Source organism: Castor canadensis, chromosome 1, assembly GCF_047511655.1.
Source record: "Castor canadensis chromosome 1, mCasCan1.hap1v2, whole genome shotgun sequence".
NCBI classification, from domain to species: Eukaryota; Metazoa; Chordata; class Mammalia; order Rodentia; family Castoridae; genus Castor; species Castor canadensis.
Genome location: NC_133386.1, coordinates 129,928,693 through 130,502,191, shown reverse-complemented (window position 1 = coordinate 130,502,191; position 573,499 = coordinate 129,928,693). Strand labels below are relative to the sequence as shown.

Here is a 573,499-nt window from a genome sequence, read left to right as displayed (position 1 = left end):
GCTTTTTCCTGTTCCCTCGGTCCAGCTAGTCAAAAGTTACCCACCCTTGAAGAAAGCAATCTGTCCTCTGAGTGCTACAGTACAGTGGAGAGAATCCAGACACCCAGGGCCAAGCAACAAAGCTCTTAGACTTAAACAAGTGGCCTCACCTACAAATGTGCTAATGTGACAAGGTAGGTGACAATGGAATGAAATAATGCAAAAAAACAGATTGCAGCCTTAAAGTGTGTGCACCTGTTAGTGTTAATAAATATAAGGTCACGTTTTACCTACATGAAACTGTTCACTTTTTTCCACAATAGTCAATGTAGGATACTTGGTTTTAAAAAAAAAAATCGAGAGGCTGGTACGTACAGAAAATCCAAAGCTGCATAAGAGATTGTCTCTTTATCCTCAAGGACTTAGAGTCTAACTGAGAAGATAAACACCCAAATTGATTATTGCATGGCCACCAAAGTGCTGGATAAAGGATGTGTGATTCAAACCGACCAGATATCCTCAGAGTGCCTCAGGAAAGTCTATCAAAAGAAATTATTTTTAATCTAACTTTAAATAAGTTTTCCAGAAAGGAAGGGAGGGAGGAGGGAGAGAAGGAAGAAAAAGCACCCCAGACCGCAGGCACAATAGGATATACAAATGTATCAAGGGAAATGAAAAATAATTAGCAAATCATGCCTTTAATAAATATTACCATTAACATGATCTATCAAATATAAGCAGCCAGCAGCTGTAAAATAAATCATTAACTGGGCATGGTGGTACATATGTGTAATCTCAGTACTCAGGATGCTGAGGCAAGAAGATCACGAGTTGGAGGCCAGCCTGTGGTACATAGCAAGGCCCTGTCTCAAGAAACAGAAGCAAACATATAAAAAGAGACTTTTCATTTCAATGCCAAATTACAAGGTCATCTCTTCTGGGCTGGTGGAGTGGCTAAAGTGGTACAGCATATGCCTAGCAAATGTGAGCCCAGAGTTCAAACCCCAGTGTTGAAAAAAATAAAAAAAGAAAGAAAGGATCATCTCTTTGAGGGGATTAAATGGCAAATAAGACAACTCATGTAGTACCATAATTACACAGATCTCAGTTAAAGAGATAACCACATGAACAGCTGTGACACAGTGTGCACAGTGGTAACTGACCAACAGCAATTTTAAGATGTGTCACAATTTCAGAGATGTTAAATGTGTTTCTTAGCATCAGGATGTGGTGTTATCATTTTTTTTTTTTTTGTCTTGACGGGACTGGGGTTTGACTAAGGGCCTCATGTTTGCAAAGCAGATACTTGAGCCACACCTCCAGCCCATCATCGTTATTAAACACACAGCTTTAGGAAAGAATTCAGTACTCTCAGAAAAGCAAAGAGGGGGCACCCTCTCTTGGGACCCTCTACTCTTCCACTTTACACTTTTTTATCTCAATAATCTCTCCACTTTACACTTTAATGGAATTCAGTTCATGTTGAGAGTAAAGTTTATGTAAGGAATAGGGGGAACATAGAAACAAGTTGAGAAATTGGCACCAGATTTGTATAGAAAGAGAAACCCACGTTTTTTTAATGTTGAATTGAAAACTATCTTATTAAATTGATGCCACTTTCCTTTGACCTCCATTATTGCACATGAAAGTATAATGAGGTGCCCTAGTGAGTCCCTCTGGCTGCAGTCCTCCCTTTCCCTATTGTGTAGCAGCAATTCACCTTTCCCTTGGAATTTTGAAACAATCACCCATTCTCTACCTGTTATTTTAACAACAAGAGACCTACTGGCCAGGGGCTGTTGTTCCAATGTAATGAACGATGACTGTTCTCTAGAGGAATTGTTCCTTCTCCTCTGGGGATTGAGCACTGGGAACCTATTGAACTCAAGAATTCATAATTAGTTCTTTGGTGTAAAACCAAGAAAGGAACCACTCCTACATCCAGAGTGGTTCCCAGGTCCAAATATTCTAACTGTGGAAGAAAGAGTATTATAGTTTTGCTGTTGGTATAAGGCATATACCACAAACCAGTAGGACAGCACCCAAAACACAAGATGTTATCTCCTAGCTATCCCCAAAACTAAGTCTACAAAAGGCCATTGCCCTGCTTAGAAATATCTGATACATCTGAGTGACAGCGTTCCTGGCAAGACCAACAAATTTCCTAACCACAATTCTTTCACCATAAAATCAGATCTTAGAAGCAGTGTGTGGAAAACCATTATAATTAATTTGGCATTGATGGATGGTGGGGCTGGCAGAAATATAGCAGGTAGGGAAATCAAATCTGAATCTGGAATATACATTAAAGGAATTAAAAATGTGCCATCTTGAAATATGCCATTTGGCCTGTATTTTCTAACATGCAGCAAGCCACAAAGATCTTTTGGGAGGGATGGCCTTCATATACCAAGACTGGAAAATAAATAGCTTTGATCACCAGAGACTGGCAGTTGGGGCTGCAGTGACCCTGAATAAACTCTGAAGTAAGCCCCACCTTCCACCAGCTTCTGCTCCTGTCCCACATATATCTCTTAGTAACATCTCTACAACTTACTACCCTAGTCCAGATATCCAGTTTTCCTATCATCCATTCACAAACTTATTGTTCTAAAAAGTATAAAAGCACAGGTGCTAGTGACTCACGCCTATAATCCTAACTGCTCAGGAGGCAGAGATCAGGAGGATGCTGGTTCAAAGTCACCCTAGGCAAATAGTTCACAAGACCCTATCTTGACAAACACCATCACAAAAAAGGACTTGTGGAGTGGCTTAAGGTGTAGGCCCTGAGTTCAAACTCCAGTACCACAAAAAAAAAAAGTTGTTGGTAGCGTGGTTCAAGTGGTTGAGTGCCTGCCTAGCAAGCATGAGGCCCTGAGTCTAAACCCCAGTACCAGAAGGCAAAGAAACAAAAAAGTATAAAAGCATCATCCTCTGTTCATTTCTTCAAAACTCTTCATTTTTTAAGATCTCCTGCAAAGATTACCATGTATATGTAAAATTAATAAAAACTTTTATACCTTTCTCTTGATAATCAGCTCTTACATAACTGAGTGCCTAGATTCAGTTCAAGAGTCCACATAAGAATTAAGATGGGGAGAGGGACTCATTCTTCCTACTACAATGTCCATTTATGTAAGAACAAATCACTGATCTTTCCATGATGAAAAGAATTTGGTGCCAGGCACCAGTGGCTCACCTAGTAGCTGTAATCCTAGCTACTAGGAAGGCAGAGATTAGGAGCTGGGACAAATAGTTGTGGAGACACTATCTTGAAAAAAACAACACAAAACATGGCTGGTGGAGTGGCTCAAGTGGTAGAGCACCTGCCTAGCAAGCATGGGGCCCTGAGTTCAAACCCCAGTACCCACCAAAAAAAAAAAAAAAAAGGACTTGGTGTGTGGTGGAATGATTGCAGTATGTATATCCATTGAAATATGACCTTGAGACTGCATCCTTTAAGAAGTGACATCTAGATCCCTATGCTTTGAATTCGGGCTGGCCTTGTGAATGGCCAGCATAACGTGGCAGAAGTCAGAGTGTACTAGATTTGAGCCTAACTCAAAGTCTATCATTAGGTTTGTGAGAAATAAAGACTTCAATCTTAAGGCATTATGTTTAGGGTTTGGGTTGGGCTGTTACACAAATAGTCCCAAACTACTAAATTGACTTGTCACATTTTCATAGATTTAGCTGGTAAGGAGACAACAAGCCCCAATGGTGTTAGGCAGCTCGCAACATAACAGACAGCATAAACTTCAGGTTTGTTTCAGTTCTCCTTGACATGACCCCCAAGTGCCATGGCAGTGATGCAGGTGAATGTCATGTACACAACAGATCCATAAGAACTGAAGAATGCTGAGTTTACAAAACTCCCAATCTTAAAAGAGGACCACTAGCAAATCTACCCTCTGAAGAGAGACTTTATTATACCGATTAGGAAACAAATCTGCCTTCCTATCCATGGGAGACATTTTTATCACTCTGCAGTAACTCCAGTGTGGAGTGATAGACTAGCTTTATTACCCCGGAATGGAAGTGGATCTGCTCCCTGCTCCTAAGCAGCTTTGCAAACATCCTCAAACAAAGCTGTCAATGCCATTTGCTCAGAAATACCAGAATTTCTCCCAACAGTTTGTTACATGGCAGCATAGCTAACTGATTTGCAGTGCAGTAAATCTACCACCAAAAAATGCTTGGTCCCTTCCAGAACGATTCCACATCAGGAAACGATTCCACATCAGGAGCTCAGTGTTGCTCTCTGCTCTCTGCTGCTAGGTTAGGCGTATGTCAGTGGCTCCTCTTCATTAAAGTGCAGCCTCCTCATTAGAGTGACATATCCTGAGATGGCACATCATATCACAGGTCTACACTTGTGGAACATATGCATAGCCTCCATCCCTGTCATTATGATCGTTTGCTTCATAACTCCATTGAGCAAGTACTGAGGAGCTGGAGAAAGAGGCTGGCTGACATCCACAGGTTGGACCATTGTGTCCACTTAATTTTTGAGAGACTCTTCTAGAAAGAATGCCCTCTAGTGGACATTCATAATAAGCCCAAATACCAATGCCCCAGGTCTACTTGTCATCAATCTTCCACTCTTGAACTTACTAAGTCTCTGACCCACAAGGAATGGGCCTGGTATGCAATACCTAAGGATCAGCATTGCAGGAACTTAGCGCAGCAGAAAAAAGGCAGAGAATGGATGAGGCAGGGAGGAGGGAAAGATGAAGAAAGTAAGTAGAGAATTTTAAAAAGGAGGTATTCGAGGACAATACAATATAAACCTGAAAACTTGGCACAGTGCTATGAACTAGGGTATCTCTGTAACCAGAGTTCTAGGTCAGAGGCCTAACTCCAAGGGTTATAACATGTAGGTCCAGCCACTCACTCCCATATGCCAAATAAAGAGACAAGTAGTGGTGAAGGGCAGAGAAAGGAGATTTATTAGGCAGCACAGTCATGCTGTGGGAACAGGCAAAGTAAGCATCTCAGCCCCTCATCGGGGTGCAGACATGAGCTTTAGGCTTAAACAGAGGAAGAATTGGGGCAGGGAAGCAAGGCGTGCATAATGAAATGGGCAAAGTGTGAATTGGTTGATCATTATTTCAGTTCTGCTTCTGTGAGGGGCTCTGGAGAAGTTATCACTGTCATCACTTGAGGGGAGCCATCTGGCTCTCATGAGATGATTATTTCTGCACCATGGTGCAGCCTCCTTGTTATAGATGATTGTCCTCATTTAAGGGGTGATCTGTCCTGCAAGGCTCTGCTATTCCTTTCCTTGGAGGTAGTTTCATTTCCTTTTTACAAAGATGTTACTGATCAGTTCTGTTTTTCCTGGAAAAGGGGATTTCAGGAGAGAGAGACATAGAGTAATGGAGACAGTTACAAAGTGGAGGTGGGGATACCAGGCTTTTCTTCTGCTTTCAGTTAATTTGTGGCCCAAGTAAGGAGTCAGTGCTTTCTAGAAAAAGCGGGTTCTAACTACCAGTTATATCTTCATGAGGGCAATCTACAAAAATTTTAATCTCCTTTTGTGTTTTTCCTTTGGATTATAATGAAGTTATGTTTAGAATTCGGTATTAAGTTTTCCTCTTCTAACTCTATACCTTTTTTTCTTCTTTTTCTGGGGGGCAGGGGAGAGGATAGGAGCCATTTAAACTCAGCTTCACACTTGCAAGGTAGGTGCCCTACCACTTGAGTCACACCTCTTGCCCCTGACTCTATAACTTTCTTTAGTTAATTCCAGAAGACTTCTGAGAAGTCTCACATACAAATGAAACAAAGATAGCATTTTGAACATTATTAATACTTTAGCTATTTTACTTTTTCTGTTAGAAAAGAGGAAAGGACAAAGCTGGTGGAATGCCTCAAGCTGTAAGAGGAAAGGATGTTAGAGTATTAATGAGTAGGCAACAAACAGCATTCACTTAATTTATCTTTTTGGGTATTCCTTTTTCTCATAGCCCTATTAAGACCCACTATCTTAAACCCTTTTTGGAACAAATAATAAAGTTACATTGATTAAATGAGCATTTTCCACTCCAATAATTTTAAGCTACCCATAAGTGTAACTCCTATATAACATTGCATTATACAGGTTAACGTAAGTAATGACTTATTTCCAAATATAATTGCAAATATATTGTATAATCTTAATCCTTTGTATTAGTTTCCTGCCATAATGAGTTACCACAACCTTGGTGGCTTAAAACAACATACACTTATTCTTTCACAGTTCTAGCGGTAAAAAGTACTGGCAGGACCGTGTCCCTTCTAGGGTCTCTAGAGGAGAATCTGCTCCTGGCCTAGCTCTGGAGGCTGCTCATGCATTCTTGACCTTGTGGCCTCATCAGTCCCCATATTATCATCTTTCCTTTGTGTATGTGTGTGTTTGGTTGGTTGGTTGCAGTTTTGTTTGTTTTTGTACTGCTGGGGATCAAACCCAGGACTTTGTGCATGCTAGGCAAGCACACTACCACTGAGCTACATTCTCAACCCTTAGTTTTTTGAGACAGAATCTCATCATGTAGCCCAAGCTAGCCTCCAACTCTTCATCCCCCTACCTCTGCCTCCTTAGTGCCAGGATTACCGGCACATACCACTGTGTGCCCAGCTGTGTGTCTCTTATAAGGATACTTACCATTGCATTTAGAATCCATCCAGATAATCCAGGATTATCTTCTCATTTCAAGACCTTTAATGATATCTGCTCTTTTTCCAAATGAGGCAACATTTACAGATTCCAGGGATTAGGAGGTGAACCTCTCATTTGGAGGACCACATTTCAACCCCCTGTATTGGATGTGAGGGCGATCTGGCTGCGACATCTGTCACCCCATTGATCGCCAGGGTTGATTCGGCTGATCTGGCTGGCTAGGCGGGTGTCCCCTTCCTCCCTCACCGCTCCATGTGCGTCCCTCCCGAAGCTGCGCGCTCGGTCGAAGAGGACGACCATCCCCGATAGAGGAGGACCGTTCTTCGGTCAAGGGTATACGAGTAGCTGCGCTCCCCTGCTAGAACCTCCAAACAAGCTCTCAACCCCCTGTATTCCCACGACAACATTCTGAATCAGCTTCCCTTCCAAGAAGCCCTCTAGTTTCTTATCTAATGATGCACTATGAGTAATCTATGTGCTACCATGCAAAGCAAGGTCTCTGGTTGAATTCCAGAGCTCTTTCCATTACACCACACTTTGTTAAACTCACCATATATTAGTGGGATAAATGATAGTCAAGGTTGATTGAGCACTTTTTTTTTATGTCCCAGGTGCATAAAGTGCACAAGCACTTTGTATACATTATCATATGTATCCCTCACAACACATGGTAGTATTATTATATCCATCTACAGATGAAGAAACCAAGACTCAAGTACAGTAAGTAATATCCTGGCAATATCTAGATAATAAACGGTGGAGGAAGAATTCTAACCCAGGTGTAGTTGCTTCTGGGAGATGTCTTTGTTGTTATTTATTTGTTTGTTTGGGACTTTTGTTCATGGTGTTAGGGACGCGTGATGGTTAATTTTGATTATCAGCTTGACTGAATTAAGAAACACCTAGGTGATTAACAAAGCACATCTCTAGGTGGGTTTGTGAAGCCATTTCCACACACAATGAAATCATGAGGCCTGACCTAATCAATGGATAACCTTGACAGATTCATAATATGACGGCATTATTGTGAGGTGGGGAAAAGTAGGAGCTGGGGCCCCACTGGAGGAAGTAGGCCACTGGGGCATGTCCGTGAGATTAAATCTTGCTTTTCCTGTATCCCCTTTTCTCTGCTTCCTGTCTACCAAGAAGTAAAGAAAAACCTCTGCCATATGCTCCCACCACCATGATGTCCTGCCCATGTGTATAGGGCCAAGTGACCATAGACAGAACTCTCTCAAACAATAATCCAAAATAAATCTTTCCTCTCTTAAATTGTTTCTGTCAGGTATTTGGTCACAGTGAAGAACAAGAAAAGTAACTAACTGGGCACACCAGTGGCTCACGCCTGTAATCCTAGCTACCCAGGAGGCAGAGATCAGGAGGATTGTGGGTCAAGCCAGCCTGGGCAATTAGACCCTATCTCGAAGAAAACACATCACAAAAAAGCAGCTGGTGGAGTGGCTCAAGGTAAAGGCCCTGAATTCAAGCCCCAGTACTGAAAAAAAAAAAAAGAAAGAAAAAAAGAAAAAGAAAAACAAAGAAAGAAAAATAATACAGGATAGACCCCAGAGCTGTGTATGCTAGGCAAGGGCTCTACCACTGAGTTATATCTCCAGGAGGATGTCTTCTTAATGTCTGCATGTGTCAGTCATCTTTCCATTACTATAACAAATACCTGAGACAATCAAGTTATAAAGAGAAATGGTTTTTCTGGATCAGAGTTTAAGAGGTTTCAATCCATGATCAGTTAGCCCAGTTGCTCCTTCACACTCCCAGATACTGCTTCACATCATGGCTGGAGTGTGTCAAAGGAGCAACACTACTCATCTCATGGTGGGGAAGCAAAATAGAGAAACAGAAAGAGAACAGAGTCTCACAATTCCTTTTGAGGACACACTTTGAATGGCCTAATGATCACTCACTAAGCCCCACCTCTTAAAGTTTCCACCATCTACCAGTAGGGTTAAGCTAGGAACCAAGCCTTTACCACATGGATCTTTGGGGACATTTCAGATCCAAACTAAAGCAATATGTATATTGTCTTGCCTTATGAGGGAGGATAATCATTTTATAGAAGACTTCTGTATTGAATACAATCAGATTAAAATGCTAAACCTAGACCATCAGAACAACTTAATTTTTATTTCAAATTAATACATGTGCATAGATTTTTCATTTTTTTCATAATACTACTCTGCAAAGCTGACAGTAAAAAACAGTATTCAGCATCCATTTTACCCCCATGTTTCTAATAACTTATAAACACTATTCTTTAAATTCTTCCTTCCTTCCCTTCTCCTTCCCTTCTCTTCTTTCTTTACTTTCTCTCTCACTCTCTCTGTTTCTTTCTTTCTATATTTTTAGACAAGGTCTTACTATGTAGCCCAGGCTGGTCCTGATCCTCCTACCTCTGCCTGCTGAGTGCCGGAATAACTGGAGTGTGTCACAAGGGGAAAATTGTTTCTTCTTTTCTTTTTCAGATTCACCCAAGGTTTTTTCTTAGCATATATGAATTATACAAAATAATGGGTTTCATTATGACATTCCCATACATGTGTATAACTGTACCTTGATCATTTTCAATCCCCCATTACAGACACACACACACACATACACACACACACACACACACACACACACAAAATACATGGCCATATTTCACAGTTCTGGTAAACAAAATGTAAGCAGATGTTATTAAGTGAGACTTCTGGAGAAATCTCTTAAAATAAAGTATATTAGTTATCTATTACTGAGTAATAAAACAAACCACAGAGGTTTGAGACATTATTATTTACTCATGATCCTACAATTTGAGTTGGTCTAAGCTTGGCAGTCCTGGTCCTAATTCAGCTGGATCACCTGGTCTAAGGTGACCTCTTCAGTGCCTCTTCTTTTAACCTATCTAGTGGAATAGCCTGGTGTGTGTGTGTGTTTGTGTATGTGTGTGTGTTCTGAGACTATGTTGCCTAATCTGGTCTCCTACTTCTGGGCTCAAGTGATCCTCTCACTTCAGCATCCCTAGCTGTGCATAATCACAGCCTGCTAACCTGTCTTTCTTTTGGGACAGTAGCAATTTCATAAAAGTACTAACCTTGTACACAAGCAATTATCAAATCTTTACTCATGCCCCATTTGTTGTTTGTTGATGGTCCACTGGCATACAATTTACATTGCCAAGCCCAAGGTCAATGTACCAGAGGACTATGCAATACTATCATTGGGCATAGAAAAAACATACAGCCAGACCAGGAGGCGTCATGGCTACCAGGCATACATCATCCCTGTAATTGATCAAGGAGGTAGCTTTTTGATTAGCTATAACACTACTTGCTTAGTACAGGACCCCCCCTAAGGACATACCAAAGTTCTCGTGTGTAGAGAACAATCAAATATACTAAGCTAGTTTGGAACTTTTCTATATAATTCCCAAACATTTAGTTAAGTGTTGATAAATAATTGCATCTGGCATTAGCATGATGTATCCATTGTGATACTCTAATATTGCATGCATACAGGTATTCAAATGTTAGTTCTCCAAATTAACTTTTCAATTTGGTATGTTGAAAATTTTCAAATCTACAGAAAAGATAAAAGGATGCTATGATGAACCTTTCACCTAGGCCAACCAACTATTACTATTTAGACACTTTGCATCATTTCTTTCTCCATACACATGTATATATACATATCTGTTAAACCATTTGAACATAAGTTGAAGACATTATGATACTTAAATGCTTCCACCTAAATACCTCAGTTTACATCTCCTAAGAACAGGAATATTCTCCTACCACCATAATTGCTTCTAAAAAAAAAAGAACAAATTAGGCTGGGGAAATAGCTCAGTGGTAAGCACTTGCCTAGCATGTGCAAGGCTCTAATATTAAATCCCCAACACCACACACACACACACGTGTGTTTGACTTTTGTTCCACGAATGTATTTTATAACCTTATTTTTAGAAAATTCTAAGATCCAACCAAAATTCACACATTAGGTTTTCTTACTTCAGTGAGTCTCACCTTAGCCACATGTTGGAATTAATCAAGTAGCATTAAAATATGATACCTGAGCTCCAACCCTAGAGATTCTAATTTAACTGACCTGGCATGTAATCTGACCACTAGGCTTCTAAAATTTCTGCTAGATATTCCTAAAATTCATCAAAATTTTAGAAAAAAAAGTTTTAGTCTCTCTAAATCCACAACATTCCCCTCCTTTTGATCCAAAATTTGATGATTTATTTATGTATTTATTTTTATTTATTTATTTATTTGGCAGTACTGGGGTTTGAACTCAGGGCCTTGTGCTTGCTAGGCAAGCACTCTACCATTGAGCCACTCTACCATTTGAGCCACACTGCCAGCCCCCAAATTTGATGACTTAAATCCATGTCTACTTGATCTAAGAATTTTGATGTCCCTCCCTCTATCAAAGTCTTTTTCAGTTGCTTGTAGGAGTTCTTGGGATTGGGATTGGTGGTGCTGTACTTGTAGTTTGAATCATCCCTTGTCCCAGCCTTTTTTTTCCCCTATCATCACCTTGCTCCAAGATAACCAGTTAACTACTTGGCCCACTGTCCAAATCATTGAACTTCCTGCGCCATGATTTTCCTGGGGTCTATGTGTGGCTACAACAGTAGACTATTTGGAGAATTAACGTGTGAATACCTGTACGCATGAGCAGGAGACCTGTCCCACTTTGGGAGTCCCACCTGAAATTATTAAATGTCATGGGATCATGTGTTTCTGCATCAGGATGGACAAGGGTGAGATGCCCAGGTTCAGCCCTGATCCACAGTTAGCATAAACTGATGATTAGGAAAGGACCCATGCCAATGAGGAGAGCTGCTCACCCCTGGTGGTCTTACCAGAGTTGAAGGAGACTTTTATTATCGTTTGAGACCCAGAGAGATTCTAGCAATAGGAGGAGCCAGGAAAGAGGTGTCATAACATAAAACCTGGAGTTTTGGGGTTTTTTTTCTCAAGAACAAGAGGTAGGTAGTATGTTAAAAACATACTTGGGTACAGCCAGGTGTGAGGATACACACCTGTAATCTCAGCACTTGTGAGGCTGATGCAGGAGAATCTTGAGTTCAAGGCCAGCTTGTGCTACACAGCAAGACCCTGTATCAAAAAAACAGAAATGAAAACAAACCAACCAAACAAAATACTCTGACACACAAACAACCCAACAGCTCCAGCCCTGGAGCTCCCAAAGGGAGATGCTGAATCACTTCTGTAGTTTGGAAGCAATAGAAAGAATTGCTCAGTCTTTTGAAGAAATTGCAAGGTACAGAAAACTCTGAGTGTCCCCCACAAGTCAGGCTCCTAGTCCAAGAAATAGGCTTTTGGGTCGCGTTTGAAACATGCCACAGAGACACTGCAGCAGGAGAGTGTAATAAAGGAAAAAGTTCAAATGTTTTTATGAAAGGACTACATAGAGGGGCCATGGAGTGGCTCAAGTGGGAGAATGGGAGAGCACCTGCATAGCCAAGTGTGAGGTCCTGTGTTCAAACCCCATCAAAAAGAAAGAAAGAAAAGAAAAAATTGATACAGATATTCATTAGTCCATGAGGAGGCAAACCCAGATTCTTGTAGGTATAAATGGTGTCTCCTGAGGGGGAAATTATTCCTGGATCTGTCACCATGAAGAGGCATCCAAAGGAAAAAGAGAGAGGGTGGACTGGAGTGGCAGTAACAACCAACTTATTTGTTTGCAGGGGACCTTCCAAGATCTGGTACTAGAGTCCTGTGAAATCCTTAGTCCCAGGGTGGGACTTACATGGTTTGTTGAGCCACAAGTCACAGAAGGGAGTCATCTGTCTCAGAATTAGACTTGAAGAAGGATGAATGTCTATGTGTGTCCTCTATCTGAAATTCAGAAAAAGAACCTAAATGGAGACCTTTAGTTCAAGGAATATACATGGTTTCTTGAAGGAGGGCTCTTAGAAGGAAGTGAAGGAAGCAGTGGAGGACAGAGGACAAAAGCTAAAGAATGTGCTCTCAGATGGACACTCATTTAGCCTGGTCCAACAAGGAGCCTTGCAACAGAAACTTCTTGGAGGTAAGGCGTCAAGTCTTTTGTCCCTTCATCCAACAAGTGGCAATTCTTTCCAAGAGCATGTCTCAAAACTACAGTGCATCAGAATCACTCGGATGGCTTGCTGAATCATGCAGCTAGGACAACCCTCAGGGATTCTGACTCTGTTGACCTGAAGTGGGGCCTGAGCATATGTATTTCGAGCACTTTTCCAGAGGATACTGATGCCACACTTTGAAAATCACTAGGGTACAGAAGAGAGCAGCTGTGGGGCTTCCACAACCAACACTAGCAACATCCAGTAAAGGGGATCTAAGAAGTATTCACTGCAGGTACTAATCTGACATCTTCTTCTTGAAGGCACACAGAGGCCAGATGGACTAAAGTGGTTGGGTGGACTTCAGTCAAACTATCAAACTGATGGAAGCCTGTATTTTCCTATGGTCATCCCACATCTCCTGCCAAAGCATTGTTGAAACATTCTATTTTCTTTTTTGGCGGTACTGGAGTTTGAACTCAGGGTTTCATGCTAGCTAGGCACGTGCTCTACCACTTGAGCCACTCCACCAGCCCAAAACATTCTAATTTATTGGACTTTAAGAGAAACATCTGACAGGTACATGAAGTTTTGAAGGAGGGTGGGGATTTGCTAGCTAGTACAGTGGGGCCATAAGGGTAAGAGGGATAAGTATTTTGGGGTGAGGCTGTAAGCCAACCTTGGAAGATGTTTTATATTTATTTTTGAAATAAAAGAAAGATGTTTTTTGCTGGGCTCCCGCCTCAAATCCTAGCTACTCAGGAGGCAGAGATCAGGAGGATCGAAGTTCCAAGCCAGCCTGGGGAAATAGTTCGCCAGATCCTATCTCATAAAAACTCATCACAAAAAAGGGCTGGTGGAGTGGCTCAAGGTGTAGACCCCGAGTTCAAGCCCCAGTACTGAAAACAAACAAACAAAAGATGGCTTTTAATGGCAACTTTTAATTTCACAAGACCTACCAGAGCCACTAACAAAAATGGTCCCCACTTCTGGAGATCACCACCAGTTGAAGGTGAACTTGTGGAAGCAACCTTGGAGCTTGGCCCAGCATGCCTTCTCTAGAAAGTATTTCTGAAGTTGTACCTGGTACCCCTTGGCCTTAATGTCCTTATTCACGCAGTGCAGTAAGTCCTCAATTGATGGACCTACATTCCAGGGTCCAAACTTGACAAATGGCACCTTCTTGGCCTCCAGGTTATACAGGGGCTCCGCACACTGCGCAGCCTGCTCGTCTGTGTGCATCACGCACACTACCACCTCCGACCAGCGCATCCCCACCGCCTCTGCCCGCGCCAGGCGGAGTAGGACCTCCAGGTTCTCACTGTAGTTCGGCACTCGCAGCAAGAACTGCTTCCGAGCCACCTGCTCACCGAAGATCTGCGGCGTGTCCTCCAGGAGCTTGACCAAAGGCTGGATCTCATAGTACTGAGCCTCACGGTACACCTCGGTGAGGTTTTGTGAGGGCACTTGTCCGGTGCGCAGGTAGTCCAGGATGGGGCCGAAGTAAGTACCCGAGCGATCGATGAAGAAACGGCCCTCCCCATCCGTGCAGGCCTCGACTGGGCTGGAGAACATCTCTGCCAGCTTTGAACCGGAGAATTTTCTCAGGGTGCCCACGGTGGTGGTGTAGAACTGGCCGCCGACATTCAGCTGCACGACGGTAGTTACCTGGGGGAACAAGCGGTAGGGTGAGCCAACAGCGCCACCTTCAGGAAGCTTGTGACCTACCTTCACCCAAGAACAACCGGGTACAGCCATCATGCTGAAGGGAGGTATATGCTGTGTAGCTCCATAGCATGTGTATCTTAATAAAGGATTTCAGTTTGATAAAAGAATACCCATCCAAGCATTTTAATTTTCTCGTTTAGATCTCAGAACGTTAGTAATGGAAGTTCCTGCAGAAATCCCACTGATAACACTTCCAAAATTTCTGGACTCTGGCAAAACTTTTCCCCTCCCTAGGCCTTAGTTTCCTCATCTACAAGACTAGCGTATGGAGCTGTGAAGTCATGAGTTCCCAACCTGGGATGCTCAGATCTAAGATATAGTTAAGAGGGGGAGAAGGATTTCCCACAGAGTTAAAGAAACTACACACATAACTCATTAAGGAAGCATTTCTTGAGTACTTGTTTTGTGTCCACATCCGAAAAACTTCTCATAACGAGAATGGGGCCGGTAGAAATTCAGTGGTATAGCACTTGCCTGGCATGCACAAGGCTCTAGGTTTCATCCTCGGCACAAGAAAGAAAAGAGAAGAGAAGAGAGGAAGGAAAATATTAAAGATGGAAAGAAAGAACTTCTGATTTGCAGTTGACATGCCTTTGATTCATTTACAAAATGGAATTTGTTTGATGGATATTTTTCAAAATATGCACTCATGGGGCTTAAATAATAATAAGAATCTCTTTTGTAGTGAAAGGCTAGTAACACTAGATACAGTGAATGCAAAACTGCTTTATAAACCGAGCGTGGTAGTACACACCTGTAATCCTAGGACTTGGTTAAACTGAGGCAGGAGGATTATGAGTTCAAGGCCAACCTGAGCTACATAGTAAGACCATGTCTCAAAAAAACAAATTGTTTCAAAAAATGTTAAGTGTGGTGCAAATGTGAACTGAGTTCAGCTGCTCAACAGAATTTTTAGTTTTCTAGACCTTGGGCTGAGCACTAAGGATGTGGGTAAGTTCACTGTGGTACCTGCCTGGAGATGTCCACAGACCAGTGGGGAGAGGGACATAGGAACAGATTGGGTTCTGGGGCTGCACAGACCCAACATGCTCAAGGCCATGGGTTCAAAATCCAACACCACCAACAAACAAAACAGAAGACTATGCAATGACTATTACATATGAGAACACCCCATTGTTATCCATACACACTAGCTTTCTGAACACTTGTTATTTAAAATTCACTCCCTTGCCCAATAAAATATGTATGTGCCTACCTGTTCTTTGTGGCAACTACCCAGGAACTAGTGATAAACAGCAGTTCAAGGTCCGTTCCCTCCCACTCTAACTGTACAGTGTTTGAAATGCATTCTACTCAATCCGCAGGCATGCTGATTAACAGGCATAAAATCCCCATTTTACAAACGAAGGAACTGAAGCCTAAGGAGGTAAGTACACCACCTGAAGTCAACCAGTGCTTAAATCTGCATTTGAACTCAGGTCACCTCTACTCTTGGTCATTTTATAAGTTATCTCCCCTCTTCATTCGTTGTTCTCATTCATTGTGCAAAATTAAGGAGCTCCAATTGCATATAAGCTTTGTGCTAAACAGCTAAATAGGACATGGTCTCTGCCCTCAAAGGGCACACAGAGGAGAGAAGGCAACAGATGGTGCTGAGAAGGAAGAGTCAAGGGTGGGAGGTGTCGGCTCTTTTTTAAGATGTGTGTTGGAGGCTGTCAGGTTTCCTAGGGGATGTGCTGGTTGCTGCTGAAGGGAAAAAAAAAAAATTGTGCAGGGTTAAATAAAGGAAAAGCTAGATTTCCAACTAGCCATTCTACCACGCGTCACTGCATGGCTCAGAATCATCCTTCAGGCTGATGAAGGTGTGACCTTATTCTCAACTGATCTAGCTGTGCCACTAAGATTAAATGAGTCAAATGCAACCTAACTGTTGGGGAGCACTGAGTTGCCATGGCAACAGCTCCTACCAAGGGACAGTCCTGCTGGCTGAGGGAAGGAGGCAGCGAAGAGGATGCCTCCTGACAGCAGCCAAACAATACATCTGAGAAGAGTAAGCCCAAGAACCTATGACTCCTTGTCTCTCACAAACCTCACAGTCCCCTTGGCAGGGCTGTTTGGTTAACCCTGAAGTCATCTCCGTAAGCAGGCAGTTACATGTGAAGCTGCCTATACCAGTAAAGCTCATGCGTCCTCTTAATGTCCCCATATCACAGGCAAGGAAAGCTCAGAGAAGAGGCATACAGCCAGGAGGTAAAGAAGTAGAGCTGAGTTCAAATCCCCACCAGTCAGTGTGATGCCAGTCCATTGTGGGTACACTAGCCCACCCTCAACATCCTTGCCCCTCTGCTGCCAAAAATGAATTCTACACCCAGGGCAGCTCACTTTCCTTCTCTGCCTTAAACAGGCAGGCAAAACGGACTCCAAGAACTCTAAATCCCTCCAGCTCTCAAAGTCTAATGAGGTCACTCACTTCAGATGTCCTTTCTGAAGCTCATTTCAGATGCCCCCAAAAATAGCTTCCTTAGGGCTGGGAGTGTGGCTCAAGCAGTAGAGTGTGAGACCCTGAGTTCAAACCTCAGTACAGCAAAAAAAAAAAAAAAAAAAAATAGACGAAGAAGCAGGAGGAGGAGGAGGAAAGGAGAAGGGAAGAAGTAGAAGGGAAAGAGGGGAAGAAGGGAACGAGGGGGAAGAAGCTTCTTGCCCTGGCATCCTCATTGCTTGGTTTATTAAACAAGACCTCAGTCCTGTTCCCAAACTCCTTAATTCTCTCTCTTTTTCCTCCTTCCCCCACAAAGCTCCCAAACTCTGCAAATCTTAAAATCTTAGACCTCCAACCTCATCTACAAATGTTGCCCAAAATGCTTCCTGCAAGATAGGCTTCTTTTCTACCCTCTTCAGGACCACCTGTCCTTTGTGGCCCCTTCTCCCCAGCCTTACAATAAATGCCTCTGCAAGAGCATTCCTGAGTGGGTGGAAAGCCTGTGGTTGTGGGCTGGAAGAAACATGGTTTTCAGGGGTTCCTGTGGGGTGTCAAGCCAGTGATGGCCATGAGGATACAGGGATGAATCAGACCCAACTCTCACCCAATCTAAAGGGTCCCTACACATCTCCCCTCTCCTAACATTCACACATTTCTTTAGGTCACCCTCAGTGAATGAAAGGGAGACTTCATTCAGATGTCCTCAGGATCTCTCCCCATTCCATTGCTCCCGATCTCAGCTGTCTGCGTGAGAAACCCAGGGTAATCTTGCTTATGCTCCCCCTCAACCTCCCTGCACACCTCTAAATAGTCACCAAGCCCTAGCATTTCTATTTGCCCATGAGACTCAAGGGCTCTCTCGTCCCCTCTAAGCAACCCCACACCACCACCAGAATCACTCTTCACACTGAAACCAAGGTCCCTCTTCTGAAATGCAAATCTAATCCTGTCACTCTGAAGAGTGATTCTTCACTCCCTCTCAGAGAAACTCTAGACTCCTTAATAAGGTTTACAGTCCCTTTGCAACCAGTCTGAAGCTTGGGCTCTAGCAATCAATGAAAAACAAAAAAACACCTGTGGCACAGCTTTCCCATCTGGGCCAGTCTTCAGTCACTTGCCACTCACCTTCTCTCTACTGTAATCGTTCAAGTTAGCTCCTCCAGGGGCCTTTCTGGAAGGTTGTCTCTTGATCCCACCCGGCTGTGCATTTCTATTGTTTGTGGGAGTTCCTCCCTTGGAATGCCGTTCCATGGATCCTCTACTAGACTCTGGGGTTCCTAAGGAAAGAACTATTCCTAGCTCATAATTATGTCACCAGTACCTGCTACCAGACACCAGGGACACTCAACAAACACCTATTGAACTGAATAGAGCTTACGTACCCTTGATCCTGATTCACAGGCATACCTGGTATTCTGATAAGGGCCAATCTTGCTCTACCTTGGAGTCAAGTTCAGTGCTAGCTCTGTGCATTTCCCTCAACCAGGAATTCATTCAGACATTTATTGAGCACCTTAGGAACTGAGCACTGAGCACCATTAGTACCAAACACCAACAGCACCTTGGTACTGAGCAGGTGGCTTTGACAACAGCCATCAGCGATGATGGTATCATCACCCTACTGAAAAGAGACACTTTCCCCCACTACTGGGTCTGCTTCCCTCTCCTCAAGTTTCAGGATGGTAGTCTAGGAGATAATCAGAATTCTCTGCATTTGGAGTGCACCCAACCTGACATTCCTCCTGCTAGCCACTAAGCAAGGCGGGCACTTGTCGGTGCCCCTTTCAAAAACTGTTACCACACCTCAAAAGTTGTCCTTTTATTTCAGTTAAAATTCTGGAGAAATTTAGGAGGAGCCAGCCAGAGTCACTAAGTCACTATGACTCATTCTTTTTGGAACCTGAAATAAACTTGGCTCATTGTAACCATGAACTGAGCGTGCCCAAAAATATGCCCTCCATCCGTCCTTTGTGGACACGGATCAATAACCTTAAACTGAGCATGCTCAGAAATGTGCCCGCCCCTCCACGTGGTTTGCTAACTGAATATGTACAAGCTCCATGAATAAAATCTTCAGACCTCCTTTGCAGAGGGAGAACACTGCTTGTTTGGCAAATAACTCCAGGGCTCCCCTTACCTGCTGCAGGTAATAAGTACATCGTTCCCCACTCTTTTTACTTCTGGTCGTGCTTTTTTGGCTTTGCACTCAGTTACATCCCCAAATCCCTTCCCCCATACCCTGGGAAGAGGCCAGCAAGCCAGGAACTCGACCCAACCAAAGAGCAAGGGCAGGCTGGAGATAGCCGGCGGGGCTGGGGAATGGCTCCCTGGCCTGTCTGGTTGGATCACCCTCTCCCACCGCGGGCAAAGGGACAATCAGAGGAAGAGCGGTGGACCACACCAAGCCAGGGTGCTGAGAGAGGGGACACACAGACAAGAACTAAGAAAAAGGGCAAATTAAAGTCTGCACGAAGAGGCGCGAAAGTGGAGTCATGGAAGGAGGGACAGCGAGGGATGGACGAGAGCGCCGGGCCAAGGCCGTCGGGGGAAGGAGGGGGAGGATGGGGGAAGCAGCGCGCCAGATCGGGACTCCGGCGGCGGTGGGGGTGCAGGTGGAGGGGGCTGAAGCTGAGCGGCGGCCCAGCCCGCGGCCGCGCACTCACCGTGGGCGCGCCGGACCGCGCGTTCCGGGGCTGCGGGCTGGGCGGCTTGCAGCGCGACGCTGGGGTCAGGCTCATCCTGGCAGCACCGGCAGCCCTGCCACGTGTGGACAACTGCCGCCGCAGCAGCGGAAATGCACCTGCCTCCCCGCCCCTGGGATTGACCTGCCCTGGGCGGGGCTTCCAGGGAGACCCTACCGGGCACAGCCCCTTCCAGGGCCACCTGCTCCTGCGTGATCAAAGGGGAGTGATGATTTTGACCACCAAAAGCTTTCTACTCCTTGCAGTCCTAAGGGTGAAGGGTCAGCAATGCCCATTTAACAGATGAGAAAAGCGAGGTCCCAGGACATAGAGTGACCACCTCAGGGCAGCTGTTAAGAGTAAGAAGCATGATCAATGATGAAAAGAGCTCCATACCTGTTGGTGAGGTTACTTTCCTTGTTAAAGCATGACCTCCTAACCAGACTTGGTGGTACACATCTATAATCCTGGTACTTGGGTGACTGAGCAGGAGAATGGTAGATTGGAGGCCAGCCTAGGCTACAAAGAGAGTTTGAAGTCAGCCTGCCTATATTAATAATTAGACCCTGTCTCAAAATTAAGTAAATAAATACTAAAATAAAAGCATAACCCATAGAAAGAAGGAGCATAACTCCCCACTCCTTACACCTGAGCTGTGCATACTGACTCCTTGCAAAGAGTACAGTAAGGAAGGAGGTCGGTAGAGAAGTAACTTTGCAGTGGAGAAAATGACAAATGCTACTTCAGCCAGATGGTCAAGACCAACATCAACAGTTGCAAGTCCTGCTAGTGTGTACTCTTGATATGATGTAATGAAAATAATCTTCCCCCAGTCTGGCAATGGTAGTACACACTTATAATCCCAGCTGCATGGGAGGTTGAGGCAGGAGGATAACAAGCCAAAGTTAATTCTTTTTTTTTTCCCTCTTCTCTCAAGGCCATTCTTGTCAACAGAATGAGACCCTGTCTCTAAAAAAAAAAAAAAAAAACTTCTAAAAACCAACAACCTCAGTCTAATCATAAAAAAAAAAAAAAAAGACAAATTCCGGTATAGGTCAGCCTACAAAATAACTGACCAGAAACTCTCAAGATTATAAAAAATAGAAACTCTGACAATGTCATAGCCAAGAACTCGCTAAGGAAACATGAAGACTAGATATAACAGAGTATCTTGCAGGAATCCTGGCAAAGAAAATGGGCATTACACAAAAAACAAAGAAATATAAATAAGCTGTTGACTTCAGTTAATAACACTGTACCAATACTGGCTTGTGGATAAATGTAACAAAGTCCATCCTGAAATGTAAAATGTTAGCCAGGCTGGTAGCTCATGCCTGTAATCCTAGCTACTTGGGAGGTAGAGATCAGGAAGATTATGGTTCAAAGTCAGACCTGACAAATAGTTTATGAGACCCTATCTGGAAAAAACTCAATACAAAAAAAAGGGCTGGCAGAGTGGCTTATGTGGTAGAGTGCCTGCCTAGCAAGTTTGTGGCCCTGAGTTCAAATCCCAATACCTCCTAAATAAATGTAAAATGTTAACATCAAGGAAGACTGAGTGTAGGGCATATGGTGTAAGTACTAGTTTCTCAATTTCTTTGTAAAGAAACTCCTAAAAAATAGACTTAGTTAAAAAATAGTAACAATATGATCATTTGAGAAATATAATTTCCTCAAAAAATCTAATACAGACTGCAATACTGCCAGTGGCTCACGCCTGTCCTAGCTACCAGGGAGACAGAGATCAGGAGGATCCTGGTTCCATGCCAGCACAGGTAAATAGACCCTATCACAAAAAAAGCCATCACAAAAAAGGACTGGCAGAGTGGCTTAAATGACTCAAGCTATAGAGCACCTGCCTAGCAAGCTTGAGGCCCTGAGTTCAAACCCCAGTGCTGCCAAATCCCAGTGACCTCGGGAAGCCTACAATAGGATGATCATGGTCAAAGTTGGCCTGGGCCAGAAACAGGACCCCATCTCCAAAGAAACCAGAGCAAAAGGGCTGGAGGCATGGCGCAAGCAGTAGAGCGCCTGCCTAGCAAGTGCCAAGCCCTGAACAAAAATTCCACACACAGATAGCAGCCAACAAATGCAAGCTCATAATCTAAAGTCACAAACCACAAAAGGAAACCAGGCACTATGAGCAAGAGTCAACAGAAACAGATACACAAGCCCCTCAGACAATGAGAATATCAAATATAGACTGTAAGTGTAGTTAATGTGCTTAAATAAATAAAAGAGTGTATTTAAAACTGAGTAAACTGGAGGTATAGCTCAGTGATACAGCACTTGCTAAGATGGGTGAGGCCCTGGGTTCCAATTCCAGCAGCAGCAGCAGCACCTCCTCAAAAAACAAACCATAAAAAAAAAAAAAAGACAGTCATAGTGGTACACACCTGTAATTCCAGTACTCAGGAGGTTAAGAGTTCAAGGTCTCCTGGACTACATAGCAAGAGCCTGTCTCCAAAACTAAAGACAAAAAAAGTATCACAGTAGTATGTGAAATAGGAATCTATTTCTGAAAAATCACATAATGAACATAGGGAGCTGCCACTTGCATAAGTTTACATCTGATTATGTCAGTCTGCAATCAGAACGATGACAAATGGTATAGAAAGGCACCAATTTATTATTCAGTAGGGTTAGGGCAGAAATGGAGGTGTTTTTCTTTAATGCATCTTTGTATTATGTCATTAGTTGTAGTGAATATGAAAAAATATAAAAGAGAAAAAGCAACACCCTAAGACAAGAACAGGAATTCCAGGAGGAAATCAGTTCTTCAATTTAGGGAATCTGGGAAGGCTTCATGAAAGAGGTAGGATGCAAGCTGGGTCTTGAAGGAAGAAGAAGTTTGTGTGAGAGAGGACTGCAGGAGCTTCTTCCCAGCAGAGAGTAAGTTGTACAAAGTGAAGGAGGGAAAGAAAAGGAAAATGATCACACACTGAGGACTGGCAGTGAACTTATGTACCTACCAATCCTTCCCAATAGTTAGAGCCACTCTACAAATGAGGAAACCAAGTATTGGAGAAATTAAATGAATGGTTCTAAGGCCACACAATTGGTAATTTGCAGGGCCAAATTTGAACTCTTTTTCACTCTTAAAGTTCTCTTTGACCATGCAGAGTTATTTTGTATCTGGGTTATTAGGGTTTTTTTTTTCTGTTACTATAACAAAATACCCAAGGCTGTGTACTTTATAAAGAAAAGAGATTTATTTAGCTCATAGTTTTGGAGCTTAAAAGTTCAAGATCAGGAGCCTCATTGACTCAGCCTCTGGTGAGGACCCCCTTGGCTGGGTCTCATCATGGCAAATGGCATCATGGTGAGAATATGTGAGAGACAAAGAGATCACATTTTAAGACCAGAAGCAGAGAAAGACGGGGGTGAGGAGTGGTAACAACCTCCCACTAGGAACTCGTAAAGGTCCTACCACCTATTACCATTGCCCACTGGACACCAAGTTCCCGACACGTGAGCCTTTGGGGAGCACACTCCAGCCACATCCAACCCACAGCACTGGGCAAAGTACGCGCCTTGAACAGTCAACTCAGCAAAAGGGTCCAGCTGTGAGGAGGGGCCTGTGGTCTCTTCCAGGCAGGCTTCCCTGCCCACGATGTCTAGGTTGGAGAGCCTCCCATGGACCCCCAAGGTACCCAAGGTGACTTGCACAATGTGACTCCTCCCAGAGGGTGGATCAGCTGCCTGGGCCAGGATGACTCTGGAGGGAGCAGAATTCCGAAGGGTCTTCACCTCAGAAAGGAGGGCTAGACACTCCAAGGGACAGTGGGCAAACACCAAGCAGCCTGGGCTTTTCGCTGCCTCTCCTCTTTCTCCCCTGGCCCCAGCTTTCCTGAAACACAACCAACTTGGATGGTCCTCCCTTTCCTTTTGTGTCCATCTGCACATTTGACCCTCACAATCCAAAATAGGAACTGGCACCTCCTTTTCGTGTTTGAGTGCCCCTAGCTTTTTCCTGAGTCAACACCAACAGACAAGAGAACCAGGTTCTAGCTCTGGTTCTTCTACCCCTCTGTAGGCCAAGTTCTCGACCTATAACAGGTGGAGGCTGGGGGATCATCTAAGAGGGTCCTTGTGATCTGTCTTGCTTAATGGTGTGGCAACAAAAAAATTCCACCAGACCCTTGGCTGCTGTCTATGACCGGATCTTATTTCCCTTTGGCCTGATTCCAGGAGTAAGCTGGGTCTCTCTCTGCCCTCCCCCACTAACCTTCTTTTTTGTTCTTCCTGAGACAAAGCCGCCAGCCCCTGTGCTCTCCAGGCAGCTGGGCTTTGGGCCAGCCAGTCAAGTGGCAGCAGGGACCTGATGAAAGGGCCCTCAGAAGGCTACCTGTGGCAGAATGCCCAGCCCAGACCTCGCAGCCCTAGGCCTGGCTGGCTCAGGAGGCATCCTGCTCACCCCTTCCACATAGGCTCCCTTTGTGAGTCCTGCAAAGAGAGACACCCCTGCCAACACACAAGGACCCCCTTCCTCCTGTGCAGCCCTGGCTGACCTCAGTCTTGCCAATCTTTCACCTCAGACTTCTGAGTGCTGGGTTCTCAGGTGGGTACCATGTAGCCTGGCCACCATTCTCTTTTGAGAGAGGAGGAATAGACATATCTGAGTGCTACTATGTGTGAATCATGGCACCAGGCACTGGGAAAAGAGGAGAGACCCAGAGGACAAGAGCTGACCTCCTGAGGCTCACTTCACTCGCAGCAGAGGCACAGACTATAATTGAATAATGACACAAATATCAAGGAACTACAGACATAAAATATGCTGAAGACCACCTAGTTAATGACGGACTCCTCAGTGGCGCAGCAGGGCAGTGACAACAGGGCAGTGAGGGCTTTCTGGAAGTAAAATCTCAAAGGTGAAGGGGAGTTAAGGGGAAGGAGGAGGGGCTGGCGAAACACCCTGGGGGAGGCAGAAGGAGATGCTACGTTAGAGGAGGAAGCTGACCTAGGAGATCCGTGACAGGAGAGCAAGGAAGGGCATCCCCTTCCTTGGCTGAGGCAGCCTCTGTTAAAAAGGCAACCTTATAAACTCCAAAGAATGTAAGTGCCTCACTGAGTCAACATCACAATCAATCTGTGTGTCCTTCCTTCCCCCAGAGATGCCTACCCACCCTGCCCTGGAAATTCTTAATGTACAAGTAGGTCCTTTGAATTCTGAAGCCCTCCCATTCTTTACCTTAAAAATGGGAGCCTCAGATGCCCCTTTAGTTTCTGAGAGGAATCTGAGGGGAGGAGACGTATTGTCAGCACCAGGTACAGGCAGGTACGTGTGTCCATCTAGGCAGGAAGCATGACTGGGAGTCCTTTTGAAGTCTTCTGCTTGTTTGGGCACCAGGCCCAGCAAGCTGCTTTCTGGAGGAACAAGCAGCCAGATTCTCTGGGAAAGGTTAGAAGTTGCCCAATTTTAGGGGCTGGGGGTGTAGCTCAGTGGTAGAGCACTTGCCTAGCTGGTGCAAGTCCTATCTTCAATCTCCAGCACTGCAAATAAATAAACAAATAAAAAAGAATTTATTCAATTTGGCCTTGGTTGGAGAAGTGAAAACCATGGCTGGAAGGCTAGGGGTTCCCTGAGTTCACCCACTCCTGGGCCCTTTAAACCTAAGAATGTCCCTTGCAAGGAGAAGTCAAGATGCCCAAGTGGAGAACAGTGACAGGTCACTTTTATTTCACACGTATTATCTTTTATATATTTGCTTTGTTTGTCCACAGGCATAATGTTATTTAATCTTCACAACAATCCCTGTAAGGAAGATTAAAGGAAAGCTAAAATCACTCCTGTTACAGATCCTGGCCTGTTTTGTGCAGCACACAGTATGTCAGTCACTGAAGCAAGTTTGGCAAGAGAATAAAAGTTTATTTGCAAGGCAGCAGAGTACAGAGATGGGACACCCATGTCAAGTCTGCCTCCCCAAGGGTAGAATTTGTTGATTTAACGAATGGGGAAAAGTGATTTAAGGTGAAGTAACCAGGGGGTTACTGCACATGCGTAGTCAGCTCTTCATGGGACCCACGCTCAGAACATGGCAGCATTAGTGTGAGCTAAGGGTAGAGTTTTCAGCCACCTGATGTCAAATGTCACCCACTGGACACCTGTGCAGGCCCAAATGAAGAGTCAGTATTTCAACAAAAACAGCCTTCCAGTCCCCAAAAAGTAACCTTGCCAACCGTTACCATCATAACACACGTCGGAGGTGTCCCCTACAGTAAAGCTAGTGGAGACTAATAATTTGTGACCTCCAGAATTAGTGACTTTTAAAGTTAACTAAAAGCAAGGGAAACATGGTCACTCAGAGTCAGAGAGGAAAAAGGTGCCGGGGTTGATTAGTGCAAATAAGGCAAGACCAGCTGTGTTTGTTGACTGGAACTTCTTAAAGTTAGGGTTTGGCTTCCCCTGGAGTCTTGGAGACTGAGGTCTTACTCTTGGACAGAAACTTCTGGCCTGCAAACGATACATTTATAAATGTAAGACCTTCTTTTAGTAAATACTTAGCAGGTAGGTATTTCCAGGTGAGGAAAACAAAGTTACTAGAATGGATATTTTTCTGTCAGGATTTAAGAGCCTGCTCTGTCAGCCCAGGGCTCAAACCAGCCCTTTCAGACAGCTGACCTTGCCCACCCTCCTTCACATCTGTCTGTGTGAACAGAGTGGTCTAGTCCAAACCTACACTGCTGTCAGGCCCAGGGCCTCAGTTTCTTCATCTTTCCTCATCTATAATGGGAGGAAACAGTTGGCTTGACGATGATCAAGATCCCGTCCATCGTTATGGAAGTAATACGTGTTGAAAATAAATTGTGTGACCTAGCTTCAGGCTTTGGCCTTGACATTAACAACATGGTCTTATGCAAAGTCTTTCTCACTGGGCTTCATTTTGTCACCTGTCAAAGGGGATTGCCAGGTTAGGTAATTGCTCAGGTCCCTTCAGTGCACAGGTGGGAAGGGGCAGCCTGAGTCTTCCCCAAGCAGGACCACAGTCAAGCAGTCACCATGCCTCAGTAGTCCCAACCCTGTCACCTGAGTTTTCTGGCCAGGAGCACCAGACATAAACTGTAGAGGACATGTGTCCCTAATTTTACTCTTCCTTCTTTGTAAAGAACCATGATTTTCCTCAGAGACCACCCTTCCCTAACTCTCTACTGTCCCTACCTTACCACCGTATGAAGGAAATGATGATGACAAATGGCCGCTGGCTAGTCTTGAAGCACTGGCCAAGCTATGCTCTGGTTTTACCAGCAAAGTGTCCAGTTAGGTGGCCTAAGGTTTTTTTCTGTTTTGTTTTTGGGTATTCTGGCAGTGCTAGGGATCAAACCCAGGGCCTCACACATGCCAGGTCAGGCAAACGCTGTACCAGTAAGCTAGATCCCCAGCCCCAGCTCTTTCTTTCTGAGTTAAACCTCTTTACATAGGAGATCTCCATCCCTTGCCTTCCAAGAAAGGCCCATGGATGTGGATCCTGTGCTGCATCTCTGCCTTTTGTGTCTCCAGAGCCACTCTACCCACCCCCAGGCTGATCCTTAGGGGGGTGTGTCCACAGGCCCCCAGACTCTCCGTTTGGCCCAAGTTTGGCCAGTGGGAGCCTAGCAGGAGATCAGAGGCAAGAAGAGTGTGTTTGTGTTTTTGTCACTGTGATAAAGTGCTTGAAAAGAACTTCAAAGGAGGAAAGATTTATTTGGCTCATGGTTTCAAGTTTCAGAGGTTTCGGTTCATTGTCCCTCCGCTCCCATGTTTCTGGGCCTGTGATGAGCCAGCATCAGGCTGTCATATGGTACAGCAGGGAGCATCTCACTTCATAGTGGATGGAAAGCAGAGTGCCTGAGAGGAAGAGGAAGAGGACAAGAGACATCCTTCAAATGCATGCCCCCAGTGACCTCCTCCATCCAAATAAGCCCCACCTCCTAACATTTCCATCACTTCCCAATCTTGCCATCAAATTAAGAACCCAGCTGGGTGGCTCATGCCTGTAATCCTAGCTACTTGGGAGGCTGAGATCAGGAGGATAGTGGTTTGAGCCCAGTTGGAGAAAATAGTTCATCTCCAAAAATAACCAGAGCAAAGTGGACTGGAGGTGTGGTTCAAGCAAGCATGAAGCCTAGAATTCAAACCCCAGTCCCACAAAAACAAACAAACAAACAAACAAAAAACCCAAACAAGTGTGGCTCACACCTGTAATCCTAGCTACTCAGGAGGCAGAGAGCAGGAGGATGGTGGTTCGAAGCCAGCCTGGGCAAATAGTGCTCGAGACTTTATCTTGAAAAAAACCCATCTTAAAAAAAGGGCTGATGGAGTGGCTCAAGGTGCAAGTCCTGAGTTCAAACCCCAGCGCCTAGGAAAAAAGGAAGGAAGGAAGCAAGGAAGAAAAGAAATTATGAACCCCTCAATGGATTAGTTCCATTGATAACATCAGAGCCCTTATGGTCCAATCACCTCTCAATGACTGGACCCATCTACTAGGAGCCGATCTTTCCATATGTGAGTCTTTTGGGGGACACTTAACTTCCAAACCATAAGGACTGGGGTGTAGCTCAAGTGGTGGAGTGCCTGCTTGGCAAGTGCAAGGTCCTGAGTTCAAAACTCAGTAACGTACTGAAAAAAGAATCCAAACCATAAGAAGCAGGCTGAAGTCAGCATATCTGTTCTCTGGACTCCCTCCCTGGCAAGTCCCTGCAAGGTGACTGCATTCTCTGAAGGGCTGTTCTCTCCAGTTCTGGTATCAGTTCCCTTCCTTGTCCTGTCACTAGCCTGGCAGGCAGCACTCCTATTCCTTGTTACTTTTCCCCATCCCTGCCACACCTTTGTAGAGTCCCTGTATGGAGCTCCCCTCAGATACCCAGCTCGAGGAAGCCATCTGTGTCCTGCCCAGATGTGTTGTTGAGCACGTGTGTGCACGCATTCTCTGTATATGTGCACATCTGTGTGCACACATGTGCATCAAATGTCTCTGCCTTTATTTGACAATTAATCATGTCAGGAAGGAAGGAAGAGAACTGATTTTTACTGTGTGCCGGTCCCCATGAGGGCATTTTATGTACATGACTTGGTTTCATCCTCACAATTCTATAAAGTAGGATTTTTAGCCACATAGAAGATAAAACTGAGACCCAAAAAGACGAAGGGACTCACGTAATGTCCCATAGCTGAGTAAGTAGTGAAACCAGTGTTGAAAACCTGCATATAGCTGGCTTTAAGGCCTGTACCCCTTCTTCCCCTCTCCCCCAGTGCCTTCCAAAATGCCTGGTTCTTTCTCATCCTTTAGATATCAGCTGACACATAGCCGTTCCCAAGAGGCCTTCCCTGACACCTCATTTGAAGGCTGTCTGTCACTGATGTTCCTTTTCACAAGACAGTATTCTCTTTCATGACGCATGGGGTTTTGTTTTGTTTGTGATACTGGGATTTGAACTCAAGACCTGGTACTTGCTAGGCAGGTCTACCACTTGAGCTATTCCTTCTCCCCCCTACCCTGTTTTTTTTTTCCAGTACTGGGGTTTGAACTCAGGGTCTTACACTTGCTAGGCAGGCATTCTACCCCTTGAGCCACTCTGCCAACCTTTTTTTGTGTTGAGTATTTTTATAGATAGGGTCTTGCTTTTTGCCGGGGCTGGCCTTGAACCGTGATCCTCTTGATTTCTGCCTCTTGAGTAGATAGGATTACAGGTATGAGCCACTGGCACCCAGCAACCAGCTCTTTCTTTTTTTTCTTTTTTGTTTTTTGTTTTAGTTATTTTTCAGGTAGGGTCTTGTGGTTTTTGTTTGTTTTGTTTTTTCCCTGAGCTGACCTTAACCCTCAATCCTTCCAACCTCTGCCTCCTGAATAGTGGGGATTACAGGCGTGAGGTGCCTGGCATGGCCTATGTTTTTATTTATTGTCTGCCCAAGCTCTGTAAAAGCAGCCAGGGTCCATGTCTATTTGTTCACTGCTCTCTTCCCAACACTTAGCATTGTTGCCTGCTACATGTCAAGCCTAAATAAATATTTACTATATGAAAAAATGGCAAAGGATAAGAATAAGTATTTATTAAATACCTCCCCAACATCAGGCTTTTGCAGGGTTTATCTTATTTTCTTCTCACAAGGATCCTACATGGTACATTATTGTCCCATCTTGCTGATGAGGAAACTGAGGCCAAAGAAGGAATGTGACCTTCCCTGAGCTGGAGTTCAAATGCTGGTCCTTCTGCTGTAACAGCTCTGCTGATTCCTCTGTCCCTCACTCAAAAGTTCAACACAGGGTAAGAGGAGGAGGGGCTGATCAGAAGAACTCATGTGACTCATTTCTGGACAAACAGAAACTGTAGGAGCAAACAGTGCTTTCTGAGGCACTCCTAGACCTTTGTTTGCCCACACCCTCCCAGTCCAGCCAGGAAGCATCCTCTCCCCTGTTTGTCCCCAGGCTCTAGGCCCAGCTCCACCTGGTCTGTGACTTACAAGCAGTATCTCTCACCTCTCTTTGCATGGCTGCCCATGACCCATAATCTGCTGTGCAGGCCCTGAGGGGCTATGGGTCTGGGGAAAGTCCCTGAGACTTGCATGCAGGCCAGTTCACCAGCAGGGCTAACAAAGAAGGGGGTCCCTAGGCCCATACATCAACCTGGGCTGGTGCCTGGGAGGACCTTGTCTTTCCTTCCCCTTTGGCACTCAGACCCTGGCCACTATCCTCCTTCAAATCAGTGCCTCCCATGCCTCGTGTGCTGCTTCACTTCAGTTGTTGACTCATCGAATTAAGAAACATCTAGGAGATTAGTAAAGCACGCCTCTGGGTGAGTCTGTGAGGGAGTTTGCAGAGAAACTGGATCATGAACTGAATGATGGAGAGATGGCTTGATGGGTTCAGAATGTGATGGCATTGTTGTGAGGCTGTGAAAGTGAGTAGGGCACGTCCTCGGGGCTCTAGCTTACCCTCACTCCCTCCTGTAATTCCTTTTCTCTGCTTCCTGACTGCTTTGACTTGAGATGAACAGATCTCCTCCACCACAAGCTCCTGCTGCCATCTTCTGCCCCAGTGCGAAGGGACCAAGCAATCATGGCCTCAGCCCTCTGAAGCAGGAGCCAAAATAAATCCTTGCTCCTTAAAATTGCTTCAGTCAGGTGTTTTCTCACAGCATCAAAAAAAGCAACTAATACATTTGAACATTGTATTTTTGTTTGGTTTTGTGGTGCTGGGGATGGAACCCAGGGCCTTCCCCAGGATAGAAAAGCACTGTATCACCGAGCTACATCCCACCCCCGCCCAGTGTTTCTTTTCTTTTTTTTTTTTGTCAGTACTGGGGCTTGAACTCAGGGCCTACTCCTTGAGTCACTCCACCAGGCTTTTTTTTTTTTCCTGTGAAGGGTTTTTTTTTTTTTTTTTTTGAGATAGGGTCTCGTCTTTGCTCAGGCTGGCTTCAAACCACAATCCTCCTGATCTGTCCCTCCTGAGTACCTAGGATTATAGGCGTGAGCCATTCATGAACTGGGTGTTGGGTGCTGGTTACACAGGGGTCCGTACTTTGTAAAAATTATTTGGGTACATTCCTCTGTGTGTAAGTAGTGAGGCCCATCTCCTTTTTTTTTTTTTTTTTCCATTTTTCTTTTATTATTCATATGTGCATACAAGGCTTGGTTCATTTCTCCCCCCTGCCCCCACCCCCTCCCTTACCATCCACTCCGCCCCCTCCCGCTCCCCCCCTCAATACCCAGCAGAAACTATTTTGCCCTTATCTCTAATTTTGTTGTAGAGAGAGTATAAGCAATAATAGGAAGGAACAAGGGGTTTTGCTGGTTGAGATAAGGATAGCTATACAGGGCATTGACTCACATTGATTTCCTGTGAGTGGAAATTCTAGGTTAATTCTTTTTGATCTAACCTTTTCTCTATTACCTGGTCCCCTTTTCCTATTGGCCTCAGTTGCTTTTAAGGTATCTGCTTTAGTTTCTCTGCGTTAAGGGCAACAAATGCTAGCTAATTTTTTATGTGTCTTACCTATCCTCACCCCTCCCTTGTGTGCTCTCGCTTTTATCATGTGCTCATAGTCCAATCCCCTTGTTGTGTTTGCCCTTGATCTAATGTCCACATATGAGGGAGAACATACGATTTTTGGTCTTTTGGGCCAGGCTAACCTCACTCAGAATGATGTTCTCCAATTCCATCCATTTACCAGCGAATGATAACATTTTGTTCTTCTTCATGGCTGCATAAAATTCCATTGTGTATAGATACCACATTTTCTTAATCCATTCGTCAGTGGTGGGGCATCTTGGCTGTTTCCATAACTTGGCTATTGTGAATAGTGCCGCAATAAACATGGATGTGCAGGTGCCTCTGGAGTAACAGTCTTTTGGGTATATCCCCAAGAGTGGTATTGCTGGATCAAATGGTAGATCGATGTCCAGCTTTTTAAGTAGCCTCCAAATTTTTTTCCAGAGTGGTTGTACTAGTCTACATTCCCACCAACAGTGTAAGAGGGTTCCTTTTTCCCCGCATCCTCGCCAACACCTGTTGTTGGTGGTGTTGCTGATGATGGCTATTCTAACAGGGGTGAGGTGGAATCTTAGTGTGGTTTTAATTTGCATTTCCTTTATTGCTAGAGATGGTGAGCATTTTTTCATGTGTTTTCTGACCATTTGAATTTCTTCTTTTGAGAAAGTTCTGTTTAGTTCACATGCCCATTTCTTTATTGGTTCATTAGTTTTGGGAGAATTTAGTTTTTTAAGTTCCCTGTATATTCTGGTTATCAGTCCTTTGTCTGATGTATAATTGGCAAATATTTTCTCCCACTCTGTGGGTGTTCTCTTCAGTTTAGAGACCATTTCTTTTGATGAACAGAGCTTTTTAGTTTTATGAGGTCCCATTTATCTATGCTATCTCTTAGTTGCTGTGCTGCTGGGGTTTCATTGAGAAAGTTCTTACCTATACCTACTAACTCCAGAGTATTTCCTACTCTTTCTTGTATCAATTTAAGAGTTTGGGGTCTGATATTAAGATCCTTGATCCATTTTGAGTTAATCTTGGTATAGGGTGATATACATGGATCTAGTTTCAGTTTTTTGCAGACTGCTAACCAGTTTTCCCAGCAGTTTTTGTTGAAGAGACTGCTATTTCTCCATCGTATATTTTTAGCTCCTTTGTCAAAGATAAGTTGCTCATAGCTGTGTGGCTTCATATCTGGATCCTCTATTCTGTTCCACTGGTCTTCATGCCTGTTTTTGTGCCAGTACCATGCTGTTTTTATTGTTATTGCTTTGTAATATAGTTTGAAGTCAGGTACTGTGATACCTCCTGCATTGTTCTTTTGACTGAGTATTGCCTTGGCTATTCGTGGCCTCTTGTGTTTCCATATAAATTTAACAGTAGATTTTTCAATCTCTTTAATGAATGTCATTGGAATTTTGATGGGAATTGCATTAAACATGTAGATTACTTTTGGGAGTATCGACATTTTTACTATGTTGATTCTACCAATCCATGAGCATGGGAGATCTCTCCACTTTCTATAGTCTTCCTCAATCTCTTTCTTCAGAAGTGTATAGTTTTCCTTGTAGAGGTCTTTCACATCTTTTGTTAGGTTTACACCTAGGTATTTGATTTTGTTTGAGGCTATTGTAAATGGAATTGTTTTCATACATTCTTTTTCCGTTTGCTCATTGTTAGTGTATAGAAATGCTAATGATTTTTCTATGTTGATTTTATATCCTGCTACCTTGCTATAGCTATTGATGGTGTCTAGGAGCTTCTGAGTAGAGTTTTTTGGGTCTTTAAGGTATAGGATCATGTCATCTGCAAATAGGGATATTTTGACAGTTTCTTTACCTATTTGTATTCCTTTTATTCCTTCTTCTTGCCTAATGGCTCTGGCTAGGAATTCCAGTACTATGTTGAATAGGAGTGGAGATAGTGGGAGGCCCATCTCCTTGCCACCCTTTGTCCCTCACCACTCCAGCACACCTTGAGGTCCTTCTCATCTAAGGGCTTGTGACTGAATCCTGACCAGCAAATGCAGGACAAGACACCAATATGGGCACCAGTCCTGAAGTCTCCAGAGTCTTTGGGTGCCCTGTTCTTTCTCCTCTCTCACAGGGAGTCCCCAAGGCCTCTCTCTGGCCCAGTCAGAGTGGACACTTCTTAGATACTCCCCCTCATCCTCCCCAGACTCTTTTTTTTATGGGTCTGGGGTTTGAACACAGGGCTTCACACTTACAAAGCAGGCACTCTACCACTTGAGCCATACCTTTGGTTGTTTTGGAGGTGGGGGTCTCAAGAACTGTTTGCCTGGGCTGGCCTCAAAACACGATCCTCCCAATCTCAGCCTCCCGAGTACCTAGGATTACAGGCATGAACCACAGGTACTCAGCTCTCAGACACTCTTTTTCAAACCATGTTACAGGGGCTAACCTGTGGGTGTCCAGAGTCGTGTGGAGACTACTTACTGTTCCCCAACTGGCCAGTGTCCCTCTAAAGAGCACCACATATCTGGGACTTGGGCCAGCTCATCCTCCCCAGGCTCCTGGAGAGGAGTTCTCACATAACTGGTCTCTAGGGAAGATGTGTTCAACAGAATTACTTTGACCCTTCCCTTCCCAGTCTTTTCCCTAATCTTTTCCTACTCCATCCCTTTCACCTGCTGTTCTAAACTCTAAAGAGAGGCCTTTGTAGAACCCCTCATCCTTTCATCAGCTCATGTGAATGACTTACAGAGAAACAATGTATCTGTCTGAAAAAAATGCAGGTGCTGCTCCCAGGAAGTTGAGTCTGAGTCCATTTCCAGGAAAAAGATGTGCTCTCCAGGGAAGACTCCACTTGACACAGATTAAAGGGGCCCACCTCTTCCTGAGGCACTGAAGCATTGTTAGAACATGTTAAATCACTGTTAATGACAAGCCTTTATTGTAAGCACACCACGCCCTCTGGTTTTTTTTGGCAGTACTGGAGTTTGAACTCAGGACCTCTACCACTTGAGCCATACCTCTAGTCCTGTTTTATTTTTCAGCTGGGGTCTTGTGCTTTTGCCAGGGGTGGCCTCTGACTGTGATTCTCCTACCTCCACCTCCCAACTATCTGGGATTCCAAAAACACCTAGGATTTTTTTTTTTCTTTTTTCTTTTTGTGGTACTGGGGTTTGAACTTAGGGCCTCATGCTTACTAGGCAGGAGCTCTACCACTTTAGCCACTCCAACAGCCCTTTTTTATATTCAGTATTTTCAAGATAGGGTCTCAATTTTGTTGCCCAGGCTGGCCTTGAACCACGATCCTCCTGATGGCTGCCTCCTGAGTTGCTAGGATTACAGATGTGAGCCACCAGTGCCTGGTCGAGCTTTTTTTTTTTTTTTTTTTTTGTGGTACTGGGTCTTGAACTCAGGTCCTACACTACCAGTTCTTTTTTGCAAAGGATTTTTTCAAAATAGAACTATTTGCCTGGGCTGGCTTTGAACCTCAATCCTCCTGATCACTGCCTCCTGAGTAGCTAGGATTACAGGTGTGAGCCACCAGCACCCAGCCCTGGCTTGTTTTTTGAGGTAGGGTCTTTCTAACTTTTTTCCCCAGGCTGGTCTGGAACTGCAGTCCTCCTATTGCTGCCTCCCAAGTACCAAGATGATAGGCATGAGGCATCACACCAGCATAAGCACTCCTTCTAATATTTATTTTCCTTGTCAATAAGCTGATGCAGGGGACTAGGGTGATTTGACTCCTGGTTGATAGATGTTAGGCCTTCTTTGCTCCCCCCACTGCCTTGCTCAAATGCTCATGAGCCAAGCAGCCAGCTGGACTGCCCTCATACCAGCCTGGCAGCTTTGAATGCTCCATGGACACATGAGGAAGTTATGCTTCAGCCCTTTTGGTCCCTTTACGGTCACTCTGAGGATACTCCAGAGCTTCAGAGTTGCTCTACAACCACTGCTGAACGCATGCTCCATGTGTTGGAACGCAGCACTAAAAGCAACACAAGTCTCAGTGAAACCCAAATGACCCTCCAGCCATTTTTCATCAAAAATGGAGGTGAAGCACTTCCTCTAGTGGCCCAGCAGAAGCCCTGCGATTGGTGCAAACACAGTCCTTCATTTTCATGAAGATCAGATATGATTGGGGCAAACACCCTTGCCACACCCACTTTCTGTGTGCTGTGTGGTTCACTTTTTTTTTTTTTTTGCTGGTACTGGGGATTGAACCCTGGGTCTTGAGCATGAGAGGCAAGCACTCTACCACTTGAGCTATGTCCCTAGCCTTTTTTTTATATATATATATACACACAAATATATTTTTTGGGGGGGGGGCGTTGAAATCAGGGCCTACACCTCGAGCCATTCCACAAGCCCCATTTTTTTTGTGAAGGGTTTTTTCGAGATAGGGTCTCTCAAACTATTTCCCTGGGCTGGATTCCAACCACCATCCTCCTGATCTTTGCCTCCTGAGTAGCTAGGATTACAGATGTGAGCCACTGGCACCTGGCTCTGGTTTTGTTTTGATTTTGTTGAGGCAAGTTCTCTAGCCCAGGCTGGGCCTCCAACTCAAGATCCTCCTGCCTCCATCTCCCAAGTATTGGGATGATAGGTGCTAAGAACTGAAGTTCTCTGAAGAAGCCACACGTGCAATCCCAACTACTCAGAAGGTGGAGGCATGAGGATGGAGGATTCAAGGCCAGCCCAGGCAAAGGCAGTGAGACCTTATCTCAAAAACAAAATTTTAACAAAAGGGCTGGGGGCGTGACTCAAGTGGTAGCACTTGTCTGACATGCTGTGAGGCCCTGGGTTCAATCCCCAATACCTCCAAAAAAAAAAAGCTGTATCTGTGTTGAAAATCCTGCAGGCTGATTGACTTCATGATTGTGGAGAGATGGGATGTTGCAATTTGAGAGCCAAAATTATCTTGGGCTATCTTTAGCCCCCTCCCACACTTTTTTTTTTTTTTTGCCATACTGGGGTTTGAACTCAGGAACTATGCCTTGAGCCACTCTACCAGCCCTTTTTGGTGAAGGCTTTTTTTTAGATAGGGTCTCACAGAACTATTTGCCCTGGCTGGCTTTGAATCAAGATCCTCCTGATCTCTTCCTCCTGAGTAGCTTGTCTACAGACATGAGCCACCACCCCCACTACCCCCTTTTGTAGTGAAAGTGTTAGTAAAGTTTATTAGGAAAAGAATACAGTTTCAATAGACTGAAGTGGAGAACAACCTTTAGTCACCTTAATAGCTATTACCACCAACCTCTGTGACTGACCTAATTTCTTTGTGACTAGTAGGTGATACTTTTCTTTTGTTTTTTTTCTTTTTAGGTAAAACTTTTGGAATGTGTTGTTAAACTTAGTGTTCACTAACTAAGAGTGTCATAACAGATAACATCTGAAACCTGGAGAAGGGATTTCCTTACTCTCCCATAACAGCCTGTAACAGTTATGTATTTAGTAAATGCATTCATGATTTATGACATTCATTTGTTGTGTAACTATAAAAACAGGTTCATGTAACCTCTTCCATAAGTAGAACATGTCAGGGTTACCTGAATCCATGCTCCTGGGCCATGGTCACTCATATTTGGCCTAGAATAAACTGTCTCTTGTTTCCTTTGGAGCAAGAACTGTGTTTTATGTTGACAGCCTCTACCACCGTGCTTGACTTTGTGCCAATTCTTTCCCCCAGTATGGGGAATTGAACCCAGGGCCTTGTGCACACTGGACAAGTGCTCTACATCCCCAGGCTTGTACCAATATTTCTAATAGCTACATAGAATGTGTTGTATGAATATGTCACAAATCTATTAAGCCACATCTCATTTCTTTCTTCTTTCCTTTCTTTCTGTCTCTTTTTTATTTTTTTATTAGGATATATTTGTTGTACAGGGGAGATTCATTGTAACAATTCCAAATAGGGTTACATTGTACATTGGTTAGATCATCCCTCTGTTTCTCTTTTTTCTCTCTATTGTAAACAGCATTGCAATAACCATTACTTTCTTTCTTTGGTGGTACTGGGTTTGAAGTCAGGGCCTCACACTAGCTAGGCAGGCACTCTACCACTTGAGCCACTCCACCAGGCCTTTTTTGTGTTGGTTATTGTTGAGATAGGGCCTCATGAACTATTTGCTCAGGTTGACCTCGAATTGCAATCCTACTGATCTCTGCCTTCCCAATAGCTAGGATAGAGGAGTGAGTCACTGGCACCTGGCACTATGAGAGTAGTATGTACTTTTTTAAGGATTTTATTCCTTGTTGTCAAACTACTAGGAAGGTGGTGACACCATCTGGAGATACAGGGTGTGGGGGCTCCTGTTTATGTTTTTGCCCCATGTTCAAAGTCTGACCTGGGGGCAGCACGCAGGTCTGAAGCCCAAGATAGCTGATTGCCAGCACCCAAGGACAAGCCAGCTATCTGCTGGTCTCCTGGGTTCTAAAAGAGAAACATTTTTTCTGGGCTGCTCTAAAGTACTGCCTAAGGAATTCATCTCACTTCCTGTTCCCTGTTCTCTTTTCCCTCTTGTCTTCTCTATTTTCCTTTTCTTCACTTTCCTTCTGTATCTCTCCTCCCTTTACCTCTGGCCTTTCTCTCTGGCTCTTTTCTCTCGTGTGTCTCTGCTCTTGCTTCCTCTCTTCTACTTTTCCTTCTCCTTTCAATGTTTTCTCCCTGGAATCCAGCTTTGTTTCTGTCTCTTTTCTATGCCTTTCCTCTTCCACCCAATACTCCTGTGTGAGTCATTATTTCACCAGGGAGATAAGACAGATCACAGAATCTGGGAGCTGCCTGGGAAACCAGGGTGACTCAGGCAGTCTGGTCTGTTAGGATTGGGAGAACACAACCTATCAAGCTTCCCATCCAGGCTTTGTCACCCTAGGGACCAGCAGACTGTGCCTGTTGACACACCAAGGCAGCCTTGGCAGTGGGGTGCAGAAAGGGATACTGGAGTTTATGATGTCGCTGCAGGGAGAAAACTCACTCTGCCTGGGCAGACTCAGGACTGGATGTCAGGGACCCAGGAATATAGCAGGTGCACCCCCACTACCACGTTTCCCAATGTGTGGTCTTGCATCACAATGTTCAGGTGAGAGTGCCTTAAAAACCCAGATGCTAGGCCCCAGGCATCCCCACTAAACCAGAGTATCTGGATGAGGGCCAGCAATGTTCGCGTTGAAGGTAACTGTGACAGTAACTACAGTTCACTGTGAAGGTAACTGTAGAAGTCCATTACACTTTGAGGTGCTCACACCTTATGTCCTTGCAGCCCAACTCCTGAGACTCTTCTACCAAACCATCCCTGTGTGTGCTCTGTAGGGCGCACACTGTGTGTTGCAGCATTGTTTGTATTATTATGCAAGGGGGGCAAACTCAGCATTGGCAGTGTTGGCAAGTAGAGAATGGTTAAATAGATGATGACTCTCTCTCTCTCTCTTTCTTTTTTTGTGGTACTGGGGCTCGGACTCAGGGTCTTCATCTTGAGCCACTCCACCAGCCCTATTTTTGTGAAGGGTTTTTCGAGATAGGATCTCTAGAACTATTTGCCCAGGCTGGCTTGGAACTTCGATCCTCCTGATCTCTGCCTCCAGAGTAGCTAGGATTACAGGCATGAGCCACCGGTGCCCGGTGACAATGACATCTCTTAATGTAAATACTGTTCATCCATCAAAAAATCTTAGCTATTCAGGAGGCAGAATTTAGGAGGATCCCCGTTCAAAGCCAGCCCTGCAAATAGTTTGCCAGACCCTATTTTGAAGATGTTCAACATAAGAAAGGGTTATGGAGTAGTTCAAGTGAGTGCCTGCCTAGCAAGCCTGAGGCCTTGAGATCAAACCCCAGTACCACCAAAAAAAGAGTAAGGCATTCTAGAGGCAGAAAGTAGATTACAAATCCCAGGGGCTATGAAGATGGAAGAGTGTTTAATGGGTACAAAGTTTCTTTCTTTTCCTTTTTCCCTCTTTTTTTTGGTGGTACTGGGGTTTGAGCTCAGCCTCACACTTGCTAGGCAGGTGCTCTACCACTTGAACTACTTTCTCTCTTTCCTTCTTTCTTTCTTTCCTTCATTCCTTCTCTCTCTCTCTCTCTCTTTCGCAAGGTACCCAAGGTCACCCCCAGATAATCGATCTCTCTGCCTCTGGAGTGTGCTGGGAACAGAAGTGTGCATCACCACACTCCTGGCTTGGGTGCAGAGTTTCTGGGATGATGAAAAAGTTTTGGAAAATAGATAGCTGTAACAGTTGCACAATATTCTGATGTAGTTAATGTCACTAAAGTGTATACTTAAAATAGTTTTTTGGGGGGAAGGTACTGGGGTTTGAACTCAGGGTCTTGCTAAGCAGGCACTCTACCACTTAAGCCCCTATGACAGCCCTTAAAATAGCTGTAATCGCAAATTTAAGTTTTAAACAAACACACACACATTCCAAGTTAGGATAATGTACACTAACATGAAATGACCCCCAAAATAGACCAGTAAGTGAAAACGGAAAGTGAGATCAACATGTATGGTAAGAATTATAGAACTCGTGTGTGTGTGTGTGTGTGTGTGTGTGTACCAGGAAAAGGCAGGGAGAAATTAATCACCTCTTATCAGTGGTTTTTCACTAGAGGTGGGATTTGCTGAGCAGGCAGGGAAAGGAAGATTCTTGGTCCTTTTGTTACCAGAATCTAAGTTTGCTACTGCTTGCCGCTCTAGCAAAAAACCAGGAGAGAGAAATTAATGCAATCCTAGCTACTCAGGAAGCAGAGATCAGGAGGATCATGGTTCAAAGCCAGTCCAGGCAAATAGTTCATGAGACCCTATCTTGAAAAACCCATCACAAAAAAAGGGCTGGTCGAGTGGCTCAAGGTGTAGGCCCTGAGTTCAAGCCCCAGTACCACAAGAAAAAAAAAAAAAGAAGAAGAAATTAGTGGAAGGAAAGATTTAATGAGGCAGGCTAGTTTAGGGACAGATGGGAGGGGAGTTAAATCCAGCCAGAATGAAAAGCTAGGACTGAAAAATTGGTAGTCTGCAAGATTAAACATTATGTGAAATAATCTTTAAGAAAAGCACACAAGGATGGGTATGGTAGCTCATATCTGTAATCCCAGTCATAGGTAGGAGGATCAAGGTCCAAGGCCAGTCCCAGGCTGGCAAAAACTCAAGACTCTATCTGAAAAATAACTAAAGCCAAAAAGGACTGGCGGGGTGACTCAAGGAGTTGAATGCCTACCTAGCAAGTGTGAAGTCTTGAGTTCAACCTCCAGTACCACCACCAAAAAAAAAAAAAAAAGAGGAAAGAAAGAAAGAAAAGCAAACAAAATACATGACTTGCTTTTTCCAGCACTCTCCAACTGTCCCTCCCCATTTCCCCATTAAGCATAATATACAAAACAATGAATTTCTCTGGCCTTGTCCCAAATGTATAATGCACCCCAGGAACTAAGAATGTCTCCTACAGCAATTCTTTTGATCAGAAGAATGTCCCTAAGAGTTACAAGAAACAGATACCCATGTCACATGACCCTTTGATTAGTAAGATCACTCCAGACCCAAACATGCTTGGGTGATTATGTCAAAACATTGCAACAACAAAATGATTAAAAGTCACCAGGTGCCTAGCACAAAAAAGTCACTTACTGTTCATGAGAGACGCCCTAACCTGCTTTAGCTAGTACAAATAGCTCCAGCGGGAAAGTTATAAACTGCATCTCTCTGCCTACACCCCACTCTGCTTGGCGCTCATTTCTCTCTTGGACTGCTTTTTTTGATGCTTTACCTTATTTGCCTAATAAAATCTTTGCCCACCTTCTACTTTGTGAACCATCTTGAAATTCTTTTCACCAATGCATTCAAGTTCCCCTACACCGGGCACTGGACAATGCCCAGTGTCACCCCTCTCTGGCGACATTTATTCAAGGCCAACCCTGAGGAGAATAGAGGGGACTTTTCTGTCTCAAATCACCATCTTGGAGAGGTGGGTGGTCAGAGAGCGTGACAGACTTTTTTGGGACACCTCAGATTACAGAGAGACAACACGTAGGAAACTCTCATACTGAGTGTGGTCTTTCTCTCTTTCTTAGAAAGTGGATCCAGACCTCCTGGGGCCAGTGTCTATATTTTCTTTCCAGACAAACACAATACTTTTCTGTCAGTCATGAGTGTTACAGGTGCCTCTCTTTAGAATTTAGAAAACAATGTGAAAGTTTCCTTAAGTGTCATCAGGTGAGCCAAGGTGTCCTGGGGCTGGGGAGTGTGTGTGTGGGAGGCTCCTCAATTTGGGGGTCAAAGGTTTGTGATGTCACAAAAAATTAAAGAACATGCTGAGGTGATCAAGAAAGTTTATTAGTGAAAAAATAAGGATAATACATACCCCAGACATGGGTGCTGGCCCGCCCAAGAAGTGGGGCACTGAGATCTAACATCAGGGATATATGTATGTTGGAAAAATACAGCCAGGAATTGCCTCAGTCATTGTCTTTAGGTGGGTGTTTTTCTTTACAATTTGCTTACTTGGCAGGTTACAGTTCAGAGATGCTAAAAGATGAAAAAACAATGTTTGTGTGCTCACAACCTAACAATGCATTGCTATTTGTTAAAGGAAGAAAGCAAAATGAAAACTAGCTTGCTGGGCGCCAGTGGCTCACGCCTGTAATCCTAGCCACTTGGGAGGCTGAGATTGGGAGGATCAAAGTTCCAGGCCAGTCCAGGCAAATGGTTCGTGAGGCCCCATCTCCAAAATAACCAGAGTAAAATGGACTGGAGGTGTGGCTCAAGTGATAGAGCATCTGCTTTGCAAATGCAAAGCCCTGAATTCAAACTCCAGACTCATAAATAAATAAATAACAAATAAATATTTCTCTTAATGTTACTGGAACCTGTGACACTCCAGGGAGGAAGTCTCCAAAAGGGAGGAGGCCTCTGCCTGGCCTTTGGGTACCCAGTTCTTGATGTTGTCCCCTCCCAAAAAAGAATTTCAGGACACACTGAGGTAGAGACCAAGAAGTTTTTTAGTAAAGCAAAACAAAGGAAAGATAGATAGTTTACATTCCAGACTTGGTGCAGCGAGTGCACTAACATCCGGGGTATTTGTGGTGAAAAACTGGGGTGGGGGTTTAGCTCAAATTTACCTTAGGAAAAGTGCTCTCCTTTGTTCTGACACCTGGTATAATTAGCTGCTTTTGTTGTTATACTGTCTTATCAATTGAGCCTAAAGGTTCAAAGGTTGGGTCATGACAATGTAGATGTTTGAACATCCCTTTAAACAAAGGATGGGTCCTGCCTGATGTTCACTTCAGGAAAGGTGTCAAAACTTGTGATAAGTATTTTTCTTTATACACTTTTTAAGCCCAGAAGAGTCATTTTCCCAAGTTATTTCCCAGGATAAGTGTCTTTAACATACATATATATATATATATATATATATATTTTTTTTTTTTTTTTTTTTTTTTTTTTTTTTGCAGTACTGGGACTCAGGGCCTACACTTTGAGCCACTCCATCAGCCCCTGCTTTGTTTTTCTGATGGGTTTTTCGAGATAGGGTCTCACAGAACTGTTAGCCCAGGCTGGCTTCAAATCTCAATCCTCCTGAATATTAAGCCACTGGGATCTGGCCTTTAAGAAATTCTTGATAATTACTTTTGGGCAAGTGGGCAATGTCAGGGGAGAGGGCTGCTCTTTTTCCCTTTTTTCTTTTGACTAAATGTTGCAGCTTGTTAGATGGAGTGTAAGGCTTAAAGCAAAGAAAACAGTGTCTATATTTGTAATCAGCTACTCATTAGTACAATGCTTATTTGTAAATTCCGCTACTGTTTTCCATGCCTCAATTTCCCTGGTCTATCCTGCCTATTAAGTACTGATGTGCTGATGTAGTGTTTTGCTCTGAAGAGTTAGCATTAATAGCAAATATGTTTTGCTTTCGAGAGGACACCTTAATAAAGTGTTTCTTCCTTGATTCCTGGTAGAGGTATTCCTTGTCACCTTTCCTTATTTTAACGTACCTCAGAAACTAACAAGATGGAAACAAAGAATTTCCAGTTGCCTCAAAACTCTAGCTTAGGCCCCAAGGACAGAAATAACACCAGAGTTGCTTGCTACCCCTAAAGTGAGGCTGGGTGACAAGTGTAGTACTCCCAAGGAGGGAAGTCAGAGTTAAAACCCAGCTCCTCCCTACCTCTTGACAAAGCTGAAATCCCCAGGAACCCGGAGGGGACATTTCTTTGGAGAACTGCCAAAGCTGTCTTGGGCTGTCCCCACAAGCCACATCTGACCAGGGGGTAGAAAACCAGCCAAAAGAGGTTTTAAGAGAACCTTTCAGGAGTGGAACCTTGGAGGTGGAGCTCTGGGGTCTAGCATCTGAGAAGTGGAGGAGTAGGAGGTAGCAGGCTGTCTGTCTGCTCGGTGGGGACAGGGAGGAACTGGGGACGGGGCTGTTCCTCCTGCTGGGTGCGTCCTGGGCCACTTGTAGACCCCCACAGCAAGGTCTTAAGAGGACCCCATCAGAATGAGGCTAGAGGTGTGAGGAGGGATGCAAAAGCTGGGGGGCTGTAAGCAGTGTGCAGGAAGACACCCCCCCTTTTTTAGGGTACTAGGGCCAAGTGAAGTGGTGGGTTTCCTAAGAGCGCACCAAAGTGGCCTTGGAAATCTGCCACGCCCAGGGGACTCTGAGTCTAGACTGACAGCCCCCCCCCCCCCCGCAACACACACACTGCCCCGGTCACAGCCTGAGGGAGTCCGAGGCAGCCGGGAAGTGGCAGCAGGCGCGGAGGGGGAGAAGGTCGGGAGCAGGCGGATGAGCCGAGCCTGGCAAAGCGCGTGTCCCGCGGGCTGCGGGGTCCACGCTGGCCACGGTCCATCCCCGCCACCTGGCCGAGCTGCGCAGCCGCGGCGCGGGCGGAGCCCTGGGGCTGGGCCTGCGCCTGCCCGGCAGCGCCCTCTGCAGGCCGGAGCCGCAGCCGCAGGCGCTCGGCCCCGCGCGGACCTTTGGGGTGGGCACGTGGTGGTGAATGGAAGATCAGACAAGACCCTTGCCACTGCGTGAGATTCAATGTGACAGTGGGAGGGGGCAGATCTGGTCGGGAACGTCAGCCACCGGGGCCGAGGTAGGAAGAGGGGGAGCGAGGATTTGGAAGAGCTACTGTGACGTGTGGAAGAGTGCGGGCTCCTCAGTGTCACCGTTGTTTTGTGCCTTTGAACTTTGGCTTAGGCAGATAAGGCAGAGATTTCTGGAGACTTTTTTTTTTTTCCTTTCGTTGCTGTGCTAGGGCATTGGGGGTGCTAGGCAAGCACTCCACGACTAACCGACATCTCCAGCCTCAGGCTGGTATTTCTGCCTGGAAACTCTTCCCACTTTTCTTTTTTGGTTTTCTTTCTGGCTTCTTTTTTTTGGGGGTGGGGTGGGGGCAGGGTCTTGGTCTGTACCCTAGGCCGGCCTCGGAACTCTCAATCCTCCTGACTCTGCCCCTGGAGTGCTGGGATTACAGATGTGTATCACCATGCTCAGCTCCCCTCCTTGTTTTTAATAAGTACTTTAATGTATTAAAATTATTAGAGCCGGGTTTTTGGCGCAAGCTACCGTGGAGACAGAGGCAGGAGGATCTCGTTTGGAGACCAGCCCGGACAAAGTTAGGGAGACCCTGTGTTAAAAACAAAATACAGGACTGGTGGAGTGGCTCAAGTGATAGAGCGCCTGCCTAGCAAGCACTAGGTCCTAAATTGCCTAAGAACCACCAAAAAAATCCTTTATTGTATATACTATATCCTGTATATCGCTCATGGTGTGTAGTGTATACAGACACTCCATATAGCATAAAGTATATGGTATGTATTTATGTGTAAGTTTTCACATATATATGGATGGAGGAAAAGGCGGGGGAGAGAGACAGAGGGAGGGGGGGGAGAGAGAGAGAGAGAGAGAGAGAGAGAGAGAGAGAGAGAGAGAGAGAGAGAGAGAGAGAAAGAGACAGATGAAAAGTATAGTAGGCACATGTTTAGGATGTCCACATCCTAAACTTTGGGACCTGTGAAAATGTTGAGTTTCATGGCGAAAGGGAAGCAAATTTGCAAATGGAACTAAAATGGCTAATCATGAAAGACAGTTGGCAGGAAGAGTATCTTGAGTGATCCAGCTGTGTTCAATGTAAGTAAAGAGGGAGAACCAGAGAGAGGTTGGGAGGCGGTGGGAAAGAGGCAGGCATTCCTGGCTTTGAAGATGGAGGAAGTGTCACAAACCAAGGAATGCAGGCAGCCTCTGAAGCTGGAAAAGGCAAGGAAATGCATTTTTCCCCTAGAGCCTCCAGAAAGGAACATATTCCAGCTGACTCCTTGATTTTTTTTGTTCAGGGAGGTCCATTTTGGACTTCAGACATCCAGGACTGAAAGATAATAAATTATTGTAGCTTTAAGCCACTAGATTTGTGGTAATTTATTACAGCAGCCTTACAAAACTAATACAAGAAGCCATTAAAGATATTTGAGTGAGGGGGGAGAGGGTCCTTCTGGTGCTGCAAGATTGATGTGAAGGGAGGAATCATGGAGAAGCCAGAACTGGAGCTTGGCCCTATGAACGCATGCCTGGAAAGGGGATGAAGGCCCCAAGGGACAGCTGGGGGCAGCTCCAGGGAGCTGGAGAAGGTCTGGAAGAATGCGGTCTGTTGGCTGAGCTTTGTGTATAAGTTCATGAATCTTTTCCTTTTCTTCCTTTTTATTTTTGAGGTAGGGTCTCACTATGTAGCCCAGGCTGGCCTTGAACTCTTCCCCTGTCTCAGTCTCCCCCATGCTGGGATTACAGATGTGCACCACCACACCCTCAAAGCTTGACTGGCGTCTCCTCCAGCCCCAGCAAAGACCCCTCCCAGCACTTGTCCAGAGTGGGGAGGGATTCTCCACTCTCCTGGACTCTGACCAAGACTCCAGACTAGGGGCAGACTAGAGCTGTCTCCAGTGAGGGTGACTCTTGGAGCACTTCTGTCAGGGACTGAGCATGGAGAATGAAGCAGCTGAACTCCCTGGGGTCCTGGGCTGGCAGCATAGCCTCCTCACTGAGTGCCCTTCAGCCACCCTTCCCTGGGAGGATCCAGGTAAAAGTGTGTCAATGAAAACAGTAGAGGAGGAAGTGAAGAAACATCTGGGGAACTGAGGGAGGGAAGATAGACCCACACTTACCATTCATTTATTCTTTTGGTCAGCAAGTAAGGAAACAGTCCTGAGCTCCTGAGGTGCTGGGGCAGACAGGAGAGTCACGACCTGGGGCTTGCCTGCCAAGAGCTCCCAGCTAGGGTCAAAACAAACATGTTTTTGGTGAGTGACAAGTCTTGTCTGATCACAAAAATTTCAGATATTAGGTCCTACAGAAAGTGACTTATATGGGAGGAGACGTCCTCTTCCCAGTGGAGGAAGTGGCTGGAAATATAGATTGAAGTCTCAGTTTTCTCAACAGTGAATTGTAGGGGCTGTGTTGCCAGATCGCCACACTCTTGTTGCCATCCTATGACCATCCTGACGCTTGTGACTGGCTGACGAGGAGCAATTTGTGGACATACACGTCAGCCCCTCTTGCTCAGCAAGCCTAGAAGCCTGGAGCTCATTGCATGAACTGAGAAAGTACTGAGTTTCCCTGAACTGGGAGAGTGTGGGACAGAGGGGAAGTCGGGAGTGAGGCTGGACGGGAGGACCTGCCAGCTTCCTGGGTCCACTCTGTTCAGCTTTTACATGGAGCCTGTGACAGTACAGCTGGCAGAGCATTCTCTGAACAGCAAAACCCCGTATTCCTGACTAAGCAGAAAAGGTCAGGGCCTCTTGTGTGACCTGAGGACTCTAGAGAAGGGTCCTGACCACTCCCTCAATAAAATCTTCTTCGTTGGTTGGTCCCTTGACCCTTGATACCTCCAAATCCTCCATTCAGAGGAACTGTGTTTCTCATTTAGTCCAGTCCCTCCACTTTCCAGGTACAGATTGAGGCCTACAGAGCTGAGTGACTTACTTAAGGTCAGGTAGTGAGTCAGGTGTGTCCCTTTAAGGAGACGGCTTTATGATGGGTAGCACTTGTTCCTTCAGCCTGGAGGACAGATCTTCCAGACGTGGAGAGGCTTCAGGTCCAGTCCAGCTGTGTCTTCTTTCCTGGCATAAGAACTGTGTCTGGGGTTAGGCTGGGCAAGGCCTGATACGGCAGTTCTGGTGAGCTCCAGGTGACTAGGTGCTGCTGCTCTGCAGGTCACACTTTGACTAGCAAGACTCTAGCTTGTTACCTGATTTTCGTCCCTAGTGCACATCACGATGTGACATTATCATATTTATCTGTGTGTATGTTCCTCAAGACCATGTGCCTGGATCTCATCACCTCGTGTCTCGTGATATCTCATCACCTGTTATATACTAGGCTCAGCACAGAACTGACATGTAGTAGGTTCTCAGTACATGAGCTTCCCCAGCCTGGAGCACATTATAAAAAAAAAAAAACCCCAGCAGAATAACCTGAGGCCCATAGGTATCAGGTGACTTGTGTGTGTAAAAATTATTTTTAAACTGGAAAGCTTAGGCCAGGTGCAGTGATACATGCCTGTAATCTTGAGACTCAAGCAGCTGAGGCAGGAAGCTCGTAAGTTCGAGGCCACCCAAGGCTGCATAGTGAGTTCAAGGCTAGTCTAGGCATATAGTGAGACCCTCTCAAAACAAAGAAGCAAACAAATCAAAAACAATACAAAACAAGCTGGATGTGGTGGCACAAGCCTATAATCCAGCCTTCTCAAGGAGGTGGAGCTAGGAGGATCTCTGTCCAAGCACAGCCCTGAGAAGTTGAGACCCTATCTCAAAAGCAAGCTGGGTGTGGGGGTTCACATCTGTGGCTTCAGCTATTCAGGAGCTATAGCTAGGAGGATCACCGTGTGAGCCTGGTCCAGGCAAAAGCAAGAGATTACCTGAAAAAACAAACTAAAAAAGCAAAAAGGACTGGGGATGTGGTTCAAGTGGTAAAGCCCTTGCCTAGCAAGTGTGAGGCACTGAGTTCAATTCCCGGTACTGCAAGAAAAAAACCAAAAAAAAAAACCTGGAGAGCTAGTCCTGACCGTGGTCTGCATGCCCTCCACAGCTGCCTGGGCTCAGGCCTAGCCAAGGTTACTTGGGGTCTGGCAGCAGAAGGCATCACTTGATCATCTTCCCCTCGCGCCACTTTCACATGGTGTTCTTAGCCCAGCCTTTAAGGGCTTTGACCCCAGTCCCTCTGGGGCCAGTTCAGTTTGTCCAGCTTGGGGCATTTAGGGTGGAGCCATTCCAGGAGGCACCTCACTCACCCTCAGTTTCCTGATGCAGTAATGGGAAGGAAGACTTGGGAAGTTAAATGAAGCTTAAAGTCTAGTCTGGCTTCCTCTACTTCTCTCCTTTGCTGGGATTTCCCACCTACAATGGCCTAGCTGGACCACATGTGGCATCTTTGAGAGCAGGAACAACACAGTAACCCCTGAAAAGATCCTGTGCCTCCCTCCTCCCTCCATTCCTAGAATTTGCCTGAGTCCAGCCTATCTCTTAGAGCTTCCCATCTGTCTTCTAATTTGATACATGTCTGTCTATAGTCTGCTGGCTGGGTGACCCTGGTCATGTAGCCCCTCTCGCTCCTTCCCCAGCCTCCTCATATGTTCTGCACTCATCATGCATACATTTAATCACCCAATTGCTAATTCACTCACTCTCTCCCTTCTTCACCAGCACACTTGTTTATTCACTCATTCCCTCTGGCTGAAGCCCAGGACCATGTCTGGGCATAGACTGGCCTCAGATGGGATTAAAATGCTCATACAAAGGCAGAATAAAGCAGCAAGGCACGGGGCTCTGTGCTTGAGAGGAGCCCCCAGAATCGAGGCAGGGAGGTCTGAACAGCTCTCTCAGTTTTACAGGTGGGGCAAGGGAAGTCACTGGGCCAAAGAGGTGAAGGCAGCTGCTCCTGGGGCACTCCTGGCCTGTCCCCCATAGAGGAGTCAGCTCTCCCAGCCTGACTGCAACAGAACACCATGCTTGCCAGTTCTGAGTTGGTGACCCTGGACCTGGGTTAAAATCACAAGAACAAGGCAGAGAGTTAATGCCCTGAGGGACCTGGACATGGATTCAGAAGGACTTACACAATCAGGGTTGGAAAGGCAGTCCCTGCAGAGATTTCCAAACCTTTGCGTTTATTTCCATCCATACGTTTACTGTATGGATGCTGGAGGCTTGAAGCCTGGTTGTGTGCACCACAAGTGGGTCTGTGGGTAGCACTAGAACCCAAATGACAGAGTCCAGCTTAGGGTCTCTGGCTGTATCCACTGTTCAGAGATCCTGGATATCCGAACACAAGGGAAGCCCCATTTTCTTAAGGAGCAAACGTGAAGATTTCTTTCCCCCAGTGTTAGAGCATTAGAAGTGTGTTAGGCAAGCATCCCACCACTGAGCTACATGCCCAGCCCCTAAAGTTAAATTCTTTAGCATAACATATTAAGTTTGAAAAATTACTCTTTCCACTCCATTTAGGAAGCAAGTTTATGCAAATTCTTAATCCTGCTGACTGACTGGTGTAATATAGGGGTAATGCATCTTGCTAGAGCTTTGTCATAAAGAACGGTGTTGAAAAGCACTGCCTATAAGGAAGACAAGTTAGGACCTGCATGTGGCCTAACCCCTTCCCACTGGACTTCTGGCCCCAACTTCAGTTCTCCTTGCCCCACAACAAGCTGTTTCATTTCAGGACATTCTTTCCTTGTTCATTTCACAGCGAGGCACCCATGTTGCAGAAGTGATCTGTGTGCATTAAGAGGCCCTCAGCAGGCAGCAAAGAGGCAGTCTGACCGCAGGTGACCTGAAAGAATTATTGATTGCCCTACTGTCAAGTGCACCAGTTGCCAAAGGGAAAAATCTTTCCTCTAACTGGCTCTGCAAGCTGGGCTCTTGCAGAGGTAATCATGCAGAGCTGAAATGACAAACAGAAGCTGGCTGCTCTGTCCCTGGACAGATGGATCACCTGATGCAGACGTTGAGTCCCAAACCCTGGGATTGGCTTAAAACACAGCTGTGTTGACCCAGCAGCTGGGCCCTGGCACCTTGTCAATCTGCCATCGGCTCTAAAGCCTAGAAATAGTGCTGGGGCAGTCTGCTGGACACAGTGTAAGAGAAGACAAACATGCAGGTGTTAACCAAGCGCTACCCCAAGAACTGCCTGCTGACCGTCATGGACCGGTACTCAGCTGTGGTGCACGACATGGAGCAGATGGTGATGATCCCTAGCCTTCTGCGGGACGTGCAACTGAGTGAGCGTGAGGGCCAGGCCCACGAGGGGGCCTCTGATCTCTACAGCTACTTTATCATGCTCAAGACCATCCGTGTGGAAGTGGATCATGGGTTGCTGCCGAGGGAAGAGTGGCAGGCCAAGGTGGCAAGTGGCAAAGCCATTGAGGCTGAGAACGAAGCTGTAGAGAGGGAGGAGGCTCAGGAAGAGAGGATATCGGAGCTGGACCTGGAAGCCCAGTTCCACCTGCACTTCTCCAGCCTCCATCACATCCTTACCCACCTTACCCTGAAAGCCCGGGAGGTGACGAGGAAATACCAGGAAATGACTGGACAGGTCTTGTAGCCTTTGGACTCTAGGGCAGGTAATGGTGGCCATGCTAGTGGGTCAGAGTCCTTGGAGGGGCATTCCAGGGGAGGAGAGGGAGTGGTGGTACAACCTAGTGGGAGGGAGACAGCTTGGTCTCAGTCAGAGCCACTCTCATATCAGGGTATTAGAACCATCACCTAGGAGGGCCCAAGCCTAATAAGCCTTCTGATCCAGTATTGGTGAGTAATGGCAATGAGCCTCTTTGGAGACAAGGGAAGGAGGCTGGTGAGCACTTATGGGCACATACGTGTTTGTGCATGTGTGTACTTACAAGTAAGTATATGAATGCATGTAAATATGTGATTTCTCTTTCTTGACTTCTTTAAGAATCTGAGTAAAGCTATGAACTCTTCCCAGAGTTCAGGCATATAGCCACATAACTGTACATATAATTCTTGGGGATAAACCATCCACAAATCTTAAGAACTCTGATGTCATGTATTAGTACCTTCCCTTTGAGCACGTAAGTGACAGCACAGCCTCCAAATGCTTGACACAGAATTATCTCACTCAATCCTCACAATAATCTTACAAAGATGACATTTTTGTTTTGCTTTTCTGTACTGGGATTTTGAACTTAGAGCCTTACTTACTAGGCAGGGGCTTTGTCACTTGAGCCCCAGCCCTGCCTCTCTTATTTATTTATTTATTTATTTATTTGCTTTTGGTGGCACTGGGATTTGAACTCAGGGCCTCAAACTTGCTAAGTAGGTGCTCTACCACTTGAGCCGCCAGCCCTATTTTGTATTGGGTATTTTTGAGATAGAGTCTCAAGAACTATTTGCTTGGGCTGGCTTTGAACTGTGATCCTCCTGATCTCTGCCTCCAGAGTGCTAGGATAGGTGTGAACCACTGGCACCTGGCTGTTTATTTGAGACAGGGTCTTGCTATATAGTCCAGGTTGGCTTTGAACTCATGATCCTCTTGCCTCAGTCTCCAGAGTGCCAGGATTACAGGCACCATGCTCAGTTGCCAAAGATATTTCATTACTTCCATTTTGCAAATGAAAGCACTTAACCAAGGAGGTGTATTTACTTACGTGTGCGTTGTGAATTCTATGTGTGTGTGGTAGTCTTTCCAGCACTTTTTTAAGTCATAGAACATGAGGTACAAAGGTGAGGCTGTTCACAGCACTCCTGCAATTGGCAGAATTGCTCTGATCATCCCAGGTTGCAACCAAACAGAAAGCTGAGGGACCACGAGCTTGACACTTGACTTGCTCCAGGAGCACTAGGGTGAGGCCTGCCCACTGGGAAACCCTGTTGTACGTATTTGCACATGTGTTGGAGTCTGAGACGGTACAACCACACAGAAGGGCTGGGGTTGTGAAGTGTGAATGACGAGCAAGCTACACAAGCAAGTGGTGGCAAAGGTGGTAGGACAAGATTTGTCGCCCCATTTATTAATAAGGAAATTAAAACCAGAGAGGTGAAGTGACTTACCCAAAGTCACACAGTAAGAGGATAAAAGCAAGACTAGATTGAGTTGTAGTGCTTCACATCAATAATCCCAGCATCCAGGAGGGTGAGGTGGGATGATTGTGAGTTCAAGGCCAGCCTAGGCTACATATTGAGACCTTGTCTCAAAAAACAAAGTAAAACAAAAAACAAGAAAGAATAAAACAGCAAGACTGGCTCTACCTTTGAGCTGAGTGTTCTTTCTGTCTTACCAACTCTCTGCCACTCTGGCATGGTGGGGAATAAACACAAATGCCTTCTCTCCCCCCAGAGCCTGTAGTAAAACTCTGCTCCAGCTACTTTCTCCACCTAGAATCCAAACTGTCAACTTCAACCCCATTTCCCTCTCCCCTTGAGGTTTCCTGGGCTGCCTTCCAAAGAATTGAACTAGACTTGGTCAATAGCCAGGGAGCCTCAGGGGAGCTGAACTCTCAGGTCAGGTCCTGCTACCACCACTGATGTGCTTTGGGGCTGGGTTCAGTTCCTTCATGACTATTACTATAGTAATAAAAATAACAATTGGTATTTTTGTTTTTTATTGGTAGTACTGGGGTCTGAACTCAGGGATTTGCAGAGTGCCTGACACTTGAGTCATTCCACCAGCCCTTTTTTGTGTTGAGTACTTTCAAGATAGGGTCCTACAAACTATTTACCTGGGTTGGCTTTGAACCCTGATCTTCCCGTTCAGCTAAGATTACAGGTATGAGCCACCAGCATGACAACAACTAGTATTTGAATAGTGTTTCAATAATTTGCAGATTACAATTTAATGAGTCATTACTTTTTTTTTGGTGGCACTGGAGTTTGAACTCAGGGCTTTACACTTACTAGGCAGGCGCTCTACCTCTTGAGTCACTTCTTCAGCCCTTATCATCACCTTTTACAGATGAAAAAAACCATAGGGCCTGAGAAGTAAAACTAGCTCCGAGGTACTCAGTAAATGGCAGAACCTTGGCCTAACTTTAGTCTCATTCTTTTCTTCCACTGATGGATTTTGTTTCTGAGAGCCTTAAAATTCTGCAGCCTAAGATACCTTAAAGCAACTGAGGCCAATAGGAAAAGGGGAACAGGTACTAGAGAAAAGGTTAGATCAAAAAGAATTAACCTAGAAGGTAACACCCACGCACAGGAAATCAATGTGAGTCAATGCCCTGTATAGCTATCCTTATCTCAACCAGCAAAAACCCTTGTTCCTTCCTATTATTGCTTATACTCTCTCTACAACAAAATTAGAGATAAGGGCAAAATAGTTTCTGCTGGGTATTGAGGGGGGGGAGAGGGAGGGGGCAGAGTGGGTGGTAAGGGAGGGGGTGGGGGCAGGGGGGAGAAATGAACCAAGCCTTGTATGCACATATGAATAATAAAAGAAAAATGAAAAAAAAATTCTGCAGCCTAGGCTAGAGGTGGGACTTAGGGGTGGCCAAGGGAGTAGAATTCCCATTCCTTGCCCTTTCAGAGCAATTCTATACCATAATACTCTTAACATAGCCTAACCTGATTTTCACTCATGGAGGCAGTATGGCACAGCAGAAGTTTAAAAAACTGGGCTCTGATCTTAGCTCTGCCATTGTCCTCTGTATGGTCCTAGACAATGTATTTTACCTTTCCGCTTCTCAGTTTCCATTAATGAAATGTAGAGGAGAAATCAGCCGAGTGATCCCAGCTCTGATAGTCTGATTTCTTGGATCTGAAATGCTGCCAGTTTTCCAACAGCAATGTCAACATTTTTTTCTCATTGCTCTTTCTACTTCAGTAGACATGTGACAGTACTTCAGTTGTTTGTATTTATACTCATTTGGCTTTTTAAACTTTTCTGTACTCCACAGATCACTACACCAAGAGAAGGTAGACTCTGTGATGAGGACTCACAGCAATTCATTGGCCCTGAAACCAGAAAGCCTAGACCTGCACCTGAGGAAGGCTACTTGTGTCTTTCCCCACCTCCTCTGAGCACCAGCTTGTGAACTCCAGTTACTGGCTCAACTTTAGGATGTTTGTTGCTGTTCTCAACTCCCTTATTCTCTTACCAGCTCAGGGTGGTGACCAATGGTTCGTGAGGGACTGAACAGTTACCTGTCTAGTGTGCAACAGTAAAAAAGAGCAAAGGTACTAGTACATGACCAAAGCTTCCATCCCTCCTCTTGGCAGTCATCTACAAGGTGACCTCAGGCAAACTATTCACCACTGAAGCCTAAATTCCCTCCTCTATAAGATGTGGATACTGCATCTACTTCACAAGGTTACGAAGATCAAACAGGATGAATGGAAAGCACATAGCATGCAAGAGCTAACAGGCTGATCCTTCTCTCCCACCCTCTTATTTGCTCTACTCCTTCCCTTTCATCTTCTAGAACTAAGTTGAACTCTGAGAGATGAGTGGCTCACCCTGCCGTACCTGCCAATCACTACTGGGGCTGCACATAGCTGAATTATTAGCCTATTTATTGCAGTCACAATAAAAAAAAACTTGCATTTTTGTACATCTCCTTATTTCTAAAGCACTTTCTCTGACATAATTTCACTTTTTACAAGTGGCACTCCAATGAATAAGAATTCATTTTATTTTGCCCAGTAACCATCTGCTTATATTCATACTGCCGCTCAATTTGCAATCAGGCATATAATAGTTTTACTAATCTCCAAAACATAATTTGATTGTAAAATCTAAGCTTGAAAACAAAAAGGTTTTGGATGCACATTTAGATTTGGTAAGTTATAAAGAACTCTGGACTGAGCATGTGGCTCAATCCCTAGTACTGTCAAAACCTTCAAGTGTACCAAAAGGAGAGGAAGAAAAAGAACTACCTCCTTCCCGGTAGATGCGATCTTTTACTTCTAATTACATCCAGCTCCACCACGGACTGTGCTAGCTACTGAGTCATTTACTCCGGGTGAGCCATCTAAGAGCAAAGATCCCTTTGCAACATCAGACTTTTAACTGTTCTCCCTGTTGAGTCTCCTCCTTCCAAACCACCCTCTCAATTGTTGCAGTGTTCACAATTGCTACCTGAGTTATTCCAATTAAAAACCCTTTGGTGAGCTGGATGCAGAAATGCATGCCTGTAATCCCAGCACTCAGGAGACTGAGGAAGGATAATAGTGAATTTAGGGGCAGTCTGGACTACAAGAGGAGACCCTCTCTCAGAAAACAAAAATAAAAACACACCCTTTGGTGACTTCTCAATACTTACTGGATCAAGACAAAATGATTTTGGATGACTCACAAACCTCTCCTTAAGCTGGCTTGCTTTCATTTGCCTTGCACTAGAACAGGAACAGGCAAATCTTTTGTGAAGGGCCAGATCTATTTCAACCTTTGCAAGTTACTGTTAAAACTACTCAACTCTGCTGGCTGTAGCATTAAAGCAGTCACAAATAAACAAATGAACTCTGACTTTATTGGCAGTGAGTCAGATTTGGCCCATGAACTGAAGTTTTCCAAACCTAACCCAGAACTAAACCCCATTTTATTTTTTGTGGTGCTTCAGATTGGAACCCAGAGGCTTGTGCATGCTAAATAAGCAACTACCACTGAGCCACATACTCGGCCCCAAAATGCCATTTTAAATCTTGCAAATGTCTTTGTAAAACTGGGTAGATGGAAAGCAACCTTTGTATGATGAACTGCTTTTTCATACAATAAAAAGAGTCAGAGGCCACACACCTATAATTCCAGCACTCTGCTGGCTGAGGCAGGAGGATCATGAGATTAAGGCCAACCTGGGATACACAGCAAGACCCTGTCTCAAAACCACAAAACAAAAAACCCCACACTGGGTGCCAGTTGCTCATGCCTATAATCCTAGCTACTTGGGAGGCTGAAATCAGGAGGATCATGGTTTAAGCCTTCCTGGGACAAAATGTTTGACAGTCCCTATCTCAAAAATAACCACAGCAAGCCCAGCACTGGTGGCTCATGCCTGTAACGCTGGCTACTTGGAGGCTGAGATTAAGAGGATCAGGTTCAAGGTCAGCCTTGGCAAATAAGACCCCATCTCCAAAATAACCAGGTGTGGGGGGAGGGGAGAAGGGTCTGTAGCTCAAGTGGTAGAGTGTTTGCAAGCATAAAGCCCTGAGTTTAAACCCCGGTACTACCAAAAACAAAACAAAACAAAAAAACAACAAAAAACCCCACAGAGTCAGAGTACTTATAATTATTTTTATTATAGGTATTGACACATCTAGATTAACATGTTCCATAAAATTCAGAAATGACAATTCTCAATGAAATAGAAGCAAGTGTTCTGAAGACTTCAACGCACTGGATAGAATTTTTCAAGAATTTCACCATAAGTTTTCTTATCTATAAAAGGAAAGATCATAAAAGACTTATTTTAAAGTTATGTTTTAAAAGTGATGTTTCTTGAGGATATAACTCAGGGTAGAGCACTTGTCTAGCACTCTCAAGGCCCTGGGCTAGGGGGCACTGCAAAAATAAATAAATAAGCAAATAAACAAAACTTGCATTTTTTTTTTTAAAAGAACACTCAGTAATCTTACTAATAGAAACGCTGCTATAACCTGAATGGTTTTGTCCCCAAAGTTGTGGCATTAATATTTGTCCTGTGGAGGTGGTTATGTTATGAGGGCTAAGCTGTTCAAATGGGATTAGTGCTTTATAAAATACATCAGAAGGAGCTTGTTTGCCCTCTTTCCCTTGTTTTGTTTGGTACTGGAGATTGAAACCAGGGCCTCATGCATAATAGGCAAGTGCTCTGCCACTTGAGTCATGTCCCCAGCCCCTGTGAGAACAGAGCAAGAAGGTGCCATCACTGAAGCAGAGTAAGCCTAGACACTGCACTGCTGACACCTTCACCTTGTACTTTCCAGCCTTTGGAACTAGGAGCAATGCATTTCTATTGGTTATAAATTACCCCTCCAAGGCATTTTGTTACAGTTGCTCCAATGGATTAATACAAGCCCCTAAGAATTTCCTTGTCTTAAACTATGGCTTGTCAATCACTGATAGATTTTGTTCCATGAATCTGTGATGACATCCAGATGGTTGCCAGAGGGGCAAAGTGCTGCCCGCAGTACCTTGGCTGAAGGGTCTAGGAAGGAATAAATAAATAAGTGGAAGGTAAAATGAATGGCAAAGTGTTTCCACCAGAGGATAGGCAATTAACTCAGCCAGGGGAAATGCACCATCCTAAGGAGTCTGGATTTTATCCTGTGAGCAATCAATAGTGATTTTAAGCAGAGAGATATAACCAAATATGCTGTTGGCAGAAGTAAGGCTGAAGGCAGAGGTGAGCTAGAGACAAGTGCAACAGTCTAAGCAAGAGACTATGAGATCCTGAGTAAGGGTAGTGGCTATGGGAGAGAGGATAGTTCAAAGCTGAGCAGGTTTAGGAAGGCAGAGGGGACATGAGTTTTGTTTGCTGTCCAAGGGATACAGAGGCACAGAGGTATCAGTCAGAAACTGGATATGTGAATTCAAGAGAAGATGGGCATTGTAATAAACGCCTATAATCCCAGCACTCCTAAGGCTAAGGCAGGAAGATCACAAGTGTATGGCCAGACAGTGCTATATAGCTAGTTCCAGGCCAGCCTGGGCAACAAAGTGATACTCTGTTTCAAAACAAACAAACAAAAAAACCTCAGGCTAGGGCTTTGCTCAAGTGGTAGAATGCCTGCTTAGCAGCACAAGGCCGAGTTCAAACTGTAGTACTGCCAAAAAACTAAAAACCAACCAACCAAACAAAAAACCTGGATATATGAATTTAAAAGATTCTGGTGTATAGATGAAGATGTAGGAGACAACAGAACATAGAAAATACCTGAAGTCTGAGACATGGACAAGATTAACCAGGAGAAATCATACAAAATAAAGAGGTTTTCTTCAATTAACTTGAAATACCTTTTTCACGAAAATCCTCCGGATGTGATTTTATATACCCAAACATGTCATGGTCCCTCGCAGCATACATATAGTCTTGACGTTTTAAAAGATAGTATCCAACAAAAAAAAAGGAAGTAATATATAGAAGCTGGCGATGCAAACCTGAAATTCAAAAAACAAATTCCAAAGAAATCAAAATCAGTGTGTATAAAGAATTATATTTTTACGCTTCATATGCATAATTTATTATTATAGCATTCTTTCCAACCAAAACCCAAAAACTCTTGTTTCTCTGAGACAGAGGCTTATAAGGTATCCCAGTTTAGTCTTAAACTCTGTATGTAGCCCAGCCGGCCTTGAATTATGATCTTCCTGCCTCACCCTCCTGAGTGCTGGAATTTCAGGTTCGTATTACCACATCTTGCTTAAAAAAAAGAGCAACATTAATTCTGTAAATATGACTATCAATAGAACCCAAGATTTTTTAAATTGAGGTTTTATAAAATACTGAATTAAAGAAGGTAAATATCCTGAATTCTAGATTAAGAACGGGAAAACAAAAAGTTTTTTTTTTTGCGTGCCAGTGGCTTATGCATGTAATCCTAGAGATCAGAAGGGCTGCAGTTTGAAGCCAGTCCAAGCAAGTAGTTCCAATTTCCTATTTTAGAAAATTTTCTATTTTGAAAAAACCCATCACAAAAAAGGGCTGGTGGAGTGGCTCAAGGTGTAGGCCCTGAGTTCAAACCCCAGAACAACAACAAAAAGTTTTTTCTTAAACCATGCACAATAGTGCACATGTAATCTCAGCTATTCAGGATGTAGAGACAGGAAGATTGCTAATTAGCAAGACCCTATCCCCAAAACAAAATATAAACAAAAGGGCTGGGGCACATCTCAAGTGGTAAGTACCTGCCTAGCAAGTACAAGGCCCTGAATTCAAATCCCAATGCTATCTTTGTCGCTCCCTCCCCCACCCACAATCCCTGGCAAATAAAAAAATTCCTTCATCAGGCATGGTGATGCAGGCCTGTAATCCCAATGCCTGAGGGGTGAGGAAGGAAGACTGAGCTCAAGGCCAGCCTGGGTATACGATGAGACCCTAGTACAAAAGAAAAAGAGAAAAAAAACAAAAAACAAAAAACCCTCACTCTGTTCTCAGATGTGTCTTCTAAATTTTGTACCATTTGCTTATTCAAAAATTGTGCTTTAAAAATCATCTTACTTATAGCTGGGTGCAGAGGCAAGCACCAATAATCCCAGCTATTTAGGAGGCTAAAGCAAAAGTTCCTTGAACCCAGAAATTCAAGGCCAGCCTGGGAAAATTAGCAAGACCCTAGTTCAATAAATAAATGAAATTTTAAAAAAAATCCTATAATAATGAGACTGGATCAAATCACAATATATAGAGAAAGCTGAAACTGGAAGTCTGGAGGAGTCTGAACTTTACACAGGGGAAATTTTTACAAATGGCTTGCTGCAGGTTTGAGTTCTACGTCATCTCTTCTCATCTTACATATATTCTTGGAGGACTCACTTATCTCTATGATTCTACCTACTATCCTCTGCTGATGGTCTGTAAGTATGCCTAACCCAGACACCCATGCTGAATAATACCTCCAAATGTTTGACAGACATGTTAATGTGAACACTCCAAACCTAATCAATTTGTTTCCTCTTCATACTTCTCCTTTCTCAGAGAACAGTAGGAATCCAGTCACAACACAGTAATAATCCTTTTTTTGTACCCTTTTCCCCCATACCCAGTCACTGCATCCAATGAATCCTACCTGGCAAATACTTCCTTTCCTTGCTTTGGGGAGTTTATCTCTCCTTTGTACAACCTGGTCTCCCTTTCACACAGAGCCCCTCTACTCTGATCCTGGCCTTTACCCTGTCACTAAAACCTATCTTGTCAGTCCCTTGTATCCCTCAATTGTGTCCAAGAGGAGTCCAGACTTTTGAATATGACCTAGAAGCTCTTCATGAGGCCGCACTTATACCTTTGTCTTCTGACACTCCCTGATATGCACACTGTACTCCAGCAATACTGAGCCACCTTTAATTCCTCATGTTAAGAAATAGCATGCACTTACTATTTCTGTGCCCAGCAACCTCCTCACCTTTCAAGACATCAATTCCTCTAAGTTTTCCCATGTCCCAGAATTAAAAGGATGAACTTATCTATCTTACTATGCAAATTGCTACATTAATTTGTCTCTACCATTAGGCAAAGTCCATGTTTGATTCATCTTTGTATAACAGTATACAGCACTTAATACATGTTGACTAAATTAATAAATGGCCTTGAGCATTTACTTACTACTTCAACTTATAACCTCTAAAAGAGATAATATCCATCCTACTTTTCTTGCAGTACTAGTATAAATCAAGACACAATGTGTATAAGGCCACCTTGGAAAATGTGGGAAGCAAGTATTCCATCTAGGGTTACAAGGCCCAGGTTCTTTTGCATTCTTCCTTATCCCAAACAGGCACTACTTCCCCTATATGGCTACCTACAATACAGCAAACCAAAGTGTGCAAGTCCTCCCATGTGCCAGTGGACCACATGAAGACCCAGATTTTACCTGCATGGACCCATAATCCTCACAGAGAGATGCATACAGGTTTGAGATGATGGTGTCAGCATCCCAGCCCTAGAGGCGTGGCCTGGCCTTTTTCCAAGTCTCCATTTCCCTAGCCTCTTCTTTGTCTCTCAGTGGTGGTCTTCCTCAACCACTTTCCCCTTTCTTCTTTTACTCCATGAATCTAAACCTGGAAGGCATCATGCTCTTTGTATAATATCATAAACTACTAATATATTATACTAGAAATTAATAACTATTTAATTTGTAGGCTATACTTAGATTACCAACTAACTCTAAATTTAGGGCAGGTAAATGGTAACCAGCAACAAAGGTTTTAAAAACTGGTGATGGGAGAAAAGCTTAAGAAAACAAAAATCGAATTAGTATTTTCTACTATTTAAAAAAAACTGCACAACTTTATTTCACTGACAGAATATTCCATTATTAATCATAGAAGGTTAAATATTCTCAAGGGCTGTAGTGTGAACATCCACCATCTATTTCTTTCCCCACTCCTCCAGTTCTCTTAGAAACATCATTTATGTGTAAACCTGTTAGCCTACCTGCATAAACTTGTACTACAATTTGGGTTTCAGCAGATGTGGCAAGCTGGTCTGTAAAATTTTGGAGGGTTGAGACCATGTTTTATACTTCCAATAAATACTTACAAGATTGCATCCTACTATATGTCAGACACTGAGCTAGACAAACACAATATGCACTGAATGAATGTTGCTGAGGAAAATGCTTTCAAGTCTTCAACATCTACATTTTCCAAAGCAATTTAGAAAAGTTCAGGGAACTCAGGAACTCTGACTCTTAATCCTGTGCTAAGTGCTTTATAAACATTACCTTATGACGCTCAAGTGGTAGAGCACTTGCCTAGGAAGTGTGAGGTGCCGAGTTCAAACCCCAGTACTACCAAATACAAAAAAAACCCCACATCACCTTATCAAATTCTCAGTCAGGAAACTTCCCTAAAATCAGATGGCCAGTAGTGTCAAAAACTCAATGTCATTGGCTCTTAACTACTATGATCTTCTGTCTCCTAGCAATGGTAACTTTGTAACAATGTGTTGAGACTAGGAGTATACACTTCCTGCTAAATGTCCTCTAGAACACTCTTCCTCCTATCTGTACCTTCTTTCATGTTCCCAAAGCACTCTGCTCATTCCATCTCTATCAAAGCATGCACCTATCACCCTGAGACCAAAAACAGACTGTTTACTTGCTTGTCTGACTTGACTAGAAGCTTCTTAAGGGCAGGGTAGGTGTTTCTCTCACCATACACCCAGTATATAACACCATGCCCGGCACAGAGAAAAGTTCAGTCAACGTTGAACAAACCTATGATAAACTGTATAATAAAGAGCTAAGAAAAAAAACTTCACCCAGCACCTTCAGTGTGCCAGGCATTTTACTTATGGAATCTCATTTAATCTCACAACATAAACATAAAAATTAATCTCATTTTATACATGAGGAAATTTTGGTTCTGAAAGCCCTGACTGGGTCACTTACCCAAAGTAATACAGGTAGGAAGTAGTGGAAGAAAGCCATTTGGCTCCCAACTAATTATACCAAGTGATAGGTTGGGGCAAATGTGGAATGAAGAGGAAAAAACCCCATGTCCCCAGAGGCAGAAATGGACACAGATCACTCCTTTCTGGGAGTGATGGGATCTCAATATGACTTGAGCACCGAAAATGCTGGGATTTAATGGGCTGAGAGCTGACCTCCAAGCATAACAGAAAGAGGCACAAGTGGGTGATTCCTAGTTGTCTGAACCACCATTAGCTTTCTTCCTAACTGGGCTTCCTAGCTTCAGTGAATGTTTCTCAGTGCTGGCAAAGATCACCTTTTAAGTCACAGGTGTGATCACTGCACTCCCCCAGCTCTCAAAAACTTGTAAAGTTCCAGCCTACCAAGAAAACCAATTGCCATCACCTACCTAATCTTTGCAGTTTTATTACCCAGCAGAGTAAGTAATCAAAGGCCCCCATTCAGAGGTCCTAGCCTACATTTGCCTTCCACTTGCCCCACAGGCCTAGAAAGTTCATTTTAAGTTCTGCCTGATAATCCAAGGTAAATTCAAAGACATCTCTTCTAAACTCTCCTCTTTTCCCTTTAGAAAAGTAGTCAGCACAGCTACTGTGTGTCAGTTGTCATCGGACTCTGATGAGAGGCCGATGACCTAGTAGGAGCGTCTCCTGGTCAAAGTGTGGTCCCCAGACCAGCGGCAGCAGCGCTGTCTGGGAGCTTTTTAACACCCTCGGGCCCTCCCCAGACCTTGTAAGTCAGAATTCACATTTTAACAAGTCTCTAGAGTATTCTTATGCCCAGTAAGTCTGAGAAGCACAGAGTTATTAAAAACAGTCTCTGCTACTTATTAGCCATGTTGACCGTGGGCCAGCTGCTTTACCCTCTTTTAGGCTCCGTCCCCTCGTTTGTGGATGACACCTCCCCATGAAGACCTAAATGCTTAATGCCCACAGTGTCAGCAGGGAATGGCAGAGAGAAGGGCGCTCAGATCTGCACAAAGCACAGTGAGAACTGGGAGGAGCAGTCCCGGGTCCTTCACAGACTCACTGTGGGATCCCCGTGCTTCGGTTTCTTCAAGTGCAATATGATAATCTGGCTTGGCCTGATTCCTCAGAGGTAAGCGAGCATAGGCAACCCGGGGAAGCGAGCTGACATGAAAAGGCCCGGAAAGCAGCGGTGCCCGGGGCGAGCCCCTGCGGAGCCGGTCCGTCATCCCGGCGTTCCCCCGCCGTCCCGGGAGCCCCCGCCCGCACACCCCTCACCGGCTATCACGACCGGCCTCTGCCGGAACGCGTTATCCACCAGGCCTGAGCAGTAGCCCAAGAAGCCCATATAGAGGAGCCGCGGGTCGTTCAGCTTGGGCGGGGGTAGGTTCCGGGCCTCGTCTGGCAGGAGCTTTAAGGGCACTCGGCCCGGCCGTCCGTCCATCATGGTGATGCCGTTCCACTTGAGGCCTGGCCTCAGACCTCCAACTTCAAGGAGAACCACCACGACCTGGACTAAAGAGCTAGCGTCCTTGTCCAAGCCCGGGGCTGAAGGACAGAGCGCATGCCCGTGCAGCGCCCAAACGCTTCCGGTGCGTGCGACCGCAAGAACCCCGCACACGAAGTTCCGGGCTACTAAATGGCCTGGGGCCGAGGTTATAAGTGAGGGTTTGGTCGCCTGGCACCACCGCGTGGAGGAATACGCCAACCGGGACAAACTGGCCAAGGACTAGGAGACACACCCAGAATTGCTCTCCCTCCGGCCCCTGAACCTCCCTTCACAAACGGCATTAATTGAAATTCCATAAAAGCTAGTTTTCTGGGTTTCCGGCTGCTCATTCGGCACAGATGCACCGTCCAAAGTCTAAAATTAAAATCCAGCCAGCAACAAAGGATTCAGAGAACCACAGGATTGTATCAATTAGCTTGAACTTGAAATTCAGCTTTGGAGGCAGCACCCTAAAGTGTTTCACTCTGGGTCATCAGGTCCCTGCGCACCTGAAGGTGGTGTGCGAGAAGGAATCTAAAACTTTCTGCCAAGTAATTGCCCAGTCTGCTCACCTACCTCAAATAAGGGAGCGCTTTCATCTTTTTAGAAAGTCCTTGTTAATACTGAGCTAAAATGCGCATTCATTAGTGACAACCGACATTTTATCCAGGAGAATGCTGACTGAATCATTGCAAAGGTATATGCATCAAAGATACTGATTTTCTGGATGAAAAAGCTAAATATCAGCTAAGAGTAATTAAAGAACGAGGGCTAGGGATGTCTCTCAGTGGAAGTGTGCTTACCTGTCAAGCATGAGGCCCTGAGTTCCTTCCACTCCAGCACTGAAAAAGAGGGATGAACTTTTTTTTTGGGGGGGGGGTTGGGGAAGGAGTTAACTGGGGTTTGAACTCAGAGCCTTGCACTTGCCAGGCAGGAGCTCTACCACGTGAGCCCCTTCCATCTCTCCCCCGGAGCAAGAATGGACTTTTTTATGCCTATGCAGAAGCACCTCCCAGCCAGGGGTAGTGGTACATGTCAGTAATTACAGCACTAGGGAGGTGGAGGCAGGAGGATGGAGGGTTCGAGGATTTTACAAAGTGAAATCCTGTGTCAAAAACAGTCTGGTGTAGTGGCTCAAGAGGTAGAGCCCGCGAGGCCCTGAGTTCAAGCCCCAGTGCCACGAAAACAAAAAACCCAACCAACCAAACAAAAACATCCCTGATCTGTAATGTTTCAAGTTAAGGTGTTCCAAGGGGCTATACAGTACAAGCAATGTTTCAAAAATTCATACCCTTTGGCTCAATAATTACAGTCTGGGAATCTGTCCTGCAGAAATAGTATGGTATGAAAATAACTTTTTTGGTTGGGAGAGTGGCTCAAGTGGTAGAGCCACCTGCCTAGCAAGCACAAGGGCATGGATTCAAGCCCCAGTACAGCAAAACAAATAAAATTACGGTACAAAGTTTTTTTTTTTAACCTACAGTGTTCCTTTTTAAATTATGTGAAAAACACCAGAAATGATCTCTAGAAGGATTATGTACATTTTGAGTACCAAGTAAATGATCAGGCAAATGCATATTTAAGTGATGTTTAAAATGATGGTGCTAAAGGCTATGAAATGCTTATGTATTGAATGAACCAATTAAAGCTCAGCTTCTACATAAATCCTTGTGTAAGAGGCTCCACACAGCAGCCCAGTCCACCCATCCTCAGCACTGCACATGCTGGGACTTTTTTTTGAAGACAGGGTAAGTAGCTCAGGCTGGCCTCACTTGGTATCTTTTAAAAAGGAAGTTTAAGATATAAAAAATAAAGTTACAAAGACCAATATAACAAATATGCATATCCTACTACACAGAATTAGTAACTGTTAACATTTTGTCATATTTTTAGCCGCCCTCCACCTTTTTTATTTTTAAGGAACTGAAACTCTCCAGATAAAATGAAAGTTCCCTTTCCTTTCTTCCCTGGAGACAGTGGAAATGAGGGAAAACCTGAACAAACCCTCTAGCATCACTTTTTTTTTTTTTTGGGCAGTACGGGGATTTGAACTCGGGGCATTGTACTTGCTTACCCTATCAATTCAGCCACACCCGCAGATTTTTTATTCCCCCTTTTGCTTTAGTTATTTTTTAGACAGGATCTTAAGCTTCTTTGGCTGGTCAGGGTCTAGGCCTCCCACCACAATCCTCCAATCTATAGCCTCCAATAACTAGGATTATAGAAATGTACCACCAAACCTACCCTAGTTACTTGCTTTTAGTTTACTTAAAAAATAACTAATCTTGGACTTGTGTGTGGCTCAAGTGGTAGAGTGCCTGCCTAGCAAGTGCAAGGCCCTGAGTTCAAACCCCAATACCACCAAAAAACCTAACAAAAAATTCTGAAGGTCACATAGCTGAGCAATATATTATCAGTCTCCCACTTAGTTTTATTATAGATAACATCTCTGACAAATGGGTTATAATGGTAAGAGTTGCCCTGCTTGCTTTTCAGGGATTAGACCTCTTTGTGGAAGCCACCCAATCTTCACTTGGAACTGCACAGGTGTCTGATGGATGAAATTTGATGTTAGGAGGCAAACTGCTGGACTGTGGAGAGAAACCTGGCCTCACAGAAGAGAACAAGCATGGCTATCTTCCAGATACTGTGAGTGTGTGCTTAGAACTGGTAAAGCTAGTTTTGTTTGTGTGCTTTATTCTGTGTTATAAAGAAAGGTCATGCCATTATCTTCTCAAATTTTAGCATCATTTGTTATGATATTCTATTCAGGATAGCACCAACATCACCACTGTTTTCCTCACTCCAGTGTCTGTTCTGGTTTTTGACTTCAGACCCTCCCTGGAGTTTTTCTTGGCAGCCTCATCAGTCCTTCTCTCCATATTTTTTATAATGCCAGCAAGCCTCAAAGTCTGGAATATCTACCTAGGCAAGAAAGGACCCAAGACTTAAGTGGCATTTTTTGGGAGCCCCAGGGAGGACGTGCAAAGACTTACCAAGCCCAGGAGTGATTAGGCAGATGAAGATTTTTTTTTTCTTTTTGTGGGACTGGGGTTTGAACTCAGGGCTTTGCACTTGCTAGGCAGGCGCTCTACCACTTGAGCCCTGCCTGCAATCATACAGATAGAGTTTCACTTTATGCCCAGATTGGCCTGTGCTGAGATCCTTCTATTTTATACTTCCCACTGTAGCTGGGATAACAGGCACTCACCACCCCAGTTATTGTTTGAGATGGAGTCTCCAGAACTTTTTGCCCAGACTGGCCTGGAACTATGATCTTCTCAATCACAGTCTCCCAAGTAGCTAGGATGACAGGTATGAGTCACTGGTGCCTGGCAGATGAGGACACTTTCTAACTGGTACTCAAATAGTTGGCAGCTCTCACAAACTATATTTTCATCATTTGTAATATTTATATGTTCACTTTGATAAATTAAGGATGTTCTTTTTTTTTCTTTTTGTGGGACTGGGGTTTGAACTCAGGGTTTTGTACTTGCAAAGCAGGCACTCTACTGCTTGAGCCACACCTTCAGTCCATTTTGCTCTGGTTATTTTGGAGATGGAACTATTTGCCTGATCTGGTCTTGATCCAAGATCCTCTGGATCTCAGCCTCCTCAATAGCTAGGATGAAAGGTATGAGCCCCTGGTGCCCAGCCTAAGGATGTTTTACAGCATAATACTCTTTGCATACAGCTAATCAAACTGTTCCATCAAAGCTTAGAGTAACAAATTTCTAAGGAATTGGCATAGGAACAATAACAGAGAGACTATATTAATAGCCCAAACTTGATAAGTTAACAACATACATTTGCAGACTATTTTCCTTGTCCTACAAGGCTCCAAAGAACTTTCAGTAATCACGTTAGATAGACCCTATAAATAATTAGAGATCAGTTTGCCAGCTAGTAATGATTATGTGGTTCTAGTCTGCATGGCACAATCTTCCCTTTTTTTATCATTACAAATATTGTCTATGTTGTCCTTCAAAACTTTGAGGCCCATAGAGATAGTCGTGTTGCAATGAAAAAGCAATGAGACTAAAAGTTTTGGCTGGCCAGGTGCCAGTGGCTCACGCCTGTAATCCTAGCTACTCAGGAGGCAGAGATCAGGAGGATCTCGGTTTGAAGCCAGCTTGGGCAAATAGTTCTCAAGACCTAATCTCAAAAAACCCATCAAAAAAAAGTGGAGGAGGTGCTGGTGGAGCAGCTCAAGGTGTAGGTCCTGAGTTGAAACCCCAGTACCAACAACAAAAAAAATTTGGCTGAAGGACCTAAGCATCTGGTGGTGCCATATATTTGGGGTAAGTAGTCTGTCATAAATGTTTTGCTGAAGAAGCAATTTTTCAGAAACAAAATTTCAGAATTTTAATTTTTAGGAATTCATGGGAAATTTTATTCTTAGCAATTATCTTTTGATTTTTATACACAGATAAGTTTTATTTAGGTGAAAGTTGGTTCTCAAGTCATCACAGTTACCACTTTTTTTTTTTTTTGGTACATGGGGTTTGAACTCAGGGCCTTATGCTTGCTAGACAGGCACTCTACCAATTGAATCACTCCTCCAGCCCTGTTTTTTGCATTAGGTTTTTTTCAAGATAAGGTCTCACAAACTATTTGCCCATGCTGGCTTTGAACTACCACCCTCCTGGTCTCTGCCTCCTAAGTAGCTAGGATGATAGGCGTGAGCAACCAGCACCCATGTATTTGCCATTAATTAAAACTTGTTACTATTAGATCTCTTGATGTTATACCCTGTTCCTAAGAGTCATGATACCGGCTTTAGAATCATAAGAGATTGTCAGTAAGATTATGCCTAACAGTTCCTTTTAAAAGAGTTCTGTTTACTTTTAATGAAATATGAAAAGTATCAGTCTAAAAATAAAAACATCAGTAATCACTAGGTCACTTTTCAGTAACAGTTCAAAATGATGAGTTTATGGTAATTTTCAAGGTCCTTTTGCATTGCAGCTAATTGGTTCTATGAGGTAGAGCAGTCAGGTGACAGGTAATGAAGAAGTAAAAAAATATTAGTCCTGTCCTAGGGCATGCAGCTGGACAGTGACAGAAAAAACAGACATTGCTGACAAGTCTGTATGTTTGCCAAGTCTTACACAGTAAGTGTGAGTTACGTGCGGCCTCCACATTCCTTCCCTTCTTCACTTTTTTCTTCTTCTTGCATCTGCACATAAGACAATACTGTTAAGGGCTAGGTGTGTGGCTCAAGTGGTAGAGCTCCTGCCTAGCAAGTGCAAGAGCCTGAGTTCAAACCCCAGTACTGGAAAAAAAAAAAAGGATAATACTGTTATATAATAATCTATCGGTGTTCTCCAGAGTAGTATCACTGGCAATATTTGGTAGAAATTTGTAAAATAAAAATTATTTGTAAAATAAATTTTAAACATAAGAAGGCTAGCTGGGTGTCACTGGCTTATGCCTGTAATCCTAGCTATTCCAGGCAGAGATCAGGAGGATTGCAGTTGGAAGACAGCCAGGGAAAATAGTTCCTGAGACCCTATATTGAACCCCTCCCCCCACACACACAAAGGGCTGGTGAAGTGGCTCAAGGGGTAGGTGGAGCACCTGCCTAGCAAGCGTGAGGCCCTGAGTTCAAACCCCACTACTGCCAAAAAGAAAAAAGAAAAGAAAAAAAAGTTGAACACTTATGTGGATGCTATTTTCTAAACACATCCCATGAAGAAGTATGAAACTTGATTCTGTATGCACAGACCACTGATTACTTCATTGCCAGTCACCTGTTCCCATGCTGCAGAATACTCTGCTTCTTTGTCCCTCAAATATCCCCAACTCCTACCTTTAGGGAGGCAGATTTGAGACTTAGGTTGAGACTCAGGTTTCCCTGCCTTGAGAATAATCTCTCCTTTGCAAAACTGGTTTCAGTGATTGGTGTACTGCATACCAGGCAAAACAGACCTGTTTTGGTAATACCACCACTGTCATAGTAGCCTATTATGTGTTTACAATCCACATATAGGCTCAAACCTATAATCCTAGCTACTTGAGAGGCTGAGATCAGGAGGATGGTGGCTTGAGGCCAGCCTGGACAAACAGTTCACAAGGCCCCATCTCCAAAACAACCAGAGTAAAATGGACTGGAGTTTGGCTTAAATGCTAGGAGCCTGCTTGGTAAATGCAAAACCCTGAGTTCAAAAGCCCAGTCCCACACAAAAATAATAATTTTGTGCGTGAAGCCCTGGGTTTGATCCCCAGCACTGAAAAAGTAAAAAAATAATTTTACTTTTGTTATTGCACTATGTGTGCTTTTTAAAACTTAAATGAGATGATTGTATCTGTTTTTCATTCCACTTAAAGCTTTTGAGAGCTACCCAGGATAATATAGAAAGATCAGGTGCAGTTCTTTTCCACTATATAATATTCCACCACATATATATTCCATTATATGAAGAAATTTCTTTCTTTTTTTTGCAGTACTGTGGTTTGAACTCAGGGCCTCATGTTTACTAGGCAGGTGCTCTACCACTTGAGGCACTCAACAACCCCTCCATTATATAAATATATAACATTTTATTAGTCTGTTGATATTTTGGTTATTTTTCCATTTCTTTTACACTTACCTAAGTATATATCCTAGATTCTTGGGCTCAGAGAAAATTTACATATTAGGAAAACCATAAAACAATATTCACAGGAGTAATAACCATTTCTACTACCCCCTAAGTGGAAACACCTTAAATGTGCAATAAGAGAATGGAGATAAATTGTGGTTTTCACACAAGGACTACCTATGCATCAGTATGGAAGAATCTCAAAACATCACTTGAGAAAAAGAGGTAAGTTACAGGGGAACATATGGTTCCACTTATAAAACTATGAGGAAAAGCAACAGAAGAATAAAGTCCTCTAAGGTATTAACAATATTCAATTTTGAAGCTGTATGGTGGGTACGTGATGTATATTTTATTTCTCTTAATTGTATATATGCCCTTCATATACTTTTAGATCTATGGTATGTTTTATGCAATAATTTTTTGCCAAAGTATTACCATTTATTGTGGTAAAAATACATAACATTAAATTTACCACCTTAACTTTTTTTGTGTGTGTGGAACTGGGGTTTGAACTCAGGACCTCACATTTGCTAGGCATGCCACTTGAGCCACTTTACCAGCCCCTTTTTGTGTTGGGTATTTTTGAGATAGGGTCTCACTGTGTTGCCTGGGCTGGCCTTAAATTGTGATTCTTCTGATCTCTGCCTCTGGAGTAGCTAGGATTACAGGCACAAGCCACCCATGCCCAGCTCCACCTTAATTTTTTTTTGTGTGAGTGGTGTTATACATCAAATCCAGGGCCTTGCACATGCTGAGCAAACACTCTGCCACTCTGTTATTCTCAGGCCCATTTTATGTAGTTCAGTAGTGTTAAATATATTCACATTGTTGTACACCATCTCTTATTTTTTTGTGTTGATGGCACTGGGGTTTGAACTCAGGGCTTCATGCTTACTAAGTGGGCACTCTATCACTTCAGCCACACCTCCAGCCCTGTACAATGTATTTCTAAAGCTTTTTATTTTGAAAAACTACAATTCTATGCACTAATTTTCCTTTCCTTTATCCCTAGACTTTCATATCCAACCTTTGTACTTTTTTTTGGTTAGGAGTTGAACTCAAGGCCTCACTCCTGCTAGGCAGGCACTATACCACTTGAGCTATGCTCCCAGACTTTACATTGGTTATTTTTGAAATAGAGTCTTAGTTTATGCAGGCCTGACAGGACAATGATCCTCCAATTTGCGTCCCTGTATAGCTTGGGATGATGTGTGGGTATTACCATGCCTAGGCATTGGTTGATATAGGGTCTTGAGACTTTTTGTCCAGGCTGGCTTTGAACTTTGATTCTCCTGATCTCTATCTCCTGAGTAACTAGGATTACAGGCTGGAGCCACCAAGCAGAGCCCAACCTTTCTGCTTCTGTGATTCTGTTTCTATGATTTTGACTACTTTAGATTATTTTGTACAAGTGGAGTCATGTAGTACTTGTCCTCGCAACTGGCTTATTTCACTTAGTATTTCTTCAGAATTCATTCAGGTCATAGCTTGTGACAGAATTTCTTTCCTTCTTCAGGCTGAGTAATATTCCATTGTAAGTATAAAACACATTTTCCTTATCCATTCATTTGTCTGCAGTCATTTGAGTTGCTTCCACTTCTTGGCTATTGTGAATAATGCTGTAATATGATTAAAAAAATGTAATAGAGCCAGGAATGGTAGCACATACACCTGTAATCCCAGCACTCTGGTGGCTGAGGTAGGAGGATTGAGAGTTCCAGGGCAACCTGGACTACCCAGTAAGACCCTGGATCAAAAAATAAAACAAATAATCCCCACCCCCCCCCAAAAAAAACCCTCCCATTTGCCAGGCACCAGTGACAAATGCCTGTAATCTTAGCTACTCAGGAGGCAGAGATCAGGAAGATCATGGTTCGAAGCCACCCCAGGCAAACAGTTCACAAGACCCTATCTTGAAAAAAACCCATCACAAAAAAAAGGGCTGAAGATATAGGCTTTGAGTTCAAACCCAGTACTGTAAAAATCAATCAACCAATAAAACAAATGGAAAAGAAGAGTATAACATAAACAAGGTTTCAGAAGAGGACATACACATGGCTTTAAACACATGAAAAAATTCTAACCCCTCTTGGAAGACAAATGTAGATGAAAATCAATCTGAGATGTTCTTGGCAAAGATCTAAAAGACTGGTGACACAGTAAGATGGTGAATGTGTGGGAAACAGGCATCTCATACACTGGAACACAGCCTCCTGCAATGTCTATGACCTATCAGGGAACATTATCAAAACTACAACTGCACATCAAGTCTACGTTTAGAAATTTGATCCTGCAGTACATTCCTTGTAATACAGAGTGAAATACTGGCATTTATTGACACTTATTCTATCATTATTCATTCTGGAAAAAATGGAAATAACTTAAATGTCCATTAATCTTAATAAATTATAGTTTATTATACCATGAATACTATAAAAGACAAACCCTAAAATGGTTTGATGATCTCTGCTTCCTAGTACTCATGCCCAGTGTAACCCTGGTCCTCTTCAGTATGAATGGAACATGTGACTTCCTTCTAACATATAGAATGTGGCAAAAGTGACATGTCACTTCCCTGATTATATTATACAAGATAATAGCATCTTTTTTTTTTTTTTCCTCTTCAGTACTGGGGATTGAAGCCAGGGCCTCGTACATGCTAGACAAATTCTACATCACTTGAACTATGCCCCAGTCATAACATTTATCTTGCCAGCAGACTCTTTCCCTTACTGGTTTCAGCTGGTTGCTATGTTGTGACTACCCTATGGAGAGGCCTAAAGGCGAAAAATCCAACCAACAGCCAGCAAGAAACTGAGAACATCAGTCCTACAACCCAGGAAGAACTGAATTCTGCCAGCAACCACGTGATTGTGGAGGCAGATAGTTCCCCAAACCTTGAGATCTCGAGACCACAGCTTGAGGTGGTATCTGTCCCTTTTCCTCTGGTTATTTTGGAGATGGGGTCTCTCAAACTATTTGTCTAGGCTGGCCTCCAACTGATCTCAGCCTCCCAAATAGCTAGGATTACAAGTGTGAGCCACCAGTACCCAGTTGGTCATGTTTTGAATTTGCTCCTCATACATGAAACTAACTCAGAAAATTTAAAACCCTTTTGGGAACCATTTGATTTAGAATAAAATAAAGCCTACTAAAATGACCTAAAAAGACACTGCATGATTTGGGTCTTGCCTACTATTTTTGTGGTATTGGCGGTTGAATTAGGCTTCACGCTTGCTAGGCAGCTACTCTACCACTTGAGCCACTCCACCAGCGTTTTTTTTGTGTGTGTGATGGATTTTTTTGAGATAGGGCCTTGTAAACGATTTGGCCAGGGCTGGCTTCAAACCATGATTCCCCTGGATCTCTGCCTCCTGAGTAACTAGGATTACAGGCATGAGCTACTGGCACCTGGCTATGTTGGGTATTTTCCAGATAGGGTGTCCTGATCTTTTTGCCTGGGGCAGCCTCGATCACAATTCTCCTCTTTTATGCTTCCTGCAGTAGCTGGAATGACAGGCATACATGACTATGCCCTGCTATTGGTTGAGATGGAATCTTTTGAACTTTTTGCCCAGGCGTCCCTTGAACTGCAATTCTCCCAATCTCTGCCTCCCAGGTAGCTAGGATTACTGGTGTGAGCCACCAGTGCTCAGTTCAGGTCCTGCCTGTTTCTTTAATTTATACCTTTATTCCTGGCTTTTATGACTTTCCAGCCACTTGAACTTAAAGTTCCTTGTGGACAGGAATATGTCTTGTTCATTTTTTGATCTCTAACACCTACCACAATGCCTAATTGGAAATATTTTTGAAGCAATAATGAGTGAATTTCATCTGCAGTTTTAGGAAGGATTAAAAGAGATAATGGTGGAAGGTAATCAAGGGAGGGGGGGAGGGAAAAGGATATTGAGGAGTGAAGAGGATTGAAGTATGATATCTATGTATCTATCTATGTTTCTATCTATGCATCTATGAAGACAGCATAATGAAACCCACCAAACACTGTTAGAAAAGGGGAGAGCAGGAACGGGAGAATTGGGAATGTAAAGGAGGGGTGAACTTGTTCAAAGTACACTGTATATATGTATGTAACTATCACAACGAAACCCCCTCATTAATGTATGCTAACTAAAAAAATAATAAAACTATTAAAAAGGAGGTAATACCTAGCACATAGTAGACACTCAACAGAAATGGGCACAATACGGGATCTTTCCCTTGGCATATCACTCCTGAAGGGCACTCATATAAATGGGAGTAGAACCTCATTATGTAAATCAACAGGTGAAGGTCAGAGATGAAAAATATTAATTCAGCATGAAGGATACCATAACAGATGGAGATGCAGCATGCACGAGGCCTGGGTTCACTCCTCAGGGCCACAGCTACACATGTGGGCGGGGCTTTATGAAGTGGTGAACACCCCTGCACCACTTCATCACTATCTGTAGTTAGGAAAACTCTAAAAAATAAAACTGCTGAGGGCTCTTCTGGAGCCTTTCTAGGAGTCTGTGATTGTTTTGTCTGTTTTTTCAGAGCACTGTATAGAAGTATATACAGAAGAAAAGACAGGTTCTGCTCTTTTCAATTGTTGTATATGTATAAGCATACTGTTTATATTTCTGACTCCTGAATTTGAAAAAAAAATCAGTACCATTATTGGCCTTTCTCTAAAATGGGAGTGCTGAGTATGGGATTTCATTGTGAGACACTAATGGCTATATTGATTCAAATTTTTGAGGTTTATAAAATTATTCTTCTCTCAGCCTATTTCTTTGGATCGAAAAGGGATGAATGGGTCAAAAGAGTTTTTTCTAATCACGGTCATGCTACAGGTGTAATTTCATCAAAGTACTGAAGAACGAAACACCTTTTTGAAACGTCCTATTTGAATGGAATTTTTTTTCCCATTAACTGCACACAGAAGCTACATGGAAGCAGGGTGCTGGTGGCTCATGCCTGTAATTCTAGCTACTCAGGAGGCAGAGTTCAAAGCCACCCTGGGGAAAACAGTTCTCAAGACCCTATCTCTAAAAAACCCATCATATACACACAAAAGAAGGGCTGGTGAAGTGGCTCAAGATGTAGGCCCTGAGTTCAAACCCCAGTACCACCAAAAAAAAAAAAAAAAAAAAAAAGGGAGTTGCATGGACTACAAAGGGACCAATTCTCTGTGATACTGAAGTATACTTTCCACAGTTTTCAGGTGGAAGTCATTAACAAGGAAAACCACACCAGTGTTGGACTAGAAAGAACACATCTTCCTAGTGGCTCCCACCCAGCTCTGGGTCTATATTCTTGGGGAAAGATACAGTAAACAAGAACACCATGTCCCACCCAGTCTTTTTATCTTTTTAAATTTTGGTACACTGCATATACATCCAACAGTAGGCAAGAAATTAGTTGTTCATATACCTTGCTTAAATGTTGATAGTAATCGTATCTTGTTCTTGACTGCTTATAGATTCAAACTATTTTGAAACAACATTTCCATTTATTTAGTAACTTCCAAAATCTAGAAATTTGTTGAAAACCACCCACATTACTGCAAATTTAAAAACAAATACAAAGTAAAGTGCTTGGAAAAGAATAGTTGGTGGTAGGCAGAAGTCTGGGCTCCAGCCAGTATTTGCTTTGATGTTAGGTGGGACAACCCAGAGTTTGTGAAGAAACTGAAAAACTTCCAGGGCTCTGCAGAGCATTCTGGAAATTGCTGCATCAGAAGAGCTCTTCCAGTTCTGCCATCATTACTTTAACAGTAACAACCTGCAAAGCACAAATTTGGCCTTGTTGAGATGCATCTAAATTAATCTTTTTTTTTTTTTTTTTTTAAAGAAAGTTGTATAACAACTGCCAAGAACATGAGGAACTACAGTGGGTCCATTGTATTAGTGCTTGTTTTTGGGTTTAAATTCACAGTCTGTGTATGTGCTTAATTTACTCAACCGTGCCAAAAACCAGGACTATCAAGTGTGGTCTCCAAGGAAAACAGGTAAACAAGCACATTCAAGTACAGCTGTTTGTGGTAACAGACCTGTGGCACATGGGAGCATGTGGTGGGGGTACTCAATTCTGCGGAAGGGAGAGAACAGCGAGGGGGATGAGATGATTCAAATAAACAGCAACTGATACATACGGAACACTTAAAATGTTTCAGGCAGTATGCTAAAACTTTTATGCAATCATTTAAGAAATAAGGACACTGAGGTAAAGTGAAGGCAGGGTTTCTAAACCAGGCTGTGTGACTCCAGGGCCCTATTTGTATCACTATGCTGTGCTACCTTTATATTGACAGTCATAGCAGCACTTAGGTCGCATCTCTTTTTTGTGTGTGAGGTGCTGGGGCCTGAACACAGAATGTAGGAAAGACTTGAGGGGTTGGAGGAGGCATGCATCCCTCTCCCTTTGGCAAAATCCCTGTAATAACAGACTCAAAAGATGACTGGGGAGATACAGTGGCTTTAGGAGATGGGGTATCTAGTGAGCATCCCAGAATGCCACTGACCTTGAGCCTTCTCTGATCTTAGGGAATAACAAGCAAATAAAATGGGTGAGAGTTCCAGTGCTGACTGGACATGTGCTGGCTGCATATGAATGTGCAGCAGGTATTACACAAACTGAGGTCCTGGGCAAAAAGCACGTATGAAGTGCTCTCAAGGAAGGAGAGAACACAAGTCGGCAAAAACCACTTCTGTTCATTCACATGAGAAAAGGTTTCAGTGGAGCCTTCTCAAAACTGCAGTGCTTGCTGTATAAGATGTCCTTAGCTCAAATATAAGAGTTGGTTGGAAGTCTCTACTGCCAGGCCAAAGCAGTACATTAAATATTTCCCCTGGCTTTGTTGAGTGTTATCATTGCATAATTTCAATGGGGAAAGACAACAACAACAAAGAACCCTCCTGGAACAAAGCGTACAGAAGTACAGAATGGGGACAGAATACCATCTGCTTGTGTACACGCCAATGGGAAAATGCAGGAGCTGGTAATGACCCAAAAATACATTGTGCAAAAATACAAAACAGTATTTTATTTATACTTCCCTTGGTTTAAGAGTCTAATTATACTTTCTAGCCTGAGGATGGTCAGTACAGGCTACAAATAATTATGCTGTTAATGAGACTCCCTCTTTGCCTTCACTAAGCACAGCAGTCTGAATGATCTCAGGCAATTTTAACAGGGGAAGATGAGAGGTTTTTCAGACACATTTCACTGCTTACAGATGGTAAGTGGCTTCTCACCATGGTAACGATCAGGTTGCTAGGCTGGGCAAGGCCAAGTGTGGAAGAATGGTCCTCTGAACAGATCTATTGAAATGAATGGCTCATGCCACCGGCAACTTTCTTCAAATTCTGATTAATTTCCCATGAAATAATTGCTTGGCCTACATCCAAGCAGCTCCTTTATTCACTGCTTTTTTGTCTTGCTGACAGGAGGGCCAGTCAACACTGAAACATACAGTCTGAACCAAGCATACATGATGCCCACTGCACAGTACACTGAGGTCAGTAACAAAGGGATGAAGGGGTACTTCAGCCTCCAGGAGGTAAGAGGGAATATAAATTCACAGCAGACTTCCAGAGGCCCCAGGCCAAGGAGGTAGAAAGTTTCCATCCAATTAAAAAGAGGTTTTTCTTTTCTGAAGAAAAGAGAGAAAAGTCTGCTTTTAGATGAGTCACCCTGGTTTAGCAAACATTTCCTAGCTAAAACTTCCCCATCTGCACTGTCTCGATGTGGCCAGAACCAAAGACTGCATTAAGTTTCTCATATAAAAAAATGTTAATGATATATTACATTATCTCATATTTACTCAGACATCTACCTATGCTATCACTTAGCTGAAGCTGTGCAGACAAAATTAGCTCCGCATTTGGGAGACAGAAAGGGCCTGTGAGTTGTGACAGTAGAATAGGAACATATAAACATAATTGAGGATTCTAAAAAACATTTTAATTTTGTTAAGATACAAGTAACACAAAATTTTCTATTTTAATCATTTTAAGCATATAATTTAGTGGCATTCAGTATGCTGATAATGTATATTTATTATACTAACCACTTTTTAAAACATTTCCATAACTCCAAATAGAAGCTATGGAACTAATGATAACTCTCCATCCCCTGCTCACCAACATCCAACCTACTTTCTACCTCTGTGAATCTGCCTATGCTAGAATTTCATATAAATGGAATTATATATTATTTGAACTTTTGTGTCTGGCTTCTTTTACTTCACATGTTTTTAAGGTTCATCCAAGTTGTAGCATATATCTGAACTTCATTCCTTTCTCTGGCTAAATGATATTCTATTATAAGTATATTCCACATTTTATTTATCCCTTCTTTTGGCTATTGTAGTAACACTGGTTGTGTAAGTACTGGTTTGGTCCCTATTTTCTTTCTTTCTTTCAGTACTGGGGCTTGAACTCAGAGCCTACACCTTGAGCCACTCCACCAGCCTTTTTTTGTGAAGGTTTTTTTTTTTTGAGATAGGATCTTGTGAACTATTTGCCAGGGCTGGCTTTGAATCATGATCCTCCTGATCTCTACCTCTTGAGTAGCTAGGATTACAGGTGTGAGCCACGGTGCCTGGCTAGTCCCTATTTTCAATTCTTTTGGGTATATACCTATAAGTGGAATTGCTGGATCACATGGTTATAACTGATTTTTTTTTTTCTTTTGTGATAAGGTCTTGCTATATATAGTCCAGGCTGGCCTTGAAGTTGTGATCCTTCTGCTTCTCTCTCCTGAAGGCTAGAATTACAGGTGCATACCACTATGCCTGGCTATAATTGATTTCTAACAAAATTAATTACATGACTTTTCATGGACATAATCATGTATAAGCCATAAGCAGGCTTTAAAAATTACAGACCTAATATTACATAAAGTTAGAAGAGAAAAAAATTCTACCCATAATTCTGTAACAATTTTTAGTAGTATTTTTTGTTTTTTCCATTTCTATCTGTAGTTATATAATTTTATCCATAATGTATAGTTCACATTCCATTTTTTTAGTTTTCAAATAAGGTTTTATTTATTTATTGTCTTTTTGAGATAGGGTCTTACTATGTAGCCCAGGCTGAACTCAAACTTCCCATCCTCCTGTCTCTGCTCACAAGTGCTGGAATTACGGGCACATGTTACCAAATCAGGTTTTGATTTAAGCTAGGCAGTCTTCCTCAAATATTCCTGCGAACCAAGGACGCAACCTATGCTGTCCCATCAGAGTGATGTCATTATATGAGTCATTTTTCAATCTACTTACCATTTCTTGTAATGTTGTTATACTATTGTTATAACTTAAAAAGAAATTTTAGCTGGGCATTCATGGTTTGTGTCTATAATCCTAGTTACTCAGGAGGTAGAGATCAGGAGGATCAGGGAAACAGCTCAGGCAAACAGCCTGTAAGACCCCATCTCAAAAACAACCAATACACACAAAAAAACCCCAAGTCTGGTGGAGTGGTTCAAGTGGTAGAGTACCTGCCTACCAAGCAGGAAGCCCCGAGTTCAAACCCTATTACTGCTGCAAAGAAAAAAAAAAAAAATTAAAGGCCTTTTTTTTTGGCAGTACTGGTGTTTAAACTTAGGCCTTCCTGCTTGGTAGGCAGGCAGGCACTTTATCATATGAGCCACTCCACCAGCCCTTTAAGGTTTTCATGACCATTTAGAAGTAAATATTTCACAAGAGTAAATATAATTTTAAATGTACTTAAAATTATTTTTGATGGTACTGGGATTTGAACTCAGGGCCTTGTAATTGCTAGGCAGGGCTCTACCATTCGAGCCATGCCTCCAACTCAAAAAATCACTTTTTTATTACCTGAATAGTGTCTTTAGTGAAGAAATACTGTAAATGGTGAACAGCAGCATGAGTAAGATTTTAATGGGAAGTTCTGTTAAAAGAAAAAAATATAGATGACAGTTCAGCTGATTTATCATCTTAAGGCAATATAAGCCTTCTGACATGCTACGTTATGAGATTAAGTATGCATTTTTGTGACATCTAAATATACTTAAAATCGGAGAGGAACTGGAAGTTTTATTTATGAGAATGGAGGAGATCTCTGCTTCCAGGAGATTTTAAGGTTGCTTAAATCAGAGTATTGATCTCTAAGGCCTGATGAGCGGGTATGGAAGTCAATACAGTTGAAAGCCATTTACCTGGTGCAGTGAAGAGTAGAGGGAAGAGGGAATAATGTCCTGTTGTGGTCAGAATCAAAAAAATCGAAGCATCTCCTGCTTTTTCCACAGACAAAAGGCTAAAAATAAAAAAAACTTACAATGATTTCTGAAAACAAGTGAAACTATACTTGCAAAGAGTTTGAATACACTGCATCTATTAATGTAGAATTAGCTTAAGTATAACATAAATAATGACTTTGCTACAAATCCAATTCAATCAAAAATATTACTTTGTTTTTTGTCCTTTCTTTTTTGATGCTGGGATTGAACCCAGGGCCTCTAGCATGCTAGGCAAGTGCTCTACCACTGAGCTACATCCCAGCCAGAGAATCTTAATTTTTTTAAGCCATCAATAAATATAATGTACCAAATGTAGCAGGAAATATCCAAAAAAGAATGAATCTTGCCTCCCTAAGTGCCTTCCTCACAGAAAGAAATGTTGTGGAATTGGGAGCTGCCTAGTGGTGGCTGTCAGGGAAACAGGACTCCAACTTTCATTTTCAAACCTATAGCTCATCTCTTAAGATAATGCCCTGCATCTGCCATATGAATTCATAAAGACATTAAAAATTTGGCTTTACTTTTTAATTTGGAAATTCCATGTTGCTATATAAACTTAGAGAAACTGTAGAGTGACCTGAAAAATGTTGCTCAATGTTTTTTTGGGTCTTAAATAATTACTCAAGATTCAAGGAAAAACCTCAAGAAAAAAGGCTGATTCAAAGCTGGTGGCTCAGCCTTGTAATCTTTGGAAGGATTACTTGGGGAGGCTGAGGTTAGGAGGATGGCGGTTTGAGTACAGCCTGACCAAAAAGTCCATGAGACCCTATTTCAAACAGTAGCTGGGCAAGTTGAGGCACACCTGTCACCCCAGCCATGCAGGAGGCCGAGATCAGGAGGATCTGTCAAGGCCAGTCTGGGCAAAAATCTGTGAGACCTCCCCACCTCAACAGAAAAAAGCTGGGTCTGGTGACATGCACCTGTCATCCCAGCTATGGTGGGGAAGCTTGAAATAGGAGGATCACAGTCCAGGCTGGCCTCGGTCAAAACCAAGATCCTACCTCCAAAAATAACCAGAAAAGAAAGGGCTGGAGGCATCTGCCTCCAGCACTAGGGCACTTGCCTAATAATCTATCAATCTATTGGGTTTCAATTATGCATAAAATGGACACTACTACATGTGCAGTGTTTTTTTTTCTTTTTTTTTATAGCACAGAAGAGTGGAAAGATGAGAAGATTCAGCATCATAAGATCAGGTGAAGCCTTAACTGCTATTTGCTAACTGTGTGACTTTGTTGTTTTGGGGTTTGTTTTGTTTGTTTTTTGAGACAGGGTCTTGTTCTGTAGCCCAGGCAGGACCAAACTCTCCCTTCTTCTGCCTCAGCCTCCCCAGAACTGGGATTTATAAGTATGTGTTACCACACCCAGCTTAACTGTGTGACTTTGGATAAATCACAAACTCTCTGAGCCCTTGTTTCTGCTGATGCTAAAACTCCCAGAATGATACCAATTTATCCTAATTATCTTAAAGGTTGTTGAGCGGCTCAAAGAACAAATGCAAAAACAAAAACAAACAAATAGTTCTGGAAAACCTAAAGTGCAGTATAAATGGTAGAGAATTATTCCAGAATGGAGTCAGTCCTTACTGTGACTGATAATACTTAATAAGGATCATAGGACTTCATTTTCACAGATGTGACAATGCCAAAGCCCAGTATTTTCCCAGACCATGCTATCATAGTATTTAATCACCAAAAATGCATAAACATCACATGCATTTTTGCATGCCTTAGAACCTTCATGGGCCTAAGGATCCCAAGTTAAGTATCCTTGTTCTATCCTAGTGGAAATCTGTCCCTTCGCTTCTCCCTACCCCGCTCTACTGAACATGGCTACAAGGAGCAGAGCAAATGGAAAACAGTAAGCCACTGCGAAAGAAGGCAGAAATATTGATGGGCTAAGCTATCTGCTTACCTCATTGGGAGCACTGCAAGGAGTATGGCTTTTTCATGGACATGCCATCCAAACATGAAGGAGCTCAAAGCACAAAGAATTAGGCATCGGAGAAAGCCTCTGGGCCCTTGGGGTTTAAACCAAAGACAGAAAACAGAGGGCTAGAAACAATAGGCAAAGATAAAACTTCAGTATCATTTAAAATTGGCTTTACAGAAACAGTGTTTAGGCAAATGCAATTTGCATCATCTCTGTAAAATAGCAACTCTAGAAAATTCTGCATTGAATTTGGATAATTCATTCCTTTGTGCAGTCCACCAAAAGTTAACTTTATAAAAGAAAAAGCAGGCATTTGGAAGCATGTATTTAACCCATTAAAATTAGTCCTAGTTATCAAAATTAATAATAAATGATGTTTTAGAAATCACAATATAACAACTTATTATACCTTTATAATTAGTTAATTGATATTCATTGAACCTATTAGGTAAAGCTACAGAAGTTCATTAATATTTTTCAGCTAGCAAATTAGATTTTACCATATGAATAAAAAAAATCTAGATTTGTGGGCTGGGGTGTAATTTATAATAAAACTACTGCCTTCTATACACATCTTACAAGGCTAAGATTTCAGAGAAAAGCTTTTACCTCAGTTAAAAACTGTGGATGAGTAGTAGGCCAGCACAGCTTAGTTACCTACATATCAGTACTACCATATAATTGAGTGGAGCTAGATGTCTTTTGCTAGTAGGTTTTGATAATTCAGAAACCAAAATTAAGGGCTGGCAGAGTGGCTCAAGTGGTAGAGTACCTGCCTAGGAAGCATGAAGCCCTGAGTTCAAACCCAGTACCAGCAAAAAATTTAAAAATTAAATATAAAAGGAGAGAGTGTTTATATGTATATATGTGTATATATATATATATATATATATATATATATAATATACGTAACAATTATATATATGTAACAATATTAAAGCTGTACACAATTATCAAGAGGACTGAGTTTTTTATATTGAACTCTACTAAAATTGTATCATGGAACTGAAGTTGTCGTGTTCACCAACAGTTGTAAATGAAGACTCTAAAGGCATGTAACCCAGAATAGACTCTTATGCACAAAGAGCCACTGTTGACTCTCAATTCATTATCACCATCAAGACAACATATCTCTGTGGTCCAGACATATTTTGATCACTTAGCCAAAGATGAGAAAAACGCAACAAAGTCTGGATGTTCCTGCCACAAAAATTTCCTCTTTCTCCACAGCATGCCCCAAGCCTCTTCCTCCCTGTGCTTTTCCTTTATCCTCATGCCAGGATGGACAGATGGTCTAACAGCCACTGGCAGGAATCTCTCTGAGAGAGGCTTTACTGGTAATCCTTCTTTACTGTGTTCAAAGTTCTTCTAAGAATTGCAAGTAAATACTTCAATCTGCAGGATTTCAGCCCTGGAATTTATCCTGTAGTTAGAGAAGCTTCAAAGTTGAAATTCAATCATCCAGGAATGAGAAAAATCTCAAAAGAAATGAACAGCACCTGCTGAGTTCTTACCAGAATGGCAATCAAGGTGCAGATGAGTGTTGCCAAGGGTGTCACTGAGGGAAGGACTGTGTGTTGGAACTGCTGAACCAAACCACTCGTCATTGAGGCCTTGGGGATATTGTTGGGATCAAGAATTTTCAATTGCAAACCTATAGAGTAATATAGACATATTATTTTGTTTTATCAATGTGCCTCATATTTTATCAATTCCTTGAGAAAAAAAATAAGCTACTGCTGCTCAAAGCAAGATTTCATGAATTTAGCTTGTACTGTCCAATCTCTGTCAGAATGCCTCTGGTTTTAAGATTATAATCTATAGTTACAGATTATAATTCAAAGAGAGAATTTGTGCAGCCTACAGGAACCTTGTGGGCAGGCAGCATGTGAATAGTAATCTGCTTTCAGCTTTTTTTTTTACAATTTTTATCAGCATATATTGGTTGTACAGAGGGTTTCATTGTGACATTTCTTATGTTCTTACAATCTATCTAAATTAGACTCACCTCCCATCATTCTCCTGCATCTCCACTCTCCCTCAGAACAATTTCATAGGTTTCACTGTTCTATTTTCATACACATACACAAAGTTAATGAAGCAAGCTGTCTACATCACAGACCATGCCATATCCCAACTTTGAATCCTTCATAGGACAAAGACCATATTCAGAAACAGCAGAGTGGCTACCACGATCTAGTTCCTTCCTACCTCTCTAACCTCCATGCCTAAAAACTGGGTCCTTTGCTCAGGCTACTCCCTTTGCTTAGAAAGATCTACTCATTTTGCCAAAGTACCTCCTAATTCCATTGCTCACCTGAGTAAGTTCTAACTCAAGAAGCAGAGCTGATTTTTTTCCATGAGCTCTCTATTCTAGTGTTCACACTGCTGCTTTTATGTGCTCACTTCTTCTATTATAATGTGTTTCTTATTAAAAAATGATGAATGCATTTCTGTCCCAGACATAGGAGTTCAATAAATTCTTATCAAATGAACCAAGTCTGGAATGATGATACAAGCTCCATCCTAAACAAGCTCCAGGGTAATAGGACAGTCACAGTCTGAACACCTATACAGCCCCATGCAAGGCCACTCAATGTCAGTGCAATGTAAGAAAAATGCAGACTAACAAAATATTTTCTACTTATTCACCCTTTCCCCTTTCCCTTCAGGGAAAGCAACAACTGAAACACAGTTGCCTACCCTGCTACTGACTTTCACAGAAGACATCTTTGAGGAGGCAGACATAACAAGGTAAGGTACAACAGTTTCTTGACTCAGACAAAGCAATTAGTCCTTGTACCTCAGAGTATGGTGGCAATTTAAAGCTTTATTGAAATATAAATGCTTGAAATTACTTTCTAAGGATTCCTGGTACATCAAGGCTGGATTCATGGTGAGTGAGGGATAATACCAAATCAGGATTTCCTGTAAGTACATGGTAAAAACAGTAATAGCAGCCGCCATGCAACAACTATCATGTGCCAAAGGCTTTGTAGCCATTACTTTTTTGCTCCCTAAGGCACAGACAGATGGATGGAGCAACTTGCTGAAAGTGACATGACTAATAGGTGGTAGAATTTAACTTGGGTCTGTCTGGCTCCAAAGTTCTTGCTACCAATAACCTAGCACTTCTTTATTCTTGGTTTTGTTCTCACAACATGCTGTGGGAGCAGGTAAAGTATCCCCTCAGTATGTGAGGAAAGCTAGAGGAGTCAAATTACTTGGCAATGCCACACAGCCAGCAACTGACCCAGGTAGGCCTGCACACCAAGTCATCACACTATCTAGAGCAGGAGTCAGCAAACTACAAATCCAGTCTGTGACCTATTCTTGCAAGGCAATGAAGTTATGAATGGCCTTTGCATTTTTATTTATTTTTTTGAAACAGATCTCACTATGTTGTCTAGGCTGCTCTCGACTTCCTGGGCTCAACTGACACTCCTGTCTCAGTTGAGACAGGACTACCAATACAGGATACCATACATGGCTTTTTAAAGAACTGTGCAAACAGAGCAAACAAAAATACTGTGTATGTGGCCTGCACAGCCTAAAATACTATCTGGCCTGCTACAGAAAAAGTTTTCCAACTATTGCTCTTTGGCCTCGCTTTTTCCCACTAGGCTAGGCTGGATTCACAGAGTCTGAGTTATTCCACACTGAGCTGCTGTTAACAGAACCAGCTCAAGGCTGGTTACTTTCATTACAACTCAAACTTAAAAAGTCTAGCCTAGTGAGGCCCTGAGTTCAAACCCCAGTGTTGACAAAAACTGGGCTTTTTGTTTCTGTTCACCTAATACTGAAATTCACGTTTATCGTGTTCCTTGTTGGTTTAATGTCCAGAGTCACAACTTGCACATTCTTTTTCTCTTTCTTCTTCATATATTTAAGCTTAAAAGTTGGGAAAATTCCACTGAATAATGTTTTACTTAAGGCAAAAATTACCTTTAAAAAGAATTTAGACATTTAAACAGGATCCACACTGTCAAAGAAGCTTGCCTTTTTTTTTTTTTTCCCAGTACTGGGGCTTGAACTCGGGCCTTCACTTTGAACCACTCCACCAGCCCTATTTTTATGATGGGTTTTTCGAGATAGGGTCTTGTGAATTATTTGCCCAGGCTGGCTTCAAACCTCCTGATCTCTGTCTCCTGAGTAGCCAGGATTACAGATGTGAGCCACTGGCGCCCAGCCATAGAAGCTTTCATTAGGAATGCAGTCTATTTACTGCAGTACAGCCACAGTTCCAAGAACTGCTGCCCTGTTCACCCTGTAAGCTGAAGTACAGGACTAAAGAACAAACAATTCAGCCACATTCAAAACACAGGCAAGTTTTCCCATTTCTCCATGTGACTAGTCCTTTCAGTTTTCAGTTTACAATGAAAAGGCTGCTACCATACCAATGACAGACAGCAGTTTGTCCAAAGCATTGTACAAAGCCCAGAAGTTTGGAGCCCAGTAAGCATGGCAGAGGCCCCTCTTGAAAGGAAAGAGTCGGGAAAAGACTTGAGGCAGCTGGTTCTGCAGAAAAGAGAAATGAAACTGTTTAAATGGTCATCCATCATTTCAAAATTCAAAAACAGAACTGGAAACTGCCTATGGCACACTGTGTAAAAAAGCTATGAAGTATAGGTTCCAGTCTTTGCTTCTTCAAGTAAGTGGTTGTATGATCCCGAGCAGTTCAGAGACCTCTTGTCAATTGGCCAGTGGGAGAAGACACCTAAAAATGCTCTAAGTACCACTCCTTGCTATTAAGATGTAAGTATAATAATAGAAGAATTTCCAAGGTACAAAGGAGAGCACAGAACACAGATGATCCAGGTCTCCTGGAGCAATGGGGAGAGTAGGGAAGACTACAAAATATATAGTGCTCTTCAGTTTCAGTAGGAATTAAAACTGATTTCAGGGTTGGACCAAGAGGAAAAAAAGGAAAACATTTGAACTTCTGTCACATTCTAGGTACTTTAGAATGCTTGCTATTCATGAAAGACTGCAAAAGTATTGATTTGGGGGGTCAGAAATCAATTTGCCAAATAGGTGAATTTGGAAATACATAGTCCACAGATAATACAGGGATTCTGTGAGTAACACAAGTTAATATATACATCTTTGAATATGGGCAAAAATGTCTGACAGAACACTATCTCTGAGGAGTCATATTAGGTGTGTGGCATAAGAAAGGGTAAATTTTACTTATTTCATACATTCCTGGCTTCATTATTTTTTCTAAACAACAAACAAAAACATGTATTACTTTATTTTAGAAAAGAAAGAAAAAAAAAAAAAACCTTACCAAGGCTAGGAAAGGACCCAGTGAAAGAGCAGAAACCAGGAGAACAGTCAGTCCCAGGGAAAGAACCCGGACAAAGCTGAAGCTGTTCCATCGGACAGAACCATCTACAGAAAAGGAACATTACCATTACTGGGAGCATGAAGAAGTATTCCTTCAGAGCATTTACAGTTATCCAAACAGGACACTAATCCTCTCTTTTGAGATAGGATCTAAGAAGCCCAGGCTGGCCTGGAACTCAAGATCCTCCTGCCTCAGCCTCTGGAGGGCTGGGATTATAACCACAGACAACCACACCCAGATGTGCACAAGCCTTTATGTGGGAACAGCAGAGAAGTCAGGATCAGTAAAGTGTTTATAGGATCAGTAACTGAGAGGAATCTGCTGTGCTTCGTAAAACTCTCCTATTGATAAGCCACTAAGTCAATACAGTTAAGGAAGAAAACAAAAGGTTTTGCTATCATCACAAACTTGCCTGGTTTGCTTGCAGTGAAACAGTAAGATCGCAGCAGATAGATTCCATATGCAGGTGCTACATAGAGATAGATGTGCTTGAAATGTAGGAGGGCAGCAAAGAGAAACGCTCCTTCCACATGTCTCTTCTAGGAGATTCAAAGGGAAGACACACTTTAAAACTCAGTCAATGAAAGGCAATACTGTAATGTCCTGGATTGGATTCTGGGCCAGAAAAAGGACATTAAAAAGCTAGTGAAATTCAAATGAACCAGTGTTGGTTCCTCAATCTTGATGAATGATTAAGTAATATGGTAACATTAGGGGAAAATGAATGAAAGGTATTTAAGAGCTCTGGACTATTTTTGCAGCTTTTCTGCACACTAAAATTATTCAAAAAATTTTATTAAAAATAGAAAAACAAGTTGCTGGGCACAGTGGTGCACACCTGTAATCCCAGCACTTGGAAGGCTGAGGCAGGAGGATTGCAAATTGAAAGCCAGCCTGCGCTATATAACAAGACCCTACATCAAAAAGACAGGAAAAAAAGAAAGAAAGAAAGAAAAACAACATCTTTTTTGTTTGTTAGAGATGAAGTTTTTTGTTTTTTTTTTTTAATTTTACTGGGGATTGAATTTAGGACCTCGTGCTTGCTAGGCCGATGTTCTACAATTTGAGCCACACACAGTCCTTTTTGCTTTATTTTTCAAATAAGGTCTCGCTTTATGCCTGACCTGGCTGGCTGGACTGGATTTCAATCCTGCTATCTATGGTTCTTGCAGGTGGGATGACAGATGTGTACTACTAAGCCTAGCTTTTAATATTGATTGAGCTGGGGTCTTGCTAACTGCCTGAACTAGCCTTTCAATCATGATTCTTCCAATTTCTACCTCCAAAGTAGCTAGGACTACAGGTGTGAGCCACTGAGCCTGGCTCCCTGAGAGATGAGGTCTTGCTATGATGCCCAGGCTGGACCCAAACAATCTTCCCACCTCAGCTCCTGAGTGCCAGGCTACAGGGCATGCACCACTACATCTAAAGTAATATTCCTAAGTAAGCATGTCCTAAAATACAAGTGAAATATGCTGTCTGAGATGTATTTTTAAATAATTCTCTGTTGTAGATCACTGTATTATTCCACTTCTATGATTTGAATTTTCTATAATAAAGCTGGTGCCCCTGGCTCATGACTGTAATCCTAGCTATTTGAAAGGCCAAGACTGGGAGGATCACAGCTGGAGGCCAGCCCAGGGGAACAGTTCTCTAGACCCATCTCTAAAATATCCAGAGCAAAACGGACTGGCAGTGTGGCTCAAGTGGTAGAGTACCAGCTCTGCAAGTGCAAAGCCTGAGTTCAAAACCTTAGACCCCCCCGCCCAAAAACATACACACACACACACACACACACACACAATTTCTACAACAAAATGCTTAAAATTCAAGGTAAATATTCTAAAAATGATTTAAGTAGAACACAGGCAAGTGATTTCAACAACCTTTTATACTGAGTCTAGTGAGTTCATGCATCTGTTATTTCAATAAATAAGTATTAAGGATGAAGCCTGATGCTGGGATCAGTAACAGTGAACTACCAAATTTTCCTAAGGAGTGTGAGCCTGGAGAGTCCAGTTACCTACCCCTTAAAGGTTTACAATACTTGGAGGTGATTTCCAAAGAGGAGCTGGGAATGAGGATGAATGAATATAATGATGCTGTGCTAAAACAAGAACCTTTTTTCTGGGTGACACTAGCATTTGAACCCAAAGCCCCAGGCATGTTAGGCAAGCACTCAACCACTAAGCCACATCCCTACCCCCCCTAAAAAATATTTAAGTCTTTTTTACCCTCCCCCCCCACCGCCGGTTAAGATAAGCGATCTCACTATGCTGCCCAAGCTGGTCCTGAACTCCAAGGCTCGTTATTCTCCTATTTCAGCCTTCCAAGTAGCTTGGCAAATATGTGCACACCACTATGCTAAGCTAAATCTTAGTATTACAAATCTGGTAACTTACTATCAGACTAAAGACAAGGTATAGTTTGTCAGACTAGGTCCTGACAAACTACCTAGGAGATAAAGAAATAAAACCAGAGCCAGGTGCTGGTGGCTCATGCCTATTATCCTAATTACTCAGGAGGCAGAGATGAAAAGGATCATGGTTTGAAGCCAGTCCCAAGCAAATAGTATGCAAGACCTTATCTCAAAAAAATCCATCACAGAAAAGGATGGCTGGTGGAGTGGCTCAAGGTATAGGCCCTGAGTTCAAACCCTAGTACTACAAAAAAAAGGAAACAAAACTACTCATGAGTGGTGGTGCATGCCTTTAATGCCAGCAACTCTGGAGGCAGAGATTGGGAGGATCAAGGTTTGAGGACAGAGTGGTTGAAAAGTTAGCAAGATTCCCATCTCAACAAATAAGCCACGCTGGGTGGCATATGCCTATCATCTCAGCCATTTGGGAAGTGAAGGTATAAGGATCACAGCATGCCAGCCCTGGACAAAAAGCTTAAGACTCTAATTTGAAAAATAAGCATCCCAAAAAAGGATTGAGGGTATAGCTCAAGTTGTAGAGCACATGCCTAGCAAGTTCAAGACACTGAGTTCAAATCCCAGTACTGCTAAAAAACAAACATCAAAAACAAAAACCTGAGTTAACTATAAGTGAAGAAGTCTGAATTCTACCTACCTCACAGAAATTTTGTAAGGCTCAAACGTGGTAATTGGTCCTGGTGTTCAGCAAAGGAAACTGCCAAAGGGACCACAAAGGCCAACTTCCTTTTCCCACTGTCTCATCAAGTGTATCTAGAATAGGTTGGGATAGGAATAACAAGGAAATAGAATGGATGCTCCCAGATCTCTCTCTGCCAATTTTAGAACTCATGATTCAGATGAGGTCTACCTGATTACATAGTCACATTTTAGCTCATTTATTCAAGAGCCATCCAATAATTACTCATTGAATACCAATTATGTTTTGGGGGATTTTCTGAGAAAAGGTCTTGTCATGGCCTTAAACTCACAATTCTGTTGCCTGGTGCTGGGATTAAAGATATGTACTGCCATGCTTGACTACTATGTGGCTTTTTATGGTTAAAAGAGGAAAGTTTATCTAGATATTTATAGTTGACAAGTTTATTTTTTTATTTTCCTTTTCTTTAGTACAGGGGATTCAACCCAGGCCCTCATGCTTGCTAAGCAAGTGCTCCATTGAGCACCACTGAGCTACATCTTCAGCCCCTATGGTTGACAAAGACTGCTAAAACAGATCATCAAATTCAATCTTTCCAAAGTCCCTGTAATAAGCAGTCCCATTTTACCAAAAAAAAAAAAAAATAATAATAATAACAATATAGAGTTAAATTGTGTCTTATAGATGAGAAAACCAAGGCTCAGAGAGTTCAATGACTTGCCTTCGGCCAAAGGCTCCCAAGCCTCATGTGCAGTATATCAAAATTCCTTGGGCGATTCCTAAACTCCAATTCCAGAGATTCTGATTCAGTATCAGGAGAAGGGGCCCAGAAATCAGAATTTCTGATTTCCTTCTCCATAAGAGCAGGACAATAATTAAGACAATTATAATGTCAGGCACTGGTGGCTCACGCCTGTGAGCCTAGCTACTTGGGAGGCAGAAATCAGTAGGACTGCAGTTGAAGGCCAGCCCGGGGAACCAGTTATTGAGACCCTATTTCAAGAAAACCCATCACCAAAAAAGGGCTAGCATTCAGGTTTCTGGAGTGTAGTAGTTATCACATTCTCCTTACAAATTAGGGCAAGTAGAATGGCTCAAGTGGTAGAGCACCTGCCTAACAAGCATGAGGTCCAGAGTTCAAACTCCAGTACTATGCGAGCATACACACACACACACACACACACACACAAAGACAGTTACACAGAACATTTGTGAGGTTGTAATTTATCTGAAGCAGCCAATGCACTTGTGTTAACCCTGCCTGAATCACACATTATTGTTAGTCAGGATTACAAACCAGGTCTTCCAATTCCAAATTCTGTACCTTCCATCAGGCTAGTCTTGAAGCCTCTGATGGGAAAGCACCACCATCATAGTTATTGTATTATAAAAACTGTTGGAGATGTCACCATACAGAAATGATCTCAACCAAACACAGAACTCAAGCTTAATTCAGGTCCGCCTGAATTAAGTTTTTAGAATATAATTAAGTTTTTAGACTATAATTTTCTCATCTATAAAAGGAAGAAAATTATTGTCAAAAGAAAAGATAGAATTTGTGAAAAGAGCCTACATGTCTATGGTACTTGGAAACTTTAAACAGTGGGTCAAATACATAATTCATCACCCACTACAGTGTTGTCTTTATAAGCTAAAAACTACAGGGGGAAAAATCTAATTAGGCATTTGGGTGTTTACCTGAAATAACCGTGCAATGGAGAGTAGCATTAATCCAAATAAAAACCCATTATACTGGAAATGGATATCTGGAGAGACATCAAGGCAAGACAACAGAGGACACCAAATTCACAATGAACCACGCCAGCTGAGTACAGAAACTACAAATGCTTCCTTAACAGGTGAAGACAAAAGTACTATTATTAATTTGGGCTTCTCATAAATGTGTTTTCTATAAACACAGTTAAATCCTGGAAAAGTCTCTAACTGCAATTTACACTTAAGGAAAAAACCAGAAAACTTTGCCATGTTTTTTTCCCTACCTTTAAGGTCCAGCAGCTAAGGGGAAATTTTTGGTTTTTTTTTAGAATTAGGAATAAAAAGTGAAGAGACCCAACAGCTACTGAAACTCATTAGCAAGCAGCATTCCATTGTTTTTTTTGAGCTTTTTTTTGTTTTATTATCTTGTTTTTTTTGAGATGGGGTCGTAATATGTAACTCAGTGCTGGGATGACAGTGCGACCATGCCTGACTCTTGCACTGTTTGAAGTACATGCAATCTTACTTATTAAACCTCACAGTGAACCTGTGAGGAAGTAAGGCTTGGAGACATTATTCTAGTCATGGTCCTGAAGCTACCATGACAACATAACCAAGATTTGAGTCAGGTCACACTGAAACCAAATTCTAGGGTACCTTTATAAACACTGCAAAATATTAGACTTCTAACATTAGGATTCTGATTACATTCAGATCCTTTAAGAATTTTATTAGTATGTGGTAAGTCAAATGGTAGAAAAACATGAAGGCCTTGGCTGTTCTCACATTAACACTATGATATGCCCTCTTCTAGAAAAGGTGTTTAGAATATGCTACAAAATTGTTTAATATACACATGGGTTTGGATTTATGGCAGGCCCGTCCATCTGGGCAGAGCAATATGGTATCATGCATAGTATCCCATGCCAAAGCAAACTGTGGCTCTGAACCATTGCCTGGTTTCTTCCTGTAGGTTGCTGGCAGTGAAGTGGGTAGCACAGTGGGGGAAAATATTGTTTAGTGTGTGTGTGTGTGTGTGTGTGTGTGTGTGTGTGTGTGTATTAAAGACAGGTAACAAATCTCAGTGTGTATGTGTTAATATACTGATATGTGTGTGTGTGTGTGTGTGTGTGTGTGTGTGTGTATTAAAGACAGGTAACAAATCTCAGTGTGTATGTGTTAATATACTGATGTACACAGTGTGTATATATTTTACTGATGGTTTAACTGGTTCACTTCAGGGACAAAGTGTTCTAACAGACAGAGTGCAATAAATTTGGGCCTGGAGTACAGTTTTAGGAGCCCACTAGTCCACTGCTTTCAAAAGCAGGCCACATTTAAGAATCATTGTTATATAAGCATCAATCTTCCATTAGTATATACCAGAATAAGTAAGGGAATAGCACACAGAATGTCAAGGATACGGTCCACAATTAACAACCCGAAGTTCCACAGCAGTATCACTGAGAGAATAAACTTTGGCTTCTCTGTAAGTTCTTTCCCCGCTTTTTTCCCATCAATGCATTTACAGCACCTACAATGACACATTAGGAAAAAACCAAACACGACTTTGATTTTCATTAGAAAATCACAATATTTTTTTGCAGAGTACACAATGGTACATTTTAGGAGCCATTCTGACAAACTGTGTATGCCAACCTTAGTTACTTGAAAAGGGCAGCAAAGACAAGACCTTACAGTCAATTGCACATCTTTCTCAGCTACGCTGACCTGAAACAAAGTCTTCATTTAATAAAACTAAAAATTAAAAATAGCAACCCCCAAGCCCCAAGATAAGGATTTTTTCGGGGGAGGGGGTTGTATTGGGGTTTTGAATTCAGCGTTTCATACTTTTAATGTACGTGCTCTAGTTGAGCTACACCCCCAGCCCAAGAAAAGGATTTGAAAAAAAAAAATCCTTAAGAGGGCACACATTATTTCAGTCCTTAAGAGTAAAAAACGCAGAGGCTGGTTTGGTAGCTCAGTGGTAGCGTTCACGCTTAGCATGGCCATGGCCCAGGGTTCAATCCCAGGTCTTCTCAAAAAGAGTAACAAATGCAGATCAGTGTGATTATCACTTTAAACTATGTATGAGACCAGCTAAATTAAGAATAGAGCTGCAAATCCTCATCATTCAAATAATAATAAAAAACCATGTAAAAATGTTTGTCACTTAAATGCTGAGATATATAAAGTGACAACAGCAGATGACTGAACAATATAATCCCATTTTTATTTCATAAAAATTGTATACAGATACTGAAAAGAGACTGAAGTAATATGTAGCGAAATGTTAGTGATCATAGGAGGGAAAGTGTGGGGTCATTTTTAAACTTTGTGTGTATGCTTTTCAGAATTTTTGATGAATGTATATTATTCTATAAAAACATGCTTACATTGTGTTACAAATTCTAAAAATAAAGAAATCTAAAACAAACAATAAAATCAAAAATCTTCCTTATGAACAGACAGTGCTCTTACAGAATTGAGAAAATTAAATAAACTAATAATCTAACTGGATGTGGTGGCACACACCCGTTCAAGGCCCGTTCAGGCAGAAGCTTGTGAGACCCTATCTCAAACACAAGTTGGGCATGGTGGGACATACCTCTAATCACAGCACGTATTAGTCAGAGGTAAGGTCACCCTTGAGGCTGACCTCAAAAGTGTGAAAAACTAAAAGCAAATGGACTAGGGACAGAGTGCTTGCCCAGCAAGTTTAGGCTCCAGTACTGCCAAACAAACAAACAATCCATATGTAGTGCCTGGTTCTAGAAACTAGCATACAGATTTCAGCAATCCTATTTAAGTGCTCCCCCTACTTTGCATGTGGAAATGAATTCTACCTGCTCTCCCTTTCTGCCTGGAGAGTAAACTCAAACATTTTCAGTTAAAGTGTATGCATGCTGGTGCTGGTGGCTCACACCTACAATCCTAGCTACCGGGGAAGCAAAGATCAGGAGGATCGTGATTCAAGGCCAGCCAGAACAAAAAGCAAGACCCTATCTCAAAAGAAATACCCAAAGCACACAAAAAAAGGACTGGTGGAATAAAACATTCCCAAGGGACTCTTTCCTGACTGCGGCAAGGGTTCAATGTGGAGGGCCTCACTAACAGAAATGATCCATTTATGGCAAGGGTGATTGAATGGACATCAGTTACTGCTGTTGTGATCACACCATGGCCTTAAAGTGTGACAGAGTGGAAGCCAACATCTATTGAAAACAGCATTTAGAAGATGCTGTACAAGACATATATGTGTATTTAACTACTTTTAAGTTATAAGTAAAAAATGTAAAGCGTAAAATGTAAACATAACTTAATATAATGAAGTCTTCATGAAGACAAGAATCCAGAAACAATGAAAAACCCCAGTAACATTTCTTGAGTTTACAAGAGTGCAGCCCCCTATTAGTAGGCTTTGGTGGCTAGCACAGTGGATGTGGATGTACTATGTGTATGTGTGTCAGACAAGGCAGATCACAGAAGCTTCTGGGGGCTTGCCACAAGAAAGTAAAGAAGAGCACATGCATATATTTTGCGTGGGAGAAATGGTCCTGAAATTCTACTTGGACTATATTCACAATCTCTTCTTAGGCCTCTGCCATATCCCCATTTCTTCCACAAGACTCTGTTAGATTGCTTATTGTAATTTCTCATGTAGCTTCACATACGACTCAGTTTTTCAATGTTTTAGCATTTGCTAGTATATGATCTTTATTTCCTCTAAATCAGGAATAAGCTAATGCTATTTAACCCTTTATTTCGTCAGTACGTTTCACACAAATACCCGCAACATGACATTTCCCAGACTTACTCGTGGACAGCATACACAAAGAGTGCATCTGTAAAGATGACAGAAAACCTCTGGAAAAGTAAGGTCATTGGGCTGGAGTAGTTCAGATTCTTGACATTAAGCATCTCTTCATCAAAATATTTGGCAACATGTGACAGGACATACTCAAACCATGCAAAAAAGGGGGGGTAGTCCAAGGTCCACTCTGAAGTTGCCTGTGATAAAAAAATCAAAGGAAAAATGTATCCTAAGTAACCAAGCAAACAAGGAAGCTGCAAAGATTTAAAATTTTTCACTCCCTGATCATTTAAAAAAAAAAGCACAATGAAATGAAATTGCATTAAAAATAATGCCCTAAATATACAGAGCAATTCCTATATAAAAAGGACTAAAACGAAAAGGGTGTGGTGTCACAGGTATGTAATCCCAACACTTGAGAGGCTGAGACAGAAGGATCAAGAGTTTGAGGTCAGCCTAGGCTATGTTATAAGACTCTGCCTCAAAATTATGAATTAAAAAAAATTATTACTATTATTGTAGTATGTCCCTAAAAATAAACCTAGGCCTTGCACCTGGAAGAATTGAGACAGTAATCATAACTCCCATACTCTGCAAGTGTAACCCTTTTTAGTGGACAATTCTTTCTCTACAAATATGGGCACTGGGTACTGACTGGATACCCACAGGGACTGCTGTTCAGGGTTTCTTAGGGATTGAAAACAAAAAAAGAGGTGAAACAGTCTGAGACAAAATACTTGTTAGCTCTCTGTTCATCTTTACTTTTTTTTTAAAGTGGTGGTCATTTCTTCTTTTTTCATTTTTTGGTGGCACTGGGAGTTGAACTCAGAACCTGTACACTTGCTGGTTAGGCACTCTACCATTTGAGCCACACTGCCAGCCTACTTTTGTTTTTTATTTCTTCCTTTTTTGCAGTGCTGGGGATTGAGCTCAGGGCTTTGTGCATGCCAGGCAAGTGCTGTACCACTCAGCAACATTCTCAGTCCACCTCTGTTTATAATGAAGATGAATGACAGATAGCCTGTTTACTCCCCCTGCCTGTATAAACTATAGAAGCCTTAGATAATCCAAGGTAAACCCAGAGGCTCTCTGTCAGGGCATTTAGACTAATAATCCACTTACTAAGTTGTATTCCACAAAACATTCCTCTAATGCCAAGTCACTAATGTGGAATAGTGGCTAAAGTGGTAGAGTGCCTGCCTAGCAAGCATGAGGCCCTGAGTTCAAATCCTAGTGCCGTAAAAAAAAAAGTTAGACATTGTTTTTTAATTTCATCCTTTTAAAATTTCTTTTGTACAATATAGGCTAATTAAATAAAGATAGTGTCAAATACACAAATTTGGGATGAATAAACAGCTTATCAATATTGATAAAAAACTCCATAATTTCCATTGTAACAGGATAGTAACCGATCAGTGCCTTCATAACATAAAGCCATATTGGGCAGAAAATGCTCAAAAATGATTTCTTGCTAGTGTATGTATAATTCCTGTTCATATAATTCTAAGAAATTTAATATCAGTTAATTTACAGTTTCTAGTTACAATTTCAAATGTCAGAGTTCACGCTATCCTTAAAGTGCCATTTTTTTTAAGTCTTAAGATTTTCTGACTTTATTTCACTGACATATTTATATACTTTAAAACTGGGAAGGACTAGAAGTGTGGCTCAAGCAGTACAGCGACTGCTTTGCAAGTGTGAAACACTAAGCTCAAACCCCAGTCCCACCAAAACAAACAAACAAACAACTTTATAGTACATTTGCTGGGCGCTGGTTCTCATGCCTATAATCCTGGCTACTCAGGAGGCAGAGATCAGGAGGATCACAGCTTGAGGCCAGCTCAGGCAAATAGTTCTGAAGACCCTATCTCAAAAATACCCAACACATGGAGGGGCTGAATCTGAGATATATTGTAAGCACATATATAAATATCACAATGTATCACCCTGTACAGGTATTAATGCTAATAAAATAATAACAAAAAATCCAAAATAAAAAGGGCTGGTGGAGTGGCTCAAACAGTAAGAGTGCCTGCCTAGCAAGCATGAAGCCCTGAGTTTAAACCCCAGTGCTGAAAAGAAAAGGGGCCGGAATGGGAAACATTGAAAGAAATGGAGCGCTGCCTAAGAAATCGTCATTTCCCCAAAATAAAATGCCCTTGTGCTTCCTTTTTGACCTCGTCGCCCTACATTCCTCAGAGCCCCTCTCTACACTTCTACTTCCCACAGACACTTTCCAAACTGGACCCACAGACCTTCTTTACCTCCAGGTGTCATCTGGGGCCATCTTCTTACCTAAACAGCTTCTGGGAGGCCAGTGTAGCTGTTTGCTATTTCCCTCAGTCAGTTCTCTACAAGATGCTGGAGGGGAGACTTAAACCGAGGGCTCTAGCCTACACGTGCATCAGCTCAGGAAGCTACCACCCAGAGCTAGTGCTTCAAATACCGATACACCCAACCTATACATACAAACAGGTGTTTGTGTCATTCAACAGACACCGATGAAAGGGCTTTCTGGTGTCTTTCCTGAGCAGGTGATCAATTTAATTTGAGGTAAAAGTTATGTGGGGTACATTGGTCTGTAATCCTAGCACTTGGGAAGCTGAGCCAAGAAGATTGTGAGTTCAAGACCAGCCTAGGCTATATGGCCTTCAAAAAAAAAAAAAAAAAAAAGACCAAAATGGAAAAAGAAAAGAAAAGCAAAGCCATAACTAACGAGGCCTCCACAAAGCAATTCACTCTCACATGTCCACCCTTCCTGGGATGGCATGAAGATCCTACCTGTCCACCCTTTTCTCCTACTAAGAGCCTCCTTGGCAAGCTAGTGAGTTTTTCTTCTTATTGGTTTTTGTTGCTTGTTGGCAGAAAGAACAAGGAAGTATACCGTTACTAGAATCTCTTTTAAATAAACCTAAATTCTATCTAAAATAAAAGACATAGGAGACACCTCTAGCACAAATACTGTTTTAGGAGTTATAGGAGAAAACGAGAGAACATGCAGAAAGAATTATAGAATTAAAGGAGAAAAGGACTACAAATAGAACCTCAGGGAGTAGCAGCTCTTCTTCTTCTTCTTCTTTTTTTTTTTTTTGTGGTACTGGGGCTTGAACTCAGGGCCTATACCTTGAGCCACTCCACCAGCCCTTTTTTTTGTGTGTGTGTTAGGTATTTTCGAGATAGGTTCTCATGAACTATTTGCCCAGGCTGACATCGAATCACAATCCTCCTGATCTCTGCCTGAGTGGCAAAGATTATAGGCGTGAGGCACTGGCATCTAGCTGAGTAGCAGCTTTTTAGGGGTGTGAAAATGAAGAAGAGCTAGCAAAGGAGCCTCAGAAGGAACAGAGAGGAAGGGGAAAATGGCTGAGAGCCATTACACTAATAATGTTAATTAGTAATTAACAGTGTGTGCATGGTTGTCCATTTTACCTCAGTAGTTATTGTCATTTCGTAATTAGGGACACTGAAGCTTTTTTTGAAAGGTCAAGGGGCAGGAGCAGGAGGGAGAAATGACCCAAACAATGTATGCACATGTGAAAAATGAATAATAATAATAAAAAAAAAAAGAAAGAAAGGTCAAGCATCTTGCCCATGGTTACCCGGCACAGTCATTAACTGGCAGACCTGAAAGACCCAGGCAGTCTGAAACCACAGTCTAACTTTTGTCTACGAGACCATATATTGCTTCTCCTAGTTGGTATCCACACATGCAAACTAAATACTTCAAGCTAAAGCAATCACTCAACCCACTTAAAGTCCACCAGCATTTCTATCAAATATTTACAGTGTTACTGTGTGAGAATAAACTTGGTCCCTTAAGACAGTTGTGCTCAGGCTTTCTCAGTACAAAAGGCTATTCTTGGGGGTGGGGGCAGGGGGGAGAAATGACCCAAGCCTTGTATGCACATATGAATAATAAAATTAAAAAAAAAACAAAAGGCTATTCGTGGCTCAAGCAGTAGAGTACTTACTAGCAAGTGCAAAGCCCTGAGTTCAAACCCCAGTTCTGCCCCGCCCTTCCCCCAAAAAGGGCTATTCTGAGTTGACAAAACAAAATAAAAGGCAATATTCACATAAAACCCCTTAAATCTCTCAGGGCTGGGTGTGGTGGTGCATGCCTGTAATCATAACTACTCAAAAGGCAGGAGTAGGAAGATCACCATTCCATGAACCCAGGCATAAGTGCAAGACGCTCTCGGGGCATGGCTCAAGTGCTAGAGCACTTGCCTAGCTAGCTTGAATCCCTGAGTTCAATCCCTAGTACTGAAAATAACAACACACACACACACACACACACACGTGTGCACTTTTGATCAGGATATTCCTGCATTTCTGAGGTGATATTGCTTTTCATGAAGTACCATGTGTAATTTAGTAATTCCTACCAGAAATATAAACACAGACATGGTTTTTAAAAAATAAATAATAGGAGCAAGAACTGGTTTGTATATTACACTGTATCTACACATCACATCTATTATTCCTTTCCTCACGAAAGCAGGGACAGACAAGACCTTAGAAATGATTCATTCTAGATCTTTATGTGCCAGGAGGGAAATGCCCAGAGTGATGAAGTATCTTGTCGCTGACTATATTAGTAATTAGTGGCAAAGCCAGGCCTAGAATTCAATTTTTCCTCTTTCCCAATCCAATGTTCCTTCAAAAAAGTGTTGGAGATTCCCAGTTTACAGAATGGGAAAATCATTTGGAAGGGGATTCCCTAATGGCTTCACAAGATAGAATCAAGGAAAGAACACAATTTTTATAAAGATTAATTAGAGATGATTAAATAGAAATCTGTTTTAATAGCCTTTTCCCCCCAACGCTGGGGATCCAACCAAGGGCTTCATGCATACTGGGCAAGTGCTCTACCCTTGAGCTACAGTGGCAGCCCAGGAAACCTGTTCCAACATCAATAATATTTAGGTGGTTTTACATATCAACTTTTTTTTTTTTGAGATGGGGTCTCACTGTGCAGCCCAGACTGGCCTTGAATTTGCCATCTTCCTGCCTCAACATCCCTAGTGCTGGAATTAGACATGGGCCACCACTCTCAGCTTATACATCATCTTAAAAAAATAATAAAAAAGATGAAAATTAAAACTTACCTCATAATACCATTGTGATACTGGCAAACTGTAAGTGATAGCAAGCCAGTTTCGGTGTACTTCAAAATCTGTGGAATGACTATGCAAAGCAATTAGATGAAAAAAATGAAAATGTGAAACATTTATCAACTTATTTCTATAATTTAAATTAATAATTTAAATAGACCAACACCCCCTAAGCAGTCACTGCTCGCTATTCTATGACACAAACAGGAATTCAGTCTTGACACAACTCCCTTCTCTGGAGATCAGGTCAGACCTCCTGCTGAAGCTGCTGGGGATCTAGAAGCCAGTGAAAAGGGCCTAAAGCTACCTAAAGGGAGATCTTCAGGCCACTGCTCAGAAGTGACTTTCTCTTGCTCACAAACAGTTCTAACAAAATTCAGTATCTGGAAAAGGCCTCACATATAAGGTGGATCTTTAAGGACAAGTAGGAGCTCACCAACTAGAGAAGGCCATTGCCCTGTCATCCCCACATCTCCAAATTTTCTCTCTTCCATCTCTGGAGGATTTGTGTTTGTTTGTTTATCCACAGTGTACCTATCCTCCAAGGATGGGCTCAATACATTCTTGTCAACAGGTTACATAACAAAGCCTGTTTGCACTTTCCAGTATGTCTGACACTTTTCCATGGTGACAACTTTCTCCTAAGTCTCCTTGCCTCCCCTTTCTCAGTCTTATTCATGGCTTTCTCTTTCTGTGTTTGTCAAGTAAATGTTAATGTTCCCCTAGGTTTAGTTCTTGGTTCTCTTTTAATGCAACTTGTTCTACTTTGGACAATCTTACTCTCTTTTTGGTTCCACTGTCAATTACATAACGATAATTCCCAAATTGTAATATAGAATTTGGGTCTTTTTCCTGAGTTCTTGAGAGACATCTCCAACTTCCTGAGACGATTTCACTTAAATTTCTTCTTCAAGTCACCACACTGAGCTGATAACCCCAGCAACTTCATTTCTAGGTGTATACACAACAGAAATGTATACATAAGCATACACACAAAAGACATGTACTATATAAGAATGCCCAGCCAGGTGCCAGTGGCTCCCGCCTGTAATCATAGCTACCTGTGAGGTTGAAATTAGGAGGATCAAGGTTTGAAGACAGTTTGCAAGACCCCATCTCCAAAACAGAGCAAAATGCACTGGAAGTGTGGCTCAAATGGCAGAGCACCTGCTTTGAAAGCCCAAAGCCCTGAGTTCAAATCCCAATCCCACAAAAAAAAAGAATGTTCAAAGTGGCACTATTTGCACCAGATAAAAGTGTAGATAATCCAAATGTTCACAAACAGTAGAATGACTAAACTGTGTTAGATTCATATGAAAGAATACTATAGGATGGGGAGGTAGCTTAGTGGTAGAGTCCTTGCCTAGCATGCACAAGGCCCTGCATTCTTCGATGCAGCAGTTCCCTAACTGTGATTTAGGCACTCCCAGGGAGATCCTTTCAGGGAGTGTGAAAGGCCAAAGCTATTTTTGTAACATCTGGATGTAATCTGTTCATTTTTCACTCTTCCTTCTCTCGCAAGCAAGTACTCTACCACTTGAGCCATGCCTCCAGCCTGTGGGGTATATTTTCATGATTCGTGCTTCTGGCATATTTTACTTGATTGGGTATAGAATTCTAGGTTGAAAATTACTTTCACTTAGAATTTTGAAAGTTGTTTCCCTGGCTTTTAGTATAAAATGTTAAAGATGAGAAGCCTTGTTCCTTTTATATTGCCTTTATCTCATGTTTTTGTTTCTTCTTTTTATCCCTAGCAGTCTGAAATTTCTAGTGATTTATGTTTTAGTGAGTCTTTTCCTATTCATTATGTGGGAAATTTTATTCCTTATCTCTTCTCTGTTTTCTGTTTCTTTTTTTGAAACTTTTTAGTTGGATCCTAGACCTCCTGTATTGAACTTTTTTATGTGTGTGTGGTACTGGGGTTTGAACTCAAGACCTACACCTTGAACCACTCTACCACCCCTTTTTTGTGATGGGTTTTTTTCAAGATAGGGTCTCAAAAACTATTTTCCCTGGCTGGCTTTGAACTACAATCTTCCTGATCTCTGCCTCTTGAATAGCTAGGATTACAGGCATGAGCCACTGGTGCCCAGGTGAACTAATTCTTATCTTTTCTCTCATATTTGTGGAAGATTTACTCAACTTATCCCTTTTCATTTTAGGGATAAAAAGCAATTACATTTTCTTTTTGTCCACTATTGCTGAGATAAAGTCTTGCTATGTAGCCCAGGCTGACCTTGATTTCACAATCTCTAAATGCTGCAAATCCCAAATGCTGGAATTACAGGCATTTGCCATCACACCCAGCCTATATTTTCTATTTTTTGGTGGTACTGGTGGTACTCAGGCTCTCATGCTAGCTAGGCAGGTGCTCTACCATTTAAGCCACTTCATCAGCTCTTTTTTTGTGTTGGGCACTTTTGAGATAGGATCTTGAAAACTGGCCTCAAACCTCTATTCTTCTGATCTCTGCCTCCGGAGCAGCTGAACAGCTAAGAGTACAGGCATAAGCCACTGGCCCCAGCAATGTTTCTATTTTTAAGTATTTTATTCTTTGATAATTCCTATTTCTCAGTTTTATGGATATACCTTTTTTACTCTTTCTGAAGATAGCATTTAAAAGATCTGAAGGAACTTCAGGACATTTTTCTTAATTGCACTATATTGATTTCCTTTTTTTTTTTTTTTTGGTAGTTATTTGCTTATTTCCTCTTGGAAGCTGTTGGAGACTTCACTTTGTGGTAACCTGGTAGACAGCTGAGTTTCACTAGGAGATCACTAAAAACTAGTAAAGATCTTTTCTCTGGGGTTCTTTCAATTTTCCCAGAAAACAAACCTCTTACTGCAGATTTTTTGTTTTGGGGTTTTTGTTTTTTTTTCTTTTTTTAAAGTGTAGCCAACCAATTTCTCAGTTTTAAATCCATATATCCAAGCCTTGAACCCCCCTCTAGAGTTCTGCAACGCATATGGACTGTTCTTGTCTATCCTCCTCTGCAAGCATGCTGGGTGGAAGGTTCCTATGCTTTGCTATTGGAACTTATGCTTGTATATTCTTGTGCTTTCAATTCTGAGTTCTCCAATTTCTAGAATGTAAGTATTTGTCATACAGCAAACATAAACATATAGCTCCTTGGGGGCCTTAATGATTTCTAAGAGATGAAGGGATGTAACCAAAAAACTCAAGAAGAGTTACTCTACAGTGACAAGAATGAACAAGTTGTAATCTTATGCAAGGACACACAAACTCAATGTTCAGTGAAAGAAGCCAGGCTCAAGAGAACATATGGAATGATTCCTTTCAGATACATCTCAAAAACAGGCAAAATTTAACCTAAGGAATTAAAAATCCATTGTGGACCAAGGACAGTATTCAAAGTTACAACCCTGAAGATGCATTTCTAAGCTAAAGTAATCAAAGCAAGAAATACAATCTATACACACACACCCCTACAGTTTCAAAGAAAAAAAAATCCCTTTCATTCTGATGTGAAAGGAAATGTCTTATATTTTAGAAAGATCTTTCCAATTTGTTTTTAAAATGGAAAGATTTTGTTTTCAGTTATGCTTTTTTGCTGACCAATCCCCTTTTCCCCCCCGAAGTCTCTGTAAATTACTTTGCTGAACCTACACGTTACAATGTTCATAGAATTACACACACACAACAGCATGGACATACATTCTATACGTATGGCTCCCCCATATCCAAAAACCATCTACCCAACAAATCATCAAGGGCTTAAATCAAAGAATACCAATAAACCAAACCCTAAACCAGGAGGCGGGAGGATCTGCAAGGAAGGGAGAAGAATGGGGTGGTGAGGTAGGAGGCACGAAGGGAAGGCAGAAGCTCACATTAATATTAACACCGAGTACCCACTGTACACACACCACTACCTGGGTGTTCTGGTTTCCACGCTTTCAGTTTTGGCCCTGCACCCATTTTTCACACAACCTCGAAGTGGAACGCGCTGAGATCTTTCTACCACAGTCCTTTTGCGCTTACTCTTTCCTATGCCTGACCTGCTTTTTACAAAACATTCTTTTTCATACTTTGGACTTTAACTCAAACATCACCTCCTACAAACGACTAAAGCCCTGCCACGTAGTCACTATTTTCTTTACACATCTTATCACAATCTGAAACTTTCGCGTTTGTTTGCCTGCTGTCACCAACCCCACGGAAGACAAGGTCCACAAACGTCTCGCTGACCACGCCATCCTCAGGTTTGCGGACAGAGCCTGGCGCCACAGGTAGCCCGTAGCGCTGACTGCATGAATGGTCTAAGTGAGGGTCCAAAATAAGGACTCTGAGGCACAGAAACTTTGAAAATGGCTTTCCCCGAGCCAAACAGCATCAGGACTCCACCTGGACAGTCAGGGTTACGTTCTAGTTGTCAGTCAAGTAACAACCCGCGCAGTGGGAAGCTTAGCAAAGGGGCTGTAGTGGCCACACGACTACGTTCCCTTTCCTCCTCACACCAGGGATGTCTGCCCTGGCCTTCCCGCCCAGCCCATGGGCGTACAGATCCTTACTAGGTGGGAATGAGAAGGCATTTGAGGAGGGTCACCCCGAGCGCCAAAGCTGAAAACCAATGGCCACTACCAGCTGCACCTCCGAGCACCGCCATTACCGCAGCCCCGCTCACTTTGAACCAAGATGATCCACATCCGGGCTCCCGCGCATGCGCGGAAGGACCTTCGAGGCGGTGCCCAGGGGGTGCGCGCATGCGCCAGGCCGCCCAGCGGGCAGGAGGCGGGAGCGCAAGGCTTTTAAACATCCTGTAGCGGTCTCCCCACCGCTTGTCCCCTGCGCGATTGGGGCCGTTCCTCTGTTCCTGGAAGCACTGAACTAATAGAGATGGCGTCGGGGCTGCTGATGCAAGGGTGGAGGCACAAGCAATGGAATTAGTCTTGTCTCTGCTGTGCATCGGGTGGTCTTGGACAAATTAAACCTCAGCTTCCTTTTTTGCAAGTAGGGGTTAGAAATGAATTTTACCTCATGAGGTGGTTGTGAGAATTAAGAGAATGCATGCAAATTGCTTGCCTAATGCCACAACAGATTAAGCGCTCAGAGACTGGAGGCGTGTTTCAAGTGATGGAGCACCTGCCTAGCAAGCTTGAAGTCCTGAGTTCAAACGCCCATATCATCAAAAATATAAGTGTTTGGAATTGTTTCAGATAAGTCAAAAACCTTGCTGAAAGATGCACAGCAAGTAGATGTTATTATGAGTTTATGCACCCCCCACAGCTTCATCTGCCACCCACGTAAATATGATGCTCAAACTTGTATCTCAAGCCTACCCTTCTTGTCTTATATCCAAACCCTTATCTCCAACTGCCTGCCTGACATCTCGTAGGTGCTTTTAAAAGTTTTTCTTATTTGCTTTTGGTTTTTTGTTTTGTTTTTTGGCAGTACTGGGGTTTGAACTCAGAGCCTCACGCTAGCTAGGCAGGCACTTTACCACATGAACCACTCAGCCAGCTCCATATTTATTTATTTTTGCAGTGCTGGCAATTGAGCCCAGGGCATCATGCCTGCTAGTTAAGCACACTACCACTGAGCTACATCTTCAGCCTCTTACCTTTAAAAATTATTGTTGTTATTATTAATTTAAGATCTTTTTGAGACAGGGTCTCTATAGGTAATCTAGACTGGCCTGGAACTCACTATGTAGCCCAGACTGGTCTGGAATTTGCAATGTTCCTGCCTCAACTTTACAAGTGCTGGAATTACAGGGGTTTGCCTATAAACACTTTGCATTAGTTTCCTATTGCTGCTGTAACAAATTATTACAAAGCCAGTAGCTTAAGACATCACAAATTTATTCTCTTAGTTCTGTGGAACTAAGAGAAAGTCTACCTTGGGTAAAGTCAGGGTATCATTAGGGTTGGTTCCTTTTGGAGGCTGAGGGGAGAATCCATCTTATCTTTTTTGGCTATTAGAACTTGTCTGCATTTGTTTTTTCCAGTACTAGGTTTGAACTCAGGGCCTACACCTTGAGCCACTCCATTAGCTCTTTTTTGTGATGGGTTTTTTCAAGATTGGGTTTCTCGAACTATTTGCCTGGGCTGGCTTCAAACCGAGATCCTCCTGAGTAGCAAGGATTACAGGTGTGAGCTACCAACACCTGGTTTGCCTGCATTCTGTAACCCCTCCCTCACAAAAATCCAACATCTTTTTTCTGTCCACACAATCTAACTTTTTTTGGTGGTACTAGAGTTCGAACTCAAGACCTCATGCTTGCTAGGCAGGCACTCTACCACTTGAGCCTCTCCATCACCCCTTTTTTGTGGTGGGTATTTTCGAGTTAGAGTCTCTCAAGCTATTTGCCCAGGCTGGCTTTGAACAGTGATCCTCCTGATCTCTGCCTCCTGAGAACAGGTTTGAGTAACTGACACCTGGTACAATCTCACTTTTCTCTAATCAAATCTCCCTTTGCTTCCCTCTAATGAGGACACTTGGGACATTTAGGGTCTACCGTATAATACAGAGTAATCTCTACCTCAAGATCCTTAATTTAATCACATGTGCAAAGTCCCTTTGGCTTATAAAGTGACACTCATAGGTTTTGGGGATTAGAATGTGGATGTGTTTGGAGGCCTTTATTCAGTTTACCACATGCCTCAAACTCAATATATCTAAAACCAAACTCATGATCTTTCAGTATCATCTACTCAGAAAATGATACCAACCACCCAGTTTGCCTCCTCCCTGCACCTGCTGATTGTGATACTCAATATGTCACGTTGATTTTCAAATTCCTGCACTCAAGCAATCCTCCTTCCTCAGATTCCTGGGTAGCTGGGACTACAGGTAGGTACTGCTGTACCTTGCTACTACTCATTGTGAATTGACTAACCCAACCCTTATTCCCAACCTCTTTCTCCTGCTTCCATTTCTTTTAATGAGTCTAGAAAAGTTGATTTTCTAGCTTCCCTGGCAGCTAGGAATTGCCTGATGACAGTGAGTATAGTAAAACTTAAGCAGAAATCTGCAAGGGAGTTTCTTGGCAAGCTTTTCCTTTTCTGATTAAACAAACTGTTGTTATGACTGGCTGCTCTGAAAAGCCATCTTTGCATTGTTCCTGGATCCAGCTCCTGAATTTCCATAACCCCTCTGCCATGGCAAACTGTAGGCAACTTTATCACCAGAGTCCCTGATCTCTCACTTTCTTTTAAATCCATTGCATGGGATCCCTGGTATATTCTGCCATGTCAGATGAGGCCCTGGGCACCAGCATGGAGTTCACCACCAAGGACTTAGAAGATGGAAGTTGTGGAGGAGGCAGAGAATAGAAAGGACACCCTGCTAATGGGAACACTAATAAGGAAAATGGGGAGCAGAAGGAGGTAGAGGAAGAAAGAGGAGAGGAAGAAGATGGAGAGGAATGAGCAGGCTGAGTAGTTATGGCAAATGGTGGCAGAAGATGTGAGGATGATGAGAAGCAGAAGACCAATGAGGATAGCTAGACAGCAAAAAAAGAAAAGCTGAACTCAAGTGGGGAGGGGCACTGTGACCTATTCAGCCTCTACTTCTCACCTCAGAATTCAAACACAGTCTCCTTGGATGGAGAGGCCCGCTTGCCTACCATGGGCAGCAAATCCTGCAGACAACATGAGCTCTCCACCACCCAGCCAAACTTTAATGTGAATTTCCAACCTGGGGGGGATGGGGAAAGAACCAAAACCTCCAAGGCCCTGCTTTTTTTCTGAAAAGTGTTTTTAAGAGGACAATTTATTTATTTATATTTTTTGTTTACATTTTATATTTTTATACCTATTGTTTGGAGTGAGTCTTTTTTTGTGGGACTGGGGTTTGAACTCAGGGGTTCCTGGTTACAAAGCCGGTGTTCTACCACTTGAGCCACACCGCCATTCCATTTTGCTCTGATTATTTTAGAGATAGGGTCTCATAAACTATTTGACAAGGCTGACCTTGGACCTCCTGATCTCAACCTCCCAAGTTGCTAGGATTATGGGGTGAGCCACCAGTATCTGGCCAGTCAGCCATTTTTAATCAAATCAGATGACCAAACCATCTTTAAAGAATTCTTTTTTGTTTTGTTTTGTGGTACTGGAGTTTGAACTCAGGGCTTACACCTTGAGCCACTCCACCGGCCCTATTTTGTGAAGGTTTTTTTCCAAGATAGGGTCTCACAAACTATTTGTCCAGGCTGGCTTCGAACCACTATCCTCTTGATCTCTGCCTCCTGTGTAGCTAAGATTATAGGCGTGAGTCACCAGCGCCTGGCCATCTTTGGAGAATTTTTTTGTTGTAATTCTTATTTGACTTCTGATGTAACCATGTTCATTATAATCTCAGAGGAGAAAAAAGAGAAAACCACCACCACAACAAAACCCTTATGCAAAAAGCAAAAAAAAAAAAAAAAATCCAGTAACTTTTTGGGCATATGTACTTATCTGTTTTATAAGTAGTTTATTTATATGAGATGGTTAAAAAGACTAAAGATAGCCAGTTATAATGTCACTTTCTGATCCCAACACTCATGAGAATAAGGCAGGGGATTGAAAGTTTTAGGCCAGCCTGGGCAAAAAGTTTGCAAGACTCCATCTCCAAAATAACCAGAGCAAAATAGACTGGAGGTATGGCTCAAGTGGTAGAACACCTGCCTACTGAGTGTGAGTTCAGACCCTTGTCCTGCCAAATAAATAAATAATAAATAAAAAAAATTAAACCCCAGTCGTGCCCCCAACCCCAAGAAAAGGACTAAAAATTTTTGTTTTTTTAATCTGTGAAGTTGCTATTTATTTTTGGCCTGTTTCACGTATGTGTAAGACAATGTTGTCCACCAATAACCTAGAATTTTATTTTGTGAGTTGTAAGTAACAAAAAAGAGACAGTTGTCATGCATTTTGTCCTTTATTCTTCCTACTTTAGACTAAAACATGAGGCATGAAACTGGACTCCTTTGTGAGGAAATAGTGCCTCTTGCTGTGCCTGTGCTGCTGAGCTAATCCCTTCTACTTCCAGATTTACCATGTGAGGAGACATGTCACAATGAAGTGTTTAAGCCACTGTTGGTCAGGTTGTCTGTTCTTCCTGCTGGAAGCACTTTAACTGCTGTTGCCGAGTCCTGTCTAGCTGGCCTCCTGGATCTCTCTCACATTCACCCTGTCCTCTTCACTACTCTAGCTACACTGACCTGCTTTCACCCTCTGGTACAAGCCCATTCCCTCCTGTCACTGCACCTTTACACATCTGGAATGTTCTTCCTTCACACCTTAGGCAAATTAGCTCTATCTTTTAGCTTTCAGATCAAGTACCTCTTCCCCCCAGAAACTTCCTGACCTCCCCTTGTCCTTCCCTGTACACCTGCCAGCTGAGTGTAGTTTCACATTTGTTTGTGTGATTATCTAGTTCCCTCACTAATGCTTACTCCTTGAGAACGGGGACTTTGTTTTTATTTACTACTGTAGTGGTGGCAGCAGGTCCAGCAGCTGGCATAACATAGTCACTCAATATCTGTTGAAACAGGCTTCCAACCCCAAGCTCTCCTACTCCCAAGTCCCCACTTTTCCCTTCACAGTACACTACTCAGAATGAATAGAATTGGGGAGATATGCCAGATAGGGCCAATGTCAGTTTCAAAGTGTCATCAAAGTGGGATGTCTAAGCAGATGGAACAATTTGGTGAAGTGTTTCATAAACCATGTGATGTCCTCTTTCCTTTCAAGAAATTGATCCATTCTGCTCCAGTTCCTGGCCATGGCTCATGACTGGAAAGTGCTCCTCATCACTGAAGAGCTTCTCCCTCAAAAGAAGGGCATCTGGATTTTGATGATCTCACAGACTGCAGCAGTTCTGCGGGTTCTGGGCACCTTGCTTCTATTTATTTATTTACTGACTTATTTAATATATTCTTATTTTGAGACAGGGTCTCACTGTGTCAGCCCAGGTTGGTCTAGAACTCACTAAGTAGTCCAGGTTGGCCTCGATCTCATGACCCTCCTGTCTTAGCAGGAATGTTGGGATTACAGATGTGTTACCACCACCCCCGGCTAATGATTTTATTTTTAATTTTTATATTTTTTAGAATCTGAACCTACAATTATGATTAATCCCTCAGTTCCCATTCACATGGGCTTTTCCTGGGCTGCTGAATATCCTCAGGACATGGCAGCTGGCCATGGGATCCAAGAGTGAGCAAGGAGCAAGCTGCATTGTTTTTCATGATCTAGTGTCTGAAGGAGCCCACCATCACTTCTGCTTCATTTGTTAGAAGCTACTTACTAAGTCCAGCCCACAGTCAAGGGGAGGGCAACAAGACTCCACCTCTTGAAGGCAGGAATAGCAAAGAATTTGTTGACCTATTAGAACTAGCACAGATGTCTCAGCTGCATTCTTGACATATCAGAAGTATGATTGTAACTAGGTGAAAACAAAACAAAACAGACTCTTAAAGTGGGAAGGTCCTCTGTTTATCCTGTCTTATTTTCCTCCCTGCCAGCGATGATTTCCCCTTCTGTGTTCCAATAGAGCTCTCAAGATATGTAGAACAGGAGCTACCTTGCCTGGCACTATACTGAGTACTTCTTTAGCTTTTATTTTCACAACTCTTCTTTGATTTAGGTACAGTGATTTTCTCCACTTTGCAGATGAGAAAGCTGAGGCTTAGAGAGGTTAAAAAAAAACTTGCTCAAGGACACTCAGTAAGTTAAGAAAGTAAGATTTGAATTCAGGACTGTCAAATACATTACATTTTCCTGATACCGGTATGGCCTTCCTGGAGCTCGTCTCCAAAGCACATACCACCATCAACTGCTGATAGAACGTGATGAATGCAGCAGTTAGAGATGTGTACAAGGCATAAAGGGGAACAGGGGAGGGAAGAATCAAGCCCGAGGGCACTGCTGCATCCGCCCAGAGTCAGTTTCTACAGGATGAGTCTTTCTCCTGCTTTTCTACTAGCTGCACGTTGTCTACAGGGAAAAACTGAAGCTATCTTTGAGGCCTCTATGACATGGCTGCCACTTGCTTCTCCAGCTTCCTCTCATCTCAGTTCCTCCCACTAAGCTTTTGTCCTAGCCGCGTGGCACTTCTCTCTCTTCTCTGAACACACTGTGTTCTATGTGCATGGATGCCTCTGCATAAGCCTGTCCTCCTCCTCTATCCTATGACAAGTTCCCACAATTCTTTCAAGGCCAAGCCCAAAGGATCTATGGAAATAAATTGACCAACAGCTCTTGTCATTGTAACCCCGATGGCAGCTAGGCCCTGCAAGACTCTTTAGATCTAGGTAATACTGACCTCCACCCAACCATTTACTACTAATTTTATGACTGACAAAAGCCAAAGCCCTGTTAAATTTTTCTGCAAATTCTCAGCAGCTTACATTTTACTTTATCTCCTGACTCACTACTCCCTCACTTGGGGCCTATGTTTTTATCTCTGATCCAGAGGGCGCATTCTGCTACTTCACTACATTCCAGGCAAAATCTGTTCATACGCAGTATTTGTGAGACTTTACAGAGAGCCAAGGTCATAGAGTGAGTCCTTTCAAGTCTCTAGGAGTCAGCCTGCCTCCTGGTGCCTCTTCAGCTACTTGGCCACATAGTGTCCTTCTTTCACCCTTTGCTCATGCACTAACAGTCTCACCATTTCTCTGGTCTCCCCTCACTCAATTCCACAGCTTTGTTCATGTAAAGTAGTTCCAGAGCACTTTCTGCTTATTAAGGTAGCTTTCTCCACAGAAACAGTTCCTTTCCAAAGAGGAATTCCGGGGCCAGCAGTCAGGATGATAGTTTTCCCCATCTTTACTCTAACTGTGTGTTCATGAGCAGGTCTTAGAGCTGTCATAACAAATTACCATGGATTGGGTGGTTTAGAAACAACAGACATTGAGAGGTTTAAAAGCTGGATATCAGGAAGAGGGTCTCAAAAGGGCCTTCTTCCAGATTCCACACTGCCAACTTACTGTTGTACCTTCACAGTGGAGAGGGAGAGAGCTCTCTGAGGTCCCTTTGATAAGGGCTGTAATCCCATTTACAAGGACCTCATCCTCATGACCACGCAAAGATTCTGCCTGCTGATGCCACCACATTGAGGGTTAGGATTTCAACATCTGGATGGGGGTGGGGGAAAACACAACCACTCAGTCCCTAAGATCATGGGTCTGAACCAGATCTTATCTGGTTCATTTTGGTTGCCTCAGCTTCTTGCACAGAGCTTGGAATATAGTAGCTGTCAGTAACATTTGTTCAGTCAATGAACTGATGATGATGAGAATGACAGATTAAAAGAACTGATTTAAAAAATGGGAGCTGGGTGTGATGCTACACACCTGTAATCCCAGAACTTGGGAGGACAGGGCAGGAGGATTGTGAGTTCAGTGCCAACCTTGGCTACATAGTCAGTTGAAGTTTAGCCTGGGCTATCTAGCAAGAGACAAAAAAAGGGGTGTAGCTCAATGGTACAGTGTTTGCCTAGCATGCCTGAGGCCCCATGTGGGATCCCCAGTGCTGCAAACAAACATAATATGACATTAATTGATCTGATGCTTCCCAGGGATCTTCGATTATGACAAGAGAGAGGCTGACTAAAGGTCTAGTCGTAATCTAGTCTTAGACCTGTGCTAACTTGCTGTGGAACTGCAAGCAGGTCACTTTGCATGCTGGCCAGTTTACTGGGCTTGTCAATCAAACTGACATCCCCCCCCCCCCCCCCCCCCGCTTTTGTCTACATGCTGGAGAGCCCAAGGTTAACACCCTTTACTCTCCAATTAAACCAGGCAGTCTTCTCCCACTTCTCTCTCTCTGACCACTAAGAAGGAGTAAACCTGTCAACCAAGACTACAGCTTCTGAGATATGGTGCTAGGGCACCTGAGAACCAAGGCCAGCACCTATCGTGGGACATGCATTTTTGTCACATACTCCAATTTAAAAAGCTCCCGTTAAAAAAGTGAACATTTTCTCTCAGAAGTGCATTGAGAGGTTGACTTTCCCTGTCTTCCTCTTCACCTGATGAATAATAAACCTTATTTTCTTTTCCTTAAAACCCTGCGTTCATTATTTGTGAGTTGACATTGGGCAAAGGGACTGGTATTTCAGCAACAAAATTTCCAGATTTCAGCTTTCTTCCTGAACTCAACACAGAATTGCCTTTGAAACCATAATACTGCTCACAAAAGAGTTGGAGTTCTACAAAGGGGCGCTTCAGACAAAACCTGCACTCATAGCAGTTAATAAAATGGACTTGCGAGGTGCCCAAGATAAATTTCATGAACTGATGAACCAATTCCAGAATCCTAAAGATTTCTTGCATTTATTTGAAAACAAACAAAGAACCAGGAAAGACTGTGGCGCTCCAATATACCATCCCCATCCCTGAAATTACTGAAAAGGAATTGAAGTAGAGAATATGTAAGAAAGTCACCGGATGAACACAGCAACTAAGAAAATGATACAGATTATAAGAAACAATTGCTTAATTTAAGGATTTCCAATACATGTCTTATAGTAAGCTGCCCTCAACCCCCGATATTACTAGTTCCAGAAAACATATGATTGAATCTAGACAAAATAATGTTAATGGAGTACTGTTCAGTCCTAAGAAAGAAGTAAACCATGTTTTGTTTTGTTTTGTTTTTCCAACAGAATGGTTGAGCCTGGAATACATTATTTTCTGGGTAATAAGCCAGGTACAGAAAGATAAATACACATGATCTAATTTAAGTGTGGAATCTAAAAAATGTGAACTCATAGAAATGGAATAGAATGGTGGTTACCAGAAGATGGAGAGCTATTAGTAAAAACATAACAAAGTTTCAGTTAGTATGAATAAGTTCTGGGGGTCTGTTATACAGCATGGTATCTATAGTTACAATAATATATCATATTTAGAAAATTGGTAAGGAAGCAGGTTTTAAGTATTCTCACCACGAAAAAATAAATATCTGAGGAAATACATATATTAACTTAATTGAGCCATTCTACAGTGTATACACATTTTAAAAGTGTTATACATGATAAATATATACAACTTTTAGGTATTTAAAAATGGTACTGCAAATATATCAAACCTTTTCTACACTTTTTAAAATATTATTACATGGTAATATATGTGCCATCATTCAGGCACATATGAATGTGCCATCATGAGCTTTTTAAGTTATTACTGTCCTTGTTTTATTATGAAGTATATAAACAGTAAAAATATAAGTGTTACAAGTCCATGGCCAATCCACCTGTAATAACATTCTCTGCTATTCCTGTGCTTATGACGTTCCTACTGAGATCACTTTTTTAAAGAAGTATGATGGAGGGTTCCCTAGTTGAGAATTAGAATGATCTCTTTGGACCCTCCCCACCAACTCTGGGGGCTCTACTCTCCTGCTTTATACTTTTCTAGCTCAATAAACTCTCCCACTTTACTCACACACAACAGAATAAGCAACTAGGGTTTGCTTGCTTACTTGTTTGGCCTGGCAAATACCTGGTTGTCTAACATATATAATAACACTCTTCTGTGAAATAGCTCATTCTTATTATTCTGGTGACACTGGGATTTTGAACTCAGGGCCTCACACTTGTTCGGCAGGCACTCTACCACTTGAGCCACATCTCCAGCCCCTCTTTTGTGGAACATCTCAAAACCTTAAATTTGAACATTATGGTTGGGGATAATAAAGATCACTGATAATACTTAACAGAAAGCAGCAGATCAATGTTTGTGATTTGAACGTTTGGAAAATCTTTTCTTTCCTAAGTATAACGAGTATTTTGCTTTCCTGCTTTGGAGGCAACTGATCTATATGTCTTTTTTTTTTTTTAATGTCCTACTCTACTTCATTTTCTACTTTCATATGATATTAAAGAGAGAATAAATAGGAAATGCCAATTTAGAAAAAAGAACAAAACCTCACTCATGGTGGCATAGCAAATTGATATGTTCGATTGCTGTGACAAGTTACCAGAAATTTGGAGCTGAAAACAATGCACATTTATTCTTTCATAGTTCTGAAGAGCAAAAGTTCAAAATCCAGATCACGGGGCTGAAATTAAGGTGTCAGGAGAGCTGTACTTCCCCGAAGGTTCACAGGGAGAATCTGTCTCTGCTCTTCTAGCTTCTGGTGGCTGCCAGGGTTCCTTGACTTGTGGCAGCATCACTCCAGCTTCTGCTCCTATGGTCATTTTGCCTTCCTCTCTTCTGTACAAGTCAAGTCTCACTCTGCTTCTCTTTCATAAGGATACATGCGATCGCATTGAGGACTCCTGTGAATAACCTAGGAGAATCTTCCCATCATATCTGTAAACTCTTTTTTTTTGCCACATAAAGTAACATTCACAGAGATTAGGAGATTTAGGACATGGATATCTTTCAGAGTTTTAGCCTACCACACTTGGTATCCCATGGTCAAGCAACTACTTTCTACCAGGACCCTGTAGTATTCCAGGATCTGTTTTTCAGGGATGGCGGTGTGGTTTAAGTGGTAGAGCTCCTAGCAAGCACGAGGCAGTGATTGTGCAAACCCCACTACCGTAAAAAAAAGTAAGTGGGGATTTGTTTTTCAAATAATGTCCAGAAGGCATGGTCTTGCTCCAGAACCCTAAGAGTGCAACTCTCCTACACTGCATCCTTTTGCCCTACTACTGATCTGGGTCATATGCCTGGACATCAAGGTAACTTGCACTGCAGATGGAACTGGCAGGTCATCAGATAAATGGATTAGAGGAGCACTTGTTGTCTAATATATGTGGCCTCCAAAATCCATAAGAGTGCAAGTACAAAATTGTCCTTTACCATGAAGGGGATGTTCTGTACCCTAGACTGCTGAGCCCTAGAAACTTCTTCAACATGGCAAGCCCCTGAACCTTCCTGGGGTTTTTCCTCTCACCCTCTGGGGCACTTAGGTGCTATTGAGGCATCTTTAAGTACTTTGTCTTCCTTGCTTACCAGGACTACTAGCACCGTATCTCATTCTAGGGCACCGATGTTGATGTTTTCTGGAGTGAGAAGTTGATCAGTTCCCCTGTAGACTGCTCTGCTACAGAGCTAGAGTTAGCATAGCCTTGGGGCAATGAATGTGAACTATTATCCTTTCCAAAGAAAAGTGAGCTGGTTTTTTTTTTCCTTTTTACTAATGGAGATTTACAGCACTTCTGTCACATTTCAAGTGCTAGAAGATGTATTATAGCAAAGATATCACATTCAATATGGTGGCTACAATTAAAGTTACAACTTGGTTAAGTTTATGAGAGTTTACCATCATTTGCCTGACTGTTCATTTTTGTTTTGTTTTGTTTTTGTTTTTTGCAATGGCCAGAGAGGTGATTGGAATGGATATAAGATAGGAATGAACAGACTTGCCTCCTCTGAATCTTTTTGATGTTGTTTATCTCTGCTATCCCTCTGGGATGTGGTACTGCTTCTAATTTACCATCTTAGCTTGATTAGAACTGCAGAGCAGCTAGACAATGTCAAGTGCTTCCACTCAAGTTCTTTCTACAGTAAAGGTTCTTACCTCTCAGGTCAGGAAACCAAGGGGAGGATTCTGGAATCAGCTTACCATAGTGCTACTCCCAGAAACTGGGAGATTAACTGCAGGGTGGGTTTGGGAACATCTGGAACCACTGTGAAATGAACTTGGGCTAGGCGTCCTTTTATCATGTGGTATCCACTATTTAAATCCGTCATTGAAAAATTTCTATTATATGAAGTTCTGGTGGTGATGAAAACCATGTGCAAACAGCAGAAGCAGCACATGTTCAACAGATTTTCTGCTGCAGAAATCTTGGTCCCTTTCTGGGTGATTCCCTTGAATTCTGAATTTTTTTTGACTCCCTTCAATTTCCCTCCACAGTATAGCATAAGGATTAAAACAAAGACTTGGGACTCAGACTCTGGGGTTTTGGATCTTGAGTCTAGCAGTAGTTGGGTAAGTGGTTTATCCTCTCTGTGATTCAGTTTCTTTATAAAGTGAAGAAAAATTTAGTATTGTTTTGTGAATTTAGTTATTATATGGAAAACTAAGATTAAGCACATAGCAGACACTATATAACTGTTAGTTCTTACTGTTGTTGCTAGTATTAATTGTCCAACTCTCCCACTCAGAATTTCTCACCAGGGGCTTGTGGAGTGGCTCAAGCAGTAAAAGCACCTGCCTAGCAAGCATAAGGCCCTGAGTTCAAAAAAACCCCAAAACTTTCACAAGTTTCATATTTCCTCAGAATCCCCAACTGCTGCTCTGTTACTTAACTCTGCTCTCTCTTTTCTGTTTTCCACACCCAATATATAATTCTTCTATGTCTCTGTTTAGCTTTCTCTTTTCATATCATATCTGAGGCACTCAACTTTTCTGGAAAACACCATCTTAGAAACATTTTCATAGGACTTACCCTGTACAGTGCTAAATGCTTCCTATACATCAACTCATTTAATTCTCTCAACAATCTAATGAGGTAAATATCAATTTTATGCCCAGTTTCTAGATAAGGGATATTGCAGGGTGTAGGTCAAATGCTTTGCACCAAGCAGATGGATCCGTGATCTGGGCAGTCTGAAGAAGATTCAGGAGACTTAGGGAGGTCTGACATGCTTTAGCATCTGCTGGTGCTGCCCCAGCCTACTCTGCATAGCAGTTTTTATACAGATATAGACAAAAGTAGCATTTTGTCAAGTTATTGCATTTACTCTGCATGTGAGCTAGTTACATAACTAGTTGTCCTTGAGTAGATACATAGCAACTGTGCCACTATCTCTGGATATGTGTAGTGTGTGTGTGTGGTGATTAGCTAAGCACAGCCATTTTTTCCCACACGGGATTTTTTTCCCTCTTTTTTTTTTTTTTTTTTCAATCATTTCCATACTTGAGGTAGAGGCATGGCACAAGTAGTAGAGTGCCTGCCTGGCAAGCATGAAGCATTGAGTTCAAACTTTAGTATTGAAAAATGAATCCTATAAAACAAAACAAAACAAAACATTTCCATTCTTCTTTCTGAAACAACTTTATTTAGATATAACTCACATTACATATAATTCTCCCTCTTGAAGTATACAATTCAAGTGGTTTTAAGTATGTGAAGAAAATTACAGGTTTTTTTTTCCTGTTTTATCTATTGTTATTGAAACATGATTTTTTTAAGCCAGGTGCTGGTGGCTCACACCTATAATCCTAGCTAATCAAGAAGCAGAGATCGGGGGATCATAATTTGAAGCCAACCTGGGCAAATAGTTCAGAAGACCCTATCACAGAGAAATCTGAGACAAAACAGGGCTGTCAGAGTGGCTCAAAGGGTAAAGCGCCTGCTTAGCAAACCTAAAAAATGTGAGGCCCTAAGTTCAGCCCCCAGGGGGTTGCTCTCTGGCTTTACATCTTTTAATTAACAATTAGTTGTATATATTTATAGGGTACAGTGTGATATTTTGACACACAAACACATTGTGAAGTGACTAAATCAATGTAATTAACATATCTATAATAAATGATGTTTTTTCCAGTTCTGGGGATCAAACTCAGGACTTTGAGCAAGCGAGGCAAGGGCTCTGCCACTGAGCCACATCCCTAGCTCTCAAATGTTTGCTGGAAAAACATTTAAAGCCTAATCTCTTAATAGACTTCAAATATGCAATATATTATTTACAGTTACCATGCTGTACAATACATCTTCAATACTTATTTTTCTAACTGAAACTTTGACCAGTATCTCCCTCTTCCTACCCAATGCCTTTCCCCCAGCCCTTGATACCCACCTTTCTATTTTCTGCCTTGGTGATTTTGCTTTTTTTTTTTTTTTTTTTAATATTCCATAAATGAGTGAGACCATGCAGTATTTATATTTCCGTGCCTGACTTATTTTCCTTAGCAGAATGTCTTCCAAGTTCATCCACATTGTCATAGTGACCGAATTTCCTGCGTTTTTATTTATTTATTTATTTATTTATTGGCAGTACTGGGGTTTGAACTCAGGGCTTCACTCTTGTTAGGCATGTGCTCTACCTCTTGAACCATGCTTCTAACCTTTTTGGCTCTGTGTATTTTGGAGTTTGTGTCTTGCTTTTTGCCCAACCTAGCCTGGACTATGATCTTCTTATTTTATATTTCCTGCTATGATTAGAATTACACCCAGCTTCAGAATTTCCTTCTTTTTAAAGGTTGAATAGTGTTTCCTTATGTGTATGTTGTGTACCACATTTTTTTTTATCCATCATCCATCCGCTTGATGAATGCCTAGGCTGATTCCATATCTCGGATATTGTGAATAATGCTGTCATGAACATGGGAGGAAATCTCGGTTTTAGAGAGATATAACAACTTACCTATGACCATATTAGGATATTTAAACTCAGGTTTGTGAGGTTCCATGTCCTATGTACCAATCACTGGAAGATAGTATGGTACACTTTCCTGGGAAACTAGGTTCAAACTCTAGATTTGGTGCTGTCATTTACTCTCACCATCCTACCTCCCTGCTCCTGAAGCTGTTTGGCCCTTCCAGTGGAGACAGAAGGAAATGTAGACGGTCATGTTTTTAAATTGTGCTTTCTCTAGTATTCACTGCAGAACCTGATCTAGAATAGATATGTGCTCAAAAGATAAATATAGCCTTCTTGCCTTAATGCCGCCATCATGGTGTTCAGGTGCTTCGTGGAGAATGGCTGGGTGGTCTACGTCTCCTTTGGGCCTGGTGCCGGAAAACTGGTCATGATTGTAATGTCATTGATCAGAACAGGGCTTTGGTTGATGGGCCTTGCACTCAGGTAAGGAGACAGGCCATGCCTTTCAAATGCATGCAGCTCACCGATTTCATCCTCAAATTTCCACACAGTGTCCGCCAGAAGTGTTCGACAGGCCTGGGAGAAGGCAGATATCAGTACAAAATGGGTGGTCACAAGATGGGCCAAGAAGATTGAAGCCAGAGAAAGGAAAGCAAAGATGACAGATTTTGATCGTTTTCAATCATGAAAGCAAAGAAAATGAGGACTAGAATAATCAAGAATGAAGTTAAGAAACTTCCAAGAGCAGCTCTCCTGAAAGCTTCTCCCAAAAAAGCACCTGTTGCTAAGGCAGCAATAGCGGCTGCAGCGGTGGCTAAAGCTAAAGGTCCAGCAAAAAAGTACTGATGGAGGCAAGAAGGCCCTGGCCCAGAGGCTCCTGGCCAGAAAGCCACAGGCCAGAAGGCAGCGCTGTCTCCAAAAGCTCAGAAGGGCCAGAAGGCTCCAGCCCAGAAAGCAGCTACTTCAAAGGCATCTGGCGAGAAAGCATAAGAATCTGCTCTAAAAAGGAATAAAGATTCCTTTTGACATGTTGGGAAAAAAAAAAAAGATAAATATAGGGCTAGCATGTGTGAGACCCTGGTTTTGATCTCCAGAACTGAGAGAGAATGAGAGAGAGAGAGAGAGAGAGAGAGAATAAAATACCTTTGCAGCAACACCTAAATTAGTGTTTAGACTAAACTACTGTAGCCTAGTCAAGTTGGTATAGAAAATTAGCCATCACTTTTGTTGTTATTGTTTGGATTTTTTGTATTTTGAGACAGGGTCTCAATTTCTAGCCCTGGTTGGCATGGAACCCACTGGCCTCGAATTCTCAATCCTCCTACCTCAGCCTCCTGAGTGCTAGGATTACAGGAACTTATTTATTCATTTATTTTAAGAGATGGGGTCTCTCTATGTTGCCTAAGCTGGTCCCAAACTCATGGGCTCAAGTGATCGTCCTTCCTCAGCCTCCCCAGTCGCTCCGGGTGTGTACCACCACTTCTGGTTATTTAGTGCAATAAGCCAAACTGGTTCAAACTAATATTAAGGAAAAGTTAGTCTCTTTCTTTGTTCAGACCTTCCTGAGAAATAATCATTGTTGATAGTTTTCTAACACACACACCCCTTTTATTCTCTGCTTTTAAGCCCCTGTACCTTGCTTTTTAAATTAAATTAAATTAAATTAATTTACTTTGCAGTGTTGGGGAATTGAACCCAGGTCTTCATGGGCGTGAGGCAAGGGCTTTATCACTGAGCTACATCCCTAGCATCTCTTGCCTTCTTAAAGTTAACAGCAGATGTGTCTTGGAGAGCATTCCACTTCAGCACAAACAAATCTATTTCTTTTCTTAAACGACTGTATAGGGTTCTACTATGTATTAAGCAATAATCTATTGAATAAGTTTCAGACTGATGATCATCTAGATTACTAACATTTTTTGCTATTATAAATAATAAAAGAGCAAACATCTTTGAACATACATCTTTGCACAGTGCGTGGGCATATCCGTAAGCTAAATTTGTAGAACTAAACGGCATGGTTTACTGTACTAAACGGCTGCATATTTGAAAAGTCAATAAATAGAACCAATTTGTTTTTCAAAGAGATTGCATTGGGCCACTCACCCCACCCCACCCCATCGCACTGCCATTTTGGATTTAAATCTACTGTTTTCATTTGAAGAGGAAGATAGCCTTGAAACAGGGTTGTAAAACATGGTAAACTGTCAATTAAAAGCTGTAACCTTGGACAGAGCTGTGAGGAATTGCCCATTAGAGCCATGCAAAAGTTTGGGACCGAGATGAAAGGCACCATGCAGAGATAAGCACCCATTCCTGCCTTCCTTTGTCTCCACTTGTAAATAAACTTTCCAAAGCAGGCCTCCCCTGCTGTTCTTATCTAAACCTTAGGTCTCTAACCCACTACTAGCCCTACTTTATGGGAGAGCACATTCCTTGTAACCTGATACCCTGCACTGCCTTTTAAATGTCCTGTGAATCCTTTGTTCAGGGCTCAGACACGGGTATATGTCTGGGCCCGCTAGTGTAAAATTAAAATCTGAGTTCTCCACTCCTCCGAGTGTTGCTTGGTTTCTCCTCTGACTGCATTGCCGCAACACTTTAAACTACCAAAGTGTGCACTAAAAATCAAGCATCCTAAGGCTCTTTTCTTTGGGCAAGAACTACAGTTTTGTCTTTCATAGCAGAACTGGTCCTTCTGCTCTGTCCTATGGTCCTCACTCTGAGAGACTGGGGCACGAGACCTGACCAGGACTCTATCAGAATAGCTTCAGGTCACCATGTAAAAGGGTAAACCAGACCCAGGCCAGTGCCCTGCTTGATGATGGAAATGCAAACAAGCCAAGTCTTATAATAGAACACGGATCCATTGTCGGGAAGCCACAAATTGCTGACTTGCTCCTGCAAACAATCGATACTCAGAAGCTGAGTCCAGGAATTCTAAAGATGCATCAAGGTTTGAGTTGGGGGAAAGGCTTGCTTTTAGAAAAGAACTCAGCACCAGAGGCCTTGGTGGTACTTCTTGGAGAGCCAGTGAGAAGGTCCTGTGCCTCTTTACCATTCCCTCCAGTGATCCCAGAGCCCTAGGGCACCAGAACCAGAGTGGATCTGGGAAATGGTCCCACCAAGAAACAAATGTCCACTTCCCATGGGAAATGCAGGGCAGTGGTATGTGGCTGCACCTGGACTCGAACCCTGACACACTCACTCACCAGCTCTCTGACCTTGGGCATGCTGCTTCACCTCTCTCTGCCTGCTTCCTCATCCACAGGACACTGATAACAACGCTCATTTCAGAAGGTCATTGTGTTGTGACAATCAATGTAATGGTTATGTTTGTAAATAGCAGCATGGAGCCTGGCTCTTTGTAATGGCTTAATGTATTGTTGTTATTAATATTATTATTAATAATAATAATGATGGGGCACAGGGAGGGAACTAAGGGAAGCAGTGCCTGGAGGAGAAGCTAGATCTTGAAGACTTGGGAAGATTTGGCATATTGGAATGAATAAAGGGAATGAATGAAATTAATGTGCATGGATTCTCTTATACCTTCCCAGGCCTCATCAGCAGATAATGCCGTAGCCTTAGAGGTAGGCCAATGTGGAAAGCAGATGGAAGTACAGGCAGGCAGCAGTCCTTCAACCCAGTAGTCCTAGCTTGAATGGCACCTATAATGGCGCTGGAATTTACCATTAAATTGTAGTGTATGGCATGAGCTTCTGTGCAATGGAAATATTTTCCCTCACTAAGAGCCCCTTTTGAGAAGACTTTCCCCCATGGGGTCAAGGATAGCATGAGGAAGTACCATATATTGTACTGGGCTCATCATACATATTGGTACTACAGGAGCAAGCTCTGGACACTTTGCTCACTGGGTATATTTGATCTGTCTCTGTCTCAAATACCCTCTCTCCCAATCTTCCATCACAATACAACACAGTCTTCTCCCAGGGTCCAACCTCCTGCTCTTCATTACCATGAATCTATAAACCACCCCCAGATTCATGTCTTAGACCTTAATCCCAAAAGTGATAACAATTGGAGATGGACCCTTTGAGAGGTAATTAGGTTATGAGAATGGAGCCCACACGATGGGGTTAGGGGATTAGTATTGTCTGCAAACAGAAGTGGGTCCTCACCATACACTTGATCTTGGACTTTCGTGTCTCCAGAACTGCGAGAAAGAAATGTGTGTTTCTTAAGTCTCCTAGTCTATGGTATTTTTATTTTAGCAGCCCAAACTGACATTTATTCTCTCTCAGAAGGAAGTAAGAGGTAGCTGTTGGTTCAGCACTCCATTTCAGTGACCTAGGATCTTCTTCTATTGTAGTGCACCATGTAGCCCTCATATAATGGTCCCTGGTAGCTGCTCCCGCCACACATCTGCCATTCCAGCCAGCAGAAGGAAGGAAGGGATGAAAAGGGCTACACTTTCTCGCAGTAAGAATGTGTCCCAAAAACTACCTATGCCACTTTTTCAGTCATAGCCATACCAACCTGCCAGGGGACAGGGAAAAATGTTTTTTTGGGGGAGTAGACAAGTACTTGGTTAAAATTTGTGAGTTATTACTGAAAGAAGTAAGGAAAAATGGTTTGTAGGAGCCTCTGCTACAAATCATTTTATCTTTTTATTTTCTATTATCCTAAGGGTCTGCATATCTGAAGCCAGAGGGTAAGTTCTCATCCTTGTGGAGGGACAAGTCTCTCTTTAAGGAGGTGACAACTGCGAGAGAACAGTTGAGTACAAGACAGAACATCAGCATGAAAGCTACCTGAGACAGGTCAGAGAAAGACTAGCTTTACCCCTGTATCTCTTTCCGGAGTTGGGACTGAGTGAGAATGGAATATGGCTTCTGATATGCACATAGCATGGGGTGGGCAGGGAGTCTTTCCACAGGGTTCTCTAGGCTGAAGAGGGCTAGATTTTCCCTTGTGAAGATGTTCTAGCTCATGAATTTTTTTTTTTTTTTGAGACAGAGTCTTGCTACATGGCCCAGGTTGGTGTCAAACTCGAGATCTTCCTGCTTCGGCCTCCCAAGTGCTGGGATTACAGATGTGTATCACCACACCTGGCTTCATGTTGCTGTTAATATTTCTTTCCATTTGGCCATCCCTGATCCCTAGGGAAAGCACTGTTGACTGTCTGGGTCTGGTCACAGCTATGCTGTGCTGGAATTATGGGGAGCAGGGGGTTACCTGTCCACATTTGGATATAGGCTCCATTGGGGAACCCCCTCTCTATTATGCAATCACTGCATGATGATGAAAGGTACACACTTGTAGGATTGGTTCCACTCCATCCCACCTTTGCTGCCTTTCCTCCATCAACAATGCTTGGCAACCCTAAAAATTACTTGGAGGCTGGGGATGGCTCTAATTTAGCATTGTGTCCCCAGTGCCAGATAGCAGTGATTGAGTTAAACCAACATCATGTACAAAACTCTTTATAATCTGGTTCAAGTGCAACATATTCAGGGTGGGGGGAATTCTGGGGATCAAACCCGGAGCCTCTCACATGCTTAGCACAGACTCTACCATGGGGCTATAGCCCCAGCTTGCAGAATACTATTTAAGCCCACTCTGTTGGTGCGGCTCTAGCTAGTCTTGAGCCTAGACTAACTTCATAGAAGAACAGTAATGTTAGTAATAATCCTTCATTACGTGTGTAATAGGCACCACCCTTCATTCATCTACTCCACTCAGAGCTTGATCAGGTAAGTGCACTTATTATCTCCATTTTTCTGATGAGGTAATCAGGCTCAGAGAGGTAAAATAACTAGCCAGAAAGTGGTAGAGCCAGGACTAGAAGACAAGCAGTGTGCCTAGACTCTTACCCATCCCCAGCACTCTTTTCCGGACACTCTGTTGCAGACTTTGCCTTGCTCTGGAAAGACATTCCCCAATTCTTGACTCTAGCAAACTCCACTTGCCCTTTAAAGTCCAGTCCTGGTGTTGTCTCCCTGGCCCACCCACCTCTCCAGCCAGGGAAGGGAGGTTGCCCCCACTCTCTGCCTTGTTTCCTTTGCTAGTTGCTCCCAAGCCTGAACTAGGAGTTATCCTGACACAGATACACCTTGGTATAAGCAAGCTTCAGCAAGTGCCTATCTGTGGAAGGCCCTTCATTCATGTTTGTGAATGATAACTGATCCCACTTCTTCACACACAAGGAGATAAGTCCAGAGAGGCAGAGGTCCTGTCCACATCACACAGTGAGTGAAGGAAAGAGCCAAGGCCAGAACCCAGGATTCCTGACTTCCAATTCTGCAATCTCACACTACCCCGTCTGGGCATGGAACATTTGGAAAAACCTTCATGTATCCTTGAACCTTTCTTAATTGTGACTTACATTTCATCTCAGAGTGTACTTCTTTGAGAGTGCTGGTGGGAGAGTGAGTTTTGGCAATCTTGTCTGGAAGTCATGAGGCAACAGACAAAAACAAGCAAACTATCCTGGGATATATTTTGCTGACCCAGTCCTTAAAGACAGGAGAACAAAACACTCTAAATTCAAGCCGGGCCTCTGGCCAGCAGGGCACCAAATCAACTTGGACACAGTTCACTGAATGGTCCTCCTTCTTCTTTCTTAAAATTGTAGAGCTTTTGGAGAGGAAGTATTTTCTGATTTTCTGCAAAGCAAATCAAAAAATCATGATGAATTTTATAGGCCTTAGAGGATTAAATATGTAAACAAGCCCCAGACACATCTCCCCTTGTTTTGCCTCACTGCTAAATGAGTTCCTTTTGTCCCAGGACCTGAGCACGGTTTGTGGCCTTGACAGCCAGGTTGCAAGACCCTCCTCTTTCTAGCTGTTGTACTCCTGTGCTTCAGCTGCTTCACTGTATTATTTTTCAGGGCTTTTGTAACAAAGTACCCCAGACTGGCTGGTTTAAGTAACGAAATTTCCTTTCTCACAGTTCTGGAGGCTGGGAGTCTGGGATCCATGGGGTTGGTATCTCCTGAGGGCTTCTCTCCTTGCCTTGCATATGGCTGATTCGTGGCCCTGGCTATTTTTCCCATCTTTGAGGTAAAGATAGTAAGTTCAGAAGGAACTTAATTTGGGTATTAGGCTCACTTCCTGTGTGGACTCACTCAGATGTCAGGTCACGCTACTCGCCCTCCTGTGAGTGTGGAGGGAAAGCTTTTGTGAGGGGGAGGCTCACTCCCCTGAGGCATGGTGCCCCCCGTCCTCCTTAGACGAGAAGCCAGAGAGAAGCTGAGCCTCTCAGCCCCCATCCCTGAGCAGAAGAGGTTCTCTCATGTTGGTTGCTTTAACCGAAGAGACCCTACCGGGAACTACCAGAATGTGATATTCATTGGCTATTTTTTGGCTTAGAATCTGAGAATGTTGTGCTAGAAGAAGACTTGTGACTCACCATCAAAGGCAGAGAGGAAAGAGAACTGACTTTGAGCAAACAGAGCAGGTCCAGACCCTGGCTTTGCCATGCAACCTTAGCAAGCAGCACTGTGTCACTCAGTGTCAATGATTCCGTGTGTGAGACGGGGACAAAAATACCTGCATATGCAGGAGGCTGAGACAGGTAGATTGCCAGTTTGAGGTTGCTAGTGAAACCCATTGCTGGACATCAGTGTCTCACACCTGCAATTCTAGCTACTCAGGAGGCAAAGATCAGGAGGATCGGGGTTTGAAACCAGCCCAGGCAAATAGTTCACAAGACCCTATCAAAAAAAAAAAAAAAATCTCAAAGAAGAGCTGGTGAGTGGCTCAAGGTGTAGACCATGAATTCAAGTCTCAGTACCAGCAGGGGAGGAGGAAAACATTTCCTCTCAGGTAATAATGGGGAGAGATGAAAATGCTGCGGAGAGCCTAGGTGCCTCTTCTGTTCTCTTCATTTCTTCACAGTGAACAGAGCTCTCTTGAAGCAGGGGACCTCCCTGTCCCAGCCCTCAGGACACTGCCTGAAAGACACTGCCCTCAGCTCAGAGTGACTAAGCTCTCCTTTTTTCAGCAGCTCTGGGGTTTAAACTCAGGACCTCATGCTTGCTAGGCAGACACTCTTACCACTTGAGCCACTGCACCAGCCCTCTTTTGTGATGGGGTATTTTCAAGATAGGTTCTTGGGAACTGTTTGCCTGGGGCTGACTTCAAACTGTGATTCTTGTGATGTCTGCCTCCTGAGTAGCTAGGATTACAGGCATGAGCCACCAGTACCTGATTCTGAACTCCCCTTCTTAACCCATGAGACCTTGCCTAGTCCACAGGCAGGGAGGGAGGAAACAAGGCCAGCCCCAGAACCCCGACTCCCAGCCCTGTCACTGCCATACACCACTTCATGAGGGCAAAGCCCTCTTTACACTTTGGAGCCTGCTTTCAACCCCTGGGCTGGTGAGTAGCAGCTCTGGAATAAGAATCCAAAGCTATGTACTCATTTTATAATGCCCACTAAAAGCTCAAGTGGAGCCTAAGCAGCCTTTTGGATTAGTTTCCCAGCCACGGATTTAGCTAGTTAGTCCAGTGATGAGCCTCAATTACCCTGACACTCCACCACTCTGTTCCTCTATAGACATCTGATACTCAGCGGTGGCCAGAATCTGAGGCTCCAGGTGCATGGCCTGGCCTGCTCCCTTTCAGTAGATCCTCACTGCCACAAGCCAGGAAACGGGATGTACTATCTTTCGTCAATTCTAACACACAAATTCTTTCAAATTCCAGCATCTCTGAAATCGGAATGGGACTTAACATAATGATGTCTTATAATTGTCCTCTTCTATTCTTATGTAGTGGAACATAAAATAAACTTGTGTCTTGAAGTTATCTTAGATGAAGTGAAAACCAGCATTGGCCACTTGGGGCAGTGTCACTGGAGGTCTGTACAATTTGAGGTATTTAGGCTCACTTCCTGTGTGGACTCACAGGTCACTTTATCCCCAACATCACTTAATAAGGTCCAGTGTTTGACACTGAAAAAAAAGAGACCATAGAACTGATCTATCACAAGATGAAAGGGTGGTAGAAGGCACGAGAGGCCAGGCCTTGCCTGAAGCCCCCGTGAGAGCCCTGCCATGGATTTTGTGGTCTTTTCTGCCAGGTCTCCATGGCTAGGAAGGTAATTCTATCCAGTTTTGGCTAGAAGAGACTTCCAGCTGGTAGACTCGAACTCTGTCATGCTGAATTTTGCTAGGGAAGCTTTAGGGACAAGAAAGTGAAGAGATTTGCTCAAGGTCATCTGGAACACCAGTGGCAGAGTCTTGGCACTTGGAAGCCTGGTTCTGTCCTTGACCTCACAGTTGAGTGAAATAATCCTGAAGGATTCAGATTGGATTCTTGCCTTGTCTTGGCAAGAATTAAAGTAAATGACATTTAATTCAATTAAAAAAAATCCAAGGGCCTACTGTGTGTTGGGTACTATACTTACAGGCAGTGTGACAATGTGCAAGTCATTTCATCTTCCTGAGCCCCAGTTTTGTCACCTATGAAATAGAGCACTTTCTAATCTGTTATGGTGGCTCATGCCTGTAACTTTAGCTACTCAGTAGGCAGAGATCAAGAGGACCGTGGTTAGAATCCCTCCTGGACAAGTAGTTCAGGAGACACCATCTCAAAAAAAAATTCATCATAAAAAGAGGGCTAGTGGAGTGGGTCAAGTGGTAAGAGTGTCTGCCTAGCAAGTGTGAGGCCCTGAGTTCAAACCCCAGAACTGCCAATAAAAAAAAAGAAAGAAAAAAGAAAAAGAAGTGAGGTGCTTTGCAGGTTGTGGAGTGGTGTGTGCATTGAGGGGCTATTTCTAAAATTGCCCATCCTATCTTGAGGTCCACTTTGCCTGGAGCCACCATATTGAAATTTGTTTACCTGCCTCTCTTTTCTACCAGACTCCCCAAGGGAGGCATGTGCAGGGTTCATCTGTGATTTCACAGAGTGCACCCCTGAATCTGGCATATTGTTTAACAAAAGTTTGTAAATGTCGTAGTTCAGGTGGTTGCTATAACAAAATACAAAAACTGAGTGGTTTATAAAAAATTTAAAATAATTGTTGTTGCTAAGAATCAAACCCAGGACCTGTGCATACTAGGCAAATGATCACCACTGAGCTACACGCCCAGCCCCTAAACAATAGAAATTTATTTCTCACAGTTCTGGAGGCTGGTAAGTGCAAGATCAAGTCACAAGCAGATTCAGTATCTGTTGAGAAATTGTGTATTAATCAGCTTTCCATCACTGTAATGCAATACCTGATATAGGCTTCTTATGAAGTAAAGAGGGCTTTTTTTGCTCATGGTTCTGGAGGTCCAAGTTCAAGATTGGGCAGCCCCATGGGTTTGGGCCTCTGGTGAGGGTGGCACATCATGGCAGGAGTGCTTGTCAGAGTGAGGGCTAACATCTCAAGCCAGGGAGCAGAGAGAGGGAGAGACCAGGGTCCCACAGTCCCATCTGGAGGCATGCCCACAGTGACCCAAGGATGTCTCTCTAGGCCCCACCTCTTATAGGTTCCACCACCTCCCAGTGACACTACCTGGGGACCAACTCTTTAATACATGGATCTTTGGGGAACATTCAGTATCTAAGCTATATCAGCTCGTCTCCTGGCTCATATGTGGCCCTCTTTTTACCTGGGTCCTCACATGGTAGAAAGAAAAAGGCAGTCCTTTGGGTCTTTTTCATGAGTACTAATCTCCCAACCCTATCACCTCCCAGAGGCCCCACCTTCAAATACCATTACACTGGGGTTTGGTTTCAACATATGAATTTTAGTGGGACACAAACATTCTGTCTATAAACAACGTGTAATGAGATCAGTTTCTCAGGTCCAAGGAGAGGACAACTATAAGCCCGGAGGAGGAAGGGCTCAGTGAGGAGGTGGGTGGAGCGTGAGTATGGTATATACTGTGGACAGACAGGATGTGAGTCACTGGAGAGAGGGTGGGGCATTCTAAACAATAGGAATGGTTTTGGCAAAGATCAGGTAATGCAGGAGACACTCAGGGAGTGGGCAACAGACCAGCAATCGAAGGTGAGGACAGACAGTCATGATAATATTGTTATAATAATTTCCAGCACTAAGTACTTACTATGCTCTAGGCACCGTTCAAAAGCTACAGCTATTACCTTAGCAAACTGCCTAGCCAGTAAATGACCAAGCTGGAATGGATCTGATTTACTCTGACTCCAGCATCTTTAACTTGCTTTAGAAGGCTGCCACCTGTCAGCAGAGAGGTAGGAACTTTGGGTCTTTTCTTGTCCTATAGCAAAAGTTTTGAGCCAGACTTTGAGCAAGAGAGGCCATTATAGGGCTAGAGATGTTTTACTTCTCAGGAGGCAGAGGGCCCTCAAACGTGGATGGAGCACCTTTTGTGTGCTAGGCACTGGTGACACTGCAAGGTGGAGCCCCTGCTCTCTTAGCATGCAGTTCAGTGACAGTTTATCAGTGACATCACATTGATGGCCTGAAATCGACCATAATATGTACAATTACACCACAAGAATTGGTCAATTCTCCAGACCAGGGCTTACCCTCAGGGAGCCGGTTGTTGACTATTTATCAGTACCACGTTGCCTGTGAACACTGCAGTTTGATTAGAAACATCTTCCTCAGGTATAGAGTAGCAAACAGCAGTTGGGACTGATGCTACCTGGTGGAGCCAGGAAAGCGAGGCTAAGCAGAGAGCGGAAGGATGGGACCCATCCCTAAAGGGTTTCATATGTGCCTCAACTGGGCCTTTACTCAACTCCTAGTAAAAGGGAGCTTGGGCTTTGGGGAGGGACCTGACATAGGAAAGAGAAAGGGCTAGAACATTCTAGGGCTGTGAGTTAATTGGCAAATGTTGGCAAAGGCGTTGAAATGCTTTGTATATTGGGAGGGAAGTGTCAGATACTTGAGGCGGAGACACACTGCCTATGAGACTCAGCCAGGGAGCAGTAGCTCAAAGCCTGTTTTGCTGTTTTGTGTTGGGTAGGTTCTGGGTGCTGTGGATGCTCCTGCTTCCTTCAGTCAGTTTTGCTCCTCAGGGGCCCCTTTTGGTCCCAGACTGGGCAAGTGTTTCACCAGACTGTCTCTACATATCTGCTGGTGCCATACTGTCCCAAAAGTTCTGCAGGAGACTGAGGGTTCTGAGCTGTTTGGGCAGACGGTACTGCCAAAGCCAGGATCCACAGGGCTTAGAAATCAGTCCAGCCCTTCCCTTGGATGGGCCTGTTATCAAGGTGATTTTGCTTTGGGAGATGATCACAGGGCCTTATTTCCCTGCCAACTGCCACCATCAGCCCTGAGCCCTCTGGGATCCAGGCAGACACAGATGGTCAGAATGATGAGTTTGCAGTCCAAGAAAGGGACAGGCTGCTGCTCTGGCCACAAATTGACCTTGGCTGAGCCCCCATTCACACAGACTGTGTTAGGAGTAATTTGTAAAAGGAAGCTGGAATCAGGGTGACTAAATGCTATCATCTAGGTCACAGAGTGGTTTACAGAACAGGGTGGGGTGGCTTCATTCTGGGCTGCAGGCTGTATTGAGCACTGAGGTATGGACCAAGCGTGCGAAGTCCCTGGCCACCCCTGCACAGTTAGTTCTGGCCCAAAGACAGAATAGGGTCATGAAGCTTGGCCTTCAGTGGTCAAAGGGCTTTCGGTGGTCCTGAGGTGTGAGGTTACAGAGGGATGTGTGAGGTAGCAGCCATGTTGATTTTCCAACATGCAGGGACCCTATTAGAAGTGGTGGTCACTCCTAGGTGACTTGGAGTTCCCTGTAGCATCCTTTCTGGCTGTCCCTCTGCATGGGTGGGACAGTATCCAGGGTGGGAACAGAGTGGACAAGCTGATACAAGCCTTGAGTTGATCCTATGGCTAGGATGAAACCCTTGGCTGAGGTAAAGCTAACCTGGGTATAGCTGAGATGGCTGGGTGTAGCTGAGGCAGCTAACAGCAGCACACGGCCCTGCTTCTAGTCCACATCCTCATCTGCTGGGATGGTACCATCTGCACTGCTGTGTCCCCCCATTTCTCAGTTTTGCTAAGCAGATGGCTGGACTCACCTGTCAGATGTGGGCAGGATGGGATTATTCTAAACACACACCTGTTCCTGCCATTTCCCCTTGCAGAGGCTCATACTCATCCTCCCTTGATCACCTTCCCTGTCAGGCTGCCAGGTCTCTGCTCTTGCCATTTCTGTGCCCATGTCAGCTTGCCTATCCTGTCAGTCTCTATTTATCCTACCCTCAAGGGCCCAGTCCCACTGTCTAGAAACCCCTTTCTAAGAACTGTGTCCTTTCCCTAAGTTCCACAGCACATGTGTGAAGCCCTCAGTGTTTTCTAGGCTGCCCTGTCCTAAGGGCCTGTACACCTAGTGCTCTATAAGGGTTTGTTAGCTGTACTATCCTGGGATCTTGTCTCTTGCCCAGCAGTTCCCCATAGTGACCTCCTGATAGAGCCTTGACTGAGCTGTGTGCCAGGCCTAGCTGGGGTTTCCACACACACCAACTCTTTTTTTTTTTTTTTGGTAGGATTGGGGTTTGAACTCAGGGCTTCATGCTTGCAATGCAGGCACTCTACCACTTGAGCCACACCTCCAGTCCACACCAACTCTTTAAGGTGAATAACCTGGGGAGGTAGGGGTTGTTACTCAATGGGGAAACAAATCAGAGAAACTCAGTGACTTGGCCAAGGTTATAAAGCAAATGGTGGAGCCAGGATTTAAACCTGAGTCTGTCTGATTCAAGACTAGGGTTCCCCCTCCCCCTTTGAAACAGACAGAAAATAGTAATAATTTGTCATTTATTCTCACATACATTATTTCATTTGATCCTCACAACAGCCCTGTGAGGTAGGTAGGGTTAATTGCAGTTATGCCCATTTCACAGATGAAGAGATGGAGGTGGCTCAGAGAAGTAAGGGACTTGCATAAAGTCACATAGCATGTTAATGGCTTCACAGGTTGCATACTTTGTCTAAAGTCAGGTTGCCTGAATTAGGAAGCACCGAAAACATGGAGAAAGCAAAGCATTATGGACAGAAAAAGGGCAGTGGTGATTTATGAGTGGTGATCCTTGAATTATTTTGCTGTGGTCACAGCTGCCTGGTCCAAACTGGGTCCTCTTTGAGGGGCTTTCCAGAGTACCAGGCCTAGTGGCCTAGAACGGCTGTTAGAAGCTCCTGGGTCCCACTGTATGGAGGGAAAGGCCTTTGTTGTCTAAAGGCCCTGGCTTTGCCCATGACCCAGTTCAAACTCCCTACTCAAAGGATGCAACCATGGGAAGCCTTGGCCCACCTGCTGTGGATGCCTGTGTCACCAGCTTTTCCTGGCTGTCTGAGAGCCCTCCCTACTGGAGGAGACTCAATGACTCCCAAAGCCATACTCAGTCCAGGGACGAATCATAACGAGCAGTTTGGAGGCTCATCACCCACTGAGTAGTAGTTTCTCACCCTGGATGGCACCCCAAGAAGGCTCATGGGCTAGTTAGGACTAGCCAGGACGATAGGGGAAGGCTGCTTCCTTGAGAGAAGTGTGTGACGGTCCACTCAAGAACATGTCTCCTTCCTCTGGCTCTCCTTGGCAGTGAATCTTCAGCTCCCAAGTGAGAATGGTCAGGGGGCATGCTGAGCTATGGCTAGTGAGGAGGATGGAGAAGTGGGGGTCACAAACAAGGCAGAGCCATAACAAAAGGGGGCTGACGTACAGGGATGGAAGGGAGCCAACTTTGTTTCCAAAGACAGATCCCTAAGGGGATCTGAGTAATGTTTTCAAGGTAAGTGGCCTCTCGAGGTGACTATTTTGAAAGCAAGGATAAACATCTGAGTGAGACGGAAGGTCTGAAACTAAGATCTAGCAATGGCAGAACTTTTGAACAGCCAGCACCATCCAACTGTCAGGAAGTGCCTTGTGGACAGCGAGCTGCCTGTCATCGGTGTTATGCAAGCAGGCATAGGTGATCCCTAGGAGGTACACAAAGAGAGGTGCTCATCCTCAAATATGCTGGGTGTCCTGGAGACAGTGGACAACTAAGCAACTCCTGGATTATTTTCCAACCCTGAGAGTTCATAATGTGTTTGTTTAAACTGACCTGTTTCCATGACTTCAAATTTTTGAGAAAAGGATTACAAAAGTCAAGCACTAGGCTGGATCATGAAATGTCTTTCACTATACTGGCTCCCAATGTTTTCACATCTAGGCAGGGATAGCAGCCCATTTCTGAAGCCATAAATCCTGAGTGCAGCCTCCTCAAGAAGGACATCCCCACCTTCTGAACACTCCTATAGGCCAGGCCACAGCTCAACTTCCTCCCTGAGTGAGGGTCACCAAAGGGCTCTGGGGCCACAATGCATTTCAAGCCAGCCAAATGGGCAAACAAGTCCAAGATCCTGGACACATCCTAGAGAAGGGAAAGCAGGCATGATGGGATCTTCTGGGCCCTTTATGTCCTGGCTAGTGGTATAGTGATGGAGCCCACGAGAAAACTGCTGCTCCTTTGTCCTGGACATGAAGTACTCCTGTGGACTCTGCTCATACCCATCAGCTGACTCTTCCCTTGTCATAATAAACTGCCCATCTCCAGCTCAAAATGGCAAGAGGTGACTCTGTTCAGAGGACATGTGGATTCCAAAAGGTGGCATTCATCATGGGGGAATCAAGTGCCCTGCTATGCAATTAATACTCATTAGTATAGTCCCCTGCCTCATAACACTGGCGAGACACTCCAAGGCCTTGACTGACATGGAGCTTGTTGAGAACCCCCACCCCATTGTTGCTGGGGTCTTTCTATCTGTACCGTATCAATCGAATAATCTTATTGTTCATAAAATCCAGAGCATGGGGATGAGAAGAGTCGATGCAGAAGCCATCGCTCAGCGCGATTTTCAGCACCTCCTCCACGAAGACCTGGAAGCTGTTGATCTGTTTGTTGGCGGGCACCACCCAGAGCCTCTTGAGGTTCTGCTTGGTGTACTCCTCCTCCGGCAAGCCCTCCACATTGGCCACCCAGTCCAGGGTCAGGTGGTTGGGATCCTGTAAGTGGCTGGTGATGGAGGAAAGATTGCCATTGGAGCAGTAGAAGAGCTTGGAGCCAAGGAGTTTGAGGAAGAGGCAGGATGTGCTGAAGATGTTGGCATTGAAGACCTCCATGCTGGAGGACGATAGGCTATAGATCTGGGGTGCCTCCCGCACAGTGAAGTGCACTGTCTGCACTCGCTGCTTCAGTGTGATGTTAAGCATGGCGTTCTTCTCGGCCTTGGACAGCTCCACCTCCTTCTCCTGCAGGGCCTCAATCAGGGGCTGCACCTGGTAGAAGTCGGCCTCCCGACGCAGCAGGCCCATCTCCTGGAAGTCCTCGGGCAGGTCCAGGTGGGAGGTCCGCAGGAAGTTGAGGATGTAACGGAACACTTTGCCGTCACGGTCAATGAAGCAGTTACCTTGACTGTCCCTCTTAGTGGGCATCTTTCCACTGAACATGGCTCCCAGCATGGAGTCAGGGAAGCTAGTCAGAGTTGCCAGTGAGGTTGTGTAAAGCTTCCCCCCCACATTTAGAGTAATGGGGTCGGACATGGCAGGAGGCTGGGGTGCTGGGAGATAGTCCTAGAGAGGGAAAAATGAGAAATGACTATTATTCAACTGTCTGTAGGTAGTCACAGTTCTTAACTCCTAATTGCAGATCAGCCTACATTCCTTGGAGTAGAAATGAATTAATACCCAATGAATGGCTAGTAATTGCCACACTGTGTAAAGCACATTAGATTCAAGCTGGAGCTAACGCACAAATACATATATACACACCAACCCCAAAGCCTGGGTCCTTGTCCCTAGAGACTGTTAATTGGTCCGGAACATGGCCTCAGCACTGGTATTTTTGAAAAGCTCCCTTGGTGATTCTAAATGTTCAGTGAGGATAGAGAGTGACTGGTCTAAAGGAAGAAAGGAAAATGTGCCCAGATGGAAGCTATGCTGCATGCTTTTATGTCTATTTGCTTACATAGCAGCTGTATCATCTTCTGACTCAGACAATACCATCATCCAGCTCTGTTGTGCAGTTGAGAAAAACCGTGCCAGGACTCATTCCCCCATCTCAAGGGGGTGAAATGCCTCCACAGGATTCAAACTCAGGCCCTTTTTTGTGAAGAAAGATGTGTAAATGCTTACTAGCCAAATATTGGTATGCTGTAGGTACTTAACAAATGCTTTGAGATTTAACACTCCAGGCCAAATATCCCTACTGTACTGATGCTGCCTCTGAACTGAAGTTTTTCTCTCAAAGAATTTATGAATGGCTGTGACTACTGCCATTTCCATCTACCTACCAGAGCTAAGGTTGCTCATCCCTCTGGCCTTCAAATGACAATCCCTTTTAGTCTCCTCCTGCTTCGCCATGAAGATGCTCTTAGCTCCTGATGGATGCCCTCCCTTTCCCAGTTCCCTGACCTACTCTGAAACTGACTGCAGGGCCAGTGCCAATGTGGGACTGTGCCCCGAGCTCCCTTCCTGAGGGCTCTACCCACTCTTTAACAATGCCCTCTACTGATCTCACAGCCTCCACTATCTAGGGCCCATGAGTCTCCTTCAACCTTTCAGGTTCTAGAAAGCATCCAGCTTCCAACATACTCCCCCAGAGCCAACTTGTAGAATGGATGCACCCCCTAACATTGAGGGTAGAGGTGGCACCAAGAAGAATCAGCTCCAGTGCTGCTCTCTCGAGAGCCCAGACAGATGGGGGTGTGGGGGCGGGAAGAGACAGTGAGGGTGCAGTGACAAGGCAGATGTACCAAGAGCTGGGGGAAATAAATCCTGGCACATCAAGAAACATCTTGCTAAGCATACTTACTGGCCAGATGGAGAAATAGAGGTCCACGAGGGTTGGGGAGGACTTCCAAAGTCACCTAGTAGAGGTAGCAAGCCTTTCTTACCATGTGCCTGCCTTCTGAAGAGGATGACTGCACCAAGACCCTCTTTCAGCAGAGGATGGGAACCAGGCTGGGTATGGGAGATGCTCAGTTGCTTTGCCCAACTCTCTTGGGCGGCGGGTGGGGCTGGTGATTCCTTTCCAGTCTAATGGGGCACTTTGATATTGCAGAAAAGCATTAACCATCTGGAGTGTCTGAAAGGAAACAAGCCCATGATGAAGTTATAACATCACTGGCAGAAGCCTGGAGCAGATGGGCTGTGAGACAGCGGGGAGGTCCAACAGAAAGCGGTGGGGAGCCACGGTGGAGGATGCTGCTGGGTGGAGTCTGGCCCAAAGCAGGAGCTCGGGAGGATGCTGGACTGAGGAGTGGATCATCCCACTCATTCTAGAATCTTCTTTCTCCTTTCTGTCTCCTTCTTCCCAGGACTCTAGTCTCCTCTACTTCCTTTTCTTTCTAGATAATAATTACATACTATAGTTTTCAGTCTCCTTGAAACAAAGCCAAATAACCCCTTTCAAAACTTTAGATTTCAGGCCTAGGCTCTGTGAAGTGGCTCAGCACTATGGAAGGAGCAGGCTCAGGCGTCAGAGAGGCTGGGTTGCCTTTTCTGACATTCTGCATGCCATAGACCCCATATCTCCTGCAGGCATTGGTGCAAAAATGCTCAGGACACTGGGTGGAGGAGGTAGTCACTGGACATAAGGCATTCCTGCGGATCCTTGGTGGGTCTCCCAATACCCATTTCTCTCACAAAAGCAGCGGAGCACCTGCTTGCCTGCTCCCACCATGACACCATGGTCGCAGTCATCTGTCTGGGAGGGCAACAGAGTCACAGTCAGTAGGGGTAGAGGCTGGCTAAAAGGCAGGCCTTCTGTCCTCAATCCAGGGTGCTCTCTGTGGGGTTCATCCCACACTTAGTGAGGCACAGCCCTCCAAAGTCCTGTGTTCTAGCTGCTGGACCACAGTGTCCACTATTACAAACCCACAGGCCCTGGTGCAAAAGGCCCAAGGATGTGACATGAGAGGGGCAGGAAATGGTACCTCTGGGGTGGGTGAGAGCTTCATAGTGAGGCACTTGCAATCGGGTGGTAGTGAACTAATACCTCTAGTTACTCCCCTTTTCCCCATGTGTACCCAGCTGCCTCCTGGCCATCTCTTTCTGGATATTCCACAGGTATCAGAGCCTAACAGAATTCCTCTGCCTCCCAGCCACCAAATGCCCGGGACCAAGATCTGGGAGGCAGCCCGACTCTTCAGCTCTATAATGTGTCTTGACTCTTGTCTCCTTGAACCCACCTCTAGAGCTACTGTGGGAGCTCAGGTCTCTTCTCTGCTCCCGGTACACTCCCATGTCCTCCCTTGGCTCCCTACTTCGGTCTACCCTCCATCTTCTGCATCTGACCTTTCTGTGACCCCACTCCCTGCCCAAACCACCTTGCTCTTCCTCTCTCACCTCCAACCCTGCCCCTCCATGTACTCCAGGCACTGGCACTGCACATACCACACTGTGTCACCTTACCTTGTCACCTGCCCTGCCTTTGCTCTTCTACACCACTCTTCTACCTTCCCCACCTTCTCTGCTGTCCACTTTTAAGGCCTGATCTAGTAGCTACTGACTCTGTAAGGCTGTCCCCAACCCTCCTTTGCATTAAGACCTGTTCTCTTAGGGCTTCCTGGAACCTTGTACAACCCTCACAGGCAGCACTCGCCACTGTCACTCCTGCTCTGCTTTGCCCATGGCACTCTTCCCTGTTTTACCAAAACACAGATCACTACATCCATATGGGAGAAAAAGAACCCTGACTCATCTCTTACATCAAATATGAAAACTTAACTCACGGTGGATTATATATCTAAATGGAAAACCTGTAACTATAAAGCTTCCAGGAGAAAAATCTTTGTGACTTTGGGTTATTTAGGCAAAGACTGCTTGGATAGGAAACAAAAGGGATTAATTAACCATTTAAAAATTGATAAATAGACTCCATTTAAAAGAAAAACTACTCTTCAAAAAAAACATTAAGAAAGTGAGGGCTAGCTGGGTGCTGGTGGCTCACACCTGTAATCCTAGCTACTCATGAGGCAGAGATCAGGAGGATTGAAGTTCAAAGCCAGCCAGGGCAAAATAATTCATGGGACTCTATCTCAAAAATACCCAAACAAAACAGGGCTGGTGGAGTGACTCAACTGGTAGAGCACCTGCCTAGGAAGCTCGAGGCTCTGGGTTCAAATCTCAGTACTGCAAAAAAAAAAAAAAAGAAAATGAGAGATAGAGGTGTAGCTCAAGTGATAGAATATCTGCCTGCAAGCATGAGGTCCTGAGTTCAAATCCCAGTACCAGAAATAAAGAACATGAAAGAATAAGACATAGATTAAATATCTGCAAAACACCCATCTGTTAGAGGATTAACAGAGCACATAAATCATAAGAAAACAAAAGAAAAAAAAAAAAAGAAAACAAAAGCCTGTCACACCTATAATCCTAGCTACTTGGAAGGCTGATATTGGAAGGATTGAGGATGGAGGTTCAAGGCCAACACAGGCAAATAGTTCTTGAGACCCCCATCTCCAAAATGATCAGATCAAAATGGACTGGGGGTTGCGGTTCAAGCAGTAGAGTGTCTGCTTTAAGTGTGAAGATCCAAGTTCAAATCCCAGTCATACCAAAAAAAGAAAAGAAAGAAGAAAACAACCCAATTAAAAAATAGGCAAGGAGATGTAGCTTTGTGACAAAGCACTTACCTAGCAGATGTTCAACTCCAAGCACAAATTACAAATTTAAAAATGGGTAAAAGACCTGAACAAATTTATTTTACCAAAGAAGATATATGAATGATAAATAATCACATTGTAAAAGTGGCCATATGGATGATAAAATAATCACAAGTAACAGTGATCGCTCTTGGAGTTGTCCTTTCCAGAGTTACTATCTCTCCCTTTCTCCAGCATTTTAAATTCTAAAGAAAAACTGCACTAAAATGAGTAAGATTTAATCTGATACTCTTTCTTTTGTTAATCCTAAGAAACCCTTGTCAGCTACCCCTGAGTTTATGTTAATGCAATCATTTTGGACCGCCCTTAAGGAAAACCTGTAAGGTTGCCAGAGAACCAGCTAGGAACTTTCACCCTTCACCTCTAGGGAGGGGCTGGGGAATGACTTAGCCACGGTTGTCAAATGACTTACTCAACCTCTGCTACATAAGGATGCCTCCATAGGAACCTCAAATGACACAGTTTCCAAGTAGCTTGAATTGGTGAGCACATGGATGTACCATGAGGGTGGAGGCCTGCAGGGCCTGGAAGCTGCTGGCCTGTCCCCCATCCTTGGCCTATGCAGTTCTTCCATCAGGCTGTTCCTGAGTTGTATCCTTCCATAATAGACCAGTAATCTAGTAAACGGTCTTCCTGAATTCTGTGGGCTGTTCTTGTAAATCATGGCACTGAGGAGGGGGTTGTAGGAACCTCAGATTACAGCTAGTTACACAGGCGATAACTGAGACTGCAATCTATGTCTGAAGTGGTGGCGGTCTTAGTCTCACTGAGCCTTTAACCTATGGGATCTGTGGGAACGCCAGGTGAACAGAGAATTAGTAACTGTGAGAGAAGCCCTGCACATTTGGTATTGATGTGAGAATAAAGTAGTTTTGGAGGCTAGGGTTGTAGCTCCCTAGTTGAGCACTTTCCTAGCATGCACAAAGCCCTGGGTTCCATCCCAGTACCACAACAAACAATACAACTAAAACAACCTGGGGATGAGCCAGGTGAGATGATACATGCCTATAATCCCAGCTACGTGGGAGGTGGAAACTGGGAGCATCTAGGTTCAAGGCCAGTTCAGGGAAAAGGTCCGCAAGATCCCATCTTAACAGACAAGCTGGGTGTGGTTGTGCACGCCTGTCATCCCAGCTATGCAGCTATGCTAGCCCAGCTATCGAGGTCCAGGCCCTAAAGCCAAAAGGGCTGGTAGTGGAGTGCCTGCCTGGCTAGGCACTGACTTCAAACGCTAGTTCCACAAACAAATAAACAAACTGGTGATGAGAATTGTAATAGCAACAAAAGGCTGCAATAAGCCTTAAAAAGTTTGAAATTTCCTGAAGCAGCTTTTTCAAACAATGCTCTGCAGCTTGCTTGGCAAGACAATGGCTGCTACCTGTTGGGCAACACCTAACACTTGGCAGCATTTTCTCTATTGTTATTTTTGGTGCTGGGGATTGAACCTAGGGTCTTGTGCATGCTAAGCAGATGTTCTGCCTCTGGACTACACCCACAGCCTACTTCTTTTCATTTATTCATTTCTTTTTTTCAGTGCTGGACAGGAAACCCAGGACCTCATGCATGCTAAGCCTGTGTTCTACCCCTGAACTGAGCTACATCCCCAGCCCTACTTGTAATAAAAATACACAGACGAGTAGAGAAAATGATTCTGTTGTGCTAAATGCTTTCAATGCATTGCCTCAAAGTCTTCACAATCACACATTGAGATGGGTACTACTAGGGTCCAAGACCACCCCAAATATGACTTTAAGAGACCAGAATACACCACTTGTCTTTGGCATGTTGATTATTTTCAGCTGGTGATTTTGGGGACCTGCAGACAGAGAAGCAGCTCTAAAAAGCTGCCGTTTTGTAAAGGCAATTTACAAACTCTCATTAGCAACCTATCTATCCGTACCAAGAAGCGAGTTACTGACACAACTTTTATCACCTGAGACCCTTTTCATTTCTGTATGTAGCTCAGGATGCTGTACAGACTCAAGTCATCTGGCCTTTCTCTGAGTCTTTTATCTGGGGGACTTCCTGAGTGTGTACATATTGATTAAAATGAGTTTCTCTTGTTAATCTGTTTTATAACAACTTAATTTGTAACCCCCTTTCCCACAAGAATCTAATACAGGGAAGCGACATTTTCCTTCCCTACAATACTATTATCTTCTCCATTTTCCAGACGAGGAAGCTGGGGCTCAGAAAGGATATGAATGCAAAGTCCTGAATTAAAACCCTAGTACTGTCAAAAAAAAAAAAAAAAAAAAAAGGACAGCTAGGAGGTGACTCTGGGTTACATACCTAGTTAGTGTGAGGCTGGGATCTGAATCCAGGACTGAGTCCCACAGCTCTGCTCATTTTCCTTTCCACCATGGGACCCCAATGTGAAACATGAGTAGGCGAATGACTGCTTGACAGCCTGGCAGAGGTCATCCACTGCCAGTCTTGGGCTCTTCCCACTCATATCTGGAGCGTGAGGGGCCAGGAACCCAGGATGGCCCTGTCCTCTCCACAGCTGACAGGCAAGTCCACTGAGCAGTCAAAGCCTTTCTACTTCAGTAGCAACCCATGAGGTCTAAGGATAAAGAAGAAAAATCACAAAAGGCCAGGTTTTAAAAAACAAAGTCACAAAAGGTGAATGAGAATGCATACAGAAACAGGAAATAGAAGTTCAAAGATAGCACCACAGCCAGCACTAGTGGCTTATGCTGTAATCCTAGCTACTCAGGAGGCAGAGATTAGGAGGATTGTGGTTAGAAGCCAGCCCAGGCAAATAGTTTATGAGACCATCACCGAAAGGGCTGGTGGAGTGCCTGCCAAGTAAGTGTGAGGCCCTGAGTTTAAACCCTCATGCCACCAAAAACAAAACAAACAAAACAAAACAAAACAGTACCACTGTGGGTGTGTGACTACTTCTCTTTGAGGTGATTTTCCAGGAGGTAAATCTGGAGTTCCAATTTGCCTTTCCACTTGAGAAGCAGGAAAAAGATCAGTCCATCTATCTCCCTGAGAAAATTCAGGGTGTGGTGTCATACCAGATGACACCATGTCAGAGCATCTGACAGGGTGAGGCCAGAGTGCCTGGGTCTGGAGCCTCAGCTTCAGTGAGAGGGTGCCCAGCCTGGCACAGTGGGAGGGGCAATTTCAGTCCAAAGCCTGAAAATCACCATTTGCAACCTGTGATTATGACAGAAAATAGAAATCTTTGAGAGGAGATGCCCCACAAAGAAGGGCAGCCAAGATGCCACACACACTGTTCTTGAGATTTCTACTTTCAAACCATGTCCTGGCAGCTTCAGTGCTCACAGACCTCATGAAGAAAACAGCTAAGGCTCACTGAGTGCTTCCTGTGTAGCAAAACTGGTGCTAGGTACACTGTATGTTAGCTCCTTTAAGCTCTATAACATTACTTCAAGGAAAGCACATTTTGCAAAGGAGAAGCTGAGGCTTGGAGACGTTAGATATCTTGCCCACGGTGTGGTAAAGCTGGGAGGTAAGCGTAGGCCTGTCTGCCTGTCAAGTCTGTTCTCCGAACAGTGATGCTCCTCTGTCAGCAAGGTCTGTCACTTGTCCTTCTTCTCCTCTTCACCAGGTGTTCTCACACCTGCCACCTCAACTTGCTTCTGTCCTACAAAAAGGCTTGGGGGACAGACAATCAACATTTCCTGAGTACCCCAACATGCCTTGAGCCACGGTGGGCATGTTTTTGTAACTATTCATTAAAATTAATTGTAGGGGCTGGGGTTACAGCACAACAGTAGTGTTTGCCTCCTATGCCTGAGGCTGAGGTTCGACCCCCAGCACCGCAAATAAAAAAAAAAATACACACATACACACACGCACACCCATATATACTTGTTATGATATTCTAATCCAAACACAAATAGGTACAATAGTGCTTTTCACTTAAAAAAATTAAAATCTAAATCTAGAAGAATAGATGAGTGATAACCCAAAAGAATATTTAAAAAAGAGGTGATATATTAGTGTAATGTATTAAATCAGACCATAAAGCAATGACAATTCAAACTGCAGTACTAAAACAATGAAAAGCAGAAGGATTTGTTTTTCCTTTTTTGCAGTGCTGGGGATTGAACCCAGGGTCTTGTGCATGGTAGGCAAATGCTGTACCACTGAGCTAATCCCAACTCCAGAAGGAATTCTGTAATAAATACACTGAAGAGACTGGGGAGCAATTTTTAAAAACAAATAAATTATATATTAGCTTTTCCAACAACTCTGGGACCTAGGCAAGACAGATCAAATTATCTTTGTTTCACAGACAACCTGAACCAGACTCAGGATGAATGAACCCCCTGCCTGGGGCTTCACGTTCATTCTTGACCTGTGAGTCAGGGCCTATGGGAGGTTCCAGGTTGGACACCCTCCAGGGAACAAGACCTCAGGAGGCAACCTGGTGTATCCTGCAGTCTAAGGATTAGCCACAAAGGTCCTAGCCAAGAGCTGTGCACTTGTGGAGCCTGGAGCAGGCATGGGCTTTTTCTGTGCAACTTCCACTCTGACATTCCTGCCCACCGCCATAATGAACTGTATTACTTCCAGAATGAATCTGCTTCCCACACAGTCTGCCCTTTTTGTACTGTCAGTGTGCACCAGCTGTTGTCACACTACACACCTGCTAGAAAATGGCAAACTCTCTCCCTCATTTACGCTTACTCTCTTTCTCTCATAGCTCTGTTCACTCACAATGCCTAGAAATACTACTACAAGCACCTGGGCCATGGCTCTTTCTAGATAGCTCCTAGAGCAAGAAACCAGGGCTTTCTGGAGAAATGATGACTCTAGAAACTGTTAGGAAAGTACCAACTGAACTAGAATTTCTCTTGCCAGATAGCAAAGAAGTAATTCAAGACTAGCAAGGTTACATCAAAAGACTAAAGGATCAAAAGAAGAAATTCAAATGGCCAAAAAAACACATGAAAAAATGCTCACCATCTCTAGCAATAAAGGAAATGCAAATTAAAACCACACTAAGATTCCACCTCACCCCTGTTAGAATAGCCATCATCAGCAACACCACCCACGACAGGTGTTGGTGAGGATGTGGGGAAAAAGGAACCCTCTTACACTGTTGGTGGGAATGTAGACTAGTACAACCACTCTGGAAAAAAATTTGGAGGCTACTTAAAAAGCTGGACATTGATCTACCATTTGATCCAGCAATACCACTCTTGGGGATATACCCAAAAGACTGTGACACAGGTTACTCCAGAGGCACCTGCACACCCATGTTTATTGCGGCACTATTCACAATAGCCAAGTTATGGCAACAGCCAAGATGCTCCACCACTGACGAATGGATTAAGAAAATGTGGTATCTGTACACAATGGAATTTTATGCAGCCATGAAGAAGAACGAAATGTTATCATTTGCAGGTAAAGGGATGAACATCATTCTGAGTGAGGTTAGCCTGGCCCAGAAGATCAAAAATCGTATGTTCTCCCTCATATGCGGACATTAGATCAAGGGCAACACAATAAGGGGATTGGACTGTGAGCACATGATGAGGCAAGAGCACAGGAGGGAGGTATGAGGATAGGCAAGAAACCCAAAAAAAACAAGATAGCATTTGATGTCCTCAATGCAAAGGAACTAATGCAGAACCTTTAAAGCGACAGAGGCCAATAGGAGAAGGGGACCAGGAACTAGAGAAAAGGTTAGTTTGAGAAGAATTAATTTAGAATGTAACACATATGTACAGGAAAGCAATGCGAGTCAACTCCCTGTATAGCTATCCTTATCTCAACCAGCAAAAACCCTTGGTCCTTCCTATTATTGCTTATACTCTCTCTTCAACAAAATTAGAAATAAGGGTAAAATAGTTTCTGCCTGGTAGCGAGGGGGTAGGGGAGGAGAGGAAGGGGATGGAGGGTTAGGGAAGGGGGGAGAAATGACCCAAACATTGTATGCACATATGAATAAAAGAAATTAAAAAAAAAGACTAAAGGAGCTGGCCTGAAGGCCAAATTTAGGATAATTTAAGTATCAAGAATGATGATGAAAATGAATTTTAGTACACTGAATTAAAAAAAAATCACTGGTCCATAATGTTACTGAAAAAAGAAAAGGGGGGGGAGGGAACAGGGAATAAGACAAAGGAAAAAGTTATTCTATAAAAATGAATACCAACCAGTAAGTGTAAAAGGAATGGTAGAATTAGAAGGGTGCCATTTTGTAACCCTCAATGGTAAGGCAAATGTCATCACAGATGTGATATGGAAGGAACACACAACTCTTACAGTCTAGAGAACCACTTTACACACTTACTTAAGAGAAGAATTTAGCCTTACAATGGGGATATCAAGAGGTCACAATCTTTATTCATTTGTGGTACTGGGGTTTGAACTTAGGGCCTACATCTCAGCCACTCCACCAGCCCTTTTTAGTGATGGGTTTTTTCGAGATAGGGTCTCTTGAACTTTTGCCTGGGGTGGCTTTGAACCGAGATCCTCCTGATCTGTGTCTCCTGAGTAGCTAGGATTACAGGCATATGCCACTGGTGCCTGGCAGGAGGTCACAATCTCAACCAATAATCAGATTTTGCATTCATAGACAGGAGGACCCTGATACCACACACTCCTGATTCCATGCAATCAGAAGTACACGTTTCAAAACAAGAAAAATAACCTGAATCTAATAATTGAGGAACTAAGCAAACATACTTAAACAGGTGCAGCAGCTCTATTTAGATTAAATGAGTTGCTCAAAGAGACAAAATCAAACACAATACGTGAATCTGTTTCTCCCTCTTTTACCCCCCACACCCAGGCTGGCACTCTAGTAACTTGAGCCACACCCCCCAATCCTTTTCCTTTTAGTTTTTCAGATAGGATCTCTCAATTTTACCCAGTCAGCCTCAGATCTTGATCTTCCTATCTCTGCCTCCCGAGTAGCTGGGATTATAATGTGCACTACCACGCCCAGCCAATATGTGAATTTTGACTAGCTTTGATTAAAAAAACCCAATAACTATAGAGTATTTTTTTTTAAACTTGAAAAACTTTAATATCAAGTGCCAAGGTCTAAGTCTGTGTGTGTGTGTGTGTGTGTGTTTTGAGATACAGTCTCTCAATGCTTTACTGGAACTCCCAGGTCCAAGTGATCCTCCTGACTCAGCCTCCTGAGTAGGTGGGACTACAGGGATGCCTGGCTTATAACTTACTTTAAAACAGTTTTGTGCTGGTGCAAGTCTGCAATCTCAGCTACTCAGAAGGCAGAGGCAGGAGGATTTTGTTTGAGGCCAGCTGGGCAAAAGCTAGAGACACTACCTCAAAAATGATAGAAAAACAAGAGAGCTGGGGGTGTAGGATGTGTGAGCCCCTGGCTTCAATCCCCAGTACAGACAAAAATGTTGGGGAAAAAAAAGAAAAAGAAGTGTAACATCAAGAGTGGCTAAGTGCGAACTGATGAATCTAGGTGAAGGGCTTTAAGCTTTTCTGTAGGCTTAGAAATTAAAAATATTTGCATTTTGAAAGACTATTTCCCTCACAGAACCATAGATGTGTGGGTGCAGCCAGAAATGCAAGACCCCAATAAATAAATAAATAACCAGACTCAGTAAACTATAGATTTGTTGTTGCTACTAAAAATATTAAAAGTTCTTAAGTCCCCTCCCCAAGTGTTGCTGCAGTTTGGAAGACAAGGACGGCAACCAGGGCTAAGACAAGATGGCCCAGAGTTGGAGGAGTTTTTAAGTTTAAGCTGGGTGGTCTCTCTAGATGGACCCACCACCTTTAGTAGCCATAGCACTTGGCCTGCCTGTCTTCCATGATGGGATCCTGTAGCTGTTCAGGCCTTATTTTTGGTGCCTCTTCTGACCCCAGAGTCAGTCACCTCACTGAGTATGTTCTCAATGAGGGTCACTTTAAGAACCAGAGGGGCTTTGAGGGGTATAGTTTCTGGCCTGAGCCTGTATGTGAATCAGGTTCACCACTTACTAGCTGTGTGGTCCTAGGTCAATTCCCAGGCCAAATGGTGACAGTAACAACCACCATAATAGCAGGCTAACATCTACTGAGCAGTTATTGCTGTGCTAGGTACTTTAAGCATGGTAAGCTCTCAGTCTCAGAGATGAAGCAGATACCATTTTATCCCTCCTTGTAGACAACCTTGCCAGGTCCTCTCTACCTGTGAAATGTGGCATCTGCCATCCTCTCTGGCAGAACTGCAAAGGAAATCTCCTTCATATGCTAGGCCTCCTGTTCTTCTCTTCTGAGCACTCTATTCTCTCTCCTGACCACAGACAACTTAACTAGACAGGGGTCTACAGTTGGTCCTGGAATGCCATTCTCTATCTCCAGAGGTGGGAAGAAATGTCTTCCCCTGTGTAGTCAGATCCATTTACCCAAGCCAGACTGTCAGTCACCTACCAACAGGAAGATTTATCACCTTCTTTTGGGTTCTTAAAACTTTATTTTGAAATACTCTCTTGAATTTCCAACTTGGAATCTAAAGCATGGAGCACCTCATAATCACCTGGAAGTAAATGCAAGGTTTCCCACTGTGCAGGGAATGGACAGGGCATGTGGGGTAAATTTCAAGGATGACAATGCTGAGTGAGCACTGTGTCTTCCAATAAACCAGATACATCACCACCTTACTCAGTCAGCACACTAGGATGAGGACTACAGCTCACTGCCCTATGGCCTATGTAGTCACTGCCCTCTACCTCCCCACTCCCAGGCCTGGCTCCCAACAGCTGTCATCTTTTTTTTTTTCTGTACTGGGGTTTGAACTCAGGGCCTACACCTTGAGCCACTCCACCAGCCTTTTTGTGATGAGTTTTTCGAGATAGGGTCTTGGAAACTGTTTGCCCGGGCTGGCTTCAAACTGCGATCCTCCTGATCTCTGCCTCCTGAGTGGCTAAGATTATAGGCATGAGCCACTGGCACCGGCTCCAACAGCTGTATCTTTAGTCCCATCTTCCCAGTCTTTATCTCTAAGAAGCCCACAGGCTGCTCCATTATTCCCACAATCTACCTGAAGGAGAGAAAAGCTGCTTCCTAGATTGACACAGGTACTCTGAGTGAGGGTCCATTAGGGCCTGATGGGGTAAGGTGGGCTGGAGGAAGAAAGCCACCTGACCCAGCAAGACTTTCCTACTAGCAAAGCATCCTTCCACCTGGTGCAGACTCCAACCACCATCCTCCACCCTTTTCCGGAATGTTCCTTGGCCCTCTCAGCTCACTCTTATGCTTCATCTTGTGGTTTTCCTCAGGCACAGCACCCCACTTCATTCTCTGCCTGTGGTCTTCGTGCTCCTGCCATCAACGATAAATTACGAAGGGCTTTCAATCGGTCTCCTGGTTTCATCCTCACAACGCCCTAGGACTGCCTGACAGCCTGCCATTCATTAGGGTTGACGGAACTGGTCCTGTCGGCTCCATGGGAGGGGCAAGGCATCCAAGCCTGATCTTTCCCTGCCGGGAGTCCTAAGTGGCTTGGGGCAAGTCACCTCACCTGTAACAGGTACGGGTGTGTGAGTCGCGTAAGATCCTGTGTGTGACGCACTGAGTTCAAGGGACGGACTGTTTATTTCTAGTTCCAGGGAAAGGCAGGTGTGGCGCGTGCGCATCCACAGGCCCTTGCTGCACCCACCCTGGGCTCTGCCCTTTCTTCTGCGTGTCTCCACCCTTCTTTCCCACTCCCCTCCACCCAGTGCAACCCAGACTTGCGTCGCGGGCTTTGCAAGCGCCGACCTCGGACCTGTCGGGTCCCCTTCCCGCCTAGGGGCCCCGCCCCTCCTTGTCCCTCCCACCAAAGGCTCCTCCCACAGCGCCGACCCTCCAGATCCGGGCTTCCCCCACCGTCGCCATCCGCCTGGCCCCTCCCACCAGCTTGGCCCCTCTTCCCTAGGTCTGCCCACTCGGGCTCCGGGTGTCCGCGTGCGCCCGTCCCCCGCAGCCACCCCATTTCGCAGATGAGAACGCTGAGGCCGGGACCAATGACCCTGCGTGGCAGGATAGGTGCCCGATGCGCCCGTGCCCTGTCGCCAGTGGATCTCGACCCCCCTTTCCCTCTACCCTCCACCCCGACCCGGGGCCGCGCCGCACCCACCTCCAGCCCGCACTCCGCAGCCTCCCCTCCGCGGGCGGCCGGCGCAGCTCGGCGAGGGGCGGAGGGCCGGAGGGCCGGTGGCCAGTCCCGGGGCGGGGAGGGGCGGCTGGGGCGCGCGCGGCGCCCCGAGACTTGTAGTCCTCCCCGGGCTCCGCGCGGCCCCGTACGGACTCCACCTCCCAGGAGGCGTCGCGGGGGCCGCCCGGCTCTCGCCCCGCCCCGTCGGCGCGCAGGCCAGCTGGCCTTAAAGGGGACGCGGTCCGAGTGGCGGCTCGCCGGTGGCCCCCGCTCCGGCTCCGCCCCGTTTCCCGCACCTCGCCCCTCCCCCCGCTCCGTCCCGCAGCCCCGCGGCCGCGCTGCAGAGTCGGCCTCTTCGAGTCCATACGGGGTTATCCGAGCGGGGTGGGCGGATTGCCCTTTGCAGTCGAGGCAGCATCCCTGTCGTCTGGGACTGGCGGAGGGAGACCCCTCCCTGGAGGGAGCAGAAGACCCACCCTGACCTAGCCCGGCCCAGCCTAGTCCAGCCTGGCCTGAGCACCCCGCCCAGGAGCCGGCTCTGAGGTAGGGCCTTGCTGAGGTCCGGGAGGTAAGGGGGTTACAGTGGATGTCTGTGCGGATTGGGGCGGGGCTGCCTGCACCCATACTCGCCTGTAGGGCTCTGAGAGCCCATGGCTGAGAGGCGGGAGGTCTGGGTGCATCCTGGGCCTTGCTGTGTGACCTTGGGTGACTAGCTACCCCTCTCTGGGCCTCAACCTCCTTCATCAGTTGTATATCGAGGTGGTCCAGCTCCCGCCCTCCTCAGGGCTGAGGGCACCCGCTCCTTAAACCATGAAGCTCTCCAGGTTTTTGTGCAGGGGTCCCAGGCCGGATTGGGCACAGGTGCACTGGTAGAACTGAGGGAGGGGGCACCACTGCTTGGAGTGGGCTTCTGCTATTTCAGTCCCGCCCCGGGCCTGGGACACTTCAACTATCAAGGCCATTGCAGGTTGGAGTCCTGACATGTCAGCTTCCAGAAAGCTGAGAGTGGGAGTGGGGGGGCAGCCCGCAGGGGTTTGTGAGGTGACCCCGCAGGGTGGGTGAGTGTGGCATGCCCCAAGGCAGGAACAGCTGCTCCTACCTTCCTCCCCCATCAATAACAGGGCACAGTAGAACCTTTCCCCTCTCTCTCCCGGAGGCAGTGTGGTGGCCCAGCCTGTCTCCCAGAGTAGGGCGAAGGCACCTTCCCAAGTCTGCCTCGGCTGGAACTTCAGTTAAATACAGGAGATGCTGTCTGGAACCTGACGGGCCAGAGATGGAGAGTGCTTTCTGGGGGGAGGAACAGGGGCGACTCCTCCCTCCCCCGCAGCCCTGGCACCCAGGGGCGTCAGAGGAGGGAGGCTGGGTGGAGGGTCTGAGAGGGGAACAAATGAGTCCACCACGCCTGGGTGCGGGAGCCGTTGCCTGCCCTCTGGGTAAGGTCTTCTCCCCTGCTGATGAGATTCTGTGAGCTTCTGACCTGACCACTAACCAGGATCAGGTTTTTTGTTTTGCTTTGCTTTTTCCAATCATTGCTAGAATGGCCAAGCCCTCTCAGTCCAGCGCAGTGATCTCGGGCTGATGTTTAGATTCTAAGGTTGTGGAGGTGCAAGACCAGGCCTGGGCAGCGGAGGGGGCAGTGACTGGACCCAGGGTTAGGCCGTCTCTGGAAGGTACTTTTCTGGTCACGTCTATGATTTTATCTTATCTTACTGTTACATGTCCCTCATCGTTCACTAGGCACACCTTCTTGACACCTCTGTGCTTGGGCACTCTCCTGACCTGGGCATAGAGATGGGGATTGGGACAGCCCAACCTGGTGGGAGGGATAGTAATGGAATCCACTTATTCTGCAGAAAGTGGAAGAAGCCAAAAGAACAGTGGGGCCAGAGCTCAGAGTCGCACTATAGAGGGATAAGGCCTCCTAGAGGAGGGGCCCAGGAGCTGCCATTGCAGGATGAGTCAGATTGTGGCAGGAGAGAAGAGGGAGAAGCCCTTTGTTACAGAGAGGACTTCAGGAAAAAGCTCACTACCCAAATTCCCATCCCTGCCCCACTCAGCTTAGTGTCACAGCCAAAGACCTGAATGTCAGGCTCAGCAGTTTGGACCTTATCCTGAGGGGGAGCGGGGAAGCCTTGAGAGTCCTAGCAGGCTTTGCAGGAGGGAGCTTATCACTTACGAGGGTCATTTGACCTTGCCTGGTGGGTTGGAGAGACTGGAGGGGTGATAAAGGCTGAGCTGGGGCCCAAAGCTGATGAGGGATCCAAGGCTGGAAGTGGAGCTGAGCCCTGTGTATTTTTTTTTTCTCTCTTCCCCCCTAGTTCCACACTCACACTGAGTCTTTGAGGGTGACAGAGATAAGCTAGGTTCCCTAGTGTGTGAGCAAGCATTCAGCACACAGCAAAGAAACCAAGCGTCATCCTAGAGGGACAAATGAAGGGCTCTAGGCCCTCTGGGGTTGGGATGCTCCTGCGTGCCCTGGACCATGTGGGGTGTCACTGGGACTTCCAAGCGATCTTGCCAGTACAGTGAGGGCTTAAATGCAGGGCTTGGGGAGGAGCAGGGTGCTGGTTGGGAAAGGCCAAGGGGTGGGCAGGTCATCTTCGGTTTGGACTCTGGAAGCTTAGAGAGGTGAAGGAGCCCCCGCCTCCATGGTGGGTGGTACCTGTCTTTCTCCAGGATCTGTGCTGCTATTGGAGGAATAATGGTGGGAGGGATTGAGGAGGTTGTTTAAGAGGCTACTGCACTAGTCCAGGCAAAGAAGTATAGGGGAGCTGATCTTGGGTGGGGCCAGAGCTTAGGGGAGAGTGGAAACACTAACTTGGCAGTGAGGGCAGTGGAGCCAATTCTTTCTGGAAGCAGCCAGGTCAGCCAGCAGTGTATGTCTGTCTCCCTCCCCTGGCTCTGCCCCTTCAGTGCCACTTGGCATGATAATAGACTGACTACCACTCTAGCCCGTGTTGTTTTATACCTTGTCCCAACCCTGTGAGTGGCAGGCCTAGAATGGTCCCCATTTTCTAGTGAGAAGGCTGAGGAGTCAGGCAGGAGCTCCTCCAAGGTCATCAGGCAATTCCAAGTAAAGAAGCTGGGTCTCCTGCTCTCAGTGCAGGCTCTTCTGAGGGAGGAGGGCTGTTGTCCACTGCTGTGCTTGGTGCGGGACAGCTCTCTTTCTCTCTTGGGTCAAAGCCAGTATGGACGGCTGTCACCTCATCTGGGGCCTAGTAGGGTGGGTAATCCAGCCTCTTGTGAGGAATGCTGGTGGCCGGTTAGCTTCTTCCTCCCTGAGGGAGAGTATGCAGGTTCTAATCCTGCCCTGCCAGGGCCATGTTCCTGTCCTTCTGCTCCTCCTCCCACTCCTTGTCCTGTGATGGGGGTCAGGTGAGGTCGAAGCCTCTAAAACCCTTTTACATGAATGCATCCAAGATATTATTGAGTGGGTTTGCTGGTGACCATGGTGATAGCTGACCTAACTGCTTTCGTAGGAGTGGGGGTGGGTAGTAGGGCTCTGTGGTGTGGCCAGGCCGCAAACTGAGCAGGGCTGTAGGGCTGGCCCTGTGGATTGGAGTCCTTCCAGAATGGTGCTGCTGCCTGGGCTCCCAGCTGCCAGGCAGAGCCCACCATTTGTGGTATTAGGTAGATGCACAGGAAACTGCCAGCGTTTGATCGTTCAGTGTCATGTGGTTTAATCTCATGTCATTCATTCCCATTTTTCAAATGAGAAAAGAGGCCCAAGGATGTGCCTTCCTCAAGGTCACACACTGAGTTCGGCCTGGCTGGTAGGACTCCATTTCTACTGATTTTTTTTCCTTCTTCCAGAGCCTTCCCTGGCCCCAGAACTCCCATTTCTGCCTCATGCCCTGGTCCTCCACACAGGATGCCAGAACCTCTCTGATTAGGGTTTCTTCTCAGCTGCCTGAGTCCCATGGTTTCTTGGCACCTTGGCTTGAAAGCCTGTCACATGCACTAGCCTACAGGACAGGGGGAGATGGTCCCAGGGCTCTGGGAGAATGGACAGGGTTATACAGGGAGGTTGCAACTATCTGGTTATAGGCATTGCCTAGGAAATAGAGAACTGGGGGGGAGGTGATTTTTATTTAATTTTATTTATTTATCTATTTTGTGGTGCTGGGGATTGAACTGAGGGTCTTGAGCATGCCAGGTAACCTCACTCTACCCCTGAGCTACATCCCCAAGCCCCCTGGAGACCAGTTGTTAGACACTTTTTTGGCAATATTGGGATTTGAACTCAGAGCCTTACAATTGCTAGGCAGGTACTCTACCTCTTGAGCCACGCCCCCAGCCCCTTAAAGACACTTTTTAAAGGCTCTGAGCTCATGCTTTGCATTGGCATCTTTACACATTATCATCCTCCGCCACCAGATGAAGCTCTTTCAGGGGCTGGGACTTCGCTTCTAAAGCAGTGAGCAGTGAGAACGTCCACGTGCCCAGGAGCATGCTAAGGACTTTATATTTGTCTTCACAGCCCTGCAAAGTGGAAACAGGCCCAGGGAGCAAAAGTCACCTTTTTAGGCACTAGAATGCCTCCTAACTGAGCCTTGTGCAGAGTAAAAAAGCTGAGTCTAACCTACAGTTCCCCTCACATCTTTATTCAGGAGGCCTGGGCGCTGGGCATGTGAATTTTTTTCCCCCAAGATGAAACCAAAAGAAAAAGAAAAAGCAAGCAACCAAAAGATGTATTTCATATAAGAACAAAACACAAGAGTAGAAGTGAAGTGACAGAATGGAAAGAAAGGCTGGGGGTGTGGGTCAGTGGTAGAGTGCTTGCCTAGCATGAACCTAGGAGGAGGTGCTGGGTTCCATCCCCAGCACTGCCAAACTGACAAAATCCCTGCAGTGAGATGCTCAGGGCGCCTGTGCTTTTAACAAGAGCCTAGGTGACTAAGGCAGCCAAGCTAGCATTTGGGAGCCACGGATCTGTGCCATGGCTTCCCCCTCCAACCACCGTGAACTCTTAAGAGGCTCTGTTCTGCATGGGAGACGCCAGCCATTGAGAAGTAAGCCTTGTCCCTGGTTCCTATCCCAAGGATCCCACCACCTGGCGAGACACAGCTGCTTCAACAAAGGGGCTGTGTGGGACTGGTGCTTTGGTCACAGCCAAGAACTAGGACAGAGAAGGGAGCATCTCTACAAGGCCTGGCACGTAATATATATATATTTTTCTTTTTCTTTTTTTCAGTGCTAGGAAGTGAACCCAGGGCCTGGCTCATACTGGGCAAGCGCTCCTCCACTTGAGTCACACTTCCTGGTATCTGGTTCTGGAAGTTTTCTAGCCCATATCCAGGAAATCGCTGGCTTGACTTCTCACCAGCTAAAGGTGTGAAGCTGAAGTAGTTTTCACTGAGCCAGTAAGTTTAAGCTGAGCCTCCTATCAAGTCCTGCATAGAGCAGGATTATACAGAGAAGCAAAGTAGCCCTGCCTTCTTGGAGCTGAGTGTGGGGTATGAAGAGAGCAAGCTGTACCTGTGAAAACCAGCAGGAGAATCAGGAGTCAGCGTGGGGCAAGGGCTTCCAGGAAAACAGCCCAGGTGGGAGATGCTAATGGCTCAGAGGAGTGAGGTCGACTTAACTCTGTACTCTGCGTCTGACCCCAATCAAGTAATCGTAAGTGCTATAAAGGACAGGGACAGAATGTTCTGATTTTTCAGCTGAGAGCTCTGACTCAGGCGGGGGGTTTAGGCAAGGTTTCCTTGAAGAAGTTTCAGCTGAGGTCTGAAGTGCTGGCCAAGCCAGGAGGGGAGGGAGGATCGTGCACAAAGGTCCAGTGGCAGAAGAACCACAGCGAGCGGAGAGCATGGGTTGGTGTGGGCTGACGCTGGAGAAGCAGGCGTTGCCCTGGGCCTACAGGACTGTGGAGCCGGGTAGCATGGAGGTGCTGGGCTTCAGTGGAGGGCATGGGGCCTCGTCCTTCCCCAGCACTAAGTGGTGGCTGCTGTAATATGGAGGAACAGGCTACAGGTGGTTTTAGGAATCTGGAGTAGGGGAGGGATGGGTTTATGCCCTGGGACAGGTGTTTTGGATAGGCTTTTAGGAAGAGAGGCATTAGCCTGGTGTGAATGTGGTGGTGGAGGTAGGCAAAAGGCACAGCACCTACAAAAAGTGAAGTCTTGCAAAGGCGTATGCAGTTTGGGGAAGGGCAAGACGTTGAGTGGGGACAGAATAAACGGCGAGGGATCATGGGGAGCCCCTTCCGCTGGCTTGTGAGGAGGTGATCTGGAGAAGACTCCTCCAATAAGCTCATGGATGCCCCTCCTGCCCCAGGGTTAGCTGAGGTTCCCAGGGAGGCTTGTGGAGAAAGGGGCAAAGGGATCAAGGTGGATTGAGGGCACTCAACTGCCAGAGGTGCGACTCTGGGTTTTATTGCGTACCACATGCGTGGCTTACTTCTCTGTTCCTCCCAGCGAGGTAGGTCCCCTAACTCCATTGCAAAGATGAGCCAAAACGAGGCCCAGAAGGGTCGAATTGCTTGCCCCAAATCTCAGTACTCAGGGGATCCCACCGGGAACTGGACTCCGGCGCTCGAGCCCCACAGCTGACCTCGCTTCCTGTCCCCCGCAGCGTGGCCGTCATGGACAAGATCCTGGAGGCTGTGGTGACCTCGTCGTACCCTGCGAGCGTGAAGCAAGGGCTGGTGCGGCGGGTGCTGGAGGCGGCGCGGCAGCCTCTGGAGCGCGAACAGTGCCTGGCGCTGCTGGCTCTGGGCGCGCGCCTGTACGTGGGGGGCGCGGAAGAGCTGCCGCGCCGCGTGGGCTGCCAGCTGCTGCACGTGGCCGGCCGCCACCACCCGGACGTGTTCGCCGAGTTCTTCAGCGCGCGTCGCGTGCTGCGCCTTCTGCAGGGGGGCGCCGGGCCGCCCGGGGCGCGCGCGCTGGCCTGCGTGCAGCTGGGGCTGCAGCTGCTGCCCGACGGGCCCGCGGCCGACGAGGTGTTCGCGCTGCTGCGGCGCGAGGTGCTGCGCGCCGTGTGCGAGCGCCCCGGGCCCGCCGTCTGCGCGCAGGTGGCCCGGCTGCTGGCGCGCCACCCGCGCTGCGTGCCCGACGGCCCGCACCGCCTGCTCTTCTGCCAGCAGCTGGTGCGCTGCCTCGGCCGCTTCCGCTGCCCCGCCGAGGGCGAGGAGGGCGCCGTGGAGTTCCTGGAGCAGGCCCAGCAGGTGAGCGGGCTCCTGGCGCAGCTGTGGCGCGCCCAGCCCGCCGCCATCCTGCCCTGTCTCAAGGAGCTGTTTGCGGTCATTTCTTGCACAGGTGTGTGTGCGTGGGGGCTGCGGCGGGAGACGGGCTCGCTGAGGTCCAGGATGGGCCCCTGGGCAGGGGTCTTCATTTAATTGGCGAAGCTGCCTTGAGCGCCTGTGGTGGGTTCTGCCCCATAATGGGTGCTGGACAAGCAGGGAGCACACCGCCTGGTATGGGAGAGGAGGGATGTCGATCAACCTGGCAAGAGGGAGGACCAGAGGGCCAAACAGGTCAATAGGATGGTGGGTCAGCATGGTCTTTTGGTCATGAGCTTGATGGCGGTCTCTTGTCGCGCTGGGGATTGAGCCCAGGGCCTCGGCATGCTGCTTGATCCCAGCCCCCCAGTCCTTTTGTGTATATTTTGTTTTTGAGATAGGGTCTATGCCACCAACTTTGCCCCAGCTGGCCTCCTGCCTCCCGCTCTGGAGTAGCCGGTATTAGAGGCCTGCACCACCACACCCCTGTAGCCACGTTGAGCCAGATTTTGAGAGATGGGTAGCACCTGGCAGCAGGCTGTAAAACCTTTATTGAACATGCATTTGTTAACTGTGAGCCATAGATTTTGTTGACAGCGGTGGAACTTGGATTCTAGCGTGAATGAGTGAGATCTCTGCCTTCTCTGATTGTAGGAGAGGAAAGGAAGGGAACTCACCTGGCAGGAAGAAGAGCCAAGGCCATGTGTACAAGGACCTGGGCCCTTATACAGTTGGACAACCAAGCTTGATTGCTAAATGTGCCTTCTAACTTCTAGACTTTTGTCTCCGTTGTTGTGTCCCTTCCTCCCCAGTCCACACACCCCTCCTCCTACCTTTTCTGGCCAGCTCCAGTATAGTCCCTTCTAAAGGGTTTGGGGTTTAGTCCTTTGTTTCAGTGAAGGTTTGAGTAAGCAAGTTAACTGGACTCAGAGGCTGTGAAGCTATTGAGGGAGAGTAGGGGGCCCAGACTCGCTCTTTGCAGAGGCCCAGCCTAATTCTTGGGCAGCATGAGGGCTTGGAGAGCTCAGCCTAGGCCCTTGTTCCAGAGGAGGAGCCACCGTCCAGTGCCCTGGCCAGCGTGGTTCAGCACCTCCCATTGGAGCTCATGGATGGCGTTGTCCGGAACCTAAGCAATGATGACAGTGTGACGGACTCCCAGATGCTGACTGCCATCAGCAGGTGAGTGCTGAGGGCCCATCCCTTCCTTGTCTTTTCCTGGGAGCACCTTCCACTGGGTGGGGGTGTGTGCTAGATGTAGGTCAGAGGCCAGCCCTCACACTTGTTGACTGTTCATTCTCAAGTTCTCTGTGCATGGGCTTGGACTGGACGTGGAGAACACAGCCCCGCCCTAGTGAATGCTAGGTCCCACTCTGTGACTCTGAAAGTTCTAGTGTCCTCTTCCCTCTATAAAAGTGGAGGTGGGTGGTGGTGTGAGAGGTGAAAGGTCCTTTATATTGTACCTCCTGAGTCTGGAAAATACCATAAGCAGGGTTTGGGTGCTTTTCAGCTCAACAGAGCCTGTGTACATCCCAATATGTCATCATACCTGCACTCTAGCCTAACCAGCCTGTCTTGTGACCCCAGAATATGCTGCCTGCCCTCTTCCCTGCAGGCCTTGGCCTTTGCAGACCCCACCCACCGGGCATGCCTCCCTCTGCCATCCTCCCATCCCCATGTCCTGGTACCCTCTGTCTCTGGGGGCTTGCCTAGATTTCTTGTGTTTAGTGGACACAAGAGGTAAGGTGCCCAGGGTCAGATCCTCTCTCTGCCACTTCTTGCCTGTGGGATTTTGCACAAGTTATTCAACCTTTCAGCTTCTTCAACCGTAAAGTGGCGTGTCATTGAGCCACCATGTAGGGTTGGGAGGATTCAGATAAAATGAGATAAACCATGAGAAATGCCTAGAACTGCCACAGGGACTACTGTTACCAAAATTGTCATTACTTTGCTCTTGTAGCTACCTCCCTTCCCCTTTATAGCAGTCTGCTGAGTGTGCAATGACGGCAGTGGTGCTTTCCTGCGCACCCACCACGTGTCACCTTTATGCCTGACCCAGCACACGGGCATCATGTTGTGGGGGTCAGCTGGGTTAATCTGTGTAAAGCGGGTAGAGCAGAGCCTGGTGCAGGCAGATACGGCATGGTTGGCTCTTGTTACCTCTTTTTTAATCATGACCACCCTGCGAGGGAGGCATGGTCTCCACTTTACAGAGGAAGAATTGAGACTCAGAGCAAAAGTGACTTGCTCTGGGTCACACAGGCAGGGCTGGCTGGAACCCAAGGGTGGTGTTGCTGTTCCCGTCAGAGGCCCGAAGCCCCATCTGCCATTGGAGCAGGGCGAGCCTGGAGGCTAAGAGGGCCTGGCTGCCTTCCTGGCTTCCCTTCTCTGCCAGGTGTCTGTGCTGGGCTTGCTTGCATTTTCCAGAAGTGTCTTGTTCATCCCAGAGACTCAGGGTTGCCCTGTGTAGGTGTGAGTCAATATAGGGTAGCAGGGCTTAATGGCCACTCCCTGTGCTGCCCTCCCCTGTCCCTGTGTCACTGTCACTCCTCTCACCAGGATGATGGACTGGGTGTCTTGGCCCCTGGGGAAGAACATTGACAAGTGGATTGTTGCCCTGCTGAAAGGCCTGGCCGCCGTTAGGAAGTTCAGCATCTTGATTGAGGTCTCACTCGCCAAAATCGAGAAGGTTGGTGGCTCCTGTCCTGCCCGCGCTTGCTGCCTTTCCTGCTGGTGTGACCTCGGCTAATTCACTGCCTCTCCCTGGGCCTCCGATTCCCCACCTTCATTCCAGTAAGTGTATCTGTCACTGTCAGTCTGTCCATCCATCAGATAGGACTGTCAGTCACCCAGCTCTGTGTCACCTCGGTGTTCTTGCTCCCACATGAGTCTGCTACTTCAAGTGTGTGTCAGACTTGTCCGCTGCGGTGGCAGTCAACCTCAGGCAGCCCAGGTCTGGAGGGTTCCTGACCAGGGAGTCTCTTCTAGGTCTTCTCCAAGCTGCTGTACCCCATCGTCCGTGGAGCTGCCTTGTCTGTCCTTAAGTACATGCTCCTGACCTTCCAGCACTCGCACGAAGCCTTCCACCTGGTAAGGGCCCTCCCTGCCCAAGACAGGCAGCCCTGTGTTCCTGCTGGCCTGGGAGATCTGCCCTGCTTCTTTGCTGGTGGTTGGGGTTGGGGCCTGAAGCCTGAGAACCCTGGATGTTAGTACAGGAGGAGGCCTGAGAATTTGTGTGGCCTCTCCCCAGACACACAATAGGGTGACAGATCTTATACTGATGACGGCTAATGTTCCTTGGGACAAGGGGTGTGTCAGGCACAGTACCCCAAAGGAGAGGGAAAGAGATGTGCTTTGGACTCAGGTGGGCCTGGCTCAGAACCAGCCTGTCCTATACCCACTGTAAAATCCCGGCAATTACACAGCTTCTGTGGGGAGGGGGTGTAGCTTGGTGGTAGAGCTTGCCTGGCCTGCGTGGGGCTCTGGGGTCTGTCCCCAGCACTGTCAGGAGACCGGAAATGATGTAACTGCTCCAACTTTAGCTTCTTCCTCTCTGGCAGGAGGGTGACTACAGCTGTGTAAGGCCATGGTGAGGATGCTGTACTTGACACAATGTCACTTGTCCCTAGGGTTGTGTACATGCTGTCAGGGCCCACCCAGCTGGCTGTGTTGTGGCCCCAGCGTCACCCCTGCTGGGCAGATTAGCTCTGGTCTCTCAGGCCTTGGGGCTCTGAGAAAGGTGACCTGGCCAAGGCTGAACAGCTGGATTCAGGCTCCGGCCTCCCCAGGGTTGTGAGGAGGGATTATTAATTATGCTTTGCGATGAAGAAACCGAGGCGGGAGTCTTAGGTGCTATCTTGCCAGAGAAATGACCTGTAGAGCTCAGCCCACCTGGGTGAGGGGACAGTAGCCAGCAGGCAGACTTTGCTGCCTCAGAGTACTCTGGTGTTTCCAGCAGTGACCCAGCCCCTTGTCTCTTACCTCCCAAACCCCCACAGCTCCTCCCTCACATCCCCCCCATGGTGACCTCTCTGGTCAAGGAGGACTCGAACTCGGGGACCAGCTGCCTGGAGCAGCTGGCAGAGCTGGTCCACTGCATGGTGTTCCGGTTTCCCGGCTTCCCAGACCTATATGAGCCTGTCATGGAGGCCATCAAGGTGAGTGACCATCCCCTAATTGTTCCTCACCCTGGCAAAGGTGGCAGTTTGGGCCTTCCTCGAGGCTATACCATAGTGTGGTGGCAGCCTCCCTGTGTTTGGCCCATGGTTGTCTCCTGTGGCCTCCCCAGGGCCATTGTGTACATCAGGCTACTGCTCTTCTCCAGATGGCTTACCCTTCTCATGACTGTTCTGAGCCTTTTGTACATGCTGGTCTCTTTCACTGTGGTCCTTTTCTCATTCTGCTCCACAGTGCCGCTTACCCTTCATCTCTGTTCATGTTGTTTCCTGCAGGAAGCCTTCCCTGCTAACTCTCAGTACCTCTCCATGTTGGATCAGCACCTCCTGGGCTTGAATAGCCCTGGCACATTCTGTCATATGTTGTCACTCGCTGTGAGCACTGTAGAGCAGGGATGACTTTGTTATTCATAGGACTGTGCTGATGTCCTGCTCTGTGCTAGGCCAAGGCTTGGGGAGTGGTGACACAGGGATGAAGCAAACCAAACTTCCTCCATAGAGTAGATTGCAGGATGACAATCTACTGCCTGTGAGACAGTAGACAGACAGACCTGCCTGTGAGAAAGTCTGATCTACAGGTCAGCGTGGTGGCTCACGCCTGCAATCCCAGCTTCTTTGGAGGTGGAGGCAGGAAGATTGTGAATTCAAGGCTAGCCCAGGCAAAGCTAGTGAGATCCTATCTCAAAAACAAAACACTAGGCTTATTCCAGCAGATCTGGGCTCACAAATGTCCCACCGAGGAGTCTGATGGCAGAGGAGGGGCTTACCCAGAGCAGTCTGACATGGGCACAGAGTTTCTGTACAACCTCATTTTATCTCAAAGACCTGAGAATTGTATCCTTCCGAATTATACTGTTTGTCTCAATGTAAATATAACTTTCTCCCTTGAGTATTGGAGACTACGTGCCAGGAGGGTGCACTGCAATGGCCGCGTGGCTTTGAAAAACCCTTTGGTATGAGCCGATTTGCGAGGCAAGGCAGCATGCTATAGTATTGTTTAAAAAGTTCTTCCTCATGTATTGTGTGTGTACATTCTTGTATACACGGCCCTTTGTAAGTACATTCTGGAAAGTTCTCTTAGATATATTAATTTGTGGCAATTTCTTGGGAGCTGTGGTCCTTGCTCAGGGAGCCATCATACATAGTAAATTCCAGGGGCCTTTAGGAGTTTGAGAGTTACTTGGAAGTTTGTTTTATTTTTCTAGGAGTATAAAGTCACCTTCTTTGAGAAAAATGGTATTTGATGTTTTCTCTCACGTGAACATTTTTGCATCTTCTCCATGTGTGCATCTGTGTGTGGGGTTCTAATCTGATGGGAAAAAAAAGATACCGAGTCTGTGTGTACTCCTCTCTGGCATCTTTTTTTTTTTAATTATTTTTAAATTTTTGGCAGCACTGGGGTTCGAACTCAGGGTAGGTGCTCTTACCGCTTGAGCCACTCCACCCCCGGATTTGTTTTTAAATCATCTGTGAGAGGTGACTGATCCAATAACTTATCTGCTAAGTGATGCTGTGAAGCTGAGTGAGCAAAAGTGTTAAACCGCAGCCTGAGCAGGACCTTGCGCCATAGCCAGGACGTGCAGTGGGGAGAGAGGAGTTTGGGTGCCGAGCTAGTGAGAAGCTCTGGCGTCTTGGACAGATCAGGAGTGTTGTGCTCGGGCTGGAAATGTGACATAGGCTGGAGGATCCGTCAGGAGTGTGGCCTAAGGCTGTTAAGTCACCCTGCACTGTGCATCCGCGCTTTTCTTTACGCTATGTTATTAGAACCTGTGCCTGGTGATCTTCAGGTGCAGCTGTTCAATGTGACAGAGGGTAATGAGTGGGAAAGTGTGCTAATCCCTGAGCCTGTCACCACAGGCCCATAGTTCAGTCCCCTAGGTCCTCCCAACTGCCCTGACTGGAGGATCAGGTGTTGGGGTAACTGAGTCTCCCAAAAGTCGGCTCTGCAAATCTGAAAGGAGGAGGAGAGGTGGGAGCAGCACTGTGCACAAGCCCCGAGAAAGTGTAAAATGCCCAGCGGGGGTCAGGTCAGGCATCCTCTCCTAACAGCTGAGGAAACTGAGGCCCAGGGAGGTCGACAGACTGAGGCAAGAGGCTTAATGAACAGGGCTCGACTGAGGACGGGAGTTTGGACTGGAGCTGACATCTCCATAGCCCTGACCTGGCTGATGGCCAGCGTTGTTGGTGCTGAGAGTCTGTCATCCTCTGGGCTCTGCTAAGAACACACATTCTCTACTTCCTGCTTTGTGTGACCCTGGACAGTTTTTTTTCCTCTGTAAATCCTAGTTTTTTTTTTTATCTCTGAGGTGGGGATTATGTCATCCGAAAGATCATGTAGAAGGCCCTCCTGTCAAAATGAGCCCTGGGAGTGAGTTGTGAGCAGGGCTGTCCACATACCTCTCTAGACACCTCTGAGTGTGTGTTTGGGGCAGGGTGGAGGGTGCGCTAGTCCTGGAAGACTTCCCAGAGGAGGTGATACTTTTGGAACTGATCTGGTGTCCATTGTCCTACCTTTTGTTTCCTCTTCAGGATCTTCACGTTCCCAATGAGGACCGCATCAAGCAGCTGCTGGGGCAGGACGCCTGGACCTCACAGAAGAGTGAGCTAGCTGGCTTCTATCCCCGGCTCATGGCCAAGTCAGACACGGGCAAGATCGGTTTAATCAACCTAGGCAACACGTGCTACGTGAACAGCATCCTTCAGGCCTTGTTCATGGCTTCCGAGTAGGTGCTGTTTGTGCTTTATTTTGGAAGCAGTCTCCCTAATTAGCTCAGGCTGGCCTCCCCAGTGCTGAGATTGCAGGCATGCACCACTATGCCTGAGTTCTCTCTTTTTTTTAAATGAAACAGTATTATCTATGACTACCTCTGCACTTTGTGACTTGCTTAAAAATCAGAGTTTCAGCTTTGGTTCTGGCTTACAGGTCAGCTTTTTCTCTCTGAGTGTCAGATTCAGTAGGAAGAACGTGGAACTGATCACTAAGACTTCCTAGGCTGCTGCTGCTGCTGCTGCTGCTACTTATTCCTCTCAAACTGCCTGGTGAACGACTAGGTGGTTTTGTTTGTTTTTCTTTTTTGGGTGGTACTGGGATTTGAATTCAGGGCCTCACGATTGTTAGGCAGGTATTCTACCACTTGAGCCACGCCCCTCCAGCCCAGTTTTTGGTGTTTGGACTATTTTGTAAAAACACGATAAATGACTTTCTAGAAAAATGATCATGTGTTTACATGGTCATGGTGGTGTTCAAATATGCCATAAGTTCTAGGTGCTCACTTATTTTTTGTCCTTACCTGGCTGGAGACCAGCTGGGTGGGTCCCCGTTTTGAGTGGTGCTGCGTGTGGAGAAATGTGTGACTGACCTGCCCAGGGCCGCCTGTGCGAACGGGAGCTGAGGTCAGAGGTTGGCATGCTTGCAGGGACAGTGGTGCCAAAGGGCTCCTCCGTCTCCGTAGGGTCAGACCCATCACAGCAGGCCGGTCTGCCCTGCAGTGCCCTCCTCTTGGAGCACGTTCCTCACCTTGACCCTTCCTCCCTTATCTGAGGGCAGGGACTGCGGGGTGGTTGGAAGGCTGAGGCTGGGGCAAGTCCTGCGGTGGATGGGTCTGAATGGCATTTGCCAGGAAGCAGTGAGCAGGGCTGTGAGTGGCTGGGATGATTTGGCATGGATTCTGTGGCGTGCTGGAGTCTCAACCTTGGGACATTTGGATCCTGGTGTCATGGGGTGTCAGAGCCCGGACTACCGGGGTCACCTTGCTGTCCCCTATATTGTCATAGCAACGCCATTGCGGTGTTCTTGACCTCAGACACTTCACGCCAAGTTGCTCACTGTCTCCTCCTCCAAGGCCTCTGGTCTCAACTTTAACTAGAAGTGCCAGTGGCTCTGCTTGCCTGGTGGGGGGAGTCGAGGCTCCCTGGATCTCCGCTGACCCTGGGCACTCTGCTTTGTTTCGAAGCTTTCGACACTGTGTGCTCCGGCTGACTGAGAACAACTCCCAGCCCCTGATGACCAAGCTGCAGTGGCTCTTTGCCTTCCTGGAGCACAGCCAGGTGCGTGCAGGGGGCGAGGCAGTGCCACCAAGCTGCGCTGATACCTTCTATCTCCGGGACCTGCCTGCCACCAGCTGGAAGCTTCCGCTCTGCAGAGTGAGCTGCAGTCCGGGCTGGCACAGGTTCATGGCCAGAGCCCCTGGGCCAGTTCAGTGCCCTAGCAGATGGGCAGGTGCCTCCCAGAGCCCTTCCCTGGCCATGCTGCTTTACCTCGCCTTGGCGATTCAGTCACCCCACTCATCCACTGCTGCTTTTGAGCACTCATGTCGCCAGGCACCCCAAGAGCTGTCGAGGGTGCAGAGGTGAAATACTGTCTCTTCTCTTGTGGACCCTAAAGCCTGGGCCAGGGATTCTGCAGAGCCCTGTGTTGGGGGGAGGGGATGGATGAGTTGAGTGAGTCCAGGGGGAAGATGGGCCTTCAGAGAACAAAAAAAAAAAACAGTGGCACATTGGTGATGGAGGAGGGGGCATTGGAAGATGTCATGGAAGAGGGTTACTGCCATGGGGAGAGACGGGTGTTTTAGGCAGGTAGAAATGCAGGGAGGGAAGAGCAGATTCACCACCAGGAGCCTGACTGGGGATGGCTTGGGTCAGGGCCAGTTAGGAAGGAGAAGGACTCAGGTGAGGAGGTTGGGGTGTTTGGGGCACAGCCATAGGTAGACCCTCACACCTAGCATGCTGGTGACAGAGCCTGAGGGCTTCTGGCTCCTGACCCCACCTTTCACCTTCCTTCTCCTAGAGGCCTGCCATCTCCCCAGAGAACTTCCTTTCTGCATCCTGGACGCCCTGGTTCAGCCCCGGCACCCAGCAGGACTGTTCAGAGTATTTGAAGTACCTGCTGGATAGGTAAAGGAGCATAGGGAGAGAGCCCTGTGTCCCAGCTGGGTCACATTCTGGAAGGCAGGGGCGGGTGTGCACCACAGGTGCGGGCTGGGCTGAGCATGAGGGTGTCTGGAGATGCTGAGCTGCAGGGGAGTCCTGGGAAGGGGGTCCGTGTGTGCATGCTGTGTTGTGCTTGTCTGCGTGTAGGAATCCTCATTGCTGGCCCTGGGGCACGACTCCCAGATGGGTCTCTGTGCAGCGTGTGCAGCCTGCGTGCAGGGGAGTCTGTAGCCGGGTGTGTAAGGTGGGTGCACTGGGAGTGGCCGAGCATGTGTGAATGCAGACCCAGTGCTCCCTGCTCGCTGCAGGCTGCATGAAGAGGAGAAAACAGGGACGAGAATCTGCCAGAAACTGAAGCAGTCCAGCTTGCCCTCCCCGCCCGAGGAGCCCTCCAGCCCCAGTTCAACGTCTGTGGAGAAAATGTTCGGAGGCAAGATCGTGACTCGGATATGCTGTCTCCACTGCCTCAATGTCTCCTCCCGCGAGGAGGCCTTCACGGACCTTTCTCTGGCCTTCCCTCCCCCTGAGCGCTGTCGCCGTCGCCGCCTGGGCTCCGTGCTGCTCCCTGCAGAGGATGTCAGAGCCCGGGAGCTCCCACTGGCTCAGGGGGCCAGCAGGGCTCCTCGAAGGCAGAGGAAACAGTGCATCACAGGGGACGCTCCCCCCACCATGCTGGACATTGAGGGCCAGGGCTCCATCACAGCTGGGGGGCAGAGTGGGCTGGAGGAGAAGGAGGAGGAGGAGGAGGAGGCCGGGAAGGAGGAGGCAGAGAAGGAGGAAGAAGTGGGAAAGGAAAGGGAGGAGGAGAGGACACAGGAAAAGGAGGAAGAGGAGAAAGAGAAGGAAGGGAAGGAGAAGGAAGAAGAGAAGGAAGAGGAAGAGGAGAAGGAGGCCGAGAATGACAAGAAGGAGGAGGGCACACAGGGACTAGGGACCCCCAGGGATGCTGCCACCCCCTCCAGGGAGCAGGTGTGTGGCCCCGAGGGCTCCCGCTCCGTCCTGGACCTGGTCAACTATTTCCTGTCCCCCGAGAGGCTGACGGCAGAGAACCGCTACTACTGCGAGCCGTGCGCCTCCCTGCAGGACGCCGAGAAGGTGGTGGAGCTGAGCCAGGGCCCGCGCTACCTCATCCTCACGCTGCTGCGTTTCTCCTTCGACCTGCGCACCATGCGGCGCCGCAAGATCCTGGACGACGTCACCATCCCCCTCCTGCTCCGCCTGCCCCTGGCTGGAGGCCGCGGCCAGGCCTACGACCTCTGTAGCGTCGTGGTGCACTCCGGCGTGTCCTCCGAGAGTGGCCACTACTACTGCTATGCGCGCGAGGGCGCCGCCCGCCCAGCCCCTGCTCCAGGAGCCACCAGCAGGCCCGAGCCCGAGAGCCAGTGGTACCTGTTCAATGACACCCGGGTGTCCTTCTCCTCCTTTGAGTCTGTCAGCAATGTCACCTCCTTCTTCCCCAAAGACACAGCCTATGTGCTTTTCTACCGCCAGCGGCCTGGGGAGGGGCCTGAGGCTGAGCCAGGCTCTCCCAGAGGCCGAGCAGAGCCTGCTCTGCACAAGGACCTGATGGAGGCCATTTCCAAAGACAATGTCCTCTACCTGCAGGTGAGCAGGGTGCTGGCCCCTGGCGACACTCCTGGGCGGAGGGTCCTGTCCCAGCACAGCCGTGGGCTTAGATCAGTTGTCTCTTCTGTGTCTCTTAAAAATCCATCTGTCTGCTCACACACCACTCAGTACTGGGAACACGTCGGAAGCGACAGACATAACCCTAACGTCAGAGGTTCCAGCATTAACCAGCTGGTTCCACGGTGGTTTTTTTCTTTTTTGGGTGGGTACTGGGTTTTGAACTCAGGACTTCACACTTGCTAAGCAGGCGCTCTGCCACTTGAGCTGCTCTGCCAGCCCACAATGGTTAAGGATGTTGGAGAAGCAGGCTGCGTTCTATGAGGGTGAGTAAAGGAGGCAGTGGGGGCTCCCAGAGGGGCCACCTACCTCGGTGACCTGCCTGTCATTGCTTGGCTCCCCTGTCAGTCAGGAGCGGCACCAAAATATTTAGCAACTGACAGGGCTTTGGCCAGTGATGGGTCCCAGCTATGGACACCTGGAGCCTGTGGAGTTGGTGTTTGTTGGGGACCCCGGGCCTGCTGCAGCATTTCTGTCAGCCTGTGCCGGAGAGGCAGGACTGTGGTAGGGAGTCTTCATGAGGCCAGACTCAGTTTGGCAGGAGGAAGAGCTTGCTTATAGGCACAGGCTGGTCCTTTTGCCTGGAGAGGAATGAGCCAAGACAGCCACAGCCAGGAAATCCATGGAGAGGTCCCCTCAAGGTCCCACTTCCTCATCAGTCCCTACTCAGCTAGTCTGTGAATGACTCCTTTTCCTCCAAGGGATTGGAGTTTTCATTGAACAGGAGGAGAGGGGAAAAAAAAAGTTGAAGCCCAGTGTTTACAGGTAGATGGTGGCTCTGCCTACCTCCTGTGCCCCTCAGCTAGGCCCTGTCCCCCCCCCCCCCCAAGGATAGAAGCTGTGCTTCCTCTGTGGCCTGGTCTTGGGCATCCAGAGATGCTGGGAAGTGTGCCTGGTAGCACTGGGGGAGGGAGTGAAGGGAAGATTCTGGCTTCTGGGGTCTGAATTCTAAGCCTCCTCCCTTGCCTCTGTGTTCCCAGGAGCAGGAGAAGGAAGCCAGGAGCAGGGCAGCCTATATCTCTGCCCTCCCCACCTCTCCATACTGGGGGAGGGGCTTCGATGAAGACAAGGATGAGGATGAAGGATCTCCAGGGGGCTGCAACCCTGCAGGTGGCAATGGTGGTGACTTCCACAGACTGGTCTTCTAACGGGAACCCTCCCTCAGCTTGCTCCCAACCTGTAGGGGCACTATGACCAACCTCACGGGGCCTTGACCCCTTTCTTCTGGGAGCCAGGTGGGGGCTGGGATCCAGGCAGAGCCCCTCTGCCAAGTAGGGCCCAGGTGGGCTGTGGAGGTAGGCCCAGAGTGAAGTAGGCCCTTCCAATGGTGAGAAAGATGGAGAGGGAGCATCTGGGACTTTGGTCTGAAGGGCACATAGAAGCCCAGATGTGGAGGTAAGACCCAAACCCCTTAGGTCGGGCCTCAGGTTCTGGTACTGGGATCAGTCCCACTAAGGTTTTACACCCAAGTGTCCTGGCTAACTTGGAGCAGCTTGGCTGGACACACTCTGGACTTTGCCTCCCTGTACTTCCCGCAGGCCCCGTCCTAGAGAGCCGAGCGTCTGCTCAGCGTCTTGTGTCCAGTAGCACTTCCTTCCAGCTCCCTTCACACAGCTCTTGCTTGATAGGAGAAAAAAAGCACAGCGGGTCCAAGCCCTTGCCCCAAGAAAGGGACTATGTGTTACCTCTGCCTGGTTTCAGAGGTAAGGTATATGGGTGCCTTTTGGAGGTGTCTGAAACCCATTGTAAGTTTTTGAGGCATATAGGTGAGAGGCATAGTGGCGTAGGATCAGAGATGAAGACTCTCACTTGTCCCCTCCTCTACACTAAGCAATGCTACAGAGCGGGGAGGAGATCCCCTCGCCCCCTTCCCCCTCCCCAGCCTGCCTCAGTGCCTGAGATACCATCATTTGCATCCCCTTCTGGTTAAGGTCAAGGGTTCTTATTTTACTGCAAAGATGTTTGTCAGGAAGCCATCGTCTATTCCGAGGAAGCTGGCTGGTTCGGCTCCTCTGATCAGTTGGTCATGGGAGGGCTGGGTGAGGGTGGACTGAGTAGCACAGATGACCTCATTGTGCCCTAAACTGCTGTAGTCCCTTCTCAGTGGAGAAGAAGAAACCTATGTTCTTAAACAGGAATAAAACTAGGTTCTCTGAAGCCTGTGAAGGATGCGTCGTTCTTGGCTTGGGCTGTCTTGTCTGCTGTATGCTTGGTTTTCTCACTGGGCCCGGGCAGTGTGATTGTGACTGACTGGGCTCTTGGTAAGGTGAGGATATGCTCCTGTCCCTGGGAGTTTGTGAGATACAGCATGGAGGTAGGAGGGCAGGGTGGGGTGAGAACAAGATGAGGTGCTCAGTGAATGCATGGAGGGAACTGGCCTACCACGTGGGCTGGGAGCTGCAATAGTTGGACAGTCCTCAGACCCCCAGGAACGTCTGCTCACACCATTCCTCCTTCCCTCCCGAGAAGTGGCAGGAGGGGAGCCAGGGGCCTGTTCTTGGCTGGATGTGGGCATGGCTGGGGCAAGCTAAAAAGCAGGGTCCAAACCCAATTCCTTCCTCAGATCACAGCCCATTCTTGGAGCTGGCGAGAAACAGGAGAGACTGTGTGTGTAGGGCCCAGGACTTGTCCTTACCACAGGGTCCCCTTTCCACCAATCTGCCCATTCCCTTTGGGGCGAGAAGCTGGAAGGCAGAGACAGAGAGTAGTGGTGTTTTGGTTCAGATGTCATAGACTCAGCTGTCAGACCTTAAACACCTGTGAAAGCAGACACAGTGCCAGAGATGTGAGCCCCCCACCCCCCTCTCAAAGCATGCTGCCTAAGGAAGGTATACTGGCAGATGCAAGTTGAGCAAGGAGTTCATTCTTGTTCCTAGCCAAGAAAAGTGCCCCATTATCTCCTATGAAAATGGAGCAGGCTGGCACATTACCCCTGGGATCACTCTGGAAATGATCGTGCGTGAAACAAGTGCGAGGGTGTGGTCATCCTGTGCGTGGCAGGAGTGTTGGTCCTGAGGATGCCCCAAGATGGGAGTGAGTGTGGATTCCCCCCGCCCCCACCTTCACACAGACTCCAGCAGCCCTCTGGGTTGCATTTCTGAAGGACTTTATTGTCCTCTCCAACACCACAGTAAAAAGGGACCTGCAAGCTCCAGGCCTGTACCATGTGTCACCACAGCAAAAACATGACCCACTTAAACATAGTCCCCCCCCACCCCCAGACCTACTCACAAGATAAATATGTGTTACAAATTTTTTGAAAACAGAATAAATTAATAACTTAAGTGATTAGGCACCAACAGTGATTTGAAAAATGTCAATTTTAAATGGTAACAAAAGAAGAACTTAAGACTAGGCTGCTTCTAGCCCATTTCTCTTAAGAAACAGTAACAGTTTCGTGTGAAATGATTCTAAATTTCAAGACACAAGTAGCCAACAAATTTCACAAGCACACACACCACCAGCTACCACATACAGCATAAATCTCCTGCAGGCCCCTACTGTAGGGGAGCCTGCTGGTCCCAGGTCCCAAGGAACTGGCAAGTCCCAGAAAGATGACCCCCGGAAGTGAGCCTCACTTTCCTCACACTTTACAGCTGAAGGTCCAGACAGGAAGGCAGAGATAATTTCCCTTTTGTCCTGTCCCCGCTTCAGAGCTCTATCAGAGGGGTAGGGTAGGGTAGGGTAGGGGAGGATGGTAGGCACGGCTTGGGCTGAGACTATAGGCGTGGCAGGTAAAGGGCCCAGAGGCAGACTGGAATCAAGTCGTGCTCCAGTAGCTTTAGAGTGGCTGTGCTTCTGTTCTAGGAATGGGACTGGCTTTAATGGTGTTAAGTACAGAAATTATCAATCATCAAAATCAAGTGAGGGGGAGACAGAGTTAACTGGCTAATGCTCTTGAGTGCTGCCTGAACCCTTGAAGAACCGACCAAGCATCAGCTGGGACTTCAGTCGATTTATTCCACCCACCCAATTCACAGATGGGCAAACACCACCATCTCCCTCTTCATTGTTATCACTCAACTTTGGGTGGAAAAGTTTCCATAGGAGAGCCCCCAGGACCAATCCTTGTGTAAGCTATGCTAGGTGAGAAGGCATCCCTGTTCTGGGATCTCAATCCTTGCCAAGCTACTAGGAGAGGTGAACTTTGACATGGGGTAGGCCAAAGAACTAGTTTTTTAATCTGAGTTGACATTTCATCCTTTGGGGGGGGGTGAGTACAGTAGATATAGCTGGTAGTTTGGGGCTTGTAAGCCAGAGCTCTGCTTTCCATGGGCCCATCTGCTCATCCTTCCTTCCTTCACCTCTACATCCACCCTCAGGCTTGGGTAGGGACAGGAGCCAAGGCCTCTTTGAGACTCGCTAGATCTAAACCCCTCAGTCCCTGGCAATGCCAGCCAGTTTCATTCACATGGTGCACTCAGAACATGGTAACCTCTTTATGGTGCTCTGGGGAGGCCATGCTGAAGGGCCTTAAGAGGGCATCATCAGGGGTCAAAGCAAAACCTGCCCAAGTGCAGCCTCAGCCACCACTTCACCCATGAGGATGGTGAATCCTTCTGAGTGGCTGGGCCTGTACCCTCAAAGGCCTGTTCCCAAAGCAGAGGCTTGCCCAATCTTGCCTTTCTTCCTCCTTGGGACCCAGCCCTGCCTTTCTTTCCTCTATAGCTCTCACTGGGCTTCTCTTGGGCCTAAATCAGGCGCTGGTTTTCCTAGAACCACCTTCCCTGTCTGCCAGCCCTCCCCACTCTGGCCCCAGCCTCCCTGAGAAGTGGCCTTCATTCCTCTGTACTCCATCAGTATTTTACGACTCTGTTACAGTCATCACCACTGTCTTGTGTCCTTTCCCTTTTACTCACTGGTTGTGACCTTGTGCAGTTCAGGGACAAGGTGTGTCTACGCCCAGGGGCTGGCCACAGTAGCAATTACTAAATGATTCTTGATTTGCTCTGGACTAACGCTAGAAAAAGAGCTGCTGTTGAGGAGAGAACTTCACCTGGGATCAGGCAGAGGGGCTGCGTGTGCTCCCAGGAACTGAAAGGTGAGTGGTAGCCACTCCCCTCAAGTCATATTCTTGGTCTATTCATCCCAGAACATAATGAAATATCTGGTCTTCCTCACTGCCTCTGGAACTCTTGAGAATTTGGTCCAGAACTTTTGACATAAAAAAATCCAGATCGCCCTGCTCTAGTGGAGGAGGAGCCTTAAGCCATGCCTGCCTCCTATCCCTGCTGCCCTTTCAAGCCTCTGGAGGCGAAGACTGGCTTCTCCCATCTGTGTAGCTGAGCATGAGGTCCAGCACAGCATCGGAACGCTCAGCAGCACACAGGGGAGAGGAGCTGAGAAAACACTAGATCTGGCATCAGGCCAGATGTGCTCCTGTCCTGACACTTGCTACAAGCTGCCAGCCATAGCACAGGTTCCCCTAGGTGGGTCCTGCCTCGCCTGCCATCCTCAGTCCTGGGATGGCCTGCATACAGGTGTCCTTGCATAAGGTAGTGCTCCTTCACTTTCTGCTCCCCCGGCACCCTGATGCACTGCCTTGGACTTGTTGCCAGGTCTCTGCTTGCTTCAGGGCTTGCACCTTACCTCCCATACCATCAAATCAGTCGCCTCTGTAACCATCCTACTTCCCAGAAACTTACTTGCTGTACCATCCCCATTGCAGTGTTCCTGCACTGCCCTGTGACTAGCACACTTCCATCTCATGGTCCCCTAGCCCCATCCAAGCCACTTCTCCCCATTCCACATTCTCCACACCCTAGCCTTGCTGGGCCAGCTAGGCCCAAGCTTTCTCCAGCAGGGGGCTTGGGAAGAGGATGGCCTTCATCCCAGAGTGGCAGAGTGGGCCTGCAGCGCCAGAGTTCTGGGGCCCTGACTGTCCAATGTCCTTGTCACTCTAAGCCCTATTTCTTACTGTTTTTGGTTTCCTATCATGGATCAGTTTTCCCTTTTGTCCTTCATCTTTCTGCCTCTCCCACACCACAAGGAGGTGGATACACACCGTTGACCTGAAAGCGAGGGGCTCCTGCAGTTATCAGATGCCCTGATGTGTCTGGGGAGGCGCCTAACTCTGCTGTCCCTCAAGACCACCTCTGACCTTCATTCTTGACCATATCTTCATTTGGTGGCTTGCCTCTCCCCTGCCAAGAACAACAGGGATGAAAAAGGTCCATGTCCACTTTGGTCTGCTGGTCCCTGGCTCTCTGGGTTGTCCTCCTCTGGGATTGAAGGAGAGAGAGCCCAGAGGTGGAGGGAAGAGGGTAAAGGGCTGTGACCAAACATGAGGTGTGTAGTCTGGCTCAGAGCCCCAATCCCCCCAAGGGTCCAAGCAGTAGACAGGTCCCAAGGACAGGAAGAGGCTTTTTGGCAATAGTTCCTAACTAAGGTGGGTGGAGGCACGGCCTGTATTGATAGAAATCACAGGTGGACTCGGAGTGAGCGGAGGCAGTGCCTCCATCAGGCCCTCACATTCCAAGGGAAAGGTCAGGGTCCCTGATGTCAAGTGCTTTGAAGGCTGAAAGTAGTGGAGTGAGTGGGAGGGGAGATGGGAGGGAAGGTGGGGAGGAGTCAGTTTCTATCTGCTGCCTCCTGGCCTCACTCTAGGCTTGGTGGCCCCCACGTTACAGCTTGGCGCCCTTGGAAGGCTCTGAGGACTGCCGCACGTCTGTCCATTCCTGCATGGTGTTCTGCAGAGCCTGCGTCTTCTCCTTATCCACTTGGACATAGTCTACCTTCTCGTCTGATGTGACGGATGATGTGGATGGCTGAGGGGACAAAGTGAAAGTGGGTCAGAAGAACAGTGGGGTCTTCTCAAGCTGTGTTGAGGGGAGGTAGCCCCTGCTGCCAGTTTGACCAGCCTCAAGGTCTGTCTTCTTTGTTGACTGTAGGCTTTAATTTAAAAGCCAAAGTCCAAACGGATCATCCTGTTGAAGGCAGCCACCCTGCTAGTCCTGACTTTCCAGCTCTTAGGAGGACTCAGGCCTTGTGCTCTGCCTCTACTCACTTTCCTCTGGCCACTCATCTGGGGGAAAGAACGTGCTGGGTGCCAAAAAGCACCAGCCCTGGGGCTTTAGAGTGCCCAGTGGGGACCTGCACTGGGTGGAGCCCCACACCCTGCTGCTTGGACAGACTGGCTGAGTGCCAGAGAGGTTTCCTGACATCTGGACGACCATCCAAAGGCTACTGTATCACTGGTAGGGCTCTAGGCCCCATCCAGATAGTGAGTTCTTCTCAAAGAAGGGTTGGAGGCAAATCTCCAGGTCTCGGATCTGTCATGAACCCACTGTAACCTTAAGCACTCGTGTCTCTGCATTCATCTGCCCATCTGTACAGCAAGAGGATGGGCGGATTGATGGAGTTCTAACCACTGGAGGGAGCTGGTGCTCTGAGAGGGGAGGGATAGAAGCCTCGCAGACACCAACTAAAGAGTGGCAACTCATACAAACTGGCTATGGTGAGGGTACCATGCCCCCCGACCTCCCCCTCATCCCCGCCTCTACCCCAGGCACCTTGCGGTGGGGGCTTGGGGAGCCCGGTTGGAAATCCAGGGCCAGATAATCAACACTTCCGGTGCTCTTCTTCGGGGCTGGACTGTTGGTGCCACTGGCAATGGGGGATGCAGACACTGGGTTTTGCTATCACAAAGAGGAAAAAACTGAGTTTAGAAACAGACCAGCCCATCCAGAAAAACCAGCTCTGGGAGTAAGAGCTACTCATTCACTGCATCCTGCTCTGAGCCAGGCACTGCGACTTTCAGGTTCACATGTAAGCCCTCTCTACACTCCTGAAGAGTACATACTATTAATGCTCACATTGCTTTAAAAAAAAAACACCGAAACTGGTTCACAGGCGCCCAGTGAGTCGCTCATGGTTGACATGTAATGGGAATCAGCAGTGTTTTGTGATTCCCCAACCTGCGCTAATCCCATGTAGCATGCTGGCTCCCTTTTAGGGCAGGCACAGCCTCTCCTGGGAGACCTGACCTTGGTTCCCAGGCTCCTGTTACACCTTGTCAGTCCTCTGAAATGCCCACCCACAAGTGGCAGGCATGGTGGAGCAACTGATGCCCTGCACCCAGCACTGCAGAGGCCTGAATAGTCTCTGGGTATACCAAACCCCTTTCTTAGGCAATTCTCCAGTGGCAGGCTCCTGCTCCAGGAGAGTATTTCCATGTCTAGGATTTTCCCAAAGCCTGACTCTAATGTGAAAGGTGGCATTTCATGTTCTAGTTGATATTAAAATATAATGGTTGGCTGATTAACTTGAACTGTGGTTTGAATTTAGGGCCTCATGTTTCTAGATAGGTGTTCTACCACCTGATCCATGCCTCCAGTCCTTTTTGATTTATTTTTTAGGTAGGGTCTTGCTTTATTGCCTGGGACAGAGATCCTTTAAGTAGCTACCCCACCCAGTGTATTTGTTGAGATGTGGGGGGGAGGTGGGGTCTTACCAATTTTTTGCTTAGGTTGGTCTTGAACTGTGATCCTCCTGATCTCTGCCTCCTAAGTAGGTATGATTATAGTCACAAGCCACCATGCCTGGCTGATTCATCCTTTCAATATCTTTGCAGCCATGATCAGATGCTGGGCAGCTGTGTCCTTTTCAGTGAAAATCTCAGGGACGAACCTTACTTTGTTTTGTACCTTTACAATTCCTACCACTATGGAGACTACATATGCATATCTCCCTGACACTGCCTCTCTAAGGGTACCAATCATGCCACCTGTGTCAGTGTCATAAGAGAGAGGCGGGCTGCCTCTGCTCTGTAAGACAGACCTCCTTGGTGGCAGGAGCCATTTCTTCCTTACAGCTGATGATAACTCCTGCTGCTTGACACACATGTGCTCAGGAAAGGCCTGCAGAAGCAGGCTAAATCACAAAGAGTAGGCAGTCCCTGGGGTGACATGAATGGGCTGAGCTGCGAAGTACAGAACTAAGAGGCTGGTTCTGGAGGACAAACTCTGATAGGAGTCTTTCTAGCAAATGTCAGAGGACTCACCATAGGAACATAGTTCTCCTCGCTGTCTCCTGAGTCCGTGCTGGTGATGCTCTGGGTGGAGATGGGGCGGCAGTACTGGGAGGAGCTGGAGCTAAAGGTGTGGCTGTTGTAAGAAAAAGACTGTGAACCTTGGGGAGCCCTAACCCTCACATAACCATGCTTTGGCCATCCAAGCTTCAGGATTGAGATCTGAGCCACGGCAGGCATAATTAGCCCCGCTTTACAGATGAGGAAACCAATTCTCAAGAGATCGAGAGCCACAATGAACTGATGTGATGGTTAATCGTGACTGGATTTAGAGATACCTAGGAGATTAGTAAAGCTCACTTCTGGATGTGTCTGTAAGGGTGGTTCCAGAGATGATTGGCACGTGGGATAGCCATTGAGAGAGGAAGACCACCATGAATATGAGTGGCACTGTTTAACAGGCTGGGGATCTGGATGGAACAAAAGTGGAAGAAGGAGGCCTGCCAATGTAAGCTCACTCTGCTTTGCTACACCCTTCCCACCATCATATTTCTGCCTGGTTATAGGTCTACAAGCAACAAAGCCAAATGACTGGACCGAAACCATGAGCCAAAATAACTCTTGTTTTTAAGTTGTTTATGTCAGGTATTTTGTCACAGCAACAGAAAATCTGACCACACAGCTGATGACAGCATTAGCATCAACATCCAGTTGTCCCGACACCCACCCAAGCCCCGCCCTGTAGGCCAGAGACCATCCTCCTCAACTCCAACACCTGACTCTAAGTTCCTGCTTCTACAGACACTTACTTGGCTCTGGACCAAGACTTAGTGACAGGTGACTTGAAGGGGAGCTCATCAATGACAGTGTTGTTTCTCAGGTCAAGGGGTGTTGGCTTTGCTGGAAAGGAAGAGTCCAGGAATCAGCCAGGATCACACCACACAGACATATTTACAAAGGTCTTCACAGCATTCCAGCTTACATAGGGAAACTAAGGCTCAGTACAGTTATACAGGTGTTCTTTGGTATCTGCTGGGGAATGGTTCCAGGATCCCCACAGATACCAAAATCTGTAGATGCTTGATTCCCTTAGATAAAATGGACAGTATTTGTATTAACTTATGCACATCCTTCTATACACTCCAGATCATATCTATATTATTTTTGATACCTAACATAAATGTAAACAGTTCAAATTGTTTAGGGAATAATGATAAAAAAATTTATGCAGTACAGATGCAATTTTTTTGAAATATTTTTGATTTGCATTGGTTGAGTCTGCAGGCACAGGACCTGAGAATACAGAGGGCTGACTATATAATCATTTCCCATGTGGAAGTCATATCATTAGATGCCAAATTACACATCCTTTCTGCTATATTGTAATTAGACTTTCAGAATCTCAAATGGAAGACATGGTCTGACAACACATTTTTCTCCCCAGGTTTATGACTTTATATAAATGGAGATGGTCACCATGACTACTCTCTGCTACTTTTGGACAGGGATGTGCAAACCACAGTAGAGGAAGGCCCTGTGGGCTTCAATCTACAACTCAGATTTTAATTCCATATTGGCCAGATCCACAGGCCTCTAGCTTTGTCCAAGTTATACTATTCTTCCTTTTGAATTCCTGCTGCCAAGCCAAGACTGGCGGAGAGTAGTAGCAGACCTGGAATTGGATGCTAGCACCGCTTCCTGGTCTTGGTTGCAGCAGGGTCACAGGTCTAACTGCTGCACACCTGCCATAGATCAGTGTCCTAGACGCTCTCTTAAATAAACTCCAGAGGTGGGAATTAGCACCCAGTTCACAGTAAGAAATCTGAGGCCCACAAAATTTATATTATTTGCACAAAATCATACAACCCAAGTTCAGTATCCACCTGATCCCTAAGTAAATGCAAATAGTCCCTGGATGCTGTTCAGAGATGGGATGGGGGAAAGAGTAGGCTTACCTTTCCGGTCAGGCTTGAGGTTGCGGTTGACAGGGGGTGGCTGGATCTCACTTCCTCGGCTGGGGCCTCTGTGCATAGGAAGGGCTGTGGTCGGGTAGCCCAGTGGGTCAAAGTGATGGGGCCCTGGGCTCATGGGAATATAGACACTCTGGGAATTGTCCCCTGCCCGCTCCATTGCCAGCAGGGTGGAAGAACCTGGGTTCATGGGCACATAGTTGTCTTCAGAACTGGCGCTGTCTGATCGACCCACGGCAGTTTTCCCTGGCTAGAGAGAGGGGGCATGAAAGAAACAGCTGTCATTACCAAGAAAAAATAAGTGAGAATGTGAGTACAAGGTGAGCTGTCCCAGTGGATTAACTACATTTTGACACTCTATGGGAGACTGTGGGAAGACTAAGAAAGTGGATTGGAAGGTGGGGAAGGGATCTACCTATAATGTGTGCTAAATCTAAGGTATAAAATATCCTGGTGGCTGGATTCACTCAGGTTTCTTGATGCCTGGCCAAGGAAGAGGGTAATTCTGGCCAGGGACTATGAAGGTTTATTTCAGGACTCACTATTGGTAGGTCAGCATCTAGACCCTGATTAGGGAAAGGAGCATACTTGGCTCTGGCAGGAGTGATCTGGGGCCAGTTGTGCTTTCCCTGTCCGGCACTTAGTGGGCTGTGGCTCACCCCAGGCATCTAGGTAACCACCAAGCTGAAGGCAGAGTGGTCCCATCTGTGTAATACAGCATCCCTGGCTACCTTCTCCAACTTCCAACCTCTCTGGCTGGTCATCCAACAGAGCTGTGCCTACCTTGGTTACCTAATTTTCCCTGTTTTTCCAGTGGGCTTGAAACCAGGCCCTGGTTGGCTTGCCACACCTTCAACAGCCATGTCCAGACTCTTCCAGAAGGCACTCAAGCTGCAATTCTGCCACCTAGCCTGACTCTATGTGAAGCCTTCCCCTATAGAATTCCTCCTCCACATGAGATCCACCCCAGACAGGGTCTACTGCATTCTAGAACCCCTCTGTTTAACCACGGGGCTGGTGAGCCTTGCAATTCAGTCCACCTAAGGACACACATGGGCTCCAGACTAAAGTCCCTATGTTTTGCTTGCCAAAACATTCAACCTAGGGCTTTAAACTGATACAAGAACCTAGGCAAGGTCCTAAGGGAGACACCATCATTTTTTCAGGGCAATTTTTTCAGTTCCATGGGGTATGGGCTCTTCCTTACATAGCTTGGTAGGAGAAGCCCTGGTCCAACCCTACTTACCAGAAAAGGACTGACTCCCTCACTCACAGATTCAGCAGACCGGCCTGCGCTCTCCCCACCACGTGTGGGATACTCATAGGTCTCACAGGAAGAAGCTGTGACAGAGGAAGGAAGATGGTAGGTGCTCATGTTGATCCACATTCTGGATCTTCCTGTCCCCCACTGTATGGCTCAGTCTCCTGATACTCCAGAAGGCACTGCTCTCCACCTGAGGGACTTCTAACCCAGCCTTCCTCAGGTCCCAGTTTCCTCTTAGGCCTAGGTCTACTCCAGTGTGGGCATTTGCAGAGCTCCTCTTTGACTTCAGACTTACTGTGTACTTACTACCTCTGTGAATACTACAGTAACAATACTTACACAATTTACACAGGTTGGTTTTCTTTTCCCAACCAGATGTCCACTCTGAAGGGTAGGGACACAGTTTGTATGTCTTATCCCAGTTTGAAAACACAAGGTAACTGAATGGCTGCAGAGTTCTAGGCAGGAGCCAGGACCCCAGGCTGAGTCTCATCTCTATTGCTGCTGACTCTGTAACTGAGTCGGACTCTTACCCACCTTTACTTGGGCCTTATGTCAAGTGGAGACAAAGCTCTGTCTCCTCACACTCTGCATGTTACACAGCAGGATGGGTGAGAAGGCTTTGTAAGCTTTAACACAAGATGAAAACTGAGAGGAATGAACAGTATTCTGTCTTTTCACCAAATACAGGAGGCCGTGTGCAGAGCTGGAATCTACTCCATTAACAAGTGACAATAGAATGTAGTCTTTAAAAACAAGTTCAGACTTCAACCAGTGATTTTGGTGTGGTTTACAAAATATTCTGAAGCCCTCATTTTGTTTTGTCTATCAGTCCACAGAGGTTTGGCTCAAACTTTGGAATGGTCTTTTAAATTTACATTTTAAATCTTTGGTTTGAGTTTTAAATGAATAAAATACTATGATTTGGACTTCCAAACCCATAATATGTTGTATAGTGGTTGATCAAGAATGTTCTTTGTCCCTTAGAATTTTACACTCTTTGAGGCAGAGTCAGTGACACTCTTGCTATTGTGGGTGTCATACTAAAAGCCAGAGAACCAACTGGTGAGAGGACTGCACAGAAGATGCCTACCCTTGTATTGGTGATCCAGATGGGCCTTAAGTCCCCTGGCTATGGATAACCAAGGGCTAGCACAGGGAACACCTAGGCCAGCTTCCTTGTCCCCTCTAGTCTCAGTGAGACCTACACTAACCTCGATGAAGTCGGCTGTTATCCATGGCAGGGAGGGTATTGCGCCTGGGGATGGTGGCAGCAACAGATCTGCTGTTTTCACCCATTGGAGGTCTCTGCTGAGGGCTGCCCCATCGAGGTGTTTCTGCCTGACTTGGCTTGGGGGGCCGGGGTGGGGGAGCTATGGCTGAGTCCCCAGGAGTGGCCACTGCCATAGCATTGTGGTTCTTATCCAGTGTGAATGTCCTGGGGATCTGGTAGGCTAAGAGTGGGGTGGTTGGAACGTCCATATTGTCCACCAGGAGGTCCCCGAACTCCCGGCACAGAGTGTTGCTGGGCATCTTGAAGGTGTACACATCCTCATTATCAGTCTCGGACCCGGTGAGGCTTCCCTTGGTGTGGCCATGGGAGGCCAGGCTCCGGGGGAGGTCATAGGTACTGTCTCTTAATTCTGTATTGTGCCGGCTTGGCTTGGGAAGGCTGTAGAAGCCATGGACTTGACCACTGACGCCGTTGACACAGTGTCCATTGCCGTGGGCAAGTTTTTGTACAGCTGTGTCACTCTTCTGCCGGGTGCCCTGAGAGAAGCTGGCACTCCTAAAAGAAAAAGAGGGATGAGGGTAAGAGGAAGCTAGGGCTGCCTTCAGGAGGCAAGTGAATGTTCAAGCTTCATGCAGCTAGGTGGTGTGGAAAACACCAGCTGAGGAGTCAGGTAGACACAAGGTTTACCTAGGATCTGCCATGTGCTAGCAGTGTGACCTGGAGCAAATCACTTTTTTTTTTTTTTGGAACTAATTTAGGCAACTGCCCAATGGTGATTAAAAACATCTTTGAAGTCTGTTTAGAAAACAGACTCTAGTGTATCTAGCATATTGATATTCTGGCAATGTTAGCCTTTATCCACTGTCTCCAAATAGCTGTCACTGCAGGACTCAGTCTCACACTGGATCCCCCAAACAGATCTCAACAAGTCAGTTACACTACCTGCTACCCCAGCACACATGTTTGAATACAAAGGCTATGAGGTGGTGGAAAGAGCCCTTAAGTTGGTATGAGGAAATGGGAGGCAAGTCATTTTACCTCTCTGTGCTAGTTTTCCCTCGACAATAGAAAGCAGCTTATGGGTGTAGATGCTGTACGTCATAAAGAACTTATATGTGAGCCATACAGATTTATTTTCTACCACATATTATGTTTTGTTGAGAGGCATTTAGCTCTTTTCAGAAATCTAAAAATATGAAGAAAAATGGTTTCAGTTTGGGAACTATATTCAGGACAGAAAAAAATTTTGATTTAAAAAAAATTGTTTGTGGGAAATAAGTCAGGTAGTAAAGAGAGATGCAGTAAAAGAGGGTAATTTGTGTTAGGTTCCAGCACTGCTACTGATATGTTCTGGGAGTGTCACCAGTCCTTCCCCAAGTGTGATCTGGTATGTCTCAATGATTTTTTTTTTTTTTTTGGTGACACTGAAGTTTGAACTTAGGCTTTGGGCTTGCTAGCTGCTCCAGCCATGCCTGCAGACTGGCCTCAATGACTTCCAAGGATCTGTCTGGTTCTGAGGCTACATAAGCTATTGGTTTTACAAGAATGGGTTTCAAACTGGATTCTGTGTTCTGTATAAGTATGCAGGGAAATTGGAGAGTGAGGTTCTCAGCAGTAGGGATCCAGGTTGGCTTCTCAACCTGTCATGATTATTCACAGGATTTCATTGGCGGGGGGAAACTAAGAATCAATTCTTGGCTTTTTGGAGGCCAGAGGCATCTTAAGAGTGCAGTAACAAGCTCCTGTAGATTCTTGCCAGAACATGGTGCTTCTCCTATACATTCAGATCTGTGTGCTCCTTTGTGGGTGGGGGTGTGATGGTGGCAGAACCCCCAAAGGTACTCCTTGGAACTTCTATCTTACAGAAGCTCCTCAGCTCATGGAGGAACTTGTTATTTATAGATATGGCCACCAGGTGGTGGCAGAAACTAGGGCTCAGTAGGTCAAACAGAGGAAGTGAACCAAATGTGCAGGCCAGGCTTCCTTTTAGGTAAACATCAAGGGTGGCCCTTGATGGCTGGGAATTCCATTTTGGTCCCCATCTTTACCAGCCCTCCTCCCTAGGCCTCCATGTTTCTTTTCTCTTCCACATACACATAACCAAGCCAATAGTCATGGGCTTAGATAATTGAAAACAATATAGTACTCAGGAAGACAAGGGAATCAATGGCAGACATAAACTGTTCACATTTGTCTTTGGTATTTTTCATTTTGTTTTTTGGAATTTCCAGCTCTCTTTTAGATGCCCTCAATCTGGATTTGTTAATTTAATAGACATTGATATATTCCTTCTCATTTTGCACAGTGGATACAGAGATGCAACCTGCCCTATCTGGGGATGTCACAGTTGTGATTTGGAGGTGATACTCCTGTAAATTGTTACAATTAGGTGGGGTGAGTATGTGACTGGTGACAGGCTCATACTGATCCTCCCTCATGGTGGAGGAGAATGTTGGGGAAGGCGTCCTCAAAGTTGTTACATCTGAGTGTGTCTGGAATAAATAGCAGCAAGGCAAGGAAAAGGTGTTCGAGTTGGAGGCACAAGGATGTATAACACAACCTGGCCAAGTTCAGTGATCTGCAAGCTGCTCAGGCTGGAGGAAGCGGGTTTGAAGGTAAGGCTGAAAGACAAATACTGAATGATCTCACTCATGTGGAATCTAAACAGGTTGATCTCATCAAGCAGAGTAAAAAGGTGCTTACCAGAAGCTGGGAAGGGGAGGGGAAGGGGAAGGGGAGGGGGAGATGTTGGTTAAAGGATACATAATTACAGTCAGACAGGAGGGATCAATTTTAAGAGATCTATTGTGCAGCAAGGTGACTACAGTTAATGATGACATACTGAATTATTGAAAAACAGAGTGATGTTATACAGTCTAACCACAAAAATGATAACTGAGGTACTGCGGTTGTTAAGTAGGCTAGATTTAACCACTCAACAATGTAGATATACTTCAAAACATCACTATGCACAACAAAGTCAAAATGGTTTCTCTTGACTTAAAAAGTTAAATTAGCTTGGGGCGTAGCTCAGTGGTAGAGCACTTGCCTGGCATTGTGGGGATCTGGGTTTGAGCCTCAGCTCTGCCAGAAAGAAAAAAAAAATGTAGGACTGAGAAAAGACAGTGGAGGGGCCAGGCCAGGGAGCCTCTGAATGATTTTAAGGTGGAAATGGGATGGGAGAGCATCACAGGTGTCTTTCAGTAACCCTGAACATATTCCAGAATGGACTTCTTATCTTTCTCCTGAAATCTATTTTTGCTTTTGACTCCTGCCTTGGGAAGCCAGAAACTGGGGAAGTATCCATATTCTGATGAAGTCTCACTGAATCTACCACAGTTCAGCTCCTCCTGATGTTTCTTCTGGATTAATGACAGGGTTAGTAACTGGTTTCCTTTTCATCTTCCCTGGACCTCTATATCCTGCTGCAACCTCTCCACTCAAACATCTTTAATACTGCCCCAAGGCTATGCTCAAACTCCTAGGATTATTACAACTCCTCTCTCTAGTCTTTTCTCCCTGGAACCCCTTCTCACTCTAGAAGGCACTCAGCAAACTGCAATGCTCCTGGTAGCGTCATTGGTTCCAGCCTCTGGGCTCTGTTGTGCTGTTTTCTGTGTATGGAAAGCTTCTTCTACTTTTTTTCCTGAGATAGGGTTTCACTGTGCAGCCCTGGCTGGCCTAGAGCTTGAAATACTCCTGCTTCAGTCTCCCAGGTTCTGGGATTATAGATGTGTGGTACCACAGTGGACTCTGGAAGGCTTCTTACTTCAACCTGGCAAGCTCTGGTCCCTTAAACTCGACTCAACAGCACATTGTTTACAGCTATTTCTTATGTCCTCTACCTCCGAGCATAATCAATTACTTGCTTCACTCTGTTCTTGGAACAGGTAACAACTATTATCTGCATTATGTACCACTGTTACTTGTCTCCTCCCCCAGACTGTGACTTCCTTAAGGAAATGAACTGTGTCTTGTTCATTTTTCTCTCCTCAGCACACAGATTAGTGTTTGTCACAGAGTAAATAGTGAATATTTATTGAATGAATAAGCAAGTGTATGTATACATAAATGAATGAATAAAGGAAACTTTCCCTGAGCTTGGCCCAAACCCTTTGGACCAGCAGACAGAAACCTTTCCTCTTTAGAATCCACTAATTATGTCCAAGCTTCCCTTCCCCCCAGCATCCTCTTCTTTAACTCCCAGAGCTCCTCACTTATCCCCAAACATGTCTTGGGCTTGCATTACTCGCCTCTCTCTGGAGTGCTCCTGATGCATCAAATTTCACACAAAATCCAAAAGAAGCCTTTCATTTCACAAAGGCACGAGAGGTCCCCGGACTCCCCTTTTCACTTTGAGCCCTTCTTCCTCTGTGTTCTCACAACACTCTGGCTTCTGTCACAGTGTTCATTTTACTATGCCTGGGCCTTTCCACTTCTGCCAGTCTAAATCAGAGGGTCACATCCTGTACCTGGCAGATGACAGATTCTACTGATGCAGGCTGAGGGGGGTGAATCATTACTTCAGCAGCCGGGTGAGAAGAGGTGAATGCAGCTCCTTATTCTGTACCTCTACTCAGACTAGGCTAGAGTGCTCCTTTTGGGCAAGGATCTAAAGTGGGCGGGGTTCTGAGTACTTAGAAGCCTTGGGGTCTTTCCTGCTTTCACGTAAATCTTCACTAAGACCTGTTACCATGGTATGCTGAGATGCTTCTGTGGATGGATGCTTGAAGCAGTGGATTTAGACAGAAACATTTTCTCAGGGCTTTAGGCTGATAGAGGATTCAAAAAGATGGGAATATACACACTGAGAACATCCTTGTGGTGTCTCTTTAAGTCTTCCAGCAGGTCTGGTAGAAGATCAGATGAGGAAAACAGTAAATGGCAGAGCTGGTGCAGGAAAATACTCCAATGTAGAGGCAGAAAGAAGTCTGGGAGAAAATACTCCTGCTGCCTTTCCTGCCCATTCCTACTCCAGAGGCTGTCAGTGAGTGTGGTTATCACATCACACCACTCCTGCATTCATGCTTTTGCATAATCATGCTTTTGGTATGAGGGAGAGCCCCCAAACTCTCCCTCGGGGGTTAGAAATATTTTACTAGTTTCCTAGCTACTTCCTTTTGTACTTGCTCTTTCGCACATTTTCATCATGCAATTTATGTCCCAGACTACTGCATAGTTTTTCTCTCTTCTACCCTACTATGGTTCAGTTTGATTTTTAATGGGTATGTTCTCCACTTCATGGAAACTTCCTCTATAAACCCTTGTGAGTAGATTAACCACCATTTAGCGCTCTGTGACTCTCACTGGCAATCTTAAGAAGTCATTTTGTAACATCTACCTGCATTTGACCCATCCCAAATGGGTCCTTTCTGTGAGGAAAGAAAACTTAGCATGGTGAGTTGATCTTTCTATTTTAAACTTCTCTGGCTCCAATTTTGAGCCCACCTTCTCTCTATGGTTACTGAACAGCACTGCATTTGTAAAACAAAATGTAACTAAAAGTTGCGTATTACGCCTTGGAAATATGCAATGCTTAATTACCAAGATGAGCCTCAGGTAAATTCTCCACTCACATTTCTGATTTTGTCTTTTACCCACCATCCTTCTATAGAATACTACTGCAGGGTCAATGATAAAGGAATCTCATCCCTTAGAATTTCAGCCTTCACCAGAATTATGGCCTTTCAAGGTACTGCCTGGTCTCAGTGTATCATGTAACAGGTGTTACAGCCTTTGTAAAATAAGAAGGCAGACAGTGGCTAGAATCTGGAATGAGGCCCCAGAGGCTAGGGGGGAGGGGCAAAGATAACCCCAGTGAAACTAAATTGTCCTCAAAGGCAAAAGAACTCTATCTTGACATTTTCAGTTCAAAACTACTTCCTTTGGCAACATATACTTTTCTGAACAGTTATTTATTTTAGCTCAGTGGAAGACCTGGATATTGAAAACTGAAGTTAGTTTAGCAAGAAAGCATACAATCTAACATGTGAAGGAAAAACAGTGTCTGCAGTAAAAGTATGATAAATAAGTCATACTTTTATCTCTAAGATGCTTAATTTAGTATAGTCTTATGTCAGGTCCCCCCGTAAATAAAAAAAGGTATAGAGAGATGAATGGTATTACCAGCCTCAGTTAATACTATTTAACTAGAGTTATCTAATTTGGTAAATTTATGTCTAGTCCATGCTGGGCAGAGACAGACAAGCTGACTCCACCTCACAGTCCCTACTCAAAAGAAACCTTAAGGATTACTTTGGAGATCAAAAATGCTTTGTAAACTGGAAGCACCTACTATGTCATATGAATGCCAGAGGTACTGTAAAATGAAAGCCTGTTCACACCCTTGCCAACATCTGGCATTGTTAGACAATGGGGGAGATGAAGCAGAGTATCACTGAAGTTTATTGTTTTGTTTTGCTTTGTTTTGGTGGTACTGGGGTTTGAACTCAGGGCCTTGTGCTTGCTAACCAGGTGCACTACCACTTGAGCCACATCCCAGCACTTTTTGCTTTACTTATTTTTCAGATGGTGTCTTGTGTTTTTCCCTGGGCTGGCCCATGTATTTGTATCTCCCACATAGCTGGGATGATAGGTGTGCACCACCAAGTTTAACTTATTTGTTGAAATGGAGTCTCTAACTTTTTTGCCTGGGCTGGCCTCAAATTATGATCCTCTTGATAGCTGTCTCTCTAGTAGCTGGGATTATAGATATAAGCCACCATGCTTAGACTTTTTTTTTTTTTTTTTGAGACAGCGTCTCATCGAGTTCAGACTGGCCTCAAGCTTGTGATCCTCCTGCCTTAGCCTCACAAGTAGCTGGAATTATAGGTATGTATTATTGTGCTGGCTTATGATGTTTTATCTCTGATACATACACACATATGTATTCCCTAATATTTATATTATCCTTAAAACACACAGATATGCAGATGCATATACATATACACATATTTAGTTGAATTCAACTGCTAATACTTGAAAAAAGACATCTTCATCCATTTTCATTGATGATATTTCTCTGTAATGTTATAACATTATAAATGTAGAATGTTTGCCAAATTTTGGTTGTAGGATTATGCTAGCCTTTTAAAATGAACTAAAAAAGGACTCCCTCCTCCTATATTTCTTGAAAGAATATAGGTAAGATCTGTGTTATTACATCTTTTAACATCTGACAGTATTTACCAGAAAAACCTCATGCGTTATGATATTGAGAATGTTTTTCATATTTTGTTGATCATTTGTTTTTCTTCTTTTGAGAAGTGCCTATTTAGATTATTTATCCATTTTTAAATTGAACTGGTGTTTTTGTTAAGTTTTCTGAGATCCATATGTATTCTGGATATTAGCCTTTGTCAAGATGAAGAGTTGGAATATATTTCCTCTTGTCCTGTATGTTGTCTGTTGTTTTGTTTCCTGTACAAGAGCTTTTTAGTTTCATGTGGTCCCATCTGTCCAGTTTTGTTTTTCTTACCAGAGCTTTTGGAACCCTATCCAGAAAATCATTGCCTATACTAATACCTAAAAGGGTTTTCTTACAGTAGTTTCAGACTTTCAGGTTTTATATTTTAGGTCTCTGATACATTTTAAATTGATTTTTTACAGCATGAAAAGTAAGGTTCAAGTCTTAGTCTTGTACATGCGGATATCCAGTTTTCCCAGCACCATTTATTGAAGAGGCTGTCCTTTCTCCAATGTATGTTTTAATTAAAAGTCAGCTGTAGACAGCCCAGCAGCAAAGAGAAAGGATGGACAAATGGAACAACATGAAATTAAAAAGCTTCTGCACAACAAAAGAAATGGTCTCTAAATTGAAGAGACCAGAGTGGGAGAAAAATCTTTGCTAGTTATACATCAGACAAAGGACTGATAACCAGAATATACAGGGAGCTCAAAAAACTAAACTCCCAAAAAATCAATGAACCAATAAAGAAATGGGCAACTGAACTAAACAGAACTTTTTCAAAGGAAGAAGTCCAAATGGCTAAAAAACACAGGAAAAAATACTCACCCATCCCTGGCCATAAAGGAAATGCAAGTCAAAACCACACAAAGATTCCACCTCACTCCTATTCAAATAGCTATCATCAAAAACACCACCAACAGATATTGGTGAGGATGAGGGAAAAAAGGAACCCTCATACACTGCTGGTGGGATTGTAAGCTAGTACAACACTTTGGAAAACAACCACCTCACTCCTATTCAAATAGTTATCATCAAAAACACCACCAACAGATATTGGTGAGGATGAGGGAAAAAAGGAACCCTCATACACTGCTGGTGGGATTGTAAGCTAGTACAACACTTTGGAAAACAATATGGAGGCTTCTTAAAAAACTAAACATAGATCTGCCATATGATCCAGCAGTCCCACTCCTAGGGATATACCTGAAGGAATTCGACTTAGGTTATTACAAAGGCACCTGCACACCCATGTTTATTGCAGCACTATTCACAATTGCCAAGCTATGGAAACAGCAAGATGCCCCACTATCGATGAATGGATTAAGAAAATGTGGTATTAATACACAATGGAATTTTACTCAGTCACAAAGAAGAATGAAATTTTGTCATTCGCAAGTAAATGGATGGAACTGGAGAACAGTTCAGTGAAATTAGCCAGGCTCAGTAGGTCAAAAATCACATATCGCCCTTATATGAAGATTATAGACCTAAAATAAATGCAGTTATATTATTGGACATGGGTCACATACTAAGGGGAGACCACACATGGGAGGAATAGGGAAAGGGAAGGAAACCTAAAACTTGAATGTGGTTGATGTGCTCAATGTTGAGGAGTGAATATAGTAATCTTAAACTGGCAGAGGCCACTATGGAAAGGGGACCAGGAAGTAGTGAGAAGGTCTGGCAGAGATGAACCAATGTGGGTTTCAATACACAAGTGCATGGAAGCAATGCTAAGAATCTCTCTGTATAGTTATCTTTATCTCAAACTAGTCCAAAACGCTGTGTCTGTTTTTTTTTTATTATCTCTTATGTTTTCTCTTCAACAAAATCGGATACAAGAGGGTGGAACAGGTTTTGCCTGGCTGCAGGGGGTGGGGTGGCCCAAATAGTATATACACATGTGAGGAAATGTAAAAACAATAAAATTGTTAGAAAAGAAAAAAAAAGTCAGCTGTAGATAGATGAGAGGGTTTATTTCTGGCATCTCCAGAAATAAATAAATAAATAAATAAATAAACAAATTTATTTATTTATATAATTTATATTTATATAAATATATTTATTTATATAAATAAATAAATATAGACTGTTCCACCAGTCTATATGTCTGTTTTTATACTAATGACATGTCGTTCTGGTTACTATGGCTCTGAAGTCAGGTATTGTGATGCCTCTAAGCTTTGTTCTTTTTGCTCAAGATTGCTCTGGCTATTCACATTACATACGAATTTTAGATTTTTTTTCTAGTTCTGTGGAGAATGTCACTGGTATTTTGATAGGGATTGCACTGAATATGTAAATTGCTTTGGGTGGTATGGATATTTTAACAATATTAATTCTTCCAATCCATGAACACTTTTTGTGTATCTTCTTCAGTTTCTTTCATCAGTGTTTTGTAAAATTTTATTATATTATTGTTGTACTGGAGGTACACTGTGACATTTACAAAAGTTCTTACAATACATCATAGTTAAATTCCCTTCCTTTCTTTTTTTTCAGTGGTACTGAGGTTTGAACTCAGGGTCTCATGCTTGCTAGGAAGGCTCTCTACCACCTGCACTACAACTCCAGCCCAGTGTTTTGTAATTTTCACTGTAAAGATCTCTTATGTTCTTGCTTAAGTTTATTCCTAGGTATTTCACTTTTCTTTGTAGTCATTGTCAAAGGGATTTCTTTCATGGTTTCTTCCTCAGGAAACTCATTATTGGTGTATAGGAAAGCTATTGATTTTTGTATTTTGTGTCTTGCTGTTCTCCTGAATTCATTTATCAGTTAAAAAATATTCCTTCGGTAGAGTCTTTACACTTTTCTATACATGAAGTCATATAATCTGCAAACAGGGATACTTTGACTTCCACCTTCCTATTTGTATGCCTTTAATTTCTTTCTCTTGCCTAATTGCTCTAGCTAAACCTTCTAGAACTGTATTATATAAGCTGTGAGAGTAGACATCCTTGTCTTATTCCTGATCTTAGAGGGAATGCTATTAGCTTTTCCCCAATCAATGTGTATTAGATGCTGGTTTATCATATGTAGCCTTTATTATATTATTATGCATGATCCTTCAATACCTATTTTGTTCAAGGCTTTTATTATGAAAGGATGTTAAATTTAATCAAATACTTTTTTTGCATCCACTGAGATCATCATGTGGTTTTTACCCTTCATTCTGTTAATATGATGTATCATGTTTGTTGATTTGCATATGCTGACCAACCCTGGCCTCCTTGGGATGAAACCAACTTGATCATGGTGTGTGAACTTTCTGATGTGCTGTGGAATTCGATTTCCTAGTATTTTGTTGAGAATTTTTGCAGTTATGTTCATCAGAGATGCTTGTCCATAGTTTTCTTTTTTTATTGTGTCTTTGGTTTTGGTAACAGAGTAATGCTAGTTTCATAAAATGAGTTTTGAAGGGTTCTCTCCCTTACAATTCTTTGGAACAGTTTGAGAAGAACTGACATTAGTTTTTATTTAAAGGTTTGGTAAAATTTAGCAGTCAATCCATCTGGTCCTGGACTTTTTTTTTGTTAGGAGACTTTATTTTTAATTATTCAATTTCATTACTTGGATTTTTATGGTTCAAGTTTGGTGGGCAATATGTGTCCAAAAATTTATTATTTCTCTAGATTTTCTAATTTGTTAGCATATATTTTTTTTCATAATAATCCCCAGTTACCCTTTGTATTTCTGTGGCATTGGTTGTAGTGTCTCCTTTTTCAAATCTACTTATTTGTATATTATTTTTCTTGGTTATTATATCTACAGGACTGTTAACTTTATCTCAAAAAAACCCAATTTTTTATTTCTGCTCTGATCTTTGTTATTTCTCTCCTTCTACTAATTTTGGTTTTACTTTGTTCTTGCTTTTATAGATTCCAAGATGCATTGTTAGGATGTTTATTTGAAATCTTTTAATTTTTTGTGTAGGCATTTATAACTACAAACATCCCTCTCAGTACTACTTTTGCTGTATTGCACACATTTTTTTGTGTTGTGCTTCCATTTTCATTTGTTTCAAGAAAAATTAAAATTTCCCTGAGTTCTTAGCTGATCCACTGTCTGTTCACAAGTGTGTAATTCAGTCTTCATTTTTTGTCTGATTTCTCAAATTTCTTGTTGTTGACTTCTAGTTTGATTCCATTGTGATCAGAATATCCTGTAGCACAAAAGATATAGGATATGATTTGTTTTTTTGAATTTGTTGACTTGTCTTGTGGCCTATATGTGGTCTATATGTGGAACTTTCTTTCTAGAGAAAGTTACATGTTGGTGAAAAGAATGTATAATGGCTATTGGGAGGAATGTTCTATAAATGTCTATAAAGTCTACTTGGTCTAGAGCATAGTTTAACTCAATTTTTCAGTTACTGTCTTACATTTTTGCTTGGGGCTGACCTCAGACTACAATCCTCCTATCTATGGCCTCCTGTGTAGCTGGGATCATAGGCACACAGTAGTATGCCCAGCTTTTTTGCTGAGATAGTATCGCTTACTTTTTGCTCAGCCTGGCCTCAAACTGCAATCCTCCTGATTTTTGCCTCCTGAGTAGCTGGGATTATAGGTGTGAGCTGAGGCAGGAGGATCACAAATTTGAGGTCAGCTTTGGCTATATAGGGAGATCCTGTCTTAATAACAACTGAAAGAATGAATAAACAAAATGTAGTATAAAAATGCAATGAAATATTGTTCAGTCTTAAAAAGGAAGGAAATTCTGAACCATATACAACCTGGATAAACCTTGAAGGTATTATGCTAAGTGAAATAAGATAGTCCACACACACACACACACACACACACACACAAAACCACATACTGAAGGAAGAAGAAATGGGGTGCTGTTTAATAGGTAAAGAATTTCAGTGTTTTGAGATGAAAAGATTTCTGAAGACTGTTTGTAAACAATGTGATGTAGTTATTATTGAACTGTACACTTAAAAATGGCTGAGATGACAAATTTTATGTTACATATTTTACCAGTTTTTTTTCAAAAGGAGAAAAATCATTCTATATTAAATATAGAAGAAGAAACAATGAAAATCAGAAGACTACAGAAGAGCACCCTAACAGAACTGTCATTCTACACCTAGCAAGAATCTCTCTCAAAAATGAAGGTGAAATTAAGGTATTTCCAAAAAAAAAAAAAAAAAAGACATGAAGATATTTCCAGGTATTTCTTCATGCTGAAGAAAAAGAAAATCAAACAGAAACCTTTCTGGGCAATGTTTAGCTTTTGCTTTTAATACTTATACATACTTTAAAGAACTTACAAGGGAAAAAACCAGACCCACAGAAATGTTGCTTCCCTAGCACTAATATAAGTCCTTAGTTTTTCAGTAGAATTAGGCCTGTAAGATTTTACATTCTCTGCCCTCCTGACAGAGTTTGGTGCTTGCACAAAACTTAGCAAGTCCCATCATGTGTGTGGCAGAGGACGAGTCCACAGAGAACAGGTAACATGCACTAAGCATCTCCTACTGGGTACTTGAGTTTACTTTGTCAGTTTCTGCTCATTAGTATGTCTTTGAATTAGTTATTCCTGTTCTGGAGATAAGAAAACTGAAAGTCAATGAAGTTAAATAAGTGTCCTAAGATCACAAAGGAATTGGCAGAACCTGAATTTGAGCCCCCATGTGGCTGGTTCCAAAGCCTCGACTCTGGTCTGTGGTTCAGGAGAAGCAAGTGTTGTTTATAGGTCTGTCACCAATGAGTTCTGTGGTCTGGGCTAACTAGCTCTTCATGGTGGAGGATGAAATAAAGTTCACAAATGGACAAATGATGGTCCTGCAGAAAATGGGTATTTGAGGCAACCTCAAGATTATGTGTTGGGAGCCTCTGCTGTGTGACAGTTGACTTAAAAAGAACAGAAGTAGTGTGGTCTAGAGAAGAGTATAGAACTAAGAAGATCAGGGTTCTAGTCCCACCCCTGGTTATCTGTTAGCTGTCAGCCCCAGTTTCAGTTTCTTCACAACGGCTCTTAGTGACAACATGAAAATATTGCCACAGATATCATGAAGTGATACATTTCTCTTTGCTTTAATTTTTTATTTTCAATACTGGAGTCTGAACTCAGGGCCTTGTACTTACTAAGCAAGCACTCTACCACTTAAGCCACCCCTCCAGTCCTCTTTCCTTAATTTTTAAAACTTGAATTAGACATTTCTAAATTAGTTTAGGTGCATGATTTGTAACCTGGCTATGGCTGTAGTTGGGAAGTAGCTCTGGCAAATCCATCAGCTCTGTGCTCATTCCCCCTAACAAAGTTAAAAGGTAATGAAAACGGGTTTTGCACCTGTTGGAGCTGGAAAAACAAAGACCATTACTCTAGAGCAGGGAGTCCTTGCTCTAAAACATCCTGTGATGATAGAAATGTTTCTTATCTATGCTGTCTATTCCATAGCCACAGGAGATTACTGAGCATCTGAAGGGTGGCTGGCATGACAGAGGAACTAAATATTAAATTAATCTAACTTTGATTTAAACAGCCACATATGAAAACTAGTTATGATATAGAACAGTGCAGTTCTAGAGCAAAAGTGAGAGATGGATTTGCTGAACAATGTTAAGGATATGTAGCTGTACTTGTAAGGCCAATGAGTAAATTGACTGTTATCCTGCAGTTCTGAAACTCTAGCCCCAACTGTCTGATGAGAGGTTTCTCTGGAACCCAGTTATTACTTTGAAGCAACACAGATGATAGCAATAAAATGTGAAGGTTACATAAACAAAAAATTATGCTTTGTTGTATATATATTTGTTTACCTGCAAAGATATAACATCTTATTACCTTGTCTTTAAAACTGAAAAACAAAGACTGAAAAGTAGCAGACCTGTGAGCGGTCACTCACTCAAGTGACAGCCATGGCCTCTCCTACCTTGCATTTTCTGTTCTCCGGCTTATGCACTGGTGCAGGTAGAGATACTCCTGAGGTGCACTGGTGGACAAAGTGGGCTGCATGTGGTTTGACACAGGGGGTTCAAACGTGAACAAAGTGGGCTGGCTAGAGTGCGAGGGGGCTGAGGACTTTCTTTCTCGGAGCAGGTGCTGACTGGAGCTGCTGAACTCAGCTGGAGAAGAGCGGGGGCCATGACTGGCTGAGGAAATGTTTCTCAGGGAGTCTGTGAAAAGAAGAAAGCTCTGTGAATGAAAAAAGGAAGGAAAGATGTCCTTATCCTAGAGAGATTTGTCAGAGGAAAGTAAAACTGTTAAGGGCAGAGCCATGGATCCAGCAGTAGCAGTCTCTCCCTCATATACCTGCTCCCTCTGCCTTCCCAAGGATGGGGGTTTGTGGCTCCCTTGGCTGAGTGGGAGAGGCTCTGTAACTCTGTACTGCTCCTGGAGTAGGGTATTGGCCAGTATCATCTGCTCCACCCCAGGAGATGTGGCTACCCAAGGTCCAGGAGCATGATCCAGTCCGCAGGCAAGGCCACAGTCTCTGGAGCAGTCAGTACCATGGCTTCCTTCTGTTGTCACTGCTGCCCTAAAAGCTGCTGGCTTTGTTAAATGAGGTACTGATTCCTGAAGACTCACTAACTGAGGCCCTGTACTGTGCCTTCCTGCACTACTGATAAAAGTACAAATATATTTTGAGGTACTCTTCCAGATTGGACCGCAGCTCCTCCTGCCTGCTTTTCTAGGTCCTCCCAGAACAGCCGCGTTCCTCACTTACCACTACTCTGGGTCCATTGGCCTGTTTTTCTCTCAGTGCTTATCTCAAACTCCCCTCTGTTGTGTTAGAAAGGAAATGAGGTATTAAGGACAGATAATAGCTTGGAGGGCTACACCCCAAACCCAGGGCACTATTCATTTGGCTGGCTTTCTAAGCTTAGTCCAAATTCCTTAGCATAACATACCAGGCCTTTCACAGTCTGACCTATTTCCTGCTTTCTCTCCACCCATAAACAAGGCATATGGAAGCATCATCAGCTCCTGAATGTAGCAGTCTCTTTTGTTGTACTTTATTTTGGCTTATGCTAATTCCTTCCACCTGTACTTCACCTCTACTCTTCCAGCAAACTCACACGCAGACTTTAAGATCCTACATCATGTTACATTCTCTTTGAGACCTTCCTGAACTTAGCTTTTCTTCTGTGCTCTTGGCCTGTGCCTCCTTTAATCCACTGTCACTTTGCTTCACTGCCTAACCCTGGGTTTCTGAGAATTGTGACTGTGATGTTGCTATCTTCACAGTCCCAGCATTTTACTCAATAAAGGTCCTACATACATGGATCTTAGTCCACAGTTGCAGGATAAGCAAAAGCATTAAAAAATTCCAACAGGGAAACTTATGCTCTAAAAAAATACAGGTTTAAGGATGTAAGTTCAGATGATGATTCAAGTATTATCAGGAAAGGCACAGCTCTCTAGTTCTTTTCTGTTATTTGACCTATTTCAGGCTACACCCTTCCTGGCCCTAGGCAGGATCACAAGCTCATTAATGTACCACAGCATTAATTACTCTCCAGTTACTTCCAGTGCTGGGCAGGGCGTCTTCTGTCAGTGTATAGAGAAACCGCCAATGGGCCTCTAGGGAAAAACTGTTCCACTGACAGCTGTATTGACCTCCAAAATGAATTCCCATTATGGGTCTTGTAGTGACCTGGACGTTTGTTAACAGAATCAATGCCTTTATTACTCCATTAGATTTGCAAAATGAACTCTTTAATGGGGGAAGAGAAAGAGTGTATGCTAGAGGACAGAGTAGCCAGGGTGCCAGGGGAGGGAAGCTGCTGCCTCAGAAGACACAGGGGAGGTATAAAATGAAAGCCTCCAAAGAGATTCTATTTTCTCTGCTATCTTTCTGGTCTCTTCTTCTGCTCATCCCTTCCATGGGGGTATTGCTCACAGCCCAACACCAGATACCCTAGAAGCCCTCATTCTGACCCTAGAGTTTCTCCCTGGGTAATCCTGCTTATTCCCAAGCTTCAGTTACCCTCAGGTGATGACACCTCTAAAATCTTGATCTTTAGCTCAGTTCTCCTTCCTGGGCTCCCTTCTGTACAACCCCCCTCCTCCACCTGCTGAGTCTCTCCCTTCAGTTGTCACACAGCAAGTTAGGCTCAGCAATCCAACTCTCCCTCACTCCTGTGCTCTAAAAAATGAAGCACACTGACACCACCCTTCCATCAGTCCTCCAAGCCAAATCTGGATGTCATCTATGGCTCTGCCCTAACTCTCAACAAGGTAACGGCGATGCCACTGCCCCATTAATACTCTGCAGTGGCTTGCTATCCTTAAGATGACTTACAAAGCTTTCTCTCTTTGTAGAACACTTTTCCTGTTTCTTCCTTTAATTTTCTTTCTTGCCTTGCTTTCATTTTGCTTTCATAGGATTTCCAGGAATATGCCAACCTCTCTCATTACTCTGCATAGCAGGCTTCCAACTCAGTGAGGGCAGAGATTCTACTATTTGTAATGGCTGCATCCCCAGTATCAAGCCCAGTGTGTGACAAAACTCAATGAATATTTGTTGGTGAGAAAAATAAATGACATAGCACAGTAAGGCACTACTCCCTCAGTAACATTTACTGACCCCTCATGGTCTTCAAAATATAGTCCAGTTCCTCAGTTTAACAACAAAGAGTGTTTTGTCACAACCTGCTTATTCTGCCTTGTCACTCAATGCATCCTACATGTCCCCTTGGTCAATGATTGGTCAGTGCATATGAATAAAAGGAGTGGTCATTCTCATCTTTACAGCCTTGAACTCGGGCTGTGAAGTCAGATCTATGAGCCAGTATATTTACTTGTAGACTTGGAGGAAGTCATTTAACCTCTCAGACTTTGCTTCCTTATTTACAAATCAACACAGGGTAGAGAACTCAAGACAATCTTGATATGTAGGGTGTAGACAGCCTTGCATGGTGTTGGTATACAAGACATGTTTTTGTCACTTCTGTATTCTCAGTACCTAGAACTGTCCTAGTACATGGCAGGTATGTAGTACATATTTATTGAATGAATGTACTGAAAGAACAAAATGATTTTCCCTGCCACAAAAAATACAAATATGTCTGTTTTTGTGTGGTCATGATCTGAACTTTAAGCCAGATATCGGTGGCTCACACATGTAATCCTAACTACTCAGGAGGCAAAGATCAGGAGGATCGTGGTTTGAAGCCAGCCCTGAGCCTATCTTGAAGAACCCCATCACAAAAAAGGGCTGGTGGAGTGGCTCAAACAGTAAGAGCAACTGCCTAGCAAGCATGAGGCCCTGAGTTCAAACCCCAGTGCTGCCAAAAAAAAGATCGGAAGTTCATCTGTTAGTAAAATGAAGTACATGGTTGGGATGAGTTGGGTCCTCATGCAATAGAAACTCAGCACAAAGCTGTATCTGTGAAACCAGTCAGCTCCATTATAAGGGTCTGTAGCACCAGGCCCAAAAGCTGGTTTTGACTCCAACTCTTGCCAAAATCCATTTCTTCTCACAACTTTAAAAGTTCTCTGCCTGAATTGATGTGATTATTCCCTGGTGCCTGGACTAGGCTGAATAGTGTCTTTCCAAACAAAACTCATATCTGCCTGCACCTCAGAATATGACCTTATTTGAGTAGTCTTTGCAGATATAAATCATGAAAGGAGGTCATCTGGATTAGAGTAGGCTCTAGTTGAATGGCTGGTATGCGTATAAAAAAAAAATGGGACAGAGAGTCACACAGGAAAAATGCCATGTGATAACTGAGTTAGAGACTAGAGTGAAGTGTCTATAAACCAAAGAATGTGAAGGACTGCTGGCAGATACCAGAAAGCAGCATAGAGTAGAACCAGATTCTCCCTCAGGGAATCAACACTGCTAATACCTCAGTTTTGGACATCTAGAGAGGATATATTCTTTTTGTTTTAATATACCCAGTTTGTGGTAACTTTTTATGGTAGTCCTAGAAAATCAATTCAGTGCTATAAAACCTTAAAAATTCACACTGGGTTTCCTTGATTATTCCCCCCAAAAATAATTACATAATTACAAAGTTGAATTCAGGGACCAGTTTTGTGGAGTACAGTTTTCTCATTTTGGACTCTGAAGGCCCCATGTTTCCAACTACTCACTGATAAGCAACCTGTGCCCAACCAGATGAGGCTCTGGAAAGGTGCTGCCTCCACTTTCCTCTTCAGTCAGCCTGGGTTCTGTGCTGCTCTTTTTTGCTCACTATCAGATAGCAATTGCCTTTCGTAAGTGGGATGTGTTTCACTTGTACATTCTGGATAGACCTGATTCCTAGGGCTGGTAATACTATGATCCAAGACTCTATCATTACTCCATGTCACATCCTATAATTAAAAAATTTTAGAATATATCCAAACATTTCACAGAAGACAAGCTCCATAGTACGGTATATGTAATAGAAAAAAATGTATTGGACTGACAATTGAGATTTGGCTCCCTTTGTGGATCTGTCTCTCACTTGCTATTTGACCTTGAGCAAATCACTTAGCCCTTGTGTGCTTCAGCTGCCTCAACTGTGAAAAGGCATTAGTACTACCTGCCCAGTTCCTAAGGATTGAACTGAAACACATACACTCCAAGAACTTGTACACGAATGTCCAGTTCATAATAGCTCCGTCCATGATAGCAAAAAAGTAGAAACTGCCCAAATATCCATTAAACAAAACGTGGTATGTCCACATGGTGGACTCTTATTCAGCTGTATAAATGAATAAATACTCATATGTACTATTTTGATGAATCTTCAAAATATGTGCTAAGTGAAAGAAGCTAGTCATAAAAGACCACAGACTACAGATCTATGTGAAATGTCTGGAAGATGCAAATCCATCAGGAGATTAGTGATTGCCTGGGAGTGAGTATGGGGGAGTGGGAATGGAGAGTGACTGCTAATGAGTATGAGGGTTTTTTTTTTCTGAGCAATGAAAAATTTCTCAAATTAGATTGTGATGATGGGTGCACAATTCCATGAATATACTAAAACACAGTTTAAGTAGGTTAAGCTGTAAGTACAGTTTGACAATTGCTCAAAATGTTAAACAAATTATCATTAGACACAGAAGTTCCACTAATAGGTATATACCCTAGAGAAATGTAAACCTATGGCCACAAAAACATTTGTACACAAATGTTGTCAGTACTGTTCATAATGCCCCCAAAGTGGAAGTCATCCAAGTACCCATCAAACAATCAACTGAGCAATAAAATGTGGTATATCAGTACAAATAAATATTATTAGGCAGTCAAAGGAGTAAAATACTGATACAAGTTACAACATATATTAACCTTAAAAACATCATGCTAAGTAAAAAGAAGCCAAATTTCTTTATATGTATATAATTTGTAAAAACAGAAATAAAAAGTAGATTAGTGGTTTCTTAGGTCTATGGTGAGGGTGACAGAATGGACGTTGACTGCTAAACAGTATGGGGTTACTTTGGGGGTGATAAAATGTTCTAAAATTAGATTGTGGTAGTGGTTTCACTGCCCTGTGAAGGTACTAAAAAAAATTGACTTCTATACTTTAAATGGGTTTGAAAAGACCACACGCATACACCCTTTGCAAACTAAGTATATGCAAGAGATTAGCAGTAATCTAATAAAATATATCTGACCTCGATTTTTTATTTCCTCTCTGAAGCAAAAGTGGTACACTCAGTAGACGTGAGATCCTCAGTAAAGTGCTGGATACTGGAGTAAGACACATTTTCCCTTCCGTAACTATAGTCCCTTGTACCTCCAACTCACCCTTCTCCCACCTCACTGTTCAGGCCTTTACCCACAATCACAGGAGGGCAGTATGAATTTCAAACAAAATGGCAAGAACATACGGTTTGGAGTCAAAAGACCCAAGTGGGTTGAAATCCCACCTCCCAGTGAAAGAACCTCATGCCTGTAATGGGGGTCAGGATAACAGGAACCCAAATCAGTTCTTCCTTTAACTAGCTGGGATCGTGCTCTTATCCGTGGAGTTGGGAGGATAATCCCTGGTCTGCCTATCTATCTCAATGGGTTGTTTTAACAGTTGGGAATGAGATAAGAGTGTGAAAGCAAACCTATAAACAAAAGGTTTATATTCTCTGAGCATCCTTTCAGAAAAAAATACAAATAAAGCAAAACATTAAACAATGTGTGGCTAAGCTGCTTTTGATACTGGGAAGTAAAGCTATTACAATGATATGTCTTGAGTCATCAGGAAGGTCAGTAAAACATCGAGAAGAAAAATGGAGGCTTCTAGACTCCTGGCCTGGCCTTCTAAGTCTAGACTAAAGATAATGTCCACAAATGTCTGAGTCAATTTGTTTTCTTTTAAATAGGGTTTTATTTTTCACTTTTCTTAAACTGGCTTCTTTTTTAGGGCCCTACAAAAATCATTCCCCTTCCTATCTACAACCACCAATGGGAAGCCTGCCCAGCACATAGACACTCCTTCCACCTTCTTTCAAAACTCTGGAGCAGGAAAGCTCTGAAGGGTTTCAGCAGAAGAGCCCATCCCAGGCCAGCCAACTATCAACTGGCTACTGATAACAGGAGCAGGAAAGGGGAGGCTGCTGGAGTTTCTGGAAAAGATGACTGGCCAAATAATGACAAGTTCCCTTACCTCAATACCATTTCTATCTTTATCCCATCCCCCAAATAATCTGTGCCCTCAAGTCTCAGTGCATTTCAGAACCTATATAATGGTAGACCAAAGAACATGGTGAAGCCCAGGCTGGATTCAAAGCCTGACTCTGCTGGCCTTGCACATGTTAATAAACCTCTTTGATTCTCATTTGTTTAACAGGGAAAATACACATGTTGTAGAATTGATGTGAAGATTAGAGATCATATTATATAAAAGATTTAGCACAGCACTCAATTATTCTTATTGCTTCTGTTCCTAGAGTACATCGGGAGCTCGTTCAGACCTTGAGATTGGTCAGGGGGTATGCGTTGTTTTCTAAGTCACAGTGGATACTTGGAAGGCACTGTTTTCGTCACAACCATATCCTGTGTAGATGTTATATGGTGGGCTAATGAGAACAATACTGACAGTAATAATCACGGCTGCCATTTACCAAGCACCTACTATGTGTTTCTAGTCTACCCGGGGAAATAGATATTGTTGCCTCACTCACTCACACACTCACACACACTCCATCTCACACACACACACACACACACACACACACAAATATACATTGGATGAAGAAACAGAGGCTCAGAGGAATTAATAAAGCTCTGACTTCAAGTCTCATTCTTTTCTCTGGTATAGGGGAAAGAACACCTACAAAACTTGGTAGGTAAATGGTACTAGCCTTGTGGGAGGCAGTCAAATGATAGAATGATGATCTGGGCCTAGGTCTACTGCCAACTGGCTGAGTGAATTTGGGCACACCATTTGATCCTCTCAAGCCTTATTTTCTCTATTTACGAAAGAAGGCACTTGGATAAGATTAAGGACCCACATCAAAGTTATCTTTGAGAAACTTAAATACAGAGATTATCCCACTAAAGAACTGAGTCTAATCTTTTACATGGACATTTAGATTAAGATCATCTGGCTTAGTTTTAATATCCCTGGTTCTTAATTTCAGGGCAGAGGTAGAGGGGTTAGGACTACTGAAAAATGAAGGGCAAAGTAGGCTCTGAAAGAAAAATGAAAGAACAAATACTTCCAAAAACTTTTCTTTGTATCATCGAAATTATAAATTAAAAACCATCCATGTTCTCACTGGCCCTTTATAGCATCTGTCTATGGCTAACTCCAAAGTATACAACAGAAAGAACCCTGAAGTGGACTTCCCAGAAACACGAGAGTCCAGATTTTGAAACTATTTTACTACAGGGCCTTGGGCAAATACCTCATTCCCTATGTTGTCAAATACCAAAGAGAATGGCTACCCTATACATGGTTCTTTGGAAGATTTGATGAAACGAAATATAAGCAAATAATAATTTTTTGTTGTGTGTGGTGCTGGGGATCAAATCCAGGCCCTTCAGCATGCTAGATAAGTGCTCTAAGGTACATCCTTAGCCTGTAATAGCAAGTATTCCAAGAAGCAGAGTGGTAAAATTATAAAGGTTCTAATGGGGAGAAGGTGACTGATGAAAAAATTTTGAGGCAGAATGATAGAGGACCCTAAGGAGTGAGTACTCCATAGAAAGTTAATTAAAAAACAAGGATTAGAAGAGCAGAGAATTCTAAATAACAAAAGCATACTGGCAGTGGAGTGATAGCTCATTTTTAACTAACAATCATAAGCTTGAAATTATTTAAGAATAATCCTGAAAATCTTCTAGCACATATCCTAATTAGAGAAGTAATTCATAAATGTAATGGCAAACACAAAATGGCTCCACACTATATTCTGACCAAATAAAGTCTCAATTGGAAGGGCCTTTGGAGTCTAATTTCTCATTTATCACTGCCACTGTTCCCCAAATCTCTCATGTACAATTAAGAGAAACTGTGACCTAGAGAAGTCAGACTACTTGGTTATGGCTGCACAGTGGGTCATAAGTGAACTCTGGAATCAGAATTTGAATCTCCTAGTCCAGGGCTCATTTTCCTGTTCTAAAAGAAACCTGTATCATTGTGAACGAATGCCTTCTTCTCCCCTTCTCTCTCTCTCTCTCTCTTCTCCCCTTTCTGTGTGTATGCACAGAAAACAGATCATGAGATCTGATCACCAGGACAACTGGCTTACTGGATGGTTATTTTGTTGTGAGTTTATACTAGTACTCACATTTGCATGGTAAGTAAACAGTTGCTGGATCAAACTATTAAAGACTAATATAAATAATTCTCCAAGTTCAAAAATGTAAGTTTCCTAGTGTTTACAATAACTATAAAGCAGAGAAAGAAGAAAGGCGGCAGAGACAGGCAGCAAGATGAGATCCCACGGGACGTTTCTGCAACTACGATTCCCCATCCCCTCCGAGGAAGAATCTGAGGACAAACATCAAGGACAACGGGGAACACTGTGACCACTATGATCGCCAGGTACATGGCATAGAAACTGACTCTGTGAAGAGCACGAGGGAAAGGCAGCGAGTGGCTGTAGCTCACAGGCATGGCACACACATTCCTCTGAAACTCTGTACCAGGGCATCCCATTTTAGAGATGAAAATGCCTTGCCTTCCATCAGGCATCTGGTTGGAATTAATCACACCTTCCTTTATAGCTTTCATAGTTCTTAGTTTATTTTCGTTGAGAATTCACAAATCTGTCATATAAAACAAGACTGAGACATTAGAAATCAGTTTCTAGACCATTCCTGTTACTCTGACAGTACTTGGCACAATGTCCATTCCTAATAAATTCTTGACAAGAAGGTGTTCGATAAACACACATGGCAGTAAGTCAGAATCTTTCCTCCCTAGGTCAGAAGAAAGAATGACTAGCACCAGGACCCAAATTGTTCTCCTTTAGTGAAGTTTCCTGATTATGTTTCTGTTTTGAGGCAACAAGTCTGTATTTTGAGGCACTGTCCTGTTCATTTGAGTGACATCAAGATGACAAGCTTTGTCTTACATGTCACACTTACCCCTTATACCTCAGGTGTGACAGACTTTTCTCCTGTTCCTTTGTGTGGGGCTTGGGCTTACTAGGTGATCCCTCTCAAAGAGTTTATTCTCATTTGGAATGAAGCTTTTTTTTCGTGGTGCTGGGGATGGAACCCAGAACGGTGAGTGCTCTACCACTGAGCTACGTCCCCAACCCCTGGAATGAAGAATCCTTGTCATTTTCTTAGGGTCCTGAACATTTACAGTAGGCACTATGGTAGAAGTTACAGGCCAGCACAAAAGGGTGGATCTTGCTTCATGAGCTCACATTGCAGTTGAAAAGAGACAATTTATATTTAGGGTAGCACTTCTGCCTCTCCCCCACGGAACTCTGGGAATCCACTAAAATTCCCATGGGAATCACTCTATCTAGTGGGTACTGTAAGTTCACATTTTAACAATGTATTTGACCCTTATAAATGTCCCACAAAAAGTACTGAAAATATAACACAGTATTTTTAAACTAACTAACTTTATAAGAGGGGAGCTTTCCTTTCCTTCTTTCGTGACTCTAAGAGACAACCAGCAACTTGTGTACAAAGCATGTCAGACATAATTGTGGGAACTTATCAAGAATCATTAGCAGTGGAATAATCACAAAAACAGTAATTTAACTTGATCAGTCTATGTGGTGAGGCTTGTATTCTAAGAACTCCAGCTTTGCCTAGGGAATTGGGCAACACACAGAATTATCTGAAGTGAAGGTTTGGCTTCTGAAGAGGCAGTGTGGTGCTGGAAAGGAAAATGGGTTTTGGAGCCTGAATCTCAGCTCACTTGCTGTGAAACCTAAAAGTGGTATGTGAGTCCAACAGTCCTAATCTGTAAACTTTGCAAACGTCTATAGAGTTTTCTGGGACTAAGAAATGCCATGATCCCTGCACGCAGGTGCTCCACAAATGGCATCTCTCCTTCAGCACTCCATGTGGGAGGAAGCTGGTGTGAGATGAGATCTTGAATTCCCAAACCTTCAGAGTTTGTCCAGAGCCAGGATTTGTTCCAGGATCAGCTGGCCTTTGTGTGGTGAGTTGAGGGCTGCGGAGGTGGAGAGCCTAGCAGGACTCAGCTTGCAGCTGGCAGCTCTTCTTCAACCACTGCCTCTAGTTCTGCAGCCACAACAACCTCCTGCCTTTATCCTAGCTTCCCACTCATTTTCCAGTCTTGCCTCTTGATGCCTCAGCATCTCTAGGTTTTTTCCCACAGGAGTCCAAAAGAAGAGATGTCTTTTTAACACCTTTGGGAGGGCCAACACACTAAGATCATTTGTAGTAAGGTGGCCTGCCAAGACATGTGATCAGACTAGAACAGGGGTCAGCAAACTAAGGCCTATTAAGTTAAATCTGGTCATTTTTGATAAAGTTTTACCAGAACAAACTATACTTATTTGTTTACTATTGTTTATGACTGCCTACACATTACAACAGCAAAGCTAAGTACTTCCAACAGAGAACACACAAATGGCAAAGCCTAAAATACCTACTGTCTGTCCTTTTATAGAAAAAGTCTGCTAACTACTAGACTGGAAGATCTCATTCTGTTTTATACAATCATATTCTTTCTCAAAATATTAGTATCTAATTTAAGTTCACTACTAAGGATACAAAAGTCAGCTGAAACCCAAACCAATAAACCTCAAATTTATGATTTGAAGTAATCAAGAGAGGAAATGTCAAGAAAAGCCAGTTTGGACAGCCCATTAGTACTTTTATTTAAAAAGTCCATGACTTTTTTAAAACTGAAAGGTCTGAATTATTATTGACATGTTCTTTTGATAAAAATGTAATGGTTTCATATATGTATATAGTACTTTCTAATTTGCTTTGATGTCAACTCACACACTCACACACATGAAGCCTGCTGGGATTGTGGCAGAGATTGGACTGAGTTTACAGATCGATGTGGGGAGAAGTGAAATATAAACAATACCAAGTCTCCTGCCCAACATGGTGTATCTTTGCTCCACTTAATCTGTCTTCTTTAACCTCTCCCAGTAATGTTATTTTCTGTATAAAGATCTGGTATGCTTTTGTTGTTAAATTCGTTTCTAAACATTTTACTTTTGTGGTTTTGTAAAAGGAATTGTTTAAAAATGTATTTTTCAATTTCATGCTGTTTTTAACAACTTCTGTCATTTCCAAAAAACATAAAAAGTTGGCAAAGCAGTGATCTTTGCAAATCTATGTAACACAGACTGAGCTTCAGAAATGATGTTACTCTGTGTTATAGAGCTATTAGGAAGTGTCCAAGCCAGGATGCACACCATGTCATTTTTCACACCAAGTTGAGGGCTCATTATGTATTACCCAGTGAGGCAGAGAGGGGAGATGAGAAGCATATGTTTCATAAATCACAAAGGACTACACAGATATCCAGTAGAATTAAAAACACAACTATTCTCACGTGACCATAATACTTCCCCACCCACCTGACCTAAATAGCTTTCCAGCCACTCCTTATCATATTGCCAGTCTTATTTTCACAAAAGCACTTATTTCTATTATTTAGACATTTTATCTTGTTTTTGATCTGGCTCTTTTCCTTTGACTATAAGCTCCTTTAAGAGTCTGAACCTACATGTCCTGTTCACCATTGATGCCTCAGTGTGATCGCCATGAAAACATGCCTCTCAGATCTCCTGGTAACTGATGGGCAGTCCCTGCTGCCAGTCCTCTGCAACTTCTCAGCTCCCCATGCTCACTTGGAGGCTACACTTGTGAGCTGCAATACTAACACAGTCTGCTTCTATGAGACATGGGGCTTCTTTAACAGAAGACCCTACAGAGCTTGTCTTAGCCTTGTGCTGCAGTCCAATTCTCCTTCCTGCCTTCTTTCCCTCACAGGGGTCAGAGCTTCAACCCATTCTCAAGGTGTTGTCTCCTTGGGCTCTTCCTTTACTCCTTACAGTCGTTTCACCCAGTAAATCTTTTGGCATATCTAAACTCTTCTTGATGTCTGCTTCTCAGAGAACCAAACTAACACACCAAATATCCAAAACCGTGCTTGAGGAACAAATGATTGCCTCTCACACACCAATGGGCAAGTCCCTCAGCTGACCACTCATCTCTGTTTATAATGATGTGGACTTTAGGGGACATGAAATTATCTGTACTAGACTCAAAGGAAACTGAAGCTATGGCTTAGGTCAATGGCAAAAGCCAGCTTAAGTTGAAATCACGGGCAGTAAGAGCTCTCTGAGACACCCTCTTAAGGAATGGAGGGAGAGCTGCCAGAGATAGCCATCACAAAAGAATAGAGACTGCAATGTGTCTTCTCCAGTCCCTGTGAGCAGGCAGAAGCTCTGCAGGCCCCATGACAGTTTGAGGCAAGGACCTATATCTAGAATTTCAGGGAATGGCCTCATAGTTGACAGCATGGATTCTGGGGTCAAACTATCTGGGTTTCAACTGCAGCTCCTTTACTTACTAGCTGTGTGAACTAGGGAAAATAAGTGAACATCTCTGTGTCTCAGTTTCCTTATATGTAAAATGGAGAGACAGAAGACACCTACCTCGTAAGGTTATATGAGTTAAGCTCTGAAAGACGCTTACAATACTCTGCCTGCTACACAATAAACTGAAACTATTAGCTTTTATTAGTAGTAATAGTGCATTTAAAGAGACATCTTTGGGCTGGGGGTGTAGCTAAGTGGTACAGGACTTGCCTAGCATTCTTGAGACCTGGGTTAGACCCTCAGCACTCTGAAAACATAAAACAAATTTTAAAAAGAGACATCTTTCTTTTTGAGCACCTCAACTTAAGTATAGTGCACCTCAAATCTGGCAGTCACCAGGGTTTATTTTGTAACAATGTTTTTGAGTTTGGGAAAAACAGAGATATGGCTATTTAGGCTATCTTAGTTTTAGAAGTAGTATGGTATTCAAAGGGCTGTTGTGAGCTGTAGCCCCAGACACTTGGGAGGCTAAGATGGAAGGATTACTTGAGTATAGGAGCTTGAGAGCAGCTTGGGCAACATATGGAGACCCCATCTCAAAAATAAAGAAACACGGCTCCCAAAGGGATGTAGAGAAAACAGCAACAATTTACTAGTCATATAGATATTTATTATGTGCTTATTGTGTATAAATCACTATGATATATTCTTGAAATGTACTTTTTTTTGGTGAGACTGGGATTTGAACTCAGGGCTTTGTGCTTACAAAGCAGGTGCTCTGCCACTTGAGCTACACCTCCCAGTCCAGTCCATTTTGCTCTGGTTATTTTGAAGATTAGGTCTTTCAACTATTTGCTGAAGCTGTCCTTGAACTATGATCCTCCTGATCTCAGCCTCCCAAGTAGGCATGAGCCACTGGTGCCCAGCTTGAAATGGATTCTTATTTAATCTTCATAATAATTTTGTGAAAAATGTTTTGTTTTGATTTTACTGATGCAGAAGTTGAGGTAGAAAAGTAAACTAACTCACCTGAGACCATGTTAAGATTGAACCCATCAATGTTGTGGTTTCTTGTGTTTATATGATCCTAAGACCCTATCTATTAAATTGGCCCTCTAAGGACTGGAGATGTAGCTCAGTGGTAGAGAATTTGCCTTCTATGTGTAAGGCTCAATCCCCAGTAACACACAAACACACAATCTACACACACACACATACATACACAAATACACACACACAGGACTATTTTGTAGATCATATGACCTTATTGTACAAATGCAAGACAGTTTCACCACTGACATCATTTGGAATACCGAATGAAGGTCAAGAACCCTGGGTTTTAATTCTAGCCTTGCAAGTTAGCCGTATGATCTTGAATGAGTTAGCTTCCCCTTTCTTAATCTCTGGATATATTGTCATTTCAGGAGTTTGGAACTAAACACCCTTCAAGATCTCATATTCTAGAAGTTTCTCATACTATGCAATCTATTTCCTTTTATCTTGGCTGGGTGTTTTGGCTAATATGATTCACCAGCCATGAAGAAATGTGTTCACTGATCTCATCCAGAAAAAAAGGTGAGGAGGTGGCAAATAAAAGCAAACAGTAAACTGTACATACATAAAATAAAATACAGGTCTTTAGCATAATCCTATCTCTTTAGCCTAGTAGTATGTCATTCATTTTGAGTTTTGTTCTTCTCTCTTTTCTAAAGTACTTTATGCCATTGTTTCAATATTTAGAATTTCAGGTATCTCAGTCTCTAACTTCTGTGAGTAAAGTTAGAAATTTTTGGTACTTCTTTTCAAACCCCACCCCTCCCCAACAGTGAATTTCTTTCTTTCTTCTTTGATTTTTTTTTTTTTTTTTCTCAACACTGGGGTTTGAGCTCAGGGCCTCACATTTGCTAGACAGGAATTCTTACCACTTTGCTAGCCTTTTTTTTTGTGTGTGTGTGTGATGGGTTTTTTTTGAGATAAGGTCTCGAGAACTATTTGCCTGGGGCTGGCTTTGAACCAAGATCCTTCTGATTTCTGCCTCCTGAGTAGCTAGGATTCCTGGCAACAGTGAATTTCTTAAAATAAAAATATTTAGAAATAAATTGGAAGCTTTAAAATAAAATTTGTGTAACTATTGACAAAGTTACAGTCAAACACTGTAACTAAATAATTCAAATGAATTATTTGAATGCCTATTTACTGGGCAACTACTATTTACTGGGTCTCTACTAATATGGTAGACATAGAAAGACAGACAGAAAGAACAAAGAGACATATTTGCACTTTGTTGTTCACACATCTATCTCCTCCCCCATCCCCAAACTCCAGCTCAGCAAACTGTTGCCAGTTCCCTAAAGCACCTGGAAACTTTAATGCCACCCCTGAGAGAAAGCAAGAGAAGCTTGAGTTAATTGAGAAAATCCTTTATTGACCATGCTCACTCTGAATTGATTAAAATTTCTATTTCTATTACTGGCCAGATGGGGACTTGATAATGAAGCTAAATTCAGAAATTAAAATTAAAAATTTCACACAAGAGGTTAATCTTAATTAAAAAAAAAAATCTGGTAGATACATCTTGGCACAGAGTCAGCTGTGGTTCAGCTAAAATCAGGTAACTCTTGCTGAAAATGGAGGCGGCAGAGAGTCACTATGAAGAGTTTCAAAACAAGTTTAGCAGAGAGAACCTAAGCTGGAGACCAGAGAAAGGCTCAGGAGTTCACTAATGGGGCTGGTACTTTATGGTGTGGGCTGAGTGCATGAGCACAGAACACAAGCTGGGGCATCACCTAAAAATGTGGGCAGCAGAGTCCAAGAGTAGGAGGAAGCAGGTTTGAGGGAAGAAGAAGTGGGTTTTCTTCAGAAATTCAGGCAGACAACCACTGGTAACCCAGAAGACTTCCAGTGGGCGGTAGGGCTCCAGTCACTGGCTTCATATCTGGGAAGACTTGGATCTAAATAAAAGCAAGACAGGGTCCAGTCCAAAGTGGGATTTGAGACTATAGGCAGGTTAACAGGGCAAAGACTGAGGGACAGGAAAGTAAGGCAAAATCCCGGGGCTTACCTTAGCTAGACATAGGAGCAGAGCCAGAACTAAAACAAAGGGACAAAGAATTCCAGAGCACTGACGGAATGCTGGGATGCAGGGTGGGCTCAACTTTGTGTTCAGAGGCCTGAGGCATGAGTGCAGAAGCAGAGGCTGGATACCAGGTGATCACTACCAGATCACGGTTTCCGGATGCTCCTGTTTTATAGATGGGTTAAAACACTGCCTCCTTTTTCATTTGTGCACTTTCAGAAATGGTCATATAGGACAGCCAATCGTTCATAATGTCAAATAAAGAAAAGCCATAATTTACTAGGCCTGCCATTTCACACGCAGAGAAAAGAACTTGTCACATACATTCACACACACATTCTCTGAAGAAAGGGAAGTTTAAAATGTGACTACACTTAGCCTTATGTAAACTCACTACATTTTCTATTGATGTTTTTCATTTTTTATGGACTAATGAAAATTTTCATAGCTCAGCCTTGGTTTGAAGGTCCCTGTTTGAAAAATGTCAGTATTTTCATATTGTGTACCAGCTTTCCCAGGCAAGCACGGGAGAAAAAGAGGGGTGTGAGCATTTGGGTCCAGCTCCAGCTTGTAGCATTTGACCCTCTCCCTGAAGTATTTATAGCACCTATCACCCATTTCATATATTGTGTTCCATTTAAGAGTGGGTTAAAAAGCAATGCTTAAAATGAGGTTTGAAAACCACTCCTGGTTTACTATGGAAGAAAATGAGATCTGTACACTGAATTAGTAACAAAGCTCAAATTTAAAACTGGGACTTTGATTCCTACTTCAGATGGTCGAGAGAGATGACCATATCTTCTGATTCTGTAGAATCAGAATCCTATGTATAGCTATCTGTAACTGGATTTTTAATTACATATATAATCAAGACCTACAGAAGTCCAAGGTGACCTTATTGTTAAATATAAAATTCTCATTCTACCTCTAGTCCAAAATTAGAATAGACTTTGGAATCTGTTCTGAGACCAAGTCAACAATAATGTATGGCTTTCCTTCATTTATTGCACCCCATCCCCCACTTCCAAAGGGAGGAGTATATCTCAAGAGATGGTTGGGAGGCCATCCAAAGCTGCTGGTGCTGAGGATTTGGGAATGAGACACTCCCATCTCTAACAGTGTGGGTTTTGGCAGGTAACACTAGACTTAATCTATGCTAGCTGGCTGGGGAGGTGAGGAGGAGTGTCTGGTATACAAGGCAGAGCAGGAAGAAGGATCAAGGCTTAGAAGTAAGAGAGGAGGGTCAGGTTTCTCCCTGTCTCTTTTTCCTCCTCCAGTCTGGACTTCCCTGAAGGTCAGGGCTAGGGCCTGTTCCAGGACAATACAGAAGGTCTTTGGGAATTTTATGGCATTCTTGTTCCAACTCAAGGTCTGCTCTGGAGGTGACTAGACCCAGCTGTAAATAATAAAAAAAAACAAGCAAAAGATTCAGGAGGAAGGTCTGCTAATTCAGGATTACTTAGAATAACTTTTTTTTTTTTTTTTTTGGTAAGGCATGAGGACTTCGGATCTGGCTAGAAACTGGTCTGGATGTTTATTTTTCCTCATTGTCTCACTGGAAAAAAAGGGTGGGTGATTCAGACAGCAGCCTCCGCCTCTGGGCTGGGGCCTGGGTCAGTCTCAACTCTGTATGTACTTTGCTCTTCAAGAGATGGGTCTCAGCCTGGAGAAATGCTGCCTCTTACCTCCCACACTTGCTCGCAACTTCCAACAAGGGTCCCCAGAGAGTTGAGAGTCTGATCTCAGTTAAAAAACAAAAAGTAGGGAGGGAACAGGGAGGAAAAGGACCTCCCAGGGATGAGAACAGAGAAGGGTGAGGTCTCTGAGAAATGTTTCTTGCCTTTCTGCCCTATTCTATTCCAAGCTGTCCCATTCACTTTTGTCATGAGGGAAGGACCAAGGTCATCAAAAGACATCTGAATGGAATGGTCAGCTCTGCCACAGCCTCCCTGCTGTCAGAAGTCCAGCAAAGTAAGGGCTCCTGACCTTGAAAGCACCACTTTTCCTCTCCAGAGAAGCAGGAGCTATCTGAAGACCTTCAGTAACATTCTCCCAATGGATGCTGAAGATTTCTCCAAAGGCATTCCTATGGGTATCTATCATAGGACCCCAGATGAGACCCAGAACTTGAAATATGGTACTGGGGAGTTGGCTGGGAAAAGCAAAGATTGCTAGAAGTTTAAATATTTATGAAATATTTCCAGGGGATATCCTCAACAACTTTTTAGTATAGAAAAAGTGGGGAAGAAATGAAGAACAGTTCATTGAGACTCTGGGAATTCTTCATCTCATAGAATTACGCATACAACTACTATGAAATTCTTGCCAAAGAGTTCAAGAATAAGGGAAAAGTGACTTAGTGGAGAGGATATGGGGGAGGCTCTGTTCTTATTTCAAATCTTTGGAGAGTTGCACAACAGGGCTTTGGTTAAACCCCCTGAGCGCACATTCATGTTGGTTTGTTGGCTATTATAAGACATCTTGTTAATTTAGCTGTCAAGAGATTAACATCAATGGATAATGGCATCTTACTTTCAAAATAATCAGATCTTTGTGATTTATAAATGTTTTGCTGCTCTTCCTTCTTGCTGGCTATTTTTTGTGTTAGAACAAATGTGCAGGGGGCTGGAGGGGGGAGAGAAAAGGGGTGGGGGGCAGGGGGAAGAAATGGCCCCAACAATGTATGCACATATGAATAAATGAATAAAGGAAAAAAAAGATGGAAAAAAAAAAAAAGAACAAATGTGGAGATACCACATGCAGCCCTAGAATGGAATATAGATCCAGCAGCCCTGCTCTGGATGTGTCCTTCTTCTACAACGTGAGTAATGCCAACAGCCCATATCTATCTCATTTTTTTTCTTTATACTCAAAGGAGTATGCAGAATGGTTTGTAGACTGTAGAGGTCACTAAACTGCCAGATATTTAAATCATAATCTGTTCACCTTATCCTATAGATATAAAACAATCTTTATTACTATAACCACCACAGGGAAAACAGTGCAAAAGCAGCTACTGTTCACACTATGTACCTGCACATTTTCCTGGCTTTACCTGTGTAAACTCCCAACAACTCTGTGAGGGGCATTATCTCTGTTTTATAGATTATAAAACCTCAACGAGGTAAAGTTACTTCTTCACCATCATACAGAAAATAAAAAGACAGCTAGCTTGTCTGTCAGCATCCATGTAATCATGACCATGTAGGTCCTGCAATAGCTACTGAATAAATGAAGGAGGGAGGGGATAAAAGGGAAGCAGAAGTCCTCAGCTTTGAGGATTCAAAACGATGAGGGCTTTCCTAACAGTGGATGACTCTTGAGCACATGAATAATTCATTAAAGCTCTCTGCTGAGAGCTGGTTCTTTTTGTGCATGGTACATCTGGCCAGTGACAGCTGCCCACGACTGGGCCACAAATGTGAGGACTTGGACCTGCCTGCTCATAAACACAGCTCAGAGCAGTTCTCTGCTTCCATACACTGAATTCTAAAGGCTGTTTTGTTTCCCAGAGGGAGGCAGGGTTCCTACTTTTGTTTGTGTGTACATATACATCACACTCCACACTCACACACACACACACACACTCACACACACACACACTCACACTCACACACACACTCACTCACACACACTCCACACTCACACACACACTCACACACACTCCACACTCACAGACACACACACACACTCACACACACTCACAGACACACACACACACACTCACACACTCCACACTCACAGACACACACACACTCACACACACACACACTCCACACTCACAGACACACACACACTCACACACACACTCACACACTCACAGACACACACACACACACTCACACACACACACACACAAACAGGGTCCATATGATCTCTGTTCTTGGAGTCACTTTTCCTCCTGGAGCATCATCCCTGTGTTCCTTTTGGAAAGAATTCTCTGTCAGGAGGCTGGTGTCTCCTCTAACCTTATGTTGCTATTCAGACTCAGTTTCACTCCGGGTCTGGTCTTGATTCTGCAGGTTTTATATGGAGACATTTTTGGCTGGAATATGTGAGGAACTGGAGGGTGGCAGTAGAAAGAAGAATCTGGGGGTGGTAAGAAAGTTGAAAAAAAGATAAACTCCATCTGCCACAAAACTTTTCCAGCCAAAAGTGAAAAACAGAAGTTTTCGATGGATCCTATCACAATACTTAAGTAAAAGAAAGAAAGAAAACAAAGGAAAAAGGAGTATCTGCTTGCAGGAAGCTCCCCATATGAAGAACTAAGCAGCAAGCAGGGATGCTAGACTGAACAGCTTCAGGGGACACCTTGACACGGAATACAATGTGCATTGTCCTTAGGGAAATATGCAGCTTGAAGCTGCCATTAGGCCTGTAGTCTGTCCTGATGCCCCTACAGAAGCACTGGGCTGTAGAAGAACAGTAAGCATCTTATTCCTGAGACTCTGAGCAAGGGACTTGTTCACATGGTTCTAGAGTAGTGCTTTGAGCTAGGCATCCTCACCCCTGGCCTACAGACATACTAGTAGAACCTCATGACTGGATAGAAGCCCTGGAAATTACTAAATGAAGAGTAGTCCAGCCCACAGGTGAGCAATCTGGGGTGGCAAGGAGGGAAACCTGAGCCAGTGGCTGGACCCCTAGTAGAAGGATTAGGAATTCCTTCCAGTCTCTTACAGAGTGTCCACAGGGGTATAACTATCTGGATTTGGGACTGGCAGATGTTCATATTCCATGAGCTCAGGAAGAAAAGGCATGTTATACAAAGTCAGACCTGGTTTAGACTAGAATCCTTGCTGTGTCATTTTCTAGTTGTGTGACCTTGGGCTGAAATTATCGCTACCTCAAGGATGACTGAATTTTCGTGGGGGTTTATTTACAGCCTCTACTTTGCTAGAGTGGGTATTCAGGGTGTGGCACGATTATTTCTTTCTATGGCTGCTGAGGGTTAGGTGCCAGTTTAGGGCACTAAGGCAGGTACCAATGCTCAGACTCAGGTGACCAGGCTGTTCTCAACAGGCCCCAGCAGGATGTTGATAAAGGGGTTAAATAAAATAGGCTTTGGAGTAAAAGCAGGTAGTCAAATGTTAGCTTCCTGCTTCTCCTCAGACTCCAGCTCTCAGCTAAGGAAGCATTGGTTGGGTGATGAAGCTCCAGTTCCTTACCTGAGGGTATTACAGATACAATCTGCTTTTAACAAAGCTACTAAAAAACCATAACCTATTATGTGAGTGGATCTTGTAAGAGACCAGATTCTCCTGTGAGAAGGAAGAAAGACTAATGTCTTCTTCAAAAAGATCTTACGAAGAAACATAAACCTCTATCACACACAACTAAGGCCTTGCTCTTATATTTAAACCACTAGACATCTAAAAAAATAATAGACAAAGCTGCTGACAAAACACTCACATATCTGCCACCCTCTTAACACCTCCTAACCCCTTCTCCTTCTCCCTCCCTGACTTGATGGTGTGTAAGCTGATGCCTCTATGCAGGGTGATGCCTGTTATGGCTTCTCTATGACCATGTGGCTACATTTCTGTCCTCTTACCAGGCTGTCTGAGCAATGGACAGGGTGCAGCTTTACTGGTTATGATGAGGACTGGCACAAAATAAGTGCTCAATAAACGTTTGCTGAACATGTGCATGAACAAACTTACTTTCCAGCTAAAGAAAGCAACCCTAGAGATTTTCATTTTACTTAAATTCTGTATGGTAAGGATTCAGATAATATCTTTTAGAAAAGATATGTTTTGGGGGCAGTACTAAGATTTGAACTCAAGACTTTGCACTTTTTAAGCAGGCACTCCACTGTTTAAGCAGCCCCTGGATAGGGTCTTTTAAATACGTGAATTTTTTTCAGTCCTGGGGTTTGAACTTAGGGCCATGCACTTGCTAGGAAGGTATTCTACCACTCTACCAGCCCTTTTTGCTTCAGAATAGAGTTGCACTTTTATGCTCGGGCTGCCCTGGACTGCCATCCTCCTATTTTATGCTTCCCCCATAGCTGGGATGACCAGCATGAGCCACCACACCCAATCTCCCTAGTAGCTAGGTTTACAGCTATGAGCCACCACACATAGTTAAATATGTATTTTTTTTTTAAAAAAAAGATATTTGCACCAAGAATAATTTTTGCTACATCTCAAGAATATGTTTTTTCTTGGTAGGAGTACCTCTAATCTCACAAGGAAATAATGCAATTAAAAGCAATTTGGAGCCAGGTACTGGTGGCTCATGCCTGTAATTCTAGCTATTCAGGAGGCAGAGATCAGGAGGATCGAGGTTCAAAGCCAGCCCTGGGAAAATTTGTGAGATGCTATCTTGAAAAACCCATCACAAAAACAGGGCTGGTGGAGTGGCTCAAGGTGAAGGCCCTGAGTTCAAGCCCCAGTACTGTTAAAAAAAAAAAAAAAGCCATTTGTTTTCCCAGTCAAACTATTTCCTAAAAATGGAGCTACTTCTTGGGCTCATTTCCCATATTTATAAAAGCTGTGAGACTGGTTGGGTTGTGAAATTTTTTTCCCTTTGTTCCTTTCTTATTTTCTCCCCCTCCCCTTTATTTTTTTAAAGAAGCACATATTATTCTTCATTAGGAACAACAACAAAAAAAAAGTGAAAAATAAAATCCACGAAGCCCATAAATGACAAAGATCTGGGGAAAACAGGAAATGCTACACAGGAAGCAAAGATTACACCAAAGATCTTAAGAGTAAGTGGGTTCATGATCGTTCTCCAAGGAAGATAAAAATCACAGAATTCCTGGGGCAGGACATCTAGTCCATAATTTGTGAAGCCCAGTATAAAATGAAAATGCAGAACTCTTTGTTCAAACATTATCAAGAACTTCGAGACAGTGACAGTAGTAGAAGGATAACCTAGGCACAGTCCTTTCTAAGCACATGGTCCTGTATGACTGCACAGGTTGTACGTCCATGGTCCAGGGATTTCTCAAATGGAAGGTTGTCAAAATCACCTAAGGAACTTATTTTTTTCAAAACTGAGATACTATTCACATACCATAACTTTCACCATTCTTAAAAATACATGATTATTAGTATACCCATAAAATTATCTATTATCACTAATTCCAGAATGTTTTTATTAGTCTAAAAGAATCCTTTTAGCAGTCACTCCACACTCTCCATAGAGACTCTGGACTTGGTTCCTGGTGCCTTCTCTTACTTAGTACGTCTTGAAGGCTCATCCACGTTATAGTATGCATTGATACCTCATATCATATTGTGGCAGAGTAATATTCCATTATATGTATATACCACATTTTACTTACTGATGGGCATTTGGGTTGTTTCCACTTTTGGACTATCGTAAATAATGTTACTGTGAACACTGCTAAGTCTGTATGTGAATGTGCGTTTTTTTTTTTCTCTTAGGTATATGCCTAGAATAATTGCTGGGTCATATGGTTACCCCTATGTTGAACTTTTTAAAAAACTGCCACTCTGTTTTCTGCAGTGTACCATTTTACATTCTTATGAGCACAGCAAAGGTGGGACACATGGGTGATGTCCTTGTCCACGCCTTTGCCAGCACTCATTATTATCATCCATCTTATTCGGAGTCATCCCAGTGGAGATGAGCAGTGTACCATGGTGGTTTTAATCTGCATTCCCTGAAGGTAAATGACACTAGTGTCTTTTCATGTGCTTATGGCTAGTCATGTATGTTCTCTAAAGAAACAATGATTGAGATCCTTTGCCCGTTTACATATTTTTGTTTTTTAGGACTTTTAAAAAGAATTCTTGAAATTGTTACTTTTTTTTTTTTTCATTTTTCTTTTATTATTCATATGTGCATACAAGGCTTGGTTTATTTCTCCCCCCTGCCCCCACCCTCTCCCTTACCACCCACTCCACCCCCTCCCGCTCCCCCCCTCAATACCCAGCAGAAACTATTTTGCCCTTATCTCTAATTTTGTTGTAGAGAGAGTATAAGCAATAATAGGAAGGAACAAGGGGTTGAAATTGTTACTTTAAGGGTAGATATTTATGAGGAACAGTGTAATAATCAGATACTTGCATACAATGTATGATGATTAAATCAAAGTAGTTAGCATTTTAATCTCCGTAAACATTTTTAAATTTTTGATTAATTTATGATAATTATATATATTTATGGGGTGTTGCTTGATATTTCCATATATGTACACAAAGTGTTCATCAAATTGAGGTAAAGTCTTCATCCCCTTATCGTTATTACTTTATGTTTGGAGCCTCTCTTTTCTAGTTATCTATAAAATGTGTAACAAAGGTTATTATGAACTGTAGTCACCTCATGGCGTGTAGAAAACTAGAATTCATTACTTCCACCTAGCTGTTTTGGAGTCCATTATCCAAGTTTTAACTGCCCTTTCCCAACCTTTTTAAATTGGATGTCTTGTTGAGTTGTAAGAGTTCTTTATATATTCTGAATTCTAGGCCCATTATCAAATGTAAAATTTCAAAGTGTTTTCTTCCATTCTGTGGGTGAGTTCTTTTTTTAGAACTATTGATTTCTCAGTCCTAAGCCACATTTATTCAATCAGCACCAACAAGTTAAAAGAAAATTTCCAGGTGAATCTGATGAGCCAGTAGGTTTGTTAATCGATTTTCAATTTTTTGGGGAGTGGGGGGGCGAGTTTACTGGAGATTGAAGTTAGGGCTGTGCACTTGCTAAGCAAATGCTCTACCATGTGGGCCACACTCACAGTCCTCTGTTTTTTTGGTTTGTTTTTTTCAGATAGGCTCTCATGTTTTTTCCTGGGCCGGCCTTGGACTACAGCCACTCTACCTCTACATCCTGAATGGCTGAGATTACATGCATGTACCACCATACCTGGCCCAAATTTTAATGTGTATAAAACCTTGATGAAATGATTCTGAAGGAAACAGAAAACCACATTAGGACACCACGGTAAGGTGGTGTGGCTGGACTATCTTGGGAGGCCCGCACCAGTTACTGTAGCTGAAGTCCCTCTCGGTTCTCATTACTGTCTCTGGGACATGTGAGTTTCCATCTGGGATCAAACTGGACAGCTGGCTCCACATCAGGCCTCAGAGCCTGGATGACATAAGGGATATGGAAACGAGGCAGACAGGTACGCTTGTGCATCTGTTTGCCAGGGGTGCGGTGGAACACAGTGGGACTTGTCATGACATGTCTGTTGGAAGTTTTGAAAACATGGCTGCAGTCATTTTCTGTGATGCTTTCTATCTCTGAACTCAGCAGAACACCACAGCTGGAGCCAGTGTCAACCAAGTAGTGTCTTCTGGACCTCTATGGCCTAGAGGTGGTATTAGAAAAAGGAGGACTTTGTTACTTGCTTAGAGGATTGAGCCACAATTCTGGAGACATGATCCTTTCGTGAATAATGTATTTCGCTACAAGGAAAAGTTGAATGGTGTATTTGACCCTGGTTTTACCTAGGCACTTATGATTTCAGCTGCAATGGCAGGCATTTACAGTCCATTTCTCCAGAGAAAGGAGTAAGATCATATAATTCTTACTCCCCATCCATAGGCTACTTCCTGAGGAAAAGTGGACTAACTTTTAAGCCTCATTTTAATAGCAACCAGCTGCACTGGCTTATAAAGACTTGGTTTCAGCTGGACACAAGGAACTGTGGGGAAAACACATGGGCACTTCTGGATATGTTGTAAGTATATCAGACAGATGGTCTTAGAGGATTTGAAAGGGGAATGCCTGCTTCATATGCTGACATATCAGAGACTGTTACCCATTTTCTTACTTATGAAAGTAAAAAGCAAACACTACTGGAATATGAGATTTCTTCTGTGATAGAAAATGATAAAGAGTGTGAAAGAAGAATCAGACATTCTAGGAATGATGCTAGCTGTCACCACCTCAAAAACTTATGCTAACTATAGCATATCCACGTGGAGTTGAAAGAACAAGACTGTGCAGAAAGGGAATAAGATATAGATTTTTTTCAAATATTGTTTTTGATTGCTCAAGAAGGTCATGGGTCACTTTGCTGTGGTCTAACAATTCACCTGGTGAGACAGATTCCAAAACACAGGCATATGATGGCTACTTATGAACTAGAGGTCTAACTCAATGGAGGACAGCACAGAGCAGCTGTACAGGAGGCCAAAAGACTACAGTAGACCATGGAATATTGAAAATAATTGGGCAACATCTAACTATGTCTAAAGTGGAAGTTTGGTTGTAGGAATTAAAGTTATCAGACCATATTATATCTCTGCTGCCTCCAAGGAAATGCTTTTAGAACCACTCCTTTCTCAAAATTTCTATTTTCTCTAACATGTCCACAGAACACACTTGCATTCTGTTGATTTAAGGCAGTCAAGAGAAGAGTATTGTTTATTGTATGAGCACTTTTTCAGTTTCCTAAACAAAGCCATCACTAATTATACATGTACTGTAACTATCCAAAGACACTATTGACAGTCATGTATTTCTACTCCTGGCTTTTGTTTAACTCCCAGAAATTATAAAACAAAATAGTGAATTCTCAGTATTAGTTTCATTTTTCTCAGAAAACAGGCACAATGTTTTAAATTTAATTATTTGATATGAGTGGTCACTGTTTTTGATCACCAATGAAATAGTGCCTATTTTGTATACTTTAAGCAATGAAGTGTTTTGGTTTCCACTGCTAACAGATGGTTGAGATTTAGCATATTTAAATATTTAAATTGTTAACATATCAAACTCACATAGTAATAGTTTGGAACTGTAAAATAAACGAGTACAATGCTGATTCTTGCCAGCTCAGTGACATCAGCATGCCTGTCTCCAAGGTTATAGTACACGAATGAATGTGATTAGTTTTCCAGTGGTTTACTAATTATGAACTTGAATTACCACCTACTTATAGTTTACTTAAGGGGAAAAAAAAGACCACTTTTGAGTCTTTCTCTATTTGCTTTCACAATGAAGAATTTGAACTCCCGAATTACTTCCAGATCTGTATAAACTACATTTATTTTGTAGAGAAAATGGTAATTTTTGGTTTTGCGCTTACAAGTTTTTTTCAAGGTATCATTCATATTAATATCTGAGACACTACAAACATTATCTGCTACTGATTCAGCAGGTGGTGATCTTAGTTGACTTACAGCTTTGTAAATGAACAAGCTGCTTTTTGATAAGAAATTTATCATATGCATTATCCACATGAACATATTTGTTGCATTCTATCAAGAGGCTCCACTTACAGATGTTGTACTGGTAAATAAAGCTTGTAAAATTAAAAAAAGAACATCACAGTAATAACTGCTGTAAATATGACCCACTGAAGAATGCTAATGATAATGGGAAAAATGTAAGGAGAAAAAGATATTTGTGTATCATTTAAGTATTTTCCAAAGTATCTCTCAGATGAAAAGTTGCTAACTTTTCAGCTAAAAAACCTGGCAGGTTCCACCTTCATCAAGTGCTCAAGGTTAATGTGACCAGTAGTAAGACATATGACACCACAAACCTAATGAGACAATGTGCTAAGAAAAGCATATCACCTCTGTGGTAATTTCCAAAACAGACAACCTCAACTGAACTACAAGAAAACATCAGACAAAGCCACACTGGGGGATGTTCTAGAAAATATCTAACCAGTATGCTTTAGAAGGGTCAAGGTTGTTAACAGTAAGAAAAACCAAGCTGTCATAGACTGGAGATTCCAACGTAACACTAAATCTAATGTGCTGACCTGGATTGGATCTTGAACAGAATAAGGTCATTATTGAAAAACAGGTGAAATTCAAACAGTCTGAGTTTAGCTAATAGGACTGTGCCAATGTTAACTGCATACTATTGATAATTATGCCATAATAAGTAAGAATGTTAACATTAGTGAAAGCTCAGTGGATGGTCCATGGGAATTTGTGGTACTACATTCACAATCCTTCTGACAGTCTAAAATCATTTCAAAACAAGAAGAATTTAAACTATGCATATTCCAATATTGTAAGTGCAGGCAGAGGCCCAGACTTTGCCTTTGTAACCAGCTTCCAGTAGAGGTGGCTGCTGCTCATCCTCAAACCCCATCCTGAGTTTTGACAAGTGGTTCTTAGACTTAGCCATGCATCAGAATAAACCTGGAGGCTTTTTTTTTTTTTTTTAAACAAAACAGACTGCTGGGACTTACTTCCAGAGGTTCTGATTCAGTTTGTTTGGAGTAAGGCCCAAGAATTTGCATTTCTAATAACTCCCAGGTGATGCTGATGAGCTAAGCATGGTTTTTATTTTAAAGATAGTAAAAATGTTTACAAAAACAGGAATATGAAACAGACTATATCTGGCCTTCAAAGCATAAAATATTTACAGGAAATGGTTACTGAGCCCTAGACCCTCCTTACTACTCAGCACGAAGCTTTTAAAAGACACTACTGCTGGGCTGACAGTGTAGCTCAGTGGTGGAGCATTTGTCTAGTATGTGTCAAGCCCTGGGTTCAAGCTCCAGAACCACAAAAAACCAAAAACAAAATACCTAAAAGACACCACTGCTTAGGTCCACCACTCAGAGATCCTTAGTTAAGTCATCTGGCGTGGGTGCTCAGCACCAATGTTTTTTAAACGCTCCTCCTTCATTCTGAGAATTGCTGATACAGATTATCTGCTTGCCTCAGAGAAACCTGCTCTTCAACCATCCCAGAGAGCTGGAGATGAGCCCAAACAAATGCCAAGAGGCATTTTTGCAATTTAATACTTGTTTTAAAAAGTTAAGGTATTTTTTCATGAAGGTTATCAGACCCCAAACACAAAACTAGTATTTCTATTCTCTCACTTACCCCTCCCAAGTGAATATAAAGAAACACAGGATTATATATCAATAATCAGAAAAAACACTAAACAAACAAGTAAGCAAGCAAACTGTTCAGGGTGGTCTGAAATGGATGGGCTAGGGCAGACAGATGGACCAGATGCAGGATCAAGTGTAATTTTCCCTATGGCAGAGCTGACAGGTAACAGGGCCCAAGGTACCTAGGAGAGCAAAGGCAATGGGAGAAAGGCTGAAGGCAGAGGAATGGCAGTGGTGTCAAGGGACTTGAAAAACATCATAAATGATCTTTACCTGCATCACAACCCAAATGTATCTTGGTTTCCCATTTGACCGTCATTACCACCAAGGGTCTCTATAATAGGCCAAACTCCTTCAAATCTCATCTTTTGCCTATTATTCATGTTAAGGAGGAATGCCTAGTTGGAGCAAGGATCTGAGAGTGTCACTGAAGCCCCTCTAGAAAAGGGCTATGTTTGTTCTCATACCTGTGCTCTCCTCAGCCTGATTGAATCCACAGATCTGGCAGATGCTCTGGACCCACTTATTCATGTCTTCCTCTGTCTCAGCCACCAGGTAAAAGGTGCGCTCACTGGTCTTGATATCAAACACAAAACTATCCTGCAACTCCTTCTTGTTGAAGGTCAGGCCTGCATCCACCTGCTCACAGAAATTCAGGTTGATGATTCTCAGAGGTTTTTTGGAATGATCATTCTTGTAGTATTCCAGAACATCTGGGTCACCACTCATCCGGCCACTCCGCAGGATAAACCAGCGTTTCTTCCAGGCCTAAACCACCAGGGAAGGAGCAAAGAGAAGGAAGCATTTCATTAGTTATTTCAAAGCTTTTAACAGGCCCTCAGATATCATAGGTTAAGGACAGGGACTACTGGACTCATAGACTGCTCATAGCCTATGTCTTTCAGATTTTCCCAGAGTTTCAAAAATGGAGGATGATTTTATCTTTTTCTCTCTTTATTTTTTGGTGGCAGTGGGGTTTGAACTCAGTGACTCATGCTTGCTAGGCAGGCACTCTACCACTTGAACCACGCCATCATCTACATTCCATCTCTTCAACAAGACTGAGTAATCTATGAGAGATACCAAAGTGGTGAAAAGATTATATACAATTGAGCCCTTTGGGTTGAGGCCCTGCTTTTCCACAGACTCACTGCATGATTCTCAACTAAATCCTTTACTTCTTTGGACCATGCCTTATCTACAAATGAGAATCACCATCACTACCATCACCATCTACCCCACCTACTCCATAGTTTTTTTTTTTTAATTAATATTATGGAAACGAATCCAGAGCACTACAAGCACCAAAGATTTGATTATTATCACTATTCTTTAGACCCCAAGGAGCTACACTCCATTAATCCTACCAGCTTTTCACTCTCACCTTTTATCTCTGGCTTCATTTCCTTCCTTATCCAACTCTGTTTCTGTGATCCATCATTACAATCATTTCCTTGCTTCTTTTTCCATTCCTTTTATTTACCTGGCAAAACCATAACCTCTAGCTACGTCTAATGCTCTGAATATGCTATTTGTTCTAAGTGATACAAGATGGGAGAAAATCATACAGTCATGCTGACTGGTTTTACTTTTACCTTCCAGTGGGCCCCCAGACTACCCAACAATCCTACCACATTTATCTAGTCCAGGACTTTCTGCTGCTCTTTGGCAACAACCTCTGAAATTCTTTTTCTTTAAACCTTTAAAGTCCACTCCTTTTTTATTTTATAAGAATTTAGAATCAAGAGAATTCATACATGCTCCATTACCACATTTACCAACAACAGCCATGTTCTGATACTTAGAAAGCACAGACATTTCACCTAACCTGTGGCCAGACTTCTTGCTCATAGCCTACATAGGGACATTACTTCAACAACTGCCCCTTCTCCAGAACAGTTACATCTTTCCGCCCTACTACGATCATTCCCATCAAGATACCAATGTCCCATCTTAGGAAAATTAAAGGTTTTCTTGTCCTACATTCCTGTCCAAGTATGACTCGATTTTCCCACTCCTCTTTACAGTTAAACTTCAAGGAGTTTCCATAGCACTTCTTACTTTTGTTTCCTCTCCTATTTGAAAGCTCTCTAATAAGGCTGTTCCCTCCACTGCACAGTAGCAGTGAAGTAGCTACACTGAAGTAGCTCACTAAAGGTCTCAAAAACGTCATTGCTGCTAAATCAACTCTTGAGCCCTACTCAAGTTATTATTTTTCCTCCTTGAAACACTTTCTTCCCTTGGCTTCTGTATATACTCTCTATTCTCCATCTCTTCAGTCTTACTTTTTTGAACTCCAGTGCTGTCTTTCTCCCTGATCTTCAGAATTTGGAATGTTCCAATGCTCAGTTCTCAGACTCTCTCTTTTTCACCCACTCCCAAGTTGTTTTATCTAGTTTCACAGTTTAAAAAGCCATCTAATTACTACAATTCACAAATTTGCATCTCCAGTCCAAGGCCATCTGCTGAATGAACTTGAATCTTATATTCATCTCTTCATAAATAGGCATCTCAAAACTAATGTGTTAAAAAGTGAGCTTCTGATATCCTGCAAGCCTATTCCTCCTGCAATCTTTCCTGTCTTGCTTATGCTAATACCAGCCTTGGCCAGGCACCAGTAGCTAACACCTGTAATCTTAGCTACTCAGGAGGCAGGGAGAAGGATCAAAGTTTGAAGCCAGCTTAGGCAAGTATCTTGAAAAACCCTATCACAAAAAATTGGGCTGAGGGAGTGGCTCAAGGTGAAAGCCCTGGGTTCAAGCCCCAGTACCACAAAAAACCCAAAAACACCAGCCTTCTAGCTGCTCAGACCAAAAATCTTGATGTCATAGTTGCCTCTTTTCTTTCTTACTCCATTCACTTTCAATTATCAGAAAATCCAGTCAGTTCAAACGGTTCAAAATATATCCATAAATCAGCCACTTCTCTCCTCCTCCATTGTTCTTCACTTGATCTCATCTACTATTTTATAGCTTTCTTACTTCTACCCTTCCATCTAGCAATCTATCCTCAACTCAGACGTCAGAAGGCAGGATGTAAATGAGAACCACTACTTCTCTGTACGAAATCTCCAATGGCTGTCCATCCACCCAGAGTAAAAGTCAATGTTTTTACCCTGGCCTATAAGCCTGTGTTACAGTTCAGATCTGAAATGTTCCCAAAAGGCCCGTGTGTTAAAGACTTTGTCTCAGCCTGGGGTGCTACTGGAAGGGAGGGCTGGTGGAGTGGCTCAAGTGGGAGAGTGCCTGCCTAGCAAGCATAAGACCCTGAGTTCAAACCGCAGTACGGGGGCTGGGCGGGGGGGGGGAGTGGGGTTGAGTGGGAGGTTAGGTCATTGGGGGCACACCCTCAAAGGGGGGTGTGGGGCCCTATTCTTTTTTTCTCTCTCTTTGCAAAATGTGATCATCTTGCTCCACCACGAGCTCCCTGCTATGATGCACTGCTCCTGTGAATCTTTTTTTTTGGTGATGCTGGAGCTCAAGCCCAGGATTAATGCTCCACCACTGAGAGCTATACCCCATTCCAATTTTTTTTTTAAATAAACCATGCATTTGCTATAGTAACAAAAAGCCAACTAATACAGGCTGGTAGGCCTGGACCTGTTTCATCTGACTCCATCATCTCCTGCTTCTCTCCACCTTGTCCATTCTGTTCTAGCCACAATGGCCTTAAACACTGCCAGACACACTCCTGATTAAGGGTCTTTATTCTAGTTGTTCTCTCTTCCTGGAACACTCCTCCCCCTTATATTCTCATTCTTTTTTCAAATATTTATCAAAACGTTACATTGGAGAGATTGTTCCTGACCCTCCAATAATCACATTCTCTTTTCTCCTTCCCATTTTTAAAATTGACTTCACTAGCACTTATACCACCTAAAACACCATTTTTTTTTTATCTTGTTTTTGGTGTTATTGGTTGGGGTTTGAACTCAGGGACTTATGATTGCAAGACAGGTGCTCTGCCACCTGAAGTCACTCCTCCAGCTCTTCTGCTTTGGCTGCTTTGGAAATAGGATCTTGCTTCTTGTCCAGGCAGGCCTGGACTGCTTCTTACCATGACTGGGATGACAGGTATGCAGCACCACATCCAGCCTTTTTCCACTGAGATGGGGTCTTGCAAATTTTTTTTGCCCTGGCTGGCCTGAAACTATGATTTTCCAGATCTCAGACTCCTGCATAGCTTGGCATGACAGATGTGCCCCACTACACCCAGCTATTGGTTGAGATGGGGGTCTCCCAAAGTTTTTTTTGCTGGCCTCAAACCATGATCTGTCAATCTCAGCCTCCCAAGTAGTTAGGATTATAGGCACCAGGGCCCAGCTAAATAGTTTGCTTTTTTTTTTTTTTTGTAATTCTGCCAGCCCTAAAATATCATTTTTAATGATTATTTGTATCTACCTCCAGGAATGTAAACTCCACCAGCACAGGGATTTTTTTTTTTTAACTCCTCGGTGCTTAGAATATTGTGTATCACACAGCTGGTGATCAATAAATATTTACATTAATCATTTTCTTACATGAAGTCCTTGCAGCTCTTAGTAGGTCAAGAGGAACATTGTTGGTACCTAATAAGCCTTAGATAAAAATGAAAATTGATATAGACAGACACAGTAGAATTGAGGGAAATAAAAATAAGTAGCATTTATTTATAATCACCTAATGACTTGACCACTGCTTGCAGAATTGTGTGTGCTTGTGTGTGTGCATGCTTAGGTACAAGCAGAGACATGAAGTCTGTGAGCATGCTACTAGTACATACACAGTGTGTGGGCACCACAGTACATTTTTAAAAGGTAGTGTTAATAATTCAACTGGTGTTTCACTTGATGCGTCATCTTTAGTTCTTACTTCTTTTGAAAAGAGAGGTCCCCAAATCATTGACATGCAGGTAGTAGGCATAAACACACACAGACACTCTCATGAGGAAGAAAATGATGTATGCTACAAGTAACACCAGAGCCTTCAGGTTCTGCTTCTAAGTAGTTCAGGCAGATAAATGACTAACTACAAAATGCTGACAAATTTACAAAAGCAGACAAAGATGCCTAGTCTAGTCCCAAATTCACATTCCTCTTCTGCCACAACTCCTCTCCAATTCCACACGTTAAAAACAAAACAAAACATAAAAACCATTTTGATCCAAGTGTAAGCAACCCAAAGTGTCTAGTCCTAATGAGGGCTTCTCTGGTTGCCTCAGCTGACATGGACCTCCACTTCTTCTGAACCATCAAACTTTTTATGTACTTTTTCATGGTGTGCCATTTTTTAGAACATAATACAGATATTTTTAACTCATCTCTTGCCAGCTACTCTGTAAATAAAGCGCTTTATTCAGAGTCCTTTTCACCTTGCTATACCCATTTATGTTTCTTCCCTCCTTCTGTTCCTCCCCTGTTTCCTTGCATCCTAACGTCTAATCATTCAACAAACACTTATTTAGTGCTGACTATTCTCCAGGCATTTATGTTGTGGATAGAGCATAAATTCCTGGTCTCACAGAACTCATAGGTACACACAAATTACTTATTATTGTCTAAAAGTACCACATAATTTCATAATTTCATGTCTTTGTGCAAGCCATGGCTTTTCCTAAAATGCCTTTCACCTTACCTCATCCATATGGAGAATTCCTATGCCTCTCAATGCCAGCTCAAGTGTCTCTTCTGGAAGAGCTTCACTAATCCTCCCAGGTAGAGCTGTGCTCCTTCTTCCCTTCCTTTAATATCTGCACTTTCCCTACCTTAGAATTTCTTCCCTTAAAATTGGCATTTCAGTTGCTTATGCCTTTCTCCCCTTTAAGCTCTGAGCATCTTAGGGTTAGGATCCTGTTTGGCCAGTAGCCACCTGGTAGAGTGTTTTAACAAACATAAAGGAACTCAGTAAAGATCTGTTGAGTAGTTTTTCACTCAATGAATATATTAATTTATTCAAACTAATAAATGCAATTTAAAAATAAAAGTAAGCTTTCAGAGTAGAAGAATGAAAGGAGGACTGCAAGAGGATTACAAAAAAGAAAGAAGATAAAGGTATGCAGTGGATTCTCCATGATGAGTTGTTTAACATACATTCCTTTCATTCGGGTAAGTGCAGTAACCATGTAATAATATTTATGAAGGGTCTGGGAGCAATAGAAATGAAAAATAATGATTAGATTACTGACATATAATACAAGGAAAATATGGAAACATGAATCCTGAATATGCTGTTAAAGAGAAAGCTTTTTTAGTACAGTTCTCATCTATATAAAATCTTTCACAAAAATTAACATGGATTATGAATTTAAATATAAGGTGTAAATTCAGCAACCTATAAAACCACACATAAAGTGGGGTTGATTTCAAAGAGGTAAGACTGATTCAATATTTGAAACCAATCAATGAAATCCATCATATTAATAGGCTAAATATAAAAAAAAACACTTGGTCCTATCATTGCAGAAGAGAACATGTGACAAAATTCAACACTCATTCATGATAAAAACTCTCAGAAAAGTAAGAATAGATGGGAACTTCTTCAACTTGATAATGAGTATTAACAAAAGACCAACGGCTAATGTAATACTTAGTTCTTAAAGACTGATAAGATCAGGAACAAGGAGAGAATTGTTTACTCTTATCACTTATCCAACATAGTGCTGGAAGTTCTTGTCAGGCAAGAAACAGATATAAAAAGCATACAGATTGGGAATGAAGGAAAAAAACTCCCTATTTTCAGATGAAATCCTGAGACATTTCTGTCTACACAGAAAATCCCAAGAAATCCGCAAAACAAATAAAAAAAAACCCTGACTGCCACCACCACCATCGCCACCACTACCACCACCACCACCACCACTGCCACTACTACCACCACCAATAAAACCTCCATCAATAAAACCTCCTTAGACTTGAAAGACAGGATACAAGATAAATACACACAAAAAAATCAATTTACTTCTAAATACTAGTACTGAACTTGTGGGCATAGAAAAATAAAAAAATACACTGGGGTGAGGATATAGTTTAGTGGTAGAGTGAATGCCTAGCATTCATGAGGTCCTGGGTTCAATCCCCAGCATAAGGGTGGGGTGTGTGTTGAGAAGGAGCAAGGAGCAGAGAGGGAAAAAGGGAGAGAGGAAGAAAGAGGGCAGGAAGGAAGGAAAGAGAAAAGCAAAAAATACAATGGCATTTATAATCACTTTTTTAAGAAGAAAAAGGTGCAAATCTAACAAAACATGTACTTGGCATATATGCTGAAAATCACACAATGATGGTAAAATAAATCAAAGAAGTTCTGAATAGAGAATACCATGTTCACTGACTGGAGGACTCAACATCATCCATCTCCCCAAATTGATATATAGATTTAACAGATTCTTATCAAAATCCCAGCAAGGATTTTTGTACATGTAGATCAGATTATTCTAAAATGTATATGGAAAGACAAAGAGAAACAACAGCTGAAAGAATTTTGAGAAAGAATAAAATGAGAGGACTCAATATAAGACATTATTATATGGCTACAATAATCAAGACTATAGAATTGGTAGAGAGATACAGGCACACAGAACAGTGAACAGAACACAGATCCCAGAATTAGACCCATACCAAATGCCCAATTGTTTTTGACAAAGGTACAAAAGCAGTTCAATGGAGGAAAGATAGCCTTTTCAACAAATGCTGCTGAAGCAACTGGACATCCATAGGAAAGATCTCAATCAAGTCTCACACTCTCACACAATATACAAAAATGAACTCAAGATAAACCATCCGGTCCATGTGTGGTGGCACAGCCTGTAATCCCAACAACTCAAGAGGCTAAGGTGGGAGGATTGAGAGTTCTAGGCCAGCCCGGGCAACACAGTGAGAACTTGTCTCAAAAATAAACAAACAAGCAAACAAAAACAGCCACAAAAGATGAACCATGGACTTAAAATGTAAATCTATAAGACATTCAAGAAAAAAAAAAAAAGCGGAAATCTTTGTTTTCTCATAGTATTCAGTAAAATAAGCACAGATTCTGCTGTATGCTTTGGGGTATTAAGAAAAGACAGAAGACACACATCTGTTCAAGTACCTTATAATACTTACACAGTTGCAGGAAGATAAGACACTAATACATATTCTTAAACTAAGGAACAGTTTTATAAGTACCATAAAAAGAGATATAATATGATATTAGATCACTGAAGCAAGCACTCAAGACTTTTAGGGACAGAGGCAGGCAGGGAAGGAAAGGGGCAAGGAGAGGAGAGAGATAAAGAAAGGGAGAAACGAATGAGTATGAGCAATGAAAAAAAGTAGGGTTTGATATATGGATTTTGAAAGAAAAGAGAACAGGGCTTTGTTTTTTATTTCTTTTTAGAGAAAGACTAAAGCATAAGAAAAGAAGGTAATAGTCTCTTCTGAATGTGTCAAGGAGGAAAGGAAGAGTTAGGAGGTGCTGGAAAGCCCTGAGTGTCACCCTAAGAAGTCTCATCTCTTTTTTACTGGGAATGGGAACCATTGAACAGTACAGATCAGCAGAGAAATGTTAAATGGTGCTGCACTAGCAGAGAGAAAGACAAACTAGAGAAAGAAAAGTAAGAGATAAGAAAACTATTTAGGAAGCTGTTGCAACAGTTTACAATAGCGAGACAAGATGGCACTCTAAGGGAGAATAGTAACAATGGAGACAGAGGAAAAGACAAGATGTAAATGGCACAGGGGCTACTGTCAAGAAAATGACAACAAAGTTAGCATTTGTGACTAGAATCAAGGGTACACCACCACTTTCTCTGATGAAATCGAAGTGACTGTTCCTTATGTATAAAAATCCAGTCAGAAAACAAAACATTTCACAATCATTCAGACCACAGAGACACGAATGTGGGTAAATACGACCTGGAAATTGCACCACTCCTAGCTGTTGAGCAGAGACTGTGTGTCACATGAACCTTCTCAGTCCTTTGGGTTAGGTCCAGAGGTCTCCAAGGGTGCAGAACAAGGCCATGACTTCCTCCTATTGCTCTTGGCACCTAGAAAACTAAAGTTGCTCCCAATTTGGCCTTACAATGGCCAGATCATACTGGAAGCATTCTGTTCTGTTCTGGTAGTGGTGAAGGGACTTGGAATCCTATCAGACAGGCACTCAGTGATACTCTGACTGGAGTCATGATGAGATATACCTAGACAAGCATAAGCACAGGAACGCTATGGAAAAGCAGATTGATTTTTTTTTTTTTTTAGAAAGGAGTTGCTAAAGACTTAGTTTTAGCCTTGACAGTTGGAAATATTTCTAAAACTCCAGAATCTTCTACCCTGCCTTAGGTGTTACATCAAAGATAACAAAATTCTTCTTTGATGACTAAGGATTTTCTCAGGGCCTCCAAGCAAGTCCCTGGAAACTAGAGTGCTCAGCATTGGAGAGCTTGAAAAGGAGATAGTTAGCCTAGGGGACCCAAGCTTTCCTGTAAAGGGACAGATAGTAAATATTTCAGATTTTTAATGTCACACTGTCTGTTATAACAACTCAATTCTAGAGTAGCGTGAAAGCAGCCACAGACTAGCAAAACAGGCATGACTATGTTCCAATAAAACTATTTAGAAAGAAGAGGTAGTGCAGGACTGCTTGTTGAACCCTGGCCTAGGAAAGGAATAGAAGCGGGAAGGAGACTGTACAGGGGCTCAAGGAGAGGCTCAACAGATGGACAAGAGACCACAGACTCTTTCAACCTTGACAGCCTTGGGTACTTTTCAATAAGACAATCTAATATGGTAACACCTCACTTAATCAGATTACTCAGATTCGTGGAACAGAAGGATATGTTCTTCTGAATAACCAATTATCAACTAGAAAGAACCTCCTGGCAGACAGCTGAAAATAATTCGAAAACTCCTAAACCTTCTGCCCTGCTTGGGTATTATACCACAGATAACAGAACTCTTCTTTGATGACTAAGGATTTCTCGGGGCCTCAAGTAATCTCTCCAGATAACAAATCTCACCCGTCCCATGGCTAAAGTTGTAGAAGGAGCAAGACATTTCTTGGAAGAAGGTTTGCATAACTTCTAAAAATGGGTGTGTCCTCTTAACTTCCCTCTTTCTGGTGAGAGTAAAGCCAAAAACTGCCAATAAACCAGGACAGTCCTGTCAAGGGAGGATTATAATCCATCAGAAACTAATTGAGGCTACTGGATGATAACAATAAATTAAATCTTCTAATCAGGTATAGTAAAAATGCAACACATTATCTTAAAAACTCTGATTTTTAAAAAGTCACCAATCACACACACACACACACTCACACACACACACACACACACACACACACACTCACACTCTTACTTCTCTTAGTGAGACTCCCAGGTAGTGTTATATTAGAATTCCACCTAAATAATCACAGGATTTTCTCAGAGACACAGGACTTGCTGGGACCTCTGAGTGCATGATGAACACTTAAAACAGCAGTTAAAAGCAAACATGGAGAGGGTCCAGTGGTGACAGTCATGTGGCAGTCACACATTTCTTGAGGAACGCTTCCTGAGTGAGGAAGTGCTCTTTACCTATCTTTTCTCTAGGAATCCTTCAACTGCTCTGGACCATGGGGACTTTACACTCTGAGGGAATCAAAGAAGGAGCATTTCCTGAGCTTCCACAATATGCCATGTGCTTTCTATCCATCATCACATTGAATCCTCAAATCAGTGCTGCAAGGTAAACATGACCCACTTTTCACAGATGAGAAAAATGAGGCTGAAAGAGTAAACAACTAGCAGATATCACAGTTGCAGAGCTCCTTGTGCTGGGGTCTGGGTGAGGGCCCAGAAAGAGCCTGAAGGGAAGCAAATACAGATGAACTGTTGAGGACACTGTGAGAAACACTGGCCACAGGGTTCATGAAAGTTCACTATTTAACAAGTTTACAGTTAACTGGCGTTGGCAGATGTCAATAGCAGAACTAGAATCTAGGTCTCAGCTCCTAGTCCAAAGTAATTTCCACTTGTCAATATGAATCCTTTGGAGAAGGCAGCACAGTCACTTGTTCCTGACTCATTCATCTGAGTAATGAAGATTCTAACTCCAAATGAATCTTATTTGTTCCTTGGACTCAAGACTGAAATTTATCTTACAACAAAACTATTACCTACTAAAGTTAGAGCTTTTGCTTCTCTGGTATTTAGTACAGTACTTGAAATACTATGCACTATATGGCTTCAATGACAGTTATATGAAAGGGACAAAAAGGAAAAACTATTTGCTTCTGTTAGTAAAAACAGAAAAACTGAACAAACATTACTTGACCTATTAGCATAATACTATCTCTACCTTGGGTGAGACAGTAATACACAGACACTGCAAACACACAGGATCCCCTGGAAAAGCTTGTATTCTTTATGTGAAGCCAACTCCAACTACAGGCTGCAGGGCAGACCATGGGAGCCTGGATTGAGCCAGACTCAATCCAGATTTCATCCCATAGGCCATAGTCATGGGTTCAGCGATGGCTACACAATCCAAGTCAGCTCAGAGTTATTAAGATTCAACTCCAGGACCTTGGTTCTACATTCAAGTTAGGCTTTCTGTTACTGTACAAATGGTTGTGATGACTTGGGCCTGAAGTTGTAGGAGCCACTGTCCTTTGGAGTCAAAGGACAATCAATCCAAAGAGTAGAATTCAAAGATGGATCCTGAAGCCAGGCACCCTAGCCCAGGCTGAAGCAGGACTGCAAGATTGGGGCCAGCCTGTGCTACACAGTGAGACTCTGTCTCAGAGTGAGAGTGAGAGAGAGAGAGAGAGAGAGAGAGAGAGAGAGAGAGAGAGAGAGAGAGAGAGAGAGAGAGAGTGTGTGTGTGTGTGTGTGTCTGGGAAAACAGGTTCTGATGTGTTTCTGATAAAGGGTTAAATCAAGTTAACCCTTGAGCCAAGTTTTCTCCTTAGACTTCTTGGCTTTAGGTAGCTCAGTAAACCTTTTCTCTCATTTAAGGCCATCAAGGTCATTATCTAATCAACACAAACTTTAAGCATGGGCCTCATACTGAAACCCAGAACCAGTTAACACAAGAGTAACTCAGGGTCCTTTCCACATGCTCTGACTATATTCATTATTTAACTCACTTTCTGTTTTCTTCACTTACTCAGTATCGCAATATACATATCTTGTATGAGAAAATGGAAAACACAATTCATCCATGAATTATGCTTGGTGTATACGTATGCGTGTGTGTTTGAAGGACTCAGGACATAGTAACATACTATGTGGTAACTACTGTCATGTACTCTGGGGAGCACCCCAGTCAGAGGAAACAGTGTGTGAAAAGGCTCTGAAGAGAAAGAGAGCATGGTCATGGAAGAGCCTGATGGGAAGTCATGGCTACAGCATGGTAAGCAAAGAGAAATGTAACAAAAGGAAAAGGCAGGAAAAGGCAGGCCATTTTTATGAAGTTTAAACTTTAATCTTAAGTAGAACAATATCCTTCAACAGAGGCATAATTAATAAATTGATGTATTGTCACCTGAAAAAACAAGCTTGAGAACAATGTGGTATGAAACTATTTTTAATATCCAGTAAGTTTATATACACATAAGTATGTACCTAACCACATTTACATTTGTGTGTGTGTGTGTGTAGTAAATACATACATGAGTTACAAATGCTCAGAAAAGCATTTTAAACTATGTCTGGTCATTCCCTATCCAGGGGAATGGGCATTTAAAAGAAAGGATATGCGGGAACTTTCACATTTTAATCCATACTTTAATTCAAAGAACATGATGACAAAATGGTCTTAAGTGCTTTCATATTTGTATTTCTGAAAGATCACTCTGGCTTACAGCTGTTGGAACAAACTGGGGAAGGAAAATGAGAAGGGAGCCCAGATCAACTACTGCTCGTGAAATAATGGTGACTTGGACCAGGGCAGTGACAAAGGGCACAGACATTCAAGATGTATTTCAGAGAATGCAATGACTAAGGCTGGTGATGAACTTAATATGGGGGAGGTAAAAGAAGGAAGTCTAAAGAAAGACTCCAAAATTTCCAACTTGAGCAAGTGGTTGGGCTATGTTATGATTTATGATGGGGAAGAGAATCACAGCTATCTCTCTCTGACAATCTTGTTATGGTGCATTCTATCCATTCTTTTCTTCTGCCACATCAAAGACAAAGGGACAGGATGAATTTGATGTGCGTGAGGGGGAGAAGGTCACATCTGGGAAAGCAAAGAGCCTTGTATCAGCAATTACATTAACTGAGTTCTTTGAGATTGATTCCCAAAAGACCAGGTCAACCTTTCATCAACCTTTATGCAGAGGACTCCATATCCATTAGTGGAATTACTTCTCCCATTGACAAAGCCACAAATGAGCTGTCGCCAACCCTTTCCATTTTGGAGAAACAAAGGTCATTCCATTGAGGGACCTCACTTTCATGGCTTTGAATGCTCTGATTTAGGTTGTATTTAAAGCACTGAATTAAGCAAAGCTACCATGGAAAACCTGGACTAAGTTGGATAAAGAGTAGACAAATAATGTCCATGAATAAAGTTGAACTGTTTCTTTGAGGACAAAGTCTTCTCATATTCTAAGACCCCCTTCCCAGACTTGGTCCCATATTTTCTTAAATACAATCTGATTGTGTTCTATCTTTGTTTTAAATCTTCATTATCTCAACACTGTCTTCAACAGTAGCATTTAAACTGCACTGTGTGCCAGAATCACTGAGACACCTGTTCAAAATGCATATTCCCAGTCCTGATATGGAATCAAGACGATAGGTCTGAAATGGAGTCCATGAATACAAACTCAAAAAATTCTCTACTGCAGAATGTCCAAGGACATTTGAGAAACACTGCACTAAACTGTGAACGATGGCTGCTGGGGTATGGTCCAGACTTCGTGAGCTACACTAGGAGGAGAAGTGGATGAACACAAATACAAAATCCTGTGCTTTCTGGAGAGCTTTGCAGTACCCACCTGGAGTTCAGAATACAATGGAACTCAATGGTCATGAGCAGATATGAACAGCTACTTCCAAGGGACACAATGACCTAGGCATGGGACTCTTCAGGAGTCTGGTTTCTTTTCCCTGATCATAATACTAAACAAAAATGCAGGAAAGTCATTCAAAGGACGAAGGAGACACTGAACTACTTTCAAAGATTAACTCAGGTGATCAGGTACATGGCCTGTCTGACTCTGGGGAGTTCCAGAGTACATACAGCTGAAAAACATTCCCATGTAGAGATTATTCTGCAACCTCTCTATGGAACGAAAAGACTTTTGTTTAATATAAGTGTTAGGAAAATATCTCTGGTGCTGATCCCTCCTTTTCTGTTTTCCATCCTAAAAAAGAAAAGAAAAGAAAAGAAAACCTGTATTTCAGATGTATAATTTGTATAAAATAAAACTCATACATCTTTAATAAGAGTTTAGATGGATAAATTTTGACAAATGTATATACCATCACAATGAAGACAGAACATTTCTGCCTGGAGGTGGAGGCTCATGCCTGTAATCTTAGCTGTATGAGATGCTGAGATAGGAAGGATCGCAGTTTGAGGCCAGCCCGGGCAAAGAGTTCTCATGACCCCATCTTCAAAGTTAACAGAGAAAAACAGCTGGAGTTCAAACCCTAGCCCCACATAAAAAAAGAAAAAAGACAAAAACATTTCTATCTCCCCAAAGAGTTTCCTTGTGATTCCTTCTAGTCAATCCTCACTCTCTACCTTGCTCCAGGCATCCACTGATCTGTTTTCTATCACTATAGATTATATTTGTCTTTTTTAGAGTATCAAAACCAGAATTATATAGAATGTATTCTCTTGTGCCTGCCTTTTTATGCACAACATGACGTTTTAATGACTTACCCACATAGCAGCGGCAGTACTTCATTAAATTGCTGAATGGTATAACATTTTATGAAGCACCATTATTTGCTTACTCGATCACCTCTTAAAGGACAATTAGATTGTTTTCAGCTTGGAGAGTATAAATAAATTTACTGGGAACATTCTTATACAAGTCTTTTTGTGAGCATGCTTTTTCTTGGTTGAATACCTAGGAGTGGAATTGCTGGGTAACATAGTGAGGGTGTATTTGATTTTTTAAAAGAAACAGCCAAATTGTTATTCAAAATGGTTGTACCTTTTTTCTATTTCTACCAGCAATAGAGGAGAATTCCAACTCCTTTGCCAGACTTAGTCATTCTAGCAGGCTGGAGTGGTATCTTACTAAGGTTTTTAATTTGTGTTTCTTTGATGATCAATGAACTTGAACAACTTTCTGTGTGCTTAGTGGTCATTGATCTTTTGTGATATCCCTTTTCAAATCTTTCAACCCCCTTTAAATTGAAATACTAAAGGCAAGGATACAGCTCAGTGGTACAGCATCTGCCTATCGTGAAAGTTTAAGGCCCTGGGTTTAATCTCCAGCATCATATTTTTAGTTTCTTGTCAGATTTTATACACACACACACACACACACACACACATGCACACACATAACGTGCGTTTTCTCTCAGCCTATGGTTTGCCTTTTCATTTAAAGCAAGTTTTATTTTTAATTGGCAAATAATAGTTGCATATATTCATTTTAATAATGATAGCTTTTAAAGAAAAATGGTTTTTCATTTTGAGAAGTCCAATTTATCAATTTTAAAAACAGTTCAGGCTTTTTGTCTTATTTATCTAAAATTGTTTTGTCTACCTCAAGGTCAAAAAGACATTCTGCTTTGTTTTCTTAGAGACATTTTATAATTTTGGCTTTTATGTTTGTCTATGATCCATGTTTGTGCAGAGTATCAAGTAGGATAGCGGCTCATTTTCTTCCTTCTGGTTATCCAGCTGTTTTAGCAACATTTGTTGCTGTTTAGCAACATTTGTTGAAAAGAAATATATTTTCCTTATCAAATTATCTTTGCACTTTTGTTGCAAATCAATTGATCAAATACATGTACACCGAGGTCTAGACTCCTGTGATGTTCAGTTGATGTCTTGCTCGATGTATACTTATATCAACATCACACTGTCTCAATTCCTGCATTTTTTTAAGTTTGGAAATCAGGCAGTGTGAGTCTTCTAACTGTGCCCTTCTTTAAAAAAAAAGTTTAGGTTATTCTAGGTCTTTTGGATTTCCATACAAATTTTAGAATCAGCTTGTCAATCTTTACATGCAAAAACAGTGCTGTGAGTTTTATAATATCTCACTGAATCTAGAGACCAATCATGTATTATTTCTTTTCTTAAATGTTGGATAGAATTCATCAGAGAAACCATCCATGCCTGGAGTTTTCTTTATGAGGGTTTTAAAATTAGAATTAAGTTGTTTTAGTAGGTAAAGAATGCTATTCAGATTTTTAAAACAGGACTATTTAGAGCTTTACTTTCTTTTGGTGCCAAGTTGTTCTTTCTTTCCTTTTTTTGGAGACAGGGTTTTGCTATGTAGCCCAAGCTGGCCTTAAACTTTCAATCCTTCCACCTCAGCCTCCAGAGGCAGGGAGATGATTACAGGTGTGTACCACCAAGCTAGGGGTGTCAGTTGTGATACTGTATTTTTTTCACTTGTTATTCATTTACCTATTTCATATAAGTTATCAGATTTACTCAGATCAAGCTATTCATAGTATTCTTTTATAAAATAAGATATAATTTATATACCATAAAATTACCCCCTTTAAAGTGTGTAATTAACCAGGTTTTGATCTATTCATAAGGTTATGCAAACATCACCATTATCTAATTCCAGAACATTTTCATCACCCCAAAAAAGCAACTCCATACTCATGAGTAGTCACTCCCCAGGTCTCTGGTCCATGGCAACTACTAATATATTGTCTTCTTAATGTCGGTTGATCTGTAGTGATGGGCTGACCCATTTTTGGTATATTTTAGCAAAGATACCTTCCCAATGTAGGAATCTAAAGATTTGGAAACATATCACAATCTGTGAGGAGAGATGAGAGAGGAAAAGTCTTTCCTCTGAAGTTTGTTAATGAGATTACTTGTTGCTTAGCAGCACTTTTCAAAGAATAATAATGTGTCAAATAATTTAAAGTTTTTTTTTTAATTATTATTCCTTTATCCCTGTACTCCCTGGATCAGTCACCTCTGGTCACCCAACACCTGCAGCCTGATATAAAAATATTATTTTCTTGGTGTGGTATGATATAAAAAAAATATGGGAAACACTATTCTACAGTGCCAAGTCTAACCTGCTCAGGATGGCATTTCAGGGCCTTCTTTCATTTGGCTCCAAACTCATTCCTGAAATGGTTTTCAACTTTCCTTCCCCGCCTCCGTTTCATCCTCAGCCCCAAAATATCCTGGACTCTTGGCAGAGTAAACTGCTATAACATAAAAAGCTCTGCAATTTTATGTCTTTGTGATGATCCCTGTCAAAATCCCATTAATGCTTCAAGATTCTATTCAAAGGTCCAGACAGACCTTCCTTTCTGTCTCTGGATAGGCAGAGGCTGAGCCTCTCTCCTTCCTGCAGCAAACAAGAGTTGACCTGATGTCAATTGAGGACCCAGAAGTGATAAACTCTCAATCAAGGTTGCAAAAACTTCCTAATAGTGGTCTACATAACTTGTATCTACTTTAAGGTGTAAGGCTGAATCAGACTGGAGATGAGGACTTTAAACAGGAAAGAACCCTGGAAGTTTAGTTAGGGTGAAAGAGAACTCCCTAGAAGAGAGGAGGGAGGACTCTGGATGCCTTGAAGCCTTCTTTATAACCTTATAATCTAGTGTTGGCACCTTGCTGGTTCAGAGCTGTCTCTGTGTGGAGGTAGATGCAGGTAACTTCAATAGCATCATGACCTTTCCATTTTAAGAAGCAAAAATTACCTAGTCTTTCTATTTCAAGATACTCTTCTCTGCATGTAGGAGTGGAGAATGTAGCTGAATAAATACTAGAGTTGACACTCAGTTTTATTTTATGTCTGTGGTACTGGGAATCAACCCAGGACTCTGTGCATGCTAGGTAAGCACTCTATCATTGAGCTATACCACCAGCCTGAAACTTAGTTTTTATGTAATTTTTCATCTTGCGGCACCATGATTCTAAGACGTGGAGCCCCTCTGGGGCCCTGGACAAGTCTCAGTGTCTTGTCTCATCTTTTCTTCTCTCTCTCTCTCTCTTTCTCTCTCTCTTCTCTCTCTCTCCCTCTCTCTCATTTCTTTTGGTGGCACTGGGGTTTGAATTCAGAGCCTCATACTTGAGCCACTCCACCAGCCCTTTTTTGTGATAGTTTTTTTTCGAGATAGGCTCTCAAAGCCCAAGCAGGCTTCAAACTGTGATCCTCCTGATCTAGTAGCTAGGATTACAGGCATGAGCCACTGGCACCCAGCTAAATCTTAGTTTCTTCTAAGACTTTAGAGCAAAAGTTTTCAGATTTTAATTGGGGAGCTATTGCTTCCTGGAAAGGGAAAAAAAAAAGGCAAGTATCTCCCAGACAAAACTTTGGTGAAATTCTAAATAAAACTCTATGATTGAGCTAAGTGTCTGTGGTTCATGCCCGTAATCCTAGCTACTTGGGAGCCTGAGATAAAGAGGATCGTGGTTTGAGACAAGTCAGGCAAATAATTTGAGAGATTCTATCTCCAAAATAACCAGAGCAAAATGGACTGGAGATGTGGCTCAAGTGGTTGATTGCCTGCTTTGGAAGCACAGAGTGTCCTGGGTTCAAACCCCAGTACCGCTAAGATAAAAATAAGGACCAAAAAAACACCAATCAACCAACCAAACAAAAATTATAACTGAAACAAAACATTTGTTTCCCAATTCTTCCCTAGGGTGGGGGTAGGGGGGATTGTTACACTGTATAGTCAAAAATACAGAATTGTGAGCAGCAGTTCTGGAGTACATACTCTGTACCCATTCACCATGCTATGACATTCAGTCTTGCTGAACTGTACCCTTAGTGGCAATGAGTTTTCAGTTTAACAGTATACTGATTTGTTGATAGGAGTAAGTCAATTCCAACCAAATCCAAACCTATATATTTCTAAAACTATCAATGCAGTCATTCAGATCAAAAGTTTTCTCTGAAGGACTTCTAAGTAGAGATTTCATTTTTAAGTAGTTCTTTGGCTATATTTCCAAGGTTCATCATGAATTTTATTCATTTTATTTCAGGTGTACAAATGTTTTGTAAGTTTCTTGAAGCCAGAGCCTAAAAGGATGCATGGTAATAGTGGGAAATAAACAGAATTAAATATCTGAAGATATAGATTCAAATTTTAGCCTTCACTTTCTAGCTGTGTAACCTTAATGAGTCTCTTAACCTTTGTGAAAATTAGTTTCTTCATCTGTAAAATGAAACAAATCCCATCTACTTCATATAGTCATAGAGTGGGGAAAATTAGGTAAGGTATATGTAAAAAAGAATTATATACAAGTAAAAACTTTATCTTCCAATTGTTTTGAACATATGTGCTTATCACGCTTGTATTTGGGCATGATTCAGTGCAAAAGACCATAGTAGGTAGTTAAAAATACTTCCTGTTATTTATGTAGGAGAGAGACTTAGTGGTCAATAAAACCACAGATTATAAGCAAAGATAGGTACAGCACCCACACATAAATCCCATAAGCCTTGAGAAATTATGAGCTAGAACTCATAACTTTCCAACTTAGTCACTAAGGACTGAGAGTGTGACAACGTGTCGTGTGCACTGTAGTTCTGGATGAGGGTCCTTTGTATTACTCTCTGCCATGGGAATCAGAACTCTTTGAAGAGGGCTGGTGGAGTGGCTCAAGCGGTAGAGTGCCTGCCTAGCAAGCGTGAGGCCCTGAGTTCAAACCCCAGTGCCACCAAAAAAAAAAAAAAAAAAAGAACTCTTTGAAGAGGACTTGGTTCCATGTTGTGCATTAAAGAAAATAATTAAGGTAGGCCTGAGTGTTCTGCTTTTTCAATAATAAATGCAAGAGTTCTTTAAAATATATAAAAGAAAAAATGTTAAGGACTGCTAAAAGCCCAAAGGACTGGATTTAAAGAGGTTCCCATTGTCCAGGTTGTAACATTTTAAAATTATAAATAATTTGAACCTGTAAAAAGAGGTCATGATATTCAAAGGAATAAAGTCATTTTTTGATAGGAAAGAAAGGTGATCATGATAGTGCTGTGGTTAATTTTAGGTGTCAGCTTTACTGGATTAAGGGATACTGGATAGCTGGGTATGTTTCCAGATGAGACTGGCATTTCAATCAGTGGATTAAGGAAGATATAACCTCATCCAATGTGGTAGGCACCATGCAAGGTATTGAAGGCCTGGAGAAAAACAAAAATGGCAGAGGAAAGTTGAATTTACTTTTTCTTCTGGAGCTGGGCTACCCATTTTTTTTTCCTGAGATATCAGAACTCCAGGGCCTTCGGATTCCAGAACTTGTACAAGTAGCTCCTATGGTTCCCAGCCCTTCAGACTTTGACTGAACTACACATACCACCACCAGCATTTCTAGGTTTCCAGCTTGCAGATGGCATATTACAGGACTTCTCAGTTTCCATAACTGCATGAGCCAACTCCCATAATAAATCCTCTCTTATCTATCCATTCATCTAGTCATTCATCTATCTCTCTGAAGAATCCTGACAAATACAAACAAGATTTATCTGGTAGTCTATTGACTTTTTAAAATAAGAAGATGAATCAACACATTGGATATTTTCTTTCTCCTATTAAACAATATAGCTGATAAACAGTCTAGATGTGTTTTTATCTGTATAAGCAGAGACATGCACCTTCAAGTAAGTAGGAAGGATCAATTGGCCAACACAAGAGTGCTCCAACTGTAAAAAAGCACTGGTGGTCATATACATTGACCAAGTAGAATGACTGTTCAACTGTATGCTTCAAGGTAATACTTCAGCTTGCAAGGTAAAGCTAAATTCATGAGCTTCATCTTCTAGACAGTTCTCCATCTTTAGCATGCATCAGAATTGCCTACAGCACTTGTTACAGTACAGATTTCTGGGCTCCGTCCTCAGAGTTTGATTTAGAGGATCTGGTAGAGGGGTATGAGAATTAACATTTTTTAACAGGTTCCTAGAAAATACTACTGTTGCTGGTTCTGGAACCATCCTTTGAGAACCACTGCCTTAAATGCACCACTAGCTATAATGTAGAGCTCTTGAGCATCATACATTCTGAATACTGTTAACATTTAGATTACTATACCACCATTATTGAACAGTGTTTATAACTATGGCCAAGTGTGAGACTAAAACAGTCCTTCATTTAAAAGTCATAAATTAGATAATAAAAAAGCAAAACCTATACAAAAAGCATGAACTAAAAGTCCTATTAATAAAGCAAGTGAAGTTCATCTAGAAAAAGGAAACTCAGTCATATAACCAGTAGCACAGACCTGAATCATCTTGAGAAAGCAACCAAATTCTGTGTCTCAACCAAGGATGATTAATTTATCACCAGGATTCCAGGACCCTGCCAATTTGAGATGTTCCTTTTGCTTTTTATCCTGGTAAGGTTATTCCCTGAGGGAGTCAAAAACACACAGCTTACTCTTAGGACGATATCACGATATATGTAACAGTACCCTTAGAATAGGATTAATCATAAATACACAAATAAATTGGAGGTTCATTGTATTAATGTATGTTTTATCTGCTGTTGAAGATTTTTGAGGTATTCAAGGGAATCAGTCAAGCTAAATTTATAACTGCAATTACATTGTTTAAGAAAATTTAAACAAATTTGTAACTAATGTTCAAACATTCAATTAAATTGATTTTCTAAGTTTTGAAATTAAACATCAAGCAAAATATAAGAAGATGAACATATTCCTCTTTAGGAACAAAAGACTTGTAAATTCTACACACTTCATAGAGTGCTCACATCAGCCAGAAATATTACCACCAAGAGAGGTTTCAGAAAGAAGCTACAGATCACACAAAGCAATTCTGTAGTACTTTATACTGCTGATTTAAAGGTAGAATAACTCAAACTCAAGACTAAATATCTTCTATGTAAAGTGGGGATAAAAGAAACATTTATTGAACTATTTAGTATTCATGTGATTTCAAAGCTTGGTTCACTACACATGCTCAAGAACCACTGTTATCCTAATACAAGACATCTTGTAAAGGTTAAAAAGGAGAAAGAGAAATAAAGAATTATGGAATGCAGCAAAGAGACTCATCTATTCTACCTTGAGTGAGAAGGGAGTCAAGAGTATGACAGATGGGGGCAGGGGGCAGAGGACAGAAATGACCCAAACAATGTACACACATGTGAATAAATGAATTAAAAAAATGAGTATGACTGAATGTTAATGGGAAGGGTTTCTTTGTTTTTTACATTTTAATTTTTTAATTTTTAATTTATTCATTTATTCACATGTGCATACACTGTTTTGGCCATTTCTCTCCCCTGCCCCCTACCTCCTCTCTCTCCTTCCTACCCCCCTCGCTTCCAGGCAGAACCTGTTCTGGCCTCTTCTCCAAGTTCGTTGAAGAGAAAACATAAGCAATACTAAGAAAGACACAGTATTTTTGCTAGTTTAAGATAAGGATAGCTATACAGAGAGATTCCTAGCATTGCTTGGGAAGGGATTCTAAGCACAAGGAGGCATAGAAAGACATGGCATCTTTGGAGAAGGAAAGTTCTTTGATGAATTACAGGTTGTAGGGGAGAGGTCACAGAATAAGGGTAGCGATCAAAATAAGGTCATGGAGGACCTTGAATCGTGCCACATCAAGAAATCTGGACTTAACATCTACATGACTGGAACAGGATTAGTTCTTGGTTTAAGAAAATAACCAAGCTACACACAACATCATGAGCAAATCGTACAAGCATAAAGTTGAGAGAGGGAAGCAAGACTGAACATTTGACTTCCTTTAAAGTCCAAAAATAGACAAAACTAACAATATTGCTAAAGAATACACACACTTATGGAAAAACTATAAATAAAAACAAGGAAGTGATTATCACAGAAGTCAGGATACTTGGATGGAGGAACAGGGGTGCAGGAAGAATATGACTGAGAAGGGACATAAAGGGATACCTAAGGTGTTGGCAATGATTTGACCCGAGTGACAGATATGAGAGTTTCCTTTATTATACTGTATGTTATATTTGATACAGTCTTTGGATGTGTGTTATATTTCACAATATGAGGTTAAGGACATAAACTGGAAGCAGTCTGGAAAGGTCATGAGGACAGGAAAAGGCCAGGCCCAGAAGACCAAAAATTGTATGTTCTCCCTCATATGCAGACTTTAGATCAAGGGCAAACACAACAAGGGGACAGGACTTTGATTACATGATAAGGTGAATGCACACAAGGGAGGTATGAGGATAGGTAGGTAACCCCCCTCCCCAAAAAAAGATAGCATTTGATGTCATTAGTGCAAAGGAAGTAATGCAGAAACTTTAAAACAACAGAGGCTAATAGAAGGGGACTAGGAACTAGAGAAAAGGATAGTTGGAGAAGAATCAATTTAGAAAGTAACACATGTACATGAAAGCAAAACTAGGAACCTCCCTATACAGCTATCCTTACCTCAACTAGCAAAAACCCCTGGTCCTCCTTATGAATGTTTATACTCTCTCCTCAACAAAATCAGAGATAAGGGCAAAACAGTATAGTATCTGCTTAGAAGCGAGGGGGTGAGGGCAAGAGGGAGGGGGCGGGGGAAAGGGAGGGGGCACGGGGAAGGGGGGAGTAATAACCCAATCATTGTATGCACATATGAATAAAGGAAATAAAAAATAAAAATTAAAAAAAAAGCATTGGTCACAATGGGAAAAAAGCTATAGTGAGGTCATTGGTAGTAGGGTAGAGAGGGGAAAAAAGGGATTTGAGAATTACGAGTTAGGTGTATCTATATAAACAGAGGCAGACCCATTAGAAATGGAAATTGGGGGATAGCAAAGTCTTCAAGTAACTGCAAGATCTCTTAAATTTCAAGTTTGCAAAAATACTACAAGCAGCAGATTCACGTTATTTAAAAAGAAATTAGGATCGGATTCACTTACCATAAAATCTTCCCTTTAAAGTGTACAGTTGAGTGCCTCTTAGTATATTTATAAGGTTCTATAATCATCAACCCTATCCAGTTCCAGAATATTTTTTACCCAGAAAGAAAACATCCTCATTAAACAGTCAATCCTACTCTCAGTTCACATATAATTTTAAGAAATGAAAATCTTGTGATTAAAACCTATCTCGACAGAGCAACACTGACTTTGATTTGGTCTTTGCAGCCCAATCCTCAAGGAAATCCTATTTCAGAACCTTAATTTGCCTCTCTGCTTCACAAAATTAGGTCTAGGGTAGCTGAAAAATATTTCTCAAGATGTAGAGGGAACATCCCCCCACCCCCATTCCTAGTTCCAACTTGGGTAGAGACTCATGTAACAAAGATCAAGGGCAGCAGAGATCAGTATCTGGTGATGGTGGGTTTCAACCAGTGGCAGTAGTGCTCTCCCTCCCCCACCCACACCTAAGGGGCTTGGAAATATGTGTTACTGTGTGTGGTGGTGCTGGGTAAGTTGCTCAATGAAGTGCACTATAGGTATCAGAGATCAGGGAACAGGTATATTAAACTCAAACCATGCATGGGGCAGAACTGCCCCAAAACGCCAATAGGGGCAGAGATCCTATTATTTTTGCAAATACAAAAACCAAAATGGGAGTTATAATCTGTAAATGGGAACCAGGCCCAGGCCCAAGAATGTGCAGCTAAGAATAGCTTAGAGAACAGCAGATTTAAATTAGCTCCAGTGAAAGGGGAGTATTAATAGAAATCTAGATATTAATAGCAATGATTCTCAGCCACAGAGGACCATGGCTTGGGACATGCAGTGTTCTGTTGTCACTGTCTTCAAGTCTATGGTGTGTGTTAGAGCTGCGGCTTCAGATCTTTAAAGGATAAACGTTGTGCCCAGTGCTAAAACTGAGACTGGTATATGCTACCAGGAAGAGGTCCCATGGGGCTATGTTCCAGAGTCTTTAAGAACAATAAACAGCGGGGCATAGTGGCACATGCTATAGTCCCAGCGCTCAGGAGCCTGTGGTCTCATGAGCTTGAGGCCAGCTTGGATTACATGGTAAAACCCTGTCTGAAAAAAAAAATTAAGAAATTTTCCATATAGGAAAAAAAAAATATATGTGATTTGTCTCTATGCTAAACCTCTCTCTCCACTGATTTTGTATGAAATTCTACTATTGGTCATTAGCTCCTCTGATTCTGGTACTAAAGAATAAACTTGGCAATTTACTTTCTTTTTTCTTTTCTTTCTTTTTTTTAAGGCTTTGGGGTTTAAACGCAGGGCCTCAGGCTTTCTAGGCAGGTGCATTCTTACAGCTGAAGCCAATCCTGAAGGCCCTTCTTTATAATGGCTTTTTTTGAGACAGGGTCTTGCAAACTGTTTGTCCAGGGTTGGTTTTGAACCACGATCCTCCTGATCTCTGCCTCCTGAATAGCTAGGATTATAAGTATGAGTCACTGGCACCTGGCATTTATTTATTTATTTATTCATTCATTTATTTTTGCAGTTATGGGGTTTGAACTCAGGGTGACACACTTGCAGTAGACTTCCACATGACCAGCCACTGGTTGAGATGAGGTCTTACAAACAATTTGTCCGTGCTGGCCTCAAACCTTGATCTTTCCAACCTCTGCCCCCCCCAGTAGCTGGGATTATGGATGTGAGGCACTGTATCCAGCTTCACCTGCTCTGTTTATCTTAAAAGGTTGTTCTGAGAATCAGATGTGCACAAGTGTTAGTGTACTGGCTTTGTGATCCCTCTGAAGTTTTGCTTCAGCATTTTTTTTTCAGTTCTTCAAATAGTTTGGATAGATGCAGACACTAGGTAAACAGTGTTACCTACCACAATAAAGCAAACAGACCTGAGGCTGAGTCACAATCTTGGAGGGTTATGAATATAAACAGCCACTCCTGCTTTACATGCGAGTCCTATAGCAAGCATCTATGTGATGTCTGTCTGACTCAGGTGCTCAATGAATGGTTCCTTTACTTCCCCTGCTGGCTCGGTGCTTTTGTGGGTGAATTATATGGGACTTGATACTCCTATGTCCAGAGGCTAAGGAATAATTTAGTTAGAAGCAGAACACAGAATTCTCTGGTATTCCCCTATCTGAATACCACTGGGGTTCATGAGCAAGACCCACAGCCTCCCAATGATTCAGTTTCCCCATCCCCCAAACAGGCTGATTCATTTGTTCAGGGTATACCATGGAGTCCTGCCAAATGCAATGTGGAGCATGTGCCAGGCTTTTCTGGGAGCCAGGCTCATTACTGCCATAGTCACTACAACAAACAACAACAAAAGCCTCTAGGTGCAAATTATCACACATAATAAACTTAATTTAAGAAACACTGAAGAGATCTTTAGTTGCATTTTAATTTACACAGCATCATTTATCACACAAGTACCCTGAGGCCACTATAAATTGAAAACAAGGTATCAGTACAGATTAACTTCTGAATGTCTCAGTGATCCCACCAACCCAAGTCTACCTACCACAAAAAACATGAAGGAAACACAAGAAATATTGCATAAGGACTAACTGAAAAGAACCCTCAGTCTGAAAAATATGGTCAAATTCTAAATTCTATTCCTTGCTGAACTATTCCTTAGTGCTATGATTTAGATCTTGAATGTCCCTCAAAAGTTCATGTGTTGTAATAGTATTCAGGGGTGGGGGTTCTAGGAAGTGACTGGATCATAAGGGTTCTAACAGCATCAATGGATTAACCCATAGATTAACCCATAGCTTAATGGGCTATCGGGAGGTGGTGGAAACTTTAGAAGGTGGGGCCTAGTTGGAGGGAAGTCACTGGGGGTGTGCCCTTGAAAGGCTTATTTTGTTCTGGGCCTTTTCCTTTCTCCCTCTGCTTCCTGGCTGCCATGAGGTGAACATTTTTGCTCCACCACATATTTCCTGCCATAATGTTCTGCTTTACCACATGGCCCACAAACAATGAAGCCAAGTAATCATGGACTAAAACCTTTTAAACTGTGAGTCAAAACAAATCTTTCATTCTTTAATTTTCTTAGATATTTTGTCATAGCAGCAGAAAGCTGACTAACACATTTAGCCTTTAGATTTAGACACAAGTCCCATGTAATTCACTCACAAAAGCACCAGGGCATGAGGGGAAGTAAAGGAAACATTCATTGAGCATCTAAGTCAGGAAGGCATCACATGAGGTGTGAGACATAGGAATCACATGTCAACCAGGAATGTCTATTAATACTCTCAACGGTCCAGGCAGGAACATTGTGATGGTGCCTGTAAGTCTCTTTTCCAAAGTAATGCCCAAGAAATGTGTTAGATCAGTGCCAAAAACACCAGCTATGGAGATAGTAACAACTAGCATTTGAGCACCACTGCAATCTGCCAGTCCTGTGCTACATTCTACACTCAAATACCTTAACTGATTACTAACACTCACAACCTCCAAATGAGATTATCTTCACATCTTATAGGTGAGCAAACTGAGTTGCTAAAGTAGTTTAGCATCTTGCCTAACCTCAGTCACCTAGGTTTAAATCCCACCTTGATCTCCCGAAGGCTATGTGACTTCAGGATGCTGAGGTTCAGCATCCTGATCCTAAAATGGAGACAAAACCAGTACCCCTGCCAACAGTCAAATGTTACAAGGATTACACAATATACAGAATATTAAAATGTAAAGTGCATGGAAAAGTATCTTGTCTTCTCCTAACTAGATTGTAGTCACTAGTAAGCAGAGACCATGCCATGTGATTTTTTTTAAATCTCTAAGAGTAAGACTGTTTTTTTTTTTTTCTTTTATTATTCATATGTGCATACAAGGCTTGGTTCATTTCTCCCCCCTGCCCCCACCCCCTCCCTTACCACCCACTCCACCCCCTCCCGCTCCCCCCCCTCAATACCCAGCAGAAACTATTTTCCCCTTATCTCTAATTTTGTTGTAGAGACAGTATAAGCAATAATAGGAAGGAACAAGGGTTTTTGCTGGTTGAGATAAGGATAGCTATACAGGGCATTGACTCACATTGATTTCCTGTGCGTGGGTGTTACCTTCTAGGTTAATTCTTTTTGATCTCACCTTTTCTCTAGTATCTGTTCCCCTTTTCCTATTGGCCTCAGTTGCTTTTAAGGTATCTGCTTTAGTTTTTCTGCATTAAGGGCAACAAATGCTAGCTAGTTTTTTAGGTGTCTTACCTATCCTCACCCCTCCCTTGTGTGCTCTCGCGTTTATCATGTGCTCATAGTCCAATCCCCTTGTTGTGTTTGCCCTTGATCTAATGTCCACATATGAGGGAGAACATACGATTTTTGGTCTTTTGGGCTAGGCTAACCTCACTCAGAATGATGTTCTCCAGTTCCATCCATTTACCAGCGAATGATAACATTTCATTCTTCTTCATGGCTGCATAAAATTCCATTGTGTATAGATACCACATTTTCTTAATCCATTCGTCTGTGCTGGGGCATCTTGGCTGTTTCCATAACTTGGCTATTGTGAATAGTGCCGCAATAAACATGGATGTGCAGGTGCCTCTGGAGTAACAGTCTTTTGGGTATATCCCCAAGAGTGGTATTGCTGGATCAAATGGTAGATCGATGTCCAGCTTTTTAAGTAGCCTCCAAATTTTTTTCCAGAGTGGTTGTACTAGTTTACATTCCCACCAACAGTGTAAGAGGGTTCCTTTTTCCCTGCATCCTCGCCAACACCTGTTGTTGGTGGTGTTGCTGATGATGGCTATTCTAACAGGGGTGAGGTGGAATCTTAGCGTGGTTTTAATTTGCATTTCCTTTATTGCTAGAGATGGTGAGCATTTTTTCATGTGTTTTCTGGCCGTTTGAATTTCTTCTTTTGAGAAAGTTCTGTTTAGTTCACTTGCCCATTTCTTTATTGGTTCATTAGTTTTGGGAGAATTTAGTTTTTTAAGTTCCCTGTATATTCTGGTTATCAGTCCTTTGTCTGATGTATAATTGGCAAATATTTTCTCCCACTCTGTGGGTGTTCTCTTCAGTTTAGAGACCATTTCTTTTGATGAACAGAAGCTTTTTAGTTTTATGAGGTCCCATTTATCTATGCTATCTCTTAGTTGCTGTGCTGCTGGGGTTTCATTGAGAAAGTTCTTACCTATACCTACTAACTCCAGAGTATTTCCTATTCTTTCTTGTATCAACTTAAGAGTTTGGGGTCTGATATTAAGATCCTTGATCCATTTTGAGTTAATCTTGGTATAGGGTGATATACATGGATCTAGTTTCAGTTTTTTGCAGACTGCTAACCAGTTTTCCCAGCAGTTTTTGTTGAAGAGGCTGCTATTTCTCCATCGTATATTTTTAGCTCCTTTGTCAAAGATAAGTTGCTCATAGTTGTGTGGCTTCATAGCTGGATCCTCTATTCTGTTCCACTGGTAAGACTGCATTGTGTATGCTGAATGATTATGCAGATGAACAACAACAAACCCTGCCTGTTTGGTCATCATTTTGACCCATTTACTGACTGCCCATCTCTGTCCTACAATGCCACTAGATGGCAAAGGTGAACATATGTCCATGCTCAGGGGCCTTGGAGACCTCTTACGCAGGAAAGGTTCAGTAGCTAAAATGGCCATACTGTGTAAAAGCAGTGGGAACTAACACAGCTCCACTCTGGTTCACGCTGGCAGAAAGGGAGTGACGACAGATAAGGCTTGGACCAGAGGCTGAGCACAGACAGTGGAAAAATTTTAAAAGTTTCCGGACAGACTGCAAATGGAAGGAGCTACTTTGAGACAGCAAGAAGAGGAGAATACTAAAGGCAGAAGAAGCATTGGGAAGCATACTCTAAACAAACTTCAAAGGTCTGCTCAGGCCCAGCTGCCCATCCAAGTCTAGTTTTGGTTTCCTTCAGGTCTCTTCTTCTTGTAACCTTATATCATAAATGGCCTTTTTCCTTATTTATGCCTCACCCTACCAAGAAGATTGCTTTTAGGATACCCTCACCTTCTGTTTTCTCATCTGTAAGATAGTTACAACATATCCCAGGATTATAATACATATAAAATAAATTAAAATACATTAAAAAGCAAATCATGCTGGAAAAATTGGATATGCACATGCAGAAAAATTAAGTTGGACTCTCACCTTTTATCATATACAAAATTAACTCAAAATGGACCAAAGACCTAAATATAAAAGCTAATACTAAAAAACCTCTTAGAAGAAAACTTAGTGATACTGGATTTGATCACAATTTCTTGGAAAAACCACTGCTGTCAAAGGCGTAGGTGAGCTAAGTAAAAACAAGTACAACGAACTGCATCAATAGAGGAGGGGGAGAAGAAGATAGAATTATACTGCATGCATTCCCCTTTAGCTCTAAAAACAGGAACACGTGGAAGGTTAAAGAACTTTAGGCTAGTAGAAAAGAAGGAAAAGAAACATTCTGGGGCATTCACTATGTACAGAATATGGTGTCAAGGGCTGGGGATTCACAATTACAAAATATGTGAAGGGAAGGTGGTAATTCCTGGCTTGGGGGAAACAATCCTGAAAAGCACAATCTATATAGGAATACAGACCAGGAGTGATTAAAGGCCAGGGGAAATCCAGAAAAAGCCCACCTAAGTGGGGGTAGGGGGGTATCCCTTAAGGAGGGATATAAGGGATTAGGAGTGAGTTGGTAGAACAGAGGCAGAAGGGTGATCAGGGCAGAAGGACCACGGTGATTGGACAGTCCAGAGGACAGGTAGAAGCCAGTCTGGAAAGGCAGTTTGGGATCTGTTGGCTAAATGCCCCAAATGCTCAAAAAGTTAGAAAAGGAGCTTGAGTTTTATCTTGAAGTCAGTGGGGAGGCACTCACTGTTTAAACCAGAAAATGGTAAGATTCCACATGCATGGTAGAAATACCACACTGGCAACAGTATAGATGAGGCTGATTAAGGGAAGCAGGCAACTATTGCCATAGTTCAGACAATGAAGGCAGTGGCAGGAGGGAAGGAGAGGAAAGCAAGCTCTTTTTGCTTAAGCAGCTACCATAGATAAAGACAGGAATGGAGCACAAACTCTAGCAGGTTGGCTCCTACTCACTGTGGACCTTGAGATGCATTCTTATTTCTGAACAGTTTCTGATTAATTCTCAACACCCCGGCACTCACTCAAAGGGAGGAAACTGGCATGGAAGTTAATCTGTCTCAGCTGCTGTGCTATCCCCCACCCCGTCTCATCAGAAATAAGGGGAGACAGCATTGGAAAAAGGAGCATCTGGCTGCTGAAGACCCATCCCTTCCCAGGCTGGAGCTGTTGGCTCATCCTTGGAAATCACAACAATCAAGAATAGAGAATCATCCTTTTCATCCCTTCTCACAGCATTATCCCAGCAACCTCATCCCCCAACAATGGTGGGTTTGTGTTATGTCTTCCCTCCATCACAGCCCTCCCCACCACTACACAAGGGCAATGCTGTGCCCCAGGGGCCACAGAGGTTGTGAGCCTTACAGATCCCAGAGTCTTCCTCCAGTGGGAGCTGTAGGCAGAATCAGATGAGAAAAGAGAGAGCATTAACTAATGGAAATGGGAAAGAGCCATATTCTTCTGCACTCAGCCAGCAAAAAGATTTTAATGGCTGTTCCAGGGTAGAAAGAGTGTGATAAAACCAGATGCCCTTGTATGTTGATCAAGGCTATTTGTTGGCACAATGCATGTGGAAAACAATGTGGCAGTATTTCAAGATGTTCATGTAAAGATGTTATTTGCCCCTTTATCCAATACTTCTTATTTCAGGTAACTGACTTTAAGGGGATAATTCAAAAGAAAGAAAAAGATATACAGTATAGTAGGTAGAGGAAGTTTAGTTTTTTAGATTTTTTTTCCTTATCTTCTCCTCTCACTTACCCCTGGGCTTTGTAATGTTGATTTCTATAGCTCTTGACAGAACCAGAATCAGCTGGAATCTCTCACCCATGGGCATAATCTAAAGAAGATGTGCTCTCAGGTAATTTACTATGTGACTAACTGTACTTAATAAAGAGTTGCATTAGAGGCCTTCTATATTTTTATAGAAAATTATTATTAAAAATACATTTAAAATAATGAACTCATTCACACATTCAGTGTTCTCCTGAATACTGTACTGAGTGCTGAAGCAGTATGGACATGGTCTGTGGTCATATAGCCTACTACCTAGCAGCGATGTCGACAAGAAACAAAAAAATCAAAAAAAAAAAAAAAAAAAAAAAAAGAAAGAAAGAAAAGCCAGTGGCATCTGTAATTCTAGCTGCTCAGGAGGCAGAGATCAGGAGAATCATGGTTCAAAGCCAGCCTGGACAAACAGTTCCAGGAAACCCTATCTTGAAAAAACCCTTCACAAAAAGGGCTGGTGGAGTGGCTCAAGGTGTAGGCCCTGAGTTCAAGCCCCTAGTACCACCCTACCCCCCAAAAGAAATAAGAAATCATGATAAATGAGACCAATACTATGATAAAGGGGAAAATGGCATGCTACCAGAACAAAAAGCAAGAGGGTTACCTTTGTCAAAGGGGTTGGAAAAAGCCAGTAAGAAGAAGTTAAGGAATTTGGACTTCATGCTAAGAACAACAGAAAAGAAGAGTGTTATGGAAGATTTGTGTTCTGGAAAGAACACTGGCTGCTATGTGCAAAGTTCGAGCAGAGTAAAACTAGGGAGACTTGTAATCTCAGGGAAATCTGATGATGGCTTAGACTATGGTAGATAAATGGGGGAAGAGTGGAAGGAAGTAATGCAAGAGATATGTAGCAGCTAGAATTAACTTCTCAGTGATTATTGGAATGTGGTAGTTGACATGAGCAAAGAATGATCTGTGGGTTTTCAGCCAGGGTAAACTGTGACATCTACTGAAGCAGGTTTCTTGGAGCACATGGAGATTCAATACAGGGTTGATGATACTGAGATCCAACTACAGACACTTAAGACTCAACGGCCTTCAAGATATCCTGTGGAGATTGGACTATAAGCAAGGATTTGTTCCTAAAAGTTCACATATGGGCAGGAGATATGGATCAGTAGGTAGGGATGGTGGTTGAGGCAATGGGATCTGATCACCCTTATACCAGGAACTTCATAATCTTAGCACTATAGTGAAAGAGGAGGTAAGGAGAGCTGGGGCAGAGTTTTTCCTCATCACCCTCTTACACCGTGCTCTCCCATAAGCCTCCCTCCATCCTTGGCTGTTAGAAACAACCCTCTTCTATGCTCCCTATACCTCCTGCTTACCTGTTACTGCTTGCTCTTGTCACCACCCTATGTTATACTTGCTGGTCTACTTACATCTCTTGCTTACAGATGGTAAGTTCCATTCAGGCAGGAACCATGTCTCACTCTTTTTATTCCCAGCCCCTAGCAGTGTCTGGAGCACAGTGTGTGTGTTTAGTGTCTAGAGGATGGATGCCTAGGATCAGATTATACTACATTTCTCTAATACCTCTCATTTTATAAACATTATACTGGAAGAGGGAGAAGGCTACATGTATACTTTAACCAAAATCTAGTTTATCCACAACGTTTGAGAAGTCCTCTATTTGGGTAAGAAGAAAAAAAAAAAGATGTGTTCTTATTTCTCCCTGCGGTCAGGTCTTTGTCACATTAGTAGGTGTGATATCTGTAGCAGCCTCCACTGCTACTCACATAAGAAAAGCTCCTTTGGGCAATAGCCTTGATGTAAGTTTTTTTCCAAGAGTGAGGACTTACTAGCATTTATTTGCTTATGGAGGCTGTGATAGGCAATAGCCCAAGAGACTTACACATGGCTGGACTCTACTCACAAGTATGCCTATAATCTCAGACAGCTCAGACTACCAAGAAAGAATTAGATAGATGATAAATAAAAAATAAAAATATTAGGAGTAGGTTAAGATTAAGTATTTATTCAAAGGATTAAGTATATTAATGCAAAGGAGAAATAATAGAAAAACCAAGGGGCTGGAGAGAAAAGCAGTGGCTAAAAGATACAATGTAACACAACAGCCTCCCACACTGGGAAGAGAAAGGAATGGTTCAGAGGTCAAACAGTGAGCTAGGCACTGTGGTTAGTGCTTTTATGAACTCTTGCTCATTATAATTTTAGGAGGCAAGAATCCTTATTCCCATTCCCTAGGTAGCATAACCCTGGCCCAGAGAAGTAAAATAATTTCACCAAGGTCTCATTATATCTAAGACTCTCCAAAGTCCAAAGATAGTATAAAGTTTGGAATTATGCCCCTGGATAAAATTCCTTACAGAGGATGGTTAGTTTTTCATTTTCACTTATGGCTGTGGTCAGGTAATCCAAACCAATCAGTTTTATAGTGATGGGCCAGAAGTAGCTTCTATCAGCTTATGAAAGCTACTTGTTAAATGTTAAGGAGTTTTATAACCCAGGTTACTTTACAGTGGTAGTCCGAAATCAGCCACACTGGGAATATTTACACCATAGAAATTAGCAAATGCTGCAAAGAAGGGCTGCTGCTCTATCCCCACCACCCCTAGAACCTGTCACTAAATATTTATCAGTACACTGATGCTTAAGAATCTTAAAAGTGCAAGGACACGACCTCCATCTTGTTTTTCACGTCCCATCTATACCCGCCTACTGGTTCTAATTGCTTGGAAGACTGCGGAGGAGTCTGAGACTTATTTCTGGTTATTCATAGTAAATAAGCTGCCAAGAGCAGGGAGTGGTGGTGTCCGCCTATAATCCTAGCACATGGAGACTGAAGTAAGAGATTTAGGAGTTTCAGAATAGCCCAGTCAACTTAGTGAGACTCCTGTCTTTAAAACAAACAAAAAACCAACCTGCCAAAACCGAGAAGTGATGACTATGATAGGAGGAGAGGGGGAAATGGCAACAGCTATGCCATGTGCTTACCATCCCCAAAGCAGTCTAATGCCCTTGTTACCGGAAAACTGGTCCCCTGGCCTCGGTGCCAATTCACAGTTTACAAATAAACGAGAGCAGGGTTTTGAGGAAAAGAGAATAGAAATTACTTGTCAGATGAACAGGAGGACAGGGAGAGTCAACCTCTCAAAACACTGGCGTCCCCCTTCTGAGAGAAAATGTCTGCTTTCAAGGAGGAGCTCAGGAGCTCAGCTTGACTGCGTGACCAAATACATGTTCACATGGCCACTGGCCTTGGTTCTCCAGGTACCTGGAGCTGTATGTCTTGGCTGGCAGGTTTACTGCTCTGGTGGTCAGAGAGAGAGATAAGAGGTAGAGAGCTGCATGGCCTAAATGGAGAGCAAAGGGAGTTATTCTTCACTACTGGATTCTCCAGCAATTAGACAAAGAGGGAAACAAAGTTAGTTTAATCAGCAAACAGAATAATTGGCTGGCAGGCAAGCTGGCTATACAAAAAGTTTTTTTTGTTTTTCTTTTGTGGTCCCTGTTATATTTTTCCCACTGTCCATTTATTCCTTCTATTTCTATGGCAAAGAGGCATCACAATCATCTAACTGCTTTCTGCCTTTAGTTAATTCCTGGGCCCATGTAAAGAGTCAGGGCTCCTCATCAAAAGCAGTTTTTAAGCCCCTGCTACATGCTAATTTTAGAAAGATGAAGAAACAAAGGCCCAGAGAGGGAAGGTCACAGTTACCATGACAGAGCTGAGACTGGAAGCCAAGTAATTCAACTTCTAGCCCAGTGATCTTCCCAGGACAGCACAGAGGCTATGCAGTTGAGGCCTCCTTCACCTGGCTAGCGCCTCAATTAAAAATTAAGCAGCACAAAGCTCTGAGTTCAAACCCTAGTCCCAAAACAGATGAGCAAAAATACATCGAGTAACACTGGAGCGACAATGACCACTAAGCTAAATGTCACAGGGGGCATACAAGTATAAGTAAGAGTGGACTGGAGTGAACTTCTGGCGCTTTTAGCCCTGAGAGCTTACAATGCTAGGTTTCCAAGAACTCTATCTATGCTCTGATGTACCTTCTTCCTGAACGCAAAAACAACTACCAACCTAAAGTGTGGGATTTCTAAGAAACTTACATGACTTAGCAACACCCTAGCAACCACTACATTGTCAGTGGTCAAATCACAAGTTACAGAGATTATGCTTGACCCTGAATAATACCATGAATAAGAAAAAATTTACACATTAAAAATTCCTATAAACTGTGTTTTTGATTTTTTTTTTTTTTTTTTTTTTTTGCAGCACTGGGGTTTGAACTCAGGGTCTCACACTTGCAAGGCAGGTGCTTTTATGCTTGAGTCACTCTGCCAGCCCTTTTTTGTGATGGCTTTTTTTTTTCCCCCAAGATAAGATCTTGGAAACCACTTGCCTGGGCTGACTTCAAACTGCAATCCTCCTCATCTCTACCTCCTGACTAGCTAGGATTATAGACGTGGGCCACCGGCACCCAGCCCTTTCAGTAAACTATCCCTGAACCATTTTCTGTCCGTTTCTTTTTAAACACTGTAACTTTGGACAGGGTTTTCCTATGTTGTCTAGGCTGGCCTTGAACTCTTAGTCTCAAGCAATCTTTGTCCCTCAGTCTCTTGAATTGCTGAGACTAGTGGAGTACACTGCTATGTCTGTTTAAACATTGTATTTTTGAAGAAATAATATGGCTCAAGAATCAAGAGGTATAAAATGGCAAACAGAAAGTCTCTCCCTATATTAACTCCAGGCATCTTGTTCTGCTTTGAAGAGGTAATCATTGTCATTAGTTTCTTGTGTTTAATTTTAAATATATTTTATGTGTAATACTGAATATACACATTATTTCCTGCCTTTAAATATAGATGGCAGTATGTATTATTTAGAATTATAGTATATTACATGCGCCTTTCTTTTTTTCCCATTTGAGTGTTACTTGGTGCTTATTCTGTATCTTTATCTAAAGAACGTTTTCATTACTTGTGATGGAAGATGTTTCCAACCTCAAAAGACAGAACAAGTGTTACAGCCCCATGTCTCATTTAAAACCATACCGAAATTTGGTATCAGAGGCAATGAGAAAGTAACTTAAGCTCACACTGATAAACTTTTAGAGAGATTTGTTTTTGCATTGATTTGGATTTTCTTATAAACTACACTGGTCACAGGCCAGTAAAATAAGAGTAATGTACTCTATTGAATCAAATCTGTACATTTTTCTCTATAAATTCCAAAAAAGACAAAATGAACAGCGAATAATTAAAACTATGGTCATGAAAGCACTCTGAATGGCTTTCCTGTAGGAGTAAGAAATTATTATTCTGAATTACTTCTATCCTGTGGGATTGTTTTGTCCTGTTTTGTTTGTCTTCTGATTGTTTGAGACCGTCTCTCCCTATGCAGCTCAGGCTGCCCTTCAATTTGTGACCCTCCTGCCTCACCCTCCCAAGTGCTGGGACTACAAGCATGTGCTAGCCGATGGTTTTCAAAAAAGGATTCATGTTATTTGCTATTATTTGTTCATGAGTGTTGTGCATTCTGCTATGAGCTTCTGGAAGTCAAGTTTATTCATTTTTGTATTCTCAGACATAGACATGAACATAAAATAGGACCGTAGTAACTTTTGTTGAGTTGATGAAATGTTGTTACCAGAGAATAATTAAACTATCTGAGAACTGAGGCAAAAAGTTTGTTAAATACAATCTCAATCAATGGCTGGGTGTGATAGTACTGTAAGAAAAATGATCTTTTCTATCTAAGTATTTGTTACCCTTTTAGATTAAAAATTCCTCAGGTCGCCTTCTTAGGTGACTTGCACGTTTAAAGGGTCTTTGCTTCTTCTTCCAGATTCCTGAACGACTCCATTGCCCACCAAACTGCATGCCCTAACCCATCCCCCAAGCCTTTTAGCCAATTGGGAAAGATTGTGATCCTTTGACCTGGACAAATCCCAGATAAGGGGGAGGTACAAGTGTGTCAGGGATATAAGGAGGAACCACAGTCAGCCATTTTGTATTTGTATGTTGCTTAGCAGGAGTGAGCACATGGTTGCACACTCTTGATCAAGAGAAAATTGCCTTGTTAAGACTTTCTGTTTCTTGTGTGTCTATTTTCAGCACCGGAGGGTTATCAATTCCAGCAGTACCATGCCTGTTATTCCAGCTGTACAGGGAAGCACAAAGAGGAGGACTGAGGTCCTGGCTACCCTGTGCATAAAATGAGACCTAATTTCAAAATTAGCCAACACAAAAAGGGCTGGGGGCATGGCTCAAGTAGTAGAGTGCCTGCCTACCAAGTGTAAAGCCCTGAGTTCAAACTTTAGTACCACCACCAAAACCAAAAACCAAACGAAAAGTTAAAATGACGTGGGGCAGGTCTCTGGGGATGGGAAAGCAGGGAAACACAAAAGTTTGCTCTTTAGAGCCTCACTCCAAAATAAATGTTCAAGTCAACGTTGAAGCTACTTTATGCCAAGCCCTGGGTTTAAGGCTGGCCTCAAGAGATACAGTGAAGGATCGTAAGAGAAGAAGGGACAGGCAGAATGAGAATCCAGGTGGAAGAGTAACTTCACAGGGCAGAGAAAGGCTCATGCCTATGTCTCAAATCAAACAGAACTAGCACAGTCAGCGTTTTGTGCACAGCATATCATTCATGTTATCTCATTTAACGCTCCCTCTCCTTTTCTCCTTTTTTGGTTAACATGGTGGTGCTTCCCATACGGCAGGCTCTTTGCGTGTATTTTCTTATTTAAACTTTGAAACACTCTATGAAGTGGGAACTGTTCTTAGTCCCGTAACTTGCCTAAGGTCTCAGTTATTAAACAACAGATCCAGCACTCAAACACATACCTTTTCATCCAAATCCTTTCTTTTTTTCTTTTAAACTCATGTTTATTTAGAATGACCTGGACAGAGCTAAGAATAATACTGTTTCGATGGTTTCTTCTCATTTGAGTTTTTTCTCATTAAAAAAATACATGCTAATTTCAAACAGGAAAACAACCCAAGATATACAAAGTAAAAAATAATAATCCTCACACACACACACACCCCATTGCCCACATCTTCATCAACCTTTTTTAGTTTCCTGTTTATAGCCTGATGTTTATTTCTTTCACTTTTCTCTATGCTCCTCTAAGTATACACATGAATAGTTTGCAAAACACATCTTTGTTTATTGTTAATAGACTCACATTATTCAAATATAGAAATCTGCTTTTTCATTAAACATTGTAAATATTCCTCCATTCAATAGCTAGACATCTAAATTGCTCCTTTAAAGAACTAAATGAAATGTCACAATATGTTGTAATACCATTTATTCAATTATTCCCCTATTATTAAATAGTCATACTTTTTCCAGTTATTTTTTCCTCACTATCCACAGTGTTTCAATTAACATTCTAGTCTTTTGTTAATCTCTATGATATTATCTTTGTGAGATACATCTTCTACCTTACCAGTTATTAGTTTTTCAAAATTACCTATTTTTGACATTTTATTTTTTTTAATTTTTATTTTATTCATATGTGCATACAATGTTTGGGTCATTTCTCCCCCCTTCCCTCCGCCCCCTCATTTTCCCCCTTCCCTTCCCCCCCTTACCCCTTGCTACCCAGCAGAAACTATTTTGCCCTTATCTTGACATTTTAAGTTAAAAAAAAAATCACATTGGTGGGGGACACAAAATCATAAATTATAGAGTTGTCATGTACATTAACTAAGAATATATATAAATTTATATCTTTTAGTATATAGTAGACAAGTGATATGTGACAGTGAAAGTATTATGGTTTTCATAGAGCACTTCCTTTTTGTACAGTAAGGGCATGGCTTTTTTTTTTACCTTTCTTTCTTGTGGTGCTGGGGATCAAGCCCAAGATCTCACATCTGCCAGGAAAGTACTCTACTACTGAGCTATTACCATCCCCTCCCCACTTCCCAAAGGGTCTGTTATCTTTTTTTTTTGCATGTTTTCTCTTATTTGTAGAATTTAGATTTTTTTATTACATTACTGTTATGCTAGGGGTACACTGTGACATTTACAAAAGTGTTTACAATCTTAGTTAAATTCATCCCTTCAATTATTCTCCTTTATTCCCCACCCTCTCCAACCCCGCCTGGCCCCACCATTCTTAGAATAGTTTCAACAGATCTCATTGCTCCATTTTCATAGACGAGTACATACTATTTCCAGCATATTACTCTCTTATACCTTTTCTGTATATCCTCCTCTCTCCCATTGGTACCAACTCCCAGACAAGACCTGCTTTACCTTCTGTCCTCTGCTTTTGAAAAAGACATTTGTTGTGTATTTAAGATAACTAAGATAGCTATATAAGGAGTTTCATTATGACGTTTGCATGTATATGTATTATATCCGGAATGGGTTCATCCCCTCCATTTTTCTCCTTTCTACCTCAGTCTTCTTCTTATGGTGATTTCAACAGGTTTAAAAATTCTATATTCATTCTTTTATAGAAAGTACATCAACCATATTCTCCTTCTTTACATTCTTCTTTTACCCTTCCTCTCCTGTTAGTACGCTCCCTTTAGTGTGACCTGTTTTTTATTCCTATCCTTTGTTGTTTAGGTGTCTATTGGTTGTTCAGTGGAATTTCTGCCTTGGTATTATATTTTTGCATGCACTGTGCTTCAGTCAATGTAACCCCACTCCCTCCACTATACTTCCTCGCCCCTCTTCCCCAATCTTGTGTTGTTTCACAGTTTTCAGCGTGTTTCATTGTGTCTTGCTCCTACACAGATATAGTGTACATCATAATTATTTGCTAGCTTTCCTTTTTTTCCTCTTCCCTTGGTCTCCTCTACCAGTCCCACTTTTAGATATATGTTCTCTCTATATATAATATGACTTGTATTTGTATTGGGCCTACGTGCTACATATGAGAAAAAACATGCAGCTTTTTGGCTTTCTGAATCTGGCTAACTTCACTTAAGATGATGTTCTCCAGTTGTATCCATTTACATGCAAACCACAAAATTTCATTCTTCTTTATAGCTTAATAAAATTTCATGGTATATAAATACATTTTCTTAATCCATTCATCAGTAGTGGGGCATCTTGGCTGTTTCCATAGCTTGGCTACTGTGAATAGTGCTGCAATAAACATAGGTATGTAGGTTCCTTTATTGTAACCTGACTTACGTTCCTTCGGGTATATGCCTAGGAGTGGTATTACTGGATCATATGGCAGTTCTATTTTTAATTTTTTGAGGAGCCTCCATACTGTTCTCCATAGTGGTTGTACTAATTTACATTCCCACCAATAGTGTATTACATCCCACATCCTTGCCAACATTTGTTGTTGTGTGTGTTCTTGATGATAGCCCTTCTAACAAGAATCTCACTCTTTATTTTGTTATCCCTTTCTTAAGGGATAACAAAGCCAGAATTTCAGTTCCTCAACAGATATAAGATGTTTAAAAGTTAACATAGTATAAAACAAGGAGCTGTTATTTTTGTCATGGAAAAATCTCTTTTTCCAAGTCTGAAGTCCTCAAGGTAAGAGTAGTAGTAGTGTCCATGTGACTCAGAAGAGATTGTGAAGGTCCTGGGCTGGTTCAAATCAGACCAGACTTACAATGCACAAAGCAGTGGGGGCAGAGGGGGAAAGCTGGTGGCTGCCACCACAGCCTCCTTACTGAGGCAGCTCTGTATCTCAACACCATTGTTTATAGCTTAGAGGATACCATCCGGACCTAATAGATGCAAGTGTCCATTGGGAAGGGGAAAAACACACACATGTCCCTTCCACACACAAAAGGACATTTGTGCCAGGCAGCCTCAGAGGCTGACACACACCAAAGGCTCACCCCTCCTCCCTCCACCCTAGAAAAAGACAAGAAAGGCAGCTCTCTGGTATCCTAGAAAAAGGGGAGGCTGTGGCAGGGAAGAGAACAAGCCCTCTCCAAAACTGCTGACTTGATTCATCCCCAAACTGACACAATGTGGAGAGGAAGACTTCAGGAAATGGTCAGATTATGTCCAAGAAAAGATTTCCTGCAAGCAGTTAACGGGAAGCTAACATGAAAAGCAGGACTAAAAATACACAGGCTATTGGAAGCAAACTGCAATGGCCTCTGGTGTTTCGAGATGTGGCTCAGGAAGCTACCAGTCCTGGGACTTTCCCTGTATAGCAACTTAGTGAGGTCAACTTTATGCACCCGGAAAAAGCCTGTTGTGGGCCCGTGGTATAACCTCAATTTCAGCTCAATATTTATCAATCTCTTATACCTACAAAAACCTAATTTTTCTAAACATTTACTGAGCCCCAATATCAGTGCATTCCCTACAGCACTGAACACAGTTTAACAAAAAAGACAAGTCCCAAGAATGACAGAAAGGAGGGAGCAATGCTGGGCTGTGTTGAAGAGCCTGCTTGGGTTCCTGGACTTCTCAGCTGCACTCATCATCCTCCTGCCATATTGGTACATTCCTGATCTCAGATTTGCAATCCTCATATGCAGAAATTCTGGGTGCCAATTACAAAGGGAAATCTTATTGCTAATCATCCTCCAACTATACAGACACATAATGGTAAGTCCTTATCAGGATTAAAATGAGTAATTTGAGGCCAAAGATTTTTCCATGGCATATTTTTATACCCAATGGGAGCCAGATGTGAAGGCACACTGGAAAACAAAATGTAGGTGGTCCTGTGTGATTAGTGTAGAGATTGGGTAGGGAGAACAGTAAGTTTCTCACTGTGGGTGATCTTTCTTTTATTGTAAAATCCCATGGATGCTTTTGTTGTTGCTGTTCTTATCTTCCCTGATTCTCTGGCAGCAATTGAAGCAGTTGAGCCTGCTTCTCCTAAATCTTATGGATTATGTGACACCACAATTTCCTGCATCTCTGCACTCCTTTTCAGTCCTCACAGGGTCCTTTTGAGGTCTGCAATCCCCAGCATTTCATCACAGCTTTCTCTTGTCTTACTCCACACACTCTTTTTTTGGGCAATACTGGGGTTTGAACTCAGGGCCTCACACTTGCTAGGCAGGCACTCTACCACTTGAACCACTCTGCCAGCCCTCACTACACACTCTTGGTGGTTAGATTTCTCTCACTGTACAAAGTAATCCTAGATTTACACCTCCAGACTAAGCTTCTAAACTTACTGTGTGACCATGATTTCAGAGGTGATGCCTTCATCTTTATCTGGCTCCTTCTTCCTATTCTCTACAATGGAAGGGAGGAAGTTTAATTCACTGGTACCTTAAATCTCCAAAGCTTTGGTCAACTTCTATATAGCATAGATAATAGGATTCTGAGTTTTGTCTATCCACACCTACATATTACATTTATTTGAAACCTTGAAAATATGGGTACCACAGCTGGGAATGCATTTACTACATTTAAACAACCACCATCATCAAACAGTTCAGGAATAAAAAGTGTGGGAAAACTAAGTGGTCAAAAGGTATGAGATGATTAGGGGTGTGACTCAAGTGATAGAGTGTCTCCCTGAGTTCAAATCCAAGTATCTACCCCCACCAAAAAAGGTATGTGAAATGTTAGGAAATTCTTGGTATCTGTGCAAATGGAAATTTAAAAAATGGATTAATGGCTTCAGAATGGTATAAATTTAACTAAAATATGTTAACTAACTACTCTTATTTCTATTTCTAAAACCTCAGGGTCATGGTAAGAGAAAAAAACAACCACTGGATTCAGCTGCTCAGATTTCTCTGGTAAATGAATTTCACTGTGAACTTTTGAAGGTCATAGGACTAGCAAGGAACAAAGTGGAAATAACTGTGAACTGGGCAGCTAGCTTTGCTACACATTCATCTAATACCTTTGGGTTCTAAGATCCCCACACATTCTTTGTATTTGGTCTCAGTGAAAGATCAGATAAGCACATATACCTCAGTGTAGACCTCAGTCAATGGGTTTGATTTCCTCACCTGATGCTATTTGATTCTACAGTCAAGTCTCCAGAAAGAAGCAAGGACAGGGCAGAGTGCCCAAAAGGCCAGGGAAGCCACTTTGCAAGCGTTTCCTTTTTGCTATAGCCTCAGACAGGACAGTGAGGGGTCAGGAGTTTTTTCTCTACTAGGAAGTAAGACAAACTTCCCCACAGCTATGTCAGTCAAGATTTAGTTAAGAAGAGACTAGAAGGTAATAATTAAAAAAAATGAAGCAATGTACTTTGTTCTCTCTCAGGGGGAAAAGAGCAAGAAGGTAGAAGCTAGAGAAAGAATGCAGACTATTGAGCAAAAAGTTCTCCCCCATAGCAGAAGAATCATTCTAATCACTTTCAATCCTCAAGTCCAGCTAAAAGCGAGAAATAGAAAACGTTCTGTCCATAAACAAATAGCAATGGAGGTCCTCCCTATATTTCATAAGGCACATTCTATTGCAGATTCTATAATTAAGGAGTTTTAAACCTAGCTAAGGAGGTATGTGTATATTTTTAAAATACAAAGCAGGAAAAGAAAAGTATATGCCAGAATATTAGGAGTTTAGAGGAGTGTGCAACTGCTGTGGTTCTGGGTGGTCTGGGAAAGCTGTGAAAGCAACAGACCTAGGGCTGGGCCAGGTCAACATGAAGGCTTTGGCTATGCTATCTTTCCTGGTTGACTCTTCTTTTTTGGATCAATCTTCAAGGAAATTCTAGACTCTAGAAATACCTCCCTTTTAACTGGAGGTATTTACATGTCACAGTTCTGCACATAGGTAGAAATCTTTTGGGGCTCCTGGGAAAACTGTTTTCTTGGTACGGTGAGGCTGAAAACCAACACACTTGTATGAGAACATGGAATAAGCACCCTTAATCACAGTTCTGAGTCTTTATACCAAGAACAGCAACTGCTTAATATAGACTCCTTGTGATGTGAGAAAAATGAACTATTTGTTTAAACCACCATCAATCAGCTTTTCTCTTACATAAACTGAAAATATTCCTGAGATAAAGGCTTACCATGTGCTTAGCCAAAGTTATAAAGTAGGTGACAGAAACAGAATTCAAGCCCATGCCTGACAGATCCAAAGCCCCAACTTTTAACTATTACACTGACAAGGATATGCACTGTGCTACAAAACCTGAGTCTGTTAATGACCAATCTTGTGGTTGTTTTGGTTTGAGGCCCTAATCATCTCATGATAGTCAGCCATTCTCATAAGACTACATGCATTTTTTTTTTTAAGTACTGGGGTTTGAACTCAGGGCCTATTCCTTTAGCCACTCCACCAGAAGTTTTTTTGTGAAGGACTTTTTTGAGATACGGTCTTGTGAACTATTTGCCCAGGTTGGCCTTAAACCGTGATCCCTCTGATCTCTGTCTCCTAACCTAAGTAGCTAGGATTATAGGCGTGAGCTACCAGCATCTGGTCATTGGATACATCTTTATAATACATTTCAAAAAAAAAAAACCAAAACACAATGAATCAATTTTTAATGGCTCTGAGAATAGCGACAAAGGGATTCAACTTATTGATTCTTATCTTGATTCCTTCTTGAAATATTTATGACCCTCTTCTTTAATTCTCAATTTCACATTTGAAATCCAGAAAAATTAAACATTCACCTACAGAAAATTTCCATTTTGTTTGTGCCCATTTGGGATTTCAAGATGTTCACAAATGAGTCCTGCTCTGGTTTTCTATTAAATAGATGAGAGTCATTTCAACAGATTAAGCATCTGCTAACACTTGAAAACAGAGTCACTTATTCTGTTACCACAGAGCAAACTGAAAGATTGTTCAAAAATATTTCAAAGCCCAAAACAACACTGAACTGGTGGTGGCAGTGATCAGTTGCTGGCAGTTGTCAGGGTGTTGAGGCTTTACTCTCCAGTGAAATGCTCTCCTCCTCTCTGATCATGACTGACCCTTATCCTGGAGGATCAATGGGACTGTTCCTGGCTGTCCTGGAAAGCTTAGGGCACATTCCTTATGTGATCCCTAATAGCACAGCCCTACTGCAAAGCTGATAGGTCACCCCCCTCAACCAATTAGCTAACTGTCTGAACTCACTGCTCATAGATCAAGAAAAGTTATATTGTGAATGAACTCTGTTAATATGGAAAGCATGAGCCTTTTCTTTCCTTTTGGAGACCTTACTGAACTCTAAGGCCTCTTCCATCTACAAAATTCAAAATTTTACAAATGTGAACAAATCAGCTACAATGAATACATCCTTCCTGCTTTGCAGTGAATAAGTGCTTTTTTGACCATGAGTTTTTTTTTTTAAAGAGAAAATTGTTTTTAAGTGTAGCTTCCTGACTGCACCAGGTGTGAAATAGTAAATAAAAGAACAGGCAGTTGTGTTGACCATCTTTGGTTGTTCTCCTCAAACTCACCACAGTGATGTCATCCTTGATGTCTTCTATTCTGCTGACCAAGCTAGGTCTTCCTAGAAAAGCCTATAGACTGATTTTCCAATTCTAATCAAATACAGCATCAAAAACTAAAAGCTGAGGATTCTCTGTGGGATTGACAGGTCTCACTGAATGGAAAATAATGAGCAGTCCCGTTTTTTTCGTGGTTAATACTAGGAACTGGGGACAACCTTCATCTCTGGCCTATTGAGATGACTGAGACAAGCTGAGAATCAATCACCTTGCCCTGAGTGACAGGACACCTCTATTTACACCATAAAGAGCCATCACATTTCTTACGTGGTCTTTCTTTTCCTTCTTCTAAATACAGCACTATTTTGTTCAAGTTTCTACTCTTTGTATACCATTCCTCTTACTACTTAAACCTTTCTTCAGAAGTATAAAAATATCACAGACAAAGCATAAGTGAGCAAAAGCCTGTATCTTTCATGTCTGGGAAAACTGGAAAATCTTTACCCAGGAGTGATGTAAAAGATAAAGGATGGATGGGATTTTAATAAGCAGTGATTGAGGTAGGAGTAAAAGGCAGCTCCCCAGGAAAGACAGAAAAAGATGTTTATGATATGACAGATACTACGCTAAGTCCTTTCACATAAATACTCATCCACACCTTAACCAAGATGACCCTAGGAAAGGTGGGTATTATTACCATTCTCTCAAAGCCTGTAACCAGTGTAAGAAATTTGTCTCAGTTGCTTCTCTACTTGGTAACATGTTTCAACTGAACCTAAATGCTTAGAGCCCAGTGTCAACTAGTGCTCCAGCTTGCATAAGCAAAAGGCAGTTGTTACTTGAGGAGTGTCTTTTGTCATACCTACAATTATTGGTTACACTGCTGTCCGAACTATGTCTCATGGTTACTGTCCATTTATCAACATTCATTCTCCAATTTCTCTATCAATAGGCTCTAAAATAAGGCCCAGAGCATAGCAATTGAGGAATGAAAATTCACTGGAAAAATGACAAATAACAGGCACTAAATAAATGTTCACTGCATGAAGAAATGATATCTAACAAATATTTCTGCTGGAAGAAACAGATGAGAGGTATTAAACCATAAACTCAAGTAATGGAGTACATTGTAAAGTAAGATATTAAGTGCAATTGGATAGAGCCTCTAGCCGGTCTGGGGCTACCTTGAATGCCAGGCATAGGAATCTGACTTCTTTTTATAGGCAACAAGAAAGAGAATACTTGGATGCTGCTGAGAATTAAAAAATTTGGGGCATGGCAGGGAGGACAGAAGCATGCTGCCCCAAATGGTTCTAAATTGTCAGAGAACAACCTGATGGTAATAAACAACTGGTGAGATGCCAGACAACTTTCAGAAGTAAGAGGGACAAAAAGAAGGGTGGGAAGCAGAACACTCAGCTTTCTACCATGATGTTGAAACTTTAACTCCCTCATATTCTCTCCTTATTGTCAGCCTATCCTTGTCTCAGTTATCCTCTTTAGGGATCTTCTTCCTCTGAGCAGTCCCCAAAATTGCAGATTCAAGTTATCATCTGTCTGGATAAGTGCAATGTGAAACATCCCTAGAATGACCAAAAATGCCTCGGAATCCCCAGCCTCTGTGAAGGGAGAGAAAAGCCAGGTGTATTATGCTCGTGCTCTTCCTATGAACAGGATAAGCTTTGCCTAACAAATTCTGGCTAGACCCCAAACTCAAGGTAATGATTTGTCTCCGCCTTTCCTATTCAAACACCACAGAAATAAATATAAGGATTACCTCTTCCTTCAGTACGTGCAAATAACTATACTCACAGAGACAGAAATTCCAACCTACAATTTCAATTTTCCTTGCCTTTTGCTTACACTCTAGGGAATGCTTTCAACTGGTCTACCTTGAAACCACCCTGTGCTAGTGCTCAGGCAACCTCATACCTCATGCATCTCCCTCTTTACTCCCCAACTGTGCTGAAATTATGTTTCTCCTTTAAGACCTACCTTAAATGCCATCACCTCCACACTGTTGCTCTATGTCTTTTAAGTGGAATGAAAAATCCTCACTTATCTAAAGCCCTTCAATGCTTTGTCTACATCTCTTATCACATATCAAAAAAAAAAAAAAAAAAAAGACCTACGTAGTAGCTTCCTGTGACTGTGTCTCATCTCCTACTCTATTCCCTTCAAAATAAATTAGTTTGAGGTCAGGGTCCTTATCATTCAGATAACCTTCATAATTCTTAGTATATGTACCTTTTTTTAAAAATATATAAAAGGGCTTCCAGAGATAATAAAAGTCCTTGTTTGTTTTTATTTTTTCCTTTTTTGGCGACACTGGGGTTTGGATTCAGGGCTTCATACTTGCTAGGCAGGTGCTCTTACTGCTTGAGCCACTCTGCCAACCCATTACATGTACTTTGTACAAGCAGGAAGCTCTCAAACATTTGCTGATGGGAATTACTGAAAAATGCTACCTTTAATTAGGTTCCCTATGTATTATTCAGGCATTATTACCTAATTTTACAAATAAGAAAATGAAAGTTCACAAGTTCAGTGATTCAAAAAACTGGCCATGTTTTCTACAGAAGCCCAGTTAAAAGGCTCACATAACTGGGTTCACATGGGAATGTGGGTTCTTTTTCTTATCTTTTATTGAATAACCCACTGAAAACACAGAATAGTATTTTGGGGGAACCAATCTAATTTGTATTTAAGAAATACATTTAATGATAGAGGGGGTGAATCTCATTAAGAATATATACTGTAAGTACATATATAAATATCACAATGAAATCCTCCCTGTATAACCAGGAAATAAATAATAAAATGAAAAAGAGAAATTCATCTAATCTGAACCTGCATGTCTATTTACAGAAATAAATCTCAAGAAAATATCTAGAGGTATGGACAGACTCATATGTGAGGATGTGAAAAATTAGTAAAATTTTCTATTCCTAGTTGACAGACTGCTTCTCTTTCTTCCCAAATCCCAAAGAAGAGACAAAATAATAAAAGAAGGAATAAAGCTGTAAGCGTTCTTAGGGTAGAAAGAGAGGAATACCAGAAAGTAAAGAAGAGAAACAAACTAGAAGTTTTTAAAAACATTTTTTCAAAAGATATAAAGCAGATGACATTATATTGGTAGGCGTACTGTGCTGTAGGTCACTACAGTGCCATGAATCTACAGATTAACCAAGTGAAAGAAGCCAGGTTAGGAACACAAGAAAAGGCTGCATGCAGTAGCCACGTTGCTCCTCACCAATGCTTCGTTGGGGATCACAGCACCACTGTCCAATAGAAACAGAATGTGGCCTAGTAGCCACATTTGAAGAGTAAAAAGAAACAGGTGAAGTTAATTTTAATATATTTTATGTAGCCCAGTATATATCCAAAACACTATCATTTCAATATATTTCAATAGAAAAAAATCAGATATTTTCTTTCCTGCTTTGATTCTACTATTTTATACTTGTACCACAAGTTCAGAGGAGCCAAAATTCAACAGACAAATGTGGCTATTGATTACCATATTAGATAGAGCAGAATTAGGGAATAAGGAAAGCAAGGTCGGAAGGGCAGCAGAAATAAGGGTGCTTCCTGGAAGGTCAGCTCAAAAACCACTGGGGAAACATTCAGGTAATAATGCCTGAAGGTAAACCTATCAAGTTTACCTTCTATGCACTCTTTCTGAAAAAATTCCCTAAGGTAGTTACCAAGGATGCTTTATAGCAAAATTACAAAGTGTTTTAAGAAAAAGGATGACATGCTATCCAAGAAAGGAGATTTTACTTAGACCTTCAATGAAATAAATGCATGTAGGCCTTGAAATTAGAACAGAAGCTCTGTGAACTTAGAGAAAAATGTACCAAAATGAAAGTAATTTCCCTGTAAAAAAATGGTGTGATTAAGAAGCTAAATAATCTTAGTTATAAGGCAGAGGCACATGCTAGTTTCTTCAACCAGGGAAAAAAAAAGGCAATTGGAAATTCCAAGGAAAACAAAAAGTAAAGACAATGTATATAAGTACAAAGCAAAGAAAACATGGTAAGTGACAGAATACAGAAAGAGAATTTATTTAGTCTTGACAAACATCTCAGGTTCAGTATCATTAAACTGTTTTCTTCCTATGGGTCAAATGATAAAACTCTGCTTTGCTGTATTTATATGACTATAGTATTATAATGGATACTTACTGTTTTTCAATTTTTAGTCAGTTGCAGGTAAAATTTAAGACTTATTTATTTTACAGATATGAATGTAAATATTATTCGTTCATATAATATATACCTCAGATAAGAAGGGATAATTTCTTCACTTTACTTGTTGAGCAGTGAAAATATTCTATGATCAGTTATGAAAGGAGAAACAGAATTTTATGTGGAATTGGTAAGCTGTATAAGACGAGTCTGATAAAGGGCTTTAATGACTCAAATGCGCATATCCTGATCTAGGAACACTGAAGCTCCAGTGTCCTGGTGGCACAATGAGAGAGTCACACCGCAGCATTAAGTCATCCTCAACGTTGAGTATAAGCACTTTTAAGCTTGCATTGTTAAGCGAGAGGACTGTATCCAAAGTGGAGACCGTATGAAGGCTGGGCAAATGGAAAGAAATTTGAGCTACATTTATGCCTTAGGAGAGATTTAGGTTAGAGCTAAGTAGTCGCCTGGATTCTGAAAGGCAATCCTGAAGAGGTTTGAGAATCCAGTTGGAAAGACAAAATGATACAAGGAAGAGTCCAGTACAGCACTTGTTGCTGCTGGTGCTAATTCTGATCTAAACCTATCTCCCAACACACAGTTTGCAACTTATTAAACTCCCACACATCCAGATTCTCAAAGCTATTGGAATGATTTAGGGTGGGTGGCCTAGGAACAAGTTTGAAAATAGTAATTGGGGAGTCTATAGAATTCTTAGTAGGCAAAGGGGAAGCAGAGGCCAGCCCTGCAGACTGAAATGCAAAGGAGGCTTCCATGCAAAGGAGGGGAAATGAGGCCAGGGGGAAGGCTTGGTTACAGGAAGATACTGAGAGACACTGATTTGCTCTCATCCTACCAGATGATTTATAGACTGATGTTTCTATATGTATGAGGGCGGTATTTCAAAAAATGGAAGCATAACTCTGCCAAATATGTTAACTGAGCCCCCACTATACTCTCCCAACCTTTATTTGGTCCTCTTTGCATTAGACAGATAGATAACTGTCTTTTCTTTTATACCTCTTTCCCAACTCATACTTCTGCCGACAAGATACACTTCTTCTGAGCAAATAATTGCATCAGACAGTAGAGTCTGCTTCCAATGACCAAGGACAATCTACTTGGTATCTGCAAAGAAAATTATAGGCAGAATGACCATACTCCTTCACCGTCAATGGCTGCATTGTGAAATTCAATTACCCAGGACAGCCAAAGAGAAAGCAATATATCTGTTAAGGCACATTAAGTAGGGCTCTACAATAATAAAAAAAAAAATCCCTTATAAGTTTCAAACAACCCCTTATTCAGACTTTTTATGAGTATACCATGTCCTTAATTTCAGAAAGAGATCAAATTAAAGAGAATAGGAAGAACTAGTATAACTTTCACAGGTGGCAGACATTGTACATTCTGTAACAAACCCACACAGTAACTGTTATTCCCATTTTACAGGTGAGGAGTGATCTGCTATTTCTGTTAACTCTGGAGCTAGAGCCAGAGCTCTGTACTTCTCACTGAGGTGCCCTACACTACATGCCTCACAGCAAGAAGGAAGAGGAGGGAATGGATGCACCAAAGCTACATTATTAGATACTGGCTGCTCCTTCATATCCCCTTCCCATGTTTTTTTTTTTTTTTAAGAAACAAAACATTTCTGCTTAGAGAATCTTTCGAGACAGCCAAAGTGAATAGCCATAACTAGACCTTTCTTTTTAAAGAGGTGCATGAAGTATCAGAGGTCAGGGGACCTCTGATTCTGTTAAGGCCTGAGGGAAGCTTTATGGAAAAGATACTCATCTAGTGTGACCACATCATCTAAGAGAACCAGGAAGGGGTGGTGAGGGACAGAGGGAAAGGAGGGAGACTGACTCACTATTTGTTTTCCAAAAATAAAAACTCACACTAAACATAGTGGGATTCAGCCATCCAGCTGGATGCTCTAAGGATTAACTGTCTGTGTGGCCATCCACTTAACTTCATAATTCTGATGGACCAGCTGTAAAATGGAAAAAGAACTCAGAACAAGGCTCCTTATCAAGATGGTCATATTTATAGCTCTTGAGACCCAGACATAAGCAAATGGTCTGACACAGAACCCATGGCTCTAGCTCCCAGTATCCATGCTGTGGGCTCATGGCATACGGGTGGGCTTGGGGATAAGAATGTCTAGGGTGGTAGTGCCATCTCATATTTCTACATCCTCCTCACATGGTGTGGCTAGGATTTTCATATAGAACCAAAATGAATGCTGAAAATGCAGTGTCCACATAAAAGAGTAAAAATAATATGGGCTTTGGGGTTCAGCAATCATGGGTTTGAAACTTGATTGTATGATTTGTACAAGTTAATCTTTCTAAGACTTGTTTTCTTCATAATAAAATGGAGATAATGACTACCTACCTTAGAATACTTACTTCTTGAGAACTAAATTTCCTGATACATAATAAGACACTCAAGGGAGAATTTCCATATTAACCATATACAAAAATTAACTTGAACTGGATTATAGACCTAAGTGTAAAAGCTAATATTAAGAATTCCTAGATGAAAATATAGGAGAAAGATCTTTGTGGACACACAATGGATTACTACTCAGCAATAAAAAGGATACATGTAACAACATGGACAAGTGTAAAATATTTACAAGTGAAGAAGCCAGACAAAAAGTGTAGATACTATATTATTCTACTCATTTAGAGCACAAACTAATTTCTAATAACAAAGAACTTGCTTTGCTGGGGGACAAAGAAAGGCATAGAGGCAAATGGGCAAAGAGAATCTTTTGGGGGATGATATATCAATATTCTACATCTTCAGTATAGTGGTCACTTCATTACATGAGTATAGACATCTGTCAGACTTACTAAATTTAAATGGATATAGTTTACTGCATATAAATAACTCCTTAAAGTTGACAAGGAGACAAACTAATTCCTTTTGGTACTCCTATTGCCACTAGGATCAAGTTAATAAACTACAGTCTTGGGTCTCATGGTCAATGGGAAAATAAAGTTGTGTAGAGGTTGCCGTGGCAATAAGTGGTACTGCTCTAAAACTTACAATTTATTGAGTATCAATCAGGTGTTTGGTAATGTGCTAGGCACCTCATACACATTAGCTCATTTAATTCTAACAAATTTGGTGAGGTAGGCACTATTGTCTCTATTTTAGATGAGGAAATAGGCTCAAAAACGGAGTCAGATCAGATGACTTCAAAGACAGTATTACTACTTCCGTTGGTGCTTAGGGCACCCTCAGAAAGGCAATGGCCCCACATTTTTGCTTCCCTCCAACAGGACTGAGTAATCCTCTCAAGTAGAGGAGTTTGAGCAGTCTGTTTCAAAGGACCCTGGGAAGGTGGAAGGCGGGGGATACCTCTGCTGGAAAGTCCCAGGAGAATCCTGTTGCTTGGCTTCAGCATCTGTTGGTATTTTGCTAACTCTTGGCACCTTCAAATTCACCCACCCACTGGTTTCCCAGAGTCAAAAAGCCAAAATATCTTGGCTGAATGGGTGATGGATCACAGATGACAAAGGATTTTTTTTTTTTTTAAGTTCTGTAATATGTTTCTTTTTAGAGGCAAAACCAAATCCCACTTCTCATTCTTATGCTTTTTGTGTTGTCTGTCCTATGAAACATTCTGTCTTCTATATTTTCATTCATTGCAGTGGAAAAAGTTAGGCAAATAGGTCACACTGAAAGTTTAAGTAAATTTACTGTCTTCCTATTTCAGACCAGCTGTGGTCCATCTCCCTTGAAGCCAGGCCAAGGCTTCAAGAAGATCAAGAAGAACATGGCTTGAGCTGCAGAAACTATCCTCTAGAGGAAAGAAGGCTCTGGAGGGGAGTTCAGGAGGGAGACCCACTCTGTGGACAAGAGTAGAGACCTGGGCTCTGGGGTTATCTGATTAATCATCTCTGACACTCTAGCAAGGCACCTTCACTCGCAGAGCCTCCTAACACTGGACTGATCATGTTTTTCAACTTTTAAAAAGGCCCTCCATTATTAACCAAAAAATAAACTTCCTAAGCCTTAACATTCCCATGCACTTCCTCTTTGAGAACTACCCTCTGCCTGTTTATTTCTCAGCAGCCAAACTTTACTTTTTGAAATACATATTATAAAAACAGGCAATCCCTCCATAAATTATAACACCAAAAAAAGTTTAAAAAATACATACAGGCATACACTGAAATTCTGTCATAATCTTAAGTATGCATTGAGACTCAGGATAAAGTACTTTAAAGAAATTGTGGTGTTTTGGGTTGTTCCTCATTTCCATTTCTGATTTAGCCTGAAATGCAATTTTACTAAAGTTCCTCTGCTTCCCCTTCACACCCATTAAGAATTCACCACACAGGGATATGTGCTTTTGTGCTCATTTAACTAAGGCCTCCTCCCCAAACTGTGCTCTGCCAAATTGTTTCTGGTAAGCAACTTTGGAAAATAAAAATTCCCTAGACGTTCTGAACAAGGATGTAAGAGGAAGACACACAACTCAGCAAGGGAACTGAAACATTCCCCTTCATGTCCATTGCTGGCCTGGGAGGATGAGGGGAGGGAAGTTGTGGAAGATTAGTTTTTAGAGGAAACAGACTTGCAGGACTTTGGCTGCAAACAATTGGGTACTGTGTCCAGCTGCTGACTGGGTACTATCAGCTTAAAACCATGCAGAGGTCAGAGTTCCTTCTAAAATAGGAAAGTACTATACTGTTTTTCACTGGTTATAGCCTAGTACCTGTGTTTTAGCCCTTGAGTTCAACCTCTACTGCCAATGTTAGAAGGGGTCTTAGACATCATTTAGCCAGGGACTGCCTGGCTCTTCTTTTCTCTCTGTCTCCCTCCTCCCCTTCTTCATCTCTCCACCTCTCTGTAAGAAGTAGAACAATTTTTTTTTTTAACATACAAAATTCTGCATAGAACCATAACATACAAGTCAAAGCAGGCCTTACCTGGAGGGAAGGGGACACAGGCAGAGCCCTCCCTGCTCAGCTGCCCAACCCCTTTCAGCAGGCACCTGTCTGGATTCCCAGGTCCACAAGGGACACTATTTGGTCTACTGATTTTGTTGATTCTCAGTCTGGGGTTTACAGTACCTATGGGGCTAAGATGGCCATGCCCTAAATTTGGTTCAGTAGACTCAGGTGGGTGTTCTCAACTTTTCTCTCACATCCTCTCCTTTAATGATCTCAACTCCCGAAGCTTTACCATTTCTACATGGATGAGTCTCACATTATACATTTTCTTTTTGGTGGTACTGGGTTTGAACTTGTGCTTGCTAGGTAGGTGCTCTACCACTTGAGCCACTCTTCCAGTCCTCACATTACACATTTTTTAGACATGATCTCCCTACTTAACAAAGCAAAGTATCTAAAGCACACTGGTGACAGGAAACGAGCAGGGATCCAGGCGAGTAGCCAGAGACCTAGAAGTCTGGCAGCAGAATCCAAGTGTCTGGTCTGAAAATTGAGGACCAGGGCTCAAGTTCTCAGAGGACTGATAAGAAAAAAGAATAATGGACCAAAGTGGATAATGACTCAGGAATCAAAGTACAAGGACTTGTACTTTGATAGTGACTTGTCCAAGAGCCCTTTTTAGAATTGGGGGCCAAAATCAGAGGGGACCAACTTTAGGGCTGATTTGATGCTGATTCCCAAAAGCTTAGATCAGGTTCTTCAATTCCACCCTACCTCACCCTGTTATGGGCAGAATGGCTTTACAGTGCCTATCATGAGGCAGAGGGCGGAGGGCAGAGCCCAGCAGCGCATCATGTCACAGCATAGCGGCCTGGCCTGAGCACTGCTTGCCTAGCAAGTTGAAAACAAGCCATGAGCCAAAAAGATGCAGACCAGATCTCCTAGTTTCTTTTTGGGTCACTCACTGAGAGAACCAATAGCCATTTCCCCTTTTGTCCCTGTTACAGAACTAATTTTGTTCAGAAAACTGTTAGAGATCCCAGGGTCTCAGAGAAGGCAGATCTTTTTCCTAGTTCCAGGGGTTGAATTACACTTGGTCTAATGCAATTCTGTAAATCCTATTCCCCCTTGGCTGGGACTGATCTAAGGAGGAGGGCATGTGACTTAGTTATGGCCAAAAAAACATAAGGAGTTTTCTGGGGGAGGGAAAGTGCCCTGATTTTCCTGGTAGTATGCTTGAGCTACTCAAAGAACCCAGAGACAGACTTGCTGCCTCTTGTCATGCTAAATAAACATCAAAGTCTTTGTGATTTAAATCACTATTGGTCAGATTTTCTGTTAACTGAATCTAAAAATTCTCCTGACTTGTAGACTCATTTGAGAATCAGATTAAAACTATGGTCCTTATATTCTATAACATATATAGACTGTGGAGATACGCAGAGTATTTATTATTACATATAATTATATTGATTTTAGGAAGTTCACAAATTTTGGATCAAGAATCTTTATTCTAGAGCAAAGGTTCTTAGTTGTGATCCCTGGACCAGTGGCATGGGATCCCCTGGGGGCTTGTTAGAAGCATCAGCTCTCCAGCCCTATCTCAGATCTATTCAATTGGAAACTCCAAGAATGGGACTAGCAATGCAACATGGGTCTTATCGAGTGCTCTACCTGATGGATTTGATGCATGCAAAAGCTTGAGGAGCACTGCTCTGAACCCAGCTTTACTCAACAGAACTTTCTGCAATGATGGAAATGTTCATATCTGAATTGTCCAGTACAGTTGTGACTAGGTACATATATCTACTGAGCACTTGCAATGTAGCTACAACAACCAAGAAACTGAATTTTTAATTTTACTTAGTTTTAATTTATTAAAATTTAAGGAAGTGCCCTTGGCTAATGGCTACTACATTGAACAATGTAGCTCTAAATAAACATAAGGGATTTCATATTACCAAACAGCTCCTGGTCCTAAATTATAAAATAAGGCAGTGATTCTCAGACTTCAGTTTCAGTGCAAAAGAATCACTAGAGGGCTAGGTAAACACAGATTGAAGGCTTCCACTCCAGAATTTCTGATTCAATAGGTCTGGTTTGGGCCTGAGAATGTGCGTTTCTAATAGGTTCCTAGGTGGTGTGGATGCTGCTAAGTCCAAGACTGTCACTTCAAGAGGCACTCCAATAAGCTTGTACCTTCCCCAACCTGCCTTGGGTCCAGCAGGTGTTTGATATTATGAAAGAATACTGGCTGTCCCCTAACAGAGGAGACATTTTGGAAGGTCTACTAAATTCCAGAGAGAACACGCTTACCTTCTCACAATCAAATGACAGGTTGCATGTTTTGGAAGAGGTTCAAAAGAAAGGTTAAGTAATTTTACCAAGGTATTCCATCCTATTATTTACTTTTCTGTATTTTAAAGTTCTGACTCAAAAATTTATATCAGCATTGCTTGTTTAAGTGTGTGTATATGTATACAGGATTTCTGAAAACTAAAACATTCACGAGTCAAGAAACAGTTTTGACACTCCAGTGTTGCTAAGAGGGGCAGCAGGACTGGAAATCTGGACAGGGGGCTATGCCTTTTCAAATAACACCATATAGGAAACCATCTATGCCAAAGACAGAGCTTGGCCAGCTATAAGCTTTCAAGCACTAATGGGAAAGGCAAAAATCAAGGACAAACACACAGGGGACTTTTCTGAAGGTCAACAAGACAATAAATACCAAGACCAGAAAAAGCTTTTAAATATGACCTTTTCCTCTGCTAAAGCCATTCGCCTTCCAGCATCTTCAATCTAATAGACTGAAGTGGGCTGAAATGGCTCTTAGGAGAGATCTGGGGTTAGTCTTTTCCTTAATGCTGCCTCTCCACCGCTACTCAAGCAGAAGCAGCATTACTGGTAATTACATCATTATACCATAATGGAACACATGCCATGCAAGTGAGCTGGCCCAGCAGCTACTCAGTTGAGGAGAGAAGAAAGGACTGCCCCTTCACTCCTGGATTTCTATTAACCCTCCAGGTTCTGGCTTATTTTCAAAGACAAACCACCTTTAGAATATTTCATAATCTTAAAACAGAGGCCACGGAGGCAGAGCTTAGTTGAAGACCAGGAGTGAAGTTCATGCATTAGCATAATGGAAATTCATCACCGGGTAGGAACCGGGGTCTGGGTCCAGCTCTGTTTTGCTGTGAACACTTTATGCGACAGTAGGGAAACTTTCTGCAGCTTATGGATTTCAGTTTCTTCATCTATAAAGCTTCTGGGTAGTAGATTCCAAAATGTCCCTAAAGGCAGTTGGAAGCAAATGATCATAAGAGCTCCCCTGTGCAGCAATACTAGTAATTCTATTATCTCCCATGAATAGGAGAGACAAGAATAAAGTAAAATATGGAAGTCTAACTCTATTTGGCATTCACCAGTTAGTTAGATAAGATTCTTGCCTCAGCTGACCCATCTATCAGTGTCAGATCATCCTCATCCAACACTCATAGCATTTCTTCAAAACACCAAGCTCAGAACTCAGTAAGCAATCACAGAAAGTCTCCCTAAAGAGAGAAAGTACATACAATGTGAGGTATATTGGGTCAGAAATGCAGCAACTGAGGTTCAAGCCGTCACAGGCTCCTTATATGACCCTTCACCAACTCATCTTTAGGACATAGGTGGAAGGGTGAGAGGTCTATGATTCTGATACCTTTGTACAAGTTTCAAATGCTTCTACAGGAAACTGGGGCACTTGAAGGCAGGCGAGGGGGTCAGACCAAATGGTAAGTGAACAATGCCAAACACAAGACATGAGTTTTATTTTCTTTGGGTCTTTTAAAAGTTTTCACATACATAAAGAAAAAAAAAATTCCCTAACAAATCCCAAGGAAAGAATCAAAATATCCAAAACTATATAGTTACTATACCTTATCTCAGAATCTTCCCTTCTAGTGCCCTAAAAAGAGGATTATCAAAATGGGTTCTTTCTAACTGCCTTCTGGTCTAAGATTTTGGTTTCCAGCAATAAGGCAGTTAGTCTACATACCCTGAATGACCCTCCCAAAGAAAACTAATTTAAATAGCTAAATAAAATATTCCTAAAATTAATTTTTAAAATGAATCATGCTGAGCAGTCAAGAAATAAAGGATTTTTAGAGAACAAAAATTAAATGAAAGGAGGTAGAAATAACCGAAACATCATTTACATTGAAAACATAGTAATACACACACACACACACACACACACACATGAATATTATTCAGCCTTAAAAAGGGAGGAAAAGGCTGGGCACTGGTGGCTGACGCGTGTAATCCTAGCTGCCCAGGAGGCAGAAATCAGGAGGATTGTAGTTCAGTTCGAAGCCAGCCTAGGCAAATAGTTTGCGAGACCCTATCTTGAAAAACCCTTCATGGAAAAAAAAAAAAAGGGCTGGTGGAATAGCTCAAGGTGAAGTCCCTGAGTTCAAGCCCCAGTACCCCCCCCCCCACACACCCACACCACATGCACACACAAAGGCAGAAGGGAGGGGAAGGGAGGAGAGAAGAGGAGAAGAAAGGAAAAAAGCCACGTGACAGCCAGAATGGAAAAAAAAAAAATCAAAATTTAGCTCCTCAAAGGCTTCAGTTATTGGAATTAGAGAAAGAGTATAAAAACGCTATAATCATTACGCTTTTTCCTTCCTTGGTGCTAAAGATTGAATCTACGGCTTTGCACATGTTAGGCAGGTGTTCTACTACTGAGCTACACCCTTAGCCCTCTGCTTTAATATTTAGAAGAGATGCTTGGAAAAATTGTCAAAGAACAAGAGAGTATGAAAAGGAACTAAGAGCATTTGAAAACAAACTAAAAACAGAACTTCCAGATATGAGAATTATAACTGAGATGAAAAGAGTCAATGGCTAGGTTAAATAGCAGATTAGATACAGCTAAAGAAATAGTTGACTGAAAGAGAATGATCCAAAGAAACATCATGGAATGTGATCAAGAGATAAGACATAAAAATATGAGAGCTTAATACACACAGGTGACAGAGTAAGGGGTTCCAACATATATCTTAATCTTGTAACTGAAATTCAAAAATTTAAGAGGATGAAGAAAGGCTTTTTTCAATGCCTTTGGCTGAGAATTTTTCAGAATCTTTTTTTTTTAAGGCAATACTAGGGTTTGAACTCAGGTCTTTGTGGGTAGGCACTCTATCACTTAAGCCACACCTCCAGCCAGAATCTTTGAAAGAATACCACATCTCAGATGCAGGAAACTCAACAAATCTTAAGCAGGATAAGCAGAAATGAAGCCATATAATCAAACTGAAGGATACCAAAGATAAAAAAAGAAGATATTAGCCAGGTGCCAGTGGCTCACACCTGTGATCCTAGCTCCTTGGGAGCCTGAGATCAGGAGGATTATAATTCAAGGCCAGCCAGGTCAAGTAGTTCAAGAGACCCCATCTCCAAAAAATAACCAGAGCAACTTGAACCAGAGGTGTGGCTCAAGCAGTAGAGCGCCTGGTTTGTAAGCACAAAGCCCTGAGTTCAAACCCAGCAACTAGACTACTGGCTGACTCCACAACTGTGACAATAAAATGTAGAAACCATAGGACATTTTCAATTGTGAATTCAAAACACTTTCAAAGCAGAAGTCTACAGCCAATGAAACTCTGTCAGTAGTAATGAAAACAAAATAGGACTGGAGATGTAGCTCAGTGTAGAGAACTTGCCTAGAATGCATGAGGCCCTGGCTCCAACCCCAGCACCCTCCACACGCATACACACAAAAGACAAAACAGAGAGATTGCTACAGAGTGACCCTCACTAACATGAATTCTGAAGGCTGTATTGCAGGATAAAGAAAAATGACCCCAGAGGGAAGGTCTGATGTCAAACAAAGATGAACAAGAATATTGATAAATATATGGGAAGCCTGAACAATGCCAGTGTTAACCAATACTATCACTTAATTTGTGTGGTTATATATAAACAAGATAAAAGTAAACTATTGGACAGATTTGGAGGAGTGATCAGAGTTTAATAAGTCTAAAATTCTTCGATGACTGACTCACAAGGAGGGTGTAGTGAGATGAGTGGTAGTGCCCCAAAGATACATCCATATCCTGATCTCTGGAAATGGCGAACACTACCTGATGGCAGACAGGGTGATAAATTAAGATCTTGAAAGAAAGCACTTAATGTGTATACCCAGCTGGGTTCTAAGATGTCATCATTCTCATCCAAGGTGGGGGGGGCGCAGGGAGGACAGACACAGAGAAGGAGGAGACAGTGTGACCATGGGGACAGGAATTGGAATGATGCAGCTACAAGCCAAGGAACATTTGGAGAGGCTAGAAGATAGAGTAGCTATAGATTCTCATTCAGAACCTTTTGAAGGAGCTCATCCTTATGATGCCTTGGTTTTGCACTTTGGGCTTCCAGAACTGTGGGAGAATAAATTGCCATTGTCTTACGCCAACAAATCTATGGCAATTTGTTATAGCAACTATGGGAAGCTAATAGAGAGCAAAAATACTTAGGTCAAATAAAAATATATATGCTAATAAAAAGTCTCATTTTCCTTAAAGGAATTTACTAATTTAACATGAATTGAGTAAAATTATATATTTTTTAAAATCAGCATGGGGAATGTAAGGTTCATATAGAAAAATAAACAAGAACAGCCATAAGGGCAATTACTATAACCGTATGTTAAAACATATTAGTATTATTAACTAAAACAAGTGTATTACCATATACCTTGGAATTGAATATGTAATAAACCCACAAATGATTACTAATACATTAAATTAGACTATGATAGAGGTAGGATCTTAAAATCCATGGGTGAAAGATTTGAGATGGCATTTGAAATTTGACAATTAAATGACATTGTGACATATAAATATCACAATGAAACAATGATTTTAAATCAGAATGAACTTCAAATGGTAAAAATTTAAATGTAATATAAAATGAAACTATAAAAGTAATGCAGCCAGGCATGGTGACACACGCCTGTGATACCAGGACTTTGAAGGGTGAGGCAAAAATATTGCAAGTTCTAGGCCAGCCTAGGCTGTATAGGGAGATTCTGTCTCAAAAAAAGAGGGCGTGAGGAAGGGAGGGAAGGAAGAAAGGAAGGAAGGAAGGAAGGAAGGAAGGAAGGAAATAAAATGTAGCACATTTCTTTTATAACCTCTAAGTAGGAAAGCCTTTCTATATCTAATGTCTAGAAGTATAAAAAAAAGATTACAGTGGTTACACAAAAATCTACAAACCCTGCATGGTAACACACACAGACATGTGCATATGCATGTCCCAATATGTAAAGCAAGGACACAAAAGAAGTCATAAATATTTTGTCAAAATTCTCAATTTCTATTACAAAAGGCTCATCTCTTGCAAAAAGAGCTCCTAGAAGTTAATAAGACCATCAACACTGTAGAAAATTGAGAAAAGCTATAAATAGCTATTTATACATGTGAAAAGATATAAATGCTGACTTACAAAAAAATGCAAACTAAAAGTACTCTAACATACTACTTTTTGCTCATTAGACCAGAAAAATTCCGAAATCTGATAATTATGTTGGCAAGACTGTGGCAAAACAGACACTCCAATGTCTATAGGAGTCATATTATGAACTCCTTGGAGGGCAAGGTGGCAAAATTACATATACTCTATTAAAATTACAATAGCATATACACTTTAACCAACAACTCCTTCTTAGAAATTTATCCTAGAAATAAACTAACAAATGTACACAATGACATATATAGATTTAAAAAAAAAGACTAAGATTGAAACAATGCAAATGTTTCTATGTAAAAACCAATAAAGACATTTAAGCTGGAAATGATAAGTAGTGTATACTTATAGTCTCAGCTACTTAGGAGGGTGAAGCAGAAGAATTACTCAAGCTCAGGAGTTCTGAGGAACACAAGAAGATCCTGTCCCCTAGCAGAGACGGGGGCTAGGGGAGAGTCATGGGGAAGAAAAATATCAACATATAATATGGGAAGAATATCAAGATATCCTAAAGTTAAAAAAAAAAAAAAGCAAGATAGAGAAAGTAGTGTTTTGTGCTATCATTTGCATAAAAATAAGTTAAATATATATTTATATTTTTATATATAATCTGCATTGAATACATAGACTAATATAAATTATAGAGCTATGTATACTACGGGATTGGAACTGAGCAATGGGGTCAGAGGGATCAAAGGGAGACTCTTCATATATAATTTTCAAAGATGTAATGTTTAAGCCATGTGCATGCATTTTCTATTAAATTAAATTTTTTTAAACAAGTATTGTCTTAGTCCATTTGGGGCTACTGTATCAAAATACCTGAGAGACACTGGATTTATAAAGAACATAGATTTATTTCTTAAATCTCTGGAGGCTGCTAAGTTCAAGGTTGAGGGAATTACATCGGTGAGGGCCTTCTTGCTGCACCATCCCCTGGGGATGGCAGAAGGGCAAGATACCATTTATGAGCAAGCAATGTATAGCTGAACATCTTGCTTTTTTTTTTTTTTTTGGCAGTACTGGAGTTTGAACTCAGGGCCTTGTACTTGCTAAGTAGGGGTTCTATCACTTGAGTCAGGCCCCCAGCCCTTTTGGCTTTAACCATTTTTTGAACAGAGTTTTGTTTTATGTCTAGGCTGGTCTGGACCCCAATCCTATTTATGCTTTTCGTGTAATTGGGATGTCAGCCATATACCACCACACTCAGCTTTTATTGGTTGAAATGGTGGTCTAATTTTTTTTTGCCTGGGCTGGCCTTCCCAATGGCCTCAAATCACAATCCTTGCAATTTCTACTCTGGAGTAGCTAAAATACAGGCTTAAGCTCCACGCCCTGGCCTGTACTTGCTTTTATGATAACATTCATTCATTCATGAGAGCGGAGCCCTCATGACTGTCACCTCACAAGACTTGCATTGAGGATTGAGTTTCCAACACATGAACTTTGTGGGACACCATAGCAAGTATGCATAATATCTAGAATAACTTCCAGTAAAGTACATGAGGTATAATTTCAAAATTAGTACAGGGGAAAAAATAAAACAAGAGAAAGGAAAATATAATTTAAAAGGTTTTAAAAAAGGAGGCAAAAAAATCAGACAATTCAGTTCAAAACAGAAGCTGGGTGGTTGAGGTGAGTCTCAGTATTTCCACATATAACCACAATAAATGTAAATCAGTTAAACTCACCAGTTAAAAGACAAAGATTTTCTCACTGTATTAGCTACAATAAATGCAAATTAACCAAGGTCCCAAGTTAAAACAAAGAGATTATCAGACTAAACAAAAACACAATCCTCTAACATACTGCTTTTAAAAGATGCATCTAATATATAACAATACACACAGGTAGGCTGAAAGTCAAAGAATAGAAAAAAATTACATGAGTTACATATACTTCTCAAAAGAATGCTGCTGTAGTTATGTGACTGTCCAGCAAAAAAGATATTAGGGCTAAAAGGTAAAGAGGGTCACATCATAAAGATAGAAGGTTCAAGGGTCCAGGAAGACACATAACTGTACTAGAATGTGTAATTAATAATACAGGCACAGCTCTTTGTCCCTCAGGTTTGGTGGGCCGATCCCATGCTACTTTGTAGGGAGCTCCAGGCAGGACCTTGCCCATGACTGCCAGAACCCTGACCCGGGTAGGTTGGCCACGAGAGTTTGTCTCTAGCGTCCCAGAGTTACAGCTGCTTTGGTTGTAGGCACAGGATGAAACTACAGGTGCAAATGGTTGAAGTTGGACTAATCTCCTGGTATTTTAACAAATTCACCTACTAGAACTCTACAGTTACAGTAAGAAAGTGCCTCTAATGAGGGGAAATGTTTTTAGATGTAGTAACTAACACTGCCACAGGAGTTACAGCAGTGGGACAGAGCTAGTGGTGACAGGGCATTGTGGCAGGTGCTTCATTGAACCTCTTTGCTTAATTCTCACAGCCCTGAGATTGGCACTGTTTTCCCACCTTACAGAGGAAGAAATGGATTAGGTTAGAATTTAAGTTCCCATCACATGAGTAACTGAACAAGGAGTCAGTTACTGACTAGTAGAATCCCAGAGAGTTAGTGTCCTGGTATAAGAGTTTTTTTTTTTTTTTTTTAATTAAACAGATTGGTATACTTTGGGTGGAAAGGGGGACACAGTAAAGCTGTTAAGAACATAAGTAAGTCATTTGTAGTTTTCACCTTGAACCTGTTTTACCAGGTTCCCTTTGGCACAAAAGGAGCATCTTCAGTATGTTAGGGTTTTTCAAAGGTGTGTTAGCATAGTGAGGTATAAAAAAGGGATTTAAAGAACATAGTGTTGAGGATGGTGGGAAAGCTTTCATGTGGGAAGAACTATGACAGTCTGGGAAGGAAGATGCATGGAGTCCCCTATGTGTACCAGTTCTGCATGTCTAGGAAATGACACTTAAAATAATTTTCTAGCAACTTTAAATAAAGCTATTTAATGTTAAAAAAATAATAATCCAGGCACAAAATATATAAACCAATGACTGCTATCACTGCAAGTATAAGTTGACAAGCCCATTTTCATAATGGGGGATTTAAACAACTTCTTCCTACCTGTTATAAGAGGGTTAGGACAGGCTGGTTTATGGTGTGATTTTCAAACAAGCACTTTAAAATTTTTAGAAAAAAAAAAAAAAAAAGGTTAGGTTCTTTCTGCCTCTTTCAAGTAGCCCTCCTTAGAACTGTTAGGTTACCATATTAGAAAAAAGGGCTTGTTACTTAATTACTGAGAGAATTAACCAGGATGGAGAGATATGCTTCCTGTATGGTACTGGTGACTAATATTCAAACAAAGAAATGGGAACTTACATATTAGCTGCATAAGCAACCATATAGCTAGAAATGATCACTAATGGCTGTGTCAGCAACTCAATGTGCTTACGCTTCCATTCCTTGATCTTCTCAAGAGAAGATATTACTTTTCCAACCTAACTATATCTTATCCCCCTGCCTACCACAAAGCCCGATATATAGTAAAATGTTCTAGTTTTTTTTATTGAATTATCCATTACACACTCCTTTTAAAAACATTTATTCATGCCATCACTTATGAAGCACCCTCATGTGATTTGTGTTAAGTACTAAGAATATACCAATATGGGCTGGCGGAGTGACTCAAGCAGTAAGAGTGCCTGCCTAGTAAGCGTTAGGCTCCGAGTTCAAACTCCAGTGCCACCAAAAAAAAAAAAAAAAAGAATACACAAATGAATACAGGTGTCTGCTCTCCAGGGACTTACAAACTAGTTGGATAAAAACAGAAATCTGGCCAGGCACAAAGGCTCATGCCTGTAACCCCAGCTACTCAGAAGGTAGAGATCAGGAGGATCACAGTTCAAAGCCAGCCTGGGCAAATAGTTCATGAGACCCTATCTGGAAAAAAACCTATCACAAAAAGGGCTGGTGGAGTGGCTCAAGGTATAGGCCCTGAATTCAAACCCTAGTACAACCCCCCCACCCCACACACAAACCAGAAATAGAAATCTGTATTAAAAAAAAAAAAACTATAAATAGAGGTTTGAATGAAGCAGTAGGTAAAGGTGTCCAGAGAAAGTATCTGGAGATCTGAAGAAAAGGTGCTCAAGAAATGGTTCTTATGTATTTATAAGCACCCACTGCTACCAGAATCAGGGGGATGTTAGAGAAAAGACCTTTGAATCAGTCTTGCCAAACAGGTGTGAGGGGTAAGACAGGCAAAGAGGACTCAGGGCAATGAGAAAGAACAACAATGTAAGGTTCAAAAGAAAATGTGATGTCTCAAAATCAAACACTGCTTCCCCTTCTTTACTCAAATACAGATCCCTGTCTAGATCAATGGCTTTTGACCACAATCCACCAGAAATGCTATTTAAATTGTAGCACAGTTCATACACACACACACACACACACACACACACACACATCAATATCAAACTTAAAAGTTTTATTGCATACAATGCTACTTTTTACTCTATTTCATTTTTAAAATGCTGGTAGCAACTCATTACCACTGATTGCACTTTTCACTAATAGATCCCAAGCCCCATTTGTAAAATGCTGATTGTGATTTCCCACCTGGATTTTCAATGCTAGGACCTTGCTTAACCCAGGAAAAGTCCCCTTCAAACACATTACTGGGCGAGTACTGTATGTGTAACAAACACTGCACTAGATCTATATGTAGTTAAGTTCTTTGAAAAGCATAAATTGAGGATGTTATCAAGTTTTCCTGGAAAATCTTTCCCAAACGATACATACTGCCAACATGTCTACTCAATCGTGTGATTTAGCCGGTAACAGGGTAAGCTGGACATGTGATTGTTGGGGAAAGCTTCCTAGGTGATAATGCCTTGAGGATCCATTCTTACAAAACAAATATTTATTTAGGAAGAAGGGTTTAGCCAAAGACTAGACACAGACGAGAAAAACGAAACCTCAGCTGAGCAGAGGGACTTAGTGGTGGTCAAGGTGCCAGAGACTAGCAGTCAGCTCATTTGACCACCAAGTCATTTCAAAAAGTTCCCACAATGGAAACAGGTCTCTATCAGTGTTCCTTCTCCTTCTGCACTGACCTTTTCTTTATCAGAAATTCCCCCAAGGGACCTTGGCATACTGAATGCTAATTAGATTTCCTCCACCTGCTCTGGGATTTAGAGGGCAGTGCTAATGCAGTGCCCTCCTCAGCTAACAAAGCCACTGGCATTCCCGGAATGCAGGGGCTGGCCTCCAGTTCTTTGGTCAACAGCAATTAAAGGGCTCCTGTCTAAAAAGCCCGAAGGAGGAAGACAAGAAGGGAGGGGGTATTACTTGATCCAAAAAATGAAAAAATGAAGTACAGCCACGGATCAGGATTGATTGTTACTGCAGAGCTGGGTGGAAACAGGGAAATTCTGGGAGGTAGGAATGGGATCTGGTGAGGCAAGCAAACTAATGACTTTTCATCATCCTTCTCCCGAAGGAAGGCTATTGTCAGATTAAGAGGATGAGGCCTTGGAGCCTTGGATAGCAAAACACCCTCATCCAAAAATAACTCATCGGAAAAACACTTCCCTTTCTCTTCTTGCTTCAATACACAGGTCCAAATTCCTCAGGCCAGAATGACAAGTCCTCCATAATTCTACTCCTATCTATGTAGCATAAGTTAGTGTAAGTTCAGCTTGGATGGTCAGCCATTAACTGCCTTGTAACTCTGGATCACTTTCAGTTTCACTGTGCTTTGGTTTTTCTCATTTGCAGCTCTTACAGTTGACTTGAAGATCAAATAAGATAATAAATATACAAATGTTTTATAAACTATTATGTGGTGTAGAACTTTAATACAACTAAACACAAACTCAATTAAATGCAAACATTTACTGAGTTTCTAGAATAGTGCTTCTACAGAGTTGGCACACAAATGTTCACATAAATATTAGCTCTTGGATACATCAAACAAACCATACACAGTTCTAACTGATGTGGCAGTCGCAGTCTAGCTTAGAAAAGAGCACGGACATTAACACACTGAGTACTGAAATACAGTGTGAACAAAGTGACAAAGGAGATGGCAATTTATCCTGCCACTGAAGAGCAGAGGTAAGGATTGTTTAAAAAACAAAAAACAAAAAACAAAAAAAAACCCTCCTTTGGCCTTGATGGTCAGAATACAGCTGGAGTAAATAAAATTGAAGAAGCAACTAAATGAGCTACTTCCTGAGCTCCCACTGCAATGTAGGCATTAACAATTCCCTGCCTTCATCCACAAAGTTCTTTTTCATGAGAAATTATAAAATTCTATCAATTATTCAAAGAATACTTAAGCATCTATTATGTGTAAGGTGTTCTTAAGGATACAAAACATCGTAAGACAGGTCCCTGAACTCAGTGAATTCATCATCTAGCAAGGGAGATAGTCTTATATGAAAAGTATGATACTAAGCCATATTAACACCTCAAGGGTAAAGGAGAACATATTTTCCATTTCTGGAAGAATTAGAAGTTGAAAAATTGTCCCTCAAACTTAGACCAAGAATCACAAGTTCATTCCTTTCATCAGCCAATATCCTCTTAAACTACCACATATCAGAAAACATTCTGGTCATGAGGAAACAGCAATGATAAAAAGCCCTAAATTATGGGGAGTATATTCTAGAGGTGCAAAGGGCCAAAGAGGTGCACATACCAGTGACTGGTATAGGGTAAGGTTTAACAGCAAACTGGAAAGCATATGCTCTAGCTGAATGGATAGCTGCCACATAGTTCCAGTTAATTGTTGCCATGCAGAAATTTGGGTACAGTGTCCCCAGATCTGGAAGTTGGAAATTTTATTGATTTTATATAAAATACCTCAGCCTTTAATACTTGACAGGTAGTTAAAACTTTTTAAAATTCTGTAGGCCATGTAAATATACTTCATGATTGGGATTCAAGCCAGAGATACCTGTTTACAGTCTGTCAGAACATGGATCTTGATTCTGGTTTAAAGACCAGTAAGTACACACTGTTGTAAAATAGGTGCTCCTGGACTTGAGGAGGTTCCAGTTCCAGCTGAGATGGTCATCGGAGGTGAGGGCATGTTACCTGAGCTTCCTACAGAAAATATCCAGGACAATTCAGTTCTTAATTCCCCATTCTTTTTTTATTTTTTTCATTTCTTATAGTACTCACTGGCTACACAGTTGTGCTATCTCTTGGTTAGGTACTGCTTTGCTAAAACTGGAAAGACCACTTTGTTCAGTCAGAAAGTCCATAAACAGCAACACACCAAACCTTCTGCCTTGTTGGCCTGGCTGCCCAGCAGATTAATAGTGGTCATTAATATGACTAATTCCCATCTGCTTCACAACAGGCTTGCTATCTGGAAAGATTCTGAGGAAGGTTCTGACACCTCAGACCCTCAAGCAGGAACTTTGTACAAGCTGTTCTGAGCAAAGAATTTTCCTATAACTAAATCATGTTTGCTTATAAGTCACTGAAATAAAGTACTGATGATTAAAGAGCAAGCTATAGAGCTGGGGTTTTGACTCGAGTGATATGACACTTGCCAAACCTGAGGCCCCAAGTTCAATCCCCAGTATGGCAAAACAAAACAAATAAACACAAAAAAAATGAGCTATAATTTAAAATAAAGTTACATAAATTGCTACAGATAGTCAAGATACAAACATTTTTATAAAAGTGGAACAAAGCATACTACAAAAAGCAAGAATTTCATTAAATATTAGTACCTCACAGCATGTTTTGATCCCAAAACAAAGGAGACAAAAATAAATTGTACAGATTTAAATCTTCGACCCTAGACACTGGAAAATCACCTTCAAATTCAAGTAAGTCATCTTTAATGCCAGGAAAATTTGTCTTTCCTGTGGGTCTCCAGCTGACTCTGTTCATGACTGGCACACACAGCACTTGAAACTTAGTCATCTTGTCTTAAAAACATGGTTTCTGTGCGTTTTACTAGGTTCATTTACAGTGTTTATGAACTTAATAAGTCAGTTCCTCTAGTACATTTGAGCCATGATTTAGGGTAAAAAGTTATGGAATAGCTCAAAATGTACCTATCATCAGTTGTGTGGCCTATGACTTCTTTTGGTCACTAAAACTATAGGATGTGAAACTTGGCATCTCTGCTGTATTATCTGTTCCCATTCTCCTGTATTAGGGGAGTCATGTCAGGGCGGATCATCTTGTTAGTTTTGCTTTGGCCCAGAGTCTTCCATCTGCAAAACAGGTGCATTCGACACATGCAATTATCTATATAGAACTTCTGTTGAGGAGAAATGCATTGTATTTCCAGCAAATTATAGAAGCTCAAAGGCATTAATAAGGACAGTCACTTTGGCATTTTTCACAAAACAAAGAAAACAGAGTGAATGCTCATTGTTATGGTTTGACTCTATTCCCACAGTTCATGTGTTGCAAACTTAATCTGCAATATCTGATATTTGGACATGGGGCCTTTTCAAGGTAACTGGGGTTAGGTAAAGTCATGAGGGGGGGCCCTCATGATGGGATTAGGAGAAGATGAGAAACCTGAGCTTGCAGGATCCTGATTCTCCCCCTCCCTCATGTGATGATGCCTTCTACTCTGTTACACAGCAAGAGGCGTTCGCTGTACAACCTAGGACTTCCTGGCCTTCAGAATGCTAAGAAATGAATTTTTCTCTTAAAAATTACTCCCCCAAAAGAAAAAAATGTCCCCAAGTCTGTGCTATCATGCTACAGAAACAGTAAAAACACACTAAGACACTTATGGACTGAACACAGGTTAAACTGTAACAGCACTATATTCACATATTACTACAGAAATATTGAGAAAGCTGAAGTCCATGGAAACTGATTGGAAAGTTGTTCGCCAAGTGGTTATTCCCAGGTGATGGGATTGGGGGGGGGTGAGTTTTTGCTTTTTTTGAATTTTTCAGCATTTCTTTGACTTATAATGAATCCATACCATTTTAACAAAAGTGATAATTCTACACATGCTAATGCATAATTATCGCCATGGGTTATTTTAGCTCACAGGTTTTGGTGCAATTCATCATGGGGACTTAGAACAGTGCTGGACACATAAGCATTCAAAGTTATCTCATACACTCAAGTGCAACCATGAGAAAACCAGGTAAACAGGGCAAGGATCTGTGGTGGGAAGGAGACTGGTTTGCATTGAATATTACTTGCTTAGGGAAAACAGAGCCTGGGGCAAAATTTACTTGTTTTATCAGATGTTGCGATCTCAAAGGAGTGAGAAGGGAAAAAGATTAGTGAGGCAGAGTGGGAGGGAAAGCAAACACAAGGGTGCATTAACAACTGGCTACAGGTTAATATGAAGAAGACAACTGCTGGATCATTCAGAATGCCTCTGGATAGGCTGTAGAGGAGAGAGAGGAGAGAGAAGGAAGAGAGGGAGGGAGGGAGGGGGAGAGGGAGAGAGAGAGAGGGAGGGAGAGAGAGAGGGCGAGAGTGAGTGAGAGAGAGCGAGAGAGAGCGAGAGAGAGAGAGAGAGAGAGAGAGAGAGAGAGAGAGAGAGAGAGAGGGAGGGAGGAGAGAGAAAATATGTGTATGTGAGTAGTAAGAAGGAGGAGGAAGGTAGACAAGAAACAACTTATCTATTGGCTCCTCTCCAGCCTCCTACTACACTGGTAGGGAGTGTTAGCTGTCCCTCTGACTTCCCTCCACTACTCAGAGGCTATATTACCCAGGCTCTGTAGGCAGTCACTGGAAAAGAACACACCCTACATTTGAGCCTGGAAATGATGCGAGAAGCTAGAGTATGGTCAGATGGGGCTTAGGTGTCTGTGTTGCTGTAGCTCTCTCCACGGTGGTTATATCAGGGGCCCTACTAGGGCCCAGTCCACACCCAGAGGGAGGATGAGCTAGCCAGTAGTGCTAGGAAGTACAGCAAAAGCAGCAGCAGTTTAAAGACTCACCACTGAGCAAGTGGAGTAGGGCATGGAAGGCAGGTAGAATCACGAGAATCTGAACAGACGTATTAAGTCCCACGTAACACAAGCACTTGTTATTACAATGAAACTTGTGCTGTATGTATGTATTACTTTTTACAACATTAGGAAACAAAAATCCTTCATACTTAGTCTATAGGGAGTAGTCTAGTCAGGAGGACTTGGAGCCAGACAGTTCTGAGTCTGAGAATCATATACACCATTATTTGTGATGTTGGGTAGATTGATCATCTGTATAATCAGGATACAACATGACTCAATGAGCTAAGGTTGCTGAAGAGAGGCCAGGCCCTGACAGATATGACTCTACCTATTACATAGGAGAGGCTGACCCTTTCCTTTCCTTCATTGGATCCCTTGTCTTCCAGGGCAACTGCAGATTATATTTCTGACATCATTCTGCCCAGCATTATTTATATTTATGACCATTCACTACCCTGGAAGCTCCATGCAGAGAGGATTATTATTTGATTCTTTGGTGCCCAGTACAGTTCACATGCATAGCTGGGGCTGAGCATGTGTCTGCTGAATGAACCAAGAACTTCAGACAATAACTCTTAGGAGAGACAACTTGTCATATGACCATTAGCAGTCACTTGAAGGACTCATGTGACATCCTAAATATAGTCAGACAGCTGTTATTGCCAAAAAGGTAGGAAAAAAAAAATCAAAGGTTTTGAAGCTAGACAGATTTGTATGCCAATTCCAGTTCTATCTCTTATTTCCAGGAGTGACAATTGGGCCAGTGACACGAATCCTGTAAACTTAAAGCATAAAATGGGAATCATACTATATTTTACAGTGCTATTTTAAGGCTGGAGTTAAAGGCTAGAATTATAAACTACAGCATGGTATTCATCTATGTTGCAGAGCACTCTTATGCAGCCCTAGCCAAAGCTTATGAAGGTAGGAGGAGAAGAAAAGGGATTTCTGATATGAGCAGAGGTCATCTGCTTTTTCCTCTTCTTTTTATCCAGTGTAATTTCACTGAATGTAGCTCTATACCAGGTTTTTTTTTTCAAAATATCATTCTCTGTAGTCTGTAGTGTGCTTTCACACTGGCCTGTCTCTCAGCTCCTGCCCATCTGCCCTTGCTTCATACCTGCCATGAATGCCCAGATGAGGTGATGGGAGATTAGGAGCTTCCATAACCTCTGGAGCAGATATGGAGTGTAGTGGGAACAAATTAGGTAGTGGATAAGATCAAGTCAAGTCTTAGTTGATTATACAAGAAGAAAATTACAGTGTTTCAAATATATGTAGCCAGCCTCTTGAATTTAATAGAGGATACCTAAGGTTTGTGTCATTCCTTAGGCTCACTCTACCTCTGTAAATAAAAAACAACAACAAAAAAGTTTTCTTCCAGGAAAAGCTCTTAAAAGAAATGGAAGAATCTCTTATTTATCATCTACTTGCCTAAAGAGAAAAACTGTCAAGCAAGGAAAGGGACAAAAAACCGGTTAAAGTGAAGAGGCAAGCAAGGTGTGACCTGAATACAACAACTTAAATGGCTCAGTCCTAGGCAGAAAGTTCAGCCATGGAAAATAAAGAAAGAGTAATTCCAGTCTTTACTTGGATTTCTCAATGGACATTAAAAGAAATCAGGATTGTAACTCACATTTTTTATCTTCTCACCAATTTTCTCATACATTATAGTTGTTCAAGAGCCAGTTCACCAACCTATCCAATCTTCAAAATTCCAGTTTACATTCTGTATTCTCCCCTTTTCCTTTTATATTTTAATTCTTTATCATGGAGATCCAGTGTATCTCCTTTAATTTTACATTTTTTACTCTATCATAGAAGACAAAAGTAGAGTCTTAGGAGAAGTCTCAGTGAGTGAGAATCCTTCACCCCTAGAAGCCAGGGAGAAGGTAAAGGGGAAACTGTTAATACTTTAATACTGGTTATTTATTACAAATAACAACTGCACAGAGTTATGCGACAAATAAATCTTTCTCTATTATATATACTATATGAACAGCCAGCTCTAAAGCTTCCAGAGGATTATAATGACTCTAATCAAATGTGGGATAAGCCATAAAACAAAGAAAGGTCAAAGGTTCTAAATGTAAAGATAAAAATTCTTGAGTATGTTGTCTAGGGTAAGGAAAACGTCCCCCTACATAGGCAAATACTTACTACACATACATGCTTAGAATAGTACTTGGGCTGGTACTCAGTTGATATAATTATTGTTATTGTCTTTGTTCCCAGATCCTATGGGGTTAGATGGCCTACACAAACCCTCATGACAGAATTTACCTCATTGTGCAGTTGTCTGATCTGGAAGGAGATGCTGACTTGGAGTTCCTTTGAAACCAGGTTCTCAGGGCCTTGAGTGGGAGGCACTTTACCACTTGAGCCACACCCCCAGCCCTTTTTGCTTTAGTTATTTTCCAAACAAGGTCTCTTGTTTATGCCTGTATGGGACTAGACAGCAACCTTCCTATTTATGCTTCCTGTGTAGTAGGATGGCAGGTCTGCTACCATGCCCAGCTTTTTTTATTGGTTGAGGATGGGTGGGGGAGTGTCTCATGAACTTTTTGCCAGGGTGGCCTTGAACCACAATCCTCCTGATTTCTGCTTTACGAGTAACTAGATTACAGGCGTGAGCCACTGTGCCTGCTCAAAACCAGATTCTTTTTCATCTTTCTTGTTGCTCTAGCTTTGCACTGGACCTGACATACAGCTGGTACTGACCCATGCCTGATGAAGAAACTGGCTTTGTTAAGTGAAGAGGCTCTATCTGGCAAACCTGATACTTCTACATTTGAAAGCATTCTGGTCTCAGTTAACCTTCCCTAAGACCCATTTTTGGTAAGGATTTGATAAAATAGAAGGTTTGATTGAACCTATACTCTACTATCACACAAGATAAACAGATCAACTTTAGTCATATATTCCAATAAATGACTTAAAAACCAGCCGGGCGCTGGTGGCTCACACCTGTAATCCTAGTTACACAGGAAGCAGAGATCAGGAGGCTCACGGTTCAAAGCGAGCCTGGGCAAATAGTTCTGTGAGTCCTTATCTCGAAAAACCCTTCACCAAAAAAGCAGGGCTGGTGGAGTGACTCAAGGTGAAGGCCCTGAGTTGAAGCACCAGTACTGCAAGAAAAGAAAAAAGAAAAAAAACAACCCCAAGTCCATCCCAATTTAGTTTTGTAATCCAAAAATACCACTTCTTCTATAAACATTTCCCTTACAGCCGACTACTGTGCGTGTCTCTTCAGTCTCATGACCTTGTCATCAGCCCTCAAAGAAAAAAACCATAATTTAAAAGTCCAAGGGCCCACAATACATGTAATCTTGGATCATCACAGATTTGGCTTTTGTTGTGCCCCATCTGAGCTCATTATAAAATAATGTCTGTGTGAGACTTTATCTTCTAAGTTAACAAGACCTTCTATAATGAAAGACCCGGGAAAGAGAGGACATTGAAAGCCATGAGCTCTGTCTCACTTCTGCCACTGCTGAAGTCAAGTTGTTATATGTCACTAATCATCCATTTAATGTACAAGATGATGATTCACTCAAATACTTATTGAGTGCCGATTATGTGGTGGGTTCTATGCTAAAAGCTAAAGGTTCTGATATTCTACTAGAGTTGAAGGGAGATCATGTGAAACTGTGATGCAGTGTGGGACGTACTATAGTGAAAGATACACATAGACGTGTAAAGGTGAGAACCGTTATTCTTCCTAGTGGGTGGGTAGATGCACAAGGGAACTGAGAGAACTAAGAACAAAGAAAGAACATGCTAGGAGTTTATTAATTCCAAACATGAAAGGCAGAGGGCAGAGAAGGAAACAAATGCCAGAATACAGTTACTAAATTGGGTCTTCTCTTCAAATCAAATCAAGCCAACAATAGCATAACGTCTATTAATTATTATTGTTTTAATTGTAAGATGTAACAAAAATTCTATTTCACATTCCAGGATACTTTGCAATAAACTGTATACTTACAACTATTATTATTATTATTGCTAGAAAATACTCTCAACCCATCTTAGGAGCTTTTTGAAAGCCAAGGTTACAATGATTCACTTTCATTATGAAGTAGTTTTCTCCTGTTATAAAATGTAACATAACAATATGCCAAATATATGGTAACTTTACAAAGACAGATCCTTAATCAGACCAGCAATTACTAAAGAGATTAATAACATCTAGAAATATACTTTCCAATATGCCCAATCTTAAGAGTTATCAACTACAAATGAGTTTCGAGTCCATTCTAGAATCAGATACTAATCTCAATTGATCTAGTGAGAGGCAGAAAAATGGCTACAGAACAAAACCATTTCAAAACCTGTCAAGTTTACAAAGTCAATGATAATGTCTTTTATTTCCCCCCGCCTCAGCGACCGATGTGTCACAGAGTGCTTCTCGGATTCTCTGAAGGGGCTTTGCAACCCTGAAATTCTGCCAGGTTATCCTTGCTCCTACTGAAGAAACATAAGTTCAGATGTCCTATTCCTTAGAAGTCACTTTCAGTACCTTCTAGACAGTAACTCTGTGTGTTCAGACTCATTTGTGTCCCAAAGTATTACAGAAGGAAGTTTACTAAACTCAAGTGTTTAAATGGTCAGTATGTAGGTGCATTAAAGGGGAAGCAGGTGGGAAATATTAATGGTATGTGTGTATACAGGACCAGAAGCAGAGCGACTATTTCATCTTAAAACTGTGCTTGACCCTAAGTACTTTATTTCTGTCTTAGATTATAGTTGCGTGGGTTTGCTATTTTTACGAGCTAAGTACATATATCCCAAATGTAAACCCAAGCAGCAAAATGAAGATTCCTTAAGCAATAAGTCTGCCTGTTTTGGTATTAGCCAGAAGAGTCCATTAACAATGAATAACAATACTCCTAATAAAGAGAGCTAATGACATATCACCTGCTGTGTACCAAATACTATTTTAAGCACTTTATATATTACCTCACTTAATCCTCACAACAGACTATATAAGCTAGGTGCTATCATGAGCCTCCCTGTAAGGACGGATAAACTGAAACACAGGATATGTTGCCAGTTAGTAAGCAGTGGAGTTCAAATATAGAAATGCAGCTTATGTGCTACAACTTTTAAAAATCACTGTAAATAAAAGACAGTGTTCAGAAATGTGGTTTCAAGTTTTAAGTCAACCCAAGTATTCCTGTTTAAAAGAATACTTTCTTTGTCTACTGTGGGATGGGACAAGAATGACCATAGAAGTCTGGAAAAACCTAGGCTGCAAGTTCTAGTCTGAGCTCATGGTGGGGGAGAGAAGGTGGGGAGTAACTAGGGAGGTATCTTAGTCAGCTCAGGCTGCTTAATAATTTACCACAGACTGGGTGGCTTCATTCACAGACATTTATTTTTCACAGCTCTGGAGGCCAGGGAGTCCAGGATCAAGCAGCTGCCAGATCTGGGGTCTGGTTTACAGATGTTTATCTTCTCACTATCTCCTCACATGGCAGACAGAGGGAAGGGAAGCAAACTCTCTGGTGTTTCTTCTTATAAGGACACTAACTCCACCATGAAGGCCCCACCCTCATGACCTAATTACCTCCCCAAGGCCCCACCTCAAATATCACATTGGGGACTATTGGAGGAGATGCAAAATGCAGTTCACAGCAGGAAGTAAAGGGAACTGGTAGGTTGGCCAGTTACATTTAGCTCATGGTACATCAGAAAAGTCTAATAAGCTTTGGAGAAAAGCGACCCATTTCACTCAGCTCTATCACTTGCATGGTCCTAGGCTAGCTCGTGCTTATTTCTGTATGAAGTGGGAATATTAACTACTTTATAGTATTGTTGCAAAGATTAAATAAAATGTCATAAGCTAAAATGTGTGGAAAATTTATTTACTAATAGTAAACACACAAAAAAATTCACACTTTGTTCTGCTCCCTACTTTCCTGTTTTTCCTTTCCCCATTCCCACTAGAGAGATAAAGAGAATAGATCTGCTTAGGACAAAAAGCAATACTGAACAATACTACTGTGTACCATTTTCCTTTCCCATGGGAGACACTGTTCTTCATGTAATACAAACCTGACTGAGGTAGGGCTGCCTTGGGACCTCTCCACACCCACCATGGCAGGCAGCATCAGCAGAGCACACGCAGCCCTTGGCAGGCTACCAGAGTTCTCCCATTCCCTGACCATAGTGATTAGCCCAAGCTGTCAGTGCCCGTCCCCAAGATTTTTATTTTTATTATTTTTTTTTTCATTTTTCTTTTATTATTCATATGTGCATACAAGGCTTGGTTCATTTCTACCCCCTGCCCCCACACCCTCCCTTACCACCCACTCTGCCCCCTCCCTCTCCCCCCCCTCAATACCCAGCAGAAACTATTTTGCCCTTATTTCTAGTTTTGTTGTAGAGAGAGTATAAGCAATAATAGGAAGGAACAAGGGGTTTTGCTGGTTGAGATAAGGATAGCTATACAGGGCATTGACTCACATTGATTTCCTGTGCGTGGGTGTTACCTTCTAGGTTAATTCTTTTTGATCTAACCTTTTCTCTAGTACCTGTTCCCCTTTTCCTATTGGCCTCAGTTGCTTTAAGGTATCTGCTTTAGTTTCTCTGCATTAAGGGCAACAAATGCTAGCTAGTTTTTTAGGTGTCTTACCTGAAGTTTTTTAATTTGGAGTTCCAACAGTGGGGACCTTGCCTTTGAGTGACAGAGATGGGAGGATTAGAGATTAGTTGCAAACTTCTTTCTTATCACCCAGAGAAAGCCTGTCTATAGGGGAAAAGCAAGCCAATCACAGAGATACATTAAGACATACAACAAAAGCTTTGGGGGACTGAAATATGGTTGTGTGCCCAAGGCCACCCAAATTGTCCCGACATCTAAAACACTTCCTCCAATTTTATGAGCTTTCTTAGTATCATTCCAATACATATTTGTTTCTTACTTGAGTTTGTTTGAGTTGAGTTTTGTCATTAGTAATTCAGTAAGTCCTTAAAACATGAACCTGGGGCCTTGCGTATGCTAGGCAAGTGCCCCACCACTTGGGCCACATACCCAGGCCTTTTATTGTATTTGTTTTTGAGACAGGTCTTGGTAACTTTGCCCCAAGGTTGGCCTCCAATTCATGATTTTCTGCCTTCGCCTCCAGAGTAGCTGGAATTATAGGCATAGTAGTTGCGATTACAGCTGTGTATGACCATGCCAGGCTAAATTTGTGTTTTATGCCAGACTTTCTAAGGTGCTTTATAATCAAGATTCTATTCAATCCTCACAGCAGACCTGATGGAAAGGTATTGCTTCTCTTTCCTCTTTACCCTAACTGCACATTTTTCCAAGGTCAGAGTATAGGACTGAATATCACTTCTATTATTAAACAAATCATGGCAGAATAAAGGCCTCACACCCACACAGCACACAAACTAGAATACATTCAGGCTGTACCTGTTTAGGTCATGATTATTCAAAATAACCATGGTGGCTAGAAGGATGGAGTATGTTGAGTGGCCACACTAAAGGATGGGATAGATGGAGTAAGCTTCCCTGGAACCACACAGATGTCTTAACAAAAATTAAGGTTCAACAGGAGATTAAGAAGTGAGGGCGAGATGACTTCAGGGGAGCAATCAGTAAGTATCCATTACATACAGAGAAAACTGGCACGAACAAGTTCATGTCTACGTTTCTGGATCATCTGATCAGTAACTCCTCGTGTTGACAACCCTCCTTGTCGCTATCTCACATGCCTTCCGTCTAAATTAAGACTGTTGTTCTTCAAGGCCTTCAGTATTCTCCACAAGGAAGCTAGCCAGTTTATTACTGACTCCCTAAACACTCGTCCTAAGTATCAAATTGAAGTGCCGACTGATACGGAAAGAGCAAGAAATCCTAAGACACTTTCTAGAGACTCATGCCTATAATCTCAACTACTGGGAGGCGGAGACCAGGAGGATTGTAGTTCAAGGACAGCCAGAGCAAAGAAGTTAATGCCATCCTATTGCAACCAGTAAGCTGGGTATGGTGGAGTGTGCCTGTCATCTCACCTATACAGGAGGCCATAGGTAGGAGGATCTCAGTCAGAGGTTGGTCCCAGGCAAAAACACAAGACCGTACCTGAAAAATAGCTAAAGCAAAAAAGAGGACTGGAGTTCTAGCTCAAGTGCCTGTATGCCATGTGGAATCCTGAGTTCAAACTCCGGTACTGGAAAAAAAAGCAAGTCCCTTCTGACTTAATTAAAATAACACTAGCTGTTTCCTTTCCTCAGCTTCCTCTTTGTAAGTATAAACTCAAAGTCACAGGAAAATAAAACAGGTAAGGCTCTTCTTTAGGAAAGGGTTTTATCACCCAGTTGATCAACACAACAGATTTCCCACTGGTTGGGGTGCTGAAAGTGAGCAAGTGAATTTTGTACACAAATATCTTTTAATGCAATGAGAAAATGGTATCAGTTGCCCAGCTCTAGGCCAGGACTCAGGAGACCTGGGTTTTGAAGTTGAACAGATGTTCACTGTTTACCTTCCTGGTGAAAGATGACTGACCTCTCATTATGACTGCCATCTCAAATAAGCCCAACCTTTCTGTGAGCCTCATTTCCTGACTTACAAAAATAAGGGTGCCATAACTTCCCTCATGAGACTGATAAGCAGATCAAATAAAGGTTGACTGTGATTCACATGTGTTACTTGAATATCTGAAAAGAATATGAATTCTATAACTGTGGGATATGGGGCCTATTTGAGTTGTTTCTAGTTTTTGGCTATTATGAACAAAGAAGCTTTAAACATTATACAAACCTTTTTCGGGAGAATGGCATACCCCTAGGTAACCAATAGTCACAGCAAGACAGAATATTTATATCAAATCCTTAAAAGTTTCTTCCTATTCCTTTTTCTAAAAATGTTTCTACTTCCCTTCAGTAATTTTATGATTACTCTCAGTATGGACTGATTTTGCTCTTCTCAAAATTAATATAAATGAAACCATATAATATGTACTATTACATCTGTTATCTTTCCCTCAGCACAATTTTACAATTCTTTCACCAACTCTCTCACCATGTATGAGTAGCATTCCATTGTATTCCATTCCATTTGCCTACTGATAAACATATGCTTGGTTAGCTATGGTGCAGTAATCTCTTTTGCTGATGTTAAGTTTTCATGTCTCCACTAACCTGAGGGGGAATGAATGCCTTGGTCTTTGGTGACTTGCAAGTTGAACTTTGTAAGAAGCCTCTAAACAATTTTCTGAAATGTTTTACCACTTTACACTCCTACCGGCAATGTAATGGAGTCCATTCATCCCTATCTTTACCAAGACTTGGTGTTGTCAGACTGTCCACTCTTCTTGGAGTGTAAATGAGTCTAAGTAGCACTTGTGTGTGGTTTTCAGTTTTTTTCCAATATGATTATCTACTTTTTCAGCATCATCTGTTGAAATATTAAAATGTTGATGTTTCCTTTATCTGTTGAATTTCATGAACACCTCTGTTGAAAATTAATTGATCTTATAAACACTGACTTGATTTACTGGATTCTTTATTCTCTGTTCTTTATGTTCTCGTGACCATAGCACTCTGTGTTGATTACTGGAATTTTAGTTAGTTTTAGAATCCTTCACTTTTTTTTTTAAATTTTACTTTATTCATATGTGCATACAATGTTTGGGTCATTTCTCCTCCCTTCCCCCTGTCCCCTCCCTTACCCCTCTTTACCCCTCCTTACCCCTTGCTACCCAGCAGAAACTATTCTGCCCTTATCTCTAATTTTGTTGAAGAGAGAGTATAAGCAATAATAGGAAGGACCAAGGGTTTTTGCTAGTTGAGATAAGGATAGCTATACAGGGAGTTGACTCACATTGATTTCCTATACATGTGTGTTACCTTCTAAGTTAATTCTTCTCGAACTAACAATGTCTGTAGTTCCTGGTCCCCTTCTCCTTGGCCTCAGTTGCTTTAAAGTATCTGCATTAGTTAGAATCCTCCACCTTTACTCTTCTTTTAACATTGTCTCAGCTGTTCCAAGTCCATGTCAATTTCATATAAATTTTGACAAAAAACTAATGTTTTGACTCAGATTGCATTCACATCATCCATAGATGAATTGTATCTTAACCCACCAACATGGTACACCCCTCAATTTATATAGGTCTTCTTTCATTTCTCTCAACAATGTATTTTATGCTACTGTAATTTGTTTTATTAATTTGGATATTAAACATACAAAGGAATTTCATTGTAATATTTCCATACATGTGGTTTGGTGTTGTTATTTGTTTTGTGGTGCTAGGGACTGAAACCAAAGCCTTGTACATGTTAGGCAAGCACTCTATCCCAACCCTGTAATTAGTATTATTTAACTTCATTTTCTAGATACACAATTGTACTTCTATGTACTGGCAATGACAGTTATATACTGACCTTAATCTCTGTGACCCTGCTAAATTCACTTAGTTCTAGGGATTTTGGGTAATAGATTTATGAGGAGTTCTTTGGTACATAATCCTGTCTTCTGAGATAAAGACAGTTTTACTTCTTCTATTACACTATCCACACATGCCATTATTTATTTTGATGGTACTGTTTTTTTTTTTTTTTTTTTTAAGCTCAGGGCTGCTAGGCAAGTGGTCCACCACTTGAGCCATGCCCCAGGCCACCTTTTTATTTCTTTTAAATTGCCTTTTTACCCTGGCTAAAACTTCTAGATCCAACATTACATACAACTACACAGACAAATCTACATTGCTCTTGATCTCAGGGCCACCATTCTATAGTTCATTGGCAAGAATAATGTTAGCTGTAGAGTATTTCATGCATAGTCCTAATCAGACTGAGAGTATTTTCTTCTATAATTAGTGTTCTGATGTCAACATTTTTTGTCAAATTTTTTTTTGCACCTACTCAAATTTTCAAGTGATTTGCTGCCAGTATTTTCTTAATTTGATGAATTGCACTGACCTGTTTCCAAATGTTAATTTAATTTTGCATTCCTTATATAAATGCCTTTGGCTACCATGTGGCAAAGCCAGAGTTCAACCCCAGGCAGCCTGACTTCAGAGACTCTGATCTTTTCCCCATCAATATTGCAATACATGAATGATCTGGGGTAGAAGTAGATAGAAGGGAACAGTGCTAAGGATGACCCTAAAAAGACAGAGTTAGTTGGAGAATAGATTACAATTTCCTAAACCTTTAAACCAGATCTTCAAAGGTTATTGATTGCTCACTCCAGTCTTCACCTTTCCAACTACTCTGCTGTATAGGCTATTAGTTATTTGTAACAATTCTACATCACATTGTACACCTATGCAGTTACAGGTACATACTGCTGAAATATTTTTTACCTTTTCTTATATTGTGGGCTGTCTGGTAACAAGTTCTCTTAGCTTAAAAAAATGAATCTTTACTTTGCTTCCATAGTAAAGAAAAAGGTTTTTTTCACTGAATGTAGAGTCTAGGATGACGGCACTGTTACTGTGCCAGAGCCTATGTTCTCTTTGCCTTCATTTTCTCACCTGAACAGTGAGGACAATAGTCTGCCTTTGCTATTAGGCTGTTTTTGAAGACATGAAGCAACTCAAATAAAAGCTCTGGTACTGTGCCTTACACCCTGCAAGTATGCAAGGAACAAAGCAAGCTTACAAATGCAAGTCTACTAACACATACTCGTACTAGACACAAGTATGTAGGATAAAAGCCACAGATGCTGGTCTCAAGAAGCCTAAAGTACTTCTTATACTGTGAGTAGTCTGGAAGCACATTTTCTCAGATTAAACAAAAACAAAACCTGATGCTTTTATTTTGCCTTTATATTTAAATTTTTTTTTTCACTAGACAGACTAAAATGATAGTTTCTTCTTTCAGGTGGAGAAGTCATTACCTTCTCTTGCAGCCTCGACTATTTCTGAGGAAAAATGGCTATCACCTGGATGTGTTTGTGTGTGTTTTCCCTTTTTTCTTTTCTCCCTTTGTTTTTAGCGTTTTGACTATGATGAGCTAAGCATGTTTTTTCTTTGTGTTTATCCTGCTTGGAATTTACTGAACCTCAAGGATCTGTGGGTTGCTGTGATCAAATTTGGAAATTTTTTGGATAATATTTCAAGTATTTTTCTTCCCTCATCCTACCCCTCCTTCTGGAATTCTAGTTATAAATAAGTTACATTTCCTGATACCAGCCTGCAGACAACCATTTCTTACAATCTTTCAGTTTTTCTTTTTTTTTCTGTTCTTTAATTTGAATGATTTCTCCTGACCTGTCATATTCCCTCATCCCATCTTCTTCAATGTTTTGTTAATGTCACTATATTTTTAAGTTTCATATTGCAACTTTTTTTTTGTGGTAGTGGGATTTGAACTCATGGTTTCATGCTTGTGAGGCAGGTACTCTCTAATGCTTGACTCACAACTTCAGCCCTTCATACTATAACTTTTAGTTCCAGAATTTCCACTGCTTTCACCCTCATAATTTTCACACCTCTACAGAAATTCCCCATCTATTTACCAATTATATCCATTTTTTTTTTTTTTGCTGTAGACACTAAGGTGTTTATTGTAGTTTTCACAAAGCCTGTGTCTGTTAACAATTTCTAGGTTGTCTGTAGATTTCTTAAAAGCTAATTTTTCTCCTGAGCAGTTTCTTTGGATGTTGAGTAATCTTTTTTTTTTTTTAATTGTGGATGATACATTGAGGAGATTCTAGATTCCATTGTTTTTCTCCAGAAAGGGATTTTTGTTTCAGCAGGCAAGTTAAACTGCTAAAGAATGACTCTGAACTTACAGAGGCTTTGGTGTATGCTTTGTTGGGATCAATCTACTTTGCTACTGTCCTTAGTTCTACGTTGATTCCTTTAGGCTGGGGATATAATCTTTAATTATAGCTTGTACCCATCTGGGTTTCAATGAACAGTTTATGGTGGGGACCAAGCCCCTCTAGCCTGGCAGGTCTCTAACTACAAAAGCCTTCTTCACTGTGGTGGGCAGCAGCTGAAAGCTCAGCTCAGGAATTTCAGCCTTCCAGTTGTTTCCTCCTTGGGTCCTGAAAGTCTCACCCATCCAAGTACAAAGGTCAACTGATCTTTGTTGTTGTTGTTTGTGTGTTGTTATTGCAGTGTTAGGGATTGACCTCAGGACCTCATGCATGCTAGGCAAGTAGTCTTCCACTGAGCTACATTCTCAGTCCACACCCAAATAGTTGAGGGGTGTTTAGTCACAGACTTTTGTTGCTCCCTATTTCCAGGGTTTTCCTTTCCAATTTCCAATTTCTGTGTTGACTGTAAACTCTTCAGTCCACAAGTAACACTTTCTGTTGGCTTCTAGTTACGATGCCTGTGCTTACTGGGGGCTACTCTCAGAACACAAGACACATACATGTTGCTCTCAAACAATGTCTTTCCCTTATTTTAAGAATCAAAGCCTCTCAAGAGGACCAGCAGGAATGCGGAGGAGAGACAAGAGAAGATCATGTGGAGAGGTGAATATGATCAAAGTATATTATATACATCTATGAAAATGTCACAATGAAAACCATTCAAATGTCCCAAAAAATCAAATGCTCTCTTGTTTTTGCTTACTCTGATTGCTCTTCAGTGTCTTCAGACAATTATTTTATACAATCTGTTTAGAACTCATAATTTGTTCTGCAAAAGCTTTAGTCTGAAGCAGGCTACTCTACCTGTCACTAGAGCTGAAATTTCTCTCAATCTCAAAATTTGGGAGGGAAAACTCCAAAATCACATAAGATAAGTCAATTTAATACGGACATGGATAAAGAACAGTACAAAGAAACGTGTACCATATATATGTTTTTTTCAGATGGGGGTCTCACTATGTTTCCTAGGCTGGCCTCGAATGTGCAACTCAAACCAAATTTACTCAATCACATGATCACTTAATTTCTTCCTAATGTTATTCCATTCAGCCAAAGTGACATTCCTCACAACAGCTCAAGTTGCCTATTCCCATGTTACCTCTGTGACTTCACCTGTCATGTTCCCCTTCCATGAGACTACTCAAATGCTCTTTGGATGCACAGCCTTTGTCCTAGCAGTTCTTTCTTCCTGAAATTCCTCTTCCAGAAGCTGCAGGGCTCCTCTCCTCACCGCCTTTCAGTTTTCACTCAAATGTCAACTTTTCAGCCAAGGACCTACCCTACCTTATTTAAAACTACACCTTATACATGCACACTTCCTACCCTTTTCATTTTTTCTCCTTAGTGTCGTATACTTTATTATCAGTCTTTCCCTCTCTGGCCTACAAACTCCATAAAGGCCTGGGCTTTTGCTTTCATTCTTTGGTATATTCCTAGCATCTAGTACAGTGCACTCTTACTTGGCGGTGACCACCAAACATTTTCTGAACGAATCTCATCAATTGATTTAGCTTTTGCTTCCGCTTCACCCTGCCCTTGCCTTTGCCTTACCACTCACACTTCCCAAGAGAATGGAAAAGACCTTGTCAGTCACCTGTCTTCCTTACTTAGCATCACTGCCTCATATATGGCTTCATATACACAGGTGCTTCCTAGGTGTTTCTATAAACAAGCCCTAGCTTTTATGGTCATTTACAGGGTACAGGCTTTTTCAAAGGCAAGATCTTCTTTTCCTCGTTTGTCTCATTGGTCCACCCTACCAAGGCTATAAACTCAGAGTGGGTACAAACCTCTACTGTATTAATTAAACACTATCACATCAAGACTGAACTTAAATACCATACAACAACCAGTTACCTTTTATGATGCTTCCCTCTTTACTAGTGCTATTTATCATAGAATCTTGATAAACTATACTTCTTACCTTCTATTGCTATGGTCGTTTATCCTTCTAGACAGGCACTCCACCAGCCCTCATTTATCCTTCTCATCAACATGGATAGCTAATGTAGTGAAAGTAATCCGGTTTCTAAAGAACTGGCAATGTAAAACAGTAATGACAACTAATTTGGGAAGGAAGGGTAGAAAAAAAGAATCGAAAGACTAGACAACAGTAAAGATGAAAGTAGAAAGGGTAAGTGGAACAAAGCACATCTTTCTATAAGAATCTTGAATTCTAAGGAGCAAAGAGACAATGTTTTACTTTCAAATAAGAAATGTGAGTAAAAAAAAAAATAAGGCAAAACATTAAAGTAATTGAAGTATAATGTGTGAACTCCAAACCATGAGAGGAAGAGAAAGAGTCATGAAGAAAACAGATGAGTCCAATTCAAAGGAAGCGTGTGTGTAAGAATCACAGAAAGTTAGATAAATTACATGAAACAAGATGATATAACTATACCCAAATATGTAAGTAATTACATAACCAATTTCCTAAATAACCATAGCATATCAGAGAAGACTTCCAGATGAACTGGTCAAGCACAGTCTCTCTGAGGTGCTAATATTTTATAATGGTAGCAGTCACTTCTAAAGAGATTTACTACATGCTAAGCACCATTCTAAATTCTTTATATATGTATATTCATTTAATCTTCACAGTACCAAGTGAAATAGACATTATTACTCAAGTTTATAATTTAAGAAATTAGGACACAGAACAGTAACTTGCTCAAGGTCACAGAGGCATAAATGGTACAGCCAGGATTTAAATACAGTCCTTGCTTTTTGCCACCTTTGTATGCTATTTGAAGATACTGATAGACGAATGAGAAGCAGCTAGGCATGTATAAGGGGTGGGGAGGATAAGATATTCCAAAAGGAAACAAAAGCAAGTACAAAGCCCTCAAGTGGGGAAGAGCTTGGCTCTTGCAAGAAAGGGGCACTGTGACTGAATGGTAGTCAACAAGCTGACAGTGTGGTATGAGATTGAATTTGAGCAGTACTACAGGTCATATCAAGTACTTTATCTGATTGCTTTTACTATTACATTATGTAATTTCTTAATGTAACAGTCCTGTAATATGCATTATTTTCCTCCTCATTTCTTAGGGGTAGAAAGCAAGGTTTTATTTCTTTTTTTTTCATTTTTCTTTTATTATTCATATGTGCATACAAGGCTTGGTTCATTTCTACCCCCTGCCCCCACACCCTCCCTTACCACCCACTCTGCCCCCTCCCTCTCCCCCCCCTCAATACCCAGCAGAAACTATTTTGCCCTTATTTCTAATTTTGTTGTAGAGAGAGTATAAGCAATAATAGGAAGGAACAAGGGTTTTTGCTGGTTGAGATAAGGATAGCTATACAGGGCATTGACTCACATTGATTTCCTGTGCGTGGGTGTTACCTTCTAGGTTAATTCTTTTTGATCTAACCTTTTCTCTAGTACCTGTTCCCCTTTTCCTATTGGCCTCAGTTGCTTTAAGGTATCTGGAAAGCAAGGTTTTTAAAGACTATGTAAGTTTGGCTAAGATACACAGCTATTAGGTAGAAGAGCCAGGTGAGTGTGATTCCAAACCTCAGGCCACCAACCACAGATGACATTGGGTCAAACTAAAGATAATCATTTATCCAGGAATAGACTCCATCTTTCCGGAGAAGCATCTGGCTATAAATAGATGCACCAAGAGTCTAAGAGATTCTGCTGAGGAATGCAGCTTGGAGAGACACATTCTGTGCTGTGGGATCTCAATTCAGGACTACCTCATCTCTGTACTTGGCTTTGTCCCAGCAAAGCCAGAATTTGTTTATTTCTTGTCTTTGTCTAGTTCTTTGGATCTGACACTGTATTTGTTTTTGAGACTCATGTCAATGTGTTTACTGTTACTTGTTTTTTTCCATGGAAAGTTTTTTTCAAGGCCTCAGTTGAGTCCTGACACCCTGTGCTGGCCAGTGTCTCCTATCTCTACATCAAGCAAATGAAGTAAAGTCTAGAGATCAAGGAAGGATACTGGCACAAAGGGACACTGAAGAGCCAAATGTAACGAACGGAGAAAGATAGGATCCCAGATAATTAATTAATTATACCCCACTCCCTGAAGAAAGGAAGATTGCTGAAATATCAGCTTATTCTGGAAAAGCTTTTTGCAAGAGCTAAGTCTGGGGCCAAGGATCAGGAGAGAAGAGGCTCCTCTATGTATTTTTTGCTTTTGCAGGGACTTTTGTCTTGACCTCTGTCATCTTCCCCTCTCTCTGATTACAGGGAAAAAACAGCAGCACTACTGATAAATGGTCAATCCTGCATACCTGGAGACAGGTGATGTAAGAGCCCTTAGACATGTTTGACGAGGAGAAAGCTACAGGCAAAGGCCCTGACCTGCCCCATACTTTAGGTCACAGGTTTCATCCAATTCTGATAAACAATGCCAGATTCAACTTTTCTCCTGTATTTTTAACATTAGTAAACATTCACACCAGGTGAATAATGCCAGTGCATTAACCTTACTTCAGAAAACTAGTGATCTTCAAAAAATAAAAAGGAGGTGCAACCTTTGGTAGATAGTACTGGGGCCAGAATAACTGACATCCTACAACGTCTGGACATACCTAATTGTAAACACACACATATGGTTGTCAAAGGGGACACTCCTGCAGGGAGAGGCAATAGGGGATGTTCTTTCTGAGCCCACTATGCTCTCTGACCATAGGCTAGCACTGCAAAGCAGTATCCACAGTCCTATGTCCTTGTTTCTGTTATAACCAGTAGGAGGGAGACACACAGATAATGATAAGAGCTGGGAATCCTGAGTTACAAGTCTGTCGAATAGCTGTGAGGCTGTGAAAGAGTTGACTTCTTTGAGTCTCAAGTTTCTATATATTAAACAGGATTGAAGATACACTGAAATGTTCTACAGATGTTGACGATAGATAGATAGATAGATATAGACAGATATATAAAATAAGGGGGACCTTAATAGTTATCAGGCATGGTGAAGTTATTCTTCCTAACTACTCTATAAAGTATGTATTATCATCTCAGTTTTTCAGATGAGGAAACAGAGAGGTAAAGAAACTTGCCCAATGTCACAGAGATCATAAGTGGATGAGCTGGGCTGCAATCTAAGCTGTCTGGTTCCAGGATCCACATTCCTTACTTCCACTGCTGGGTGTGCTCTATTACTTGAATCACTCTGTCAGCCCTTTTTGTGGCAGAAATTTTTGAGACAGGGTCTCACAAACTACTTGCCCAGGTCTGGCTTCGAACCATGATCCTGCCTAGGATTACATGTGTGAGTCACTGGCACTTGGCAGAATGCTTCTTCTTACAGATGCTATCTTAGAGTTAAGTTGTAGTCAGAACAAAGCTGTCACTGCCTGCACAAGGGTATATATGGTTGTCATTTCACATGGTGCAACTGTACAAATACTACCCTGAACAAATAATTTAAGGGCCAATTCAGGGAGAAATAAGAATCTCGGTGTTTCTGAGAAGATATTTGTTTTTAAGACATTTGTTAAGACGATCTGTTAAGATCAAGAAATTGCATCACTGAAACTTGCAGAGTATGTCTCATGGACTTGGAAGAAATCTGAAGACAATGATAAGACATTTTAAAGAAATGTTACACCATCAATGTTCCTGATGGCACAGAGGACAGCTGTTACACAGACCAAAAGTTAAAAAGTGATCAAAGCTGGAATTGAATATGAAGAAGTTTTAGCAATCTTTTACTGTTCTTTTTTTTTTTTTTTTTTCTTGAGACAGTTTCTCACTATGTAGGCCAGGCTGGCCTCAAACTTGAGATCCTCCTGCCTTGGTCTCCCTAGTGCTGGGATTACAGATGTGAACTGCCATACCCAGCAACCAGTATATTTTACTAATATTGTTTCCTTTTGTGTGTGTATGAGATTGACAGACTAGAAATCCATGTCCAAGTAAGTCTGAGTCCTTTTCCAATAAATCATTATTTCCCGTTTAGTGGTACATAAAATAATGGTTATATGTTTAAACATATACCATTTTAGATTGAGAACATTTCTAAGCTTTGTTTGAAAATTGAATGACAATGACTACTTCATATCTATAGACAAAATAAAACACCTAGTTTCGTAAGGTATAGCTATCTTGGTGAAATACTTTTCTTCTCTCCATCTAGTACAACTTTTACTGGTCCTTCGAGACTTAGTTCATATAACACCTCAAGGAAGTTTTCTCTGGTCATCCCATTAATTGCTGTCCCTTCTCCATGCTCTCACAGCACTTTATGTCAGCACTTGTATTTTTCTCAGTGGTTCTTGGTTATCCACTAATTGATGGATTCCTTTCTAGTGTAGGCTCCTGAAGGTCAAGGATCCTATCATTTACATCCCTGGGGAGAGATCCTGAATGCACTCAGTGAAAAACCTGTATTTCCTTAGCTCTCTTCCAAAACAAAGCTTTTCTGGATCTTCACAAGGGAGGACTCAAGTTACGCTTGTTTTTCTAGCACAATTAACAAGAGCTATCTACATCTTTATACCTAATGGACCTACTAAGAACAGCAATTATGTAAGTCTCTGTGTACTACAGTCACCATGCAGGGAAATTACTCATTTCTTGTTTTGAAGGTCAATTCTAATCACAAACCCCGTAATAAGCCATATTTTCCTAACTACTCAAAGCATTGGAAAATATTGTTCCTCCAATTCTAATAAAGTTCCCGTAGGTTTGGGACCAGAAAACATTGTCTACTAATAACAAGGGACTCCAATAGGATCAATGCTATGAGATCAAAACTACTGTTCATGAGCCATGATTCTTCCCACAGTGAAGACTCTGCACTCTCAGATTCTTTAGAGTAATGTTAGTGTAACTTTGGTTTAACTTTAGAAATTGTAGTCCTCAAAAAGCTAGTTAAATCATGCCTGGCAAGAAGGGAATTAGCAGTTCCACAGGAAGTAGCCATAAGATAAAGAATTCATTAATTGAAATATTAGAGCATATAAAATAGCATAGCTTGAAGAAAATAGGCATTAAAAAAAACCAAAACAACTCTTTCCCTCATACCATAGGTATGAGGCTTTACCTACTCCTTACTTGTCATGGTCCCCACATGATCCTTTGGGTTTCATTGTCTCTAAATGTACTAGTTTTGGTCAAAGTTTTAAGATACACACTTTTGAATTGTGCATTCCTAAAATCTGTGGTGTAATATTATCTCTTTTTATACTAACAAACATTCCCAAGTTGTCATCATATTACCCCTGGGTCAAAATTAAGTCCACAGTAACACTGTTCTTTCAATTTTGAAAAAAGGGTCAAAGAAAGCTAAGTTACCAACATAACTAGAAATGGGTATGTTAAATAGTTTATTACATACCAAGTTCCAAAGAAATCAAATGTAGTCATAGGTCACTTAGTGATGGGGCTATGTCCTGAGAAATGCATTGCTAGATGATTTCATACTTGTGAAAGGCGTTGACTATACTTACACAACCCCACATGGGATGGCCTATCACACCTCGGCTATATGGTATAGCTTATTGCCACTCGGCTACAAATTAGTATATCATGCTCCTGCATTGAATATTGTAGGCAACCGTGGCACAATGGTAACTGTTTGTGTATCTAAACAGGAAAAAGTATAGGTGAAAATACTAGCTGGTAGGAATTATTCAACTCCATTAGACTCTTATGGGACTACTGTGTATGTGTGATCTATTCTTGACCAAAATGTTGCTGTGCAGTGCATGGCTGCAGTTGAAATCTGCCATCACTCACATATCCTGTCACTGTCTGGTTGTATGATATTAACATAGAAAAATCCACAAAGAAATAGTTGATGGGGATTAAAATGGAATGAAGAACTTTACTCACAATCTTCCAACTTATCCCATATGGAAAATGAGGTTCACAAAAATTAAGGACTTGTTCAATATTACATTCATTTTAAACAGTAGAGCAGTGTTCAAATTTAGTTCTAACTTAAACAAACATTCATTTTTATGTACACAGGACAGCCAAGCACGGAACCTAGAGAGTTGGGGTCAAATTCTGGTTCCTTTATTTTTTAAGGGATATACCTGCAATTTCATAAATTCCTTGTTCCTCAGTTCCCATATTCATAAAATACAGAAAATAAAAGTGCTTATTTCTTAGAACTGCTATGAAGCACGAGGATAATAGACAATAAGTGCAAAGAACAATACGTCATACAAAGTAAATGGTTCAAAGGTGATGCTATTATTATAATTCCACATTATTTATAAATGGGGTCTCACAACATATTCTCAAAGCATAATTTATCTTTACCCAAATGATCTCCACTAACCTGCCCTCAGAGAATATAACTTCAAAGCAAATAATACAGTAATCCGAATCCTCCTTGCTTTTATTTTAAAAAGAATAAGAAAAAATAAGTTGACTTTTACCTTGCTTTAAAAGCTACTTCTTTAGGTGGAAACAGAAGAATGAGAAACTCCACCTAACAGAGAAGCAAACTAGGGATATCTTGATCAGAAAAGATTTTTCCTGTTTAAAAAAACTTGAAAAGTTTAAGAATATCAACATAATTCAAACCAATACCTAATGACTATATACTAGGCATATGCTCCACAGGTGGCACAAACATGAGTACAAAACCTAGTCTTTGTTCTCAAGGTCTTCCCAATCCAGTAGGAAAGAAGTATGCCCACTATTAGATCCTTGGAAGAGTGTGTTTAGTGCCAGGAGAGAGTTCCTGTTCACATTCTCTGAGAGCAGAACAGGGAAGATAACATTTCACTTTGGAGAAAGAGCTGAGATTGACATGAAGAACAAGTCCATGTTTTTCTCCATATCTTCTTTTAGAGACACAGGAGAGAAGTAACTCATCCACTGTTTTGATTCTTTGACTTTATCCAAAGTCAGGAGGTAAACAGAACTTGGCAGGTTTCAGAGAACACAACCAAACCCAGGTATAGATTCTTCTTAGCATCTCCTGTAATACTTCCTGTGCTTTTTAAAAATTATTTTAGAAATTAATTCATGAGTACCAAAATAGTACAGGAGTATATTCTTCTTGTTAAAAAAAAATTGAGGCAGTTTGGTAGTATCTCAAAAAGTTAAGCACAGTTGCCAGATGATCCAGGAACCCTACTCATAGGCATATAACCAAGAGAAGTGAAAACATATGTCCATGCAAAAATTTGTACATGAATGTTCATAGCTGAAATATTCCTAATAGTCAAAAAGTGAAAACAACCCAAGTGCCTATCAACTGATGAATGGATAAACAAAATGCGATACAGCCATACAGTGGGATATTACTAAAAAAGGAATGAAGTACGGATACACGCTACAACATGGACGACCCTTGAAAGAACTGGGCTAAGTGAAAAAACCAAGATAGAAAGCCACATATTCTATGATCCCATTCATATGAAATGTGCAGAACAGGGAAATCGATAGAGATAGAAAGCAAAACAGAGGTTGCTAGGGGCTACAGAGAGAGAGAATGGACAGTGACTTAATGGGGTATAGGGTTTCCTATTACAGTGAGAATGTTCTAGAATTAGTGGTGCTGGTTGCATGACTTTGTGAATATACTGAAGACGCTGAATGTACACTTTTAAATGGTGACTTTCATGGTATATGAATTGTATCTCAAAATGCTGTTATTAAAAAGAAAAAGAAGAGCTGGGTGCCTGTGGCTGTAATCCTAGCGATTCAGGAAGCAGAGATCAGAAGGATTGTGGTTTGAAGCCAGCCTAGGCAAATAGTTCGAGACCCTATCCCAGAAAACCTTTCACAAAAATAGGGCTGGTGGAGTGGCTCAAGGTGAAGGCCCTGAGTTCGGGCCCCAGCACCACAAAAAAAGAAAAAGAAGTTAGGCACTGGCCTGCACCTGTATACCCAGCACCCAAAAGGCTGAGGGAGAGGATCACTTCAGCCCAGGAGTTCGAGGCTAGCCTCAGCAACAGCAAGATCTTGTCTCAAAAACAGAGCTGGGGGTGTGGCTCCAGTGGTGGAGCACCTGTCTAGCAAGCTTCAGGCCCAGAGTTCAAACTCAAGCGTCATCAAAACAAAAACAAAACCCCATAGAACTGAGACTGTAAGTTCAACTATAAACTTGAAGCTCCTTTAATTATCTATCCACTTCAAATACCTGTGGTCACCACGTTAGCAGTTCAGTGTGATTCCTTGTTATATTACCTTAATTCTTCACAGTTTCTAGCCAAGGTTCTTGCATATAGCAGGCATTTTTGCATAATAATTTTGTATAAGGATAAGATAATACTGCTCTACTCTCTTCAGGATGACATAGAGCCTTTTGTATTCAACCTCACACAAATTCAGCAGTTCAAACCAGGCAACTTTTAAAGGTATGGTTTACATTAATACCACACACACTACCTGCAGTAACAGAACAGGGTAGTTACTGGTTCAAAGCTCACCAACCACAAATTCAGTTAATAGAAAACCCTGATGCAAATAAGGAAGTATGTTGTATCTGTCTCCTTGGTTTAAAAAAGGGTTGGAAAGGCTATTACTTTTGAACCCAACTTAAACATAGGGCCTTAGACAGTCTCATAAAAAGACTATTCCCAGAACACCATAATATTGTATTTCTAACCTCCCTCTTCTTCTGCCTTCCTCCCTCCCTTTCACCCTCCATTCCTCTGCTTCCTTGCTTCCCTACCTTCCTCTCTGCTACTGAAGTCCATTCCTCAGTTTATCCTGTGGCAACATATGGTGTACAGGATGGAGGAGGGTAAAAACACCAACTTGGGACAGCAATGCTTGCTCTCTATAGCCTGAGTACTGCATGCAGGGTGTTTTGAAGTTGTTAAAAGACTGGTGGACCAGTCCATGGATGGAGCACAGAGTTCTCATTGTATAGACTTTGAGACAAACATCCAACAATACCTCCATAGTGGGTTACAACTCCATAGATGACCCACTATACATTCGGAATTAGACAATGAAGTAAAGGATGCCACCTAGTTATCATAGCTATCCACATAGATGCCCTCTTCTCACTGACTTGCAAAGACAAAGCAAGCACTTACTTCTAACAGTCATTAATATGTACTAAATATCAATGGTTTTCCAGACACTGTTCTTGGTTGATGAGGATTTGGAGACAGATAATACAGACAACATCTCTGCCCAAACCAAAGAAGACTCGGGTAGACAAAAGGAAGTGGGAAAAACTCTGAAAAATGAAGTATTTACTCAAAGGGCCCTGATTAGGAAGTTGAACTTTGAAAAGACTCAAAGGAGACTCTTCCAGCCCTGGTGAAGGTATGCGAGTGAAGATAGTTTCGAATGAATTAAGCTCCTGGCAGTCAAGTCACCCCAAGCCATTCAAGCCTTCCCAGGTGAGGCTCTGGACATTGGGACACAAATAAGTCCTGCTGTGCCATCTGAATTCCTAATCCAATCAAATGACTGCTTTCAGACACTAAGTTTTGAACAGTCTTTATTTTGCCTAAGATTTATCATAGAGCAAAAGTAACTAGGATAACAGATGAGAAAAACTGAGAAGAAGCAGATCACTTACAGAAAAGCATAAAGCTATTTTCTTTGTCTAAGCCTAGACTGAAAGAAACTATTATCCCACCATAGGTGATGAAATACGTTGTACTATTCTTGATGTTTTAAGTACCTATTTTATCTACAGATGCTCAGAATAGAAAATGCCTCATTTCTCAGGAAGAATTGGGATAGTCCAAAAGGAATTTGGGTAAGGCACGAGTCCCTTGCCTAGGTTTCAATGTGGAATAAACAGTCTCATAATGCCATTGAGAGGGGTCCATGAACCCATGTCACCCCCCTTGGTGCATGGTACTTTTTAGAATGACTGGTAGGTACAAACAGTAGAGAGAGATGACATTTCAAAGCAAGAGGGAACATGGTGAACAAAGGGAATGAAGATGGGAGTACTAGGGCAAAGAAAGGGAGTCACCTGAACCTTGTTCTTCACTTCTCCCCATGCATGTATCTTCCTCAACATTCATGTACCCACATCTTTAGGACTTTAAGCTACACTGTTCTCATTTGAAATGTTCCTTTTCCATTTGATGAACTGCTACTCATTCTCCAAACCCAGCTCCACTGCCATGTTCTCAGTAGCTGACACTGTTCCATTTTAAGTAGAATCAATCACCCAATCCACTTTCTTGCAACATCTTATTTCCTGCTTGAGAGCCCATGTGCCACACATTAGGTTAGAAGAGAAACTGGGTTCCATTGAGGAGCCCATGTAATTATTAGCAAAGAGACATCTAAAAACATTGTCATATTGCAGTATCATAAGAGCCATAGAGAGGTATTATGGCAGGGTATGGTGGGAAGACAAACCTCCTTTAGGAGGAAATCAGGAAGTATCACAAAGTAGGTAACATTTGAGGTAGACCCTGAAACTAAATTAAGACCAGAATGCTACAGGGGGGAAATCTACAGCATCACAACTGAAAAAAATCTCAAAAGGGAACCACTGAATTAACAGGAACAGCTGGTCAGATTACTTGTGCCTTCCCACTTCTGGAGAGTCCCTTTTCTAGTTATTCCAAGTTCTCTTTTCACACTCGTGAGCCACTCAGTCTTCCCAACTACCTTGTATAAATTGCTTGTAATTTGAATTGCAAAGTATCTAACATCTGAGCAAGTAATTCCTTTAAAAATGAGTCAAAAAATGAGTCAATAATACATGAAAATGTATTCAAACTCAGTAGCAATCAAAGAAACTCAGATTAAGTATTTTTAAAAATTATAATGTCCAGTAATCAAAGAAGAATCATGGAAACAAAAACTCTACCCTTTCTGAGAGTCAATTTGGTATGATGTAGCAAAGTCTTATGAATCACTGTATACTTTGAATTAGAAATTGTACTTAAAGGAATTCAGCCTAAGGTTAAAAAAAAATTTTTTTTTCCCTACAGGGTCATGACAGCACTATTTAAAAGAGTGGAGGACCAAGGGTGTAGCTTAGTTGTGGTGTAGTGTAGTTGTATAGTACACGCTTAGCATGAATGAGGCCCTGAGTTCAATCTCACCACAAACAAATAAATAAAACAGAAAATAGTAAAGTACTTAAATGTCCAAGAACGGAAGAGTTAAATTTGGCCCTGCAATAATTGTAACAGTTACCATTTATAAAGTGCATACAATGTGCCTGGCATTACCATATTTAACATCACAGCAACCTACAGGGTAAGAGAATGATGAGTGGGACTTTCCCAGTGGCCCTACAGTTAGTAAATAGAACCCATAGCTAAAGACAGGCTCCATAAAGAGAGCATACAGTAAGTGGGGTTTGGCTAATTCTAAGACTTTTAAAGAAGTTATGAGACTTTCTAACCCAGCCACTACAAGTATCCCTGCATTCTTTCCCATTCCTCAAAAGAAAAGTATGATGGGAGAAGGGAAATCTTGGACCCTTTAACCTACTGGGTTCTAGGATAATCATTCACAGAGATTAGGGGATAGGGAAGAAAGGAGAAAGGTAAGGAAGGAAAGGGAAGGGCTGAGGCAAGAACTTTTAAAAATTGCAGTGCCTGACTTATAGATCTACCCTGCATCAATCTGGATGGAGGAAGGGGAATTGGAATAAGAAGGGTAGGAGTGTTGTTACCCTACCTTTATCCCGACTTGAGACAGGCAGTCTCATGAAAATTACTGGCCTTAAACTCTCTTATCAGTTTCCCACCCAAGAGGGCTGCCCATTAAGGAAATGGACCCCAATTGGAGTAGGGAGACAACTAGAGGAGAGAAGGAGTGGCCTGAAAGAGCCTAAAAAACTTGGAAGTTTCTCTCCAGGTCTGGAGATCAGAGCTAAGGAAGTCCATTTTCCAAACCATTTGCAAGAGTAGAGTGTGCACACAGATGGTGCTAGTCAGGCAACCAGGAAATGCTATCAAGGAGTACCCAACAGCAGCCAGTTAAAGAGATGCTTATTTTAGTTTCTTATCCTTTTGCCCATCATTACATACCAGCATGATGAGGAGGAAATATCAGAAAGAGACAGTCTCCTCCCTCCCTCATACTCTCTAAAGTGAGGAATGGGAAAGAAGAACAGAAAAAAATAAACCAAATCTACCTTTCACACTTGCAGAGCTACTGTTCTAATCAATAGGAAATTAGACACACTGAAATTTTAAATGGTGGACTTTAAATAATCCAGAGTGGCCAGAAGTTTGTGGACTTTGCCCAAGGTATCATCAAGGGATCTATCCCCTGGAGAAGGGAGATTTTAACAAAGCACAATTGCCATTTCTGACTAGAGAAAAACAACATGATTCACCATTCCTCTGAGCTATGACTTTTTAAAGTTACCATTATCTCCATTTTACAGGATAGGAAATTAAAGCTTAGAAAGATTAAGAAACTTGCCCAAGCCCACAAAGCACATGGGAGCCTTAGTTTGGATTTCAATCCAAGGCTAACCTCAGAGCCTGTGCTTTTTAGTCCTTTGGGGATTTTTCAAAATAGGATCCAAAGATGTATCCTCAGGGATCAGCAAATCCACTTCAAAATTTCCTTTCAGTACTGAAGTTTTCATCTCAAGGGTGATTTTTAAAACACATAAGCATAGACTCAAGTAGTTGAATGATCAGATACTTGATCTGAAGTGAATGCTGCTCCTTGATCACCAGCACTGCCTTTTAAATCTTACTAATATCAAGCACTCCCTTCCTACTTTGCATGCACTAGTAACTAGTGAGAAACACAGGGAGGACAGTATATAATTATAATTTTAATTGGTCATACTCATTAAAAGTGAAATGGCTTGCTATAGAAATCAACATTTTGCTGCATTTGAACATGAGAACACGATGGGAGAATGGGACACAGGACAGATAGGCTCCAAAGGAATAAGTACCACATTTAGGCATCAATTTAGTTCCTGCAAGTTTGTTTTGGTCTTGTAATTATAGAAGTACTCTAAGTACATGTTTATAACTCATAGTTTTGTATATATATGTATATATAAAATAAAAGTAATTCAACATTGAGAACATGTGTAAATGTGTAGAGTGTCCTTTCATTTCGCTTACTTAAGAAGCTCTATGTCATTCCACTTATGTGGTCATGAAAAGCTGTGACCCAAGGAAACATTCTCAATATACTAACTTACAGTATACAAAAGATGGTATAGTCTCTCTCATTTTATAAGTTATACAAAGGACATATAAATGTAGAAAAAAAGTAGGAAATACATTAAACATTTTTAATGCTTACATCTTGGTAAGAGTATTACAGGTACTCTTTATTAGTACTGCTATTTGTTTTTCTTTGTGATCTGTGTTTACAATAACTTTATTACAAGAATGAAATTTAATTGTTACCAAAAAATTCAATTTTTTGTTTATTTTTGAAATGACATCTCACTAAATTTCACAGGCTGGTCTTGAACTCATGGCTCCAGCAATCCTCCCACCTTGGTCTCCCAAGTAGCTAGGACTACAAGGCATGTGCCATCACACCCAGTAGTAAAAAATTTCATTTTTAATAGCTCATCCTATGAATGTTCCCACTACCTATTGCTAAAACAATCATGTTTTCAATTCAATTCTAGCTCAAGTTGTTTCTTATCCAAGGAAATATAACAACCCTAAATAATATTTGTTCAAAACTTTAAAGAATATAAAGCACAAGTTAACCAAAAGCCTACTTTGCGCTTCAGGCACAAAGGTTACTTAGGATAAACAAAGGCTCCTAAGCCCTGGTGAAGCACTGGTCTGCAAGGAACATGAGCCACAGTTACTGAGGGGCACCAAGGCAGAACAGTAACACAGGACATTGAACGAGTTCTATAACTCATTCTGATGGGTGGGGTGAACAGGAAGGGCTACTACAAGGTGACACATGAACAGACTTCTAAGAATGTGCGAGGAAATAAATGAAGAAGGGTAAAATGTCAGATTATCCAGCAAGCAAAATCCAAACACACGTCTATAACATGGAGCTCACTGACCACGCTAAGACCAAACTCTTCTGGGTTCCTACAGCACTGTCTTTGCTATCTGTGTGGTATGAACTGCCTGCCATTATACTTCCAGCTGCTTCCCCAACAAGACTATAAGTGCTGAGGGGAATACCATGTACATGGTAGACTCTTACATACTATCTGTTAATGGCAGTATCTTCATGTACACTTAGAACAGGCTTTAACCTCAACATATTGTAGCTTCTGTTGGTATCTTAAAAATTGTATATTCATTTAATCTACATCCAATTTTTTCTCTAGAAAATTATATCAGAATATCAAAGCAACAAATTCATTTCTATAATTCTCACAAGAAAATGAGCCTCTCTCCTAAATATAAAACTTAGCACTTTCCCTTGCACTTGCAACTGGCACATTCTCCCAAGGCAGGCTAAAGAAAGACATAGATTATCTTTCCAAGAAATCTTTCATGTGAACTGTAGTGAGAGTTTAGGGATACCTATATGCTATGGTATATGCCATACAGTGCCTCCTGTATGACACACCAGGCCTGAACTGTGTATGTCAGCAAGTGCAAGTAACACATAAGGTATGGTACTCAAATGGTAGTAATAAGACAGGTCTAGGATTTCCTTTATAATGCTCCAGTAAAGAAATACTAAAAGGGATAGATGAAACAAATGGGGTGAAATCTTGATATTTGAATCCATCTGAATCTGTACTCAATTATACCATTTTCTTTATTTTTCTGTATGATCAAAGTTTGTCGTAATTAAAAATTGGAAAAATGTACTGTAGAATAAAATAAAATTATTCACAATACTAGTGTGTGGAAAAAAGCAGAATATAGTGTGATAACTATGCTCATTTAGCCATGTTAAAAAAAAAAAACAAAAACAACTCTGTGACCAACCTAATAGCAATATCCCTTTGTTGCCCATAGTGGGTTTTGATGTACCATTTTTACGGTAACAAACCAGGACCCTGTGAGGAAATGGTTAATTCTAGGTCCGGACCAGGAAAAAAATAAACCCAGAAAAGATCATGTTATACCTGGTAAATGCTGCTAGTGTCATGTCAAAAGGATTCAGAATTAGCCTGGTGTGGTGGTACATGCATGTAATCCCAGCACTAGGGAGGCTGAGGCAGAGGATTGCAAGTTCAAGGTCAACCCGGGTTTCATAGTGAGATACTGCCTCAAAAACAAAAACAAAACAAAACAAAAATCCAGAAGCCAAAGGCCAACATGAATAGGCTCCCACTGGCTAAACATAGTACAATCTGAACTTCAATAAGGCAAACAAACTGAATATATGTAAATATGTGACTTCACGATACCCAAACATACCCTAGAGCCTGGCATGGTGGTATACGCCTACAGTCTCAGTGTCTTGGGAAGCTGAGGCAGGAGATCACTTGAGCCCACACCCCTTGAGGTTGAGACTAGCCTGGTCAACATAATGAGACCTCATCTTTAAAAAACCTAAACCAAAAAACAACAACAACAACAACAAAAAAACCCCAAAACAAAACACCCAGTTAGGCTATTTACCCTAACCAATCACTTTGAAGGGTATTAAGGAACTCACTATTTTGAGAATTGGTATATCAGTAAAAAGAAGTCAGCATAAAGTTGAGAGGAAGGTTAGTTATAATAAAATGACAATGACTCTGAAAGGGTCTTGATTATTAAACAAGCAGCAGCACGCCTGCATCAGACTCTAAACGAAGTGCTACAATTTCATGTGAAGTGCTTATAATCTAGCAAAGGGAAAGCCACAGAAGCCCAACATGCGAAAGCCAAACTAGAGGTAAGAAAATGCCTTGGAAGCAAGCCCAGAAGAGGGCTCACTTTGGAGAGGAAGAGCCTGGAGGAGAAGAGGAGCGCTGAGCTGATTTTTGAAGGATTACCACTCCTCAGAAGCTTTTGCATTTTAAAGCACTCTCCAATGTTGGTTCAGAATCTCACACACTGGTCTACACATCCTCCAGTACATACAGCTTTTCTGTGTGTTGGCCAATGTCATAGCTTCAGGCAAATCACTGTGTGGCTTAATTTCCCTTCCCCAAGACTGGAAGACCCTTGAGACGTTCCTTTCAGGAAATCTGAATTCCCTAGAATTCTTGTGAAATTCACGTATGTTCTGGCATTGTAATCTCTAGTCTGGCCCAAATATGAAAGGGATGCAAAGACTAACGCTCATGTTCAGAGTTCCTATGAAAGCTTTAATGAGTATAAGTCAGTATCACCCACCATGGCTACTTCCTCCAATACTAAATACCTACTGTGTGCTAGACATTGTGCTAAGATCTCTTTTTCACATTTTCCTGGCAAACTCTCAAACCCAGTGAAGTAAGAAGCATTATTACAATTTTACAGATAAGGAAGTAGGATCAGAGTATTAAGTCATTTGCTCAAGGACCCAAAGGCCCTTAAGACACTAAGAGGGAGGTCTTCTGAAGATACACACTGCCAACGCTCCACTGACTTCACAATGAAGGAGTGAGGCAGAGACAGATTGAATGAGAGATGCTTAATAAAATGCCATCTAACCATCTACGGTTTTCTCTGGAATGTGCCTCCCTCCCACCCACAGTTCTCTACTCACAATTCAAGGCTCTTTCTGCTTTTTACTATAGACTCCTACACTTTGGGGATTTACTAGCCTCCGTCCCTTCTGTACTACCTCTTTCCTACACTCCTAACCATATTCCCTCCTAACCCCTAATCTGAGTCCAATTCAACTCAGCTCCTTCAACTTCTACATCCACAGCTCTCATCTCATACAACTCATTCCTGGATCACATAACTCCATTTAAGGGCATCATTCTGCTTCACATGTGTACTTCTGATCGCCCTAGTCTGTGAATTCCTTAAAAGCAGGGTTAAGTACTGATTTATTCCCTTCAGAAAGGAAAGGATATAATATATTCTGTATAAACATCTGTTAAAATTAATTTGGATGCAGGCAAAAACCTGCTGTGAAACCTATATACTTCTTAGCATTTCTCATGCACTCCAGGTTACCATATCCCACTATTCCCTTCTAGCTGGAGAAAGGCCAACCAGAAACAGAAAGCTGCATCAGAGATGTTTTATTAAGTGAAGTAGCAGGCATAATTGCCTTGGGTCCTGAGAAAGGCTGAGAGAATATTCCATAATCATTCAAGGCTGTAGAGATTCCATCCTGTTTTTCTTTTCCTTTGGTTAGCAAGGCCAATTACTAACCTTTGCCAAATAAAGAGTATTTTTTTAGAATTGTGGTAAAATATACAAAATATAAAATTTGCCACCTTAACCAAAGTGGCTTATAAACAGTCACTGAACAGGTATTAAGTACACTGACACAGATGTGCCACCACTATTCCCATCCATTTACACGACAGTTCCCCATTGTCCTCATCCTCAGACCCCAGTAACCACTACTGCTTCTGTTTCTTTGAATTTAACTATCTCATAAAAGTAGAATTATACAGTATTTGTCCTTTTCTGGTGGCTTATTTTATTTAGAATAATGTCACTGAAGTTCATCTATGTTGTAGCTCGTCCTCCGTGAGTCACCATTTCCTTTCTTTTCAAGGCTGAATAATATTCTGCTGTGTATATGTGCCACATGTCACTTATCTGTTCATCCAGCGATGGACATGTGGATTGCTTCCAAATGAGTTTTGATCTAGCATTAATGACAAGAAGTTTGGGACAATGGCCCAGGGTTAAAATAATCTCTTTAATATTGTGACCACGATCAACTATTTAATTCAGTGATTAGGACCAAAGAACAGAAAGCTGTTAAAAGGAATTTTCATCTGGTACCAGGAATTGGCACCAGACAGAGCATTTATTTAAATACTCAAATAATCCATTGCTCTGGCTGCCTAGGATAGTCTAGAAACAGTTCTGAATTCAGACTAGTTTCCAAAGCCCTCCTTCTCCCCTGTTCTTATTAGCCCAGGAGTTTTCTTTTTGCCTACCTTGCCAGCTTCAGAGACCACTCTACCATCACCCTGCTACTGGCCCAGCTACTCAAAACTTGTAGGTCCTTGCCACTCTGCCTTCTCTGTTAGTGGCCCTTCTGCCTGGAAAGACTTCCTATCTTGATTTACTTGTAGTCAGAGCCAGGAGGCCTTTTCTTTTTCTTCTTTGTAGACCCAGAACATGGGTGCTATGCATGTGAATATTTGATAAATTTTTGAACTAAAATGTATTTCTTGGGGGCTGGAGGCTTGGCTCAAGCAGTAAAGCACCTGCCTAGGAAGCACAAAGCCCCAGTTTCAAACCCTGGTACCACAAAAAAAGAAAAAGAAATGTACTTCTTACATTCACATTCTCTGTTCAGAAGAAACTTTTAAAGAAAAAGTCAAAGTTAATGGAATCACAGGTAATTGTTACTCAAACTTTAATACTATCCAGACATTCTAATGGCAAGAAGACTTTTTAAATTTACTTTTTAGAACATTTAAAGAATAATCTCATTGCAATGCATTAAGTATTTTTGTATTCCCTAATTTCCTATGTTGCAATCCTAAACCCAACATGATGGTAGGCCCATTGGGAAGTGAGGAGATCATAGGATGAGATTAGCACCCTCAGAAGAGAGGTCCTCAAGGGCTCATTCCACTCTTCTACCATGTTAGGACTCAGTGAGAAAGCATCATCAATGAAAAAGTGGGCAGGCACAAGACACCAAATCTGCTGATGTCTTGACCTATGTGTTTGCTGTTTATAAGCTAACCAATTTATGATAGTTTGTGATAGCAGCCTGAATGGACTAAGACACAGACTAAGGACATCAAATCATTTAAATCATTGTGTTTGAAACTTTTAAAACCTTTAGTGTAATCTGGTAGCCTAAAACATAGTGAAGTTAATAAATGTTTGAGTTTTAAAGAGTTAAATTATAAGATAATGATAACAACACTGTAAATTCAAAATCACCTATTCACATTTAAGTGCCTATGAATGGCTACCTTTTTGTAAGTGGTGTACAGTAAATAAAAGGTTAGCTCTAGCTCTGCTAAAGTAAGGCAGAATCCATGTCCATGTGGAGGGAAGGACAAGGATTTTACAAAGAAAAGTTGGCTTGTCATCCTAGATCTGCTACTTACAGGTTGAAATTCCCTCATCTAAAATGCTTAGAACCAAAAGTGCTTCCGATTTCAGAGTATTTCAGATTTTGGAACATATATATAAACTTTATCAGCTGAGTATCACTAATTGGAAAATTTGAAATGCTCCAAAATTCAAAACTACTACTTTTTTTTTTTTTTTTTTTGTGGCACTGGAGTTTGAACTCAGGGTCTCAGGCTTGCTAGGCAGGCACTCTTACCACTTGAGCCACATGTCATCCCTTTTTTGTGATAGATTTTTTGAGATACGGTCTCATGAACTATTTGTCTGGGGCTTGCTTCAAACCGTGATCCTCTTGATCTCTGCCTTCGGAGTAGCTAGAATTATAGGTGTAAGCTCCTGGCATGCGGCTCAAAATTCAAAATATCTTGAGTGTGACATGTGAGTGTACAGAAAGTTTGAGATTTCAGAGCATTTTGGATTTCAGATCCAGAGATGTACAATCTGTACTATACATGTGGCATTTAAGTCTCACTTAACCTCTGGCCTCAGATTGTTCTCTGGTAAACTGTAATCAAATATCTAATAATTACAACTACTGTACCGAGTACTCATTGGTACCCAGCACTTCTGTATATACAATGCTCAATACAAAGTGTGCAAATGGATTATAGGCATGAGCCATCGGTGCCCAGACACACTTTTTTCTTATTTCTGAAACTAAGTACAACTAAAAACTTCATACATTACGTACAAAATAAACTAAGAAAACCCTAAAAGGTGAAGAGAAAAAGGAAAACTGTCTATAAATCTTGGGACCTGAGTCACAACAAAGTGATGGGTTCCGTGGGTTTTCTTTTTGCTTCATATAGCTCAGAGTTGGAGCTGAACAAGCTAGAAAAGCAGAAATACCAACAGGTTGCAAAAAAAAATTCCCAACAAAAGTCTACTCTTTTAAAGGATCAGGAGAGGGACAGGCTCACATGACAATAAAAGCTGTCTACTCTAGCTGATGCCACAGAAAAAAACTGTGGTCCAACCCCACCCACAGTAGCAAAGGATGAGTGGGTGACACCTGCTAGAGAAATTAGAGAAATGTCAAAGAAAGTCAAGCAGGAAGCTGAGACATTTACTCCTGACCACCAGTCATGACAGCAGCCTCCCCGGGGCAGTCAGTGGAGACCCACTGGGAAGCCACTCCATCGTTTCCTAGGAGTAAAGAGGAGTGCCCTTTTACCATGAGTGTCAACAGAGCCTGAGCAGGAAACCTGGATTTCTACCTTTACCTGGAATTAATGAAGCAGTGCCTCTTCTTCCCCTGAAGTAGTGTCAGAGAAATCCAAATAAAACATAAGGTCTGAATAGCATCCAGAGTTTCAAGACACAATATAAGGATGGCAAAGTTTTGATAGAAAATCAGTCATTAACAAGAACCAGGAAGATCTTAAATGAGATGAAAACAATCAACAGATGCTAATTCTAAGATGATAGAGATGTTAGAATTATCTGACAAAGATTTTTAACATAGTCATGATAAAAATGCCTTAAGAAGCAGTAATAAACATGCTTAAAACAAACAGAAAACCAGAAAGCCTAAATTAAGAAGCAAAAACACTCAGCAAAGACATAAAGAAAAACCAAATGGAAATTCTAGAACTGAAAAATTCAATAACCAAAAACAACGAGTGCAGCTTGTGGGCTCAATAGCAGAGCAGAGATGACAGTAGAAAAAATTAACGAACTAGAAGACAGAATAATAGGAATGACCCAGTATGAACAACACAGAGAAAACAGAGTGAAATAATGACCATAGACTAAAGAACCTGTAGGACTATAACAAAAGATTTAAATTCTTAGGAGAAAGACAGCAAAACTGAAAAAGTACTCAAGAAATAATGGCTGAAAAAAATCCCAGATTTGATGGGAGGGAATTCTAGCTACAGGAGGATCACAAAAAGCCAGGTGTGGTGGTACTTATCTGTAATCTCAGCTACTTGGGAAGCAGAGGTAGGAGGATCATGGTTGAAGGCTAGTCCAGGCAAAATCATGAGACCTTATCTGAGAATTAAACTAAAATAGAAATGGATGGGAGCATGACTTAAGTGGTAGAATGCTTAAACAGCTAACTCTAGGCCTGAGTTCATACTCCAGTATCACAAAAAAAAAAAAAAGCAAGACAAGAAACAGAAACATAAAATAGAACAAATGGAACAAAAAATGGCAAGATTAAGCTCTAACATATATGTAATTACACTAAGTGTAAACTGCCTAAACACACAAATTAGATGTAAGTTAGCAAAGTGATTGCAAACATGACCCAACTATAAACTAAATATGACCCAACTATAAGGTACCTGTAAGAAAGCACTTCAGGTTGGGCACAGAGGCTCATGTCTGTAATTCCAGCTACATGAAGGCCAAGATTAGGAAGATTATGGTTTAAGGTCAGCCTGGGCAAAAAGTTAGTAAGACCCTGTCTCAACCCCCAAGCTGAGTGTCTGTCATCCTAGCTATGCAAGGGGTCAGAGGTAGGAGGATCCAGGTAGGAGGATCATGATTGGAAGCCAGTCCCTGGGGAAAAAGTGTGAGATCCTAGCTGAGGAAATAACTGAAATAAAACAATGCTAGAGGTTCAATGGTAGAGTGTTTGCCTAGCAAGCGTGAGGCCTTGAGTTCAAATCCCAGTACTGCCAAAAAAAAAAAAAGACATCACTTCAAACATAACAGGTGAAAATAAAGTAAAAGGTTAGGAAAATATGTATCATGTGAACAACAGGAAAAGCAAAGTGTGCCTGGTGTCGGTGGCTCATGCCTGTAATCCTAGCTACTCAGGAGGCACAGATCAGAAGGATCGTGGTTTGAAGTAAGCCCAAGCAAATAGTTCACAAGACCCTATCTTGAAAAAACCCTTCACAAAAAAGGCTGGTGAAGTAGCTCAAGGTGTAGATCCTGAGTTCAAACCCCGATACCATACACAAACACACACAAAAGCAAAGCAGGAATGGCTGTATTATCAGATACAGGTTATATTCTGAGACAACAAGTAGACTTCTGAGCAAAGAAAATTACCAGAGACTCGGAGGGATTTATAGAATGATAAAATGGTGGGTCGCCAAGCAGACACTGCAGTTCTAAATGTGTACGCACCAAACAGCAGATTCTGAAATACCCAATACCCAAACTGACAGAGCTGAGAAGAGAAATGGACAAACCTACAATGATAGTTTGAGAATTCAATATCTTTCTTACCAGTTGATAGATCTAGATATAAAATCAGCAAGGATGTATAAGAACTCAACAACATCATAAATTAAAAAGTGTCTACCTGCACACCCATGTTTATTGCAGCACTATTCACAATAGCTAAATTATGGAAACAGCCAAGATGCCCCACTACTGACGAATGGGATCAAGAAAATGTGGTATCTATACACAATGGAATTTTATGCAGCCATGAAGAAGAACGAAATGTTATCATTCGCTGGTAAATGGATGGAACTGGAGAACATCATTCTGAGTGAGGTTAGCCTGGCCCAAAAGACCAAAAATCGTATGTTCTCCCTCATATGTGGACATTAGATCAAGGGCAAACACAACAAGGGGATTGGACTTTGAGCACATGATAAAAGCGAGAGCACACAAGGGAGGGGTGAGGATAGGTAAGACACCTAAAAAATTAGCTAGCATTTGTTGCCCTTAATGCAGAGAAACTAAAGCAGATACCTTAAAAGCAAATGAGGTCAATAGGAGAAGGGGACCAGGAACTAGAGAAAAGGTTAGATCAAAAAGAATTAACCTAGAAGGTAACACGCATGCACAGGAAATTAATGTGAGTCAACTCCCTGTATAGCTATCCTTATCTCAACTAGCAAAAACCCTTGTTCCTTCCTATTATTGCTTATACTCTCTCTTCAACAAAACTAGAGATAAGGGCAAAATAGTTTCTGCCGGGTATCGAGGGGGTGGGGGGGAGAGAGAGGGGGCGGAGTGGGTGATAAGGGAGGGGGTGGGGGCAGGGGGGGAGAAATGACCCAAGCATTGTATGCACATATGAATAATAAAAAAATAAAAATTAAAAAAAATAAATAAAAAGTGTCTAATTAACTTTTTTTTTTCTCCTGCAGACAGGGTCTTACTGTGTAAGCCTGGACTGGACTTGAACTCACAATCCTCCCAAATGCTGGGATTTCAGGTGTGCACCACCATGCCCAGCCTAACTGATATTTATAGAATGTTGCCCAATAATAGCAGAATGAACATTCTTTTCAAGTACCTATGAATTATAAAGCAACACAGACCATATCTGAAGCCATAAATCTCAATAAACTAAGTGAAAAATGAAAATACAACTTATCAAAATTTGTGGGGTACAGCTAAAGCAGTCCTCTGAGGAGAAGTTATAACATAAAATACATACATTGCATCATAAGAAAAGGATCAAATCAATACTTTGAGTTTTCACAACAAAAACTTACAAAAGAAGAGCAAAATATGCCGGGCACTGGAGGCTCAAGCCTATAATCCTAGCTGTTTAGGAGGCAGAGATCAGGAGAGTCATGGTTTAAAGCCAGCCTGGGCAAATAGTTCATGAGACCCTATCTTGAAAAAAACCATCACAAAAAAGGGCTGGTGGAGTAGCTCAAGGTGAAGGCCCTGAGTTCAAATCCCAGTTCTGACAAAAAAAAGAGCAAAATAGATCCAATGCAAGTACAAAAAAGGATGTAACACAGAGCATAAACCAATAAAATTGCCAATAGAAAAGCAATTGATAAAATCAGTGAAATAAACAGCTGGTTCTTTGAAACTGTCAATAAATTTAACAACCCTTTGGCAAGACTGACACAAAGAAGACACAGTAAACAAGTTCAAGAATGAAGCAGGAGACAGTACTACAGACCCTGCAAGCATCAAAAGTACAATAAGGGACACTATAACAATCCTACAAGCATACATTTGACAACTTGGATAAAATGGACCAATTTCTTGAAAACAACAAACTACTGTAATTCATCCAATGTGAGATAGTTAATTTTATATAAAAATTAACTCAAGTAGATCATGGACTTCAAGGAAAATATAAAGTTATGAGATGGCAAAAAGCAGGAGAAAATCTTTGGGACCAAGGGCTATATAAAATTGAGCAGATTGAGGTGAAAGAGAAATGGAAGAAGATCTTAGCTTTGGGTATGGTACATTTATGTTGACTGGGAGACATTCAGATAAATGACAAAAAAGTATAATATATAAGAAAAAATTGATAACTTGGACTTCACCCAAATTAAAAACTTTTGCTATATAAAAGACTCTGTTAAGTGGGTGAAAAGACAAGCTACAACTGGGAGAAATCATTCACAAATCACATATTTGACAAAGGACCTTGAGTACATAAAGAACTCTTAAAACAATCCATATAGAAAATGGGCAAAAGACTCAAAGAGCAATTTGACCAAAGAGAATACACAGATGGCAAATAATTATATGAAAAGATGTTCAACATCATTAGTCAGAAGGGAAATGTCAATTAAAACTAACAGGTGAGTAGTTAAACAAACAATTTATTTTATACCATGAACAAACCAATGGATTGTTGATACGTGCAACTTGGATGAATCTCCAGAGGATTAATATGAAGGAAAAGAGCCAGGTCCAAAAGGTTACACACTGTATGAATCTATCATGATTAACAAAATTATAAAAATGAAGAACAGCTTCATGATTGTCAAGGGTTAAGGATAGGGTGGGGTGGGATGGGGAGGTAGTGGATATGACCATACAAATGCAACATAGGGGACCTACAGTGATGGAAATGTTCTGTATCTTGACTGAATCATTGTCAATACTCTGATTATGATATTGTACTATAGTTTTGCAAGATGTTTCCACTAAGGAAAACTGTGTAAAGGGGACATGGATCTATTTTTACTATTATAACTAGATGTTTATCAATAATTACCCTAAAATTAAATGTTTAATTTTAAAAAAAGCTCTCAGGCTTTTGGACAAAGCTAGATGACTTTGGATAAGTCACTTCCCTTGTCACAGGACTAAAACAATTAAATTAAGAGGCTAATGGTCTAGGCATAGACCAGAACATGGTTCAACTTAAAAGGGTAAGTAGTCTTTAAGTCACAGCAGTAGGGAGAGAGGAGTGGATATCAGGATATTTAGACGATAGCACCGATAAGTTTTGGTGAAAGATTAGATGAAGGATAGTAGATGGCAGAGAGTCCAAGATGATTGTCAAGTTTCTCATTTGAGTAAATGGGTAGTTAGTTGCATCATTTAGTGAGCAGATGTGGGGTGAAGAAGAGAGGAATGAAGAATTTAGCTTTGGTTGTGGTGTGTTTGTGCTGACTTGGGGACCTTGAGATGGAGATGCTTAGGTAACTGTTGGATATGCAAGTCTGAGTTGAGAACACAACTCTGGTATGGAAATTTAATTTGATAATGACCTGTATCCAAGTGATAACCAAAGCCAGGACAATGGGCAAGATTGCCAAGGGGGGAGAAACTACAGAGCCACTATCACTGTAAAGGAGCTCTAAGCTTTAAGGAGGGCACCAGTAAAAGAGAAAAATCAGGCATAAATGATGTTGCTTAAGATAAGATGTTTCAAGGAAGAGTGAATAGTTAACTGGGATCAACAAACGAAGAGATTAATTAGAAGGAGGAGTGAAAAATCATCCTTTGAATTTCGTGACCTGGGTTGTCATTGCTACCTTTACAAGAAGAGCTTGGTGAAATGACAATGTAGGTTTAAACAAGAGTAGACTGAGAAGATGGAAGAAATGAACACAGTTTAGCCCCTAAGAAGAAAGCATGGTGAGTGGGTTAAGTTATGCTGTAATGTTAATGGAAAGGAATAGGTAGTAAGAAGTTGAAGATTAATGACAAAGGGTAAGAATTGCCTGAGTAGGTAGGAAAGAATATGATCCAAAGTACAGGTAGCAGAATTAGCTCAGATAGTAGGAGTACCTCATCTATTCCAAGAGGCAAAAAGGAAAGGAACCATGTGGCTAAATTTGGAAATTTAGTGGTAGTATGTACAGATAGCTCAATTACCCTTGTGAAGGAGAAGGCAAGGTCATCTTTTAAGACTAGAGGGATGAATTAGTTTTCATTCCAAGAACATAATACAGTGCCTGGAACACACATACTTAACAAATTTATTTAATAAATTAAAAAAAAACCTATTGTTTCACTGGTGCAGCTGTTCAGTAGAACCAATACACGACTTTCTTTGAATTAGCCACTAGGGGGCAGTGCTGATGCCAATCTTCTTTCTCCCTAAATCCTTTAACACAATGAAATTAATAGAAAACTATAGAGTACTGTATGTTGTATAATGTCTTTTTCTCCAACAAAATCCCATTTAAGTGCTACACATATATACAGGTGTGTGTTCATACATGAACACACAAACCCTGGGGCCTGATGGGAGGGCTGTTTTTTAACATAACCATATCATGATACCCTGGGTACACAGATTTTTCCAGCAATTTTTTGTTTTGTTTTGTTTTTTTGTAGTTCCTCCAGGACACACAACAAATACCCAATAGATTTTTTTAACACTTTCTTATGATTAATCAATTACAAAATGCAATGAGGAAAAAAATCCTGATATTTGTCAGTTTTTTCCACTTGTTTTTCCTCTCTATACCTTCCCCTCTCCCCAAATCAAATGAAAGGTAGGTTTTTACAAACAGCTTTAAGTAATTGTAATGTACTTCATAAATTACTTTCCTGCCTCATCTCGTAAGAATGCTTGATGCATTCTGAAAATGAAGATTTGTCAATCTACAATACCATGTGCCTATTTTGTATACCAGAAGCAGCAAGTATCTGGTGGCATGTGTTTCGCAATGGGTCTGGAAAATACTTCTAACTTTGGTGCTAATGAATTTGGGCCTCTAACCAATTGAAGAAAGTGACAGAGTTCTAATGTAAGGTACAGAAACTTTCCAATGAAAAGTAGATGTAAAGGCGGAGTGTTTCCGCCAGAAGTTTACAGGTTATGCAGATTGCTGTTTCAACCAGGTGAGCTGAACTTCCATGGTGGGAGAGGCTTCCAGTCACACCAGAGGAACACATCACATCCCAGCTTAAGAAAAGCTGTTGCTAAGTGGGTGGAACAGCAGCCACAGGTGAATAGGTGAGACAGAGAGGCTGAGGTCATCACATGACTCTAGGGTGTTATGTAGTTTAAGTGGGTGAAAAACTTGTGTGACACAAAAGTCTCTCAACTTGGCTATTTTGAGCCGAAGTTGTTCTAGAACAAAAATACCCAAGAAATGGGTCAAAAGGGTCTGGGAGATAAGAGTTGAAACAGTCATTAAGGTAGAAACAGTGTCAACTTTCCAAGTTGTTTCAAAAACAGTTTCAAGGTTCTCCACCTAGTATTGTAATTTGAAAATTAAGGGCTACATTTTTTGTTACTGGACACTCTATTCCACTACTTGATATGGTATCTACTTTTATAGATAATTTTTGAAGCTCGTTGAGATAAAGATTTTTTTTTTTTTAAACAGGTATAGGAGTCATTTACTTCCATTTCCTGCCTAGGGAGCAGGAAATGTTTCTCTTTCCTTCAGTTCTCTGTACTTCATTCTGCTATACTAAAATAAATTCTTGCTAAAACTTCAAAAAAATAGGTACAAAAATGTTAATGGCAAAATACTCAACTTTAATAAAATAATTCAATTTTCCTAATGACAAAATACAACCTTAAACAAGAGAAAAAATTCTTTCTTAGTAATTATAATACTTTGTATCCACACCCCAAAAGTGAGATAAACACTCACCCCTATTATGTTTAATCTATGTCCACTTTTAAAACCGTGCTAAAACCTTAGATTTTTTTCCCCAGCGGAATGATCTAAGTAAGAGCCTGATTTCATTGCTACACACACTCACACTCCCCAACAACAACACTTCCTTTGAAAAACAGAATGTCACTTCCTCAGTCCAGAGGCCAGAAGTCCCTTGATTCTGATCTGGGGAGCACAGACAGGAAACTCTGGTAGGCTTCTGCCCCCCTGACCAGCCACTGGTGCAGCTGGCAGAGGGCAGGTCTACTCCCAGCTGCCTTGATGCACTGCAGCTGGACGGCAACGACTCCCTTCCAGGGTGTGGGAGTGATTCTTGAGAGTCCAGCGCCCCAAGTTAGTGCAACAAGGGCATTTCATGGGAAGGGAAGAGGGAGAAGATGGGGATCTTGACGGCTCTAGAAGCCCTACTTCCATTTCTAAACTCCGGGGGCTATCCCAGGACCGATTTCAGCTACATCTCAGTGACCAGCACCATCTGTACTTTGGCCTCACCAGGCAAGCAAGGCATCCTTTGAGGTGCCTCCTTGCCGCTCAGCACCACCCTCCCCTGATGCTGCCAGCTTCTCACCTATCGGAGAGGCTAGCCAGCAATGTCAATAAACACTGCCGGTCAGCACCACCTGGCAATTGCAAACCCTCACCTTTCTGACCCCAGACACCCAAGGGCTGCCCAACACAAAACGCGGGCCACTTACAGTGGACCAAACTGCAGTGTCACCCTCGGGGAGCGGAGGGGGTGTATGCGAGAGACACACAGAAGAAAGGGAGAGAAGGGGGACAAACAAATGAGTCACTTAATACAAGGGCTGCACATGTCGCTGACGCTGCCCGTGATGCAGCGGCTGTGGACTGGAAGGAAGCCGGCGGCCACCCGGGAGGGGCGGGCGGCCAGAGAAAGGGAAGGGGAGAGGGTGTGCGGCGCCTCGCCCTTTGTGGGGCCCCACAGTGTACGCCCCTTTCCCACACCCGGCAGGCTGAATCCGCTGGGGGTGACCGTGCCCCCCCCACAGGCCCGGGAATCAACTCTCTCGGTCTCCGAAGACAATCGATACAAACTTCGATACCGTATTTAGTTCACCGCAAGGCTGGCGGGGAGGCGCGGCCGCCTGGCCGGCCCGAGCTGCGCCTCGCCCCGCCGCCCCGCCCCTCGCGGCGCACCTGTGACAGGTGTGCAGGTGCCCCACACGCCCGAGCCTCGGGGCACGCCGCCCGCGCTCGCCCCCCGAAACCCTGGGGCCCGCCCTGCCCGCCACGCGCCCCGGAGCCCCCCACCCTCGGCGGGCCGCCCTCGCCCCCACCCCCCGGCCAGCCCACCAGCCCTCGGCGGCCGCGCCCGTCCGCTGCCCGCACTCACATAGCGCCTCAACTTCTTCTCGGGGGGCGATTTCCTCAGCCAGCCGGTGCACACCACGTCGCCGCCGCCGCTCATTCTGCCGGCCGACTGGAGCCCGCGGCCGGGGCGCGCGGACAAGGGCGCGGACGCGGGCTGCTGGGTCAGCCGGCCGCCGGTGCGCAGCTCGCAGGGGAGGGGAGGGGAGAGGAGGGGAGGGGAGGGGAGGGGAGAGGAGGGGAGGGGCCGGGCGGACCGCGGCCCCGGGCGAGGACGGGCGGCGAGGCGCGGGCCCGGCGGTGAGGCGCGCGCCCGCGCACGGCGCGCTCACTTGCCGCCCGCCCGGCGGGGGCGCCCGGCAGGAAGGCCGGCTCGCCACGCCCACAGCCCGCGCGGCCGGAGGGCGGCCCTCTCCCACCAGGCCCCAGGGCGGGAGGACGCGGAAAGCTGCCACTCGTAGCGCGCCCTCTGGGGCTTGTTTTTCCCTCGGAGCCTCAGGCCCAAGCAGAGGTGGGGGACCTCGCCCCTGGTAGTGGTGGGGGACTGTGGAGGGAAGATGCCGCGCACCCGAGATTGCACATCGATTTTTCACCGAGGGTCGTCAGGAAAGGGCTCCCAGGGCTGCTCGAGTTTCCTATCCATTCCCAGAGTGTCAGGTTTCAGCAGGTCAGGTTCTGGCTGAAACTACTGACCTGCTTCCCTGCAAGAGTTTCATTAACTCTCACACCCCCTTGGCGGAAGAAGGGAAGAAGGAAACAGATCTCCCACGTGCAGGAGGTCAGGGGTGGGGTGGGTGCATTCATGGGCTACACGATTGTCTTCGCGTGTTTGTTAACTGGGCAGCAGTATATCCCCATTTTACAGACGGCCTGAAGTCCCAGAGCTAATACAATGCAGAGCCTTTTCCAATTTAGGTGTGAGGGGATGGGGGGGCGGTTGGGTCCTGTTCACCTGCTTTTCAAAGTGGGGGAATTGCTTTAAAGTCTGCAGATCAACTTGGGGCCTTATTGCCAGGAAACAAAGCCAGCTGCCTCCCTCCCACACTGCCTCTGGGAAAACAGAATTCAGAAGGAAATTCGTTTGTATGGTTCGCAGAATCCAGGAGGCGAAAATTAGTAAATGTATTTCGTAGTGAACTGGAAGGCAAGGTGGTGTAGAAGAGCAAGAAACTGCCATTGAAATCCCCAGAGCTCCAACTCATTGACTCCATGTAATTTAGGATATAATACCTTTCTCAATGCATTGTGGTGAGGTTTAACTGATGAACTATATGGAAGCACTTACTCCAGCACTTCAGGGAAAGGGTGAAAGAAAAATGAAAACAAACTCGTGGTAGGAGCTCTTTTTAACTCACTAAGTGCCTTTACCATCAGCAGGGAAAGGCTGGTCCTCTAAGTCTCTAGTAACCCATCTTATCAGTGGGCTGCAGATGAGTTGGAGAAGCAGCGTCTTGCCCCTATGTAACCTTAGATGAAGGCTATTTTGTTTACTTCTCTGCCTCCATGCAGCTAAGCTAGTTGTTCCAAGCAGTTGGACATACTTTGGTCTAACAGATCTTGGGTTAGAGAAAGTTCAGCCCTCCCCAATTACTTTGGAAAAGTCAGCCCCCTACCAGGAGCTCAGCTTTTCTAGGCACTGGGAGGTGAGAGACCAACTCCCCAGAACACCCTCCCCTCCCCCATTTCACTGACCTGCTGTATAGAATGTAAAGCAGAACTATTTGGCTACAGCTGGGACCAGAGCTCCTTTAACCTTTTAACTTAGGGATTATTTTTTAAATTTAATTTAGGGATTCTTAAGCTACATACAAATGGTCATTTTAAACTTCTGGCTTTAAGTACCTTAAACTCTTTGTGAGACATAAATATCAAAATACTTAGTTTGCCAAATCAATCAGGAGGCAGTGACTCCCAACCAAAATAAAGCAATCCTGACTTCATTCACATCTGAGTCATTGTGCCAAGTCTCCGGGATTGCAGTCTGAGAAATCTGCCTGGTTTGGCTGCAGCTGATGTTTTGTGATGAAATTCAGGCAGACATATGCCCTACCATTCCCTGGGAGAGTTGTCTTTTACATATCCTTTGAGAGTTATATGATTCAAGACACAGTCTCAGCAGTTAGTTGGGGTTAGGTTGCATTCTGCCAGAAACTATTTAGGGTCTGATTTTGTTTAGCAAGACCTGGGGTTGTTATTTACAATTTCTCTTGGAAACAAAAGTTTGGTGTTTTGTGATCAATGACAGGAGAAGCCTCAAAACACAACAGTTACAGAGTATGGACTTCAGGAAATCTTTTGAACATCCCTCATCCTTCCCCAAAGTTTAGAGAAAGGGGTCTTTCCTGTCCTTGACTCCCACCCTCCATTTCTCCTCACTATGCTGCCCAGCTCAGGCTGCACACAGGAAGCAACACTGCCATTGAGGTCCCTGGCTGAAGTAGCTCAGTCTCCTGAGTCTGAGAGGCGTGCCAGGCCTGGAAAGAGCACTTGGACAGAACGTTCCTGTCTGGACCTTTACTAGGTCCTCTTCACTCCCTGCTGTTTTTTCTTTCCTCCTTCTCCTTGGAAAAATGGAAAACAAATTATGTGAATGAGTTATTTACACGAAGGTGGGCGCCATCTATTGGCAATAGCTGGAGTGGCAGCCCTCTCACTAGCCTGTAATTTAGCCAATTTTGATTAAAGATCACTGGTATTTCCTGAGGGTAATTAACGACTGGCTCCAAGAGTGCTTTGAAACATTAATTCTATGGTCCCATTAAATTCCCAGGAAATGACCATGCTGTGGGGAGGGCACAAGGTGGAGATTAGAGAAATGCACACCTGGGGGAGAGCACGTGTACCACTTCTGTCATGCTGCCAGTTCCCCCCTACTCCCTCCACAAAGCCTGAGTTCTAAAGGGTGCAGTTGTCAGCAACAGCCTGCATCCGTGCCTGTCTCAGAGTTGAGGGTTTGTGGCCAGCAGCAGGTGCATGGCTGGTGGAACGCACCCAGGAATGGGTTTGGGAGGGCTGGAAAGAGCTGTCCTCAACTGCACACCAGGCTGGAGTGATTAATACCATTCACGCCAGGCCTGACGTCAGCGATTGAACTGGGGGTGGGGGATGGATGTCCTCACCCTTCTGCCTTTTCTCCCCTTCAATTTAGTTGGCAGGTTAATTTCAGAGCTGAGTGTTGCTTGCCAAAGTCAGTGTGACTAGCTGAGCCACCTCAGCTGGTGACTTTCAGGACATTCTCACTTCTCAGGCATATGTGGTAGGTGCCTCCTGTCTGCTTTGAGCCCACTTTATTCCACCAATGGGTGGAACTGAATTACCCTCAGACTTACTCAAGATAACTCTTGGCACCTGGTTAAGGATGAGTTCTGGAATGGGGTTTGGGGTGTGTTAAAAACCTAATTGGTCTTCTTCCCTGTTGGTGGCTGCTAACAGTCTGAGTTACTTGACACTACACCAAGTAGGAAGCATTTTGGAAACCAACTTCCTTAAAATGTTTGCGAAAGTGTACTTTTCCAATTTCTCCTTTGTCAATAACCAGAACCAGTGTTCATTGCTTTGTGGCAGTGAGGATCCCAAGACAGTGGTGAGGGTGGGAACAACACTGTGGCACAGATCATTCTGCAAACTCAGTCATATTCTCCCAAGAACAGACTGTCAAGATGTTGGGAAAGCACCTTAGTACACCAAACCAAAAGGTGCATGCTGCTTCTTCCTTGCTCTGCAGAGAACCCTTAAGCTGAATTAGATCTTGAACATAGGTCAAGACTCTTTCCCCTAGAGCTTAAAATCCCTCTGTATTGCAAATATTTACTTGCTAAGGAACTGCGAGTTCCTTGAGGGCAGGACTGCAGCTTCCTCATTTTTGTATCCCTAGAGCTTCCCAGTAGTGAGCCAGGCACATAATAGGTGGAATAGATGGCCATTACATGTTTGGGGTGAGAAATCATTCCTTAAAGGATGCGGGAGGGGGGAGCTTGAGGTGTGGCTCAAGTGGTAGAGCTCCTGCCTTGCTAAGAGCTAAGCCCTGAGTTCAAACCCCAGTTCCACCTAAAAAAAGAAAAAAAAGATGGGGGTTGCACAGTGGACCACTGGAACATCCAGAACTCCAAGCCATCCTACCAGAGAACAGTAGCTGAAGGCTTTTATAAGCAGCTAGAGTGGTTACACCAGAGCCACCTGTCTCAATGGAAGGGCTGAGTAGGTGGACGGAGTCCTATGTGGTTCCACTTTTAAAGATGGCTGTAGGGCTAGAGTTGTAGTTCACTGGTGGAGTGCTTACCTACCTAGCGCAGCACTGCAAATAGCTGTAATTCTTGGGGAGTTTCAAAAATCAATGGCTCCTCTGACCTTTTGACTTCGACCCCCAGGCTCCTGAGAACTAATTCAGTTAACCCTTGTTTTCCCAAACCCTGACACCCTGGTACAGACTTCTCAGATTACTTCCTCTCTGGAACCAAGAATTGAATCTTTGTGGCTTCTCTGACATTTGCCTTCACTGTGACAGTCCTGCTGGAGCTCTAATACTGAACCCCTTGTACCCAGACATAATGCTGGCAAAACTGGAGAAATCATGACCCATGACTCAAAGTGTTTCATGACCAGAAAAGCCATTTCCTCTGGCACCAGTTGCATACAACGTGGCCTTGCAGATTTGCTATTTATTTTGCAAATCAGATCATCTCACTTACCTACCCATCTCTCAGACTCATGATGACTGACCCATAGCCAGTGAGGTGCTGTTATATGGTTAAAAACTGGCTCTCTGGTGATGCTTGGAAGACTGTTAGTATATACCAGTTTTTGCAGTATAAATACTCCACCTTATTCCCCCAGTTTCAAGCTATCAATTTAATGTTACTGAATTCAGAGTCAAGAGATGCATAGCAGTGCCCTATTTAGTATTTCCAATGTAAAGATAAAACAGACATAAATAATGCCAACAGCAGAGCTAAAGGGGTAATGAGAAAAAATTAGAAATGAGTTTGATGTATTGTTTTTAATATCACTTTAATTTCTAGCTTATGACTTTTTTGATATTTAGTCATAGTCATCATTTTAAAGTGTCTGATTCATTGTTGCTAGTATATACATTCACTTGTGTAAACATCATTGCTATCTAATTTCAGGCCATTTTCATTGCTCCCAAAAGAAACTTGGTACTTGTTAGAACCCATTCCATATTCCCCTAATCCTATCCCCTGATCTCTATGGATCTGTCAGTTCTGTACACTTCATATAGTCAGAACTAAACATTATGTGGCTTGTGGATGACTTTTCACTTTGTGGGTTTTCAAGGTGTAGTCATGCCGTGGCATTTCTGGGGGTTTTTGCTCCTTTTTATGTCTGAGTAATATTTTATTAAGCAGATATACCACATTTTACTTATCCATTCTCCAGCTGGTAGATGTTTCGTTGCTTGTTCTGTTTGGCTGTTACAGATATGAGAATGTGAACGTATGTGTCAAGTTCTTGTATGAACATGTTTTCAATTCTCTTAAAGTATGTACCTGGGAGTGGAATTGCTAGGTCATACGCAACTGTTCAACTTTTTTTTTTTTGTGAGTCAGGATGTCACTATGTAGCCCTGGCTGGCCATGTCCAACTTTTTAAAGGAATTGTTGAATTATTTTCCATAGATTCCACTTTACATTCTTACCTGTAATGTGTAAGGGTTCCAATCTGCCCACATCTTCAGCACTAATTTTCCATTTTTATTATAACGTTGTTTTTTTTTTTTTTAAACAACCAGCTTGCAAAATACTTCACAACTGAGCAATCCACTCACAGGCTGCTCTGAGCCGCCTCTAGCACCACTGCACACAGCCCACCAAAGACAATTCCGCAACTCTTTCCAGTCAGTTCTTTTGCTGATAAGCGCATATTCAATGGATTCAAATTTCCTTTTTCTTACACATTTTACAGAAAACTGTACAAAAGGTCTCTGGTTCCATTCTCCTTGGAAGTGAAGATGATTTTTGACTGTTGGAGAAAAAGTTTTCAGCTCCCACTGAACACTTGAGGCAGAACAGGGTGTTTTCCTCCCACACTTGTGCTGAGAACAAAAATAACCCCCAAATGTATCTTCCTGACACCCAGATGTATCTTCTGGATGAGCTCTCAAGCAGTCGCTTCAACAGGGCAAACAGCTGTGGTCTGTTTCAACATAATTTGATGTAATCAGGGTTAATTTTGATGATGTAGTAACTCTGAAGGCTGTTTTTTAACTGAATTACTGTTGGGTCAACAATCATGTGGCATTACATTTAGTGGCTGAAACAAAAGCCAGAATTAAAACAGCTTCCCCTCAGCCTCTTCTAAATGACAGCCCCACAGGGAGTACAAGGTATGAGGCACATTTAACACAATTAACTAAAAAAGGAAACCAGTTGCTGTCAAATGACATGCAAGCATCTCTGGGGTCCAGTGTCAATGCAGAAGAGCTGAAACTTATTTGTTGTTATTGTTTTCTTTTCCTGAAGTAGATAGAAATATGTTGGCAGTAATCATGATAATTAAATATTTTTATAATGTTCTAGGAAAAAGCCCTAAGATTTTCTGATCCAGACAAATGATGAGTTTAGCAGTTGACAGTTGCCCCTTTTTTCCACACGTTTTGTAAAGGATTGAATACTAAAGTCACCGTGTGGCATAACAGGGTCAGGAGAATGTGGTACACACTTAGAACCGCTTCTGAAGAGCCAGGTCTTCATCCTACTTTCACAGAAACTTGAAAAGAAGCTAGTACTTACCCTTTAAAAGAAATCGGTCTAAATCATCTCCTGATTAACTTGTGTGCTGGTATAATACGCAGGTGTGACAAAAAGGAGAAAAAGAAAGCAGGAGTTCTTTTTATAGTTCAGATAGTGTATTAGTTGGTCTTCTTTTTGTTATAAAAGCAGATATCCGTCTCAAATTCACTTAAGCTCAAACAGGTTTATTTGAGCAAGAAAGTGGAACAGATCCATGGAATCTAAGAACAAGTTGATGGTCTCAGGAAGGATAGTAGCCAGGGAGTAAACATGGCAAAAATGAAGCAGCCAGTTTGTATGTGTGTGTCCATTATGTCTCAGGCCATGTGTTTGCTCATCTCTTGAGTACTCTGCTTTCATTTCTCTCTCTGTCTCTTGACTGTAGTACATTGTTGCCCCTCAACTCTTAAGCAAGCAGTCCAGGCACCCTTGTGTTTTCAACCCTAATTTCTCAAGAGAAAATGAGACTGGTTCACTCTTGGTCAGGTGTCCTCTGCTAGTCCACTTAGCAAGGGAAGCTCAGATCCCAAATATGTCTGCTAGGATTCCACTGGTTATCATAGAAGTGGGGAGTTCTGAATGGAAGCACAGTTTGATAACTAAGTAGACATCTTGAAAATGTTTACTAGTCAGATTTCTTATCGCTGTGACAGAATACCTCACTAAACACTTAAAGGAGGGAAGTTTTGTTTCGGCTAATGGTTTCAGAGGGTTCAGCCCATGGTTGCTTCACTTCATGCACTTGGACAGAACTTCATGGTTGCAGGAGGGTGTGGTGGAAGAAAGGTGTTCATTTCATGGTGGACAGGATGAAGAGATTGTGCAAGGGGACTTTGGACCTCGTACAGCCTTCAAAGGCATGCCCCCAGTGATCTACTTCCTCCAGCTAGGCCTCATCTCCCAAAGTTTCCACAAATAGCTCTACCATCTGGGGACCAAGTGTTCAAAACATGAGCCTGTGGGAGACATTTCATATTAAGACCATAGTTTAATAGGCATAAAAACCAATCTAGCTTTTTTTTCAGAACATATTATCTGACACTGAAATTACAAAAACATTTAGAAAAGCATGTATTTCTTTCAAATACAAAATATATTCAAGTAAGTTTTACTTAGGAATGGTTATTTTTGTACGTTATTCAATTCTCAGTAAGGATTTGTTGAGAACCTACTACCCCGCCCTTTTTTGGTCACCGTGATTCAGTCAACTGTTGTATTTGTGTGTGTGTGGTGTTGGGAATTGAACCCAGGGACTTGAGAATATGAGGCCAGTGCTGTGCCAATGAGCTATACACCCTCAGCCCCATTCGAGGTTTTTAGGGAGTGCCCTTTACATACAGGACACTCTCCAAGGCACTGAAGATAGAGGATAAATGTGTTTTAATCTGCCACTGTGCAGTTCACATTCTGGCACCATAAGACAACTAGGACTTGCACAAGGTGCTAAGAAAGCATAAGTAAGCAGGGAGTTTGGAAGTCATTGTCCCACTCTGGGCTTCCTGAAGTACAAGTAATACAAACACTAATGTGAAAATGTGGAAATCCTAGCTGTATTTTGGGGGGTCACTACAGAAATAATGCCCTGTAGAGTGTGGAGTTAGAGCTGTTAGTATTTTGATTCTGGATGACTAAGAGGCGAGAAGTGTATAGCCTGAGAAAGCCACCTGACCCATTTGTAGCAGTGCTCAGTCAGGGTTCAGGGTACACCCCAACTTTATGGGTAGGACAGGAATCTGTGCAGGAGACTTTTACATTTTTCTGTTGAGGGTTGCTAACCCACTGGATTGAAAAAAATCAATCAAGAGCTAAATGGTTGTGAAATATAAAGACACAATTTTTTTTTGTGATCACTCATCAACCTACTCCTATTTTATGAGAAACAGTGACTAGCACAAGCTAATATTTAGAAAATGAGAGAGAATTGTTGTTTTCAATAAAACTGACATGTCCAGGGGGAGGGCGGGAGAGAAAGGAAGGGGAAGCACCTGGACATTGATATATTGCTAGCATAGGAGGAACCAGAGTGGGAGAAACATACACACGGAGAAGGAAACATGGGAGAGGTGGTAGGTAGAGAAAAGGGTAAGGAAAAGCCATGAAGGGTGAGAGGTATGGTAGGCTGTATGTTGCACAGGTCCCAGGGGTATCACCCTGCAGGCTGACTTTGTCATCCTTCTTAGAGAGCTATGAAAAAAACATCTCAAGAGTACAGAGAACAAACACCGTATCTTGTTCAATGAGGACATTTGTGCAACCATTACCTATCCTTTACTGTAAAAATATCACACTCTCACTGAACATTTCTCAGTGCACAGTTAAACTGCCTACACCAGAGTTACTCAGGGTGAAAATTAAAAAAAAGGAAAGGAAAGAAAATTATGGGCTGTTCCATCCCAGCCTATTGAATCAGACCTTCTGAGGTGGGAACAGGGCATTCAGACTTTTTCAAAAGCTCCCCAGTGATTCTTACACACAGTAAACCCTGACAAAGACCGTATGCAATGGGGACCACTGAGATGAGGGAGCATGTTCCATTTATCTCTGCATTCACAGAACTGAGTACTGGGCAGGGCACAGTGAGTGCTCAATAAAAGTTTATTGACCTGAACTGGATACACTAAAGACACTAAAGCGAAGTGACTCAATGCCATTGACTTGTGACAACTGATTCTTTTTTCCCATATTCTTCTAATCTATGCCCACAGTGTTTTTTCACACTGTTGTAATTGCAATTTGAAATTCTGTTTAAAAATTTCAACACATTTTCTTTACAAGTGTGGTACTGGGGACTGAACTCAGGGTTTTATACTTGCCAGGGAGGCAGTCTACCACTTGAGCCACTTCCCCAACTTTGGTTATCAGCACTTTTGCCTGAGGCTGGCCTTGGACCATGACCCTGCCACCTATGCCTCCCCACAGCTGGGACCGTAGCACACAGCACCATGCCAGGTTTATTTGCGGGGATGGGGGGCAGCAGTCTTGTTAATTTTTTGCTCGAGCTAGTGCCAAACTGTGATCCTTTCAATAGGTGCCTTTCAAGTAGCTGGGCTTGCAGACATGGGCCACCATGTTTGGCCTCTTACATATTTTAATGGTTATAAAAAACTTCATACAGCATGAATAAATGTCTTAATTCATATACATTTTTTTGAATTCTGAAAGGGTTTCCCTTAGGAGACCTTACATTTGTGCAATGCTTTTCAGTGTATGGAACCTTTTCACACCATCTTCATTGCCTTATTCAACATTCTGTAGGAGCAGCTTTATCCTCATTTTGCAGATGGGTTTCAGACTCAGAGATTAGATAACTTGCTCGGAAGTGGAATGTCAGACTTAAATTAGGGTCTTCTTCCTCTATGTCTAGTTCCATTTCCAAGATACCAAATACCCAGCACATTTTCTGGCAGGAATTTCCTGATGCAAAATACTGTAATGTAGTACGTGGCAGATGGAAACTACATTTAAAGCTATCACTGGCCAGACATATCCTAACTATAAAGAACCAGCTTTTGTCTTTTATGGTGCTGCAAAGAAAGTATGTGTATTAGTGCGACTGTCAGCGGAAGAACTTACAGTGCTGCAACACCATCTTATGCTGTCTGTACAGGCCCATCTCTGCAATCCCCAAGTGAAAGGGGCTGGAATTGTTCCAGAACACTCTGAAACTCTAATTGAAGTTCTTTAGCAGTATTTATAGGAAGTGGAGCAACCTCTACAGGCCATAAAGCAGACAGGAAGGAGGCACCAGTGACTTTAAAGCTCCTCTAACACCAAGAATGGCCTCACAAGACACTTGGGGGGCAGCTGAGTGAAGAGGGGATGGGGATCTCCTACCTGCTAACAGAAAGGCCAGTTTGACGGACACATTGTTGATGAGTAATCTGGAGGAATGCAGCACTTCTGGGAAAGACACTGTCCAACTGAGCAGTTACAGAGGGTCTATGCTGAAGAAGGCTGGGAAGAATAGAGTGTTTCTGCATTTGATTTTTATTACTTTTGCATGCTACAGACAGGCAGGTTTTGTTAATAGCAGGTAAAAGTTTCTAACAATCAGAGCTCTCTGAGAACACGAGTTCCTATTTACTGAAGGGAGAATAGACAAATTACTAGGAATGGGTGAAAAACATCAGATGGGGAAAAGAGTATGATCTCTAGTAAGAGGATTTTCTTTTCTTTTGTGACACTGCAGTTTGAAGTCAGGGCTTTGTGCTTGCCAGGCAGGTACTCTATCACTTCAGCCATGCCCACAGCCCTTTTTGCTTGTTATTTTTCAGATAAGGTTTCATATTTTTTTTTTGCCTGGGATTGTGATCTCCCTACTTATGTCTCCTGTGCAGCTGGGATTATAGCTACCACATCTGATGAGATGGGGAGGTTGTCTCCTTAACTTCCTGCCTGGGGTGGCCTGGAATGGTGATCCTCCCGATTTCTACCTCTGGAGTAGCTGGGATTATAACTATAAGGCACCGTACCCAACTAATAAGTTTTTCAAAAGTAGGATCCCGAAACAGCCATTCTTGGAATCAGCGTGGAGAAGGTTGTAAATGGTCCAGGTTCTGCCAAATACAGTTCTAGCTGTGTACTTACAGCATAAGACTTTTGCTACACTGGCCCCCTAAGTTTAAGCTATCAGAGCCCCATATTCAGACACCAAAGGTCTATCAATTTGGGGAGGGAGGATATTATTAATTCCCATACAAGTTCTTTCATCTTACTATATACATTCTTGGAAGATTCCTGAGAGGGATCTAGGGCAAATATTAATATGAACTCATATTTAAAATTAAGGCTAAGACTGGGTATAGTGGTGTACACCTGTGTTTCCAGCACTTGGGAGGGTAAGGCAGGAGGATTGTAGGTTCGACGCTAGCTTGGTCTACAGAGACCCTGTTTCAAAACAAAACAACAAAAAAATCCCACAAAAATAATTGAAGCATAGTGTACTTAATTACATTTCTAAGTCTAAAGTACTTTTTTCCACATTCAATATTGCTCTTTAGTAGAATGTATTTGAGCTCAATCATCACCTTTGCATTCTTAAGTCCCTTATCCCTACTTAGATCAGGAAACTAGAGGCCAGAGTATATGTTTTATAATATGTCCTGTACAGTAGGGCTTAAAAAGTTCTATTTCCAGTTCTTCTGGAGGTTGAGGGCAGTGAAACTTTATTTGTAGTCTTATTCTCTCTCAGTATTAGGAGTTTCCAATTTTCATAACAAATAAGCTAGACTGTCATTTAACCAAACCAATTTCAAGCCCACTAAGATTACAAGAGAGCAAGATCCACACTCATTACTTTATGAATTAAGAAAATAAGATATGGTGAAAAAAAATGTAGTAACTTGTAAAGCAATGACCAAATGAGAGTCATTATTAAGAACAATTACAAACAGTAAAGATGGAGGAAAAAGTTACTGAAGAGTCATGAGGTATGTTAAATCAATGAGTAGCTGCCTGAATTAACCTAAATTGCTGGCAGTTTCTTTACAATGTCCTCCCATCTCCTGGAACTACCCTGTGTATTAACAATTGCCGTATATTCTCTGGACTCCAAGCTAAACTCTGAATAAGAATTGTAGGTTTAGCTGATCAGAGGGGATTCCCGGGCCACCAGCAATAGAAGAATGTCCAGGTTCCAGAGGTGATGACCATGATCTAATTAAGATGTTATTTTATGGAAGTCCTATTGAATCATCTTAGTATAGCATGATCAAGGTTACTTTCTATTCTTAAACTATCTTTTAATTTGGAATATAAATCATAATTGGACATTATCACCCATTTTCTAGTATGCACACTTTAGATTACAGACTGAATACAAATACTGATCAGAAGTCAAAATACCCCACACATTTCTTATCAATACAATCCAACTGTCTTTCAACTCTGCATTTTTATATTCTTGCCTCACCACTTATAAAAATAAACATATGAATAAATAGCAATCCAATCCAACTAAGCATCTTTCATCTATAATTATCTGAACAAGAGATTTAAAGATGGGTAGTTAATCCATTGCATCAAATGCATCTTCAATTGCCTGTTCAGTCATGCTTGAATGTCAAGATTCAATTTATAGAGAAAATGAATATATAACACTGAATAGAGAAGCTTCTGGTAGATCCTGTTTGAGAGGGACAAAAGGTCAAACAGTTCCTTTGCTGGTCTGTGACAGTTAAAATTTCTCTGGGCTAGGTCAGAGGGTGAGAGAGAGCGATGTCTAGATCTGGAATGGATCACTCACACAAACAATTACGTTCTTGTCAGACTGAAAAACATGACAGCACAACTCCCCCCAGGCAAGAGGACGGCCTATTTTCGTCTACCTATTTCAAAATTTGAAATGACAATGGGAATTGATGATGGAGAAAACATTTCTAAGTTTTATAATATACTCTTATTTGGATTGCTGGGATTACTGTTTGGGGGTGATACTTGGAAATCTTGGGAAAACAGATCTGATTTGTCTCCCAGAAACTGGTTGCTGAAGTAAAAAAACCTAAATCGTCTTCAAATTAATCTCTGAACTCACAAAGCATGATAAGAATATTACAGTATAGACAATTTTGCACTATTAAACCCAACTCTTATTCACTATATAAAGACGTATACAGTGCTGTTTTGATGAAGAATATTCACGTTAGCTAATGAGTGGACATTTAAGGTTTTTCCCTGTTATGTCTCTTGCAAGCCATGGTTTCATTTTGGCATTTCATCATCTTGGACACCTGTGTTTGCTTTTGTTCAATTATCAGTAAAATTGAAGTAGAGAGCCAAAGGCTTGCAAGCAAGTGTTTAGATTCAACCAGATACTCATTGTATGATCAACTGTCAAGGCAAAGAATGAATTAAATATGAAGTTTTGCACTACAGTAGGGGACTGCATGTGGTCTAAAGGTTAGACTCTAAATCAGTTATTAGTGACTATGTCTACCACATATTAAGGGCTAGAAGGGTTCACAGAGTTTATCTACTATAAAAAAATTCTGCTGATTAATAACTGCAGGTGACAATGATTACTTTGCTTACTTAATTCTCCAAAGCTAAATTAACAGTAGTGCTGGGACCAGATCCCAGGGTTTCTCTAACAGCATTCTTTCCATGACTGTTATTTTGAATACCCTGTCATCGTGTTAACATTACAGCTCTACCTGGTTTTTCAAAAAATCATGGGAGGGATGCTTCCAGGTGGTCTTACAAATTACAGTGCCTCCAGCTTCCCAGTCTGTGATCTGGCTCAACAAAATTAACAGTAGAGTAAAACCTGAATGTCAAATCGATACTGGCTGATGTTGCAAATGTTTACAAGTGGATTTTGCATTTTGTCTTCTGAGTTTAAGGCTAAATATCACTTTTTTTCAGAGCTGCCCTTTCTAACAAACTTATAGATGTTTGTCTTGCTCTGTATATAGTGTTCTATTATATATCACATTCTTGAAATAATATGGTACTTATTATGCATCTTCTCTAATACATTGTAAATTCCCCAAGGAGGGATCATTGCTATTTTGTTCACAGCTGTTTATCTGACACCTAGCACAGTACTGGCATATAAAAGAAATTCAAGCTACGCATAGTGGTACACGCCTATAATTCCAACACTTGGGAGGCATAAGTGGGAAGATCATGAACTTGAGGCCAGCTGTGACTACATAGTGAGACCTGTTTCAATAAAATCATTAAATAACAAAATTAAAAGCTCAAACATGATTTTCTGAGTAAGCAAATGAATTTCTCTAATTACAGTTAAGGCAAGCCTTATGGGAACCCTAATTATCTCTTTTATCCTTTTCTAAACTTGGTATGTAAGCCCAGGGATTAAAGTTCCAGGGAAGCAGATTTTAACTGAGAGTTTAGCTCAGCAAAAGTACCAACTAGAGAGATTCAGAAACAGAATGAGCAATATTGAAGGATGCTGAGCTCATATCAAGAAGACACTGGAAAACCAAGGTGCCCAGGTACATTAGGTAGAAGATCAACTTGTCACCCTCTCAGGTGACTTACAATCCTAAGATTCTGAAATTTATTTCATTTCAGCTGTTTCATTTTAAGTTAGGTTAACACACGGTACATATACAAATTCATTAAGAAATAACCTAAGAGAGCTAACAAATGAGACTTAGAAAATCCATTATTCAGGCATGCATGCCCTTTTATAATTATGTGATACATATACAATTTGCTACAGCAAATAATGAAATTATATATATATATAAAATCTCAATGAAGACTAAAACAAATAATTTTTAAAAGTCTGCGGTGTTTTTTTTTTTTTTTTTTTTTTGGAATTGAACCCAGAGCCTCAGGCATGCTAAGCCCTCTGTTCCTGATCTAAACTCTCAGTCCTACCAACAGTTTTAAACTCTGTCTCTCTTTCTCAGAGATACAATTATTATTGTATAAACTCTGAACTCTGAATAAAATGATGCTTGGACTCTAGAATTACCCATCTTGTAGACTAAGCCATCTCCACCTTGGATTAAAGATGCCTTCCCTTCAAATTTCACTGGGAAAAGACCAAGATTTCACAATTAAATTTTTCATAGATAGCAATTTAAAAATCTATTTTATTGACTATTAGAGCAGTTATAAACATCTAGTATAAATTAACTAGAATAGTGATTAAAAAGTTTAGTTAATGTAGTCCCATTAGCTTTTACAATTAAAAACCAGTTACTAAATGGAATTGTTTTTTTACTCAGCCTAAAGAAAGATTTCAATTCAGTATAACAACTTTATTAAATCAACTAAGACCTGAAAAGGAATATTTTCCTCTATAAAGCTCAGTAAAGCACCGAGAATAAGATGAGCATTTATCACAGGTTAAATGACAAGAGAGAAAAAAAGCCAACATTTTATTTTTAGTTGCTAGGCATTTCTGAAAAGCTACACAGGGAAGTGATTAAAGACAAAGTAAAATACACTATCTTATCTTGTCTCAGAGTTTGAGAGGACCTTTGCAACCATTTGGTTCAGTGTCTTCATTTCTTCTTCTTCTTTTTTGTCCAAGCTGGCCTCAAACTCCTGCGCTCAAGCAATTCTTAGGCCCCAGTTTCCTGAGCACCTGTGACTAAAAGCCCAGTTACTTCTTTTTTTCTTCATTGAGGTAATAGAAAGTCCACTTGCTTTAAGTACCACTTCTTGAGGGAGTTAATCTTTCCATGAAATGCCTTTGGGTTTCTAAAAACAAAGATCATCATTTCTATTTCTCATATGTTGTATCTTACAGCATACACAATTACATATTGAAATCTATACTTCTATAATTTAAACACTGCACTCTTCTGTGTGCAAATTCATGTGGAGTGCCTCTGCATAGGGTACTTTTCCTTCACCAACCTTTCAGTTATAAAAGACATGAATGAGTAAATCTTGGAAAAGGGATAACATCTTTGATATTGTCAACTCCCAAGATGCACTGTAAATAGCGTTCAAATCCCATCCCAAAACCTCCATGTGGCACAGATCCAAATCGACGAAGATCCAGATACCTGTTTTTAAAAACAGAGAATCATAAAAAAAAAAAGACAAAAATTCTATGTGAGATTAGATGTATGATTAGAATTGTATGTTTTGAAAGTATTTTGCAATCATTTGTTTTGTCCACGTCATTGTGGCAGACCAGTCTTTTCCCTCCACAGTGAGGGTTGCAATGGAGAAGTTAGAGGACTCCACCTATCCAAGGTTATCCAGATAAGCACTAATAGGTCCGATTGTGCAGTCATAGGCTTTGGTCACTTGACCCTTTTTTTATGCACCCATGTACAAAAAACTTGCCTCATGAGGCTACAGAAAGTTTTTTTACTTAGTCTTATTAGTTTTCTTGAAAATGTATTGCTCTTCTATTTCTTGGTATGTCAATGATAATGCTCTTTTCTTTTTACCCAAATTATATTGTTCAATACATAGAATACAATGAAGAGTTCTGCCTGATACATTACAAAGTGATAAGCTCTTGGTTAGACTGTATGCTACATCAGGGGCAGACACTGGTATCAACCTTTTTACTCCAGGGAATGCTCTAGAATAGTTATTACTGCATGAAGATTTTTCAAAGGCACAAAAATTGACTTTTGAGTGCTGAAGTGAGTAGAAACTTCCAGTTTTCTGCTTTGGGCCTGGTGAAATGGCCAATCATTTTTCTGGCACACGTGGGAGCCTCTGATGCCCACCCATGAACCTTCTATTCTCAGTAAAGACCACATAGCTAAAAAAACGGTTACAACCATTATTGAAACTCAAATTCCAATAAGCCAGCATGGAAAAAAGATATTTTAGGAAGAGAAGAAAGGATTCCATAAATATTATTATTATGTCATATATAATATGAATTAAAATAAGCTTATAAATGATTAGTAAAATCGCTTCCACAATAAGACTTACATACATTAGCTGGTAACTATTTGGTTCCTCAAGTATAAAGACTGTCTCTCATCTATTTTCTCACTATTTATAATAATGACTATATGTATTGCTATTTTAGGGAGTCAAGACTAAGTACTTATCTTTGTAAAATAAAAGATGAATCACAACAAGGTGAGCTGTAATCAGGTGAGAGATCAGTATGACTGGGATGATGTAGTACAAAAGTTCAGATTAGTAAGAACTATAAGGAATAACAGGATGAACAATTTTGAGTAACTGCAATGTTTAATGGCTGCATTTATTTTAGGCTTACAAAGTATGGGGATATGGTAAGTGTTGATTAGTGACAAAGTGAGATAAAGGGCATACTAAACCACTTGTCAAAGCACCTGCAGGGCCTAAGCCGGATGGTAGGAGTTCAGTAATAGTTTTAGATGTCGCTAAGTCCTCATACATTGATATTTTTATAACACTAGCCCGCAAGTTTGCAAACTCAATTCAGCTTACTGCACTTTTCCTGCCTTTGCTTTGATAGGTAAAAAATTCACTTCTAACAAAAAGTTTTTTTTAATGTACACCTATTTGTTTGATTATTGTTACATTGACTGTGGGGTGACCAGGCATAGAAGAGATGGCACAAAATTTGTGGAACTAGTTACAGATTCTATTTGCATATGGCATATAGAAACAGGAAGTGAGTACATTCCCACACACCTGGGGTAGCTACTCACAGTGTAGAGGAACACTAGCAGAGATCACAGGCTTGAAGATTCCTAAGGCCCCTTTAATACACTATGATTACCATGTAAAAGGGAGCAAATCCAAATAATAAAATATTTATATCTAGAAATCTTCAAAATGTGAAAATTTTGGTTGGGAAAAGAATGATTAATAAGGACCACAAAAAGGTCTAAACTTATTTAACCAAGAATTAAAACTTAAAGTTAGCTTTTTTTTTTTGAACTCAGGGCCTACACCTTGAGTCTTTTTTTGTGAAGGGTTTTTTCAAGATAGGGTCTTGTGAACTATTTGCCTGGCTATCTTCAAACCATGATTTTCCTGATCGCTGCCTATTGAGTAGCTAGGATTATAGGCGTAAGCCACTGGCACCTGGCCTATTTAGCTCTTTTTAAGGACAGTTTTTACACACTATGTAATAGACAGAAAGAATCTGAGGAAAAATGCATAAGCTTGCTCAATCAGGCTTGTCTATTAAATAGCAAGACTTCAAACATGAGAAGAAAGGGGGTATAAACTAGTATTTTCTGAGCTTCTAATGTGGACATTTAATTTGTATTGTTTCATTTCATCTTTACAATAACCCCGAGAAGCAATAATATCATTTCATTTTACAGTCATGAAAACCAAGATTCTTAGAGAGATTAAATATATCTACAATATTACTGGTTTAGTATAAGGCATTCAAATGCCATTACCTGGACCTAATCTTGGCATCTCTGGAATCTATCTCCTTCATTACCAAAAGGCAAGTATGAAATCTGTCCCTTTGTCCTACTGAGGACAGCAGAATTGTTAGTGATATTGTTGCTATTATTGTAACAAGACCCTAAAGGAGTAGTATTACAGAAATATACATAAATATCTATCTTGAAGAAAGGGTCTGCAGAAAGAAAAACAAAACAACTTTGGGAAAATAAACGTATGATTGCAGACTGGTGGTCTTCTCTAAGCAGCTCAGATTTCAGTTCTTTGCAACTTCAGGGATTACTTAATTCAAGTTCCCAATTTCAGACACAGAAAAACTGAAGCAAAATGGTTAAGAGCAAAGACTTGATTCAGAGATCCATTCTCAGCTCCATCCTTCTAACTGAGATCCTGTTTAAAATTAGCCCACAACTTTGGGACTCAGCTTAGAGGGTAATAAAAAGGAGCTAATAATACCCACTTCTCAAGAGTGTTGTGATGATTATATGAGAAAATACACATAAAAATGTTAACTGAAAGATAATATAGATATGTGACACATAATAAGTAATAAATAAATGGTAACTATTATTTTTCATGGATCCAAAGGGAATAATAAGCAATCATCTGAGTCCCTAGTTAAGTTCTTAATACTCTCCCATAGGGGCGTGGGAAAATAAGTAAGAACACTTCTATGTAACACTCAGACTAGCAGCTAGAATAAGATAATTTAGGGACACATTCTCACCATTGGTAGGCTTCTGTAAGTCCTGATCTGTAAAAGGGAAGGAACAAAATTCTTTCAGGCACTGGTATGGCAGTTAGAAAAACATGTTAATCACCAAACATTTATGCTGGGTTGTGCGCAAAAAGCTCTTCATAAAGAAGTACACACAAAGATTGTGTTCTTCAATAATATGCAAGAGTTGAGGACCTGAAACTTTATAGTAAGGTAACCAATGACCCAAGATATTGTCAAATAAGTGGCAGGCACAGACAACAATGCTATAGAATGTAAATAGAACCACAAAGAAGGTACTGATGTGAGACAAGCTTATTGTCCTATGACATAAGAAAAGCACTATCATGAAATACTGTGTACACATGTATGCAAATGGAAAAATGAGATCCATTGAAACTATTCCAGGAATGGGGGGAGGGGTGGATAAAGGAGAAGGTGGATGTGTGTGATATGTGTATCAAGTATGATATATTTGATATATTGTAAAAACATCTGCAAATGCCACAATGTACCTCCACCCAGCACAATAATAAAAGAAAAAAAGAAAAGCACCATCATTATTGGTTAAGGTGGCTGGAGGCACACCTTGACAATGGACACATGGATACAACTTTCATTCTACAACATTAAAACAATTATACACGTTCTGAGGCTACCTTCATAATACTGTTGCAATTTGATTCCTCTAGTTTGAAAAAAATGTGAGCAACATTTTAAGCATTTAGTGTTCATTAAAATTAATCTGTCCTTTAAAAAGTGTTTGGGACTACAGTGTATCTGAAGTGATGAGGGCTGTGAAAATTCAAATATACAAAAGTAGAGAAAACATGAATGGCAGCCTCAGACAGATCACTGAGGTAGGGAAACATGTATCTACTTCATTAGGAAAGATAAATTTGGCTATTATCAAATATTAGGTAAACATTTGATGTTATGAGGAAAGGTTTCCTGGAGGAAGGAAGCAAGCAAAGAAAACAGACCAATTAATCTTTCGACAGTCGAGGTTTCTTGCACACGTGTGATTTTTATTCTGCCTAACAACAATAAAAAACCTCAGAAAATGCTTACATTTTTTCCATCTAAAGAGTCTGACCTTCAGTTCAATTTCATGACTTTCCCCAGCACTTTCTAATGCTATAGCCCGGCTATAGTGGCTACCACCTTCTTAGTGGTAGTCTAACTGATAAAAAGAGTCTTCCCAGACCTTCTCCCCTCCCCTGCTTTCTTCTGGAGCCTAGCCCAGCAGAGCCACTCAAAAGACTGCGATTACAGAACTAGATTACCCCAGAGGTTGATATGCTGGGGTCTTGGAAAAGCACCAACTTTTAAACCATTTCTCCATTAGGAAAATACCTCACAAATGGCTAATTTAACAGGATATTTTCAAACTCTGGCTTTTTCCAGGTTATGATGGAACCAAGTACCATCTAAAGAGAAGGATTAAAATATGAAAAGGTCCTTTTAAAAATGTAGGACAAGCATTAAGGAAATCTCTTTGTTTTATTAACTTTTTAAAAATGTATCTTCTATAGTGTGAGGAATACTATTGTGGGTTTGTTTCTTAACAGTTCAGAAGAAACACCTTTCTCAAGGTCACATGGAATCTAAGACCCAGGTCTGTCAGATGTGAGGCCCATACGCCTTTCTGTTACTTCGCAGGGACTACCTTTGAGTGCTTCCACCCCAGTTCTCAAGTGTGTTCCTTTTATATCTGACCAATACCTGGCCAGTCTCTGCTCTAAGAAGTGATATCGCTCTTCCCTGAGGCTGCCTCCAATGAGCTCCCCGACTCCAGGAACCAAAAGATCAACAGCAGCAACCTAAAAGAAAAAAAAAAATCATAAATAATATTTTCAAGTGGCTTCAACAATAATCAGCTTCTGAAGCAGGAGGATTTTTTTTCCTTTAGTACTGGAGGTTGAACTCAGGGCCTCATAACTTGCTAGGCTCTTTTCACTTGAGCCAATGCCTGCAGCCCTTTTCGCTTTAGTTTTTTTAGTTTATTGTTTTTTTGGATAGGATCTTGTGCTTTTTGCCTGAGATTGGGCCTTGGACCATGCTCCTCCTACCTATGCCTTCTGTGCAGCTGGTCCCAGCTTGTTTATTGAGATGGGGGTCTCACTAACTTTTTGCCCTGGTTGACCTTGAACTGCAAACCTCTAGATCTCTATCTTCTGTGTAGCTGGAATTACAGGCATGTACTACCACACATGTGATCCATAAAAGGAGCCTATAAAATAAATCTTATAAATATGGCTTTTCTACTGCTTACCAGAATCTCACTTTATCTGTCCATGCTTACTGTTTCCATATCAAAAGTTCAGCATTATTTTTAGAATAATACTGCACAAATTACAGGTGGGGGTTGGTTCCCTCTTCCTTCTTGTACCATTTGTAAAATCAAGTGTGTTTTCTTGACACTCGATCTTAATTAAAAAATGAAAAAGTTTACAAAATTATAAAGTATTAAAAATCACCTACTACAATGCAGGAGCAATTACATATTTCCTTTTAGGTTTTTTTTCCTTATATGTTTAAAGAGTCCATTACAGGTCAAATTACATTAAAAACTTACCACTGTAACTGCCTTATACTGTGAAATGAATTATTTTGCCTGTGTCAGTAAAAAGGTGGCACATATTTAATGTTCCAATAGCTGCAGGTTTATTGTTTGGAAGTGCACCACCATGCCAGCAAAACTGAGGAGGCTGAGGCAGGAGGGTCTCAAGGTCAAGGTCAGCACGAGCTGCACAGTGAGACACTATTCATAAAACAAAACGTAACGAAAACACACAAAAGGACCATAATTTAACTGCTTTCATTTCGCTGGACATTCATGTATTGTGCATCTTTGTTTTCTCATAAATAATGTGGCAATGAAGAGTTTATTTTTTGGAGCTGGGGACTGAACCAAAGGCCTTGTGTGGTACTATGAGCTGTACTACTGATCTATACCTCTTCCCCTACAATCAAGAATTTAATTCGTCATATATCATAAGTTCTGATTATTAGTCAAAGAAATACAAATTATTATAATGAGACATGAGTTTGGTAAAGATAAGAAAACAACATTAACTATACAGATAAGAGAATGAATAAACCAATTCTCTCGTACACTTGATACAACCTTTTCTGCTCAGCATATGGCAACAAGTAACAAAAAGCCTTAAAAATTCATTGATTTTGAATCAGCAACAGCAGCTCTAAAAACTGACAAAATAACCAGAAATGCAAAAAAACATGGACACACAGGCTATTTTAGTACAGTATTGCTTATAATGACAAAAATCTGAGCATGCACCAGCAGGAGATTGTTACATAAATTTTAAGCATGGATACAAATAAAAAAAGACTGACACACACAATGTCATGTTAAACATACTGTCATTGTGATGGGAATATGGAGTTAAATATTTTTCTTTTTCTTTGTACTTTCTTACTTTCTACAATAAAGATATGTCACACTTTTGTCATAGAAAATATCAAAAAGTTTTAATAGTGGAAAATGGCAGCTTGCTATTTTAGTTTGTATTTCATCAATTACTAATAATATTTAATTTTTACAGTGTTTACTTGCAATCTTTGTGTTTTGGTTGTGCTTTTACTTGCAATCTGTATTACTATGTGACCTGTCAATTTTGCGGGGGCATTTTTTAAGGCCAAGAATCTGAAGGTTCAAAAGAAAGATTTAATACAGTAAATGAAAAATTAGGAACCCACAGAACACATTTCAATCTTTAAATGTCACACTACATTGAAAACTCTTTTTCCTAAACTTTGCCTCTCTTTACCATATATCCATTGCCCTTTTGATTGAGATATACTTTATAAATAATTGAGATCAACAAGAAAAACTCAAGAATCTGCTACAAATGCTGCAGGCCTCATCCTCATTACTATCATTAAAGAGAAAACAAGGAGCTTGACTCTTATCACTGCACTAATCACAGTGTGAGAAAACAGAAAGTCACTAATGGTTTGTACTTTTACTAAATGTTTTGCCTCTCCATAAACTGATGAGACTCTGTACAAAAAATGTCTGTCATGCCACCATTATTTCTTTGTTACATATTGGGCAGTAATTCTTCTATGAACTTGGGGCAACACTGATTTGGTGACTCAAGACATGATACCGGGTAATGAAATCTAACCAACACTTTAGATAGGTAAACAAGAGAGCCTGACTAATGTGATGAGGAAATTCTCATGAGACACACAATTAATATATAGTTAGTTTCTAATAAGGGCCTTTCTATTCTTAGAGAAAGTCCAAAGGGAGTTTTTATGGCCACAGAAAGACTGGCATCTTTATTTCCCAGTATCTTGCTTTGAGATAGGGCTAGATATAGGACACCTGGAGAAAACTTTGTTTTTACCTTCAATCCATAGTTTTAAATTTAGAATATAGGCAATCAGGTTTGGAAGAGATTAGTCAACAAAGTGGGTATCTGGCCCTTGCCTTTGGCATCCTTGCTTATCTCTGAAGGGACAGGTATAACCAAAATCTTTCTGTTCCAAGGTTTAAACTGGGAAAACCTCATATAACAAGTGTGGGCAGTAACTGCTTCTGATATTGTAAGAACATACAAAGCTTAAATGTGAGAGCTGAAAAGGTCTACTGTCTCAAAATGATGCTGGAAAACTGCATCGTTTTAGGGGAGAACAGGAAGTAACTGATGTAGATGAGGTCAGTGGCCACTGATGAGCAGATGGGCAGCCTTTGCTGAGTTGTTCTGCTTTCTCCATGAAGCCCAGGAGCATCAAACCAGAGATTCACTTCTTGCATGGTCGTGCTGCAAATACAACTAAAACAAACAAAAACCCCTGTGGGATCTTAACACTTTTTTGCAGGCCTAACTTATGTTAATTTTTAAAATGCTACTTTTAGAGGAGTGTAAAAGACTTATTTACCTTAGAATAAAAACCTTCATTTTAATACTAGAGTTCACTGGAGCATTCACTGTACAATCACTCTGGTTTTAGCCTTTCCCTGTCTGGTTTTTATTCATTTGCAACTGCAGTGTGGAACTGGAAGCTTCTAAACTTTTCAGGTCACCTTCAACTCTTATACATGGTATGATACTTAGAGATACTTCTGAAAACATCTTCCAACCCTGCCTTCCTAATTACCAGGGCACTTAACTGGTTATGCCCAACTATTTCTGCTTTACTATCATAAAATTAAGAGGCTAATGGCTGTATCAGTTAGGATAGCCTAGGTTATGCAGTAGTCATATAAAATCCTAGGGTTTTCCAACAAGGTTTCTCAGACTCAGCATTAATAACACTTTTGGCCAGATACTTCTTTGTTGTGAGGGCCTGAACTCACAACAGTTCAGTCCCTCCAGTTATGGGATTGAACCCAGGGCCTCTATGCATCTATCACAGAGCTATACCCCCAGCCCACTACAGATGTCCGAGACTCAAAAGTGTTTCTACACATTGATAAATGTCCTCTGGGCCTAGGGAGAGGAAGGCATAAAAATGCCTGATTGGTTTAGAACAATGAATTGTTTTTTTAACTTATGCTAATGTTCATTCTGGACTGAAACTAATAGAACTATTTTTGAGGTCTTCTGGTAGATAGAATAAAAAACATGCAGGACTGTGCACTAAAAGCATTTGTCACTAAGTAATACAAAAATGTCACTTCTGTTTGTAACTGTTTCACCAATGCAAGTCACATAATTAAGGTCATGTCACGGAGTGGGGTAGGGAAAGTGTAACTCCCTCTGGGTAAGAAGCAGAAGCTATTATGTATGAGAGAACAGTGTACCGCATTTCTCTTTCTTCATCGCCTTTGACTCTTTCACTTCTACTATTCCAACTAGCTCCTCGTTATTCATCAGATTAAGATCAGCCAGTTGTGGTGGCACATACTTGTAATCCTAGCACTTGGGAAGTTGAGGTAGGAGGATTGTTTGAGGCTGCCATGGGCTACAAAGTGAGACCCTGTCTCAAAAAACAAAACCAAAGAGAATAAGGAGTAGAATAATAGTTTTATTTTCTTCCACTGACCTGTGGGAAGCACTAATCAATGTGAAATAATTTAGCAAAACAGGCTACTTTAGTTGAATAAAAATCTTCAAATAAATCTGGATAAAGTCCCACAGCACTACTATATCTTTACTTGGTGCTAATTTTGTGGTATGCAAGACACATTTATCATCACACCCACATTCTCAGGTGGATGAATTTCTTCTGTTTCGTTGATACAGACAGCAAAGTTGCTTCCCCTTACAACATCTTTACTTTAAATAAGGCATTCCATTACAATGCCTCATAAAAATTCAGTGGCCAAATGGTACTTTTGCTTTTTTAGTAAGTAGAGATTTACCTCTGTGAAGAAAAACCCACAAAGGCCTTGTTCTTGTCTCTTCCTCTGATAAAAAGATTCTTCTTTCCTCCCTTTTTAGTTTTGCTTCCACCATATTTTCTGTTCTTTTATAATTACATCCTCCAAAAATCTATCTGGAGAATCTGGCACTTTCTCAGAAGTTGTACAATATTTTGTAAACACAAAGCTGCATTTTCTTCTGGTATGATATAAAAAATCTCAGATTCTCTAAAGATTACTTAGGTACAATCCTCTCAAATTTCTATAACTTCTAGTTACAGTTGCGAGTCCAAGTAGGATTTTTCTACCTTGTGTCTCCCCTGGAACTACACAGCTAATTATTATAGAAAATATGTTGCTCAAAGGGTTCTGGTGGAGATTAAAGGCACATATGGATATAATACAACACATGATATAGTGCACACAAAATGTAAAATGGGGAGAGGGGAATCACACAAGTTGCCTGGAGAGGTAAGGAGGAAAATTTGCTTGTGTTTGCCAAGTGACTGGCAGATATGGTACAAACAGGTCGGAACCAAGCAAGCTGTCTAGACCATTAGCTGGGCTGTTGATTACAATTTGCTTTATGGGCTGGCAGGTCTGTGGTTTATGTGAGGTTGTGACTGACCAGGCAGTTCAGATGGGGAGGGGAATTAATCCTGATTAAGAAAGTAGAGAAGGCTCATGGATAAATAAGTGTTGTAGTAGAGATTAGATTTTTATCATAACTAACTATAAACCATGATACCAATAATTGAGTGCCATAAGAAAAATACAGGTAATAACAGAGTAATTATTCAGACCATTGTCACTTCTAAAGTACTAATACTGATTGACTAGTAATGGTCCTTCTAACCAATTCCAGCATGCCACTTGCAAAAGTGACTCTGAAACTGGACTACTGTCAGTACCCCTTTTCTGCCTGTTCAGCTATTGCATGCCCAGCTCTCCAAATAGCTAGACTGTTAGGGCATGTCTCTTCCAGTTAGAGTACATCATCTTTGCCCCTGGGGAATGAAGCTGTAGGTTTTTTTCTTTAGGAAATATCCATCCTTTTTAATTAGATGGCCCAAATAATTCCTATTTATAAGTTTCATTCTATGACTATTTCTGAACAACACAAGATGATAAGTAATGGCATAGGAACCCTCAAAATAATTCAACCTTCATATGTTAGTATTTTTGCCAGAAACTTAGTAATTCATAGCCAAAAATCAATCATGACCTTGAATTATTAATTCTGAATAAACATCTGTACTTTATGGAAAAATAGGGTCTAAAGAAAACAGAAGTAGGACCAGAAAATATGCATATGCATTTCTGATGGCTATCAGAAATAATGAGCTCTAAGGAACAGGAACCAGAGCTAAAGCTATCATCTTACCAGCTGCATAGTAAAAATGTCTTCTTAATTCAAAGATGGCCAAATTTGAGCACTTTTGTGACTAAAAATCTCTAGTGTTTCTATGCCTCTTCAGGAGACCTAAGTGCAAGGACTTTAGCTGTGCTGTCCTTTCATGCTCCTGTTCAGATAACACTGGAGGCTACAGGTAATTTTCTTGTACTCTTCCCTAATTCCGCCAGCCTTAAACAAAACCTGTTTCACTTTGGGCACATGTTCTAGGCCCAAAATGCTTCCCGGTACATCTTCCTCCACGGGGATGAGTTTTGATTCTGCTTAAGTCACACAGCTGCCACAGCATGCTATCTAGAAATAGTGTTGGTATTCAAGCTCAACAAAGCCTGGTTTCTATTTATGATACTGACTCTTTGATTCCAATCAATGTACTGAAAATGAAACTCAAATCTTGAATTTAAAAACAAATAGGCAAGCCAGGTGTGGTGATGCACGTGGGAATGGCAAGTGTCTATAATCTTAGCTAGGCAGGAGGCAGAGGTAGAAGGATCTAGGGTTGAGGTTGGTCTAGGCAAGAGCAGAAGACCCTATCTGAAAACCAAAACAAAGCAAAAATGGGTTGAGAGTGTAGATCAAGTGCTTGCTTAGGAAGTGCAAGGCAAGAAACAAGACCAGAACAAAACCAAACCAAACAAAAAAACCAAGCCAAATAGGCTAAGTAGGAACAAGGACTTTGATACTAAGTTCAAAGAAAGGAAAAAAAAAAGTTTAATGCCCTTTCCTGTGTTACTGCTCTTCCCACTTATCTCAGCATTTTATAACACTGATGAAAAACACAATTTGGATGCTTTCTTATTCAAATTTTCACAGGCTGCTACTCATAATGGAGCAGTATTACAGAATAGTATCAAGAGAAAAAGAATTTTCCACAAACTATAGGAAATATGTTTGTGGTCTTGAACTTTCTGAGTCTTTGTTCTGTTAACAATAGACAGTATTTTGCCCCTGAAAACAACTAGGTACTAGGTACAACAAGAAAAAGAGAGCCTTCCAGATGCAACAGTGAGAAGACAAGAGATGGGCTGTCAGGCAGCAACAACTAAAAATGGACATAGGCTACTATAATAGTGAATTTCGTATTTCTTTTTTGTTTCAGTTATTTTTCAGGTGGAGTCTTACGATTTGCCTGGGGCTGGCCTCAGACTGTGATCTTCCTACCTACAGCCTATCAAAGAGTTGGGATCACAGGCACATGCCATGCCCAGTTTACTAACTGAAATCGGGCCTAGATTACTTATTGCCTGGCCTGGCCTTGAACCATGATCCTCTGATCTTTGCCTGAGTAGCTGGGATTACAGGCATGAGTCTGGCTCTAATTTCACTACTGCTACCTGACAGAGGCAAATGTTTTACAGTTTGCAAAGATATTAATTGCTTCAAAGGAACAGAATTCTCACCTTACCCTGAAATATATGGTCCTTTTCCCCCACGGCCAAGATAGTTACCACATTTCTTTCTTCCTTAGGGAGCTATAAATTCCAAGCCAGCCAGCAAAAAACATCAGCTGCAGGCCACACAAAGGTTCACATATGAGTTCTACCGCTTAAGAGAGGAAAACATTGCTTTAAATAAAGTCACTCTTAGAATTAAAGTCTGCCTTCTGGAAACCACCCGTGACTCCCCTATCATCTACTTCCAGCTTATTTCATAGGCCATGGATTACTCTTAGGAAATTTTTTTTAAAGTTTCATTTCTTTCCTTCATTTTTGTCACTGTTGCTACTTTAGCCTGAGGTGTCAACTTCCCTTTTCCAGATAAGCACAGTCCCTTCACTGTCCTACTTGTCTTTAATCTCCTACCACAATGCTTTCCTGCACACAATTCTCTTGCCATCATCTACAAACACACATAATGTCTCCCTAAAGCCTAAGCAATCTGTAGCATTGCAGCCTTTCCACAATTTGTTCTCATTTTGTTTGGCCATCTTTATCATAAGTAATTCCCTACTCTTTCTATATTTTTATGGTTTTAATTTGCACAGCAATTTTATAAACATTAATTTGTCTGATCTCCACAACAAGCCTGTGAATCCCTTTAAAATATTCTCATTGTTGTGTCTCATTACAGAAATATACTAAAATTGAGTTATTTATTCTACTCTTGATGCCACTGCCCCAGGCTATGATAAATGCTATTGTGCCAAGTGCGGGAAGCTCACGCCTGTAATCCTAGCTACTCAGGAGGCAGAGATCAGGAGGAATGTGGATTGAAGCCAGCCAGAGCAAATAGTTTGTGAGACCCTCTCTTCAAAAATCCGTCAAAAAAAGGGGCTGGTGCAGTGGCTCAAGTTGTAGGCCCTGAGTTCAAACCCCAGTACTGCAAAAAAAAAAAAAAATACTGCTGCTATGAACAGTTTTGTGCATATTCTGGGGATCATAGGTATACATCTTGATATGGAAAAAACATGTTGGATAAGAACACTGAAATACTCAGCTTTAGTAGTGTTACGATTTGAATATAGTTGTATCCTTCAAGGATTCATTCTCATTGATGCTACTGAAAGGTGGCGGAACCTTTGGGAGGTGGGGCCTAGTGGGATGTCTGTAGGCCATGGGAACATGAGGTATTTCTCAGGTGACACCTTCCAAAGTGCTTATAAGGGAAGTAATAAGGAGCAAGACAGGTCCTACCTGTCATTTTTTGATTGGTCCTATTTGAGATGTGAGTGCTTGCTCATACAGGTGACCCCACAACCTCACCATGATGTATCATCAGTTGCTGCCCTTACCAGAGGCAAAACCAACAGGGCTGCCTGATCTTGGATTCTGAACATTCAAAACAGTGACCTCAATAAACATTTTCTTTTTATGAGTTAGCTGCCTCAGGTATTTCATTGTGACACTGCAAAAGTGACTAATACAGATACTGCCAAATAGTTTCCAAAGTGATGATACAAACATGTACTCCCACCAGCAGTGTATTTTATTTCTTAATACTGTTACCAATAGCAGAATCAGGCATTTTCATTTTAGCAATTCTCATTGGTATGTAGTGGTGTTTTTCTGTGGTTTTAATTTGCATTTCCCTATCAACAAATGAGATTGACTATGAACTCTTGAGAATACTGTGGCCAAGAAAGATTAAGTGGTGAATACAGAAGCAAACCCTACGTTTCCCGGCTATATGTCCATTGCTTCTTCTGCCACTCCACAAAAAATACTTTATTCCAGAAGATCAGGGTTGAAGTAAAGCCACCAAATATGCTACATTATGCCTCTACAACTTAGCTCTAATAGTTACCAGCTGTGTACTTGCACAAGCAACTACCCTGAGGTGCTAAGAAACAACAGCCTTTTCTGTAAGAAAGGGATAAAAGCACATGGTACGTAGTAAGTTATTTTCTTGTCATTTGAATGCTTCAACTTTATACTTGTAACCTAACAGGTACTCAAGAAAAGATGACAATTCAGAACCTCAAGTTTAATCTGTTGATCTTTTCTTCTACTTTTCAAAACTCTGAGCACATTTCCTCTCTAATCCTGAATTAGTTTACTTAGTTAAATAAGATGATGTAAATAGCTGCATACAGTGGTGTGCCCAGTCACACCAACCTACACAGGAGGCTGAGATCAGAAAGATTCTGGTTCCAGGCCAGCCCGGGAAGTGTGTAAAACTCCACTGCAAGGAAAAAAGCTGGGCATGGTGGTGTGTACCTGTCATCTCAGCTACTATGGGAAGCCTAAAATAGGAAGATTACAGTCCAGGCTGGCCTGAGCAAAAAGTGAGACCCTATCTCCCAAATAACCAGAGCAAAAAGGGCTGAAGGTGTGCCTCAAGTGCTAGAGCACCTGCCTAATAAGTGCAAAGCCCTAAGTTTAAACCCTAGTACTACCAAAAAACCCCCAAAACAAACAAAAAAACCCCAAAACCACAAAACCAAAAAAACCATGTAAATAATTTCTCAACTCCCTGTACTTCTTTTCTTTGCTATTTTTCATAATCTTACCGCTTCCTTGACACTATTATTTTACCAGAAGGCTTAGGAAGCATCTATGTCACCTTTATCTGAATTGTTTTAACTAAACAGGTTGCTTAGTTAAATCAATGGGAAGACTGAAATGGAGAGAACAGATTGGCAACAAAAGGTTAGAAATCTATAGCGCACATACTATTAATAGCATACTTATCTCTACCAATTGTAGAGATATTCTCTATCTCTACAATTCAAACTACACAATGTTTCATAATAAAGAACCCAAGAGCAATTTAAAATAGACTGAAATGCATGTTTTTAAGTCTGACATAAACTCCCAGGATAGTGGTAAGTACTAGGTATGGGAAAAAGTGGCAATTCCCTTTGTCACTATTTTTGTTGATTTGATACTCAAGTTATTTTGATACATGTTAATTAAGAAGCCACAGCCCAGGGAAATTTATGAGGAAAACTTGGTTGAGTGTTCTCCCATCAAACCTGACTTCACAGTATGTACTTTACTGAATACCCGCTTAATCTTAAATTTCTCTGAGGTGTTAAGTAATACCAATACAGTTTTGAGAATTAGAACACAGCCTGGTGATCCAGGGACTTTTTCCCTAATTGCATGTGGCAGGAATGAATATTCTTCTCTGTGAAGCCACTACCCTAGCTGAATGTTTGCCACTGGTTTTGGGAAGATTTATGCAGAGACCCAGACTCAGGGACATATGGCATTTTTTTCTTTTCTGCTGTTTTTTAAAAATCAACATACCTAAGCAGTACAAGGGAATTTTACTGTGCTAATTTCACATAGATGTATGCAGGGTATCTTGAACAAATACGTCACTCTATTATATTCCCTTAACCTCTCTCATCATCCCCTCATCCCTTTTCCAGTATTTCATTATGCTATCTTCACATATATATGCACATATGTATGTAATGTACTTTGATCCTCTTCATCCTCAATACACTCACCTACACCCCATCACCTCCCTCTGATCTCCTCCCAGACCTCCTTTTACAGACTCTAGACCAGTTACAATTATTTTCTCATAATTTTAGTTCTAGATTCCACATACAAGTGAAACATCATATATTTGACTTTTTGAGCTTGGCTTATCCCACTCAACTTAATGATATGCAGTTCTATCCATCTTCCTGCAAATGAGAGTTTCATTATTCTGAAGAATACTCCATAGGTGTACCTATGCCACATTATTATGTATCATCAGTTGTTGGGTAACTATACTGATTCCAGAGCTTACTATTGTGAACAGTACTGCTAGAAACATGAGTATGCAGTACTTTTCTTGTATGCAGATTTACACTCCTTAGGAAATATGTGCAAAAGTGGTATGGCAGGGTTATAAGGCAGTTCTACTTTGAGTGATGAATCTCCATACTGATTTCCACAGTGGTCATGCTAATTTACATTTGCACCAACTACATATAAAGGTCTCCTTTTGTCCCACTAAAACCTCACCATCATTTGTTGTTTTGTTTTCTTGATGGTTGACATTCTGACTGGGGTTGAAATGGAATCTCAGTGTGGTTTTGATTTGCATTTTCTTTATGCCTAAGGATGTTGAACATTTCTTCGTGTACTTATTAGTATTTGTATTTCTTCTTCTGCAAACTGTCTGCTCAACTTATTTGCTCATTTATTATTTGTTCTTATGCTGTGATTTTTTTTGAGCTCTTTGTATATTCTGAATATTAAGCCTTTATCTGCTGAACAGCAGCGGAGATTTTCTTCCATTCTGTGGGTTGTCTCTTGATTCTTTTTTTTTTTTTTTAATGCACAGAAACAGTTTAATATGATGGAGTCCCGTTTATCAATTCTTGCTCTTATTCCTGGACAAATGGAGTCCTATTCAGAAAGTAAATGCCTATGCCTATACCTTTCAATGTTTTTCCTGTAATAGTTTCAAAGTTTCAGGTCTTACATTAAGGTCTTTGATACACTTTGAAGTGCTTTTTGTACAGGGTGAGAGATAGGGATCTAGTTTCAGTCTTCTACATGTAGTAGATAGCCACATTTCCCAGTATCTATCATTTGTTGGAGAGGCTCTCTTATCTTTTGCCTCTTTTGTGAAAAAATCAGATGACTGCAGCTTGTGAGTTTATTTCTGGGTCTTCTAATCTGTTCCATTGTCACTTATCTGTTTTTGTGCCAATACCATGCTGTTTTTACTATGGTTTGTAGTATAATTTGAAGTGTAATATTGTGATACCTCTTGTGTTGCTCTCCTTGATCAGAATTGCTTTGGCTATTTGTTATCTTTTATGTTTCCATATGAATTTTAGGATTGATTTTTCTGTTTCTGCAATGAATGACATTGGAATTTTGGTGAGAATTACGCTGAATCTGTAGACTGCTTTTAGTAGTATAGCCATTTTCATATTAATTCTGGCAATTCATGAACATGGAGGGTTTTCCATCTTTTGGTTTTCCTCAGTTTCATTCTTTAAGGTTTTACAGTTTTCTGTGAAGGTCTTTCACCTCTTTAGTTAAGTGTATTCTTAGGTATTTTATTTTTTTGAGATTATTGTGATTGGAACTGTTTTCCTGATTTCTGTTCACTGAGGAACATAAAAGAGCTACTGATTTCTATATGTTAACTTTATATTCTGCTACACTACTGAAAGTGTTTATCAAATCTAGAAGTTTTGTGGTGGAATCTTTAGGGTCTTTTAAATATAGGACCATATCTGCAAGTAGGGATAATTTGACTTATTCCTTTCCTTTTGGAATCTATTTTCTTTCTTTCTTTTACCTTATTGCTCTGGGTAGGAGTTCCAGTTCTATATTAAATAAGTTGGGAAGAGTGGACACTCTTGCTTCCTTCCCAGTTTTAGAGGAAATGATTTCAGGTTTTCCCTGTTTAGTATGATGCTGACTGTAGGTTTGTTGCATATATAGCCTTTATTATGTTGTGGTACATCCTTTCTATTCCTAGTTCCTTCAGATCTTTTATCATGAAAGGATGCTGAAGTTTGCCAAAGGCTATTTCTGCATCAATTGAGATGATAATGCGATTTTTGTCTTTGATTCTGTTTTTATGCTGTATTACTTATTAACTTGAACCACAGATGTTGAACCATCCTTGCATCCCTGAAACAAAACTAATTTGATCATGGTTTGTGATCTTTTAAACTGTGTTCATGAATTTGGTTTACGAGTAGTTACTGACAATTTTTTTCATCTAGATTTATCAAAAATATTGGTCTATACTCTTTTTGGTTGTGTCTTCTCCAGTTTTAGTATAAAGGTATTACTGGCTTCACAGAATGATTTTGGTAATTCTCCTTCCCTTTTTATTTCACAGAATACTTTGAGAAGCATTGGTCTTAGTTCTTTAAAGGTCCGGTATAATTCTGCAGTGAATTTGTCCAGTCCCAGGCTCTTCTCTATTGGGAGAATCTTTATTTTCTATTTTTATTTTTGGTGGCACTAGGGTTTGAACTCAGGGCCTCAGACTTGCTAGGTAGGCACTCTTCCACTAGAGCTACTTCACCAGTCCTATTGGGAGCCTCTTTATAACTGCTCCAATCTCATTCCTTGTTATAGATCTGTTTAAGTGATTTATATCCTCTTTGATCAATTTTAGTAGGCCAAATGCATCTATCTATTTCTTCTAGATTTTCCAGTTTATTAGAATATAGGGTTTAAAGTATTCCCCAATGATCCTCTGGATTTCTTGTGATCCTTCCTTTTTCATCTCTAATTTTATTAATTTGGGTCTTCTTCCAATTTTTTTGGTCACTTCTGGAAAAAGGCTACATCAATCTTATTTATCCTTTGAAAGAACCATTTCTTTTGTTTCATTGATTCTTTGTATATTTTTTAGTCTCCATTTCATTAATTTTTGCCCAAAATTTATTGTTTCTTTCCACCTGTAATTTTTAGTTTGACTTGTTCTTGTTTTTCTAAGAGTTTGAGGTGTATCAGTAGGCTATTTGACATATATTGTTTTTTGGCAGGGGATGGGAATTGGGTTTAAACTCAGGACCTCATGCTTGCTAGGTATGCACTCTACCACTTTAGCCACACTTCTAGCCCTTTTTTCTCTGGTTATTTTGGAGATAGGGTTTCACTTTTTGCCCAGGCTGTCCTGGACTGCAGTCCTATTATTTTAATCTTCTCACCATCAATGGGACAGGTGTGCACCACCATGCACACAGCTTTCTTCCATTGAGATGGGGTCTAGCAAACTTTTTTTCCAGAATGATCTGGAACTGCAATCCTCTTAATCTTAGCCTCCCACATAACTTGGGATGACAAAAGCATGCCACCACACCCAGCTATTGGTGAGATAGGGTCCCATGAACTTTTTTGCCTAGGCTGGTCTCACATTGTGATTTTCCCAACCTCAGGCTCCCAAATAGCTACTGGTGCCTGGCTCTGTATTTTTGATGTAGGCACTCATAGCTATAATCTTTCCCTTTAGCACTGCCTTTGCTCTGTCCCAGAGCTTCTGGTATGTTGTGTTTACATTTTATCAAAATCTAGAAATGTTTTTACTTCCCCCTTATTTCAATGATCAAGTGATCATTCCACAATGTACTGTTCAGTCTCTATGCTTCTGAACAGTTTCTATTGTAGTTGATTTCTAGTTTTGTTTTATTGTGGTCTAACAGAACACTTTTTTTTTTCAATTTTATTTGTTAAGACTTGCTTTATGCCTTAAAATAGGATCTATTTTGGAGAAAAATTCCATGGCTGCCTAGAAAAATGTGTATTGTGCTGCTACTGGATGAAATACTCTGTAGACATCTGTTAAATCCATTTGGTTAATAGTGTCGATTAATTCTGAAGTTTCTTTGTTGATTTTTTTTTTTTGTCTGGATGGCCTATCTTTTGGTGACAGTGGAGTACTGAAGTCTTCCACTATTATTGTGTTTGAGTCTATGTGTGCTTGCAAGTACAGTAGTGCTTGTTTAATGAAATTGGGTGCACTGATGTTTGGTATGTATATGCTGTAAACTGTTATCTCCTCTTGATGGATTGTTTCCTTTATTAATATGAAGTGACCTTCTTTGTATTAGAGGTCACCAAACAATTCTCTATCGCACAGAGGGAGAGATTGAGCCTCAATTAATGGGCAGACTGGTCTAAGGTCATATAGCTAATTAAGTAAGAGAGTTGGATATCAAACCCAGAATAGCTCTTGATCCAGTGTGCTTGTCATTATACTACAGTTCATCTCCCCTTCCTCCCTTCTCTGTCTCTCTCTTACACACACACACACACACACACACACAGTGAAGGGGAGAAAGAAAAACTGTAACTAGAAACATGCCATTTCACTATTTATTATCTCTGTCCTAAAGATGTAAGTGCAGTTTAAATTATTTCCCTACCCTTCTCCTTTGATTCCCTAGATAAAGCTCCTATGAAAACACACGTTTTACTTTTCAAGACAATATTGAGTCCTTTGAAGAAACTCTTGCAATCCGACCCACAACCTGTCATTAGAGCTCTACTGAAAGCAATACAGAATTTAGTCATCTTTACCAAAGTGTGTGCATTCACATACTTTGAAAAAAAAGTAACAAACTTGGGCTAGAAGCAGGCACTTTATGTAAGTAGGCTACAAAGAAATCTAGGTTGCTAATATAAATATTATAATCTATGGCTAACGTAAACAACCTAATTAAATGATACTTGAGTATTTTAGAAATGATAAGCTATATGCTATAGTAGTGAATAAATTATGGAAGTATACAAAGTCTCATTATAGTGCTTTTACTGTTTGAGACCACATTACTAGAGAATATGCTATAAACAAGGTATATCCAAAGGTTAGAACCATCAAAGAGAAAAGCCTTTTAAGGACTCTTATGTTATAGTGTGGCAAAACACATACACAAATATTATAACACTACTGTACTTTGTTACTGGGCTGGTAGCCTTAACTGACAACCTGGCAGGATTGAGAAAAGCCTAAAACCTAGGAGATTAGTAAAGCACAGCTCCGGGATTGTGAGAGTTCTGACTGATGAATGGACTCCATCCCTTGATGTATTTATAACTGATGGCATTATAGAGAGGTAGTGAAAAGTATGAGTGAGGGCCTTGTAAGAGAAAGTGGGCCACTGGGGGCATGACCTTGGGGGCTCTATCTTTCTCTGGCCTCTTTCTACATGACCTTTGTTTCCTGGGTGCAATTTTTTAAATTGCTCTGCTCTGCCGTGCCCTCCCACCATTATGGGAGCCAAGTAAATCTTTCCTACCTTATGCTGTTTTTGCTAGATATTTTGGTCACAGTGATATAAGAGTGACTAACAAAATCAAAATAAAGTTCTTTTATCACAATTTATAAAGTAATGAGACTGATTCATAGTTACTGACTACCTACCACTCCAAACACTGTGCTATGTACTTTTCCTATGTTACCTAATTTGATCCTTAGAAGTCCAGAAAATAGAGAGCTATTTTCTGACTGCAGTCAGTACTGACTGCAATCTTCTGATAGATGCTAAACCAGAACTGCCCCGATGGGCCATGCCCAAATTCCTAACACCTAAGAACTAACAGAGCAAAAGATTTGATGAAGTTAAAAATAAAAAGAGAGGAGAATTCCAAGATGGTGGCTAGAGGGAGGAAGCAGAAAGCATCCTCCTATAGTGAAATCTTGGAGAGACGCTGGAGACACACCTTATAGGAAAAACCACCGAGAAGAGGCAAAACTTTGACTCCTCCACACCTCCAGCCTGCACAGAGCATCTCCACTTTATGTTAAAGGGAGAAACCAGGAGGGCTCCCGCACCACCACCAGATGCCAGCACCCAGATGGCTTGGGAAGACACAGACCACAAGGTGAGCTAAGCGGTACTCCCACAGACAACCCTGGGCTAGATCAGCATAGCCCCCTGGACAGACCAACCCCCACCTAGGGAAAAAAAGAGAAACTGAGTAATAAGTAATAATAATAAAAAAAGACACATAGCAAAGAGGATGGGGTGCCCTGAGCGCCAAAGGGGGGAGAGGGGAATCCCTCATGGAACGGTAAATAAACAAGCCGGGCGGGAGAAGGCAGAAGCAGCAGCACACGCCCAGCAACAAGGAGCAGGAAAGCTTGTAAAAGTGGCGGACGGAGAAAAACTCCACAGGACAGGGGGTAAGATCCACATCCCATGTGAGCTGTAAATAAACAAGCCGGGCCGGAGAAGGCAGGAGCAGCAGCACACGCCCAGCAACCAGGAGTGGGAAAGTTTGTAAAAGCAGTGGTGGGAGGAAAACTCTACGGGAGAGGGGAGAAGCCCCACTTCCCACGTGAACTATAAATAAACACGCCGGCCTGAGAAAGTGGGTGCAGTGTCACCTCCCCCAGTGTGCTTGGAAAGGGGAAAGCTTGTAGCAGCGGCTCACACAAAGGAGAACTCTGAGTAAACAAAGCCTGCAGGGCCAGGTGAGTGTTAAGCTCACCCCAGAGATCTGCATAAATAAAGACTTCAGCAATAGCAGGCTGACAGCAGCAGGCAGGCGAGCCACCACCTCAGATAGCCATTCACAGAACTGTCTCCAGACTCCTTGCTGAAGCTGTATTGCATTTGAACTTGGGACACTTTGTGGGTTTTTTTTTTTTGTTTTGTGCGGTTTTGTTTTATTTTGGTTTTTCCAGTTTTTTTCCCCTTTGATGAGACAACCACAGAACTACTTCTGAGGCACCATCTCCAGGATTGGAGGCTGAGGGACGAACATCAAAATTATTAAGACTGAAACTTATTGCATTTGAACTTGGATATTTTTTTTTCATTTTTATTTTTATTTCTTTTTATTTTTAATTTTCAATCCTCTCTCTGTCTCTCTAATGCCTGTTCAGCTTATGGTTGATTAATACACTATCTCTCCCTGTTTATATCTTTGAAACTTTGTTTTGTTTTTTTCTGCTTATTTGTTTTTCCCTTTTCCTTTAACTTCTCTGCTTTCCATTTCTTCTCATCCTTCTATTCTAAGTATCACTAGTGCTATTATTACAGCCAGAAAATACTTAATTGCACACAGTACAGGGACAATAACAACACCAAGGGCAATGACGGGAAGACAGAAAAAACAGGGAAACCAGTTTCCCCACAGCAAAAAATTAGTACAGGAACCAGAGGGAAATGAAGAAAACAGATACTCAACTGTTGAAGATAAACTCCAACAAAATGAAGATAAACTATGCCAAAGAACCCAATGAAGCCTACAAGAATAATTTAAAAGAAGACACACTACAGGTACTCAATGAGAATTTTATAGAGATGATACTGGAAAGGGTCAACCAAAATGTACAGGAGACACTCAAGAAATTCCAAGACAACAAAAATAGAGAATTTGAAAAAGCAAAAGAAGAAGTAAAGGAAACCATAGAAGGCCTGTATAAACACCAAAGTGAAACAAAGAACACGATTAATAAAGAGATAAATGAACTCAGGACAAAAATAGACAACATTAAAGAGAAAACGACCCAGGATATGGAAAACCTCAGAAAAAAGAATGAAACAGAACTGCAAAACAAAATGGAAGGCCAACCCAGCAGAATAGAACAAACAGAAGACAGAATCTCAGAACTCGAAGATGAAATGGTAATTAAAGGAAAAAACCAAAGAACAATTAGTTAAACAACTTAAGACCTGTGAAAAGAAAATGCAAGAACTCACTGACTCCATCAAAAGACCAAACCTGAGAATCATGGGCACTGAAGAAGGAGAAGAGGTGCAAGCAAAGGGAATGCGTAATATATTCAACAAAATAATAACAGAAAATCTCCCAAATGTAGAGAAAGCTATTCCCATACAGATGCAAGAGGCCTCCAGAACACCAAACAGACCAGATCAAAACAGAACTACCCCACGGCATATCATCATTAAAACAAGTTCAGAAACTAGGGAAAGAATATTGAAGGCTGTAAGAGAGAAAAAACAAACAACATACAAAGGTAAACCCATCAAAATCACAGCAGACTTCCCAACAGAAACATTAAAAGCAAGAAGAGCTTGGGTAGAGGTCTTCCAGGCACTGAATGAAATAAGTTCAACCCCAGGATACTCTACCCAGCAAAACTATCATTCAAAATAGATGGAGCAATAAAAGTCTTCCATGATAAGCAGAAACTAAAACAATATATAACCACAAAGTCACCACTACAAAAGATTCTTCAGGGGATTCTGCACACAGAAAGTGAAACCCAACATAACGCAGAAAAAGCTTTCGATAAGATCCAACACCATTTCATGATAAAAGCTCTAAGAAAACTAGCAATAGAAGGAAAGTACCTCAACATTATAAAAGCTATATATGACAAACCTACAGCCAGCATTATACTTAATGGAGAAAAACTGAAACCATTCCTTCTAAAATCAGGAACTAGACAAGGATGCCCACTATCTCCACTCCTATTCAACATAGTACTGGAATTCCTAGTCAGAGCAATTAGGCAAGAAGAAGGAATAAAAGGAATACAAATAGGTAAATAAATAAATAAATAAATAAATAAATAAATAAATAGAAACTCCAGAAAATATATCATTTGTACAGACCAGGAAATTAAAATTCAATGAAATTAGGTGGTTTAAATAAGATCACATAGATCTTATTAAATAAGATCTTTTCTGCCATGTTACCATTACTCACAAAATTTACAGTAAAAACTCTTTTTAGCCTCCCCCCAATTTCCTCAGAAAATCAAGTCAGTAGTCAATGTGTCGACTATGTGTCTAAAACTGCTGGATTCTATTCATCCATCTATCCATTCATCCAATCACCTACCCACTCACCAAACAGACATTAGATGTCTGCTGTGTCCCAGGCATGATGCTAAGGATATACTGCTGACTGAAAAAGTATTCTTGCATAGATAAATGGTCATGCATCACATACAAATAAAACTGCATTAAAAGTAATGACAGATTAAGAGTTTGTAGCTCTAGGTCTGAAACTTAACATTATACACACCAATGTAGCATCTAATAGAGGTCTCTGACAGTAGACCTGGTGTTGGTATACTGAGTTCTAGGTTACTTCCTCTCAGTTATTTAACCAAAATAAAACCAACCTATGCTTGTATTTGCTAAACTAAGGATACCTTTTGATACACTGAGGAACTACATTTGTAAAACAATGTTATCTTTGGGATTCCAATGTTGGGTTTGGTAGGAGGTGACTTTGGGAAACTTTATCATTATAAGAGATGAAAAGAGTAGTGGATATAATTTAATATGTCAAAAGCTAAACAAAATTAAACTTGGGAAACCCAGTGTCTGAGATGATGCACCCCAACTATTTAGTATCTCTTACCGTGTGGTGAGGGCCATCTTCATTGTCCCTCATGTAGAAAGGCTTGAGTGCCAATGGATAGTTAATGACAAAGACTGGTATGTTGCCGCAGTGCTTCACCAGGTACTTCTCATGCTCAGTTTGTAGATCAACACCCCACTGTAATAAGAAAAAGGAATGGCAAAAAAAAAGAAGACAGCTGAAACACATAACTTAAAAAACCTGTGTCAGTTCCTAGGTCTTCTTCTCTGAGGGTCAGAGATGAGTGGAGCTGTCCAATGACTACAATAAAGGGTCGTTGAACCACCAAAGTCCTGGAAAAATGAATGCTGACACAGTAAACACCATCCTTTCTGTTCCCTGGCCCTGAATGCTGCTGAATGAGCAGCATTCAGAAAGTGAATAAGACTGCAGGCAACCAGAGTACACTTACCAAAGGGATAAAACTGTTCAGAATTGTGGTTTTTATTAATATTGCCCAAAGCTTCTTGCAAGTCACTGTTCCTAAGTCTCAGGAAACTAAATGACAGAAGTAGTATTTCTAATGTTGAGTTCATCTCTGGCTACATGGCTAGCTCCTCTTTTTTAAATAAAACAGTCAACAAAATAGGTTATTATCTATTAGCACTGTTCAATGTGACTAAGAAATTCCAGGTACCATGCCAGGGGCTGAATTTGGTAGTACAAAGAAAAGAGTTATGCTTCCTGACTTCATGAGGCTTCCAGAGTAGGATAGAAACATTAAACTGAAAATTACACAAAGAATTGACTTTATAAATACAACAAATACAAATTACTGTCAAAACACTTATAAGAGTGTTTGATAACTAGGGGTGGACTTGGTGTAAGGACAGTTTAAACACAAAGGTACTACATTCTTTTTTTCTTTCTCCTTCGGTGGTACTAGGGTTTGAACTCAGAGCTTTTGTTCTACCACTTGAGCCATACCTCCAGCCCTTTTGCTTTAGGTTATTTTACAAACAGGGTCTAATTGTTTTTGGCTAGGCTAGTCTCAGACTGGGATTCCCCTACTTATGCTTTCCACAGGGATTACAGAAGTATGCCACCATGTCTGGATTTATTTATTGAGATGGGGGTCTAACTTTTTGTCCAGGCTGGCCTTGAACCTCCCAATCTCTGCCTCTGCCTTCAAACTATACTAAGAGCCACCATAATAAAAACAGCATAGTATTGGCACAAAAATAGACACAAAGATCAATGGAACAGAAAGGAAGACCAATACATAAACCCACGCAGCAACACTCATTTGATTTTTAACAAAGATGCCTAAAACATGAATTGAAGAAAAACAGCCTCTTTAACAAATGGTGCTGGGAAAACAAGATTTCTACCTGCAGGAGACTGAAACTAGATTCCAATCGCCCACCTTGTACTAGCATCAATTCAAAGTGGATTAAAGATCTTAAGGTAAGATCTGAAACTGAAATAACTACAGGAAAGATTAGGGAATATATGGGAATATATAGGCAAAGGTAATAACTTTATGAATAGAACTCCAATAGTTCAGTCGTTATGAGAAAGGATTGACAAATGGGGCTGCATCAAACTAAATAGCTTCTGCATAGCAATGGAAAAAAATCACTAGACTGAAGAAACAGCCTTCAGAATGGGAGAAAATCTTTGCCAGCTATACATCTGACAAGGGATTAATAATCTGAATATATAGGGAGCTCAAAACACTAACCTTGCAAAGAATTGACAACCCACTGAACAAATGGGCAAATTAATTCAACAGACATTCTCAAAAGAAGTATAAATGGTAAATAAAGAAACGCTCAATATCCTTGGACATAAAGGAAACACAAATAAAAAAGACACTGAGGTATCACCTTAACCCCGTCAGAATGGCTATTATTAGTAACACAAAAAACAAATGCTGGCAAGGATGTAGTAAAAAAGGAATACTTACATATTCTTGGTGGCAATGCAAATTTCTGCAAACACTGTGGAAAGCAGTATGGAGGGTCCTCAAAAAACTAAAAACAGACCTACCATATGATCCAGCAATACCACTCCTGGGCATATACCCAAAGGAATGTAAGCCAGCATACAATAAAGCCACTTGCACATGCATGTTTATGGCTGTTCACAACAGCCAAGCTTTACATATAGCCCAGATGCTCCCACAACTGATGAATGCTTTAAGAAAATGTGGTGTACACACACACACACACACACACACACACACACACACACACACACACACACACACACACACACACACACACACAGAGGAGTATTATTCGGCCACAAAGAAGAATGAAGTTATGTTGCTTGCAGATAAAGGATGGAACAGGAAAAAATCATGTTAAACAAAGCCAGGCTCAGAAGAACAAAGGTTGCATGTTTTCCCTCATAGGTGGGAAAAACCTATGTAAGATAAATGTACACAGAAATACATATATGATCTTATACACACATACAAAAACACATTCATACATATGTGAGGGGGGCGGAGAAGATGACTGCATTAGCCTAAGGGGACTATGGGAAGGTTGGAGAGAGAAAGAGAATGAAAGAATAAATGAAAAATATTCAAATACTGCATCTATGTGTGAAGATAACAGAACACAATGCACTCACTGCAAGCTGGTGAACAATAGGGGAGCAGTGCAATAGAGAAGGAGTAAATAATAGAGGGGGTTAATCTGATTAAAGCAGGATATGTACATGTCTAAAATACCAAGACGAAGCTCCATTGAGCAATCAATATACACTCAAAAAACTGAAGGACAGGAAGTTAAAACAGGTTTTCCTGGGGGTGGGTGTAAGAGGGAGGGGAGAGGGTAAAGGACGCTGAATATGGTCGATGTACTTTGGTATGAAAATAGAACAATGAAACCTGTTGAAATTGTTCTAAGAAGGGGTAAAAGGGAGATAAGGGAGAATGATGTAGGAGTGAATCTAATTAAGGTATATTGTAAGCACATATGTAAATGTCATGATGTACCCTCACCTGTACAACTATTATATGCTAACAAAAAAGCTATTTTGAGTGGCTTAGAAACTAAAGGCTCTATAAGGCTCAAATGAAAAAGAAGCATGTTGAATATGGTGCCTAAAATTATTTACTCATACAACCCCTTATGTACTGCCTCTTAAAGTTCATTCAGAACGAACTTTGGGAGTCACTGAACTAATTTCTACAGTAATATTTTCTGATTATTATTATTTTTTTTAGATTTTCACCTTCCTAAGCTTAGGAGGCTCTTTTATAACCTTTTACTCACTGCTATTTCAAATAATACAATTTTAGTCCAAAATTATTTTTCATTCTAAATATTTCAACAAGGTCAGCAAACATTAAACAAAGTCTTTGAACAGATGAATAAATACTACATATTGCTAATAAGAGACTTAAGGTTATTTTAAAGGATTCTTAATGCAGTGAGATATTGACAAAAGGGAAGCATTTTACACAGACACACAATATTACCTCAGGAGTGAAGGTGAAGTTTTCGGATGCTTGCTTTAAGATCTCTACTGCCTCCGTATAAGAAATGCTGGAGGAAAACAAGGTAAAAGCAGAGAAAAGGTAACACAATGGACTGCTCTTAATTAGGCCATCTCAAAACTAGAAAAAGCCAATTCTCATATAGTCTCTGTGGTCATTAAGGTGTACTGAGGAATCAGGAATTAAAGGTGATCTAATCCTATGAAAGTCATATCTGCCTGACGAGAAGTGGCTGTTCAATAGCCCACTCCTGAGTGGCTTGCAGAGCACATGGAGGAGCTGGTTACGTTAGGAAACAGAATTTCTCTAAATCCATGCTATGCCAATGCCCTACTAAAACGTATGATATATTGATGCTAAAAGTGCAAAAGACTTTCCTAAAAGTTGTCATTCACTTGTTCATTTATTGACAACAAATGTGTATTTGATACTTACTAGATGTGAGGCATTCTTCTAGGAACTGGAGATACAGTAAACAAAAATAAAGCCCTTGCCTTTATGGATACATGTGTACCTTCAAGGAGTGTGTGAGAGTATATGTGTATGTATATGTGTGTGTGTGTGTGTGTGTGTGTGCATGCGTGCATGAGTGTGTATGTGTGTGGAGCAAGAAACAGACAAATAAACAGAAATAATATAGTGGCAGGTAGTCATTACTGAAAATACAGTGAGGTAAGAAGACAGAGGGTGTTTGGGAGGGGTGCTGTTCTGGATGATAAGACAGTTAAGAAAGGCCTCACTGAGTCAGTGACATTTGAACAGAAACCTGCATCAAGTGAAAAAATGAACTCTATAAATATCTGGGGAGAAGTATGCCAGGCAAAAGGAACAGCAAGTAAAAGAGCTTGAAGTGAGGAACAGCTTGGCTTGTTGAAAAAAAAAAAAAAAAGGTCAGTGTGACTGAAGCACACTGCATAAGGGAAAGAAGGCCAGGAAATCAGATAGGAAAGTTAGCCAGAATTCAGATCATATGGACTTTAAGCCATGGTAAAGGGCTTGATAATGTACTCTAAGTGCTGCAAAAAGTATCACTGGTTTTCTCAATAAGAAACTCTCAGGTATAAAGTATGACAAATCAAGAATTTGTTTTAATTTAATTGTGCAACAGGTAATATATCCACATGGTTGGAAAAAATCAATATGCATAAAAGTATACGAGAATAGTGTACAGAGACATGTCTATAGTCCCAGTTACTCAGGAGGCTGAGGTGGAAGGATCTTTTCAGCCTAGGAACTAGAGACCAGCCTGGGCAAACCCTCAAAAAGGAAAAGGAAAAAAAAAAAAAAAAAAGGAGCGTACATCTTCCTTCTATCCCAGTCCGTCCATAGATACCCAGCTCCTCTCCTCTCACATACTCACTACTATTGGTTTCCTGTATATACATACATACATGTATATATAAATATAAAAAATGTATGTAAATATTAACCTTTTAGCAAATGTTACAATTCTACGTGTTATAGCTGCTCAGTACTTTACTTCTAAGATGACTGTTGTTTCAACAACATGAATTTTATCATTTGTCACTACAGTTATTTGAAGTTCCTAGACTCTAATCACACTGTTATATTTGCTATAGGTGCTTATGCCAGTTTGTTTGTTGTACTTGGTCTTGTAAGCAATGCAGAGATGACTGAAATTATACGGGAGGATGTGCTCAGGTTACATGCAGATACTATACCACTCTGTATGAAAGATTTGCACATCCATGGATTTCAGTATACAAGGGAGTCTGGGACGACTAAGTCTGAATTATAATAATACAGTTCATAATTACTATGATCATTTGTTTATTTTGCTATGATTTATTGGTTTATCAATAATACAGATTATCAACTACGAAACAGACACAAGAGCTAAAAAATGTAACAATTTTATATAAAAATAATTAGTACATGGGTTTTGTCCCAGATCTAGGGAGAATAACAAATATATAAAGAAAAATTATAATTCAATGTGATACACATGATGACAGAGTATGAGTAAAGTTCAGAGAAATAATAATATCTACTTACGTTAAGAAGTTGTTTTTAAGCATATGTTCTAATCTGTCCTTGGAAAGATAAAGAAAAAAATTTAATGTATTTATATCATTTTATGTAATTAACATATTTAAAGAGCAGATTTACCCACAAAACTAATTACCTTGTGTCCAGGAGCTATGAACTTGTGACAGAGTTCAACATCTTTGGGACAATTTGAGAGAACCATCATTGTTGTAGACTTGAAGAGTCCCTCCATAACCTAAGAGAAATGAAAGAATTTTCTGAGAAGTAAGCAACTTTTCACAAAAAAACATCTTCAGGGCTCTGAATGCTTCCCTCTATGGTTCAGTAACTATAAACCCATTAAGTCTGTTAATCCCTGAATAGGGAAGAAGAAAGAAGAAGGAAGAAAAAAGAAAGAAGGAAGAAGGAAGAAGAAAGAAGGAAGAAGGAAGAAGAAAGAAGACCTCAGAATCTTACATTAACAGTCCCATTACTGGTATTGAATTGGGATGTGAAATGAACTTCTATCCCTAAGAGAGCTGACTTTAGACTCAGGACAGACAGTAAAAGTATCTACTTGACAGGATTATTGTGAGAATTAAATGAGATAATCCATGAGTCAGATTTAGTTTAGTAAATGGCTTAGAGAAGCACATAAGTATTAGTTGTTATAAAGTAAAAACATTTTGAAAGTGATTCATTCAGTTACTTGTAACTGAAAGTAAACTTTAAAATGTGAGAACCAATGAGATATGTCTTAATATCAAACATATACATTTTTGTTTCCTAAAGCATAAAGAAAAAGAATATTCACTGTACTGGGGATGTCCATAGAAGACTCATGGGAGAATTTTTCCCTTACAATAAAGCAGTAACTGAAATGGAAAATATTTTGAAATCTTTTCAATTAAAACTAAACTTGTGGAGGGCCAAGTACACAGCTCAGTGGTGGAGCCCATGCTAAGCATCCAGGGACCCTGGGTGCGATCCCTGAACCAAAACAAAACAAAAATAAGTAAACCTAAAAACTGAAATTTATGGTTTAAAATCAGTTTGATCCCATTAAGTGCTTCACGTGTTGTACTCACAATGATCTACCCACTTATAAAGTACAGGCTGCCTCAGAAGGACAAAAGTTCTTTTCCTCTGCTACATCACTGGTGCACCCTATTCAGGCTGGAAACAGTGAGGGCCAACTGTCTACTCAAGTTAGGTTAATATGATCATATATATAGGAAAATCTTTAAACAAGTGACAACCAGATATATTTAATGCTTTAGTCTTTGTTAGTGGGATTTAGTACTAAGTTATAGTGAATTCCTAGTTAATTCTTTGTCTTCTTTTACTAGTCATTTATACTTCCAATCAACATGTATATCTAATATAGTGAAAAAAGTTGGTAAGCACATGAATTTCTAAAGCACTGATAATGTAAAACAGTAATGACAACTAATGTGGCAGGTTGAAAAACCAGTTAGAATCCAAAGATTAGACAATAATAAAAATATAAGTGGAATCTTTCTCTCTCTCTCAGAAAAGGTCTTGCTACATAGCCCAGGCTGACCTAGAAACTGCTTCAGCCTCTGGAGTACTGGGATTACAGGTGTGCACCAACCACTATGCCTGGGAAAGCAGAACTTTCTAAGGGCCTTGAAAAATGTTTAACTGTAAACTTAATGTAAAAAATGTAAGGTAAACTATTAAAATAACAGGAACAGAATTTTAAAATTATAAACCATGCCTGGCACCAGTGCCTCACACTTGTACTCCTAGCTATTCAGGAGGCACAGATCACGAGGATCACAGTTTGAAACCAGCCCAGGCAAATAGTTCTTGAGACCCTATCTCAAAACAAACAAACAAAAAACCCTTACAAAAAAGGGCTGGTAGAGTTGCTCAAGGTGGAGGCCCTGAGTTCAAGCCCTAGGACTGCCAAAAAAAGAAAGAAATTCTAAACCAGTAGAGGGAAAATAAAGTCAGATGAATCCGATGGAGAAGGGAATAACAATAAGGAATAACTTGATTAAAGAGGAACAATTAGAGGCTACAGATCCTTTACCCGTGAGCCTCTATCACCTTCCAGTACAGCAGTGAGTAAAGCTATTACTAAATAACTAAATGATTTATAAAGGGTAATAGCCTTCAACCACTAAGCAAAGCTGACACAAGTTGGGAGGGAGAAACAGCAATTGGGTTGGATGTAATGCCGGTGCTGCTGAGGGACACAATACACCTACATATAAGATAAAGACTTTGACCGCTATGGTTGTTAAGTCGGTATCTTTCATGAGCCGTAAATTTTGATTTGAAGATGAAAATCACTGACTTCCTTAACCTTAACTTTCAGGGTATGCTCTATAAATACACTGGAAGAAAACAGAAACTTAACTGAAGGGCTTGCATAACTCTAAGATGTTTTTAAAGTGTATTACTCATTGGTACTAAGAGAGTAATACTTTATTAGAACACTGACTTTATCAGTGTCAGTATCTTTGCTGTAGTATTATTATTTTGCCTGATCTTACTATTGGTAGAAGCTGAGTAAACAGAACATAATATCTCTGCTTGTTTACTTATTTACTTACTTATATATATTTTTTGAGACAGGGTCTCACTAAGTTGCCCAGGCTGACCTCAAACTTGCTGTATTGCCCAGACTGTCACTGAACTCATTACCTACCACCTCAGCTTCCCTAGTGCTGGGATCACAGGTATGAATCACCTGCTTGGTTCTCTATATCATTCTTTACAATTGCACATGAATCTAAAATAACCTAAATATGTAAATTTAACTAAAAAAAGATAAAAGCACAATTTGATGACGAAAGGCTGATCATTTCAACACGTTTCTGAGAACAGATATCCATGTATAAAGAAATGAACCTTAATATACCTCAGCACTTTACACAGAAGCTAACTTAAAATGGATCATATATCTAAAAATAGAACTTAAAGCAATAAAACCTTCAGAAGAAAACAGTAGAATATTATTGTGATCTTGAGTTTGGCAAAGTACTCTCAAATATAACATTAAAGGAGAAAACTGGTAAATTAATGCTTATTGAAATTAAAATCTTTTTCTCTGTGTATGAAACTGCTAAGAGACTGAAAAGACAAGTCACCAATTGGGGAGAAATATGTGCAAATTACAAATCTGAAAAAGGACTTTCATTTGAAAATAAAGAATTTTCAAAACAATAGGAAAGCAAAAAATTTCAACAAATGGACAAACACCTGAGACTAAAGACCATAAAGGAATGGCTAGCAGGCACATGAAAAGATACTGAATCAACAGACATCAGGAAAATACAGGGTAAAGTCACAAAAGGACACTGATCACAGCAATAAACACACACATATACTCATGCTCACAGACACATCCTGGACAATGCTAAGTACTGGCAAAGGAATGGATATTTGTGGTGGGAATGCAAAATGGTACGATCACTTTGGAAAGCATACTGGTACTGTTTTATTTTACAAAACTAAAACACCAAACACTGACCTAGCAATCTCTCTCCTAGGAATTTACCCAAAGGGGAAATGAAAACTTTATGTTCACACAAAACCTGCACAATGAATGTATATAGCAACCTTGTTCATTATCTTAAACAACTAGAAATAAATTAAATGTCCTTCAACTGATGAATAGATAAACTGAGATACATCTGTATCATGAATACGATCAGCAGCAAAAAGAAGCAAACAAGTGATACACAGAATGTGGATGAATCTAAAATACATTATACTAAGTGACAGAAGACAAAGTGAAAAATGTGCATTCTATATTCTCAATTAATTCAGTAGTCTGGAAAGGGTAAGATTACTTACTGAGACAGTGGGAGGAGACAAAGTGGCAGCAAGAGGGAAACATTTTCCATTGACCATTCCATTCTATGACTTGATTGTACTTACAGTCACAGAGGTATAAACACTCTTCAAAATTGAGAATTTTTAATGTATGTAAATTTAAAAATAAATTAAGAAGAATAAGCTTAAACTATAGGTGTGCATCAGAACTGCTCCAGGCAGTCATTATGTACCTCTCAGGGAATGCCCGTGAAGCTACCTCTCTCCTATGTCCACCTCATCTAATGCCACTGGACAGATCATGACGCCTCTCTGGGGTCACCTGACTTTGTTTATTTGTCCCAGACTCATTTTTGAATACATCTAAAACAGCTCCAGCAAAGGCAGTGGAAGGTAATGCTCTGAATAAAATGACTCTGGCTATTCTGGTTCACAGTATTCCTGGAAATTAATCACTAAAGCTTAAAAACCTAGTCTAAAATTCTATCAGTTAAGGTATCTAGGAATAGCCACAAAAACAGAGAGCAAATGGGAGAAAAACAGAATGAAATAAAGAAAGGACTCATTTAAGTATTAGAATAGATGTGAATTGTTCCACTTACAATATGTACAATAGAGTAACAGAATTTCATGAACCTACCTGAGTGCAAAGCTAAAAATCTGGAATTGAATTCTGCTCACATGTACTCAAATATGTAGCTTAACCCGTTTATTTCTCAATGTTCTCACTACAAAAACTGAGGAAATAAAAGCTATTTTGCAACTCTGTCATGTTAAAATATAACTATACAGCAAAGATTTAAAATCTTCTAATAAACTCTAAAATAATATATGCATTATCTTCATAATCTTTCCTTTTGTATGTTGGGCAGTGGGGGAAGATGGAGTGGAGGCACAAATAGGGAGGTAAAAAGTATGGTTTTGTTTCTTACAATGCTCTCACTGCCTGAGGGAAGGAAAAATACAGAATTGGGGGGTAGGCTCAAATAAAAGCTGCTTAAGGAATGCACAAAGATGCCTTGTGAGGACAGACCCTGAGTACCTATAATCCAGAACAGGATTATTCCACAGAGGCACTTTTGACATTTTGGGCCCGATGATTCTTTCACGGTGAGAGGGGAAGAAATGTGATTTGTAGGATGTTGAACAGTATCCCCTGCCTTTACCCACTATAAAATGCCCATCCCTATCCAATTCCTGACAGGCACAAACAAAAATGTCCCTTGGTCCTACTGACCTAGAACAATCAATGGAAGGCATTAGGGGATGTGAGTGGATGCTATAGTATATGGCCAAATACCCTATCTGGGATTCTGGGAATGCTAACTGTTGATAGTTTAGATTTGAATTATCTGGCCCAAAGGCATTACCTACTCAAAGTTATGTCTCAGAGGCTAGTAATGTCCAAAGGTTGACTGATAAAGTACAAAAGCCCAATACCCTTGCTTTCATCTGAGACAAACAAAGAACCATTCCAGCTCCAAAGTTCCTCACAGGATAGGCTAAAGCCTCTGTAAATGCATCACCATCCAACTTTTCCCTCTGCCCAATGCTACCTTCTTCCTTTCCTTATAGGTATTGTTCTCAAGAGCGTTCCCTTAGTTAACACACCTGCCAACAAATCTCTGGCTTAGAGTTTAGTTATTAGAAAATCCAACCAAAGACAGGTAAATAAAATAGTGAGTCTATTCTATTTGTGGTATATATGATATTTATGCTTTAAATGGAATTGTTTCATTTGAGTGAATGAGTAGAAAGATATATCAATGAGTAGAAAGGAGAACTGATAGAAATATAAAGTAAACATCCCATAAGTACAAGTCCAAACTAAGATAGCAACCAAAATGTCACTGGACAGGGAATTCAAAATAGTAACAATTATTTCTGGGTAATTATCAGGTGCCATGAACTATGCCAAGTGTTTATATGTATAAAATGAGCCTAATCCTCTCAATTACCCTCCAAAGCAGGAAATATTATTTTTATCTTATACATGAGGAAATTGAGGCCCAAAGAAATTAAATTCTTTGCCTAAGGATACCTAGAAAGCAAGTGGTAGCACAAAAACACAAATCCTGGCACATTCATGTCCAGGGCTGTGTTCTACCTGGCTTCTGTCCACAACTACAGTAAAGCCTCCTGCTGCCCTATTTTTATTTCCCTCAAAATCATTCTTCCTATTACTGCTAACGAAATGTTTCTAAGACACAAGTCTGACTATACCTCTTCCAACTTAGAGCTATTTCTCTGTTATCTTTTGAATACAGTTCAAACTCTTTAGCATGCTCTTTACATACAGGGTCTTTCATGACTCCTGACTATCTCTCCAGTTTTATGGCTTGCCCCTCCAACTGAATCTGGATAGCTCCTATAGATGCTTTTGAAAACAGGTCTACTGGTATTTGTAAAATTATTATAGATGTTTATACATGTAGAAGATGTTCCATTTATTTTTTTATCAAATCAGAGCTACTATGAGCCTGCTTATCTTCCATATGTATGATATACATGACTTCATTTTCTCCTCACAATAACCTTGTACAATAAGTGCAATTCTTTTAGAGCTGAGGGAGCTAAATAAAGATCACGAAGGTTAGGTGTCTTCATAGCAGAGCTAATGGCAGAGCTGGGATATGAATTTAACTTAACTCTTATCTGCTCAACTATGACACTAAAGGCAGCCTATAAATATTTATTAAACAGTTCTCTTATCTTCTTCATTCTTTACATACCTATAATGCATCGATGTCTGGGAAGATGCATTTTGGTGTCACAGATACCTGGAAATTTAAAATCATGTACCTACCTGCATGAGATCTTGAAGGCTCTCAACAAAAGAAATCTCTGCTTCTACCATATAAAACTCTGCTAGGTGTCTTCGGCTCTGAGAGTTCTCAGCTCGGAATGTAGGACCAATGGTAAACACCCGAGTAAAAGCTCTGAAATTCAAGATTTAAGAGTATGAAAACAGAATTCACATAATTAATTTATTTAAAATACTCAGTGAGGTCTTAAGAAAAACAGTTTTGTGTCTCTGTCATGTTCACAAACCCACACATATTAGCTGCTCTATTTCTCTAATGGATGACAATAATAGTTTCATTAAAAATGCTACATTTATAGAAACCATTTTATCTGAAAGGAATCTGCAACTGCTTCTCAAACCCTATGGTTTTCTAAATATAGAAATATAACCACTTCTGGGTGTACTCTACTGCAGCTGCCTTAAACAGCAGGCAACTACATTTCACAGCAATCAAGAACAAAGAAACAAAAATGCCACAGCTTAAGAAACCACATAAACAATCAAGTTAGTAACAGGGAAAATCAGAATTTCACGTGGATAAGGTATGCTCACTTATTTTTTTAAATACATGAAAGAACATAGTTGGATATGTATAGCAATTTACCTTATTCCAAGCCAATTCAAGTCCTTCACAACCTCCTTCATTTCAATCAATGTGGAATTACCTCTGAAATTTGGGAGTTAAGACAGATTTTAAGGAACTGTCTAGCTCTGGATTTCACAAAGGACTAGAGTTTAATCATCCAAATGGGGGAGAAGAACCCCTTATTTTTAAGTATCTACAAAGTAGTAGATACCACATCTTAATTTACTATGATAGTCTCCCCCATATTCAGACAGGACAAAAATCTGAGATTAGATCAAGCATGTATGAAGCAATAAATATTTCTTGAGGAGTTAATCTTAAATTTTGTTTTTATAAGAACAAAGTTAGCAGTATGGGGCTTGTCAGCTGTGCTCCTGAAGACTCTTCATCTGTCTGTCTTTAGTCAAGTGGCATTAACATCACTACACATGGCTGAGTGGTGGTGCACACCTTGTAATCCCAGCTTTTGGGAGGCTAATGCAGGATCATCATAAATTAGGAGCCAGCCTGGGCTATGTAGTGAGACTCTATCACAAACAAATAAACGAGTAAATAATGCAGGGAAACTTAAAATATACCAGCTTTGTTTTTTAAAGTGAAGCTACTCTGGGAAAAAAGAATAATTAAATAGATACCAACAGATTCAGGTTTTCTTTCAAAAGGCCATTTCAGTTGGTAAGATGCTTAGGAATTTATATTTTGGTTCTACAGCCACCATCCTCAGACCATAATCAGTTAACCTTTGAGAACCTTAGCTTTTTAATGAGAAGATAAACAGTAGAAAAATATTATATTATTAAAGTTACCATTGTCCCAAGATTCAGATTCAGACATGCCTACTGGAATGTTCCTGAAAAAGACTAAACCTACCCTGTGCAAAATGAAAATTCTTGCCTCCATCCCAAACACAAAATCATGACCAATCCTACATTTCTCTTTACATTTCCCCAGGCTCTGTTAATCTCAGTTAATCCAAGATTCAAACCAGACGTCACCACCCCCACTGCCACATATCCCCGTTACCAAACTGGTTACAAAATTCAATCGTACACACTTTGGAAAACTCTCTCAAGTCTAGTGTCTTTTATCCCCACAGTGGTTGTCCCTATAAATCCTTGTCTTTTGTTTGGAAAATAAATTTTTGTTTTGTTTTGTTTTTGGAGAGAGAGTCTTGCTATGTAGCCTAGGGTGGCCTGGAACTTGAGATCTTCCTGCCTTAGCTGCCAGAATGCTGGGATTACAGGTGTGTGCCACCATGTTGGCAAGTAGCAGCTTTTGACTAGTGTCTGCTATCTGTTCTTCCTCTGGCCTCAAGCTAGTCTGAGTTCTGAATCTCAAATCTGATTATGTTGGCCCTAATTTAAAAATCTTCAATGATTCCTCATTGCCAAAAGGAGAAAATTCAAATTCCTAATTTCAACTTGGGTTTCCCTCACACAGTTTTTTCCCCTCCAGTTACTCTGAAGACATTCTTCCTATCTAGCATGCCCCTGCATCATTAGGTCTCTGCATAGGCTGTTCCCTACCCCATAATGCTCCATCCCTTGCTCCTCTCTAGTCCAAGTTCCCACAGAACCTTCAAGGCTTAGCTCAAATGTCCTTTCCCCTTTGAAAGCTTGCCCCCACATTTATTACTCCCTCTTGTATATTACTGTAACACTTTGTTCATGTATTTATTATATAAAGCATGTTACCTTGAAATGTAATTATGTTTTAAAATATCTTCCTCAAGAAACTATGAAATTTTCCAGAACAGGAATCATGTTTTATTCATGTCTACTTCTCCAGTGCCTAGATAAAACAGGTGCTCATGCTGAAATGAATGAGTACTAATGATGATGACAGGCTTCCTCAGCATCAACGGGAAAAGCATGACATCCTCAAAGAGCAACGTTACAAATATAGAAAAATACTCAGATACATCTCACTGCGGCTGTTACTCAGTACCTAAAATGGGTACCTAAAATGGAACAAAAAATTCAGACCTGTCCCAACAATAAATTCCAAAGTTACAAGGCTCCAAGTTTCCAAACTGTGACTAGGCCATCTTTAGGTAGGCTGGCAACAGTATATCTAAATACTAACAATGACATTTCTTTCCAGCAGTACATCACAAGAATAGAGTATTTACAAACATTAACAACACTGAAGTGTATCTTGCTGAAGTTTTCCAGTGGATAGATACATAGGTGGCATAGCTGAAATTTACTTTGGAGGCTCTGAAATAAAGGGAGGCTAATAGGGTTGCTACTGAAAAAGAGACATGCTATTTGTATTAAGGCACTAGGTACAAAGAACGTAGTGGTTTCTAACCAGAACTCCAAATTCAAATTTACAAGGGCATTTGCATTTCACAAGGTAACATGCTCTAGAATGAGGAGCGATCGGGATTTTTAAATTTTAATAATGGTTTTCTCTGGATATGCTGCTCAAGTTCTCCAGCATAAAATGTAGAAGAGGGCCAGTACTTAAAGAAAAATGATATAGTGAAGAGCAGATTCTGATTGAGGTACTCAAGAACTAAGTAAGAGAATAAGAACTGATTACCATGGTGTTGCCTCTGAATTAACAGAAAGACAAAAGGAGATGAAGGTGTGTAGAAAATATGCAGTCTTTAAGCAGAGGGAATGCAGACCATTCAATAACTGACTACCCTACATCAGGGCCGGGTATTCTATTACAGAGTAGCAACAGTAGCATAAGAAATGACAATGGTGGCTACCATTAAGCAGTGGTCCTCGTGGTCAGGCATTAAATACAGATATCTTACAGGTGACTTAATAATGCACTACTACTACTATTACTTCTACTTTCTAGACTAAGAAGATGAGTCACACAGGTTAAGAAGCTTTCCCAAAATAAAAGAGTGATAGTTTGCTAAGTGGTAGAGGTCAGATTCAAATCCAGATCTATACTAATACAGCTTTGGTCATGATACTAACAAAAATTATGCTCAAAACTAAACATTTATATACTTAGAAAATTAGAGGGAAAAAATCCATAGTATACTCTCCTTTCTCAAAGTAACTAAGGTAAGTAGTTTGGTATTTTATTTTTCTTATGAATAATAGCTTGTTAAAAATCATAGCTCTGGAGGATATGTTATCTTTTTGGAAATAACTATATTTATATTATTAGCTATTTTTATAATTTTTAGCAAGTCATTTAACCTTCCTGGTCTTTAAATTCTTACAGAGGTGGGGGAACAGGGAGGCTTGGCATTAATATCTAGTATTTCTTGCAACAATTTTGTTCCAGATTCATATGAAATCACTCCTATTTCACTTTATTCTGATTTCTTCTTTTTTCCATCTTTCACAAACATGAAAGCCATTTGCAGAAAGGCTTTAAATCAACATTTAAAATAAAATTTGAAAACAAGGCCATTTCTAAAATAAGATACAAAATCAGGTGAAAGGACTTGCTGTGAGAAGACACCAGCAGAAAACATCTGGCACCAGAAACCACTCTTGTGCCAAATTGTGGAGAGAGGAAAGCTATATAAGGAAAGTCCAAGAGCTTGGACTAGATGTTTAAGATAACAAAAGTACATTTAATATGTATCAATCAAGATAACTACGAAAATGGCTTTTTGAAAAATAAAATCACAAAATGGTTCTACAAAAGGTCACTTTCTCCCTGGTGTGGAGTTTTATGAAGCCATAAAGTTGGTAAATGGATTAATCTAAAATGGTCACTGATTGCCTGGCCATTTATTCTTTCTGGACCTGCCATTTAAGAGCTAAGCTTTATACTCTCTCTTCAACAAAATTAGAGATAATGGCAAAATAGTTTCTGCCTGGTAGCGAGGAGGTGTGGCGGGGAAGAGGGAGGTGGCGGGGGAAAGGGGGAGAGAAATGATGCAAACATTGTATGCACATATGAATAAAAGAAATTTAAAAAATGCTATGTAAATAATCTTACAACCACCATTAAGGTTATTACCCTACCATTTGCATAAGGGTATCTATTTGCTGATAAGAGTGTTCTCAAAGATCTTACCCCAAAAAGAAAAACTAGGAATTAAACCCAGTCTTATATAAATATAAAGCCTTTTTTATCAACATATGACTTGTCTTCATTTAAAGAAAAATTTTATCCAATTAAACCTGTTTTTCTTCTCCCTCTGTATGTCAATTAAACATAAATATCTGTTATGTTTTGACTATGAAATGCTCCCTCCGCCCAAAAAAGAGCTAAGCTTCATGTTTTGAAAGAACAGAGACATTGCTACTCCTCAGCTTGAGAAGAACTTGCTCAGCACACAACTGATCAGCAACTTTCTCCACAGCCTCCCCCACTGCCAACCTCTGTGTCACTTCTCTACTGCCAGTTCAGCAAAAGTTCAGCTGAACTGAATTCACAGTCTTAAACTGGCCTTTAAAATAGTCATTGCCCAGTGGTTTTCCCATCATTTAGGAATTGATCATCTATTTTATTACTGTTTTATGTCCACTGGGTTACCAATACTACAATATATTTGTCATTCTTTATTTCTACATGCCTTAGAGTGGACTCCAGGCACCTCCCTTTCAGCTTTCCTCTATTCCAAAGCTGTCATGCATACATCTGGTGGAAGTTATAAAATGTAGAATTCAGGGGGCTAGAGGTGTGGCTCAAGTGGTAGAATGCCTACCTAGCATGCACATGTCCTTAGTTTTTTTGTTTGCAACTGAATTTAAGGTCCAAGCAAAAGTGAATCTTCACAGGGTAAAAACCAGTTTTCATAGAGTAACAATAATTCTGCTAAAGGGGCTGGAGTGTTGGCTACCCCTCTGAGGTGAACTGAAATGGGCACTCCAGTAAGGGGAACACCAAACCCCTTGGTTCTGAGATAGATAAGAGTCTGCCATGAATAAAGAACCAAGAGTAGGGTAGTATAGGATAAGTGGTAAGGGATGAGGGAGAAGGCATCAGAGTATATGGATTTCATTGGATACTCCTTGAAATGCTCCATTCTCTTAAAACAGTTAACCCTGCATTCTCTTAGTTTTCTTCCAATTCCTCTGACCTCAGGCTCTGCCTCCTTTTACACGGTACTTACTCTAGCTGTTTATTAAATTCTGATATTCTTTAAAACTATTCTAAACTTTCATTTTCTATTATATACTCAGTCCCTAAAAGACCTACCTCAGCCAAGAAGTTCTATTAACTAGCTATTAGCATACAATTCACAATTTATACTCTTCCCAGACCTTTCTTTTTTTATTGAAAAAAAAATCTTTCATTCATATGTGCATACAATATTTGAGTCATTTCTCCCCCCTTCCTCCTACCCCCTTCCTTTCCCCCCACCTCTTTCTAAGCTCCAGATCCACATATCCATCTGTTCAGTTGGCCCATTCACCTGTCACAAATTCATTCATGCCTCCCTCCAAACCCCCAGCTTGGCTTCAGTCTCCTTCCGAACTTCCTAGATCAATCGTCTATGTGATATTTGATAACACCATGTAATACTGTTCACAGCATCTTTCAAAAATAGAAAACTTACACATAGCATTAATGTGATCATTTGTTTAAATATCCATCTCCTTCCTCATATTGTAAATTTCATGAGGAACTGTATCTATCTGTTGTTCATTATGATAGCCTCAGTCCCGTAGTAGACAATTATTTGTCAAATAAGCAAACAACTGATTTTCTATAAAATACGTTGATCCTCAAACATAATCTTCAAATGACACTGGGATGGGGGCGAGGGTAAAAGAGTAAGAGAAGGAAGATGTTAAACAGAATGTCAATTACTAAAAAAAAAAAAAAACTTGTGCTACTCCCTGAAATGGTTGTTTACAGAAAGTATTATAAGGTAACAGAATCAGGCTTTCAGAACTGTGGGCAATACCCAAACCTTTGAAAAGGATTAAATCAGGTGAACTTCTTTAATTAGGAAAGACTTTTTTTTTTGAGAAACTGTAATAGCTCCACAAATAAAATCAAACAACTGTAAGTCTACTTTCTAAAAACCCATCAGCACATGAATCTTTGGCTTCTGCCAGCATGAAAGAGCCACTTCATCACTCCTACAATGATGGACTCCTCAGAGGAATGACTGATTGGACAAGTCTTAGAAAATCACATTCTAAAGGTTCCCAATTTGTCAACTGTTTTGAATTGAAATGTTTATCCTCATAGCTCAGTATGACATTAAAATCACCTTTCCAAAAAAGTACGTAAGTCGGTCAATTTATATACTCGTAAGTTGATCTCATATAGAGATCAACCCTCTTGTATTTCTTATGTTTAGTGGTCCTTGCTCTGAGGACCACTAAAGAGAGAAAAATGTTAAGTACTTTATTTTAGGTACATCTACTACAATGTGTTCAAGTGTAATTTAGGACTACAAAGAATTCAGGGATTATCTTTTGTGAGACCTGATGCAATAGAAGTAGATGGGTGATGATAGCAGTGAACTCTGTCCAAATAAATGAGGCTTATTTTTTAAGGTTATGATAGTGATTAAGAGTAGGTACTAAAGACTAACTTGAAATCCTGGCTCCTCCACTGATGAGATAACCAAGTTCTTAACTTCTCTAAGACTGAATTTCCCCATGAGAACAGGGCCAATCATATATATGCTGTGGAGTTATTTATTTTTTTGGCTGTACTGGGGTGATGGGGTTATTTTTTATTAGCATATATTAATTGTACAAAATAATTGGTTCCATTATGTCATTTTCATATATAAGTACTGTGATCATATTCACCCCTCCCCATTGTCCTCTCTTGTCCTGTTTCCCCTCCCTCTGATCCATTATGGGTTATTATAAGGATGAAATGAAACGAAGTATGGTGAAAGTTTATATAATAGGTGTTAACAAATAAGTAATAGGTCCCCCTCCCTTTGGCAGTATTGGGTTTAAACTTAAGGTCTCGTTCTTGCCAGGAAGACACTACCACTTGAGCCATGCCTCTAGTCTGGATAATAGTTTTTTGTCTCTTTCATTTTCATGGGTCTATAGTTCTCATTAAAGGGCCTCAAGACTCCCTTACTCTTTTATTTAAAAATTTATTTATCTATTTTTGTGGAACTAGGGATTGAACTCAGAGTCACCAAGTACTCTACCACATGAACCATACCCCTTCCCTGTTCTTTTGTTTTTAGGCTTTCTTTTTGGATATTGTTTTCAGGCAAGATCTCACATTAACTTTTGCCAGGCCAACCTCAAACTTCAATCCCACTTTTACTCCCCTAGTAGCTAGGAATACAGGTGTACTGAACTGCCTCTCTTTACCTGTTTTAATTATTGCAAATTTCAAAGAGCTTTTGTTTGCTTTCAGCCACCAAAATCTCATTTAATTTTCTTTAAAACTGTATTAGGCAGTATGTATAAATTATATACAATATTTAATAATTTTATAAATTATAAGTGTATTTATATTTATATATTTATTTATGTGTCTACTATATATATTTTTTTCTCCCATTTTAGAGAATAGGATACTCAGCCCAAAGATATTTAATTTCTTGATTTGGAGAGCACAGCACAGTGCTAGGAAGTGCACAGAACATGGTCCTAAGTTTTGGTTCTAATGTCCTGTCCCACTTACCTAAGTAACTTTGAGCTAATTATTTAGCCTCTCAAAGCTTTAGTTATGCAAAATGAGGGAGCTGTATCCACCATGAAGGGTCAAATGTGGCCAAAGTAAGATGATGGTGACACACTGGCACCCAAGAGGCCCTCAATGGGTGAGCATTCCCAGGCCTCAGAGAGGTGAGCTCTGAGAGCAGGGATTCTGGCTGCTTTGTCTCAATTTCTATGCTGCTTCAAAGAGATTGTTTATCTGGGTTAGAGCCTTCAATATTTACCTTTGAAGTTGAGAATTTTTTTAAAATGTTAATTAATCTAAAAATAATAAGTCTGTTACATGTCATAAAGAACACATTTCTAATAAAGAATATTTTATCCCAAAACAAGCAAAAACTGAGCAAGAGTAGTGGTGTTTACAATTCTGTGAATCTAGCTGGAGCCTCTGCTTTTGCCTTTGACCACTGCCCTATCACATGTCATGACAGCTTTGGAAAACCCATGAGAATGATATTAAAAAGGCAAACACAATATTGTTAAAAGAACAGTTTTAATGTCAAGGAGTCACTCAAAAGCACCTCAAGATGCCCCAAGGAATTCCACAACATACTCTGGGAACTACTGCCTTAGGCAATGGTTCTCAAGTGAGGAGTATTCATTGTGGGCAGTGTCTTGGCCATGGGCACATTTAAAAGTTTCACAGGTGATTATGATAGGAACCCCTGATTAAGAACTACTACCCTAAAGAAGGCTTAGATCCTTAGTCAATACACTATTAAAGTTTTTTGATGGCTATATTTAACAAATGGAAATGACAAATATTAAGAAGGATGTAGAAGCATTCCTTGTACATTGTTGATGTCAATGTCAGATTGTGCAGCTGCTATGAAAACAGTTGAGTTTCTCAATCAGTTAAACAGAATGACCCAGCAATTCACTCCTAGATATATACCCCAAAGAAATGAAAACAGGTGTTCAAATAAAACTTTGTACGTGACTGGTCATACCAGTATTATACACAATAGTTAAGAAGTAGAAATAGGGGGGAATTCCAAGATGGCGGCTAGAGGTAGGAAGCAGAAAGCGAGCCTCCTATAGTGAAATCTTGGAGAGACGCTGGAGACACACTTTGCAGGCATAATCACCGAGAAAAGGCATAACTTTGACCCCTCCACACCTCCAGCCGGCGCAGAGAATCTCCACTTCACGTTAAACGGAGAACCGAGGAGGCCCCCGGGCTGCCAGTGGCCGGCGCCCATACGGCTTGGGAAGACGTGGACCAGGTGAGCTTCGCGGTACCGCGGTTCCCCCACAGACAAGCCTGGGCCAGAGCAGCATAGCCCCCTGGACAGACTGACCTCCACCCGGGGAAAAAAAAAAAGAGAAACTGAGTACTAAGCAATAAGAACAGTTAAGACAGGCTGGAAAGAGGGTGGGGCGCCCTGAGCGCTGAAGATTGGGGGAAGGGACTCCTTCCCGGGACTGTAAATAAACGAGCCGGGCGGGCCGGAGAGGCTCTGGCGGGAGCGGGGTGCGCCCAGCAACCAGGAGCGGGGACGCTTGTGAGAGGAGGGAAGACCCACTTCCCACGTGAACTGTAAATAAACACGCAGGCCTGACAACGCGGGGCAGTGTCGCCTTTCCCAGTGCTTGGAAAGGGAAAAGCCTGTGGCAGAGGCCCCCCTCCCCCGCACAGGAGAACTCTGAGCAAACAAAGCCTGTGGGACCAGGTGAGTGCTAAGCTCACCCCTGAGATCTGCATAAATAACGCCGCCAGCTACAGGCTGAGAGCAGCAGGCAGGCGAGCCACAGTTGCAGATACCACTCTCAGAACTGCCTCCAGACGCTTTTTTTTTCTTTTTCTCCCTACCTTTGATGAGAGAACAACCGAATTACACCTGCAAGCCAAAAAACTTACTGAAACTGTATTGCATTTAAACTGGGGACACTTGGTGGGGCTTTTTTTTTTCTTCTGTGTGTGTGTGAGTGTAGTTTTGTTCTACTTTATGCATCCCCTTTGATGAGACAACTACAGAACAACATCTGAGGCACCAACTCCAGGACTGGAGATTGAGACGGACATCCAAATTATTAAGACTGAAATTGCATTGCATATAAACTTGGAAGTTTTTTGGTTTTTTGGGTTTTTTTGTTTTTTTTAATTTTCTATTTTCCATTTTATTTTAATTCATTTTTATAAATAGATATTACTTTCATATACTTATTTTTTATTTTTTTTATCTTTGATTTTCAATCCTCTCTCTGTCACTCTATTGTCTGTTCAGCTTACTGTCGATTAGTACACTAACACTCCCTGTTTATACCTTTGAAACTCTCTTGTCTGATACCTTGTTCTGCTTTCTCCCTCTTGTCTGTATATTTGTTTTCCCCTTTTCTTTAACTTCTTGCTTTCCATCTCAGCTCACTCTTCCATTCTCAATATTACCATTGTTATTATTACAAGCTAGAAAATACTTAATTACACACAGTACAGGGACAGTAACAACACCAAGGACAATGACAGGAAGACAGAAAAAACAAGGAAACCAGTTTCCCCACAGCAAAAAATTAGTACAGGAACCAGAGGGGAATGAAGAGAACAGAAACTCAGAGCCACACTCCAACAAAATGAAGATAAACTATGCCAAAGGACCCAATGAAGCCTACAAGAATAATTTAAAAGAAGACATACTACAAGTACTCAATGAGAATTTTATAGAGATGATACTGGATAGGGTCAACCAAAATGTACAGGAGACACTCAAGAAATTCCAAGACAATAAAAATAGAGAATTTGAAAAAGCAAAAGAAGAAATAAAGGAAATCATAGAAGCACTGTATAAACACCAAAGTGAAAGAGAGAACACAATGAATAAATGGATAAATGAACTCAGGACAAAAATAGACAACAATAAAGAAGAAAACAGCCAGGATATGGAAAACCTCAGAAAAAAGAACGAAACAGAACTGCAAAACAAAACGGAAGGCCAATCCAGCAGAATAGAACAAACAGAAGACAGAATCTCAGAACTTGAAGATGAAATGGTAATTAAAGGAAAAACTGAAGAACTACTAATTAAACAACTCAAGACCTGTGAAAAGAAAATGCAAGAACTCACCGACTCCATCAAAAGACCAAACTTGAGAATCATGGGCATCGAAGAAGGAGAAGAGGTGCAAGCGAAGGGAATGCGTAATATATTCAACAAAATAATAACGGAAAATTTCCCAAATCTAGAGAAAGATATTCCCATACAAATGCAAGAGGCCTCCAGGACACCAAACAGACCAGATCAAAATAGAACTACTCCACGACATATCATCATTAAAACAACAAGTTCAGAAACTAAGGAAAGAATATTGAAGGCTGCAAGAGAGAAAAAACAAGTAACATACAAAGGTAAACCCATCAAAATCACAGCAGACTTCTCAACAGAAACATTAAAAGCAAGAAGAGCGTGGGGTGAGATCTTCCGGGCACTGAATGAAAATAACTTCAACCCCAGGATACTCTACCCAGCAAAGCTATCATTCAAAATAGATGGAGCAATAAAAGTCTTCCATGATAAGCAGAAACTAAAACAATATGTGACCACAAAGCCACCATTACAAAAGATTCTGCAAGGGATCCTGCACACAGAAAGTGACACCCAACTTAACCATGAAAAGGCAGGCAGCACCAAACCACAGGATAAGAAAAAGCAAGACAGTAGAGAGTAACATCAAGTTAGGTACACACAATCAAACCTTCAAACAACTAAGATAACTAAATGGCAGGAATCACCACATACCTATCAGTACTAACACTTAATGTTAATGGACTTAATTCACCCATCAAAAGACACCGTTTGACAAAATGGATTAAAAAAGAAGATCCAACAATTTGTTGCTTACAGGAGACTCATCTCACCGACAGAAATAAGCATATGCTTAGGATGAAAGGCTGGAAGAAGATTTACCAAGCCAATGGCCCCCGAAAACAAGCAGGAGTAGCAATACTTATCTCTGACAAAGTAGACTTCAAACCTACATTGATCAAACGAGATAAAGAAGGACATTCCATACTAATAAAAGGGGAAATAGACCAAAAGGAAATAATAATCATCAATCTGTATGCACCCAATGTCAACGCACCCAATTTCATCAAACATACCCTGAAAGACCTAAAAGCATATATAAACGCCAACACAGTGGTTGTGGGAGACTTTAACACTCCATTATCATCAATAGATAGGTCATCCAAACAAAAACTCAATAAAGAAATCCAAGATCTAAAATATGCAATAGATCAAGTGGACCTAGTAGATGTCTACAGAACATTTCATCCAACCTCTACACAATATACATTCTTCTCAGCAGCCCATGGAACCTTCTCCAAAATAGATCATATCCTAGGGCACAAAGCAAGCCTCAGCAAATATAAGAAAATAGAAATAATACCATGCATACTATCTGACCACAATGCAGTAAAAGTAGAACTCAACAACAAAAGTAAAGACAAAAAACATGCAAACAGCTGGAAACTAAATAACTCATTACTTAATGAAGAATGGATCATCGATGCAATAAAAGAGGAAATTAAAAAGTTCCTAGAAGTCAATGAAAATGAAAACACAACCTACCAGAACCTATGGGACACAGCTAAGGCAGTCTTGAGAGGAAAGTTTATAGCCATGAGTGCATATATTAAAAAGATTGAAAGATCCCAAATCAATGACCTAATGATACATCTCAAACTCCTAGAAAAACAAGAACAAGCAAATCCCAAGACAAATAGAAGGAGAGAAATAATAAAAATAAGAGCTGAAATCAACGAAATAGAAACCAAAAAAACCATACAAAGAATTAATGAAACAAAAAGTTGGTTCTTTGAAAAAATAAACAAGATCGATAGACCCCTGGCAAACCTGACTAAAATGAGGAGAGAAAAAACCCAAATTAGTAGAATCAGGAATGCAAAAGGGGAGATAACAACAAACACCATGGAAGTCCAGGAAATCATCAGAGACTACTTTGAGAACCTATATTCAAATAAATTTGAAAATCTAAAAGAAATGGACAGATTTCTAGATACATATCATCCAAAACTGAACCAAGAGGAAATTAATCACCTGAATAGACCTATAACACAAAATGAAATTGAAGCAGCAATCAAGAGTCTCCCCAAAAAGAAAAGTCCAGGACCTGATGGATTCTCTGCTGAATTCTATCAGACCTTTAAAGAAGAACTGATACCAACCCTCCTTAAACTGTTCCATGAAATAGAAAGGGAAGGAAAACTGCCAAACACATTTTATGAAGCCACTATTACACTTATCCCAAAACCAGGCAAAGACACCTCCAAAAAGGAGAACTATAGGCCAATCTCCTTAATGAACACTGATGCAAAAATCCTCAACAAAATAATGGCAAATCGAATTCAGCAACACATCAAAAAGATTATTCACCACGACCAGGTAGGCTTCATCCCAGGGATGCAGGGGTGGTTCAACATACGAAAATCAATAAACGTAATAAACCACATTAACAGAAGCAAAGACAAAAACCACTTGATCATCTCAATAGATGCAGAAAAAGCCTTTGATAAGATCCAACATCATTTCATGATAAAAGCTCTAAGAAAACTAGGAATAGAAGGAAAGTTCCTCAACATTATAAAAGCTATATATGACAAACCTACAGCCAGCATTATACTTAACGGAGAAAAATTAAAACCATTCCCTCTAAAATCAGGAACCAGACAAGGATGCCCACTATCTCCACTCCTATTCAACATAGTACTGGAATTCCTAGCCAGAGCAATTAGGCAAGAAGAAGGAATAAAAGGAATACAAATAGGTAAAGAAACTGTCAAAATATCCCTATTTGCAGACGACATGATCCTATACCTTAAAGACCCAAAAAACTCTACTCAGAAGCTTCTAGACATCATCAATAGCTATAGCAAGGTAGCAGGATATAAAATCAACATAGAAAAATCATTAGCATTTCTATACACTAACAATGAGCAAACGGAAAAAGAATGTATGAAAACAATTCCATTTACAATAGCCTCAAAAAAAATCAAATACCTAGGTGTAAACCTAACAAAAGATGTGAAAGACCTCTACAAGGAAAACTATACACTTATGAAGAAAGAGATTGAGGAAGACTATAGAAAGTGGAGAGATCTCCCATGCTCATGGATTGGTAGAATCAACATAGTAAAAATGTCTATACTCCCAAAAGTAATCTACATGTTTAATGCAATTCCCATCAAAATTCCAATGACATTCATCAAAGAGATTGAAAAATCTACTGTTAAATTTATATGGAAACACAAGAGGCCACGAATAGCCAAGGCAATACTCAGTCAAAAGAACAATGCAGGAGGTATCACAATACCTGACTTCAAACTATATTACAAAGCAATAATAATAAAAACAGCATGGTACTGGCACAAAAACAGACATGAAGACCAGTGGAACAGAATAGAGGATCCAGATATGAAGCCACACAACTATAAGCAACTTATCTTTGACAAAGGAGCTAAAAATATACGATGGAGAAATAGCAGCCTCTTCAACAAAAACTGCTGGGAAAACTGGTTAGCAGTCTGCAAAAAACTGAAACTAGATCCATGTATATCACCCTATACCAAGATTAACTCAAAATGGATCAAGGATCTTAATATCAGACCCCAAACTCTTACGTTGATACAAGAAAGAGTAGGAAATACTCTGGAGTTAGTAGGTATAGGTAAGAACTTTCTCAATGAAACCCCAGCAGCACAGCAACTAAGAGATAGCATAGATAAATGGGACCTCATAAAACTAAAAAGCTTCTGTTCATCAAAAGAAATGGTCTCTAAACTGAAGAGAACACCCACAGAGTGGGAGAAAATATTTGCCAACTCTACATCAGACAAAGGACTGATAACCAGAATATACAGGGAACTTAAAAAACTAAATTCTCCCAAAACTAATGAACCAATAAAGAAATGGGCAGGTGAACTAAACAGAACTTTCTCAAAAGAAGAAATTCAAATGGCCAGAAAACACATGAAAAAATGCTCACCATCTCTAGCAATAAAGGAAATGCAAATTAAAACCACACTAAGATTCCACCTCACCCCTGTTAGAATAGCCATCATCAGCAACACCACCACCAACAGGTGTTGGCGAGGATGCGGGGAAAAAGGAACCCTCTTACACTGTTGGTGGGAATGTAGACTAGTACATTTTTAAGTAGGCTACTTAAAAAGCTGGACATCGATCTACCATTTGATCCAGCAATACCACTCTTGGGGATATACCCAAAAGACTGTTACTCCAGAGGCACCTGCACATCCATGTTTATTGCGGCACTATTCACAATAGCCAAGTTATGGAAACAGCCAAGATGCCCCAGCACTGACGAATGGATTAAGAAAATGTGGTATCTATACACAATGGAATTTTATGCAGCCATGAAGAAGAACGAAATGTTATCATTCGCTGGTAAATGGATAGAATTGGAGAACGTCATTCTGAGTGAGGTTAGCCTGGCTCAAAAGACCAAAAATCGTATGTTCTCCCTCATATGTGGACATTAGATCAAGGGCAAACACAACAAGGGGATTGGACTATGAGCACATGATAAAAGCGAGAGCACACAAGGGAGGGGTGAGGATAGGTAAGACACCTAAAAAACTAGCTAGCATTTGTTGCCCTTAATGCAGAGAAACTAAAGCAGATACCTTAAAGCAACTGAGGCCAATAGGAAAAGGGGACCAGGAACTAGAGAAAAGGTTAGATTAAAAAGAATTAACCTAGAAGGTAACACCCACGCACAGGAAATCAATGTGAGTCAATGCCCTGTATAGCTATCCTTATCTCAACCAGCAAAACCCCTTGTTCCTTCCTATTATTGCTTATACTCTCTCTACAACAAAATTAGAGATAAGGGCAAAATAGTTTCTGCTGGGTATTGAGGGGGGGAGTGGGAGGGGGTGGAGTGGGTGGTAAGGGAGGGGGTGGGGGCAGGGGGGAGAAATAAACCAAGCCTTGTATGCACATATGAATAATAAAAGAAAAATGAAAAAAAAAAAAAGAAGAGAAAGGTAAAAAAAAAAGAGTTTACTGAGACTAATTGTCCATCAAGTACTTTACATGTTTTATTTCATTCTTGCTACCCAACAAGAGAGGTGATTTCACTGCATTTTATAACTGAAGAAAGTAGGGCCTAGACAAGTTGGTAACTAGTCTGTAGCATCACACCACGGCTGGCTTTATTAATAGTAGTCACACTCCAAGGCCTACTTCTGAACTGCTGCATGTGTGGATAATTCCTGTCTGCATGTTCCACCCCCTCCCCCGCCCCGACAACTGTCCTATCTTTCTCTTAGTACTAGTGTTTGAATTCAGGGCCTCATGCTTGCTGAATGGGAGCTCTACCCCTTGAATCACACCTAAACCATTTTTTTGGATCAGGTCTTACATTTTTGCCCAGGGCCAGCCTAGATGTGATCCTTTTATTTATGCCTCCCATATAGTTGGGATTACAAAGGTGTATCACCAAGCCCCACTTTTTGTTGAGATGAGGGTCTCACTAACTTTTTGCCCAGGCTGGCCTTGAACTGTGACCTTCCAGATCTCTACTTCCCGAGTAGCTAAGATTACAGGTGTGAGCCACCTACAAGTGCAGCCCAGATGTTCAATGGCCCCCACTTCATACACTACCACATGTTGCCACTTTGGTCAGGTTCCGGTGTTCCTGCATAGAAGAATCTCTTTTGGCTTTTTTTCCCCACTTCATTCAGCTACTTTCAGATCCAGGGTCATCCTCAAGCCTACAAGTACAGACCTGAGTAAAAGGAGGCTTTGTGGTAAGGCTTTGGTGATCAAGCAGTGATTCACAAATGTTAGCATACATTAGAGTAACTGATACTTGTTAAAACACAGCTTGCTGGACCCCATCCCCAGAATTTCTGCTTCAGTAAATCCAGGTAGGCCTGAAAAGTCTACATTGCTACAAGTCCTCAGGTGATGCTGCCGAACGAATGACTATACGTTCAGAACTTTCCTGAATGGTTTTCAACCTTGGCTACATAGTACAGTAACATATAACACTTTAAAAACAATCCTGATGCCTAGTCCTATCCCAGATCAATTAAATCTGATTTTCTGGGGAGCTGAGTTGATGCATCCTGGGACGTTCTAATGCACAGAGTTGACAATCATGGATCTAGATATTCTAATTACCAATTATGATTGAAAGCAAAATGTACAAGTAATTGACACAGAAATTGTTATTTCATGACAATGGTATGATTTACTTATAAACTATAAATAAAACCAAAACCTTCTAATATTTTTGACAGACTCCAAATCAAACAGAGTGTGGTTTATAAACACAAAATCACAAAATGGCCATCAGGAATTATAAACAGGCAAGGTGCTTTCAAGGGAACACTTAGCCTGTAGAAAAAAGCATAAAAATCCCTGTTACTTTCTTCTGAACTGGAGGAGGAATAAGGGAAGGATGAAGGAAAAGGAGGGGTGTGCCTTAAGTGGTAGAGCACCTGCCTAGCAAGCTTGCGGTCCTGAGTTCAAACCCCAATATTAACAAAAAAAAGAAAAAAGGAAAGAAGGAGGAGGAAGGGGAAAAAGGAGGGTAAGGAGGGGAAGAGTGAAAACGGAAGAAGGAGAGAAGAGGAGGAGGGAGAAGAAAAGATGATAACTAGGACGTCAGTGGTACAACACAAGGTACAGAGGAGAGTTCCTTTGGACCCTGCAGATGTGCACTCTTACACATGTGCATCACGTGACACAGACAGGCATTCCAGAGCCATACTGTATATGCCATCAAAATGTTAGGGGAAAAATATACATCAGTAACATAACAGATAAGTATTTTTGGCATATTCCCACAAAGGAATACTCTATAGTAGTGAAAATGAGGTGATATACATGGATATAGTTCAGGAACATAAGGTAACAACATGGATGTAGTTAGGAATACAATGTCAAATGAATAAAATGATAGAAGAACACAGATGATTCCATCTATATAAATTCAAAAACTTGCAAAATGAAACAATGTACTGCTCATAACTATAAATATGTGATAAGACCATAAAGAAAAGGAATAATTAAATAGGAAACTGAGGACACTGACTAGTTCTCCTGGGGAGGAAAAGGAATAGGATTAGGAAAGTACATACTGGACCCTAAGGAAATGAAGTATTTGGGAGGCAGTGGCTGGTGTTGAATGCATATACCTTTCCTATGTATCTGTTTTAAAAGTTTAATTTTGTGTTCACATAATATTTAGGTGCAAAAAAGGAATCAGAATGAAAAAGCTAATGGAATGCAAAACAAAAACAAAAAACAACCCTGTAAAATTATAAAAAAAGTAATGGCATCAGTGTCCCAATCACCCAGGCCACCACTTAGTTCTTCAACCAGAACCAGATTTCTGGTCTTCAAAATACACCATTAAAAAACGTAAAGGAAAGGCAGACTAGGAAAAAATAATTATAATACATGCATCTGACAAAGGACTTATATCCAGAATACATAAAGGACTCTCACAACTCAAGAATAAGAAGATAAACATAGGCGAAAGAATTGGAAAAAATAACTCATAAAACAAGCTTTGTGAATGGAAATCATCACACACAAAGTTCAACAATATTAGTCATAGAAATGCAAATTAAAACCATGACAAAATATCACATACTCACTAGAATAAAATTAAAAACACTGACAACACTGATTTTTGTCTAAGACGTGGACATATAAACTGGAACTCTCATCCATTCCTGCTGAGCATGTAAAATGGTGTAATTACTTCAGAAAACTGTTTGCCAGCTTTTAAAGTTAAGCACAAACTTACCATACAACGTAACAATTCCTAGGTATTTATTCAGGGGATATAAAAACATATTGTTATGATTTAGATATGAAGTGCCTCCCTAATGGGTCATGTGTTAAAGGTTTGGTCCCCAGCTGGTGAGAGGTGGTTTGACCACTGAGGGCTCTGCCAATCAATGGATTAATCCCTTGATTGATTCATAATCTGATGGCATTACTGGGAAGTGGTAGAAATTAGGAGGTAGAACCCAGTTGGAGGAAGTAGGTAGCCGGGGTTGTATCCTGGGAGGATGCATCTTGTCCCTGGGTCCGCTTGTCTGACTCTCTGCTTCCTGGCTGCCATGAGGTCACCTCACGTCAGCCAACCACAGACTGAAACATCTGAAACTACAACCCAAAATAAATCCTCCCTCTCTTGCTTCTCCCAAGTATTTAGATATAACAATGAAAGGCTGACTAATACACATATGTACACAGAGTCTTGTGCATGGATTTTTTCAGTTTCATTCAGAATAGTCTCAAACTGGGAATAACCAAAAATTATCAAAAGAGGAATGGGGAGAAAGGATTCTGGAAAGATAGTAAAATATGAAGCACCAGTAATATGCCTACCCCATGGACAACTGAAATGGCAGAGTCTGTCTACTGTTACTGTTCTGGAATTCTGGCCTCTGTTGAAAGCTTGAAGCTTCTGGTGGTTAATTTCCATCAATTCCAGCTTTTAGCTCAGTAGTAGCTACCCACTCACCACTTTTAGTCAAGAGGCAGTCAGCTACACAGGTATTCCTGCACACAGCTTGTGGAGCCAGGGTGGCATAAAAGAATCCTATCCTGCAGACTCTGGAGATCTGGGCTGTGATTGCTAACTGCTGGTCCTGACCACAGAAATACAAAGAGGCATATAGCTGCTGTGCCTTCCTCAACTGTTACCTCTCTTCTACTAACTTCCAAGTGATGTAAAGGCCTGAACCTTTCCTCTTTTCACTTTTCTCTTTTCTTTTTTGGAGCCAGATATTAAAGACTAAGACATTAAAAAACAACAGCATATGTAGGAAAATTAAGATAGTGATCTGTCTGTCCAGAGAAAGGTTCAGGCCTGGGAAGACCTTAAGTTTACCCCTCAGGGGTAAACTCTCTGCACAGACAGCCCACAACAAACAACAAACAGCACACAAAAACAGAAAACCCCAAGGAAGAGGGAAATCTGATTCTTAGAGTTATCACATTATTAGATTTCAAATGCCAAGTTTTCAAAAAAAAAAAAATCACAAGGCACACAGAGAAAGATAAAAATATGACTTAAAGGAAAAAACAGAAACTATCCTTCAGCAGACCTCATAGCAGATGTACTCTAAAAAGATTTAAAATAACTATCTTAAGGGTACTTAAAGAACTACAAGAGTTTGTGGAGAAAATGGCTTATGAGCAAAACAGCAGCACAGCAAAGAGCTGGGACACCTAAAAAGAAAGCAAAAGGCATTGGTGAGCAGGAAAGTGCAGCAGCTGAGGTGAGAAACTTTCCTAGAGGAACTCAAAGGGTACATCTAAGCAGGAGAAAAAAAGAGTTGGCAAAACTGAACACAGGGCAATGGAAATGATGGCATAACAGAAAGAAAAAAGATTAAGAAAAGTAAACAGAGTCTACATCTCCTGTGGGACTTCATGATTTAGCCCAACACATGTGGGGCGGGGGGGGGGGGAGAAAGAAAAGAGCAGACAGAATGAAGAAATAATGGCTAAAATCCCCCAAATTTGGTGAAATACATAACTAAACATTCAAGGTCAACATACTCAAATTAAGATGAACTTAAAGAGACCCACACTGAGATACATAATCAAACTTTCAAAAGTCAAAGCAGCAAGAGAGAAGCAACTCACTGCGTATAAGGAATCTTCAATAAATTATCTACAGATAATGCAAGGCTCTGAGTTCAAACTCTATGCCCCTCCACCCACACAAAAAAAATTCTATTATTTGGCAATTTTTTTCCTTCAAAGGTATGAAGAAATTAAGATATTCCCAGATAAATGAAAGGTAAAGAAGCTTGTTATCATTAGCTCTTCCCTGCCAGAACTGCTCAAGGCAGTTTTGCAGGATGAACTAAAAGTAAAGTAGAAGTAAGATCTCAGTAAGGGTAAACGCATATGTAATAACAGTTTGCAACTGCATTTGTTGCTTAATACGTGAGTTAAGAGACCAGCACACTAAAATGAAATTATTAGCCTAAAAGCTAGTACTGCTGCAACTTTGGTTTGTTAATCTACATTTTTTATATATAATTTAATGCCAACTCTTTTTTTTTTTGGCAGCACTGGGGTTTGAATTCAGGGCCTCATGCTTGCTAGGCAGGCGCTCTACCACTTGAGCCATTCCGCCAGCTCTATATAATTTAAGAGAGCAACACGTTTCAAAGAATTATTAGTTTATGTTTTGGGTCATACAATATAATTATGTGACATCAACATCCAAAAGGGCTAGGATCAGAACTGTTAAAGGAGCAATTTCTATCTGCTATTAAAATTGAGACAGTATAAATTCAAGTTACAGAGTGAAAAAAACACAAAAGAAGACAGTAGGACTGAAGGTGTGTCTTAAGCAGTACAGCGCATGCTTTGCAAGGGTGAAGCCCTGAGTTCAAATGCCAGTCCCACCAAAAAGAAAGTAATGCAGTAAACAAGGGGCATAAATTCTACAAGACATATGGAAAACAAATAACAGAAAATGATGAAAGTGCTTCTCTATCAGTAATTATTTTAAATGTAAGTAGAGTAAACTCTAATCAGAAGACAGAGATTGGAGAATGGATTAAAAAGAAAAAAAAGCACATGGCCAGGCAAGGTAGCTCATGCCTGCAATCCTAGCTACTTAGAAGGTAGAGATTGGGAGGATCATAGCTCAAGGCCAGCCCAGGTAAATTAAGAAGTCATAAGTGAGCACTGTCTGTGCTATCTGTGTATGCTGTGTATAAGAAACTTACTTTAGATCCAAGCACAGAAACAGACCGACAGTGCAAAGGATGGTGAGAAACTTTCCATGCAAATGGTAGCTATACTAATATCAGATCAAACAGATTTTAGATCCAAAGAGGTTTCTGTAAGCATCAAGAAGGGCCATGTGTCTGTGCACATATGACTTTATATATTAATTAAAAGTTCATCACAGTAACAAGATAAAACATCTATAAAATGTACACATGCAATGATGGCCCATCAAAATACGTAAAACTTAAACTGACTGAACTGAAGGGAAACCGACATTAATAGTTGAGGACTTCAGTATTCCCCTAATAATGGATAGAACTGGACAGAAGAGCCAGCATTTAATACAATAAACCAACCAGATCTAACAGACAGATAGAGGATATCCTGTAATGCTTGGAATTTTTCATATATGTACATTACCTACTTATACACATGAATGTACATTCATTAAATTTTTTTGTGTGGTGGTAGATGCACAATACTGTGAATGTACTTAACGTTACTTAACTGTATGCTTGAAATGGTTAAGACAGTGAATCTTGTTATTTATAATTTACTATAAAATGCAAAGAAAGATGAATAGGTTAACAAATTATGATATATCCATTCAACAGATAATATTTAGCAATTTAAAAAAGAGAACAGACTATTATATAAATCTCAATTGTATTACAGTGAGTGAAAGAATCCAGATACAAAAGAGTAAATATTGCATGATTCCATTTATATAAAATTCTAGAAAAGGATAATCTAATCTTTGGTGACAGAAAGCAGATCACTGGTTGCCTAGGGTCAGGAGTGGGGAAGGGAATCTGATTCCAGAGAGGAAGAAGACTGATTTTTGTTGTTGTTATATGTAGTACTGAGGTTTGAACTCAGAAAAAAACTTTTTCTTTAGGACATGAAATAGATGAGTACTTAAGTGAGAAAAATAATTTGTACTTGAAGAAAAAGGGAGTCAAGGAAGAAGTCATTTCAATTGAGCCTTTAGCAATAGGCAATATGGAAAAAGCAGTCTGGTGCTATATGTAACAGCATTAGAACACAGAATACCATGAAAATGGATGACAAGAATCATTATAATTAAAGAGGTATTGAGGGCTGGAGGCAGGGCTTAAGTGGTACAGCACCTGCCTAGCAAGTACAAGAGTACAAGGCCCTGAATTCAAACCCCAATGCCACCCCCTCAAAAGGAATTAAAAACCAGGAAAAAAAAAAAGGAATTGAAAATCAAGTAAGTACAAATGAAAGTATCAAGTGGATCAAGAAGAGACAGCCACATAAGAAGATAGGAAGACAGTTTCACACTCAGTTGTAAGGGGTACCTCAGTTTAACTCATGGTCACATGTTGACACTGTCACCATAGTCACAAAATAGGGTAAGAGCATTCTGAGTATGAATGGCTGTGAGCTCAGTATCTGAACTGATGAAATAATCCAAGGGAATCAGTTGAGAATTGCTCATAACAATCACAAGCCAACCAAACAATCAAAGTTGAATGAAATCAGCTCAAAGCCCAAGCTAATTTTTCCCCCAAAATGGAAACAGAATTTCCTCCGATTATTAAAGTAATAAACACTGATTTTTCTAATCTAAAAAAGACAAGCTTAAGGAAGGAAATAAAAATTAGCATATAGAGCTGGGTGCCAGTGGCTCACGCCTGTAATCCCAGCTACTCAGGAGGCAGAGATTAGGAAGATAGAGGTTCGAAGCCAGCCAGGGCAAATAGTTTGTGAGACCCTATTTAAAAAAAAACCTATCAAAAAGAGGGCTGGTGGAGTACTCAAGGTACAGGCCTTGAGTTCAAACCCCAGTACCACCAAATATATAAAAAAATTAGCATATAGAACCATTTTTTAATAAGTTGAATATTGGTATAGATTCTTTTAGACTTCTTCGTATGGATACACACACACACACACACACACACACACACAAATGGAATCATATTCTACCTCTTGATTTATAACCACCTTTTTTTTTTGTGTGGTGCAGGGACCAAATCCAAAGCTTTGCACATACTAGTCAAGTGCTCTACCCCATAAAAGCTCCATCTCCAGCTCCTCATAACCACTTAAAAAAAAAATGTTGTCAAGCTTTATCATCAGTTTCAATGGCTGTAGAGTAATCCATTATATGAATGAATCATAATTAATTTAACCCTCAATATATTGCCAGGATCCATTATATCCCACTTTAATTTTTGACTTTCTTTGTTAGTTTAAACTATTTATAAAAATTAATATTTCATGCTATATATACTCTTAGGGGTTGTATTAGTTTCCTAAGGCTGCCATGACAAATTACCACAAAGTGACTGCTTGAAAACACACATTTATTCTCTTAGCTGTAAAGGCTAGAAATCTGGGATCAAGATGCTGGGAGAGCCATGCTCCCTCTGAAGGTTCTAGGAAAGAGTCTTTCCTGCTTCTTCCTAGATTCTAGAGGCCACCAGCAATACTCAGCACCACTTCAATCTCTACCTGATCTCCATTTGGCCTTCTCCATATATCTCTGTATCCCAATTTCCTCCTTTCTCAAAAAGGGATACTAGTCACTGGATTTAGGGCTCACCCTAATCCAGTGTGACCTAATCTTAACTTATTACATCTACAAAAAACACTATTTCCAAATGAGGTTGCATTGATAGATTAGGACTTATCTTTTTATGAGACATAATCCAAGCCACTGAAGAGGTCATCAAAAACCCCAGAAATCTCTAGTGTTTTTAAGTAAAATAAACTCCACTGAATCCTTTCATGAATCTAAGATACACATGGGGTTTGGCATTCTTACTTTTTTTTGTATCTTAAATGAAATATTAAATGAAATGTATCTTAAATGAAAACGGAAGAATGATGAATGCCTAGGAAGATGCAGTGGTGAGATAAATTACCACCATTCTATTATCTTCAGTTTCCTTATTATAGTACACAAAGTACCGACTGTGTTATCTTCCAAGAAGGCATAACAGAAGCCTGGATACACCACTATTGTTGTCTTTTGCAGCTTTCACAGAACACAGTTGGGAATTCAGGCCTTTTATTTTTCATTTACAATAAGGTAAGAAAAATGATACAGAAAAATCTTTCATAGGTATTAGGTAAATCCAAAAAGGAATGCAAAAAGACAGATAGCAATAACCTCGTGTCTACTGATGATGGTAAAATTGTTTGTGTGAGTGAAATCTCCAACAATGAGCCTTTAAATAATGACTACCTAAATGAATGTCCTTAAATACAAGAATTGTTAAATGAATCATATCTTTCAAAGGATAAAAAAGATTCAGAGTATTTTCTTCCAATTATTCATTCCGCAGTGAGGTTTTCATCATGTAACAATTTGCCATAAGAACTCGGACCATCCATTTTGTTAAAAAGGGTATGACAATACTCTTTCATTACTTATGATAGTTACACACCAAAAATTTAATGTGCTTAATATTGTTAAAACTGGACAAATGCTGAAGAGAAGTATGATGTTAAGATGTTTGAAAGGAAAAAGTTTGATGTAAAAATGAAAGACTTCATTAACTTGATCACTGTAACTGGTGTTTAGCCTAAAAATAAAAATATTTTGCTCTTGTGGAATAAAAAAAAAAAGGCCACCTCCCTTCAACAAAGTTCTCAAAAGTATTGATTTTTGACAATATTGAATGCAGAAGCCAGAAGTAATAAGATGTTAGAACTAATTAGCGATGTATTTGAAATCTGGAGTCAATATTCAAAGGACAGTTTACATTCCAGGGTCATAGATAGCAGTGATGAGTATGAATAGCAAGGTGTAGTCAGAGGGCTGTGGCCATTGGAGTACTTTCAAAATCCAGAAACGTGAGAACGAAAATTTCTTGAGTTTGCCAACATCAAGAAAGAGAAAAGACAGCCCACAAAATGTGGAAAAATATTCACAAATCATATATCTACTCAGGAACTTATTACAAAATATATTATGAACTCTCACAACACAATAACAAAAAAGACGAACAAAATTTTTAAATAAGCCAGGGATTTATATAGACATTTCTCCAGAGAAGATATACAAATGGTCAGTAAACACATGAAAAGATGCTTAATATCATTAGCTGTTGGGGTAATGCACATCAAAACCATAATGAGATCCTATGCTACACCTATATTACGCTAAATGAAATAAACCGGTCACAAAATATGATAATAATTGTTTGAGTCCCTCTACATAAAATATGCAGAGTAGGCAAATTCACAGAGACAGAAAGCAGACTGATGTGATTATCTAGGGTGTAAGGCAACCAGTAAGGAGTGGACAGATAGTGTAAGTTAATAGCAAAAAAGTTTCTTTTTGGGGTAGTAAAATATTCTAAAATTATTATGATGATGTCTGAAAACTGCAAAAATATACTAAAACAACTGAATTGTATATGTTACATTTGTAAACTTTAAGGTATGCAAATTATCTCTCCATAAATCAGTGTAAAATTGGATTTTCTATCATTAAATGCTTATGGAATTTCTATTAAAGCTGATTTTCAAAATCACTTTATCATCACTTCTGCACATTATTCATAAGACAGCTTTAAAATATAAAAATAAGGCCCACTAGCCTCAGATAGTAAGTAGTAATGACTATTTTTCTTGGTATTTTATGGGCTAACCAATTTTCCTAAACAGGTATTTAGATTGTTAGTAATTTTTCACCATTATATAGTTGCTTTTAATACTTGTTTCTGTATCTGTGTAGAACTGTCAGATACTTCCTTAAGAAAAATTTCTAGAAATGAAATTCTGAAAATGTATCCTCCAGAGAGACTGTACCAGTTGAGACTTTCAACAATAATGTTCGAGAACATCAGTTTTAACTTGAAATATGCTTGAGTTCATGACTTAATAATAAAAACAAACAAAAAACCCAACCCCATAATAATAAAAAAAAATTCTTTCAATTAGGTCAATCCTTCCTCCAATTTTGGCTCTAAGTAATAAGAAATAGAATATTTTATTATATCTTGCAGGCTTTTACTTTAGAGCATTTCTAAATCTGTCAGAAGGAACTGCCACTTATAAGTTATATGTTTTGGCAGATGCAATTAAAACATTTAGCTTTGTCTAATTTTATGAATACTTGTAACTCTATTTGCTGAGAGCACATAGAAGCTCTCTTCACTGTAGTAGTAAGTTTATATATTCAGTGACCAAATCTTGGTTTCTAAGTACCACCTTCCACTAAAAGGAAGGAAGGAAGCAATCAGGGCTTTTTAGAGAAATGGCTAATTCTAGAGCTAGAGTAAGAAAAATTAGCCTGGGAAAACTGCCCAATCTTGGCAACAACAAAAAGATGTTCTTCAGTAGGTAAAGGGATAAACTAATACATATGAACAACAGAATATTATTCAACACTAAAAAGAAATGAGCTATCATCAAGCCATGAAAAAAAAATCATGAAGGAAGTGTAAATGCATATTACTAAGTAAAAATCTGAAAAGCTACATATTGTATGATTCCAACCACATGACATTATAGAAAAGGGAAAATTATGGAGACACTAAAACGATCAATGGTTAACAGGGATTAAGAGGGAGAGCTGACTGGGTGAAGCAGAGAGGATTTTTAGGGCAGTGAAATTACACTCTATGACACTGTAATGGTAGATAGATGTCATTACACATCAGTTGAAATGCACAGGAGGGGACTGTCATGTGCACTGTGGACGTATGATTTATCAATGTAGACTCATCAACTGAAGAAGGAGAGGAAGAGATGGAGAGAGCGAAGGAGAGAGAAGGAAGGAGGGAAATAATAAAGATAAGTATAAACAAATCTAAAAAAAAAGGCTAAGGCATCCCTGTGGTAACAGAGTAAGAAAGTACTGAGGATCCAGGCATGCCAAAGGGACACAGGAATCAATCCACATGAGTTTTCAATTAACTGAAAGTAACACGACTTGGTAAGATGGCACTAAATGACAACCCAAATGATAATAAAAATATACAAGTCTATTGTGATATAAGTGACTCACTAAATACACAAAAGGTGAAGAGACAACAAATCTTCCATCTCCCACTCCCCCAGCCCACGTCCCAAGTGAGAGCAGAGCACACTAGACTTAGTGACACACTCCCAAAGAACAGAGTATGAAAATGGGAAAAATGACCATGTTCAGTGAGGAAATTTGACAATGACTACTTTATCCAAGAACGTAGGCTAACGTCACCATATGGATATCATGTATTCTCTGATATGATGTGATGAGAATACTACTTCACCTCTTCCAAAATCCCTTACGACCCCAGTCTAGTCATGAGAAATACATCAGACAAACTTAGCTTAAGAACATTCTACAGCACGAAAAAGAAAGATTTGAGAAACCATCACAAACTGGAAGAGACTTAGGAAAGAGACCAGTTTTAGGTCGTACTCTGAATTGAATCCTGGAAATAGAAAGATATTAATAGAAAAACAGTGAACTCCAAATAAAATCTGGAGTTTAGTTAATAGTTACATACTAACATTGGGTTCTTAGTTTTGACAAACTGTACCATGGTAATGAAGGATGTCAATACTGTGGGTGGGGGGGGTATATAAAAACTGTGTATTATCTTTGCAACTATGTATCTACACATGTTTCAAAATAGACTATTTACTTAAAAGTATTAAAAAAACCTAACTTTAAAATTCAGTCGTAAGCCCACAAAATTAACATAGATGTCCTTTTGGAAAATACTAACCTTCTAACTTTAAATATATGCCATTGAAAACAAAGCTGAGGGAAAGAGTACTAACAATTTATTACTGGAGATTAAATCATGAGTTAATCAGAAACATGATGTGCTGTACATTAATAGTCTTAGAATTATGCATATTAAACTAGGAACATTTGAATGACATTATTTGAAATACTTCATAATGCATTATAAATATAAAACCTAATATCCTACCAATTTAATCCTCTGTCAAGTTTCACCCTACATTGTTTTTTTGTAGTTCACTGCACTTTACTGGGAAAGGGGCATGTTTAATATATTACTGGTATTATAATACAGAAATAACTGTCTGATAAATTTACAACTTTTCCATATCATGATCCTCCTGAGGGGGAGACAGGAAGATTCTAACATTATAGATAAAAGAAATGAATACTGGAAGGCTGTCAAGAAAGGTTACCTAACCTTGAATATAAGGCCAAAGGGTGAACAGGGCTTTTTAAAAAGGCAATATCCTTTCAATGACCTGTTCAGAGGTTATTTAATTACTTAGAGGAATATACTGGCTCCATTATTCTATTTACTACTATGTTAAATAACCCAGAGTAGTTTAAGTTACATATTAATTTACAGGTTTTTGTCTCGTAGAGTTGGAAATAATTTCTTTCAAATAGAAGAAATAATCCCAAAGATCAGTGTTTACTGGTCTATAGAACACTAAACAGTTTGTAACTAAGAGAAATCTTACTCAACCAGTTATTAAGTTGCAATACAGAGCTTCTCAGATGTGCTTTGAAATAGTTCATTTTCCTTGATCTTTCAGTAAGTAAGGAACTAAATAAAGTCTCTGAGAGACACTCACTTGTTATCTGTGGGAGAGATAGTTTTGTTTTTAAAATATACTTCAACAGGCATACAAACATCCTACAACATGTCTGACATGCCTTCTCCACGGCTAGCTCTGCAAATCCTCCAGTTTCATAGTGCTATTAGAATGAGTTTTTCTCAATTGTATTCTGAGAATACTGTCAATTACTATTACATAACATCTTTCTATTTCAAATATATGTAAATAAGAAAATAACATACATTACTTTTTGTTTGTTTTGGACAGGGTCTTACTATGTAGCCCAGGCTGGCCTTGAACTTGCTATTCTTCTATCTGCTTCCCAAGGCATGGGATTACAGCCTATCATGACCAGCAGGTATATGTGATTTTCAAGATTATCTTTATTCCACTATTGACTTTCTATCCTATAAGTAAAGTATGTCCACAAATAAACATGCAATCTATTTTATCACATTTCCCTTGAGTTTCCTCATCTGTGCTTTAAAAAAACAGCAGAAAACACAAAGATTTCCTTCTCACTCAAGCTATTTTTTGATGACATTTTAAAGTCTCAGTCTCTATATGAGAAAACAAAGATATACACAGGAAATTCAGTGCTCATTGAGTCAGCATTAAGAAATTATCTACAAAGGCGGGACATGATGGCTGTCACCTATAATCCCAGCTGCTGAGAAGGCGGATATGGGGGAATCATATTTCAGGCTAGCCTCGACAAAAAGTTAACAAGAGTCCATCTCAACAAACAAGCCAGGCATGGTGGCACACTCGTTAGCTATGCAGGAGGTATAGGTAGGAGGACTGCAGTCCAAGGCTGATACTGGCAAAAATGCAAGACTCTTATGTAAAAAAAAATCAACTAAAGCAAAAAAAGCTGAGGGCATGGTTGAAATGGTAGAGTACCTACAAGTGCAAGGCCCTGAGTTCAAATTCCAGTATAACAAAAGAAAAAGAAGAAAAAAGAAATCACCAAGAGAATCACAGAACTTAAGATTTAGACAGGACTTTATAAAGTCCCTAGTTTCAAAAAAGAAAGTTGGGCCCAAAGGAACACAATGACTTCCCAGTATCTGAAGGTGGCTAAAATTCATTAGATTTTACTTAAAAGACATACTAATGGATCTCACAACAGACCTAAGGGTAAATGTTTATTTAAACCAATTATTGAAAAAAATGTTTCCTTCCAGTTGTTCCAGGTACTTTTACTTTTTCAAAGTAAAATGAGCTAACACCTGTTGCACGTATGAACCATGAACTCCCTCTCCTTTTATACATATGATTATAATATTTAAACTGATTACATGGCTGAGATTTAAGCAAGAATTAGTAAAAGAAAAAAAAACACTTCACATTTTCAGTGCTACATTTTTTTTACTAAAAACAAAAGTCTAGACTAATGATGTTTTAGTAAGAAATGTGGATATTTTCAAATTGTCAATCTAAACAAACTTGTGGTAAAATCAAGTGGACTAATGGCTAAGACTAATTTGAATTTTTAGGTTTGAGCACTGAGAAGAGAAGCACTATTTCCCTTTCCCCAACACCACAATCAGCACAAGCAAAAGAGAAAATAAAACTTTGTACCCTGACATTACTTCTAGGTGAAGCTGTCCTGAGACTGTTAAGAAAGCAGGAACATTGAAGAAATTCTCCTTTGGCACCTTTGTTTTGCTTGAAGGCTATAAATGAAAAAGCACAAGCCACAAAAAGTTATTACTTTTATTACCACAAAAAGTTATATTTTGCTTTGCTTTTCACATTCATATAGGAGACACAATAAAAATCACAATGCAGAGCAGGGTGTGGTGGTACACACCTGTAATTCTAGCACTCAGGAGGCTAAGGCAGGAGGATCAAGAGTTTGAGCCAGCTGGGGCTGCACAGTGTGACCCTGTCTCCAAACGAACACACACACACACACACACACACACAAAATAAAATCACAATGCCATTAAACTTATATGAGGACCATTCATTCTCATGAAAATAAAGAGAGTTCTCAGCACACACCTCAAAGACAGAATGCCTGCTTAGAAAGTACTAACATCATGGAAGTTTACCCTATATTGTCAAATCATACAACCAAAAGACATAGCACTTTTGTTTTAAAATACATTTTTTTCTCCCTAAAAAGTAATTTTGGTTAAGGGGCAAACCAAAAGAAGAGACTATGAATTAAGAACTTTAACAGTGAAAAATTACACAATCTCTTCGCGTTTTGACCCAGGATTAAGATTTAGTTTTCACAAGAGAATAGCCTTTAGAACATGTGTTGTATTATTAAAACACTGTTTCAATGCAGATTTTTATAAAAACACTACAATTACAATTAGTCCTCTGTATCTTTAGGTTCTGAATTTATATATTCAATCAACCTCAGAGTGAAAATATTCCAAAAAAGAAAAACTTCTGTCTGAATGTTTGTCTGTCACCCCCTAAACAATAGAGTACTACAACTATTTGCATAGCTTATACTGGACTAGGTGTTATAAGTAACTGAAAGAGGATTTAAAGTACACAGGAGGACATGCAGGGGATACACACAAATGCTACATTTTTGTATTAGGGACTTGGGCACCTGCAGATTTTGGTACCACTGGGGGTCATGGAATCAATCCTCACAAATACTTAGAAACAACTACATTTAGTTTTCACTGCAATTAAGAGATAGGAAGAACAGGACTCTATAGAAGAGCAATCAGACATTTATAAACTTACAGTATAGACAGGATTCCATTTGAAATGGGTAAGAACTAGTCAATATTCATAAAAAGAGGTAAGCTCAAAAAAGAGGGGGGCAGTATTAAGAGGTCAAATATGATTTAAACAGTATAGTTAAGATAGCTTCTGAATCAAGTTATAGTATTTTAAGTACTTTAGAATAGCTAAATTACCAACTCTTGTATTTCAAACTATGTGCTTATTTGAAAGTGTTTAGCATATTACTACAAAAGCTATTAAAACCAACTTTAAATATGTAATATAGGGTTCCTATAACAGACTTAGTACCAAATATTAAATTATGGAAACATAAAATGAAGGTATGTTATTTAATTTCATTTGCTGTTCTAAAGATATTGAATGTCATGAATAGGGCTGTGTATATAAATAATAAATGTATTGTGAAAATTGCCAACTGAAAATTTCCATTTATTTTTGTAATGACCTATTATTTTTTCAAATTTATTTTTGATACTTGCTCTAGAGGTCCTATACGCACAGTTTTTTTTTTTTTAATTCATCTTTGGGCAGGATATGTGGCTGTAGTATAGTGCTTGCCTACCATGTATGAGGCTGTGGGTTCAACTGTCAACAAGGCAGATGAACAAATGAGTAAATATTCATCTTTAAGTCCCATCAGCAATGAAGGGATATTATTTCGAAAGACTTACATAATCAAGACTAAATACTTGACCTGATACATGTTGGGATTTAAAATAAAAGCTATGTTCTATGATATTTCTTCACTAATTATTTATTGAAAAATTGCTTTCTACTTCAAAATTTTTTTGGAGGGGATAGTGGAGTTTGAACTCAAGACTTTCATACTTGCTAAGTGCTCTACCACTTGAACCACTCTGCCAGCCTCTAGAATTGTTTTTCTAAATGAGGTCCACCAAATTTGCAAGACTAACATGCCTTCTCCTTTCCTTTACTTCTTTAGTTTGTAATTTGCATTAGGGTTTTAACCCACCTTTACCTGAAGTGATTTCTGTCATTACTTATACATTTAAGAAAGTCAGTCTTTCATTTATTAGCAATATACAAAATGGATTTTGATTTTCTTACATATACCTAACCTATTTAAATGAGTGCAAACATGGTATTTTATTATATCATCCACTGGTATGTGTGACCATTTACAGATTTTCATACTACATTGTTATAAATTATTTTCTAATTTAATTTCTTTTGTATAATTAAACCATTACATAGATTTTTAAAAACCCTTCTTTGTGCATTAAGTTATATTACCTATAAATCTGATTTTATAATATTAAAATGACATTATAAAAACATTTCTTGTAAGAAGTAATTACTGAAAGTGATGTCAGCAAAACTGGTGGCGGAGGTAGTTCCAAACATCTGCTTCCTCACAGAAAAACCAAAAAAAGAACAAAAACTGTGAGGATCTGAAAAACAAAGGTTTACAGCAAACAAGTGAATGCTCTATCATGAAAAAGGCAACTTAAAACTGGCATAATTCACCACCTAAGGACAGCAGAGTCAGGTTCCTTCAAATGTACATGGACCTTCTTTCAGAATAGACCATACACGAGGACATAAAAAAATCTCAACTGAAATCATACAAAATATCTTCTTTGATCACAATGAAATAAGACTAAAAATGTAAAATGGTACAGTTACCACAGAAAAGTAGTTTCTTAAAAAGTTAAAATAGAATTACTATGCCTGAGCAACTCTACTCCTAGTATATATCAAAAAGAATAAAAATGAGGCTTGAAAAAACACTTGTACATAAACGTTCATTGCAACACCATTAACAATAGCAAAGAAGAGAAACAAATATCCATCAATGGAAAATGGATAAACAAAATATGATACACACAATAGAATACTATTCAGCAGTAAGTATATACCTATATATTATTCAAATGAAGCATACTTTCATATACTGAAACATGGACAAACTTTGAAAATGTTTTGCTAGGTAAAAGATGACATGTAAAATGTCCCTGTGGGTTTGTCTGCTGTGGATATTCATATTAATGAAGTCATACAGTAGGTGGCATTTTACGTCTATCATCTTTCCCTTGGCATGACGTTTTCAAGTCATTATTTGCAGGGAGGGAAATATGAGTGACTGCTTAATAGGCAAAGGGTTTTCTTTTGTATAAATAAATATCTTTCAGAATTTAACAGAAATGGTAGCCCCTTTAAAATGTGGGCTTACCTTTTTATTTTTGTTATAAAGGTCTTTTATTATATAGAAGTTTAATTTTTTTGGTGATACGCAGGTTTGCACTCACAGCTTCACACTTGTTAGGCAGGTGTTCTACCTCTTGAGCCACTTCACTTTTTTTTGTGTTGTATATTTTTGAGAGAGGGTCTCACAAACTATTTGCTTGGGGCTGGCTTTGAATTGTGATTCTCCTGATCTTTGCCTCCTAAGTAGCTAGGATTACAGGTGTGAGCCACCAGTGCCTGTCACCCCTTTAAAATGGTTAGTTTTACTGCACCTCAATTCTTTGAAAAGCACATATAAAAAAAGTAATCATTAGCTAGGCACAGTGGCATACACCTGTAGTTTAGCTACTCTGGGGGGGGCTAAAGCAGGAAGATCACTTGAGACCAGCTAGGAGTTTAGGGCCAACCTGGGCAACATAGAGAGGCTCTGTCTCAGAAAGTATTTACTGAATCTGACAAGTTAAAAAACTCCTAAGTTTTAGGACTGCAATCTTACATTTGCAATTTTAAATATTTCTGTTAATAATGAGAAAGGATGAAAATAATGAACTAAGTGTCCAACTTTGTGACTGCCTGGCGGGGAGAGATTTCTTTAACAAGATCCTAAAATCACATATGATAAACTGATAAATTGACAAATTTGAGTACATTAAAATGAAATATTTCTATTTGATAAAATAAGACATTGTCAAAGTTAACAGAGAAATGTTAGATTAAGAATAAAATATTTTTGACACCTAAAATCAAAGAGTGACTGAGGAAAGAATATATAAGCAGCTCCTGCCAAGAAAACAAAGAAATTATGTTCCCCAAGTGAGAAAATAGATATATAGAAAGGATACTCAAATGGCTAAGATGCATGTGATGCACATGAAGAAATACTCAAGCTCACCAGGAATTAGAGAAATGCAAATTAGAAGGTATTTTAAGAACACTTTATAAACATCAGATTAATAAAAAAAATGAGACTATATAATATCAAGTGTAAGTGCAAATTCAGCATGATAGGGATAATTCTAATATGTACTCTATGATTGCCAGTTCTGGCTATTTAATCAAACACCAATTCAGTTACTGATGTGAACTGGTTTTACAAATTTAATTAAAGCTTCAAATCAAATGGCCTCACCACAGAGGTTATCTGGGTATGCCTGTCTTATCACACAAGGCCTGTAAAAGTAGTGTTTTCTGCTGCTGGCTGTAGAGGTCAGAGATTCACAAGACAAGAAGAATTCCACATGCTGTTGCTGCTTGCAGAGGTAGAGGTCCTGGGAGCAGTCTCTAGGAGATGACAGCAACCCAGCCTGCAGCCAGCAAGAAAATAGAAGCTTCTGTACACTAACTGCAAAGAGCCAAATTCTATAAATAAAAGGAGTCTTGAAGAGAACCTCGAGTTCTAGATGAGGAAGCAGCCACTGACACGGTGGTTTCAGTCTTGTAACAGGAGATCCCAGTCATGACATTCTGGACTTCTGATTTACAGAATTGTTAGTCAAATAATGAGTGTTGTTTTTTTGTTTTTTGTTACAAAGCAATAGAAAACTCATTTAGAGAACAGAAATATGCAGAAAATGCTGGCAGAGTGTAAACTGTTCATACTATTTTAGAGAACTGAGTGAAATTAAGACTGTATACAAAGGGCTAGGTTGTAGTTCAGTGGTACAGTGCTTTTACACACATATCCCTTAGGAAATATGTATGACTAATGCAGTAATTTTTTCTGGATGTAAGTTAGAACTGGAAACACCCTACCAGTTATTATTTGGAGGAAGAATAGGTAAAATGTAACAGAACTCATACCGTTGAATACTTTGTAGCAATTTATTGGCAACATGTAGACTTAACTACAACAATGTGGATAGACTTTCAAAAGAGAAAAATGGGAAAAATGGGAAAATGTAGGAAATATCAATGGGACTTTTCTATGATCTTCTCACTGAGAAATAAATTTGGGGTCCATCTTGATTTTAGGTATCTCTATTTCCTTTCGCCATTTCAATTAGTTTTCAGTTGAACAAACATCTATAGATGTGCCGGTTATTAGGCTAGATACAGCATAAGTTCCCTTTGGAGCATACAATATATATATATTAATATCTTGGGCTAACACTGTAAAGCAAAAAGTACTTAATATGAAGCTTTAAACTTTTGATTTTTAGAAATGTGTGACTGTCTGGAGGTTATACTGAGGAACTCTTAATTTACTCACTCATCATTAACTGGTCTGTTAATAGCCCAAAGGAACTTAAGAACTTACCCCAAGTTTTTTATTCTTTTATGTGTATTAAAAACTTCTGGTTCACAGATTCCTGAAATACTAACTGCTGCTCATTTTAATGGCTGAGGATAGGGGTATAGGAACCATGGGATCCACAGAAAATGCCTCACAAGCAGGATGCAGGACAAGCATACCAAAAAGCCAGTCAATACCATTATATACTCAACAGAATGGCCCAGATCCAGAACACTAACAATGGGACAAATGCTAGTGAGGTTGTGAAGCAAAAGGAGCTCTCATTTAACACTGGTGGGAATGTAAAATGGTACATCTACTTTGTAACATGCCAGGTAGTTTCTTAATAAACTGAATATATCCTTAGCATATGAATCAGTGATTGTGCTTTGTGGTATTTATCCACAAAAGCTGAAAACTTATGTCCATATTAAAAAAAAAAAAAAACTGTACATGGGTATTTATTCATAACTGCCCAAACTTGGAAGCAACCAAAACATCTATTGGTGGGTGAACTGGGTAAACGGCTGTATACCCTGAGAATGGAATACTATGCAGTGCTGAAAAGAAATGAAGAGATGTGAAAAAACTTTAAATGCTTAAAAGAAGTCAACCTGAAAAAGCTACACACCGTCTGATTTCATCTACAATCACATGCCTCATAAGCATGTTTTGGTCAAGAACAGAGACCACATTTACAATGGTGGGTTCCATAAGATTATAATGGAGCTAAAAGATTGCCATCACCTACTAAATGCACTGGTGAAGAAGAAGCAAGAGAAAAGGAAACTAAAGGGGAAGGAAAGGAATCTTCAGAAAATTCACAGTAAAGGGTGCAAAAGCTTTTGCAGACCTTAATAAACTCCTTCAAAAAGTTGAAAACATTGACCCCAACAACAAGAGGTCTTCACTAATGGAGAGGAATATTTATGGTGCATTATTTACTTACATGCACATCTCTGATAAAATAAAAAAGAAAACAAACAACCCAAGCAAACCACGACAGATGCATTTCTGTAGAGTGACATCTCCTCAGGAGGAGCAGCAGGCAGGTCCTTCAAGAAGTGACCCTGTCACTGCAAGAGATGAAACTCCATGAGTGCTCTTGCCCCTGCAGACCTTCCAGGTGGATGATGAAGACCTTGACCACTCTAGACTAGCACGTGTACTGTGTCTTAGATCTTAACAAAAATACAAAGTAAAACATAATAAAATAAAACTAAAAACAGTAAAACACTTAAAAGATTAAGGATATAAAGCAAGAAAATAACTTTGTACAGCTGTACAATGTGTGCTTTTAAAAATAGCTTTAAGCTAGGTGCCAGTAGCTCATGCCTGTAATCCTAGCTACTTGGGCAGAGGTCAGGAGGATTGTGGTTCAAAGCCAACCCAGGAAAATAGCTCATGGTACCCTATATTAAAAACAGCCAACATAAAAAAGGGCTGGTAAAGTGGCTCAAGTGGTAGAGCGCCTGCCTAGCAAGCGTGAGGCCGTGTTCAAACCCTAGTACTGCCAAAAAAAAAAAAAAAAAAGTTTATACATAACAAGTTACAGTAAGCTAAGGTTAATTTATTATTGAAGAAATTCCTTTTTAAAAAAATTTAGTGTAACCTAAGTGTACAAGTTTATACGTCTAAAGTACTGTGTGGTGATGTCCTCAGCCTTCACATTCACGTGCCTGTCACTGACTCAATCACAGCAACCTTCAGTCCTGAGCTCCATACACAGTAAGTGCCCTAAGCAGGTGTACTTTTATTCTTTACACTGCTCCTCTTCCCCCCACCCTGCCTTTTCTCTCAGGCCTTACTTGAGCCACAGCTCCTGCCCTTTTTTGCTTTTCATTATTTTTCACATAGGGTCTTGTACTTTTTGCCTGGGCGGTCCTTGAACCTTGATGCTCCCACACTATCAGAATTACAGATATGCACCCATGTCTGTCTTGTTGAGATGGGGTTTTGCTAACTTTTTGTCTGGGCTAGCCTTGAATTGTGATCTTCCTGATCAATCTCTGCCTCTCAAGTAGCAGGGATTATAGGTGTGAGCAACCACATCCAGATATACTACTGCAGTTTTTCTGTAGTTAAAAATACTTATCAATGTGTTATAACTGCTTATACTTACAATATTTCCTATAACATTAACATTCTGTATAGGTTTGTGGCCTAAGAGCAATAGGCTATACCATCTAGGTTTGTTAAAGTATATTTTTATGAGGTTCACATAATAATAAAATCACCTAACAAGTTTCTCAGAACATACCCTGTCATTAAGTGAAACATGATAATATATGATATTGTGGAAAAGGCAAAACTCTGGAGAAAGCAATAAAGATCGGTGGTTGCCAGTGGTTAAGAGGGGAGAGAAGGATGAATAAGCAAAGCATTGAATATATTTAGGCAATGTAACTACTCTGTCTGATACTATGAATAGTGGATACATGTTGTTATACATCTGTCAAAACCCATAGAATATACAGTACCAAGAGTGAATCCTAGTGTATACTGTGGACTTTGGGTGATGACGTGTCTGTGTAGATCCATCAAAGGACAATGGTGGGCAATGGAGATAACGAGGAGGATGGGTGCATGTAGGGGCAGTGGAGTGGTGGAGCGTGGTATATGGGAAACCTTTGTACCTTCTACTCAGTTTTACTGTGAACTTAGAACTGCTCTTAAAAAGTCGTAAAATTTAAAAAGCCACACAACATATGAGTCTCTAGGATCGATACGCTATGTCCTTCATTTGCCAGGAGAAACAGTTTCATTTCTATCAACCTCAGCAGATGTAAACAAGAGGTAAATAAAGAACTCTTCTGGTGGCGTCCATGTAGACAGGAAGCTGTGGAGACTGGTTAAGTTCACATAGGGTACAACCTTATCTTTTCTCTGACTTCTTTATTGCAAAGGTGAGACTCAGAAACAGGATTTTAAAAAGTTTGTAAATAGCCTAGAGGTTTCAGAATGAGATGATAAAATAAGTAAATGAATACTGAGCAACAAGTCTGACTTTCACATTCAAAACATTTCTTAAGGACTTTGAAGCATTCTATGCTGGCAATAAGGCACAGTTCTCAGTTGAAACAAATAAAAATTCAACTTGTAAACATGTTAAAATTCTAGAAAAAAGTTTTTGATACAGAGCTAGTGAAGTTTAAGACATTTTAAAAACCGATAATTTACCTATGAAGCATAAACAACATGTTTCTACTAAAGTACTTGCTGAATATCACTAAATGCTAATTTTTCTAACTTTATACTGGGGTAATTAACGTGTATACAGAAAAATATAAAAAATTCGCAGCTCAAAGACTCATTACAAAGTGAATGCCTGTGAGACTACTACTGAAACCACAGGACAGAATAGTGACTTCTCAGAACATCCCTGTGCTACTCCTCATAATTCTTCCCCAAACGTAGCAGTTAGCCTGATCACCAAAACTTTACTTCATTTTTCTGTTTCTGACTTTATATACATGCAATCATCTTAATAGGTATTCTTTTATGTCTGTCAAAACTATAGTTATGGACTGAGAAAGTAGTTTAGTTGGTAGAATGTTTGTTTAGCATGCACGAGGGCCTGAATTCTATCCCCAGAACCACACGCAAACAAGCAAGCAAATAAATTAATATTTATAGTTGTGAGACTTATCTGTGTTGTTGTTAGGAAATACCTTCAATTATTTCCAACTTGAAACCAATGGCTCATGTTGACATGTACATTTTCATAAATGTCTACTGATATGTACTTGTGAGGAATAGACTTGCCGAGTCACACAAGATGTGCATATCTTGGAAGAGAACATTATGCCAAACTGTTTTCCAGTGGTTATACCAATGTTCTTTGCCACCAGCAACACACAAGACTTCACATACCATGGTGTACCAAAATAGTTATTTTCAAAGTGTGGTTTGTGGGTACCTGGCATCTCCTGACATGCTTTCAAAAAGGCTCATGAAGTCAAACTATTGTCATAATGTCAACAAGGTCTCTGTCTTTTTCACTGTCCTGACATTTGTACTGATGGTACAAGTGAGTAAAACTGCTCAAATGGAGGCAGTGGCACCAAACTATACTATTAGTCATTGCATTCTTCACCATCATGTCTTATAAAGGGGAAAAAGAAAGAAAAGCCAGTTTCACTTACGAATGTCTTTGATGAAGCCATTTCAGCAACTGATTTTATTAAATCTTGACCTTTAATATACACCTTTTTAAGTACTTAGTGCAACAAAATGGGAAGTACACATAAAGCACTTATACTGCAAAATAAAGTATGATTATGTATTAGTTGGCTCTGCAACTAATGTCTCAGATGTCATAAAACATCTGAGATTAACAACTTCAAAGGAGAAAAGGTCTATTTCAGTTGTTTCAGATTCTGGCCCATGGTCAAATGGGATAGTGGGGAGCACAAAGTAGAGCAAATCTGTTCACCTCATCATAGTCAGGAAGCAAAGAGAGAAGGGACCAGGGTCCCAACATTCTCTTTAAGAGCATACTCCAATGACTCCACTTCCTTCCATAAGACCCTTAAAGGTTCCATTATCTCCCAAGAATGCCACAGATTGAAGACCAAGCCTTTAATACATGAATGTTAAATATTCCAGAAAGGAAGAAGAGGCTTTGCAAAGAAGAAATGAAAGAGTTTTATTTATTACATATTACTTTTGAATGCATACTAGATGTTGGAATTGAATAAAATCACCAGGGAGGGATCACAGATCAATGCTTCTCATTGATGATGATAATCTTCCCTGGAAGAAAATTTAGGAATTTGCAGGAGGTGGGCAGGAGTCAAAAATGTCCTACAAAGTCTTGTATAATAAAGACCATTCTAGCAATCTCCCAAATTTCTAATGTTCTGTTAGATATTCACATAGATGATTTGGTGTATTGACCAAATGATGATTTGAGCCACCTGATAAGCAACCATTAATTTATATATTTTATTTATTGGGTCTCAGTGTAAGATTTCTCCACACAAGACTTCTAGGCAAAGCATTTGAAACCAACACAATAGAATCCATCCCAGCCTAATCTATGGCTTAACTAACCTTTTCCTGATCAGATAAAATATATTACAGCAACATAATCTAATCCAGCCTTTCCTTATCATATACAATAGAAAAAAACTTTGGTAGGTTATTTTGCCATTGGAAGACAAAATAGCATAGCCAAGAAAGAGAAAACCAAGAACAACCAAAAATTTTAAAATGTGTGTAGCCCAGGGAATTTTCTATCATAAGGATCTAAAATCCTCCCTATTTATTTGAGGATTTCCAAGAAAATATTAAACAAATATTTTGAATTTCCCTCCACTTCTATGTTCTTACAGTACAACAAATACAGCTGAGTAGTTTCACAGTTTCAAGGGAATGAAATAGAAAAACCCACTTGAGTCTGCTCTGTCTCTGTCTCCATATAAAATATATAGCAAGGAGAAAGCAAGCAAGAGTTGGCTGAATGGTGGAAAAGAATATAATCAACAATGGAAAATTTACTTGCCCACCATAATTACTCCATAATCTACTTTGCTCTTTCCATCTTCTTTTTTTGTCCCCTCACCCTTGCCTCTCCCCCATTCTAGTAACTCATAATCCCAAAGTGGAAGACTTGAGAAGAGAATGCGTAAATATGAAGCATACCACAGTAACCTAAAAGGTCTAAAGTACCAGAAAAGCACGCTGTTGCCCTCATTACCCCAATCTGCGGTTTCCTTTAAAGATCACGAAGGAAAAGGGGATTGCTCACCATCTGTATGCTCTACGTGACCAGTCAGCATCCTATTTTTTTTCTTTATTCCAGTTAAGGACTTACAAGAAGGCTAAACCTTTCATGACACAGATAGAAAAAAATCAAAGAACCTTGGAGTTAGAGAAGACTTTAATTCCACCTCTCTGTTGTAAAAGAAGAACCTAACACTTAAAAATGGTATACATTCAATGTTAAGCCAAATGTTAGTTCAATGTTAACTAACTAGTTTTTGGCAGATCAGTACTAGTACAAGTTTCTCAACTTCTAGTACAATTACATTTCTACTATATTAAGTTACTCCCACATAATTTTTTTCCCATAGAACCGAAATGAAGCTATGGTATTCAGAATGCTTTTTTTTTAAAGTGTATTATTCCAAAGTATGGAATTCTGATCATACAAAACAAAACAGAGACTAAATCTGTCACACGGTCCCCAGTGATTTTCAGTTTGGTAGTTTTATGTTCCTTATCAAGCTGTCTCAAATGCAGTTGCTATCATTGCTAAAGAAATTGCCCTGGTGTGCTGTTAAAATGGATTTCATATATAAAAATTAAAGCCAAGAGAAACAGGCCCAATAAACTGTATTCTGTTTTGCTGGTTGTTAGTTTCAGGATTTTCCTATTACAAATGTGTATCTTGGTATACACTCAAGTTCTAGAATGAAAAAAAAGTCTTTCTTAAAATAAAGGTCCATTTATATTCCAGAACACCCACAAACCAGAACACCCATAATAAGCCCTGAGAAAGGCTTCATTCTGGCAACTATTTGATCAGCAGGAAAGGAAGTTGTTAGCACAGACTGTAAACAGTCTGCTTTCCTACTGAGCAGTCTGAGAGAGAGAGAGAGAGAGAGACAGAGAGAGAGAGAGAGAGAGAGAGAGAGAGAGAGAGAGGGAAAGAGAGAGAGAGAGAGAGAGACAGAAAAAGAAAAGAAGAAAAGGGCCTGAAAGCTGGGCAAAAAGCAAAAGGTGAGCAAACAATGCTGCCTGATTCTCCCTCTCCTCACAGAGAAACACAAGGTAAAACTGAGGGGGGAAAAAAAGCAAATTTATTCCCAATGTGAAGGAGTCAGGGAACTGTGCCAAGTATTCTCTTAAATATCACTCAAAAGTATTAATTTTGGCTTATTAGTTATAAAGATGAATATGATATGGTCCTATTCTTCAATCCTTTCCTTGATAAGGAAAACATACTCTCCAGGGTTAAGTCTCCAAATCACCTAGTCCCCCCCCGCCCCCCCGCAAAGAATGTGGCCACCACTAAGCATTAAATATGTGTTCAATAAATCCTTTAAATCAAACTGCACTAAGCTTCTGAATCCTTCTATCAAATTTCTATGAAAGCTAGTCCTTGATCTTCCACATCTTCTTCAAATACAGAAATGTAATCTCAATCAACAATCACTAAAAGAACATACTTCTTGCAGTTGCTACATGAACTGAAAGGAAAGTGAGGCACTGAAACTTGGAATAGACTGGCTTGGTTGTCTTTAGCCTCTGTCTGTGGTGCTGTTGAATAAACCATTATAAGGAATACTGATGTAACTTTTACTATTTGGATGGCATCCAAGAAGATCTACATAATTTTTTGGGATCAAAGTATCTTCTGGCTGGGTGCCAGTGGCTCACACCTGTAATCCTAGCTACTCAAGAGGCAGAGATGAGGAGGATTGTGGTCTGAAGCCAGATCAGGCAAATAGTCCATGAGACCCTATCTTGAAAAAAACCCCTTCACAAAAAAAAGGGCTGGTGGAATGGCTAAAGGTGTAGGTCCTGAGTTCAAGCCCCAATACTGGGGGAAAAAAAAAAAAGTACCTTCTGAAGTCAACATTGCCATGGAGTATTTCCTCAAAAATATAAATGTCCAAATTCTAACAAAACCCTTTTCTCCCAATTAACGGGCACTGTTCCTATAAGATCAAAAGGCTTGTGCTTATGAAGATGACATTTACTTTTCATTTATGACTACTTAATTGAATTCTAGCAACATGAAAATTCAAGTTTTAAAAAAGTAAAATATACTTTTCTACTTTAATTAGCAATGGAAATAACTATTCATAGAAAAAAACTCTCTCCATATTAAAAGTTCTAAGATTTCAAGCAAAGATTAATGAGCCAACCTAACTATTAGGAAAAAGCAGGTCAGGAATGAAAATAATGAAAACAAAAAAGGTACTGATATGTATAAACTACTTTCTAAGTATATTCAGAATCCAACCAAATTGTAAGATCTACCACCTCAACTATGCTCTAAACTACTATCTGTCCACCAAAATGATAGCATTAGACTTTTAACTGGTTTCTCTTCTTCTATACCTGGTTACTTACTCCCTGAAATCATTCTCCATAAAGAAGCAAGGATGCTTTCATTAGGGATTTATGTTACTCTTCTGCTCATGCTATGGCTTGAATAGGGTTTGAGTGTACCCCACTGAGATGTATTAAGAGGACAGAAACTTAATCCCACTATGGTGTCAGTGGTGGGGTCTTTGGGAGGTGATTAGGATTTAAGTTGTTAGGGTAGAACCCTCATGACAGAATGTTAGTGGCTTTATAAGTAGAGACCAGCAGACACATACACATGTGTCTTCTTTGGTGCTGCCTTGGGACTGGTAGCAAAAGGGCCAAAAAAGCACAAAAGAATATATCCCTTCAACACTGACCTTTAGAACCATGAGTGAAAAGTAATCTCTCTTCTTTATAATTGTTCCAGCCTGTGGTACTGTGAACTAACAGCAGAAAATAAACTAATAACTTTCCAAAGATTTTGGATGCCACTCAAGAGTTAAAGGTCTTAGAGTGGACTATGAAGTTTTTATCTGAGGTTCCTAGTTTCTGGCTGTCATAACTGGGGAAAGCTACTAGAACTTAGTGGATTCTACCTTAGTTTCAAATATCTCATGGAACATTCATGTTAGTGACTAGTAAGCTTTGAATATAATATGAACTTTCTAGAATGCATTCTCCATGTAAATCAAGGGAAAGCTACACAGATTTGGTATAGAACTCTATCAATAATTACTTGCTACTTCAGAATGTCTCATCACCAATAGCAAACTGTTCATCTTATCTGAGTTACAAATATATCACTCCCATAGTAAGTCCTAATTTACATCTGTCAAAGTGAGCAACTCTCAACATAATTTTACATAAAGGCTATTTATATTCTTCTAGGTCACAGCATTTAGATAACGAAATACACTAGTTGCATTTACTTTATTACTTTATTTTCTCTCTATATTAAGTTGGAAACATTGCCTTTTTTTTATTTTTATTTTTATGGTGTGGTGGATCATAAGATACTTTAAGTGTATTTTTCCTTTTCATATTTTTCCTCCAAGTACTCAAAGAGCTTAAATAATTTGTTCTTGGTGAGATTATTTCCCCCCTTTATCTATAAAACAACTTACTTAAATTCTTTAACCTACACATTACTTTTAGATTAGAGTATTTAATAAGGACTGTTTTAATGCAAATCTGTAACATTTGAATAATGAAATAATAGAAGTGAAATAAGAATCTTTCATAAAATGATTATCCTATTCCCTTACCATTAGGTTGTTATGGGAATGGCACACACAGAATCAGCTTAGACTCGTGGAACAACAGTCAGAATTCCTGATTTCTCATCACTCAGTAGCTATGTGGTTGGGAAAGCTGTTAAGGCAGGATGGACAAGATGGGCTGTAATTCTAGGAAACATTGTCTTTTAAAAGTAATTATATAAAAAGTTTATATAATCTATACTTCACTTGGGAAGACAGAAGTTATTGTGATATACTTGTTATTTTAAAAAAGTGTTGCATTGCATAAAGTTGAACATTACCACCATATACAATTTGCACCTACTCCCAACCCACTATAAAGTCATGTGTTGCTTCATGATATGGACAAGTTCAGAGAAGTATGCCACCAGACAATTTCATCATTGCAAGAACATCATACAGTATACTTATACAAACCTAGATTACATAGGTTCATCAGTTGAAGTGGCTTCTTTTAGTTTGTTTTTGAGATGGAAGTCTTGTGGATCTGGAACCCTTGGGCTCAAGCAATACTCCCATGAATCTGGGACTACAAACATATGCCATCATGGCCAGGCCTGAGTTGGCCTTTTTTTTTTTTTAATTTTAATTGTTTTATTATTCGTACGTGCATACAATGCTTGGGTCATTTCTCCCTCCTGCCCCCACCCCCTGCCCCCCACCCACTCAATACCTGGCAGAAACTATTTTGCCCTTATCTCTAATTTTGTTGAAGAGAGAGTATAAGCAATAATAGGAAGGAACAGGGTTTTTGCTAGTTGAGATAAGGATAGCTATACAGGGAGTTGACTCACATTAATTTCCTGTGCATGTGTGTTACCTTCTAGGTTAATACTTTTTGATCTAACCTTTTCTCTAGTTCCTGGTCCCCTTCTCCTATTGGACTCAGTTGCTTTTAAGGTATCTGCTTTAGTTTCTCTGCGTTGAGGGCAACAAATGTTAGCTAATTTTTTAGGTATCTAACCTATCCTCATATCTCCCTTGTGTGCACTCACTTTTATCTTGTGATCAAAGTTCAATCCCCTTGTTGTGTTTGCCCTTGATCTAATGTCCGTATATGAGGGAGAACATACGATTTTTGGTCTTTTGGGCCAGGCTAACCTCACTCAGAATGATGTTCTCCAATTCCATCCACTTACCAGCGAATGATAACATTTCATTCTTCTTCATGACTGCATAAAATTCCATTGTGTATAGATACCACATTTTCTTGATCCATTCGTCAGTAGTGGGGCATGTTGGCTGTTTCCATAACTTGGCTATTGTGAATAGTGCTGCAATAAACATGGGTGTGCAGGTGCCTCTGAATTAACCTGTGTCACAGTCTTTTGGGTACATCCCCAAGAGTGGTATTGCTGGATCAAATGGTAGATCAATGTTTAGCCTTTTAAGTAGCCTCCAAATTTTTTTCCAGAGTGGTTGTACTAGTTTACATTCCCACCAACAATGTAAGAGGGTGCCTTTTTCCCCGCATTTCGCCAATACCTGTTGGTGGTGGTGTTGCTAATGATGGCTATTCTAACAGGGGTGACGTGGAATCTTAGTGTGGTTTTAATTTGCATTTCCTTTTATCGCTAGAGATGGTGAGCATTTTTTCATGTGTTTTTTGGCCATTTGAATTTCTTCTTTTGAGAAAGTTCTGTTTAGTTCACTTGCCCATTTCTTTATTGGTTCATTAGTTTTGAGAGAATTTAGTTTTTTAAGTTCCCTATATATTCTGGTTATCAGTCCTTTGTCTGATGTGTAGCTGGCAAATTATTTTCTCCCACTCTGTGGGTGTTCTCTTCAGTTTAGAGACCATTTCTTTTGATGAACAGAAGCTTTTTAGTTTTATGAAGTCCCATTTATCTATACTATCTCTTAGTTGCTGTGCTGCTGGGGTTCCATTGAGAAAGGTCTTACCTATACCTACTAACTCCAGAGTATTTCCTACTCTTTCCTATATCAACTTTAGAGTTTGTGGTCTGATATTAAGATCCTTGATCCATTTTTTTTTCATTTTTCTTTTATTATTCATATGTGCATACAAGGTTTGGTTCATTTCTCCCCCCTGCCCCCACCCCCTCCCTTACCACCCACTCCGCCCCCTCCCTCTCCCCCCTACCCCCTCAATACCCAGCAGAAACTATTTTGCCCTTATCTCTAATTTTGTTGAAGAGAGAGTATAAGCAATAATAGGAAGGAACAAGGGTTTTTTCTGGTTGAGATAAGGATAGCTATACAGGGCATTGACTCACATTGATTTCCTGTGCGCGGGCGTTACCTTCTAGGTTAATTCTTTTTGATCTAACCTTTTCTCTAGTACCTGTTCCCCTTTTCCTATTGGCCTCAGTTGCTTTAAGGTATCTGCTTTAGTTTCTCTGCGTTAAGGGCAACAAATGCTAGCTAGTTTTTTAGGTATCTAACCTATCCTCATATCTCCCTTGTGTGCACTCACTTTTATCTTGTGATCAAAGTTCAATCCCCTTGTTGTGTTTGCCCTTGATCTAATGTCCACATATGAGGGAGAACATACGATTTTTGGTCTTTTGGGCCAGGCTAACCTCACTCAGAATGATGTTCTCCAATTCCATCCATTTACCAGCGAATGATAACATTTCGTTCTTCTTCATGGCTGCATAAAATTCCATTGTGTATAGATACCACATTTTCTTAATCCATTCGTCAGTGCTGGGGCATCTTGGCTGTTTCCATAACTTGGCCATTGTGAATAGTGCCGCAATAAACATGGGTGTACTAGTCTACATTTCCACCAATAGTGTAAGAGAGTTCCTTTTTTCCCGCATCCTCACCAACACCTGTTGTTGGTGGTGTTGCTGATGATGGCTATTCTAACAGGGGTGAGGTGGAATCTTAGCGTGGTTTTAATTTGCATTTCCTTTATTGCTAGAGACGGTGAGCATTTTTTCATGTGTTTTCTGGCCATTTGAATTTCTTCTTTTGAGAAAGTTCTGTTTAGTTCACTTGCCCATTTCTTTATTGGTTCATTAGTTTTGGGAGAATTTAGTTTTTTAAGTTCCCTGTATATTCTGGTTATCAGTCCTTTGTCTGATGTATAGTTGGCAAATATTTTCTCCCACTCTGTGGGTGTTCTTTTCAGTTTAGAGACCATTTCTTTTGATGAACAGAAGCTTTTTAGTTTTATGAGGTCCCATTTATCTATGCTACCTCTTAGTTGCTGTGCTGCTGGGGTTTCATTGAGAAAGTTCTTACCTATACCTACTAACTCCAGAGTATTTCCTACTCTTTCTTGTATCAACTTAAGAGTTTGGGGTCTGATATTAAGATCCTTGATCCATTTTGAGTTAATCTCGGTATAGGGTGATATACATGGATCTACTTTCAGTTTTTTGCAGACTGCTAACCAGTTTTTCCCAGCAGTTTTTGTTGAAGAGGCTGCTATTTCTCCATCGTATATTTTTAGCTCCTTTGTCAAAGATAAGTTGCTTATAGTTGTGTGGCTTCATATCTGGATCCTCTATTCTGTTCCACTGGTCTTCATGTCTGTTTTTGTGCCAGTACCATGCTGTTTTTATTATTATTGCTTTGTAATATAGTTTGAAGTCAGGTATTGTGATACCTCCTGCATTGTTCTTTTGACTGAGTATTGCCTTGGCTATTCGTGGCCTCTTGTGTTTCCATATAAATTTCATGGTAGATTTTTCAATCTCTTTAATGAATGTCATTGGAATTTTGATGGGAATTGCATTAAACATGTAGATTACTTCTGGGAATATAGACATTTTTACTATGTTGACTCTACCAATCCATGAGCATGGGAGATCTCTCCACTTTCTATAGTCTTCCTCAATCTCTTTCTTCAGAAGTTTACAGTTTTCCTTGTAGAGGTCGTTCACATCCTTTGTTAGGGTTACACCTAGGTATTTAATTTTTTTTGAGGCTATTGTAACTGGAATTGTTTTCATATTCTTTTTCAGTTTGTTCGTTATTAGTGTATAGCTGAGTTGGCCTCTTGATACAATCAAGAGATGTGGTAAACATGAAGTGTATGAGGCTGCTGCTGGCAGAACATGGCATACTACTTTACAGAAATCTTGTTTCTTTGTAAGAAGGAATACACTTGGTTGGCCATGAAGGTGCTTGCACGTAATCACAGCTTCTCAGAAGGTGAAAATAGGAAGATTGTGATTCAAGGCCAGTTTGGGCATAAAGTTAGCAAGACCTTTTCTCAAAAACCAAGCCAGGAGTGGTGGTGCACACTAGTGATCCCAGTATTTCAGCAGAGGTCAGAGGATCATGATCCAAGGCCAGCACAGGCGAATCTGCAAGACTCTACCTGCAAGACTATCTGGCTGGGGGCATAGCTCAGGTGGTAGAGTGCTTGCCTAGCAAGTTCAAGACCCTGAGTTCAAACCCTAGTACCACCAAAGGGGAAAAAAAATAAAGAGGAGTCCACTCTAAAATAGTGACAAAATACAACAAACATCTAAACTAGTGACATGGCCATTTATAATCACTATCATGTTGTTATTATCAAGTATTACGTACTACACATAGTTGTCATACTCTACACTTTTATATCACTGGTGGTGCAGTGGGTCTGTTAATAACCGCATCACCATACAATTCCCATACATGCAAGGAATATGATGTCACTAGTTGACAAGAATTTTCCAACTCCAATACAATTTTATGGGAGTATCATCACATGCACGGTTTGTCGGTGTCCTAAACATCATTATGAGGCATATGACTAGACTTGTATTGCTTCAACTCACACTATTGTTCCTCTCCTTCACTGTGCTTAATCCACACTAGCCTTTGTGGTTGTTTCTTGAAAACCTCAGGCAGCTCTAGCCACAGAGCCTTTGTACTTGTTCCCATTCACTGGAACATCTTCCCCAGGTACAAACATTACTTATTTCCTCACATCATCTTTTTGTTTCAAAATTTTCTCAGTTAAGGCTTTCCTTGACAAACCATTTAAATTAGAATCTCCTCACTCTTCAATTTATTTTTCCCAATTTACTTTTCTCCACAGTACTAACTGGCACCTGTTCTGATTACTTCTAAGAAACAAATTATCCTAGAACACAGTGGAATTAAAAAATAGTATCTTTCACAATTCTGTAGGTTGCCTGGGTTCGGCTGGGTGGTCACTGCATTGCATCTCTCATGTGGTTGGTCAAGTGGCTCCTGAGACTGAATTCATCTAGAGGCTAGATATCCTCTGAGCTAGATAGCAAGGTGACTTGTCCAACCATTAAGTCTAGTGCCTTAGCTGGGATGACTCAAACAGTTGGCAGCTAGCCAAGCATGTGTGTGTCTACACAGGCTTCTCACATGACTAGTTTGAACTAGCTCAAAGTGTGGCAGTCTCATGGTAGTCAGATTCTCATACATATGCTGACTTTCCCAGAGTTCATGTTCCTAAAGACCAAAGGCAGAAGCTATGAGGTTTATGACCTAGTCAAGGAAACAGCATTTCTACCATGCTCTATTGGTAGAAAACACCAGTTCAAATTGGGAAGCATAGTGCACTAGGGAGCTCCCCGCCCCCATTTTCTTATATTTATTCAAGCTGCTTTTCAACCTACTTCCAAGAGAACCGGAGGCAACAATCACTATAGTATACATATCCACTGAGGACAGACCTAATACCAGAAGAGTTAGGTTTCTTTTTTTTTCTTTTTCATTTTTATTAGTATATATTAGCTATACAGGAGAGATTCACTGTGACATTTCTGAATAGGCTTACATTGTACATTGGTTAGGTTAATCCCCACCATCTCTCCCCCTCACTCCCCCTTCCAACCTCACCTAAAACAACTGCAAAAGGTTTCAGTGCTCTATTTCATATATGTAGACAAAGCACTATATGCATCTTCCTTCATCTCCTCCATTTACCTTCCCCCCTCCAACATGTATCCCACCCCCAGGATCTATTTTATAGTTCTGTCCTTCATTTTTAATTTCAAAGTCAGTATCTGAAAGGGCTTCTTGATGTATCTCAGCCATGAATGTGTACTTTGGTCAGTTCAACACACTCTATTACTCCTTCTTACCCTTTCCTTCCTACCCTCATTATTCAACAGCTTTCAGTATGTCATCTATCTTCACAGATGCAATATATTTAAATATTGTTGACTATCATTCTCTTTTCCTTTCCCTACTAGACAGCTAGCTATCTTTAGAGAAAGTGCAGACAATATCTATCTACCATATTCTATATTTTATTTATTGACTCCTTTCTACAAGGATGTACATTCCACAAGGAAGAAGACTCAAATGTACTTTGTTTACTATTATATCTCTCTAATGTATGTGATACACTTAGTAATAAATAATAAAATAATAATATAGTAAATAATAAATGATAAAAATGAATTATTGCATTAGGTAAGTGATATGCATCAATACTTCATTGCATTTCTTTGCTTCTCACCACTAGCCAAACTCCTACCAATTTAACTTTTTTGGGTAATTTTGGAAATAGAAAATGAAGTTGAGGAAAAAAACAAAGTTGGGTCACTTTTTCACCTTGTTTTGTTCCGTGGACATCTCTGATCATTCTAGAAACTAGTTTCTCCTTGTGAAAAACAAAATCTCTCTCAGAGTACGTTATAAAAAGTGAATCATGATTTGACATTTAACCATCCTGTATAGCTGTGCACGTAAGAGGGAAAATCCAATTAAATGTTTAATTATTCTGCTTACAATTTTTGTGTTAGCTTTATCTTCTTGATAAAGAAAGATTATACATTCCTTGAGCTCATTTTAATTAAAAATTTTAATGTAAATTCACTACAGAGCCCAACACTACCTTGTACAAAGCAGTATGTAACAGAAAAAAAAATTAACTAGCTAATCAATTTTCCTATTAGATGCAAAGCAGCTATGGTCATGGGAAGAAAAAGATGCTAGTCACAGTCACCTAGCCATTCAATATTTATTTCTGTATTTTCTATATATTCAATATTTATTTCAAAATTAAATATTTCTATATTAACTGTAATATAGGCAAGAGTTTCTTCAGGGGCATTAGCTTTAAATATTAACTATCTATTAGGAAAATCTAGTAAGATTCTAAAATTTCCCATGCCCAGGCTATACTCCAGACCAATTAGATCCAAATTTCTATGGGTAATACTGAGGTATCAATAGTTACTGAGAGTCACTATCTTAAACCCTTTCTTTCCTTTATCCCTGTAAGTAGTCTTCTAAACTAGTAAGGAAGAAAGATGATGTAAGAAAAAAGTTTAATTTATTCAAAAGAATGAAAACAGGAAAGGTATTTTTTAATAAGAAAAAATGGACAAAAGGCACAAAATAAAACGGTAAAAACAATCCAAGTAAGTTTTTTTCTCCAAGATAGCAGACTGCTGACAAGCACCAGTTTCCTGTACCTCCATGAATCAGAAATAAAATCTCAGGTATGTGACTGCAAGGAGAGGTAGGCAAGTTAGTAAGCTAATAGAGGACACCAGTATATAGACAAATAACAGCTACAGAAAATAAGGAACTACAAAACTCTAAACTCTAAAAGCACAGATCTGCTCCACCCAACCACCTCCAAGCTCAGGTTTTTTTGTTTGTTTTTTAAACTGTTCTGGTTTGATTTGCTTCCAGCAGGAGTCACCTGTGTAGGCTACCCTATGAACAAAACAATTGCATGGAGGGCTAAGAGTAGGATGACAAGCCTTGCCCAGGCTACCAGAGAGAAGCCAACCAGCATCTATGCCCCACCACCTGGGGCAAAAAGGCCATCACCAAAACAAACCAGTGTATGAACCATTTTCAATCCTAAGGGCCACCACACAGCCAGTCCAGCTTCAGACACAAATACAGCTGGCCCCCAAGAAAGCTTTTGGCTAAGCAGGCTACTTAACAGCTCCCACATGTGGCCCTGGATTGGCAGGGGGCAGGGGAGGAGGGTGGGTAGGGAAGAGGTGCCTATCTATCCAAAAGAAGGGTGCGGGGTGATAGGGCTGGCTGACTACAGCTTAGCACCCAGCTCTCTATCCCAAGACAAGAAAGGGCATAGAAATGAGCTGGCCAGCTGACTACAATCCTTAACCCACTGCCCAACCCAGATGTGTATGAACAAATACAAGTGACAGGAGCTACATGCCCCTTATTCTCCAAAGGAAACATTAAAATGGAGGTCTAGGCGGAAAAGGGGGAAAAAATTCACCACAGACAAGCCAGAACAGCCAGTGGACTCTGTGAGCAGGGAAAAATACAGGCTTTGAGAGCAGCAGAGTGCTTTCTGATCCACTCTCAGTGCGTGGGAACCGCACTGCTCACCCCCAACTGCTGCCTCACATGCCTGGAACCTCCTCAATTAGCACCAGCAGAGCAGCCCAACCCCTGGGAATTGTTACTACTTCACAGGACCTGCCCCACCTCACCAGAGCAGCTGCCCCTGATCCAGAGCCTTCCTCCTAAGGCTGCAGCTGGTCAATCCAGGGCCCTAAGAGGATACACGAGTAAACACAAGAACTGCAGATAGAAAGCCAAGGACCAGAGATTAGAGGAGAGAAACCATTGTGCTGATAGGGCCCAGCAGACACATACATACTTCTAAACGAGGAAGAAGTAATGCACTTTGTAAAGATTTTTCATTTACCTCTTTCATAGTCATTTCTTTCTCTTTACTTTTTCTATCTCGTTTAAAAACTATTATACTGGTGGTTTACTCTATCTCTTTTGATTCTTCATCTTTTGATTATTCTTAATCTTTCTATCCCTTTGTAATCCCTGATGATAGCACCCTTCACAATAATTGAACCATATTCCTACAAACTAGTATTTTGTTTACCTACAGCCCTCACATTTCACTCCTCTTCTCCCCACTTTCCTGTTTTCTTATTTGTTTCCTCATTTACTTATTTCCACTACCTAAGTTTAACTTATTTTTCTAACCCCCTACTGTCCCATCTAAGAATACTAGTCCCCTTCATAAATAATGTGGCTGGTTGTATCGATAATGTTGCCAATGGTACTTTTCTTTAGGTAAATGTATGGTTTGGCACTGAATTGGTGAATTTGTTATTGCTGAGTTATATCCCCAGAACAGTGATGAGAAACAATACATCAACGCTACCACTAACAGGTTGTTGCCAGAACAAAGACTAATTCAAGAGAAAAAGACTTTAGGTGACTAAAACCCCTAACCAAGGAATTGACTACAGAGGAACAACATGCAACACCTCAACAAAATTAATGAGAATACAAGTAAACAGCTAAATGAACTCAAAGAGGATACAAACAAACAACTAAATAAAATAAAGAAGGCAATGCAAGAACCAAAATAGGGATTCAGTAATGATAAATAAAGCCAAAAAAAAAACCAAACTGAAGCTCTGGAAATGAAAAACTCCTTAAGCTTAAATAAATTCAGTTGAGCTGGCAGAGTGGCGCAAGTGATAGAAAATCGTCTAGCAAATCCAAGAGTCTGAGTTCAACTTCCAGTACCACAAAAAAAAAAAAAAAAATTCAGTTGCAAGCCTCTCCAGCAGACTGAATCAAATAGAAGACAGAATATAAAGGCCTGAAGGCATACATACATGTAATAGAAAAATCAAAAGAAGATAAGAAAAAAAGAATGAAGAAATACAAACAAAATATGGAAGAACTCTGCTACTCCATTAAAAGAGAAAACCTATGAATCATGGACTTTGAAGAAGAGGTGCAAGCTGAAGGCATAGGAAACGTATTCAACAAAGTGATAGGAGAAAACTTTCCAAATCTTGAGAAAGAGATGCCCATACAGGAGGCCTTATGGACTCCAAACAGAAAAGACCAAAATAGAACTTCTCCACAGCATATTATAGTTAAAACATTAAGGACAGAGAACAAGAAAAGAATACTGGAAGCTACAAAGGAGAAGCCTCATGTCACCTATAAAAGTAAACCCATCAGAATAATGGGTAGATTTCTCAACAGAAACCTTACCTTAAAAGCAAGGAAGTCATGGAATGGGGGTATTTTAAGTGCTGAAAGAAAATAACTGCAAAACTAGATCACTGTACCTAGCAAAGGTATCAATCATAACTGAAAGAGAAATAAAAACCTAGCATGATAAACAAAAACTAAAGCAATTTGTGACCACTAAATCACACTGCAGAAGACACTCAAAGGAATCTCTCACTGAGAAGAAAAATGTCACCATAAAAATATGAGGAAAAAAATAAATCTCACCAGACAAGTAGATAAGCAAATGAAGAGTAGGAAAGAATCAAACACTAAAAAAAGCAACAAAATGGCAGAACTACTAAAAACCTTTCATTATCAACAGTCAATTTTAATGGCCACAATCTTCAATCAAAAGACACAGAATGGCAAGTTGGGTTAAAAAGCAAGGCCCAATCATTTGTTGCCTACAAGAAACCTCATCAACAAAACCAAACACTGGATAGGATGAAAGGATGGAAAAAGTTTTTCTAAGCAAACAGATTCCCAAAGCATGCAGGAATAGCTATACTCATATCTGATAAAGTAGAAATCACACCAAAGTTAGTCATAAGAGACAAAGAAGGTCACTTCATATTAGTAGAGGAAACAAACCATATATAAAGAAGAAATAACAATTGTCAACATATATGAACCAAATGTCAGTGCACTCAATTTCATTAAACAAATACTACTGGACGTAAAAGCACAGACTCCAACACAATGATACCAGGAGACTTCAGTACTTCACTATCATCAATGGATAGGCCATTCAGACAAAAATCAATAAAGAAACCTCAGAATTAAATGACACACTAGAACAAATGGATTTAACAGACATCTACAGAGTACTTCACCAACAGCTGCACAATACACATTCTCTTCAGCAACCCATGAAACTTTCTCCAAAATAGATCATATTTTAGGGCACAAAATCTTAGCAAATATAAGAAACTCAAAATAACTCCCTATATTCTAACAGATCAAAATAGAATAAACCCAGAAGTCAACCACAAAAGAAACTGCAGAAAATATTCAAACATACAGAGAATGAACAACACATCATTGGATGACTGATGGGTCATTGAAGAAGTAAGGGGGGAAATCCAAAAGTTATTAGAATCTAATGAAATAAAAATATAACCTATTAGAACCTACAGGATATAGAAAAGGCAATGAGGAGAGTTCATAGCTATGAGTGCCAGGGCGGTGGGGGGGGGAGAGGGGGAGAGGGGGAGAGACAGAGAGAGAGAGAGATCTTCAATAAATAGCCTAAGATGCTCTTAGAAAAACAAGAACAAGTCAAACCCCAAATTAGCAGATGGAAAGAAATAATAAAGAATAAAGATCAGGGTAAAAATTAATGAAATAGAGACCAAAAAAACCCCAGCTAAACAACAACAAAAACTGTACAAAGAATCAATGAAACAAAAAGCTGGTTCTTCAAAAAATATAAATAAGATTGATAAACCTCTAGCCATTTGACTAGGAAGAGGGAAAAGATGCAAATTAATAAAATTAGATGACAAAGAGGTATCACAACAAATACCATGAAATCCAGAGGACAGAAAATTTAAAATGGATAAATTTCTAGATACATTTGACCTAGCAAAATTGAACCAAGATGTTACAACTACTTAAATAGATCTTATAAAAAGAATTGAGATCAGAGCAGTAATAGTTTCCCAACAAAGAAAAGTCCAGGACCCAATGGATTCACTCCTAAATTCTACTGGGCCTTTAAAGAACTAACAATACTCTTCAAGCTTTTCCATGAAATAGAACAGGAAGGAACAATACCAAACTCATCCTGTAAAGATAGTATTACTCTTAAACAAAAACTGGACAAGGACACAACAAAAAAAGTAAATTATAGACCAATTTCTGTGATAAACATAGATGCAAAAACTGCCAATAAAATACTTGCAAACTGAATCCAGCAACACATCAAAAAGATCATAAATCACAATCAAGTTGGTTTCTTCCCAAGGATGCAAGGATGGCTCAATACATATAAACAAATAAATATAATAAGCATATAAACAGAATCAAGAACAAAAAATCACATCATCTCAACTGATGCAGAAAAGGCCTTTGACAAAATTTGACGTTCTTTTATGATAAAAGATCTGAAGAAATTAGAATAAAAGGAAAGTACCTTAACATAATAAAGGTTATATTTGACAAAGCTATGATCAATATCATGCTAAAGGAAGAAAAACTGAAATTATTTCCTCTAAAGTCAGAAACACAACAAAGGTATGCATTCTCCCCATTTTATTCAATATAATACTGGAATTCCTACCCATAGCAATGAGACAGCGAAAGAAATAAAAGGCATTCAAATTGTGAAGGAATGGAATAAGTCAAATAATTCTTATTTGTGGATATGATCCAATATTAAAAAATTCCACCAAAAATTACTTTATCTGATATACACTTTTGAAATAGAGCAGGATATAAAATCAACATATAACAAATAGTAGCTTTTCTAAATAACAACAACAAAGAGGCTGAGAAAGAAATCAAGGAAACAATTCCATGCACAATAACTTCAAAAACAAACAAACAAAAAAGCCTTGGTATAAACCTAACCAAGGCGGTGAAGGACCTCTAGAATGAAAACTGCAAAACCTTGAAGAAATTGAAAACACCAGAAGATGGAAAGACTTCCCATATTCGTGAATTGGCAAAATGGCTATACTACTAAAAACAGTCTATAGATTCAATGCAGTGCCCTCAACATTCCAACATCATTCTTCACATATAGAAAAATCAATCCTAAAATTCATATGGAAGCATAAAGACCCCAAATAGCAAAAGCAATCCCAAGCAAACAGAGCAATGCAGAAGGCTTCACAATACTAGAGCCACAGTAATAAAAACAGCATGGTATGAAACAAAAACAGACTTGAAGACCATGGACAGAAAAGAATACCCAGAAGACCCAGAAACAAAACCACACAGCTATAGTCATCTGATCCTTGACGAAGAAGCTAAAGACATACACTAGAGAAAAGACAGCCTCTTTAACAAATGATGCTGTGAAAACTGGTTATCAACCTACAGAAGACTGAAACTGGACCCCTATCTCTCATCCTGTAGAAAAATCAATTCCAAATAGATCAAAGATCTTAATGTATGATCTGGAACATTGAAACTACTACAGGAAAAATAAGGAAAACTCTGGAATATACAGGCATACATAATTATTTTCTGAAAAACATATCAATTATCCAGGGAACAAGAGTGAGAATTGACAAGTGGGATTCAAATTAAATGGGAATCAAATTAAAATGTTTCTACACATCAAAAGTAACAGGGCTGGTTCAAGTGGTAGAGCCTCTGCCTTGGAAACACGAAGCCCAGAGTTCAAACCCCAGGATAGCCCCCCCGAAACAAACAAAAAAACAGTAACAAGTAACACCAGAATCAAAATACAACACAAAAGGAAAAGAATTTTTGCCAGCTATTCAACAGATAAAGGATGAGTATTCAGAATATACAAAGAGCTCAAAAAATAAACAGCAAAAGAACAAATAATTGAATTAATAAATGAGCAAATAAACTGAACAGTTCTAAGAAGAAATGTGAATGGCTAATAAATATATAAAACGTTCAACATCCTTATGCATAAAGGAAATGCAAATCAAAACTACACTAGGATTCCATTTCACTCCAATCAGATTAGCTATCATCAAGGAAACAAAAACAACAAATGCTGGTGAGGATGTGGGGAAAAAAAGGAAGTTTTATACATTGTTGGTGGGAATCAGTATGGAAGTTCCGCAAAAAACGTAAATATAAACCTACCTTATGACTCTGCCACACCACTTTTGGATACACATCCAGGGGAGCACAAATCAATACACAAGAGACATATCAGTATACATATGTTTATTACAGCTCTGTTCACAATAAACTGGGAAACTGTGGAATCAGCTGAGGTGCCCAACAATACACACACACACACACACACACACACACACACACACACACAGGAATATTACTCAGCCATAAAGAAAAATGAAATCATGTCATTTGCAGGAAGATGGATGTAACTGGAGAGCATCATGTTAAGTGAAACAAACCAAGTTCAAAAGCCAAATATCACATGCTCTTGCTCATTTATGGTACTAGACCTATAATGTCCTGATAAATGTGACATGAATGTGAAAGGGGGCCATTCTGGGGCGGTATCAACGGGACTGGGTAAAGGAAAGGAAACTGAGGGTTAAGAGGATTGAAGCATGCTGTGTGCGTGCGCGTGCGCGTGTGCGTGTGCAGGTATAAAGACAGTATAATGAAAACCACCAATCACGGGAAAAGCTGGGAGGCAAGAGGGGTGGAACAGGAATACAATGGAGATGGTGAACTTATTTAAACTACACTGTACGCCTGTATGGAATTGTCATAAGTTGAAACCCTCTGATTTTATTCATGTTTGATAATACAAAAATATAGTAAAAGTATTAAAATCCAAATACACATGCAATCACAATAAACATAAACAGAGAAAAGAGTAAGTGAAATAAAAAGGAAAAGACTAAAAGTTTGGAGTTTTAAAAATATTTATGCTGTACATTGTTTAAATTATACCTACAGCATAAAACAAAGAAAATTTATAGAAAAAGTACAGATACATACTAATTAGAAACAAACTGGGGCTGAAGGTGTAGCTCACTGGTAGTATTTGCTTAGCATGTATGAGTCTCTGGGTTCTATTCCAGCACAGTGAAAAGTAAGCAAGATAAACTGGCCTGGTTATATTAATATCAGACAAGAAATCATAAGGCAAAGACAGTGCTAGGAAGGAAGAGGAGCATTATACAGTAATTAAGGACTGGCCTACTAATTCTAAAGTTGTATTTATCTAACAGCATCAAAAACACATAGAGCAAAAAGTATCAGAAAAAACTGAAAAATTTGTCAGTAGACTGTAACAGATCAGTAATTGACAATATTAAGAAAACTAAATAGCAAGCAGATTAGAAATTTAATCATACAATAACCTTTTTCTAATAGACATATACTAAACATTGTACCCAATAACTGAAAAGTGCATTTTTTCCAATGCATACAGAACATTCATAAGACCACAAGAGAATATTAAGTACTTAGACATAAATGTAACAAAGTCATTTAGGATCTTCCTAAAGATAATTATTGAACTCCATTGAAAAGCCACTAAAGAACACATAAATAGATGGAGTCCACATACTTGTCCATGTTCAGAAATAGGACAACTCAGTACCATAAAACACCAGTTTTCCCAAACTGATCTACTTAATGTTATTCTTTAAAGGCCAAACAGGGTTTTGGTGGCAGCTTGACAAGACGTTTCTTCATAAATTGATAAGGATTAAGAAGAGCCAAGAAACTCCTAACACAAGAAGGGAAGATTTGTCCTACCACACATGAAGACTTACCAAAGAGCAATAGCAATTAAGATAGTGAGATGCTGGTACAGGGATAGTCTAATAAACCAATGGAAAGTTGAGTTATGACAGAGCTGGCAATTCCAATCATGGGACAGAAGTAGACTATCTAGTAAATGGGACTGAAAAAATTAGTCATTGTTATGGGAAAAAAAACTTGGACTAACCCATCACATCCAAAAGTAAACTTCAGGCAGTTTGAAGATCTGTATGTTCAATGCAGAAACTATGAAACCTTTTGAAATAACATGAAAAGGTATTCTTAAACAAGATACAAAAGTATAAACCACAAAGGACAAGACTAAAACTTGACTACATTAAAACTTAGAACTCTCTTTGATAAATGATAATATAAAGGCATGCCACAAACTGAAAGAAGGTATCTGCAACAATATAATCAATAATAGATTAATATTATCCGGAACATAAAACCAAATCAATATGGAAAAACAACCCAACAGAAAATATAAAACAGGAAACAAGCAGCCAATATGCACAAGAAAAAGATACCTAATTGTAACAGCAGAGGAAAGCAAAATCCTAAGACTAAAAACAGCAAGTGTTGGTATGAGTGAGGAACAGTACACCCTACTGCTGGGAGTTTAATTTCATTCTTCTCGTCCTGTAAAAATTTAGATTTACCTATTATCTAGTACAGTAGATGCTATGAACACCCACTTCCTCTATTCAGTACATACATTGAAAAGCATACTGGAGTTATGCAGAAAGCCTGAAAAGTACTAGTGCTTCAGTCCCATTTCCAGAGATTCTGATTTAATTGGAACTAATTTTGAGAGGAGGAAAAAAAAATTATCAAAAGAGAAGAGTCTGATTCCATTTGTTTAAATTAAAAACTGAAAAACTAAACAATATTTAATTTACATTCACTTGATAAAACTTTTTGCAGTGAAAATTCACAATAATAAACACAAAATTTAGGATAGTGGGGAAAGAGAGACAAAGAAAGAGAGAGAATAGGAAAGGCATATAGCAGAGGGTCAAAGGTATTAATAATGTTTTTGTTCTTAAGTTGGTAGAGTGTATATGAGTGTGCCTTATACTATCTACACAGCTTATATTACTTGAAATCTATGTAACATTTAATAAAAATGAAGGAAAAAAAAAAAGCAGTGCCATACAGTACCTGCCATCTGTAAGCGATCTGCAAATGTTATCCTTTCTCCCCCCAGGAATATAAAAGTCTGTATGTAAAAAGTGGTCAAAAAGACATGGCAAGGATGCTTTATTTCAGTAAGGTACTCATTCTTCAGAGGTGTCTATTATCTAACTAAAACTATCTTCTTTAACTTCAGAACACCAGGCCCAACATTTTGATATCTACTCTCAAAATCCAACTTTTAGGAGTATGATATGTGCAAATTATCATCTACTATACTTTATAGTCAAATGGACTTGGTTTGAAATACAGCTTTGCCCCTTGGATATGGTTTTTGACAAGTTTTTTTTTTTTTGTCTGAACCCAGTTTCCTTATCTAAAAACACAAAGATAATTTGATCAAAATTTATGGAGCACCTGTCCATGTGCCACAAATCATACAACAAAGTACAAGGAAGACATGGTTTCTGCCCCCCATGCAGTCCTATTTCAAAGAGTTGCTGCGAAGAATAGAGTGTACACACACACACACACACACACACACACACACACACACACACACACACACGGACTTGAAACAGTGTCAAAATATACTTGGTAGTCAATAAATGTTAATTCTCTTTGCTCTTCTCCTTGATTATTTAAAGCTAGAAAAGTGGATTACTCCTTTTAGAAACTTTCTAGTGTAGTCTAACCCCACTGAGCATTTCATGTATGTATGTATGTGTATGTACGTATGTATACATCTATATCTATCTATCTATCTATCTCTCCTTTTTTTTTTTTTTTTTCGGTGCTGGGGACCGAACTCAGGGCCTTACACTTGCCAGGCAAGCGCTCTTCCACTGAGCTAAATCCCCAACCCCTATGTATCTCTCTATGTATCTCCCTCCACTGAAGTAACATGACAGTAAAGTAATATAAAAAATTAGCTAATTTAATAACGTACTATATAAATGTTAGATGTGGTTATAATCTATCCTCAGGTTGAAATGCTGGTATCAGAACCAAATTAAAAGTATTTTAAAATTAAGAACCCAAAGATAAGTCGACTTGGATTGCATAGTTTTTTAAATATCCATAATGATTTCACTTAAAATGTATCCTTGTGATGTCTGCAATTTACTCTTAATATGGCTAGCTTTCACGTTCATTGTTTTGGTGGCATTAATTATAATAGGGTTTTGGGTTTTTCATTTAAAAATATCTTATAAATTCATGTTGTTGAGAAGTAAAATGGAAATAACTTTGTAAGTCAAAGAGCACTAGTACAATACTTTTACAAAAAAATGAGATTTAACCAATATTTATAGGATGAAAAAATGGTGCAATTTTAGTCCAGTTGTGTGGCTGATGGGATTTAATCATTTTAAGAAAGCACTCCACTTTGCTGGACTCTGTATGCTGAAGAGAAGCAGCCCAAGCTGTATCAGTTTGCAATCTGAGGCTTTCTCTTTTTAATCAAGGTGTTAGATGCAAGATCCACACTTCACAGTGAAGGCAGCACAAAACAGGAGTAGAAGCACAACAACCTGGAATCCATTCTTTTCACAGTGCCCTTGAAAACAGACCTGCTTCTCTTTAATCTAATTTGGTACTTTCTTTCTTTCCTCTATTAGCTTTTTTAAATAAAAAAGAAATATATGAAAACTAGAAAAAAACTAAATTTGCCAACGCTCTGGCAAATGATTTGTTAAAAAAAAAAAAAGAGCAGCACACTTACATATTACTGGCAGATATAAAAATTGTTAAAACCTCTATCAAGAGCAATTTGTCAGCTGAAATACAAAATACATGTCTCTTCTACATGCAATACATGTAATTACTTTTGGAGTTTACAAGTATACTCGCGCATGCAAAGTGTCTAGTATACAGTAATATTCAATGCAGCATTACTAGTAATAATAAAAGAGGGGAAACAATAAAAATTTCATCAGTAAAAAAACAGGTTCAATATACTAAAACACATGCAATGATACACTGGAACCATAGGCACTCAATAAAAGAATGAAGCAGATTCTTGGAAGGAGCAATAAGAAGTACTGATAAATGCAAATCACAGGTATAGAATGTTATAAATAGTAAGCTACCAATCATGTAGGAAATAAATATATGAAAAGCACAGAATTCCTCTGGGTTAGTACATAAGAAATAGATAACAATGACTGCTATTGGGAAGGAGATCTGAGTAGCTGGGAGTCAGGTGTAGGGGAAGCTGATTTTTTTACTTTATACTTTTTTAACTTTTGAATTATGTACCTTAGAAATTACATTTTTGCTTTTAAAGTAATGTATGCAGCTATGAGTTTGAATATGAAATGTCCTGTACAGGTTCCTGGGTAACACTACTTGGGAGGTAGTGGAAATTTTAGGAGGAGGGGCCTAGCTGGAAGAAGTGTTACTGGGGGTGTGCCTCTGAAGGTTATACTTGGTCCCTAGTCCTTCCTTCCTCTCTGCTTCCTATCTAACATGAGGTGAAAGCCTTTGCCAAATGTTCACCATGCCATGATGTTCTGCCTCAGCAAGAACTCAGAATCAGTGAAGCCAAGGACTATGGGACTGAAACCTCTGCAATTGTGAGCCAAAATAAATCCTTTCTCTACTTAAATCATTCTCTCGGGTATTTTGATCACAGTGATGCAAAGGTGACTAACAAGAATGTATAGAATCAAACATTCAAAGAATATAGGTAAGTAAGACCATGTTGAGGTGCAATTTTGTTGAGAATCTTTCCAGATATATTCTAGGGCCAGGCATTTTTCACATGCAGAAACCATAATTCTAATTGAAATAGGTATCCTCAACAGAAATGAAAATGACTTGTAGTAAAGCTGGAAGTCTTGTAAAGTTAAAACCACCCTTAGGAAATATTAATCAACAACAGTATTTAAATGTTTCAGGTAGTGTGTAACAGATAGCTCTTCTCTGAAAGGAACTTACACAATCCAGATGGGGAAACAAAACTGTTGCACAAGAAACCTTTAAAGAACAACTGAACGCTAAAATATGCTAAAGCAACTGAATACAAGAGTACAATAGGAGTTGGAGCAGGGAAGTTTAATGTTAGCTGGAAAAAAAATTTTTTTTTGCAGAAGAGGTCTGACCTGGGTTAGCTCACATACCATCTAAAAAGCTCAAAAGAAAACAGGTAAGAGTAATTAATAAGTAAAACATCAAACAGAACTCAAAAGATATGTGCCATAAAAAAATACAGCCATAAAAATTTACAACCACCAAAATTTCTGAGGTCCAGGAACTTATTACCATTGTTAGAAGGCAAAATAGTTTGGAAAGGAGAAATGCTACTGTTTATATCAGCCTGCTCTTGCATACTGTTTTCCTTAATCAAAATTAAGGAATCTGAAGTTTTCATATACAACATTCACTTAGTCCTTAAAACCTATAAGGATGGTGTTAGTCACATCTTACAAGTGAAGAAACTGAAGATCATTGTGAGTTTTTTTTTGTAGGGATTAAACTTTTGTTGCCTTCACCTTTGGCATGACAGGGTGAGAAACTCCTCAGTGAAACTGGTGAAAAACAAAACCACAAAAAAGTACAACCATTTAACATTTCTGAAAATGATCCTAAGAGTATGCAGCAAATGAAGAAACATCTGTTCAAGAAAACCTACTAACATGTGGTAAGGACAAAGGTGCCTGTAGTGTCTGAACCAGAGCCCACTCCCTCGCGTCACCCTTACACTCCGAAGGACAGCATTTCCACTGCTGAGCGACACACCCAAGAACGCACTGGTCCTGTTTACTTCTAGGTGTAAGGCTCTTGCCCCAGAGCTCCAGACCAGGAGAGGAAAGCCAAGGAGACCTAGGGCTGCTGTCATGCCCTCCTCTGAGCACTCAGCTCCTGAATTAGGAAGTCATTCAAAGAGAAGCAGCCATTGTCCCTGTCTCTAGCACTAGAGTACTGGCTCCAAAATTTTGCCTGGGCAGAGAAGCAGGCCATAAAACAGAGGTCCAAGTCTCTCCTCAAAGGCACAGACTTCGTATACAACAGTGTGGAAAAGTTCAAATGAAGGGTGCTCTCTCAAACAGTGTATGTTTTGGTAAAAGGCAATTGGAGACTGGCAGATTTGTGGGGATATAAACTAAACTGTTGGATCTGTTAGGTTGCTAGAAGGAAACTAGGAAAGCCAGCCAGGAACAGCTCTTTTGAAGTCAGAATAAATTTTACATACTGACCCTGAGAACTGCCGCCATAAAAGAAACTAAATTTGATTGGATCGGTTTGTGATACAATTTAGGCCCCAGGACTTTGTTAAAAACAACAGAGCAATGAGCCTGTGCATGGTCAGGAGAAGAGACAGACGAAGAAAGCACCATCCAAATGAGTGCCATCTCTGGGTGGCTGGGCATACTCAAGGCTGTGCCCCTCAGGCATCATAAGAATCTTCACACTGCTGGGGGTTGGGGTAGACTGACTTATAGCTAAAACATATAGAAGAACTCATAGAACTAAATAAAAAAAAGAAAAACAACCCAATTGTTGTGTAATTGGGCAAAGGACTTAAAACATTTCTCCAAAGAACATAAACAAATGATCAATAAACGCATGAAAAGATGTTCAATGTCCTCAGTCATTTGGAGAAATGCAAATCAAATCCACAATAAGATATACCTCTTGACATACATTAGGATGACTTTAATCAAAGAACTGAATACAACAAGTATAGGCAAGGATGCAGTAAACTGGATTCTTCTACATTGCTGGTAGGAATGTGAAATGGTGCAGCCATCTTGGGAAATAGATCAGTAGTTTTGCAAAATGTGAACCAGAAATTCCATCCAAAAGAAATGAAATCCTATGCATATCCACACAGAAACTTTTGACAAATGTTCTCAGTAGTATTACTTATAATACTCAAAAAATAGAAGCATTACAAACATTACAAATGTCCATCAACTGATAAACATAATGTGTATGATACATCCACTCCGTAGGATACCTACAGGATATAAAAAGGAATGAAGTACTCATATATACCAAACATGGATGAACTTCAGAAGCTACATTAAAAGTGAAAGAAGCTAGGAACAAAACACAATGCCTTGTATGATTCCATTTATATGAAATGTTCCAGAAGCAAATCTATAGAAAGTAACTAGGTGTCAAAGCTGGTGGTGGGAAGAGGAAGAGGCTGCTAATGAACATGGGGCTTATTTTGGGGTGATGAAAATGCCCACAGTGATTGACTGCACAACTCATGCAACATACTAAAACCATGAAGCTGTACACTTTTCAGTGAATTTCTGGTATGTGAGATGTCTCAATAAGAATTTTAAGTCCTTGTTCCTCTTTATTACTAAAGCTACCCAGCTTTATTTTCTATAATTTACCAATATGGGCCTTCAAAACCCTTTGCCCAGTTCAGTTCTCCAATTCTTTTCACATTTCCCCCTTAATTGGAATCCCCTCCCTAAGGTATAGTCAAGTCACATATTCATTTGGAAGATTTTCCTGACCAGATCAATCCTTCTTCACCTAATTTTGCTCTAATTCCGTATCTCTCATAACTGGCAGCACCGTAATCTCAAATGTATACATAAAGTCATTTCACCTTATTCCCCTTGAATTCTTGCCTTAATCTCTTTTACTTTCTCAGCGACAAGTAACAAATGCTTCTGGACTTAAAAGGGGGTTCATCCACCTAAAAACTAGCTAGCATTTGTTGCCCTTAATGCAGAGAAACTAAAGCAGATACTTTAAAAGCAACTGAGGCCAATAGGAAAAGAGGAACAGGTACTAGAGAAAAGGTTAAATCAAAAAGAATTAACCTAGAAGGTAACACCCACGCACAGGAAAACAATGTGAGTCAATGCCCTGTATAGCTATCCTTATCTCAACCAGCAAAAACCCTTGTCCCTTCCTGTTATTGCTTATACTCTCTCTACAACAAAATTAGAGATAAGGACAAAATAGTTTCTGCTGGGTATTGAGGCGGGGGGGGGGGGGGGGGGGGGGAGAGGGAGGGGGCAGAGTGGGTGGTAAGGGAAGGGGTGGGGGCAGGGGGGAGAAATTAACCAAGCCTTGTATGCACATATGAAAAATAAAAGAAAAAAAATGGGGTTCATCCCAATAAACCTACTCACTGTAAGTTAAAAAATGGATTTAATATACCTAACCCAGCCAACATCCTACTAAGTAGCACACCACACAGAGTTTTGGTTTTGGCCCCAGGACTGTGGTTGACAGAGCTGCAGTCTGCTGTCGCTGCCCAGCATCATGAGAGCATTCACCCACATACTGTTAGCCCAGGAGGTCAAAATTCAAAGTATGGTTTCTGGGCCAGTGAGTGGGGCTCAGTAAGTGCTTGCATAGCACGTGCATGGCACCAGGTTTATTCCCTGGAACCATAAAATCAAAACCAAAGTATGTTTCTGTTGAATGCCTATCATTCTTGCACAACTGTGAAGCTGAAAAATCCTATGTTGAACCATCCTAAATTGGAAACCATCCATGTTACTTCAGAATTGTAAAGACCAAACATAATTTTGTGAACTCAGCTAGAACCTTAAGACAAACAGGAAAAAGTTTACAAACAAATACTCCTGTAGAATCAGTAATGTCAAAGTGAATAACAAGCATGATCTGTCCTTTATAAACCCTGCCAGCTCACCAGCTTTACATGGCAGAACCTCAACTATGTCTCTATATCCCTTATACCATTTAGGACAGCATCTTGAACACAGATGCACCAAAACTCTGCTGAATAACAAATGATTAGTACATGAATGCAACTTATGTATGTATTGAGTAGTCCTCAAACCTTAACAAATATCCCAAATCTTAAAACAGGAAATGGAGATGAAAGAAAGAAAACTAAAATACGGGGCTAGGCATAGTGGTATATGCCTATAATCCCAGTTACCTAGGAAGCTGAGATTGGGAAGATTACAGTTTGAGGCCAGCCTAGGCAAAATATTAGTGAGATTCCATCTAAAAAAAAAACTGTAATCTCAACTACATGGGCAGCATAAGGAGGAAGATGGAGGTTTGAAGCCAGCCTGGGACAAAAATACTAGACCCTATCTGAAAAATAACAAAAAAGGGCTGCTGGTGGCATGGCTAAAGTGGTAGAGTGTCTGCCTGGCAAGTGGAAAGCCCAGAGTTTAAATCCCGGTACCTCCAAAAAAAAAAAAAAAAAAGAAGAAAGAAAAAGAAAGGAAGGATGGGGCATGCATTCACTTTTCAATATGAGTATTAGAAGTATGTATCCTTATTGTGCTTTTTCAAGGTAATCTCTTACGCTGCCCTCTAACCTCAGTGTGTGGTGGGCATCCTTAGCTTTCAATAACTACTGCCAGAGAAGAAAAGAAGACCACTAAAGGACCCAAGAATTTAAATATAACAGTGTACCTCTTCCTAAAAGTAGGGGCCAAGATTCACACTCCTATGCCTCTTCTAGCAGCCAGGAAGAAATTAACAATGAATCCTAGAAGGACAGAACATGTGAGGTGAGAATAAGGAGCACTGGTTCCAAAGAATAGAGGGTTGCCAGGAGCAAAACAGAAATCTTATTATTTGAACTTCTGAAAACAACAAAGATGGTAGGTTGGTCATACAAAAAACACAAGCCACAAATGGCTAAAATCCCTGATCCAGACCAAGTGTAGGAACCCAGAATCAGTAAATCCAAAAGCAGGTCTTTCTGGTACTTTGAACAGCCAAGCCTAATTCCACTAGTAAAATTTCCCTCCCAAGCCCTGAAATAATATGAACACAAAACACCTGTCACTTGTCATACTGTTTTAGAAATGTTTTTTCCTCTTTCTAGTCATACTTTTCTGGTAACTTGTGTTGGGTTGTTTAGAGGGCAGAATACACACATTGTAATCACTCAGATCTGCTTAGATTTCCCTGGTAGCAAAGCAGTTAATTCCAAATTTATCCTTATTTAAGTTTGGTAGAGACTTTTTAAACTTGTTTGAGTCTCTTTAAAAATTCTTTTTATTTGTAAACACCTTTAAATTACACCTTTGCTTTCCTGCATTTAAAAAAATATTCAATGGTTTAGATTAAGGGATTATGGTATTTCATTTTTCTTCACTTCATATGTATAAGAGTACTAAAGAGCAAAGACAAAGATAAAACCAAGAAGACAATGTTTCTTAGAATATTATTTTTTTCATTTGCTATCTTTTTTTGCATTCATATATACAGGTGCTAACACTCTGAATATTAAATGAGGCATTTGTATTTGTTTGTTGTTTTGACACAGGATCTCACTATGTAGCCCAGGGTGACCTTGAACTTGTGATTCCCCTGCCTCTGCCTTCCAGTGTTGGGATTATAGAAATGTACCACCATGCCCAGTTCTCAAAAAAGCATTTTTATTCTGGGTTTCTTTTTTCCAGAAGACTAATTACCATCAAGATGTTCTTCATGTATGAAGGAAGATAACATTCAATTACTACTCTTAATGACCTCAATGAACATATCCCAGTGAATGCTTTGTTTAACAACATAAAGAGGACACATCATTTTTAACAGTTAAAAAGTACTGAAACAAGAAAGCAGTTACATATAAATTTTGCAAGTTGATAGAATCAGGCAAATGTACAAAAAAAGACCTTGATTTTTAGGGATAAAGGAGTTGGTAAATAAATATGAGATAGGGTCTCATTATGTAGCCTTGCCTGGCCTCAAACTAGCAATGCTCCTGCCTTAGTCTCCTGAGTGCTGAAGTTATAAGTGTGAGCTACTACACGTGGCTTAGGCAGTAAGGGCAGGATGGCAGTACCTGGCACATACTACAATCTCAAAATATGACTGCTAAATAAAGAATTAAACTAAGAGCCTTCATGAGGTACACAGAACATAAGTCATTTCTTATGAAAAATGAACTTATTTAAGAATTTAAAAAAGGGAGGGTGGGTACAATGGCTCACATCTGTAATCCCTGTTACTCAGGAGGCAGAGATTAGGAGGATCATGGTTTGAGGCCACCCTGAGGGAGAAAAAGTTCACCAGATCCCATCTCAAAAAAAAAAAAAAAAAAAAAAAGCTGGGCATGCATCTGTCATCCCAGCTATGTTAGAGGCCAGAGGCAGGACTGTGGTTCAGGCTGGCCTGAGGCCCTCGGTTCTAACCCCAGTACAGCCAAACAACTTAAATATGACTTAAGCTAAAAATATTAACTATGTATTGAATTTACACAAGAAATATCTTAAAAGCCTTGCAAATCTCCTTAAATTTCCCTAGTCTGCCAATTTAGTAACTTATATTCAAAATTAAAAATTCACTTCTTCCAGTTACAGTGTAAGTAATATGGCTGATAGGACAGAAAACTGGAATAGCTTGAATGATTTTTAAGAATTACATGGTCTTCTGTCCACACAACTAAATAAATTTAAAGTGAACACTTGGAAAAGAAAATCAAACAGCAATGTCTCCAAAAAGGAAACACAACTTACCTCGACTTGAAAAAGCTCTCCAGCTCCCTCACAGTCATTGGATGTGATTACTGGGGTATGAATATGCACAAAACCACTGTCCTGGGGAAAAAAAAGAAAAAGAAAAACTGCTCTTTTCAATATATCTGCATATGAAACAATTCCAAGAACACATACCGTCTTACACTACAAAAATGCACTAAGAGAATGCCATATCTAATCCCTCCAAAACTCCTCAACTTTAAGACTGTTGAGATCAGTTGAGTGGTTTTCTTCATTTGCTGGGTTTTTTTGTTTGTTTGTTTTTATTTTTGAGACGGGGGTCTCACTGTGTATCCCAGGCTGGCCTCAAATTCGTGATCCTCTGGCCTTAGCCTCCCAAATGTTGGGATTACAGATACACACCACCATGCTCCCTGAGTTGAGTGTTTTACCATGTACAGAATCACAAAGAATTTTAAGTCTGGAACAGACTTTGATATCAACTTGTGTAACTTCTTCATTTCAAACATAAGGAAATCAAGTATCAGAGAGACATCATGAATTTGCAAAAGTCACGCAACCAGTCAGTGGCTAGGTCCTCAGGAACTATCTGTAATCCTATTTCTTCTGCCCACTTCTCTAACATGCTGGTGGTGATTTAAAACACACTCACCAAGGCTAATGGGTGATGAAGATGTTGGCCAAGCTGCTAAGGGAAGGCAAAGTGAGCAACATCAAGTTCAGTTATCATGGAAGGGAACATCGATTGTAAGCAATTATCAAAAAGAAGAACAATTAAGGTCAACACACAAACAGGGACTGAAGAATAAACAGCAAAGATGCAGAAATGACTTTCAGGGAGTCTCTGTCACTCAATCGATGGCAGAATGCTTTGCTCACTGCATAGGAATATTCTGAGCAGCACCAAGTCCATCCATTACAGGGGCTTCCAATCAAAAGTCTGAGACGATTTCCATTAGTGAACCACAAAAGCTGTTGCTAGTAGGATTAAAATAACCTGTCAACTTCAAGGTTATGCTTCTTTCATTCTGGCCATGGATGGAGCCAAAAGGTTACATTCAGCATAGATACGGTAGAGTGGGAGTGAAGGCAGGTGAAAGTGAATTTATAATACAAAGGCAGAAAAGTACGTGCTTAATGCAAAATTTAGCTATGAAATCAATACAATCAATTCATACATTCATGTCTCTGCCAAGTTCCACCTGTCCAGGTGGAACATCTCCAGGTATTATCAGGGACCTCCCAAATAGGACACTTCTGAATTCAAGAATTCTGGTTTAAATACAAAATATTTAGTCAACGACTTGCTTCATGATATAGAGGGTTAAATATTCAAGCTATAAATATGTACTTGAACCTGAGAGCAGTATGCCTAGGGGTGCTGTGCAGAGCACATTATAGAGTGCTAACGAGATATAATCAATAACACTACTGCATAAAATTTTTATCTCCTAGGAGCCAAGAATATGGACACAAACCATTTATTCCACATGAATGTAGGCAACTATGCGCATGTGCACAGTAAACAAAGAAAAGTGAAAAGTCCAAAGGAAACCAGGGTGGGGAAGGGGAGGTAGAAAGAGAAAAATACTTAATAACTAAATAAAATTGCTAAAGTTAGTACTGCTTAAATGCCACAAGAAATAACACTGTAAACCTGAAGTAAATAACTATCACATAAGGAATGGGATTTAAAAAAAAAAAATCACACAAGGAGTGAGAATTATCTTTAATAATACCAACCTTTTCAATAAAGGTTTACCAGCTGCTAAAAATGCTCCTCAAAGTCCATTACATTACCAAACACTATAAAGGAGGAAATAAAAAGAATAAAGCAGCGCAAATAAAGTCAAAAAAGGAAAGTGAGAGTGGAAGCAGATAGAAAAATGGAAAGGAAGTATCAAAGAAAGGTGGAATACTGTCACTGTCTGCCTCAAATGGGTTACCAGCATCAGATACTTATGCTATCTCACAGCAAAGGGGTTCCTGATTAGGGATATGCCCACCAGAGAGAGGCTAACACTGCACTCAATTTTCAAGATTCCATTCCCTACCTCCAAATACCTACATATTTTGATACACATTTTAGAACCAGATATTTTATAAGGCTCTGAGTATCTAAAAATAACAAAATTCACATACACATCACTCAGAAGACTGGACTATATTTTTCTTTCACACATAACCAAAATAACTATCACTATTTAATCAGCATCAACAAAAAAGAAATACCAGAAGAACTGCTCAACACTCACCATTGGCAACAAAAGTAACAAGAAGAAAGAAAGAAACAAACAAAAAGCCATAAAAACTATAAAAAGCAGTCACACAGACTGAAAAGCACCAGAGTCTGGGACCATTCAACACAGAGTAAAGACTACTGCACTCCACAGAAGACTTGGAGTCTGCTATAAGGAGAAGGATAAGCCCTAAAACTCACAGGCAGAACCTTCCTATAGTAACAAACCAAAGAAACAGTACCAAATACCAGATAACACATAACTATTACTTAAGTATACCCCAGAGTACTATAGTGACTTCTTTAAACAATTCAGTACCAAATGTCACACATACAAGTATATAACATAGAATGAGACATCAGGATTTTTCAGTTAAAAAGTGAATTTACAGCACTTGAAAAGTGTCTACCTTTATAACTCTCCATCAATAGTGCTAGAACTCAAGTTATTTTCAACCATATAGATGTTATAAAACTTTTACTTCATTGTACTTAATTTTCTTATTATAGATTTTTCTTATTTTTAAATTGTTTAGATTATGTGTAAAAGCTTCAATTGATAATGAAACATAAGTACGTAAAGTTTACTTGTCCATAGATGGCCAATACTACCACCTAGTGGTCAAAAATCTGTAAAACTGTTTCAGAATTAAAGCTGGCGCACTTTTCAACAGCTGTTGAAGTCAATGGGAAAAACTGCATTTTTAGAAGTAAACAGATTTTATGTTTGTGTGGTTCAAGCACTACTGAAGAGCCATATGGAAGTTGTATAAGTAAGCTTGTAAGAGCATATGTATTGAATCTCTCTGTGTAGCCCCAGCTGGCCTCCAACTTGCAATCTTCCTCCTCAGCCTCCTGAGTACTGGGATCACAGGTGTGCAGCACCTGAGCCAGGCTCAGCTGTAAGCTTTATCTGCTGGACCAGATAAAGGTCACTTGGTGCCCTCCCAGTGACATGATGTACTTATCTTTCAGCAAGATGGAGAAACGGATTGGATCCCTCTTACCTGCAACAAAACAAAAACAATAAAAACAAGGCAAAGCACATGAAGCAGTGCTTTTCAAGATACTGGCTATCAGATACCAGACAACAAAAGACAGTGCTCTCCAAGTGATGGGAAACAAACATGATGAACTCTACCAGTCACCCAGCTTACAACACTGAAATTTTCCAGCCACAGCATAGGAGGAGAAAGTTAAAGTGGGGCCAAGCACTCAATGAGTTGAGAAGAGACAGCTAAGAGTCTGGGAGACCAAACTGGCTAGATTTTCATGAGAGGAAAGAACTTCCCAGAGAACTCCAGGGATTTGCAAAGGGGCATTTAGGAGTAGAGAATTAATTAGTATATGCATGGAGGAAACCACCCAAGAATTAGGAAAGAATCATCTAGAAAAGTTAGAGGAGAAGGGTGTGGTGGTACATGACTGTAATCCCAGCTACTTGGTAGGGAAAGGCAGGAGGATCAAAAGTGTGAGGCCAGCCCAAGCAAAGTTATCAACAACCTGTTAGGGAAATCTTATCTCAAAAACAAAAACAAAAGGGCTGGGGCATAGCTGAAGAGACAGAGCAGTTGTGAGTGTGACACCCTGGTTTCAATTTCCAGTACCACAAAAAATAAATCAATAAATTAAATAAGTAAACTAGAAGAAGCAGCGTGTAGTATTTACATATTGGCTGAATGTTCCCACAAACCTAAGTGGAAAAACTCATAATTCACAAGCACAAGGTAGAGTTAGTTCTCAGGAAGACCACACTGAGCACTATTCCATATCTGCTAAACAAAAACAGAAGCAAAGCCCCAAAAGATCAGTTTGACTGCATACCAGAACAAAGTTCAAGAAGCTTCATAGGTATCCAGCACCCAACAACATAAAATTCATAAAGTATGGCATCCAATCAAAAATTAGCAAACATACAAAGAGGCAGAAAACATAACCCAAAATGAAACTAATCAATCTATCAAAAGTAACTCACAACTGACAGACATGTTAGAATGAGAAGAATATAAAAACACTTTTTAGATTAACATTGTACTCCATATGTTCAAAAAGTTAAGTACACATGGAAGATATTTAAAAAAAAAAATAATAATAAGGCCCAGCTGTCTATGGTGGTTCTTAATCCCAGCTACTTAGGAGGCTGAGACAGAAGGATCACAAATTGGAGACCAGCTTGGGCAACTTATTGAGACGCTATTTCAAAATAAAATAAAAAGGAGCTAGGGATATACCTCTTGCCTACAAGAGTGTTTCCCTAACATGTAGGAAGCCCTGGGTTCAATTCCCACTACATCAAAAACAAAACAAACCCCAGTCCCAGTGAACACCTGCCTATGAGTTTATAATGTATGATATGAAAAACACACTGAATGAGAGTAACAACAAATTAGGCACTGCAGAAGAAAAGATTAGTAAACTTAAAGACAAAGCAAATGAAACTATCTAAAAGAAGCAGAAAAAAATTGTTTTAAAGAAAAGTACATTAGGGTGCTAAAGGGTATCATCAAGTGACCTAATATATAGATCATTTCAGTTCCCAAAGGAGGGAGGCAACAGAAAAAGTATTTGAAAAATTATTGGCTAAAACAATTTCATAAGCCAGGCACAGTGGCACATGCTTGAAATCCCAGCTACTTAGAAAGCTAAAGAGGAGGACAGCAAGTTCAAGGCCAGCCTGTGTAAGACTCTGTCTCAAAAAACTATGTTTTTCATGAAAATTATAAACTCATGGATCCAAGAAATTCAACAAACCCAAAAGAAGCATAAAGAAAACTGTGCCAAGGCACATTACAAATTCATAAAAAGCAGAGATAAAGAGAAAATTTTAAACTCAATAGTGGTGGGGGAAGAGAAAACGAAACAAGTTACATGTAGAGAAACAATCCATCCTCAAAGTAGGGCGAATGAGAGCCAGGACAGTGGCACCTATAAAGTATTTAATTGCACCTGTAATCCCAGCACTCAGCCTGGGCAACATAATGATGCCCTGTTTCAATTAAAGCAAACTTCCCAACCCATTAACTTATAATTCTATATTCAGAAAAGGTATCATATGAAAAATGAACGTGAAATAAAGACATTAAAGACATACAAATGTTTGGAGTTACAGATGTGTCCACCATCTTAACTGCAGTGAAGATTTCATGGGTATGCACATATGCCAAAATTCATCAGACTGTATACTTGTTTGTCCAGTATTTTACGTCAATTATTCTTCGATAAAGCTATTAAGCAAACTATGCACACACACAAGATACATACATACACACAAACACACACATATACACATGCCTGTTTTAATTAATTCTGCACAAAACATATAAAGGGTGCTTGGAACAAACAGTAACAAGAACTTTCAGGAAAACACCCAGTGTTGTAATTATTCAACTTCTTCACAAGAAAGACTGCCTGGAAGCAGAGTACCTACCTTAAAGAAGGAATGAACAGCAGCTGTGGCTTCACTGCGAACCCTCAATATAGAAGCCAGAGCATTAGTCCTACACCTGAGGTGAGGATACTGTCTCAAGTACTCCAGAGGATGCCTCTCTTTATACTTGATAGGGAAAGCCTGTGAATAAATGGAAAAAAATTAGAAAACAAACCCCTAAAAAACAAAACCAAAAAATATCCTACTTTATAAAACCAGTTTCCAGAGCACTTTTTATTTTTTTATTTTTTATTTTTTTTCATTTTTCTTTTATTATTCATATCTGCATACAAGGCTTGGTTCATTTCTCCCCCCTGCCCCCACCCCCTCCCTTACCACCCACTCCGCCCCCTCCCTCTCCCCCCCCTCAATACCCAGCAGAAACTATTTTGCCCTTATCTCTAATTTTGTTGTAGAGAGAGTATAAGCAATAATAGGAAGGAACAAGGGGTTTTGCTGGTTGAGATAAGGATAGCTATACAGGGAGTTGGCTCACATTGATCTCCTGTGCGTGGGTGTTACCTTCTAGGTTAATTCTTTTTGATCTAACCTTTTCTCCTTTTCCTATTGGCCTCAGTTGCTTTAAGGTATCTGCTTTAGTTTCTCTGCGTTAAGAGCAACAAATGCTAGCTAGTTTTTTAGGTGTCCAGAGCACTTTTTAAACAGTAGTGCTTTAGAACAAGACCAACATGCTTTTTATTTTTTAATATCTCAGATTACAGTACACATTATTCCTACCAGGTAAGTAGAATGGTAAGTGGATTCAGAGATGTGGTTTGAAGCCAGCTCTCCTACTCATTGGCTAAGGTGCTTAGCATCACTGAGACTCACCTGTTATTTATCAAGCTACCCATTATCAGCTACTCACTAGCTGTCAATCTCCTCTTACAAATGAAGAGATTAGCATAGAACTATGCAAAGCAATCCACTGTTTGGCACACAAGAGTTCAGAATATTATAGATATTAAAATGATTTTTCCTACCATTGTATGCACACAGCTGGAATTCTATTTTAAAATCACCCCAGTCTCTTCAAAGTACTGTTTATCAACAAGTTGCTGCTATCTAAGAACATGAGGGAGGGCCAACATCTTTCTTTCATTTTTAGCAGAATACTGAAGATTTACAATAATTTTTAAAGGAAAATATGACTTCAACTTGAAATATTTCCAACCTTCCCACATTCGTGTTACCAAATTAAGAAGACAGATACATCCTTTCAGACAAAAAACCAAAATGTCATTAAAAAAGAAAAGGTAATAGAAATGCTTAAAAAGAGCTACACTGGCAGCCTGCTTCTTTGAGAGTTGTCTGTTCTTTTCAGGTCTTGTGAATATACTGATTTTTATATTGTGAAGACGTAAGTACCACACTAACAGGAAAACGTGGCCACATTAATTGAGATCTCAGACTGCTAGGTGTTCAAAATTCCCTCATGTCTAAATACTTTAAATAACACTGAACTGAAGGTGAAAGGAACAAACTAACAGAAGCCAAGGGAGAACAATTTAAAAATAGGAAAACATATGGCAATTTTTAATATTTGTAGGTCCCTCTGAAAAAAGCAAACCCAGGCTGGCAGAGTGGCTCAAGTGTTAAGAGTGTCTGCCTAGCAAGTATGAGGCCCTGAGTTCAAACCCGAGGGCCTCATACTTGCTAACCAAAAATGGTTAGCTTCTCCATTCTTGACTTCCAAATTATTTCACTCTATTTTTCAGAAACTTTAGACCCTCATTCCTAATCTTACATGTCAATTCGAATTTTTGGAAAATTACTCAGAATGACATTTTAAAAGAAAATTATTCCACTTTATTTCCTTACATTTAATTTTTTCCATTGCTCCAAAAAAACTACAAATGAATTAAGATGTTATAATTTTCCTGTATTTTTTCCTCATGAAACATTTGAAAATAACAAGCAAAGACAGAGAAGTCAAATGGCTAGAATGTAATATTCACATGTGCCACTACTTGTTGAACTGTAGGCAATTCATTTTGCTTGGCTGGGCCTCATTTTCTTCATTGCTATGAATTTAATGAATTAGATTGATAACTTTTTATTTTATTCCCTATAAACTCTTTATCAGGCTTATAAATATAAAGCTATTAATAGAAATCTTGTAAAAAACAGATATAAAAATCTCTTAATATAGAATCTTTTTGCCTGTTCAGCCCAAATATTACAACAGTTTAGATCAGAACCATCTACTAGAACTTCCTCTGATCAGTGGAGAAATTCTCTGTATCTGCACTATCCAATATGGTAGCCAATAGCAACATTTGGGCACCAAATACCATCAAAGAACTGGGATTTTTTTGAGGAAGGGTACTGGGGGCTTGAACTCAGTGCCTCACACTTGCTAGGCAGGCACTCTACCACTTAAGCCATGCCTCTAGCCCTCTTATTTAATTTTAGTTGATTTAAAATCAAATAGCCATAGGTGACTAGTGACTACTACTCTTAGTTGATCAGTTCTAGACCATGCAAAAATCACTTTTAGCTTTCCTAAGAATGTAAAGCTGAAATGGTATTTCCTGGTATGAGTCTGTCATTGTGGCTGACTGGGCATGCTTGCAAAAGCAGTGAGTCTTAACTGTGACAGACAACATAGAGATGCACAGATCAATACTTAGCTCTTACTCAGAAGACTAAGATCTTTACACAATAATTTTGTTACTATCTCTAAAGGCTCTAAGGCCTGTTTCAATTATCAGGGAAGCTGGGTTGGAGGCCTGGCTCAAGTGGTAGAGCGCCTGCCTAGCAAGCTCAACACCCTGAGTTTAAACTCCAATAATACCAATTACTAGGGAAGTCACAAGTGAAATATGTTCTATGTGCCGTATTCCCAATAATCACACTTAGGGCTGGGATGTAGCTCGGTGGTACACTGCTTGCCTAGCATGCGCGAGGCCCTGGGTTCGATCCCAGTACCAAAAAAGAAAAAGACAAAATGAAAAAAAAACAGAATGCCAATAATCACACTTAAAACAGATTGCAAATATCCTAAATTAAACCAAAACAGCCTTCACAAAAGTGTTACTGAGCATACCTTGGCATCACAATTTCCAATAACTTCAATTTTTTCTGCCTTCAATTCCACATTTTGCCCTCTGGATGGGCTTTTTACCAGCTGTCCCTGGGCTTCCACAGAACTTCCGAAAGCCAGTTCTCTACAGTAACCCAAAATGGAAACAGAGTTAAGAATTTGGAATTAAGCGGTTATATAAGTATTCTTATTAAAAAGTAAATTGACCAAAATTTTTGTCTTTGATAACATACTATGGTAACGTAAGAGGCTATCATTGGGGAAGCTAGGTGAGAACCACATGGAAATTCTCTGTATTATGTGGTATCTTTTTTCTTTTTTTGAGACAGGGTCTCCTCATACGTAGCCCAAGCTGGCCTTGAACTTTTGATTCTTCCAAGTGCTGGGATTATAGATGTGTACCAATGCACCGGCTTGTATCATATTTTTTATGTTTTTATTATTTATTTTTAGCTAGATGGTTTTAGCATATATACACTACTTTCTTGTTTAAAAAAAATGTATTTTCTAGTTCAAGTTTACCCACAAATTAACTGTATGATTACTACAGAAAGTGACATATACTCATTTATTTTTAAGAATCATCTATTAAGAAGTTGGAATAATGACTGTATTGCCATTCCTGTTCTAACATTTCATAATTATAATAAATATAAGTGTCTTCTTTAATATACTGTACAGAAATATTCAACACAGTAATACTGCATTAAAGTAAATAATGTCAGGAAATTCCACACCTAATTATGTGTTTAGTATACAATATTCCCTTTTAAAATTTATTCTTATATAAATAAGAAAACTTATACAAATAAGACTAACCACTATTGCATCAAATACTTAAGTGTAAACCAAACAAAAGATGTGAAAGACCTCTACAAGGAAAACTATAAACTTCTGAAGAAAGAGATTGAGGAAGACTATAGAAAGTGGAGAGATCTCCCATGCTCATGGATTGGTAGAATCAACATAGTAAAAATGTCGATACTCCCAAAAGTAATCTACATGTTTAATGCAATTCCCATCAAAATTCCAATGACATTCATTAAAGAGATTGAAAAATCTACTGTGAAATTTATATGGAAACACAAGAGGCCACAAATAGCCAAGGCAATACTCAGTCAAAAGAACAATGCTGAAGGTATCACGATACCTGACTTTAAACTATATTACTATTATATTACAAAGCAATAATGATAAAAACTGCATGGTACTGGCACAAAAACAGACATGAAGACCAGTGGAACAGAACAGAGGACCTAGATATGAAGCCACAAAACTATAACCAACTTGTCTTTGACAAAGGAGCTAAAAATATAGGATGGAGAAATAGCAGCCTCTTCAACAAAAACTGCTGGGAAAACTGGTTAGCAGTCTGCAAAAAACTGAAACTAGATCGATGTATATCACCCTATACCAAGATTAACTCAAAATGGATCAAGGATCTTAATATCAGACCCCAAACTCTAAAGTTGATACAGGAAAGAGTAGGAAATACTCTAGAGTTAGTAGGTATAGGTAAGAACTTTCTCAATGAAACCCCAGCAGCACAGCAACTAAGAGATAGCATAGATAAATGGGACCTCATAAAACTAAAAAGCTTCTGTTCATCAAAAGAAATGGTCTCTAAACTGAAGAGAACACCCACAGAGTGGGAGAAAATAATTTGCCAGCTACACATCAGACAAAGGACTGATAACCAGAATATATAGGGAACTTAAAAAACTAAATTCTCCCAAAACTAATGAACCAATAAAGAAATGGGCAAGTGAACTAAACAGAACTTTCTCAAAAGAAGAAATTAAAATGGCCAAAAAACACATGAAAAAATGCTCACCATCTCTAGCAATAAGGAAATGCAAATTAAAACCACACTAAGATTTCATCTCACCCCTGTTAGAAAAGCCATCATTAGCAACACCACCACCAACAGGTGTTGGTGAGGATGTGGGGGAAAAAGGAACCCTCTTACACTGTTGGTGGGAATGTAAACTAGTACAACCACTCTGGAAAAAAAATTTAGAGGCTACTTAAAAAGCTAAACATTGATCTACCATTTGATTCAGCAATACCACTCTTGGGGATATACCCAAAAGACTGTGACACAGGTTACTCCAGAGGCACCTGCACACCCATGTTTACTGCGGCACTATTCACAATAGCTAAGTTTGGAAACAGCCAAGATGCCCCACTGACACTGACGAATGGATTAAGAAAATGTGGTATCTATAAACAATGGAATTTTATGCAGCCATGAAGAAGAATGAAATGTTATCATTCGGTGGTAAATGGATGGAATTGGAGAACATCATTCTGAGTGAGGTTAGCCTGGCCCAACAAAGCAAAAATCATATGTTCTCCCTCATATGTGGATATTAGATCAAGGGCAAACACAACAAGGGGATTGGACTTTGAGCACATGATAAAAGCGAGAGCACACAAGGGAGGGGTGAGGATAGGTAAGACACCTAAAAAATTAGCTAGCATTTGTTGCCCTTAACGCAGAGAAACTAAAGCAGATACCTTAAAAGCAACTGAGGCCAATAGGAGAAGGGGACCAGGAACTAGAGAAAAGGTTAGATCAAAAAGAATTAACCTAGAAGGTAACACACATGCACAGGAAATTAATATGAGTCAACTTCCTGTATAGCTATCCTTATCTCAACCAGCAAAAACCCTTGTTCCTTCCTATTATTGCTTATACTCTCTCTTCAACAAAATTAGAGATAAGGGCAAAATAGTTTCTGCCGGTTATTGAGGGGGTGGGGGGGGAGAGGGAGGGGGAAGAGTGGGTGGTAAGGGAGGGGGTGGGGGCAGTGGGGAGAAATGACCCAAGCCTTGTATGCACATATGAATAATAAAACAATAAAAAAAAAAGACTAACCACTATTGCGTTACTGGGGGCAAAACAAACAAACAAACCAAACAAAAACCCTACTACATTTTCACCAAGTATGAGAAGGTATTTTGAGAGGTTCTAACTTAAAATATGCACTACCTAACATATAGGAATATTCCTTGGGGGCTTTGAGAATACCTAAAAGAGATGGGCAGTCATCCTCCAGAACCTCCAAAACTTAAGTACCATTAGAAATACCCAGATGATTACTGTACTGATTGATATCATCAGAAAAACAACCTTTTTTGAAAGATTGCTTATTACATTAAGGCAGTCTTTTTGTTCTGCCCTGTTGACCTAATAGTCTCATGAACCTAAATAATGATAGAGAACATTAATCCTAACAATCTTTGGAATAACAAAGCACTCTTATTCAAGTCAAAATAATCTTTTGCTTCCCAGAGGTTATGCCCTACCACAAAGATGGTGTCAGTTTTAACATCTTCTGAATGAGGCCATAAAAGTTTCTCCCAATGTATTCAACAAACAGTAATTGTTACTTTGTCAGCACTATGCCATGGGCCAACAATACAAAAATGAATAAAGTACTATCATCCTTAACCTCAGAGAAGTAGGAGTCCTTAGTCAAAAGGAATCCAAAAGGAATACAGCTGATCACCTACTAATGTCATACATTCTATGACAGAGGTGGGCACCTGCCAGTGTCAAGAACTAGGAACATGAGATGATCCCTTATCTGGAACTACGAAAGACACATGAAGAAGAGGCTGATCCGGTTAAGGCAGCAACATCTATAAGAGCTAGAAGTCAGGAAAGCAGAAGAGCTTAGAGGAGGGTAGGTAGTTAAGAAAGACTGAAAGAAAGCACAGGTAAGGGTTATAGCATGTGAAGATGTTAGACAAGGAAAGCCTGAGCTGGAAGGACCCTGATTCCAAGTATTTAAGCTTACTTATATCTTAAGCTACAGTCCATAGATTTGTTTAGAAAGATCACTCAGGGAGCAATGTAAACACTGGCTTACTGAAGTGGGAAACTCTGGAGATGGAAAAAAACAAAAAACTCTAAAAAGCAACTTGCCTACTGTCAAAGCTTGAATCAGCAACAACCTGAAGGCTCTCCAAAGATGACCCATCATTTACATGTAGAAACAAGACTTCCTTCTGGGATCGGGCTGAACGAATCCATCCCTAAGGAACAGAAACATTTCCAAATGTGAATTTACAATCATTTTACATTTCATTACACATGCAAAGAAGACTAAATAAAAGAAAAAACTGTACTCACAATCTTACCTCAATATATCAACTGCATAAAATGAACTGCTTTTAGTTTATCTATGTGTACACAAACTTAAGTTCCTTAGCACAGTGAGACACACACTTTGACATTCTACCTTTTGTTGTTTTCATAATAAAGCACATTATTTTGAATGGGTGGCAATGGTCCATCAAGTTCATGAGCCTAATTCACATAACCAATGCCCTCAATACTGGCCTTTCCCAGGTATTTTTGTCCCCACTCCCCTTCCAATTACAAAGAACAGGGTTTACAACTTGGTGCCTTTCGCTTTATATGAAATTCTCAGAACGGAGATTACATAGTATAAACTAGACATATCTTTACAGATTTTTTTCCTTTTACCAAATATCATACCAAAAAAAAAAAAACCCTCTCAAAAACGTCTCATTATGGGGAAGGAGGGAGGAAGGAGAATGGTGTAGGGGTGAAGTCAAGTATCATGCATTTGATAAACTGTAAGAACTTTGTAAATGCTACACTGTACTCCCACCCAGCAGGACAATTTAAAAAAAGTCTCATTATGAACACATACTAAGTGATACACAAAGTTTCAAAATCTTAATTTAAGTGATAGGTACATGCCAGTACAAATGAGATGTCTTCAAGTAGACCAGTAATGCTAAAAACAACTCTCAGATATGCCCAACTTAAATTAACTAGCATAGGCATTAAGAGAGACTAACACTCTAGTGGACACCAAAAAATTGTGAAGTATCTAATAAATGTATAGTCAATGAATAGAGATAGACACTTACCATTAAACATGCTTGGGGAAAGCAAGAGATGACCCTACATACAAAAACCTACTGATGCACTGTGCATGCCAGTACATGCTTATAATCCTAGCACTTGGGAGGAGGAGACAAGATGGTCAGTTCAAGGCCATCCTGGGTTATATACCAAGACACTGTCTTGAAACAAAACAAAGAAACACAAAAATATCTATTGATTATGACCTTTGGGTCCTGCAATAATCTGCAGATGCTGTTGTTAAAAGTTTCTCTAACACTTACTTGCATTTCCATAATGCTTTAAGGGAAGGAAACGTGTACAATAGTTATTGAAATGTATTGGCAGGGACATAGATGATAATTCACAAATGTTTTTCAGTTACAGCTTACATAGTACATGTACTATGTAAAAAACACTCTACTACCTTCATATACGTTCTCATTTCCTTCTCCCAACAGCTCTAAGGACTAGTATAACCATATCACAGGTGAGGAAACCAAGACTTGGCAAAGTTTAAAAAAAAAACACTTGCTGAAAGTCACACTGCTGGTTGAATGGTAGATTCCAAATTTGAACCCAAGTCTCTCTGACTGGAAAGCCCTTGATCTTCTGCCAGTTACACAGCATGAAGTATAAACTGCCTCAGTCCCATGTACAAGGTGCTTCATAAAGGCATTTACTTTTTGGTTATGATCATTCAACAGTAATTTCCAAAGCACTACTCTTATTTTTACTTGCTAGTGCAAGTTAACATTCACTGAACATTTTTTAATGTGCTTCTGTTCTAAGTTCTTTATAAATATTATGCTATTTAATCCTCACAAGAACAAAATGAAATGGTTATCATTTTTTAAATGAAATACATTCAGAAAAGTTCCAGAAAATGGCCCAGGTTACAGTTACCAAGTAGTATAGTTGGGATTTAGACACAGTTACGACTTCAAAATTCATGTTCTCACCAACAAGCAATTTCCCTCTGCTTGGGGGTCACATCCTGGTGCCATTTCCACTCCATCCTAGTCACTACCTGATGAATACAACCTTCAGGGCTCAGCTGAAAAGTCACCTGAGTAAGAAACCTTCCCAAACTTCAAGCATTAAGGAATTCTCTGCTTTCTCAGTTATTTAATATTTGACACTAGTAATAATAATATTACTGTAGAGTATGTCTGTCCAAAATAAGTAAAATGTGAGCTACACACATAATTTTATAGTTTTTAGTGACCACATTAAAAGTAAAGAGAAATAGGAGAAATTAATATTTTACTTAACCAATTATGCCCTAAATATATCAACATGCAAGCAGCATAAAAATATGTTGAGGCTGGGCATGGTGGTACCCACTTGTAATCTCAGGTACTTCGGAGGTGCAAATAGGAAGATAGTGGTCTGGGGCTGGCACGAGTCAAAGTTAATGCAAAGGCCCTACCTGAAAAACAAACTAAAAAGCAAAAGGACTGGTGTGGTTCAAATGGTAGAGTCCTGACACAAGCTCAAGTTCAATCCCCAGTAACATACACAAACAAAAAAAAATGTGTGTGTCAGGAGAGGGATTTTTGCATTGTTTACTCTTGAAAATTACCATGTATTTTACACTTACAGTACATCTCAACTCAGACGTTTTAAAAGCTCAGAGGCACAAGTGACTGGTTGCTATATTAGACTGTAAAGCACTAAATTGAACCTCTAACTTGGGAGGCAGGTTCTGCTCATCTTCCAATCCTCTCTTGATTAGCACACAAAAACGATCATTTATGAATGCTGAGCTAATAGATGAGTGCAAGAAAGCTTCTGATTTGGATCATGGAAAGAATATGGAAACTCAAATAAATGCAAAGAGGATCCAATTGGTCATTATGCTAAACAGCAAGGATCTATAACAGCAAGGTAACTGCATCAGTGTCTTTCAATCTAAGGAGGTCACCCCGCCCCCTTCTTTAACATGCTCCTGTTAGAGGGAATCTTCTATGTGGAATGGCTGCAAATATTACTAGCAGGAGAAATAGTAGTAGCTAACATTTATTGACTGTGGGCCACTGATCTAAATATCTTATACCCATGGTACCATGTAAATTTCAGGACTATAAAGTCGGGACTGGTATTATCTCCACTTTCATAAAAGTACACTAAAGTTTAGAACACTTAAGTCAAACGCCCACAATTAGTAAGTTTCTTGGTGGGAGAGATTTAAAGCTAGGCAGCTCCACACCTACGCTCCTTCCAACGACTACATCCCACGTTCCCCTAACTTACTAAAACGTAAATTACATGCAAGCCCCATCTTAGGCACTGAGGCGCTTAAAAGCTTAACAGACAAGGTTTAATGGAAGGAGTACTTCCTGACATATGAATACATGTGACAAAAACACACAGTTTCTGCCTTCACGAAGTGAGGGCAGGACAACCATTACACAACCGTGGACATTCACTCTGAGATCAAGGTGGAGGAAGGGGGCTTGTCTGCTTACACTTTTCTGTATGACTCACAAGATTACACGCAATGCTCTGGTATCATGAAAATCTGTTTCTGCATTTCGTAGACATCAGAACAGTTTTGCAAAAAGTCACAGCACCTTAGGAAAAAGAGAAGCGCGGACTCCTGCTGTGTCTACCTGGTCTAACTTTTCCCAGATGGTCGTCCCGTCTGACCCGACAGCACAAAGTAAAGCTAGATGTAGCTGTGCCACATAATTTCCTAAAGAAATGGCGGGGGAAAACCCATCCCCTTTCCACACACTCACCTGAACCTTCACGCGCTCCCCACTAGCGCCCCGGGCCCTGAGGGCGTCCCGCACGCTCAGTGCGGCGGGAGCTCTTGGCCTCGCGCACGGAGCCGAGGAGCAGGAGCGCAGGGCTTGCAGCAGGCACCGGGCCCCGAGCATTGCGCGACAGCCCCGGGCCTCTGCCGGCCCAGCCCAGGCCCCAGCGAACTCCTACACGATCTGCAGACCCTCCCTTTCAGCTGCCCTTGCTTTGGGCCGCAGCCCTGCCTTCGCAAGCTCTAGGGCCCTCGGGTGGCTCTGTTGCCTTTAGGGAGCCTCAGCTCGGTGTCCACAGAACCTCTCCTCTGCGTTCCTCTTCCCAACAAGGCGGAATGGAGCCGGCACACTCAGCTACCTCCACGAAAAAAACCACGCTGCTGAGTAGCCAGAGCAACCGACTGCGGAGAACTAATTGTAAAACTGCATCCGGACGCCGGGGTGCAACAGGCGTTTCTACCGGCCTACGTCAGCACGCTAACGTAACTACGACATCACGCTACGAAGAGGCTAAGACTGAGCATGCGTCCTTGTGTCCCCGAGCTAGGAAGGCGGGCCAGAGGCAAGGTGAGGGAGGCGGGGTAGAGAAAGGGGCGTGACCAGGCTCTGAGGTGGGCGGGGTTAAGGCACCACCTGGTCCTAGGCGTTTTCACAGAGGGAGCAAGGGGGCACAATTGGTGAGAGAGCTAAGCATCTTCTTTCTAAAATGTCTAGGGGAGACCAGGAATACGGAGAGGCAAGGATGGCTAATGCAGAGGACAAGCGTCCAGGTGGAGGCTCTTGGCTATGGAGGGATGTTGCCAGAAGATGTCTGTCGTTCCTGAGTACTGAGCGCAGAGGAAATCAAACGTACTCCCTGCTCAAGTCACAGTTGTGTGGTATCAGTCATCGAAGCAGACAATTGCATTAAAAGGTGATCAGGTGCCTAACCGAGCCTGAGCTGGGATGCCAGAGATGGATTTCTGGAGAAGACAGTCGTCTGACAGGCAGAAGAGGAGCTGAAGAGATTTTGAACATGACAATCAGAGAAGGCATGACAGGTGAAGATACTGGAGAGAGACTGACAATGGGAAGCATTGCCTATTTTTTCCAAAAATTATCTGCATATGTTTGACCATGACTTTTATATACTCAGCTACATTTTGAATTTACACAAAATTTACTTTTTTTTTAAATTAGTGAAACTCATGAAAATGTTTCTACCTAGTTAAACAATAAAAGGTAGAATTGAAAGCTAGTTACTTGAAGTTGTCACTGCTCTTATGTCTGTTTTACACATAACTTAGCCATGAAAATGCCTGAAGTGACCCACTCAGTCATACAAATGTCAAATTTAAAATTTCTGGCTCTCTGCACTATAATACTATACAGTGTCTCGAGGTGGAAAATTATACCATGGTCCCTGTGGTCTCTTCCACCAAGGAGCTCATGGTCTAGAGACGGAGATTGTCAAGGAAAGAGATATAAACCACTAAGAGTACACACGGATGTATGTGCCAAGTGAAGTGGTAGATGAGTTTTTGAGGAGGACCAGAAGCCAGGAGGACAAATGACCTAAAAGCATTGTAAACTGTTCTCCAGACCAGAAAATATCTTCTGCAAAAGTACTATGTCCCCAGTGAACTGATGCCCTAGTCCGATCTCCAGTATTGAAAAGAAAAGTAATTGGGTACTTCTTGAACCTTGAGGAAGGAAAAATGGAAACTTGAAGCCTTCAGAATTATGTAGCTATGGGCATTTAAAAATTAAGTATGGACCAGATGTGGTAGTGCAAACCTGTGATCTGAGCTACTTGGGAGGCAGAGGTAGAAGGATCACAGTCTAGGCCAGCCCAGACAAAAGCCTGAAATTCTATCTGAAAAACAAACTAAAGCAAAAGGACTGGGGGTGGCAGCATGGCTCAAGTGGTAAGAAGAAGGTCCTGAGTTCAATACTCAGTAATGCCAAAAATAAAATAAATAAGTACAATATTACCTTGATGAGTTGGCTGCAAAATTTGGGGAACATGACATGTTCTCCACAATGACACGTATCCCAGAGCAAACATCGTTTTTGACTATTCCTAACCTGTCCAAAGGACCAAAAGTAGCAACCAGTTGTCTGGGGAAAGGAAGCCTTATAAGAGCACAGCATGGCTACCTTGCCATATATTAGGTACTTTTGTATAGAAGGAATGGATTCCATTTTAATTTTTTCTGAGATTGGAACTGACACATGGATAGAAGGTACAGGAGACAGACAAAAGTAATTTCTAATGAGTGTGAGTGACAGAACTCTGTTTCTCAATTACTCACTGACTCTTCATTAGAAGAAGTGTTCACAGTGCAAGATCATCATCCATTAAGTACTTTGAGAGAGGATTCCCATATTAGAATAGAGGTAGAGTCAACTGCGATTTAATGTCTGCCCTAGATCTAATATTCTAGATGCTAAGAAATGTCAGTCTTGAGATTCAGTCACCAAATATATATTAATCAATATATCTTCAATCATCTTCTATGTATCAGTAAAAAAAATACACTTTGTTCCTGCCTCTTGAAATGATACATCCAACAGAAGTGCTAAAAATTAAGCAGATAATTGCATAAATAACTGGTTTAATTACTAAATTTAATTGTAATAAGAATTCAGAAAAAGAAAGTGTTTTTATGACAATATAATTCAGAGTCTATTGGAGGGTAAGGGAAGGAAGTGAGTTGCTTTTTTGTTTGTTTTTGGTGGGACACTAGAGTTTCAACTCAGGGCTTTGCCAAGCAGTCACATGCAAAGCAGGCATTCTCCAGTCCATTTTGTTCAGGTTATTTTTCGAGATGGGGTCTTATGAACTGTTTTCCTTGCTGGCCTCAAACTGCTATCCTCCTGATTTCAGACTCTCAAGTGACTAAGTTTATAGGTATGAACCACCCAGTCCCAGGTGAAAGTTCTTCCTTAGCACTCAACATCGCTTAAAACCTTTCTGATTCATTGGTATGCTATGGATATTGGTTGAGGATTGATTTTTTTTTTCTCATTGAAAAGTTCTCCCTGAGCCACATATTATTTGATTAGATTTGGGTTCATACTTTGGCTCTTTTATTTTGTTTGAGTGATTCGTTTTTGTTGGCTCTGACACCAGAGCCCACTGCTCAATACTCTGAGCTATACCTTAAAAGTGAAATTCCTTCCTTACCCTTGACTTTAAAGCTCAAAATACTATTGTTTAAATGTCACCTCTAAAACCATGGAGTGGAAGAACAATGACTCTAGAAGTAAATGCACCCATCCTTCTGAATGTATTACAGAATCTACAGAATAAAATCTTTTTTATCTAAATTAAAGATGGACTCTCACAAAGCTTCAAAGCGCTGATGATCTGAAAGGAGTAGCCAGTGCTTATGAAATGCTGTGAATAATTACATTCTGAGATTTATTGGTGACCACTCTTGTGTCTGTAGAAGATTGGCTGACCAGATAAAACCAGGCAGTGACTGGAGGGATGACTCGAACCACTCAATCTTTTGAAATTTCTAAGGAGTTTTCCAATTGGAAAATCTACATTCACATGCTATATAGGCAGATCTTTACATAGGCTGCATGAATTCAGCTGGCCCAAGCTGCTCTATTTGACAATGACCAATTCAGTGTCTGAGAAACATCGGCATGTTTCAGATCTCAGGGATATCCATCATGCCTGCCCAGAGTCAAACTGAACACGTCTATGTCTGTGAGGTAAGTTATTGAATCTATAATGTTGGTTAGCTTTGAATCAGTTAAGAAATACAACATTGTACAATAGCATTCAGCATGGTATCAAAGGAGGACCATGCAATCAGAAGGGGTCACCTAAACCATTCTTGAGTGAGGGTGTAGTTTCCATAGTGTAACTTGTGGTGAGACATATAATGGTAACTTTTGTTTAACACCTGTGGATGGTGCAGCTGCTGTGAGCATATGGCAATTGCTTGGACCTTCTTAATAAGAGAATTTACAAAACAGTCTCTAACTTAAACTGAGAGTTGTGCATTTGTCATTGAAAGCTTTTATATTCAAAGTCTTGGTTTTAATTTTATAAAGAATTATTTGGCTACAAAATACTGGCCTAGCAAAGATATTTTATGAATGAAACAAAGGAGTCTCTTTAATTTATCCTGAATTATATAAATAAGGGAAAATGAGAGATAGGAAGAAGCAAATATGAAGATTTATTTATCTCCCAGTGATTCCACATTCCACATTTGGTCTTTGAGCAAACATTATCTATAAATGCCATAAGAACTCTTCTATAACAGACTTCAGGATAAAATACCTTTGAAAAAAAAGAAACAAAATTTTATTAAAATGACATCAAACTCAATAAAGAATTTATTATAGAAATTATACAACTTCTGAACATGAAATATATATAAACTACATGAATTAGTCTCAGTTTCAATCATTTATCCTATATCCAAGAATGTATTTCTCGGCAAATATTAATCATATTCTTGAAAAATGAAAATAGTGCACATTGAGGGTTTACTATGTTCTTGGCACAATTACACTCTTTATCTCTCTCATCTCATTTAACATTGCCAAGAACCCTCTGAAGTAGGTGCTACTATGATTCCCATTATGGTAACAGAACTGACTCTTAGAGAAGTAAATAGACCAAGTTTTTTTTTTTTTTTAAGATAGTTCATGTGTATATAAAATAGAATTTGACTTAAGTTATTTTGAGTTTAAAGCCTGGATGTTAATTACAACTATTAGTATTTATAAAGCGGCACAACTAATTGACTGGAAAGCAATAAATTTAAGCTTGTCTTTGAACAAATCTCAAGCAAAGATTTGTTTGAAGTGGTTAATGACAAACAACAGTTACTTTGCTTTTGAGGTTTTATTTTTATCATTTAAAAAATAAATTTATGTATTAGGTGGCTTGAAATTGTATAGACATTGTTACAAATCATAATTATCATTTACTAAAGTAATGTCCTGTGTAAGTCGGGTGTGCTGAGAATTTGGAGGTCACATCTGAACTTTCATGTGACATTGGCAGGTAACTGGGATGGGTGCTATGATTTCTTGTCTTAATTGCTGTCCTCTCTTGATATTAGATCAGTAGACCTGGTTGCCAGTGACTTGTGACAGGTAAATGGATGAATTTAGGGATGAAAACCACAAGCATACTTTTCAGGAACAATTACATCACCAAGGTTAAAGTGTTCAGGATGGAGATTTTCCTTTTTCAACATTACTCTCCCCTGAAATGTGTCATTCCTCAAGGTCTTATACTTTTGATAAATGTGGAATAATTTCTTTCCTAAAGATCTATCTGCTGGGGTAACAGAGTTTGGGGAGTGAGGATGACATTCATGATAGAGGGACACAAAAATCTGGCAAGCAACAGCAATGTCATTGCAGCAATTAATAAATTGAGTGACACTACATACCTTAAGTTCTTCATTTTCTGAATAGGCTTTTCTTTTCCATTGGATTATTTTATACTTTTGACTTTTTAACATGTTATATCCAAGTGTCTGATTGTAAGTGTGCCCATCTGTGTCTAATATTATTGACATTTGTATTTTTATGCATAGCATTGAGGTTTATTATTCACTGATTAACTCTTCAGACTTAAATGAATAGCTGAAAGAATAAGGCAAATTGTTCTTGTTTCTTTCTTCTTTTTGAGGACATTCTTTCCATTGTGGTAATATGTGGCATAATAAATCTGTGTTTTAAAGGAAATGTTTTGCCTTGTTATTTCACAAAACAATTTCAGATTAGTTCTTACTTTTTTTCTTAATGTCTTTAGGGAATGTAAACGCTATGTGTGAATGAAGTGGTGAATGACAAGAATATTTTGATGCTCTTGCATCAATGAGGTTTCTGATACAAAAACTAGGTTTACACAATGTTCATTACTTTGTCAGTTTATCATTGCAGTGTCCAAATTAATAACATAGAATTCAGACTGAAAAATAAAAGTCCTGTGCTTATTTCTAGGTAGAACACATGTCAGTAGCTCAGTGTCTGCTATGTGGAAAGACCGAGAAAGTTTCTTCATCAAAACTTCCATGAATGTTTGATATCTGCTTATTTATTTTCTGCAGAAAGCAGCCTCTTGGTGTTTGATGCCCCAGAAGCAACTGTTGAGTTTGATTACAGAGAGCTCTCCTCAAAAGAAGCCCAGCTGGATGCATCCTGCTTGTTGCCTTGTTCTTTTTCATGGAAAGAAAGGAGAAAGAAGAGCTCTTTGTGGACTTGGTAATTGTTTGTAGCACTGGCAGAGCCTCAAATGATATTTGTTCTGTTACAGTGACTTCCAACAGGAGCCTTCATTTTTGCTTCAGATGAAAGTTGGACAACATGCAAAGGCTTAGACTAAACAGTCAGATGCTTTGAAATCCTAGTCATTGGTCTTTGTTTGTAAATACATTTTGCTGCTGTCGCACTAGTGTTTAATTAGAATAATTTGTAAGAAAAAATAACGTGCTTTGTTTGGTTCTAGTTCTCTATTAAACATTTAAATAGAGAGCAGGTAATTATTAGAGGGGAAGGAAAAAGTGCAAAAGTTTAGGATTAGCCTTGTTTGAATAACTATTAAGTTTTAATGATTCTGGTAATGTGCTCAGTCTCTTAAAGGTTATGAGACTGATATTTCTTCACTTTTTTTGTGGTGAGAGAATTAGTTTAATCATTAGGGGATGTCACTGGGGAGCTCTTGCTCAAGGGTTTCTTTTGAGTTTATTCCTGGAAAGGAATGAAACTGGCAGGAAGAAAGGCAGTTTTCTGATGTGTCTGATGACCATTTCCAGGAAAGTTTGGATAGTCAAACCACAAGGATTCCTGGGCTCTATTATAAACACCCCCCAACCCTCCCCCCCAAAAAAAACAACCAAAAAAGTTCACCCATAACAATTGTTACACTCTTTTATACAAAAGATTTTTGTCACATACAAAAATCTTTATACAAGGAGTAAAATCCTGAGGATGCTAAAAAGAAATAAATCCTAACATTTGGCAAGTGAAAAACACTGTCTTGCACAGAATAAGGTCGTTCTGCCCCATTCAGTAGACTAGATGGTAGGGGAAACCATGCTAGATGTGAGAGAGCCTTTTTAACAAATTGTCTCTGATGTGATGGGACTGAATTTTTATTCCTATATTCTGATTTCAATGATATTCTTAAAAATCAGTAATTTATATAGTCATTAAATACCTGAGCCATTAAGTTAGAACAATGATTGTCTTGTTCATTTATTTATTTGGTTGTTTATCCATGCCACAAGCATTTGCTGGGCATCTTATTAGAGACAGACACAAGGTATTTGTGGAATAAGTGAGCAAAATAGAAATATTTGTACTTTCATGGAATTTTCAACCTTAATGAAAAAATATAGCATAATGGAAAAGGTTTTCTTGAATGTGGTACTTCATATGACAGAAGTAAAACATTTGGACAACTCTCAGAACTCAATCAAGATGTTTTTCTCTTGGTTGGAATGTGCTCATGTTAGTACATGTGTGCTCTCTCTTCTGATTCACTTGTGAAAACATTATCTTTTTAAACCACTTGGCAGATTTTGCCTCCTTTTGAGCCTTGATAACTTATGAAAGATTGAACTCTGGGCAGTGACTTTGTTGCCTTAATACCTATAGTAAGCAGTTACAGTACCTATTAGAGTCCTTTCCTGGCCCTGTAGAATTTGGAATTTACTCATGATTACATAAAAGTATATCATCAGACGGGTTTTTAAAAATTTATTGTCCCTTTATGAAAAAACAATCAGGTATTTTGCATGAATTCATTGTGGAAATTCTTACTAATGAATCTGGAACTTATTAGTCAAATACTTGATATAATTGATCCACTTGAGGTCTCAAAAGAAAGATAGTTTTGATAGTTTGCAAAGTATTATAACAGTGTTCTCATTTCATTATCAGATGTTACTGTGGAATGTACATGTGACCATGACCATTGGCATATAACATATTGCATTTTCTAGTTTATTTTTGTGATGATGTTTAAAAAAACATATAAGTTAGTGCTACACCGAAGAGCTGAGTGGACGGTGCACGGGGGAGGGGAGCAGCGCAGAGCCCGGCTTGGCCACACTGATCGCCCGCCGCCATGGGCTCCTCGCAGAGCATCGAGACCCCGGGCGGCAGCACGGAAGGCTACCACGTTCTGCGGGTACAAGAAAATTCCCCAGGACATAGAGCTGGACTGGAGCCTTTCTTTGACTTCATTGTTTCTATTAATGGTTCGAGATTAAAAAAAGACAATGACACTCTTAAGGATCTACTGAAAGCGAATGTTGAAAGACCTATAAAAATGCTCATCTACAGCAGCAAAACCCTAGAGCTTCGAGAGACCTCAGTCACACCGAGCAACATGTAGGGCGGCCAGGGCTTGCTGGGAGTGAGCATTTGCTTCTGCAGCTTCGATGGGGCAAACGAGAATGTTTGGCATGTGTTGGAAGTAGAATCAAATTCTCCTGCAGCACTGGCAGGCCTTAGACCTCACAGTGATTACATCATTGGAGCAGATACAGTCATGAATGAGTCTGAAGATCTATTCAGCCTTATTGAAACACATGAAGCAAAGCCACTGAAGCTTTATGTGTATAACACAGACACTGATAACTGTCGAGAAGTGATTATCACACCAAATTCTGCATGGGGTGGAGAAGGCAGTTTAGGATGTGGCATTGGATATGGGTATTTGCATCAAATACCTTCACGCCCATTTGAAGAAGGAAAAAAAATTTCTCTCCCAGGACAAATGACTGGTACACTTGTTACTCCTCTTAAAGATGGATTCACGGAGGTACGGCTGTCCTCAGTCAATCCCCCAGCTTTGTCATCACCAGGAACTAGAGGAATTGAAAAGGCTCTGTCTGGACTTTCTATTAGCTCAACCCCGCCAGCTGTCAGTAATGTTCTTAGTACAGGTGTACCCACAGTACCATTGCTGCCACCACAAGTAAATCAATCCCTCACTTCTGTGCCACCAATGAACCCAACTACTACATTACCAAGTCTGATGCCTTTGCCAGCAGGACTGCCTAATCTCCCCAACCTCCCTAACCTCAACCTCCCTGCGCCACACATCATGCTAGGTGTTGGCCTGCCGGAGCTCATGAACCCCGGTTTGCCACTTCTTCCTTCCTTGCCTCCCCGAAACTTACCTGGCATTGCACCTCTCCCCATGCCTTCCGAGTTCCTCCCGTCATTCCCTTTGGTTCCAGAGGGCTCTGCTACAGCCAGCTCAGGGGAGCTGCTGTCTTCCCTCCCACCCACCAGCAGCCCGCCTTCCGACCCTCTCAGGACTACTGCAAAGTCAGACGCTGTGTCCTCACTCACTGTGGATGTGATCCCCCCACTTCCAAGGCCCCCACCACTGTTGAGAACAGAGTCAGAGACTCCACCCCTGCCAATGAGAAGCCTGTTTCTGCAGTTACGGATGCAAATGCTTCTGAGTCACCTTAACTTTGAACCATTCTTCAGAATTTCTTTAACCACAGGATCATGTCTGGAAATGCAAACAATTATTAATTTCATACTAGTTTGTACCTTATCTATAGGCGTCCTGTAAATAATTCTAAGGGGAAAACTAAGCAAGAGGACATGGGCTTATATCCTGCCAAATTGGGGTGGGCTCATGGGCCAGGAGGGAAATGTCAGAAAGTCCTTGTATTTTAAACAACAAAAAAGAATTGTAAGGGTGGCTTTTTGCCAGGCATCCACTGCCATTCTGGGGTGTACAGCTTTGGGAACAGAGGTGGCAGGGTATCCGCTAGCTTCCCAGTTCCCTTGTTGCTCCTTCTATAAGAAAATGAAATATTTTATGCCTCGTGCTCACAAACAACTTTGTAAATGATTTGCAAGAATGCAGACCACCTCACTAAATCGCTAAAGGAAAAGGTCTCTGAGTTGCATCTCTATTAAGGTTTACACAAAGATTCCAGTTAAAGATGTTAACATTATACAATGTGCACTCATAATTGGACATCTTTTTATTCAGCCTGTACACAGATCCTTGTTTTGAGCTCTCAGAATTACTCAGACAACATTTTGTAACTGCTGCTGTTGCTTTACACATCCCCATAGGTGGCACTTCAGGAGAAATAAAGGTGATGTTGCATGGTTTTAAACCAGAAGGTGGCACTTTGTGGCTACTTAACGATAGCACTGTACTGGGAAAGCATAGAAACAGCAATAAATGACAGTGACTTTACTTTCTTCTTGTGTTACATTCACATTACAGCTCAGGTGCCACATGCACTTGTTATCCTCCAAAGTAATTGTTCATGATTTATGTTTGCTTTTTTTAAGTTTTCTAAGGGAGATGGTAAATTAACTGGAATTGATTTATTGAATGAAATTAAATGCATATTATACCCGTTTTTGAAAAAAAAATATGTTATACCTATATGTTCAAAGTGACATAGCATTCTAACAATTACATGGATTAATGTATAATTGATATGCAGTGAGTATAACCAGAAACTCTCCATAAATCAGTGAGTCTTTGATTACTTGTTACCTCTGACACAAGTAATTATTTTATTAAAATAACATATCAAAAGTTATGACCTAATTTAAGACAAATTAGATGTTGGATTTTTTTCATCTCTTGAGACGATCATGTGATTTTTGTCACTAATTCTGTTTATGGGCAGTATTACATTTACTGATTTGCATTTGTTGAACCATTCCTGAATCTCTGGAGTGAAATCAGCTTGATCTTGGTGTATGACATTTTTAATGTGATGTTGAATTCAGTTTCAAGTATTTTATTGAGAAATTTGGGGTCTATTTTCATTAAGGAAATTGGTCTATACTTCTTTTTGTTGTGCCTTTATCTGGTTTTGGTACCAGATTAACGTTGGCTTTGTAGAATGAGTTTGGTGGCATTCTTTACCTTTGTATTTTATGGAATATTTTGAGAAGCTTGGTGTTCTTTAAAGGTTTGGTAGAATTCAGGATTTAATCCATCCAGTTTTTGGCTTTTGTTTATTGTGATACTATTATTATTGCTTTAATCACATTCTCATTATTTGTTAAGGATATATTTAGGGTATTTATATCCTCTAGTTTGGGTTTGTCCATTTCATATGTCTTTCATTTCTGCATTGTGCTTTGTGCATCTGTTGGGATGTTTATTTCATTCAATTTATTTATTTTATGGAGATCTTCTTGCTGGACACCCTTGTCTTGGGGTCATAATCCTATAGAGTGCTGTACTTAAATAAGTGGATATAACTTCTAAGTCTAAAATGCTGGAATGACCATCTGTGAAGACTCATCATTCCAAGTAGAATTGTCCTTAGACTAATGTAGCCAAACACCTCTCTAACATTTTCAGAAAAAAAAAATTGACACAATTTTCCTGAGTAATCCATTCTCTGGGCTTTTTACTCACATGACCAATGCTATATTAAAAACTGAATGAATAAAACTGTAAGTTTTCCTCATGAAAAACAAGATATTAAAGAGAAAGTGTATGGGATAAAGGTATAAGAAATAGTGAGAGAGAACACAAAATAGGTACAGAGTATGACAAAGCAATTAAAAATGATTTTGAAAAAGAAAAAGAAAAGCCAGGCACCATTGTATGCCTGTAATCCTAGCTTTTTGAGAGGCTGAGATTAGGAAGATTGTGATTTGAGACCAATTTGGGCAAAAAGCAAGACCTCATGTCAACCGATGGCTTGGCATGCTTGTCATCTCAAACTGCTCGGGATGCTGACATTGGGAGACTCAAGATTCCAGACTGGCCTGGGCAAAAAGTGAGACTGTACCTTCAAAATAACCAGAACAAAAAGGTAGATATGTGGCTTAAGTGGTCAAGTTCCTGCCTCACAAACACCGGTACCTCAAAACTAGATAATAATATTGAATATTAATAATAAAAAAACCCCCCACCAATCAATATTTCTCCCTTGCTGAGGAGAAGAGCATAGGTTTTGCCTCCCCAGGCTTGTCTTTTGCAGTTCCCTTTGTTTAGGGGGCAACTGTATTTCTCTAAAGTTAGACCAGGAAAGGCTTTTTGCAGGCTGGGCCCAGTGCTGCCTTCCCTGCTGGGCTGAATTCCTCTCAGTGTTTGTGCATGCCTACTAATGCAGGGAGAGCCGGAGCTGCCCTCCACCTGAGAACATTCTTTCTACCAGAGCTCCCCAGGGTTTGATGATCCAGAAGTGCTCCTCACCGTGTGGGGTTGGGGGCAGAAATCCCTGAGTTGGGGCTGCTTTCTGCTAAATCTCCCTGGCCCCCTGAGTGTGACCAAAGCCATCAGACCAAAGCAATCTGCACTGGCAGACAAGGCATCGATCTCTGATTGATCTTGTGTGCCCTGACCACACAGTTCTTGGTTCTAGCACCCCCTTTGACACAGAACAGAGCATAGCAAGAGTGAGAAATGCATTTGTAAGCACACAGGAAAGAAGAAGATGGAGGTCACGTAATCAATACAAATCATCTTTTATTCATATTCACAGCATTCTTTCTTGAAAATAAACTGACTGCAAATTTTTAAAAAGCACTATTTTCCATAATTAGCTTTTCTGAAAGTTTGGATGAATCTCATTTTCCCCACTGTTTTATTTATTTTTAAATTGACACAAAGTAACTGTGTGTATGAGTTCAGTGAGCTATATCAATACTTGTATACAATGAATAATGTATAATGATAAAATCAGAGTAATTAACATTTCCTTCTTAAACATTTATCATTTCTTTGCTTTGAGAACCCCCAGATTTATCTGTCTTAGAACTTTATGAAATATATAATAAATTGTTGGGAATCAGACTCACCCTATCGGGCTGAGAGGAAAGTGTGTAATGCGTACCAAAATATCATTAGGCAGGTAGAATAAGTCCTTGATTAGCTTTCAACAGTTTTATAGTCTCAACTTATCATGAGGAGAACTTGCAGTTTTATTCATTCAGTTTTTAATATAGCATTGGTCATGTGCATACAAAGCCCAGAGAATGGATTACTCAGGAAAATTGTGTGAATTTTTTTTCTTTCTGAAAATGTTGGAGAGGTGTTTGGCTACATTAGTCTAAGGACAATTCTACTTGGAATGATGAGCCTTCACAGATGGTCATTCCAGCATTTTAGACTTAGAAGTTATATCCACTTATTTAAGTGCAGCACTCCATGGTTATTAGACATTTATTTTCAGAAAGCAATCAACAACTTGGACCTAAAGGAGTTAGGTATTTTGGAAAGTAGAGAGTTATGTATGAAACATGTCTAGATGGTGGACTTCTTAACACAATGTAACATGCTTAGAGATTTCCAGACGTGAATGCAAGAGGGTGGAAATGACTTTCAGAACTCATTTATAAGAAGAATATGCCTCCCGTCTCTTTAACAATAGAAAATATCTCCTACAAAATACTTGTGCTATTTAGAGTTTTGGTGACATCTGAGTGACTGAAATTCAGCTGTGAGTGGATTACATCGAATTCAATGTGAAGCTTTGAATAGTTTTTCTCCTAGCTAATATCCTTGGTGAGGAGTGCTTCTTATCCACACAGAATTCCAGGATCTTTCAACTTACTGAGAGAAGATGTTATACTCGTGCCTTTACTAATAGAATAAAGCATGTGAAGCATGTGCACATTCTCAGGAAGAGGAATCTTTATTAGAATTAATCTATTTTATTTACTTTCAGAGGTGTAGCTCAGTGGGGAGTGCTTGACTGGCATGTACAAGGCCCTGGATTCAATTCCGAACACTGCACAGCAAAACAATATCCCCTACCCTATTTTACGTATTATTGTATTAAGCAAAATTTAAGTCACAGTTGACATATAAAATGGTATTGTTCTGTTACCTTTTGAGTTTTCTTCCATCTCTCTTTGTGTAACCTTCACACATATAACAATAATAATAATACCTAATTTCGAAGTAGTAGATAGCAAATTTGATATTCTTTGCAAAGAAGCATTCATCTTGACATTTAGAAATTTTCTATTGACTATAGAATCCCCTGAAAGATCATTCAATAGAAACCACAGTCAGCTTGTACTATGAAGTAAGGAATGACATTAATGCTTATCTTAAAGTCTTGTTATGTTATGATAGTCAATATTTGTGAAGAACTCAGGCTAGTGTTTGACATGGTAAATGCTAAAGAATTGCTTGATGAATGAATAAATCTCCTTCTATCCATGCCATGTTAAGTCCATTCTCCATGTTAGGACTTACGCTATTCTTTCTGCCTGGATTCCCACTTCTCTTTCTATTCAGCTAAGTACTGTGGTTCTCAAGAACCAATCAGATTTTACATTCCAAAGCTTTTCATGACACCTCCAGTCTCTACTGATTTCACCTTTCTTCTATATTCTATTGCACTTAGACACAAATACAGAATTTGATTTATTTACCCCTAACCACTGGTTCTTAAAAATGGTAGGGCATTGGAATTCCCTGGAGAGCTTTCCTAAAATATACATCCCTTAGCCCAGCTCCCAAAATTTCAGACTCAGTCAGTCCTGGCTGGCAGCAAAACATGTACATTTTTAGAAAGCTCCCCAGAAAAGTTGATACATGCCCCTCGTCAAGAAACACTAATAACAATGACCTCTTGCATGGTTTTGTGAAAGTTTTAATCAGCAAAGTTGTAACATTCTTGAGTATTTAGAACATGCTTTTGTTTCTCTTGTGTATCACCCCACAAGTGCTGAAGATATGGCCCCTACTGAATAACACTTCTCTTCTTTTACTGCAGGATCTCTGAGAGCAGTGTCCAGGACATACATTGCCAAGGAATATGAAGGGGCAAAAAGATCCATGAATGGATCACTCAACTATTACTAGAGTTATACTCTGTCATGAGTAATCACAAGTAATCACTTATTGAAATAAATAAGCATTTACTATTTACATTTCTGGAGTCAGCAGGGATAGGCTTCTTTATCTGTTGATGGGTCTATTGGCTTCTGGCGTGGTCCATGTGCCTGCAGCTCATTAGCTTATTCTTGTGTCTGTGAACTGAATCTGTTTCACCTGACTTTGACCCCCTTCCCTCTTGAGGCAAGCAGGCTAGCGAGTGCAAGAATTCTCACAGCACCAACAGGAGCAAGAGGACATCTCAGATGTGCAGTTCCATTTCAAGCCGCTATCTGCATTGCATCAGTCAAATCAGCCAAAATGAGGTGCATGGAGGAAGCTTATCATGGAAAGAGGGTAGCACATATTACAGGGCGAAAGCTATGAACACAGAAACGTGGGAAGAATTGGTGTCATTTTTCCAACTACCACAATGAAGCTCTTCTTAATATTTCTTTTCTGCACGGAACCCTTTTTGATGCTTTACAGAAGGTCAATTCTTATTGTATATAACCCTGATTAAAATGTCATTAAAACAACCTGACCACCTCTGAGAAGGCAAGCAAGTAATCTTGTTCAGAGAAAAAAAAAGTTATAAGTAAACAATCATGAATGCCATTTCATTTGCCATTAAATAGAAAAATATCCCCTTGTATTTCACGGACTTCCTGTCACTCAGATGATATGTCACACTTCACTAAACTAGAACATCAAATGCAGAAAACAATATATCTGCTGCTCAATAAGATTATCTGTTCCTTGAACAAGGTTTGAGGAAATGTCAACATGATGTGTTTGGATACAGGAAATTAAGCCAAGAACTGCAACTAGAAAAATCTTAAAAGTACCCCAAATTTTCTTTGAAGCAATACAGCATCTTTTTGTCACCTGGTGTTGCTTTGTGATCTGTTATAAAGCAATGTGTGAAGAATATCCAAAAGTCCAATTTAGAATTGCCAGAAAATCAGCTTGGGGATGATAGAGGGTTTGTATGAAGCTCCTTAGTTTCCAGGAAGGCCATGCCATCTCTTTGTCTACAGGTCTTTATTTCCTAAAAAATGAGAACATTATTAAGTAACATGGCATAACCAACTATGAATATATAACATATATGTTCATTACCAAAATGATAGATACATTACTATGACTTTTTGTGTGTGGTACTGAAGAATGAAACCCAGGGCCTTATGTCTGCTAGGCAAGTCCTCTACCACTGCAGCCATGCCCACAGCCTCATTACTGTGACATTTTTCTCTAAATGAACGTGATCATTTTCTGTATTTGATTTTTTAAAAACTTGCTTTCAAGGTAGGTACTTCAGTGATTCCTGGTGAGAGATTGGTCAGATATACAAATATTACATGAAATATTATAATAAAATTGTTTTATATTCTTGTTTCATCATTTTTTTGTGCAATTGGATTTTAAGCAAATCATCTAACTACTCAATATTCGTATCTATAAAAGAAGACAATTTGTATACATAAATAGCAGGAGCATTTGAATATGTGGCCAAGTAATAGATAAAGGACCTGAGGCAATTTCTAGGTCTGCCAGATACACGTAGTCATTCCTTTATATCCAAGGGCGATTTGATGCCAAAAATCCATGCATGCCCAAGCTCCTTACATAAAATGTGTAGTATTTGCATGTATCCTCTTGTATACTTCAAATCACCTCCATATTACTTAAAATATCTAAGACAGTGTAAATTCTATGTGCATAGTTGTCATACTGTATTGTTTAGGAAATAATGATAAGGAAAAAAGTCCGCACATGTTTATCACAGACAATTGTTTTCTGAAACTTCAGTTCACAGTTGGTTGAATCCATGGATATGTAACTCTCAGATACGAAGTAATGACTATACTTTTATTTGTGTAGGTTGTGTAGAATCACTGTCCTGGTAGATTTATCTTTGCTAACAGTGTTATTTTAAGTTTTGCTTGGTTTCTCTTTCTAAGAAGAGGGACTTTAACCCATAGGATCAAGAAAATAATAGGCAGCCTAGACATGTACATTCAGGTGTGGGCTTATACACCATACCGAGGAGACTTCAGTCTTTATCGCCTTGCATTGATGGCAAGATTTTTCAGTCATAGCTACAGAAGTAAAGAAGGTAAGTTGAGATTTTGATATAACAGAAAAGTTTCTCTTGAGACTTTTTAAATTGTTAGAGAAGAGAGAAACTCAGAGAGGCATGATAAGGTCTTTCTCTGAGAAGTGGTGACATTTCAAAATATATATGATTACATAGGAGCCAGAGGACAGGTCCATTTTCCTTGCAAGTTAGAAATGATAATACTCCACAGCATTAAGGACGCTCACCCTCTTGTCTAAATACACATTTGTATGTCCACTTTGTCTCTAGGCAACACAACAACAGTAGGAGCAGACTGCTAGAAAAGCTAGGTCCTCAGGAGAGTGGAGGTTAAAGGCCATTTTTCTATTTCTAATGGAGAATCCTGAGGAACTAATGTTGTAATTTCTCTTTCGGTCAGAAGGAAGAAATAATAGCTTAGGAATTTGATTCCCTTATGAACTCTTTAATGGGCCAATATAGCTAGTGGCACTTGCAGAAAAGAAAGTCTAGAAAGCACTTGGGCAAGCTAAGCTGACTTAAGGACACCATGCAATTAAGAGATGCTAGCAGAGCAATTCCACCCAGGATGAAGGGAACAACAGCGGACTCTGGCTTGGGATCAGCCCACACTCACCTTGAGGAAGTAAAGACTATAATATGAGTAATGCCAGTGGCAGAAAATGAATTATTTCAAAGTATTTGTTTTCAACAGTTGGACTTGTGGTACCTTTGTGAAAAACACAGTGAAATAAATGTTTAATAGCCAAATGATATCTTGATGTCAATGGCACTAGTAAGCACTTGTATTTTCAGCTTTATTTTACTGCTTGATGGGACAAGCTAAAATTGAAGAACAGTGATTTTCAGTATGTAAAAGCTGCATGTTATTGCCTTAAGATGGAAAAATGAGGGCAATGTCATTTCTGAAATGGCAAGAGAGAAAGCACAGAAAAATGGATAACTAATGTCTAGATTTATAATTTGATATTAATATACATCAAAGGTTATCAATATATTCAACTAGACAAGAGAATAAAAGATTAAAACAGATTGGTTTTAAGGGACCAATCTGCATATGAGGAAAAATGTTCTGATTAATTTGCATACAGAAAATTTTGAGTCTTTCATTTGATAAAAAGAAAAGTTGTGAATGAATATGGAATTGGTGGTGCTAGCAAGGACTTTCATGGTGTGAAAACCATTTCCCTATCAATTAGGGTGAGACCTTTGTACTGCTGAAAATGCATTCAATCAAGTGACAGGCTTTAATTAGATAGGACCATTCAGTTTTCATACTCACCATCTCTATCTTTCCATGATCCATTTCCTCATCTGAGGGAGGCATGAACAAAAATTATTTCAGTCATCCTAAAGAGAAGGTTTTAAAGTATAGAGTTAGCTGTCAAAAACAGAGGCTGGTTTCCAATTATGAGAACATTTGCCCATTTGTCTTTCATTCTGGAAGACATATTTGTGCCTAGCTTATTGGGCTCCATTTTCTTATACTTTGAGAGCTCAGTTCTATCATAACTATTTCAAATTCAAGGACTTGCTCAATTTTAGAAAACTTTCTAGATGTTTTACCTGTAGCCAAATTGTCTACTATGTGTAAATAAGTTTTATAAAAATTTCACATGCAGTAAAGATGTCCAGCAAAAGCTTAAAGGATCCAAATAATTTGGAAGAGTTTTTTGGAATATGTGGATTTTAGAAAACTAGATGTAAAAAAAAAAATTAAACGGCTAAGTGTTTGGGCTAAATGAACAGACTTCATTTCTTTAGTAATTACTGGAGTGTTTTCAGATATACATAAATTTACTGGCATCAGACTTCCAGGTTTTTCCACCTCCAGTTTTTCATGAGGGGAGGAAGCCTGAAGCAGGGAGTTTTGTCATTTGAGTAACTAGAAATATTAACTTTTATTTTGATTTCTTTGAAATTAGCATGTGACTATATGCATGTGACTTTATGCTCCTCCCTGAACAAGTTTGAAAATATTTCTATGATGTCTACTATAAAATAGAATGGAGACCCAATTTTATATGACTCCCAGTAGTGTTGCACCTTAATTACTTGCCCAAATGAGCAAGACACATGAAATGTATGATCTCTGTTTTGGACCCTACTTTGATGATAGAGTTAGATATAGCCTGATAGGCTAAGAATTATTGGTTAACTTTCATCATTTTTAGAGGATTACATACAAAAATACATTTGTTTATTTGATATTGTTTTCAAAACTAGAGTATATATTTTTAAACTGTTCATTATTTGGTGAGTATATACTAAAAATTATAATCCATACAAATATTTGGCTTTAATTATGCTACTTTTTAATTTTCTTACCTTTAGTTTAAACTATCATTATTTCTTTCCTGAGCAATTATAATTGCTTCCTATTGGTCTCCATGTTTCTACACATATCCCACGACAGACTTCTTTACCCAGCAGACAGAATGATTAATTTAAAACATTAACTAGACTATATTCCAATGATGTACTACATCACTGAATGGTTTCCACTGGTAGGTAGATTTCTAAGATGTCTTCCAAGATTTCCACCCCTCCATGTATGCATAATATGATTATTTGGAAGGACAATCCTTTGAATGTGAACAAGGCTTGTGAAGTAAACATGATGTCATTTTGTGCTTGAGATTGTTATGTTATTTGACAAAATGGATTTTGCAGATGTAATTAAGGTCTGCAGATTAGACCAAAGGGAAATTATCCTGAGCAAGCCTGAGCTAATCTGGTGATCCCTTTAAAGGGATCTAAGGCTTTCCAGAAGTTGGAGAGATTTGTTATCAGCCAGATTGTCTCCTGTTGTCCTGGAAGGAAACAACCTTGTATGCCTAGGAGACATCTGAACTCTTGTGTCTGTTGCAGCATAATTCTCAAGAGCCAAGATAAGGAAATGATTGAAGTGTCTGCCGACAGATGAATGAATGAAAAAAAATTTGGTATCTGTACACACAATGGAATACTATTCAGCTTTTAAAAAATTACACATGTCATTTGTGACATGGATGAACCTAGATCACATTACATTAAGTGAAATAAATGCAGAAACAATTACCATATGGCCTCACAAATACTGGGAAAGGGGTGACATTGGCCAATGGGTACAAACTTATAGTTAGTTAGAAGAATAAATTCTGGTGTTGTACTGCATAGCAATGACTATAGTCAATAATGATATATTGTGTATTTTAAAATAAGTAAAAAAAATTTAAATGCTTTCATCACAAAGAAATGATAAATATTTGAGTGGAGGAATATACTAATTAGCCTTATTTGATCATCCTGTAATGTATACATGAATCAAAACATCACATTGTACTCCATAAGTACATACAATTATTTGTTAATTAAAAATAAAACTATAAAAAATAAATGGACAGTTGGTCTGGTTGAATATCCAATAAACTTGGTAGAAAGGATTGTCTTACTGGGCTTAAGAATTTAATATTTGTATTTTAATTTTGTAGACTAAAAAAATTTGAAAGAAATAAAAACAAAGAAGGAAGAAAGGAAGGAAGGAAGGAAAGAATGAAAGAAAAAAGAAAGGAAACTGTATTGCCGGGGAAGGTAGCAAAGTATTCTCAATTTTTCTTCCTCATCTGTACAATTTTACTAGTGTTCATTTTGCTTATCTATTACCTATAATTACCAAATATATTTTTGTTATTATTTTGAACAAATTATTATCTGTTACATCAATTTATAATAAGAAAAATAAAACATTTGATTCTTACCTTCATTTATTCTTTCTCTAATGCTCTTTTCTTTCAGCAGTCTTGAATTTCTGACATATTTCCTTTTTTCTGAAGAATTTCTTCAGAAGAATTTCTATTTTGTATTTCTTAGAAAATAGGTCTAAGGGTGACAAATTTCCTTAATTTTTATTTGGGAAAGTTTATATTTCTCCTTCATTATTTTCTTTTTGGTGGTGCTGTGGGTGGAACTTGGAACCTCATACTTGCTAAGCAGGTGCTCTGTTACTTTAACCATTTCACCAGCTCTTTTTGTATTGGCTTTTTGAGATAGGGTCTTACATTTTATACTCAGACTGGTGTAGACAATGATTCTTCTAGTTGTGCCTCTTCAGATAGCTGGGATGACAAGCATGCCACCTTACCCAGCTATTGGTTGAGAAGGGATCTCACAAACTTTTTGTCTGGACCATAATCCTCCTGACCACAGCCTCCTAAGTGGCTAGGATTACAGGTTTGAGCCACAGTAACTGGCCTCTCTTTCATTTTGAATGCTGATTTCACTGAACATAGAATTCTAGCATGTTTAATTTTTATTTTGCTTTGTTTTCCCTCATTTTAAATAAATATTTCATTCCCCTCTCTTCTTGCTTACATGATTTCTGATGTGAAGTCCAATGTAATTCGTATCCTTGCTGCTTTGTAGTTAAGTGTTATTTCCTGTGGCTTCATTCAAGGTTTTCTCTTTGTCTTTGATTATCTGCAGTTTCAGTTCAATATGCCTTGGGTGTATTACATACATACATATGATATTAATATACCATATGTAAGTCTCATGTTTGGTGTATTCTGAACTTCCTGGATCTTTGATTTCATCTGTTCTTTTTGCCTTTTCTTCTCCTTCTAATATTTTCATTATAAAAACTTAGACATTTTGCAATTGTTTCATAGTTCTTGGATATTATGTTGTATTTCTAAACAATTTTTTCTCTTTCATGTCAATCTTGCAAGTTTCCACTGATATTTCTTCATGTTCACTTATTCTTCCCTTACCCAATCCAGTCTATGAAGAGCCCATGAAAAACGTTTCATTTCTAATATGTTTTTCATTTATAGCATTTTATTCTGATTCTTTCTTACAGTTTTCATCTCTCTGCTTTCATTACCCATCTGTTGTTGCATGTAGTAAACTTTTTATATGAATCGCCCCTATTCATTGCTTAAAATTTTTTATTTGATATTCCAATATATCTGCCATGCCTGTGTCTGTTTTGATTCTTTCTGTGTCTCTTCAAACTGTGGTGGCGAATGGGGGGTTGTTTTGCTTTTGTGTCTTTTTGTATGCCATGTAATTTTTTGTTTAAGCCATACATGAAGTACCACATCAATGTCACTGAGGTAAACTGACTTTAGTGTCAGGTTTGTTTATCTGGCTAGGACATTAGGCTGTGTTTACTCTGTTATATTGGTAGGTGGCAGAGACTAAAACTTCTGGTCTTTTTGTCTCTCTTGTTGTCATTGGCTTTTCCTAGAGAATTCTTCTTAATGTCTGAGCCATTAAGTTATTTTCATCATACTCCCTTCTGTTGTACAGGGAATCTGTGGATCTGGTAAAATATCTGAGGAGGGCAAATGTTCTGTAGTATGCTTTTGGTTGCAGGTGTTAGGTCTGTGCCTATGCCACTAGTACTTCTCAGTCTTCTCCCACAATTGAGGCACAAAGTTAGGGGAGGCTGGAGTTCAGTATTCTCTTTTTCCAAGTCACTTAGCTTGTGATAAAATTCCAGTCCATTAGGCCCTGATAAAATAGCTTTTTGGAGCGCAGGTCCTGGGCACGTTCTGGGCATACTTTAACATGGCTACTTTTTTCTCTTTTCCAACCAGAAACATCAAGGGACTTTTCCTTTGATCTTCAATATAAGAATTTGTTAGGGGTCTTGTGGATGAAACTCTAATACTCTGGAACTTTTACCTTTCCAATTTTTCCACTTGGAGATGCCAACAATTCCATCAATTACCATTACGGTTTTCTGACCCTAGTACTGGTTCCTATATGGGTTTTTACTTGTTTCTGCTCCAGTAAGTTGTCACAGTCTGTGTCCACCCATCTTCTCCCCAAATTTGGAGGGCAGTTTTTAACCTTGGTACCTTAGTTCTCTCAGCAATCTAATAAGACTTGTTTTCATTTTGATCAGTTTTTCTTCTTGTTGTGTGGGCAGGAGTATGATTTCCAAGATTTTTGCCTGGTAGATCAGAAACTGGAAGTGGTAATGCCATAATTAATCATCAGACACAAGGGAGAAAGGCCTGGGAGAATTGCCCATTGGCTCCTAAAATTCTTCAGCCTGATAGTGACATACCACTTTTATCCACCGTAATTGGCAAAAGTCATATGATAATGCCTAAGTTTTAAAACCTAAGTTAATGCAACACTGCTGCACTTGTGGATGAATAGAAGGGCTAGGATCATGGTTTATGGAGATCAGAGCACTCTATTTAAGATAGTATTTCCAGCATCACCTACCACTCTACTCTGTTATTACATATTTTCTCTCTAGCACTTTACACCATACTATGCCATAGCATATTATAATGAAACATGTTATTCTGAAGGCTCTGTTTGTCTCTCCCCTCCCATTTCCACCAATGGAGCACCATGGGAACAGAGACTTTGTCTATTCTGTTCACTTTTAATCAGCTGAAGACAGAATTCTAGGGTTCAATACATAGTTGGTTAATGAATTAGTGAATGCTCCTTTGTTTAAATACTGAAAAGTCTGAAAAACAAATTCTTGTTTGAACCCTTTCTGTCAACCAAACTGAATTCAGAAACTGCCTCTCCAGCAGAGAAGCGATATAAACCTTGTGCAGAGACTTTGTCAGAGTGGTTGTGTGCATCCTTATCTATCAGACAGCAAAGAAAGAATGAAAAAGTCTCAGGAGCTCCCCCAGGAATGTGCCACTATTTTAAGGCAAGGGTATACACAGCCTGAGGGAACATGAGTTTGAAAATGAGTGTAGACTTTTAAACAATGCAGGTAAATGATGTCAATTATTTCAAAAACAGAAAAATTCTCTATTTAAGAATCTTCACATCAGATTTATTTGTAATCAAGGGTATGCAATTCTCATTCCTCCCTGAAAAGTAAAATGATCAATCACCTCTTGCATGTGAAATGTAGGTGCAATCCTTGGAATGTTTTCCTTCTCAGGGAACAGACCTGCCAGGTCCTGGGGTGGTTGAAATGTGTGCTTCCTGCTGGTTCAGTTGCATGGTCGGTGTTTGGGCTGTTTCAGGCTTATCATTCTCTCTGAGCTTAATGAGTGTACTCAAGCACGTAATGAAGAACAACACCATCACACAAACAATTCATTGAAGTCTACAGATATGGTGATTTTATCAATTATATTATTTGGTAGAGTAAATTTGCAATTTATTACAAAAGACATAGATCGAGGGACATCAGGAGCACTGGTATATTGACACTCATGATAGTAGCAAGCATGCTGTAAAGCAAAATCTTAATTGATGGCATTTTGTTACAGTAGTTATATAGCTTTTGTCTTTCTAATTACTGGAGAAAAGAGATGAGAGCACTGAAATTGTATAACCCGGGTCCCTCTGGCGTAAAATTCATACTAACTAACCTTGAAATGTTTGATAGCCAAAGACATGAGTTTCCATAGAAAATGGTTTTCATTTTCACCTCCTCTAGCCTTGGTTAATGAAGGCCGATGTGCATTCCACTATGGAAGGAAGCCCTGACAGTTATCCAAGAGTTACCTAATCTAAGCAAATCACTTGTCTTTTGCTCTTTCTTTTTAATGTAAGGGTTTGCATAGCATGTTTCTGCACATTTTGTTTGGCTCTTACGTCTCAGTGAGGTTAGTTGGTTAAGGATTCTCACTTCCATTTCTAGATTTGGTCCTTGGAACGTTGACTGGGAAGGAGGTCAGGGACTTTGACTCCACACCCAATGATTTACTTCATGTAGCAGCAATGATACTGCGGGCCTTGGTTTCCTCATTTCAAACCAAGAACAAATATACCTATATTGACAGCTACAATGACAAGGGATAGTTGAAGCCATATCCAGTTGTAGAATAATTGTCCTGCTTTTGCTAAGTCCAAGGGCTCTGTTCCTAGAACAACAATGACAACCAAAGACTTCTTTACTTTATTCAACAGAAAATGACCAACACTCTCTACCTGTGTACAGAACCCTATATTGGTCATGTAAGATATATTTAGGAATGTACTTTCTTAAAGAAGAAGGAGATGGTCATTAAAAAGGTAGCCAAAATGTAACTAATAAAATTTAGAATTTTAATGACATTAATTTTCTTCAATGTTCTAATTTTTGCTCATTTATAAAGATAGTCCTTTTATGTTTGATTAACTTATGTCAAATTGATAGAAATGTGATTTTCAAGACAGAAGTACAAATATTCCAAAATGTATTAGGACTAGATGCTTTAAAAATATATAAAGCATGGATTAGAGCAATTTTTCTGTAAAGGATGAGGATTTGGAGAACATATGGCCTTCCATCATAAATATTTAACTCTACCATTTTACATAGCACAGAAATAGCCATAGACAATACATGAGGAGTGACTCTTTCCAATAAAACTTTACTTATGGACACTGACCTATCAATTTCATATAATTTGGCATATCATCAAATACTATTCATTTTTGTTTTTTCAAAAATTTTAGTGCACGGCCATACAATAACAGGTGATGGAGTAGATTTGGCCCATGACCATGGTCAATACTGATCTGGAGCACAGAACAGACATTCATTGCTGCTGTAGACTCTGTATGGTCCAAATGATTCTTTGAACTGAAAAAGTAATTCCAAGTAGGCTTTTTTCCCCTTACAGTATAGTTTTTCAGTACTGATGTCAGCAATGTTAATCCCTTATAGTAGGGTTCCAGTAGTTCAGTGGTCATCCTGGCATAGGAAAAGTAGCAGTACTTCGTCATTAGGAAGTTAGAGACTCCTGCTTTATCTTCAAGGGAGGGAAATCAATTAGCACAGTTTGGCATAAAGCTTGCAAGCCCTTTTAATAAAGACTAACAATCTCACAGTGCTTAGTACATTACTACTCTCAATGTGGTGCTCAATAAATACCTGTTGAATTAATTGGAATTCTCACAAAGTTCCCAAGTTCTTCCTCATTATGTAGAATGAACTGAACATAGACTGTAGCCCTCTACTTAGAAGACAAGGGGTTAATAAAATGAACTTTCTAGTAGCACACTAATTGGCAGTTGATGGAGGCTGATTAAGAAAGACTTAAATGACAATGCTAGGCAGTAGGGCAAGGTGCACACAATATCTAAATAAATAGCCATCATGAGCTTGATAATATCCATGACTAAGCTAATCTCTGACTATAGATTGGAAATCTATGTAGTCTGACAAATTCTTTCAGATCTCCAGTGTGCAGTTTAAGCACAATGAAGCTGCTAATTATTGGTGTGTCCTATTATCTTAGAAGTTCATACATATTCTAAACTCCTTTGCCTCCTAGTCAACACTATGACATTGTAATGCTTAACTAATCTTTAGGGTTTTTTCCTTCATTTATTAAAATCATAAGTTTCTTTGGGTCAAGATCATATTACATCAATAGGAGCAGAATAATGGTTATGAACAAGACTGTGCAGTTAGACTTCTGGGGTTAAAATTCTGCTTTAGAATTTACTAGCAATGAATGCTGGGGCATACTACATGGTGTCTCTTTGCTCTAAGTTTATATATAGTACCTGCAAACAACAATAATGACAGTATAATTGATTGGACTGGATCACTATGAGAGCTAAATAAGCCTATGCACTCAGAACAACTGCCATCGTACAGTAAGTCTTCAATTAATGCTGGTAAAAATATACCTTTGGTCCTAGTTTGATGCTAGAACATTCTACTTAATATCTGATGACCTCTCCAGTCTTGAGATCCATATAAATTATCCTTTTGGAATACTTACATGTCTCCACTTGGAAATTGAATACACTAAATTATTATTATACCCACACTACACACTTATTCTCTCCCCCACAAACTATTCTCCCTTTGCCTTTTCCATTCCAATATAAAAGGTAATTTTATTGTTCCAATTTTTAAGGCTAACATCAAATCTTGAAGTCATTGAACTCTTTCTTTTTCATCCACATTTCACATCCTGTTAGTGTAGTCTAGAAGTTCTACAGATATGTCTAAATACCACAAATGCACCACTTTACCTGTCATGCTTGTCAGTATCATAGCTATCTTTTGCTTATATGACTAGTGGAATTGCCTTCTAACTAGTTGCCCTTCCTCTATCCACAGCCTCCTCCCATCTATTCTGTAAATACCAGTCAGCTGTATCCAAAGCACCCGCACAGTTGCCTGCACATAGTAATTATTCAATAATTTAACTAAGGAATGTTTTACTGAAATATTTGGAAGCTACTTGACCTACAACCTTATGATAGGCACTGAGAAAATTTCATTACAGTGATGTAAAATACTAAATAGTCTCTGACTTTTAAAATTGCCATAATAAATAATTCCTTCAGAAGTGGGCACAGAATGAGCAGATAGGACTGTATAAGTTTGAAGGATCCTTCAGACTATAAAATTCTATGAGTCCATGACTTTTTAAAAGCCATAAGGCCAAGAATGAAGTAGACAAATCAACATAGATGAGCACTTTATTGGAATATTCTTGAAAAATGTACCAGACTGGGAAAGTTCAGTTTTATAAGCCCTGCATTTGATTTGTGGGTCCTGCACTTGTCCCAGACATGCCTGTTTTATATTCACACCACATTAGTCAGGACATATTATTGAAAAAGAGAATAATAAACTTATTAATTATCTCTTTAGCTAGAAAGTTAAGGTAGAAAAATACTATGTCAAATTATGAATCTCTTAATTTTTTTTCTTTTGCAGTATTGCTTTAGACTATATATATTTTACTTAAGGATCATAAAATGAGTTAAAGTGGATGTTATGTCTTTAAGCTGCAAAATCTATTTATTCTTAAGTTTATTTTATCATCAGGCTTATGACATTTTAAAACATTAAGTCCTAGTTCCTCTTGTTTCTCTGAAGTATCTGTGACCAGATGCTACAAAGGACAGTTGCCAGGGTCAACATACCTCATATTTTTGGCTAGAGAACAAGGGACTTGATGGGTTACGGCATGTTGCTGATTGCTGGTGGGTCTGTATTTCTTCCTGGGACACTTCTTCTCTTCATCATCTCTTTGTTTTGACAGTACTGGGGTTTGAACTCAGAGCCTTGTGCTTTCTAGGCATATATGTGCTATACCACTTAAGCCATGTCTCCAACCCTTCTTACTTTTGGTTTTTTTTGAGATAAACTCTTAGAGTTCTACCCAGGATGGCTGGGGTCACAATATACTTACTGTGTAGCTGGAATGACAGGCAGCACTACCATGCCTACCTTTTATTGGTTGAGATGGGGTCTTGTGAACTTTTTACTCATGTTGGCCTTGAACCATGATCTTCCCAATCTCCCTCTACTGAGTAGCTAGGATTATAGATGGAGCCACTGAGCCTGCCTAGCACCTCTCTTACCTATTCCATTTTTCCTTCAGTGTAGAAAAGAAGTATACAAATTTTGTATCAAGAAAATTCTCAAGCTCTTTCTCTTGACTACAAGTAAAGAAATTGTAATTAAAGAAGAAAAATAAAGGAAGGAAGGGAAAAGACAGAGAATCACAGCTAGAAGACAAACAAGGAAAAAAAAGGAGAAAAGAAAGGAAGGAAATTATTTCTAAATGTTTGAATTATGTAGAAGAAAATAATTCTATCTCTATATATGCATGGGTACTTGTGTATGTGCATATATACATATACACAAATATACATAACACACATACAACATGCATATATCTATCTATATGCATAGTGTGTGTGTGTGTGTGTGTGTGCACGCATTAGTATATTTCACTGTTGTTTGCTGAGATGCCTTTAAACAAAACTACACATATAGGAAAGTGCATATAGTATACAAATGATCTTGACTTCTAATCACAGTCTCCACCAAAAGGAACCAGGACCAGGGCTTCTTGGAGGAATGCCTGATTCTAGAAGTTGAGCAGTTAAGACCAAGAAGAGTCTGAAACATCTTGTTGGGGCAGGAAGCATGAAAGTGTCTGCTATGGTTAGAATGAGTGTTCCCCATAGGTCAATGTGTTAAAGACTTGGTCCCCAGAGAGGTACTTGTTGTCCCGCCAGAGGCCCGAGGATGTGAGACCTCTCAGTCATAGACTAGAACCACCAGAACTATGAGCCTAAATAAGTTAATTTGTCAGGTGCTTTGTTATAGTGATGGAAATCTATTAACTCACTGTCCAAAGAATGACAAAAACATGCCAAAAAGACAGAGAAGTCAGCTGGGAGGGAATTTCTCTGGTCAGATTTAGGAAAAATTTGAGCATAAAACATAGCAACAAAAATGATAACAATACTTGTAATCCATTAAATAAAAACAAGAATTCATGAGCCCATTCTTGTATTAATTTTCAAAATAGAGAAATGAGGAAGGGAAAGCAGCTTTTCTTGGCAATGGAATGCCAATCAACAAATGGAGAAAGAATGGTAGAGTTAAAAGTTCTTAATGGAGGCTCAAACTGGTAGGTAGAATTTTAATGAGGACCAAGATATCTGCATATCCTTAAAGTATCCCAAATAAGTTATTAATTACAAAGACCCCTTGCATGTGTGTTTGGGTTCACCAGATAGGGTCCTTCCATAGTAAGCCCTTCTTATACTCAGATTCAATATATATGATTATGACCAAACAGCAAATTAAAAAAGCAATTAACACTAAAAATGAGGCAAGGTGCTGCTATGTCCAGGGACTTCAGGCATTTCCTAGAGAGTGTGAGAGAGGGCCCAGGCTTTGGTGAGACAGCAGGGCAGTCAGTGGTGCATATCCTGTCTCTGCTGAGCCTCAGGCCCTTGCAGGTGTCCCCGGGGCTTTGATCACCACTGGGGCCACCATGGACCTGTGGAGTCTGAGGCTCGAGACCAAGGTTGGCGCGCCTGCTCCTCGCTCCTCCGGAACGCGCGAGCGTGAGGCTCTCGCGGGCGCGCGCGTGGATTTGGAACCCGTAACTGTCACGTCATGGAATGTTACTGGTCTCCTAGGACAAGTTCCCTGGAAACCAAAACTGGTAGAGCGACTGTCCGCGATACTGCTCCAGGAGAACTACCTTGCTGAACTGCTGATACGTCCAGATACAAGGGTAAGCCGGGGCCCTGATGCTCCCCACCCAGGACAGACCGGCCACCGCCCGCCGGCCCCTTGCACCCCTCCCTGGTGACCTCCTCCAGCCCAACCACCCCTCACTCCCCGCCCCTCTTCTAGCCCATAGGAGACCTTGCTTCTGCCCCTTTGGGGATTTCATGCCAGGGTTCCTGGAAGCACCTGGAAGACGGTACCGGCTCAAGCAGGGTATGTTCAACCCTTCCGGGATCAGTCACCCCCAAGGGGCCAGGCTCCCTGCGGGAAACTGCAACCCAGCGACCAAGCAGATTTGCCCCAGCAGTAACAACCAGAGGCCACCTCCAGTGCCACGTCAGATGGTCTGCTGGACACTGGCCTCCAGGGAAAGAAATGCCCAGGATCCAAGTGTGAAGGAGGCCACAGTGAGTGCCCTGAAAGGCTCGAATAAAGGGATAGTGCAGAAAGAAGGAGCAGGGCAGATGACCAACTCCACGCTGGCCTCCCCAGCAAGAAATGCCCAGCAGCCAGGTGCAAAGGACACCACTCTCAAAGAGACAATGCAAGGTAGGGTGGAGGAAGAGTCCCAAATACTTAGAGATGGCAAGAAAAGCAAGAGAAAGTGCCATGACAGTAGTGGGAGCAGCCCGTCAACATCTGAACCCCTCCTGGCCGACGGGTCTTCTGCTAGTCTTGTGCAGAAACCTGTACCCCTGAAGAGAAGTCTCGCTTCTGAGACCTCTGATGACCCCTTAAATAAGCGGGCACGCACGTGTTCTAGGTGCTCCCCGCCAAGCAAGTTCACGTGTGGCATCCCAGTGCCCAAGTGCAACGCAATCACGAGTTCCTACGGCTCCACTAGAGGCATCTCCCAGCTGTGGAAGAGGAGGGGGCACACCTCACCCCTCTTCTCTGGACCAGCTTCCTCCCACTGCCAGCAGCCAGAGAGGACAGCAAAGAACAAAAGAGAAGAGGGGCTGGGGCGTGGCTCTAGTACTACTGCTCCCACTCCTCAGGTGATGGACAAGGAGTCCCATGGACAAAGGGCTACAGATGACACCACAAGGAAGGAGAAGAAGTCCTCCATGTCACTACCCACACCTGGCAGCTCTGGGAGCAGGAAACGCAAGCTGTGCGGGGACCCACTGACCTGCCCTTTACCTCCCTTGCTTGCTTATCCTATCACTCCTGAAATCCATAGAGAGAAGAAGGCCAGATTTGAGTGGTTTAGCAAGGCTCTGGAGGACAAGACTGTTGTGGCCTCTAACTGTGTCACTAAGGAGCCTTGCCTCTCTTTCAAACTGCCTGTAGTAGGGCCAGCTTCCTTGCCATCCTCACTCCCCACGCCTGCACAAGGCCCAGGTGCTACCCCGCTGCTGGCCAGTCTGAAGACCGTGGAGATCCCTGACGGCACACCTTCCTTACCAGAACCTGCCGATGTAGTTAGCACTACAACCCCTGCACCAGGCCCAGGTGCTACCCCAGTGCTGGCCAGCCCAAAGACCATGCTGAACCCTGACTGTGCACTGTCCTTACCAGGACCTGCTGATGTAGTTAGCACTGGAACTCCTGCACCTGCCAAGCCACCTGGCCACACATTGACCCTGACTGCAGAAAAGCCAGCTTCCTGGCCAGCCTCCGTCCCCACCTCAGGCCTAAGCACTATCCCACTGGTTGGGCACTTGAAAAAGGTGCAGAATGTACAGGCCCCACCATCCTTTCCAGTGGTGGTTGGTGTGGTTACTACTGTAGCTCCCGCACCTCCGAAGACAACTGGCCTTCCAGCTGTCCTTAGTTCTTCACATTCAGTGACCTTTGCAGGAACATCTTCAGCAGCTTCTGTGGGGAGGGCACCTACTTCCTCCCCAGTTGTACCTACGGATACATCACCCGCTCCACCCCTTCAACCCGCAGTATCATCTAAACTACAAGGTGTCCTCTGGCGTGCCCCCACTCAAAACCCAAAGGCCCTTGGCAGCATGCCTACCAACCATTCCTCCCCTACTGGCCCTGGCCTGACCTCTGCCATTTCCATGAAAAGCCAGGGAAAAAAACCCTTTCTTTCCACACATGTGGGCACATTCCCAGCCTCTTCTCACCACACCATCCCCTCCAGGACCAAAACTACCATCCCGCCCGTCAAGCCCCAAAGTGGCCTCATTATACCCCGTAATTTCCTACACATGCCAGCCCACTGTTTAATGCAGACAACTGCTTTAGTTACCGGTCCCCCCATGACCACTAGTCCAGCCACACTCACCACCACTGGTCCAGCCAGTCGATCTTCCTCAAAGCCTATGAGTGGTTTTGGGGTAAAGAGCGTGGCCAGCACCACCTCCACCACCACCACCACCACCACCACCACCACCACCACCAGCACCACCACTCCCACCACCACCCTGACCTCTCAGGGATTCCACCTTGGGGCTTCTGCTCCCTCTGCTGCCCACAACCCAGTGGCCCCAAGCTCCTTCCAGATACCCCAGCCCTCTACCCTGTCCACATCTGCACCACCCACCTCTTTTGGTCAACCCCTACCCAGTACTAATTCCAGCACCCCTGGCATCAGTGGCCTTAACCACCCACTCACTACTGCTACCAGTCTGGGGACACTGAGAATCGGAGACACCACCAACCCTTCCTCCAACACCCATCCCATTCCCCCACCCTACATAGGATCCAAATCCCAGCCCACCAATGGAGGCTCAAAGAAGCCGAAGAAGAGGGTCAAGATGTCAGCCCTTATTCAAGCATTCGCTGCTCTTTCACTGGCTGATTCTGTGCCACTCCAGGCACACAAGCAGCAGAGTCAACAGAAACTGGGCAAATCCATGAGGTCTTTGGTGGCTAAGTTATTTAAACTTTCCTTTGTTTGAGAGGCACTGCCTCAGTTGTGCATCATTATTATGTACACATTATTAGTATATATTTCCATTTGTTTAAAAATAAAGATACATTTCTGTATTTTAAAATAAGCAGAGTAAATACATTAATTTCATGTGTTCATGGGGCATCAGACACAGATATCTGGAAACTTTGAAAGTATTATCATCCCCAGTGCACTTTTTTAAATAGGTCAGGGTTCTAAGGCTGAGAAGAATGAAACAAACTCAGGGAGATCTCTGACAGAGATAAATTGAAACATGAAGCTCCTACGTTGTGGTCCAAACTTTGAGTCCATCTGAGCTAAAGCTTACCGTGTCTTACTGTTTATTTGGTTAGTTGGTGGAGTTAATGCCAAAATTTTAATTCCTGGGAGGACTTTGCCTGAGATGTTGCATTTTTTTTTTTTTGCCTAAGTCATTGGCTTGTATTTTAGTATCAATAGTCTGCATGAAAAAAACTCTATAAATCTTGCTTTTGGAACAAAGTTCTATAAGGAAGATGACACATCTGTGTCATCATAGGTGATATCATAGGTTATTGAGAGAGTTTCCTAACAGCTTTGGCTGAAGACAGTTATTCAGCCTGGGGTTCCCCATTTCCTCTTTTTGCAGCAATGTTGCAAGGAGAGGAAGTAACCAAGTGGATCTGGTTTAGAACCATTCTCCATCTCTCTGTCCAGCATCTGTACTGCTCTGGGGTGATTCAAATAGCCCTTTGTCAAAGCTACCTGCCTGTTTTTCTTCTGAGAAACACCCTTTTGCCTAATGTGGGTTTTAAAACTTCCTCATCAAAAGGTGGAAGTGTGTGTCACTCATTGGCCTGCACTGGTAGGAGGAATATTACCAGTTCCTCCAAATGAAGACAGATGTTTGCAGAAATGAGTCAACACCAAGAAAGTTTTTAAGATCACATGAAATTTTATTAATTCAAGATTGTTATTTTTTTAAATAGAGAGCCCACAGCCTATCTTTAAGGCTTCAGTAAGGGTCTTCTGTAGCACTTGAATATTTCTCGCAGCTGTTTCCACCTCTAGGTTCTCATATGGTATTTACTTAAAGTTGTAGTGGCCCAACAAAACTTGTGCAGTTCTTTTGCTTGAAGGTTATTAGATTGTGGAAACAACTTGGAGTGAAAGGCTGAATTTTAGTCAAGGGTATATTTGCATGCTCCCATTTTTGTAAGTATCAAAGTATTTTCCAGACATGGAGGCTGACCTCTTTCAGTGGTTTTGTTCAAGTTGGATTAGCCAGACAAGACTGCTGCATTTTAAGTTGCTGCTTTTGATTTTTACCTTGGATTCCCTTTGTCTCTGGATAATTTCCATGAATCACTGCAGAACCATGAAAAATTGAATATTTGGGGATTTGTGTGTACGTGTATACTGCTATTGTTGCTGGATTTTGCTTTACTTTGTCGGCTATAGTTAAGAAAAAGCTACATGCTTATGTTTATGTTTATTCACTCCACACTCTTGTTGGCTTCGGGGAATTTCTTTAGCTGAGCCTTGTACTCCTCACCAAACACACACACAAACACACACACACACACACATGCCCACTGGGTGACAAGTGTCTGCTACAGGGGATACAGTCTTGATCTGTCACAACTCCTTGAACTTGACACATTCAGGTTATTCATCCCAAAATCAGTGTAATCAAGAAGTTCCCTGTGATGTGTGGCAGGGCCTAGTGTTTAGGATTGTATCTGTATATAAGCTCCACTGTGAGCACTGTAATTGCCAAAATGTTCATGAGTGGCTCTGACCTCCTTGGTTACATGAAGAGCAGGGGCGAGAGGGGGAATGCTCTGCAAATATCTGATTCCCATGGAAGCTTTGCTTGTTTTGTTGCTGGACCACGGCCAGGCAAATGCTACTCACTTCTTTTAAGAAATCCCAGCTGCAGAAGGAGTTGCTGAACCCAGTAGGGAGTGTTGCCAAGACATTCTGTTGGAGCACTGCTGTGGCAATGAGCAGACATTCTCTGAAAAAGGAAAATAAAAGCTCATGGAAACATTTAAGATAAAAGGAGACTTATCTATGACTACGTCTACATAAACACAGTTTGGGATTTGGGGACCAAGTTCACACTATTATTAATACTGTCGAGGCTCTTTTGTTCTAGGTGGCTTTAGGAAATTTTTCTCTTGGCTTAGATGATATCAGGTCTCCACTGGTGAATATGAAGTATATTGTTTTTTACATGAATTTTTTTTTTTTTTTTTTTGTGCTGGGTTGAACTGAAGGCCGTGGCTCATGCTAGGTAAGCACTCTGCTACTGAGCTGCATCTCCAGCACTGTATAAATTATTCTAAAAAGTCACAAGTTTAAAAATGTAAACTTCTGCTGGATTCAGTGACATATACTATAATCTCAGAACTCAGGAGACTGAGGCAGGAGAATCACCAGGTTCCAAACCAACGTGAGCTAAATGGTGAGTTCAAGGCCATCCAAGCCTACATAACAAGACATTTCCTCAAAAATGTAACCTACAATTAATAATATGGTTAGAGAAAGTAAATTTGGATATGATAGCTGTGGGCAGAAGGCACAGGTTGCTCAGCTGCTTTTGCTCCATTCCTTGATGGTTGGTCTCTGTGTCCATGAGACAATTCCTCCTCATCCTTTGTTTTCAGTTCACTATGACTTCATCACTAATCTCAGTCCATGAATAACATGTAGCAATAGGGAGGAAAAACCATGTGGATGAATGAATCACTACTATTGCTTGAAGCTGCAGGTGTGACTTGGGGTGATGACACACATAAAGATGAGGATGAAACCTTCCTCCATAGACCAACTTACAGTAGGAGGAAGTTTTTGGTCAGTCACTGCTTGGGGGCTTTGAGATAATCAAATCACACCCTCTTTCCCCCATCCTCAGTTTGGAACCTATTGAAATATGAGATACAAGTGAAACAAAGGGAGAGCAAAATATTACTACCGTTACTGATAAAAACTGCATCAAGGAATACAATTTAATTTGTGCTCAAATGGGCATCTAGTATCTTCTCTACTATCCATAGTGAATCAAATCTCCCACTCAAAAATATAGAAATTCCACTTGCAGGGGACATCTCACATAATTGAGAGACGAATGCAATGATCCTCTGTACAGAAAACTATCTCTGCAAGATATCACAGCCCACAGGACCTTCCCACAAGTTCACATCACATTGAACTCATCCTTCCATAAGGAAGTATGGGAAAGGAATGAGAGAGGCCAGATGGTAGCAGAAAGTCTTCCATAGAAATGTGAGAGAAGAGAAGGCAAAAGTTTCTTAACATCTATTAGCAGCACAAAGAAAGTCTGAACTAGCTTCACTGTGTGCCATACTTGCAAAAATGTGCAGTAGTGACTGTGACTCGGACATCTTTGGTCACATGAAGGAAGGGCAGGGGAGAGAGGAGGAAGCACTGTGAGTATCTGATTCCCATGGGAGTTTTGCTTCTTTTGCTTCAGGGGCACTGTATGGCAAAGGGTTTGTAGTTGATGAAGCGAGAGAACAGTCAGTACCTGAAGAGTTCAAGGAGTGAAGTAGACAATGAGCCAAGGAAGTAAGGGGACTGAAAATAGCGGACAGCAAGATGAAGGATAGAGACCAGTGATTAAGGCCAATTTTTCTAGCTCAGCTGGACAGGTAAGAGGCTGAACAGCCCATCTGACAGGTTTAGAGGGCTAAGAATACAAAAACTACACTTCAAGTTTTGAGAAAGGGAAAATACTGGTGGGCCTTGGTTTCTTAGGGTTTGGGATTCCTGAAGAGCAAGGGGAAAGTATAAATGAAAAGTAAAAATATTCTCAAAGAAATGGAAGCTCATTTTAGAATCTTCTTGATCTCCATGGTTAAATTGAGGACATCCCAGATTGCAGATACCCATAGGTGTTTAGTAGAAATGAACACAGTTACTTCCTAATGAGTGATAATACCATCCTAGCCCTCACTTCATTTCTATAAAAAATATTACAAACCCATCTGGCACATAAGGGAAAAATCGTTACACACAATTAGACAAGGTCACATGGATAAAGTGAATGGAAACACTAGAGTAGAAACATTGGGAAGGTTACAGATATTGGTATTGTCAGGCATAGACCTTTGGAATAACTGTACTTTGTGTTGTCCAAGGAGAAAAGAGACACTATGAAAAATTCTGAAAGCAAAAAATAAAAACTTTATACTGTAATTATAAAGTTCTAAAGTGGAAGTTCTAAAGTTAAAAAATACACTAAACCAAACTAATAACTCAATGGAGAGGTTTAGTAGCAGTTCAGATATAGCTAAAGAAATAATTGATAAAATAGAATACAGGTCAGGTGAAAATATTCAAAACAAAGTTTTCCTTTACCCAGCAGGCCAATAATGAAAGAAATGCTTAAAAAGCATTCTTTTTGGGTTCTTTTTTTTTTTTTTTGAGACAAGGTCTCACTATGTAGTTCAAGCTGTCCTCATATCCTCCTGTCTCAGCTTCCTGAGTGCTGGGACTACCACACACCCAGCAAAGTGCCACCACACCCAGCAAAGAGCATTGTTTAGGTAAAAAATAAATGAGACCATGTGGAAGCTAAGAAGTTCATGTAAATGGAAAAAATGAGGCCTGTTAAAACTATTCCAGGTATGGGGGAGGGGAGAATAAAGGAGAATGATGGATGGGGAGAATTCAACTATGGGTATATTGCAATAAGTTTTGTAAATGTCACAATGCACCCCCAATGCAACAATTCAAAAAAGGCATGAAAAGATATACAAAAGTATATTCACTTAATATTGTGTGTATAAAATAAAAATAGACCATCATATAAATTGGGAGAATAAAATAATTTATTTCAAGATTGTCTAGGAAGAGGGTAGAGGCAAAAATGAAGTTAAGACATTTATAACCTCTAGGACAAGTGTGCTACAAGAAGAGTAAAATATCATGTAACTTCCAAGATAATGGGAGGAGGCAATAAAGAAATGCAAATAATACAAAAGAAAGAAAGAGGGAAAGAAGAAAACTCCCTGTAGGCAAAATGATAAGAAATGAATGATACAGTTCATTAAAGTTTTACATGGAAAGATGATATTGAGTAATCAAGTCAATTTAGAAAACAAGGAAGGATGAAGACCATTCTATCTTATTTCAGGACTTAATAAATGGCTGTAGAGATCAAGACTATTATATTTGCAAAGGAGTAGAACAGAGAATCCACAAACAGCTCCATATAAATGCAGACAATTGATTTTTGAGAAAGGTGCAAAGGACAATCTTGTCAACAAATGGTATTTCACCAACTGGAAATCCATAGCTGTCCCTCACCTGCCACAGGGGAAAAATAATCCAAACATCATACAAAATTAAATTTAAATGGATCTAAATGCAAAATTATAAAACTGACAGAAGATAACATAAGACAAAACCCTCAGTTTTCATAGAGTTCTTATTGGGACACAAAGCAAGATACATAAAAGAAAAATGTTTATATCTGTATCTATCTATGTCTAATCTCTCTATATATGTAGGTGGTACTGGAGTTTGCACTCAGGACCTTGTGCTTGCAAGGCAAGTACTCTGTCACTTGAGCCATACCCCAGTCCTTTTTGCTTAAGTTATTTTTCAGATAGGGTCTCATGCTTTTTGCCTGCGTCTGGCCTCAAACTGTGACCCTCCTTATCTCTGCCTGTAGCTGGGTTTGCAAGTATTCCCCACTACATGTGGCACCATTAAGGATCATTAAAGAGGATGGAAAAGCAAGCTACAGACAGGGAGAAAATATTTGAAGTGCACATCTTAATAGAGAACTCATATCTAATGTATAGAATAGCTAAAACTCAACAGTAAAACAAGAAAAAATCCAACTAGAAAATGGGCAGAAGATAGTGAAATTTTATCAGAAAGAATATATGAATGTCAGTGAGCATATCAATAGGTGGTCAGCACAATTAGTCATTAGGGAAATCACAATTAAGACCAAGGTGGCATTCACAATATAGCTATTACAACTGCTAAAATAAAAAAACAGTATTCAAAATATCCTAACAAGTCAATTTTTTAAAATGGGTAAAAACTTGAATAGACGTGTCTCCAAAAAGACATACACATGGCCATCAGGTATATGAAAACACTATCAACATCATTAATCATCAGAACTGCAAATCAAGCTATACATGATATACGTGATACACCTACTTGGTAGGCTGAGGTGGATCAAATTGTGGTTTGAGGCCGACCTGGGCAGGGACCTTGTGAGATCCCCATTTCAACCAATAGCTGGGTGTGGTGGCACAAGCCTGTCATCCCAAGCTATATGAGAGGATTATAATTCCAGACAAGCCTAGACAAACAGTTAGTAAAACATCATGTCAATGGAAAAGAGCTAGATGTGGTAGCAACTGCCTGTCATCCTAGCCACAGCAGGACATTTAAAATAGGAAGATTATGGTTCAGGCACACCTGGGCAAAAAGGGAGACCCTATCTGCAAAAAAATAACCAGAATGAAATGGACTGGAGGTATGGTTCAAGTGGAGAGTGCCTGCTTAGCAAGCATGAAGCCACAGTACACACACACACACACACACACACACACACACACACAAAATCAAAATGAGATATCATTTTACACCTGTTAGGATAGCACTCATCACCTAAATAAAAAATATATTCAGAGAATGTGGGGAGTTGTCTAGCTTTGGTGGGAGAGTTCAGTTACTATGAAATACAGTAAGCAAGTACCTAAAAAATTATAAATATTGTTACATATGACCTAGAAACCCTACTTCTGGGTGTCTAGCAAAAAGAATTGAAATCAGAATCTCAAAGGGGTATTAGAACACCAATCAATGTTCACTGCAGCAGCACTCAAGCCAAGATTGGAACAACCTAAATATCCATGGAAGGATGAATTGACCAGGACTAATATTATATATACGTACAATGGGATATAGTTCAGCCTAAAAACATAACAAAATCTTGCAAAGTGACCACATTCATGGACCTAAGACATTATGCTTAGCACCATAAACCAGTCACACACAGAAGGACAAATACTGTATTCAGCTCTCTGAGGCACTAAATAGTCAAGCTCACAGGATCAGAGAGTGGAATTGTGTGGTCCATGGCTTTGGAGGAGGGGAATGGAAAGTTGCTAGTCAGTGGGCATGAAGTGTCCATGAGGCACCACGAGTAAGCTCTAAAGAGCCACCCGATGGCACGGAGCCCAGGGAACCCATTACTGCAGAGTACACTTTAAATTTTGTTAAGAGGGCAGGTCTCATGCTAAGTGGTCTTACCGTAACAAAATAAAAAATTAAACAACAGTGACAATAGCCAATGTTGAAAAGTATTGAATGCTAATAGCTATCTGTCTGACTCGGGGGCAGGTGTTTACTTTTATTAATACCTTTAAACATGATGATTCACTTGATCATTTTATGTTTATATAGAGTTTTATATACCATGAGGCAATTCTGGTAAGCAGAATTTTTTATATTTGGAATTCATAATTGTTCTGAGTTTTCCATGGCAGTAATTATTATTCCTATATTTAGAAAAGGAAATAGAGGTTCAGGTTGTATGCCTCACCAAAAGCACACAACTATTCAAAGGCAAAGCCTGGTCCCAAATTCAGCCTTCTCAATTTTTGGCCCAGTGCCATTGTTACCTTGTCATGCTCCGTTCCTTCCTGTATTGTTATTAGCTTTCTTAAAATCTTGGTGCTCAGACTTCCACTGTCCCATGTTTCCTCTAATTTGTAGCATAGCTCAGCCACAGCAGCGGCAGCAGCATTCTCACAGCAGCTTCACAAGCAGGTCACAGCCAGCCAATCAAAATTCCCCATCAAAAAACCTTTTTGTCCTTCTTCAGCATGTCTTTTATATCCAGTGGTAAACAAGGTAAACAAGGAGGTGGAGCAACAGTTCTTGGGGAGGGCATGACATTGTAACAAGAGAAACCTGCATTGCTACTTCTCTGAACATAAACAACTTAGGAAAAGCAGCTGTGCCACATTTTGCCATTTTTCATTGCTAAATAATATTCCCGTGCATAGATACACCACACGTTATCACTTCATAAGTTGATAGACACATGAGCTTTTTCCATTTTTTTGGCTGTTAGTAATATTGCTGCAATGAACATTCATGTATGAATTTTTGTGTGGACATATGCTTTCATTCTTAGCTAGATACCTACAAGCAGATTTGCAAAGTCATCTGCCAATTCTATGCCTAAGCTTCTGAGGAACTATCTGCCTGCTTTCAAAGTTCCTGAATTATTTCTTCCTAGCAGTATATGGGGGTTCCAATGTTTCCTTATGTTTGCAAGCAATTGTTTTCAGCATTTCTGATTGTCACCATATTACTAGGTGTAATGTGGTATCTCAGTGAAGTTTTGATTTACATTTTCCTAATGGGTCTGTGATAATTTTCCATTGTATATTTTCTTTTGAGAAATGCTTATTCAGATCCTTTGCTCATTTAAAAAACTGGGTTTTTTGTACATTTTTGGTGTGTGGTACTGGGGTTCATGCTCAGGGCATTGCACTTGCTCGGCAGGTGCTCTACAACTGAAGCCACACCCCCAGGTGTATGTTTATTATTAATATAGGGGTTCTTTTTTTTGCCACTATTGGGATTTGAACTCAGGGCCTTGAGCTCACTAGGCAAGTTTTCCACCACTTAAGTACTCTCTTTTTGTTTTAGTGTATTTTAAGATGGGGTCTCACACTTTTGCCCAGGCTGGCTAGAACATAATCCTCTTACTCCTGCTTCCCAACTAGCTGGAAATATAGTTATGTTTGTTGAGATAGGGTCTCATTACTTTTTGCCTGGACTGGCTTGAACCACAATTCTCTTATCTCTGCCTCCTGCATAGCTGGGACTATAGGTACGTTCAACCACATCCCTGGCTTTCATATATGCTTTTATTTACATACTTTCTCATTCTTGGCACATCTATGATTTGAAAATATTTTCTCCCATTCTGTGGTGGTTGTTACAGTTTATTGACAGTGTCCTGTAGGACATATTTTTTTCTATTTCTAGGAAACCCAATTTATCTATTATTCATTGTAATTTTTGTTTTCGATGCCATAATTTTGAAAGCTTTACCTAACCTAATGTTACAGTTTATTGCAGTCTTCTAAGTGTTTGTGAGTAATGTAAGAAAGGAGATATTAATCTTTTTTTATTACTATTTGGATCCACAGAGTGTTAAAGAGACAGGGAAAATTGCAATGTATGCTCTGATTTACATTATGAAAAATATCCTGTAGTAGTTTTGCAATAGTTATAAACTGTCAAATACAACTTTACTGCAGAGTTTGAACATATGTAAAACTCTTGGTTAAATCGAAAAAATGAGTATGATGTATTATTATAAGAAATGTCACAATGTGCCCCCAGCGGAATATTAAAAGCAGAAACTTAAGAAGAATAAATAAATTGAAAAGTGATAATTAGAGTTGCTATAGTCTCAGTAGAGAAAATTTTCTTCAAATTGAATTAATTTAAAATAAGCATCCTATTTCAAATTAATTTTGAATAAATAAATTTCAAAAAAATTTGAAACATCAATATAAATAATGTAAAATTTTCATCATACAAATTTCATTAGTGATTTTGCTAAAAAGGAAAAAAACAATTTTCCTGGAAAAGTACATATGTTGTTCTATCCAAATACTGTCAGATGAAGACAGAATATCCAAACATGAGTGATCATAATTCAATTTAGATATTACATTCTGCTCAATATCAGTCACATAAAACCATGCTTTCACAAATGTTTTTAAATATAATTATTGAAGAAGATACATCCTAAGGAAGTATGTTACATACTGACCAACACAGAGGTAGCTATTTATAACTTATACATTTTCCAATATATAATGCCCTCAAATATTTAGAGCAGGACTATAGAAAGAGAAAAGCACATTCAATGCATATAGAGTAAAAGACAGGAAAGGAACAGAGAACAGCAGAAACTGAGCAACACAAATGAATGAGAAAGTCTATTCAATGGGTAAAATATTGAACAGGCATGTAGAAGATGGCTGATAACAAGACTCCATCAGTAACTAGGCAAATGCAAATTACAATTACATTGAATAATAATATCCAGCAACTGATAAGTGGAATAGTACATTCTTGCAATGAAATTCAATTTTGCATAAAAAAAGATCAAACTCCAACATATGCAACATTATGGGCAAATTTCAAAGCTGTCATGCTAGTTGAGGTAAGACAGAAACAAAAGACTATGTGCTGTATATGATTTCACTTACATAAACTTCTAGAAAAGGCAAAATCAAAGTAATAGCAGATCAATGGCTGTGTAGGTGTTCAGACAAGGAAGAAGACCCATTGCCCAGAGACATCAGAAAGCTTCTTGTAGTGCTGGAAATGTTGTATATAGTGTGCATGACTGTGATTACATGACTGCTTGTGTTAAAATTCATTGAATTTATTCATACCATATTCAAAGTTTAAGTTATCAGTTTTCCTACTACAGTTAATGCTTTTTTGACACATAAACACACGTGTCTGACTGCCACCCCACCCTCCACAAATGTATAGTGTGGGGAGCAGATTAAAGCCTATCAGACTGAACACAAACAAGGTGAGATGCAGTTAATTGCTTTTACCTGCAGGCAGAGATAGGCACAGCCCTTGGCAATGAAACAAGGGAAAGGCAGAACAGCTGCATCTCCTAAATTGTGTTCAGAGAAGCAGGAATGCAGGTTTCTCCTGTTGCAGTGTCACGCCCCTGCTTGCTGCTATAAGAGACCCCAAAAGTAACACCTTTTGGGGATTTACTTTGGGCTTTTTGGTGTGGGAAGCTTTTGGAAGAGAAAAGAATTGTTGAAGGGAAAATGCTAAAGGGAAATGGGAAAAACTGCTGAAGGGGAAAGAATCATGGAAGGGAAAATGCCAAAGGGAAAAGGGAACAATTGCTGAAGGAAAAATGCTAAAGAGGGGTTGATAGAAAATCTGCACTGAGAATTATAACATAGGCTTCAGAAAGCAAAGCTGAGAAAGAACTTCATACATAGGCCTTAGGAAAGCTAAAGCCAAAGAAAAGCCAAAGAGAACATGGGACAGTGCACAGTGCAAGTCTAAGGACAAAGACTTTAAGAGTTATGCATATGCAGGTCGTGGGCATGGCTGTTTGCAAGTTTGGAACACTGAGGCTTTAAGAGAGTTAAAGAGAGATGAGACAGTGCAAGCCTGGGGGGCAAAAGACTTTAAGAGCAGTTAAGCTAAAGATAAGCTGAAAGCAAACATGGGACAGTGCAGTCTAAGGAAAGAAGTTTTAAAGAAGGCTTTAGAAGCAAGGTTTTAAAGAACTGCAAGGAGCAAGGCCTTAAAGAATCAAGATAGAGAAAAAGAAGCAATGAGGGTTGTGCTTCTCCAGCTGAGCATACAACACACCTGACCCCAAATTTCTTTCTGTCTGTCTATATCTTCTCTAAAATCTGCAGTTGCCCCCAATTAAGCCCAGTTAGGTTCAATAATAACCAATAACCAAGGAGCAAGAGAGAAAACCTCTCCCAAGCAAGGGAGGGAGCATGAGAAACAGTGCCCCCTTCAGTATAGCACTACCATGGTATGATTCAATTTATATGACTTTTTTAAATAGAGAAAACTAATTTATGATGTTAGGAAAGAGTGATTATCTCCTCTCTAGTGAGGTAGAGTTGATTGAAATTGGTATGAAGGAATTCTTTGAGGTGACAGAAATGTTCTATCTTGGATGTTTCCATTGAAAGGTTTTTAATTTTGCAATTAGAGACATGGTCTATCTCAGATTAATATGTAGGTATGCTGTGAGATATAAATCCAGGTTTACTTTTTTCACATAGATATCTACTTTCAGCAGTATGTCTCATGACCTGTGCAAGCTCATACTAGAAACCTAACTGGGGGTGATGGGAGATTAAGAAAGGACAAAAGACAGAAGACCAACATGAAGAAAGCTGGGGTCAGGTGGGCTGGGTGCTCTGTTAGAGACACACAACAGCCGCATCCACCTCCAGTGATTTTATTATATACAGTGGCAGACAAGGAGGTGGAGCAACAGTTCTCATGGGAGAGGTGGGAACGACCTGTGATCGCTACTCTCTGAATGTAAAAATCTTAGGAAAAGCAGCTATGCTGCATTTTGCCCTCACCCCCTTCTGCAGCTGAGGCTGTGCCAACTCAGCCTGCAGATTATTTGACATAGCTGTGCTTCTGTGAAGTTCTATACTCTCTCTACAACAAAATTAGAAATAAAGGCAAAATAGTTTCTGCTGGGTATTGAGGGGGTGGGGCGGACAGGGAGGGAGCGGAGTGGGTGGTAAGGGAGGGGGTGGGGGCAGGGGGGAGAAATGACCCAAGCCTTGTATGCACATATGTACAATAAAAGAAAAAAAAATAAAAAAAGACTGAAACAACTTTGGTAGTATCAGTCTTGAGACTCTTAGACAAGGGTCATTGCAAATTTGAGGTCTAATGTCTGAAAGCATACAGCAACTGAAAATTAAGAGATTAAATTGAATGTACAGTGTTTTTTCTAGAAAGTTCTTTGTGTTCTGTTTCTAGAATAGACCTGATCTCAGTTTATGTGATTACAAAGAACACAAATAAATGCCACACATTTTAGAAAGATTTTCAACAAAAACTAAAAATTTAAAGTTTAAATACAAAGGCAGACTTTAGTTACTTGCAAAATACATGCTATTTTCAAGCAGTGCTACAAGGAGGGGGATATCCTATGTGCTTTCAACAAGGTTATGTAGCTCCTCATACTAGAGTCTAATAAGTCATATAGCATGCTACATGCTTAGGACTTTGTGCTTCCTCACAATAATATTATAAGATAGCTATGCTGCTGTAATTATCTACATTTTTGAATTGGCAGAGTTGAGACTGCAAAAAGTTGAGTGATTTGATGGAGATCATTACCTATGCCCATGTATTTCCTCAGGAGTATCTATTGAAAAATAAACCTTTGGTGAATTTCTAAGGCTGACTGCATAATCAAGAGGCCTTTTTAAACCTCTTGTGCCAAGTTAAAATGTGGCCAGACCTAGACTTGTTAGGGCTATTGTTAAAGATTTAGTATTTGTCAACAAACTCTTAGTCCCAACTCCCCACTACATCACAATAAGCCAGCCGAGGATGGCAGGAGTGGTGGCACATGCCCTGCAACCAGGAGTGGGAAAGCTTGTTAACAGTGGTGGTGGAAGGAAAACTCCACAAGAGAGGGAGGAAGACCCACTTCCCACGTGAACTGTAAATAAACAAGCCAGCTGGAAAGAAGGAGTGACAGCACATGCCCAGCAATCAGGAGTGGGAAAGCTTGTAAAAGCAGTGATGGGAAGAAAATGCCACAGGAGAGGGGGAGAAGACCCACTTCCCACATGAGCTCTAAATACACAGGCCTGAGAAAGCTGGTGCAGTGTCACCTCCCCCAGTGTGCTTGGAAAAGGGAAAGCTTGTAAAGCAGTGGCAGTGGTGCCCAGGAGAACTCAAAGTAAACAAAGCCTAAGGGGCTAGGTGAGTGTTAAGCTCACTACTGAGATCTGCATAAATAAAGCCTCCAGCAACAGCAGGCTGACAGCAGCAGGCAGATGAGCCACAGCCTCAGATAGCCATTCACAGAACTGTCTCCAGACTCTTTATTTTTCCTTTCTTCCTTTGATGAGACAACAACCGAACTACACCTGCATGATGAAAAACTTACTGAAACTGTATTGCATTTCAACTTGGAAAACTTTGTGGTGGTTTTTTTTGTTTTGTGTTGTTTTACTTTGTTTTGGTTTTTTTGTTTTTTCCCCTTTGACGAGACAATGACAGAAATACTTCTGAGACACCATCTCCAGGATTGGAGACTGAGGACTAACACCAAAATTATTAAGACTGAAACTTTATTGCATTTGAACTGGGATTTTTTTCATTTATTTATTTTTTTATTTTTTTTCAGTCCTCTCTAATGCCTGTTCAGCTTACTGTTGATTAGTACACCATCTTACTTGTTTATATCATTGAAACTTTTTTGTTTGTTCTTTGTTTTGTTTTTTCCTACTTGTTTGTTTATTTGTCTTTCCCTTTTTCTTTAACTTCTTTTCTTTCCATCTCCTCTCACCCTTCCATTTTAAATATCACCACTATTATTATTGCAAGCTAGAAAATACTTAATTGCACACAGGGACAATAACAACACTAAGGGCAATGACGGGAAGACAGAAAAAACAGGGAAACCAGTTTCCCCACAGCAAAAAATTAGTACAGGAACCAGAGGGAAATGAAGAAAACAGATACTCAGATCCAGACTCCAACAAAATGAAGATACACTATGCCAAAGCAACCAATGAAGCCAACAAGAATAATTTAAAAGAAGACACACTACAGGTACTCAATGAGAATTTTATAGAGATGATACTGGATATGGTCAACCAAAATGTATAGGAGACACTCAAGAAATTCCAAGACAGCAAAAATAGAGAATTTGAAAAAGCACAAGAAATAAAGGAGACCATAGAAGCACTGTATAAACACTGAAGTGAAACAAAGAACACAACTAATAAAGATATAAATGAACTCAGGACAAAAATAGACAACATTAAAGAGGAAACAACTAAGGATATGGAAAACCTCAGAAAAAAGAATGAAACAGGATTACAAAAAAATACGGAAGGCCAATCCAGCAACATAACAAACAGAAGACAGAATCTTGAACTCGAAGATGAAATGGTAATTAAAGGAAAAACCGAAGAACTATTAGTTAAATAACTCAAGACCTGTGAAAAGAAAATGCAAGAACTCACTGACTCCATCAAAAGACCAAACCTGAGAATCATGGGCACTGAAGAAGGAGAAGAGGTGCAAGCAAAAGGAATGTGTAATATATTCAACAAATAACAGAAAATTTCCCAAATCTAGAGAAATCTTTTCCCATATAGATGCAAGAGGCCTCCAGAACACCAAAATAGATCTACCCCATGACATATTCTCATTAAAACAAATACAGAGACCAGAGAAAGAAAACTGAAGGCTGTAAGAGAGAAAAAACAAATAACATACAAAGGTAAACCCATCAAAATCACAGCAGACTTCTCAACAGAAACATTAAAAGCAAGAAGAGCTTGGGGTGAGATATTCTGGGCAATGAATAAAAATAACTTCAACCCCAGGATACTCTACCCAGGAAAACTATCATTCAAAATAGATGGAGCAATAAAAGTCTTTCAACCTGTGTATCAGAAGAAGCCATCAAGGAGAACCCTCTGAGTGGCCAGGCTTCTTGAATTTCTGGATGAGCTGAACATTGCCTCAGGCCGAAGGCACTCTGCCCACAGACATTTACCAAGCACTGACTCTGTCAGCCACGGGCACAGTGATAAGAAGACAGATACATGTTTGCCAACAGATAAGGTATTATTGGATGGGAAAAACAAATTTAAGTAAACACACACATTAGTATATAATGAGGAATGCAAGTGTCCCATGAGAAAGAATAAGGGGAAAGGGGACTAATACAGTTTGGAAATTCTCCTTTGAAAAGTAGAAATGACATAAAACAGATGGGGTAATACATGCCTGTGATCCCAGCTATGCTAGAGGCAGAGATGTGAGGATCATGGTTCAAGGCCAGCCTGGGAAAAAGTTACTGAGTATCTAGCTCAAAAGAAGCCCAGCATGGTGGTACACACTTGGGAGGTAGAGGTAGGAAGATAACAGTCAGAGGCCGGACCCAGGGAAAAACAGGAGACTCTACTTTAAAAATAACTGAAGCAAAAAGACCTGGAAGGCTCAAGTGGTAGAACTCAAGTTCACCCCCTCCTCAAAATAACTGAAACAATTTACATGTTACTTTGTGTACTCTTTCATACAATGCATAATTAAGCCTCGTAAAAAGTTAACCTTCAAATAATGCAACAAGATAGTTGGGACTGCCCTCTTTTACAAATGAGAAAAATGAAACCCAGGGAGAATAATTCTTACCCAGGTCAATTCCTACTAAGCGTCAGAATCTGAACCACTGTCAAGTTACCCACAGTCTTTTGCCCAGGTGGGTGATCAATTTGTAACACTCCTTGCTAGGGCTCCTTTGCCAGAAGGCTTCCATGTATCAGTTTTCAGAGTGGGTGACCAGCCAGGGCAGCATGCCTGACTGGAGTAGACAGCAGATTCAGTGAGCACAGAATGTCATCCTTTAGCCAAAACCTCGTGTTCTCTCCTCATTTACAAGCTGAACATGGTGGTGGTGTGATAAAGCTTCTGATTTTTCCCCTTGTTAGACCGTCAACAACTGGTGACTGACTCCCAGTGCTGACTCTATTCTGGTTTGCACTTGCTTCTATGAAGTCAAAAAGCATCTCCACGTTTTCCCAGCCCAATGACTCATGATATTTTTCTCATTGCAGAGCTTGTGCCTCATAGTTCTGTCCCAGGAGTTTTCTAATGAGGTTTTTTTTTTTTAATTTCTAGGCAGAAAATTTGGTTCTTTTTCGGGATGAAAGCATACTGTCCCTTCCAAGTTCATGTTGTCTAGCATTTTCCTTCTTGCTGGTCCATGACCTTCTAGAAGAATGGAAATTTCTCTGGGTCAGGGATCTAGTACCTGAGAGAAAGAAAAAATGAGGAAAAATGAAAAGAGAAACAGCCGGAGGTGGGTGGGGGGTGTTTCCCAGGGCTGGACATGCCTTGCTGGCTGTATGCATGGCATGGGATTTTCATGGCTGTTACGTGCAATTAAAGGCTGGTTTAAGGGTCAGTCTTTGAATTTTATCTGCACCTAATGTGATGATGGTTATTATTTTGGCTAGGAGCAATCAGAATTACCCAAGTGTAGCTTTGATGTCTCAAGGAGGTTTCTGGGGTCACAAACCTTAGGATTTCTGATTCCCTACCCATTTTGGATCCCCCAAAGTCTGAATCTTATGCAATCTGTGAGACTTTGGTTCAAAGGGGGGTGGGAAGCAGCCATACCTCACTTCGGTTTCTCTTCATCTGGCTCACAGTGGACACCCCTGATCACCTTATGTAGCAGCATGGGGGAAATAAAGGCCACCTAACCAAGTTTGACATGGTGTAAGATTGCAGATGAGTGTTAGTGACTCCCTGCATCTTCATCCACTCTGTCCCAAGAAACCTCACAAGGAGCTATGAAGAGAGGTAACTGACCATCGTGTGCCATTGACACCCATAGTTTTGACCCAAGTCTTTTCTCCTAATAATTGTACTTTTGGTTGAAAGAGCTCACTTGGAAACCTAGTTAGTATTTTTGGAAGATTTCAATTTTCTGTGATGTTGTGTAAGGAAAATGCTTGCTGGAATTCACCTCATGACATAACTTGCCTGTCCTCTTCCACCTGTTCATGCACTGCTCTTGTAAGGAAGGCAGTGCAGCAGCTAACAGAGGAGACAAAGAAAGAGAGGAAAAGTGACTTGCTCAAAGTCCTGCAGCTACCCACCAATGCCATCCATCAGAATAAAGAGATATGACAGTAATTCCATTGATTTTTTTAAAAGTTAACTTTTATAAAAATTTTAATAGGGCATTTGGTTAATAATAGAATATGATGTCTCCTTAGGAGACTTTATCTGCTTTCCCCCACTGTTTCCTAGCTAGCTTTAAAACAAATGCTTAGGAATGTCTTGCATATATGAAGGGATAATTATTGTTTTGCTGTTCAGTTTTAAAACAAATTAACCAAGCAGAACTGTAACTTAGACATGTATTTAACAGTAAGTTAAACAGTGCACATGTTGAGCATCCTATTGAATACTAGGTCTCCTGTATTTCACTTATGATATAATATTATTATCTCTTTCCATGTGAGTTGCATTATTTAATCATAACACTATTACTAACTTCTTATTTACTCTTTAAATGAAAAAGGTAACAGTTTACTTTTCCTGCTGACTTATTTTTATGTCAGTTCTCCATATGCCTTTATTATCACTGCTTTTCCCTTATACAGCCCTAATTTCCTTTGTCTTGATAAGACTGTGGACCAATATCTCTCATATCTACCTAAATTTCCTTAGTTGTGTGGTAAAGTAAATATAGTGCCTTCCGTTTATTGAACCTTTTTATTACCTTAAAATAAAATGACTGTAAATGATATGACATCTAACATGTGATTGAGATTTTAAGTGTGGTTAGAAAATTAAAAGCTGGGGTCCCTGCAGGAACCATAGATAATGATGCATGGATGATAAGTGTGACAAATTTCCCATATGTTTGGAAGAGCTGAGTCATCAATGCCTTTTTGCCATGAACAAATACGGATTCCCTGACCTTAGAATCTGCATGCATTAAGTGAATGCATTTTGTTTCCATTTCCAGGGAGTTGTTTGACGTGGTATCACATACACGAGCGCTGATGGGTTTTATGTTACCAGGATATCGATACTTGCCAACACTCAGTTAATTTACTTTTCATTTTCAACTCCTTATGGAATGATATGTTGTTTAGTTGTTACTTTTCAATCTTGTGTTCTTGCTCTCATATTGCAATTATTCAGCTTTTAATAGAAAACTAAATGGAGAAATCCTGCTTGAGTGTGAAATATGTGAATTTGCAGGTCACATATTTCCTGCCCCTTTCTTCTTCTTGCATCATATCTCAGAACTGCTCCAGTCTCTCTCCTCTCCCCGATGGCATAATGAAACAGGATATAGATTTTGGAATGGCCTAACTGATTATGAGGTAGTATTTCTGAGTAATAATGCCAGTGAGAAGCAAAGAATTGATAACAACCAGATAGTGAAAACATAGTCTTGACATCAGCAGTTAAAAACCCAACACTGCAATATCTTACTCCAGAACCAATGCCCAGGGAGGAGCAACTCAGTCAGTGAGGGTGGATGCAACTTCAGAGTCAGAGAGCCAGGGCACCTCAGCACCTCCTGTTTACAGGAGCCTGCTGGGAAGACTTGGGGGGCAAGCCCGCCAGGGCCTAGGCTTTGGAGGGCACTGCCTCATACAGAGCAGAGAAGGAAATAACAAGATAAGTGGAAATCTTTCTTGCAAATACTTCCTAAATCTGCATTTTGTAGCCATGGTTTATGGATGCTGCTGCTTATGAGTGCAGCTGTTTTGTTTTATATCCATTTTGATGTTGTATCTTTGAGCACTTAATAAGCAAAACGATCCCTCCTTACTGATATTTATTCATTATTGTTGAATATCTAACTGAGTGCTATTTGGCTCTCATAACTCTAGTGAACTAGGTATACCATTTTTTCCCCAAAATATCTATATTTTTCTTACATAGAAGAAATAAACTTTTAAGTAATTCCTTAATAACAACAAAAGGCTTCCAGTGGCTCAAAATGTGAGGAGAGTTTCTAGTGTACTAATTAGTATGAATGTAGGTTAAAACATGCTGGGAAATGAAACAGGATTTCAGGCTACGATGTGAATTTGTGTGATCGTGTATGTGTGCTTGATATGATGCACGCAGTGCTTGTTAATCCATTTCTAAATGCACAATGCATACAACCCTGACGGAATCCAAATTTGTATTTGCTTTATGAACTCATGAAAAACAAGTATACCAAGAGCTAGTTACAGCTTAGGTACTTTCTAAGCTGAAGTAAGTAGCAGACAAAACAATGTACCTTGATATCAAAAGTTTTTTGTAATTAAAAACATAAACAACTAGAGATCACATATGAACTAGAGAACCGACATCTATCAGGGTGGTCAATAAAAGATTGTTTATCTTGTGAATAAGAGAGTCTATGAAAAGGATGTTTTGTGTGTGTGTGTGTGTGAAACTTAAGCAATCATTTCCAGTTGATATGTTGATAGTGTTTCAATTGGACTCTGCAAATGGACCTGGAAGTTTTATCATTTATTATCATTTTGTGGAGTCCAAATACAGGATAATTAACAGTGAACTACTTGAAATCAGATGACTAAAGCTATCTTTCCTTGTTAGTAAGTGAAAGGACAATTTGTTTATTAAGTTTGAAACTTTGTCAATAATTCTAGGAATAAACTCCCATTCAGGTTTCTCATTTTTCACAAAAATGCAGAAAGTATTTCTAAGCAGATTCCTTTTGAATTGAATTTTTCTTCATTTAATACAAACTTAAATTGAGATTAAGTGAAAATCTGAGGTAGCTCAATTTTGATTGAGCTGACATTTATTTTGCACTGGTATAAAGAATTTGCTATCTACATTAAATGACTAAAGCAAATTAGCACTAAAAATTATCTGAGAACAGGAATTTCAGTCACCCTTTCAGGAAGTCTTTACTGGGCATCTTTGAGCATCTAGTTTATGTACAGTGTTTTGTCAAGTGCAGAGTGTATGTGTGTGTGTGTGTGTGTGTGTGTGTGTGGTATTGGGGATAAATGGATAAATCTTAGCACCTTGTGCATGCTAAGCAATCACTCTACCACTGAACTAACTACATCCCCAGCCTCAAATTTTCCTTAAAGATACTAAATTTCTTTGGATAATAATGGGTCTTGGTAGAGTAATCCTAGTGAGTTCTATCCAGGCCTTGAAATAGTTTTGTGTTATTTCTGTAAACACTTCAATAACATTTATTTATGCTGTAATATACATTTTGAAGTGTTACGCTGCACTCCTTTAGACATATTCTAAAGTTCAATCACTTGCATAATTTAGAATACTATTTAGGTCCAGCTTCTCCTTTTCAGCATCTTTTTCACTTTTTCCTTCTAAATAACAGCCTTCAGTTCTCCTTGTCACTTTCAAATCTCAGTTTAAGCACATTGTCCTCGGGGCACTTTCTTTGCCAACTCGGGTCAGCCTGGGTTCCCAATTCTCTCAAGTCAAAGCCCCTGTCTTTATGGAATTATGTGAGTAAAAGTTTCTGTGTGCTTCCCTCCCTCATTTCTGCAATAAAGACCGTGTTTGTGCTTCTCGCTGAGAATTCCTACACATAGTAGGCACTTTGGTATTTGTGGAGGGAATGACTGAATATGTAAAGACCATGACAGGCTTCCATCTGCTTCCCTTCACATGAAATGTTCTTTATCTGAATTCATTTAAGTTAGTGTTTCTAGATAAACATTTCAAAATCCAGGAGTAAGGATAGATTAAACCACCTTTATTTCTTTGACCTTGAATTTTTCATATGTCCTTTCTTAATGCTACTTTTCTTGTTTTTGATGCTCAAAATGTTTCTTTTTAAAATAATTTTTATTGTTGTGCTGGGAATTGTGGCATTTACAAAAGTTCTTATAACATATCAAATATATCATAGTTGAGTTTACCCCCTGCAACATTCTTCATTATTCCCCCTCCCCCATTCTTGGAATAGTTTCAACAGGTATCATTTTTCCACTCCCATACATGTGTACAAGAATTTGCACCATATTCACCTTCCTACACCCTTTCCCCACAGCCTCCCTTCTTCCATCAGAGTGTTTCTCTTTAGTTCAGGGAAAACCTAGTAAGCAGAAAAAGAAGATTATTGAGTGGCTATATCTTCTCTGCTTCTTCTTGATTTTGTGGTGAAGGAGTTACTGAGGGATGCAGAGATCAAATTGCAATGACCTAGGCACAAGTTATTAAAAAAAATATTGTGATGAGGCCAGAAAGGCTGAATATCTGTTCACCTCATAAGACAGAAGAATAGGGAAGCTAGTTGAGACTATGTTAGATAATTTGATTAACTCATTTGTGCTTATTGTATGACAGTGTACACATTTCTTAACTTTTTCTGCTTCAGTTTCTTTGTCTTCAAAATGAAGAAAACAATAGGACCTAAGATTGAAAGAGTTAATAAGATAACATAAAAAGTGCTCAGCAGAGTAGTTGGCACACTGGAAGCTCTTGATAAATGTTAACGATTTTAATGCTTTCCTATATTTGCAGTTCCCCTAGAGTGATGGCATCTCCACATTTTTCTTTTCTATTTTTAACTTTTTATAGTGCTTATCCATACAAGACCATTTTAATTTTATAGTAAGCCTTTTTTCTCCTCTACCACAAAATAGCCATAGAAATGACAATTAGTCACTTATCTCCCCATTCTACCCCTGAAAACAGTCCCTACTTTGCAAGTTAACCCAGAGTCTATACTCCATAATGAGATAAGAGACTGATCAGTCTCACTGGTGGATCTTTTTCTCAGTTAGAGAAATGAGAGAAAGTTGGAAAATATAAAATATAGCTTTGAGTGCTTTTTTGGGGGGGACAAGAGGTATGGCAGAGTAAGAAGAAAACAGTAAGAAATAAGGGCATTATTAGAGATTATTTCTCTAATCTAAATATTGCCAACATTTCAGATCAATTCTATCAGAAGACATTTCTTAATGTGGAGAACTGAATCTATAAAGATAGAGTAGAAATAATATAGGTCATACCAGAGAGAAGTGATGATGTTCTATACCTTCTCACAAAGATATGAGAGCCTTCCCAGAAGCAAACCGCTTACTAACTTAAATTCTAGTATGGAAATAATCTATACTATATTGTGACATGCAATTACTTACAAGATGTTCAAAGGAAGTGTTGTGCAAAGCTTACAGTTGAGAGAGACAATACCAGGTGGAGAAATCAGAAGTATCCTTAAAGATAGAACCATTGAGATGGACCTTAAAAGACGGGTGCAGTTTTAATAGGCAGAGAAGAACCCTGCATGCACTCTGCAGACAGAGGGAATGGGAGTGAGGGTTCATGGATTGGTAGGGAAAGACCGAGTTTAAAGGTTAAAAAGTAGGATGGGGTCACAGATAGATCTTGGAGTCATTGAAGGTACTTAATGAAAATCTTAGCTGTCAAACTCAAGAATCACTTCTCAATTTGTTAAAGCATTCAGCAGAGCCCATATGTGCACCCTTTCTGTTCAGTCCACCTTGATGGTGCAGAACTCATTGGTCTAAGTCATTCACAGTTGTATCTTCAGCCTTTTCATTCTCTTAACTTGTGAAATTAGGATTCATTTTATCTGTTCTACTGAAGGCAGGAAAACCAGGATGTCTGTGTTTAAATGCCTTTTTTGAGGGTGAGAACACTGAGTTTGAAAGTAATTAAATGTAAAAAACCATGAATTCAATTTTTTAAAAAATGTCAATTCATTTCTAAGCCAACTTTGGATTAATTTTAAAAGTAATGAGAAGAAAATAAGAGTTCTGACTTCTTATAATTACTGTTTTTTGGTATTTGTTTTTAAACTCACATAAGCACACAAGAACTCACCAACTTCCCTCTCTTCATTAACCACTACCTCTCCTCTGTCCTTACTCCACTGGCATTTCTCTCCAGATGCACCTTCCAGCCCATCTGAGAACTGGCTCAGGAATGACTAGGCAGGTCATTCCTGAGATCTGTCCTCATTGAAGTACTGACGAGGAAGCTGGTAATTGCTATTCTAGGCATACGATAAGTGATGAGTACGCTTTTTGTTTGCTTGTTTGGGAAGTATAGAATTCAGATATTTTTGGCATAGTCACAGAGTTTGCACTGTCACTGCAATCAATTTTAAAACATGGTCATCATCCCATTATAGTATATGATGCTTTCAGGTCATGGCATATAACAGTACTTCATTTCTTTTAATAGCAGAATAATATTCCATGGCATAGATACACCGCTCAGTTGATGGACATTCACATTGTTTCCACTTCTTGGTCGTTTCAAACATTTCTGCTACAAACATCTATGTATAAGTTTTGATGCAAATATATCTTTTTCTCTCCTTTTAGGAATGTGCCTAAGAGTAGAATATAGATACTCCATATTACCATTTCAAGTAACTGCCAGGCTGTTTTCCCAAAGTGCCATACACCATTGTGCATTACCACTGGCAATGTATAATTGTTCCTATTTCCCTGCTGTTCTTTTTGATTCTAGTTACTTTACTGGATTTGAAGTCATATGTCATTGTGAGTTGGGTATCAATTCTTTCGTGATTAGTGATGCTGAATGTTTGCACATACTTGGTGGTTATATGTTTTGCTTCTTTTGTCCATTTTTAATTGGGTTGTCATTTTATGACTAAGTTTTAAGAGTTCATTAAGTATTCTAGATACAAATCTTTTATCAGAAATATTTTCTCTTGAACTATGGGTTATCATTTATACTTCCTTGGTTCTATGCTTTAAGGAACAAAAGTTTTAAAATTTTGGTGAAACACAATTTGTCTTTTTTCTTTTGACACATGTGCTTTTATTGTCATATCTGCAAAGCCTTTGGCTAATCCAAGGTCAAAAGGACTTAACCCTTTATGCTCATCTAATGTTTACCCAGTGTTAAATCCTATCCTACACTGAGTCTGAGACTCATTGGAGCCTTTTTTGTATAATGTCAGTAAAGATGCATCTTCATTCATGCATTTTGCACTTGTTGTACACAATTTTATTTCCCCCTGAATTTCTTCGCACCATTTCTTGAAGTCAGTTGATCATAAATGCAAGGGTTTTTTTCTGGAATCTCAGTCTATTTCCATAAAATATTTATCCTATGGCTCGTACTAAACTGTTCTGATTACTGTAGTTTTATAGAAATTTTTGAAATCAGAGAAAGTGACTCATCCAACTTTGTTCATTTTCAAGACCGTTTTTGTTACTTGGTTCCTGACAGTTCCTGGAAAATTTTTGATTGGTGTGCTAATTTCTAAAAATAATACAACAGCAACAACAAAAAGCTAGATACCATCTACCATATTTTCTTTATTCCTTCATCTGTTGATGGGCACCTAATCTGACTCCATAAGATGGCTATTATAAATAGTGCTGCTGTAAGCACATGTGTGCTGGTGTCTATTGCATGCTGACTTACACTGCCTTGAGTATACACCCAAGAGTGGAATTGCTTTCTTAATTTCATTTCTCAATTGTTAATTGCAAGTACACATAAATACAGTTTTTTCATACATGACCTCATGCCCTGCATCTTTGCTTTACCCATTTATTAGTTCCAGTGTTTCCTTTGGGTCTCTTAGGGTTTTCCATATACAAGATGATGTCATCTATAAGTAGAGATAGCTTTACTTTTTCCTTTCCAACCTAAATGTCTTTTATTTCTTTTTCTTATCTAATTGCCCTGGTTAGAACCTCCAATATAAATTTGAGTAGAAGTGGCAAAATGTTCATCCTTCTCATTTTTTCTTTTCTTAATTGTTCAAAATAATGGGTTTAATAGTATCATTGTCAGCTTGTATATTGTGCACGAGATCATAGTCACCTCCCTACATGCTCACATGCTCTCTTGCCTCTTTCCTCCTGCTACTGACTTCCCCACAAGTAGTCCCCCTTCTACCTTCATTAAAAAAATTGAGATTCTGCATATGGGATAAAACATGTCATATTTGGCTTTCTGACTCAGTTATTTCACCTACTAGATGCTCTCTAGTTCCATCTATTTCCTACAAATTACATAATTTTCTTCTTTATGACTGAATAATATTCCATTGTATGTGTATATACCACATTTTCTTTATTCATTCATCTATTAATACCTTTTTCTCTTACCCTTTTTCCTCTCTTATTCTTTGTTACAGAAAAAAGGATTCAATGTTATACCACTGAGTGTTAAGTTAGCTGAGGGTTTTTCATAGGTGCCCTTTTTCAAGTTAAGAAAATCTCTTTATATGCCTAATTGGCTTAGTCATGAAAAAGGTGTTGGTTTTTGCCCAGTTTTTCTCAGTCTGTTAGGAAGGCCATTTTTTGTCTTTTATTCTATTGAAATTGAGCATTATATTAATTGATTCTCAGATAAAACCAATCTTACATTTCTGGGAGAGATCTCAGTCATGTTATGTAACTCTGACTACATGTGGATGGGTTTAGTTTATTCTACTGAAGGATATTTCATATGTACTTGAGAAAAACTGGGTGGAATGTTGTATAGGCATCTCTTTGGCCTTGATGGTTTATAGTGTTGTTAAAGTCTTTTATTTCCTTGTTCTTTTGAACAGTTGTTCTGTGGAATATGAGCTTTGACACAGAAATCTCAGCAGTATAGATGTCACATTGATATAAGCCCCATGGTTTACAATCTTTCACCTTCTCTTCAGAAGCTTTCCCTGCAATCTAGCCATCTCCTAACATAATTAGTGAAACTCTTTCATTTTCTTTTATTTGGTATACTCTTATTCATCCTTATCTTCCAGTTAATTTAAAAAATATTTTTAGAATTTATATTTTAACTGATGATTTGATGATTGTCTGCTAGACTTATTTATACCTGGAATTTTTTTTATCATTATTATTTTTGTTTTGCTTTTGTCTCCATCTCTGTCTACCTATTAGAACATAGGTATTTTTGTTTTGCTTTTGTCTCCATCTCAGGATACCTATTAGAACATAACAATAGATACAATAGTCCAGGTGACCTGAACAAAACACATCTATTTCTCACAAGTCTGGAGCCCGGGAAGTACAAGATAGAGAAGACAGCAGGACTGGAGTCTCCTGTGGACCTTGTTCCTGAGTTTCAGGATTGTCTTTCCATTGTGTCTTCACATGGCATCGAGTAGAGAAAGAGGAGGCCAGCTCTCATCTCTCTTCTTATATAGGCACTAAATGTCATCATGAGGGCTCTACGCCCATGAACTAATTATCCCACGAGGTCTTATTTCAAATTTCTTAACATTGGGGGTTAGGATTTCAGGGTATCTTCTTCCCAGCCAACCGAAGAACATAACTGCACATGCCCTGGATCCATGAGAGAGTCAAGAGTATCCAAATAGCAGAGAAATGGAGAGAGTAGAAGAATCTTTGTCTTAGGTAGAACGTGGGGAGGAACAAAAATTGTAAGTTGTTTGAAAATCAACTATCTTCAAATGGATAAAGTCACCAGTGCGTCTAGCTTATCTTTAAAGTCTCTAATTCATCTCTAAACCCTCCTTGAAACGTTGATGCTCATTCAACCACGTCCATTCTTTTGGGGTGGAGGAGAGAATCAAGTGTCCTACAAAGACGGATGGCATGAGCCTCTGCATGAGCTTGCTCCCTCCTTCAAATGCTGCTGCATCATTAGTTTCCCTGGTCCATTCACCTCGGGACCATCTTGTTTCTTTTATCTTAATGATCAGGATTGTTTTACTACTTGCTCTTTTTACCATAAATGCTGGTCCTACAATCCATCTTGTTTTTTGAATGTTTGTTACTCCTGAGGTCTGTTCTTTGAATTGCTTGAGTTCATCTGATCAAAATGGCATTAAAACTGTATTCCTACATAAAAGCCAAGCCAACAAGTATTCACAGCATTGTTTTTCACGTCATGATCTGCAGAATTCCTCTATCAAACACTGCTGAGAGGCTTGTTTAAAAATCAAATTTTGGCACAGTAGCTCTGGATGGCAGCTCAGGAATCTGTTTGAAAAATCCACATAACTCTAAAGCACTGAGGTTTTAGATCCACTAACTAAATTATACCAGGGACTCTTCTTGCTATAAATCAGAGACTTGTCATTACCTTGTCCCTAATCCATATTCTGGTCAGAGTTCTTCAGAAATTGAAATTCCTTTCTTGCATCCTCTCAAAGGACTTTCTGCATCAGGGACAAACATGTCTTGAAAGGTTTAGGTCAATTTCAGACAAATTAGATCTTTTAATTCTTGGGCTGGGAGATTTAGCTGCTCTGGGGAACCTCCTGTGGCATTTACTAGTCTCTGAGAAACAAAGATATAACAATAAAAGAGAAATCAATGTGTTACAAAAATAGCAGGAAGATGGAGGAGCTCCACACCAGCTCTTCAGCTTCCTATTTAGTGGCACAGTTTGGACTTAATAAAGACTGTGCTTGCTCTGGTCCAGGCCTCCCATCTCCTCTGTGTTTAGGGGAGGGGCACAAATAAGATTGCTCAGTGAACCTGTTTCTGCCCCCCAAAAAGTGACAACCACCTAGCTGGGCCTTTTCCATTACTAGCCTCAGCCACTCTACTCTTCAAATACCTTAATGACAAATCCCAAGTGATATTAAGTTACAATCGTCAGTATACCCATGAGTAGGGTGACGGTCCTATATCCTCACACTTTTTGGATGTTTGGCCCTCACTGCAACAGCCTGTGCCAAACCATTCACCTTCTCGAACTGTTCCTCCGTCCTCTTCCAGCTCACCCATTTTGGATGGCCAACATCCCAAGGGTCAGTTGTGGACAAACAAGCCTTTACTGAGCAAATATACTCAGGCCCAGGATCCTGCTGTGAAGGCCTGGATCAAAGTGAGAAGGGGCTACAGAGACACACAAACAGAGTGAGACAAGTCCCTCCCTTGTGAAGCTGACAGTCCTCAAGGCACAGAGTGAGACAAGTCCCTCCCTTGTGAAGCTGACAGCCCTCAAGGCCTGTCAGCTGTGTTAGGGAGAGGGTGAGTGATGGGGTGAGGAAAACACTGGACTACTTGCTATGCTCTCTTCTCAGAGCTCCAGACCTGGTTTAGAGCTGTCCAGACCTATTATTCTGTTGCCTTAGGAGAAATATGGTGGAGAAAAGATAATGGCTAGAAAAGACGAGTCCTATTTTTTACACTATTTGTCTCAATAACAACAAAATAAAGACTATGTAACCCGCCTCTTGTCTTGCTGAACAGATTAAGTGAAATTTCTTTCTCATTTTTGCCATGAATCATTGCAAAGAAGGATAATAGCTAGCATATCTGTACCATTAATAGCACAGAAGTTGCAAACACCTTCCTCAAAGCAGGGCCTGGCAAAGAGCAACACAACTTTCATTTCCACCAGGTAGCCAAGGCACCCATAAGCTGAGGTGAACATAGCTTAAGAGCTGGAGGCGTTCACCAGCATTTGTCTCTATGTGCGTATGAAAATCTCCCAAGAGAATAAGAGCAGTGCAGCTGTGAATAATGAGGTTGTCCTTCCTTGCTGACTCCCGCACCTTTCCTGTACTGCAGAAAGGATTCTGACTCTATCAGGTTGTGGTAATGCTATTGCCTCATTTTATATGGGGCTTTTGTCTTACAGTAAATGAACTAGAAGGTCAGGCGTATGGAGCTCCTGAAACAAATTTGATCTCTGGGAAACGTCTGCATGTTGCTTGAATAGCACCATTTTTACCTGACTGCACTACACACCCTTCGTCCAGGTGCCAAGTACTACGGCCGCTCAGAGTCTATGTCATGTGGTGTTTGGTCTACACCCTGGGGTGGACCGAGGCAGTGGAATTGTCACTCACCAGCTGGCTTGCATTGACTTCACTTTGCAATAAACAGAGCTCTGGGAAATCCTTCCAAAAAAGTTGCGAGGTCCTCACTGGGCTGGGTGATAGGATGACAGTTTGCAGATTAAGATACAATAAATAACAGAGAGAGTAAACAGGCAGGTGTGTGCAAGTGTGTCTCCAGCCCTGACTTCATGAATCTTTCCATAGTGTCCAACTCAGTCTTGACCTCCGTGTAGTACTCAGGGAGGGGCCTGTTAGGGCCTTCTTTCTTGGGCATTCTTTACTCCTGTTTCCACATCAGCTAGACCTAGCTCTGACCTCAAGTGTGCTCCATTGTGATTGTTGCTTTCCGGTTTTATTTTTGTTTTATTTTCTCTTTTCTTCTCTCTCTCTCTCTCTCTCTCTCTCTCTCTCTTTCTTGAAGTATTGGAGTTTGAACTAAGGGTCTTGCACCTGCTAAGCAAAAGCTCTACCACTGGAGCCACGCTGATGGCTCTTCTCACTTTAGTTATTTTTCAGAGAGGATCTGGTGGCCTCAGACTGCCATCCTCCTTTGACTCTCACATAGCCAGGATTACAGATATGTATCAACATACCTGGCTTGTTTGTTGAGATGGGATCTTGTTAACTCTTTGTGGCTGGCATCAAACCATGATCCTTCTATCTCTGCCTCCCAAGTAACTGGGATTACAGGTGTCAGCCACTATGCCTGGCCTGTGGTTGTCAGTTTGCACAGTATCTCTCTGATTTTCCTTTATCTCTAAGTGAATTAAGCTATATTGTTCCTAAATTTGAGCTTTTGGAGTCCAAATACTATAAAAGGAGAAAGCAATGTTCAGCTTTATTTTTAAAAGAATATAAGTTCTGAAATGTGGTTCTTTCCACTTTCTACATGTTTGCAACCACAGTGGATTTTACAGTTGAATTGAAACTTGTCAGCAAATATCAGCTCCAGTGACAGTTTTCAGAAGCCCTGAAGATGTTCCTATGTGAATTTTGCTTTTTGGGGTTGTATTCGTGAGGGAGTAAGTGAAACCTGACCAACTATGCAGAGCACACCTAATTTCTAATACTTGTTAATCGCTTCTTCTGAAACTTTAATGTTCTTTAAAGAAACCCAGTAAGGATTGGTCTGGTGTTGATATTAATTGTGTTTCTAGCCATCATAGTTCTTGTTCATTGATCATAATTAACTTCTTAGAGCCCCACCAGTCTGACATAAGCTCTTTCTTACAGGAAAGCTGCAGATCCTCTGCCCACAGCGTAATCGGCACACTTACTCCCCGTGTGCACACGTGTCTCCAGGTTAACATTTTAACCAGTTTTGATAATATTATAAGCATATTAATGCTAATAGCTGGAGGCGCAGACACAGATGGATTAAGTCAGGCTGCTTTCCAGACTGAATCACCTTCTGTGCAGGAATCACCCATCTGGCGCTTCCCTAATGTCTGCATCCATGATTGCATGAGGGGTGAGGAGGTGGGGATAGTGATTCTAATACCTACTTAGGGTCTAAGAAGCTTTGGGTCTAGAGAAAGATTCCCAAGAACTACCTTCAGTGCTATCTCCCATTTTCCTTAGATTGCCAAGCAATTGGTCTTGCTTCCTCCAAGTCTAAAAAATAGTACTAGGATGACCACGCATATTGTCTGGGGACCTCTCTGTAACCCAGGGGGCATCGAGGTCCCATGGTTCACTACAAAGAGCACTTGCAATGTGGTTGTGAATATATAGCAACTCCCCACCTCCCTCCCTCCAAGGTTCCTGAATCATCTGGCCTGCGCACTCTGTCTGAACATAGAAATCACCCTGCAGCAGGAATGGTCAGGTGTCTACTCCACCAGAGAGGGTGGTGAGCTTAAGGGTCTCTGATGGGCTTCCAGTTCAGAATGTGTTGTGAGTTTTAGTCCTTCACAAACTGGTTTATTTCCTGGTAGTCTGCTGCCAAGAACTACCACTTAGTCTTAAGGACTGTGCAGATCTCACTCACACTTCCCCACTTTTCCAGTGTGCTCTCTAGAATTTAATCTAGTTTTTTTGATCACTTACAGGAAAGTGAGGGGCTTCATTCAGTCTCATGAACGTGGTGTTAAAGGCTTCTGTGGACAATACCAGGCTAAGTTCCTAAATGCACCTTCATATTCCTCTCCCTGAAGCACCCTCCTGCCTCAACTCTCCCGGTTCAAATCCTACGCTTTGTCCTAATGCCTTCCGGATCATAGCAGTCTTTATTTCAGTACTGGGATTTTCTTGGTATTGGAGGGAGGGTCTTCCATTTCCTTCAATTATATTGGGCCAGGGACTTTAGAGAAGCCATGATAGGGTCTTCTAACTAATTATGAGGACACAAGAGAATCCCACAACAAATTTTAGGTTCTGCCTGGCTCCAGGCCTGCTGTGCTCTGTATGGAGTCAGGCTTTGGCACCCAGCAGCTGGAGCAGAGGCTTATCACTGCGCTCGTTATAAGAACCAGCAGCTTGGGTGATTTACTTCACCTTGGCAAACAAGTTGTTAGGACTAAAGATATGTTTCTCAGAGGGATTCCATATGGACTTGTTAAATAAGGTAACACGCATAAATGGCTCGGTCTTGTGCCTGAACTACAGTTAAGTGTTCAGTAATTATTAATTATGTCCATCATCCGCTTACTTATCATTATCAGCAGCACAGATGCACGTGCATAAAAATAAGAACACCTCACAAAATGTTTAAATGAACCATTACCGTGAGTTTCATGCTGTCAAATATTGAGCACCTTCTCCTTTGAATATGTATTTCACTAATGCAGTTAGCACAAAGTCTAACTTTGTCCAACTTTGTCGAGTGTTTAATGATGCTTTCTGAGTAAAAGAGAGCCCTGTATTGTTTATTTCTATTCAATTTGCATTTCATGGGCTGCTGTGTGGTCACACCCTTCCTGACAGGCACAGGTGTTTACTGCAGTTGGCCAGTCATGCAACATGCAACTCGATAATGTTGAGTGTGGTTTTGGGTCCATTGTACAACCTGGGATGATGAAGGAATTTAGAGTCCACGTGATAAAAAAAAAAGAGAGAAACATTCACCATATACTGTGCACTCATTCTCTCACTTGCTCCCTATGTGTACATATAGGCATATATATATATCTGTGTTCTATTATTTAAGTATTCATAATATATAACTTAGGCACCTACACATTATATACATACTGTATTAGCTTCTAGTTCTGGAAACCAAAAATCTAAAATCCATTATCCATCTTTCGGCAGCACCTTGCTCTCTCTGAAGACTCTAGGCAGAAGCCTTCCTTGTCTCCTCTAATTTCTGGTGGTTTCGTGGCTTGCTTGTCTCTGCCTCTGTCTTCAGATGGCTTTCTCTCCAGTGTTCCAAATCCCTCCTCACCCTGCACTCACCTCTCTCTCACACAGACACCTTTCCTTGGATTTAGAGCCCACCCACATGAGCCAGGATGATCTCATCTTGAGATCTTAATCCAATCACATTGCCAAAGACACTTTTCCCAGATGAGGTCACATTCACAGGTTCATCTTTCTGAGGAGCTACCATTTAACCACCTTCACACATATAAGAGTCATTTTATTACTATGCCATGTATGTTATATTTAGAATTGAGGTTTATTACTCTAAATGTAAAACACAAAGAAACAAAAAATAGTTGCTAGTTAGCTGAAAAATTATGTTCACATAGCAAGTACACTGAAATGCTGAGACCTGTACAAATAAGATTAAAAGGACATCACAAAAGGAGCTCTTTGATAAAGAGTGAATTCTTCTGAAAGCCAGCTATCCATGCAGGACCACATGTCTGCATCCCCCTGTGGGGACAGCTATGGTAGGTCATCAGACATACAAATGGGAAGAAGGGCCAGTGAATCATCCCCTGTGATGTGCCTTTGCCAAGCCTGAGGCACCAATCCAAAGACAGCCATGGTGTACAGGGAAACTCCTGCCCTTTGAGCTTCACGCTCTTGCCCATCTTCACCAGGGCCTGCCCTTGGGTTCCTGAGTGCCCTGATTCAGGGACGCCCTTGTGAGGGAGCATAGACCATCCTCCCTTTGGGTTGTCATCAGCAGAGCCCAGCAAGTTGGCAGGGTCTGTCAGCATCAGGACAGAGAGCTGATACAATTTGATGTTTCAGCCTCCTGTGCAGGACTGGACTGTCATTTCGGTTACATTCTGGACCCCACACAGCCATTGGACTGGCAGGAAGCCCATTCTTCTGAGTGGATATTGGAGGGTTCTTTGGATTTCATCCTAACCAGAGAATTCAGGCTGTATTTAAATCAACAAAAAATTGTTGTGATAATGCAGAAATGGCTGCTGTGACTTTGCCCCTTTTATTTACATCATTACACAAGACAGATTATGAAGCACGATGGCATACTTGAGGATGTCTGAGCATTTCTGGAGAGCCCTGAGACCTGGCTTCTTGTCCCTCACTCTTGGGAGACAGCAGACCATGTTAGGACTGGTGCTTCCCTCTGCCCTCCTTCTAATGTGTAGGCAGCAACCAGACTGACCCTAGATTGCTAGCATGCTGGCCATCCCCACAATGGAAACTCCTTTCCAGAACACAACAAAACTCACAGGAGGGGCCGATGGAGACAGGGACAGAGCTGCTCTTCCTCTGTCCAGGCATCACACTTGTGCTTGTCTAGGATGCCTCATTCAGTCCTCATAGTGATCCTGAGAGGTGGGCAGGTGAACAGCGATGTGCAATGCACGATTTCAGACCCAGGGTACTTATGTTTTTCTCTCAATTACTTCACACCCACAGAAACAATTACCTTTGATGAAGCCAAGTCCCAAAGTGCTTAGGTTACTTAATGAAATTCATCTGGGTCAGGCTGAGATTTGAACTTGGGCTGCTAACTAAAAACCTTTACTTTTTCTGCCTCATCAAATTGTAGGTACCCTGGTCCTGCCCTGATTCAAATTCCTCCCTCCTTTAGACCTACTCCCTCAGAAGCAGAGGCAGTTGAGATGCCAAGCAGTGTAAGTGGCCAAACAGGTTGCTCAGCTCTGCAGTAGTTGTCCTGGCACTCAAACTTTGTCTGAAAGACTTCAGCAGCACTCCAGTCAGGCAGTGGGGAGGTTTGTCTGAATACTTCATGGATTGAGAAAACCTTTGTGTGAATCCTGTTTAGACTTCTTACCTGCTGTATACTTTAGGAAAAGTCCTTTAATGTTTCTGATCCATCTGGTGTGCATGTGAAGCTGGGATAATACCACTGCCATGCTTCCTGCAGAGAGGTACTGAGGAGAAAGATGCACTGTAAACTACAAGCGTGGCCATTCAGGTATTCAGTGCAATTACAAGGAGATGCGCACACTAGAGATAGATGGAGACCATCCCTTGTGTTACCATCTCCCCAATCCTTATCACTCCCTGTGACTACCCAAGGCTGCCATGCAAGCCTAGGACACAAACTTGGCTGTGTGCGTTCACAGTGCTGCAGACTCTAAGCACTTTGACTCCAGTACTGCATTGGCTAGGGTCCCTAAGGCCTTTTGTAATTGTAACCTGATGATGTTTGTAGGGCCATACTTTGTTGACATGGACTGCTTCGCACAGCACACTGCACTCTGAAGATGCTTTGTAAATATTTTTAGAGTGATTGGAAGTATGGATACATGTCTTCAAGATTCTTTCCAGTACACTGTGAGGTGACTGCCATCACAGAGAGGACAAAGTTCTGACTGTACAGCCAGCTTTCAATGCCTGGGTGCCTGTGCTGCTGCCTGCCAGGCAGCCCAGCGCCATCTCTGGGGTGAAGGGCAGACATGCAGCCCCAGTGCCATCCCTCTGCCAGGGAGGCCACAGGTCACCTCTGAAGTGTATACTGATGTACAGCATCTCTCTGTAGGAAGAGTGCCTCCCCAGAGCCAAACACCCCCTCAGTTCTGGTTCATCAATCTGAATTCTTCCTCTGTGAACTATTTTCAGATTTTGCCCCCCTGGATCAGTAACCACGATGGCAAATTGAGATGTCAATTAGACACTCTGAACATTCTTGGCCAACTCACTGGGAGATGCCACTGAAAAGGTAGTTTCTGATACCTGTCACTGTCTAGCTTCTGCCCTGCCATGGAAGTCACATGTGTCCCTGACAACTCTAATCCCTGGCCTTGTGTCTAAAATAAAATGGTTGATTCCAAAAGCCTCTTCTCATGCATACTTCTCACTGGAGATGGATTTTGATGACTTCTCTATTACGAGTTCACTGTCGCACATGATTACGTCCCTTCCCTTTGCAGTACAGAGATGTTGTTACCATGCGACTCCACTGTCCTGAGGCCAAAAACCCCATAAAGATGACATATCAGGCTTGTTGTGCACTGTTACCTTTTTACTGCTCATTGCCAGCCCAGGTACTGCACTGTGGGGGCAGAGTCAGAAGTTAATTGAAATGGCTGACACATCGCATCTCCCAGACAATCCTTTCTCTCACATGCATGAGTGCTTGTGTCTCCATGTAGGAATTCTTCCCTTTTGCTGTGCACAGCATAAGTGAAAATATGAAGTCTCAGAGAGCAGGGACTTTCTTCTTGATTGGAGTAACGGTGTGACGGAGATGGAGCTCTTCAGTGGTTGTCAGCACGTCCCCTAACAGAGGGAACCACTTTTTGAATGTTTTGTTTTTTCATAATCTCTGCATGTTATTTATTTCAGTCCATATTCAGAAGGTTTCTGAGTAGCTGGCAAAGAACAATTCTTGAAATGTGTGAATACCAAATGTAAGACAAAAAACATAATTGCAGTTTAGACTTCAGATTTATTTGAAAAGGGGATAATGATAGTAATTACCCAGTTTGAGTTTTGTAGAAGGCTAATTAGATCCCCAAAGCATTTGTATGCACAAGGAAAACCATAAATACAAAAAACCATCTGGTCCTTATCAGCTTACAACACTAACACTGTCTGTAATTATTTTTTCTATATTGTTTTGATGTTGACATTTTATGGAGCAATAAGCTGGTTAGGGAATAACCTACATTTCTGAAAAGTTGGGGGTTTGCCCCTTTTTCCTAATAAGTGTTTTACAAATCCACAGGTAAAGAAGACATTGCTTTTTGAGAACTAAGTAAGTATCATCTTCTTATTACACTTACTGTCCCAGAAATATGTTGTTTATAACTTCCCTGGTTTATCTGACTTATCTTGTTAGTAAGTCAGTGTTCCTAGTGCTTGGATTCACTTAAGTTTTTTGTTTGTTTTGTGTGCTTATTTGAGGGTTTTTTTTTTTTTTGCTTTGTTCAGTTTTTTGTAAGTTAAATTGAGAATGACAGTTTTAGCTATACCATGAATACAAAAACCCTTCATTAGTCACTTTCCATAGTTAGCACTGTGCCTGGCAATTTGGCTATTGTGGAAATCACACTATTTGTTTTCACTTTGTTGACTGCCTCCCTGACTAGCGTGTCAGATTAACAAGAGTAGAGATTCTGTCTCATTTGTTTATTTTTACCTCCAGCTCCTACAACACTGCTTGGTACCTGGAACATCTTCCACAGCCATTTATTTGTTGAGGAGAATGAGTAAATGAAGTAAAACCACATGATTTTGCCCTCTGGATGCTCATGAGATCTACTTGCTAGCTACTGCTACGTAACCAACCATCTCAAAATGTGATGTCTTTAAAACTCCAACATTTCCTTAGATCTCAAAATTGGGCTGGAATTAGCCGACACTTGTTTTTTCTGTGCGGCACTGATGGAGGTCATGTGGTGTGTGTAGCTGGTGGGCAAGCTGCTTCCTCATAGGCCTCGCTCATGACAGGGAAGAACAGAAAGCAGGAGGAGCTGGGCCTAGTGACCAGAGCACCTGCCCTTAGCCAGCCCAGATTTACTTTGGCTGGGGAGGGGGGCGGGGGGAGGTAACTAACCTTTTCTTTCATTAATCTACCACAGTATTTAGTTGAAGGGAAAGGCACACTACCGAGCACATGAATGTAAGTTCCATAGACATAACTGTCATGTGAACGCAGGCTAAGAGAACCAACATGATGAAGGAGGCATGCAGAGGCCAGGAATGAGTCTTGCACTGAGATCATGGAAGAGAGCTCCCAAAGAAGGAATGCTTTGCTTGAGTTATAAGCGTGAAGCCATTTTCACCACTGATAACATTTCCTTCAGAAGCAGTATGTGAGGAATAAAATGGCATGGCCACACACTATAGGAAACAACATACACCACTGCCAACTTCATTTTCTGTGAAATGCTAATCACACCCTCTTTATAGAATCATGCTACACGTAGCCATGTTAGATCTGTCCTGTACTCTTCTTTCTGACAAGAACTAGGACAATTCGTATTTTCTTTTTCCTATTGACTTTTTTTCTGATAAGAACTAGAAAATGTTCTAGTTCCTTTTTTCCACTGGCTTCTGGGAAGCTCATCCCCAAATTTGAAACACAAGTAATTATGGCTGGTATTTTGCAGCTTCTCCTTTCCCTTGATCCTAACACATTAATACTTTCTATCTTGCTCTTCCATTGGTTGGATTTCCTGATTTAAGCTACCCCAGAGATTCTCCACAGGATCAGCTGAGCAGGTACATGTTGAGCACTTACTGTGTTAGAAAAAATTTAAAAATTATGAAAAAATAAAGTACAACTGTATTGAAAAAGTTTAGCTTAGTATACATGGGCAGGAGGACATACAAGTAGCAAATCTGAGGAATGGATATTAAATGAGGTCATTGATAAAAATAATATGAACACAGTGAGTTGTGGACACATGACTGAGTCCTGGAAGCTAGAATCCAAAGGTTTGTCTTAATTTAAAAGTGCTATGTCAATATGACATAGAATTGCAAACTGATGCAGTATATACTTTCTCAAGAAGTTAAATATTTCATGGCTATTTTCTTCTAAATTGATTCCTCGCACAGGAAATAGGTCAGACTTCTTAAAACACTTTTTCAGTCTTGTACCACTGAGGGCCCAATGAGGGTTTCTGGAAGATGTCAGGGTCAGTATGATTCATTTTGTACTCCAGTGAGCTTAGCATTCAGTTGGGGAGACAACATTTTGGCTTCTTATCAACCAGAAGCCTATCAAATAAGCTGTTTTCCCCCATGACATTTCTGGATCTTGATCCCTTTGCCCCACTAAATAAAGAACAGGAAATAGCAGGGATTTGCTTCATGTTTGTTGGGAGAAATAGACTGTTCCAGTATAAACAGGGCTTCTTAACAAATGTTATATACAGAAGAGGTCGCAAATGAAATATGCTCTTGCTCTCATACTGTATGTTCACCTGTGAAAAAGTCTGCCTGGTCTTATTCCGTTAGGATGCCTACATTTTGGTAGAGCACATTCCCCTCTTAGAAATAGCATAGTCTGAGTGGAAATTTCAGTAGGAATTTTCCTGGCCTTATCCCAGGAAGAGCAGAGTGGCCAAGAGCAGGGAGTTTAGAAGTCCAAGGTGTTTTTTCTTCATTTGGAAGCTTTGACCAGTCTGTCTCTACTCTAGCAAGGGTGTCAGTTGAAGGGAGTAGTGAAGATGGCAGAGTTCTTTCTGGAAAGCAGATAACAGGTAGATCAAGTTGCCATGTTGGTTTGGAGGCCTGACTTTCTGCAGAGGAGCATGAAGGTGGTAACTTGGGTGTAGCCGCAGTCACTGACACCACTAAAGTCAGACAAAGCACTTTAATAGGATTGGCACCTTTGACTGTCCCTACCTGGGACTGAGGTAGATTCTGAGGGATCCTGCTTAGGCCCCTTCATGTTGGATCACCCACTCTTCCTATTTCTTGGGGTGCTGGAGGCTGATGACTGCCAGATGACTCCACCTCTAGGAATAGCCTTCAAGTGCCCCCTCCAGGTCACATCTTTTTGTCCACAGAAACCTGTCTCCCTCAAGATGGGACAACCACAGGGTCCTTCCATCTCTGGAACTCATCCTAGAGCATTAGCTCAGGCTTCTGCTCCAATTCAGGTTTTTCTTCTGCCCACCCCGCTTCATTTACAGCCCACAGCTGCTGATACCTGTATACTGACATCCAGTGTGCTCCCTGCGGGGCCTGAACCCAAGTGAATGATCTGCAGAAATTCAATTTGAAATATGGAGCCCATTTTTTTTGCCAGGGACTCATAGCAGGCATGAAGATACACATGTAAATAAGCCCTCTGAAAACCCCACAGTCTAAAGTACCCCCAGGGAGCACCCGGGGAAGCTGCACCCCTGGGTAACTTCCTGCAAAACAGAGAAATGCCTGGCCCTTCTTCTGTTTTCCCTTCTGTTTCCATCCATTTCCTCTGCAGTCCTGTTTAGAGTCCCTCTGCCTCCATTTGTCTTTCTACTTCCGTCTCATGTACTTGCCCAGTGAGCATAAATGGTGATATTTGTCTTTCGTATCTAGTGTGTGGAAATTGTCTGGAGAGATGATGAAACAGGCCTCACCCTGGATCCTAATGAAGACTGACACTTCTCACTAATTACAAAGCATATAGGATTCTTGGGTCTATTGAGTTTCATTAAACTTGTGTGGAGTTATGAATCTTAAAATAGAAGCTCACAGCTATACTACCCTAGGATAGTATTTTACAGCAAGCAAGGCTCTACAGAGGGCCATAAAAACCAACCTTTGATGCTTGTCTTAGGGTTTTATGACTTAAAGAATTGCTTGCACTTTATCTGCAAATGTGTCCCAGACATCCCGTTGAATGCTGGTTTGGTCTGAAGGAAAAACCAATGGCAAGGTGAACACAGAGATCTAGAATTCTCCTGAAATTGGCTGTCTTCTTCTTGGGCTCATTTTTTTCCTTCCATCTGTTGTTGAGGACTTATGTCCTTTTCATGTTCTGGGTGTCTGTCACCATGTTCTGGAGAGATTCTCTCCAGAGTTACATAACAGGAATTGTCTTCTTGGTTGGTTGCTTTTTAACCTCTCACCTAGATGGGCTATACACATTGCCATGTAACACAGGATTCTAGAAGGAGGAAAATGGAGCTTGTATCCCATGAAAGCCAGCTTGGTATGTCTTCCAAAAGTTTTGGTACCAGATCTAGATCTTAAATGTTTAGCAATCTCATTGAAATCATAAGTCAAACCCTTTTCTCATGTCTTCAGAAAGGATTTGTTGAACACTCACTTCAGCAAGCAATTTTTCAAACATATGTATGAACCATCATATGTGTGTGTGTATTGTGTGTGTGTGTGTGTGTGTACCACCTTTCCCCTTCTTTTTCACTGTTCTGTCTCTCTTTTCACTTTACTTCTGTAGTGAATAGATTAAGAAATGAGGCTCCCTCCAAAAGGATTACTGGGGGCCCTGGGGTAGAGCTCAGTGGTAAAGCATGTGCTTAGGCTCTGAGTTTGACCCCCAAAACCAAAACAAACAAACAAGAGACTGCTGGGTTCTCAGCTTCAGCCCTGTGTATGGGGAAGGGTAGTTGCATCAGTCAACCAGACATTAAAGAACCAGTCAACAGGCTTATTAGGAGTCGATTAAAATGTCCTTTTCTGCTGCAACAATTGAGTGTAAACCTTTTCCACTACTAGAATGGCAGTGTCTGTACCCCCTATTGGCTATCAGGAGGCTGCGAGGACTCAAACAAGGGATACTGCTGAACCCAATAGGTATTTGTTCCAGCCTGTGGTGGATACCAATGAACTATACCTTCAGCTTTACAAGAACATGACTTTCTGATGACTTTCCCATGTGCTGGGAATTTACTGACGGTGCTTTATCTAGTCTCCCTGCACATCTGTCCTTCTGCTTTCTATCAGCATTATACATATATTTTAACATTTAACTTAGCCTTAGTTAGGCTAAGTGTATGCCTAACTTGTTGAGTGTGTCCATGAGCACAGAGGCTTTGGGATCAGGTAGCCCTAGGCAGTGGCATGCTCACAAAAAGGAAAAAAGCCCTGGTTAGCGTGCTTATTTTCCTGGTGCAAATGTTCCCCCATGGCCAGTTTCAAACGACCAAAGTGAAATCAGTAGACACAGTGTGGGAGACAGAGAACAGCGTGATGATTCCTTTGAGCTGCGCCAGAGCTCAGGATCCAACCCTTTTCAGCCCTGGGCATTCTGGGCCTCTGTAAGTTCCAGCTTCCTCACTGTAAAGTGGGGTTAGTGTGAAAACACTAGCCCTGATGCCACGTTTCCCTTATCCGCAGGATGCTGGAAGCAAAGGATTGTACTAAGCTGTATGTTTACTATGCTTTTTCCTATACATACATGCCTGTGATAACGTTTAATTTATAAATTAGGAACAGTACAAAATTAATTAATCATAATAAATAATACACAATATAATAATCTTAGGAGTTATTTATTTCTGGAATATTCCAAGTAATATTTTCCAACTGAGGTTGGCCACAGATAACTGAAACCATGGAAAATGAAGCCAAGGTTAACATCAGGCTGCTGTGAGTACTTAGCAGGGAGAGCATAGAAAACATTTGGTAAGGAACAGCTAGTTAGCTAGATACACTAGGTGCCTAACCTCCTCAGTAACTCAGCTCTTTGTCTGGAGTAAGCATTATTTCTGAGGAACTTTCAGTAGAAACCAACTCAATTCGTGTTGGTTTCAGTTTTGGAAAGAGGCTGGCCTCCTTTAGGGAGACACTTAATCAGAGTTGGGCTGGTGGCCTGGGGCACCATCATCCTGTTTTCTTAACAAGCAATTGTTAAATGGCTACTGAAAGTAGGTTGTGCTAGATTTTGGGAGGAGAAATACCTGAGCATGGCTAGCCCTCACTCGAGCAGTATATGGTCCAGTGGAAGGAGAAAGACATGTATGCAAGTATCACAGAATGTGGACATCAGCCAGGGAAACAGCACTGGAGCCATAGGGTTCCTCTGAAGGGGACTGTTTGGACTTAGTCGTCCAGTTTAGGGGACCAGCCATATATGAAACTTGCTTTGCTGGTATATGAGTCCTTCCTAGGCATAGAATAAAAAAGACCCATTGCTCTTCTAATCCTCTGGAACTGTGTATTATATCAGACTAGAACTTTGGTGGGGAAATTCTATCTTTTAATAAGAGTTGAAACACATTTCTTTTTCCTTCAAAATCAAACCACATGCCTTTGCTCCATTCCCCCTCATGCAGTCAGAGCCAAGGGTGCTTGAGGAATCCTTTGAAATGGTTCTAATGATGAAAGCAGAGGCCTCTGCACAACCCCTGCAGACTTCCAGGTTTCCCAGTCTTTTCTCCAATCTATTTACCTCTTCTGCGTGGCTTGAGGAATGTGAATCTACCACAGCAGTTTCTGTCTCCATTAGGCATTTACCAAAGCTGTGCTTGTCAAATTTTCACTATCCAACTCTTGAACTTCAAGAATTTGAATGTTGTGTCTGACATCTAGGGATTCTTTTGTTGAATGAATGGAAGTCAATTTGGTCATTTTCATAAACCATTCATTTTAATTATCTGTTTTCTTGACACAGTCTTTGAGAGCCAAGGACTCATTCTTGTATGCCCAGCCCTCCCCCTTCTCTGGAGAGCTGACATTATGGAGTGACTAGATTCACGCTAAGCATCACAGCAACCCTGTGAGGGAAGTGGGTTTTTTAGCCTCTTGTGTATGTATTGAAACAAAGGGTCTGGACCCTTCCCCCACTCTGCAATTCACTGGGGTAAAACCAGGGCATTCTGATTCTGGAGACCCTCCCAATGTCTCTTCAGCCATCACTCCTTCCTTCCTCTCTGTAGCAAGGCACTGCTCCTGGCCACAGGAATCCATCAAGAATAACCTTTCATTCTCATCAAAGCTGTGAGTCGTTTCTAGGTATTTGCCTATCTAGTTAAGGAGGTCAGATATTCAAAGCAACATAATTTTCAAATATTTAATTTCACTGTGCTTCTAAGGCCACAAAACTGATTTGCTTTCATGAATTTACTAAGGCACTTTGAAGAGATAAACTTATACAAAGCTCTACTCCACATTACCAATAAGACTGATGTTGGGCTCATATTCCACTAAAATCCTCTTTTCTGCTTGTCAAGCAAAAGTGTGTGTGTGTGTGTGTGAAAGAGAGAGAGAGAGAGAGAGAGAGAGAAAGCATTGCATGTGTGTACAAGTTCACATATGTATGTATGCCTGTCTATTCCTCAATAGCCAACAAAACACCCCCCTCCTTTAATTCCCAAGCTGGGATTCACTGAGCCTGCTCCTGGGTTCTGATGGCATTTTCTACGATTCTGGCAGCCCTCGTTTTCTGTCTATAGTACTATAAATTGTGGGTGTAGCTGGTTTGCCAAATTCTGCTCTAAGCTGATAGATAAGGAACCTGGAGACAGGGGCTTTGAAGCAAATCTTCAGCAATCATTCCACTGTGTATCGGCTAGTGTTCCCTGAAGGCTATCAGACCAGATCTCTGCTTTCCAAAAGTGTACTCAGATAGGAATGTGTTGAGGCACAGCTAGAAGTCCCTTTTCTAAAGAAATTGGCTGTTCTGGCAGTACTGAGAAACAATGGTGTCTGGCTCACAATAGATCTTAAATCATTACACTGTTAATTGTTTCTATATACTGCAGTTGGAAAGCCTGTTCCTTGTTATTCTGTCCTACTGTGAACCTAACAAATTATATTACCTCTTCCTCACTGACAAAGTTTGAGCCTAGTTATCATTAATTCTTGAATGAATTTTAAATATACCCACTCTCCTATTTTTATTGTTCACTAGAATACATTATTTTCGTTGCCTCTAGAAAAGGCCTCTTGTGATTCTAGAGAAAAAGAATTCCTACACATATTGCCCATCACTTCTCAAAGTTCTCCCTAAATCCCTTGGGTATACTTAAAGTTGCTCTAAATTTGTCCATCTTTTGTTGTAAATTCTGCTCATAAATTACTAAATCATCCTGTTTTAAAACATTGTCCTTTTCTTTTCCTGAAACATATTTTCAAATTAGGAGCTCTTTCTTTGCAAATGGTGACCACAATCCACTTACTTAAGGGACTTCAGATATTGCAGCATTCAAAACATAAACCAGTAAGAGATGAGTTCATTCAACATTTTCCTCATCATCCCAACTCAATTTTCCAGTCTGTTTTCCTATAACTTTTTTTGCTTCTTTAATTCCCACCCACAATGAGCATGGATGGAAATGAGAGAGACCCAAATTTGCAGCATCTATGCCCAGATGATCCCGCAAAGTGCACCAGCAGCCTCTATATCCAGATTCAGATGGCTGAAATATCTGTTCACAGAACACAACTCTTGATTTCTCCCTTACCCTCCCATCAAAACCTACTCCTCCTTGCCTTTCCGATCTCCATAAATGGTACTCTTTCTACCTAGCTAGCCAGACCCCAAACCAAACCAAGCATAATACAAAAATTAAATTAATAAATATGTATGCCACCTGTTACTTCTCTCATTTTCTCACGCCTCTCTCCCTGTAAGTGTGTCTTGATGGCATATTGTTAACCTGAGCACTGCTACCATCCCTACTACTGAAACCCTGACCCAAACCTCCTCTTTTCCCATCCAGATTACTGCATAGCCTAACAGAGCCCTGTTGTCTTCCACTGTATCAGAAAGGCGGTCACTTTCTGATTGATCGTGTGTCAACAATAACACCTCCCCAGTGACAGCTTCCAAGTCCCTCGTACTAAAGTAGTCACCCTCCCCAACACATGCACTCAGCACGTAGCTCTTCCTTTGCTGTATTCTCTTGCTGGCATTTGTTACTGTCTGGAATAAATAAATGAATGAATAAGCACGATCATTTGTCTCTTCTCAGCAGAACACAGTGTCTTGAAGCATACAGAATCCTTTCTTTAAATTTTTTTTGTTAAGTTTTGCATCCTCAGCACCGAAAACAACTTCTGGCACTTTGTAGAAACTCACTAAATATTGGGTGAACAAAGACTGATTAAATAAATACAGTAATATTGGCTCTGTCATTTTGTGCCTGTGGGCATGTCACTTAGCTCTTTAAAATTGTTTTTTATGTGTAAATTGGGTTTGTGGTTAGGAGAAAGTATAGTAATTATACAAACTTCTCAGTAAAATAAACAATAGTAAACATTGTCGTCACTTGTTGTTTTTTTTCTCACTGTCCCATCTGTGTATCCCGGAACCTTTGGGCTCAGCTCTCCATAAGGTCCTCTACAGATTTTTCCCTGGTCCTTCCAACTGGATGTACCCACTCATGATTCTAATCTCCTGGTATGTTTGCCCTAAACTTGGCACTTAATATTCTCTGTCCTTTGTTGAGCAGTTTAACATTCTTCTAGTGCCCACAAAGTACCAAGTGTTGTGATGGTGTCATGTTGTACACCACAGACAGTCAACTACTGATGAACACAGTCAGTGTTTCATTTATATTTGCTTATTACAGATGAGTATCCATAATTTAATAATGTGTGTGTGTGTGTGTGTGTGTGTGTGTGTGCTGAAAATGGAACAGAGCCTCATGCATGGTAGGCAAGCCTGGTTCACTGCCCTACATCCCCAGCTCATTCAAAAAAACTAGAATCCAAAACATTTTTAGTATCAATATGTCACTTGAAATACTTTGTACTTTTGAGCATTTTGGAATTTAGATTTTTAAATTAGGGATACTGTACTTATAAGGAGTATACAAATATCCCACAGTCCAAAAAAACTCCAAAATCTGAAACACTTTTTAGTCCCAAGCATTTCAGATAAGGATACTCAGTCTGTGTCTTTGACTGGAAGCTCCTTGAGAGCAGACGTATGTTTGATTGAGCTTTGTAACCTCACATTGTTCAGCACTACATTGTACATTGAGCTCTCATTTCATAATATGGAATGGATGAATGAATGAATGAATGAATGGGGGAGAGATTTACCCTATCTGAATCTCAAGCTACTGGATGCACTCAGTCCATCCCACCTTATCTGTCACTGTACTTCATATGGACACAGGAGAGGTGGGACTGTGAGATTCTTGTAATCTTTGCCCACCATACTGGCAGAAGCCCACAATCCTCTGCATTTTGGAATTTTGAGCCAACTCCTTAAACTGGAGTTGCCTGCCCCACATTTGACGCAAGCCATTGGTTTTGCTCTTGTTGAAGACATTTGCTACTAGCAGTATTGATTGCTAGGTTCTCTTGTGTGTGAAGCAAAATTACATAGTTTTCAGTGGTGCAAAATGGGGCTTGGTTCTTGAATCCCTTTGTCATGTTGTATACCACAGACAGCCAACTACTGATGAATACAGTCAGTGTTTCATTAAGATCCACACCAGAGCTGATCAGTGGCCTAGGGGCTCAGCAGTGGGTCCTAGCCATGGACTCCATCCACTAGCTTTCCAGGTATATGCTTACTTTTCTACTCTCTTCTTTGTACTTTCCTGCAAGAATTCTCTCCTACATATTTGTTTTTAAAACTGAAGCCACCTGCTCATTGCATATCACCCATCATCCTAATGTCCTGATACATCCAACACCACCAGGCCAACGTCACAATGGGTTAGACCACTATTAGGTCTGCTTTTTTTCTTGCTATTACAATAATGGATTCTCAAGTTTAAATTTACTTTCTAATCCACAGCAACTCTAGTTTTGCTAATTACTTTAAATGGCCTCAGTCTAAAAAATACTTATCATTAATGACACTCTTTGTATTTTTAAGAGTGAGTTATATTCATTAATTAGGCAATTAATACAGCATCCCTGGGTAGAGGGTTTCATCAGCCTGGATGCCATTTTATAGATGGAAGAACCCTAACAGATTGACTCAGAAATGCCTCTTGGAGCTCTGGCTTTTATCATTTATTTCTTTGCCCCTTTTCTCCTGCTCAATTTACCACATCTTCTCAGCCCCTAAACACCAGGCTTATAGACTGAAGTGTGTGTGTGTGTGTGTGTGTGTGTGTGTGTGTGTGTGTGTAATGGGGTATGTAGTGGGGAATAGCTGTGTACAAAAGAAAACTTAATGACCACCACCAGGAATTAAGCTAGAGAAGACCCTGTTCTACAGAAGATGGTTGGCTGAAGAGTATATTTCTGTGGGGAAGTCCCATTGTTAAGCATTTTCCACATCTGTTTGTATGAGGGATGACTATTTTCCAGTGGTATTCTCAAACATCCCACTCCGATCTCCAGAACGGGATGTGGCTGGTCTGCTATTGCACTGAGTAGTGAACCATCCTGAAAATGTGTCTCCTATTGTGGCTCCAGTCTTCTGTCCAGTAAACTGAGCAAGCAAATTTTGCTGAATAAAGATAAAAATAAATATATTCATTTCATGTTCTCTGTCAGGTATTCAGTCCACAACATCTGGTTGTATTCTGCATGGTGAACACACAGAAAGGAAGCAGTGAGTACCACTGGACTTTGAGGCACCCACATTTATGAAAGACCTGTGAAATCAACATGTAGCATACGGATGAGCCTCAATGTGCCTGGGAAAGCAGACTCATTGTGAAAGAGTCTTCACTCTTATAAGCAGGGGGTGGGGAGTGGGAGTGTGTTGTATAATTCACACATCTTCTTTGAAGCCCTCCCTGATGATTCCATAGTACTTTGTCTTTCAACCAAATAGGCATATTTCCCAAATTTTCAGAGGACATGAAAATAAAATGGAAAAGGAAATTCTTTTGAATATTGCATCAAGATGCAAGGATAGGTTGATGAGTCTTGAATAAGTAGAAGACAGATTCCAGTTTCATTTGTGGCTCCAATGCTTGTGCCCCGTAAGACTCAACATCCATTGCAAAGACCATGATATTCCAGGCACATGTTTAGTGATTACCTAATATTTGAAATTTTATGTCTGATTCTGCAATATTATCCAATGGAACTATAGCAGGAGTTGCATGTGTAATTTAAATTTTCTGTTAGCTACATTAAGAAAGTAAAAATAAGCAGGCAAAATGAATTCTAATGCATTCAACTTAAAATCATATACACAAAGCATAATTTTTTCAGTGAATATAAAAATGTTAATAACATATATTACATTCTCTTTCACACTGTCTTCAAATCCAATGTACATTTTACATCTCAATTTAAACACTAAGTTTTGTTAGAAATATTTCATCTGTATTTAGATTTAATGAACTTTATAGTTGAAAAAATTCCTACATCCAAGTTATTCCAAACATAGTCAAACATTTTCCAAAAATCTAATCAGGTATCAGTTTTTAAATTTAGCTTGAACTATTTAAAATTGAGTGAAACTTGAAAGTCAGTTCCCCAGTTACACTGGTCACAGTCTATATTTTCAGTAGCCGTGTGGAGACAGTGGCTATCATATTGCACAACAGGTCTAGACTGTCACTCACGGCTTCCTCACCAGGAAGAAGCAGGGCAGGGTCTCAGGCAGAAACAGGGAGCAGAGGGTGAGGAGGGAGGAGCAATTTGGTATTCACCTGGGCACTGTGGAGGAGCCTGGGCGGAATGCTTCTGACTTCCTCAGGTCTCATCTAGCTTTTTGGAGTTGAGGTCCAGGACTCTTGCCTCTTTGTCTTGCTGTTGCATAGATGCTGACTTAAGAAAACAAGGCTGGGCGTTTTTAGACCTTCGTGTAGTTCCCATGCCACCTAATTCCTGAAGTTCTTCTCTAAAAGTAAATGTTCTTACAGCTCCTCAAGGGCCCACTGCATTTTCTGACCAAACAAACTCTCTTTTAGAAAGACAGTTGGCTCAGCATGCTCCATCAGCTTAGCAAAAGCCTTGTTAAATGAGCTATCACTGCCTGTGGGTAAAGGGTCTACAAAGTCTTATTGTCTTCAGTGCCTTGCCCACTGTCATTATCATCCTCCTCCTCCTCATCACAACCACCATCGCCATCATCCCTCCAGCATCTTTACAGTCCATCAAACCCTCACTTTTTAACTACAAGCTCCTATTTGGGGATAGGGAAAGGAAGATCCTCTTAACACGTGTCAAACTGTGGAAAAGAGAAAAACTAAAATGTGGTAAACATTTTTACACAACCCCCACAGAGGGAGGACTGGTCAGCTCTCCCCTACCTCTTTCCTAACAGTTGAGGATTTTAGTATTCACAAAGGTTAGCTCGTTTGCCCAGGTCACACAGCAGGTCTCAGGAATGACTCCAGAGGGACTCATGGGACTGAGACCATGCTTTCTCTGCTGTTCATGCCTGTGGGAGAACAGAGCTCAGGAATGTGATGATACAAGTGCTCCTTGTGACAGTTGCACTTACCCTGAGTGTCTCCGGCCAAATGTGCGTGCAGACGTTAGCTTTAGAAAGGGCCTGGGAAAAACTGCCCTTCTGCCTTCCACCCCCATCCCATTATAAATTCATAAGGATTCTTGTTTCCCTTCCTCTTTATAAGAATATTGACTTTTCTCACACTTCCTCATAATTATCTTCTTTCTGTAGATGAAAAATGTGGAAGTTTCTGAGGAAAAGTTGATGTCTGGCTAAGATCCTTTGCTTCCTGTGGAATGCCTTCTCAGGAGGGCTGTTGTCTAGGATCAGAACCCCTGTTGTGAATCCTGAAGTGTAATAGAAAAAAGCAAGAAGCTGATGGTAGAAGATGGCCTTGTTCCCATAGTGAGTGAGAGTGCCGGCTGGCAGTGATGAAGACACATTGACGGGAGTGGCCAAGCTGGAAAAGCAGTAACACCGGGAACTATGATGTTCTTATATAGGAAGTCTTTGAGGGAGGTTAAAAAGTATTAGGATTTTTAAAAGTCTGAGCATCAACCAAGATTTGGAGGTCTTTCTTGGATTTTCCCTCACCACATGTTGAGAATATGGCTAAAACTTCCAGGGAACCTGTGGAAGAAATTTGAGAGAAAAAGTAGGACAAAGAGGATAGCAATGATACACAGTATTTAGAAATATTTTTATTTCAGTCTGATGAACTACAGGGAACTCCACATAAGTATTAACCCCAATAGCTCACAGAATTTCTAGTGGAATTTACTGATTTATGGCAAACTATTTTAACATCTAACCTAAAAGCAAATTGCTGATTGGAAACACATGCACATTTGTGCCGGGGAGAAATGGGGGGCAGGGAGTTAATGAACGTGTCTTAAGTGCATGAAAGATATGATTTCCTAAGTTGGCAGTACAGCTTCAATTGAACAAAGATACCCAGAGTATCTCAGGTTCTTTTACAGCATCCTAGAAAGTGAGGGCTGGGGTAAGGGTAGCAGGGTCACCAGGGTCTAACTTGATGATGAGATAAACAGAGATGATCCTTTGGAGAGTCAGAGCAGATGTCTGCCCGCTGAGCTGTCCAAAGGCACCAGCCAACCCTACCATAGAGAAAGGTCATGTTTGCCACCACACTGCTCTTGGTAACGAAATCCCACTTTTAAACAGGATGAAGCACTGTCCCATGGTGGTGACTTCAGGGGGTGATTGTAATTAGTGTATGAGCTAGTGTAATGCTAAGAGGAAAGCACTCTGGGTCTCTCATGCTATGATTTCCATTGTGGCCTTAAAACTATGGACATAGCCTTTTTGTACTCAGATTCACTGTTTGGGGACAAAGGTAAACCACAGTCTGCTGTCACTGACCCCATGGACTAAAAAGATTTCATTACATATAGCTGTCAATTAAAATCTTCTCCCAAACCATAAGCACATAAAGCATATCCTGTGCTAGATCACATTTTAAATAGCAACAGCTGTCTTCACAGTGGGGTTCTTCACCATTTGAGCCTAATGGCTATATGAGTTATATCAGCAGACCTAGAAAAGTTAATCTGTTAAAAAATATTATTCTATTTCTCTATCTACACACACTTATACTCACACACACACACACACACACACACATACACACTCACACACATACATATTTTTTGGCAGTGCTAGAGTTTGAACTCAATGGTTCTTGCTTGCTAGGCAGGCCTTCTACAGTTGAGCCATACCCCGCACCCAGCCCTTTTTTATTTCAGTTGTTTTTGGAATAGACTCTTGTGTTTTTGTTCCAGGGTCTGCCTGAGACCCTAATCTTCCTACCTATGCCTCCTGCATGATCGGGATACCAGATATATTCTGCCATGCCTGGCTTTGTGGTTGAGGTACGGTTTTGCTAACATTCCCAACCCACCCCCAGCTATCCTCAAACCACAGTCCTCCCAATTTGTGCCTCCAGAATAGCTGGGACTACCGATGTGAGCCACTGCACCCTGCCCTGCATGTTTATTTATACTTTAACCTGAGCAGTTTATTGTATCAATACTTTCTTATGACCCAGAAATAGTCACAGGGGTGAGCCAAAGGAATGTGTTGAGTGTTGTTGGATAAGGCTCAGAACCCCAGGGGAGCCAGTGGAGTTGGGAGATGAGGTCAGGGTAAGCAAGGCAGCTCTGCAGGGAGAGCCTATGTGGTATGCTGTTCAGACACTGATTGTCCAAGTTCACGCCAGACACACTACTTCAGAAATATTCATGGAATAAACTTGGTAAAGTGTGGTCACATGGAGGGGACAGAAAGGTGTGTGGTCTGTTGAACCCTGGCCATGGTTCATGATGGAGCCAGCAGTGCCAGGGCAGCCCTGCAAGATGTTCTTACCATATGTGATGAAGCCTTGAATGAATTCAACTCCAAGATCCACATCCTGCCTCTGAAGACCCCCCACAGTCACAGTCATGAGGACAGTTTCACACACGGATTCTGAGGCACAATGGATAGATATTAAAGAGCTTTTCTCTCTCTCTCTCTCTCTCTCTCTGCCTTCCATCCTTTCTTGTCTTCTTCCCTTCCTTCCTTCCTTCTTTCCTTTCTTCCTTCCTCCCTCCCTTCCTTCCTTCTTTCTTGCTTCTTTCCTTTCTTCCTTCCTTCCTCCCTCCCTCCCTCCCTCTCTCTCCCTTCCTTCCTTCCTTCCTCTCTTCCTTCCTTCCTTCCCTTTCTTTCTTTCATACTCTTCTATGGGGCCCTGGTGATGTTTTTCCTTCTAGAGCATGTTGAGACATGTCCACTCAAATAAATAAATGTTCTCATCTCCACTGATCTATTTGGAAGTATTAAGAAACTCATGTGGGAGGTAAAGCTCATTTGTTTTTAGAAATTGAAAAAGTGAATGTTTCAGAAAGAACTAGAGAGAGAGTAGAGGTACCTTTATAAATTATTAATAAATCAGCATCTAATTTTGTACTAAAATAAACACTGACTATTTATATAGTCCAGATGGAGTTTGTGAGAAAGGAATTATAAGACAGAAAAATACAAAGAGTCTTTGTACTTTGTTTGAAAACTAGAAAATCTCCAAGCAGGTGTAAGATGTATGCCTTTCACATATGTCGATGTGGGTAATTATTATACAGAAAAGTGACTCTCTTAGTAGCCAAGCAGAGGAACTGAGTTTTCTTCTACCACTCTATCCATTTGACTACTACTTCTGCTGTTTTTGTCATTTTTAGAGTGGCATTAGTATGCCAAGCCAGGATAGAGATAGGAAATGAGTTTTATAACAGAATCATAGGCATTCATATTGGCACTCTGATTCCAATTTGCTAGTGCCTTGTCAACTAGTGTTGAGTGAGAGCACGGCATCTTATGCCAGGAGCTGGTACTGGAAGCAAGCACAAACATGGTGCCATTCGTGCAAGCATGGCAGACACTGGGGTGCAGTTGAGTATGGGGAGCATCTTCCTACTTGTTTCTGCAACACCAAATCTTGGACAGTGAGTGAATTTACAAAGAAGAGGCTGCCTTTACTCTGAAGTTCACATCTAGTTAACCTGATTTCTTTCTAGAGCAATTCCTTTATAATTAGAGGTAGCAGTACATTGTTTCCTTGGAAGGTCCTGAGCTGTTGACAGCTGAGGGTACATCCTGCATCTCGCCATAGAAGCACAGATGCCTATGTTTTCACGCTAGAAGCAATAATCATTTAAAAAATACGACGATACATAAACATCAAGACCTCATGACTAAACTGCCAAGGAAAACATGCTGCCCCTCTTCTTGCTTTGCCCATGGAAATCTTGATGCTCGGGACTGCACAAGAAGGGTCCTGACAAGTAGAGAAGCTGGATGAACACCAGAGAAGAGGAAGGTCTAATCTTTGCAATTTTGTCAGTTCATGAAGTCATTTGTCATGTTGCATCACATCATCTTGCGTTCTCTACTCCCCACTGGGATCAGCCCTGAAGCTTTTAGCGGCTGATGTGATAAGAAGTCTCTGTGGTCCCAGGAACCCTGTATTCTAGAAGCCCAGGGAAAAAGGAGATTTTTTTTTTGCCACTGAAGAAGTTGGGAGAACACTTTAAGGCCAGGTTGGCACTTTATTGCAAATGCCAACTGAGATAGGTGATATGTCAATCATTGAGTGAATGTGGGTGGAAAAGGAGTCTAAGCTGAGGAAATAAGAGTAAATACCAAGGTATGTGTTTGGGGAATGTTGAGTGGTTTATCTTCCCTGAGTGTCCAGGCCGTGGGACATTAAGAGTGGAAAGAGAGGTAAATTAGATGGTACTGTACTTTGAGGACCAGCACTTAAAGTTCTCATCTGATCCTAAAGACAGGAGTAAAGCTAGTGGAGATCAGTAAGCAGGAAGTGACAGACAAAGCCACAGTTGAGGAGAGCGTGGTTGCTGATTTTGGATCAACTGCCTAATATGACTGTCACCCCGGCCTCCCACCCCGCATCTCCCCACCCCGTCCACCTCCTCTCCTCTGCTAGAGGCTTCACTCACTGACTCCTGGGCTCATATAAAATCACACCCAGCATGCCCAAAAGTTCTACCAATCTAAACTCAATTTTCCTGTCAAGAAATGGTCCATCCACCCATTCAACTGGTCCAACTAAAAAGGTAAAATACAAATTGTATCGTCTTTAGTGCTCTGTCTACTACTCCCCACTCTCACTCCATGAATCTGCTCATTTCCTTTCATTCATTGTCATCCTACTGGCTCAAAGCAGGCCCACACCATCTAATTCGTGGTTTTTTATTCCCAGTCCAGCCTTCGTGTGGCTGCTGGTTATTATTTGAAAATATAGTTAAGCTCTTATAACTTGGTGACTCTCCTTACCAAAGGATAACATCCTGTCTCTCAGGATCTCATAAAAGAACCTTCATAGTTTGGCTTCCTCTACTTTTTCACTTTTAAATCTTGAATCTCCTCCCTCTCCAGCCACAACCACATCTGACCTTGTGTTTTCCAAATGTACATATTTGTTTTCATCCCACATTTTTACACACAAATGCATGCTTAGCTTATTATGTCCTTTCCCTGCTCGACAACACCAGTGGATTCTTTCCCTCTTCACAATGACTGGCTTGCTATTCTTGCCTCAGTAGCTCATAGTACATGATAGAAATAGTTTAGCATTTTTAATCTGTTGAATTTTGACAATGTATTTTACCAAATTGGCCTTTCCCATTAGGCTGTGACCTGCTTGAAGGTGGTGGCACCCTCATTGATCCTAGTTCTGTCACCTTGTGTTCAGGGGACCACACTCAATATCTGTACATTGACTATGAGACAGAAATATTACAATAAGAATCTTGGCATGAGATTAATTATTAATGTGCCTTTTTTAACAAGCTCTGAATTCTCCATTAAGTTCAGTTTTTATTCTCTCCCTCTCTCTCTCTCTCTCTCTCTCTCTCTCTCTGTGTGTGTGTGTGTGTGTGTGTTGCTGAGGATCAAACCCAGAGTCTTATGCATGCTAGGCAAGTTGTTTACCTCTGGCTGCATCCTCTGCTTTTTATTCTTCTAGAAAGTGAGTTAATCCATAAAGCATCTAGCTCAATATCTGTGCTTGACAAATGTGTCATTCCCATGAACACATACACACACTTTTCTAGGGGTCATTTATATCCCTTTAAGGAATGATAATTACCAGTATAGTTTATGAATAAGAACATGAAATATGTACTGAATTTGATATACATGCTTATATCAGGATTTTAAACATTAAATTAACTTTTGATCCTTTAGGAAAACATCTTCCTTACATAATACATTCAAATATTAAACAATATGCCTGTTTTTTGAAGTAGATGCTTTCATGAATTCTTCTTCTATTTAATTTTTCCTCCTCATCCCTCACTTAGCCCCTGTTCCCAATAAGGGGAGATTTGTTGTTTGTTTTGAATTTTGTTTGCAATATTACTTACATCTGCATTGCAAGATATAATGCAGAAGGAATTGTTTTAATTTTGTCATATGTTCAGTCTGAAATTTCTGCCCTAAAAGTCCTCAGTGAGGAGTCACACTGGTCCCATTTGTCATCTGTGACAGTTGTAGTACTGATTTGTGCTCAACTCTTCCAAGAGCTTTTTGGGTCATTTTTATCCAAGTATGTCCTACCATCAAAATCATTTTAATACTGTGAGACAGAGAGGTCACAAGAGTCTCTGTATGCTCCACAGTGAATGAAGATTCCTCCAGAACAGTTCTATGCATGCTGGCTTTCATTTGAATGCTGCAGCTCTATGTAACCTGACCTCGCATCATCTCTGCTGTACAGTGCCAGAGACGAATGGTTGACCAGATGCCTCTCGCACTATGATGTTGTCAAGCACAGCAGAATGACTCCAGCAACAATCACAGAGCTTTGAATATTTAACAAGTATCAACTGCACTAATATTCACCTGGCTCTGCTGACAGTAACGTTTCTCTTTCTAATCAATAAGAAAGAAAGAAAATCTCAGACTATGAAAGACCAGTGAAGTTAATAGACATATTTCTCAAAGGGCCCCTGAGAATGACTAGTTTACAGTTTTTGGAGTGTTCCTGAATTGCAAGTGGTCACTGAAGTCCTAAAAATTCAGGAAATGACCACGGATCAGTCAAACGTGAGCTCTTCCTTATTTTGGGGTCTCGGCTTTAAACTCTGGGAGGGAACCAGTCCATGCACACACGTTCTGTCTGACTTGCTGTGCTCCTCCTCTTCCTCCTCTGTTCTTCTCCACTAGCTCCCTTGAGACTCTTCTGTTGCTGTTCTTGTATGGTATTGTCCTGGTGGCAGATTTCCCGTGATGCAGAGATCTCGGTGCCTCTACGTTGGTCTTCCTTTTCTTCAACTTCGAAATCACTTGCATTCCAAGCTTACATTTTCCCGTTTGGCACTCCGTTCAGAAACTTCTTTGTCTCATTTGATGCAAATTTTATGACATCACCTGTTGGCAACTTGCTGCTCAAAAAGAATTGATTTATAGGATTCGTAAAAGTAGTAAGATAGAAATATCAAGTTTGAGAGGAGTCAGGGGAAGACATCTCTGTTTGATGATTTAATTGGTAAAGATGTTTATTTTGCAAGGGAACAGATACTACTTGATAACTTAGTTTATCCAGATTTTTATCTATAGCCCACAGTTAAGGATCCATTTGAAGGACATTGAGAATATATCCTTAAGGAACAGGTTGCTGGAGTTTACGGTCCTGCTGAAGTAAGTGAGAGATGGTGGCATGGTTCAGCACTATCAGAGGAGGCAGGAAGATAAGAGAGCTGAAATGGAGCCCATCCTTACCACTGACTGCAGCAATCAAGCAGAAATCAAAGAGCATGAAGCAGGGGTACAGGAGGTTATCCCAGACCAGCCAAATGTGACACACATTCCATCTCACATCCCCTGGC

At 40.9% G+C, this 573,499-nt stretch overlaps 8 protein-coding genes and 3 pseudogenes across 38 annotated transcripts; 5 read left to right on the top strand and 6 right to left on the bottom strand.

Moving 5' to 3' along the window:
- Positions 1 to 10,701: 10,701 nt before the first annotated feature.
- Positions 10,702 to 19,694, bottom strand: Kctd14 (potassium channel tetramerization domain containing 14). 2 transcript variants are annotated; one of them, XM_074082331.1, is made up of 2 exons: positions 19,551 to 19,694; positions 10,702 to 14,387 (listed from the first exon to the last, which is right to left on the bottom strand). In XM_074082331.1, exons 1-2 carry the CDS (start codon positions 19,623 to 19,625, stop codon positions 13,716 to 13,718), a joined length of 747 nt encoding a protein of 248 aa, XP_073938432.1. In that variant the 5' UTR covers positions 19,626 to 19,694; the 3' UTR covers positions 10,702 to 13,715. The 2 variants fall into 2 exon arrangements, with proteins under 2 accessions (XP_073938432.1, XP_073938436.1); XM_074082335.1 differs by lacking the exon at positions 19,551 to 19,694 and adding an exon at positions 18,328 to 18,767.
- Positions 19,695 to 50,494: 30,800 nt separating this feature from the next.
- On the top strand, positions 50,495 to 55,026 carry Thrsp (thyroid hormone responsive). The gene is made up of 2 exons (XM_020159831.2): positions 50,495 to 51,088; positions 54,377 to 55,026. Exon 1 carries the CDS (start codon positions 50,620 to 50,622, stop codon positions 51,067 to 51,069), a length of 450 nt encoding a protein of 149 aa, XP_020015420.1. The 5' UTR covers positions 50,495 to 50,619; the 3' UTR covers positions 51,070 to 51,088; positions 54,377 to 55,026.
- A 1,669-nt stretch (positions 55,027 to 56,695) lies between these two features.
- Ndufc2 (NADH:ubiquinone oxidoreductase subunit C2) lies at positions 56,696 to 64,087 on the bottom strand. The gene is made up of 3 exons (XM_020159832.2): positions 63,785 to 64,087; positions 58,411 to 58,554; positions 56,696 to 56,853 (listed from the first exon to the last, which is right to left on the bottom strand). Exons 1-3 carry the CDS (start codon positions 63,951 to 63,953, stop codon positions 56,804 to 56,806), a joined length of 363 nt encoding a protein of 120 aa, XP_020015421.1. The 5' UTR covers positions 63,954 to 64,087; the 3' UTR covers positions 56,696 to 56,803.
- Positions 64,088 to 77,594: 13,507 nt separating this feature from the next.
- Alg8 (ALG8 alpha-1,3-glucosyltransferase) lies at positions 77,595 to 106,515 on the bottom strand. Of its 8 annotated transcripts, none has more exons than XM_020159830.2 (13): positions 106,364 to 106,515; positions 101,825 to 101,903; positions 96,720 to 96,913; positions 94,327 to 94,436; positions 92,885 to 92,952; positions 88,522 to 88,648; positions 88,050 to 88,153; positions 87,157 to 87,277; positions 84,274 to 84,413; positions 82,742 to 82,881; positions 80,747 to 80,844; positions 80,406 to 80,478; positions 77,595 to 78,218 (listed from the first exon to the last, which is right to left on the bottom strand). In XM_020159830.2, exons 1-13 carry the CDS (start codon positions 106,456 to 106,458, stop codon positions 77,987 to 77,989), a joined length of 1,581 nt encoding a protein of 526 aa, XP_020015419.1. In that variant the 5' UTR covers positions 106,459 to 106,515; the 3' UTR covers positions 77,595 to 77,986. The 8 variants fall into 8 exon arrangements, with proteins under 8 accessions (XP_020015419.1, XP_073938399.1, XP_073938376.1 ...); XM_074082298.1 differs by having other exon boundaries at positions 82,742 to 82,847; positions 84,274 to 84,372; XM_074082275.1 differs by having other exon boundaries at positions 106,477 to 106,495.
- LOC141416588 (small nucleolar RNA SNORA42/SNORA80 family) lies at positions 93,757 to 93,905 on the top strand (annotated as a pseudogene).
- A 14,902-nt stretch (positions 106,516 to 121,417) lies between the features above and the next one.
- On the top strand, positions 121,418 to 122,055 carry LOC109683793 (large ribosomal subunit protein eL14 pseudogene; annotated as a pseudogene).
- A 12,718-nt stretch (positions 122,056 to 134,773) lies between these two features.
- Kctd21 (potassium channel tetramerization domain containing 21) lies at positions 134,774 to 151,890 on the bottom strand. Of its 9 annotated transcripts, none has more exons than XM_074082246.1 (5): positions 151,748 to 151,888; positions 150,671 to 151,150; positions 143,971 to 144,244; positions 138,825 to 139,097; positions 134,774 to 137,584 (listed from the first exon to the last, which is right to left on the bottom strand). In XM_074082246.1, the coding sequence occupies exon 5, from the start codon at positions 137,552 to 137,554 to the stop codon at positions 136,772 to 136,774; it is 783 nt and encodes a 260-aa protein (XP_073938347.1). In that variant the 5' UTR covers positions 137,555 to 137,584; positions 138,825 to 139,097; positions 143,971 to 144,244; positions 150,671 to 151,150; positions 151,748 to 151,888; the 3' UTR covers positions 134,774 to 136,771. The 9 variants fall into 9 exon arrangements, with proteins under 9 accessions (XP_073938347.1, XP_073938309.1, XP_073938319.1 ...); XM_074082208.1 differs by having other exon boundaries at positions 138,907 to 139,097; positions 151,748 to 151,886; XM_074082218.1 differs by having other exon boundaries at positions 138,907 to 139,097; positions 150,879 to 151,150; positions 151,748 to 151,886.
- Positions 151,891 to 152,041: 151 nt separating this feature from the next.
- On the top strand, positions 152,042 to 171,924 carry Usp35 (ubiquitin specific peptidase 35). Of its 3 annotated transcripts, none has more exons than XM_020159825.2 (11): positions 152,042 to 152,308; positions 158,339 to 159,021; positions 160,031 to 160,163; positions 161,541 to 161,670; positions 161,970 to 162,071; positions 162,980 to 163,138; positions 165,686 to 165,879; positions 167,110 to 167,203; positions 167,943 to 168,049; positions 168,394 to 169,690; positions 170,749 to 171,924. In XM_020159825.2, exons 2-11 carry the CDS (start codon positions 158,349 to 158,351, stop codon positions 170,914 to 170,916), a joined length of 3,057 nt encoding a protein of 1,018 aa, XP_020015414.2. In that variant the 5' UTR covers positions 152,042 to 152,308; positions 158,339 to 158,348; the 3' UTR covers positions 170,917 to 171,924. The 3 variants fall into 3 exon arrangements, with proteins under 3 accessions (XP_020015414.2, XP_073938273.1, XP_073938282.1); XM_074082172.1 differs by having other exon boundaries at positions 152,042 to 152,333; XM_074082181.1 differs by lacking the exon at positions 152,042 to 152,308 and adding an exon at positions 157,023 to 157,738.
- Positions 171,925 to 172,857: 933 nt separating this feature from the next.
- On the bottom strand, positions 172,858 to 342,947 carry Gab2 (GRB2 associated binding protein 2). The gene is made up of 10 exons (XM_074082195.1): positions 342,768 to 342,947; positions 226,608 to 226,908; positions 197,271 to 197,514; positions 183,185 to 183,759; positions 181,953 to 182,047; positions 180,692 to 180,956; positions 179,546 to 179,636; positions 178,770 to 178,872; positions 177,280 to 177,405; positions 172,858 to 176,535 (listed from the first exon to the last, which is right to left on the bottom strand). Exons 1-10 carry the CDS (start codon positions 342,840 to 342,842, stop codon positions 176,392 to 176,394), a joined length of 2,019 nt encoding a protein of 672 aa, XP_073938296.1. The 5' UTR covers positions 342,843 to 342,947; the 3' UTR covers positions 172,858 to 176,391.
- A 15,091-nt stretch (positions 342,948 to 358,038) lies between these two features.
- On the bottom strand, positions 358,039 to 484,667 carry Nars2 (asparaginyl-tRNA synthetase 2, mitochondrial). 13 transcript variants are annotated; one of them, XM_074082093.1, is made up of 17 exons: positions 484,182 to 484,667; positions 480,487 to 480,596; positions 476,556 to 476,676; positions 473,507 to 473,647; positions 468,493 to 468,528; positions 467,859 to 467,939; positions 427,078 to 427,172; positions 396,645 to 396,707; positions 396,041 to 396,173; positions 389,582 to 389,680; positions 389,452 to 389,489; positions 387,418 to 387,484; positions 383,982 to 384,119; positions 363,746 to 363,843; positions 362,030 to 362,056; positions 358,831 to 358,982; positions 358,039 to 358,671 (listed from the first exon to the last, which is right to left on the bottom strand). In XM_074082093.1, the coding sequence occupies exons 1-16, from the start codon at positions 484,320 to 484,322 to the stop codon at positions 358,838 to 358,840; spliced, it is 1,533 nt and encodes a 510-aa protein (XP_073938194.1). In that variant the 5' UTR covers positions 484,323 to 484,667; the 3' UTR covers positions 358,039 to 358,671; positions 358,831 to 358,837. The 13 variants fall into 13 exon arrangements, with proteins under 13 accessions (XP_073938194.1, XP_073938190.1, XP_073938228.1 ...); XM_074082089.1 differs by having other exon boundaries at positions 358,039 to 358,982; XM_074082127.1 differs by lacking the exon at positions 358,831 to 358,982.
- Positions 484,668 to 492,213: 7,546 nt separating this feature from the next.
- Positions 492,214 to 494,573, top strand: LOC109676994 (Golgi reassembly-stacking protein 2 pseudogene; annotated as a pseudogene).
- Positions 494,574 to 573,499: the final 78,926 nt, after the last annotated feature.

Coding starts and splice junctions, on each gene's coding strand:
- Kctd14 (XM_074082331.1), bottom strand. CDS start 19,625: ATGAGCCTGACCCCAGCGTCGCGCTGCAAGCCGCCCAGCCCGCAGCCC. Junction 14,388..19,550: donor CGCGGTCCGGCGCGCCCACG/GTGAGTGCGCGG, acceptor TTGTTCCCCCAG/GTAACTACCGTCGTGCAGCT.
- Thrsp (XM_020159831.2), top strand. CDS start 50,620: ATGCAGGTGTTAACCAAGCGCTACCCCAAGAACTGCCTGCTGACCGTC.
- Ndufc2 (XM_020159832.2), bottom strand. CDS start 63,953: ATGATGGACGGACGGCCGGGCCGAGTGCCCTTAAAGCTCCTGCCAGAC. Junction 58,555..63,784: donor GAGGCCGGTCGTGATAGCCG/GTGAGGGGTGTG, acceptor TTTGAATTTCAG/GTTTGCATCGCCAGCTTCTA. Junction 56,854..58,410: donor GGAGGATTTTCGTGAAAAAG/GTATTTCAAGTT, acceptor TTCCTTTTATAG/ATAAGAAAACTTATGGTGAA.
- Alg8 (XM_020159830.2), bottom strand. CDS start 106,458: ATGGCGGTGCTCGGAGGTGCAGCTGGTAGTGGCCATTGGTTTTCAGCT. Junction 87,278..88,049: donor TGGGTCCTTTCCTAGCCTTG/GTAAGGTTTTTT, acceptor TCTTTTCTGCAG/AACCAGCTGCCTCAAGTCTT. Junction 80,479..80,746: donor TCTACTCTTCACTGCACCAG/GTAAATGGCTTT, acceptor TTCTTTTAACAG/AACTTCCCATTAAAATCTTA.
- Usp35 (XM_020159825.2), top strand. CDS start 158,349: ATGGACAAGATCCTGGAGGCTGTGGTGACCTCGTCGTACCCTGCGAGC. Junction 165,880..167,109: donor GCCTTGTTCATGGCTTCCGA/GTAGGTGCTGTT, acceptor TTTGTTTCGAAG/CTTTCGACACTGTGTGCTCC. Junction 169,691..170,748: donor ACAATGTCCTCTACCTGCAG/GTGAGCAGGGTG, acceptor CTGTGTTCCCAG/GAGCAGGAGAAGGAAGCCAG.
- Gab2 (XM_074082195.1), bottom strand. CDS start 342,842: ATGAGCGGCGGCGGCGACGTGGTGTGCACCGGCTGGCTGAGGAAATCG. Junction 183,760..197,270: donor CGGAGAACAGAAAATGCAAG/GTAGGAGAGGCC, acceptor TTTTTCTTTTAG/GAGTGCCAGCTTCTCTCAGG. Junction 178,873..179,545: donor AAGTCTTGGTCCAGAGCCAA/GTAAGTGTCTGT, acceptor TTCTTACAACAG/CCACACCTTTAGCTCCAGCT.
- Nars2 (XM_074082089.1), bottom strand. CDS start 484,322: ATGCTCGGGGCCCGGTGCCTGCTGCAAGCCCTGCGCTCCTGCTCCTCG. Junction 467,940..468,492: donor TTCATCACCCATTAGCCTTG/GTGAGTGTGTTT, acceptor TTTTTTCCCCAG/GACAGTGGTTTTGTGCATAT. Junction 387,485..389,451: donor CTTAAAAACAACTTCTTAAC/GTAAGTAGATAT, acceptor GTTTTCCTCCAG/CATTTCTTATACGGAGGCAG.